The sequence below is a fragment of the Euleptes europaea genome, chromosome 2 (genome assembly GCF_029931775.1).
Source record: "Euleptes europaea isolate rEulEur1 chromosome 2, rEulEur1.hap1, whole genome shotgun sequence".
Lineage (NCBI taxonomy): Eukaryota > Metazoa > Chordata > Lepidosauria > Squamata > Sphaerodactylidae > Euleptes > Euleptes europaea.
The window spans coordinates 18,083,185-18,509,265 of NC_079313.1; the positions used below are offsets into that span (position 1 = coordinate 18,083,185).

The 426,081-nt window shown below is 45.5% G+C and overlaps 1 protein-coding gene and 1 non-coding gene across 8 annotated transcripts; one reads left to right on the forward strand and one right to left on the reverse strand.

Moving 5' to 3' along the window:
* Window positions 1–14,980: 14,980 nt before the first annotated feature.
* On the forward strand, window positions 14,981–270,157 carry PBX1 (PBX homeobox 1). 7 transcript variants are annotated; one of them, XM_056844312.1, is made up of 9 exons: window positions 14,981–15,174; window positions 18,501–18,574; window positions 223,178–223,428; window positions 232,294–232,484; window positions 233,817–233,952; window positions 246,692–246,851; window positions 257,764–257,876; window positions 259,110–259,199; window positions 269,828–270,157. In XM_056844312.1, the coding sequence occupies exons 1-9, from the start codon at window positions 14,981–14,983 to the stop codon at window positions 269,918–269,920; spliced, it is 1,302 nt and encodes a 433-aa protein (XP_056700290.1). In that variant the 3' UTR covers window positions 269,921–270,157. The 7 variants fall into 7 exon arrangements, with proteins under 7 accessions (XP_056700290.1, XP_056700292.1, XP_056700291.1 ...); XM_056844314.1 differs by having other exon boundaries at window positions 246,692–246,740; XM_056844313.1 differs by having other exon boundaries at window positions 223,178–223,422.
* Window positions 230,830–230,900, reverse strand: TRNAG-UCC (transfer RNA glycine (anticodon UCC)). The gene has a single exon. It is a non-coding gene; the product is annotated as a tRNA-Gly (tRNA).
* Window positions 270,158–426,081: the final 155,924 nt, after the last annotated feature.

The window sequence follows — 426,081 nt, forward strand, 5'->3', positions numbered from 1 at the left end:
TTCAGGTGGGCAGTGGGGCTCAGGATTTCCTGACCACAACCCAAGTTAGAGAGTCCACAGGTATCTAGGAACATACATGAAAGGGAGCACATGTGGTAACAAGAGAGAAAAACTGGTTTCCTGTGCTCCCCACCACCACCCCCAGGAAATTGAGAAGTCTATGCCCCTTACTGAAAACCTTGGTCAGTTTCATCCTCAATACACTGAATCAGCATGATACATTTTCAGGCCCGCAGGTCTGAAGCTCCCAGCCTAGGAACCTGAAATTGAACTGACCAAGGCTTTCTTCTCCATGGTTATGCTCAACTTCAGGAAACACAAAACCAAAGAAAAACGAGAGGAAAAATTCCTGGCTGTGTAGAGCTCATCCCTCATGGAGTGACAGCCTCTTTTATAAGCTGATTTTTCCCCCTTTGGGGGCAAAAAATGGTTTTGGAGGAGGGAACAGCCATGGTAAAGCACAGCAAGAATGTGCATGCCCAGAGTATTCCTGATCTGGACAGCTCATCTTAACTTCCCAATTAACAAATACTGGACAAGGTTGTAAGGGGCTTCTGTGGGTGCAAGGAACCATGTGGGGGTTTGTCTAAGATGTGTGCTCCATCCCAGGAGCTCTCTAGCCCCACACCCCTCCTCCTTCCTTCATGCCCCCTTCAGCCCTTGAGCAGGCAAGAGCCTTAACTAGTTGCCACCACTCTGGTCTGGGGTTCAAACCAGGGAGGGCTAGGGTTGCCAGGCCCCTCTTTGCCACCAGCGAGAGGTTTTTTGGGCGGAGCCTGAGGAGGGCGGGGTTTGGGGAGGGGAGGACTGCCAGGTACAAATGCGCAGAGGAAGTGTCCTCTAAGGTTGCCAACCTCCCGGTACTAGTTGGAGATCTCCTGCTATTACAACTGATCTCCACCCGAAAGAGATCAGTTCCCCTGGAGAAAATGGCCGCTTTGGCAATTGGACTCTATGGCATTGAAGTCCCTCCCCTCCCCAAACCCCATCCTCCTCAGGCTCCACCCCAAAAACCTCCCACCGGTGGCGAAGAGGGACCTGGCAACCCTACACAGGCATGGGTCTCTCTTCCACTCAGCTCCTGGCAGAAGAACTCCTTCCCTCTGCAGGGAGCCTTATATTATTTCTCTCAGGGTCCAGCCTAGGGTTGCCAGGTCCCTCTTCGCCACTGGCAGGAGGTTTTTGGGGCAGAGCCTGAAGAGGGCAGGGTTTGGGGAGGGGAGGAACTTCAATGCCATAGAGTCCAATTGCCAAAGGACCGTTTTCTCCAGGTGAACTGATCTCTATTGGCTGGAGAACAGTTGTAATAGCAGGAGATCTCCAGCTAGTACCTGGAGGTCGGCAATCCTAGTCCAGCCTCCTCCATGGTGATTGGCTTTCCCTTTCCCTCCAGTTTGACCCCAGTCTGATCACAAAGCTCGGAGAGTGCCTGGGAAATGTAGGCCTACAGAGAGAAATTCCAGTGAGGACAGGTGACTCAACTTTAGGCCTAGGATCATAACAAAGTCTCAGGAAGATAACTTTCATCTGTAAGTCACCTCACTGATTACTTAAAGAATAAGTAAAGAACGAGTAAAGTAAAGAATGAGCCCTGTTTTGCCGGGGAGAGTGGGACATAAAATAAATAAATAAATAAATAAATAAATAAATAAATAAAATATAGCCAATAGTGAATGGGGAGGGGAAGTGGAGACAACGGATGTGTGTGTGTGTGTCCCAGCTCAGGTCTCAGAACCTAAGCAGGGTTGGCTAGGGTTGCCAGCTCTGGGTTGGGAAATACCTGGAGATTTTGGGGGTGGAGTCTGAGGAGGGCTCGGTTTGGGAAGGGGAGGGACTTCAGTGGGGTATACTGCCACACAGTCAACCTTGCAAAGCAGCCATTTTTTCTCCAGGTGAACTGATCTCTGTCACCTGGAGATCTGGTGTAATCTCAGGAGATCTCCAGCCACCACCTGGAGGTTGTCAATGCTTGGGGACGGTGGGGGATGCTGTAAAGCGGCATAAGAACCTATAGGTGATATCAGCATTTGTTTTTGCACGTGTCAACTATTCGAACGCGTGTGAACTGTTTGGATAAAAACTGTCGAATATTCGTCTGTACTGATTTGCAATTTGCCGAGGGCTTGTGAACCGAACCTTCGGGTGATTGAACCCTCCTGTCCACCACAGCTGGCTTTGAGCAGCAGACAGACGTCCCCCGGTGCCAAAACGTTGAGCTCGTACAAACTACGCAAGAGGAACCAGATGAGAAAATGTGAAAAAAATTAACAATGGAAATGCCATCATTTTTACGTTATAGCACCCTGGGGAATGAAACGAGGGAGGAAATACTATATTATGTGGAGTAATGAATGTGGTGCAAAGAAGTATAATGACATCTTATAGTAAAATGCTTAAAGTGTTATAAACTAAGAATACACTCACATTACTTCACTTGTCCTGGGTCAAAATGACAGGTCAGGTCTTCTTGCGCAGCTGGGAATCCATCCCTGGAGTATTATTTTCCAGGAAAGCTGCCAACGTAGGTCCCCCCCCCCCCCACTGTAGGAATGTGCACTTTGGCTGAGCCAACTGTTGATGAAATGAATGGTGATCTTCACTGGATGTTATGTTTACTGCACAATATTTGCCATAGATTAGATTAAGGACAGTGGTGCATAAACGGACTGGCCCACCAGGCAGAAGAGTGGCACCCAACTGCCTCCAAGGCTTCAGATCTGGCCTTCTGTCTCCTGGAACAGGGTTGGGAAAAATATGTTGAGATGTTGATCGCAGGGAGTTCTCAGCATGGAAAAGGCCAGAGGGTTTGCCACGCAGAGAAGCCTCTTACACTTACGAGAGCACATAGCAAGCCCTTGCTTGCATTGTGTTGCCTGCGATGTGGGTACTGAGGAGGAGGTAAGCTCTGTATGTGTAGGCACTAGTCCCCTACACACATTACCTATGCATGTGCCGTCAGGTTGCAACTGACTTATGGCAATCCTAGCCGAGGGGCTTTCAAAGTAAGTGAGAAGCAGAGGTGGTTTGCCATTGCCTTCCTCTGCAGAGTCTTCCTTGGTGGTCCCTCATCCAAGTATGGACACTGCTTAACTTGTGAGATCTGATGAGATCTGGCTATAACATGCCTCCTCCCCTACACACATCAATGCACATAGTGGGGGAGTGAGCATGAATGTGCTGGCCCCATCCTGCATATGGTGGCTACGTACGTAGGAAATGTCCACAGTAGGCCCCTTCCCTGTGATCAAGATTGCTACTTATTTTGAATGTCCCTGATCATAGAAAGCTTCTTAGGTCCACAGGGCTCCATGCTCATGAGCTGGTGATCATCCATTGATCTCAACTGGTGCACTGTAAGGTATAGAAGGATAGTGTAGCTAGAATGGCTGTGAACAGGACGGAGGATTCACCCGTCACAGGCATTCCAGGCAGAGGGAAAGATGACTTGGGCAAGGGGGAGAGGAGGTAGCAACCCAGGGATGCCAGCTGGTTAAGCTCTGGGGAGCCATAAGCCCAAGCAGAATGTGCTAGGAGCTAGCACATCTGTAAGTGATGCAGGGATGGGCTTGCAGCACTAAGGGAGGCTGGACCACATCAAGGCACAGGCTGGGATAGGCCCGTAAACAGTGGGCAAGAAGCAGCTGAGAGTTGTTTAGTCTGTCTGGGATGGAGTGTAAATTCCAAGTTCAGTGGCCAGCCCTGGTCTGAGGCCAGAGGAGTCATCAAGGGGTTCGATTGCATTTTTTGCCCTGAGGTGTGTTGGAGCTGTACCAGGGCAGCAAGAGAACAAGGATGCTGACACCAGGGCCAGTGTGGTATAGTGGTTAGAAGAAAGGGCTGTGGGTCAGTGGTAGAACATCTGCTTGGTATGCAGGTTCAATCCCCAGTATCTCCAATTAAAGCATGTGGGAGGTAATGTGAAAGACTTGGACCTGAGAACTTGGAGAGCGGTTGCCAGTCTGAGTAGATAATACAGTACTGATCTTGATGGACCAGGGGTATGAGTTGGTAGAAGGCAGCTTCATGAGTTCATGAAGCTTGGCTGGAGAACTCTGGTAAAAGCCTTGGTCTAATGATCCATATACGCATCAAGAAAGGAGGTAGTAGAATCAAATTGAGTGGGTGAGTTCCAACTAGTCATGTCATTGAAATCCACAATTACTTGATTACCTGATTTCCGTCCTTTATGGCAGATTCTTGAAAACACCTCACCAGGAAAGACACTTCTCATGTAGAGCTGGAGCTCCTGGATCCTGGAGAAGCCTGGGGGGTGGATCTGACACCAATCCAGCTTGTGCTGGCACAGGCTGGATTTCCGTCAGATCTGCTTCTCCAGACCCCAGAGAACCCTGGGGGAGGATCTGACAGATCTGGGTTTTTTTTAAATATTATTTGTGTTCAAGTTTATCAAACCCAGAAATTTTAGAAAAATCCAGATTTTCCAGATTTTGTGAAAATTTCCAGGTTTGAAAATACCCCCCCCCCCAAAAAAAATTGGTGCACACCCCTACATGTAAATCATCTGTAACTTTCTAAGCTTAGGAGCCCACCTTGTATTTAACATCTGCTAGCCCTGACCTAGATGGCCCAGGCAAGCCTGATCTCGTCAGATCTCAGAAGTTAAGCCCTGGTTAGTGTTTGGATGGGAGACCACCAAGGAATGCCAGGGTTGTTGGGCAGAGGAAGGCAACGGAAAGTCATCTCTGTTAGTCTCTTGCCATGAAAACCCCCAAAGGGGTTGCCATTAAGTCGGCTGAGACTTGATGGCACTTTACACACACAGACACATAGAGGGAGAGATGGAGGAACTGAATTTTACCCTTTTCTTTTGAACCTCTTGCTCAATCTGGTGCTGTGCTGAGTGTACACTTGTGAGCATTTTTAAAAATAAATATTTCACACCTTTTGATACTGGTAGTGGTTTTCTGTACCACACAGACTTCCACTGTCTCAGACACACTATTGTAAAAGGAGCGCCAGGAGGAAGGGGAGCAGTGGTCAGTTGGCAAGTAGCTACCCTCCCAGCGGTGCACAGGGCAGCAAGCTGTCCCTGTGATAACCAGACACTGGATAGCAGGAGAAACAGAGGCAAGGCCTCAGAACTTGGAAGGGAAGCTGGGAGTCCTGCCCCTCCCAGGGGGCAATTCTTACAAAGGCCCGCCAATCCATTGCCCGGCTCAGAAGCGGGGTACAAATGCACATATGGCACATCGATGGGATCACATCACTTCCGGTTTACACCTGGAAGTGCTGCTTTGCAACAGGTCTTTTACCACTCAAACTCCCAGTTTGAGTGGTAAAAGGCCTGTTATGATGCGGCATTTCCAGCTGTAAATGCACCGCAAAGGGCATTTTACCACTCCGACATCCAGTTTGAATGGTAGAAGGCCTGTTGCGACGCGGCACTTCTGGGTGTAAACTGGAGGGAATGTGATCGTGTGGGCATGGCCACGCGCACGCGATCCCTGCCTCAGCTCCACCTTGAAAACCTCCCGCCAGAGGAGAGGGGGCACCTGGCAACCCTAATGGATACAGAGAGAGGAAAGCCCCTCCAGGTGTTGGGAAAACCTTGGACAGCATGGTGGAATAGGGAATGCCGGTCAGAGCAGGACTGTTCCGCCGTGGGCTATGTGATCAGATCATGCACCTAAGCAACCTTTTGTTTGGTAAGTAGGGGGTTAATTGTGCTTATGCTTTTTAGCGCACAATTGTGCTTATGCTTTTTAGCACACAATTTGCATGGGGGCTGGTTGCCATTTAGACCTAAAACCTTCTCTTATTCCTAGGTATGTTTGTTTGGGGGGGGGGGTTTGGCAGTGGATCTCTGCCATGGCTGGTGCTGTGAAGTGAGTACAGGGCAGGTTAAACTAATCCACAGTTCCCAGGGGGCATGACTGCAATGTGCACACACATGGCACAACCTGCCCAGATGTGGCAACCTTATGAGCTGGCAGCAAACTCATGGAAGCTGAAAGCTTACTGCAAAAGCTCATAAATATCGAGCCAATTTTCAGTCGGGCTGAGGGAACTATGCCCGCGGCTGTTTCAGACTACGCATTGAGAATTCCATGTTTCCCCTCAGATTCAGGGTCGTCTTTCTTTCACATGAGTACAGTATAGCCATGAAAGCATCACGGTAACCCACAAGATAAGCTCCGAGAGTTGTTACCTGGCCCAAAGGAGCTCAGAGAGAAATTGACCCAACCATGCACTGAAGAAGAAGAAGAGCTGGTTTTTATATGCCGACTTTCTCTACCACTTAAGGCAGAATCAAACTGGCTTACAATCACCTTCCCTTCCCCTCCCCTCCCCACAACAGACACCCTGTGAGGTAGGTGGGGCTGAGAGAGCTCTAAGAGAGCTGTGACTAGCCCAAGGTCACCCAGCTGGCTTCATGTGGAGTGGGGAATCAAACCGGGTTCTCCAGATCAGAGTCTACTGCTCCAAACCACCGCTCTTAACCACTACACCACACTTGCTCTCCAGCCAGCATCCTTCAAATGTCCTATTAAGTTCAGCTTGATCTTGTCTGAACTGAAGTTTAGTTTATTCATCTTCATCAATCCATTACTGGTCCTCAGGCACCTGTTCAGAAGAATGGCTGCTTCACTCAGGGATGATGATAAGAAGAAACAGAGTTCTGCATTCCAAACCTCCAGGAGGGCTCTCTTACTGGCTTCACATAGGTGCTAGATAGCACAGAAGCCGTGATGGAGTCCTAAAGTCCTCCACAGGGAAGTCTCATGGATAAGAATGTATCTGACTCCACTGGAGACCAAAGATATTATGGCCTCCAGCATACCCTTTTGGTAGCGCTTGCCCAAGAAATGCCTCGGAAGACAGGGGTGGTTTTTTTCTACGCACCCGGATCCCTCCCCTTAGACATCTTAGATGAGGTCCAGCTCTCTGGCCTCACCACTCCCTTTATCCTAGGGCAGAGGTCTGCAAACTGCGGCTCCCGAGCCGCATGCGGCTCTTTGGCCCGTTGAGTGCGGCTCTCCGAACTTGGTTCGGAGCCCCTGCTCTCGCGCCCGCTTGTGCCGGCAGCCGGCTGTGGAGCCAGCGTGCCTGAGAGAGAGAGAGCGCGAGAAAGCAGGCGAGCGGGCACGCTGTCTCTCCCCCCCCCCGCCGTGGAGAATGGCCGGGTCCCCCTTTCCCTTTCCCTCAATGGTTGGGAGGCTTTAGCTCCCCTCCCCTCTAGCCGCGCGATTGCTGGGCGGGCGGCTCGGCGGTTCCTGGCCCCCCACCTATCAGCTGTTGGGCGGGGCGGGCTTCCTTTGGTAGACCTGGCCTCCGGCTGAGTCCCATTGGGAGGCCATGTCTACCCACTGGCTTTCTTGGCGGTAGACCTGGACTCCGAGGAGGGGGAAAAGTCCCCCTTCAGAGGCCAGGACTACCTATTGGCTTCTATGGGCCTCCGGAGGCCAGGTCTACTGCCAAGAAAGCCAATGGGTAGACCTGGCCTCCCAATGGGACTCAGCCGGAGGCCAGGTCTACCAATAGGCTTTTATGGCGGTAGACCAGGCCTCCAGACGAGGACTCCGGACGGGGAGGGGGAAATGGCAGGGACTTACAATTTAATTTTTATCAATAAGTAAGATCACTATTAAGTATGATATCAAGTTTTATTCAGTGTACCTATAGTTTAATTAAGACTTAAAACTTTAATTAAAGTTTATTAAGTTAATCAACAGTGTACCCACCTATATAGTTTAAGAAATTTGGCTCTCAAAAGAAATCTCAATCGTTGTACTGTTGATATTTGGCTCTTTTGACTAATGAGTTTGCCGGCCCCTGTCCTAGGGAATGGGCCTATGGAGTGGCAGGCCCTGGCCCCAATGAGCTGCTGCATGCCTAGGATCTCACTTCCCCTGCTCTGCCCTACTGGGAAGCTTTATAAGGCTTCTCCTCTAGTCTCTGCTGGCCTAAAGAGGTCACTACTACCTGTTCCATGTCCACCCTTCCAAAGGGGCCTCCCTGGCTCCCACAACCAGTGAGGAACGGGCTACTGCTGTGGCGGGTTCCATTACTCCTCCTCCACCGCCGCCCTTGTTGCCTTGTTTCTCTGCTGCTGGCCCTCGGGGGTTGGCTGCTGGCTGGTCCCTGGCTTCCTTGCTGTTTTCTGTTGCCCCAGAAGGTCAGACCAGAACCAATGGGTTGAAGTAAAATCAGAAGATTTTTCGGCTAAACATTAAGGACTTTCTGACATCCAGAGAGGTTGCTCAGTGGAACAGGCTTCCTTGGGAGGTGGTGGGCTCTCCTTCTTTGGAGGTTTTCAAGCAGAGGCTAGATGGCCATCTGTCAGCAATGCTGATTCTGTGAACTTAGGTAGATCATAAGAGGGAGGGCAGGAAGGGTTGTGTCAGTGTTTGGTTCTTGTGACCCTCTCTCACATGCCCAGGGAAATGCTGATTGCCACTTTGGGGTCAGGAAGCAATTTTCCTCCAGGCCAGATTGGCCAGGGATTCTGGAGGATTTTTCTGGGCCATCTTCTGGGCATGTAGTCACTGGGGGCATGGGGGGGGGGGAGGAAGTTGGGAATTTCCTGCATTGTGCAGGGGGTTGGACTAGATGACCCTGGTGGTCCCTTCCAACTCTGTGATTCTGTGATTCCGGAGCAGGGAATTTGTGTGGAGTGGGCTTGCTGTGGCTTCCACTCTTCTGCGGCCTTCTCATCTGGCTACCTTTTCGTGGCTGCCTCAGTTGGCCCTTCCCAACTGGCCACTACCTCCCCCGGCTTGCCCAACATCTCCAGGCATTGCAGCGAGTCAGGAAGCTGCTCTTGCAGCATTGGGTTGGACTTCTTCGGTTACAAAAGCTAGAAAAACAAGAAGCAGACCACTGTAAAACAGGGGTCTCAAGGTCAGCAGGAAGCCCTGGAAGGATACTTTGGTCATTCAGGGAGCAATCCTAAACAGGTCTTCTTGAAAGGAATGTACAATGGGCCTTATTCCCAGGAAATAACATTAGGACTGAAACCACATTTACTTCATTTAATGCTATCCAAAGCTGTCAAGAGGTCTAAGGGGTTGTGGCTCAGTGGCAGAGCATTTGCTTTGCATGTAGGACCTAAAACCACATGGGCTGGGGGGTCCGCATTAAGGAAGGGAAGCTGAGGTGGATCAGACAAAACTGATTTAACCTAATTAAACAATACTCTATTATGGCTGCAGTTCTAAGGACACTTTCCTGGAAGGAACCCTTATTGGATAAAATGGGACTTAATTCTGAGCAGATCTGCTTAGGACCCTCTGTGTATTATACCCGCTTCGCTATTAGTCCTTATTTAATTATTATTCCCCACGGCTGCTCATCTATTAATAAAACACCTACTTTGTGTGTATGGGCGAAACCGCAGGAAGGTTTTTCCTTGGATTTGCCGCTCTCTAAATGCACATTTTCCCCATCTAAATTCTCAAAACTCTGCATGGGGGCTTGTTTTGGAGTTTTGAGAATTTGGCTGGGGGAAATGTGGATTTAGAGAGCGGCCAATCCAAGGCAAAACCTCCCCATGTGCTTTTCACCCTATTATGTGTGTGTGTGTGTGTGTGTGGTGCATTCAGTGCCCAGTCAATCTGTGGCACTTCATGAACAAACAAAAAAATACTGAAAAGCGTGCCCTCCTCCTCCTCGGCCATTTATGCATGGGAGATTTTGCCTTGGATTTGCCACTCTATAGGTGCACATTTTTCCTATCTGAATTCTCAAAACTCTACGGCCATTTTTGCATGGTCAATTTTGACGCTCGCTCAAAGCTCTTTTTAAAAATGCGACTTTAAAAATGCCTTTTCACGGTCCCAATGCAAAAGGATCCACTCCCCCCACTCGCCTGTTCCTTTGTTCCTGCTTGCATAGCCATTAGCGTATGCATAGCTAACGACCCTCTGTTGTTTTGCATTGTTCCTTGAGGGGGATTCTTTGCGGCAAACACCAAAGGTCAGGTTAAATGGGCTCTTTGGTAATGCGAAGCAGGTAAGCCCTGGCTTCGCAGTCACTTTTGGAATGATGGTTCAGCGTGCAAAATTCAAAAAAATCTGCAGGGCAATTCAGCCTGGAATACACTAATTACCATGCAAAGTAGGGTTGCCAATCTCCAGGTAGTTAAAGGGAAAAACAGCACCAGCTCCAATTAACAATAATCAAACTGAATTTTATAATGATTACTCAAAAATAATTCAGTATTGGTGTACTATTCTGTACATTTGTCAATGATATAATCAAAACAGTCACAACCAAGGTGTCACAGGTTACCCCACCCATGAAAAATAAAAGTATTGAAATGAAATAGAGTCCAAAATGTACAATTCGAGTTCAAATCAAAGTCCAATACTGAGTCCTCTTGAGAGAAAATGAACTGGTTCCGGGAAAATCCAGAAACAATCTGGTATGAAACTTGCAATAATAACAGTGTTCATCAAGGTCCAAAGTCCAACAAATCCAAGACAACACCTCAGGTGTTGGACCTTGATGAACACTGTTATTATTGCAAGTTTCATACCAGATTGTTTCTGGATCTTCCCGGAACCAGTTCATTTTCTCTCAAGAGGACTCAGTATTGGACTTTGATTTGAACTCGAATTGTACATTTTGGACTCTATTTCATTTCAATACTTTTATTTTTCATGGGTGGGGTAACCTGTGACACCTTGGTTGTGACTGTTTTGATTATATCATTGACAAATGTACAGAATAGTACACCAATACTGAATTATTTTTGAGTAATCATTATAAAATTCAGTTTGATTATTGTTAATTGGAGCTGGTGCTGTTTTTCCCTTTAACCAGTGTTTTCTCAGCACACGTTGTGATTTATTGAGATTTAACCTCCAGGTAGTAGCTGGAGACCTCCAGCAGATAGAGATGAGTTCTCCTGGCGAAAATGCCCACTTTGGCAATAGGACTCTATGGCATTGAAGTCCCTCCCCTGGCCAAACCCTGCCCTCCTCAGGCTCCGCCCCAAAAACCTCCCATCGTGGCGAAGAGGAACCTGGCAACCCTAATGCAAAGGCCACTTAAGCAAGGGAGGATTTGCCTTGGATTTGCCGCTCTCTAGATAAACATTTCCCCCATCTTAATTCGGGTGGGGAAAATGTGCATCTAGAGCAGTGGTTCCCAAAACTTTTTGGGCCACCACCACCTTGGTTCCACAAACTCAACCCCAGAGCCCCCTACCCTATTCAACAACACAGTTGAAGGGGTCCACCTCTAGTGCCCCCTGCTGCCCCCTTGCCTTTTTTGTGTGTGTGTTAAGTGCCATCAAGTCGCTTCCGACTCATGACGACCCTATGAATGAAAGTCCTCCAAAATGTCCTATCTTTGACAGCCCTGCTCAGATCCTGCAAATTGAAGGCCGTGGCTTCCTTTATTGAGTCAATCCATCTCTTGTTGGGTCTTCCTCTTTTCCTGCTGCCCTCAACTTTTCCTAGTTTTTAGTGCCCCCTAGGTAATCCCACTGCCCCGCAGGGGGTGGGACTGCCCACTCTGGGAAACCACTGATCTAGAGAGTGGCAAATCCAAAGCAAAGCCTCCCGTGCGGAAGTGGCCAAAAACGGCCTACATGGGGGCTTGTTTTCGAGCTTTAAGAATGTGGATGGGGGAAAGTGAGCATCCAGAGAGCAGCAAATCCAAGGCGAAACCTCCCGTGCAGAAGTGGCCAAAAACGGCCTACATGGGGGCTTATTTTCGAGCTTTAAGAACGTGGATGGGGAAAGTGCCCATCCAGAGAGTAGCAAATCCAAAGCAAAACCTCCCGTGCGCAAGTGCCCAAAAATGGCCTACATGGGGGCTTATTTTCAAGCTTTAAGAATGTGGATGGGGAAAGTGTGCATCCAGAGAGCAGCAAATCCAAAGCAAAACCTCCTGTGTGTAAGTGGCCAACAATGGTCTACATGGGGGCTTATTTTTGAGCTTTACGAACGTGGATGGGAATTGCTACCAGGATTGATAAAATTGCTACCTGGATTGATAAAGTTTACGAATACATAACAATGGCACAACTAACTGAAACATTACAAAAGGATACTCAAGAACGAAATAGAGACAAATGGAAATCCTTCTATGAATATATTAAAACCAAAAACAACAAATAAATCCCATGAGATACAGCAGACTTAAATAGGAGATCAAATTAATTCTGTTAGCAAGCTAATACAATACGATACTTCATAAAGGGGCAGTAATAATTATGTATTTTTTTCTTTTTCTCTTTTATCCCTTTCTTCCTTCTGTACCCTACTTATTATCGAAAACCAATAAAAAATATTTATATAAAAAAAAACAAGAACGTGGATGGGGAAAGTGCGCATCCAGAGAGCAGCAAATCCAAAGCAAAACCTCCCGTGCGCAAGTGCCCAAAAATGGCCTACATGGGGGCTTATTTTTGAGCTTTAAGAATGTGGATGGGAGAAAGCGCGCATCCAGAGAGCAGCAAATCCAAAGCAAAACCTCCTGTGTTTAAGTGGCCAACAATGGCCTACACGGGGGCTTATTTTCGAGCTTTACGAACGTGGATGGGGGAAAGCGCGCATCCAGAGAGCAGCAAATCCAAAGCAAAACCTCCTGTATGTAAGCGGCCAACAATGACCTACATGGGGGCTTATTTTTGAGCTTTAAGAACGTGGATGGGGAAAGTGCACATCCAGAGAGCAGCAAATCCAAGGCGAAACCTCCCGCACGTAAGTGGCCAATGATGGCCTACATGGGGGCTTATTTTCGAGCTTTACGAACATGGATGGGGGAAAGCGCGCATCCAGAGAGCAGCAAATCCAAAGCAAAACCTCCTGTGTGTAAGCGGCCAACAAAGGTCTACATGGGGGCTTATTTTCGAGCTTTAAGAACGTGGTTGGGGAAAGCGCGCATCCAGAGAGCAGCAAATCCAAAGCAAAACCTCCTGTATGTAAGCGGCCAACAATGACCTACATGGGGGCTTATTTTTGAGCTTTAAGAACGTGGATGGGGAAAGTGCACATCCAGAGAGCAGCAAATCCAAGGCGAAACCTCCCGCACGTAAGTGGCCAATGATGGCCTACATGGGGGCTTATTTTCGAGCTTTACGAACATGGATGGGGGAAAGTGCGCATCCAGAGAGCAGCAAATCCAAAGCAAAACCTCCTGTGTGTAAGCGGCCAACAATGGCCTACATGGGGGCTTATTTTCGAGCTTTATGAACGCGGATAGGGGAAAGTACACATCCAGAGAGCAGCAAATCCAAAGTAAAACCTCCCGTGTGCAAGTGGCCAACGACGGCCTACATGGCGGCTTATTTTTGAGCTTGAAGAACGTGGATGGGGAAAGTGTGCATCCAGAGAGCAGCAAATCCAAGGCGAAACCTCCCGTGTGTAAGTGGCCAATGATGGCCTACATGGGGACTTATTTTCGAACTTTACGAACGTGGATGGGGGAAAGCCCGCATCCAGAGAGCAGCAAATCCAAAGCAAAAACTCCCGTGCGCAAGTGGCCAATGATGGCCTACATGGGGGCTTATTTTCGAGCTTTACGAACGTGGATGGGGAAAGTGTGCATCCAGAGAGCAGCAAATCCAAGGCGAAACCTCCCGTGCGTAAGTGGCCAACAATGGCCTACATGGGGGCTTATTTTCGAGCGTTAAGAACGTGGATGGGGAAAGTGTGCATCCAGAGAGCAGCAAATCCAAGGCGAAACCTCCCGTGTGTAAGTCCCCAATGATGGCCTACATGGGGACTTATTTTCGAGCTTTACGAATGTGGATGGGGGAAAGTGCGCATCCAGAGAGCAGCAAATCCAAAGCAAAACCTCCTGTGTGTAAGCGGCCAACAATGGCCTACATGGGGGCTTATTTTCGAGCTTTACGAACGTGGATGGGGGAAAGTGCACATCCAGAGCAGCAAATCCAAAGTAAAACCTCCCGTGCGCAAGCGGCCAACGACGGCCTACATGGCGGCTTATTTTTGAGCTTGAAGAACGTGGATGGGGAAAGTGTGCATCCAGAGAGCAGCAAATCCAAGGTGGCCAATGATGGCCTACATGGGGACTTATATTCGAGCTTTACGAACGCGGCCGGGGGGAAAGCGCGCATCCAGAGAGCAGCAAACCCAAGGCGAAACCTCCTGTGTGTAAGCGGCCAACAATGGCCTACACGGGGGCTTATTTTCGAGCTTCACGAACGCGGCCGGGGGGGAAAGCGCGCCTCCCGAGAGCCGCCACTCCGAGGCCGAAACCTCCCGCGCGCAACCCCGCCGAAGGCTTGCACGGGTCAGAGCCCCCCGGTTCTTGCCGTGCGGCCGCGGCCTCGGCGTTTGCCTCCCCGCAGCTGCGGCCGGCATCCTCCGGGGCGGCCCGCGTCCCTCGGGCGTCAAGCGGGGAGGAAGAGTCGGATATCCTCGGAAGCGGGCTGGGTCGGAGAGGCGCTACTGTGTTGCCAAAAGTAGCCGAGGCAATGATGTGCCCCGCGCCGTCCTGGAAGCGGCGAGAGGATGTGCGTAAAGGGCCGTGCGTAAAGGGCCCGCGTTGGCCAAGCGGCCCAAAGACCCCGAGGGGAGGGCCGGCCTCTTTAAGGGCCGGAGCCCCCCCCCCCGCCGCCCACCTCTGAACCCGGAGAGTGACAGGCCGCCGGCGGCAGGGCGGGGCGCGGGCGGGGGCGGCGCGGGAGGCCGCCAATCCGGGCGGGGAGGCGCCCACCCCTCCCCTCCCCTCCCCTCCCCCTCGGCGCGGCTCCCCCCTCCCCTCCCCTCGCCGCCGCCCGGCTGCGCCTCCCCTCGCCCGTGCCAGTCGCGGGAGTCCGGCGCCGGAGCCTGCCACAAAAGCCGGAGTTGGCCGTCTGCGGCGCTGCTGCCGGGCGCGGAGCCCCTTCGCGGGAGGAGAGAGACCCTCCGGCCGGGGGAAAGTTGGCGGCGGGGCAGGGGGTCGGGCCGAGGGGCGCGCCGGGGCAGGGGCCGCCCAGGAGCCGCCCGGCCGGCGGCGAACAAAGCCCGTCGGCGCCCGCCCTGCCGCGCCGCCCGTGGCGATGGACGAGCAGCCCCGGCTGATGCACTCCCACGCCGGGGTGGGCATGGGCGGCCACCCCGGGCTGGCCCAGCACCTGCAGGACGGCGCCGGCGGCGGCGGCGAGGGCGAGGGGGGCCGCAAGCAGGACATCGGGGACATCCTGCAGCAGATCATGACCATCACCGACCAGAGCTTGGACGAGGCGCAGGCCAGGTGAGCCCGCCCGCCCTCCTCGGGGGGCTGGGGGGCGCAGGCGGGACGGGGCTCCCGAGAGGCGCCTGGGCGGCCGCTGCGGCTGGACCGGACGGACCTCGGTCTGACCCGGCAGGGCCTTCCTGGTGTTCGGGTGTCCTCCTCCGCCTTGGCACCAAGAGGAGGAGGGCGTCCCCATCATGTTGGTTGGGGTTGACTTCCCAGCCCTGCAAGATCCCGACCTGGAGCGGCCAGCCTTATTCCTGTAAGGGTGGGCTTTCAGAAAACGGCTTGGGAAGGAGCAGCTCCGCGGAAAAGGACATCCTCCCAAGATGCTTCTCCCCCCCACCTACCCACCTACCCACCCACCCCATGGGTAGAAGAAGAGCTGCCTTTGGAAGGAAGAGAAGCGGCCCACCGACTTGGGGAGGAAGGCTGCCGATGCTTGGCCAAGTTCGGAAGGGATGAAGTGGCCTGGCTCTTCCCTCTGGAGTGTTGCCTAGCCGGCCCGAGAGCTTGAAAGCCACACATGTGGGCCACTTGTGCACGGGAGGTTTTGCCTTGGGTTGCCGCTGTCTAGGTGCACGTTTCCCCCCCATCCAAATCCTCAAAACTAAAAAATAAGCCCCCCCCCTGCAGAGTTTTCAGAATTTGGAGGGGGGGCATGTGCGTCTAGAGAGTCGCAACTCCAAGGCAAAACTTACCATGCACAACCGGCCAGAGTTGCCCTGGCTTCTTATTTAACCAAAAAGGTCACCTCTTGCTATATTCCTTTAGGCGAGGTTTGGGGGAAGCTGGAAGTGTGTGCTGTCTCAAGGTTTCCTTTCTGCTCACCCGCAGATGCATCGGGGAGTCCTGGATCAAGGCACTGGTTGTGTGTCTGCTGTCGTCCCCAGAAAAAATTTCTAGAGGTTTTAAGCAAACTTTTCGGAAAATTAGACCGGTGGCTTCAGAGAAATCCGGCGGCAGGCACTGTGAAAGGGGCCTGATTTCTCTTTCGGAAAGAAGGGAGCCACGCGCATAGCAGCGAAGGGTTGTGTGTTTTGTTTTCCTTTCTCACAATTGTGTGCAATCCCTTTGATTTCAGTGGGCTTGGCCACGCTTCTCACTTGTTGGATTGTGGCCCCTGTGTGCACAAAAGGGTGCCACTGGCTCTCCCCTTGTGTTAGCCGTAGAGCTGTCTGTAATTGGAAACATGTGTCTCCTTCTATGCGCTTGTGCATAAAAAGGCACCAAACGCAGGGAGCTGGGGCGGCTTGTTTGCTAAAATAATGAGTTGAACAAATTAATTGTGCACAGAGACTAGTCGGGGCTGCCCGCTTGCCAAGTGAACCTTGCTAACTAAGGATCCAGCTGCTAAGTGTGGCTTAGTACATATCCACAGACTTCTTACAGAAGGCAGTGTTTGCATGTAGGAAGTAGCGTGGAAGCCCATCGCCTGCTCACGGGTTTCTACTTAACCTTAGCCATTATTTTTTGTGCTTGATTCTTTGGGCTAAAGTCACTGTTGCCACGCTGCATTTCAGTGAAAAAAGTAATCATATTTTTAAGGTATCGGTAGACATGTTTCAGAATGATTTGGTGTCGTTTGTGCATCTGTTCCTGGTTTTTTTTTTTTTTTTAATAATTTTCTTTAAAAGCCAGTAAATAGAACCAGATTGCTGTCACAGTACTCTGCGTAATACATAAACATCAGGATTGCAGGCTAAAAACGTGAAGTTCTAACTACTGAGGAGAAGAACGGGCAACGGAGAGAAATAATGATAATAAGGATAATGTTTCCATAATGTGTTTTTAGGATATATATTTTTTACTTGAAGCTTTGAACATTTTGCTTCGATGGGCACCTCTTCCAACAGCTAGAGCAGAGTTTTCGACTCCGTTTGTCTTCTGGCAGCTGTATATTGCCCTAACCAGCTTAGTGGTAGTTAAACTAACTTTGCCTCCTCGGCTGGGCTGAGAAATGCCAGGTTTGTAAAACGCTAGCAGCCATGAGGTAGAATTTCTGTGGGAAGATGTGGTTTAGCACAGCTGTAAGGGAGCCAAGTAGAGGACAGGGGCCATTTCTGAAAGTTTAATGCTTTATGTTTTGTATGGTTTAAAAAAAATGCAGTGATGGTAGTAGTTAAAAAGGGGAAAAAACCATAAGAATAGAGGAATGCTTAGTCAGTTACCGGCTTAATTTACAGCTGTAGCGGTAACATCTCAGCAAACCAGCCTCCAACAACTCTCAAATTCCCACACCGTTATAAGGGATTTGAGAGTTGTCGAAGGCCGTGATAGGGACGATAACAGATGCAGTCTTTCAAGTTTTACTCTTGTGTCTTTTTTGGTGCTTGGCCCAAGAGATATTTTGGAGCACGAATGTGGTTCTGGGGGTCATGGCGGCTGCCCAGCTGTGCAGCAAGCAGCCGATGTGGGCTTCCATTTAAGGACAGCAAAGTGGACTCTTCTTCAGCCGGCGAGAGTAGACCTCTCGCTCGTAAACAACAAATCTTCACAAGATGGCTAATTTGAAAAAAATAATAAAGAATGTTAGATTGTTTCTTTCCCGGAGTGGGCACCTGCTGTGACATGCAACCCATCAATCTATTAAGCAAGCGGTGATTCCTTCCCCCCACCCCTGTGCATTTATAAGAAAGCATGAAAAGATCCGTACAAAATCTAGTCTCTTCTATCGTAAAATAGCGAGGTAATTTTTTTCAGACTATGAATCCTGTTCTGGTTTCGTGTGCATTTAGAAACACACTCTGATTTTAATGCCTGCAAATAAACAAGCAGAATAACAACAGCATAAGACTGATTATTTCTTTCCCTCCCCCCCCCCCCGCCTTACACATGCGCTAGATCCTGGCTGCGCATCACTACATTTCTCACTCGAGGGACTGAAATTCCATACATGGAAGGGCTTTTCAAATGCTTCCAGTCCAGCGACTTCTGCATAGTGAAATACAACACTGGATGAATGAAAGGGAAAGGTGAGAGAGAGAGAGAGTGTTCCTGGCCTGGTTGAAGATGATGATCGTTAGACTTTTTTTGGGGGAATGACTTATATGTACCCCTAGTAATGACCCTGTTAACAGCTCGGCTAACAACCCTGGTTTGTGAACACCGCTGCAACCCCCTTGCCAGACTGTTCCCGTGCCGGTGGTGTTTGCGTTGACATATGTGGAACCAAACTGGCTATCGCTTTCCGCATAAAGTTGTAAACTGGTTCTTGCTTGTGCGTAATTAAGCGAAGACTTGAGTATTATTTTTCCTCTGCGTCCCGTTCCATCTGGTTACGTTCAAGTTCTCTTTGGGCTCCGGTGGCACCCTTGATTTTAATCCTCTTGGTTTCTTCGCAGGAAACACGCTTTAAACTGCCACAGAATGAAGCCAGCGCTTTTTAACGTCTTGTGTGAAATCAAAGAGAAAACAGGTAGGAAAGCGCGGTCGGTTTTTGAGTCCTCTTTGGCCTCACCTCATTTATGGTTCTCGAAGATCTTAAGGCTTTTCCGCTTTAACATTTAAAAGCGGTCATTGAGTTATATATAAGGCATTAAGTTTTCCTAAACGTATCAGGATCTGAACAGCATAATGAGGTTTTACTAGCGTGTGTTTGTGTGCTGTAGGGGGGTTTACAAAATGCACTGTATGCCTTATCACTGTTTTAAATATTAATTAAAAATACAGAAACAGGATACTTTAAAAAAACCCAACAAAAAGATTTTCTAAAGAAGGTATCTGCCAGAGGAAGCCATGGTTGGAACACTATTTTTATGTGAGAAATAATGTGAATCCTTAATTTGGCAGTCCCTGTGCCCAGGTAATGGTATGCAGACATCCAGTGATGTGTGTGTGCATAGGCCGAGAAGATCTGCCTGCTAAATCATTGGCCTATTTTAGGGTGCTGTCAAGGTGTGTGTATTTTGGTTCCGAAGGTGCTAATAACACACCGGACGCTAATTCTGAGTGTTCCTACTCTGCCGGCCTCCTGCCACGCACTAATACACTTATAAAATGTCTCAGGGGGGTGTTTAAATTTTAAAAGCAACAATTAAAAAATAGCTGTCATCAATCAAGGGTGATCTCAAACGGCAGATGCTCCGAGGAGAGGAGCTGGTGACATCCGCAACTTATTTCAATTTTTCAGTTGTTCTTTTTTTTGGGGGGGGGGGAAGAGAAAAAAACCTGGACTTAGCTCATGGGGAAAGGCCTTTTTGTTGTATCAGCTCATGGGGTGGCTCCTCAGTGGCATTGTGTTGTGTACTACCTGCCTTTTCCTTCCCTCCCTCCCTCCCTCCCTCCCTCCCTTTCTTTCCATCTCCTTTTTTTAAACCGAGGTCTGTAACAGTCTGTAATTCATATCTCAATCATATAAGCGAGGGGCATGACATGAATGGAAGTGTCAATAAATATGGTTGCAAAGTCTGATGGAAAAGTTATGAGAACAGGAGAGAGGCAGCTTTCGGGCGGAGTGGGGGGGGGGAGGAAAAAAAGGAAATCTGAATCGGTGTCACCGGGCCTTTTAAGAATTCCGGGTGAATATGCTTTCGTTGTGTGAACAGCTGAGTGAAATGAGATTATTTGATTACGGCGATCTATATGTGATGACTAAAGGAGGCCTTTGTTAAATTTTGTTTGTGCAGCTTGTAACGTAGACAAAGCACCTAGCTTTGGCATTCAAGCCTCCAAAGCCCTAAAGGCTCCAGAGCTTGAATGCTGACCTTCTTGAGAAACCATTCATATTGTGACTCCTATAATGTAAAGGGGTCTCTCTCTCTCTCTCTCCCCCCACCCAGCTTTTCTAGATTGTGATGCAGTACAGTTTGAATGTAGAAGGCTAGGAACGTCCGAATCTTTCCAAGCTTTATTTTCCTTGCTCTGTTGTTTACTGTACGCACAAACACACCATCTTCTTTTTCTTTTTAAAACAACAACCTTGCCTTTTGTGTTCAAACCGCCTTCCTCGTTTGATTTGTTAGGAGTTTTTGCCTCTCGCCCGGCAGGGCCTTTAATTTTCCTACCCTGATTTGAAAGCAAAGCACTGATGAAGTTGTAGATGAAGGCTGCCTTGGATTTGGTGACAAGGAAAACCTTTTCAGAGGCAGGGAGAAATCACTCCCATCCCATGCCTAACGTTTGGAGGGGCAGGTATTTGGAGTGAGGAAAATAAATCTTCAGTGAATTTCAGGTGTGGTGTCAGTGATAGGGCAGCAATGAGTCACTTGTCCAGCACCCAGACCATACTAGGAACCTCATACCTTGAAGGGATGCAGCTAGTTTGCATATTATTTGCATGATAATCTGCATACTGTCTGAATGTGTGAGAAACACCCACATGCTCCAGTCTGGTCAACGTGCATTTCTCTCTTGTGTTCTTATTTATGTTCTCTCCAATGGAGAAGGTTTGAATTGGTCCCTGTAAAATGATGAAGTGTGTGCGGTTTAACAATCATAAAATTTATAGCGAGCAACGAAGTGGATTCTTTAAAATCTCTCTCTGCTTGTTCGTTCCTGGTTATTTTTCACTTCTCCCCGTCACGTTTTCAAATGTTGTTTGTGCAACAGGAAACTTAGGGGGAGGGTGCAAAATAAATTGAAATTTTCAGGATTCTTATGATATTGGCTGTAAAGGAATCTCCTGGGATGGGAGGGGGAATCCATGTGAACTGTAGATTACCCGCTGCCCACTCATGTGCTACTCTGATGGCTAGGTGGGAGGGTCTGTGCAAAAAGAGACCCCCATGCTCCTGGATATGTTCTGAGTTTTTGACAGGTGATTTTTTTTTAAAGGGTTTACCCCCAGTATTTGTGTAGGCATGCAAACCTGCATGCACATTCCTGTTTCCAAAGAGTTCAGGAGGTGGGATTTATTCACTTCTTTTTAGCACAATGGGTATAACACAAGATGATAAATATTCCAAGCCTCTGCATTATTCTAACCGTGGAAGGAAAAAAGGGACAGAATATATTTTGCCCAATCATTCAATTAATACACACACAAACCTGCTTCTGGCTTCCAGTGAATGTAAAGGCATTGGCATGATTGACAAGGACTTGGACTTTCATACCTTTAAATGTTAATTTTATTTTATTAGCATTATTTAGTTAGATATTTTATTTTGTTTTGTTTAGGTTTCTTGTTGTTCTCCATTGATCTACAATCCCCACCCTTCTTCTCCTTGGTACATGTTTCATAATTTCTGGCTATAGGTTACCATATTCTTCTCCCCCCCCCTTTTCCTTTTTTTGTGCTTTCAATCTGAACTGTCAGATTAAACAGATGAATGAGATGGTCTTGTGGGGAGAAGGTCTGTAAATTCAAAAAGGAACATACAGTCCAACAGAGGAGAATATTATAATGGATTCTATCTTCTGACGAAGATTAAAAGTTGAAAGGGGGGGAATGGATGGATTGCCAGATCAAAATCCCACTCTGCTCAAATTCTCTGTGGTGTGTGGTTCTTGTGCGTGTGTGTTTTGTTCATCTCTTCACAACCCTGGCATCCCAGTGTTTGTAAATGGGCATTTGCTTTTCCATTGTTTGATTTAAGTGACTCCAGAGTCTGCTTGCAACATTGCGGCTAATATTTCACAGTGTTAACATTGCCGGAACAAACCCAAAATGTCTATAAAGTTGTGTGTGTGCATTGAGGGGAAGAGATCGTCTTTACTGGCCAAAGAGTTGCCCCTTGTCTCCTGACATTTCAATTTATTTTAAAGGATTTATGGATACTTTTTATGTAAGCTTGGGTTTGGGTATCCATTGATCTTTCTTTTATACCGACTGCTGTGCTTTGAGTGCTGTGGAAATCTGAACATGTTTATTATTTAGAAAACAATAAAAGGCGAGGTTTAATTTTGAGGGGGCTGAAGAAGTGCAAATGACACGTAATTTATTTTTGGGGGTGGGGAAGAAAAGAGGAATCAGACGGGGAGCTGACTTAGAGTGATTGATTAGCTATTTTATTGTTTGAATGACTAATAAAAATAAATGTGATTTCACAGTCGCTAGAATTTTTAACGGCAGTTGCTCTGGACAGCACGATAACGTTGGATGTTGGCGGTGCGAATGCAGCCTCAAACCAGAGTTAGACTGTTCTGAAGCCAAAAAAATAATAATAATTATATGAAGCTTGTAAAGAAACTAGAAGTCTTCCGAAGTCGCTTGTGGTCCAGGGTTGATTGTTTTTGTTGTTGTTATTGGGTATGGGAGGTTGTGAAAAAGACTCGTAAATACCTTTTGAAAAAGCTTACAGTAGCAGCAGGGCCAGTACTGGGGAAACTTTGGCCACCGAAAATACTACCCGCAGCAGAGACCGGGCCGACAAAATGTCGGTCTAATGTAGTTATGTCAGAGCCAGTGTGGTGTATGGTTAAGAGCGGCGGACTCTAATCTGGAGAACTGGGTTCGATTCTCCACTCCTCCACATAAAGCCTGCTGGATGACCTAGCCAGTCACTGTTCTCTGAGAACCCTCTCAGCACACGCGCAGGCAGGCAATGGCAAACCACCTCTGAACGTCTCTTGCCTCGAAAACCCTACGGGGTCGCCATAAGTCAGCTGTGAGGTGACAGCATGTGCACACGCACACAATGTGGCTGTGGGGACAATGTTAGAGATCTGGGGAAAAGAAAAAAATTCTCTTAGTGTATTTATTCAGAGCTGGCAACTGTTTATCTTACAACAGAACAAAGCTAAGTTGGTAAAAAGTATGCAATTAGGGCTTTCTGTCATGCGTATAAATAAGTATTTGTGGCCTGACTTGTCACCTATAAAGCTATGTATTTACTTTTTTCTTGATGTTGTGCCTGTATAAAGCATGTTACACTATTTTTCGGGGAGAAAAACAAAACAATCTCCCCCCCCCCCCATGATTTAGCGTTGCCTGCACACAAGGATTGTCGATGTTCTTCCTCTGTCCCCCCCTCCCAGTTTTTACAACCCTAGTTTGAATGGAATGGCAAACTGTGCTTTGCCAACAATGGAAGTAACTAATTGAATTGCCTATAAGGGGAGCAAAAACCAGGCAAATCCAAGGCCTCCTCTAGTAGGGCCAGTCCCCTGATCTTGATGCGGCATATGAACCCAGCCTGTGTTTATCATATGATTTCGGAGGAACGGTTATCGCATGCCTGGTCAGAATTCATAATAGGAAGAAGATGCAAAACAGAAAAGAGGTGCCCTAGGATGGCTAATGGGGGGGGGGGGATCTGGTGAGAATGCAGGCAAATATGGAATTTCTTGCTTGGGGTTGGGTCTCCATCTCCTCCTTTTCTGTAAGCCCTTCCTCTACTATTCAGGGTTTTTTTTTTATTGCTTTTGGAAAAGGAAGTACAAGTGATCCATTAAAAAAAATATCTAAAGCTTCCTCAAAGAGAAGAACCAAAACAAGTTGCCTTAATCAAAAGGCAATTTAAATGCTGTCCGTTAAAGCCCGGAGCTTTGCGTGCAGAGTTTCAGGAGCTGTGGCAATAATCCTGAGTTTTGAAATAGTGACTCTTTTTCGTCCCCATATCTATCCCTTTTTCTCACTTGACGCTGAAGGTTTTTTAAAAAATATATAAGGCCACTTATTTTTACCCTACTTTGACGATTTTAAAGTTATGAATTTCATGCCAGTTTTCTTTGTGAACCCTTCCTTTTTTCTTAAATTATCAAATTGTTTATTAGCAGCATTGATTGCTCTTTAATTGTTGAGGGGTAGTTTATTCTTGAGATCTTGGAATGTATTAATCATTCCTGGTTCCTCTGTTATCCACTGTGTTTTATGGGTTGGATCCAGCCAGTTTTCCTACTTAATCTCAACCAATTATCTTCCTTACTATAGCCTTCCTGTTCTACGTGGCGTCTGTACATGTAGATCCCATAATCCATAGTGTAGCCTTTTTTGGGTAGTCACAAGGGGTCCATCTCGATATCTGCAACAAAGTTAATCTAGATGTTTGGGAAAAGGAGACATTTTGATTTTTAAAAGTTCTGTCTATTTACTATTCTGTTATATTTAAAAACAGTTTTCTTTTTTGCACCCACTTCCTCATATAATAGCAGCCTTTATTTTTCTTTAAATATCTCATATTGGATTTCACTTCTTCTGCGGTTTAAAAAGATAACAATTACATTTGGGGTGAAATATATTTCACTACAGGCCTAAATTCTCCAGCCTCTGATTTAGCAATTTTTTTGAGCTTTCAGTGTGCTTTTATGTTCTGCTTAAAGTGATGTGACCTCTGAATCCACCTCAGGACGCTGTTAAAAAACCCAGAAGAAAGGCTATTATTTTTACTTGGGATGCAAAAATGTCTAGCATTGAAATTAGTTAATACAGAATCAAAGTGAATAAAGACCAGAGAGGATAAGTGTACTGGTCATAAGACAATGGGATTTATCTAGGCAGGTTTAAGTCAGCTGGAAATTCCAGTGCATTGCAAACTGGATATCTGCCTTGAAAATGCAAGGGACGACCTTAGAATTAGAGGCCGTGAGTGATAGTGGTACTTATAAGGCAAGGTTGTCAAACATACGGCCCATGGGCTGGATCTGGCCTCTTGAGAGCTTATCCGACCCACGAGCCAGCCGTTCCCCAATCCCGATCTGGGCCGACGAGACATGGCCCGGCACGACCAAGTGACATGTCCTATCCGGCCCTCGTAACAAATGACTCCGACACCCTTGCTATAGAGGAGCCAATCTGACATACGCCTAAAAGCGATCGGTGTGTATTCACTGGGTCAGGCCTTAAGGCAGGGGACCCCAACCTAGTTGAGCTCGCAGACACCTGGACGTTTGAGAGGACAGTGAGCACCATGACATAATGGCTGCCATAGAGGGAGCACTTCAGTTGCTCTGGGACACTGTAGGTCTACCACTTACATACGTCACTGCCCTGCTGCTGTGGATCAGCTTCCTAGAAAATATGAGGCAGGCTCTTCCCTTGGGGACCTTCTGGCAAGACAGAACTGTTTAAAAGAGCTTATGGGGTGGCTTGAATGGACTCTAGTTTAACTACCTGTTTTTAATTATTTGTTGTACTAATTTTTAGATTTTGTACTTAATGTTGTTGCTCGTCTTGGGTCCTGACTATCAGGAGAAAGGCAAGCAATATAAATATTCTAAATTTCAATTTATATTTGGAGGGTAGATCTTGGATTTTTTCCGATCCACCCCCTGTGCTTTGTTTTTTAAAGCTACACTTGAGTTAAATATTCAGGGCAAAACAGGAAGTTTCAGTTTTTAAAGAGGCCCAAGTCTTCTTTCAGGTAACAGTTAAATTAACCAAGCTTGCTATTATTGATTCAGTTAAAATAAATTGTGGTGGGTAGCTTCAGTTACCATTAGGTTTGTCAGTTCCAGTTTGAGAAATTCCTGGAGATTTGGGGGGTGGAGTCTGGGGAGGGGAGGGTTTGGGGAGGTACCTCAGTGGAGTATAATGCCATAGAGTCCACCTTTCTAAGCAGCCATTTCTCCAGGGGAATTGATCTTTGTCACCTGGAGAACAGGTGTGATCGCAGGAGACCACCTGGAGGTTGACTACCCTAATTATCATCTACTTAACTTTATGGGATCAGCAATTGTAGTTGAAGAGTCCAGTTGAAGTCAATACTTGTGGAGTCTGTCTTTATACAATATGTACAGTTATCTTAGCAAAGCTCAGGACTTCTCAGCCATTACAGGTGTTAACAAGCCTAGCATAATGGTCTCTGTATTTTTCTTGATCAGCTTTAAGCTTCATATAATTATATTTCATTTTATACTACCTGCATTTTGTGGCCCTTGCTGTTTGGGTTCTCCCCTCAACCCTCCTACATAATAGGTTTGCATATTAAGGGTCCAAGTATTGCCTCTTAAGTAGTGGGATCTAGTTCATAAAAGATTATAGTAGAATATATTTTTTGTTAGTCTTTTAAGTTGCTACAAGATGCCTTTTGTTGTCCCAGAGAGGGTTCTTCACCACCTTTCCATCCTTACATCTCTTTCGGCCCATCTTCAAGCGACCTGAAGAAGTGATTTGTGTGGTAGGAGTAAATCACAGAGAAAGGGAATGAATGATGTGTGAATGGTGACAGAGAAAAGGGTGGGAAAGGAGGGAACACCAGAGGGGTCACTCACTGGAAAAAGCAAACAACACCATAAAACATTTTGGGTCCCCACACGGCCCCACATTGTGGATCTCTCCCATAAAATTAGCTCTCAAAGGCAGAATAACGCAGCCCAATTTACATGTTGAGAGTGTGGCTTCAAAATATTCAACCGAGTAGCAAAGAGACTGTGAGATTCCTTCACGGGCAGTGCCATCCTAACTAGGATGGATTAGAAGGGATTAACTCTTGTTTAAGATGGCGCTGTGAGAGTGCGCCTTGCCACTCCTCCAGGTTCCTGTGACAGAGAGCATGCGGGGGGAACATATTGCATGGGTTGAATTGTGCCTTGTGTTTGCGGGAAGCGGTTGCCCCGTCGCTTCACCTTGGTTGGAATATGTTCAACCAGCATTCTGACGCACAACCCCTCTTCCCCAATTGGGTTGTTTCAGTCAGCCACAGTCAAGCAAGGTTCGACATGGGACTCCTCTCCTTGTGGATTGTGTTTAGGATAAGCAAGCTTCTCTGCTTTAATTGGAGCTGATATCTGGAGAAGGGTAGATCAGGAGAGGCTTCCTGCCTCTAGGGTACCGCAGTAAAGATACGGAAAGCACATCACGCACCGCTTCTTTATTCGGATGTGTTTTTGATGCTTGTGCCAATGATTCTGAACTGCCATTGAGAAGTCATTGGAGGGAGGACATAACACAATTAAAAGGGGGGGATCCAAGGGCTTTATCCAGTCCTGATGCTGAGTAAATTTGAAAGGAACAACAATGGCGGAGGAATTCTTACCTTGGCTAACCCTGTCTGCCTCCCACTCTCTCGTTTTTCAAAGGAATTGAAGCAATAAGATCCGACTTCTTGTCTAAACAGCAGACTACCTCGATGTGATAAGAGCCTTCCTTCTGAACAGTAGCCGTCTCTTTTTCTCATTTTCTTTTGTCTGAGGCCTCTGGAGCAGCTCTGGCTGGCTTAGTGCTTTACTTGGCATTGGGTCTAGGCTAACATAAAGTGGGGGAGGGTGGCACATGTGGCAAAAAAAGGGCAAGGGGTATCGGGTAGGTCCTGTGGGATTTTTCAGTTCCTGGTGGTGGTAACAGGGACTGGAGTTCTGGATGCTGAAGGGGAACTCAGCCCAGGGGTCCTTAAATTTTGACTTGCTCCCTAGCCAACTTTCTGTCTTGCCAGTTGCCACTGGCCGCTACTCCTCCCCCCGACTGAGTACCTTGTTTGTGCCAGGCACACAAGGAATCCCCATTTTTAGTAGAGGTAGAAGGACCTACTTCCTCTGCTTCTGCAATGCCCATGGGATCTCTGTCCTCCTGAGGTTCACGGAGAACTCATGAGAGGTGTCTGAGTTATTGGCATGGGGATTTGTGGAACCCTGTCAAGTTCTTGTAGGATCAGCCTGAGAGTGTAGGCTCTGTCACAACCCCATAAGCAGGTGCAGATTTTTCTGCAATCAAGAGGATTCTTTAGAAGGAGCCATGACTTTGACGTGACTCTTGTGTTTATCTGAAATATTTATATCCCACGCTTCCCATTAAGTTGATAACTTCCCAGGTGTGCTTTATAGACATGTTCCCTCAGTGGAGTGAGGCTGTACCATGGGAGAGAGATGCTTCTGATGTGGCTCAGCTCAGTTGGTGAAGAGAAGCGTCTGAATTTTCCATTTGCCATCTGTATTTGAAGAGAAGGGGTTCTGCTTCTCAGTGGTTCTCTGGGCACTATTAAGGGGTCAATTTATAACCCTGTGATGAACTAGCAAGATAGCTTTTTATTTCACGTTAATTTAAAACAGCATCCACTCCCTGGTTCGTTACAATCATTTATGCAGATTGGAATTGCTGTACTACCATGTGCACATAAGGGGAGAAGGCGGGGTGGAATCCATCCTTTTATAATTTCTAAAGCTCAGATCGTTAGTACAAGAAGGTGCCTCCATCATTGGTTGCCTTATTTACTTTTTCAGTCCACCCTATTTACTTTTTCAGTCCACCTAGCACTCAGGCAAAGTTACAGTTTAATAACAGCATACGTCTACATAAAAAATAAAATTTAAAAAAATATCAGGAGCCTTCAAAACTCAATCTTGTTCCTCGGGGGTCTTGTACGTCTATCCCTTTACACAACAACAAGAGCGTTCCCCCTCCCCGCTGACAAGTCTCAGCTGACGTATGGCATCCCGGTAGGATTTTCAAGGTAAGAGACGTTCAGAGGTGGTTTGTCGTTGCCTGCCTCCACGTCATAACCCTGGCAGTCCTTGGAGGACTCCCATCCAAATTTTACCCAGGGTCAGGGCTGAGAGTGTGTGACTGGCCCAAGGTCACCCACCAAGCTTCCATGGCGCAAGTGGGGATTCGAACTTGGTTTTCCCAGGTCCTAGTCCGACACCTTAACCACTACACCATGCTGGTCTCAAACAAAAGCCATGGGGTCTTTTTAAACTATCAATGCTGGCCCGGCACCCAGTTGGTATTCCCCGTCTTCCAGTATGAGACCTGTTGTATTGAATAGGTGCAGAGCTGGAAGGATGTATCAGAACTTCCTAGTGGATTGCACAGTTGGAACTGGAGGTGGGTTTGTTGGACATCCCTGATTCGAAGGGCATGGCAAAGATCATGAATCTTTCAACCATGGGTGTGGAAGTTATATAAGAGAGAGACAGACAGACGGACACCCCTCCCTGTATGGAGACATGCTCTGTGTATAACATTTCAGTGACAGAGATCATAGTTCTTGGTCTGGCAGGTTGCATGAGCGCAAAGCCCTATTTTGCATTAGGGTTGCATGTGTAGAGGAGACCGGGGGGGGGGGGTTGCTTAAGTCTTCAACCCCTGCCTGATTTTGCTGATTGAAACAAGGTGACTGCAGCTCTTACCTAACCTTCCTAGATCTATTTGACTCTGCCGCTTTTGCCTGATGATTTTACCTGTTTCTGCCTAGGTTCCAGCCTTTTTATTTTTACCAGCATGGGCATCCTCAGCTGGTTGTTTCCAGGACACAGAAATGGCTGAAGTCCATTAGGACAGGGCTGAGAGTGCCAACCCATTTTGAGCTATATTATTTTTTTTAAGCTGAATTTACAAATTAATAAATAATCAGCAAATCGGCTCCAAAGACACACAAATGCCTCCATTGTCTCCCTGCCTCCCTGGTTCCTAATTCCTTTTTTTCCCTCACCCATTACTGGCCTCACAACGGAAAGCTTTAATTTATTCAGCATACAATCTCTTTACTCCACTGCTTTCTGTAATTTATACCTCATACTGCCTGCTGTCTCGAATTATTTAACTCCGTAAGGCATTTAGTGAGAAGACTGAGTACGAAATCGCTATGCAGAGTAAGGCGTAGTTAGACAGTCTGCCTTTCACATTATTAACCGGATTTTAAAATATGGCCCTAATCACGTACTCCCAAAGGAACGGGCGACAAGAAGAATTGCACGTCAAGGCCGGTTCACAGTTATTTGCCTTTCCACGTGAACGGCCCGTCGTGTCCCCAGCCAAGCACGTGCAAGCAGTCTCATGGCGAATCGGAAGCGCAAAGCCGGTCGTACTCAGTGCTGGATGGATCGACCACTGTGACTGTAGCAGCCCTGAGAATGTGGGGTACGTTCATGGAAATTGCTGCAGGGCATGGGTGGGCCTCTTTCCGTCTCGGTTCCCCCATGTTGTCATGGGTGTGTCCATGCATGTGCCGCGTTGGGTTGTCCCTGCTCGCATTGATTGAAACCCCCTGCGAGTCCGGAATCCTTGACCCTGCTCGCCAGCAAATTATGCATCTACAGTCCACACAGAAGTGGCGTCATAAAGAAATGCAATTGACGGAAAAAAGGGGAACAAAGAAACTCAACTTACACTTATCTAATATAACAAACAGTAAATCTATTTTTATTATATATTGTGCACAATTGTATTTAAAAAACACAGGGTCTAAAATATAGTCTTCTTAAAAAGCACAAACATAGTTACAAATATTACCAACACGTAAAAGTTGAAGTTAGTACATAAAATGACCACTGAGGAAGGCCTGTAAAAGACCGAAATACGTCTGGTCGGATTTTGGTCATTTTATGTACTAACATCAACTGTAATGTGTTAGTATCATAAAGAAATGTCCTTTACTGAGAGGCAGGGTGGGGCGGCTGTCTTTAGGGGAGGATGGGCGGGGTTGGGGGCCATTAACAGCAGCAGGGCTAGAGGCAGGTGGCTCTCACCCATAGGGCATAATCTAGGGGGAAGTTCACCACAAGCCCAGATTGAATGAACAGGAGCTGCAAGAGAAGAAGTCAGTGCAGGGAGCTTTTGAGAATATCTAGAGCAGCTGTTCACAAAGTGGGCGGTTCCACCTCCTGGGGGGGCGGTGGGATTACCTAGGGGGCGGGGCGCTAGAGGTGGGCCCCTTCAACTCTGTTGTTCGCTAATTTACAGTAGATCAAGCTATGGCACCATGCTGGCAAATTTGGTGGAAACTATCCGAATTTTCCCCCAGACTTTGAAGAGCTGGTACGGCTGTATCAAGTTCATCAGTTTGTTGAATAAATTTCAACTAATAAGTTCTCATTTGATTTTGAATAGATGTGCAATTAATAGCTGCTGTTTTGAATTTTTTTTGTTATCTTCTTTAGTGCGTCATGCAAAACCCTTTTTTGAATAATTCTTTTTAGAGGATAGGGTAGGGGGCGCTGGGGTTGAGTTTGTGGAACCAAGGGGGCGGTGGCCCGAAAAGTTTGGGAACCACTGATCTAGAGTTTGGCACCCCAAAATATGTAGTGCATGGAATGAACGGAAACTTCAGCCAGTGCAACATGTGGCAGCCTGTTCTTATTGAGCTCTGCCTATTGGAATAGCATTTCACAGGCCCTGATATCTGTGCTGGCTGCTTATTTGTCGCCAAGTCTGTGTTTAGGTGCTGGTGTTTACCTTGAGAACTGTTTGTAACCTGGGGCTCATATATTTGAAGGACCGTTTCTCTTGACAGGAACCAGAGAGGCAATTACACTACTCACAGCAGGGCCCTCCTAGCAACCTCCCATTTCTCAAAAATATGCTCTGTTATGGTCCAGGCCTCATCTGTTGCTGCCCTGCTGTTATGGAACTGCCTCTTGGAGTGGGCGATGCAAGTACCTTTGGGCCTTTCAGCAAAAACCGTAGGACAGAATTATTTAAAAAGAGCACATGGGGTAGCTTGAATGTAACTGCTTTAATGATCAGTTGTCATTTCCTGTCTTATGTGTTCGTATTAATGTCGTAGATTATTATTTTTGTATTCATGTTGTTGCCCACCTTGACTGTGTTGGGTGAAAAGCAGGGTTATATAAAAATTCTGAATAAATAAAACCGTGCAGAACTGAGCACGAACTGCTGTTGGAGCTGGGGTGCAAAGTAAGGACCAAAGTAAGGGTGGGACACGCCTTGTGAAATTGTTGCCTGGTGAAAAGCATTTCTACCAGGTGCGTAGCCACCTCTGAATTAGCTTAACAAACTAAAATCCTTTTTGTTTAAGACACCGGAAGTGTGGGGTATGTGAGAGGTGCCATCTAGGCCTATATTGGTATGGAGAGAGGCGCTGTCGAAGATGCCATCTTCTTGCTTCTCATTCATATAGGAGGGTGGTGTGGGATCTAGCCCCGAAGTGGGTGTTTTGCAACTCTTAATTTTATTGTGCAACCTCTACCCTTTTCCTCCTCCTCTGGTGAGTTTCTGAGCAAATACACTTCTCCGGAGTCTCGCAAGGAAGATTAAGAGAGGTTGTGTCTGCCGACGCTTCTCTGCCCTCTCCTCCGCTTCCAAACTGCTGCTTGCTATTTGCCGAGCATTTGTCCTGAAGTTGTTCCATATTTCCCAAGGTGGCTGGAATTTGCTTTCTGCCGGTTAGGACCACAGTTTGACATTTGCACACCTGGGGTGCCTTAAGCTTCGCATACAGGGCCTCCCAGCACTCCCCCCACCTCCTTGGCCTGGGATAGTTCAGGTGGAGTTCTTTGTGGACGAGTAAAGGCGGGGCAAGCTGCAGAACCTTCTTCCTGGCCTACAAGCTGTTGAAGAAAGGGTGGAAGAGGTATCTGTCAGAGATGAACTGGGTAGACACAATATCCTGTCTATGGCCTTGGTAGTTGACCTCTCTAGGATCTTCTGTCTTAGATTCTGTTGGCTTCACCCTAACAGGAAGGAGAGAGGCTGTGACCCAGTGGTAGAACACCTTATTTATATGCAAGAAGGTCTTGGTTTCAGTCTCCAGCATCTCCAGTTGAAAGGAGTATGTGAAAGACTATTTTGTTTGAGACCCTGGAGAATTACTGCCAGTCAGAATAGCATGGATGTTGTCTGACCAGTGGTCTGGCTCTTGATATAGAGCAGCTTCATGTCAAGGAATGACAGGTAGAGTATCCCGTATCCGGACATCCCTTATCTAGACTGATCCGAAAACTGGACCTTTCGAGCCAGCATACAGACAGATCTGTGCTGCCTGCTTTCAATGTTTCCTCTCACTTAAAAAATAAAATACGGTGTACATTGCATCATAGGTGGAGACTGAAAGCCTGCCATCATTAGTTAGTTTGTTGTTGGTTGTTGCTCTTGTTTAACAGTTGATACAGGTATTCTGGTGAGATAGTGCACCTTTGCTTTCTGATGGTTCAATGTACACAAAATTATTAACAATATTGTTTCAAATTACATTCAGGCTGTGTGTATAAAGTGTATACAAAACATAAATGAATTTGGGTCCCATTCCCAAGATATCTCGTTATGTATATCCAAAAATTTCAAAATATTCCAGTATACAGAAAGATCCGAAATAGGGACCACTTCTGGTCCCAAGCAGTCTGGATAAGGGATACTCAACCTGTAATAGCATTGGGGGGGGGGGAATCAAAGGGAGTTACTGGCCACCAAGATTAGGTTAATTCATGCCATCGTATTCCCTATTACTATGTATGGGTGTGAAAGCTGGACAATGAAGAAAGCAGACAGGAAGAAAGTAGACTCCTTTGAAATGTGGTGTTGGAGGAGAGTGTTATGGATACCGTGGACTGCCAAAAAAACAAATCAGTGGGTTATAGATCAAATCAAGCCTGAACTGACCCTAGAAGCTATAATGACTAAACTGAGGCTATCGTATTTTGGTCGCATCATGAGAAGGCAAGAGTCACTAGAAAAGACAGTCATGCTGGGAAAAGTTGAGAGCAGCAGGAAAAGAGGAAGACCCAACAAGAAATGGATTGACCCCACGAAGGAAGCCACGGACCTCAGTTTGCAAGACCTGAGCAAGGCTGTCAAAGATAGGACATTTTGGAGGACATTGATTCATAGGGTTGCCATGAGTCGGAAGCTACTTGCCGGCACTTAACACACACACACAATCAAAGGGATTTCCTTTCTGTGAATGTTGTGTGTGGCTGCAGTTTTGATAGGAACATGTTTGCGGTTTTGGGGTGTTGTATTTGCTGGAGCTGTGCTGGACAACCACACAGAAGAAGTGCTTAGTGTTGTGGGGGCATAACTCCAGCCTAGTTTGCATCATTACTCAATGCACAGTGGCCATCGGGCAGGGGTCACTCTATTCTGATTCTAACCCATGTGCAGCCTCATTCTGAATGGATTGGCTATGGGTGCCTAACTGTAAACACATTATTCATCTTTGGACACCTGATAGCATTTTTCTTGTACCCAGTCACTGGGCCTTTAATTTTACTTATCTCTAATGCTTTCTTTCATGTGGCAGCCTCCAGTGCCTCTTTAAAGCTGACACACAGCCATGTGCTTGGAAAAAAAAGATCGGTTACCTTTATCCTGAAGGATCTGTGGAAAGTCAGCTGGGAAGACAAGCCAGGCCAGCAAGGGACCAGGGCAAGTTAACGCCCATCTGCCGAAGATATCACATGCACGGTAAAGCCACATACGCATGTGATCCCTGGAATCAACCTGGGGATGGGTTTCATTCCAAGAAGTACACATAAGCATGTTTTAAAATGTGCAATCGTGCGCTGTGTGCAAACTTTTTAAAAATGGAAAGAAAAAGATTAGCCAAGTGCAAACTAACATCGTACACATTCAGCGTATTTCTCTGTCAAGAATGCATCAGGGAGGGGGGGAAAAAACCCTAACAAAGCCAGGCAGCTTTTGAACCTGCCAAGACCCATTTGCAACTTTATATGTCTCTGATGGTAGCCAAAGGCATTGTTTTGCCTTCAGACGGAGGAAAGGGGGGGCTGTTTCCTGGCCGTGTTCTGCTTGAGGCTTTAGTACGGAGACCTGAGGTCTCCCCCTGTGGGGGTGGGGAATATTCTCCGACTCAGGGCTTGCCACGAAGGTAAATCTTAAGATGTAACGAGAACCGGGGCCTCCTCCGTGCTCAGATCGTATTTCAAATCTGAATTTGCAGCATTCACTGACGGCTTTTACATATTTCCAGCATCTGAGTCTCAGGTTACCTGTTGGAGCAGGGATATTCAGAGTTTCTGGCTCCGCATCTCCTTGGTGCAAAGGGGAGAATGGAGTGGCAGCGGGGTGGTGGGGGTGTCATCTGTGGAATGCAGTCGCCACCGCTGCCAACTCTCGGTGCAGCCCTTGAGCGCCTGTCATGTACTTAGCAAAAAAAGAAGAAAAAAAAACAGGGGGGGAGGAGAATGCCTGAATAGACAGACTTGTTGGTGTTGTGTGGGAGAGAGATGGTCCTTTGCCGTACCTTGAACCCAACGGAGGCAGGTTTGGCAGGAGGCTGGACCTTTAAGAATTAATACCCCTTTCCTTGCATCTCCCAGTTGAAAATTGTAGGGAAGGTGGGGGTGGGGGTTCCTCGGCTTGAGCTCCAGGAGAAGGGAGGGGGAGAATGAGGGGGAAGGCAAATGAGAACCATATAAAGACAAAGGGACTCTGGCTGTAAGAAGAAAGCAAAGCCTTTTTTTCCCTGGAAAGGAGAAGGGGGTGTTGGCGGTGGGGATCTGGTTAATGGCTTTAATTGGGTCCCTTCTCGCATTTCCTGCAGGTTTTTCTTCCTCGTGGTTTTCTGCTCTCTCACCTCTGTTCACCTTTGCATTCCTCAAAAAGCATCGGAAAACGAAAAACACCACGATTTCCCCAAACCTTGCTCGAAGATTCGGGTTACTGGCCTGTCCGGTCCATGATAATCTTATGGTCCCCCCTAATCTGTTTGTCTCCCCCCCTCCTTGCCACTGTCTCTTTGATTAAGGCCCTTTTTCCGGAGCTAAATTCAAGTCTAATAGCACCTTAGAGACCAACCAGATTTTTGGGGTATAAGGTTTGAAGAGTCAGAGCTCCTGAATCTAGCTCTCCAACTACAGACCAGCATAGCTATTCTCTGAAACTTTTTAAAAAATGTGTTAGCAGGAACGTTTCTACCTCCCTCGCCATCCTGTTTTGGGTCAAGTATGCAGAAGAAACGTTTGGACCGCCCTTTGGACCGCCACATTGTTCTCATGTCAAGAATCTGAATCCCTCTTCACGTGTTACAGTGAGTGCATGTGCATCCTGTCCGTACGGGCATAATCTGTTTGTAAGAAAGAGCTATCGTATTTTGGTCACATTATGAGAAGGCAAGAGTCACTAGAAAAGACAGTCATGCTAGGAAAAGTAGAGGGCAGCAGGAAAAGAGGAAGGCCCAACAAGAGATGGATGGACTCCATAAAGGAAGCCACAGCCCTCAATTTGCAAGACCTGAGCAAGGCTGTCAAAGATAGGACATTTTGGAGGACGTTGATTCATAGGGTCGCCATGAGTCGGAAGCGACTTGACGGCACTTAACACACACACACACACACACACACACACACACACACACACACGAAAGCCAATGTGTGTTCACTGTACAAATGAAGTGGGCAACCAGTTCCTGGCTATATCGGTGGTTTCGAACGCATGTTCAGCTGTACTTGGATTGAATGTAACATTGGAATTACTCAATGTGTGTATAAAGAAACTCGAGTGTACACTGTATATGGATTGTGTGTCTGTTCATTGTAACTTGTGAATAGGGCTTGACTAGAGGTGAAGAGACATAAAAGGTTGGCTCTCTTTTGAGATCAAGTTCTGTTGGTGCACCAGCTTGTGAGTTACACAGGACTGTTCTTATAGCAGCAAGTGGGGAAAAACACCTGTTGCTCACAAGCTCTGAGAATTATCTGTCCAAAGTGACATTTTCTGTGTACCCTTCTCTAAAAGAAAACCCCACTGAACTCTGTGAAGTTTGATTCCTAGTGAATAAGTACAGAGTCTGTGCATGTTTTCCTTCTGGGAATTTCTTGTTTTTGGTTGGAACTTTGAAATGGTGGCAGAGTTTTCTTCCGTCATTTCAGAATAGAGTTTGTTTCTGTTGAGTGACAAGCAGCACTTCTCACAAGGAACACGAGTCCCCTTGTCCACATAATAAGCGCTTAGAGGGATCCTGAGATGAGAGGCTCTAGCCTGCTACACCCTCTCCATTGGAAGACATTGTAAAAATTGGGCAGAATTGTCCATTTGTACTAAAATGTATGCTTTGGTTAGTTAAAACAATGCAGCTTGTTGTAATGATTTTAATGTGAATTGGAAAAGGAGGTTGAGCTTCAACATATATTTGTGTCAGGGGATGGCCTGTTTTATACAGCCGAAGAAACCAAGATGGAAGCAAGGGGAGGAGAAGGAAGCTGACCAGTGTTCAGTTAATGGAGTATTATTCTTCACATGATTCCTGCGCATTTCCTCAGTTTTGTGGATTAAACTAGATGAGATACTGTAGAGAGTTCTGTGTTTGGGGCGATTTCAAGAATTTTTTTCTTTGTAAACAGCCGTTGTGTGCTCCCCCCAATTGTGACAGAGATCACAATTACATACAACAGCCCCACTGAGACTCTGTTTCCCACTGGGGCAAAGATTAGGGTTGCCAACCTCCAGCTACTAGCTGGAGATCTCCTGCTATTGCAACTGATCTCCAGCCAATAGAGATCAGTTCCCCTGGAGAAAATGGCTGCTTTGGCCATTGGACTCTATGGCATTGAAGTCCCTCCCCTCCCCAAACCCCACCCTCCTCAGGCTCCACCCCAAAAACCTCCCGCCAGTGGGGAAGAGTGACCTGGGAACCCTAGCAAAGATACAAGCATTTTATGTACTATCTGTATCTTTTCCCATAATAAGGCAAATAGTAGTTCTGCCTGGTAACTTCTGGCCAGGAAAATAGGACAAGAGGAAGTATTAAACCCATCATATGTTCCTGATCTGAATTGGGGTCCTGTACTGTCGCTTTCTACAATACAAAACCAAAAAAGAAACATCTGGGAACGCTGAATGTGGAAATTCCAGCATAATTTGAAGCTGCTGGATGATGGATCCTCTTCGAGAGAGGAAAAGATGATGGGCAGCAGGTGTGTTCTCTGTCGCCTTTGTGGCTGTGAATTAAAGCCTTAGGCAGCCTGACTGTTGGGCCGTGTGTGTATGTGTGTTGCTTAGTGCGGTAGGGATTAGGAAGTTCCTTTGTGAGGCCACACTGGGCTGCCTGAAGGCAGCTCACTTCTCCCACTTTGAGAATGATGGTGTTGGTTTTTCACAGGGAGTGTGTATGGATAAATTCATAAAACTGCCTGTTATGTATGTTGGAATGCGAGTGACACTATCTGTATATATTGAATGACCATTTTATCACCGCCATAAAGCATGGAAGTTTAGCTGTGCAACGTGGCTTTGGAATCTTTGGCACACACATTGGCCTTTTATCCATGGGCGGTTTCCGCTGGATCTGCTGCTTTCTAACGGCACAGTATTTGCAGTTGAATTCTCAAAACAGTATGCATAGGGGCATTCCCCCCCCCCCCCAAAAAAAATCCCAGGAGTACCTTGTGATCAATTAACCAGTGGGGGAATGGTCACCAATGTCATCGTTATGCAGCTTGCTATACCTAAGAGATTATTACCTAGGGCAGGGGTGGGGAACCTTTTTTCTGCCAAGGGCCATTTGGATATTTATAACATCATCCGCAGGCCGCGCATTCTGGCCCTGCCCCCTTTAACCCCTCATTGTTGCCACTTCCGCCCCCAGCCCTCTTGTAGTACAGAGGAAATACGTTTCTCCACAGACGGGTGGGAAAGGGTTTCTTGGGCGGTCCTAACAACTCCATAGCTAACGACTCTTCTGCAAGGGGAGGAAAGGTTCATTTTCTCACCTGAACAAACTCACATCCGCCTTGAATAGAGGCTATTCCTGTTCGTGGGAGGGGGTGGATCGCCAGTCTTAGATCCTTCTGAGCTAGTGATCTGCCAGGACCCACAAAGGGCCAGACCAAATGACCGCGGGCCTTATATGGCCCCGGGGCCTGATGTTCCCCACCCCGACCTAGGTCAGCTCCACCAGATATGATACGAAGTACCTTTTTTCTCACATCTCTTCATTTGTTGTTTCCCAGTTTTTGACCGTTTATGTTTGGGATCCATGTCTGAAGCTAAGGTGAATGTGAAACGGGGATCCCGGTGTAATATTAGGAACCTGGTGTTTTCTCAGTCTGTCCTGTACGTTTTGTGTGAGATGTATGTGTAAAGGCCCTATGATTTTGTTTCCCATATTAACTCTGCCTGAGATGGTTTCTTGTTCTGAACTGAGCCATTCAGACCCCTGAGTTTTCAACAGAATATGCATGTTCTAAGGGAGGTATGGTCCCCTAACCGCTGAGTAGCCTAGCTTTCCTCTCCAAGACTATGTACAGGGAACAATGGTCATTCCCTCAACGATGGTCGAGGGAAAGTAGTTTCACCCAAAAAGTCAAGTGGTTGAATAATTTTTTTAAAAAAGCACTGGTAGTTCTATACTAGCACCCTTGTCTTCTCATAAATACCCCCCTGGGCTAGTTGATGGGGGAAGGAGAGAAATGGCCCATGATAAACTTCAGGAAAAAAACACAGATACATATCTAGGGAAGCGTACACCATCTTGCCTTCCCCGTGGCTCCCTTCTGCCCCCCCCTTCAAACTCCGCTGCGACTTTAAAAATAAAAGGAAATCTCGCTTGGGGTTTTTGCTAAATGCAAACCCTTCTGGCTGGCCCCTAGCTCTGCCGCTGATGGATTTGTTTGAGAAAGGAGCGGTGTTGGCATCCCCCTGTTCTGAATGTACCCCCTGGGAAGGAAGCTTGAATATCCCTCTGTCTTCTTGGAGCTCGGTGCTTCCAGAGCCTGTTGTTGTGTGGAGGGGAGATTCAGAAGGACCCCTCCTCTCCTGTGTGGAGTTTTAAAAAGTGGGGTTTTTTTGGGAAGAGCTGTGCCTGGAGTGTTTCACCCGTGCTCCTTCCTTCCCGACGGAGTTCATCGAAAGTTCGTATCCAGGCCTCTTTCTGACTTCTCACCCTTTGTCCTCTCCGTTCCCGGTTCAGAGAGGAATCCAACTCCGGCAGGGGTTGGCAAGCGGGGCACGATGGTGGAGGGAAAGTAGTTTGGTAGCAAAAAGAGAAGTGGCCGAATAAAAATTTTTTTAAAGCACGGATAGTTCTGCGCTAGCACCCTCCTTTTGAATGAGGAATATGGTTAACCGTAAGAGGGGCTGTGGCTTTTTACAATGATCCAGTGGAGGGGGTTGTTAAGATTGCTGAAGGAGTGCAAAGCCTGTTTAGGAACGGTAACTTATCCTGAAACGGTAGCTTATCCTGAAATAAACATTGTCCCTTGACTTGCTGGTATTTTAGGGTTGCCAGCTCCGGGTGAGGAAATACCTGGAGATTTTTGGGGCGGAGCCTGAGAAGGGCGGGGTTTGGGGAGGGGAGGGATTTCAATGCCATAGAGTCCAATTGCCAAAGCGGCCTCTGTGAACTGATCTCTGTCGGCTGGAGATCAGTTGTAATATTGGGAGATCTCCAGCTAGTACCTGGAGGTTGGCAACCCTAGGTATTTTATATAGCTGTTATGTGTGTTGTGTGTGTGTGTATACACACACACACACACACACACACACACACATGTTGTTCTTCATAAGTTAGATGTTTTCTTTCTTCAAGGTGGCATATGTGGACAACCCGCATTTCCTTCTCTCAGCAACCCAGTTATATTGACTTGCGCTCAAGGCTAGTGACCGGTGTTAGGATTTGAACTAGGGTCTCTGCACTACTAGTGCGCTCACAACTAAACCGTGTTGGTTTCCGTGTCCTCCTTGTTTAAATCGGCTTGAAAGCTGCAAAGAACTACTGCGAGGGGTGGGAAGAGCACTGGCTGAAGAAGATCTGGATTCTAGTTCCCACTGGACCATGACGCAAACTGAGTGACCTGCAACGAATCATTGTGGGTCAGCATAAACTCCCTCATGATGTCAGGATAAAATGGTGGTAGTGGGGCATCCCTGTGTGCCATCCTGAATTTTCTGGAGGAAGGCGGGGCTAATAGGTGATAGAATAATTCCAACTTTATACGTCGGCCAGCGTGGTGTAGTGGTTAAGAGTGGTGGCTTGGAGCGGTGGACTCTGATCTGGAGAACCAGGTTTGATTCCCCGTGGCGGAGGCTAATCTGGTGAACTGGATTTGTTTCTCCACATGAAGCCAGCTGGGTGACCTTGGGCTAGTCATAGCTCTCTCAGCCCCACCTACCTCACAGGGTGTCTGTTGTGGGGAGGGGAAGGGAAGGTAATTGTAAGCTAGTTTGAGTCTCCCTTAAGTGGTAGAGAAAGTCGGCATATAAAAACCAACTCTTCTACTTCTGAAGATGAACCATTTCTCAATATCTGTTAAAGTTTATATACTCAGGCTGTACAAAGCACTACACATACCAGTGGATGACAACTGGATTGCTTTCAGTCATGAATACAGTATAACTGCTCCATAATTTTCTGAAGGTTAGCGCGAGCTTGTTTTCATTGCCAGTTTATCAAAACAACTGCGTGAATTGTAAACTGGTAACATAAACAGGATCCAGTGCATCCCATTTCCCCTGTCCTCTTTCTCCTCTCCAGCGTGGTGCAGTGGTTAAGAGAGGTGGTTAGGAACAGTTAGGACTATAATCTGGAGAACCGGGTTTGATTCTCCACTCCGCCACATGAGCGGTGGATGCTAATCTGGTGAACCGGTTGGTTTCCCCACTCCTCCACATGAAGCCGGCTGGGTGACCTTGGGCTATTCACAGCTCTCTTAGAGCTCTCTCAGCCACACCTACCTCACAAGGTGTCTGTTGTGGGGAGGGGAAGGGAAGGTGATTGTAAGCCAGTTTGATTCTTTCTTAAGTGGTAGAGAAAGTCGGCATATAAAAACCAACTCTTCTCCTCCTTCTCTTCCTCCTTCTCCTCCGCTTCTTCCTCACTTGTTCCAGTGCTGTGATATGCTGTTTCATAGGGAGATTGTTTGGATGCACTAATATGAATTTGATTTACTTGTTTCTGGAGTGTGTTCATTTATATAGCCCTTGCTATCTCTGCCATTTTAAATGATCAACTTACAGTGCAGTCCTAAGGAGAGTTTAAGCCCATTCATTTCAATGGGCTTAGACTGGAGTAACTCTGCAGAAGACTGTACTGTAAGTAGAAAGCGTCTTGTTTTCAACCCATAAGTCTTCCTTGACCATTTTATTCTCCACAGATTTCCCTGCCCAGGTCACTGACATTTTCCAACACCAGATCCCACCCAGAGCACTGCCATTTTAAGATACAACATGCACTTCCTGCTGAATAACTAGGTGGCTTGGTACTTTGGTTCCAAACACTGCAGTTGTGGGGTGTAGAGAAGTCAGAATTCTGGGGAAACCAGGGTGTTCCAAGGTTGTACAAGCATATTAAATATGGACGTCACCCCTGTTCAGGCACCTTGGTAACCACAATTAACAGGAGCATCTGCACACAGTTGTGAGGCTCCCAGTGTGTGTGGACGTGACACATGAAAAGGGCTACAGTGCATAAGAAATGGAATAGTGAATTGGGGAGAGAGACACCTCCCCATTCCCCATCAACTTACAATGTGGCTTTGAGCAAATCCGAGACAAGTGGCATAGCATTGTCCTGCTACTTCCTTGCTCTGGTGTTAAGTCTGTACTTGGAGACGGTGGGTTGGGTTGTGTGGACGAGGTGGGCAAAGGCATGTTTTGAATTCCCTGTTCAGCCAAGTGATTTTTTTTTGGGGGGGGGGGAGTTCTATAAACTTCTATCACCCTTTTTCAAGAATAAAATGAGAAGATTGATGATTTTTCTTACAAGCCAGCATAAATTTGTCCAGATAGACAGTGTCTTTGTCAGGTTTTGGAGAGCTTCCAAGGGAAAGGAACTCAGAATGCCTCTTTCTGTGTCATAGCATGGATTCTGTGGTTAGAAGGACTTAGGTCAAGTAGCTGCTTTTGGGGATATATACCTCTGCCTACCCATTATCTCCTTAAACTGGATTTGATGGCATATTAACTTATTTATAAACCAGAATGGCCTTTTTTTTAATACACAGGCATACACAGAAATTTTGATATTGGTTGGGCTGGGCCTTCCAAAAAAACCAATTAAATAAAAGTCTCTTCCAATATTTTCTTCTGCCCACATGGCTAAATGTGATATGGTAGCTTCAAAAGCGCAGGAGAGAGAGCTAATTTAGGGCGGAGTCCTCTGTTCTTTAAAATGCCATGGTTGTCTCATCGCCAGCCCCGAACCTAACCTCTCTCTATTTTGGAAATAAGCATTATTCTAATGTAACCATTAACCCTTGTTGGTGAAAAAGCAGTGTTGGAAATAGACTCACTACAAGTAATTCAGGCTGATCTTGATAGTCTTCATGCATTCTGTCTTGACGGAGCACTTTCTATATTGGCGTGTCCTTTGCGGAATTATCTTGTGTTGTAGAGCAGGGTGTCAAACACAGCCCAGAGGCCGGATCCGGCATTTTGAGTGCTCTTATCCGGCCCGTGAGTCAGCCAAGGCAATCACACACACCCAGTCCTGATCTGGGCTGGCAAGTCCGCTGTGTGCTCGCCAGCCGGGGCAGCCACCCCGCCCCCCACTCTTGATCTGGGCTGGTGAGGCATGGCCCGGCCCGACCAGGCGACATTTATGTCATATCCGGCCCTTGTAACAAATGAGTTAGACACCCCTGTTGTAGAGAATTTCTGGGGCCTGTTTAGGGTAGATGGGGGGGGTTCATGGGGTGTGTTGGCACAGCCCCATTTCATTGTGCTTCATGAATTGAGGGTGTACTGATGATCCCTTTATAGACTTCCAGGGAATCCCTGGGTATCCTGGATCATCATTTGCAAACTAGTGATGATGCTAAAATGTGTAACAGTTTGGTTCACCGTTTACAAAATTGGCCAATTTTCAACGCTTGGCTGTAGCTGCCTTGAGAGTGCTGTGCTTGAAGCTAGGGTATAAATACTGTTAAAATAAATGTTATAAGTTGAGCACCATTTCTCCATTTCTTCTCGAGCAATTGGGTATCCAAAGCCAGTTGTAATTCCTGCATGGGTGTTCTCAAACGTTAATCCTTAACTCTCAATACGACTGTTGCTGAATGCCAGTGAGCAGATGACCCATCAAAACCATGTTTGTGTGGTGTGTACCTTCTCTAGTTAGCTCAGTTTTCTTTAATTTGTGTCATGTGGCTGTTATCCCACATGCAGATTTAAAACCCTGGTTCTGAATGTGTGTGTTTGGGGGGTGGGGGAGTTGAATTTCTGCCGTAACTGGTGCTGGTGGGTGCGTGCAGGGCCGGTGAAACTAAACTGCAGATCCTAACGGCAGTACAATAATGAAGAAGAGTCGGTTTTTATATGCCAACTTCTCTACCTTTTTTAAGGAGAATCAAACCGGTTTACAATCTCCTTGCCTTCCTCTCCCCACAACAGGCACCTTGTGAGGTAGGTGGGGGCTGAGAGAGTTCAGAGCGAACTGTGACTAGCCCAAGGTCACCCAGCTGGCTTCATGTGGAGGAGTGGGGAATCAAACCCAGTTTTCCAGATTGGTGTCTGCCGCTCTTAACCACTACACCCCGCTGGACCACCACCAGCTAGCCAAGCAAACCTGGCCATGCTTGCAGATAGGTTAGCCTTGGTATCGGATAGGAGGAGCTCTAAACGTCGCTTTCTTAAAGGTCTGGGGCAGTCCACTAATAATGGGATCAATGAGCCTGTACGAATGTGATCATAAAGATCACACTCAAATAGCACGTGTTCGGTGGGTTCAAGTGCATCCTGTTTACATATGCATTTACGTGCTTCTAATGGTTGTTTATTATATAACCTATCCAAAAACGTGGAACTGGTCAAAGACTTGGGAACTTCAACAGACTCATCTGGAGTGTTGACATACAGTATTTTTGTCTTGATCATTCCTTGTGTTTGCTTCAACTGCGATCTGTTTTTGTCCAGTCCAAGCTTTTGATTTTTGTGTGTGTGTATGTGGTGGCATTGCTCCCCATTGTACGTCTGTTTACCTCTATTTTCTTATTCTTGCACTGTAAGGCAAATTTCAGCCTGTTCTTATGCTGTTCCCATCTGCAGGCTCGTGCACGCACCCTTTTAATTCTGGCCATTTCTCAGGGTAGGGTTAATAGTTCAAACCCATCATTTTTCCTTGGCAGTTGAACTTGTATAAAAATGGCCTGCTGAGAGATTGTTCTGGTATCTGGGGCCCTTTGGGGGAATGGGAAAAAAGGGGTGGGGGTGGGAAGCTAAAACTTTTTAGGGACAGCTGGGAAAGGTTATAGTGCTGGAGGGTGGAGTAGGCTGAAATTTGTGGGCCAGTTTTCTCCTAGCCCGTAGCACTTGGCATTCCCAAATTCCACAATCAGGTTACCTTTGCAAGGGATTGGTCAGGATCCTTTTGAAAGGGCAGATGAAGGAGCCTTTGTGAAGCTGAAAAGGTGTTCTTCCCCCACACACAAAAAAGGTTTACTCCCCCCATCATACTTTTAGCGGTAGATGAATGAGAAGAGACTGTGAACTAAGTGGTGGAATACTTGTTATCGCTGGGGGGAAACCACAAGATTGAAATCATGGTGCTTGCGCTGTGGTTTGCATTCTGAGCCTTGAACATATTAGTATTAATGGGGGTGTTACAAGATCATTGATGGAGTGTGGACAGAATTCTGGGAAACTGCTCACTTGTGCCAGCCTTCCTAAACGTTTAAGTTGTTGTCAGGCTAATTGAAATGCTCTTTTGCAAGGAAGATTACAGATGGGTTGAACAAGGCGGAAGTACTGGCTTGGTTCACATCCAGTCCCAGACCACAGTTTGATGTGATGTAAATGAACTGTGATGGAATTTCTGAGGGACAACCTCAGCCAACAGCCCGACACTGATACGGCAACTTTTCCCGAGGGGAGAGAAAGGGAGGGGGAAAGTGAAACGCCAGGAACAGGCCAGTGAATGCTGGGAGGACACCAGCAGGGATTGAAGAAGCTGAAGGTGGAGTCTGGGATTCCACCTTCCTTCTCTTGTGCATGGTAAGCGATTTTCTGCTTTTGCAGCCAACAATTGTATGTTACTGTGTCAAAACTTGCCAAGTCTGATTTGTGCTTTCACTGAAAACCAGTATTGGGTAAGAAGCCATTTGGTTGTAACCCTGGCTTGTTGGGCAGATGTAACTAGGGTTGCCAGCTCCAGGTTGGGAATTACCTGGAGATTTTGGGGGTGGAATAGGGTTGCCAGGTTCCTCTTTGCCACCGGTGGGAGGTTTTGGGGGCGGAGCCTGAGGAGGGCGGGGTTTGGGGAGGGGAGGGACTTCAGTGCCATAGAATCCAATTGTCAAAGCGGCCATTTTCTCCAGGTGAACTGATCTCTGTTGGCTGGAAATCAGTTGTAATAGCACCTATATATGTTCTACATTTTATGTTTTTAAATTTATTTTAGAAAAGATTGCTCTTGGAAATATATGTTATGTGTAAATATTTTTTGAGTATCTTGATAGGAAACTAACATTTCTGATTTAAGTGAAGGTGGCTTAGACAAGGAGCACCTCTGCTTATATAGAGTGTGAGTCTTTGATCATTGTTGCTGGGAAAAACACTGCATGCAGAAACTCTCAGGGAGATTGTGTGGTGTGAATATGGGCTAAGTGTTCTGGTTGGATGGCGAGCCTGAAAACCAGAAACAAACCAGACACTGGCCTGGAGCTTGGTGGTGGGAAGGGGTCACAAGAGGAAATGGATTTGGAGCTAGTACATGTGGTGCTGGAGGCAAGCCAAGGTTTCCTGCCCAGCAAAGAACCCCAAGTGACTCCCATTTGTGTATTTGAATCCACTCTTTCAAAAACAAAAAAACAGTGAAGGTAATTCTAAAGAAGGGACTTCGCAGAGGTTTTTTTCTCCCCACACAGTAGTTTTGGATCCATAATCAGTTGCCACATCGATTCTGTCCTCCTCCCCGACAAGAGAATTTGCATCCTACGACCTGTAGACTTTACCTCTGCTCATTCTTTGCTCTCATTGGTGCTTTTTGCTGTCTTGTGATGAGTCACTTGAAGAGACAATCATGCTAGGAAAAGTTGAAGCCAGCAGGAAAAGAGGAAGACCCAACAAGAGATGGATTGACTCTATAAAGGAAGCCACGGCCCTCAGTTTGCAAGACTGATAGGACGTTTTGGAGGACATTGATTCATAGGGTCACCATGAGTCAGAAGCGACTTGACGACACTTCACACACACAAACACACACACACAAAACACTCCTACCTGGAAAGTATTTTGCCTGTGAATTAGACTTCTCCCCCTTTCCCACTGCGATCCCTTCTTCAGGCCCTACCATGCATGCTTTAATTTCCTCAGGGAGAAGAAAACTCTCTTTGGGTCTTTGGTAGGCTAGCCAACCGTCAGATGGGGCAGGGAGATCTCCTGGAGTTATAACTGGCCTCCATGCTACAGAGATCAGTTCCCTTGGAGTAAATGGGAGGTGGACTTTATGGCCTTATGCCCTGACGTGATCCCCACCCTTCCCAGGCCATATCCCCAAATCTCCAGGACTTTCCCAGCCCGGAGTTAGCAGCCCTGTCAAACGGGCTGAGGAGCTTGGCCCCTCTTCTCAACGCTCTTCCACCTTGTGGAGTGCTTTGTTAATTACTGTCTCTAGTCTTCTAATGATTATAAATTAGCGGATGAGTGTATAAAAAGTTAATGAAGTTATGTGTGTGTGTGGCCCCGTTCTGAGTTCCCCGGGTGGCGCGTACAGGTAGATAACTGGAAGGCAGGCAGCCTGGAGATCAGCCTCTCAGTGTCGAGGTTCTGGAAGTAACCCAAAGCCCAGCTTTGGGAGGGATTGGAGTAGAGTTGCCAACCTCCAGGTACTAGCTGGAGATCTCCTGCTGTTACAACTGATCTCCAGCCAACAAAAATCAGTTCACCTGGAGAAAATGGCCGCTTTGGCAATTGGACTCTGTGGCATTGAAGGTCCCTCCCCAAACCCCACCCTTCTCAGGCTCCGCCCCAAAAACCTCCCGCCAGGGGGCAACAAGGGACCTGGCAACCCTAGTTTGGAGGGAGCACATATGATGCTTACTTATGCTGTCAAAAGTCTGGCCCTGCGCCTCTTCCAGGCGAAGTTAAATGCTGGAATTAATAGATAATAATAAAATAAACAAAAGTAGCATTGTGCATGATGGTAAACAGCCACATACTTCGTTATAAGTATTCTAAATAACTGCTAGGGATTAATAGTTCAGTTTCTCCAGAGAAGGCATGCCAATTGCAAGATTCTCCCCTTCACCAGCTTGTTATTAACATTTTTTTTTCTCTCCCTGAAAATTTATCAGGTTTCAGTGCCTGGTTCCTTATCTGGTCCTGGTCCTCAAGAATAGCTTTATTTAGGGTTGCCAGCCTCCAGGTACCAGCTGGGAGATCACCTGCTATTACAATTGATCTCCAGCCGATAGAGATCAGTTCACCTGGAGAAAATTGTAGTTGGCAATTGGACTCTATGGCACTGAAGTCCTTCCCGTCCCCAAACCCCTCCCTCCTTAGGCTCTGCCCCACAAACCTCCCACCAATGGTGATGAGAGACCTGGCAACCCTAGCTTTATTCTAAGGACTTTTAAGTGTATTGTAGTAATAATCTGTAGGCCTTTCCTCTCCTTCAACAGCCTGACCCTTAGAATTAGGATTTCAGGGGGCCTTTTTAGACAGCTGCGAGAGGCTGGAGGTGGGATAATTACGTTCTGAAAACCAAAATTCTTGCATCTGCGGCAATCCTAATTTAGATCCAAGCCATAGATTTGGCACAGGGGAGTGTTGCTTGAGGGTTCACAGCTGAATTCATAGGGAAAAAAGTATTGGGAATTCAATTCCATAGCAGTCCAAACCTCCCATTTAACTTCCATTTCCTTGTATCCTGGGTGTGTATCCGGCGACACCCCCCTTCCCTCAATTCTTTGAAGAATGTAGCATGTAATTTCTACAACAAATCCAAATTCAGCTGGTTCTTTTGCACTGAGAGCCCCATGGCGCAGAGTGGTAAACTGCAGTACTGCAGTCAAAAGCTCTGCTCACAACCTGAGTTCGATCCCGATGGAAGTTGGTTTCGGGTAGCCGGCTCAAGGTCAACTTGGCCTTCCATCCTTCTGAGGTCGGTAAAATAAGTACCCAGCTTGCTTGGGTACTCTGGGTAGATGACTGGGGAAGGCAATGGCAAACCACCATGTAAACATAGTCTGCCTAGTAAACGTGATGTGACATCACTGTAGGGTTGCCACCTCCACGTTGGGAAATACCTGGAGATTTTGGGGGTGGAGCCTGAGGAGGGTGGGGTTTGGGTTATAATGCCAAAGAGTCCAATTGCCAAAGTGGCCAGTTTCTCCAGGTGAACTGATCTCTGTCGGCTGGAGATCAGTTGTAACCCCAGGAGATCTCCAGCCACCACCTGGAGACAGGCAACCCATGGGTCAGTAATGACCCGGTACTTACCTTTAAAAAAAAAAAAAAAGCAACCTTCTGCACTACATGTTTTTTATGCTAGTTTTATCTGGCTTTTAACCTTGAGTGTATTTGTTATATTATATATAAATATTAAAAATCTGGTTTACTTTCTTTTATTGCTAACGGGTTGGCATTATGCTCTATTGTTTTGGTTTTCTTCCTTTGGCCAAACTGGAAAGAACATTGAGGTTTTTTTTTTTAAAGGATTGTTGTTCTGTGTACTAGGTACCAGTAGATATTCTTGTAAACCTGATCTTGCACCCAGAGACAATTGTTCACATTCCATTCTTCCTTTCCTTTTTAATGTAGTCTGCCCACTAAAGGTGTTGAGCTGATCAGTGTGACTCAACATTGTTTTCAATATTTCTCCACACAAAGACATGCACATCTTCTTCCTCTCTTCAACCAGGAGGGGGTCATCTCCTAAAAGCACCCAATATTTAACAAACCTTCAGAGGGCTATCTCTGAAAAGTTAGAACCTGTTGGTGTGAGCACCTGAGGGGACTCCCCTTAAAGGGGACCATAATGATATCCTATGTCAGAAAAGAAAGAAATACAGGCAGAGAAGGAGTGAGAGTACAGAATGACAAAAAATAAAACAGATGATGACAAACCAGGTAGAATAGAATTACAACAGAAACAGGTAATTGTTCAGATTTCTACAATTGAACTGGTTGTGTTTTCTCTGTACTGCAGTACCCCACCCCCAATTTAGAAAACCCCATGATTTGAGATAAGCTTTGCATCCCTAAATGGGTTGCGCTAGCCTTCATCCATGCTGGATTTTTCTGGGCCCCTCGAAGTCACATACTCTCAGCCTAAACTACCTCACAGGGTTGTTGGGAGCATATAATGGAAGAGAGAAGAACAGTGTGGGCTTCTGTGGGTCCCCATTAGGGTGAAAGAGAGGGTATAAAGGAAGTAAATCCATCAGTCAATAAATGTTAACGACTGTACCTTAATGAAGAGTAGGCTGAGCCCTGGGAAAATGATGTTGATATGTTCCATCTGGGTCTGCATTCCGAACAGGATATTTCATAGCTGGATCAAAGTGGGAAATTCTAGACATGGGGGCAAGGAACTTAACTAAGAATTCTGAACTGGAGGAGCTGGGGTATTATCACGACCCGCCTTGTGTGTGCTGAGGGAGAGAGACTGCTTGTCAAAACACTGTACAAAGGATGGATTTGGAGGGGAAATCATGGTTAGGAAAAGCCTAGAACCAGAGCTAATTTTTAAGTTTCACTTCCGAGAAGGCTGAGATCTTAGATGGCTTAGGTGGTACAGTTCTTAAGTTCACAAATTCCTTTCACTTCCCAGAACTACTAATAGATGTTTCTATTCAGATTCTGCTGCCTAGCTATCAGGAAAGGTAGAGATTAAACAACCTCTCTTCCCCAGAGAAACTCAGAAGTATGGAGATTTCTTCTCAGATCTCTTTACCTGTTCTCACTATAGAACTACCCCACTCCATTAACAAAACCCTGTTTCTGGAATATCTCCTTCCCAGAGCCTATTCCCTTCCAGTGACCCGAGAAAGGGCCCTTTTCCTCCCAATCTCTGCCTGTCACTCCACAGGATTTGTTTTACACCAGTTTAAGCAAATCTAAACCCTCAGGTTCCCAGAGTCAAACACAGCTTCTGAACACTCAGGTTACAAAAACCCGAATACAATTCCTTTCTTCAAAACAGAGAGAATGAGTTTCTTACCTCCGCCCACTCCCTTACTCTGAGCTTCTCTCAAAGATGAACTCTTTGTTCATCACAGGTGTCTTGGTCAATTTACATGGGGCAAGCCTGCTCTAGTCTCATTCTTATTGCCCTGGGATGTTGTTGCATCCTGCATGTCATAGGCAAGGTTGGTGCCAAAGATGGACATGGCCACATAAAATCCCTATCAGTGAAAAGTACCAAAATTTGAATAATGATGTAAGAGTGTCATTTTGCCTCTGATATATCAGTGACTGCAATAGCATGACTGGAAAGACATGGCTGAGATTTTGGTTGGATTCTAGCTTCAGCCACCCCATTTTGCTTGGAATTCCCACTGCAATTTTCAGTTGGGTCTCCTGCAATTGAACTAGCTATGTTGCACATAGTTAAACAGCTGTTTTGCTTCTTCCCAGAGGTGGCTGCATTTGAACCCTATCTTAGGTAGTAACACGATTGAACAGATGGTTATTTTCTCTCTACCGTGTGGACAATAATAAAGAGTCCAGTCCCACAGTTACCAAGAAAATTCACAAAGTATTTTTTTTCTCCATTTCAGTAAATAAAATGCCAGAATTACAGGGAGTTTTTGTTTCTCCTAAAAGCACCCAATAGATGGAGACTATGGTAGATACTCTGTTTTTCATAGTGTGAGGGGTGCTCAAATGACTTATTGCTTGGGAAAACGCAAGTACGGGCTAAATGTGACATGAGCTGGGTTGTCCCAGATTCTTACACAGCAAGGGAAGCTATTTAAAAAGCCAGCATTAGGAAAGTGGAAACGGGCAGCTGAAACTCATCTGCCCATGCTTTTCTCCTCGATGCTCCCACACTTTTTAAATAGTCTCCATACAACAGGAGTTACTTCCAGGTCTGGACCCCCATTGGAAGTGAAACAGCTGAAAAAGGGAAAGGGTTCCTCTTCTCCCTGGACATCCTGTGCTTTAAATGTGTTTTCCTACCTCCACTTTGTAAGGTGTAGGTGGTTACCTGTATCTGACACAGCTCTAGTTTACTGCTCAGCCCAGGAGATGTTGATTTGCATGTGTCTCGGTTGGGCAGGGAAATGGCACTCTGACCCCATTACTTTCCCTTCCTTATAGGGGCCACTCCATTTTTTGGAAGGCAATAGGTAACCTTCTTAGAACGTGTTGCGTTGAAGTAGCAGGATCATGGCTCACTGACAAGAGCGTCTGGTCCACATGCAGAAGATCTCCAATATCTCCAGTTAAGAGGATATCATGTAATTGTTGTAGTGAAAGACTTCTGCTTGAGACTCAGGAGCACCAATGATGGTTAGAGTAGACAACTTTGATCTTGATAGACCAGGGTAAGATCTTGATAGACTCAACGTAAGGCAGTCTCATGTGTTCAGAGGATGTCTCTGGTTAGCCAGAAGTGGTGATGAGAAGAATAGTTTAGTTGGATCAGGCCTGCTTCACACTTACCTGCTACCATATGGGCAAGGCTTACTTGAAGATGCAATTCCACTCATTGTAATGGTCATTGTAATGGTCAGGGTGGCTCTCAGGTGATAAATGGTAGGGATGCTCAATCAGCTGCTGGTTCCACTCCTGTCATACTCGCAGGTGGTGATCATTAGAGAAGGAGAAGAAGAAGAGTTGGTTTTTATATTCCGACTTTCTCTACCACTTAAGGAAGAATCAGACCGGCTTACAATCTCCTTACCTTCCCCTCCCCACAACAGACAACTTGTGAGGTAGGTGTGGCGGAGAGAGTGTGACTAGGCCAAGGTCACCCAGCTGGCTTCATGTGGAGGAGTGGGGAAACCAATCTGGTTCACCAGATTAGCGTCCGCCGCTCATGTGGAGGAGTGGGGAATCAAACCCTGTTCTCCAGATAAGAGTCCACCGCTCAAACCACTGCTCTTAACCACTGCACCATGCTGGCTTGTCCATTCAGCTGCATGTGAACAGCTAGAAATATCTGGTTGTAGGGGAAGGAAAAAAAACCTTTGTGTGTGTGTTTATTTGCTGCATCACCCCCACTTATCTGCTGCCACCCTCATGTGACAGGCTGTATTCAATTTTTTTTAAAGCTTCTTATTTTGAAATGAGACTTACTACTTGATTGTCCTAAGGCATTGTTACTCCAGTGTCCATCAGTGGCTATTGAGTTGTCCGGATTTATATCTATTAGTGCAGGGTTTCTTAAACTTTTTCCACTCGTGACCCCTTTTCGCCTGAGAATTTTTTACGCGACCCCGGCTATATAGGTATATAAAACAGGTATACCAAATCAAACATTTACTGATAATAAATAATAAAGAAACCTTTTACTATTGCCAAATTTTTCTCAACCCCCACATTTAGTTATGGGGTCACGACCCACAGTTTAAGAAGCTTTGAATTAGTGCATACACATTTTTGATCGGCCTCATGGGGGTTGCCTCTCCCTACCCGCTTCAACATAAAACATGTTTTGGAACTTTTTCACAACTAAAAGTTGTGATTTGGGGCTTGTTTTTACTCACTATTCCTGGTATACATCACCCACATTGAAAACTAAGAGGAAAGGCAGCACATTGTCTTGGTTGTTAATAAATTCATGCAAGAGCATTCTCGTGGTGCCTTGTGGGGGTTGTAGTTATTTTCCTGGGGGCAAACCTACTTCTTCCCTGGGCAATCTCTTATATTGTGACAAAGGCACAAAGCTGCTTCGTAGGGTCGGTGAGTCAAACATTAAACATCACCATCAAGGGGGGTCTAAACAACAACATGGATTGGTGGGGGGGACCTGGTTCAGCTCGTGTGTAATTGAGGTGTTTGGTCAGGGTAAGTTTAGCCAACCAATGTTTTTGGCATCATTGAAGACTCATGTGACTGGGCTCACCAGGGCGGTAGCCATGCTGCAGTCAATTGGGCTTGTACTATGAAGAAATACTGGAGAACCAGGTTTGATTCCCCACTCCTCCACATCTGCGGAGGCTAATCTGGTGAACTGGATTTGTTTCCCCACTCTTCCACATGAAGCCAGCTAAGTGACCTTGGGCTAGTCACAGCTCTCTCAGAGCTCTTAGCCCCACCTACCTCACAGAGTGTCTGTTGTGGGGAGGGGAAGGGAATGTGATTGTCAGCCAGTTTGATTCTTCCTTAAGTGGTAGAGAAAGTCGGATTGTAAAAACCAACTCCTCCTCCTCCTTCTGCTGCTGCATTGGAGCAATTGAAAGGTGACTGAGGATGGAATGCTAAGCAGGCTTTCCTGGGAGTAACCCTTACTGAATAAAATGGGACTTACTTCAGAGTAGACCTGCTTAGATGGCTCTCATAGTCTTGAATAGAGTGTTTATGAACGTGGTTCTGACTTGAAGTGGTTCTGCAAATGTCTTTTTTTTGTAAGACTTTTAGAGAGCTGGTGGTTAAGAGGCTAGGGTATGAATCAGGAAATCTTTGATCTGAATATTGGCTCTAGCACAGGCTTTGCTTGGCAAACTACTCTCTCTTCCGTCTTTTCTTTCTGGGGTAATAAAGATAAAAGTGTCTGCGTGCGTAGGTAATCGTGCTTACCGACTTTACATGGTTGTTGTAAAGATCGCAAGGTATATGAAATGCTCCCAACGCTTGAAAGCACACACCATACAAGTGGTAAGTATTATTCTTATTCTTGTTTGACTGCTGTAGAACAAACAAAAAAGGAGAACCTGAAGGGTTAGAGGCAAGTCCCTACAATCCTCAATCTATCCATCGCCAAGTCATTACTCTGTGCCTAATTTTCTGTTAAGTGTAAGCATTCCAGGAATTTGTTTGGACTTATAAGGGGGTAGGAATGGAGGAGAAGGGGAGGCAGAGATGACTCCTCGAATATAAACCATCTGCTCTCCTGTTTCCAGAGCTGTATCGTCGGGGATGAAGGCACTGATCTAAACCAGACCTTGTTTCAGACAATAAAACCCGATTACATGTTAATGAGAATATACATTGCAGTGGAAAAGGTGTGAGGCTCTTTGGGTGTTCTAGCCACTTTCTTGTTGGCCAGGTGTGTCTCTAGAGATGATGCTTTGTCATTTCGAGGCTTTGGTTGTTGCTAGTGAATCTCATATATGGGAAAGTTGTTTGGATTTTTTAAAAACGTTTTTTCTTTCTAAAAGGACACCTTCAAAATTGACTACAGCTTCATGGCTTCCGGCAAGGTACCTCTTAGGGTTTTATAGGGGAAATCTTCCACTAAACCATGTTTTTGATATATTTGAAGACAGGGTGAGACCTTCTTGACTACCGGCATGAGCGCTGTTTTAAGAAGAAGAAAAAGAAGAGTTGGTTTTTATACCCTGCTTATCTCTACCTTTAAGGAGTCTCAAAGCGGCTTACAATCGCCTTACCTTCCTCTCCCCACAGCAGACGCCTTGTGAGGAAGGTGGGGCTGAGAGAGTTCAGAGGGAAATGTGACTAGCCTAAGGTCACCCAGCAGGCTTCATGTGGAGGAGTGGGGAGTTGAACACGGTTCACCAGATTAGAGTCCGCCGCTCATGTGGAGGAGTGGGGAATCAAACTTGGTTCTCCAGATTAGAGTTGGCCGCTCTTAACCACTACATCATGCTGGCTCTTAGTTTATCTCCCAGCATGTCTGGAATTCGAGCCCAGAATTGCAGAGGAAGAGAGTGTATCAGATGTAAAGGCATCTTTGTTAAAAAGTCATCTTTTTGGAGTCATGTGAACATCCATGAACAATCTAGGATTGAAGCTCAGTGTCTTCATTGCATGCAGCTTTAGGAAATTTTCCCTGAAGGTTCTGCCAGCAACAATAAGTTTCTAGTCGTCTCGTTATTACAGTGAAGCATCAGATTAATTGCTTGACATCATGCAGATTTACAAAATGATGGGGCTAGAAGGTCATGGTTTAGGTAAGCTGAATATTATTATTTGGCGCAGTGGGCTAATAGATTGAATAGAAAGTCATGTTTTTTTGATTCTCACACATTTATTAGGCGGGCTTTAGGAAAGCCTTTGCTTGTGTAGTTTCACTTTTACATAATCTTTTACAGTATGAGAACCAGTGTGGGGTAGTGGTTAAGAGCGGTGGACTCTAATCTGGAGAACCAGGCTAGTCACAGTTCTCTCTGAACTCTCTCAGTGCCACCTACCTCACAAGGTGTCTATTATGGGAAAAGGAAGGGAAGGAGATTGTAGGCCAGTTTGATTCTCCTTAAAAAGGTAGAGAAAGTCGGCATATAAAAACCAACTCTTCATCTGAAATATGAGGATAGTAATACTGGCTGTCAGCTTATAGTAATACTGGCCTACCTTACAAAGTTGTTGTAAAGATTAGTTTGGTGTAATGTATAAGCCCTTTGTACACTGTGAACATGGAAGGAAGGATTTTACTCAACAGGCGATTAAATTGTGGGATTTGCTTCCTGTGGACTTTATGATAACCACTAGCTTGAAAAGGAGTTTAGACAGGTTTGCTTAGGAGGAAAGGTCCATCAATAGCTCCTAGCCATGATGAGTAAAGGGATCCTCCACATTCAGAGACAGTAAACCTTTTTAATGCCAGTGTTAGGAGTCAGCGTCATGGCCTTTCTGCCCTGTTCCTTGGCTTTCCAGGACAACTGGTTGATTGCTCTGTGAAACAGGATACTGGACTAGATAATACCACTGGTCTGATCCAGCCAGAAACAGCTTACAGTACTAAGTAGCACGAAAGAGATTAGTTTGGATTTTGCAAGTGGCAGCCTTCATCTGGATAGAAAGTTACAGGTAAACACTTGCATGTTTCTCTTCTCCTCTCCTTTCCCATGGCAGCTTGAAATGCCCCTGAAATCCTGGTCTGGGGAGGGGGGGAAAGCTTTTTTCTCCCAGGAATAGGATTATGGGCAGTGATTTCAGACTGCCACAGGAAGGGGGAGGCAGCAAAATTGTACACAGGCAGAAATTGTTGCACCCGCAGAAATGTTAATGGGGACCCAAACCTTAGTATTGATCACGCTTTTTGCTTACTGATTCTTCTTCTGCCTCTATACTTTTCCATAGAACATACTTTGAACATGGCTGTGCCCTCTTTAGTAAATGTGAAGAACTTGCTTCTGCATGCCCTGTTTTCTGATAGCATTTGCCCTCTGAATGGCTGCTCCCCCCCCCCCCCCGCAACATTCTGGCCGCTTCTTTAATACACTTGCTTTCTGCTGCTAGTCTAAGCACAACCAGCTCAAAAAACTTTGCATGGTTTCTTCCGAACTCATTCCCCATGTCTCTCCTGATAGACAGAACTTTGTCATAGAGCCATCGCAGAAATTAATATGGCACAGTCTAGAATAAGAGGCTCTGAACTGTGTGCTCATGAACTATTGAGCAAGGGCAACCAAAGAGGTCCCCGGACTACAGTTTTTTGTTAGAAGGATCTGAATGCTACCACAGTTGCTTTAATCCTGTTTGAACACATGAAGCTGCCTTAGATCCTTGGCCTGTCGAGGTCAGTAGCATCTACCTTTAACAGGCGAGCAGCTCTCCAGGAGCTCAGGTGGAGGTCTTTTACATCCCTTGCTCCCTGATTGTTTGCTAACTGGAGGTGCTGTGGATTCAACATCTTGCATGCTCCACCATCGAGCTATTGCCCCTCTTCAGGTTGTGTGCTTGAGGCTTTGGCCAACTGATATGATACTTTTTTTGTGTGTGGCACGGTCCGCAGTTCAGTGGTAGGGTGCGTGTTTTGCATATAGGGACTCTCATTTTCAAGCCTGTCCATCTTGGCTTGGAAAAAAACTGGGAAAGTCCTCTTCCTGAATTGATGAAGAGCAGATGTCCGTTGAACTGCACAGCACTGAGCTAAATAGACCATTGATCTGACTCTGTCTAAAGGAATTTCCTATGCATGGCTGTCTCCTCTCCCCCCCACTTTTCTTGCCAGTATTATCCCTTAGCACAGGGGTGTTAAACACAATTGTTACGAGGGCCGGATATGACATAAATGTCACTTGGTCAGGCCAGATTGAGAGTGGGGTGGTGGTGGTGGTGGCTGGCTTGTGGGCAGGATCTCAAGGGGGTGGTTTTGGCCCCCGGGCCTTATGTTCGACACCCCTGCCTTAACAAGTAAGTCATGCACACTGATTAAAGATTTGCACTGTATATTCAACGTGGATTTGGAAGACTGGCATGGGAGTGCAGTTTCAGAATTATGACACGTGCTTATGATTGAGTGAGAAACTCTGCTTGCATGAGTAGGTTGCAGTCCCAATGGATTGGGCTGTAAGGGGTCAAATCAGCCTCCCACTTTGCTGTTTGAAATTCCACCCCAAAAGGGGCCTCAGATGACCACAGTAGGGTCATCTCTTTCTCGTGCATAGCCTGTAGGGTGGAAGAAGAAGCAGAAGAGTTGGTTTCTATATGCCGACTTTCTCCATCACTTAAGGACGAATCAAATCACTTAAGGAAGAATCAAACTAACAGCTGTGACTTGCCCAAGGTCACCCAGCTGGCTTCATGTGGAGGAGTGGGGAAACCAACCCGGTTCACCAGATTATCCTCCGCCACTCATGTGGGAGGAGTGGGGAATAAAACCCGCTTCTCCAGATCAGAGTCCGCCGCTCTTAACCACTACACTACGCTGGTTGGAGGACTCTTGAGTGCCAACCTAGGACTTGGCACATGCATACATTGATATGGTGCCAGCTGCTGGCTGGACTTTCTTTGGACAGGAGGGGGATGTGTTTGAATTAAAAATGGAACACACAGCGTTTGGTTCGGGAGCGGCAGCCTGCCTGTCGCCGCTCGGCTCCCGTTTTGTGCTTCTGTTCTTTCCCGAATCTTCTCGAGCAATAAATTTGGAACCCCTTCCTCCTCTTTCTTCTTGTCCTGCCACTGTTTTGCTGGTTTTGTGTGTGTTTATTTCGGAGCTGTCTCCCCCACCCCAAAAATCTCTTTCCATCCCCCCCCCCCCAATCTCCAGCCCATTTTAAAGCTCAAAAGTCCTTCTTGTTGTTTTTGGCCTTTCTGTGGCTTGTTGTCTATTGTTTGGGCTTCTCAGCAGCTGCTGCCTCAAATTCTTTCCCTCCCCCCCCCCTTCTCAACTTAGTTTGCCTCCGGGCCGAAGTGTGTATGAGAGAGACATGGGAGATCCACGATCAGGTCGCCTGACATTAAAGATAATCTTAAAAACAGCCACAGGGGCCCAGATTTGGATCGGAGCCTCGGCACTGATATTGGGGGTGGGGTTAGCCTTTCTCTTTTATTTCTCCTTTGAAATCGTCGTCTGGAGGGGGAAAGGTTCCCATCTGTACCTGTCTTCGCTGTCCGTTCCCCCCCACCCATTGTGACTAATAGCAATGCCGTGGGTTTTTCGGTCAAGAAACTGACATGGGTGTTCACCCTCCCCAGACACCAAAGCCCCAATCGACTGCAGTTGCGGAAGAGTCCTGTTTGGGAAATCCCCACGGGGACCCTGTGTATCTTGGCCTCAGTCCCCACAGATATGTTTCTTGGTACGTGTCATCTCGCTTTCACACATGTTGAATAATGCACTTTCGATCCACTTTCAATATGTTTATGGGAAGCTAGGGATAGACGCCTGAGCTGACGTTAGGGCGTTAATAAAAGTAAAGCAGATGGGTTACAATGTAAAAGCATTTAAAGCGAAAACAGCAGTGAAACCACAGGTTACCAAGGTTACCAAGAGATAACAGTTCTCACAGCATCAAAGCCATAACACGGAGACAGGATAAACAGAATTCGCAGCATAAGATCATAACCTTGACCAGCAGCCAGAACCTGGCCTTGACAGGAGGCCAGCCTCTGGTCTGCGAGTGCTGAATCTTAACTTCGAAAGGAACCCAGCCAAGGCCTGACACATGAAGCTGCCTTATACTGAATCAGACCCTTGGTCCATCCAGGTCAGTATTGTCTACTCAGACCGGCATCGGCTCTCCAGGGTCTCAGGCGGAGGTCTTTCACATCACCTACTTGCCTAGTCCCCTGGGGATTGACCCTGGGGCCTTCTGCATGCCGAGCAGATGCTCTACCACTGAGCTGTGGCCCCTTCCCACACATGAAGCTGCCTTATACTGAGTCAGACCCTTGGTCCATCCAAGTCAGTATTGTCTACTCAGACCGGCAGCGGCTATCCTGGATCTCAGGCAGATGTCTTTCACATCACCTACTTGCCTAGTCCCTTGAACTGGAGATGCCAGGGATTGAACCTGGAACCTTCTGCATGCCAAGCAGATGCTCTACCATTGAACCACAACCCCTCCCCTTTAATGGCCATTTGCAAGTGGATTTTCCTGTTCCACACAGTAAAATCCAACTGCAAAGTGCATTGAAAGTGCATTATTTGGCATTTGTGAAAGTGCCCCAAGAGTCAAAAGTGATGGGAGGGCAGACAGGTCAGATAATTTCATAGAATCATAGAATCATAGAGTTGGAAGGGACCACCAGGGAAATCAAGTCCAACCCCTGCACAATGCAGGAAATTCACAACTACCTCCCCCCTCCACATCCCTAGTGACCAGAAGATGGCCAAGATGCCCTCCCTCTCATCATCTGCCTAAGGTCACAGAATCAGCATTGCTTTTTAAGTTCCGTAATTTGTCTCAGTACATTAGGGTTATATCTGTTTGTTTGTTTACTCTGTAACCTTAATGAAGTCTTGAAGGGCAAGAAAGCTCCAGACTCGTGGAGACAAACAGAAATAATAGTGATTTTAAAACCACAGAAAGACCCCGAAGAGGTAGGATCATATAGACCTATAAGCCTTCTCAACCAAGACTATAAGATATTCGCAAAAATATTAGCAAATAGACTAAAGAGGGTTATCCCAAATATAATAAAAGAGGACCAGTATGGATTTGTAAAAGACAGGAATATAGCACACCCTATTAGAAATATAATTAACGTCCTGCAACATGACCAAAAAAAAAAATTGGGCCTCCTGAAACTGGATGTATTCAAAGCCTTTGACACTCTTTCCCAAGAATACCTGTGGCAGGTTATGCGCAAATACAGAATAGGAAGTAATTATTTAAATGCAATTCAGGAGATATACAAGGATGGAACAGCAGTGGTGAAGGTTAACAATGATCACTCGCAAGTTTTTCAGATTCAGAGAGGAGTTCGCCAAGGCTGTCCGCTCTTATTTATCACAGCGATAGAACAACTAGCAGAAAGGATAAGAAATAGCGCAAGGATAGAAGGCTATAAGATCAAGGAAGAAGAGATGAAAATTAATTTATTTGCTGATGACATTATGGTTATTATGACAAAACCTAAAGAAGGAATAAAAGAAATAAAGATTATATTAGAAGACTTTGAAAGGTGTTCAGGGTTAAGAGTCAATATGGCTAAATCAGAAATTATATATGTCAATGTGAACAGGGATGAAAAAAATAAAAAAAATAAAAAAATAAAATTACAAATATAGGATTGGGAACTAAAAAGTTTAAATACTTAGGTATAGTATTACAAAAGAATATTAATAGAATATCAGAGGTCAATTATAATAACATATGGAGAAAGATAGAGAAGGATATGAAAAGATGGAGAAATAAAACTTTAGGAATCTCCTCTAGAATCAGAAGTACTAAAATGTTCTGGGTGCCTAAGTTAACGTATTTATTTCAGATGATACCACTAGAAATTAGTACACAAAAAAAAAAGAACACTGGAATAGAATGATAAGAGGGTGGATATTCGATAGCAAAAAATGTAGAATTCAAAAAAGGTTGGTATATAGCCTTAGATCAGAATTGGGCTGGGGTGTCCCGGATTTGAATAGCTATTACGCCGCTTTTCAATTAAAGTCATTATTAGAGATAGGAGAACAAAGTGACCAGAAATGGGTTAGATTTGAAAATAAGATTAGCAGTGACATAGGAAGATTTGGCATTTTCTCAGCACTAGAGGTATGGAATAAATGGCAACCTTTATGGTTAGGAAGGACCTCAAGATGGGCACCGCTAGAGACTGTGCACACCGAAATGAGGGGATGTAAATGGTGGGAAACCCTAAGGTCAAAAGGATACTATAGACTGGGTGATATGTACAGACGAGGAACCCTAAAACCTCTACAGGAGATAGTAGAAGAGATAGGCAAGCAACATTGGTTAAAAACAACAGGCCTTTACAGAAGGGTTAAAATGATTAATGAAAAAGGGGAAATATGGTCAGAGGAACCAATGGAAGAAATATATAAAGTAATGCAAAAATCAAAACAAGGATTGGCAGGAAAAATCTACAGGAAAATGATATCAAATAAAGATAAGACAATATCATATTTACAAAAAACTTGGAGTAAGGAAGGTCAGATATCAGAAAACACAGCAGATAAAATTATGAAAGGATTAGAGGAAATTAAAGTGATTGAATTTAATGAATTGGAACACAAATTTTTCACAAAATGGTAAAAACACCAGCGCAATTAGCTAGTATGTTTCCAGGACTAAGCCCCATGTGCTGCACTGTAGACAATCTAAGGGATGGTTCTCCCACATGTGGTGGGAATGCCCAGAGGTTAGGGACATTTGGACAAAAATACTAAAAATTATAAGGAGAATATGTAAAGTATCCTTAACCGTAGATTTTAAGCTAATGTTAATGAGTACAACAGGGAACTTGGGGGTAAACAAGAGGGACCAGGCCACATTCAAGGCTATGTTATTAGCAAGCAAAGCAGTAATAGCTCTGGGTTGGAAGGATAAAAGTAAATGGACTATAGAAATCTGGCACAACTATCTGTTTGAATTTATACAGTCGGATATCGTTGAGATGATGCGTCAGAAGACTTCATGGGAAGATAAGAACAGGGAAATCATGAGTAGATGGAAGACCTATTTAGAGTGGATATCAATGGAAGGAAGAAAAGACATTCGGTGGAAGATTCAGACTTTGTGCCTGTGGCTGGGGTTAAGAGACTAAAAATTATAAGGAGAAGGAGTGGGGTTAGGGAGGGGGATGGGTGGGATGGAAGGGAATGAGAGAAGTACGTTATACAAACTATGTAGAAAAAGAAATATATATTTGAAACTTGTATAAAAAGAAATAATAAAAAAAAGAATCAGCATTGCTGACACATGACCATCTAACCTCTTAAAAACCTCTAGGGAAGGAGAGCTTACCACCTCTCGAGGAAGTCTGTTCCACTGAGGAACCGCTCTAAATGTTAGAAAATTCTTCCTAATGTCTAGACGGAAACTCTTCTGATTTAATTTCAACCCGTTGGTTCTGGTCCGACCTTCTGGGGCAACAGAAAACAACTCGGCACCCTCCTCTATATGACAGCCCTTCAAGTACTTGGACATGGTTATCATATCCCCTCTCAGTCTTCTCCTCTTCAGGCTAAACATACCCAGCTCCTTCAACCTTTCCTCATAGGACTTGGTCTCCAGACCCCTCACCATCTTTGTTGCCCTTCTCTGGACCCATTCCAGCTTGTCTGCATCTTTCTGAAATTGTGGTGCCCAAAACTGAAGACAGTACTCTAGTTGAGGTCTAACCAGAGCAGAGTAAAGCGATACCATCACTTCGCGTGATCTGGACACTAAACTTCTGTTGATGCAGCCCAAGACTGTATAATTTTGTATACAATAAACAGTGTGTAGCATCAAAATGAGTGGTTTTGGCATGGATCCAAGGAAGGCCTGGCCCTGGCTACAGACTAGGGACTCCTTTCCCCATCTTGACTGCTTTCTTTGACTTTGCCATTCTGTTCTCAGTGTTTTTGCATCTGCTGGAATTTTGTAGCTGAATGCTAGTACTTTTTTGGTTCCTTCTGTTTATTATAAATAGAGCACTCCAAATTTGGGAGGCGGGAGATTTATTTTAAGAAAGGAAGAGAGGAGAATGAGTTTGAAAACCCAACCCCTGGGGGGTCAGGCGGGGTGGATCCATAGTCCTTTAAAAAAAAAACTTTCAGTCTTATTTAACCCTCTCTCCCTCTCCCAAAAAACTCTCTTTTCCACCTCAGGCCATGAAGCCGTGGGCCCGCAACAATGTCCCCTTTCTTCTCTGCTGCTGGTGTTTTGATAGTTTTATGTTACATCCATCCACCCTCCATTGTGGATTGGAGCTGAGGAGGGGGGCATTTAGAGAACCTGACATGGGGGCGACATGATGTAATGTTTTTTTTTCTCCAGCAAAGGAACGAGGCAGTTTTTCACCCAAGGTCAGCAGAATTTATGTCTCGAGGCCCAGACTCCTCGCTGGCTGTGGGGAGGGGGAACGGGAGGAGCGTTTGGCATGGCGGGCACCTTGCCTGCCCCCCGGCCCGGCCGCTCCTCCACAAGTTGGAATCTCGGCGCAGAGGGGCCCAGCTCTGCTCCGCAGTTTGAACGAAAAAAGTATTACGTCTGCGGCATGCAATTGGAAGCCCAATTTATACCCTGTGTTTTGTTAATCAGCCGTCACATCTGTTTCCCATTGAAAGCCCATTTCGAGGGGAGGGGGCAGAGAGACTTTTTATAGTTTAATGATGTTGGAGGCAGTTCGCCGGGCCCTTGCTGATTGTCTGCTAATCCCCCCTCCCCTTCTTGCTGGTCCTTTGTGATTTTCATTTTAGCTTCCACTAAAAATAAACCCCTGGTATATTTTAGAGCCCCCCTGAAATGATCTGCATGGCTTCTCCTTGATTCTCTTTCTTGGAGCTCTCTAATATCCTGTGAAGTGTAAGTCTGTCCCTTCACTTTGCATCTTTTCTGAAGATTGCTTGCGTTGGTATTTGGTAAAGAAGGCATTTACAATAACTTGTAGGTTGTGGGATCTTTTTGTATGGCAGAGATGACTCTTGGGGTGGGGGAGTAAGATTGGGGATAGAAAGTCCCCCTGCTTGACCTCTGGTGTTGGCTTTTCAAGCCTCCCCAAACTAACGCTCATCACCTCTGTATTCAGAAACCTCTGAATACCAGTGCTAAGGAGGCAATATTGGGGAAAAGCCTTGGCCTCTATGCCTTGTTTTTGGCCCTCCAGAATAACTGGTTGGCCACTGAGTGAGACAGAATGCTGGACTAGACAAACCACTGGTCTGATGCAGCAGGGCTCTTCTTACGTTCTTACCTCTTTTCTTAAAATTAATCTGCATGGTTCGGGTTCCTCAGCTCGCAGGTATCTGGGACGAAGGCAGGCTTATGATAAATGTTACAAATATATAAGCAGAAATAACAACAAAGATGGCCTTTTGCTGATGTTGATAGAGTCATAGAATTGGGAAGGGGCACTTCAGGCCATCTAAGAGCATAAGAAAAGCCCTGCTGGATCAAACCAAGGCCCATCAAGTCCAGCAGTCTGTTCACACAGTGGCCAACCAGGTGCCTCTAGGAAGCCCACAAACAAGACGGCTGCAGCAGCACCATCCTGCCTGTGTTCCACAGCTCCTAATATATTAGGCATGCTCCTCTGGTCCTGGAGAGATCTAGTCCAATCTCTTGCTCAGTGTGGGAAATCCAAAGTGAGAACATTCCCTACAGTTGTCCAGCCTCTGCTTGAAAACCCCCAGCTGCTGCTGGTGGCCCTGTTTCACCAAAGTCTCCATTACCAAAGCTCATGTAAGTTCTCTGGACGTGAGGATGCATTTGTGTACCTGTGGGCTGTGTAATATGAGATACCCTTGTGGTTTTGATTCTGCCATTGCTGTGCCAAGACTGAAGAGTTGGTTCGACACCCTGTTCTCCGTTGTAGCTTTGGAGATGAAGCCAGGAGGAGGTTGGGGGGAGTACTTGTATTTTACACAAAACCTTTCTTTGCAGGTGCAATATTCTAATGTTACTGTCAGTGGAGGACTGTCCAGTGAGAAACTATAGGATTCCAATCAAGTCCCACTTGTGCCCCTCTGTCACTGGCATTGCCTGCTTTCAGCCCTACCCTAGCAGACATGTGCCAGTGTTGTGGATATGTTAACATAACCATAGTGTGCTGGGAGTGTGGATTCATATCACCAGGCTCTTACCAGTACAATGACAGTGTGGTGGTTAAGAGCACTGGACTCTAATCTGGAGAACCAGGTTTGATCTACCACAATAGCGGCGGACTGGTGAAGCGGGTTGGTTTCCCACTCCTAACATGAGGCCAGCTGGGTGACCTTGGGCCAGTCACAGTTCTCTCTGGACTCTTTCAGCCCCACCTGCCTTACAAGGTGTCTGTTGTGGGGCGAGGAAGGGAAGGAGACTGTAAGCTGGTTTGATTCTCCTTAAAAGGTAGAGAAGGCATATAAAAACCAACTTTTCTTCTTCTTACTCTCCTACCTTCTCAGTACAAGCATACCTTGGAGATATTGTGGGTTTGGTTCCAGACCATCAGTAAACCGAATATTGCAATAAAGTGCATCACACAAAATTCTTTGTTTCCCGGTGCACATAAAAGTTATGTTTACGCTATGCTGTAGTCTATTAAGTGTGCAATAGTACTATGCCTAAAAAATGTACCTTAATAATAATAATGAAAAAGTTCAAAATATTGCAAGAATCACCAACACAGAGACACAGAGACACGAACTGAGCACATGCTGCTGGAAAAATGGTGTCGATAGACCTGCTCAGAAACACAATATCTGCGAAGCGCAGTAAAGCAAAGTGCAGTTAAGCCAGGTGTGCCTGTGTTGGTATAGGTCAGGGGTCTGCAAACTGCGGCTCCCGAGCCACATGCGGCTCTTTGGCCCATTGAGTGTGGCTCTCCAAACTTGGTTCGGAGCCCCTGCTCTCGCGCCCGCTCGCGCCTGAGAGAGAGAGCGAGAGAGAGGCGAGTGGGCGCGCTGTCTCTCCCCCCCACACCGTGGAGAATGGACAGGTCCCCCTTTCCCTCAATGGTTGGGAGGCTAAAGCCTCCCCTCCCCTCTAGCCACGCGATTGCTGGGCGGCTCGGCGGTTCCTGCCCCCCCGCCCGCCTATCAGCTGTTGGGCGGGGCGGGCTTCCTTTGGTAGACCTGGCCTCCGGCTGAGTCCCATTGGGAGGCCATGTCTACCCACTGGCTTTCTTGGCGGTAGACCTGGACTCCGAGGAGGGGAAAAAGTCCCCCTTCAGAGGCCAGGTCTACCAATTGGCTTCTATGGGCCTCCGGAGGCCAGGTCTACTGCCAAGAAAGCCAATGGGTAGTCCTGGCCTCCCAATGGGACTCAGCCGGAGGCCAGGTCTACCAATAGGCTTTTATGGCGGTAGACCAGGCCTCCAGACGAGGACTCCAGACGGGGAGGGGGAAATGGCAGGGACTTACAATTTAATTTTCATCAATAAATAAGATCACTCTTAAGTATGATATCAAGTTTTATTCAGTGTACCTATAGTTTAATTAAGACTTAAAACTTTAATTAAAGTTTATTAAGTTAATAAACAGTGTACCTACCTATATAGTTTAAGTTTAAGAAATTTGGCTCTCAAAAGAAATCTCAATCGTTGTACTGTTGATATTTGGCTCTTTTGACTAATGAGTTTGCCGACCCCTGGTATAGGTTGCGATGATGCTGTTGAAGAAGGCTGTGGCTAATGAACGCCGTTAAAAATATCTCTTCCATCTATTGGTCAATAGTTTGCTTGGACTGGGGGACCGAGGAGGGCATGAACTCCCTAGTGGCCAGTGGGCTTGCCAAGTCTCTCTGGTTTGTACAGCGCATTGCTTCCTTTCCTGCCTTGACTGAGAGTGCATTGTGCGCATGTGTGTGTGGGAGCGCTCTCTGAAAGGTAATTTTATTTTACTCTCTTCAAACCTGTCAGCATTTCCTGTCATTAAGGATGCTGGCATCTTTGTTTCAAATGTTGAAGGGGAATAAAGTCGCCTGAAATCCCTAACTGCAAATCTTGCACAACCTTTCCACAAAGAAGAACACACTGTTGAGCAGCAACAAACGCAGGGAGTTCCAGGCAAGAGAAGAGCAGAGGTGGTTTGCCCTTGCCTTCCTCTGCATAGCAACCCCACTCTTCCTTGGGGGTCTCCCATCCAAGGCTGACCCTACTTAGCTCACAAGCCCTGACGAGCTTTCCATAGCCTTGTGTCCATTTAGCTTTTCCTGTATTCAAATGTTTTCCCCACCTCAGATTGTCTGTCTCTCAAGATAACTACTCAAGATAAGGATACTTTCACACATGCTGAATAATCCACTTTCAGTCCACTTTGACGATCGTTTGCAAGTGAATTTTGCCAGTTCACACAGTAAAATCCAGCTGCAAAATGCATTGGAAGTGGATTGAAAGTGCATGATTTGGCATGTGTGAAAGAAAGTGCCCTTATCTTGAGCAGTTTTGGAGTCTTGTTACAAGCTTTTCAACAGATACTGGAGGCCGGATCCACATGGATGCACACCTACGTACACTTTGCTGAACTAAAGGGAAGCTGATGAAGGGAATCTGTGGCACAGCTCGAACAGGCTTTCTGCAGGAACAATTATCGGCGGATCATGCTATAGAATTATAGGTGCAGTTGGTAAGATTCTTTTAGAGTAAATGGCCAGTGGGGAAGATAGAGATCTCCTGGTTCACATCTGTGTACCCCCCCCCTGGATCTTGGCCCCCCAAAACTCAGATTCTCCCTTCATCCCAAGGTTGATGGCTCCCTCTGGACTTCTTTTTTCTGGAATCCTTCTTTTTATCTCCCCCCCTCGTTTTTTTGTTTAGCTTCATTGCTTTTGATATCCTCAGCCTGCTATCAACGCCGCTCCCATAATGCCAGCCCCGTGCCTTTCATTATCACGTTAACAAACTTGAGTCGTGCCTAACGAGGACGCCTCATACGTTATGCTAATGATCAAGAGACATGTTAATGATATTTTAGAAGCCTAATTAGTGGAATATATAACTATATGCAATTTGGTAATGGACTGTGACAACAAGTTGTTAAGAGGGGGCTTGACAAATCCGGTTGGCTGTGGCCTCAGATAAACAGTCAGTGAGAATGGATGAGCAGGAACGTTGTAGGGGGGCGAGAGGGGGAGAGATGGGTTGTATGCGCATGCATTCATGTGCGTTGGGCACCTATGAATGCCCTTCGACCGAGCCAGTGGGTCCTTTTTTGGGTTCGATACCCAGATCCTGATGATACCATGGAGAACTGAGTCCCAACGATTTCCAGGGAAATTGCCATCCGAAACCGTTCCCTTACGATGTAACCTTGGTTTTTTTGTGCGCGTACGCACACACACTCTAGTAATTTTCAGCCTTTATCTGTCACGCTTATGAGCACCTACATAAAACTGAGTGTGTTTGTTTACAGCGCAGAGTCTGTTAATACCAGGCCTCCGGAGGATTTTGTTAGGCATGGCTCAAGTCTGCTTATGGAAAACAGAGAGGCTGGGTTTTGTACCCGGAGGCATGCATTCAATCCCCAGCAGAAGCACTGCTTCGCAGAGAGGAATTGGTCCAGTCGCTGATGGTCTTGGTTTCCCCATTTGTAAAAACGTACATTAGAACCTTCCTGTCTCGCAGGAATGTTGTGTGAATGACACAGAGAATCGTTGAAAGATACCATGACTGTTGGGTTGGAGAAGTTAATTAATACCCTAACTTTTGGCAACAAAAGGCAGCAAGTGGGGAACAATGTAAAAAACGACAACAACAACCCTGACTTGTGACGCATTCTTTGTGGATGTGTGTTGAATTCAGCTGTCCCCCAAATTGAGAAACCAGGTGATGTTTTATTAAGATAGCCTCCAGTGATTGAGATTGACAGATGTTGTTCAGTTGTAAACTATGACAAAGCATAGAAACAAGCCTTTTCAATTTGGCCTATAATAGGTGAAACATTGTATTTGTTCATCATTTAAATACTACGTTTGGGGGATTATCCAACTGGGAAAGTGTTCTACCTGTAGTCCTCTTGCTTTGTGAGGCGGCCATTTTGTCTGAATAGAATACTGCATTTACTGAAGTAAAAAAAATATGTACAGTGTACCCATTGAGACCAAATGACAACAGTGTATATTGGGAACATCCTGAGCAGCATGCATTCCCAGTACACCTGGGTGGAATACCGCTTGTGTAACATCTGAAAAAAGCTCACAACGTTGAGTAATGGTGTTTATATGAGAGTCGGCCATCAGATCTAATAACACAAGACTTTTGTGAGCAAATTCAGCCATTGAACTGCCAGCCATGAAGTGTACAGAAAGCCACTCCACTGGTGGACATGCATATATGAACCAGCCCTGACTTGGATGAAGAAGAAAAAGAGTTGGTTTTTATATGCCGACGTTACCACTTAAAGGAGAATCAAACCGGCTTACAATCACCTTCCCTTCCCTTCCCTTCCCCACAACAGACACCCTGTGAGGTAGGTGGGGCTGAGAGAGCTCTTAATAGAACTGTAACTTGCCCAAGGTCACCCCGCTGGCTTCGTGTGTAGGAGCGGGGAAACAACCAGTTCACCAGATTAGCCTCCACCACTCATGTGAAGGAGTGGGGAATCAAACCTAGTTCATCGGCATGGCTTCTGTGCAGTCCCGCATGGGTACTGTGCACGTGCAGGCCAACCGCAGAGAACTTCAGCTGGAAAGCTCTAGAACATTCGGTCCGCTCTTCCCCCTCCCCCGTCGGAAAGGTATGATGGCCCTTTTCAAAAAATGTTCTTCGTGCGGTTCAAGATGTCCCAACTAGATGAGCACGACGAATGTATTTACTGCCTGGGGGAGGGTCATATTACTGCGTCCTGCAGACATTGTAGTTCGCTCACCCACCGCTCCCGCCATGACAGGACCTTGAAGCTCAAGGCGCACCTATATGAGCAATCCCTTGCTCCAGTCCTCAAAATTTCTTCAAAGGAATCCTCATCATCTTCGTCCAAGAAGAAGAAGAAGGCGGACGCCGCTTCTACTTCCAAAGAGGCGGCATCTTCCTCTACCGCTATGGGAGCCTTCAATGGTTCTCCCCGTCAGCAGAAGGAACCGAGTCTCCAGCGTTGATCGCCGTCGAGGAAGGACTCGACGTCGAGCAGAAAGTCGGCGTCAAAGAAGGAGTCAGCGTCAGGTCACCCTTCTGAATCCAAGGAAGTCTCGGTACCGAGGAGCAGTTCCGTAAATAGAGAAGCAGGGACAAAGGAGAGATCGAGGTCACAAACATCTTTTTCACCACCGGCCTCTCTCAAGGGTAACCCTCTTCGATTCCCCTCATCTCGGCGTCGCGGCTCCAGTGAACGCCGCCCACACTCCACCAGGTCTGGTGAGTCACTTCTCCCTTCGCCAGCGTCTTCTCATGGACAGCGTAGTCGCGCACCGTCCCGGGGAAGGGAACCCAGAGAGCGGAGGTCATCTAACTCCCCTAAGCGTAGGAGGTCTCCTCGTGAGGAGCAGCCGTACCGCTCCCCTTCGGACCACTATGTGATTGTGATTCCCGATTTCCATTCGGACTCCGATTTGCGGTCCCGTCGTTCCACGGAATCCGAAATTGTTCCTGCTGCTGCTCTCCACCTCCCAGACAAAGGGATAGTCGATGCCGAGAATCACCTTGGCGCCGTGACTCACCAAGAGACACCGATCGACTCTGAGAACCCCCGTCACGGTGGAGCTCTGATCGGCACTGTTCTTCACACTCCCCGGATCAACGTCGAGAGGATCGGTACCATAAGGGGAATCCATCCGACTCACGTCGACATGCTTCGACACCGAGGGGGCGTTCCAGGTCGCCAAGAGAGCGGGGAACGAGAGCACCGACGCCGAAAGCCTCAACGTTGAGAGAGGCTGCCCGCGCATTGAGGCAGGTCTTTCGTTCCGACCCCTCGGACTTGGAAGAGGACTCTAGATTGTCCCACAAGAGTTCTGAGACTTCGTCCTGGCCCTCACCGGACGATGTTGTGGGCGACCCATTCCCTGTCTCTCCGTCAGAGGACATTAGGGGGTACAATGAGCAACTGGCCAGAATGGCCAAGGCCCTAGGTCTCAAGGTAGACCCTGCACAGTCTAGGGAAGTGGACCCAATAATGGACGTCCTCTACTTGCCAGAGGCTGAACCAGTTGCCATCCCAATGGTAAAGGGCATCAGAGGAGTTGCCCTCACTAACTGGGTTAAACCAGCCTCCTATTCCCTGATTCCCCGGAAAGTGGATAATTTGTATAAGGTTCAGGAGGGAGAATTCCCCTGCCTTTACCATCATCCTCTGGTAGCTGACACCCTCCCAGCCAGGGGCAAGGTGGGCTCCCACTCATCTCCCTCAGATAAGGAGGGCAGGAAATTGGACCTCTTAGGTCGCAGATTGTATTCTGCAGACTCCCTAGGTTTGCGGGTAGCTAATCATAGCGCCTTGATGGGACGCTATCAGATGTTACTCTGGGAGCATGTCACCGATTTATTCCCCGAAGTGAATGAGGAGAAGTTAAGAGTAGCTAAGGCCATGCAGTCGGAGGGGTTACAGACTGGGCTGTCATCAATTATATGCAGCCAGGCATGCTGCAGATGTTGCCGGTAAAACCATGGCGTCCAGTGTAGCATTAAGACGTTTCTCCTGGCTTTGCTCTTCTAATTTGCCACAGGAATCCAAGAACAGACTAGAGGACATGCCGTTCTTCCAATGAATACCTTCACAAATACAAGAAGGATCGAGCGGTTGCTAAGTCCTTAGGTATCACGGCACCTGGGTTGTCAGCCTCAACGTTTCGGGCTAAATACAAACCCAGGCAGAATCCTTCTTTCTATAATAGAGGATATCGCTTCACCCCTTACCAATATTCGGGGCAGACCCGTCAACCCTATCAGCCACCTGAGCGGTGCAGGTTTCCCTCGAAGAATAGGGGAAAGAGGGGGGACAGGTCTCCACAGGGCAGACAAAATCCCAAGAAGGGTTCACAATGACTAACCGCCCTGGTTTCTGCCTTGCCCACCTTGCGTTTCCTGGACCGGTTGTCCAGTTACTACTCAGAACGGGCTCTTATTTCTAAGGATCAGTGGGTGTTATCCATAATAAAGAATGGTTATTTTCTGGAATGGCTGGATTGTCCTCCTTCCTCACGTCCGCCCCACAGAGATGTTCAGGTTTCCCAGGTGTTGAGGGACGAGGTCTCAGAGCTGCTCCAGAAGGGAGTTATCAGTCGAGTCCCTACAGATCAAGCTGATTTGGGGTTCTACTCGCCCTATTTCCTGGTGGATAAGAAGGCCGGTGGCAAGAGACCTATTCTAAGCCTCAAGAAACTGAATAAATATATTCGTGTCAGATCCTTTCGGATCCTTTTGTTGGATATTTGCCGGGCTGCAACCTGGTCCAGTCCAGCTACCTTTGTTCGCCACTACTCCATGGATGTGGGTAACCGCTGCAACTCTGCAGTGGGGGTGGCGGTCTTGAACACAGTTCTGTAGGGAGAAATAAAGGAATGTTAGTTGCAACCTTACTCCCGCCTCCTGTGTTTCATTAGCGTGCTATTCTCCCATGTGGGACTGCACAGAAGCCACGCCGATGAAAAACAGTGTTGCTTACCTGTAACTGTTGTTCATCTCGTGGTCTTCTGTGCAGACACACATCCCTCCCTCCTTCCCCGCTGTTGGTCTCTCTCTCTTGTAGATCAATTCCGCAGTGGCGAAGTGGAGAACTGGAGGGACGGCCGCTCGCCCCTCCCCGTCACATGACCGCTTGGGCGGGAAGAGCCTCTGATGGGGGAGGGGGAAGAGCGGACCGAATGTTCTAGAGCTTTCCAGCTGAAGTTCTCCGCAGTTGGCCTGCACGTGCGCAGTACCCATGTGTGCCTGCACAGAAGACCACTAGATGAACAACAGTTACAGGTAAGCAACACTGTTTTTCTCCAGATCAGAGTCTACCGCTCCAAACCACCACTCTTAACCACTACACCATGCTGGATGAGGCCAGCTTGGGTTGCTTTGTCCTTAACCCCAAGGAGAAAATAATGCACAGTCTGTTGTAAAGCTGTGTTCCTCTCTACCTGGGATTTTCCTGAGCCTGTGGCCCAAGTACAGGCAGCAGGTTCAGGGAGACCCTGGGTGTAAATCAACCCAAATTACATGGTTTTAATATATTACTAACTCCCCAGGGAAGTGGAAGGAGGGATAAGGTTATGTGCCAGCCTGTGCCCTCTCTACCTCTTATACTGGGTATGGGAATGCTCCTTTGAACAGAGGCCAAAGTCTCAGCCTTTATGGCGTTGAGGGAGTTGGTTCCTCTCTGTTCTTGGCAGGCAACCTTGGGTCTAAGTGATCAAAAGCGTCGGCAAACTTTGGAGTGATTCCCTGTTCTCATTACAAATTTCTTAATAAGGGAATTAAATATCCCCCCCACACTCAGCTATTTCTCATTAACCCTTTTATGCCATTCTGAATAAGTTACTTGATCTAACAGCTTGGATATTGCATACCCCTGTGAAAAGTTGGGTTTACTTGGAGTCATCCCTCTGTCCCCAGGTTCTTTGGCTTTAGGGAATGTCTCTTGCTGCTGACATCTTTCTGGCGATGCATTATCGGATCAAGTGCATATTCCAGGGAAGTTCATCACAAAATGAAGAAGAGTTGGGTTTTATACCCCAATTTTCTCTACCGGTAGGCTTCTCAAAACAGCTTACAATCGCCTTCCCTTTTCCCTCCCCACAACAGACACCTTGTGAGGTAGGTGGGGCTGAGAGAGTTCAGAGAAAACTGTGACTAGCCCAAGGTCACCCAGCAGGCTTCATGTATCAAAGTGAGGAATCAAACCCGGTTCTCCAGGTTAGACTCCACTGCTCTTAACCAGTACACCACGCTGGCTCTACGCTATGTAAGCTTCCTCTGTTTTCAGTGCTATGGTTGTTATTTTTTTCCAGCTGCGTGCAAACTTTAAAAGCATGTTTTGGGGAACCATCACTTCTGTCTCTGTTTTTCCCCCTGCTGTTTTGTTTCAAGAAGAGTTTCTTCAGAGACCCGGGATATTCCCTCCCCCAACAGAGAGAGTCTTTATTTGTTCTCTGCCCTCTGACTTGAGGGCTCTGGAACTCTGAGCCATCTCATGCAAAGGAAAGAATGCATCTTCTCAGTTTGGATTGGTCTCGCCTAGCTGGTGGTAGCCAATAGGAGGTGCTGCAGAGTAGGTCTTCCCACCCTCCTCTATAGCTTTTCTCCACATCTGCTGTGTGATGCTGCAGAACCATTATTGTTGAATCAGGGCAGCTGTTTTTGGCATTCTTTGCTAACCTTACTTCGGGCAAAAACGCATGGTCGCTTTAGCCTCCTTTATTCCGTTTCAGCCAGGATTCAGCCAGGATCAAACGCACGTTCGGCGAAACGCATGCGTTCGATCCTGGCTGAATCCTGGCTGAAACAGGGAATAAAGGAGGCTAAAGCGACCATGTGTTTTCACCCCTCTTCTCCAGGTATAGTTAAATTGTGGAACTTCCTGCCCCTGGATGTTGTGATGGCTGCCAATTTGGAAGGCTTTAAGAGGGGAGTGGACGTGTTCATAGGGCTATCCTTGGCAACTAGACAAAGTGAATACTAGTCATGATGCATGCCTATTCTCTCCAGTCTCAGAAGAGCACGCCCATTATATTAGGTGCTGTGGAAGACAAGCAGGATGCTGCTGCAGTTGTCTTGTTTGTGGGCTTCCTAGGGGTTCCTGGTTGGCCACTGTGTGAACAGACTGCTGGACTTGATGGGCCCTGGTCTCATGCAGCATGGCTTTTCTTATGTTCTTATAGGTGGTTAATTCTTAGTACCCAAGAGAGATTTTGCATCTGTAGTTCCCTGTTGGTTTTTGTACATAAATTGAGCCAACAGCTTCCTCCTTTTTATGTAGCTGATGGCTTGCTTCGTTCCTCACTCCCCCGAACACCTTCTCATTGTTGGTCCCATTTTGCAGACCAGTGAACTGAAACACCTGAGGGGACATGGTGGGTTTATGGCTGAGGAAGACTTTTGGATGCCATTAAAAATAATGAAGCCATGATGGATAGGATGACGACACCGTGTGTGGAACTGGGTGGTTGCTCAGGTTATCAGCGAATGAAAAATGAATGCCATCGGTAGACGTGTGTTGTATTTAACCTTGGCAACTGTTGTTCTGTTCCTCCCTCACACCTGTCCTGTGATCGAAGGTGGCATTGTGGTCTTCTTTCTGTCATCTCATGAATTGACTGGTATGTCTGCCGGTGTTCAAAGATGGATTCTTTGCCTGCTTCTAAATACTTTGGGATGTTGGAGGATTTGTAAATTGCAAATGTGTTCTACACTGAATTTCACAGGGAAGCTTCCACCGTGGCATCTTCCTATCCACCCTTGAAATTGGACGTTACTATCCAGGATCTCACCCCTTTCTCTTTCAGACTCCTCCCACATCATGCCATAACATCACTCATGTACCCCAGGTGAACAAAATTTTGAAACTACCATATTTGACAGTAGAAAAGAGCAAGAGTCTAGTAGCACCTTAAAGACTAACATTTCTGACAGGGTATGAGCTTTCATGAGTCACAGCTCCCTTCTTCACATACAGCTAGAATGTGAGACCATCTATCCTTAGGTAGAGAAGAATGAATTCACTCACCCAATGGCAATAGCATATATATGTCAATACCAGGTAAATTACATTAGCAGGCGTGATTGGATCAGGTGTAATATGCAGAGGGGTAGTAGGCATGGAGAAATCAGCATTGGTAATGAGACAGGAATCCCAGGTCCCTATTCAATCCCGGATAATGGATTGCTTGAGCTTCCTTATTAGTTGTAATTCAGCAGTGACAGTGTCACAGTACAGCTTGGATCCCGTAGAGTATTTCCATGCATGGAACGATTTCATGATTTTCTCACCTCCCCTTTCTCATGGGAGCCATGTTTTGGGATGCAGGGGTGAGGAGTAAGAAAGTTTCATTCTGCAGGTAGAAATTAATGTTCCGCTAAACTGTTCTGTTGGATCTTGCTTGGCAAAAGATCAAGCTAAGGAACACTTTGGGATGTGGCCCTTTATGCTTTGATCCCTGTTCTCAAGGAACCCCAGAAGAACACCTGGAAATATCAGCCAGGTGTTTTGTTCTCATTTCGTGTACAGGTTGACTATCCCTTATCCAGACTGCTTGGGACCAGAAGTGGTCTGTATTTTGGATGAGAGCCAGCATGGTGTAGTGGTTAAGAGAGGTGGACTCTGATCTGGAGAACCGGGTTTGATTCCCCACTCCTCCACATGAGCGGCGGAGGCTAATCTGGATTTGTTTCCCCACTCCTACACACGAAGCCAGCTGGGTGACCTTGGGCTAGTCACAGTTCTCTTAGAGCTCTCTCAGCCCCACCTACTTCACAGGGTGTCTGTTGTGGGGTGAGGAAGGGAAGGAGACTGTAAGATTGTAAGTGATTCTCCCTTAAGTGGTAGAGAAAGTCGGCATATAAAAACCAACTCTTTTTCATCTTGGTGGTCTTTCCGTATTTTGGAAATTTTGCATATACATAATAAGATACCTTGGGGATGGGACCCATGTCTAAACATGAAATTCATTTATGTTCTATTTATATGTTATATATACTTTATACTCATAGCCTGAATGTAATTTTAAACAATATTTTAAATAATTTTGTGTACATGGACCATCAGTGGCACTGCTGAGGGCCTGTGAGTAATTCCTGCATGCCGGCTCAAAAGGTCCAGTTTTGGGATCAGTCTGGATATCGGATGTCCAGATAAGAGATACTCAACCTGTAGCTGCTTAAGATGTCCTGCAGCAGGCCCCAGGAGATTTGTGACCTACCTCAACATCTCCCCCACCCCCACCAAGCCCTGTTCTCATTGTTAAACAAGTACAGTAAAGCAGAAGAATCTTTACACCCTCCGATTTAGGCCACGGATCAAAGATCAAAGCAGAGCACAGTGACCATAAAAGTAACTGCTTTTTCAATTTTACAATGCTTTCAGTGGGAAAGAATCAAATAAATTTAATATTAATTAAACACTTAGCTTTTAACCTCCTCCTGCATCCACGTTTGGCTGCTTATTGGGGAAAAAAATTAATTGGGCATCTTAAATCTTGCGTTACTAAATGCTTTGACAGAGGTTTCAGAAGCACTTATAACTTAAAGCTAAAGGCAGGGGGACCATTTGTCCTTGCGCTCACTTAATTGAAGTCTGGGATTGAATGGGGAGGGGGAAGAAAAATGGGGGAAGTGCCGTTTTATGGTTGAGTTTCTTCAAAAAAGCATAACTTATAGCTCTAATATTATGGTTTCTTCTTTAATTCCCTCTCTGCAAGTGACACCTCCTAGAATGGAAACAATTGATCTTCTATTACACATGTCCCATTGATTCTGAGCTGCGCTGGAAGAAATGTTACCTGTAGCTTTACATGTAACATTGAACAACTGTTCTTCTCATATTCCTTTAACTCCAGAGCCTTTGTGGGATGTGGGCACAGAAATTCACTAGGCGTGAACCAACTCTGCATTATTTCATTTACAGTTATGATGTTGGCACTTTTCAATGATGAAAGAGACTTTACCATTCTTAATGTGAACTGTTGGGGTATTGATTTGAAAATGCGGCCATTTCTGGGTCAGGGGACCGCGGATCTATAGCAGCGAGCAGCATCAGTGCGCTGCCAATTCAAGGCAGGAAGCGAAGCGCAATTGAACATTGCGTAACCAAAAAGGCTGTGAATACGTTTGGAAAAGGAATGGTAAGATATTGCCGAACACAGGTGTAGGGTGAAACGCAACAGTCACAAGCTTGCCCAGTGAAGCAGAAGGCTGGGGAAATCTGCTGGATGGCCAGCTTTCATTTTTAGATCGTTAGCTGCACATAGGGCTGAAAATGCTTCCGAACATGTGAGGAGTTTCTGTCTCCCAAGGGAAATATGTAGAGTGCCTTATGCAGGAAATGTCCCATGGCTTGTCCTGGGACTGTCTGTGTATGAGGAGGAAGCAGGAGTCTTACCCCTGCCTACGGCAAGTTGGCAGGCTGCCACTTGGCTAAGGAAGGCTGGAGCTCTGGTTTAGTCTGGCTAGCTTGCCTGTATACCATACGTGTGCAGCTCCACAGATCTCCAAATGACATCACCCTGTGCATGCATTGGCACCTTTCCCAGGATATGCAAGGACCCTATAGATTCCATTTAAAGCCATGAAGTTATATTCATAGATTGTCGTGTCATCTGACCAAACGATCCTTGAGCATCACAAACTTAAGATGGAGGGGATGCTGGTTGGTAAGGCTCATGGTTAGTATTTGGATGGGAGACCACCAAGGAATTCCAGGGTTGCTATGCAGAGGCAGGCAATGACAAACCACCTCTGGATTCCTTGCTTTGAAAACCCTCTGGGGTTGCCATAAATCGGCACTTTACATACACACACAGGTAGATACGAGCATATAATAACCTCTTTAAAAGAACTTCATTGGCTGCCTGTTTTGCTGGTCCAATTCAGGTTGTAGGTGTTACATTGAAAAGCCTTCACGTATCCATAGGAGACCAACGTTACTGGTATGAACCCATAAGACTGTTCATGGTCAGCTTGGCTGTAGGCCTCTTCAGTCAAGGCCCCAGTCTTCCAATATGGTTTAACCGAGGAGCCGAAAAGGACACCCATATTGCTGGCTTTCCGGAGATCCTATAAGACATTATTGCTCTCTGTTGACTTGCGGGTTGAACTGCCAATGAATTTCTGTTGAATTTGTTGGGGTTCCAGTGGTGCGGCTTGTCTGTAACACATCATGAGAGTAAAATGGGATACCTCTTTGAGTTCCTTTAGAGCAGCGGTTCCCAAACTTTTTGAGTCATGAAGTACTTTTCAGGAGAGAAATTTATCACGGAGCACTAATTTTCACCTAGCACCTATATACTAAACTGAATGACAGTAGTATTTTTCTTTCCGATCTCTTCACAGAGCAGTAGGAGATGTTTAGCGGAGCGCCAAGTGTTCCGTGGAGCACAGTTTGGGGACCACTGCTTCAGAGGAACTGTGTGTGTGTGTGTAAAGTTATGTCAAGTCGCAGCCGACTTATGGAGACCCCTTTTGGGGTTTTCATGGCAAGAGACTAACAGGTGGTTTGCCAGTGCCTTCCTCTGCACAGCAACCCTGGACTTCCTTGGTGGTCTCCCATCCAAATACTAATACTAACTGGGGCTGACCCTGCTTAGCTTCTGAGAGATGAGATCAGGCTTGCCTAGGCCTGCAGGTTCAAAATCTGTTGACTTTGATGTAAACAAAAAAAGGAAGGTTGAAGGCTTAGTGGTCATGAAAAAAAACTAAATATAATATTTACAGTTTCTATACAGGTTTTCTATTTAAAGCTAACTCAAACGGTGTACAACAGGTACAATGATCATAATAACTCATGTTGCTCAAATAATAATAATAATCAGAAAAGGAACTTTCCTGTAATCTTACCATCTGAAGTTTGGGGCTACTAATACATTTGGCTATTTAATCAAACCTTATAATGTAACACAACTCTTTTAATAATGCATTACTAACTTTCACTGTAAACAAAATTACTGAGCCAATACAATGCCATTTATATAACATACATATTAATACATAATTAATAAATAATCTCTGAAACAGCCCAGGTTTTTTGGGAAGGAACCATGGAGGTGAAGCTGCAATTTGGCTCTGGGTATTCAGCCCTCAGGCATTGAACCTCTTACTGGCTGAATTCATTTTCATATTCGCTATGTATCCTTTCCTCCTTTTCCTTTTTTTGCACTTTCTTGTTAGTTTCTCTCTCTCTCTTTCTCCCCGCCTTCATATCAACAGCAGCAATTCAGAGCTCTAGGCCAGTGGTTCTCAACCTGGGGCCATGTGGCCCCCCGGGCCCCCCCAGGATATTCCAAGGGGGCCACAGGTAAAAATTGCTTAAATGGGGGGGGGCACGGCACGAGACTAGGGGGGCCACAGAGGGAAGTGAGAAGTGAAGAAAACAGAAACACATGAAAACCTAACACATGACTTTCTTCATTGCACTTCTATGCATCGTTTGCAGCTGTGGATTTTTGTATTGCTGTAATCTTGTGCAACAGTGGTAGAGGCTTTGTTCTCCCTTGTATGTGAACATTGTTGCTTATTAGCACGTTGCATTCCCTTTTTGTGGGGTATTTTTTGTAAATGTTAGTTTCCCAATAAGAACTGCATGTGTGCATTTTGTGTGGCGGTTTATGCTTCTTTGTCCCTTGGCTATTTACAAACAAAACATTCAAATAGCTACCTTTCCACCGTAGGACGGGGTGGTGGTGGGTGGGCACAGGAAGGAAACAAGGTCGGAAGGGAGCCACAATCGAAAAAAGGTTGAGAACCACTGAGCTAGGCAACAAATCTGAACGTGACTATAATATTTTGGGTTGCCTCCTCTGTCACTGGGAAATCGCCATTTGTAATAAATTGGGCCTTGGGAAAAAGTCTGCGGGGGGAACGTTGCATATATTCAAATAAAGTTTAAACTTACTGCTTTTGTAACCTAAGATGCATCATTTATAACTTGGGCTATGCAATTTTCCTGTTTAGCATATCTATGAAAATTAAAAATATAAGTGCCTTTGTCTCCTACAAATAAATGTGTGAGCATACCCAATACCAGCGAGAGGGAGAGAGAGCTGTAAACTGTTCCACTATGCTGCCTTAGCATATGCATCTTAGTTTTCCCCCCTCTGAGAATTGGAAAAACTAAGTAAAATAGAAAGCCCACATTTTTGTGATAAGATAAGAAGTGCTGAACTGACCGAAACTCGCATACAGTCATAATAGGGCTAGTGGCAGACTTTATTGAATAATTCAATGCTTTTAGTAGTAGAATGCATTATACACATAGTGTATTATGGCCAAATTAGTCACATTTTAACAAATACATGCTTTAAATATGTTGTGTATGTCTACAATACGCACAGGGATTTTCATTATCTAATGTGGTAGATTGTCTTCCATTAAAAAAACAAAAACCTTCATTCTGTGTAAAACCATGTCTTAAAACAACATTTCTTTCATTCAAAAAGAGATTTTTCATAGGACTTTCCCCCAGTGCCCTCACAAATTTTCGTCAGGAATGGTGAGAGAAGGAACACATCAGGGAGAAATAGGAATAGTCCCCCCCCCCCAAGTCTCCTTCTCCCCCTTCACAGGTCTAGGTGAAACTGACCTCTCCCATCAAAATAATAGAAGCACTGGTAAATAGCCATGTTCCCATCACCACTATCTCTCCTTTCCCATCATGGGCTTGCATTTATACCCCACGTACCACCTCAGATTTAGGCCATGCAACATCTCTTGAGAGGAGCATGTAGTTTAGGTACATGCCTCAGAGTATGGCTTGCAGCAGGTTGCTTTTCCTGATTGGGGAACGGTGTGCCCACCTTACAGATTTTTAGTCTTTACAAAACCCACACTGCGGGTCCATTAAGCTTAAGGAAGGACGCCCGACAAAGGAGATCAACCTACTCCCCACTGGGTGTGTAAATGCCTGTTAATGCCTCATCTCTTTGTTCTGGCACCTCCAAACTGATCTCCGTCCCCTGTGTTTTTTTCTCCAGCGCTTTTTAGTTTATAAGTCTTGAGCGGAAATACTCCCCCCCCCCTTCATTTTTCATGGCCTCCACGAGGGCTATTTTTGTATTGGAATTTAACTACCACTTTGGTCGAAGGGGAGGAGAGACAAGTGTCAGTCTCTCTTCCTGATAAGGTTGTCAGGAGGTTTGTGGGGGGCCAGAGCATCACAGGCACTGCTGCGCCACTTCCAGTGAAAACCCAGCAGCCAGAAAGGAGGGCTCTTCTGGGTTTTCCCTGAAAGTGGTACAATGGCACATGTTTTGTTACTGGATTTTTATTTTTCTCCCTCCGCTTCTTGGAGCAGCAGCGTGCAGCAGGAGCTGGGAGGCAGTGAATCCCTTCCCTTGATTTGTGTGTGCGTGTGTGTGTGTGGGGGGGGGGGGGCTGGCAGCCTTACTTCCTAACCCCCCAGAAGTCACTGGACGATGGCTTCTCCTCAAGATGGGTCTGTCCCCCAGCTTCACCCCTGTGCAAATGCGTCTGTACAAATTAATAACTGATTTACTGGGACGCAACCTGCTCACGGCCATGTCTTTTATTCAACATATTTTTAGGCGTACCTTTCCACGCACTTCAGGGTCCTCAAGCCAGTGGGGCAGCCAAAACATTAAAACATAGACACATTCACATACATAAATGGGAACACACACGAAGCTGCCTCATACTGAATCAGACCCTTGGTCCATCTAAGTCAGTATTGTCTACTCAGATCGGCAGCGGCTCTCCAGGGTGTCTCAGGCAGGGGTCTTTCACATCGCCTACTTGCCTAGTCCCCTTAACTGGAGATGCCGGGGATTGAACCTGGGACCTTCTGCAGGCCAAGCAGATGCTCTACCTCTAAGCCACTGCCCCTCCCTTGGGAAGGAAGGTGAATGAGGGAATGTCAGGCAAAACAGAAAGGTCTTCACCGACTGGTGGAAGACTGTGATAGAATGGGACAACCGAATCTCCCTTGGGAGAGAATTCTCTACTTTCGGTGCCATAACTATATATATATTCTATACTTTCGGAAGCATGTAGAATAGTGTTGCCAGGTCCCTCTTCGCCACCGGCGGGAGGTTTTTGGGGCAGAGCCTGAGGAGGGCGGGGTTTGGGGAGGGGAGGGACTTCAGTGCCATAGAGTCCAATTGCCAAAGCGGCCAGGTGAACTGATCTCTATTGGCTGGAGATCAGTTGTAACAGCCGGAGAGCTCCAGGTACTACCTGGAGGTTGGCAACCCTAATGTAGAAGGGGTTCCTATGCAGGGGCAAACCCCCTTGTTCCTGGCATTCGGGTTGATCTTCATGCACAGCGGTTAAAGAGATCCAGCGAAAGATTTTGGTTTATGCTTAAGTCGTTGTTCATGGTAAGTTTAAATGTTGATTGCATTTTTTTTAAAAAAAAACTTTGCAGCATTTTCGGTTAGCAGACGCCTCTCTTTGTGAGGCTAGGGGTGGGGATCCCATGGAACGTGAACTTTGCAAGAGGGTGGTTGAGAATCCTCCCCAAGTGGAATTGAAACAGCTTTTATCACGTAACTCCAAGCATTATTTTGAAACGACCCCCCTCGATTCCTTGTAGGCCTCCTCTTTTTACCCCAGCAGACAGGACTAAGAGCAACCGTAGAAACAATCTCCCCCCCTCCTCTCCCCATTCCTAGCATGCTTTCCTCTTTTACTGATCTGGGGGAGGGGGAGGGGGAAGAGGAACAACTGTATAAAAATGTTAATTTATTAATCATTGCCTATATAGCAGTTCATCTGAAATGCTGTTGCTATGCCAACACCCTGGGAGTTTATTTTCTTAATCCAAGTGAGGAGCTCCCGGTCTCTCGGTCCCCTGCTGTGTCATTTGAATATGGTTTGCTGCTGCTGCTGCTTCTGCCGCAGCCGTATCTGTTTTTAAAAGGAGTTGTGGGGGGGGGGGGGCAGAGAAAGAAATGGGGTGGGTGGGGAGAGAGAAAGGAGGCTAAACCACCAAAGCAGTCAAATGCAAAACAGTAAGAGGCCTTTCTCAGTACGACTTAGTAAAAATGACACAAATTAATATACTCTACTTAAACCAGACCAAGATTAATGGTTCTCTATCAGGGCTGCTTAGTCCAACTGTCACTCGCCAGGCACGCGTCCGACAAAATCAACACTAATCAACATTTATTCCTCTCTTGCCCTTGGGTCCGAGGAGCGAGAGCGGGCGGGAGCGTTTCTCCCGCTTGTCTCGCCACGCTTTTCACCCTCCATCCAGCTTTGCCATATATCACCCTTTTCTCGCAGTGCCTCTCCTTGTAGGGATCCACACACTCAGCTATCAGACGACATTAGAGCCATGATAGATTTTCTGTTTTAATTTACATCTATTATATTACAACATAACAGATCTTGATTCAGGGGAAGGCTAGTGTCTCCGATAGCCAGCCTCAACGGGGAGGATTTCTGCATTAACTTATTAGGACTGGTTAGGGATGTGTTTGCAAATAGACTCTCTCTCTCTCTCTCTCTCTCTCTCTCTCCCCCCCCCCCCCATATGGTTTGGTGCTTGTCATCTCGAGAGTGGTTTGGAGGGTATTCTGCTTTTCTTGACGAAGCTGCATGTTGCACTTAAAGGAGCAATGAGCAAAATGCAGGGCCTACTCAAGTCAAGCTCATTGTATAAGGTGGCAGGGAATTTATTGACGATTCCAAGGAGGGTCGCCCACTGATGCACCCCGAACAAAACAGAGCCGTTCAAGCAATCCTTTATTAAAAGCTCCGAGCTGAGAAGTTCACCTAGTCTAAGTCGCTTAAAGACAAGGAAGTTTTAACGAGCTCATTATGCATACAACTTTTATAGTTTTTAATGACATCAGAGCGTTACTGAGGAAGAACTGCAAAAGAGGAATTATCCCATCCAATTAGACATAAGCAAGTATTGACGCATTCATGCAGCTTAGAAATTGTATCTAGCTTCTTGTAGCTTCAGGGAGGGTAACTCAAAATTCTACTCCGTACCACCTTATCATCGCCCAAGGGCGGAGGCCTTGTTTTCTTTGACAATAGTCCTTTTGGAATAGCAAAGCCAGCATAAAAACTTCTCAGGGTACAAAGGCCCATTTTCAACCAGAGAAACCTAGCAGACAATAAAGATGGCTCCGCTCATGCCAAGTTAAAATTCACCCACAAAGGCCGTAGGCCGTTAGAATCTAAAACAGTATAGCAACAGGTTAAAATATACAAAACCAGGATCATTAAAAGAATACAAAAATTAAAAATTAAAGTACGCCCATTTGGCTCTATCCAGCTTTACCACCTTTCATGATTTGCTTCGCCCTGATTTTCTTGGCTGCCAGGCCATACGGTGCCATTCTTTAGGAAATATACGGGTCCTTATCTGGTAACAAATAGATTAATCTGTCAAATAGATTGATCTATCAACATCAGATGATAATTCTGATGCTGAAAGAATGTTTGCCAGGAACTTGTTCCAGGGCTCAGTGTATAAAGGACAGGCCAGGATATAATGGGGGAGATCTTCCACTGAACCACCACATAAACAAATGCGTTTATGTTGAGCCAGAGGTATTTAAAAAAAAAAAAAACTGCAAGGAGCTCCATGGACATAGTTTGGAAACTTAAAGGAGCAATGAGCAAAACACAGGACCTAGCTGATTAATAAAGGATACAAGGGGCCTTTACATTGGGCACTCCTGGTAAAATCTGCTACAGCTTTCCCTGGTTTCCCCTGCTTGGTTTTCTTTATTTATCCAGATGCGTGGTCCACCCAACGTGGTGGTAGAAAGTGCCGCCAAGTCGTAGCCAACTTACGCCCCCGCATAGGGTTTTCAGAGCAAGAGATGTTTAGCGGTGGTTTGCCATTGCCTGCTTCCATTTAGCAACCCTAGACTTCCCTGGTGGTCTCCCATCCAAGTATTATTCAGGTTTGACCCTGCTTATCTTCCGAGGTCTGATGAGATCAGGGAACCAATACACATGAACAGTTTTTTAAAAGAGGAGAGAATCCGTCCCCCAGTAGGACTCCTCATGGAGCTGGACTGGAAATGTTAAGGGATTGGCTCTTTGTGTGTGTGTGTGTGTGTATGTGTGTGTGTGTGTGAGGGAGAGGGTTAGTCTTCCTCCTCCACCTATTTTCATTCCCCCCCTCTACTCTAGACCATCTTCCTTCATTGCTTCCTGGCTGCGCCTGCGTATGGCTTGCTTTTTGCCAGATGCCCTAGCAAGACCAGTTCTTGACAGCCCTCGTAAAAAGGTGCCTGTAATTTGAATAGCTAAGAAGAGATGAGACTGTGCCACACGTACATTTCAGTGAGACCAATCAAATATTTGCTTTGGCAGTTCATAGCTGCTAGACGTTTGCCCCAAATTTTGTAAGGTTTTGTGCATCACAGAAGTTGTTCAACCTTTCGCCAGTAATTTAACAGCAAGCACTTGGTTGTTCCTACAAAGGTGCTGTAGAAATGTGGGCCCCCTCTTTTTACTTTCTTCTCCCATTGAAGGCTCTCTCTAGCAAATACATAAAGTAGACTTGAATCCAGACTAGACATTTTCACAGGTGTCTCACGACCTGAGTTCAATCCCGACGGAAGTCGGTTTCAGGTAGTCGGCTCAAGGTTGACTCAGCCTTCCATCCTTCCGAGGTCGGTAAAATGAGTACCCAGCTTGCTGGGGGTAAAGGGAAGATGACTGAGGAAGGCACTGGCAAACCACCCCGTAAACACAGTCTGCCTAGAAAATGTTGGGATGTGACGTCACCCCATGGGTCAAGAATGACCCAGTGCTTGCACAGGGGACCTTTACTTTTTAATGATTTCCACCCGTGGAGCATACATTTCCCGCCTCACATGGTATCCCAAAATGCCCCCCCCCCCATGTTGTTCCTGGGGGACTCACTCCCCCATAAAGATTTGGGGGGCATATCAGGCTGCCATGGGAAAGTGTTGGTGGGGAAATCATGCTTTGTGATCAGAAATTCCTATGCCTGTAGAAATGCCAGTCTGAATCCAATCCTAATTTTTCCTCTCTTTTTTTTGTTTTAGTTTTTTACACATATCATTTAAAGGGTGTGTTTTGTCCTTGTTGTATCACTGGAACTCATTGGCCATTTACGCACGGGAGGTTTAGCTTTGGATTTGCCGCTCTCTGGATGCGCATTTTTCCCATCCCAATTCTCAAAACTCTGCATGGGGGCTTATTGTTGAGTTCGGAGAATTTGGATGGGGAAAATCTAGAGGGGGCAAATCGAAGGCAAAACCTCCCATGCATAAATGGCCATTGTGTCTTGGTAAGAATGAAAGGTGGGTTTTGTGGGACACTGCAGAAGAGGGCCTTCGTGTGGACGTCTGGTGTAATATAAGAATATCAGTCCTGCTCTGTGGTTCCAATCCATTCCCTATCTGACAGCAAGGCCTTGCTAAAGACAGGACTGTTGTCTGTATGCTTTCTGTGTAGTTTTATTTTCATTTTATAAGCTGCCTTGCCAGAACTTGCTGATTTAGGTGTGCAGACCAAAAAAATGCTTGAATCCTACAGGATCATATCACAATTTATTTATTTCTTTAAAAGACACTTCCAGTAATGGGGAGCTGCTGTGTGTCGAGCATGTCTCTGGTAGCTGGCCTCATTAATTTTAATGATGGGAGAGATTCTTTTGATGGGGAGAGGGGGGATGGGAAACGCTGACATCGCTGCCCCTTGTATAGAGCGACCATATTTATGCCTTTGCTAGAGTGCATCCCAACGGGTGTGAGAGAGATGCTGATGAACATTGAAGCCTCTGTTAACTGATCTTGTAGAAAAAGAAGAATTGGGTTTTTATATGTCGACTTTCTCTACCACTTAAGGAAGAATCAAAGCGGCTTACAATCATCTTCCCTCCCTTTCCCCACTACAGACACCCTGTGAGGTAGGTGGGGGTGAGAGAGCTCTAAGAGAGCTGTGACTAGCCCAAGGTCACCCAGCTGGGCTACATGGGCGGGAGTGGGGAAACCAACCTGGTTCACCAGATTAGAGCCCGCCGCTCTGGTAGCTGGCCTCTACAACTACACCATGCTGGTTCTCTTGGTAATGAGAGGTAAGATTGGAGACTGTGGCTTGCAGCATGATCTCTTACCAGATCATGGGATCCTAGACTCTGGTAACCGGACCCAGCCTGCTCCTTGATATTTCGAGAACCCGTACTTAACAAATTTGCCACCACCCTCTAGCTGTCATGTTCATGCGAGAGTGATTTGAGTGGTACATTCCTGAGATAGAAGAGCTCTACGGTCTTTATCTCCTGCAGCATTTTCTATTAGCCCTTACTCTAGAACAGAGATGACCAGCTTCTGAAGACATGGGGGCTGTATATTCTTCTCTGGACAACGGTTTCAGGGCATGGGGAGGTCCTCTTTAGTTCACCATCTAAAACAGAGGCCCCCAATCTTGTGGAGCCGGTGCATTTTGGAGACTTTGAGAACGGAGTGGGCATCTCTCCCCCCACAAACACACAAACAAATGGTGGCCAGGGAGGGCAGTCACAAAATGGCTGCTGTGGGGTGCTGCAGCCGAACATGAAATGGTGGGTGATTGCAAGACAAGCATCCTCCTCCAATGGAGGCAGCTGTTGAATGGCTGCTGCCTGCAGACACAAAGGGGATGCCTTCTTACTTCTTCTGAAGTCTCTCTTACTCCAGTCAGGAGGAGGAAAGCCAGGACTGGCTTGGGGATAGCAGTGCTTTGTCCAAAAAGCTGATGGGCTTGTTGGCCGAAGACAGTTTTAAACCAACAGGTTAATCCTTGGGTGTCCCCTTGTTGGCCAAAGACAGTTTTAAACGAACAGGAACATCCTTGGGTGTCCCAGCCCACATGAACACATGAAGCTGCCTTATACTGAATCAGAACTTTGGTCCATATAAGTCAGTATTGTTTACTCAGACCCGCAGCGGCTCTCCAGGGTGTCTCAGGCAGAGGTCTTTCACATCACCTACTTGCCTAGTCCCTTTGACTGGAGATGCCAGGGATTGAGCCTGGGACCTTCTGCAAGCCAAGCAGATGCTCTGTCACTGAGCTACAGCCCTTCCCAGTAAGAACACCAAGTGGGAGAAGGTTAACATTTTATTATTCTGCTGATAACAGGCTCTGGTCCAAAAGCAGAAGCAGCTATTTTTAGTTCAGCACAAGATTGTATACTTGCATAGCTGTCAGTCATTGCATACATCATATTTTCCCCACCTTACACATACATTGCCCTGTTACACCCACAACATACCTTTTCACACATCGCATTTACAGAAAATGGCAGAGATTCTTTGGTTAGGGTGGACAATTTACTATGCTAATGAAGTAACGCCTCTACCCTTGGCCTTTGCTGAAGCAACTACCTCATCTACAAGCTAATGAAACCATCGGTGCTTAGAAAAAGGCATGGGGGAGACTACAGATACATTTCACTTTCTTATCTCTTGTCTTCTGCGGCCGCACCTGAAGTCCGTACATCTGAAGGTTCTTTCATCTACTGCAGAAAGTTTCCCTCATTAATTTCATTAACCCTTAGCTTAGGCCTACAGGCTTCAGGAAGCCCATAAGTGGTTCAGTGGTGTCCAGTGGCAAGATGTTGAGAATCACTGATCCAGAAGGAAGAACTTCACAGGGAACTTCACTTGTTCTTATTACTTGTCTACGTAACACTGAATGCAAAATCGAAACTGAACCTCCATCCAGATGAGACTATGAGTACATAACATGGTCAGTGAAGGATTGTGGCATCATTGTGTTCTAGGCTGGTTGTACTTGCCCCCCCCCAAAAAAGGTTTTCAACTAAGAGTGGTATTTGCTCATGTTTCTAGGTGGAGGTGCATGCTTTCGAGCCACATTATGTCTTTACTTCAGGAGCACCAGATAATAACCTTTGCTTGATCCGTGATAATTTGGCCATAGTTATCTAGGCTCTGGTTGCATCAGGGTTGGACTACTACAGTGCACTTTTTCATGAGGCTGCCCAGGAAGACTGTTTGGAAGCCGCTGTTCTGTCAATCAGAAGATTCCTGGGGCAGCTAACAAAGCTCACAGTTCAATATGATAAAATAAAAACAATGGTGCACTAACAAGGCTACCAAAATTTTTAAAAGCAGCACTGAAATAAAGCTGTAATCTTCAGTACAACAGCATCTGAAAAACAAGCAGCATATCATAAAATAGCTAAAGGAAATAAAGCAACAATGACCACAGTCAAACAGTAATAATTACAGATTATTGCAGAATTTATTTATTAAAAAATGCAGCAGATAGATTTGTGGTTGAGTTAAATTATAGAGATTATATTTACCAGTTGTAACTTCACCTGTTCCCTGTTTGCTTCTGGGCAAGCCCTAACCGACCTGAGACCAAGGTCTATAAAGCACCACCTACTCCCATAAATGAATAGGTTCTGGAGAGGCCCTGAATACCTCCACGTTTGGACTGGAGGTGGGTAGATTGGGGTTCTTCTGACACTGAACTGTTCTCTTGCAGATCAGTCAGACACATATCTTGCATAGATTTAGGCATCAAATAAAAGCTATTAGCTTTGCTTAGGCTTTCTCGTTGATGCACTGGTATGGTTTGTTCTGAGGTCTTCTACTCCCCCTGGTTTGTATATTCTGTGGGACTTCAGGCAATGATATACTTCAGGCCAAGGCTTCCCAGTCTTGGTAGGCCCATGAATTCTTCAGTAATTTTGAGAATGGGAAGTGGGTGTCAGCTCAAAATGGCTGCCGTGGAGCTGTGGGGCCAATCGCAGAATATTGAGAGGTTGCGAGCCAGACATCCTCTTATGATGGAGGTAGCTGTTCTGAATGGGTGCCCTTCAGATCCCAAAGGTAAATACTTCCTTGGTTTCTCTGAATAGGGTTGCCGACCTCCAGGTACTAGCTGGAGATCTCCTGCTATTACAACTGATTTCCAGCTGATAGAGATCAGTTCATCTGGAAAAATGGTCGCTTTGGCAATTGACTCTAGGCATTGAAGTCCCTCCCCTCCCCAAACCCCACCCTCCTCAGGCTCCACCCCCAAAAACCTCCTGCCAGTGGTGAAGAAGGAGTTGGAAACCTTTTGCTCCAGTGAGGTGCAAGAACATCGGGGCTGGCTCTCTGTTTTGGGGAAGAAACAGATGGGCACCAGGAAGCCCATCAGTAGACATTACACTGGTCATCACTGCTTGAAGCAACTGTTTCATTGTAGGGACACTGGGATTTTTAGTGATTTAAATGTATATATATCAGTCTTTTGTGCTAATGATAGTGTGTTCTAATGACATCATGAAAGCTGCCTTGAGAAAAGTTTGCAGCCTAAAAATATCATAATAGTAGTTACCCCCTACCTCTCCGATGTCCCATTTTTGTTTGACTCTGTCACTGCCAATCTTCTGAAAGTCAGAAGGGAAGCAACTTATAGATTGTCCAAAATTAAAAGAACAGCTGACCAAGCACGTTGCTTTGAGCAAGTGTTTTAATTGCGCATTCTGCAAGAGGAGAATGTTCATGCATATATGAAATATGCCCTTTAGGTGCATCTGGTCTAATGAAATAACCTTTTATTGCATATTGCACAGATGATATAAATGCACGCACACCACTGGAGGCAAAAGTAACGTGCACGCCTAGCAATTGTTTGCAGGTTCCCAGGAAAGAGAAGCCGTCCGCAGGCAGAATTGCACCCTGGGTTGCTCATCTTGCCCTTTCTCAGGACTCTGCCCATTGTTCCTCTCCAGTCATGCTACCCTGCAGGAGAGCGCCTCCCTGTTGTATGCAGGGCAGACATGTTGTCTGTCAGAAGCTGGGAGTGGGTAGGCTGGTAAATTTTCTCCCCTGCTGTGGCAGAATGGCATTGGCCGGCTTCAGTATCTGAAGGGATATTTTGCATTTGACTGAGCAGTTCCTACTCGGTGGCTGCCTAAGCGGCTAAGAAGATATATATGTTGGTTTCCCTCCTAGCTGTGGACCAAGTGACGCATTATGTGGGAGATCTACGATTGGATTATTGTGTATGAGTGTGTGTGTTGGCTTAAAAGCAGCTGCAGGAAGATGCCAGTTGATTCACAAGCGTTTAAACCTTTTCCCTTGTGCTGTTTTCATAATCTGTTGCCCCCCTTCCATCAGTTGCTTTTACTCCATAGGGGAATCAGGATCTCCAGTGTTTTGTGTAGTTGACCTGGGGACATCACCGCTTTTACCTCTAGCAAAAAGGGTGAATTTGTTTACCAGGCTGTCTTCAAACTGTTCGGTGGATATTATCACAGGGAGAAGGCTGGCAAACAGGTGGCTTTGTGCATTTGCGGTGGGAATGGACTGTGCACAGGGCTTATTGGTTAGGACTAGTGATGTCCCAAACCCAGCTCCCCCCTCACACTACAGGAGTTTTTTTAAATGTTCTTTTTTTTTAAAGATGAGCCTGCTGTAAAAATAAAAAAGGGCCAGCCCATCTGAGGATGGGGAGATGAGCAATATGGACTTGTGAATCTGCAATCAAGTTGTTGGCCTGTACATTTGTCAAATGCTCCGTGAGGATGAGAGGGGAGCCAAGCTCCTTCAACAGAAGTAAAAGCCACCATATTTCCTAGGGGTTGTGTGTATTTATTTATTTAAGCTTGTACCCCGCCCTCCCCATCAAAAGCTGGGGTCAGGGCAGCTCACACAATAATTAGAAGAATTAGTGATGGTCAGATGCCTTGGTTTGAATAGTGGCTGATGAGAACCTTTCTCATAAATCACTCCACATCAAGTATACCTTAAAGACAAATTAATTACTTTGAAAGTTTAGTGACACAACTTCAAATCATTTTCTCTCAAAACTCTATGGTTTGATTATTCATTTTGCATCTACTGAATCATGTAACTTTACTTGTACATATGATCAGTTGTTAGATTACAATGTGGCAGGAGATGTTTGGAAGTTTGCGCTGTCTTGAGGCTCATCATTTTCTTTTTTGTGAACGGCAAAAACTTCACAGTGTTGCCGGCCAAATGCTTGCAAGTAATTAATCGAATTCAGGCAAAATGTGTCAATGTATTATGAGTTTGTTGGTTTTATATATATTTTATACATATAATGTGTATATGTGCGTGTGTATATATGTGTATGTGTGTATATGTACATATATGTTTGTGCTTACCTTCTATTCTCTACAACCCAACAGCCCTATTTGTGGACTTCTATGTTCGGTGCACACAGCATATTGGTGCCAATGTGCATAGAATGGGAGGGGGGGTCACTGTCCTGGTCTCACCTCTTCCATTTGTTCAGTGTACATGGACTCAATGCTGTATAAGTTGTACCTGTGTACGTTCTGTCCCCATGATCAGGAGCATTTGTTCTTGATGGTTCTGATCCTGTTGCCTGTGCTGCTTAAATCTCCATTTTGCTAGCCTCGACTTCTTCCTTCCAGCCCTGTGACTAGCTGACCAACTCAATCTTGCAAGCTCGGCCTTGTGTTGTTTCTCTAATAATAGGATCTGAGCTAGTAGAAAACAAGAACGAGCAGCACGCCTAACTTGATTGGATCAAGGCCACCATGGCTACTCTGTGCGATGCATGATAAACCTGGAGAAATGACACCTAAACACAGTGAGAAGCTGACCTAATCGAGCACCGTAGGCTCTTCATTCAGAGATTATTCAGCGTATTTTTGGTTTAGCCTAGGTACTTCTATGCACAGTACTCTGTCTTCTACAGAAAAAGTAAATGTCTTAACACATTCCTTTCCAACCAAAGAATCCATGGTGACATCAGCCTTTTAACATGATGAAGAGCTAGATTCGAATCCAGAAGCACCTTAGATACCAACAAGATTTTTGAGATAGAAGCTTTGGAGAATCCAAGCTCCCTTCGTCAGATACCTTCTGCTACAGACCAATATGACTACCCTCTGAAACTAACATGATGTTTTCTCACCATAAATGACACCTTTGATGTGCATTCTCCCTTTCTGCTCCACACCTTCTTCCCATCTTTATTCTCACCTGGGAACGCATCTACCTATCTTCCCAACCAACTAGATTTCACTTGAAATTCCCGCCTCTCTCCAGTCCAGGAAAACCAAATGCCTTTCCTCCATTCTTCCCTGGCTCCATTGTCAAGAGCTGCCAATGCCACCCCAGCCAGATTCTGAGGCCATCCTTATACGTACCTTGGCTTCCAGCTCACTTGTTACACCCAGCCCTAGTCCACGTGCCTTCCTCCCTGGATCACTTTTTGGAATTATTACCTGAGCATCTGCTGAAATTCACTCTTTGATCCCAGCCTCCCCTCCTAGAACTTTGAATTTCCTGGTTTGTCCAGGTGCACCGTCCACCTGCCTAGACACTTGCTACCTCTGATGACTTCCCCGTGCAGAACAAAATAGGTAGTACAACCCTCAGCTCTCCCTGCTGCCTTCTTTCTGCCTCACTGCCTGTCCCTTGAAAGTGACACATTACATAACTGTATGTGTGGGGGTCGGAATATCTTGAATCTGCTCTGGGAATTTTGGTATTTATTGTGTGTTACATGTGTACTTGATATTCTGACTGCATAAATGCATTACTTCACTCCATGAAATATCTGCTATGTACCAGTCTCCATTTTCATTCCTCACCTCCCTTGGAGCATTGTCCCTTTGTTTTAAAGAAGAAGAAAAAGAAGAGTTGGTTTTTTATATGCTGACTTTCTCTACCACTTAAGGAAGGGTCAAACCAGACTACAAGCAACCTTCCCTTCTCCCCACAACAGACACCCTGTGAGGTAGGTGGGGCTGAGAGTGTGTGACTAGTCCATGGTCTCCCGGCTGGCTTCATGTGGAGAAGTGGGGAAACCGACCCAGTTCTCCAGATTAGCCTCCGCTGCTCATGTGGAGGAGTGGGGAATCACACCTGGTTCTCCAGATCATAGTCCACTGCTTCTAACCACCACACCATGCTGGCTGGCTGTGTCTTCTGTTCCTCAGTTGCTTTAGAAATTTGATTAACAAGTGGCAGAAGACAGGTTCCCCTCCTACGCTCACTTTCCCCAAAGTGAATCTGGACCAAAGTAAGAAGTGGGCCTCATTCACCTGGGTGTGCGTCTGGTGTGTAAATGTCTACTCAATCGCATATGGTAACACACTGGGATGGAGCCTACACACATATACAGGTTTTATATGCATATATGCTGGGCCAGTGTGCTTGCTTTTGATCCTCCTCCTACATGCATACCAGGGTGTCGTGTGTACAGGGCTCCTCTGCAGCTGCTTTGGGATACTGGGGGGGCTTTTGCAACATTGGCTTACAGCAGACGAGCCTCCGTTCAGGTGAACTTGGCCCTGTTTTCTTGGGCCAGCTGTACAGACAATTATTAGACCCAACTCCTTTACAGCTGAAGGCACGGAAGCCCAGCAGAAGCTTCCTGTACTTCATAAGTTTGCATATCCCCGCTGCTCAGATCAGTAAGAAAGCCCGACTCTGAAACCTTTCGAAGGGTCAAAAGGTCCGACACAAACTCTTGGGGTAAAGCGGCATCCCGGCTACGCAGTTCTTTCATTTGGCCAGAGATGGGCGTCGGCTGAATCTTTTCTTGATACCCCGATGTCCCAGTTTCACTGTGTATTCAAGTCCTGGCCCAATTCAATTCAGTTTCAATTTATTAATACAGTCAATCAGACCAGTAAAAATTACACAGCAGATAACATCATTTTAGCAGAGATTTACGAAGCTTCATAATGACAGCACAATATCTGGCGACCTTGTTTGTGACCTGAGGATTCTCACCGCTTAACAATTTCCTAACCCTATCCACTGAATCCCGGCCTGGATATTTTATCAACAATGGAGAGATCATTTCATCATGAACATTTTCATAAAGGGGACAGAATAGTAGAATGAGTTCCATAGTATCGACCTGCCCACTACCACGCAAACAAAGCCTTTGAGACATAGGGATTTTTTTTGGTAACGGCCCTCTAATAAAGCTGAGGGTAATGCTGAGCATCTGACAAGTGAGAATGCTCTCCTGTATCTGTTTGCTTCAAGGGAAAACAAGTATGTGGCTGGCGCCAACAGATATCTGGTTGTGGCTGGGGCGATCAAGTCCTGGCCCCAGTGTTGGTAGCTTTCAAATTCTGCAGTATTTGGACAAGAAGAGTTCTCTGGATCCCGTCCCTGACAACTTGGAAGGGAGACTTGGTGAGGATGTGAAGGGAAAGTTGTTGGCGAGGTTGACCCTAAAGGAGGGGAGATTAGGGGTAGGGGAACTAGTCCTTTTCTAGGGTTGCCAGGTCGCTGTTCACCACCAGCAGGAGGTTTTTGGGGCGGAGCCTGAGGAGGGCGGGGTTTGGGGAGGGGCTTCAGTGCCATAGAGTCCAATTGCCAAAGCGGCCGTTTTCTCCAGGGGAACTGATCACTGTCGGCTGGAGATCAGTTGTAATAGCTGGAGATCTCCAGCTAGTACCTGGAGGTTGGCAACCCTGTCTTTTTCAGATGTTTAGAAGCATCTCAAGCAAAGGGGGGGGGGTATCCTTCGCCGAATTTTCAAAGGCTGAGAGGAGACGCCGTGCAATTTTAAAACCGCACTGGAAGTTTCCTATCTGCAAGAGCATCTTGGCATCGAAACAAGTTGTCTCAGGAGGCTGTGAAACCTCCATCCTTGGAGGCTCTCCAGAGAGGCCCAGACGGCGTGAGGAAGGGGGAGGAGAAGGGAGTGGGGATAAACGGTTGGAGGCTGCGCCTCGCCTATGTTTTTGACAGCGCGGGTCCTAAAATTTGTGCTCTAAGTTCTTCTCTTCCAGTTGCATGCAGACGAAGGTGGTGGCACCCAGCAGTTTACCTGCAGTGAGGACGTGTTAAAGCAAAGCCAGGCTTTCTATGAGGCTTGAGGACTACGTCTATGAGAAAGTGTGTGTGTGTGGGGTGGGGGTGGAGTCTCTCAGCCCCACATCACAGAGTGTCTGTTGTGGGGAGGGGAAGGGAAGGTGTTTGCAAGCTGGATTGATTCTTCCTTAAGTGGTAGAGAAAGTCGGCATATAAAAAACCAACTCTGGGTGACCTTGGGCTCGTCACAGTCTCTCAGCCCCATATCACAGGGTGTCTGTTGTGGGGAGGGGAAGGGCAAGTGATTCTTCCTTAAATGGTAGAGAAAGTTGGCATGTAAAAACCAACTCTTCTTCTTCTTCTCCCTCCGGCTGACAGTTTTGAAACGTTGCGATTGGAAATAAAAATGGGGGAACGGACGCACATCAGGAAAAAAAGGATAAATCCAGCCACGGCCATTCCTTTTAAATGCTCTCGGCTCACAGTTGCTATGTTTGGGGGGAAAGTCTCTCTCCCTCTCCCTCCCTCCCTCCCCTCTCTTTTGACTTGGCTCCCCTCCCAGCTGAGGCCTGAATGACATCATAGGTAGCACATATCACAGCAGGATTCAATAAGCGACCTTCTCCCTGGGTCAATAGTTGCCAGGGTCACTTGGCTGCTAAGCTGCATATCAGTGATGTTTTCCCCTCCTGGTGTTAAAAAAAAGCAAAAGCAAAAGGAAGAGCCTGCAGGAGGGAGAAGGAAGAAGAGAGGGGCTTTTGTGCAACTGTTTTCAGTGCCGGGAACTCAAGCCAAGAAAATAGAAAGTGCCCTTGACCATACGCCAAATGTCTTTGCTTCGCTGTTAGTATGCACACATGGGATGGGTATCCCTTATCCAGAGATCCGGACTGATCCGAAAACTGGACCTTTTTCAGAGCCAGCATGGTGTATTCGTGGTTAAGAGCAGTGGTTTGGAACGGTGGACTCTGATCTGGAGAACCAGGTTTGATTCCCCACTCTTCCACATGGGCGGTGGACCCTAATCTGGTGAACCGGGTTGGTTTCCTCACTCCTCCACATGAAGCCATCTGGGTGACCTTGGACTAGTCACAGCTCTCTTACAGCTCTCTTAGCCCTATCCACCTCACAGGGCGTCTGTTGTGGGGAGGGGAAGGGAATATGATTGTGAGCCGGTTTGATTCTTCCTTAAGTGGTAGAGGAAGTTGGCATATAGAAAACCAACTCTTCTACTTTTGAGCTGGCATGTAGGCATTACTCACAGGCCTTCAGCAGTGCCGTTGATGGTCAATGTACACAAAATTATTAAAAAATATTGTTTAAAATTGCATTCAGAACATAAATAAAACATAAATGAATTTCGTGTTTAGACTTGGGTGCCATCCCCAAGATTATGTTTATGCAAAAATTCAAAAATATTCAAAAATACGGATAGTTCCGATATATGGACCACTTCTGGTCCCAAGCAGTCCAGATAAGGGATATTCAACCTGTACTTCTATTGCAGTTTGCTTGTTTTTTACACTGGCTCACAGTGTCAGATTGGGCTCGACCCAAACAAAGTTGTTAGTTAACCTGTATGTCCCTTTGTGTGTGTGTAAAGTGCCGTCAAGTCGCAGCCAACTTATGGTGACCCCCTTTGGGGTTTTCATGGCAAGAGACTAACAGAGGTGGTTTGCCAGTGCCTTCCTCTGCACAGCAACCCTGGTATTCCTTGATGGTCTCCCATCCAAATACTAACCAGTGCTGACCCTGCTTAGCTTCTGAGATCAGGCTAGCCTGGGCCATCCAGGTCAGGGCTATGTCCCTTTAGGGAGAGTTAATATTATGCATGAATCTGCGCCATTAATATTTTCATTCTTATTGTTGTGGCCAAGCTGTATTCTGACGACACAGAGTCTGGGCAAGAACAGGGTGTATTTTTATGCTTCTATGCTCCTTAGAGATACAAAATTTCTAGAAGTTCTGACATAAAACACATCACATATACGTTAGCATCTAATATAGTAGTACTTGACTAAAGTTAAAAGTAGTCCCCCGTGCAAGCACCGGGTCATTACTGACCCATGGGGTGACGTCACATCACAATGCTTACTAGGCAGGCTATGGGGTGGTTTGCCATTGCTTTCTCCAGTCGTCTACGCTTTACCCCCAGCAAGCTGGGTACTCATTTTACCGACCTCGGAAGGATGGAAGGCTGAGTCAACCTTGAGCCGGCTACCTGAAACCGACTTCCGTAGGGATCGAACTCAGGTCGTGAGCAGAGCTTTGACTGAAGTACTGCAGCTTACCACTCTGTGCCACGGGGCTCAAAGTACGTGGTATATTTATGAAATTTAAAATGGGTTAAATTTTCTGTAAATAAAATTGTGAGCATACCTAATACTAAAGAGATGGCTGCAAACTTCCGCGCTCCATGCTACCTTAACACAGTTATTTCTAAATGTTTGTATCCCACCTTTATTCCTAGGAGCCCAAGGCAGCTACAATACATTTCCATACATTTTTTTAATTAGCAAATTTGTGGGGCTCAAATTGGAGGTGGGCATATTAACTCTAACCCCCCAGCATTTTCTTAGTTTTTGCCACCTAAAAGGTAGGGGGGGGGAAATAAAAGTTGAGAGCCAAAAAAAACCAAATCGGTCAGATCTCTGGGGTCCAGAGAAGCCTGGGGTGGGGGGCAGATCTGATTGTAATCCAGCCCGCACCACGTCTCTGGACTCCAAGGAAGTGGCGCGTGCTAGACTTTTCTCCGCCCGCCTGCCGCCATAATAAGAAGCCTCCTCCCTTTCTCTCCACACTGGAGCCTTGTCATTCTGGCTGTAGGCAAGCGCGGGGGACTCTACTGTGCCCACCTGCAGCCAGAATAGGAAGCCAGATCTAAACCAATTCCACGCTGCCCGGATTCTCGGGAGCCCTGAGAATCTGAGTAGCGTGGAATTGATTCAGAGGCAGGTAAGTAAGGGAGGGGGGAGGGAGGGGGAAAATGGTGGCGGGCCAAAAGTGGCCCAAATAATGCCGAAAAAAATTCGGTATTATTCAGGACCGCTCATTTGGCTCTCTTTATTGCCACCCTTTCCCTTACTGGTTAAAAAAAAAAAAAAAACACCCCAAAAATATCGAAAAGGCATTTTTTGTTTTTTACTTTGGTAAATCTGATATGCACACCCCTAATGGTGGGGAAGGCAGTAATGATTAAAGCTTAACTTGCCACCCCAGATATGCTGGTTATCCTGTTGTGATTTTATTCTGTCAAAATAAAAAAAGGCAAGTATTATTTGGGGGGAATAGAATTGTAATAGGACTATCAGCATATCAGACTACAAAATTTTCTGTATTCTGTTTTCACATCCCTGACCCTGTGGCAAAAACATTCATGTGCTAAGGTACCGTAGGGCACAGCAGTTTGTAGCTTTGTCTCTTGTATTTGTTATAAACATACCCATCCACTCCGGTCGTCTTCAGAGTCCCTGCTTCGGGTGCCCTTGCCCTCTGAGGCTGGCTGGCTGGAAACCCAAGGAAAAGCCTTCTCGGTCATGATTTTGGTGTTTTGTGTATTTATATGTTTTTATTGAAATATTTTGTATGTACTTTATTTTAAATGTTCTCTAATGTTGAGACGTTTTGATGTTTGCTGCTTGCGGGACCCTGTTTGGGTGGCATAGAAATTTTTTACATAAATGAATTTGTTAGAAAACTAAGGTATTCATAGTTTTCATACATATATATATATATATACATATATGCCCAATACTACAATATTATATGCTAAGTCAAAAGTGATGAGTGTTTATGTTAAAGCGGTAAGATGAATGTAGGTTTAATTTAAAAAGTACGTATTGCATTGTATTTAAAAAATGTATCAACATTTCTGTTTAGCTTTTTTGGGGGGGAGGGGAAATGGAAACCCCCTCTATAAGACTGTGGTTTTATTTGCTGCTGCCAAATACTGTTTTATATTTTTCATGATGGACCTCTTCTGTTTTATTGGTCTGCTTTGGTATCAGCTGCCTTGTGTGGGAGTGAGTGGAGTACAATTTTTGTAAATAAATAGCAGCTTGGTAGGGTGGGTAGGTGAAATGAGTGGCGAGGGGGCAGCAGAGGGAATGGTGCATGAGAATGCTCCAATGCAGATATCCTGCCCTCCCCTGCAGCTGCCAGAGATCCTTTCATAAATCTTGCAAAGACACTGGCTGGCTGTAAGTACGTTGCGCACCTGAATGTGGCCTTTCAGTGAGAGCCTGTACACGTTCGACATATGCACGTTTGCACACTTGCTTTGTTGGGGCACAGATTCTCCATGCAAAAGGCCTCTTCATCCTCACTAGTGCTTTGTACATGTTCGACATATGCACGTTTTCACACTTGCTTTGTTGGGACACAGATTCTCTGTGCAAAAGGCCTCTCCTGCACACCTGTACACGTTTGACATATGCACGTTTGCACACTTGCTTTGTTGGGACACAGATTCTCCAAGCAAAAGGCCTCTCCATCATCACTAGTGCTTTGCAGCCTTAGAAGCTTGGCAGTTCTGCCTTGAGTTATCAGACAGGGCTAAAGAACATCGCCTCAGTTTCCCTGATGTAACGCTCTGTCCTCTCATGGTTGTTCACTGCTACTAGAATAGGTAGGTGAAACGCGTCTCTCCCTTCATTAGATGCGTTGCTGTAGTGTTGGTATTTTTAAATGTAACACTCAGAAAGATGACACTATCCTCCTTGAGATGTGCAGTTAAGACATGGGGGGGGGGATTCCCTCCCAGCATTTCAGTTCCAACCCCCTATGTGTTGAACGTACAGAGAATACTGCATGTGTGTACACACTCGCATGGAACATGCAGCGGTTGGGAAGTTGGCTCAGCCTGTGGGTGCTGCCTCCCGTTCTCCGCTTGGTGCAGCCACTGACCATCTGAAAATGGCTGTTGTTGTTGTTTGCAAAAAAGAACTCCTGTTCCCTCCCCCCCCCTCCACACATACATCCACTTAATGTTTCCCTGAAGGAGGGAGAATGGATCTGGTTCCCGCTGACATTTAAACTGATAAATGTAATTTGTATGGTAAAATGCTGCTAATTTAATTGCATTTCCTTTCCTTCATCTCCTCTTGCCCCCTCATCCCAGTTCCCTTCCCTCGTTCCCAAGGAAAAAAAGAGGGCCGCCGCGCCGGGGCCCTTTGCGAGGTGTCGCTTTGCATTGTGCCGAGTGGGAAAGGTCTCTACCTGACTTATTTTGTCCCCTTTGCTTCGGCTGTCACCGCTGACAGCCCTCATGTTTATTTCATCCCGCGCGGTGGCTGTCTCGTTTCCCTATCCTCCGATGTCATTAACGCGCCGAGAGTGGGGCCTGCAGTGCTGAGCCTAATGAAATCCACTGTGGCTGCTCCGCTCCCCACCTCGTTACCGAGGCTCAAGGTGTCAAATTAAACCCAGCCTGGGAGAGGAGCGAGGAAGTGCGGCCGGGTGGGCGGGCGGGCGGCAGCGGAGAGGGGAAGGAGCCCAGGCCCGGACACCGTGCGGAAGAGGGACGTGTCAGACGCCAAGAGCCGGTTTCCACCCCGCCTCGGCGTGCGGGCCTGTGGACCCTCGCCCACCGCCTCCACCGCCAGAGCCCTCGACTGATTTCCGCTCTCGCTTCCCCTTCTCCGACTCTTTCGTTTAACGCTTGTGCAGACGGAAGGGAAGGAGATGACGGAAAGGCAGAGCTTGCCTCTTTGCCGAACGCCTGTGCCGGCTGGCCCACGATGGGTATTTCACATGCATGTTTTGCGTGTGGTGTGGGGATCGGTGAAAACAGGGGGGGTCTTCAAGGCACGGGTCTAGGATCGTGTCCAGAAGAACGGGGCGGCAACCCGGAACCACAGAGGGAGAAGCGGCGCAGCCTGGCTGCGCGTTCTCCGATAGCATCACCCTCAGAAAGTAGGCCACAGAACACACAGTGTGACTTCCTGAGGTAATTTGGCTGACAAGCAGACAGGGACCAAGCCGGTGGCGCTCTTTGAATTAGGCCCGGAACAGTTTTGGAAATATTAGTTTAAATGCAATTTATTATTCGTTTGGAAGCTAAAATCAACAGGCGGCGTACAAAATGTATGAAAAAGAAAGGGGGCGCGAGGAGAGGGTGCCCACAAGCTTAAAAATTCTGAAAAGAGAAATGTAAAAGAAGAAGACAAAGCAATAAAGACAAATCAGAAGAGGAGGATTTGTCTCTCTACGGAGGCTGTGTTCTGTCACACGGCTTTCTTGATCCCCCTGACAGGATGGCAAACACTGAAATTTCGAAAGGAATTCAGGATCTGCAACTGCCTGTGACTTCTTGGAAAAGAAGAAAGTGGAAGACACATGTCACAGCTGTCTTGAGGGACGAGGCCCGAATTGGCACTGCCCCCTCAGACCTGCTGAAACACGGCTTTGCTCGGAATAGCGGCTTGATGTGGGAGTAAGGTAGGGGACAGGGTGCGGGCATGGCGGTTGTGCCTAATGAGCTATACCAGCCCCCCCCTGCAGTTTATACCTCTGCCACTAGGTGAGCGCTCATATTGTACTCTGAAACGCAGGCCATTTATGCTTGGTAATTAGCAGCGCGTTCCAGGCTGAAGTGCCCCCCATATTTTTTGGAGTGTCTCACGCTGAACCGTCATTCAGGAAGTGACTGCAAAGCTGGCGCATACCCGCTTCGCATTTCTTAAGAGCCCCTTTAAAGCGACCTTTTGGGTTTGCTCCGCCCCTGCCTCGAAAAATCCCCTCAAGGAAGCATGCATAATCACAGCCGCATGTTAATCATGCAAACGGCAATTGCTAATGGCTATGGAAACGAAGGAATGAAGGAGCAGGCGAGTGGGGTGTGTGTGGAATTTCTCCCTTTGCATGGGGACCGTGAATAGGCATTTTAATGGTCACATTTAAAAAAAGAGCTTTGAGCGAGCGTCAAAATTGACCCTGCATAAATGGCCTCAGTGTGCCAAGGACCACCTTTTTGTGTTCAGCCGTCTCTTTTATTTTTATTTTATATGTGGTGCTAACAATCAGACAGTCTCTGGTGCTGGATTAATGCCGGGGCTGAAGCTGATCAAGGAGCTTTCAAAAAGCCGAATCAACCTGGCCTATGAAATCTCAATCGCTGTCAGGTCTTCTCCAGCCAGGAGCAGGGCTGAGCATCGGACCTGTCTTTGCTCCAACCTATTCCTGATGGTGGATATATATTATATATAACCATATATATTATATATATGGTGGTTATATGGTGGTTATATATTATCAAGCTAGTTGAGTTTGAGAGAAGTACTGCCGTCAGGAGAAGTGGCAGGACCAGCACCAAGTGAAGAGCTTGAGTGATGGGGCATGCGCTTTTGTGGGTCGTGTGCCCCTCCCACTGGGAAAGGAGCCTTCTCTCCCCCCCCACCAACTTAAGGGTAGCCACTTCTCTTCCGCTCCCCGTCCTTGACCCTGTGGCTTCATAGCTATTGGCTGTCTGTCGGCAGAAGGCTTACCCCAGCAAAGAGAAGAAGCAGAGAACTGAGTAACACAAGTTGGCAGTCGATGTCAGTAAAATAGGTTTAGACTTTAAGAACAAATCTGACGTCTGTGGCAACAGTTTGTAACATCCATGACCTTGTTTGTAGAACTATATTAGCCACTTTAACTTGGAGTGTGGCTGTGTCATTACTATTTGCTATGATAAATACCACGCTGTTAACGCGTATGGTACTTCCGGGTGCAACAGCTGCAAAAGGTCTCTGCCCAGAGGAGCTTACAATCTAAAAAGGCGGGATGCCCCTTCTTAGTAATGACTTCTTAGTAATGAATTGAATTGTGTGTCTGTTGTACACAGCCAGCAACAGCTCTGCTCAAAGGTTTGTCTCCACCTTTGCCAGTATGTTTTGAGATTTGTCAGTGAGCCAGTTTTTGATCTTTGTGATTTAAAAAAAGTTAATTATATGTCAATTTCATATAATGTGGGCTGTAAATCAAAAATGTCAGGTTGAAAATTCCAAGTAAGTTATATCAACATGTTATCACCTGCCATTTTTTTGTTGCTAAAATTATAGATTTTATTTGACAAGACCTGTATTTTTTTTAAAACATTGTCTGCTATAAATTATATTTTTGGCTCCTACCTCTCTGTTGCTAACATCTTAATTTAACCATTCCTTTATATTTCTGACAGATCTCTTTTCGTCATTTACCTGACCTTTTGTTAAATGCTGCCACTCTGCTTGTCTTGCTTCAGTCACACAGAATTTTCTTGGGTTTCCCAAGATTTACATTTCAGAAGTTGAATCAGAGTTCTCCTCAACCGGGGTTTCTGGCTTATAAAGTGTGGTGTTCGTGGTGGTACTACGACAACTGCACTGGCTGCAGCTGGAGTACTGGATCAGGTTTAAGGTGCTGGTTTTGACCTTTAAAGCCGTAACACGGTCTGGGACCTTTGTACCTTCAGGACTGCCTGAAGGAAGGGGGGGGTCTACATTAATATATGGGGCTAAATTTTAAAGAAAAAAGGTCGTCTTATACACGGAAAAATACGGTACTTGCTAGTGATATCAGGGTCCTCCAGGACCTTAAAGAGTTCCACAGGGCATGCAAGACGGAACTGTTACACCAGCCCTGCAACTGAGGGCAGCCATAGGTTGTCATCTGTGCTGGCCTCCCTACCCTCCTCTCCCCACTTCTCATTCTTCTAAGTATGTGGGAGCACTGACTGCCTGGCTTGGCCTCACAGCGGTGATCGTGGTCGAACTGTTGCCATCTGATTATATTATCAGGGTTGCCAGGTCCCTCTTCACCACTGGCAGGAGGTTTTTTGGGTGGAGCCAGAAGAGGGTGGGGTTTGGGATGGGACTTCAATGCGATAGAGTCCAATTGCCAACGTGGCCATTTTCTCCAGGTGAACTGGTTTCTATTAGTCAAAAAGCTCATGAAAGCTCATACCCTACCAGAAAATATTTTTGTTAGTCTTTAAGGTGCTACTGGACTCTTGCCCTTTTTGACTACTGCAAACAGACTAACACGGCTACCCACTGTGGTTTCTATTAGTTGGAGATCAGTTGTAATAGCGGGAGATCTCCAGCTAGTACCTGGAGGTTGGCAACCCTATATATTAATCTGGTTTATTTTAATTAGTATGTATTATGGTTTTAATAGTTTTAAATATGGATGTACTATAGTTTTATTTTTATTGCTGTTATGCTTGCCGGGGATTGAGGGTGGGCTAGAAGTCTAAACAAACAAAGAATTAAATACATGTGCCAAACCGAACTGGGTGAGTCGAGATGGACGTGTGTCCCTGCTTTTCTTTTAAGGCTCCTCCTCTCTGCTCTCCTTAGCCGTTCGTGTTACAAAATGGGGTAGACAAAGGTGCTCCAAAAACGATCAGAGCTGTAGCAAATCTGCACATTTTCACCATCCAATGAATTTTCTTGTCTCAACTTTCAGTGAACATTTCCAAGGGTGAAGGCTTTGAATCCATGGCTTTAATCCAGCCAGTTTTTCTTCTTCCACAGTTTCCCCCAGTTCTGCTCCTTAATACAGTCCCTGTCACATGAAGCTGCCTTACACTGAATTAGACCCTTGGTCCATCCAAGTCAGTATTGTCTACTCAGACCGGCAGCAGCTCTCCAGGGTCTCCGGCAGGGGTCTTTCACATCACCTGCTTGCCTAGTCCCTTGAACTGGAGATGCCGGGGATTGAACCTGGGACCTTCTGCATGCCAAGCAGATACTCTACCACTGAGCCATAGTCCTTTTTGACTTCTCCAAATCATAACCCCGGAGTCCTTTTTTGACTCCTCCAAATCACAACCCTGGAGTCCTTTTTTACCCCTCCAAATCACAACCCCGGAGTCCTTTTTGTCCTACACAGCTTTGGTGCCTGCAGATCCTATTATTCCCAGCATAGTTTTTGTGGTGGTCGAAAGGAACCCCCCCTTCCTTCCTTTCTCACTAGCAAACAACAACAACAACAACAGTCATTGTTATTGTTATTATTGCTGGTTGAATCCAATCCCACATTTGGAATGTGAATTTTTCCTCTTGCAATTGGAAATTCAAATTTTCTAATCTTATTGGCAACTCTTGAAGGTTTTGGGTTTGGCTGGCTTCAACTCTGAAGTCTCGTAAATTTTGATAGACACAATGCCAATTTCTCGTACATGTTATCTATCAGATGCTCGCATGTTACCTTTCAAATGATGCGTACAGTTAAATATTAAATGCTGTTGTATGCCAACACTCTAATACTTACAAATTTGATAGACCAACAGTTTTCCAGCTGTCTTCCAGGTAAACCTGGCTTCTTTAGAAGTTGATCAGAGTGCTTCCATTGAGATCGATAATCATAGACCAGCTTTTCCAAAAGGTTTTGTATACAATGTGCAACCATAGGTGGATCTCAGGCATGTTCTTAGTTCACAATGGGGTGGCGTGAGGCCCAAAAGTGCTCCATGTGAACTGAGTTTACACCCTTTTGCAATACGCAGGGGGATTCTTGATAGATGCATTTACGTGGAGAGTGAGGTCTGGAAGGAGAAATTTTAAATCATGGAGTTGGAAAGTGCCATACAGGCCATCTAGTCCAACCCCCTGCTTAATACAGGATCAGCCTCCCTGACAAGTGTTTGTCCAGCCTCTGTTTAAAAAGTGCCAAAGAGGGGGAGCTCACCACCTCCCTAGGCAGCCGGTTCCACTACTGAACTACTGTTACTGTAAAAACAGTTTTCCTAATATCCAGCCAGTACCTTTCTTATAATTTAAACCCGTTATTTCGAGTCCTATCCTCTGCTGCCAGCAGAAACAGCTCCCTGCCCTCCTCTAAGTGACAACCTTTCAAATACTTAAAGAGAGCAATCATGTCCCCCCCTGAACCTCCTCTTCTCCAGACTAAACGTTCCCAAGTCCCTCAGCCCTTCCTTGTAGGGCTTGGTCTCCAGACCCCTGATCACTCGCATCGCTCTCCTCTGCAGCCGCTCCATTCTGACCACGTCCTTTTTGAAGTGAAGCCTCCAGAACGGCACACAGTACTCCAGGTGCAGCCTGACCAATGCAGTGTACAGTGGGACTATGACATATTGCGATTTGGGTATTTTGCCCCTACTGATACACCCCAAGACTGCATTAGCCTTTTTTGCCGCTGCATCACACTGGCTGCTCATGTTTAGCTTACAGTCCACCCGTACCCCTAGATCTTGTTCACACACAGGGTTATCCAGGCATGTAGCCCCCATCCAGTATGCACACTTCTCATTTTTGTTACCCAGATGTAGAACTCTGCACTTCTCCTTGTTGTGTTGGGGGGGGGGGAACCACTTTAAAAACTTCAAAAAACACTGTAATGTACCAATGCGTATCTGGTCTCAGTACTGTCAAATACATACCATTGTTCATGCTAAGTTTCCTTATTCTGAGTCAATCCATCAGTCTGTCAGGGTCAGTGTTGTGTGATTTGACTTCCGGCTACTCTCCAGTGTCTCAAGCTGAAGATGTGTGCATCACCTCCTACCTCATCCTGTTGATTGGCGATACGGAGGGTTGAACCTGAGACATTCAGCCTGGAAAGTAGATGCTCTGCTGCTGAGCTTCGGACCCCGCCCCTACATTAATTGTCAGATCCTCTAAATGACCAACTGTCCAATATCACTGGATATCAAGAAGGTCGGACCAGAACCAACGGGTTGAAATTACATCAAAAGAGTTTCCGTCTCGACATTAGGAAGAATTTTCTAACAGTTAGAGCAGTTCCTCAGTGGAACAGGCTTCCTCGGGTGGTGGTAAGTGCTCCTTCCCTGGAGGTTTTTAAGAAGAGGTTAGATGGCCATCTCTCAGCAATGCTGATACTGTGACCTGTGAGAGGGAGGGCATCTTGACCAACTTCTGGTCACTGGGTGTGTGGGTGTGGGGAGGTAGTTGTGAATTTACTGCATTGTGCAGGGGGTTGGACTAGATGACCCTGGTGGTCCCTTCCAACTCTATGATTCTATGATCAAACATATACCAGTTGAGAATACATTATCTGGACTGCTTGGGTCTAAAAGCGGTCCGTATTTTGGATCTTTCCGTATGTTGGAATATTTTGGAATTTTTCATATACATTGTGAGATATCTTGGGGATGGGACCCAAATTCATGTATGTTTTTTTTACACACTTAATACTCATAGCCTGAATGTAATTTTAAACAATATTTTAAATAATTTTTAAATTATTTACGCTGAACCATCAGAAAGCAAAGGTGTAACTATCTCACCAGAATACCTGTACCAGCTGTTAAACAAGAGCAACAACAAACTGTCAGGCCTTTGCCGTTAGCAGGAGTAAAGGCTCATGACATGAGCTAGGCCAGTTTCTGGCTACCCGTCAAGTCCTTGGTTCTCATGCCTGTGAACATCTGTGTACAGTTTCGCTCGTCCTGTTTTCCACAGCTGCGCTAATGTTTAGTCTTCCTTCCTGGGAATCGCTTATCTCGGGGTTGCTTAGCCATGTTTACCTTCACAGCCTGTAGTGCTTTTAAACATGTAACCTGCCTATGTTTGCCATTACCAGCCTCACCTGCCTGTAGGCAGTCAGTTCTTTAATCTGTCCTTTTGCTCCTAATAAAGTATTACGGTTTCAGATCTACCTGTCTGGATGAGTTTGCTTATGGGATGCTAGGGACAGACGCCTGATCCTGACACAAACAAACTAACAACGGCAGGCTTTCAGTCTCCACCTACGATGCAGTGTACACTCTATTTTATTTTATTTTAGGTGAGAGGAAACATCAAAAGCAGGCTGCACGGATCTGCCTGCATGCCAGCTCAAAGGGTCCGGTTTTCGGATCAGTCTGGATAGGGGATGTCCGGATAAGAGACACTCAACCTGCATATAAAATATTCAAAAAAGATTTGCATAATTAGAGGATATCGGGAGGGTATTTGGCATAATTTGCAAAGAAGGCGAAGGCTTTTTTTGGGAGGGGGGTTGAAACTACTTGTGGTTTTTCTAAAGACGCACATTTTCGTAATGTCGCAGAAGTCAGGCGTTGATATGGATCATGCGGTCTGGAAAAGGTCTCAAGGTCTAGCAAATTGCTTTCGAGCTGTTTCATTGTCATTAAGGGCTATCGTCTGTCAGTTTCCTTTATAATGCCGGAAAGTCATAAACCAAGGATAAGGAAAGGAATGTCTGTCAAAAAGCTGCTTCCGGCTGTAGACCCATTTCCTTCTTCCGGCACCTAGTCACCTTGGCTAGTTTTTTTTTGGGGGGGGGGCGAGGGGGAGAGCAAGAAATACTGACGTTACACCTGCATTCTCAGTTTTGTCCCCCCACCTTGTGGAATGGCCTGCCTGAGAAGGCCAGGAGGGGCCCCCACACTTCTCTTTCTGCAACCTGTGTAACACAGAATTGTTCAGGGGGACCTTTTGACAAAGAGAATAGGGCTGTAGTCAAACGGAATGTCTCAGGAAGGTGTTTTTATAAAGGGAACAGGACTGTAGTCTATGCCACTCTTTATGGGTATGCATTACCTGTTTGCTATACGTATTCTGCTGCTCGGGCAGTAGGGTTGCCAACCTCCAGGTTGTGGCTGGAGATCTCCTGCTATTACAACTGATCTCCAGGTGACAGAGATCAGTTCCCCTGGAGAAAATGGCCGCTTTGGCATCGAAGTCCCTCTATGGCATCGAAGTCCCTCCCCTCCCCAAACCCCGCCCTTCTCAGGCTCCACCTCAAAACCTCCCGCCGGTGACGAAGAGGGACCTGGCAACCCTATCGGGCAGCCCATTCCTGAGCCTCCCGGCAGCCAGGGACAGTGTAGGAGAGGCGCCTCTGTGGCGCCTCCAAAGTGGTTCCCCGGCCACCGGGAGGCTAAAAAAAACCTTTTAAAATATGTTAAGCGAGAAAATGGGGCTTTCCCCCCCATAGAAAGCAGTGAGACTGTGCCAGGAAAAACCCGGCCTGGAGGGGCTTTGGAAGCTAACTAACGTCCCGGAGAGAGTGGCGTGCAGCTGCGCGGTGCCCGGGTGCCAACGGAACTGCCCCCGCCACCAGTGTGGGTCTCTTATCACGGAATAAGAGGCATTTACGGTGGCGGAGGGGTCACGCCGCCTCCTGAGCCGAAATGGCCCTCCAGCTCAGGAATAGGCTCTTAGTTCACTGTGGTCTTCTTCTGTAATTCCATTCTTTGCATTGTTTGACATAATAATGCCTGATATTTTTTGAATTGGTTCTAATTTTTTGTAATCTTTTTCCTATTGCACCGTTTATTAGATATCTCATGCTATCTGCATTGTTTTATATCATGTCACCTGCCCTTGGGTCTCAGTGAGAAAAGTGGAGTGTAAATTAAGTAATTAAAGACACAGCAGAGGCCTCTCCTGGGGCACTGGGTTCAGGTCCAGTCACCGTTTTTGATGAAGAATTATGACCAGGACAGCAAGCTTGGATCTCTTAACCAGTGTCATTAATTAACTGGGAGCTGCTTTTACTTGTAGGTTATAATTTTTGTTCCCTAATTAAACAGGTAAGCAAAGTTATCCAACTGAGCCCTGTGGCACAGAGTGATAAGCTGCAGTACTTCAGTCCAAGCTCTGCTCACGACCTGTGTTCGATCCCAATGGAAGTTGGTTTCAGGTAGCCGTCTCAAAGTTGACTCAGCCTTCCATCCTTCCGAGGTCGGTAAAATGAGTACCCAGCTTGCTGAGGGTAAAGGGAAGATGACTGGGGAAGGCAATGGCAAACCACCCCATAAACACAGTCTGCCTAGGAAACATTGGGATGTGACATCACCCCATGGGTCAGTAATGACCGGTGCTAGCACAGGGGACCTTTACTTTTACCTTTTAAAAAGTTATTCAGTTTCAGATTGGCCAACACTTTGCATCAAATGTGACGTCCACAATTCCACAATTCGAAGAGAAAGAGATTGTTTCCTTCCTGTTTGTATCAAAAGTATCAGTTTGCCTCTCAGGGTATAGCTGCTGTGCCTTTTCCTTTAGCTGTAAGATCCACAGGCAACTGGAGCTGACGGAGTTCAAATAAAATCAGTGTCAATCCATCTTTGAGACCAGGATCACCCGCAACACCGATGGGCCTTTTACAGAATGGTTTCTTACAAGCCATTTTGACTCTGGCTTTTTGTTCACTGCTAATAGGAAATACTTCACATTTCCTAATTTATTGAAATGAAAAATTTGAAAGGTGGCTTTCCCTTCCAGTTTTAGCTGGTAGCTACATTACAGGTTAATCCTTCAGAGAGAGAGAGAAAGAAAGAGACTGTCTGCTTGCCCCGGGATCTTTACAAACTTTTATCTCCGCTGAGGTTTTGCAGTATGTATATTTAGGCTTAATCAAATTAATTTATCAGCTAATTTGTTAAAAGCCAGGCAGCTAATTGATTTTTTTTAAAAAACTTAATTGGCTTGGCAGTTGTGTTGGATAAAAAAAGTAGAAGATGATTTAGAATCAGCCAAAAAAAAAAAAAAACCTTGCTAGGGATTGTGACTGTGCTTCTTTTAGGGAATAGAAGACGGACGATGGCTGTTCTCAGATTATAAAAGGGTGTGAAATGGGAATGTCCACAGGGAAGGCATAGAAACAGTGGGATGGATCCAGCCAGATTTCCTGCTGTTTTTTTTTTTTTAAGTTGCTACACAAAGGCAGGCAATGGCAAACCACCTCTGAACATCCCTTGCCTTGAAAACCCTACGGGGTCACCATAAGTCCACTGTGACTTGACGGCAAAAAGAGAAGGAGGGGCGGTTCTTTCTTTCAGAACCAAAAGATAGGATGCAAGGGGGGGTCTATGTGCTCTGCATGTGCGAAAGCTATGTGGGACAGGGGTTGCAGTCAGGAGATGGATTGAACACACATGAAGCTGCCTTATACTGAATGAGATCCTTGGTCCATCAAAGTCAGCATTGTCTACTCAGACCGGCAGCGGCCCTCCAGGCTCTCAGGCAGAGGTCTTTTCACATCACCTACTTGCCTGGTCCCATTAACTGGAGATGCCGGGGGTTGAACCTGGGACCTTCTGCATGCCAAGCAGAGGCTCTGCCACTGAGCCACAGCCCTGATTGGGTGAAAGGTGGCTGGATCCAACCTGCTGTGCTTCTGTTGCACAGAAGCAGGATATCAAGCAGCGCTTCTTAACAAAATGGCAGAACAACTCATGCAGGGAAAATTCTGTCATTTTCCTCCATAGGGGTTCTAAGAAGAACTGGGCTGAGTATTGATCGTAGCCTGTTTGTAAGCCTGTTTTTTCAAGAGGGTTGTTTCAAGACCTCTATGACTCTCAAGGACTACAACATTTTGAATCCTCTTTGAGTTTCTACCAGGCCACTTGATGTTGATTTATACCTTTACTTTTTCTAACAGGTTTTACTTGAAATGTCAAAGGATGTTGAGTGTGTTTGGACATAGGAGCTCTAAGCTGGTTTTCTTCCCCAGCTTTGAAGCTTGATGGGTGACAATGAGGGAGTCAATGTTTCTTAGCCTCCGAAGTACTTAAAGGTAAAGGTAATCCCCCATGCAAGCACCAGGTCATTACTGACCCATGGGGTGACGTCACATCCTGACGTTTCCTAGGCAGACTATGTTTTACAGGGTGGTTTGCCATTGCCTTCCCCAGTCATCTACACTTTATCCCCAGCAAGCTGGGTACTCATTTTACCGACCTCGGAAGGATGGAAGGCTGAGTCAACCTTGATCTGGCTACCTGAACCCAACTTCTGTCGGGATTGAACTCAGGTCAGGAGCAGAGCTTGGACTGTGGTACTGCAGCTTACCACTCTGTGCCACGGGGCTCCAAAATACTTACTTATGTTATTTATAGTCCGCCTTTCTCACTAAGACTCAAGGTGGATTGCACAGTGTAAGTCAATGCAATCTACAGATTGGGACATCCAGTTAGCGGTGTAATAGGATTAGAATGATAGAAATCTGACACACATGAACACATGAAGCTGCCTTATACTCAATCAGACCCTTGGTCCATCAAGGTCAGACCGGCAGCGGCTCTCCAGGGTCTCAGACGGAGGTCTTTCACATCACCCACAGAAATCTGAAACAGAGCATATGTATTAACATGACATGTTAAAGGATGCATAAATTACACAGTAGGACAGTGGTTGCCGACCTTTTTTTCAGTTTCATACCCCTTGGCAGCATTTCCATAAATTGTATCCCTCATATTATCAAAATGTTTGTAATTAATATAGTTGCTGTTATTTCAAATGCCTTTTCCCATCATTATTCTTCCCCCCCCGCCCCCGCGTACCCCTAAATGTCTTGGTTCATACCCTGGGGCTACATGTACCCCAGGTTGGGAGCCACTGCAGTAGGATAATTCACACAGCCATAGGTAGTACATACCGCTCTTAACATTACAGCACACTGGCTCTCTCGGTGTAGTTACTGAGTATGAGATAGGCAGCTATATAGACGGGAAACATATATGCAAGTGGGAATTGGTACCATGAACACTACTCAAGGTACATATATAGAGGGGAGCTGGTCCATCCAGCTGTGAGTTGTTGCACCGAATCAGAATCAAAATCAGATAACCTTTTTTGGCATAATATTGATGGTCACAAGGTCAGAGATAACCAGGTAGTACATATCTAGATTAAAATTTAGTTTGAATCTTAACCTTAACAGCTTCTGCCAAAACCTCCGCCACCTTCACCGTAACATCGGTTGAAAATGTTGAAATTGTTGCACCGCACTCTGGTTATCGACCCTGAGATGTAACAGGGAAGGGTTATGCCAGAACTCTCCTCCAAATAGGGTCATGGGATGGTAGCTCCTGATTTTAAAAATGTATATTTGACTTGTTACCCGCCCTGAGCTTTGCTGTAGTGGGGGGCGGGCAGGATATAAAGAGCCAGCGCGGTGTGGCGGTTAAGAGCAATGGACTCTACTCTGGAGAACCGGGTTTGATTCTATGCTCCTCCACATGAGCGGCGGACTCTCATGTTGTGAACCGGGTTGGTTTTCCCACTACTACACATGAAGCCAGCTGGATGACCTTGGGCGAGTCACAGTTCTCTCTGAACTCTGTTAGCCTCACCTACCTCACAAGGTGTCTGTTGTGGGGAGAGGAAGGGAAGGAGATTGAAGCTGGTTTGATTCTCCTTAAAAGGTAGAGAAAGTCGGCATATAAAAACCAACTTTTCTTCTTCTAAATCTAAATCAAAATGAATAAATAAACGTGATCATGGGGAAAATCAGCAAAGCTGAGGTTGTAAAATCAAACCATTGTTTTGGTATATAATTTTTGGTGACATCTCTGAATGCAGGTTTCCAAATTTGGGTTTAATCGAACGTATCCAGATACCATGATCATCCTCTCCTGGACCACGCTCATTCCTGCCCGATTCTGCTCTTTGTGGAGGAGAGCCAGCGTGGCGTAGTGGTTAAGAGCGGTGGTTTGCAGCGGTGGAGTCTGATTGGGAGAACCGGGTTTGATTCTCCACCCCTCCACATGAGTGGTGGAGGCTCATCTGGTGAACCGGGTTGGTTTCCCCACTCCTCCACATGAAGCCAGCTGGATGACCTCTCTCTCACCCCCAACTACCTCACAGGGTGTCTGTTGTGGGGAGGGGAAGGGAAGGTGATTGTAAGCCGGTTTGAGTCTCCCTTAAGTGGTAGAGAAAGTCGGCATATAAAAACCAACTTTTCTTCTTCTAGGTCTAAATCAAAATGAATAAATAAACGTGATCTTGGGGAAAATCAGCAAAGCTGAGGTTGTAAAATCAAACCATTGTTTTGGTGTATAATTTTTGGTGACATCTCTGTATGTAGGTTTCCAAATTTGGGTTTACTCGACCGTATCTGGATACAACGGTCATCCTCGCAAAACCAACCAATCAACCAACCCCCTGATGCTTTTTACCTCCATGTTCAGAGGAGTCTTTGTTCTCACCCAGGTTTTGCTGTCTGCAAATTTCCTTTGTGTCCCTAGTAGGGGTTGTTTTTGCTGGGCTTTTCTTGAAGAGGGGGTGAGGAGGTGACGGCCGGCCTCGCGCTGTAGGTTATGCACAGCCTTGGGGCACCTGCCATTCTGTGGCTCCGCTGCCCTGTGACGAGTCCCTGTCCCTGTCCAGTGGCAGAAGGACACAGCTGTGAGGCTCAGTGTGAGATGCTTCCCTGTGCTTTTCCTGCAGCCTCCGTCTCTGGGCTGCCAGCGTGCGGATCTGTCAAAGTGCCCTCTGCAAGGAGAGGGAGGGGGGGCAAAGCAGGGGGGGCCTCACGCTGAAGGCCGAGGCAGAGCTGCCTTCCTGCGGCCTCCAGCTGTGTTGAGGGGCTTTGCTGTGGGCCTGGCAGTAAATAAACAAAAAGAGGGAAGAGAAGTAGCTGCGCAATCCCTCGGCACACTTTTCATCCTTTCTGAGAACCTGACATAAGAACATAAGAAAAAACCCTGCTGGATCAGACCAAGGCCCATCAGGTCTAGCAGTCTGTTCATGCAGTGGCCAACCAGGTGCCTCTAGGAAGCCCATAAACAAGACGACTGCAGCAGCATTATCCCGCCTGTGATCCACAGCACCTAATATAATAGGCATAAGAACATAAGGAAGGCCATGCTGGCTCAGACTGCTCACACAGTGACCAACCAGGGGCCTCCCTGTGGGACATAATAGTGGTTTCTGTGGTGAGCATCCTCTAAACAGGGAGTAAAGTTCTGTGAATCGTCCCTAGCAATATGCTGGCGCCTGGCAGCTAATTAATGCCTGGGGGCAGGAGTTGGGTGCTGCGGCTTCCTCTCTCGTTGTCCTTGCTGCCAAGTACATGTGCCGTCTCACCACTGAGCCTCAGTTTCTCAGCCGGTGCAATAGTGCAAGAGCAGCACTAGAGATGGAGAACCATTAGGTAAGAAAGGTCATATATGTATGGGAGTTTTACATGCTCGCTGGACCCACACTTTCCTGTTGGGAATCTATGTACCAGCAGTCTCCAAGCTCAAATCAAGCCCCGCCCCTTTAAATGCTGCTTTGTAATTGGCTTACTTGTAGTGCTTACTGTGAGAGGAACCCCCCCCCCAATTGCTGCATAAAAAAGCATTTTAAAACAACAACAAAAATGGAAGGGTGTGTGTGTGTGTGGGGGGGAGAAACCCAAGCCTTGGTTTTAAAAAGCTTTCCTTCTGCTCAGAAAGAGCTCCAAGGAAGCAGGAAGTATTTCAATCCCCACCTCTGGACATTCTGCTTTGTAATTGTCTGTGAGTGAAGCTAAGCTTGCGTGTCCCGCACTTTGCCTTCTGCATGGGGATTTCACCCGGGCTTTGCTCAGAGAAGATGGAAGAGTCGAGAAATGGGAAGACCCGGACATTGCGAGGGCTGGGCACGAGGTCATCTCTAATGGATGGAAAACTCATGCATAACTCCAAGGAACAACCGAGACAGACAATATAATTCAGTAAATACAGTTAAAATTCTAAAAACATCATTTAAACAAACCGAGTGAATAACAAATATCATGGATGGCATTGGTTCTTGTAGATGTGCTTTCTTGTTCTGAAGTGTTTCCAATCTCCAGGTCTGTTGAAATATTTCCTCCCCGTAGAGGCATTCAAAATATTGTCGAAGGCTTTCATTGGTTCTTGTGGGTTATCCGGGCTGTGTAGCGTGGTCTTGGTATTTTCTTTCCTGACGTCCAAACATTCAGTTTACCATGGAAAAGGAAATTGAGGGTAAACTCCCTTTCTTGATACCCTTATCATCCTTAAAACAAACTTTCAGTTAGGTCACAAGGTCTACCGGAAACCAACTCACACAGATCGCTACTTACACAAAAACACCCCCAACAGAAAAGAGAAATAATCAAAACATTAATGGACCTATTCTGGAAACAAAATCGGGTCATTCAGCTCCCTAAATTCTAGGGAAAAACTCGATTGGGAGAATTTCCCAAGTTGGATGGTGCCCAAAGCTCATCAATTCAGCTTCTATACCTTGGTCTGCTGATGAGCCAGGGCATCCAGGCAGCGCTCCTCCAGCGGGACTCGAGGCACGAATCTAAGCTTGGTGCTGGATATGCACAAAATTTACCCACCTGCCCACTTTTAAATGGGGCCATTGTGTGTTGTGTTGACACACTGGCATGGCATTGACTTCTCGATCCCTGGTTTGCTAACACTGCACAGCCAGGCAAGGCGACCTGGTTTTAAACAAGATGCATGGACTCCTGCCCAGGTACACTCTCTCTTGGCATCCTGTTTAAATAAGGCCCAAGACTGGGCAGAATTCAGAGTACTCAGGAGGTCTCTGGGGTGTTTACCTGTTGATAGCAATAAGCTAATTACCAGATTAATTGAATGATGAGGAACTCAGAAACCCCTATGGAAATCAGGGCTTCCCCCTTTACATTCTTTTAACCTCTTCACTGAATGTAGGTCAGGGTTGGAACTTTGAAATCTGTGCCAACAGCTTGAGAGTAAAGCCAAAATGGCTTGTTTAGGCTTATCGGTCTACCTGTGACCAAATGTGAACATAACATAAGAAAGGCCATGCTGGATCAGACCAAGGTCCAGCAATCTGTTCACACAGTGGCCAACCAGGTGCCTCTAGGAAGCCCACAAACAAGGCGACTGCAGCAGCATCCTGCCTGTGTTCCACAACACCTAATATAATAGGCATGCTCCTCTGATACTAGAGAGAATAGGTATTCATCATGACTAGTAGCCATGCATAGCCCTATCCTCCATGAACATGTCCATTCCCCTCTTCAAGTCTTCCAAGTTGGCAGCCATCACCACATCCTGGGGCAGGGAGTTCCACAATTTAACTATGCGTCGTGTAAAGAAATACTTCCTTTTATCTCTTTTGAATCTCTCACCCTCCAGCTTCAGCAGATGACCCCACGTTCTAGTATGATAAGAGAGGGAGAAAAGCTTCTCCCCGTCCGCTCTCTTCATACCGTGCATCATCATAATCCATCCCCTAGTCAGTAAAGTGCAGTCTTAAGCAGATAGATTTGGAAGGGTGTGGCTCTGTATGGTGTGGCATTGTAAGTCACATACTGTTGTGACTTACAATGTGGCTACCAGCCATATTGAGTACATAGAACCTCCATATTCAGAGGCACTCAAACTCTAAAACCCAGTGCGAGGAAACAACGATCAGGGGAAGGCCTCGGAAGGATGGATTGCTGAGTCAACTTTGGGCCGGCTACCTGAAACCGACTTCCATCGGGATGAAACGGAGCTAATTTTCTAGAAGATCGTCTTTGCCTCAGCAGTCTAGTTTGGAGTGCTTTTCTAATATAGTTTTGTGGATATCACTTTGGAACTTTATAATAGCTTTGGAATTTAATGGACTTGACATTACACTTACCTGCTGTACATAATCTCCTTGTGGGTTATTACCCTGGGTACTTACCTGGTATTGGTTGTCTTATTGTATATTTGTCAATTTCAGACTGTTAGATGCTTGCACGTTAATACATAACAGCTGGTATGGTCAGTTGACCATATTAATAAATTTGAATTTGACTGCAGTAGTGCAGCTTATCACTCTGCGCCACGGGTGATAATATAACCACCTCCCAAAAACAGGTTCTTTGCTGTGTTAAGCTCATTCCTGAAAAACATTTCAGGAAAGCACATGCCCAGATTGTTCCCGATAGGGACAGTTCACCTGCCTTTTCTGTTGCGAACACTGAGTAAGGGACAGTGCGAAATTCCTCGCATTTCTAAGCCGCTTGCTGGCACACACCTCTTTTTAGTGACTGAACACGGGGTGTGTGTTTGGCTGGAGCATGGTGCTAATGGCAGAGCCAGAAACGGGCTTTGCGTTGTGGCCTCTTGGGCTCCCCCTCCCACTCCGTGGTTTAGGGCCTCTCCCCCCCCCCCGCCCGTGGAAAGTGGCCGCGTGTAATTATGCAGAAAGCTCCACTGGAGCTATATCAATAAGACAGACGTCTGTTGTATCATTCTCTCTCAGTAAGGCATTTCTTCTCCCCAATTGCTCATATAGAATCATAGCCTAATAGCATCCCATTAACATAATTGCCAACACAACTAGTCTTCCGTGTCTCAGAGCCATTTACTTACTTTACGATTAAAAAAAAAACCCACCAAAATCGGCCCGAAAATCTCACTGAGAAGATGTACGGGGAAGGACGCCTTGTGTGCCTCCCCCCGCCCCCCGTCGTGGTGCTGTTCTGTTGTTTGAGAGCGGGGCGGTGGAGAATAACCCTGAGAGGGGGCTCAGCTGCAGGACGTGGGAAAGCGAAGCAGTCGGACCAGACTCCTGAGCAGACGTGTGCTAAGATCTAAACGGATTCTGCCAGGCGAAATGAAATTCCCATTATTTTTAATTAATCCTTAATTAAAATATATTACTCCGCAGATTCCGCAAATCTCTCTTAATATGCAAATGCAGCCCATTCAAGGATATTTACATATCATTAATTAAAACGGCACATTCTTTCAGTCTAACAAGCTGAGGGCCGTGGCTGCTGCCACGTTGGTGCACGGTGACTGGCCCTGACGAAGTCGGGACCTAGCGGCACAATGATGTTCGCAGTCAGCCGCTCAGCAAAAGGTTACAGCCGTGTCCTTCCATCTCTTGAACCCTGTTGTCGTCAAGAGGCTGTGCTCCACCTTTTATGCACTAGGGCGGCTAACTGTGCAGGAGTAACCATTTGGTGCAATACCGAGGGTCCAGCACCTCAAGCAATTCCTTGGGTGCAGTGTTGATTACCTGTGGCAGAATTGCTGTCCCCCTGTACACATTTAGAATCATAGAGTTGGAAGGGACCACCAGGGCCATCTAGTCCAACCCCCTGCACATTGCAGGAAATTCACAACTACCCCCTCCCCACACCCCCAGTGACTCATACTCCATGCTCAGAAGATGGCCAAGATGCCCTCCGTCTCATCATCTGCCTAAGGTCATAGAATCAACATTGCTGCCAGATGGCCATCTATCCTCTTCTTAGAAACCTCCAGGGAAGGAGAGCTTGCCACCTTCCGAGGAAGCAAGTTCCACTGAGGAACAGCTCTAACTGTTAGAAAATTCTTCCTAATGTCTAGGTGGAAACTCTTTTGATTTAATTTCAACCCGTTGGTTCTGGTCCGACCTTCTGGGGCACCAGAAAACAACTCAGCACCATCCTCTATATGACAGCCCTTCAAGTACTTGAAGATGGTTATCATATCACCTCTTGGTCTTCTCTTCAGGCTAAACATACCCAGCTCCTTCAACCTTTCCTCATGGGACTTGGTTTCCAGACCCCTGGAGTTTGTCTGTGATTTAGTCCGTCTGTCATTCCATAGGCACAATGTGCAGCCTCTTCTACCGAGCTATACAAGTCCTTTAGTAGTTACAGAGAAGTACGCTCAGCACCATTTAAAGTGAACTTACAAGTTATAGATCGAGTGTATATCTTTGATACTAAACTGTTCTTAATGGAGAAAAATGTGAACATGTAGAACAAAGGAACTGGTTTAGCTAGGGCAAGGCACTCGGTCATTTCTTGGGTCAGAATCTGCATAAGAATATGAGCCAGCCTGAACGGGACATGTCTCTGGAGGTTGTGTATACACCTATGTACCACATAGCCTCCTGAGGTCATATCAGCATAAGTGTGGCTGCAACTGGGTTTGGGAAGGAGGCGGATCTGAGGAAGAGAGACACAATTGGGCTCAGGTGAGGGACATCTACCAGATGTTCACCTTTTGCTTCCGAGAAAGGGCGGGGCTCATGATTCTGCCCCTGAGCCCTTCGTCCATGAAAACCTTGCTAAATTTTATGACCAGCAGATCTCAGCCACGTCACAAAGCTTTTGTACAGAGGGGAAACAGAGCAACTTGTGATCTGTGCTTCTGATATTGGCATTTTTGTGAACAAGCAAAGAGAGAGCTTGAACATCTCTGGGTTCTGTGCATGCTTGAAGTATGTGTAGGTGTCACTGGCAATATGTATATGTTCCCCCTTTGTGTGGTGCCTTATGTTGACGGTGGCTATTGTGAAACTTCCTACTCAGGGAGGGTTTACCTATCATCCTCCTTAATGGCTTTCAGCAAACAAAGCAGGGCAACTTTATTTCAGATACCTTTTACCTGAAGTTAATGGAAATTTTACCGTGGAGAACTCTTGGGTGTCATTCTGCCCTTGAGTGATGTGGTTTGTAAGGATTATATTGCGATGGAAGGCTGCTTCTGCATTTTATCGCTCTCTGTTGTTCAAGTGGCTTTTCGACTATAATAGAATAACAATTACATGCAGTGTATCATTTGACGAGCAGTATCTAGCGATATAGAGGCAACTCGGTTGTGGAATCCCACCTCCTGGGTCATGATAGTTGCTTGTTTGTTACTTTCTGGGAAGAGCTGCTCCTAGAGAGAGCCTGTTGCACCTCTTGCCTCTCTTTGCACTCGGGGAGAAGAGGGGTAGGACAGCAAAGTGAGGTTACACAGCAGTGAAGAGGATTCCTTCCCAGCACAGGTGGGCTGAGACTCTGGCTCCTCCTTTTTCAGTCACATGACTGAATAGCTCAATGAATCTTTACTGTTGCTTGGGAGTTAAAGATGGATTCCGCGGTCTTTTATGCATGGCTGTTTCTCTTGCAGTCACCCCTCCGACAGCTTCGGGTCTTTGGGTTGATTATGCATTCCATTTCCGACCGTCAGAGGTCACCTCTCTGTCTCCCTGCCTCTCCCCACATTTTGTCTGTGTTTTCAAATTCGAGATAAAACAGGTGTCTGAAAACGCAGGCAAAATGCGGGGAGAGGCAGCGGGAGAGCGAGGCGACCTCAGACGGTTGGAAATGGAATGCATAATCGTCCCAAAGACCTGAAGTCATTGGAGGGGTGACGGCGAGTGAAACAGCCGTGCATAAAAGACCTAGGTCTGGAGAGTTTTGAACACTTACTCTATGGGGTACACAGATTAGCAAACACATGCCTTACTCAGAGAAAGGCCTGGCTGTCTACATTAAATTACTGAATGGCATGAGAGTTCACACTTCTAGTGTTCTACAGCAGTCGATCCATTCTGGAAAAGCTTCTCTGTGGGTTACCTACCTGTTTCTTTCTGGGGCTTAAAAAAAGAAACCACTATGCCTAAAAAGTTTTCAGCAGAACGCATGAAGCTGTCTTATACTAAATCAAACCATTTGCCTATCAAGGTCAGTGTTGTCTACTCAGACTGGCAGCGGCTCTCTGAGTTCTTTGGCAGAGGTCTTCCATATCATCTCCCACCAGACATTTAACCAGAATCTGGAGATTGAACCTGGGACCTATGGCGTGCCAAGCAGATGCTCTGCCGCCTTCCCTCCCCTTCCCCACAAAAGACGGCCTGTAAGGTTTGTGGGGCCGAGAGAGCTCTAAGAAAGTTGTGACTAGCCCAAGATCACCCACCTGACTTCATGTGGAGGAGTGGAGAAACCTTCCTGGTTCACCAGACTAGAGCCCACTGCTCCAAACTACCGCTGTTAACCACTATACCACGCTGGCTCTCCTTTACTTCCAAAGTTGACCTGTCCTTCATCAGGGAGGGAGTTAGAGGTGCTGGAGCTGTAAACATGGATCTGCAAGTACCATCGTTTTTATTTTATTTTTTAACTTCCAAACAGCAGTTTTTTTAAAAAAAATCCAGCTGCTCGTGGTCTAGGCACTTTGAGCGCTTCACTCTGTATTATGGGGTGATCTTCGAAGCACAGCTGAATGAGCAAAGCAGAATCTCTGAATACAATTTGCTCAATGTGGAGGGGCAAAGGGGTTACTGGGGCAGAAGGTCAAAATGCCAAGGAAGGGTTTTTTAGGTTACCGGGGGTCAGGTTGTCAGGTCAGCAGTGAAGGAGGCATAGCTGAGATCCCGGCACCCTTCTTTCTGTAGGGCTTCCTTGCCAGGAAGCTGGCTAGCAGGAACATTTCTAATGCACACAGCAAAAGTGCCATTTGTGGGAAGTGTCCCCTAATAAATAACCTCCCAGTCTTCTCCCCTATCAGTTGGTGATATTCTGCATTTCTCTTCCCGGCTGCACCAGCCCAAGACATTTAATGATGTGGCACTCGTCAGGGGATGTGATGTCCATGCTAAGCATTCCCCGCTTTACAAAATGGGGAAGCAAAGAGGCAGGCGTTGCTTCAACCTCCCCTCCCCTTTTATTTAAAAAATGGCACATTTAACTACCTTTCTCTCACTACTGTTGTCCACTGCTATGTACACACACACACAGCCCATTCTCTCTTTCCTCCTCATCCAAATGCACCCATCGCTCCTTCTTGGCTGCTGGAGGATTTCATTAACTGAGCGAAGTAAAAAATAATCAATTTCAGATGTTCTTGGTGTTTGTGGTAATGGTCTCCCTAACCGTTCTGATTAGCTGTGTGAGATGGAATTTTTCTTTTCAACTACAGCGTGTTGACATTAAATATTAGGGAACTTCGAGGGGAGGGTGGATTGGGTGGAGGGGGAAAAAATCTTCGCATTCAGCCCTGTTGTCTTCCCTTCCCCCCTTTATGGTTTTTTTTTTCATTTTTCCTGCCCTGCCTCCCCCTCCCCATACACCTTCAGTGAGATTTTTGTGTTTATTAAGCTTTCTGTGTTGCTGAATGGTCGCTGGATTTGAAGGAGGTGCTGCACGTTTCCCAGAGGAGGCAATTCTGTAAATTTTGCCTAAGATAAATAGGGATCCTTCGTTGGCAAGTGGTGGGTTGGTATGAAAGAGAGAGAGAGAGAGAGAAAATCTGCCCTTCTAATCTGGGGTTGGCAAAATCTCCATTCTCATTTTCCCAATATCTGCCCGCACCCAACCTGGATTCTTTGCAGTTCTACAGAATGAATAAATTATACTCAACGGAGCCTCTGACGGATTTTCCATTATTAATTTTGTTATTTATTTTTAGACACTCCCCCCCTTTCTCTCATTCTCGCCCCTGTGCGACTAAATTTAGGTGTGAATGTGAGCAATAGCTCGCTGTCTAGATGTGTGTGCATGTCTAGAATAGAGGGGAGAAATGCTGTTTTGTACTTTTCGTTTTGATAAGCTGACATCTCCACTCCCCCCCCCCCCCAGCGCTGTGCGGGGATTTGATCTGAGCGATCCCTCGACCCCGTTGGCAGACATTAAACACCCGCCCAGACCCCTTACTCTGTCTCCATCTCTGAACCTTTCACTCTCCTTTAATGAGAATTTCTCCTAATTATTTCAGTGGCTGCAGCACAGGGACCGCAGTGTACTTAGATCTCGATTCTGGGGACGTGACTGTTATGCTGATCAAGGCGAGGGATCAATAATTTAGGCTCCAGCTTTAATGGCAGAGCAGAGAGCTTAAGTGTTTTCAGCCAGGCTCCCTTCTGGTGATTCTGGGGGTATTTAATGCCTTCCACTAGATTTTTGCCCAGTCCTGCTTCCACGGCCTTTCAAAATAGCCTTTTGCTTCAGCCATAAATGTGATATACACACAGATTTATATGTAGGTTTAATTTCCTCCCCTTTCTGTCAGCCATGGCACCTCCCGTTTTAAGGTTTTCCTTATACATGCTCTTTTCTTTTTTGCCCTTAAGACATGATCTGGTTATTTGCCAGGACACCCAGGTCCTTGCTTGATAGATTAAAGGCCGGCGCGTACATATATGTAAATGCCTCTCTCATTCCTCTGTATGATTACATTTCATGTAGGGTGTGACCTATAAAACAGGTGTTGTGTGTTGAGGAAACTCAGATTTGGCACTCAGGGTAAATCATGCAAATATGTATCGATTTGCTTTGCATAATTGTGTCTTGTTGTCAAGACTCAGGGTTTTTTTTAAAAAAAAAAGATTGCAGGAATTTTTTGTCTGTTTGCATGGCATGGGGGTGGGAGAAAGGGATGGGGTTTTGAAGCTAGAAGACCAACCGGTTGTGAGGGAAGGCCGTGACTGATGAGCAGACGCCCGCCCTCCCCATCTGATCTGTATGTAAGCTAGAGTAAATAAATGCACCCCTCCATGAACTTCCTCTTTATGTTCTGGGAACGTAATGTGGATTTGGGATTGGGTCCAGATCAACCCCTTAGCTTCAGGCCACCCCAACGATGTTGGAATGACATGAGACAGAGAGACCAGGGCCATCTAGTCAGGGGTGGCCTCCATACTCCTGCCCCATTGGCCTTAATCATATTGATATCAGAGGCAGCTCGTTTGTGACCTCAAGCATCTGTGTCTTAGAGAATCTCAGTCATTGGTGATATCTGCAACCTCTAGACCAGTGGTTCCCAACGTGGGGCACACGCCCCACAGGAGGGCAATTTGATTTTTAAGGGAGGCAATTCGAGAATGAGTTATTAACAGTGAATTTTTTGCATTTCTTACTGTTCTAGAGGCCTCATATACAGTATATAAATATATATTGTGACATACACCTTTTAAAAATTAAAATCAGAATGTACACGGCGGTCAGCTGGGGGCATCAGGATTTTAGAGAAGCTTAGGTGGGGCATGGCCAAAAAAAGGTTGGGAACCACTGCTCTAGACAGTTTGTGTGTTTCTATACGTAGGCAGACAAAAAAAGCTTTCAGAGGTCCATATACTTTGGCCAGCCTTGATTAGCCAAACAACATTTTGGGTTCACAAGAACCCTGCCTAGTGGGTTCTTGCTGCTGACATGATGTTGAGCTTCCAAAGTGTAATGGATCCAGCCCAAAGCTAGGGGGCCGGTAAGTCTGGAGCTCATTCATGTTACACTGTGCTTCTGATTTTCTTACAGTGCAATCCTAAGGAGAATTGCACCTTCTGTGATCTCCCTCCCCTTGAAAGGGTTGTCTTCCCTGCATCAGCAAATGTTGGTGGACTTTTGGGGCAGTGCCTGGAGAGGGTGCAGTTTTGGGGGATGAGACATTACTTTTGGGTGATACTCTAGGAAGATGTGATATCACTCCTGCATGGCGTTTTGGAGGATATTATGTCATTTCTTAGTGATGCTCCTATCTCTATGGCCCTTACCATGAAGATTAGGGAAATTCCTAGAGTGTCAGTATCAATGCCATCCCTCCCCCATTTTTTCTCCCGCTTCTCAAATTATTGAGGGTGGAAGACTGATGACAGAGGTGGAGGAGTGCCTACTCTCAGTGGAAAAATGGCACACTTCCCCCTTGGTACAGGACTTGAGCTTATGTTTGCCACAGGGAGATGGACACTTGCCAGGATGAGTGAATTTCTGCCTCTATGCAGCAGCCTTCATCTGTACTCATCCATCATACTCATCCATCACTCTTATACCTGCAGTGTGACAAAGGTCACTTCCACACTGGTGTTTTGGATCTGCTTGAGTATTAATGTGTGGGATATTTTTTCCAACTTCCACACAGCATTGTAGTGCATTCATACACCTTCTACTCCCCCTGCCCCGCTCTTTTTTGAGATCTTTCCTAAACCTGGTTTACTATAATGTTTTTGGACAGATTGCAGTCAAAGTGTAGTGGGCACTGTGTGGGCAGGAAGTGCAGCTCTTTCTTGGTCCTGCCCATTTTGGCACCCCTTTCCCCCATCCAGGCCCCCATGGCCACCACCCCACACCATCAGAGGGCTTTTCATTGTTTTTTCTCAATTGGTAACTGACGTGTCGTTGTAATGTGATAGTGATATGTCAATTACAAATTAAGAAAAGGGGAAAGGAGCTCTCAAGTGGTGTGGGTCAGTCATGGTTCGTTTTCAGGACTTTTGGTTGATGAGAAATTTCAAGGGAAATTTAGAGTGCTTGGGTGAAGAATCTGTGGAATACTAAAGGATTTTTTTAAAGATGAGTTTTTGTTAGGTTAGGCTAGCTGCTTTATAACTTCATGGACTGAAATGTGTGCTAGGTTCAGGCTCAAGTTTACTGCATTTGGCCAAAGGCCCTTACAAGAACTGATAAAAATCCATATAACAGTAATTTATAAAAGTTACATGTTGGTAACAGATTAAAACCCCACACTTACTATGAAATAAAATTAACCCTAATAATTAGGTCTCAAGCCCAAACTTTGAGCGGCTACCCAAATAATGTTAATAGTTATAATTGGTTAAATCCCACTTCCCGTCAGAAAATGAGTTTACTGGCCACCAAGATCAAGTTAATTCATGCCATCGTATTCCCTGTTATGTATGGGTGTGAAAGCTGGACATTGAAGAAAGCTGATAGGAAGAAAGTAGACTCCTTTGAAATGTGGTGTTGGAGGAGAGTGTTACGGATACTGCCAAAAAACAAACAAACCAGTGGGTTCTAGATCAAATCAAACCTGAACTGACCCTTGAAGCTAAAATGACTAAACTGAGGCTATCGTATTTTGGTCACATTATGAGAAGACAAGAGTCACTGGAAAAGATAATCATGCTAGGAAAAGTTAAGGGCAGCAGGAAAAGAGGAAGACCCAACAAGAGATGGATTGACTCAATAAAGGAAGACACAGCCCTCAGTTTGCAAGATCTGAGCAAGGCTGTCAAAGAGAGGATATTTTGGAGGACATTGATTCATAGGGTCACCATGAGTCGGAAGCAACTTGACGGCACTTAACACACACATTATTACTACATTATACCAGTCTGGCCCGGATTTTTGTTGCTGCCAAAGCAAAAAGGGCAATTTGATGAGAGACTACTGGCTCCGTATCTGCGAGGAGAAATAAGATCTTCTCCGTCACAGTACGTTGGACCAAATTGGGCAGAAAAGTGTGCTATAATTGTAGCACTCTTTTTTTTTTAAGGCTGCGTACAATTAGTGGTGTTTCTTGGGGCGTGAGGTCATCTTCAGTAGAACCTGCTGCCAAGCCCGTGTCTTGGTCTTGGTCCTGCAGAGGCACCTTGTTTTGCCTGCCTGTCTCTCCCTCCTAACCATTGGCATGGAAATATATGGGACCATGACTGTCCATGTCAATATTCTGATGAAATCAGAATACACCAAAAGGAAATGAAACACCTGGCACAGTTTGTCCTCCTCTGAACCTCTGTTCTCGACTCCATAGATGCCCATCTCAGCTGTTCGGCTTGAACATCAAACCCCCTCTTCCTAATTCTAGCAGGAGTGAAAGACAGCCCCCAGTTTCTTCTGGAGGCTTTGCAGGGCGAAGCCAGGAATGAGTGATCGGCCTCCCCAAAGTGTTTAAAGACCAGAATTGAAATTAATGTCCCCTCGTCGCTGGCTGGGCTGACACGATGTTACAGCAAACCGCCTTCCCAAAGTGGAATGAATGTTTGTTTATCCTCATGAAATATACATCAAAACACGCCGGTCGAGGGAAGCCTTTAATGAGTGGAAAGGGCCGAGCGGCACTTGGTCCAGGCTCGGGGGGTTGCTCCCCCATGGCTTCGTTTTCAGAACTTTATTTTTGCCCACTAACCTGTCCACAGCTGTGTCTCATGCACATTAATAGGACTTTAATGGAAATGCCAGTTGATCTGTCCAAAGATATTGATGAGCATTCCACAATCATATTAATCATCTCATTGCAGGGAGAAACGGAGGGGAGGGGCCTCTGGCTTTCTGTCATCTGCCACTCTGAGGCCTGTACTGCCAAGCAGAGCTGGCTGAATTGTTCAAAGGCCACGGGGGGGGGGGTAGGGGAGGAAGAGACACCTCTTCTTTAGGATGGGACCTGCAGAACGACCAGACCAGGAACATTCTGGGCTTCTGTTTAACATGAAAATCATTTTAAAGTCTTGCCAATAAATCCATTGCAGTTAATTATATCTAGGGGGCTAATGATTCCTCAACAATATTCTCCCATTGATTTTCATTCATGCCAGATCAAGGCCCCCGCTTTAATCTCTGCTGGGTGTGCTTAGCTCTCATGGCAATATGATTCTCTCTCGTTTTCTTTTCCTCTTTCTGGTGATACAGTTCCCCCCCGCTCCAAGTGCTGAATGTTTCTTGATAGGGAACAAGCTACATTTCTTTATGGCTTATGGCAAACTGCCTTGATTACTTCTACTGTTGTACCCATTATGTGAATTAAATATGTATTCAGTTGCACGCTGCTCGCGATGTTATTGCTGGGTGACATATGGTACCGACTCAATTAGAATGAAGCTAGCATTAGATAACCCTTCTGATTGCATGCCTCCCCGACCCGTTCTTTGGGCTGGCTGCTGCAGTGTCTGCTGATTTTGCAATAATGGGAGGCCACGGCAACTCTCGTCGCTGTCATCCTGGCCACAGTGGCATGGTGCCGTGGTCGGGATTGAGATACAGAGGGAACAGCTATTTGGGCAGTCTTCTTTCCTCGCTTACTACTCCATTCACAAATGATTCAGCTGCAAACTCAGGTTTTGCTGCCGAGTGTGCACTTGATAGGAATCGTAGATAGGAAGGATAGAATATCGTAAGCCAGGGTTCCCATGTCTTGTTCAGCCTGTGGATGCTTGGGGAATGTTGAGTATAGGGAGCGGGTGCTGCCATAAAATGGCTGCCATGGGATATTGGGGCCAGTCGCAGAATGTTGAAAGTCTGCCTGCAAGCCAGTCATCCTTCTATGACGGAGGTAGCTGTTTCTGATTGGGACCTCCTTGCAAATCCAAAAGTGGTGCCTCTTGGGCTTTGCAAACATACCTCCTTCTCTGGGGAGGTGGAGGAAAGCCAAGAGTAGCTATCTGGTTTGGAGAAGAAGAAGAAATGAGTGCTAGGAAATCCTTTGGGAATCGCTGCCTTAGCTGGACATCTAAAGGGTAAGATGTGGAGTATCTTTGAGGGCTGATTCTTTGGGGAGGGGCTGTGGCTCAGTGGTAGAGCATCTGCTTGGCATGCAGAAGGTCCCAGGTTCAATCCCTGGCATCTCCAGTTAAAGGTACTAGGTAAGTAGATGATGAGAAAGACCTCTACCTGTGACTCTGGAGAGCTGCTGACAGTATGAGTAGGCAAACCTGACTTTGATGGACCAAGGGTCTGATTCAGTATAAGGCAGCTTCATGTGATTCCTTTCTTTCCATCTCACTTTCGTAAAACAAATTATGGAATGAGTGACCATGCCCCCTTTTAAAGTTCATGAAAACACCCTTGTGTGCCTTTGCTACGTATATGACAATGGAAACCGAAAGCTGATCTTCTGATGGGTTGCAAAAATAAACGAGTCTGGTGGCACCTTAACGACTAACATAATCTTTAAGGTGCCATTAGATTCCTGCTTGTTTTTGCTGCAGCACAGCTTCCCCTGTGGAATTTCTAGAGGCTGGCAATATTCTTTGAACCCTTTTCAACTTCTGATTCACCCTTTCAGTGTGCAGAAAATCGGAGGCCAAAATAAACTTCAGGAGTAGTAGACCTTTTAAGACATGATACGGACCTTTGGTAACGCAAGGGGTTTCAAAATCTTGGCTTTAAGCAAAATGTTGTCATGGATCCCAGTGAAAGAGAAGCTGTGCAGTTGAGATGGAAGAGAGGAAATCATCCCGCGCAGCTCTTGGGTACCTCCATTGGAGCTGACTCAATCTTGGCCAAAGAGCCATAATTGCCCCCCCCCCGACTCTGCTTAAAGACTCCCCCTTTGATAACACTTTTATGAATAGTTGTTTCTAATAGTTTAGCCTCACAACCGTTTCAGTCCTTGCTGGGTGCTGGAGTCATCACCCCATATTGACTTCTGGCTGCTTTAGCCACAAATAAGGTAAATGGGGACATGCTGTCTTCATGCCTTTGCTTTGGCCTGAATGCATTTTGTGCACTTCCCCACAGTTGCAAGAAATGTGCTTTCTTTGGGAACGCTGAATTCCTCCCATGGCACTGTGAAAAAAAATGAAAGAAGAAGAGTCGGTTTTTATATGCTGTCTTTATCACTTAAGGAAGAATCAAACCAGCTTACAATCGCCTTCCCTTTCCCTCTCAGCAATAGACACCCTGTGAGGTAGGTGGGGCTGAGACAGCTGTGACTAGTCCAAGGTCACCCAGCAGGCTTCATGGGTAGGAATGGGGAAACCAACCCTGTTCACCAGATTAGAAGAAGAAAAGTTGGTTTTTATATGCCGACTTTCTCTACCACTTAAGGGAGACTCAAACTGGCTTACAATCACCTTCCCTCCCCCTCTCCACAACAGACACCCTGTGAGGTAGGTGGGGCTGAGAGAGAGTGACTAGCCCAAGGTCACCCAGCAGGCTTCATGGGTAGGAGTGGGGAAACCAACCCAGTTCACCAAATGAGCCTCCACCACTCATGTGGAGGGGTGGGGAATCAAACCCGGTTCTCCCGATCAGACTCCACCGCTCTTAACCACCACGCCATGCTGGCTCTCCTCCACAAAGAGCAGAATCAGGCAGAAATGAGCGTGGTCCAGGAGAGGCCGCCTTCCTTTACCTGCCATGCAAGCACTACCCATATTCCTTTGCCCCTGTTAAGTGGTTATGATCCTCCTCTTCTTCCCATGCATGCTCATTTTTCCTCTCAACTCTTCCTCCCCCCACCCCCCGGCCGCATTGTAAAATAAAATAAAAAAAGTATAAACCCCCAGCAGAAAGCAAGCTGTGAGGCTGTCGTCCGCTGCGTTGATGTTATTTATTTTCCTCAGTTGCTGCTCTGGAAGCCCAGAGTTGACAGAGCGGTTTTGTAGAATAGAAACATTATAGACTGTTACTGTCAGAGTGTTAAATGTGATGGATAGAGAAATAGAGGAGAGGGAGGGGACTTTATACTAGCCATGTCTGAGAGCCAGGGTGCTCATGGGAAAATAAACCATCCGCATATAAGAAATGAATGAGGTAATGTGGCGGGAGGTAATGGGCTCTTGCAACGCGCCAGAACAGAAATGCTTATTACAAGATGGACTTAACCCTTGCGGTGCTCCTCCATTCCCTGGGCACAGTTGAGGGGGATGGGAGGTTTGCGTGCATTTGTTGGATGGGTTTATTTTTTATTTTTACTGCTGTCAGTGGACGGTGCGTCACTGTGACAGGTGCAGTGTGTAAGGAGGACTTGTAAATTGCAGGCAGGCAGTGTGTATCGGTGCTTCCGGTGTACCCCTCGTCGAGGCGGTGCCGTTTTGTGGAGGCCGGGCCAATGAGTGGGGTGGTTTTGCCAGGGCTGGTCCCCATGTAAGGTTGCCAGGTGCCCAGTAGTAATGCAAACCCCCGGTAATCTGCCCCTCTGCCCACCGACCACCTGAGGGTCAGCAGGCAAACGTGCACGTGTGCGCGGGGGTGCTGTTCTCCTGCCCCAAAAGCTCCCGCTGGAGGAGAAGGGGGACCTGGCAGCCCTATCCCCATGGCCAGAACCAATATCAGCCATGCATTTGTACAGAATAAAGTAAAAGTGCTACCCAATTCCCCCTACCCAACCCCCCCCCCCCCCCGTGATCCCATTGTTTGGACTGAGAAACAGGTTTTGCTCCTTTTCAACTGGGCCTTAGGCTCGAGGTAAGCACGGTGCCCGCAAAGCCAAAGTAGTACCACACGGGGCTTTCGTGCGCACACAGTGCCTTGTTCAAATGGGTCTGCTTCCTGTGCAAAGCAGCTGTGTAGCGTGAAGGTTGGGCGTGCTGTGTAGCTGCTTTGCACAGGTGGCAGTCCAGTGTAAACAAGCCCACAGGCAAGTGCGGAGCCCCACAGGAAAAGGCTTCTGCTGTTGCCAGTGTTGTGTTTCGTCGGCCCTTCAAGTCGGCCCCCTATCTGTATGTAATTGGTCCATTCCTGGCTTCTGCTTATAGTAGCATGTGACCAGTTGTGGCATCCAGACTGGCATTGAACGCACATGAAGCTGCCTTATACTGGATCAGATCCTTGGTCCATCAAAGTCAGTATTGTCTACTCAGACTGGCAGCGGCTCTCCAGGGTCTCAGGTAGAGGCTTTTCAAATCACCTACTTGCCTAGTCCCTTTAACTGGAGATGCTGGGGATTGAACCTGGGACCTTCTGCATGCCAAGCAGGTGCTCTACCACTGAGCCACAGCCCCTCCCCTCTCCAAGCACTACATAGGCCCTGCTTGGGTGGTGTCTGTCACTTGCTCACTCACACAAGCTGCCCCTCTTGTGTCTTATCTAGACACAAGCAGATCTTTGCAGACATACAAGAGGGCTGCTGCAGCCCCTCCAAACAGAAAAGAAGCAGCAGCAGCAGCAGAAAGCCCAGCATGTCACTCGGACCATCCTCTCAGGCAAAGGTCTTTCACGTCACCTCCTTGCCTAGTCCCTTTAACTGGAGATGCCGGAGATTGAACTTGGGACCTTCTGCATGCCAAGCAGAGGCTCTACCACTGAGCCACGGCCCCTCCCAAAGCCTGCTCTTCCCTCAGTCTCACCCAATGGAAGGATTTAAAGCCACATAGTGGCTTTGATGTGTACAGGAAGAAACCTCTAAGGCAGGGGTCAGCAAACTGCTGCTCGAGAGCCACATGCGGCTCTTTGGCCCCTTGAGTGTGGCTCTCCAAACTTGGTTCGGAGCCCCTGCTCTCGCGCCCGCTTGTGCCGGCAGCCGGGCTGCGGAGCCGGCGCGCCTGAGAGCGAGAGCGAGAAAGAGCGAGAGAGCAGGCGAGCGGGTGCGCTCTCTCCCCCCCCCCCCGCTGTGGAGAATGGCCGGGTCCCCCTTTCCCTTGCCCTCAATGGTTGGGAGGCTAAAGCCTCCCCTCCCCTCTAGCCGCGCAATTGCTGGACGGGCGGCTGGGCGGTTCCTGGCCCGGGCCCGCCCACCTATCAGCTGTTTGGCGGGGCGGGCTTCCTTTGGCGGCGCATCCCCGGCAGCGGCGCTGGGCCGTGGCACCCCGTCTTCTGCTGTGCTGACTCCGTTCCCCCGTCGTCTTCTGGGCCTGCGGGTCCCTGTAAGCCGGGAAGAGGCACACTTTGGAGCCAGCGCAGGGGCTTGTCTGGTAAGTGGAGGGTGGTGGGAAAGCCCCGGGGCTTCACACAACTCGTGGTTAAATGGGGGGACTCCCTGCCCCAGGAGGTGGTGATGGCTGCCAACTTGGACGGCGTTAAGAGGGAGTGGACCTGTTCTTGGAGGAGAGGGCTATCCATGGCTACTAATCAAAATGGATACTAGTCATGATGCATGCCTATTCTCTCCAGGATCAGAGGAGCAGGCCTATTATATCAGGTGCTATGGAACACAGGCAGGACAATGATGCTGCACTGGTCTTGCTGGTGGGCTTCCTGGAGGCATCTGGTTGGCCACTGTGGGAACAGACTGCTGGACTTGAAGGGCCTTGGTCTGATCCAGCACGGCCTTTCTTATGTTCTCATGTGTTTACTGCGTCTGTGAATCTAGAAGTTTGCTCACATTGTTCACATTAAGTGTTTGTCAGTCATTGTCATGATTTAATTTTATGGATACCTTACTTACTTTTTTCCCTCCTCAGAGGCCATGTCTACCCACTGGCTTTCTTGGCGGTAGACCTGGACTCCGAGGAGGGGAAAAAAGTCCCCCTTCAGAGGCCAGGTCCACCAATTGGCTTCTATGGGCCTCCGGAGGCCAGGTCTACTGCCAAGAAAGCCAATGGGTAGACCTGGCCTCCCAATGGGACTCAGCCAGAGGCCAGGTCTACCAATAGGCTTTTATGGCGGTAGACCAGGCCTCCACACGAGGACTCCGGACGGGGAGGGGGAAATGGCAGGGACTTACAATTTAATTTTATCAATAAAAAAGATCATTATTAAGTATGATATCAAGTTTTATTCAGTGTACCTATAGTTTAATTAAGACTTAAAACTTTAATTAAAGTTTATTAAGTTAATAAACATGGTACCTACCTATATAGTTTAAGTTTAAGAAATTTGGCTCTCAAAAGAAATCTCAATCGTTGTACTGTTGATATTTGGCTCTTTTGACTAATGAGTTTGCCGACCCCTGCTCTAAGGTTGCCACATGGCCAATTAAAGTGGCATAAGGTACATGTTTTGTAAATTTTTAGTCTCTTGCACATTTACTTGTGTGTGTGTTGTCTGAGGAAGGACACCTCCATAATTGACCCCCCCCCCCAGTTTGAGCAAATTAGCTCTATTACACCAGTTGTATTGCTTAATGGTAGAAATAGCAGTTGTGTTTAAAGGTTCACAGCATGCATAGTCTCTGGCAGTTTTTAAATGTGCCCATTTGGACCTCCTCTTCAGGTCCACAGCTTTGCTATTCTAACAATCCAGTGGAAAAAGCTTCTGGACAAATGCCATGACAGGAATGCCCTTGAGAGCTCCACTGTTTTTCATTGAGGCTTGTTCGGGAGAACTGCCTGCTGGGCTGCGCTCTCCTTCTCTGAGGCTGCCTCTCTTCATTCCAAGGTCCATTTCATCTGGCCGCTTCCAAACTGTTTTCCCCCCATTCTTTTGTGCCCTGTTGTACCGTCACAGACACGCACCAAAGACTTCATTTGAGGAGTCTTTTTCTGTGTAGTCACGAAGACTTAAGAAAGTTGCCTCTCCTCCCACAGTGGCAAAAAAAATAAAATGGAGATTTCCAGGGGTATAATGGGTACTACACTCTGACCCGGATGGCCCAGGCTAGCCTAATCTTGTCAAATCCTGTAAGCTAAGCAGGGTCGGGCCTGTTGGTACACGGATGGGAGACCACCAAGGAAGTCCAGGGTTGTTGTGCAGAGGCGGGCAATGTCACTACCTCTGTATGTCTCTTGCCTTGAAAACACTCCCAGGTCACCATACGTCAGCTGTGACTTGACAGCACTTTCCACCACCAGTGGGTTATAACACACTGGAAACCAAGCATTGTGACTTACAACCAATGCAGTGCACTACTTTGCCTAATGTGAAAGGAAGTCCCTCTAATATTCAGCATACAGAAAAGGATGAGCATGTCCATTACATTAGATGCTTTGGAACCGAGGCAGGACAATGCTGCTGCAGTCGTCTTGTCTGTGGGCTTCCTAGAGGCACCTGGTTGGCCACTGTATGAACAGACTGCTGGACTTGATGGACCTTGGTCTGATCCAGCATGGCCTTTCTTGTATTCTTATGAGCTCCTGCCTCAGTTTTTACCTGTAAAATGAGAAAAGCAGTGACTGGTTGAGGAATGAAAACCGGAAGCCCTTTGTGAATTTAAAAATACTTCTTTGAGCTACAACATGCTGTGCTAGTAATGGTTAATCTGCCGTTTGGAGGTCAGTTCCTTATTCTCCCTGACCACTTATTGTTAGGTATTGTACCATTGTACTGTAGCAGTCACTTATGACTACCTTGGTTTGTCCAAAATTCAGCTGGAAAAGGTTCCTATAACATAATAGACCTCAGTGTGTATATGCAAACATAGACTCAAAAACCTGAGACTAAAGTTGAAGGTTAGTTAGAAGAAAAAGAAGAGTTGGTTGTTATATCCCACTTTCCTCTACCATTAAGGAGTTGCAAAGTGGCTTATAATCTCCTTCCCTTCCTCTCCCCACAACAGACACCTTGTGGGGTAGGTAGGGCTGAGAGAGTTCTGAGAGAACTGTGACTGGCCCAAGGTCACCCAGCAGGCTTTATGTGGAGGAGTGGGGAAACCAACCCAGTTCACTAGATTAGAGTCCGCTACTCATGAGGAGGAATGGGGGAACCAAACCTGATTCTCCAGATTAGAGTCCATCACTCTTAACCACTACACCATGCTAGCATATATAACAAGACTCTAAGACCATACCTTGGGGAAACAGCCCCTCCCGTAAGGGTCTTTATACTGCAAAGGGGAAGGAAGGTGACATGGTATAGCCCGATCTCATCAGATCTTGGAAGCTAAGAAGGTTCGGTACTTGGATGGGAGACCAACCAGGAAAGCTTTGGAAAGGAAAGCAATGGCAAACCATCTCTCCTTCTCACTTGCCTTGAAAACTCATTGCTGGGGTTGCCATAAGTTGGCTATGACTTGATGACACTTTGCAACGGAAAGTGCCGTCAGGTCACAGCTGACTTATGGCGACCCCATAGGGTTTTCAAGGCAAGAGTGGTTCAGAAGTGGCTTGCCATCGCCTGCCCCCGCATGGCACATAGTATGAAGAACCTATGCCATGCCTCCAGGAGCTCAGAGCCTGTTAAAGTTGGTTGTCTCCAGCTTTAAGTGGTCCTTTGGCATTTCACAGAATGCTTCTGTCTACTCATGAACACATGAACACATGAAGCTGCCTTATACTGAAGCAGACCCCTGGTCCATCAAAGTCAGTATTGTCTGCTCAGACTGGCAGCTGCTCTCCAGGGTCTCAGGCGGAGGTCTTTCACGTCACCTACTTGCCTAGTCCCTTTAACTGGAGATGGTGGGGATTGAACCTGGGACCTTCTGCATGCCAAGCAGAGGCTCTACTACTGAGCCACAGCCCCGCCCCAGAAGGTGGTTGCAATTCAGGAAGGCCTACTTCAAGGGTTGCGTTTTGCAACCCAAACAGATCTGTATGCCTTCTCCGCCACCCTGCTTGCCACCTTTAGAAACCCTCTTGCAAATCCCCTTTTATTAGTGTCTCCTGCCTCAAAAGCTCTCCGAATCACATTTGAATCAAGTGACGAGTAAACATGCTCGTTTATTAATTTTTTTTCTTCCCCAAGAAAAAGCAGCTCTGACTTAGCTTTATTTGGGAAAATGTGCAATTGAAGCTTGTCACAAGTAATTTATTCCTGCTAGCTGTAATCTGAAGGAATACAGACACGAGACCTGTAGGATGAAAAACACACACCCGCACACACAACACCAAGTATTCTAGCTTTCGCTGACAGTACAAAGGTGTCATATACAAGAAGGATTGACACAGACCAAGGGGTCTTGTGGGAAATATGATAATAACTATAAAGAAGACAGATTATTCCCCAGTTGCCAACATTCAAACCTTTTTACAGTCAGTTCAAACATATAAAACTTTATTGCTCTAGCAGAAAGGGGAACAATTTCCAGTTGCACAGCTTTCCCTGGGCTGGCTTTATACCGTCTGTGTTATTGCTCTATAGTGGCATTTTAAAGTTTATTGAACAAGACTTTTACAATTGAAGGAAGTATATAAAACTGTAAATTTATTAGATTTTTCAGGATAAGTGCCCTTTCTAGTTGTGCTCAAGAATTCGGAGCTACGAGAAACCACTAGTTACAAGACTTATTAATATTGAAGACTCGGAGAGCGCACATTTTATACCTTAACTGATCTCAAAAATAATATTATCACATTACTGAAAGTCAGAGCTGTCATGGCACAGAGGTGTAGGGGGATAGTGAGTTTATAAGCATGCCGGTGGGTTTCTGTGTGACGCTCTAGCTTGAGCTGAGAGCCAGTTAAGCCCGGCCAGGCTACAAACCTGTAGTCAGACCATGACTACTTGGACTGAGATTGGTTTTAGCCAATGGAATGAAATTTGGTATCTAATCCTAGCCCATCTGTGGACTGAGATGAAATGCCCCACAAGAATCTTTGAGGGCAACATTGTCATCCACAGCCCAGTTTTATCAAGGTGGTAAAATAGGCTTAAATCTAAGTATTTTACTTATATTGCGTTGTGGATTTTTGCAAGTAGGTCATACTTCAATACTACCCAACCAAAATTAAGTACTGTCAAGACCTATTCATTTCATTGCAAATGTTAAATTGTGTGTTTAGTACTATCCCACAGAAATCAATGTACTTGATTTAGATGGGCTCATATGTATACACTTTTGACTTGGTTCAGACATTATGTTAAAGCAGGATTCAATTAAACTATGGCTCATTAATCATCCAATTAGAACACCCCATGAATTATGGTCAATTAAGGCACCTCAGTCCAAGATCTGAAACCATGGTTTGAAGTTGGTTTATTAACCCATTATATTAGGTGCTGTGAAACACAGGCAGGATGCTGCTGCAGTTGTCTTGTTTATGGGCTTTCTAGAGGCACCTGTTTGGCCACTGTGTGAACAGACTGCTGGATTTGATGAGCCTTGGTCTGATCCAGCATGGCTTTTCTTAGGTTCTTTAACCGCAGGTAGTCTGAACTATGGTTTCATGTGATAGACAACTGTGGGCATCCTGGCTGGTCCCCAAGTATCTCCAGCTACAGTGATGGCTGGACAGTGTGGCTCAAAATCAGATCTTCTCACCCTTCGCCATCTCTCGCTAAGAGTCTTCCTGACCATACCTTGGCTTCTAGTCTGCCCAGCAGTTGGCTGAGTATTCACTCATAACTGGTTGTCAACAGCCTCTTTTCAAATCTACCCTTTTAGAGTTCCTGTAACACATGTGAACTCCTTCAGTAAGTGCTTAAGGGAAAAGAAGCAATGCCACTGAATCCTCAACTTGTTTAATTTCTTGTCCTTCAACAGTGAAGTTATTAGCACTCAATTTATACTTTTTCACAGAGACAGGGGTTTGGGAATTTGGGGTAAGTTGGACATCTCACACATTCCCACACTCAGGCCATTTATGCAGGGGCATTTAGTTCGCAGTCCCTGCTGGACTGCTCCAAGGCTTCTTTTGCATTATTCATGATTTTACCGACCTTCTGACGTGACTTCGCTCTGGCCTCGTTCTTCCCCCGCAGTTCTAGGATCCTGTTTAAGAACGAATTTAAATACTGCTTCAAGGCAAGAGGAACGCAAATCCCCCCCCCCATTTCCATTCATATCTCTTAACTTCGGGTTTCTCTCCCCACACCCATTTTGGCTTCTCCCTCCCACTTGTCTGTCCCTCCCATCCAACCCCTTCCCTCAAAGCAAAGCACAAAAGAGGGAGTTAAACCTTGATGAAGTGTGCAGGAAGACACCGAAGAGAGGCTGCAAAGGTTGGAAGGCAGCTCCCTACCGGGAGCTGTTGAAGAAAGGTGTGGAGGAATACCCAGCAAAAACACACGCAGCCCCTTTAAGAGCTGACCCGCCCCCTCCAAGTAAAGTGCAACAAGGCTGTGTTTTCACGGGGAGGGATTCAGAAGCTCCGTGATTCACTGGGGATGCCTAATTAATCACAAGGTACTTCTAGAATTTGGGGGGGGGGGAAGCTCTCATGCATATGATGATTGAGAATTTGGAGCAGAAAACTGCAACAAACCAAACACAAATTTCTCCTGCATAAATGACCTCAGTCTTAGGGCAGAATAGGGTTGGCTGTAGCAGGGTGATGCTCGGGAAGGGAGGGTTGACCGGACCAGTGAGTGTTTTGTGGCGGGGGGGGGGATTACTTAAATTATCAGTTGGGTGTTTGTTTTTTTGTGGTCTGAGAAAAGGATTAACATGAAAAGCCAGATATCTTATTTTAAGAGTGCCTGAGGAGGGGACACACAGACCTGTGGCAACTTGCTTTGTCAAGAGTGGCTGAAGATTCCCGAGGCAGCAAGCATTTGACTTTCTTCCCCTGATACAAGAAGAAAAGTTGTTTTTTACTCCGCTTTTCTCTACTTTAAAAAATCTCAAAGTGGCTTATCACCTTATCTTCCTCTCCCCACAACAGGCACCTTGTGCGGTAGGTGGGGCTGAGAGAACTGTGACTAGCCCAAGGTCACCCAGCAGGCTTCATGTGTAGGAGTGGGGAAACAAATCCGGTTCACCAGATTAGAGTTCAGCTCTCATGTGGAGGAGGAGTGGAGAATCAAACCCGGTTCTCCAGATTAGAGTCTTTCGCTCTTAACAACCACACCACGCTGGCTAGTGACACTGGCCAGTGGTTACCTCAATGGTAAGGGAGTTGGTGACATGGCAAGTGTTTACTCTGAGCTGGGTGCTGCAGTGTAGGCTATGATACTAGCTAGGTCTTTCCAGGGGAGATGGGGCCAAAGGCATGGAAACCAGGGCTGGATGATAATCTGTGAGGTGAATCCTGGTCTTCCTTGCTAACCACATTAAGCCATTGTTTTTATGTTATTTTTGAACTGAGCCATTGGGTATATATTTCCCCTATGCGTACTGATCAGAGTTACACTCATGGAAAACCCAATTGATTCCGACATACGGGACTTTATGACATAGTTAGCAGTTAGTTTGGCTGGTGAATCAGTCAAGGGTGCATCGCTGAATTGTGAGGGCCAAGTTGCTTCCTCTTTCCACAGGTTGGATCTGGAGGAGAAGGGAAGTGAGCCTGGCTTTGGCCGGGGAGGGTGGACTAGAAATATCATTCATTCAATCAATCAATCAATAAATGTGGGTCAAGCAAACTGAAGTTTTTGTCTTCCTGTGGGCACAGGTGAATAATGGGCCCAATGGGATCCAGTTGGCTACCACTGAGGAGATGTGCCCATATGTTCATTTTGTATATTTTAAATCTCCCAATGTATATTAAAGATAAAGGTAGTCCCCTGTGCAAGCACCGGGTCATTCCTGACCCATGGGGTGATGTCACATCCCGGTGTTTACTAGGCAGACTGTGTTTACGGGGTGGTTTGCCATTGCCTTCCCCAGTCGTCTACGCTTTACCCCTATGTATATTGGAACATATTAAATGTATTATAACTTGGTGTTTGACTTTTGTACAATGCCCATCACTTAAATGGAGCATTTTTAAAGGGAAGCTGCCATGTTTTATGTTTAAAGCCTTATCTTTCAGGCTTATATATTTTCTCATTAACACACTTGTGTGTGTATGTAAAGTGCTGTCAAGTCGCAGCTAACTCATCGCAACCCCTTATGGGGTTTTCAAGGCAAGAGACTAACAGAGGTGGTTTGCCAGTGCCTTCCTCTGCACAGCAACCCTGGTATTCCTTGGTGGTCTCCCATCCAAATACTAACCAGGGCTGACCCTGTTTAGCTTCCGAGATCTGATGAGATTGGGCTGCCTTCCCTCCCATTAACACACTTACTTGTATTCAAATAGACTTTTGCTTCCATGAAAAAACTTCCTAGGATTGAAATTTTAGAATAAATACATAAAAATTAATAGATAATGAATTTAGAAATAAATTTGGATTAAATATGACTGTATCATTCTAAGGATCCAGGGCCTCACTGAATTCCCTACTCTAGAGTAGGAATGTGAAGGACCAGAAAAAAAGTTTTAACTTTTTTTTTTTTTTTTAACTATTGATTTTTGCAGTGGAAACCTTTGGAAATTTTGAAGAGCGTGGAGAAAATCCGATGAAACATTTATTTTCTTTGAATTGCATGAAATGCTTTTACTAACTCGAGTATAGGATGAAAAATGTTATGTAAGACAATCTACAACATTAGATAATAGTAATTCCTATGTATAGTGAGGAATATCCAACATATTTTCAGGGATATGTTCATGGTTTGTTTAAATGCTACTAGTTTTGTCGTCAATTACTTTCCTTTAATGTGTATGGTAACACAGTATTAAAGAGCTCAATGTTTTTAGTGTTACAAAGTTTAACTTGATATCCCAATATGGTGCTAGTCCTTTTATGACTGTATAAGATGTTTTTTTTTTAAAAAAAGCATACTTTCTTTTGTTTACTACAAAATTTGTTTTCTAGTTTTATTTTTTCCTACCTCTCACATGGCCAGAATTAAGATATACGTGCTAAGGTAACATGGGGCCCAGCAGGTTGAAGCTCTCCTTTTCTTATTGGGTATGTTTACAGTTTTGCTTCTACGTGTTTATTTTTAAAAAATCTATAAATACGGCAGTTAGTGCAATTTTATATGTTGGCTTAGTTATACGTAATGAGTTTAATTGTAAAGCAGTCAAATAAGTCTAGGTTTGATAGGAAAGTACAGCATAAATTTCGGTTTCCCTCCAAATTATCATTTGCTGCAGGGGGGAAAGTCTCCCCCACATGCTTTCACAGTTCCCTGAAAGTTTACATCATTTTAAACATTTACCTGCAAATCGTCTTCAGTGTTAACATATATAATGGTAAAGATAGAATAAATAATTGCTTCCTAAACCTACACATACATTTGTGTAACAACTTTCTGGAAGTTAAGAGTCACAGTCCACCAGGTCGAGTAGCAGTCCTGCTACCGTTTGGTGTATTTGTTTATCCTCAGTGGGGTTTATGAAGCAGAACATCCTGAGGGGATTGTGCTTTGCTTCATTTCCCGTGTTCCAGACTCTGGTTTGCCCAAGGAAACTGCACAGCCTCAGCAGTGCCTAGATGACATCAATCCAGCAGTGGCTACCACTTTTTTACCTGTTTGCCATGGCAAGCACAGCCGACGTACACATTTTGTTTCAGGGGCAGGGGCTTGGCTTGCTGATGCGTCACAGGTACCTGTTGGACAGCACTCATTACATAACTGTGGGGCCTTTCCTCAGTTCTTCCCCTCCCACCTGAGGAGAATGACCACATGAACACATGGAGCTGCCTTATACTGAATCAGACCCTTGGTTCATCAAAGTCAGTATTGTCTACTCGAACTGGCAGCTGCTCTCCAGGGTCTCAGGTGAAGGCCTTTCCCATCACCTACTTGCCTGGTTCCTTTAACTGGAGGGGCCGGGGATTGAACCTGGGACCTTTTGTATGCCAAGCAGAGGCTCTACCACTAAACCACGGCCCCTCCCCAAAAATGAGGGTGAGGCATTTATTGTCCTTAAGTCTCTTATAGTGACTTAAGTCTCCTTTGTTGGCTCCAGTGTTAGTATAAAACCGGCCACACCGTCGAGCAACCCAACTGAAATAAAACACCCAGTTAAAACGGGTTCGGTTAACAATAAAAGGAATGTTTCTTCAGCCCCTGCACGACTGTCGTAGAATGAGATGGTCAAAGTCCCTTCCAGGCAATGAAATTTCCTCGCCGTTTGAGCCTGTGAAAAGAGAGTGGGGTTCCTTTTTTTCGCGAGGCTTTTGAACAGCACACAACAGCAGTTGAATGCGGGGAAGTCAATAAGGCCTGAATTTTTGATGAGACCTTGGTTATTCTGATCACAGCTCTGCTGGCGCTGAGATCAGAATACAGATTATGGAAAGAGAGCATCTGTGACTCAAAGCCTGTGCCTAAATCTTCCCAAGGTTCCCCCCCTCCTCTTCTTGTCATATGAATATTAGGGTTTTTTTTTTTAAAAAAATCTCATGCTCATCCTGCAGGGAGACGAGTCTCTAGACCTAAGTGCATCTGCAGGATCGGGGTGCATCTGGAGACAGAAGTGGTCAGACCGTTACTGCAGCAAATGGAGCTCCCAAAAAAATTATCTTCCTGTATTTTTAAATAGCAAAGCAAGGCAGTTCTGCTGGATGCAGGGAGTAAAAGCACAGGAAAGCCACCCAATCCCCAGTAAGCCCATGTGACAGCGTCGAGAGAGGGAAGGATTCTCTTTCTGAATTCATTTTAGGTCCCTTGAAGTGAAAACAGAGGAAAGGAAACCCTTGTGCGAGATGAATTAATGCCAAAGTGCTTGCCTCAGGAATGCAAATGCGGTTAAAGAATCTTTCAGCTAAGCCACCCCACTTGGGAAGAGGGGGGGGGGGAGACCTGACATAAAAGACACTGAGGGAATGCAAAATGAAGTCCTGGACCTCAATGAACTGTCCTTCATTATAAAGGAACTGGTTCTTCTGCAGAGATGGTCAACAGTCCAGAGTGGTGTGGAGAGGGAGGGAGAACTATAAGCCATCAGCAGTCTGGAAGGGAGACCCTGAGTCCTGGACTCTTGCTTATATGATCGCCAGTTTTGATATTCTGGGTTTAACTAGCAGTGCTAAAATCCCACCAGCCTGTCGTCTGTTTACCCAGGTAGACACATTGGTCCAAGGAAACAGCCATGCGGTATCTTTGATTGAGAGCCAGTGTAGTTAAAAGCGGCAGACATTAATCTGAAGAACCGGGGTTTGATTCCCCACTCCTCCACATGAAGCCTGCTGGGTGACCCTTGGGCCAGTCACAGTTCTGGTAGGACTCTCTCTGTCCATGCAAAAGCAGGCAATGACAAACCACCTCTTAATGTCTCTTGCCTTGAAAACCCTACAGGGTCACCATAAGTTAGCTGTGACTTGACAGCACTTTACACACACATACACACACATACACACACACACCTTTGGTGAGGCCTAACCAGCATAGTATCCAAGCTTTTGGATTTCTCTAAACCCTTCATCAGGTTTCTCTAAACCCTACATTTCTGGACCATCTTCTGGGCACTGGGTGTGTGGGGGTGAGGTAGCTGTGAGTTTCCTGCACTGTGCAGGTGGTTGGAATAGATGACCCTGGTGGTCCCTTCCAACTCTGTGATTCTATTCTATGATTCTATGATGGATATTAAAAAGCTGGGAGGGGGAAGAGAGAATGCTAAAACTTCATGTCTTTATGATGTCTAGTCTCTGCAGACTCGATTAGATTAGATGGTGCCAAGAGGAGGTGGGATCAAATCGAACCAAAGGCCTTCTGAGATTAAGAAGGAAACAAAATGGCAGCCTCCCCTTGAAAATATATAACAGCCAGGAGCTGATGTTGCTTTAGCACCCAAACGGAACACACGGGTCCCTTGAAAGGCTGAGAGGAGAGGGAAAACTTTGGTGGTCTCCATATTCACAATCTGGGTGGGCTTAACAAAAGCGGGAGCCCCAAAAGAGTGATGAGGGGTTCTAGCCTCTGTTTCATTGTTAGCATCATTGTCAACAAGAGCATCATGATAGAATTATACCCTTTTGCTGTTGCAAGTCATGAAAAATAAAATGGCTGGGACATAACAAAGTTTCTAGATGCATGTTGGCAAGGGGAAATGAGCAGATTGGGTTAGGGAGGATGAAATTTGGAGCTAAAAATAATAATAATGCCCTGCCAGGTGTTCCTACAACTATCAGGTACATGGAAATACATATAGCAGGTGCTTTGATGGTTGTTTTCAGTCCATCAACCTACCAGAGCATCTGTTTACATGTGTGTTTTTTTGCTCCAAGAGAAGGAGCAAGAGTGTGGAGTCACAACCTTGGACTTCTCTGGCGACACAAACGGCCTCTGGAACCATCTCTGAGTGTGTCTGAGTAAACCAAAGCAAAGAGCCAATCCTGGCTTTCCTCCCTTTAGCTGGAGAAGGACTTGCTTCAGAAATCTGAAAAACCATCACCTTTGTGCCTGTTTGGGAACATTTCCCTCCATTGTAGGTCACTGTTGTTTATTTGTTACGGCCAATGGCCAGCATAAAATTACAAAACAGTACAGGTATATATATATACACACCGATAACTGAAGTGATAGAAAGTTGAATAAAATATAATAAAATGGACAAGTTAAAATACATTTGTCAGCATATTAAAATACAAAAGAAAAAAGAGAAAAAATACATTATACCATGCTTCACCCATCACTCATCATCTGGTGCATCACAAAAAGTATAACCCTTTTTATTTTGAGAGTTCCTTTTAGTAATGGCTTTCCAACAAAATTTAGCTACATCGTAAGATATAGCGGGATTTTTATCTTCGAGCAGAAATTGAATGATTGAACTCTCATTGGTTATAGATTGATGTAAAAGGCCAAATTGTTGTAACCAGGGGTCGATTATAGTTCTTCTGAATTCCAGGTAAAATTCACAGTGTAATAAAATGTGTGCCAGGGATTCTTCCTCTCCCGCTGTACATAAACATTTTCTCAGCTCTCTAGCTTGATTTAAGGCTTCCCCTTCCCTCATCTGATACTGGGTGTTGGTCACCACTGGCAGGGATTCTTTGCCAGAGGAATATAGTATGTCTGTTTGCCTCCCCTTCCCATGTTAGAACAAAGGGCAAGTTTTCTAGCGGAATTTAATTGATTTTTTAAAAATACTACACTACACAGTCTTCTGAATGGCCTTTGTTTTTAAAAGCTCTGGTCCAAATACTCTTAAATTATGAAATGTTTCATCTGCTCTGAATTTAAAGGTAAGGTCCCCTGTGCAAGCACCGGGTCATTCCTGACCCATGGGGTGACGTCACATCCTGACGTTTCCTAGGTAGACATTGTTTACGGGGTGGTTTGCCAGTGCCTTCCCCAGTCGTCTTCCCTGACAAATTTAATGTTCTGTAAATAACTCTTAGTGGTGGATTCTGACCATACTCTGACAGATACGAGCCCCGCTGAGTAGAATGTCTCCCTCATGTGGTCCTCTCAGCTTGGTGCTGGACCGGTTCTGTGAAAGACGCCGTCGTCTCTAGAGAAACTTGTTTTCTAGAACGAGGACCAGAAATTCATAATGGACTCATTTAGGAAGGGGTTGCTCTGACACTTGCTCTGACAGTAATGAGTCTGTTCAGGCCTGAACTTTCCCTTTGACCCTGAAAAGTAAGGCCCCCACAGTTAGGGGCTACTTAAGGAGAATCTATAAAACGTGGTGGGCTAATCTTACTGCTGTCCTGGGTGAATGGCCAGGTAGGCATTATAAGTTCATATAGCTTATGTTGCAAATTCTGCTTTGTTAGGGTGCCAATCAAATACATACTGTTGCTGTGGTTGTTGTTTGTTGAAGGCACAGACCTCCTGCAGGAAGGTAGCCTATTCCCAAGCAATCAAAGCCCTGTGCAAGCCTCAGAAGTCAATGAGAGCTGCCAAAAGACCTTTCTTGAGGATTTTCCCTCATGGGGACTGAGCTGTCTCTTTCTCACTCTGCCTGCTGCCTTCAGTACTGATCCAGATCTGCTGCCTGTGGCAGCCATTTCAGCTTGGCTAGTGGTAGGGTTGCCTGAGAGATGCGGATGTGTCTGGAGGCGGGATGTTGGAGAGACTTGCTGGATTGATTTTTACTTCATTGATCACCTTGTTTGGGGCAGTGACATTTCCCGCTGAGCCCCATTTATAACCTGGCATCTATATCTGTGTCTGGTCTCACAGAATCCTTTTTGCTCACTTGGGGCCATTGGTTCTGTGGTGTTACAGCTTGTTCATGCCTGCTTTCTCCTGAGGGTCATCTGAATTCTTTAATTTAACAGTTGGTACGCATGATGAGCCCTGACCTGGATAGCCCCAGGGTAGCCTGATCTCATCTGATCTCAGAAGCGAAGCAGGGTCAACCTTGGTTAGTATTTGGATGGGAGACCACCAAGGAATACCAGGGTTGCTGTGCAGAGGAAGGCACTGGCAAACCACCTCTGTTAGTCTCTTACCTTCAAAACCCTACAGGGTTGCCATAAGTCAGCTGTGACTTGATGGCACACACACACCGGAAAAAAAAAAAGAGAGAGAAAATTGTGGCTTTGGAGGTCAGGGGAAATATGTCCGTCTAGACATTAGGAAGAACTTTCTAACAGTTAGAGCAGTTCCTCAGTGGAACAGACTTCCTCGGGGGCTGGTAAGCTTTCCTTCCCTGGAGGTTTTTAAGAAGAGGTTAGCTGGCCATTCAGCAGTGCTGAATCTATGACCTTAGGCAGATCATGAGAGGGAGGGCAACTTGGCCATCTTCTGGGCGTGGAGTAGGGGTCACTGGGTGTGTGTGTGGGAGGTACTTGTGAGTATCCTGCATTGTGCAGGGGGTTGGACTGGATGACCCTGGTGGTCCCTTCCAACTCTATGATTCTGTGACCTTCTGATTCATTAGAAATTTAGGGTTCGACAACCCATTTTCGGTCTGTGGCCTCCTAAAAGAGGCTAAGAGAGAGAGAGTTTGGGGAAGTTTGAATGTTTTGTGAGAATGTAAAAGATTTCTCTGTGCTGACAACTGGGTTAACTGGCAGTTTATGCTGAGAGACAGGTCCTTTGTTGTAGTCACAGTTGTACTAGTTGGAGCTTATGGTATGGTAACAACAAGCTATGGTTTGTCTTGACAGGAACAAGCCCGGGGGAAGTCTTGAGCTTGTGCACTCCCTCCCTTCTCCCATCACATTCACCTAAGACACTAAGCGTTTCAGTGCCAAAGCATACTCCCTCACTTTGTCTGAATATCTAACTGTGGTTTGTTCTCTGCTCATGAAACCAAGATTCGAAACTGTGTTTCTGGTTTAGGATCCTGGTTTAGCAGACCCATAGTTTGAGATGTGGCCTAAACAGTTTGCCCAGAACGCAGAAGAGTTCTGTTTCTTAGCCATGCCTGAAGGAAGAAGAAGAAGAGTTGGCTTTTCGATACCGGTTTTCTCAGCCTTTTTAAAAGGAGAATCAAACCGGTTTGTAATCTCCTTCTCTTCCTCTCCCCACAACAGACACCTTGTGAGGTAGGTGGGGCTGAGAGAGCTCTAAGAGAACTGTGACTAGCCCAAGGTCACCCAGCTGGCTTTATGTGTAGGAGTGGAGAAACCAACCCGGTTCACCAGATTAGAGTCTGCAGCTCATGTGGATGAGTGGGGAATCAAACCCCAGTTCTCCAGATTAGAATCCGCCGCTCTTAAGCACCACGTTGGCTCTTACAGCTATACCCCGTGAAGTCTTATGGTCTCATGGAAGTACAATCTGAACCATGGGAGGGATACTTTTTTGAAGCCAACACAAGTCACAGGGTACAGTTCTGAGAGCCAACGTGGCGTAGTGCTTTAGACGCTCTTAACAACTACACCACGCTGGCACTACACCACGCTGGAAGGAGGGAGAGATGGGAAGAAGGGGGAGAGCAGGAGCCTCAGGGTTCCTCAGGCCCTTTCCTATAATGACCAGCTACGATTTGCCGTCGTGTGTGAATCTTACAAATGTCTGCTTTTTAACGTCCAAAGGCAAAGAGCGGCACAGAGAAAGTGAGAGGTGAGGGAGAAGGGAGTGAGAAAGAGAGCGAGCGAGGGGGAGCAGCTGCCAATTGGGCAGTTGTGTCTGTTGTCTGTTGGCTGCTGCTACCCACTCGTTACAATTAAAATGAAGTGTCCGTCAGCGGCTATCTTCTCTGTGTGGCCCATATGTTTCTGAGCTGATACTGTCCGGATTATTCTGTTCGGGAAAACGATAACGGCTGTTTATAACCTTGGCAAAGACTGAGGCCTAATCAGGCTGGAGCACATTTTCACAGACTGCCTGATAACAGGCTGTTAGCAGCCTTATCACTCGGGAGAGATAGGCCAAAATAAGCAAGATCTGTGCGCTCAGGAGCCCAACCTCGCGGTGCGCGCTCTGGCCCCGGCCTTTTTCTTTCAAGATGCCTTTCCCCTGGCTGATTTGGGAGAGAATTGACGGCACACAGGGGAGGATTAATCAACAAAGGGGGGATGATGTATGTCTGGGTGTTTCATTCAGATGTAGCTTAAATGGAAAGAGAAAGCGAGAGAATGGCAGGACCAGAATCAAAGGGGAGAAACCCCAGGAGACTTCCTGGGCTGCTGCCTCTCTGGAGCTGGAGGCAAAGCTGTAATGTTCAATGGGAGGCTCTAGAAGGCTGGTCCATGCCCTTCTGGGCCTCACGGACTCGATCGGTGGTTTTCTCTTCTCAGTTTTGCTTCCCGTAAGCTGACAATAAATATCACACCGTTTCAAATTTTAAAGCAAACACCGAAAGCACCTTTGCACAAATCTGCAAAACATTCATGCTGCGTTCTACAAAATAGGTAGAATTATATTCAGTTTGCGTACTTAAATTCCACTTGCAGAATGTGTGTGTGGTGATGAAAACACCCCCCCCCCCCTGGACTTGAAGTTGTAACTGTGAGATTTCCTCCTGAATAGCTATAGGGCAACAACCTTTCTGTTGTTGTTGTTTTTCCCTCAAAAAGGTAAAGGTAAAGGTCCCCTGTGCAAGCATCGGGTCATTCTTGACCCATGGGGTGATGTCACATCCCGACGTTTGTTTCCAAGGCAGACTTTGTTTATGGGGTGGCTTTCCAGTGCCTTCCCCAGTCATCTTCCCTTTACCCCCAGCAAGCTGAGTACTCATTTTACCGACCTCAGAAAGATGGAAGGCTGAGTCAACCTGGAGCCGGCTACCTGAAACCAACTTCCGTTAGGATCGAACTCAGGTCGTGAGCAGAGCTTGGACTGCAGTACTGCAGCTTACCACTCTGTGCCACGGGGCTCTTCTTTCCTCTCTTAGGGAAGTCATAATGGAGGAGCTTGGGGTATAGGGGAAAGAAGGACCCTAACCAAGCGTGGTTCTTGGTGACCTCAAGATGATCAGTGCTGTTTTGAAACACGGGAGCCTTCACTATGTGCTGAAGCAGCCATTTTCTAATATGATGAAACCACTGGGTTCAAGAGCCAGAGAAGGTGCTCGTTCTTGCGTCACAAATATGGTTAGTTAGGAAAGTGGTGTCTATGTTGGCTGATAGGAAGAAAGTAGATTCCTTTGAAATGTGGTGTTGGAGGAGAGTGTTACAGATACCCTGGACCACCCCCAAAAAAGTGGATTATACATCAATTCAAGCCTGAACTGATCCTAGAAGCTAAAATGACTAAACTGAGGCGATCATACTTTGGTCACACGAGGAGACAAGAGTCATTGGAAAAGACATGCTAGGAAAAGTTGGAGGCAACAGGAAAAGAGGAAGACCCAACAGATGGATTGACTCAATAAAGGAAGCCACAGCCCTCAATTTGCAAGACCTGAGCAAAGTTGTCAAAGATAGGACGTTTTCGAGGACTTTGATTCAGAGGGTCGCCATGAGTCAGAAGAGACTTGATATCACTTAACACACACATGTTGGCTTCAAAGAAGTATCCCTCCCATGGTTCAGATTGTACTTCCTCGGGACCAAAAGACCCGAACATATACTCTGTGTAATTTCAGTTTGCTCACCAGCATTTCAGTTTGCTGGTCCAGCAAAAGCCTTTCTTGGAACCATTTTGTATTCTCTCTGATTTGGAATATAATGGATTCCATTTTGAGGGGAATATGCTATATTCTGTGTCCCTCCCCCTTTAGCATATGACTGGGGGGGGGGAGGGACTTGATAGGAAGCAGCAGGGGGTGCTAATGATGTTTCAGGATTCCTCGGGAAGCAGAGCAGACGCTGAAAACCTTTCTCTGGTGGTATTGCCACCATAGAACATAATGTACAACCTCGGCTGTTCACAGGTACACCTGCAGCTTCCTGGAACTATCAGCTCCTGTGAACAATGAAAGGGGAAAAAAAAACAGTGGGGAAATTGCTGCCTGGAAACCTGCAGCTGTGCCCATGGACCTCCCAGCTGCCCCGTTCCATTCAGTGGAGCGCATCATGCGGCGATCAGTGTATGGTCTTCCAGAAAGATTCCCTTTAGAAGCAGCTTGACTGGAACTTGAGCATGTTTGTGGATTTTGGCTGGATCCAGAGGAGAGTCCTAACAGTGTCGGCTAATCGACTGCTCAGGAGTAGAGCGGGCGACGCTCTTTAGCATGGCCGTCCGCTTGGTTTTCTTTCCTGTGCGGCCGCGAGAGGGCAGGTGCCAAGAGTGTTGTGCTTGGATTTGCACACTCGAATCCGTGGAAAAGGTCCAGATTTCCCTACGCGGGCCCTCCCTGTTCTGTCTCTGAGTAGCAGGCAGGTGTTCAAATAAATAATGCAGCTAAAAATACCTTCTGGCAGCAACGGGGAGTTCTTCTCAGCAGCACCGGAGTGGCAAGAATGCCTCATCCTGCTTCACGGGCAGGTGTGTGTGTGTGTGTGTGTGTGTGAGAGAGAGAGAGAGAGAGAGCAAGCATTAGAAAGGTAGAACAAACACACTCCAGGCGCAAGGCTGGCAGTGCCTCCTGGGCCTGTCTCTGAACAAGAAATCAGACCAGTGTTTATTCCAACCTCTCTAGCTTGAAAAAGAGCCATCACTTCTGCGTATGCTATTCACTTAGTCCTGCAGTTTGTATGGGTGTATTTAAAGCCAGTGATGTGTCTTTGCACTCTGTTCATCCACGGGTGCCAGGCGATACAGCCTAAAGTTGCCAACCTCCAGGTACTTGCTGGAGATCTCCTGCTATTACAACTCATCTCCAGCTGATAGAAATCAGTTCACCTGGAGAAAAAGGCTGCTTTGGCAATTGGACTCTATGGCATTGAACTGCCTCCCCTTCCCAAACCCCGCCTTCCTCAGGCTCCACCCCAAAAACCTCCTTCTGGTTGCAAAGAGGTACCTGGCAACCCTAATACAGCCTCCCTGTTTGCATCCAGCAGTCCTCAGGGTCTTACTCTCTACCTAGTACTGGTAATCTGACAAACAACTTGTGCTGTAAACATGCAAAAATGTATAGAAAACACAGCAACTGTGACCAAATGTATAACCAAAGTGACAATTAAAAATGCAAACATTGCCAAAGTGTGTATTTAACTAGAAAATAAGTTGCTTACAATATAATGATATACCTGGTTCATTATAATGAATCTTCACAAATATAACAACATCACACACAAAATATGTACATGAAATGGAGTCCAAAAGAAGAACATTGAAGCTGGTATTCTGATAATAATGACTCCAACCAAAAAATCTTGTATTGGTCTTGATGACTGATGAATATCTCAGAAGCCAAATGTCAAGGCAAATGCAGATAAATCCACATACCAATGTGAGCTGATAGAAATCTTGGATCAAAAGGAAACAAGCACATCAAGACCGACACAAGGTACTAGCTGGATATCTCCTGCTATTACAACTCATCTCCAGCCGATAGAGGTCAGTTCACCTGGAGAAAAAATTGTCGCTTTGGCAATTGGACTCTATGGCATTGAAGTCCCTCCCCTCCCCAAACCCCGTCTTCCTCAGGCTCCACCCCAAAAACCTGCTGGTTGTGAAGAGGGACCTGGCAATTCTTTCAAATCAAGCCCTGTTTGCATCCAGCAGTTCTCAGGTGCTTACGCGCCACCCTTGTGAATTTCCCTGATAGGAAGTTCTCTCGCGCAGGCCCTGTTGAAATGAACAGGATCTCCACTAATTCCAGTGAGACTGAACAGTGACCCTGTTTTGTTGGATGCCATTGTTTTCTCAGGAGGGAAGACAGCATAGTATAGCCCAGTGGTTCCCAAACTTTTTGGGCCACCGCCCCCTTGCTTCCACAAACTGAACCCCAGTGCCCCTTACCCTATCCTGTAAAAAGCATTATTCAAAATAGGGGTTTGCATGACGCACTAAAGAAGATAACAACAACAAAAATTCAGAAAAGTAGCAATTAATTGCACAGCCATTCAAAATCAAATTAAAACTTTTTAGTTGAAATTTATTCAACAAAACTGATGAACTTGATCCAGGGATACCAGCTCTTCAACGTATGGAAAAAAAATTAGGATAGTTTCCACCAAATTTGCCAGCTTGGTTCCATAGCTTGATCTTTTATAAATTAGTGAACAACACAGTTGAAGGGGCCCACCTCTAGCGCCCCCCTGCTGCATGTCAGGTCTTGCTTTCTAACAGGAGTAAAGGCTCTTGACCTGAGTTAGGCCAGCGCTTGGCTACATGTCAAGACTTTGGTTCTCATGCTTGTAAACTCTGTATATAGTATCCCCCATCCTGTTTTCCCCAGCTCTGCAGATGTGGGGCCGCTGTTTAGTCTTTCTCCCTGGGAACTGCTTATCTCAGAACTGCTTGCTCATGTTTATTTCCAAAGCCTGCATTGCTTTTAAAACACGTAACCTACCAACGATTCCTCATTACAAGCCTTACCTGTTTGTAGACAGTCAGTTCTTTTATCTGTCCTATTGCTCCTAATAAAGTATTACTGCTTCAGAGCTACCTGCCTGGATGAGTTTGCTTATGGGATGCTAGGGACAGACGCCTGAGCCTGACACTGCCCTCTTGCCTCTTAGTGCCCCCCTAAGTAATCCCACCACCCCCTGTGGGGTGGTACTGCCCACTTTGGGAACAACTGGTATAGCCTAATCTCATCAGATCTTCGAAGCTAGGCAGGGCCAGAACTTGGAAGGGAGACCACCACAGAAGACTCTGCAGAGGAAGGCAATGGCAAACCACCGCTGCTTCTCACTTGCCTTGAGTCAGCTGTGGTTGTTGGCACTTTACACACATACAGTCATGTTCTCTGCAGTTGAAGGACAGGAGGGGCTGTGGCTCAGTTTGTAAAGCATCTGCTTGGCATGCAGAAGGTCCCAGGTTCAATCCCTGGCATCTCCAGTTAAAGATACTAGGCAAGTAGGTGATGTGAAAGACCCCTGCCTGAGACCCTGGAGAGCAGCTGCAGGTCTGAGTAGACAATACTGACTTGGTTGGACCAAGGGTCTGATTCATTATAAGGCAGCTAATTGTGTTCATGTGACCACCGTAGATTGTAGACCTGCCGAGAACTTGATTCTTCCCCCCCTCGCCGCTTCTGCCCAGTGACTGGGGGAGTTGTGAACCCCATTTTTGGCTGCCTTTTAGAAATAGTTGTTATTGCAAAAACTTGGGTAGAATTTGTTAGCTGGCTAATTATTCTCTCACTTTGCATAATAAACTTACAGACTCTCAACCATCCCCAATTCCGCCCTCCCCTTTTTTTAAGGCTGCAGTATCTGCCCCCCTTCCGTTATATAGGGAAAAGATAATGTGCCATTGATGTTGGCTTATGAACTATAATATGGATGGGAATATCTGGGTAAGGCATTTTGAGAGAATGCATCAACCTGTGGTTCCCAAGGTGCAGAAAAGAGAAACCAAAATGATCAGGGGACTAGAGCAACTGCCTGATGAGGAGTGGTTAAAATGCTTAGGGCTATTTAGCTTGCTTGGGGAAAAGGCAGTTAAGGGGAGACATGATAGAGGTCTATAAAATTATGCATTGTATGAAGAGAGTAGACAGGGAGAAGCTTTTCTCCCTCTCTCATAATACTAGAACGCAGGGTCATCTGCCGAAGCTGGAGGGTGAGAGATTCAAAACAGATAAAAGGAAGTATTTCTTCACACAATGCATAATTAAATTGTGTAACTCTCTGCCCCAGAATGTGGTGATGGCTGCCAGCTTGGAGGGCTTTAAGAGGGGAGTGGACATTTTCATGAAGGAGAGGGCTATTCATGGCTACTAGTAAAAAAGGATACTAGTCATGATGCATACCTATTCTCTCCAGGATCAGAGGAACATGGCAGGACAATGCTGCTGCAGTCAGGACAATGCTGCTGCAGTCATCTTGTTTGGGGGCGTCCTAGAGGCACCTGGTTGGCCACTGTGTGAACAGACTGCTGGACTTGGTCTGATCCAATATGGCCTTTCTTATGTACTTCTGTGCAATCAACAGAGTTGTATTGGATTCATTTAGACAAAACGTTTCTAGTCCACATGCATGCTGGATTCATTTCAAAACGCGAAGACAAAAATAGTGCAGTGCAGTCAGTATACTGCCATTGGAAAGCCGCTAAGTTCATGAATGTAGCTGCAAAATATCTTAACGTGCAAGCATTGCTGGCTCCTTGGCTCAATGATGTCTTGTCTGGAGATGTGTTCTGAGATGAAGCATTCATAGATGTTTCCAGTTCCCTGCGCATGACTTATAACAATCCTTGTGGCCCACCGCCGGCCTCAGCAACCTGAGAGTAATGCGGGTGCTGCAAGCAGGGGGCAAACTGACGCTTTCCATTTCATCCAGCCAGGAGAACGAACGTCCCCAAGGTAGGCTTCTGCGGTCTCTCCATGACCTTTTCGTAAAGCATTATGATCAAATTGAACATTTCCAGTTGTACCATTAATGTGTTCCCTTTGGGGAAGCGCGTCCTGTTATTTATTATCATTACTGCTATTATTATTGCATATTTCTGAGACACCCTTTGAGCTGAATGCAAAGTGACCACTCCGAGATCCTGCTGCAGGGCGTCTCTTGGCAAAGGGAGCAGAGGCTGGATGCAGTTCAACTCTGTGTGAGTCACGCCGACCTCGCCTGGGCCTTGCTGAAGGGAGCTTCAGAGTTTACCTTTTCCCCCTCAGACTCTGCCTCTTGTCAAAGCTTCATAGGGTACCCCAACTCCCGCTTGATTGTATCCTGCTGCCTTTTGTTCCTTTCCCTCGTCGCTCCAGGTTTGTATCACTTTTGATCTTCCAGCAGTGGTAGTAAGTAAAGGCCAGGAGCCCCTGAAAAGGTGGGCTTCTGTCTGAGCTATACAACTGCTGACAGCAGGGCAGGTTCATATCTGGATGTGCCTCCATACAAAAGCATTACCTAGCTGGGCAGGAAAGAGGGTACAGCCTTGCCTTCTCGAGATGTTCATGCCGTTGTGATTTTACCATCCTGGTGCATGCCCTAGTAACGCAAAGGTTAGACTACTGCAATGCACTCTGCATGGGGTTGCCCTTGTAGAGTGGTCCTGAAACTCCAGTTGGTACAGAAAGCTGTGGGCAGAAAGTTGACTGGAGTGGATCTTAGGGACCCTGTCACTCCACTCTTGTTCCACTTGCACAACTCCCAGTTTGCTTCCAGGCTCACTTCAAGGTGCTGATAGTGACCTTTAAAGCTGGTATACAGCTTGGGACCAGCATTCCTTAAGAACTGACTAGTCCCATATGAACCTACCCACCACTCCAGTCATCTTCAGAAGCCCTACTTCCAATGTCCTCATCATCTGAGGCTCGATGGGGCCAGAAAAGGCCTTCTCGGTCATGTACTCTGGAACTCCCTCCCCAGGGAGCTTCATCTGTCTTCTTCTGTTGATGTCTTCCTCCAGCAGGCAAAGACTTTTTTTTTTTGGTTTGGCATTCCATCACTAACTTTTATTGGCCCTCCCCCCACCCCTCTCTCTCTGTGTTTGTGTGTGTTTATATGTTTTATTTAATTGCTTTAAATATTTTAATGTATATTTATTTGTATTTTGCGTTTTGATTGTTCGCTGCCTTATGGACACTAAGTTGAGTAGAAAGGCGGTATGCAAACATTTTTAAAGAAATAAAATGTCCCTGACATGTTCTTGTTCAATGAAGAGGGACTTTTGTCAGACACTAAGAAGAAGAAGAGTTGGTTTTTATACCCCGCTTTTCTCTACCACCATGCTGGCTCTCAATAGCACAAATAATCAAAAGTGTCTGTTTTCATCTGCAAGGGATATTTTTTGTATTGGTGAACATTCAGTTGGGGGCACACCCCCTCCACTCCTCTTGCTGACTGAAATAGTTTTTGCCTAGACAGGTTTAGTTCCATCGCCATAAATCCTGGTACTGAATAGAGACCTAGGAAAGAAGTGAGGAGGTCCATTGGCTGCCTCTGCTTCTTATTGGTTGGGGTGACCATCTGGACCTCGCAGATTGGCTGTTCTTCATTGGTTAGATCCATGATAGGAAAAGGGTTGCTGCTCCCAGTCTGCCAATCCAGTCTAAAAAGAAGGTTCAGAACTTCTTCTGGTGCATTCTTTTTTCCTACACAGAGATAAAGTGCATGGAGAAGATGTTGTCAGCACACTTAAAGATGTTTTGGAGAGAACGGAGACAGACGTTTGTGAGTTTCAATCGCCATTCCAATATGTGCATGTTAAAAGAGAGAAGACCTTTTGTCAGACGTCTAAGCAATGGCACACATACACACTCACATACAAAATCAAAAGTGCTTTGTCTGCTGTTTGGACAGGTCCTATCAGTAAATGAAGCAGATTAACATCGCAATCTTAAGGGGGGGGGGTAGTAGAGGCACAGCCAAAGACAGCGCATCTGGGCCACCTCTTAATCAGTTTGTTGCACAATTGCGAGCAAACCGATCGGGACAATCCCCAAGCCCCATGAAACTGTACAGAAACTGTACTATTTTTGCTGGCATAACTCAATGCCAGCAAAAGGGGGTGTTCCCGGGGCGAAAGGGCTTAGAGAGCTGACTAAAGTCAGCCCTGCCCCCGGGAATGCCCCTTTTGGTGCTGGTGCGGGCCCCAGCACTAGAAATACACTGTTGCTGAGGCTGCAGCGACGCCCATGTGCGGCACTGCCAAGCGGCTCCCCAGCGCCAGCGTAAGTGGCCCTGCGCTGGCGTAAACGCCCATTTAGCAGGTGTAAGTGGCACTTACTCCAGGGCTGGGGTCACACCACATCCAAACCCTTTCATATCTCTCCTTCAGGATTGCACTGTATGCCAGTGTTTTTTTTAAGGCTCTGGGAAAACTCTGTAGTCTTAGTATACACGAGGCACCGCCAGGATGGGAAGTGGCTGTTGCTCAGTGGTAGAGCCTCTGCTTGGCATGCAGACAGTCCCAGGTTCAATCCCCGGCGTCTCCTGTTAAAGGGACTAGGCAAGTAAGTGATGTGAAAGACCTCCGCCTGAGACTCTGGAGAGCCGCTACCAATCTGAGTAGACCATACTGACTTTGATGGACCAAGGGTCTGATTCAGTATAAGGCAGCTTCATGTGTTCATGTGATACAAAGAAGCCAGACACTACCCGAATTTTTCTGACCGTCTTGGGGCAACTCCCCAATTTAGCCTAACTTATATTCTCTGCAAGCACTCCTACTTTTGTGACTGGGCTGCTTGCCCCATAAACTTGCAGGGAGAGTATTTGAATCAGTCCTGGGAAATTGGTCCTCGATTTATTTGTTGTGCTAATATTGAAGGGGAAGGAATGTTGGGGGAGGGATGGGGGAAGCAACCTGTAGACGTCTCCGTCAGCCTCTGCTGGAGTGCCAGCCTTTTGTCTTATGAAGTGACTGTCCACTCAGATCTGCTCGGAGGCATTATCTCTGGAGTGTGCGTCTGCTTAAAAGCCCTTCTGGCACAGCTGACATTTTGCTCACAATGACTTGGAACGATGCATATTTATGAAGAGTAGGGCGGCTCGCTGGGGATTTGCTGGACTCGGACCTGTGACCTCCTGAGACACTGAGCCAGGGCCGGGGCTGGCTTATGGGTAGCCGCGGCTTCTCATTGAAGCGTTCCAGCCATTGTTATTTTGCTCCTGTCATCGAGGGGAGGGGGAAGCGGCCCGTTCCCAGGGCTTTCCAAGAAAGATGTCGTTGGTAACGGTTAATTCTGCAGCTGGTGTGGCCCTGTGTGCAGGATTAGCCATGCAATTAAGGTTCCCCCCTCCCAGCTTCCTCCAGCTTTAGGGGAGCAAAGTGACCCGCCCTCTTGGAGCCCCTTCTTCCTCTTCAGTCTTTGTTGCCACCATCTTTGGAGAGACCACGTTTGGCTGTTTCCCCTGTGATTCTGTGAGCCAAAAGAGACGACCTTTGGCTGCTTAGGAGCTCATTTGCCAATTGTGGGTGTGTTAAGTGCCATCAAGTCGCCTCCGACTCATGGCGACCGTATGAATCAATGACCTCCAAAACATCCTATCTTTAACAGCCTTGCTCAGATCTTGCAAATTGAGGCCTGTGGCTTCCTTTATAGAGTCAATCCATCTCTTGCTGGGTCTTCCTCTTTTCCTGCTGTCTTCAACTTTTCCTAGCATGATTGTCTTTACCAGTGACACATGCCTTCTCATAATGTGACCAAAGTACGACAGCCTTAGTCATTTTAGCTTTTAGGGTCAGTTCAGGCTTGATTTGATCTATAACCCACTGATTTTTTTTTTTTTTGGCAGTCCACAGAATCCATAACACTCTCCTTCAACACCACATTTCAAAGGAATCCACTTTCTTCCTATCAGCTTTCTTTATTGTCCAGCTTTCACACCAATACATAGTAATAGGGAATACTATGGCATGAGTTAACTTGATCTTGGTTGCCAGTGACACATCCTTACACTTCAGAATCTTTTCTAGCTCCTTCATGGCTGCCCTTCCCAGTCTCAATTTCCTTCTGATTTCTTGGCTTCAGTCTCCCTTTTGGTTGATGATGGAAGAAACGATGAAACATCATTTGCCAATTATCCATGGATATTTTTTGTTTAATTTATATCCCTCTTTTCTCCCCATAGCAGCTTATCACATGATTCTCTCTTCCTCCACCTTATCAACAACAACCCTGTTAAGTTAAGCTGTGGGAGTGTTGCAGGCCCAAGGTTACCCAGAGAACTTCCATGGCACATTGGGGATTCAAACCTGGTTCTCCCAGAACCTAATCTAACATGCTAGCCCCTATGCCACAGTGGCTGTCCAAAGAATGAGCAGGAGGGTTGCCTTCTAACTCAATCAAGTCAGGCCAAGGTGGTTGTGTCTTCTGTTTCTGAAGCCACAGAGAAAGCTTTGTGCATGGAACGGAAGGACTACCCTCCAAAATACTGGAGCCACCTTCAGGCGCCATGTGTACATTTCCCATAACCCAAGACTAGAACACATGTGCATGAAGCTACCTTATTCTGAGTCAGACCATCAGTCCGTCAAGGCCAGTATTGTCTGCTCTGTGGCTCAGCGGTAGAGCATCTGCTTGGCATGCAGAAGGTCCCAGGTTCAATCCCTGGCATTTCCAGTTAAAGGGACTAGACAAGTAGGTGATGTGAAAAACACACATGAACACATGAAGCTGCCTTATACTGGATCAGGCCCTCTGTCCATCAAAGTCTGTATTGTCTAAGACTAGCAGTGGCTCTCCAAGGTCTCAGGCAGAGGTCTTTCACATCACCTACCTGCCTAGTCCCTTTAACTGGAGATGCCGGGGATTGAACCTGGGACCTTCTGCATGCCAAGCAGATGCTGTACCACTGAGCCACAGAGCACACCTATACCTGAGACCCTGGAGAGCTGCTGCCGGTCTGAGTAGACAATACTGACTTAGATGGACCAAGGGTCTGATTCAGTGTAAGGCAGCTTCATGTGCCCATGTGACTGTCAGCAGCTCTTCAGGATCTCCGGTGGAGATTTTCTACTTACCTAACCCTTGCTGGCGATTGAACCTGGGACCTTTTGCATACCTTCCTTCCTTCAATTGTACAGCTTTATCAGCCATAGCCTTAATGTTTTTTTTTTTTTTACAAAAATCTCCTGTTCTCCTTCTAAGCCCACCCTAATTTAAAAAGTTTTTTTAATGTTATTTTTGCTGAATTACTACAAGAGACCAAGGACTTAGTGATGTTTGGATACTTATCCCACAGAAAACAGGAAAAAAATTATCATTGCTCATAAACAGGGCTATACATCTGTCTCTGTCTTCACTAAACAAAGGGCATTCAAGGACTAAGTGAGCCAAGGTACCTGTCTCTCCCCTGTTACAAAAACACCAACGTTCTGAGAAAGGGACTTCTGCAAATCAACCTTTTAATGTAGGCGATGATATGCTTTTGCATGGAGCCGTGGCCCTTAACAGAATGGCTTCTTGAAAAATTCATCTGGCGACCCAGTTTTGGCTGGATTTGAATGAATTCAGACAATATCTGAACATAAAGGAGGAAAAGGAAGTCCAGCTGACCAAGGTGAGTAAGAAATAACCTGACCGCTTGCCCCTCTTGGACAGCTGTGAAGAAACTAGCGTCTTCTTTCCTCTTTAGCTGGGAAGGAGATCCGTGGCTAAGTTAGTAACTATTGATGGTCTGCTTTCTGCAGTAATGCACTTTCAGTCACTCCTTCGATTCTTTCTTTGTTTCCTGGAAGCCTTCCCCCCCCTCCCCGTGCTGATTACCTTCCTTCTGTTTTGCTGACAATCCTAAAGCAACTATTACTCCATAACTACGGCATTCTAGTCAGACAGTTCCACATGGGTCGCTGGCTGCTGTTACCGCATATCTATACAGTTCCTCAGATGCCTTTTGATATACGTAATATAAATGACCACTAGACCATACGTGTTTCAGCCTCTTGGGCCTTCTTCAGTGGTCAAATTATATAAATCAAAAACCCTTAAGCTCCCTGAACGTTTCAGGTTGAGTTTCCCCCCTTTTTTTGTTGGTTGTTTATTTGCTTCTCATGCAGAAGGGTTCCAGGTTTGATCCCCAGTATCACCAGTTAAAAAGTATCAGGTAGAAGGTGAAACGAGGAAGGGCATTTGGAGCTGCAGCAGGAACGGTGATGTGTAGGGCTGTTGATTCGGTAAAAACCGAACCAAAAAATACTGAATAAATGCAAATTTCCCAAACTTGGGGGTTCTTGCAAGGAGAGTCCCTTCTAGCTATCCTGAAAATTTTGGACTTCTAGCTGCAAAAATGCCCCCCCCCCCCAAGAGCCGCAAAAAGCTGCAAAATGGGTTTAATGAGTTTAAATGGCCGAATTTTTCAGGTATCCTGAATTTAAAGCTGAAGTCCTACCTTTACCAGTGTAGGAAATTAGGCATACGGGTTTTCCCGGGTGGGGGGGAGGCCAATAAGCCCGAACTCGAATTTTCCCGATTTTTTTTCCCAACAGCCCTAGTGATGTGAGAAATTCTCACTGTGGGCAGAAACCTGTCTGCGGAGATGCTGTAATGGATCCAACAGTTTGGTTGCAGAAAACATGGGAGGGAGAAATTTGTCCATGTGAGACGAGGGACCAATTTCCAAACCATTGTTTAAACATTGGGCCTATTATGCCTAAATGGAGCTGATGAATTGAGAAAGGCAAGGACCTCGGGCTGTGTTTTTTTGCCTGCATGGAGTGGCTTTTTTATGCTTCCCAAGTATATAGATATTGTTCAGAATATTTTGCCTATGCAGTTTCCCCAGAGATATTTCTACAAAGCGAGTAAGCATGGCACATTCTGATAAAATATTTCCATATGTTTTCATGTAATCTGTGGGTTCTCGTTCCAGCAGCCGTCCTACGGTAGCAGCACCTTGTGTGCATTCGTCTCTTGGTTGCGGCATTGAGGTGGCAGGGAAGAATCTAGACAGACCAAAATGGCTTTCGCGCACATGCAAACTTTTTGCTCCAAGGTTCACTAGAGAGCTGTCCTCTGTCTCAGCCGTGCTTGCCTGTCAGAGGTTATATATCTCTGCTGTGCTCACGCTCATCCTCTGTAACCTACGGAATCTTCTGGCTGCTCGTTGAAGCCTTAATCCCTAATGCAGCGATCAATGAGTGCACGCCTTCCCCACTCGGATGTTCATTTTTTAATCCCCGCTGCCTCCCTCAATGTCATCTCGTTCCATTTTTCTTTTATAGAATTTCAGGTCTGCTGTACCTGCTGATTACTTCGCGGACATCTCCCTTAGTTAATTCCATCGATTTTCAAATCCCGCTAGGTTTGGGGGTCCTTAGATTTCTCAAAGCAGCTTAAATAGAATGTCTAAATTCCAATGTCCCCCCCTTCTATAAATTATATGTCCAGGGAATCTCTGGGAGCCAGCGAGACAGTCCATTAATGGCAAAGAGGGCTCGGTTTTGTGACCTTGCCAGGTGCAAGGCTGCGGTGTGGCTGGGGCAGGGTGGGTGAAGTGGAGAGAGCTTTTTCCTCCCAACCAGTATTGGTTAAGGTGTAGCAAAGATGTAAGAGGAGTCCTCTGTTCCTTCCCTCCATCCTTGTTAACTCCTTTATCATCTCCCCGGCCATTACTTCACTTTACCCACTCCACATTGTGTAGCCTACACTCATTAATCCTCATTTGACGTGAATTTTATCTGCATCTCTCCTGTACCATCTTCACAGGGTATAGCTCTGAGATACAGAATGGTGTAGTGGTTAAGAGCAGTGGATTCTAATCTGGAGAACCGGGTTTGATTCCCCACTCCTCCACATGAGCCACAGATAGGGTTGCCATCCTTCAGGTAGTAGCTGGAGATCTCCCGCTATTACAACTGATCTCCAGCCGATAGAGATCAGTTCACCTGGAGAAAATGGCCACATTGGCAATTGGACTGTATGGTATTGAAGTCCCTCTCTTCCCCAAACCTTGCCCTCCTCAGGCCACACCTGAAAAACCTCCCACCGATGGTAGAGAAAGTTGACATATAAAAATAAACTCCTCCTCCTTCTTCTCCTCCTCCCCCCCCCCAACCCATACAAGTGCCATAACTTTAGGAATGATTTTTCTAGGGGTTGGAGGGGGCTGGAGGAATATGGGGGGGGGGCTAAATCTCGTGCATGGATATCTAGAGCAACCAATCACCTACTGGAATGCTTCATCTGTTCGATTTGATGCCAGGGCAGTGGAAAAGTGCAAGGCCTCCCTTTCCAAACCAGGCAACCAACCATGCCTGGAGAAGGCCAAGGAGTCCGAAGTGGGCTAATCTCCGCCAAATGCCGTCTATTTACCAAGCTTGCCTGGCAAGGGACCCAGAGGCACAACTGGGGAGGAACTCTGTTGCTATGTGCAGTGAACTTAATTTTATTATTACTCTCCCCTATTTAATGTCTGTCTCCCAGGCAGCTGGTGATGTTTTAATGAAGCTGGGATTGTATAGTCTGTAGCCCTGGATAAATGCGAAGCTGCCGAGTCAGAATCAAATTAATAATTCATGAAATTAAAGTGTATAATTAATTCGAGCGGTGCAGATGAGGAGAGGGGTTTGAGCCTTCAGCCTGAAAAGAGCTTATGTTAGGTACTGAGAGAGGGGGATGTGAGGGTGCGTTTAATATCAGGTGCCGCGGCGGTGATTGCTGCGAGTTTAAGCTGCCATGTAAGCACTTACAGTCTCGTTCGCTGGTTCATCGGCTGTGCGTCTTCAGGCCTTGGAGGGTCTATGTTTATGAGGGATGCTTCTAGGCCGGAAACCCAAGCCAGCTGAACCTCCTTCCCAACACGACGTGGAAAAAAAGGTTTGACATAAATAATGCCTTTAAAAAGAAGAAAGAAAGGAGGAGTGAAACTAGGGGAAATGCTAAAAAAAAACCTTGAACAGAGGTAGATTGTTAATTTATCGAGATAATTTACATTGTTAATTTATAGAGATAACTGTTGGGATAAGGGTTGCCAGGTCCCTCTTCGCCACTGGTGGGAGGTTTTTGGGGTGGAGCGTGAGGAGGGAGGGGTTTGGGGAGGGGAGGGACTCCAATGCCATAGAGTCCAATTGCCAAAGCGGCCATTTTCTCCAGGTGAACTGATCTCTTTCGACTGCAGATCAGTTGTAATAGCGGGAGATCTCCAGCTAGTACCTGGAGGTTGGCAACCCTAGTTGGGATGCAACAATGGTATGCGTATGCCTTCTTGTAAAGACTTGGCCAGACACAGAAAGGTTACGGAAGATAAAGGCTATTGAGGTGATCAACCCAAGCCCTGCTGATTTTAGCGGGAAATTTACAGTGACTACATGAATATACATAGGACTGCCCTATACTGCGTCACACCATTGGTATACTGTACATCAGTACTGTCTACTCTGACTGGCAGCTAGGATTGCCAACCCCCAGGTGGTAACTGGAGATACCCCATTAAACAAGAAGAAGAAAAGTTGGGTTTTTATACCTCATTTTTCTATAACTTTATGGAGTCTCAAACTGGCTTACAAGCACCTTCCCTTCCCCTCCCCACAACAGACACCTTGTGAGGTAGGTGGGGCTGTGAGAGTTTGGAGAGAACTGTGACTAGCCCAGGATCATCCAGCAGGTTTCATGTGTAGGAGCCTAGCTAGTTACTTCCTTGGGGTGCGACTCCTGGTACCTCCCTTTTCAGAAAAGCGAGGTGAAAATTTTAAGTGCAACATTACATGCAACATGTAATTTTCCCTGCTGTCTTTTAGCAGCCTGGTTTCGTAGTTTCTTTAGATATCACAGATCCTCCCCCCCACCCCTGGCTTTCAGTCCAGTCATGGCATAAGAAAACTGTTATTTTAAAAAGGCAAACAGGTACTTCTCGAGGCTGTGCTCTATTATTAGACACATGCTTCATACCAGCCACAAAGGGGGGCACATGGAGTGAAATTAGGCCATGTGACTGTTAAAGAGATTCAGTCAGAAGAAGGCTAGCAATTGTTTAAGCCGCAAAGGTGTGTGCTGGCTTCTTTTTTTGCCAGTCCCAGTGATGACTTCTGCAACATTTTTGTCTAAAATGCATGGTCGCTGAACTTCCTTTATTCCCCGTTTCAGCCAGGATCAAAGTAACCCTGGCCGGGTGGGGACTGGACACATTACCTTGAATGAGCAGGGACAAAACTGTATGCGAATCCATCCACGAAAACAGAAAATGCAGGAGATGTAGAGTTCCTGTTTAATTTGCCATGCCCCACGCCCCCGGTGATTGGTCGTTTCAAATTGGCCAATGATGAGCCAGGAAGAATGGTTTGAATCGGGCCAGAAGAGGAATGGGAAAAGCCGGGTTCATTTTGCTCCGAAACAGAGCTGAGCCAACAAATCAATAAGGTAACGTCCGTTGGCAAAAAAAATTGATTGGCTGAAACAGGGAATAAAGGAGGCTACAGCGACCATGCGTTTTTGACCATTGTGTCCAGAGTTGGTGGTTACCTTGCTTTTGAGAAAGGCAGCTGCTGGGCTCTTCTTTGAACACCTCTAGATTATAGGGGTCAGTTGGAAATGGGGGTCAACAGCATCCTTTTCCTCAGTACTTTCAGCTGTATTCTATTACTGGTAATGCCCCATATTTTCAGATTTGGTGGAAATGGAAAAATAGAAAAAGAAGAAGAAGAACAGATTTATTTATTTATATATATTATTTCCACTTATTATCCTGCTCTCCCTGGCCAAAACCAAGCTCAGAGCGGCTTACACGAATATAGATATCCTATTAAATCAGCCCCGACATGTGTGGGGGGGCATTCCCGGGGAATTCCCAGGGGTGGAGCTGCCTTTAGGCAGCTTCCACAGCCCTTTTGCCCCAGGAACACCCCCTTGAGCGGCGGTGGGGCTGTGCCACCGTTTTTTGGTGGCACAGCCCCGTTGTCGGGAATGGGGAATTTCCCCCCTTTAAAAAATTTTAACTTTTTTTTAAGTCTCTTTTTCCCTCCACGGTGGCCAAGAAGCCTGGGAGGAGGCGGTGCGGGTGCACCTCTCCCGGCCGCCACGGAACTGTTCCCCCCTTCAGGAATGGGCTGCCCATTAATTTCAGCATTTTGTTCCCATTCCAGCTACCGTAACTTTCACCAAGGAAAAAAAATGTTTCAGGAACCTGAGTAAGATTTAAATGTTTTAATGCCTGACGTTTGACGCCTTGTGGGCCCTATCTGGGTCAAAAGGCAGCATATGAATATATATAAAGTGGCAGCGTTTCGTTTCCCTTGCTGTGGTTTTGTTGGAAAATTGCAGGAAAAGCTCTCTTTACTTTTTAATCCGTATTACAGTAACAAAATCCGAGTGATATCAAAAACCAATGTGCCATTTTTACCAATTAAAATTGGCCAATAAACTTAACAAGAGCTTCAATAGTTATACAGCTAAACAGTCTTTATCATAGTAGTTGCTACCTTTTTATCTGGCATACTAGCCACAAATAAAATTTATTTATTTATTTATAGTAGTTGCTGCCAGAAGATATTTTTAGCTGCCATTCAAAACACACCTTTCTGGAAGAGACTCCTGTTGAAATCCATTACCTTGTCTTGGATTGGGATGTGAACCTTGGAGCTTTAATGAAAATTTAACTTGTCCGTACCTTTGTATATGTCTTGAAGATGCTGGTCATAAACAATGAATTATGCAGAGTTTCCCTCTTGATTCACTCTAATAGCATGGCGTAGAGGTTAAAAGCAGTGGTTTGGAGTGGTGAACTCTAATCTGGAGAACCGGGTTTGATTCCCCACTCCTCCACATGAGCGGCGGATGCTAATCTGGTGAACCGGATTTGTTTCCCCACACCTACACATGAAGCCAGCAGGATGACCTTGGGCTAGTCACAGCTCTCTTAGAGCTCTCTCAGCCCACCTACCTCACAGGGTGTCTGTTGTGGGGAGGGGAAGGGAAGGTGATTGCAAGCTGGTTTGATTCTCCCTTAAGTGGTAGAGAAAGTCATCATATAAAAACCAGCTCCTCCTCCTCCTCCTCCTCCTCCTTCTTTTTATAATAATAATAATAAACCAAGAATTTCTGAGGTTTGCTGAGAGAGGAGAGGTGTTAGAGAATTTGTGAAGAAGGTTGTGCATCTTCCATATGCATTTTGGGAAGACCACCTTGATACACCTCAGAAAATTTCTGGGAAGCCAATATTCTCCTCAGCATTAAAAAAAATGAACAAAAATCAATCAATCAATCTTTATTTTACGGTCATTTGACCAAAAATAGAACACATCTATTAAATTTGTAATAAAACAGTATCAGTCAATCAAAAAGTCCACAAAATAAAATATATCAATAAAATCCCATATCTAAAAAGGTAAGCAAGCTAGCTTCTAAAACGTTTATCTATCAAATTGTAACTATTTGTACATTACATCCTTTCGGGCCTTATATGTAGCAGCACAAAATTTGGCCACACATCTCGAAGTTTGTGTGTTACTATCTTCCAGTATACAGATTTTCTTCCTGGATACAGATTTTATTAGGTAGCCCTGTATTATTTCTTAGAGTTTCTTGAATAGTCTTAGATCTTAACTCATGATGGAGAGGGCAGTATAAAAAGACGTGTTCACGGGTCTCAATTTCTTCACCATTGCACGGGCAGACTCTCTTGGAAAGAGGAATTTTTTTATATCTGCCTTCTAGGACGGCCGATGGCAAAGCTCCACAAAAATACTGTCATAACTGTTATGTGAAACCAGAAGTAGGATGACCGTATACATCGCAAGTAGCTGTTCAAACACCCTGTACCAACACGATAATCTCTGTCCACCCTGCTGACAGCTTCCCTTTTCTCAGTGTGTGACGTTTGTGGATCATTTTGCTGGGGGGGGGGGGGCGTGACAAATTATTGTTATTCTAGGGTGATTTTCTTTGCTCTTTAAAGGCCTGGGCAGGAGGTCTGTGGTACAGATGCATTTAAAAGGGTTACTAAGAAAAGAAAACACAAACATCATGCAAATGAGACCGCCGCAACAGGTAGACTTAATCAGAAGCTGTCAGATGAATTCAGCATCTCCACCGATTGTCGCCTGTGCTAGCCTCCCTTTCGGAAGCCCTCATCTGCTCCAGATGTGGTTTAATTTACTGCGACTTGGCTAATTACTGTAATTAAGGATTAATTACTGTTAATTACTTTCACATAAACTCAACGCCAGTCAAAGAGCGGAGCCTTATGAAGCCTGCCACACAAGCGAACACAAGTGCGCCAGGCTGGGTGGGCCTGGCAGGTCGCTCTTTATCCGCCTGGTCGGCTATGGCACTGCACCACCAGCCTGCCGTTACCTCGTTTTCATTTTTGCATCGGGCTAGGGGGAGCGTGAGTGCCTCGACTCTCCTACCTCACCATTTGAGCGCCGGATCCCCTACCACACCTGCTGACCTAAGCAACGCTGTGGCAGGAATGAACAGCCATGGCAGGGATCCAGAAGGCACACACAGTGGCAGGTTTTTAGAACCCTGTTCCCAATTTATGCTCCCCCTCCCCAGCTTTAGAATACAAATCGAAACACATATTGGCTGGGGGCTGCAGGGTCTTAACCACAGTGCCAGGGAAATGGGGGGGGGGGGGAAACACACGCATTTGAGCCTTGGGCTAGCAATAGTTACATAGCAACAGACTCAAGCTCACACCGTGGCTGAGTAACACAAAGCCATAGCAAAGTCTGAAGTAACAGGGAGTACTGTGGCACCTTAAAGGCTTACAAGACATTGTTCCAGCTTTAAAGGTAAAGGTGCAAGCACTGGGTCATTACCAGGTCATTAAAGGTAAAGGTCGTTACTTGGCAAGCACTGGGTCATTACTGACCCATGGGGTTGACATCAGCTTTGGTGGATTAGAATTGTAAGAAAGCCTGATGAACTCTCAGAAGCTTATACCCTGAAAATCACGTTGGACTCTAAGGTGCTACTGGACTGAGTTTTAGTAAAGTGCGGTACTCTAATGAACATATCTGTGTGATACACATATTCAAACACTTGCGTGACACGTTCACATATTACAGGTTGAGAATCCCTTATCCAGACTGCTTGGGACCAGAAGTGGTCCGTATTTCAGATCTTTCCATATTGTGGAATATTTTGGAATTTTTGTGTATACGTAATGAGATCTCTTGGGGATGGGATCCAAGTCTAAACACAAAATTCATTTATGTTTTATATATGATTTATACACATGGCCTGAATGTAATTTTAAACAATATTTTAAATAATTTTGTGCACATTGAACCATTAATGGCACTGCTGCGGCCTGTGAGTAGTGCCTGTATGTCGGCTCAAAGGATCCGGTTTTCGGATCAGTCCAGATATTGGATGTCCGGATAAGGGTTACTCAATCTGTACATTTTTAGGTGTATGTATGAGGGGTTTTTTATATGTGCAGCTAAAAACCTACTCTGAGAAGAGGTCCTTAAGCAAACGTTTTTTTCTTTTTTTGGCAGGAAGGCAGCCTGTAACACTTCTGAACCATTTATTGGGTTCTGGCCTTATTTATTTCTTCCCGGTCCTCTCTCTTGTTCCCACATTTCTTTTTCATTACCGTAGATATTTCCCCCCTTACAGTCTAAGCTTCATAGTGCAGTGATAGCGAACTGTGAACAGTGACACGGGTGCGGCTCCCGACAAATGTATTGTCTCCTTTCCAGATCGCTTTATTCACTACTTCAGCCCTACTGTTTTCCTCAAAGAAACTAAGGAGGGAAAATAAGGAGAGGGCACTAGTTGTGAGAAAAACCACGAAACAGATCTTCAGATTAATATCCCACCTCGCCATCGATGCTTCCAATACGGATGTTGCCAGGCGAGGGTGTCGCTAGGGAGCAAGCCTGAGCCTTTGTCAGGCCTGGACTTGTTTTCTCCTTCGCTCACCAAGCCCTTAATCCCTCACTTGGTGTTGATAGGAGTTCCAGTATTTTTTTTGCTAAATGCTCTTCAGTGCAGGAGGGGTTGGTCTTTGACTCGAACCAAGAATAATGTACCTCAGGGTAAAATGTGCGAGATACCACACAAATCCTTTCCTGTTACTTAGGGGCAATTGCCTCATCGGAACAGACTGGAGAGCATCTGTAATAAATATGTATGAGAGAGAACATAAGCCGCGCTGTGTGAACCGCCGCGATGATGTTGGAAGCTGGCTCGAAGAAGATCCGATTGTTTCTCTCCACGAGAGAGGGGGACGGGAGCGCAGGGTGGGCACATCCACCCGGTTCTTCTCTTTCTACCTCCTCCTGGAGTGATGGGGAAGGGGAGGAGGAGAGAGGGGGAAGATGACAGCCAAGCGAGCCCAGATGCCTTTTTAATAAGTGGAAAGGGAGAGGGAAGCATCTCTGTAGTTTCTGATGAGGCTTTTTTGCTCTGGCGACGGCTTTCTGTTCTGCTGACACAACAGTGCGCGAGGTAGCCTGTTGTCTAGGCAAGAACGCATCAGGACAGCGTCACTGCTTCGACAAACAGGGTTGGAGCCGTTTGTATAGGCGATGTTCTGCGTATAAAATGCATGAGGTGCGCGCGAAGTACACAAATTCTGCGCCTGTCGTGCCACTGCTTTCTGATGGATGAAGGAATATCTGAGGTAGAATATCTCTCCACCTTTTGATGGGGAAGAATGAGGGAGCGCAAAGAGGGGGGGGACAGAGAGAGGGAGAAGTGATTACATTAAGATTGTTCTACCAGGTCTCTGTTTTCTTTGCAAGTGTTCCTCAGCACTTGAAGATGAAACATATTCATTTAGCTTTCAGAATGAATGGCTTTAATAAGGGCGGCGAGCTGAGAGAAAGGGTGGGGGAGAAGAAGAAGAGAGATGCTGACGGCTTGGGAGACCCATCAAGTCTTCCCCTAAGGCCATTTCAGCAGTGACATGGACCACACAGCCATTAACACAGAGAGAGGAGAGCATGTTTGCGGCACTGCCTCCCCTATCCTTCAGCTGTGTTGGAGCTGGAAAGATGTGTATCAGCAGTAATGAGATTGTGCCCAGGGCCCCACGGTGGAAGCAAGAAGGCAATCGGAGATTACCTGATTGGTTGTGCGGGGAAGAATTCACTCTGGATATATATGTGTGCGTGTTTATGTGTGTGCACGCTATATCTATCAGAATTGAGGCGTCAGAATTGTTCAGGTATTTCCACAACAGACAGACAGCTGGCATTTGGTAGGCACATGATCCAAGACATCGTATCTGTTAGAAATGTTCGACCCATAAGAGAAGGTGGCGTTCTAGCACACCAACAGCCTGGGAGCAGTGGGAATGAAATCTAGGGCTGTAGGAGGTCCAACCAAACCTAGAGGTGGTGGGATCAAGGACAAATATTCAGCATCAGCCAGAAACATATCTGAAGATGGAAAAATCAGTATAGACAGAGTCTCAAGAGTTTTACAGGCGATTATCCAGGTGATAAATAAACAACTTAATCTATTTGACACTTATGTAGAAAATTTATAGTGATTTACAAAATGAACCCATGTTTAGGACATTTGATAGAGAGGATGATTTGTGACTTCAAAGGCATTTTTGGGTTTCAGTTTAAGGATTCTTTTCAAGAATTAACTATGTCAAGGTTCAGAGGATGAAATATGTTCAACTTTATTTCCCCCCCCCTTTTCCCTTCTTTTTCTTTTCTGTATCACTAAAATATAAAATAAATAATAAAAAAGAGTTTTACAGGAGAAAGTTCCAAAGTTCAACCCGCACTTAATTTCCCCCCATCTAAACGTGTAATAAGGGTGCAAACAACCCTGTCTTAGAGAGCTGCTCCCTCTCCGAGTAGACCATATTTATTTAGTTACTTTAGAATATGTTATAGCCCACCTTCTTTTAAACACAAGGAGCTTGAACCAGTCTTTACAAAAAAGGAAAACAAGAAAGAAATTATAACAGTCAAATATAATAACAAGCAACAAATTACAACCCCCCCACCACCAATTTGTACTATAACAGCGATACAATAAAAAAATAAAAAAATAAAACCATCAAAGCAGCATAATAAAAACAGTAGGTCTTGAAAGCCAAAGGCTTGAGAATAAACCAATCAAAAGGACTTCTGGAATTAAAAAGAACAGACTTTTACTAACTTTGGAAAGTTAAAATTGAGAGATTGGCAGTACGAACACTTGGGGGGCAGGGAATTTCATAAAATACCAAAAAATACCCTGCTTTCTGTGTCAGTCCTATGGCAGATAGACCGAGGCCCAACCCAGAATGAGGCATTTTTTAAATTGCTGAGCATCATTCGATTCATTTTCTGCTTTAGGGACTGTCTTGCTTCTTTCTTTGCATCCTTGTCTGGGAACTTGTAAGGCTATAGCGGCTCCTTTGCATTTCTCGTTTTATGGCATGTTCGTTTTATTGTTCTGTTTGTCATTGTTTCAGCCTGTTTTGAGCATTTATTTTTTGGAAGAAAAGAGGAAAGCGCATTCTAAGAGAGAGCAGGAGGTGTTGGTGGGTCAGTCCGTGATACTTGTTTCCTTCTCCAGTGCAATTGAGCCAGGTTCCCGTGTTCACAAAACACGTCTTAGGGCTGTTTAGCTTGGAAAGAAGGCGGTTAAGGGGAGACATGATAGAGGTCTATAAAATTATACATGGTATGGAGAGAGTGGACACGGAGAAGCTTTTCTCCCTCTCTCACAATACTAGAACTCGGGGTCATCTGCTGAAGCTGGAGGGTAAGAGATTCAAAACAGACAAAAGGAAGTATTTCTTCACACAACACATAGTTAAATTGTAGAACTCCCTGCCCCAGGATGTGGTGATGGCTGCCAGCTTGGAGGGCTTTAAGAGGGGAATAGACATGTTCATGAAGGAGAGGGGTATTCTTGGCTACTATAAAAATCGATACTAGTCATGATGCATGCCTATTATCTCCAAGATCAGATGAGCATGCCTATTATATTAGGTTCTGTGGAACACAGGCAGGATAATGCTGCCGCAATCATTTGTGGGCTTCCTAGAGGCACCTGGTTAGCCACTGTGTTAACAGGCTGCTGGACTTGATGGGCCTTGGTCTGATCCAGCACAACCTTTCTTATGTCCTTATGTCTTGTGCACATCTTGCTTGATTCAGTTTGTTGTGCTGCAATATTGGCCCAGTGGTGATCCCCTTCTTTCCAAATGAAAATTGAGGCCCCTTCCTGGACACAGTAGGCTGCCTCTCTCCCCCCCCCCCCCGCCCCGAGACACAGCAAGGGCCCTGGCATTCCCAGGCATCCGTCCCCCTCCCCCTCCTCTCGACTGCTTCATTACAATCTGCCTCCGAGCTCAATTTGGCCTGCTTAAGCCTCAAATCATTATAATTACCATTATTAGAACTAGCTGCAGGGGGACCATTGGAACACCAAATGCAGCGTGCGAGGGGTCCTTTCCAGCCGCCGTCGCAGGTTTCCAGCTCAAAGGACCATGAGAGATGAAGGAGCCACCAAAGCCGACTGATGCAGGGGCTGTCAGCTCGGCTCACCCCAACTGTCAGGCGGCGAATGCGGCAGGCTTCATTTTTTTAATTGACACCTTCCTCTTGTGCTCTGTGCTCACACACAGACACACACACGCACACTGCTCAGCCTTGTTTGCTCTCAGCCGCTTTCATCTCTTTGGTGGAAAAAAAATCCCTCCTCCGGTCCCTCAAATGAAGTAGTACTCCTGGGAGGAAAGGGAGAGCGGAAGCAAGTATTGGTGTCTTAGCAGAGCAGCCTGATGCAGGCATTGTTTTCTAGGAAATGCAACCGTCACAGCAAACTCAAGAGCCAAGCCGTAAGGGACCGAGCAAGATCCAAGAGTGGCACTCTCTCTTATCCATAAGGCCATGTTTATTGATTTGCCCAAGGGCTAGCTGCGGGGTAATGGTTAAGAAGTCAGACTATGATCCGGAAGGACCTGAGTTTGAATCTCCAGGCTGCTCTGAAAGCATGCTGGATGACGCCGGGTTAAGTACACATGCCAGGTTAAGTATACAGTCACGCTGTCTCTCTCAGCCTAACCCACTCCGTAAGGTGGTTGTGGAGATGAATGTGCTGTGCTCCTTGAAGGAAGGGTTGGGATAAAAATGGACAAGGTAGATAGGTAGTCCAGGAACTAATTTTCAGAGGCTGCCTAGGCACTGGCGAATGTGCGGAAACAATGAACCGTCCCTCTGAGCATGTGAAAAGTACACTTCTCACATCACATCGAGATGTGATGGCAATGTGTGTAATAGAATACATACGATACATTCTGAACTGTTGATTTGTGTGGAGGTGAGTGTGTGGGTTTGCATACAAAGGATTGTGAGGGGGCCTTTCCCACACTCACTTTCTCCTTGAAATTACCTCCCCCAATTGCTTTTCTTTTAGCTGGTTTACTTCCTAGCTGGGGAAGGAGGCTTTGGGAGAGACAAAAGAACTTGAGTGGGAGAAAAGTTCAGCGCCCTCATTCCCTTCTTGTAAAATAGGCTTTTTACCCATTCATTGGAAACTCAAGTCCTAAAACTAGGGTTTGGACCATAACACTTAGGCCATTAACACATGGCTAGGCTCTTATTTGTTTGTCCCTGCCTTGTCCCACGCTTTCTTATTCCGCATTCAAAAAATTGAACACATGGGGACATGAACAGGGACAAACAAATGGAAAAGGGTGCCTTCCAAGCCAGGAGAAGTTACTGCCCGGCCCCGGCACCTTCCTCCCCCGTGCCACTCTCTTTCCTCCTTTCACTCCCGCGCCCTCTTCCGCCTCCCCCCAGTACCAGGTGGGGGTTTAAGCACACTGTAACAAAGCCTGCAGCCCAGAGCCCCGCTGACAGAAGCGGAGTCAACCCAGGTGTGCAAATGTATCGGCATCTACCCGCGGCTACAACGAGACTAGACTTTAAAATTGGGTTAAAGCAGGACTTGAAAATCCTGCGGAAGTGCCGGAAGGAGGTGGGGTGATTCCGCGGGAGGGAGGGAAGCATGTGTGTTGCCTTCAATGATTCGCGACATTCATAGGACAATCACCAGACAATCACCAGGCCTTGCGTTAATGTCCCCTGTTTGACTCCCAGTAATCTCCAAGGTAATGTGTTTTTCAGATGAGGGAGAAGAGTGTTCATTCAAAACAAGCTGGAGTCCCGGCACCTCTCACTGAGGAAATGATATCTGATTTCTGTAGGCATTCTTTCTCTTCTGCATATGTGTTGGTTTAAAAACAAACCAACCAAAGTGGTGTGCTGTGAACACAGGGACATGAGCATTTCACATGTAGCACCACACACTTAACCTGCATTCAACCTCCAAAGTTAAATACAGTTGGTTGGCGCCTACGAACCATAAGTACAAGGTATGTGCCACCCCTTTATGGTGGAGGAAAGAAGTGGGGGTGGTTTCATTTGATGACCGCCCCCTCAGACCGAATGCCATGAGACAGTGGAACTCCCTTGACTTCCCAGTATTAGCATTCTGTGGGTCACAAGGGGTTGCTAGTGAACGGGTGGGGACAATCCGTGTCCGCGAACTCTTTCCAAAAGCGGTTCATGGGAACCACCCCCCCGCCTCTACATTTTATTGAATATACACAGTTGTTGATATGTTGGTCCTAGAGAGCAATAGATTCGAATCAGGCGAGGCAGGTTTATTAAACCACCTTTGGTTGTTCTAGAAGCGTGCGAGCTTCCAGATTTCACAGAATGCTCACCTGGGAGAATGGAAAGTTGGCTCACTCTCAGGTTTCTTCTATTTGTGTCATTAAAGCAACCTATGGCCCAAAAGGGGCAATGCATTTGAAAAATTCAATGAACTGCTGAACGTTTTGTGAATTATTTGAAAGTGTGTGTGTGTGTGTTGTCAAGTCACAGCTGACTTATGGCAACCCCGTAGGGTTTTCAAGGCAAGAGACATTCGGAGGAAGTTTGCCACTGCCTGCCTCCACGTCACGACCCTGGTAGTCCTTGGAGGTCACCCATCCAAATTCTAACCAGGGCTGACCCTACTTAGCTCCTGAGATCTGACAAGATCAGGCTAGCCTGTGGCTATCCGGGTCAAGGGATTTAAAACTACTAAAAAAAAGGTTAGAAATTTGCTTTTAAAAACAAAGCAAAAATAAAACACATCAAATACTGAGATTCTGAGTGGGATTTTATTCAGACTACCAGACGTCAATTAAAAGGTCTCATTCTGTAATTCCTAATCCAAACGACACTCATGTTGATTTCCAAACCTGCTGGTTTTGCCAGAGATACCAGAGTTCTTGATGGTTTGAGCCCCAGTCTCCGAAACTAGAAAATAAAGCAAAGGCATCCAAGCTAATAGATTTTAAGCAAGGCCAGCCCACATTGCAGCCTGCAAATCAAGGGTATTTTTAACCGCTGGATGGTGGCTTTTTAATTTCTGCAAAACAGGCAACGTATCGGGGACCTGCCTTTCAGTAAATAAGCATGTGTGGAATTTCTAGCTGTTCTGTCTGTTTTCTTTTTCACAGAGGCTGCGGCGGGTTACCTAGCAGGCCCTATCGCTTGGTTCTCTCGGCACAGCTTGGGGTAATGGCAATTACTCCGAGATTCAATGAATCCCCGCTATTCCCTAACCACTCAAACTGGTCTTTTGTTAGTGGTTATTGAGAGAATAGGCCCAGCCATTGACCTGCTCAATTTTGCCTCAAAAGAAAGGAGGTTTCTCCTTTTCCCCTCTGGTTGCCATAAGCAGATAAAGCAATTTGTTTCAATTGCTTCAGTTAAAAGTTTCAGTGAACATTTGTGGGGGGGGGGGAGGAATATTTTCTGTTCTCACCAAGCTCATTTCCAGTGTGCCTGGCCATAGGAAATGTGAGGTTTTTAGGGGGTTTTATAAAGACTTAGATTAGAAAGCGGGCAGAGAAAACTAGAATATGTGTGCCTCTTTCAGATGTACCCAAGAGCCAGAGGTTGCAACATTTTTATTTACTTAATTTCTGTCCCATTCCCACCCTGGGTCTGCGTGTTCTCACATGCGTGTTGCGTGTTTGCCTGCATGTAAAAGCATGTTTCCTCTTTGTGCCATCACCCCATGATATAAAAACGGAGTCTTTCAGTAACTGATGCCTTGGGGTATGCTGGTAAGGCTGCCTCTGAGCAAGTACAAAGGAAAGAGCTTCCAATTACCTTAGCTCCCCCCGTGGATGCATGTCCTTAGCGTGTGTGAGTGGTTTTAGCGTGTGGGTGAAATTTAAGACACAATCTGCCTTAAGCAGGAAAGAAGCTTTATTACTAAAGATAAAAAACTAGAGCACATACAAGGAAATAGCCATCATAATGGTGTAGTGGTTAGGAGCGGCGGACTCTAATCTGATGAACCGGGCTGGTTTCCCCACTCCTCCACATGAAGCCAGCTGTGTGACCTTGGGCTAGTCACAGTTCTCTCAGAACTCTCTCAGCTCCACCTACCTCACAAGGAGGGAAGGAGATTATAAGTCGATTTGATTCTCTGTTGTGGGGAGGGAAGGAGATTATAAGTCGATTTGATTCTCCTTAAAAGATAGAGAAAGTTGGCATATAAAAACCAACTCTTCTTTTTCTTCTTCTTCTAGTAAGAGAATACAGATCTAAGGAAATAAAAGAAAACAGATCTAATTGCATCAAACTAGTTACCTTCAGGAGGAGCAAACAAAGTTCCCAGTCATGGCATCTCGGCAAAGTGTTCAAACCCAGAACAAAGGAAAGGTTCACCTTTTAACCCTTCTGCCAGCTCAGGTGTAAACCTCCCTCCCCCAATCAAGAATCAGAACTTGTGCCCCACGTGGGCGCTACTCTGCTCTCTGCCAACGGGCCTCTTTGCACGTAGCTCTCTCCCTGATTGAATTTTATGACGCCCATCCATCAGATCACCTTGGCAGGTAGGCCAAATGGCCGTTTCCCCACTGACCCAAAGTTCCTGTTTTCCTCTGCCTCTCCCCCCATGGGAAAATAAACAGTTTGCCACGAGTTCAGGAACCCCCGCTTATAACAATTTCTCCCCCTCTTTCTCCCCAATGGGGACCCAGTGCGGCGTAAAACATTCTCTTTTGCTCCATTTTATCCTCATAACAACCCTGTGAGGCAGGCTAGGTGGCGTGTGCGTGACTGGCCCAAGGTCACCCAGCGCGATTCTGTGGCAGAGTGGGGATTCGAACCCGGGTCTCCCTGGTCCTAGTCTGACACTGTTACCATTACTCCACAACGAGTGGAACTGATTCATTTGGGGTCCTGTCACTGAGTTTCTGTCGTGCAGATTGCTCCTATCCTATTGCTCTGCTGATCTTATGGGCACAGAAGAATAGCACTCTTCGAACGGAACAAACATGCCATTTCTTGTGGGGGCCCAAGTCTGCTTATTGTTATCCTGTAACAACAAAGTCTCTTCATTCAAGACCGTCTTCACTGTACTGGAGCGAGCAAATCGGGCAAGATCAGGAGCGCTTGAGTTGTGTCTATGGGGTGGTGGTAGGGTTGCCAACCTCGAGGTGGTGGCTGGAGATCTCCTGCTATTACAACTGATCTCCATCCGATAGAGATCACCTGGAGAAAATTGGCTGCTCTAGCAATTGGACTGTATGGCACTGAAGTCCCTCTCCTCCCCAAACCTCACCCTCCTCGGGTTCCACCTCAAAAACCTCCCGCCAGTTGCAAAGAGGGACCTGGCAACTCTAGGTGGCGAACCTGCATGCCAATCTCTCCCATTTCTTCTCTCTTTTTGGTTACGGAACTGTTGATAGATAGCAGCAGACTGAGTCTCTGTTGAAGAAAGCATTACGCTGGAGGTAGGGTTGCCAGCTGTGGGTTGGGAAATACCTGGAGATTTCTGGGGTGGAGTCTGAGGAGGGCGGGGTTTGGAGAGAGGAGGGACTTCAATGGCCCAGAGTCCAATTACCAAAGTGGCCATTTTCTCCAGGGGAACTTATCTCTGTCGGCTGGAGATCAGTTGTAATAGCAGGAGACCTCCAGCCACCACCTGGAGGTTGGCAATCCTAGTTAGAGGTGACATGAACGTCCTCTTCATGGATGAAGCAACCATCGCATAATATTGTGGCCTTAATGTGCAAACTTTCCACATGGAATCTCTGTAGCCTTCCATGTTCCCGATGGAGATGGTACAGAACTCAACCTGCAGGTAGGGTTGCCAACCTCCAGGTACTAGCTGGAGATCTCCTGCTATTACAAGTGATTTCCAGCCGATAGAGATCAGTTCATCTGGAGAAAATGGCCTCTTTGGCAATTGAACTCTATGGCATTGGAGTCCCTCCCCTCCCCAAACCCCGCCCTCCTCAGGCTCCGCCCCAAAAACTATCCACCGGTGACAAAGAGGACCTGGCAGCCCTACCTGCAGGACATGGAGCCAGTGACTTGACCTGACTTTTCAGAGCAGGGGAATTATTTCCCCTCCTTCCGGCTAATGTTGCGGAGGATACTTAGGGTGCAACTCTCCACTTGCAGGTAGTTCAAGGCCAGAAAATGTGGGCAAGCCCTGAAGTTTCCTGTGGGCTTCTGCACTACATTTTCCAGGTGGCTGCTGTATTCATCCTTTGCTCTTCCCCGCCTCTTCAGAAGAGGGGAACAGAGCCTGCAAAAGACATTCTGATGCCTGAGGCAAAAATCTAAATGACCCCCTCTCTCACTAATTAATATGAGAAATAATCTCAGTGTTTGGGGATGTGCAAAGCCTTTTTTATTTCCTCACGCAGTTTTCTTTCTTGATGCCCCAGGGTATCGGATATCCATGGAAATTCCACCGAATGTCTCAGATATCCTTGCTTTTAAGACCTGTGGGTATGAATTATGTATGCACCAAATGCATGTGGATGGAGTCCATTGCTTTCAGTGAGATGCACATCAGGATATATCTCCCGGTTTTTAAACTCCTTGTTAGCTTAAATAAGTGCTGGTTTGTCCAGCTGCTTATCTACCTCCCACCCCCCACCCCACAATGGAAAGTATATCATATAGCATAAAGTAGAAAGTAGGCTTAGGATAATTGTCCAGATTGGCAGAAGTATATGTCAGAAATCCAGAATACCAGGTTTTAATGGCCTCCCTGTAACTGAACACATGAAGTTGCCTTATACTGAATCAGACCCTTGGTCCATCAAAGTCAGTATTGTCTACTCGGACTGGCAGTGGCTCTACAGGGTCTCAGGCAGAGGTCTTTCACATCACCTACTTGCCTAGTGCCTTTGAATGGAGATGCCAAGGATTGGACCTGGGACCTTCTGCATGCCAAGCAGAGCTCTACCGCTGAGCCACAGCCTACACTGCATGTGTGAAGAGCTTCAAAAGGTGGCAGCTGCGTCTTGTACCCAGGACTGTCTCCTCCTTGCTATCTAATTTGGTTCCTCTCCCCCACCCACCGCATTCCCAAGTCTTAAATTTGCATCCTGAAAATATTGGAAGGCGTGATGATAATTGTAGGGTTATTGTCCCAAGCGACTCCTCAGGGTGGTGGTGCTGGAGTGCCTTGTTCCTCCGATCAATATTCTAATAAAGGGGCTACCAACTTCCCAATTATGAAAGAGTTTACTGGTTGGGCTGTACCAGCTTGCTGACCAGTATATCTCCAACTTCCCCCATGGACGGCCTGCTAGGCTGGGGAGGTTCCAAATGGAATTGGGGAGGATTCTGTAGGCATGGACATTCAACGCAAGGCTTATTTATTTGTCAGCTGTTTTTCAACTAAAATTGCTCAGAGCTGCAAAAATGCAGAGATGCTGTGCACCGGCTCTTTTCTTGGGTTACGCAATTGAGTGTCTGGCATCTCAGGTACATCCAGGCAGGGAATCACTAAGGCTCTGAGGTTCCTTCTGATGGCATTCTTTCCTCAGCCATGTGAAATCTTGGATCCTTGTTAACAGATACTCAGTTGGTGGGGTTTGATGGATAGGAGGGAGATGCAAGGAAAGCAGCTTGGAGGAGCTAGTTTCCATGGGAAGCTGGAAGCCTTAGAAAAGAAAAGCAATGATTATCTCTGGATATGGATTTTTCCAATCTGGTGTGAGTGTGATCTGAATAATATGGAGCCAAATGTTCTCTAGGTTCAATTTTTGCTTTTTTTCTTCAAAAGTTTCTTTTCTTTTTCTTTTTTTGCAGCCAACTTATGGTGACCCTGTAGAGTTTTCAAGTCAGGGGATATTCAGAGGTGGTTTGCCATTGCCTGCCTGTGTGTAGAGCAACCTTGGACTTCTTTGGCTGTCTCCCATCCAAGTACTAACCAGGTTAAGAGTGGTGTAGTAGGGCTATTGATTCGGTTCAGCCCGAACCGAAAAACAGCCGAATTTCCCCTGATTCGGCAGTTTTTAGTTCGGGACGAACCGAACTCAAAAATGGCAGGAAACCGGGGGAGCCGAATTCAGCGAGTTCGGGAGTTCACGAATAAATCCGGCAAATTCGGGGCCGTCAGTAAGCAGCATTCTCCTCCCCCGGCCAATCGGTAGCCAAGCTGGGTCTTCTTCTGGCCAATCAGTCAGGATTGAGTACTGGAGGAATCAGCTGATGCGTGGCCGGGCCAGGGAGAGAGAGAGAGTGAGAGAAATCCTTGTGTGTGTGTGTGTGGGGGGGTGCTTGTGCACATTCACTCCTTTCCGTGGCTGCAGGGGGCGCATTTTGGGGGGTACAGACCCCAAACTTTCAGCGGAGCTTCAGACAAGCCTTCTTAAGAGACCCCCCCAAGTTTTGTAAACATTGGGTCAGGCCCCCCCGAGATATGGGCTTTCCCCTTTTCCCTATTGGAATGAATGGATCACCCGATCCTGTATGCATCTCCAGAGCAAAACGTCCCGTGCTTAAATGGAATCGTCTTGGATTACCCGGTCCTCCTCCCAGCCCCTCCTGATGGAACAGAAGACAGGCACAGTAAGACCCCTTTGGGGGCTTTAATCTATACTTTTTCTCCTGTGTGTGTGTGTGGGGGGGGAATCAGAGTCTGTGTGTGTGCGGGGAGGGAGCAGTTTCTGTGGGTGGGGGGGGGAAGCCAAAGGGGGCTTTCGCCCGTTCTGCCTGGGTGTGTGTGCCCCCTCGAGTCTCTCTCTCCCTGGTTTGAGGGGGGGCTTCAGTGTGTCCTCAGGTTTTCCCTCATTCATAAGATCGGTTAGGTCTATTTTGATGCTTGCTCAAAACTGGTTTTCAAATTGTGACTTAAAGAATGCATTTGCCTGGTCCCGAGTCCGATGCAAAAGGGGAAATTCCACCCCCTCCTGCTCCTTATGCATAGCTAGCTGCCTCTGTCCCTTTCCATGCTTTGCACGATTGGAAAGGTGTTGCTTTGCAGGGTTGTGTTGCTTTGCAGTTGTGTTGCTTTGCAAACTTCTCAGCTGTTTGTCGGGGCTGGGAGCTTTGTGCATGGGCGGCAAGCTCTGCTCAGAGATGCACATTAAGGGTGGGGGGACCCCTTTCGGGGCCCATATCTCAGCCCCCCCTGACCCAATCTTTACAAAACTTGGGGGTCTGGCAAGAAGGGTCCTTTGAAGCTCCGCTGAAAGTTTGGGACCTCTACCCCCAAAAATGCCCCCCCAGAGCCGCGGAAAGGCGCGGTTGTGCTTTTAATGGCTTTATTCGGCCGAATTTTTTTCCCGAACTTTGAATTCCCGCCGAATTACACAGACCCGAAGTGGGGGAGTTCGGACTTCGGCATATCCCGAATCTAAACAGGCTGAATTCAGCCGAATCTGAACTATACCGATTTTTTTTAATTCAACAGCCCTATGGTGTAGTGGTTAAGAGCGGTGGACTCTAATCTGGTGAACCGGGTTGGTTTCCCCACTCCTACATATGAAGCCTGCTGGGTGACCTTGGGCTAGTCACTGTTCTCTTTGAGCTCCTTCAGCCTCACCTACCTCACAAGATATCTGTTGTAGGGAGAGGAAGGGAAGGCAATTGTAAACTGGTTTGATTCTCCTTAAAAAGGTAGAGAAAATTGGCATATAAAAACCAACTCTTCTTCTAATGCAGCTACCACTATACGGTGCAAATCTACTGGCCTGTATCCTGTATCCTACCACTCTGTAATGGAACGTTTGGAGCCTATCTCCAACTTAAGCAGTTCTTTCTTTGATGGAAGAAGTCTTCCTGAGGCTGGAAGAAGTCTTCTTAGGCTGGAGGAACTACCACTCGCTATTTTGTACCATCGGAGTTTGAATCGATGATGGCTGGAAGATGTGGACACGCATTGTCCCGTCTGAATGTCTCTGGGGCAGCAACTTTTACACGAGCTATTCTTCTGGAACCAAGTGTAGTGGATCGTCTTTATTTCATGTGCCTTTCAGTGGGACTTGAGCAGAGGAATGTCCTGATTGAATGTCCTCAGGAGCGTTCTCTGCCAGGGTATCCCCCCCCCCCATGATTCCTTCAAACCTTGCGCTACCTTTTAATTCTGCATATATTTTGATTGGTTTCTATTGGGCTGCAAAAAAAAAGTGTGTGCAATAAACATGTTGAGCAGCACAGGGACTGCATGCTAATTTTACCCCCAAAAGTGTTTTCCATGCAGGGTTGCCAACTGCCAGGTGGTGGCTGGAGATCTCCCGCTATTTCAACTGATCTCCAGCCGATAGAGATCAGTTCCCCTGGGGGAAATGGCCGCTTTGGCAATTGGACTCTGTGGAACTGAAGTCCCTCCCCTCTCCAAACCCCGCCCTCCTCAGGCTACACTCCCAAAAATCTCCAGGCATTTCCCAACCCGGACCTGGCAACCCTATTTCCATGTAAGAATATTGTCACATTTAAAGCAGCTGAGCTGCTGTGGGTGGGGGATATGAAAGACATTTTGTTTTTGTTCATTTGTCAAAACCTCCTGTTACTCTCCAGGTTCTATCTTCTGTGTAGCAAAATCTGGAGCATGTGAACCTCTTTCCATGGCAATAGCAGGGAAATGTGGTGGAAGATTGAGGAGAGGCCTGATTATAGATGTAGCTCCCCTAATTAAAAATCTTTGGCTGTCTCTGCGGTATCAAAGGGAAGCGAGAAAAGTGCATATCTTGAATCTCGTAGGGCTTTACTCTGTGTTCCTTTCAGAATCCTCTGTGCCTGTATCTGCATTTGGTTCAGTGGATTCTCTAACTATCGTGTGCCTGCATGCATTTAAAGAGTGAATATTGTATAGCTGCTGTGTGTATATATTTGTATATATGTCACATGCATGAATATGATATTTAAACCACATTAGCAAATGGTAAAAAAAGGGAGGGGGTTCAGAAATACTGTATCATTTTATGATTATGTTACGGCTATTGTCAAAATAGCATGTTACATTGACAGATTCTTTGTCTTCCCCTTTGGAGCACACAAAGCGAAACTAGTTTCTTAGCAACTAAAATGTATCCTCAAACAAGGCCATTGAAGAACAACCTTTAAAAAAAAATAGCATCAACAGCATGAAAAGCAGCTTGTGGTAACCGGCCAACATATTCTTGTTGGAATGGATTGCTGGAGACTGACTGGTAGGCGTGTTAACCTCCTGGGCAAAAGATGATTTAACTCTTGGTAAGCTTTCGCCAGAGCTGTGCCTGCCTGGATCTTTCAGTCCCAAGCACATGGGTGTGTGATGGATTGTTTATTTAGATTAATAGTTTGCCGGAGGTTATTGCTGTTCCTGGTTTAGGGAGGACGTTTTCCTTTATTTATTTATTTAGTATGCCCTTTGTAGAATCATAGAGTTGGAAGGGATCACCAGGGTCATCTAGTCCAACCCCCTGCACAATGCAGGAAATTCACAACTACCTCCCTGCAACACCCCCAGTGACCCCCAACTCCATGCCCAGAAGATGGTCCAGATTAACTCCCTCTCATGATCTGCCTAAGGTTATAGAATCAGCATTGCTGACAGATGGCCATTTGGCCTCTGCTTAAAAACCTCCAGGGAAGGAGAGCTTACCACCTCCCGGGGAAGCCTGTTCCACTGAGGAACCACTCTAACTGTTAGAAAATTCAGTCACCCATAGCAGAGTGGGGGTTTGAACTTGGGTCTCTTGGATCCTAGTCCGACACCCTAGCCTCTACAGCAGGGGTGTCGAACCCTTGTTAAGAGGGCCAGATATGACATAAATGTCATTTGGTCGGGCCAGGCCATGCCTCGCCAGCCCAGATCGTGGGGGGCTGCCTGACTGGCTCGTGGGCCGGATAAGAGCTCTCAAGGGGCTGTATCTGGCCTTGGGCCTTATGTTTGACACCCCTGCTCTACAGCACCCAGACAGACATGGGATTTGGCCAGATCTTCCAGGTCCCAAGATGGCACTGATCAAACAGGAAATCACAATCTAGTGCGACTTTTAAGTGCCTGGAAAAGTGAAGTGATCACACCAAATACTTCAGGTTGAAGAGTAACCAGCTGTTTGTCAGCTGTGTGCACAAGGCAATTACTAATGCAAATTATTTTAACAGTATTTTAGAAGTAGCAGCCTTTCCCTTTTGCCTCGCTAAGAACCCCATGTAATTCTGAGAAGCCTGTCCATTCTTACACCAGCCTTGATGGTTCCAATAAAACATTTCATACTTCCTGTTCTTTGAGACAAGTGCTACAGCAGATGCCTATAAAACAAACTGTTCTCACTCCTTTAAACAATGAGCAGGTTTATGCCTTGATCCAAGACAGACTTAACCTACGGCAGTCAGTGGGCTTGTGTGTGTAACTGGTGTTGAGTTGGATGTTGGGGGGGAAAATAAATTGTGGCTTTTTTGTTCATGGATGTAAAAAGACTGTCTTCTTTACCATTCTTCTGGCCACAGTTTTCTCACAATGTCTTAAAGCTGGGGTCCTGGCTGTTGGTTTATGTCAGTACAGGACTAGATGGCTTGGTTTAATCACAAATCTTTGTGGGAACTTACAATGGTGGCTACCCTGATCTGGGTGGCCCAGGCTTACCCTATTTTGTCAGATCTCAGAAGCTAAGCAGGGTCGGCCCTATTTAGTTCTTGGATGGGAGACCACCAAAGAAGTCCAGAGTTGCTACAGAGGCAGGCCATGGCAAACCACCTCTGCTAGCTTCTTGCTTTAAAAACCTTGTTGTTGTTGTTGTTGTCAAGTCACAGCCGACTTATGGCTACCCATAGGGTTTTCAAGGCAGGAGATGTTCAGAGGTGGTTTGCCATTGCCTGCCTCTGCAAAGCAACCCTGGTATTCCTTGAACACATGAAGCTGCCTTATACTGAATCAGACCCTTGGTCCATCGAAGTCAGTATTGTCTGCTCAGGCCGGCAGCAGCTCTCCAGGGTCTCAGGAAGAGGTCTTTCACATCACCTACTCGCCTAGTCCCTTTAACTGGAGATGCTGGGAATTGAACCTGGAACCTTCTGCACTTTGCACGCCAAGCAGATGCTCTCCCACTGAGCCACAGCCCCTCCCATCCAAATACCAGGGCCAACCCTGCTTAGCTTCCAAGCTCTGATGAGATCAGGCTAGCCTGGAATATCCAGGTCAGGGCATGAAAACCCTATAGGGGTTGCTGTAATTCAGCTGCGACTTGATGGCACTTTCCCTCACCAAGCCAGTGGCTCCTTGGTGTATTCTAATTATCAAATACTAACCTAGTTTGGAGATTGTGGCCGTCTTCAATGCCCCTGTGCCTTTTTTAAAGTCCCAGTGTACAGAAAGGGAGCAGGTTAAAAAACAAACAAATGAAGGCAGCAAAAGAATCTCTTGGTACCTTAGATACACCTAACTATTTTATTTGTGGCATAAGCTTTTGTGAGCCGTAGCCCACTTTGTCAGATGCAGAGAGTGTTACTGGTATATAAATGGGTATATTTCTGCTAACGGAGGGTTAACGCTTCATGCTTCTGAGATCTCTGGCTTCCAAAGTTTATGCCACAATAAAATGAACAGCTTTGGGTTCTGTGAGACTGTGTGGCTTGGGTCCTATGGAGCGTGCCTGAAAGGATGATTAATATGACACGTTTCTTACCCATCTTCCCCATTCCTCCAGCAGTTCCTTCAGACCTCCAAAAGAGTGGTGCTAGACTAACCTCAAAAGAGTGGCACCAACATAGGCAAAAAGCTGCATGGTCCCAGGAGAAGGGAGTGGGGAATGCAGAGAGGAAAGAGAAGCGTGTAATATTGCTTTCTCCCTTGTGCAGTGGCGCTTCTGTAAGTACAGTAGCAGAACCAGCATGTGTCAAGAGGGTAGCTGCATTGGTCCGTAGTAGAATAGTTAGATTTGAGTCCAGTGGCGCCTTAGAGACCCAATGAGAGTTCCAGGATATAAACTTTTGAGAGTCAAAGCTCCCTGGACTTGAATCTTGACAGTACGGATGTGGTTCCACCTCCTCCGAGCATCTGTCCAGGCCCTGGAATTAGGCAACCTCCGGTATCAGCATTTGGGTGATTTCTGGGGACCGCTGCAGGAAGGTAGAGGGTGGGAAAGAACTGCCATCCTGCCAGCTTGGCGTAGTGGTTAAGAGCAGTAGTTCGGAGCGGTGGAGTCTGATCTGGAGAACCGGGTTTGATTCCCCACTCCTCCTCATGAGCAGCGGGCACTAATATGGTGAACTGGGTTTGTTTCTCCATTCCTCCACACGAGGCCAACTGGGTGACCTTGGGCTAGTCACATCTCTCTTAGAATTCTCTCAGCCTCACCTACCTCACAGGGTGTCTGTTGTGGGGAGGGGAAGGGAAGTTGATTGTAAGCCGGTTTGATTCTTCCTTAAGTGGCAAAGTCAGCATATAAAAACCAACTCTTTTTCTTCTTTACCTTTATGCACACATTCCATATTATCCACGTATTTGTACTGCTACCCCCACCCCACCCCACTGGAATCAGAGCAGGGAGAGACCTTCTCCCCACCACCATCCACAGCATATTATACTGGGGTGGAAAACGCCCAAGCACAGGCTAGTTTAAAAAAAAAACCATAAAGATGGTGTCAACTGGTCATCTTAACAATATGAGTTTCACCCTCGTGGGTGAAACATTAGAGCCAACTCTTTGAAAAAGCCTTGACGCAGTAAGGGTAGGAATCACATAAGCAGCAGCCTTGCTATTACAATGGATCTCCGGCAGATAGAGATCAGTTCCCCTGGAGAAAATGGCCACTTTGGCAATTGGACTCTCTAGCACTGAAGTCGTTCCCCTCCCCAAACGCCCGCCCGCCCTCCTCAGGCTCCACCCCAGAAACCTCCCACCGGTTGTGAAGAGGGACCTGGCAACCCTAGGTGCAGAAGGTAAAAAACCGATTAATGTTCGCGCAATACAGAAGCTGCTTGTGTGCTTCTGCACGTTTTGCATTGTGGCATAGGAGTGCTTTTGTGCATGTATGTGTGTAAGAGAGAGAGCGCGCGCCTGTGTGGATTCAGATGGCTCCCAGAAGGGATCTGGGAGGAGCTGCCGTGAAATTCCTTGGCAAAGGTTCCCCGTTCTCTTTGGAGCCCGCCTCCTTTGAAGCCGGGCCTGGATCTTGTGTCTGCGTCGACATTTCAGAACATGAAGAGGGAGCCGCAGCAGGAGCCAAGTATCTGCCAGGCGGTGTTGGGAGAACTTTTATCATTTCTGTCAGAGACATCACAACTCGCTTGTCTTACCATACATCTTCCTAAATGTGACAGAATATTCAGCTGTTATTAATTGAATACTCTGTAATTTAATGGCTTAACAGGAGAAAGAGTGACTGGTTTGTTTCCACACGTATTGCCGTTACAATGGTGTGTTGTGTGCCAGCGGAGGCTATTAGGAACCCGAGTAACTCAATTAGGGTTAGGGAGGGGAGGAAATGCACGTTCGAGGCCCCCCATCCTGTACTGGAAGGCCTTTCTGAGTGCAGGTGATTGTGTGGCTGTGGAAATCTTCCTACCCACACCAACTACTCAGAAGGGGAAAGAGTCTCATGTTTCAACCCATGTTTTAAGAAGAAAAGTTGGTTTTTATATGCCGACTTTCTCCACCACTTAAGGAAGACTCCACCACTTAAGGAAGACTCAAACCGGCTTACAATCACCTTCCCTTCCCCTTCCCACAACAAACACCCTGTGAGGTAGGTGGGGCTGAGAGAGCTCTAAGAGAGCTGTGACTAGCCCGTCACCCAGCTGGCTTCGTGTGTAGGAGAGCTGAAACAAATCCAGTTCACCAGATTAGCCTCCGCTGCTTATGTGGAAGAGTGGGGAATCAAACCCGGTTCTCCAGATCAGACTCCACCACTTCAAACCACCGCTCTTAACCACTACACCACGGTGGTTTTAAATGATACCATCAACTATTGGAGAGACGAGAAAAACAGTCATGAGAGTTCTGCCGTTTTCTATTTAGGCTGCAGAGTAACCTTAAAAGTAAAATGTTACTGGACCTTAAATATTCAGGACTGTTAAAAAAATCGGAGTCTCAAACCTTTGAGAAGTTATTTCAGGTAAGAAATGCCAGGGTTTTCCAGCCTAATGCCAACCCCTCCCTCCCCCCCCCAGCCCCTCACTTTCTTGGGTCATTTACAGGTCATTGTATTTGCTATGGAACGGGTTGTCCTGATGTGGATTGCCCAGACTAATCTGATCTCCTCAGATCTTGGAAGCTAAGCATGATTGGCCCTATTTAGCACTTGGATGGGAGACCACCAAGGAAATCCAGAGTTGCTATGGAGAGGCAGACAATGGCAAATCACCTCTGCTTGTGTCTTGTCTTGAAAACCCTATGGGATCGCCAAGTCAGCTGCGACTTGACAGCACTTTGCACCACCATGGAACTGGTTAAATTAGGGGTGTCAAGCACACGGCCCGTGGGCCGGATCTGGCCCCTTGAGAGCTCTCATCCGGCCCACGAGCCAGCTGTCACCACCACCCCCAGTCCTGATCTGGGCTGGCAAGCATGCTGTGAACTCACCAGCCGAGGCAGCCCCCCCCCAAAATCCAATCTGGGCTGGCGAGGCATGGCCCAGCCCAACCAAGTGACATTTATGTCATATCTGACCCTCATAACAAATAAGTTCAACTCCCTTGGGTTAAATCAACAGAACAGATCTCAAGAGCTGCAATCCAGCCCAAGCATTGTTATGGCAGGGTTGGATCTGGGATGGGAACAGAGCAGGCCTATGCTCATCCTCCAACAGTAGAATCTCTACAATAATGTTCCAGATGTCTGACAGCATTCAAGTGTATCAGTCTGTCCATTTCCTCCTATTGAACCCCTTCAGCAGTATGGAGGCTGTATTACCTGTGGGTTGCAAGGACAGGAGTTCAGGGAAGGGCCATAACTCGGTTCTAATGCACAAAGTTCAGTCCAGTCAGAGGTTTTCAAACAGGGCTGGGAAAGACCTGAGCCCTTGGGGAGGAACGACTTAACTTCGGTACAAAGGGGGAACAAGATGACAACTTTGCAGATGGAGCATTTGAATTGGAAGGGACCTTGGAGGTCATCTAGTGTTAACCTCATGCTCAGTGTAGGAATAGGCATAGAAGATCTCCTGTCTCTCTGCTGACCAGACCTGGACCTGCTTAGCTTCAGCAAGACGGCTGCATCATGTGTGGTTCCAACCGCAGACGTGCTGAAATAACAGGAATGTAGACAGGATACCGGGAAGAGAAGAACACTGAGAAGGATTAATCCCATCTCTACCTTCTAGGTCCCCCTTGCAAATACCTCTCAAGGCCCCCCTCCCCCAAATATGGCTTACTTCTGGTTTCTGAATGCGGCTATAGGAATAAAAGATTCAGATCTGCCTGAAGTAGGGTGGCTGGAGATCTCCTGCTATTACAACTGATCTCCAGCCGATAGAGAACAGTTCCCCTGGAGAAAATGGACGCTTTGGTAATTGGACTCTGTGGCATTGAAGTCCCTCCCCTCTTCAAAACCTGCCCTCCTCAGGCTTCGTCCCTAAATCTCCAGGTATTTCCCAACCCGGAGGTGGCAACCCTAGTCTGAAGGGACCTTTGCAAGAAATAACTGACTGATGGGAGAATGAGGAGAGGTCTTCTGCATAATACAGACACATATGTGTTTCCCTGACGCAAACTGGTCTGCCAGTTGTGAGATTATCTTTTGTTTCGGCTTGAAAGCATTAATTGGATTACTTTGTAGACTGATTAATTAATCGTGGATTATAGATGTGGATTTTAAATTGTAAGAATTTATCCCCCTGTAAACTGGATTCTGTAAGGATTGGCTTAAATGGCAACCTCTTGATTCTGAAGGTCCTGAAAGAGCAATAAGTATACCGTTTGTTTGTTTTGGGTGAATGTTATTGTCATCCAGAAGGAACTGTCATTCAGTATCCTCTAAATATTACCTTATTGGATATAGACAGTTATTTCAGTCCAGTTACCTAATAAACCACACAATATAATTAACTAGAAATCACTGAGTTAACCAAGACTCTGAGTTAACCAAGTTCTATGAATATGCCTCCTCAAAGTATCCTTTAAGTCAGTCTTTGGGTTCAAAATAAAAGGCTATGTGACAGCCCTTCTTCAGAACACAGATTTTTTTGGGGGGGAGGGGAATTACATATTTGAATGCCACCCCATGTCAGAAACTCCCTGCGTGCCAGGATGAAAGCTTCTAACCTAGATTTCTCCTTGATGATCTAGTTTTCTGTGGCACAGTTCCCTTCTAGATGAGCCAATTAAACAATATTTAACCCCCCCAAGGTACCGTAATAAGCTGCTAATGGTAGTCTACTATGAAGTCAACCAAGTTTCAGTCCCTGTATCCCATGTGTTGGAGAAACAAATGGAGCGAGGGGGAGGGATAGTATGACCCCCTTCCTTGCCATCTCCCTGCAGACACCTGCAGTATGAACCTTTTGGGGGACAGTCGATCTTACCAAGATCCACTTCGCATGGGGGGAAAGGTCGGGTAGACCATGCACACGGGGCCTCACAGAGATGGCTCCATTTGGCTAGTGGGTGGCGGGAACACCTGGAACTGTCTTACACAAAACCAGACTCTTGGTCCATCAAGGTCAGCATTATCTACTCTGACAGGCAGCTACTCTCTAAGGTTTCGCATGGAGGTCTTTCACATCATATACTACCTGACTTTTTTTTTTAAACAGCTGATGCCAAGGATTGAAAATGTACATTTAAAATGTAATTGTAGAGAATCATGGCATATGAGAGCAGCCTGAAATGGTGAGTTTTAAGTCCTCAGTTAAAACTCTCTTAAGCAAACCGCTCACATGGACACATGGACCTGCCTTATACTGCTCTACCACTGAGCCACGGCCCCTCTCCTTAGCCATGCTGATTTGCCTCTCTGCTGTGCCATTGCTGGGCTGGTTGCTGCTAAGTGTGTGAAGTACACAGTCGTAGCACTGGGGAAATGAAGCTGCCTCATACTGAGTCAGACCCTTGGTCCATCAAAGTCAGTATTGTCTACTCAGACCGGCAGTGGCTCTCCAGGGTCTCAGGCAGAGGTCTTTCACATCACCTACCTGCCTAGTCCCTTTAAGTGGGGATGCTGGGGATTGAACCTGGGACCTTCTACAAACTAAGCAGATGCTCTACAAACTGAGCCACAGCCCCTCCCAAGAGGAAAGGCACAAAGGAAAGAATAAATACATCCCCACCCAACATGCACAGCTTCTTTGGATTTAAAAAGAAGCCTAGGAGGTACTTTATTAGTTAACTTATTTGTACACTGCTTCATAACCCTAAAGTTTTCAATTTGGACAATGGTTGTTGTTGTTGTTGTTGTTTTTAAAGGGGAAAAAATCCTAATTGATAAATAAAGAAACAGTAAAACCGGAAGAACCGACATAAAAAAAAAATAAGGCAGGAGTCGTTCCAAATTTAAAAAACTCAATTTAGGAACAAATAAAACTCCAACGTGCAGCTTTCAAAACCAATTAAGAGAGCCATTAAAATGAGGAAGAGACCATCTCATAAATCAAACTATGTATCCCAGACACCATGAAGAATAGGAATGTTTTACCTGGCGCTTAGACATTATAAACAAGTTTATAGCAGTGGCAGCGGGAGGGGGGGGCTTTCCAGTGGTGTGCCACCACAGAGAAGGCGCTGTTCCTGGGGGCTACCCACTTTGCCCCAGTGAATGAGAGCACACTCAGCAGAGTCATATGGGGGATTTTTATACCGCTTAACATTTGATGTTGTGTAAGAGAACTTGGGTTATATAAAGTGCTATCAAGTCACAGCTGACTTATGGTGACCCCGTAGGAATTTCAGGGCAAGAGACATTCAGAGCTGGTTTGCCATTGCCTGCCTCTGCATAGTGATCCTGGAATTCCTCGGTGGCCTCGGTGGGCTGACCCTGCTTAGCTCCGAGATCTGATGAGATTGGGCTAGCCTGGGCCATCACCATTAAAGGCACATGTTTTAAATAAACACTTAAATAATGGGGCACGGGTGGTTGGTGTTTCATGTGTCTGGACAGAGCAGTAGTCTCCTTGGAATCATTCTACTCAGCAGCTCCTTATGGGAGCTGAACAATAAGGGAAGGAAAAAGAAGAAGAAGAGTTGGGTTTTATATGCCAACTTTGTCTACCATTTAAGGAAGAATCAAACTGGTTTACAGTCACCATCCCTTCCCCTCCCTACAACAGACACCCTGTGAGGTAGGTGGAGCTGAGAGAGCTCTAAGAGAACTGTGACTAGCCTGAGGTCATCCAGTTGGCTTCATGTGTAGGAGTGGGGAAACAAATCCAGTTTACCAGATAAGCCTCCGCTGCTCATGCGGAGGAGTGGGGAATCAAACCCGGTTCTCCAGATCAGAGTCCACAGCTCCAAACCACTGCTCTTAACCACTATACCATGCTGTATTCTCTTCCCATTCAGCTTTCATGGGCCCGGGATTATCTAGTGCCAGTAGCATGGGGGGAAATGCCGGTATCCGGCCCTTGTTTTGGGTACCTTGGGGTCTCCCCAAGCAAGAGTAGCAAGTCTTTATCTGCGGCTTTGCTGCTCTTCTCCCTTGCCATCCCCTCCCTTTCCCCTGCCTATTTTAAAATGGCCTTTATGCAAAAAGCATACATTTGCATAAATCTGTTTCATTTGCATCGGTAAAAAAGAATCCCGAGTTACACAGCCGAGGAGCATGAGCACACTGTAAAAGCCAGGCTGCTGCGTGTGACCCCTGCCAAAGCGGCAGCCAGCCACAGAATAAAGGCTTGCGGCGGGGGGGGACCACAGTCTTCGGTACGAATCGCTCTTTTTCCAGGATACTAGTTAGCCAGCCTAGTGCTTCTGTTGTGTTAGCGGCCCGGGGGGCAATCCACTCTTAGTTTCACCCATTTAAATTGAAGCCTGCAGCTTAAGCAGGGCCGGGTGAGAGCAGGGCCCGTTGCAAGCCGGGCGCTCTGTTTCCGCAGGAGTCGTCGTCCTCTCGGTTGCTTTTAAACAACCTCCCCCCCTTTGCGGCATTCCTTTAAACAACAGGCTTTGCTGTTCATTATTGCTTAAATATATCATTGCACTGTGTCAGGGCTCAGGGCTAATGAAACTCCCGTGCTGAGTGACTGCAACCCGACTTGGTGAAAAGTGACACTGCCGGCCGCAGGCGCTCCCCGAAGAGCCGGGTTTTTAGCTCTGCCGGATGCTGTGGATTGACCTGTACTCCACCGAATGGAGAGGAGAGCATTAGGGAGCATATGAAGTAAGGGTCATTGCCTAATGGTGCCTGCCAGAGACTGAGGGAAGGTGACTTCCCGGTTGCTCGTGGCTTGGAGCCACATTCTCCCTGGGTAACAGACACCATTTACACAGCTTCCCACAGCCAAGTAGCAGACAATGACTAATGAAAAGCAGGCATTGGAAGTACACTGGGCATGCAGCTGGTCTCTCCCTCTCTCTTTTTCTAAGAATATTCCCGTTCTATCACTAGCTGGTCCCATTTGTACATTCAAATTCCTTCAAAGAAGAAGAAAAGTTGGTTTTTATATGCCGCCTTTCTCTAACACTTAAGAAAGAACCAAAGCGGCTCACAATCACCTTCCCTTCCCCTCCCCACAGCAGACACCCTGTGAGGTAGATGAGGCTGAGAGAGTGTGACTAGCCCAAGGTCACCTAGCTGGCTTCATGTGCAGGAGTGGGGGAAACAAATCTAGTTCACCAGATTAGCCTCCACCACTCATGTGGAGGAGTGGGGAATCAAACCCGGTTCTCCATATCAGAGTCCACCGCTCCAAACCACTGCTTGGTTTAGACATAACACTCTTGCTCATCGAAGGCAGCATCCATACATTGTTGGACATTATGGTTGCCCAATAATTGCTAATAGTACAACAGTGGCACAAAATCTGTGAATGCAGCCCAACCCGTGGTGTGGAAAATCATGAACATGCCCCAGGCTGATACGTTCCCTTCACCCTCAGGCCTCCTCCTATGTGATTTCCTCACATCCAGCTGTGGCTTTCTTTGGAGGGCAAGTTCAAACCATAATTTGGACTTTATGGCGGAACCAGGAAGTCAGGGGTAGGGCAGATGGAAGAGTGGATGAGTCCTAGGCTCAGACCTGGTAGTCAAGCTGTGGTTTGGTTGTCATGTCTGAATTGGATCATTGGTAAGAAGAAGAAGAGTTGGTTTTTATATGCCGACTTTCTCTACCACTTAAAGCAGAATCAAACCGGCTTACAATCACCTTCCCTTCCTCTGCCATAACAGACACCCTGTGAGGTAGGTGGGGCTGAGAGAGCTCTATAAGAGCTGTGACTAGCCCAAGGTCACCCAGCTGGCTTCGTGTGTAGGTGTGGGGAAACCAACCTGGTTGACCAAATTAGCATCTGCCGCTCTTGTGGAGGAGTGGGGAATCGAACGCGGTTCTCCAGATCAGAGTCCACCGCTCCTAACCACCGCTCTACACCATGCTTTAAATACCACAGTTAGATGAGAACAGTGTCACCTCTGTGTACAAATTAGTGCATGGAAGTGTTTCTTCTTGGTTAAAACTTCTCCCAGGACTTGTTTATCCATTAAGAGGGCTAAGTGGAGCAATTCTTTTGTCTTGTAAACCAACCAGGATGCATTACAGAATTATATATCTGTGCGCTTTTTCCCTTGAAGTGCTTCTTTTTGTTCTGTTAATTCATGCAACAGAAAACCCAACTTTTTCTTTTTTCCTTCTCTGTGCAATCCTCACTTACAAGTCAGTTTTTTGTAACCCTGTCATTAAAATGCGAGGTAGCCTACAGTAATTTGAATATTTCATTCCGCCGGCTGCTAGCGCGCTCTGCTTTACAGATGGTGCTTGCTCCATCCTTCTGGACTGGGTTCAATTATAAATGAAAGTGGGGAGCTCAGATTTGTCTTTTTGTCTCTGCTTAGTTGGAATAACACAATAAAGCTTGATGGGTAGGAACTCCTCGCATCCCCTCCCCTCTTGCCAAGATCTTTCCCCACTTAACTCTCTCCTTGCCAGGGCAGAATCCGCTTCTCTGTGCAGTAAAAAATTTATCTGTCGATTTGCCCTCCAGATACTGAAAACAAATCCTTTGACACAGTGTGTCTTTTTCTTCCCTTTTTTGTTGAGTCTTTTTGCCCAACATAGATGATCTGAGGGGCAGGCAAGACCCAGGTCACATTCAGACACCATGACAAACAGAGATCTGTCTGTGATAGTCACAGACGTAGATGCTTGCTGTGCTCGACTGCTCCTCCCCTTTCCATCTTCCCCCTGGTATGCTGAGTACAGTTGAAAGCTCCCAGCTTTGGGAAGCCTTGAATCAAACTCATATTTGCTATGACACCCGAGTGCAGGTGCCGGGGCAAATTGGAGTTGGTTTCCTCCTCAGACACTGGGATTTTCCATCCTACTTCAAAGAACAGAGCAAAGGGGATGACTTGAGCATGACCACAACTTGTGTTTGTGGCCATTGCAAACAAACCTCCGTTGTTGTGGCACCTGAATGTGGCCATGTGCTTCCTTCCACTGATTACCTTGGGTCTCATTTATGAAGAAGGGATTTTCCCTTTTCCATCCCTTTTGCAGTCCATAATTTTGTACTGCCCTGGGTGGTGTAGTGGTTAGGAGCAGTGGACTTTGATCTGGAGAACCGGGTTTGATTCCCCACTTCTCCACATGAGTGACGGACTCTAATCTGGTGAACCAGGTTGGTTTCCCCGCTCCTACACGTGAAGCCTGCTGGGTGATCTTTGGCTAGTCACAGTTCTCTCTGAACTCTTTCAGCCCCACCTACCTCACAAATGTATCTGTTGTGGAGAGGGGAAGGGAAGATAATTGTAAGCCAGTTTGGGACTCCTTAGAGAAAATAGGGGTGTCAAAAACAATTCTTCTTTCTCTTCCTCTTCTTAATTCCTTAAATTAATTTTGGGTTTGGAGTGAGTGCTACTTGCTGCCCCTTTTGGTCACTCTAGTTCATTTTTTACCTTCTCCCTTGTTACTGATGTGCACATGTGCAGCACATTGAGGGTTGTGTTTTTTTTTTAGCATTGTATCATTCTCAGTATGGTTATATAACAGCATCCAGATACCTAGAGACAGCATGGTGTAATGGCTAAGAACAGCAGACTCTAATCTGGACAGCCAGGTCTGATTCCCCACTCCTCCACATGAAGCCTTCTGGGTGACCTTGGGTCAGTCACAGTTCTCTCTGAACTCTCTCAGCCCATGCAAAGGCAGGCAGTGGAAAAATTCCATCTGAACATCTCTTGACTTGAAAATCCTACAGGGTCGCCATAAGTCATCTGTGACTTGACGGCACTTTCTACCACCACATCCAGATACTTATTGTGCAGTGTTTCACTAGGGAGCCCATGTGCTTTGGAAGAACACCAGCCCCAAAGAATCTTCATACAACCATAGATACAGTCACATCCAATATTGCCTTTTTCATATTTTATCAGTTTATCACATTTTATCAGATGTCCATCCATAAAACATTGATCGAAAAAAATCTGAATGCAATCATACAATCCCATCAAATATTGCCTTTTTTTGCATTGTTTAATTAATGTATGTGTGCACCTCAGTAATGCAGGAGAGAAAGAAAGGCCTCAAAGTATTGAAAGTGTCAAGTGGGGCGGTAGCCCCTGCCGCTCGAGGGGGTCTCTGCCCTGGAGAACTTTGGGGCCGAGACAGTTTCCTCTGCCTCAGACCAGTCCGAGGGGGAGTCTGGGCTGGACTCTCCCTCGGACGTCGCCAGGTTGCCGCAGGACACACCTTGCAGGCAGGCCCTGTCTTCTGTCCTCCTCGGCTGCTTGACTTCTCTGGCCTTTTATATGCTCCAGGCCAGAGAAGCCCCTCCCAGACTCCTCCCTTGTCCCTCCCCCCAGGAGTCCATATAAGGGTGGCTGGAGGAAGCCTCCTCCCAGCCACGTGTAGGCGGGTGTGTAGCTCGGCTCTGCCCCATCCTGGCCTGCCCGCTCATCAGCTGTTGAGCGGGTCAGGGCGTTTCCGCCCACAGCAGTGTTGCTGTGGCTCGGGCAGGGCTCGCCGCCCCTGCTTCGGCCTCGGCGCCACACTCCCCTTGGTGCCCGTCGATTCCACCGGTCCCTGGGGAGAGAGAGGGACCTGTTGGGGCCAATCTTGGTGTTGCCCCGGCGAGAGGTGCAGGCAAAATAGCCCCTCGACCGGCGCCAGAGGTGAGTTTGGGCCCCGGGGAAAGGCCCAGGAGGCAAGGGCGGGAGTCCCTCCCAGGACAGAAAGGAACTGAAATGCATGGGTGGCTCTCTGGTAATCATGAACAGTACTATGGAGAATTCTCCATGCATGAGTTCCACTCCACAAGCAAGGGCATGCAATTTGGAAATCCCACATCTGGGGAAGAAATCCAGATGAGAAGAATGTTGGAAGCATCCCTATCATTCCCTAGACTGTCAAATATCTTTTCCCCTTCTTTTTGTTGTTCTGCGGCAGAATTGTGACTAAGCTATGACCTTGGGAGAGGTGTTTAATTACTTTGGCAGGGTAAACTCCTCCTTGGTTGTAGACATGCAAGAATGGTTGATCACGTGTTCTGCGGCAATAGTTCTCCATGAGGTTGATACTTATGCTCATTCTAACTACTGCTAACCCCGCCTCCTTAGCACAAGTAGAGATATCATAGAGTTGGAAGGGGCCATACAAGCCCTCTAGTCCAACCCCCTGCTTAATACAGGATCAGCCTAGAGCATCCCTGACAAGTGTTTGTCCCTGTGCATTGGACAGGGTTTAACACAGATGGGAATTTGAATTCATGTTGAAGTGTTCAACATGTTTGGGGTGGTTGAGGGTGGCCTCTAGCAGGTGACTGGATTCTGTCACTTTTAAGTAGGATTTGGATAAAATGACCTGCCTTTTTCTATTTTCTTTTTGGAGATCAGGAATTCTTTCTCAGTGGGGTTGGTTGTTCTGGAGCATTCACATAAACACATGAAGCTGCCTTATACTGAATCAGACCCTTGGTCTATCAAAGTCAGTATTATCTTCCCAGACCGACAGTGGCTCTCTAGGATCTCAGGCTTAGACCTTTCACATCATCTACTTGCCTAGTCCCATTAACTGGAGATGCCGGGGATTGAACCTGAGACCTTCTGCATTCCAAGCAGATGCTCTACCACTGAGCCACAGCTCCTCCTCCACTTGTTGTTTTTTAATGTATATTTTGGGGCAGATAGTTTGTTAGCACTTACATAGTTAAGGTTGATTATGTTACTTGCATATTCATCTCCAAGGATTCAAAGAGTTTTGTTGATGTTGTTGTTCTGTTGGGAAAGCTAACAAAGGAGTTTTGTTAGCATTACAGAACTACATTTCCCAGGGTTCTCGGTGGGAAGCAATGACATTAAATGTGTTTTCAATCCAGTTTAGGCTTATAGGGGCCATCGTTGTCCCAAACCACTCACAACCCATAGCTATTATCCTGAAGACAAGAAGTTGCCTCATACTGAATTAGATACCTGATCTATCAAGATCTTGATTGTCCACACTGACTGGCAGTAGTTGTCCAGGGTCTCAGGTCAAAGTCTTTTACATCAACTACTGCCTGATCCTTTTAACTGAAGATGTCCAGGGATTGAACATGGGATATTCTGCATGCAAAGCAGATGTTCTACCACTGAGTTACGGTTCTCTACCCTTTCTCTTGGCCATTCTCCTCTGTTTTGAATTGACAGTGTAGTCGGTGAGTTCAGTTGCCTACTATAATGAATTCTGTTACCTACTGATGAGTACTTGCTTTGAGCAAATAATTCTCACTCTAAGTTCTCCATCTGTAAAAAATAGGAATGATGATGGCTGGCCTTCCAGAGATTATATGAAAACAAGCAATTTTTAGAAGATGAAATATAAATCCAGACTACAACATGCAATAACTGTTTTCTCAGGAATTGTCAAGAGGGAACTGATGGTAAAGGGAACTGGAGCAGGTTAGCGGCTGAGGAGGAGATCACCTGGTTGCTGCCTCCCCCCTTGGAATGTTGCGTCGAACTCCATGGATAAAAGATAGTTATAAATGTAAACAATAAGTTCATATTACAATTTATTGTAGTTGTATTAACCAGCTTTTTCATTCAATCTCACCCAGTTCTTCTCCTTACTACAACCCCCATCCCACATGGCTTTTGTACATGCAGGTTACATGATCCTATGTATAGCCTTTTATGGTGGTTAAAGGGGAGCCCCCTCCTTCCTCCCCCCCCCCACTGGCAGAAAAATCTGGTTGGATCCAACTGTGTGTGTAGGTAGGTAGGTAGGTGGGGGGGGGAGAGAGAGAGAGAGAGAGAGATCAGAACGAGATTGAGATGGGGAAGGGCAGCCATGAAGGAGCTAGAAAAGATTCTGAAGTGTAAGGATGTGTCACTGGCAACCAAGATCAAGTTAATTCATGCCATGGTATTCCCTATTGCTATGTATGTGTGTGAAAGCTGGACAGTGAAGAAAGCTGATAGGAAGAAAGTAGACTCCTTTGAAATGTGGTGTTGGAGGAGAGTATTATGGATACCATGGACTGCCAAAAAAACAAATCAGTGGGTTATAGATCAAATCAAGCCTGAACTGACCCTAGAAGCTAAAATGACTACACTGAGGCTATTGTACTTTGGTCACATTATGAAAAGACAAGAGTCACTGGAAAAGACAACCATGCTAGGAAAAGTTGAGGGCAGCAGGAAAAGAGGAAGACCCAACAAGAGATGGATTGACTTTATAAAGAAAGACACAGCCCTCAATTTGCAAGACCTGAGCAAGGCTGTTAAAGATAGGATGTTTTGGAGGACATTGGTTCATAGGGTCGCCATGAGTCGGAAGCGACTTGATAGCACCTAACACAGGCAGGCAGACAGACAGACAGACAGACAGATACTTTACTATCATAATGCAGGTTGAGTATCCCTTATCCGGAATTCCAAAATCCGTAATGCTCCAAAAACTAAAACTTTTTGGAGTCCCTGGCCCCACCCCAACAAAGAGCTCTCCCAGGCCCAAGAAGGATGGTTAACCTCCACCAGCGCCCCGACACAGCCTGTCTGATGCAGCCCTGACACACCGCCCTGACACAGCCTGGCTTAGAGGCCCGCTGCGCCCCCAGGCCTGCTGCCAGCAGCCCCTTGGAATTCCAGGTTGCAGGAACAAGGCCCCGGGACCGAGACGGGGCCAGGAGCTCTCCCAACTGCCAGAGGAGATGGGACCTCAAATCAGAGGACCCCTACAGAGGCTGACGAGAACTCAGCTGGAGCAGGTGGGAGGAGAGAGACTGATGCTAGTAGTGGTAAAAGGGAGAACACAGGAACAGGTGCGGCTCTAAATGAAATACCGCGTATTCCAAAATCTGAACATATTCCAAAATCTTGGGCCCAGAAGCATTTCGGATAATGGATACTCAACCTGTAACGTGATACAAATTAAAACTGACAATTGCTGTTGGAGTTCTCAGTAATGTTCTTCTTCTCAAAAACTGTGGGAGGAACAGGCTTGTAAGGGGATATCATGGTCCTCAAAATACCACATTGTACACAAACCCAACTCGATATCGTACATCTCCTTCCATCCTTTTAGGAGTAAGCGTACTTCCACCCAGAGAAAGAATAAGGCTCTGGTGTACTTTTAATCTTCTTTTACTTTTACAAGGACCAGATGGTTTGCTGGGGATAATTTTGATCTGCTACACAGCAGGAGTTTTCAACTCCCTTTTTAGCTTCCTGCCTGCTGATGTTGTGGGCCTTGCTTAACATAAGGTTGTCATCATAAAAATAAGAGGTAAAGTATATCAGAACTGCCATCCAAGCTATGTCTTGTCACAAAGTCTGGCCAGCTCCAGATGCTGTGGGCTGTGTCTACACAGGCAGTTATCCTGAGTTAACAACTCTTCCTCGTTTCAAGTCTCACCCACTCTCTCTGTCTCTTTCCATTAAAAAAAAAAGAAAAACCCTCAGGATGTTAATCATCAGGGGATATGAGTTGAAAGAACATGAAGGAAAGAGCCCCAAATGATTAGCGGTCTCTTGACTTTTCTCTGTTTCATTTCCACAGTATTGCAGTCCAAAGCTCTGCTCACGACCTGAGTTCGATCCCGACGGAAGTCGGTTTCAGGTATCCGGCTCAAGGTTGACTCAGCCTTCCATCCTTCCGAGGTCGGTAAAATGAGTACCCAGCTTGCTGGTGGTAAAGGGAAGATGACTGGGGAAGGCACTGGCAAACCACCCCATAAACATAATCTGCCTAGTAAATGTCGGGATGTGACGTCACCCTATGGGTCAGTAATGACCCGGTGCTTTCACGGGGGACTACCTTTACTTTTTACCAATAACAGAATTCTTTGGTCAAGTATGGGGAGATGCGGACATCAGGGCATACTTGTGTTCTTGGCACCGTAAGCCTTCAGAGATGATTTGTTAGGCCAGGAATGTCTGTGTTCATATAAACCCACGTGTTCATATAAACCCACCACCCAGGTGGCGGTACACATAGGCAGCACAGTGTGACCTTCACATTCAGTGCATTCCGGGGCTATGGGTTGATGGCATGCATGTAGGCTGCGCATGTAGACTAGTAGTTGTGGTGTCACTGGTAAATGACAACCCCCCAACTGCCCAAGCCATTTTGTCCCCATTGAACATTTATATTTCATATTTGATAACCTTTACAGAGTCTTACTGTAGAGTCTCATTGTCTTATTTTAGCATAGCAGTTCAGGCATATTCGTGAAGTGATTTAAAAAGCTGGGCGACTTGCGCCTCACCTTTCGATCTGACGGGAGATGTAAAATTTCGGGAAATTTTGAAACCTTGGAAGAAAAGGAGGAAGTGTGGCCACTTTTATATGCTGGCTTTCCCAGTTGTCCGGAGGGCAGTGGCTTTCATGCCGAGCACATTGCATGGAGTGATGAGGGTTGACCTTTAAACAGGAGAGGTGGTTTGAGCAGGCCGGTTTTGTTTGTTCCTTCCTTCCTTCCTTCCTTCCTTCCTTCCTTCCTTCCTTCCTTCCTTCCTTCCTTCCTTCCTTCCTTCCTTCCTTCCTTCCTTCCTTCCTTCCTTCCTTCCTTCCTTCCTTCCTTTTTTTTAGAAAGCCTTGAGTGTGTTTTCTTCCTTTTGGATGTCATGGGTCAGCTTGTGGAGATAGGGCTGGGCCTGCTTCCTTTCTGAATAGGGTTGCCAGGTCCTTCTTTGCCACCAGTGGGAGGTTTTTGGGGCGGAGCCTGAGGAGGGCAGGGTTTGGGGAGGGACTTCACCGCCATAAAGTCCAATTGCCATAGTGCCCATTTTCTCCAGGGAAACTGATCTCTATCGGTTGTAATAGCAGATCTCCAGCCAGTACCTGGAGGTTGGAAACCCTATTTCTGAAGGTCCCAACTGTCATTAACAGATGCAGGTCCTTCAAAGCCCCACTTCTTTTCACCAGAGGGCAATTAATATGCATAGCATCAAACTATGGAATAAGAAGAATGTGGGGAAGGGAAGAAGAAGAAAAAGTGTTGGTTGTTATACCCCACGTTTCTCTGCCATAAGGAGTCTCAAAGCGGCTTACAATCACCTTCCCTTCCCCTCCCCACAACAGGCACCTTGGGAGGTAGGTGAAGCTGAGAGAGTTCCAAGCCTTCCAAGTTGGCAAGCCATCACCACATCCTGGGGCAGGGGCTTTCACAATTTAACTATGGTAAAGTTGGCATATAAAAACCAGCTCCTCCTCCTCCTCCTCCTTCTTCTCTCAAACTTTGGTCAAAGTATCAATAACAAATAATAAAGGGCTCTTGCAGCACAAATACACATCCTGGCCTATCACATTCTATTCGTAAATTTGATGTTCTGATTGTAGAGTTGGGCATGGATGTGTGCCGAAACACTCACAAACACCCCTTGTTTCAAGATATCCCTCTTGTTGAAAAAAAAACATCATGACTTTGGTTTTCTCCTGTTCCCACTTTCACCTCCTTGAGGTGCAGTTACACTCACAAGCATTTAATGCTTATTCAGGTGCGGTGAACCGAGCCGCAAAGTAACGGTTCAGCTAAAATACACTCTACAGTCAGACTCTGGTGCACCTGGGGGAGTGAGGGGGGGGGGAGAGTGATGGCTGCAAAGGAAACTACCAGGTCCTACACCGTTGGCTTTCCTTTTTCCCCCTTCTCCGCCAAGAATGTGTGTGCAGATCTTCAGAAGACAAGTGTAGGATGGAATGCAGCTTGGGGAAGTAAGAACATAAGAAAGGCCATGCTGGACCAGACCAAGGTCCATCAAGTCCAGCAGTCTGTTCACCCAGTGGCCAACCAGGTGTAGTATCTGTTCTTATCAGTTTAGCCTCTGGGAAGCCCACAAACAAGACGACTGCAGCAGCATTGTCCTACCTGTGTTCCAAAGCACCAAATATAACAGGCATGCTCATTTGATCCTGGAGAGAATAGGTATGCATCATTACTAGTAGCTGTTTTTACTAGTAGCCATGGATAGCACTCTCCTCCATGGGCAGGGCGTTCCACAATTTAACTGTGCATTGTGTGAAGAAATACTTCCTTTTATCTGTTTTGAATTTCTCACCCTCCAGCTTCAGCAGATGACCCCGTGTTCTAGTATTATGAGAGAGGGAGAAAAGCTTCTCCCTCTCCACTCTCTCCACACCATGCATAATTTTATAGACTACTATCATGTCTCCCATTAACTGCCTTCTTTCCAAGCTAAAGAGCCCTAAGCGTTTTAACCGCTCCTCATAGGGCAGTTGCTCTAGTCCCCTGATCATTTTGGTTGTTCTTTTCTGCACCTTCTCAAGCTCTGCAATATCCTTTTTTAGGTGCGGTGACCAGAACTCTACACAGTATCCCAAGCGTGGTCTCCCCATAGATTTGTACAAGGGCAGTATGATAGCGGCAGTTTTATTCTCCATTCTTCGTCTAATTGCGGCCAGCATGGAATTTGCCTTTTTCACAGCAGCCGCCCACTGGGTTGACATCTTACCATTGGTGACTCCCATAAGCCAACAGGCCCAGGGTGGGCTTGCACAGGGAGAATGCCCTCCATTGCGGTCACTCTGGCCTGCTAATCCTCTTCTGCTTAGGAAACAGGGGAACTGCTTCATTAGATAAACTGATTATCGCCTGGCGTTTGTGCTCCATGCCGAGCAAGAATTTTGTTTGCATTTGGAATTAGTCTGGTTGGATTCCACACTGCCTTGCCTTGAGTCAACCTGCCAAGAGGTCAGCTGTGTCAAAACAGCCCTAAGGCTTCCAGGCAGGATGTCTGGGGTCAGGTCATGGACACCTGAAGGAGCCCCTCAGCTGCAAGCATGTCTATGAAGGCCCTGGAAATATTTCTGCGAACTTCTCCAAGTGGGCAAAAATCAAACAAATAGGATCTTGGCGAGGGGGTTATCTCCCGGGTCCCAGGAGTTTGGCAGCTGGGTCAAAGATCAGTCACAATATTGTGCGGCAATCAAGTCTCTGAGGTTTCACTGCTCGTTTAATGGCACGGGGAGTTGAACGGGAGGTCTGTGTTGCCCAAGGGCCTATGGACCACCCCTTTTGTTTGTTTGCTTTTACCTGGTTTTCCAAAAATGCTGCGGAGGTGGACATCTTGAAGACTGAACGTGTTGAAATGAATTATGTGCTAACAAACTACCAGGTTGTATTCCCTCACCTGACCTCTTTAGGGGCAGCAACGACTTTCCTAGGCACAGCAATGTAGAGGACCTCTTAGGAAGAGAACCTGGAACAACTCCGTTTTGCAGGCCCTGCGGAATTGTTTAAGATCCCGCAGGGCCCGGGTCTCCCTTGAAAGGGAGTTCCACCAGGCCTAGGGTTGCCAGGTCCCCCCTCTCCTCCGGTTTGCACCCAGAAGTTCCACATCGCGAGGGGCCTTTTACCACTCAAACGCCCAGTTTGAGTGGTATAAGGCCCTTTGCGATGCATTTACACCCGGAAGTGCCGCATCACAAGGGGCCCCTCATGATGTGGCACTTCCGGGTGTAAACCGGAGGTGACATACCGCGATGTGCAGGCGCGTGCACGTTTGCCCGCCGACCCTCAAATGTTTGGTGGACAGCAAGGTGGATTGGCGGGGGTTTGCCCACCACCACCAGGCAATTGGCAACCCTAACCGGTCCCGGGCCAGGACTGAAAAGGCCCTAGCCCTGGTCGAGGATAGCCGGGACACTCTTTGAGCCAGGGACCACAAGGAGATTAGCATTTGCTGGTCGTACATGTCTCTGCCTTTTACTCTTAATGGAACTGCCCAGAGGCCTTGACAATGTTCTTCAACTGTATCCTACCCAGGGGCCTTTCTGATTGGCCATTTATGCCTGGGAGGTTTTGCCTTGGATTTGTTGCTTTCTAGATCCACATTTTCCCCATCTGAATTCTCAAAGCTCAAAAATAAGCGCCCATGCAAAATGTTGAGAATTCGGATTGGAAAAATGGGCATCTAGAGAGCGGCAAATCCAAGGCAAAACCTCCCAGGCATAAATGGCCAACAAGACATCCCCCTTTTTCACTCGGAAGGCCATTGCAGATGGCAGGCCGTGCCAGTGTAGTGGCGGTGGAAAGCGTCTCTTCCTCCTCAGGGGTGCCTGGGTTTTTCCAGCATGTTTTAAGCACAGCGGAGGCAGGAAAAAGCCCCTTTGAAAATCACAGACTAATCACTCCCATCTGTTGCCGTGCTGCTTCTTGGAGCAGCCTGCCAGGATTCTCGCCTCAGAAACTAAGTAGCACATTATTTTCTATAAGTTGCAATCGTTTACTTTTTTTAAAAAAAAAAAACCTCCTACCCGTTTAAATGCCCTCCTGGAAAAAAAGGGGGGAGATAAGACTGCTTAGCAGAGAACACCCCCCAGCATAAATTGCAACTGGAGTCCAGGTGTTGTGCTGTGCTGTATGCAAATCCGTTTTGTTTTAGGGAAGGGGACGGGTGGGTGGCAATGATACGAAGCTCCAGTCCAACATTTCGGTCTTGGCAAATAGTTCGAGGAGCTGGAAACCGGAAAGACTGCCAAGCGAGAGATCCCCATTTAGAGGTGTCAGTGAAATCTGCCACCCTGAATTGAAAAGTCAAAACGTGCACATTATGAAGAATGAGGAATTCTGCAAAGGCTACTTTATGGATCCCCACCCCCCACCCCCCGCTTTAGGATGTGGAGGACTCAACACCCTTGAGGCCAAAACTGGAATTCTGGAGATATTTGTGTCCAGGGACTGACATGTTCAGGTTCAAAAATCTATCTTTGGCCATTTATGTGTGTCTGTTTCCTTGCGGTCACCCCGCCGACTACTTTGAGGCTTTGATTTGATGATGCTTGAATTTTCCAACCGTCAGAGGTCGCCTCGCTCTCCCCCCCACCGTTTCCCCGCATTTTGCCCGCGTCTTCTGGATTCAGGTTTGGCTAGCATCCAGAAAATACGGGCAAAACACACAGGGAGAGCGAGGCAACCTCCGACGGTCAGAAAATGCAAGCAAAATCAAATCAAAGCCCCAAAGTAGTGAGCGGGGTGACCACGAGGAAACAGACACGCATAAATGGCCTTTGAGACTTCAAAACTTCTGTAATTTTTTGCCACAGGCATGAACACTGGAAACGAAATGAGCCTTTTCAGTTTGTGGGGGTGGGCAGAGGGATGCCTGCTGTAAAATATAATCTAGGTTACAGACTTCAAATGTTTTAATGGTCATTACCTTTCCTGAAGAAACCTTAGACACTTTAGCGCTGGGAGACAGAAATTGCATATCCTGTAGCAGTGGGTAGCCCTACTATGCAGACCAAAAAATCTACAAAAGCGCATGGCTAGGGTATACGTTCTAGCAAAAATGGGTAAGCCATTGAGCAAGTATCACCGTGCTAGAACGTACTCATGAGGCCCAGTAACAGCTGGTACCTGCAGACCTGGATCTGTGGGTAGGGTTGCCAGCCTCCAGGTGGTGGCTGGAGATCTCCTGCTATTACAACTGATCTCCAGGCGACCGAGATCAGTTCACCTGGAGAAACTGACTGCTTTGGCAATTGGACTCTATGGCATTGAAGTCCCTCCCCTCTCCAAACCCAGCCCCCAAAATCTCCAGGTATTTCCCAACCCGGAGCTAGCAACTCTATCTGTGGGCAGAATTGAAGCCTCTCTCACCAACATATAAGAGATAGAGGTCATAGCAAGACACAGTCCTAAAATAGGAGGGCCCCCAGAGACCCATGTTTTCAGATGAGGTACTTTAATAGCAAGGCTGGCACACTTGAGCTATAGAGATGTCCATTTTGTTTTTTCCCTTTCCAGTTATAATCCAGGAGTGGATTTGAGCGCTCTTTCCAAAAAGCAACTGGTGTGGATAACAAAAAGCTACCTAGAAACACTAGGCCCGATATCCCCTCATCCCCAAAGCACATTGTACTTTCTCCCCAGCCTCTTTTGGTTTGGAATCTGAGGAAATGGGCTTTAATCTCCAGCTAACCTGCTGCCCTGCTAGAATCGTTCGCCCGGGCTTTTTGGGAAGTCGGTCCTTGAAGCCCCTTGGCTGCGTCTCCTCCCCCACAAGCCTCGCTGAATCGGATGGAGGTTGTGCAGCAACATCGCCCGTCTGGGGACTTGAACCTCCATCTGCTTAAATATGGTCTGAGGCACGCAGGAAAGAAAAAGGGGTGTGTTAGGAAATTCTGGACCTGCACCCCGCCTAGGGAACGAAGCTTTCATGTTTTCATGACAGCAGGGAGGGGTCAGAAGGAGGTGTGGTTGCATATTTGCCGATGGGAACAAGGTGTGTGTCCCTTTTTATTATTATTATTATTATTATTATTATTATTATTATTATTATTATTATTATTATTATTACAGTTATTTGGGTTTTTTTTAAAGACCTGAGCTGGTCCTTTGTGAAGAAAGAGTACCCTCTAGTGGATGTCTCAGTGGCCAGCAGGGTTTTCAGAACCGGCAAGCAGAAGTGGATTCCTTTCTGCTTGATTCACTTCCTATCTTTTCCTCTCTTCTCTCCCCCCCCCAAAAAAGTTTGGTGATAAATGAAGAATCTGTAGGGTCACCTTGAGGCAAGAAGAGGCACGGCAAAATGTTTCGGCTCCCCTTGCAATGATGCCCAAATCGGGGGAAATGGTGACCTTATTTAAGAAAAAAAAAACACGTTTTTTAAATTACTGTTTGCGATCTTTATTCAGCCCTGACCTGGATAGCCCCAGGCTAGCCTGATCTGATCAGATCTCAGAAGCTAAGCAGGGTCAGCCCTGGTTAGAATTTGGATGGGTGACCTCCAAGGAATACCTGGGCCGTGACGCGGAGGCCGGCAATGGCAAACGACCTCAGAACATCGCTTGCCTTGAAAACCCTAAGGCAGGGGTGTCAGACATAAGGCCCGGGCCCGGATCCGGCCCCTAGAGAACTCTTATCCAACCCGCAAGCCAGCCGAGGCAGCCACCCCACCCCCCCACTCTCAATCTGGGCTGGCGAGGCATGGCCCGGCCAAGTGACATTGATGTCATATCCGACCCTCATTACAATTGAGTGTGATGCTCCTGCCCTAAGGGGTTGCCATAAGTTAGCTGTGACTTCACAGCATACACACAGAATCTTTATTCAACTTGCCAAAATGACTCTTTGAGATTTTGTAAACCAGAAGTATCATGATGAGGAACATGTAACATTGTTCTTTGCGCCATGATCTCTTCCTATGTGCTGCAAAGCACCAGGAGGGAGCAAATGTGAAGCGCATAGGGAGGTCTTGGTCAAGTGTTCGTCATTCACCCTAGCCTCTCAGGCCAGTTGTGATGGCAACATATAACTCCGAGTCCATCCTTGGAGGAAGGATGGAGTTGTCCCCTCCAGCCAAGAAGGCCGATTCGCTTGTGAACTCTCTTTTTGGCCACATTGCCGTAACAGCTTTGTGGACTGGTACATTGGCAGTGCGCTAAACCCAAGAACAGAAGGAGAATCCCTCTGAAATGAAGACATTTCTCTCACATTAGAAAACTGGTGATGGAAATAAAGGTCGGAAGGCAGGCAGGCAATGCTCCCATTAACTATATCAGCAGGCTTTCTGGGCCTGGATCCAATCCATTGGGCACGTGGGAGGGGGGTGACAGCTTTACTGGCACCCTTCACATGTTGTTACCACAAGACCATCATAGGCAGAGTTACCCCCTTCTAAGTCCAGCTTAGGTTGGCCCTGCCGGCGCATCAGATGGACTAACAAGCGCTTTCCAAACCACACTGTGGATTTGCCTACAAGGCTGCTCTGGATGTTTGCCAAATGCAGCCTGGTCCTGTGAACTCAGGGGTGAGTTCCTGTCATGCCTCTTCATACACTGGACCACAAGGAGAGTTACCTTCAGCAATCTCGCTGAACATCCAGATTGGCCCTTTGAGCATGTGTGAATGTCTATTGGCATAACCCAAGGGGACGACGACAGAGTTTTTAGTTTCGAACACAAATGTAAGTAAATTTGGCTAATGAAGCTATTCTGCACCCAGTAAAGTTCACCAGCTCAAGTATTTGGAATCAGAGGTATAAATTCACCAAGCATCGTCTCTCTTTTTTTGAATTTATACCCATTTCTTCTAGCTGCGACTCCGGCTCCATAAGCGAAACATCCTCCAAACTATCAGTTTACTAGCTTTGTGCTTTGCGAAATTGCCTCGTGTTTCCGCAAAATGTGTGTTATTATGCCCTACTATTATATATGTATAAAACTATATATTAACAAACTCAAGCTAGATTATCATAATGCTGTTCCGTCTGAATGCGTGCCTAATAGCATGGCATAATAGCACTTCCTTTATGTGAGAGTAAGATTCCTGTTATTTTTTCCCCCAACTGTCACTCCCGGCATGGCGTTCTGTTCCTCCCTGAAGTCCCGGCTGGAATTTCTGTTCCCCTGGAGGCTGAAAGCAATGTTGCCTCCTCTTTTTGTTGTTGTTGTTCTTTTGTTTTTGCAAACATTACCCATTTCACAGAGTGGGGGGAAGAGCTGGGCAACAGCGGCAGGTGTGGGCCCTGTCAGTATAGCGAGCAACCTGATCGTGTGCAATTGCGGGTTGCTTTAGAAAATAGATCATGGAGGGAAAGCGTTCACCTCTCCGGTGGCACGGCGAGGCTGAATATATTAAAAGACAGAGGCAGAAAAGCTTTTAAATGTTGTTTTTGTCTTCGATTTGCAAGAATGTCGACTTTGAATAATGAACACTTGGACATGCTGGCCTGTTCGTTTATTTCCACAACTAATTCTGTCTGACCAGTGAGGTTCCCTTTCAAACTGCAGTTCCTACGTTCCTATCCAGTGAATGCCCATAATCATGGCATAATAATGTAGGATACGCAAAATGCACCAATGCAGAGACCATCCATATGAGGCTTGCAAAGAGCTTTGGCCAGGTGCAAGAGATGTGTGTGTGAAGTGCTGTCAAGTCGCTTCCGACTCATGGTGACTCTGTGAATCAGTGTCCTCCAAAATGTCCTATCTTTGACAGCCTTGCTCAGGTCTTGCAAATTGAGGGCTGTGGCTTCCTTTATTGAGTCAATCCATCTCTTGTTGGGTCTTCCTCTTTTCCTGCTGCCCTCAACTTTTCCTAGCATGATTGTCTTTTCCAGTGACTCTTGCCTTCTCATAATGTGACCAAAATACGATAGCCTCAGTTTAGTCATTTTAGCTTCTAGGGTCAGTTCAGGCTTGATTTGATCTATAACCCACTGATTTGTGTTTTTGGCAGTCCAGGGTATTCGTAATACTCTCCTCCACCACCACATTTCAAAGGAGTCTACTTTCTTCCTGTCAGCTTTCTTCATTGTCCAGCTTTCACACCCATACATAGTAATAGGGAATATGATGGCATGAATAGCTGGCTGAAGGTAATTGCTGTGCTGTTGATTGCTGAGGGTGGGGCTGAGAGTATTTAAACAGGCTCTGCTTGCCAGAGGCTGGCCTGAGCAGCTGGGAGAGAGACAGAGGAGGAGCTTAGAGAAAGCTGTAGCTGGCTGAAGGTAATTGCTGTGCTGTGCTTTTGATTGCTGAGGGTGGGGCTGAGAGTATTTAAACAGGCTCTGCTTGCCAGAGGCGCGAGACTTTGGCGCGAGCCGAAGGGCGAGAGCACAAGGGCTCTTGCCCTGGGACTCTTAGCCTGGGGGTCTGGCCTGGGGGCTCTGTAATATTTTTTTTTATGTGCTGAGTGTTTTACTTCTTCAAAGAGGGAGCCTTAAAAGAAGGTTTGCTAGGGGAACTATCAGAGTAGCCTAGGAAAGAGACTTCAGAAATGGATCACAGCATTGTGGCTAGTGAGGGAGCCGAGGCAGTAACAAGCAAGGTCTGTGGCATGTTTGTCTTTTTACCTGAGGGTAACATTAATTACACTTGCAGCAAGTGTAAGTTGGTAGCCCTGCTGGAGGAGAAGATACAGGGTCTTGAGGCACGCTTGTCCACACTCCATTTTTTAAAGCAAGGTGAAGAGTTCATGGACAGAACTCATGAAGTTCTCTTTAGCGAGCAACAGGAGCAGGAGAGTAAGGAATCTGAACAAACAACACAGGAGGAGGATGCATGGAAGAATGTGGCCCACAGGAGTAGGAAAATCAGGACACAACCTGATCTTCTCTTGCTCAGCAATCGGTTCCAGGATCTCCCAATAGACACTGATTCTGGGCCACTGGAAAAAGGGCTATCCCCCCAAAGCATGAAAGAAATTCCTCAGGCTCCTGCGCATGAGAGGACTCGTTCTTCCACCCCACAATTTAGGAAGAGGCGTGTTCTCATAATTGGGGATTCCCTCCAGAGAGGGGTAGAGTCTAAAGTATGCTGACCTGACTTGTTGTCCCGAGAGGTCTGCTGTTTACCGGGTGCACGCATCCAGGATGTGACAGAAAGGGTAGGAAGACTCATCAAGCCCGCAGATTATTACCCTTTCTTACTTGTTCATGTGGGAAACAAGGGGGTCTGCTATCTTAGACTTGATTCTCACCAACAGGGAAGAACTGGTCGATGAGGTTAAAGTAGTAGGCATCCTGGGTAGTAGTGACCACGTACTCTTGGAATTTACAATCTTGGGGAGAGGAAAACCTGTACGTAGTCAGACATGTAGGTTGGGCTTCAAATGAGCAAATTTTAACAAACTTAAAATAATACTAGGTAGAATCCCATGGTCAGAAATACTTAAGGAGAAGGGAGTTCAAAAAGGGTGGGCATTTCTTAAAAATAAAATACTGAAGCGCAATCCCAAACCATTCCTATGAGAAGGAAAAATGGGAGGAGCCTAAAGAGGCCAGATCACGCGAAGTGATGGTATCACTTTACTCTGCTCTGGTTAGACCTGTCTTCAGTTTTGGGCACCACAATTTCATAAAGATGTAGACAAGCTGGAACGTGTCCAGAAAAGGGCAACAAAGATGGTGAGGAGTCTGGAGACCAAGTCCTATGAGGAAAGGTTGAAGGAGCTGGGTATGTTTAGCCTGAAGAGGAGAAGACTGAGAGGGGATATGATAACTATCTTCAAGTACTTGAAGGGCTGTCATATAGAGGAGGGTGCCGAGTTGTTTTCTGTTGGCCAAGAAGGTCGGACCAGAACCAACGGGTTGAAATTAAATCAAAAGAGTTTCCGTCTAGACATTAGGAAGAATTTTCTAACAGCGGTTCCTCGGTGGAACAGGCTTGCTCGGGAGGTGGTAAGCTCTCCTTCCCTGGAGGTTTTTAAGAAGAGGTTAGATGGCCATCTGTCAGCAATGCTGATTCTGTGACCTTAGGCAAATGATGAGAGGGAGGGCATCTTGGCCATCTTCTGGTCACTAGGGGTGTGGAGGGGGGAGGTAGTTGTGAATTTCCTTCATTGTGCAGGGGATTGGACTTGATGGCCCTGGTGGTCCCTTCCAACCCTATGATTCTATGATTCTATGAATTAACCTAATCTTGGTGCATTAATGTTATATATTTAGGAGATTAACAGTGCTGGCAATGGTTTCGTGGTTTTCAGGTGGTTTTTTAAAAGGGATTTGAACGAAGAAGGAGGCAAAGCAGTTGCATGTGAGATGCCACATCTTGCCCATTTAATTGCAAACATAGCCTGTGTAGACATTAGGCCAGGAATGCAGGTCATGATGTAGTGGTTAGAGTGTCAGACTAGCATCTGGGAGACCCAGGTTCAAATCCCCCGTTGCCATTCTCCCCCTTCCTCCCCCCTTACTTACCAGCCTCTGACTGAAGTCCACCTCGCCCGGCTTTTCCAGACTCCTGGAAAGCCAGGTGGGGTGAAATTCCATTAGATCCTTGCTGCCAGCCTTCTCAGGACTTCGGAGAAGGCCGGCAGCATGGATCTAAGAGAAATCTACGTTGCGCTGCTTCTCTGGACTCTGGAGAAGCAGGGCTGCATGGATTTGAAAGAAACCAGTTTTGGGGTTTGGGTATTTTTTGGGTTCAGGTTTATTAATCTGAATATTTTTTGAAAAATCTGAGTTTTCCAGATTTTTCCAAAATTTCTGGGTTTGCTAATCCCAAATTTGCGCACCCCTACTAGCCACTGTTTATGTACTGAGATCTCATAACCACTGATTTTCTCAAGTTGCTGCCCAATTTTTACCTTATCCCATGTGTAGGCTTTGCTTTGTTTGCAGCTAGTTTTAAAAGTGTTCTTTCTGTTCCTATCAAGTTCCTCATGCAATCACATAGTAAAGTATGGTATAAATGTCCAAGATTCAGTGTGAGTCAGACTCCTACATTATGGCAGCTCTGGTTAGTCATATCTCCTGGTATTTATTTCTTGGTTTTTGTGTGGGTAGCTGAGCTGATTTCTATTATGTACACGTCATAATTCTTATTCTTTCCTTTATTGCTATTACTGGTTATCATTTTAATTTCATATCACATTTACTGTATCACAGTTTTGACTTATTCGGGGCTTTTATAAGTGACATTTCAAACATATAGGGGGGAAAAAACCTCAAGTACTGGAAAGAATTTGTAGCCAGACCATTATCATTTTGAAGCAATTTAAGGTATTTAATCCTTTGAGTCTGGAATGCATCTTTTATTTAAATGTACTTTCTGTCAAAAGTAATTGAATAATTCAAACATTCACATGGGACTAGGGAAAACAGATCTTTGAAGTGATCTCTTGATTGTAGAAATGTGTCATGGAAATAAGTTAGACGATTGCTTAGTTTCTTTCTTTCTTTCTTTCTTTCTTTCTTTCTTTCTTTCTTTCTTTCTTTCTTTCTTTCTTTCTTTCTTTCTTTCTTTCTTTCTTTCTTTCTTTCTTTCTTTCTTTCTTTCTTTCTCTGCTTGTCCTTGGATGCATGCTTGATTCTTACAGTGTTGGCTTTGTACATAACTTTCACCCAGACTATGGCTTGTATGCAATGGTAATTTCCATGTATGGATCAGGTCCCTTTCTATCTCTGGCTGCAGCTCCAAAAGTCCTCTGAAATGCTACTGCTTCATGAAAAAGGACTGTCAAGAACAGTATAAGGGAGGAGATGGAGATCTGTAGTGGGAGGAGGGAATCAGTAAAAATTATCCCAGCCTTCTGTCCACAGAAATCCTTAAGTGATGTTTGGCTCTTGAGATCCTTGTGAGAGAAATGCTTCTGGTTCAATCTAAACAAGTTTCTTGGCCAACTACTGTTGCATGAACTGTTCTCTTCTTCCAGTCCTGCCATAGGTGTTGTCCAGGTTCAGGCAGGTAACTGAGGTGAGGGATAAAGAGCGTCGTCAAAACACAGTCTGGGGGTCAAAGCACAGGTATTCAGTAGTCCAAGTGTCAAAACAAATCGATCAAATCCGAAAGGCACGAGTCAAGTCACTGTCCCGGAGGTCAAACACACCAAGGTTCAGAATGAGGCAAGAAACCATGGCAGGCACACGAGGGTAGTGGATGAATTGCTTCCACGGTGGCTCCCCCATTCCTGGCTGCTTTAATCGGGAAAAGCCTGCTGAATCAATTATTGACAAGTGCAACTCAACAATGGCTGAGCAGCCTTTGTGTTTGTCAGCTCCGATCCAGTGGTGACTCGAGCTCCCAGGCAGAGATTGACCAGTGCTGAGCTATCACCCGCATGCTTTGGCACCGGTCCTGCGCTTCTCTCCAGGCCTGCCTTCTCTGGCATTCCAAGGGCTCCAGCAACCCCAGGGGTGAGCCTGGTGGCTGTGGGGCTTCTGGTTTAGGTCCTGGGCTGTGGGACTGAGAGCGTGGTGTGCTGGCCTTGGGCTGAGACTCTCCTTCTGCACTTGACAAAGTCTCCTTGTCCGGCGGGTCTTCCTGCAGCATCTGAGGGCTGGGGACCGGCTTCCTCCATCTTCACTGAAATCAGCATGAAATAAAGAGGACCACTGTACTTGTCTTTCACAGGAATAACTCATTAAAATGTTGCTGCCACAGGAGACATTCAGAAGGGGCAATGTGTGTCCACAACCTTCGGTAGGGACTCTGAGCCATCATCATTATTGATACATTGGTTCATACTCTGATGGTGCACAAACGTAAGACGTGTCCCAGCTTAGTCTGGAAGAAGTTCCTTCAGCCCAACTTAAGTGGCTTTTCTGTTGGTGGCAGAGCCAACTTAAGTTGGAAGGAGGCTCCTTAGACTGGACAAAGACATCACACTTTGCCCAGTGGAGTCGTAGGATACATACCTATGGTTGGTGGCAAAAGCAGAGTGATTAATTTCATAGGAAGGCATATACCCCAGGATAAGCTCTTGTAAACTAGAACCCTCTTTGTGTGATGTGCTATACCTTATCTTAAACATTCATGACCCTGTTGGTTGCATCCCTCTTCTAAATGCCACAATACTTTTTCTGCACAAAGATAGCCAAGAAAGAGCAGCGACATAATTTGGAATCAAATCAATTTACTGATTGTTCTCACCACAAACCATCTCAGGGTTGCAAAGCCCTTGGAGATCTAACTGAGCGGTACTATCCTTCATTGATAATTATTTTGAAAGTGAGATGCTTATTTTTTTTTAATTGCTGAGGCGCCTTCTCCACTGTAAGTGTAGTCTACGTGTGAACAGTCTTCTGTCTGATCTTATCATGAGAAGAACATGATGCCCTCAATAAATAAGTGTCCTCTTGAATTGGCCTCACGTCCACCTTTGCTGTCACAACCCTGTGCGGTTGACCTGCAAAAGCTACAAAAGCAACCAGAACTGGCAACAGCCTACAGGGCTAGGCCAGACACACACAGAGGGCACGACATTTTCCGTATTTACTGACTGATTTGAATATTCTGGCCGCATCTTAACTCTTGTTGTGCCAGCTGCAACTGATTTGGCTTCCCCCTGAATGGCGACTCCTGGCAGAATCTTACATTTTACCCATAGTTCGCCGGTATGTCATCGCGGCTTGCAAGCTGCAGTATATGAGGACAGGAGTTCCCTCTTCCATTCCTTTTTTAAAATTTATTTATTTTATAAATTGAGGGTACAGAAAAAAGAAAGGAGGGGAAGGGGGAAACCAAAATAGAACATATTGTCCTCCGGGCCTTAACAAAATCTGTATTAAGAAGAGAGAATAAAAATATTGTCAGAAATTCTATCCTTAATCTATAACCCTAGAACGTCTTAAAACTCTATCAAATATCTAAACATACCTACTCTTTATATTTCAATACGAATTCTCAGTGCGAGTGCTTTCTAATATTTTGAATTGTCTATATACTGTTTGAATAGTAATCATAGAAAGGCTGCCATTTCAACTCAAATTCATCTATTGGTTTCTGATTTACCAATTGCATTAATTTAGCCATCAGAGCAAAGTTTAAGAGTTCGCTGGTCCCCCTCTTCCATTCCTAATCTACATTAAAGAAGCAACATTTTATATTGCTCACTTTCCTGAATTGTACATGTTTGTTTGCTTGTTTCTTTAGATTTCTAGCCCTCCCTCAATCTCTGGCCAAAGCCGAGCTCAAAGCGGGTAACAACAAAACAATAATAATAGAACAATAAAACCATAATACATCTACATGAATTAATATATGAATTAATATATCTGGACGGCGCATTCAAAGTATAGTCACCGCCGAGAGACCCGGCAGAGCCGTCAGTGCCCCCATATAGTTAATAAAACAAAAAGGGTGTGTAGTCAGGGCTTTTTTTTGTGTGCATTGATATTCACCCGTACTGAGTGCCAGCATCTTGGGGGGGGGGGCTCTCCCATGTCCTGAGGGGGGAATTGGTGAAAATCAGTGCAATTTGGTGCGTGCATGTGTGTATATCGGCACCTCTTCTCTTTCTTTACCAAAAAAAAAAAAAAAGCACTGTGTGTAATTTACCCCCCCCCCGTCCTCCCCTGGCTCCAGGATTTTCGCAACCTGGATTTGGCAATCCTTCCCCCCCCCACCCCCCACCAGTGGCCAGGAGGGACCCGGCAACCCTAGTTGAACCCCTGAAGCAATCTTCCTGCAAAGATGCTGCTGCCTTCATCCACCACCCCACCCCCTTTTTTGTCCCTAGATAGGAATCCGAGATAGTATCCTGAGGGAGGGGGGAACTTGGCTCAAGACCCTCCAGTTGCCAACTTCTGTTGTGGGATCTTTCTACCTCAGGTAAAAAATAGGCTGACCATATTTCCTTGAGACAAAAACGGGACATTGGGATGGCAAAAACAGGACAGCGGTTATGTAATATAAATGTAAGCCGGTCGGAGCACTTTTTCTATGAGAGGTTGCCCAGCCATGCCTGCGTGCAGCATAAGAAATGTCAGAACTGAAGGAAACAAACGTTGGAAGTGTAATGAGATGCAAATTGGGACAAAATTGACATTTTAATTAAAAAGACGGGATAGTTGGGAAATATGATAAAAACGGGACTGTCCCATTCAAAACGGTCCGCATGGTCAGCCTAGTAAAAAAGGTAAAGGTCATTTCTGACCCATGGGATGACATCACATCCTGACGTTTCCTAGGCAGACTTTGTTTGCGGGGTGGTTTGCCAGTGCCTTCCCCAGTCATCTTCCCGTTACCCCCAACAAGCTGGGTACTCATTTTACCAACCTCGGAAGGATGGATGGGTGAGTCAACCGCAAGCCAGCTACCTGAAACCAACTTCCGTCGGGATCGAACTCAGGTCGGGAGCAGAGCTTGGACTGCAGTGCTGCAGCTTACCACTCTGCACCACGGGGCTCTTCCACCTCAGGTGGAACATGTGAATGATGCTATGTAGCCATTTAGGTATGTCTGTAAAGACCTGCATCTTCAGTCCAAGTGTAAAGTCTTCAGTGCTTAAGAAAAGCATCAAACGTTTTGTACTGAAGTACCACATAATAACCCTTTCCCTCGGTTACACTCCCTTTTCTCTTGCCCTATCTCCTCTGCGTGTGCGCGCGAATTTATCTGTTCATGTCATCCTCTGTTTCTGGCTACTTATTCTTCTGAGAAAATTCATCAGTACTGTTCTAAGCAAAAAAAAAATTCATTTAATTAAAGAAATTATTTTTTCATGACAAAAACATTTGAGGTATTGAAAGCTAGTTTAACCTCCATAGGCTCATGACTCCTTTTGGGGAGAAACATAAATATTTCTATCACATACATTTGTGTTTACTGATCCTCCACCCTTTTCTTGCTTAGGTTGTAAGAGTATTAATGCAGTAGGGCCCACAGCTGCGAGGAAAGGTGTTATATGGCTATTTTAATCAATATATGTAAAAAATAAATAATAGATTTCTGTAAGTTAATGCCATGGCTACTTATTGACAATTTTTTTAAATGATTTTTTTTAAAAAATATATATATTAACCATTGGGGCATATTTTTATTCACAGGACACGTTTGTGCAGTTCTTAATGAGGATTTAGGGTCAAAGCTAGGGTTGCCAAGTGCCCAGTGGTAGCGGGTAAAATCCCACAGATCCAGCAGGCACTGCATGCATGCGCGCGCACACATGCGCACGCATCACTTTCGGGTAAACTTGGAGGTGACATGGACGCTCTGGCAATCTCGGAGAAAATTCTATTGAAACCATAGAGTTTTGGCCAAGATTGCTAGAGCGTCCGCATCGCTTCGGGGTAAACCCCGAAGTGACGTAGGCGTGTCACGCGGGGTGCACACGCATGTTGCGCCAGTCGCGCGAATCACGCGCTGAAGCCATGGCCCAAGAAAGCTCTTGCCGGTGGAGCTACGGGGCCTGGCAAGCCTAGTCAGAGTGTCAGTCATTTATTTATTTATTTAGCCACTTATAACCCTTGGGTCAAGGGGGCTTGATTGCCTGTTGTTAAATAATCAAATCAAAATAAATTAATCAAATATTCCTGTTCAGAATTGCCAAATATTCCTTGAAGCCACTGTATATAGGTGGCCTTCTTCCCCTTTTTAAAAATGTCATTGCAAAATTCCTCTTCTTGGCCATTTGCATCTAACTGCCAGCATCTCCAAGGAGGAAAAACTGGCCTTCTTGTACACTTAGCACAACTCCCTAGAAAAACTGGCCTTTATCATTAATAGCTGTGGTTACTTCACTTTAACCAGCATGGTGTAGTGGTTAAGAGCGGTGGACTCTGATCTGGAGAACCGGGTTTGATTCCCCACTCCTCCACATGAGTGGCGGAGGCTAATCTGGTGAACTGGATTTGTTTCCCCCACTCCTGCACTAAACCAGCTGGGTGACCTTGGGCTAGTCACACTTTCTCAGCCCCACCTACTTCACAGGGTGTCTGTTGTGGGGAGGGAAAGGGAAGGTAATTGTAAGCTGGTTTGATTCTTCCTTAAGTGGTAGAGAAAGTCGGCATATCAAAACCAACTCTTATTACTATTATATTTTATTTTTGTACCTGAAGGCCAATCTTAGTGCTCCAGGTTAGGAGCCGGGGAGAACTGTTCACTGAATCATTTACAATTATAGAAAATGTACCAAATGTGGCTTCAAAATAACGATAATTCATTAGCTTTTTCAAATGTAAATTTCATTGTTTCACAGCCAACAGTTAACTGTGTTTTATTGGGTGGGGGGGTGGGAGGCTGCAATTAGCATAAGTAGCAAACCTGTTCATGAATTTTAATCTCTGTTTTAATCTTTCCATTTTACTCTTCTCTCTCACACATACAGTGTTGAGTATTCGAGGGGCTCAAGAGGAAGAACCAACAGACCCTCAGCTGATGCGCCTCGACAACATGCTATTAGCAGAAGGGGTAGCAGGACCTGAGAAAGGAGGGGGCTCAGCGGCCGCAGCGGCGGCGGCGGCAGCCTCTGGAGGTGCCGGCTCAGACAATTCCGTGGAGCATTCCGACTACAGAGCGAAACTTTCTCAGATTCGACAGATTTATCACACTGAGTTGGAGAAATACGAACAGGTACCAGTCTTGTGCGTGGTACTATGACCTCTAACATAGCAGAGGCCAAAAGAAAAACCTGGCATGGTCCCATGGACAAGGTGCTAGACCTGACTTCCACATTATTCATTGTGCCGTTGGGCTCAATTGGTAGGCGTTCGATAGAACTGAAAGCGGGAAAGAGTGAGATTTTTTCCTGCACTGTATACTTCAGGCTGCAATTTGTGTTTACAAGTTTCACAGCTTCCCAATGAAAAAAGTCTCCCTGCAAATAAAAAGAGTACATTGAAAGAAGGTTGAGTAGAACCACTACAACATGGTGTAGAGTTTAGGAGCGGTGGACTCTAATCTGGCAAACCAGGTTTGATTCTCCACTCCTCCAGATGAACAGCGGACTCTAATCTGGTGAACTGGGTTTGATTCCCCATTCCACCACATGAGCAGCGGACTCTAATCTAGTAAACCGGGTTGGTTTCCTCACTCCGACACATGAAGCCAGCTGGGTGACCTTGGGCTAGTCACAGTTCTCTTCCAACTCTCTCAGCCCCACCTATCTCACAAGGTGTCTGTTGTGGGGAGAGGAAGGGCAGGTGATTGTAAGTCGGTTTGATACTCCTTACAGTAGGGACAATCGGGTTATAAAACCCAGTTCTTCTTCTTCTTCTTCCTCTTCTTCCTCTTCTTCTTCTCTGGCATTCTAGTTTTGTATGGGCCGGTCCCAACAGATAACCAAGCTGCCCCACTTGATGCATAGGGCCTGATTTAAATGGGATTCTAGCAGGCAGGAGTAACTTACTGATTTGATCTTTAATGTGCCCAGTCTTTCATTTAAGCTGTGTTGCTATGCATGCTGGGCCACTGCGCTTGCAACATTAGCAAACCAATGCAACACCTATCCAGGCAATGGGATCTCTGGCATGCTAACGGTGCATGTGAAACAGCTGAGAGCCTGGGTTATATGAGGCACTGGGTGCATGAAAGATGCCATGACCCAATAGCACCTCATTTAAATCAGGCCTAACATATTCAGTTCCAACAAAAGCTTTACTGCTTCAGTTAAACTGGGCCTTAGGTGATCCTAGCCAAGATGTCAGCTGTCTGCTGTAAATTGAATGGTGGTATAGTCTTAAACTAAGTAGACCTGGGCCATGGTTGTTTCCTCACAGTCACCCCGTTGACTACTTCGGGGCTGTGCCTTTATTATGCATGTATTTTCCGACCGTCAGAGGTCGCCTCGCTCTCCCCAAGTGTTTCCGCACATTTTGTCCAGGTTTTCTGGATGCCGGAGAACACTAAGCCAGAAAACACGGGCAAAACGCATGGAAGCGCGAGGGGAGAGCGAGGCAACCTCTGACCGTCAGAAAATGCATGCATAATCAAGGCAAAGCCCTGAAGTAGTCAGCAAGGGTGACCACGAGGACACAGCCATGCATAAATTACCCAGGGTTTGCCTCCTTGTTCAACCCTGACACATCTTGTGTGGTCTTAGACCAGTAACTTTTTCTTATCCCACCTTATGGTATGAAGAGAATACTTTTACGAATGTCAAGAAAGGCCAAATGAAAATAAGAATATAATCATTCTTTAGCTCAGAGAGTTGTTTTGTGGATTAATTAGACGTAGAGTCATTTTGCAGGCAAGCTTTATTTCTAAATATTTTAAAATAGCTTCTCGTTGGTGCCAAAATAATGTGTGGGTCCGGTGTCTCCAAAATGAAACAGGAGTTGGTTGAGTTCTTTCTTAAAAACAGGAAAAAGGGGGGAAGTACCCAGCCTTAAAAAACCAACAGCTGGGTACCCAAGGTTGGGTGGAAAAGATTAAAAAAAAAATTAAGGTGCTATACAAGGATTAAAAACATTAAAAATGGAGGATAAATGTTTTAAAATTTACTTTTATAATTCAATCACCATGACTAAAGTGATCTCATGGAATGTAAATGGACTCAATGAAAAAGTCAAAGGAGAGAGGATTTTCAGACTTTTACAAAAACAAAAATATTCATTAATCTGTCTCCAAGAAACTCATATCTCCAGAAAAGACAGAAAATATCTGGAAAGGCAAATATTAGGACAAGTCTTCATTTCATCATCTAAAACAAAAACAAAAGGAGTAGCTTTGTATGCACAACCTAATTTGAATCCTGAACTTGTTTATAAGGATGAGGAAGGCAGAATAGTGATAATCAGAACAAAGATATTGGGACAAAAGACACTAGTAGTTGGGATCTATGCCCCAAATGAAGGAAAGGCTAAGTTTTATGAACAATTACATGACATCTTGCTTCACCTATGCTGAAGAACAGATCTTGGTGATGGGAGATTTTAATGGAGTTATTTTGCCGAATTTGGACAAGAAGACCAAAGCTAAAGATGATAAAGACGGATGCCTTCCAAAAACTTTTTTTTCACACGATGGAGGAATTTAAACTGCAGGACATTTGGAGAACAATGAACACAACAGCTAAAAAATACACCTTCTATTCAGCAAGACATGATTCTCACTCCAGAATAGACATGATTTGGGCAAGTAAATCAATCTTTACGCAACTACGTAAAGTACATATCGTACCAAGAACTTTTTCTGATCATAATCCAGTCTCATTTGAATGGAATAATAGACAAGCATTTAGATGGAGATTAAATGATAGAGATGAGAAAATACAGAAGGAATTATCTATTCTAATTAATGACTTTTTTGAAATCAACGTGAATGGAGAAACCACCTTAAATATAGTCTGGGATGCTTTTAAAGTGGTAATCAGAGGCTTTATGATACAAAATAATACGGCATGGAAAAAAAGCAGCTACAATTTACAAACAATATACTTTGGGAGTTACAAAATTTAGAACAGCAACTTATTTCGGAAACACAAGAGAACCAGAAAAATATTATACTATTGAAGATAAATGCCCTTAAACACCAGTTAAATCTGGTGGTTACAGAAGAAATGAACAGAAATTTGAAATTTGCAAAACAACGATATTTTGAACATGCGAATCGCCCAGGTAAATTTGTGGCTAGTCAACTAAGAGATTTCTTTCAGAAAAAAATCATAGCCAAAATACAATCTCCAAAAGGACCACTTTATACAACAAAAGATATACAACAGGAATTTGTATCCTACTATGCTAAGCTATATCATAAAGATGACATTTCAGATAAGAAGATGGAAAAGTTCTTGAACTCCATTAATATAAAAAAATTAACATCAGCCCAAAAAATGACTATTGATGCTCCAATTTCCTTGGAAGAACTAGAAGAAGTTCTACTCTGTTTTTCGGTCCAGATGGAATAACGGCTTTGTTTTATTGAACATTTAAATCAAATTTGTTGAATCCATTTTTAATTATTTGTAACACAATATTAGATACAGGGACATCACCTGAAACATGGTCACATGCTTTTATTTCTCTGATTCATAAGACTGGAAGAGACCCTGAAAAAGTAACCAATTATAGACCTATCTCATTATTGAATGTGGATTATAAAATATATGCCTCTGTTACAGACCTAATTCATGAAGACTAAGCTGGTTTTGTTCCGGGAAGGCAAATTAAGGATAACCTCAGAGTTCTTCTAGATGCAATGGAATATTATGAACATAACATTCAACATAAAGCAGCCTTTGTTTTCCTTGATGCTGAAAAAGCCTTTGATATGGTTTCTTGGGACTTCATAAAAAAGTCCTAGAAAAAATGAATTTTGGTGAAAGATTTCAGAGAGGCATAACAGCTATATATTTGAAACAACAAGCAAAAATATTGGTTAATGAACCAATGTCGGATAATTGTAATATACAAAAAGGAACACGACAAGGATGTCCACTTACCCCTTGCTTTTTATTTTGGTCCTAGAAACCTTGTGCTGTAAGATACGAGAATCAAAAGATATCCATGGTTTAAAAATAAATAAATTTGAATTCAAAATGAGAGCATTTGCAGAAGACATACTGCTAGTATTAGAAGATCCAAATTAATCTGCAAACAAACTAGTGGAAATATTGAATTCATATGGCTGTGTCTCAGGATTTAAAATCAACCAAGAAAAAACACGAATGATATTTAAAAACTTATCTGAAACAGAGCAGAAAGATTTTTTAACTATCACAGGATGGGAGAAAACAAATAAAGTTAAGTACTTAGGGATTTGGATCTCATCTAAGAATAAAGACTTGATTACCAACAATTACTCTAAACTTTGGGAAACAATCAAAAAAGATATGGCAACTTGGATGAATAAAAAACTTTCTTTTATGGGCCGTATCTCGACAATTCAAATGAATATATTACCGAGAATATTGTTTTTATTTCAAAATTTACCTATAATCTCCCAAGTAAAATATTTCAATGTTTGGAGGAAAGATTTACTGAACTTTATCTGGCAAGGGAAAAAACCAAGAATTGCTTATAAATATTTAGTGGACTCTAAGGATAGGGGCAGTTTTGTGCTCCCTAACTTCAGTTGTATGCTGAAGCGGCTGCTTTAGTATGGCTAAAAGATTGGATTGAATTGTCTAATACCCGACTACTTGACTTAGAGGGGTTCGATATTAGAAGTGGTTGGCATGGATATTTGTGGTATGATAAAATTAAGGTACATACAGCATTTCAACAACATAGGGTTAAATCCTCTTTATTTAAGATATGGCAAAAATACAAATATCTTTTAGAACCAAAGACACCAATGTGGATCTCATCGCAAGAAATGCTGACATTACGACCACTAAGACCAGCTCAGTTCATTACATATCAAGACCTTTTAAAATGGGATGGTAACAAATGCTCGTTGAAAGACTATGATGAAGTTAAGGATCTTTTGACTTGGTTTCAGTATCACCAGATCAATTCCGTTTTACACAAGATTTGAAAACAGGATTTTCTAAAACTAAATCAACTTTTCAAAAACTTTTATTGGATACAAATGATCACTTAATATCTAAGATGTATAAACTATTGCTAGAACTTTATTGTGAGCAAGAACGAATAAAACCTACAATGATCAACTGGGCACAGATGTTGGGTCACGACATATCATTGAACAGATGGGAAAGATTTTGGTCGCGAGATATGAAACATACTTTCTCAACTGTTAAGGGAAAATATCTATAAAATGATGTATAGGTGGTATTTAACACCTAAAAAGTTGGTAATGGCCTACAATTCTTTGTCCCCGAAATGCTGGAAATGCAACAATGAAATAGGCTCATTTCATCATATGTGGTGGACTTGTGATAAATTTTGGGACATGATTTATAATGAAATAAGGCTAATTATTCAGAACAATGTACCTAAAACACCTGAGATGATGTTACTTAGTATGATACCGGACTCTATTGTAACTCAGAGATCATTTTTTATATATGCCACCACTGCTGCAAGATTAGTATATGCAGCTAAATGGAAGTCACTGGATATTCCAGACAAAACAGACTGGATTCGGAAAATGTTAGAATTGGCGGAGATGGCATTGATAAATCAAAAAGATAATATACAATTTTTGGATGAATGGGAGGCATGGAGGGTTTACTGTGAAAATGAATTTCAAATGGGGAAACTTGAAGGATACTCTTTGATCTAATCCTTTTTTTCTTTATATTGTTATAAATAATGTTTTACACTTAAAAATTATACTTCATATATTAGGATTGATTTGTAATACTGAAATAATTATCAAATAATTTGAACTAGCATTTGTATATATTTTAATTGACTAAACAAGGAAATTATATTTAAAATTACAACATACTATTAGGATTAGAACTGTTATACAAAAGAGTGTATAAATTTATAACAAGATGGAGGGAGGTGAAGGGGAAGTTTTTATATTTTATTTTATCACATGTATGTATTTCTAACAATAACATTTTATTCCGTTCTTTTTTTCTGTAGACGACTTTTAGTAATTGTTGGAAGATTGTCTATCTGTTATGTATTATGAAAAATAATAAAAAAATTATTAAAAAAAACAAAAAACATTAAAAATGATAAAACATGGCACAATGGCATCTTATAAGGCTGATAGACCTATACCACATGCCAGGCGCATTTCGGCCAGTAGGCCTTCATCAGTGGTCAAAGTAAACCCTTATAATGCATACACAAGTATTTCCAAATATCTCAACATAGGCAAACAACCATATACCAGCCCAGGCTTGCGCATCTGGTGTGTGGTATAGGTCTATCAACCTTATAAGATGCCATTCTGCCATGTTTTATCATTTTTAATGTTTTTAATCGTTATATAAAGGTAAAGGTCCCCTGTGCAAGCACCGGGTCATTCCTGACCCATGGGGTGACGTCACATCCCGACGATTACTAGGCAGACTTTGTTTGCAGGGTGGTTTGCCAGTGCCTTCCCCAGTCATCTTCCCTTTACCCCCAGCAAGCTGGGTACTCATTTTACCGACCTCGGAAGGGATGGAAGGCTGAGTCATCCTTGAGCTGGCTACCTGAAACCAAATTCCGTCGGGATGAACTCAGGTCATGAGCAGAGCTTGGACTGCAATGCTGCAGTTTACCACTCTGTGCCACGGGGCCCTAATCCTTATATAGCACCTTAAAATAAAATATATTTATTTATTATTTTTCCACCCAACCTTGGGTACCCAGCTTTTGAGTTCTTTCTTACACAGCACTCTGTGTAGCATCCAGTTTGAATTTCACCTCTTAATGAAGGAGATAGAGAAAACAAGACTGATGAGCATTGATTAGCCTGTTGGTCCTGGACACGTCTTTCCTTGAGTGCCTCATTCAGCCAGAGGTTCTTGTTACCCTCAGACCACAGTTATAGCACTATTACTAAAATGTGTTTTATATGATGCAGTCACCTGGCTGTGGGGTGTTTAATTTGCCACAGTCTAAACAAGAACAGAACACAATTTTCCGTGTGTATGCTGAGCTCTCTCTCTTAATCTCAGAATCGTAAAAAAGCACGGGGAGATCAGAGACCAGTTGGGTTGGGTTGTGTAGCAAGTAGATCTCCCTACAGCATTTGTAGGGTTTGGGAAATAAGGAGGTCTCCTCTTCCCATTAGCTAGTTTCTTGCCTTTAGGCAATCAAATCGCCTGCCCTTTCAGCTCAGGACCCTGGCTGACCAAAAGACTGTGGAAAGTAGAGACATCTCTGTCATATTTGGCCCGTGTACAGTCAGCAAGAGCTGGGCCCTAGAAACTTGAACTTCTGGTAGTGTGATGTCTTCATCATCTTTAATCTCAGTTGTTGTTTGCTCAGCCTTTCATGATGGACGCCATTATGGCATTCTCCATCTCTGTGGCTATAATGATTATTACTGAGCATGCGTCTGAAGCTTCCATATCCCAGGTCAGACCCTTCATCTATCAAGGTCAGTATTCACTACTCTTACTAGCAGAGTCTCTCCAAGATCTTGGTCAGAGGTCTTTCACATCATCTGCTACCTGATACTTTTGCCTGGAGATGCCAGGGATTGAACCTGGGACCTTCTGCATGGAAAGCAGATGCTCTGCCACTGAGCCATGATCCTGCCCTATCATTATCCGATTCATATCCAGAGTTGCTGGAGGCAGTTACTTCATACTTGTAATCAGTTGTTCATCTTCATGGCTTCTGTGCATCCCCACATGGGACTGCGCACGTGCAGGCAGGCCACAGAGAAGAGATACGTAAGCTTCTAGAAGCATCGGCTCCATAGAGCGCTCCCCCTCTCCTCCGTCTGGCGCTGCGTTTTCCCGCCCAAACGGTTGCGTGACTGAGGGGGAGGAGGTGCTCTTCCCTCAGTTCTCTTTTTACCGCTGCGGAGAGAGGATGTGACATCTTTGACTCTGTCTCTCATCTTTTGACAGCTTTTCTGAGGAGAAAACGGAGGTGAAAAATAAGAAAGGGGCATTGTTTAAGAAGTGCCAGAAGTGCCGCCCTAAAATGGCCCAAAACGATGCCCATTCTGACTGCCTAATGTGTCTGAGCGAGGGGCATATTCTGTCTACTTGCCAGGCTTGTGCCATACTTATGCCAAAGGCCAGGCAGGAGAGAGCGGCCTATCTGACGGCTTCTTTATAGAATAATCCCTTAGGGTTCTGTAGGAGCTTGAAAAAAATGACTAAACGCCGTTTGTGATTTCTGACCCAGTTGCCTCAACTTCAAAGGCACCTTTGGTGGGATCTGAGACAAGAGCTTCTTCAGAACCGCCTGTAAGAAGGCCAAAGGGAAAACCTGAGGGGAAACTGCCTCAAACAGCTACGTGCAAAGTAGACGACATTGAGCCGGTTTGGCATTGATCGCTGTTGATCTTGTCTCGGCGCCGACAGCCACCACCGCCACACAGCGCAGTCTGCCATCAGCTCAACGTTGATACACACCTGAACAGCACGCAACTCCATCCCCATAGTGTCTCCATCAACCCTCACCTCATCAGAGAAGCCATTAGGTTTGCTCTAGTTTCTTTTCCAGCTCTGGTCACAGGAAAAGCAGTACAGACAGCAACAGACCACACGACTGCCAAATAAAGATGGAGGGAGAGGGTAGGGAGTCCAGCACAGATTACAACCTGTGGCCATCCTCGGTTGTAGGCCTGGTGGAATAGCTCCATCTTGCAGGCCCGGCGTAACTCCTGAAGGCCCTGATGTTACTAGGGAGGGAGTTCACCAGGTCTGGGCCAAGGTTGAAATGGCCCTGGCCCTTGTCGAGTACAGCCGCACACTCCTTGGGCCAGGGACCACAAGCAAGTTGGTGTTTGTCAAGCACAATGCTCTCTAGGGGGATGTTTGTGTGGACATCTTAAGATCACGGCATGGGAAATACTCTCCAGCAATAACAGAGTTTGTGGGTTTTGCATTGTATTGGCGCCAGCTTGTACACAGCATCCCATGACTCCTCTGGTCCTAAGGGTTCCTCCTTGCTTTTTCTCCTGTTGTCCCAGGCATGCAACGAGTTCACCACCCACGTAATGAATCTACTGCGGGAGCAAAGCCGGACCCGACCCATCTCGCCCAAGGAGATCGAGCGGATGGTCAGCATCATCCACCGCAAGTTCAGCTCCATCCAGATGCAGCTCAAACAGAGCACGTGTGAAGCAGTCATGATCCTGCGTTCCCGATTTCTCGATGCGCGGTGAGCTTTTACTTCCAACGTGTAAAAAATAGCACTTGATTTGGTTGCCTGAAGCAGGTAAGGAGAGTCACTTGCAGGTGACCAAGGAAGAACGTTTGTTGTACCTTGGGAAAGAGTTGTTTCTTTCTTTTCTCCTTTTAAGCAGTCTATCTGTCAACATGGTTGTATATTAGCAGGTGGGTCAAGAACAAACTTTGTGGCTGTAACTTTTGTTGAGTTAGCAATAAGGCTGCTGTACTTGTTTCTTTAAGAAAAAAGCAGGCATTGAACTATTCACGTTTTAAACCTGGAGTGAACTGTTGCTAAACCTTGACAGGGATGAAGATGGGTGAGCTAAAGGGTTGTTTTCTAGTACACGGGTAGCCCCTTTCTCGGGTTGCTACCTGTCTAGCATCAGGTAGCAAAGGCACCCAAAGCAAGGCCTCCAAAGATGACCAGAGAGAATGGGTAGGTTCATAGGCAGTTCTTAAGGTATGTTGGCCCCAAGCCTTATAAGGCTTAGCCTGGGAGCTGCATAGAAATGCAGAAAGAGAGAACACATGAACACATGAAGCTGCCTTATACTGAATCAGACCCTTGGTCCATCAAAGTCAGTACTGCGTACTCAGGCCAGCAGCAGCTCTCCAGGATCTCAGGCAGAGGTCTTTCACGTAACCTATTTGCCTTATCCCTTTAACTGGAGATGCTGGTGATTGGACCTGGGACCTTCTGCATGCCAAGTAGAGGCTCTACCACTTATGTTCTTATGTTCTTATGTTCTTAGCCACACCACCTCCCCTGCACACAAGATTAAGGGCTATGCCATGTATATTTTATTCATTCATTCATTCAATTTATACCCCACCCTCCCGAGCCAATGGGGAAACTGTCTCCTGACTTTTTTGTAATGAAAAGCAGCCTTTGGAGACTTCCATCAGGAATGGGAAAATGGCACTCGAGGAGGGGTGCTAAACCCCTCTCTTCTCTGGCTTCTTTCTACCCCACAAGCATGGGAAAGTCAATGTTGATCTGAAAAGATTCCGATGAGGAAAGGGTCAAGCATCTTTTCCTTCTTCCTTCATCCAATCAAATATATAGCCTCTTAAGGCTACTTTTCGTTTAAAATAAGCAACATTGGGAGAGAAAGTGACATGTGTCCACAAGTCATACATAGTTTGGCCTTTGGGAATCACTGGGGGGGGGGAGTGAGAAGTTTCTTGAGTGCAGTTCATTTGAATCCTGCGAGGCAACATGGGGAAGGGGAGCTGATATGCCTCTGGTAACTATGGGTGGCAATCCCTCTAAAATGATTGCTTCTGGATCATGGACGCCAACTGTCTTTCCTTTCTCCAGACGGAAGAGACGAAACTTCAACAAGCAAGCTACAGAAATCCTCAATGAGTATTTCTATTCCCACCTCAGCAACCCTTACCCCAGTGAGGAAGCCAAAGAGGAACTAGCCAAGAAATGTGGCATCACAGTCTCACAGGTAAGACCTACCACTCACTGTGATGTAGAGATCAAGCAGGTTTCTCTGTGCCTGGCCCTTTTTGCTAATGGTGGAGATCCGTTCTTGGGATCTGTGTTTATGGAGACAGAAGGAATCAGCAGAAGGCTGCAAAAGGTTGTTTGCATAGGAAAGGAGGATCAGAGTGGCTTGGAAATGGGCAAGGAGAAGACATAGGGGGAGGGCAGTATTGTGAGGGCAGGAGCAAGGAGTAATATAAAGAAAAATCAAGTTGTCTAGAGTATTTGGAAAGTTCATGGCTTTTACCAGGCCCTAGTGAATTGTTTAATAAACAAGAAAAGAGGGGGGAGCCCAACCTGAAAAACCAAGAGCTGGGTACCCAAGGTTGGGTGGAAAAAGATAAAATAATGTTATCTAGAAATATATTTATTTTGAGGCGCTTATATCAGGGTTAAAAACATTAAAAATGATAAAACAAGGTTTTGTCAGGTTGATACTAGCATGCACACTCTGTATGGGACACTAATAGAGCCCAGAATAGAACAACTTGTAGGTATCCCACCTAGTGGGCTTTCAGATTTGAAAATTGATATATAACCTACATACATACCTGGGCTTTTATAAATCTGTCTATATATTGTGATACATTTGAATTTTGAATGTTTGTGCATTATATGGGTTTTTATCTGACCACTGACGAAGGCCAGTTGGCCGAAACGCATATGGTATGTGGTTTAAGTTTATCGACCTATTAGTTGCTATTGAGCCTTGTTTTATCATTTTTAATGTTTTTTACTCTGATATAAGCGCCTTAAAGTAAACATATTTATAAATAACATTATTTTATCTTTCTCCACCCAGCCTTGGGTACCCAGTGACTAATTAATTGTTTTCCTTTGTATTTTGAGCAGTCAGGCAAGGGGTTAATTTCCATGCCGTGGAATTATATAATGACCCAAACAAGATCAGGGCAAACACTCCTTGCCTCAGGATCATGGTTTTCAAACTATATTCTGGGCAAGTCTTGGATTCCTGATTGGGAAACTCAGAGGTTTCCCCTGAAAGGCCTCTTTCCAGACACTCACAATCTTCCTCAGTAAAGCCCCAATGCAGTGAAGTCCAGTGTGCTTGGCCAGTGGTCTGTACGAATTGAGCATTTGTCCTGAAACATACCCCGAAATCTTTCATAAAGTACAGATTCTGTGGCAGATGCAAAGGGATTCCTTGGTAGATGATGACATGGAACATAGAAAGTTATTGATTATTCTGTGAAGACCATGTGGTAGTGAGACGGGGAATGCTCATCTCATTGAGATGGGGAATGCCCATCTCTTGAGCTATAAGAAAGCCATCATGGTGTAGTGGTTAAGAGCGGTGGTTTGGAGCGGTGGACTCTGATCTGGAGAACCGGGTTTGATTCCCCACTTCTCCACATGAGGGGTGGACACTAATCTGGTGAACTGGGTTGGTTTCCCCAGTCCTCCACATGAAGCCAGCCGGGTGACCTTGGGCTAGTCACAGCTCTCTAGAGCTTTCTCAGCCCCACCTACCTCACAGAATGTCTGTTGTGGGGAGGGAAAGGGAAGGTGATTGTAAGCCGGTTTGATTCTTCCTTAAGTGGTAAAGAAAGTCGGCATATAAAAACCACCTCTTCTCATTCTTGTTCTTGTTCTTCTTTTTCTTCTTCTTCTTCGTGAGGAGCAATCATTCTTATATTTACCACTGGATGTAACACCCACTTCCGTTATCAATCCATACCATTTTCTGTTTCTCCACATGATTTCCATATTCTTACAGTGGCAGGGGCAGAGTTGGGCTGGTTGGTTGGATGTCAAACTCTGACCAGCTGTTGGCTATTGATGTTAATTTTTAGTCAAAGTCCACTTATTCAGTCTACCATACTTGATTGCTCCTAGGAAAGGACCACAACTTTTCAGTGGGATTCATGCTGCTCCCAACCTGCCCAAACTCTCAGCCTCCTTGATAGCGACGTTGTTGAAACAGACCCATGCTCAGCAAATCTGCATCATAAACAACCTATATCGTCTTCTTTAGTAGAACATATATATCCCATTGAACAACGGGTGAAACAAAGACCACCAACCCAAATCCTACAGAAACTTGCCTGTTCCTGGTTCAGGTCTTCTAATGCCTCTTGAATGACCATTTTTGTAGACCACTTTCAAGGCTTTTGCTGTCCGCTTGATTGATCCTGTATAAGACCCAAGCAACACCTTCTCCGATGAAGAAGGAATAGTCTCAGAGCTGCTGCTCAGTATAATTTAGTTGGAGATTTCAGCCCGCATGGCTGTCCTCGAACCAGAGCTAGGGCTTTTTCGGCCCAGCCTGGTGGAACTCCTTTTCCAATGGGACCAGGGCCCTGCGGAACTTCAAAGCTTTCTCCAGGGCCTGTGAAACGGAGCTATTCCACCAGGCCTACAGCTGAGAACAGACTTTACCCATCATGGCTGGCCTCCCTATCACCCCCCTCATTCTATTCTTATTTTGCATTATTCTAAACTGAGGATGGGGGGCTGAAGAGGGTCAGTGCCTTTCGAGTGACTATGCTCTTAGAATTGACCCCTTCCTGAGAAGTGGTATGTTATCTTATTCAGGTAGTCACCTACTAAGCAGGACTCAACTACTTTACTCACTTAAAAAGTAAGTCTTTTTATTGATGTACTCCAATGTAATTGTGTATATATATGTGTATATGCAAGTATTACAAAGTCTTAATATTCAGTAACAATGTATACAGTAAAGCAAGCAAGTTCTACATACTATTCAGTTTTAAAATCCAACACTTAAAATATAACAGTTAAAGAAGTCTGATTTAGTTCAAAGTATCTAATTCACATTCTAGAATAATATATTTGTAAAGCCATACATACCAACACCATCTTCTGAGACCCTCTGAGAGAGGTCTGAAGTACTAGCCCTCTCCCTGCCTGTATTTATACTGTTTCAGTCACCTTCAAAGAGGTGACAATCGAGCAATTCTCATTTTTACTGCACATGCTCAGTGGCCTCCCATTGTACTACCAAATAAGGACTTCCTTTTCCACCAGGCTATTGAGCTAAACTTTAAACAATCATTTTTGAGTTTTGTTATCACTCTATATAATCAATTTTATCATCATTCTCATCTCCAGAAAAATACGTTGAGATTGAACCCATTCATTAATTTATAGCATCTTGTTTTCATGTTTAAATCACAAAATACAATTATTGTTTACATTACATCATTACATCATAGTCAGCATCATATACCCTTGGACTGGATAACATTTCTGCACTTAAAGTCATTGGAAAAGCGAGAATCAAGCACTCTATTCTGTAACTCAAAATTTATAGAAAGAGCTGCTAACCGTTTCTCGTTAGCCATTGAAAAGGCTGGGAAAGGTCATAGAAAAAGGCAAAATGCGTTGCTAATAAATTACTGAAACCTTTAATAGTGTAATAGAAGCAGAAGCCTCTGGCAAAGAATATCCAGGCTCTCCTTCCTTTTAAAAGGAAATTAAACCTCTGCTATATATTTTGTAGTTTATGTGTAATTGGGTTTTATATTGAATAATTCTGCATATGTACAACACTAATACCATGTTCATGTGCTCTAATATGTCAAAGCCTGTAACAGGGCGTTGACTATCCGTAGGCTTTGCAGTGGCCTATTCTACTACAAAATGAGTGCCATATCTGTTAACTTAGGAATTTTTTACGGAGGTTTTATGGGGCTGAAATTTACTGATATCGATATTTTATTGTTTTTATTGTAGCTTTGTACTTATGTAGAGTACCATGTGAGCCGCCCTGAGCCTGGGGAGTAAGGGCGGGATATAAAACGAAAAAATAAAAAAAATAAAAGTAATATACAATTTCTGACCTAGTAGCGTTTGGGCCATTTCTTCAGTTCATTTTTTATTCTGTTCTCATCTTTTGACATGGTGCCAATTCCTTCCGCTTTATGTCACCATAAGATCTGATAAATATGCTGTTTATTCTTGCACCGAATCACTGGTGGGACTGTTGAGCTACAGCAGATCTTAAGATCCACACTTGTTGTTTCCTACCCAGTAAATCTCTTTTGTGAGAATCGTCAACTAGACTTGTATCCACTTAAATAGCGACTTCATCTGTCTTAGTTAACAGTAGCTCCATCTGTCCTGCGTGGCTTGCTTTGCTTAAGAATAGGCCACACGGGACTGTCTAATTGCTTTAGTAAAGGAGAGAGCTATTCTGCTCCAGGAAGCTCTCCTGACCCCTTTGAAAGGAATGGGATTTTTGCAGAAGAATTTCCTAATGGGTTGTCCCCTCAAATGCATTGCATCAACCACACCTTGCCATCTGTTTAAAAAGGGACTGAAATTTACTTACATGCAAGTTGCTCTTGAAAAATGCGTATAGACCCAGCGGTCGTCAACCAGAGCCACTGAGCTGCAAGCCTGTGACCAGGAATCACACGGTCAGAGTCCTGTGATAACAAGGGGATCAGGCAAAGTTATGACCTCACTGGTGTCCAGGCCAGGTCCACGAGCAGCAGACCAAAAGAGCCGAGGACCGGAAACCCAAGGGGGTGTTGCCAGAGTGAGGCACAAGTCAGAGCCATGGAGAAATCCTCTCTTCCCCAAATGACCTAGTTAGGTGTCCTGCTGATCTTCTTAGATGTGTGCAAAGACAGGCATGAAGCATGATGGTCTGTGTAGATCTTTCCGAAAGGCAGTTCAGTTAGGCCTTATAACCCAACAGAATGGGCTCTGGAACCCCCTGAGTGTCCCGAACCATAGGATGAAGACTGATGGAATGAATTATTGCATCATATCCTGCCTCTGGCGTATATGTTACAACAGCTTCCTAGATAGGCCTTCACTCACCACCCTAATCTCAGACAATCCCGATTCTCCAGTTTCACAGTACAATCCCAAACAGATACACCCTTCTAAATCCATTGCAGTGAATGGGCTACGAAGGGCCTAATTCTGTTTAAGATTGCATTGTTAATATCTAGAGCGGAGAAGTAATACTTACGAGACTGTATCTCGTAATACTTACGAGACTGTTTTCTTCTCAACTTTGACATTAATAAGTGCCAACCTAGTAAAAACAATTGCAGTCAACATACAGTGAATTTTAGGCTATTGAAGAGAATCTTTCCCCACTGTAACAGGATATTTTACCATCTTATTTTAAACATTATCTTTACTAGGGATATGTATTCTAACATTAAGTAATGAAATTGGGGGGGATCACTATTATTGGTATTATACCAGTAACAATACTAATTGTTATATTAATAATCATTGGTAATTCCCAGAAATTTTTGGAAATGTCCCTTGTTCCAGTGCCTGCTGATTACTTTTCAGAGTTACAGGAAGGAAGAATTGTGGGAGGGAGAAAATGCATTAGCAGTCAATGTGAATGACAGGGGCATTTTCTAGTCATGTGAGTTAGCAGATCTTCCTGCCAAAGTGCATTTCCACTTATCTTCGCACCAGCTCATTGGCTTCAGGAAGGACTTACTGCTTTTAAAAAATTCATTATAAGCTAGCTGGCCAGGGCCATTTCCTTACCTGTGTGAGTAGATTTGTCTTATTGTCAAGTCTTCTATTACTTGATCGAGAGGAGCAAGTTTCTCTTGGATTATTTGGTGGAGAAACCCAAGGGGAAGTGAAAGGGAGATGGAAGGACAGGCGGACACTTTGCCCTCAGACTGTGATATTGTGCACACTAGTTGGGAGCAGGGCCCACTCATATCAGTGGGACCAGGGTCACTGAGAGGGGGAAATAGTGGGACACAATTCTCGGGGCCTTAAAGCCGAACGAGATGAGTAATTTGCTTTCATATGGAATCTCGGTTTGGTCTGAGTGGTGTGAGGGGAGTACAAAGGAAATCTTTATCTGGGGGCATGGTGGCAGTGGTGTGGGGGCTCCTTCTGAGTAAATTAAGTACCCGAAAGGTCAAGAAAAAAAATAAATAGACATCCAAGGCTAAAGGTTATACAATCTAAAGATTATGTCAGTACAAAATATGTATATATTTATTTCAGGATAAAATTCAATACCACAGATAACACATACAAGGCCCTGCAAAAAGCCTACCAAATTGACATACTCATATAACACAATCAGACATAAAATCACAGAAGTCAAAAAGGGCAAGAGTCCAGTAGCACCTTAAAGACTAACAAAAATATTTTCTGGTAGGGTATGAACTTTCGTGAGCCATAGCTCACTTCTTTAGATACTTCAGCTGTGGCTCACGAAAGCTCATACCCTACCAGAAAATATTTTTGTTAGTCTTTAAGGTGCTACTGGACTCTTGCCCTTTTTGACTACTGCAAACAGACTAACACGGCTACCCACTGTGAATAAAATCACAAAATTAGACTCTAACCATATGTGTTTTGGCCATACAGCCTTCTTCAGTGATCTAAGCAATCAACATTCCAGACTCAAAAATATACATAAATATATAAAAAAACATTTATGCCTATATGTGCATTGTTTTTGCAAGATAACAATTAAAATATAGAACTGCAAAACTTCTTCCTCTGTTTTAGGCTTCCATCCACAAGGGAAACTAATCCTCGTGTGTGTTACCCTCTTAAATGTGGGGATGTACTATTGCAGCCATAAAGACAATTATCAACATCACATAATCATGAAGTAGTCATACAGTCTGGAATAGTAACGAAGAAATAAGGTCTATGGTACATTTAACACTTTCTCTCCTTCTGAGAAAACATGCAAATGATCCAGCTGTTATTTCTTTGGATCAAGCTGAGTCGCTTTCTAAAAGCATGCCTACAAAGTTTTCCAAGCCAGTATTGCAACACTCTTGCCAACTTTTGCCTCACTGCAAAAACACACACACATACACAAAACACTCTCTGAAAATTGTTGGATATATTAGTATATGAATTGAAGAAAGAGGAACATGCACACACACAAATCCACTTTTGAAGAGAAGGCATTGACAGAGTTATGTGGTGGCTGGCTCCTGTAATAGGGTTGCCAGGTCCCCCTCTCTTCTGACGGGAGGTTTTTGGGGCAGAGATGAGGCAAAGATGGTGCACACAGCCGTGCCAACATGATCATGTCACTTCCGGTTTACACCCGGAAGCACCCCATCACAAGGGGCCTTTACCACTCAAACTCCCAGTTTGAGTGGTAAAAGGCCCCTTGCGATGCATTTACACCTGGAACTGCCGCATTGCAAGGGATCTTTTACCACTCAAACTGGGAGTTTGAGTGATAAACGGCCCCTTGTGATGCGGCGCTTCCAGGTGTAAACTGGAAGTGATGTGGTGCGGTGGGCAGGCGTGCGTGTTTGTGTTGCCCGCCGACCCTCAGCTGGTTGGCGGGTAGCCAGGTGGATTGGCAGGGGGTTTGCCCACCACCACCTGGCACTTGGCAACCCTACTGTAATCAAGCCAGTTGCTCAGGCAATGTTTGACCTGACTTGTGGTTGGTTTTAAGAGCACTTCTTCCACTGAAAGGGTGAGCCTTTCTGCACTGTGTTTGGGGGGAATAGCCTGGTCCCTGGACCTGCCTGTCAAACTCCCCACCCCACCCCCCTCAGCCAAGGTCTGTCCTGTTCCATTCTGAAGCCACCTGTTTTCAGTGTCATGGAAGGGAGGGAAGGGGTGAGGCCAGAATCCATGACTAAAGACAACAGTTGCAGCCCTGATCTTGCGACCCTTTTGTCCACTGCTCTCACGTCTTTGCAAAGCCACATACATAAGAACATAAGAAAGGCCCTGCTGGATCAGACCAAGGCCCATCAAGTCCAGCAGTCTGTTCACACAGTGGCCAACCAGGTGCCTCCAGGAAGCCCACAAGCAAGACGACTGCAGCAGCACCATCCTGCCTGTGTTCCACAGCACCTAATATAATGGGCAAGCTCCTCTGATACTGGAGAGAATAGGGATGCATCATGACTAGTAACCATTTTAACTTATAGCCCTGAATACCCCTTTCCTTCATGAACATGTCCACTCTACTCTTAAAGCCTTCAAAGTTGGCAGCCATCACCACACCCTGGGGCAGGGTGTTCCACAATTTAATTATGCGTTGTGTGAAGAAATACTTCCTTTTATAATCTGTTTTGAATCTCTCACCCTCCAGCTTCAGCAGATGACCCCACGTTCTAGTATTATGGGAGAGGGAGAAAAGCTTCTCCCTGTCCGCTCTCTCCAAACCATGCACAATTGTATAGACCTCTATCATGTCTCCCCTTAGCCGCCTTCTTTCCAAGCTAAACAGCCCGAAGATGTCTTAGCCGCTCCCCGTAGGCCCTGTGATGCTGTGTCCGCACCGTGTCCCAACCTGGTGCCCTCGCACAGCAATGCCGCAAAGAAAACCCCAGCAAAAGGGGCCTTTAGAAGATAAATAAGGAAAATAAGGAGTACGGCGAACATTGCTGGAAGTGCAGAGATTGAAGGGGACCTTCTTTCATACTTGGTGGTCCTGTAGGATTGTGAAGCAAGATTGGATTCAAGTTCATAAAGAAATGCAGACAATGTTATAAGCTAAGTTAGCTTTGGATCCTAAGTATCTGCTACTTGGGTTAACGCCAGCAGCAGTGGAAAAGGCGTCTGAGGAAATTTACAGATATGCGATCACAGCAGCCAGAGTGGTACTAGCTGCAAAATGGAAATCAGATGAAGGTCCCAATATAGAAGAATGGAAGAATAAATTGGCAGAATATGCTGTGATGGCGAAACTAACTAGTCTAGTAAATAAAAGACCCAGATAAGTTTTTTTTAAAAAAAATTGGAGGCTTTATTATGTTTACATGAGAACAGCATAAACTATGAGGCGTTTGATATGGATAATATTTAAAAATGTGTTATTAAAATGTATTTTTGTTTAAGCTTAACAGAAACATAGAAGTAAATAAATTGAGAACAAATACATTATACTCTAGAATGTTAGAGATTGAACTGGGACATAAGGTATATTCACACCCAGTAAATATATATATTTACTGAACAGTAGATATAAGATTTTTGATGCATTACCCCCTTTTTATGTTTACTCCTTTTATTCTTAAAAATAAAAACTTTTTTTAAAAGAAAGAAAATAAATGTATCATCTGAACCATGGATTTTCCATTTCCCCTGATTACATCCCTCTCATCAGATAGTTAATGAAGCTGCTGCTATCTTTTCTGCATTTCCCTGGCCAGGCAATGGGCCGTTTTCCTTTTAGCCAAACATTCTAGCCACAAGTCTTGTTTTACTGACCACATACACACTCAGCTAGCCAGCGCTTTAACAAAAAATAACAACGTCAATGTCAAAGCTTCATAACTTTATTAACCTACTTGGGATTTTCACCTACCCAGGTTAGGCCATAATTCCTGGAACACTTCTGAATTTATATGAGGGAAAAAAGATACGTAAAAAATACATTTTGCTGAGATGCATACTCACACACACAGACAGATTAACTCTGCAGCTTCATGCTCAAGGCAATGTGTCTAAACTTCTGAAACTCAGCTTTTTAAACATTCTTCCAATGAAACGTGGTCAAATTACACTGCTCCCTAGGCAGGCTCTCTGTGTCACATCTCAGAACAGTGTAACAAATTGTCCGGATTTTATGAGGAATAGACGTTTTCAGAAATTATGTGGATAGGTCATTTGTTGCCCTTGGAGCTTGACTTCTGGAACCCCTCCCATGGCTTCATGGTTTCCTTTTCAGACATGTTTCTCTGTGAGGAATGCCCACCCCGTAATTTGGGTATATTATATAAAGGCTGTTGTTCTGGTCACCTATTAAACAAGAAAGAGATAATTCTATCCTCACTCCATCTCGCAACATGTATGTTCTTCTTTGCTGCTGCTTTCTGCAATCAGAAAACGTGTGGCTTTCTTTAAGTATACAAAGGTGGAAACTGCCAAAACATGTTCCAGAGCTCTGACGTTATCCTGGAATTTTAGGGGGGTGGGATATCCTTTCCATATTTCCAATTTCAACCTCACCTTTCACTAACTTTTTATCCTCAGGTGGTGGTAGCCTTGGGCTCCCTAATTTCTTGACCTGAGTCTTCCCTGCATTTTTCCTGTCTGTATACTGGGGGTTGGTAACTGCCTCCATGTTTTCAGATTCACAAGTCCAACATACCACTTTTTGCTGAACCTAGCTATTGTTGTTCCATGCCGGGGGAGCCTACAAAATGCAAAATTAAAAACTAGGTATTGTTAGATTAGCATTAGAAGATGCCATTCTTATGCAAAATCAACATGAAAAATCCAAAGTTTCATGCACGAGTACATTGGATTTCAGAGAAGATGCCTGTGTATACACTTATCACATAAAAATAAAAGGATTTCCTTGCTGGGTCAGGCCAAGGTCCATCTGGATCAAGGGAGTGGCTGTGTCAAAGTCTCCAGTTAAAAGGATCTGATACAGGTGATGTGAACAACCTCTACTTGAGACCCTGGGGTGCTGCTGCCACTCTGAATACTGATGTTGATAAACCACGGTCTCACTCAATATGAGGCTCGCTTCATGCATTCAAATTGTTCATTAGATGGAAAAAGTGAATAGAAAGACAATTTTCTCTCCTCCCATAATAGGAGAACTCAGGGATACCCAATGAAGTAGTGGGCCTTTAGATTTAGAACTGACATGACATTAGATTTAAGACTGAGAGGTGATATGATAACCATCTTCAAGTACTTGAAGGGCTGTCATTTAGAGGATGGTGCTGAGTTGTTTTCAGTTGCCCCAGAAGGTCGGACCAGAACCAAAGAGTTGAAATTAAATCAAAAGAGTTTCCGTCTAAACATTTGGAAGAACTTTCTAACAGAGCGGTTCCTCAGTGGAACAGGCTTCCTCGGTAGGTGGTAAGCTCTCCTTCCCTGGAGGTTTTTAAGTAGAGGCTAGATGGCCATCTGTCAGCAATGCTGATTCTGTGACCTTAGGCAGATCATGAGAGGGAGGGCATCTTGGCCATCTTCTGGGCATGGAGTAGGGGTCATGGTGTGTGTGGTGGGGAGGTAGTTGTGACTTTCCTGTATTGTGCAGGGGGTTGGACTAGATGACCCTGGTGGTCCTTTCCAACCCTATGATTCTGTGACTCATCTGGTAATTAAATGGAATTTGCTTCTAATGGATGCAGTAATGGCCACCAGCATGGATGGCTTTAAGGGGGGGGGGGATTAGACAGATTCAATGGAAGAGGATAGGGCCAGCAGTGGCTAGCAGCTGTGTTTACTACATATTCAGAGACAGTAAGCCTCTGAATACCAGCGCTAGGAGGGCAACACCAAGGGAAGGCCTTGGCCTCTATGTTGTTTGTTGACTCTCCAGGGCAACTGGCTGGCCACTATGTGAAATGGGATGCTGGTCTAGATGGAGCACTGGTCTGATCAAGCAGGACTCCTCTAAGCTTTGAGTGTCCAGCAGTGGTCAGTCAAATGTCTCTGGCTGCTCAGAAGTGTGGCAATGGTGATCCTTTGCTCTTTGGCCCCAAGGTTAGGATTATTCAGAGGTTTACTGCCTCTCACCTGTCTGCACAGGGCTTAAACTAGTGGCCATCACCATGCCCTGTAGTAGTGAGTTCTGTAAATGCTGAGAAAATTATTTTCCGTCCTGACTCTAGCAGACAAAGGAAGTTCCCTCTCCCTGCTAGGGTTGCCAACTCTGGCTTGGGAAATTCCTGGAGATTTTGAGGGTGAGGGGGTTTGGGGAGGGGAGGAACATCAGTAGGGTGTAACACCATAGAGTCCACCCACCCAAGCAGCCATTTCTCCAGGGCAACTGATCTCTGTTGTCTGGAGACTAGTTTTAATTTAGGGAGATCCCATCGGGAGGTTGGCAATTCTACCTCCTGCCCTTGAAGATATTTGGACTCACACTATCTCTCAACACGAGATACTGTTTCAGTAATTAATCCTAAACAAATTTGCTATGAAGTCCGGTCTATCTTTTGTTGGTAACTATCTACAATATCAAGGCTTGCAAACATTGTATGGACTGTTGAGTTCTGATTATCCACAAATGGGTTTTTGCATTACGCCAACATTGCAAAACACCTATACATGTCCAAGTGATGCGTGGGAACACAAAGTTTAACAGCAGTTTTAATGCTGTAACATTTTTTGTTTGATTGTTTGTTTTCCTCTTTGCTTGTGGCACAGTAGATTAAAGGCTTGGTGGGGGGATACTTAATGGGAGAGCTGATGCCTTGGGGTGGAGATTGGACTTGATGGCTCTCTTGTCCCTTCCAGCCCTAGGATATCTGTGATTCAATATAACATATCAAGACAGTATCAGCTTCCATTCAAAAAGTAAGTCTCCAGCTCTCCTGAGCAGAAGAAAATGTTTGAAACACGATTTTAGAATATGGCGTAAAGCAGGGGTGTCAAACTCAATTCTTACGAGGGCCGGATATGACATAAATGTCACTTGGTCAGGCTGGGCCATGCTTCACCAGCCCAGATCGAGAGTGGGGCAGTGGCTGCCTCGGCTGGTTGTGGGCCAGATCCAGCCCTCGGGCCTTGACACCCCTAGCCTAAAGGCTCAAACCCTGGAAATATAAACTAGAATTCAGGTTACTATAATTTTAAATCTAGGCATAAAATCTGATATCTTTGGGGGGGATCTATTCTGATTTCAGGGGGCGGGGATAGGCTTTATTTCAAAGCATTTATTTCACTTGCATTTTTTCCCACTTCATTTTCCATCCTTGTTATTTTTTTCAGCGTCTTATTAACGACTTTTTTTATCTTTTCTCGTCGACTTGCTCTAGGTATCAAACTGGTTTGGAAATAAGCGAATCCGGTACAAGAAGAACATAGGTAAATTTCAAGAGGAAGCCAATATTTATGCTGCCAAAACAGCTGTCACTGCTACAAATGTGTCAGCTCATGGAAGTCAAGCTAACTCACCCTCAACTCCCAATTCAGCTGGTTAGTTTTTTTTTTCTTTTGGGTTGTTATTGTTCTCTTTTTTTTTCTCCCTTGGGGTTTTATTTTCATTTAGTATTAATGTGTTTATTTTTTAAAAAAAGATTGGTTCCCTCTGTTCACTTTGGGGGAAATGTATTCATTTAGGATATTTTGTTTCTGTCTTTTCTTTTTCTGTTTTCTAAAGGCAATGTGGTCTTGTTGTGTAATTAAATGTGTTGGGTTTTGGATTTTTTTTTTTGTTTGTTTGTTTCTTTCTTTTTTTTTGCATGGATAACATTTTACCCTAGTTGTTAATTCTGTCCGGAGAAAGGTTGTCCATGCATACTTTTGTATGTTTCACCAGGACAGAGGGTTTCTTTTTTATCTTTTGGGTGACCCAGATACATAGAATCCAGCATATAGAATGGGGCACAATTGACTGCAAAACTCACTTCATGTGATGTTGAATCAGTGGGAGATGTATGTGTGCATCTTCTCTTCAGTACGCTACATATGAGCACATTCTCTTACTGTAGAACTTCCCAGTGGATTGTGCTCGACGTCCACCCCCCCCCCCTCATCATTCTATTATTGGGTCTGTTTGGTGTGGACTGTATTCCTGGATTATTGCTTTCTTTCTCCATGATCAGTGTTTCCCTACAAGTAGGACCAGCTGTGTCTAATTTCTTTTTCTTTGGTGCCAGAGGGCAACAGAGATTCAAATGTGGTTTGTTCCTCTGCCTTATATCTGTGTGGGCCTATGGTGGTTCTCGTGTCTGCTTGCCGAGGTGCAAATTGGTTTTAATCCAACTCTGTGTTTTGCGTTTGCTGCATACAATACAATGAATTGTGTTTATGTCTAATTGTGGGCAATAAGATGGACTGTGACTTTTGGAAGAGACCACAAGGGCCATCCAGTCCAACCCCCTGCCATGCAGGATCCCACAATCAAAGCACTCCCGACAGATGGCCATCCAGCCTCTGCTTAAAGACCTCCAAAGACGGGGACTCCACCCCCCACCCCCCGCAAGGCAGCGCATTCCACCATCAAACTGCCCTCACCGTCAGAAAATTCTTCCTAATGTTTAGGTGGAATCGCTTTTCTCTTAGTTTAAATCCATTACTCCATGTCCTAGTCTCTGGAGCAACAGAGAACAAGCTAGTTCCCTCATTAACATGGCATCCCTTCAAATATTTAAACATGGCTATCATGTCACCCCTTAACCTTCTCTTCTCCAAACTAAACAAACGCAACTCCCTAAGTCTCTCCTCAGAGGGCATGGATTCCAGACCTTTGACCATTCTGGTCCTCTCCTCTGGACACGCTCCAACTTGTCAACATCCTTCTTAAATTGTGGAGCCCAAAACTGGACACAGTATTTCAAGTGAGGTCTGACCAATGCAGAATACAGTGGTAGTATTACTTCCCTTGATCTAGACACTATGCGATACTTTTGGTTTAAGAAAGGGGAAATGCCAAATGTGCTGGGTTGTGGGATTTGCTGTCTTCCTTCCAGGTTGCAAATCTTATTGGTTGAGCTGGATATGAGGCATGACTTTAAAACTGCCAGCAACCGCTTTCCAGGAAGGCTCAAAACTGGCATCATTTCACCTGCGTATTATTGGAAAACATGATAAGCCCCTGCTCGCAAATATATCCACTATTAATAAAGCACTGAAGTTCCAAGGTCTTCCTATTGGAAAGTTGATTGTGGAAGGGCCTGAAACACTCTGGCGGTTATTCTAGCCCACAAGTCATGACAGCTTGGCCGTGATGCCCACATAATAGAAAATGGTCCACTGAGCCTTCTCCTCAGGTTGTCATGGTGATGGTGGGAGGGCAGCTCTGAATTCACAGTGAAGTAGAGTGTTTCTCTTGTCACCATGAGGTGAATCCTCCCAATGGCCAGAATATTTAGACAGAGGGGACCCCCCCATTGGAATCCTTAGCCAGAAGAACCCCCACCCACCCATTAGGAATTTGCTGCTGTCCTCGGCTGAGGGGATAGAATTGGGAATCCCTGGAAACATCACTCCTCCTTCTGTGAGAGAGTCAGTTCCTCCCACCCTTGTCTTCTCTGCCTGATGCCTGTTTGGTAGTACGGTTGCCAGACTAGGGGAATGTTCCACAGGTGAGTCCTCCTGACCAAGAGAAGGAATCAGTGGGTTGCCGAGGTAGCTGGAGCTTATGAGGTTTTCAGGCCAAGTTGAAGGTATCTTCCATTTCTGGCAGTTGCCCCCAGCCTGCCATGTTGAGGCGGATGTGAGAAGTTACACATCAGTTCAGCAAGGTGGTTACGATACAAGGGAATTGACCCCTTTTTATTAGCTTTGCTCTCTGGCCTGTGAACAGCAAACTGGGGCAGGGGGAACCTGGGTTTGCCCTTATGTAATGGCAAGGAATCAAACTTTCACAAGACCTAAATTTTCACAAGACCACATTTCATGTGGGTTTCCTCATAGGATGTTCACAACAGTCTCCATTTAGTAGGAGAAACGGGGTCCTTTAGAGTGTTGGCTCGCTGGAAAAGATAAATAATCTTGGTTTGCTGACCTGAATAACCGAGGCTAGCCTGATCTCGTCAGATCTCAGAAGCTAAGCAGGGTCGACCCTGGCAAGTATTTGGATGGGAGACCTCCAAGGAATTCCAGGGTCGTGTCACGGAGGCAGGCAATGGCAAACCACCGCTGAACGTCTCTTGCCTTGAATTCCCCACCAGGGGTCACTATTAGTCAGATGTGACTTGACAGCAAAAAAAAACCCCACCAAACCTTCCGGGTAGCCCAGAATGGCTTTGAGTCTTAGGGCTGCATCATTTATAGCTATACATCTAAGGGTTTTTTCCCCATGAACCTCTAAAGGTTTAGGTAGTGAATGTGACAAACAGCTGCTTGCCATCTTGTATATAATGCATATTTCAGAGCCAATTTTGGTGCTGTGGTTAGAGTGACGGGGTAGGTCTGGATAGGATAAAAATGTGACACATAGTGTCATCAGAGAGCCGAAAAGTGGCTGCAGTACCCTGAGGATGAGTACCCTCAAAGCCAAATTGGGGGGGGGTTGCTGTGAGAGCTGTGTGAAACCGCCCTCTTATTTGTAAAAAGAAGGCAGTGGACATTTTAGGGAGAACAGGTATGTGCTAGACTCTAAGAAATGTAGTTGATGAGATTTGTTTTCTCTTAGCAAACCCAGTGAAAATGGCCATTTTCTCTGTAGGACAAAGCCCGTGTAACACCTTTTATTAAGACCAACTAAACTGACACATGACATTGCGCGAGCTTTCAGGTCCCCAAGGACTCTTCTTCAGGCTGGATGTTAATGAAATGCATGACATTCTGTCCGTGGGTCTAACTTCATAGCACTAGCCTTACAGTCCTTTACGTTGATGCCTCACTAACTCTCGGGTCTGAGGATGCTGGGAAACATTGAACCTGGCACTTAGGGAGTATGGTGGGCACCTTGCTCTTTACTCATGATGGAAGCTGCCACTAATTATCATGGACATTGTGTGACACCCTCAGCCTTGCTGTGAGTCATAGCAGTTAATTTTATGGGATGCACCCGTTAGCCTTCTAGCTGACAGCTCTTTCTGTGCCCCTCTGCTTTCCTGCCAGGTGGGGCTCATGTAAGTGAAAACCTCTTCATCGGTCTGTTGTCTTTTCCTCCTCTGTTGCTTTCCCTCTTATTCTGACTGCACATTTCTGGTTCTCCTTACCCACTTCCAAAAACCTCTTCCTTGTATCTGGTTCTGACACCATCTCAGATTCTCTCTCTCTCTCTCTCTCTCTTTCATTCTTTCTTTCTTTCTCCCTTCCTCCCTCCCCGCTGCTATGTATCTTTTCTGATCTTCTCCTTCTCCCCTGCAGTGTAAATCAATCATCCTTGGCAAACTGCTGCTTCTTCCTAATCCAGGTGCACTTAAGACAGTCTCTTCCTTACAGGCCTGAAAACAACTAAATTGTTAATTTCTTGGTAATTTAAGCGAGGGTTAGAATGAATTAGGTCTCTTTATTTAACTTGCTGCATACTTAACTGGATGGATATTAATGTCATTAAATAAGAATTCCCCCCTTACGCAAGACTTTAAAAATGTTCCCTTTTAGTATATACGAGATGATAATGTTGATAAAAAGAAGGCATTGACGATCTAATGAGGCTGTAAATGTATCCATTCTGTTAAAATAAAAGTCATCAAAATATTTCCCTTCTATTTAATCTACAGTCAAAAGCCAGGAAAAAATCCAGTAACGAACTGATTTGATAATCCTATAGTTAATATAATTCTGTTTAAAAAGAATTTATAGAATTTAGGGCCAGTACTTTCTTCTTTTACAGTTTCCTTGTGGAAATAATCTTTCTTTCAATATTTGTTCCTCTAATCCAAGCTGTGAAGAGGCCAGAGAAAAAGAAAACAAGAATTACCTTGCAGAATCAGACCTGTGGTCCACCCCATTCAAGCCAGGACCAGTATGGAGTCATTGCTAAAAATAAATCTGGAAGTCACATTCTCTGACTTGCAAACTTTGTGACCCCTTAATCTTAGATACACAAAGATGGGCTGTGTTGCTAGGTGGTGATGGGAAATGGACTCTGCACTTTGTCAGAATGTTTATTTACTTGTTTCATTCATGGTCCACCTTTCTAGTTTAAGATTTAAAACAGATTACAGAGTTATAAAAACAATACATTAAAGACCAGGATAATGCACACAATGGACAGTGCAATAAAATTGGATTATTATAGAACAATGAAATAAAGACATTTATAATATATCCTACATGTAGTGTAGTATAAAGGAAAAGCAAAGCAAAGTACCTAAAATTTTCATAGGGATGAAGATTAGAACCCTATTTCCTTTCTAGATAGTGCCCTTATTTCTTAATGTTCTTAATGACTTCATCATCATTTATTTATTACAGTCAAAGACCAGCTTACACAAAAAGAAATATCGTAAATAATTAAAAATGTCGAGTATTTGATAAAGTAAAATGAAAATTTAGTTACAACAACTCTTGGTAAAATGGTCTGTTTAACATAAAAGACATTATGACAGCTTCTTCTGCCTTATTACACATGCCACAGAATCTTGCAACCTGATAGGTAATATCTTTAATGACTTTTTTGTTGATACATCTACCTATATACTGCTCTGATTCCAAGAGAGGTATCGCCAAAGAGTTCACTGATCCTCTGCCTGTCATGAATAGCAGTCACGGATAGATCTGTCTTCTGCATGTTTGCCTAATGATTTTATGAAACCAGTCGCAGCAGAATAATTCAGGACCAATTCCAATATTACTTTTCCTTACGCGTAGCTCCAAATGGGAAACGCGGACAGTGATCAGACACAAAAGCCTGCCAGCCGCTTGGCTTGTATCCTACCATTCCAGCACAACAAAGTAGGGTAGCCAGCTCGGGGGGTTGGGAAATACCTGGAGATTTTTGGGGCAGAGCCTGAGGGTTTAGGGAGGAGAGGGACTTCAATGCCATAGAGCCCAATTGCCAAAGCGGCCATTTTCTCCAGGTGAACTGATCTCTGTCGGCTGGAGATCAGTTGTAATAGCGGAGATCTGCTAGTACCTGGAGTTTAGCAGCCCTACAACAAAGACACATAGTCTCTCTGGTGTACTAGAGAAGTTTCCACTCTCAGGCATCCTCAGTGAGCTGTTTTTTGTTATAACAACTGCAGAGTCTTGGAAGCTGTATAACACTGCAGAAGCACACCCAACTTCCCCCTTCTTCGCAACAGGGATGTCACAGGGGCAGGGCCTGGTGATGTAACTGTTTGGCCCACTAAGCACCATTCAAGATCCATTCATGGCCCACATAATGATTTGAGTTGTGTACCACTGGAATAAAGTTGTTTGTGAGAGCCAGAGTGGTGTAGTGGTTAAAAGCGGTGGTTTGGAGCAGTGGAGTCTGATCTGGAAAGACCAGCTGAGGCTAATCTGGTGAACTGGATTTGTGTCCCCACTCCTACACATGAAGCCTGCTGGGTGGCCTTGAGCTAGTCACACTCTCTCAGCCCCACCTACCTCACAGGGTGTCTGTTGTGGGGAGGGAAAGGGAAGGTGATTGTAAGCCGGTTTGATTCTTCCTGAAGTGGTAGAGAAAGTCGACATATAAAAACCAACTCTTCTTCATTTGCATCCTACCTCCCCTCACGTCTCAAGGCAGCTTACAAGTCACAATTAAAACATTAAAATTTAAAACCATCAAAATAAAACTCCTGATAACCCCCTTCCTTTAAAAATACCTGCTGTTTTATACCCCATATCTTCTCAGGAAGCCCATTCCTCAAAATGGGAGCTACAGTGGAGCAGGCTCTGGTTGGTGCCAGACAGGCTACCTTAAATGGAGGAACTGACAGTAGGTTGTAGCTTGAGACTAGTTGGCCCATGGGCACATATGGGAAAAGGTGGCCCTTTAGATATCTAGGTCCTAGTCCATAAAGGGCTTTAAAAGTTGTAACCAGCCCCTTGAATTGGACTTGGAAACAAATTAGCAGAGAGGGTAGCTGTTTCATAACGGGAGATCTACTCCCACCAGCTAGCCCCTGATCATAATTGTGCTGTTGCATTCTCAATCAGCTGCAATTTACGAATTGTCTTCAAGGGCATCCCACTATAGAGAGCATTACAGTATTCTCAAAGTCAGCTCAGCAAGGAGATAGAAAATAGCCACTCCAAAAAACTAAATTGCTCGAACTGTATCCCTAAAATTATGGAATAATATGACTTCATGGCACTTTACACTCACAGACCATCAGCTTTTGCAGGGGGCAACTCTTCGCATCGGAATAATGCAGGGACAGAATCGCTGGCAGAAATTATGGTGGATGCTGGAATGTATAGGAGAGCAGTACAGCAAAAAGGAAGAGGGTGTTCATGAAGTAGAAAGCCCACAAAGGGAGTACAAAACGGTTAAAGCTTTCACCAGATTTTGCGTAAAGTCAAATCCCAAGGTAAATTTGGAGGGTTCATACTTAAAGCATCTGAGAAACTTCAAGGGAAGGAAAATAAGTTTCAACAACAATAATATTTCTCCACGTGTTTATATATAGGGGTATCTGGGGCCAGTAGAAAACTTTGTTGCAAGTCTCCAAACCATCAAGGGACTTTTATTCTGGTTTTTTTACCTGGTAGTGGAGGAAATAAAGGGGTTTTCTGCCTTTTCTGTCTTGGGCCAGTCACACCCTCTCAGCCTCGACCCTGACAAGTGTTTGCATGAGAGACCTTCAAGGAATACCAGGGGCATGACATGGAAGCAGGCAATGGCAAACCACCTCTGAAAGTCCCTTGCCTTGAAAACTCTACGACAGAGTTGTCAAGCATAAGGCCTGAGGGCTGGATCTGGCCCCTTGAGATCTCTTATCCGGCCTATGAGCCACTCAAGACAGCCAGCCACCCCACACATCCTCAAACTGGGCTGGTGAGGTATGGCCGGGCCCGACTAAATGACATTTATGTCATATCCAGCCCTCGTAACAATTGAGTTCGACACCCTTTCTCTGCGAGGTCGCCATAAGTCAGCTGTCACTTGAAGGGCAAAAAAGGCAGATTAAAAAACGATATGCACAGTTTAAAAAATTCAGCCAGGTCTGCCAGAACAGTTTACACTCTACCAAATGCCCTCTCGAATGGAACCATCTTATCTGCCTTCCCTGAGGGTAGCGAGGAAGGTGCCTTCCACAACCACAGGCCATTCCAAAAGCCATTCTAAAGACCCACCATAGGAAAGGCCTATGACCTAACTGTTACCTAACTGTGAATCCTAGGAAAGGGTACCACCAGCACACAGAAGTATTGTTAATATTTTTGCAACACAAAGGTGCCTTGAACTGTGCTGGAGTTTGTGACTTTATGTTTGGTCTTACTCCTTCTTCCCCCACACTGTGCAATGGGGCTGTTTCTTGTATTCCCGTCCCTCCCCAAAAGTGTGCATTGATGCCAAAAATGCTGAAGCAGCACCACAGACGATGCAAAGGGCCGTCTCGGTAATTACTGCTCTGACATAAAATGCATCTGTACAATGCGCGTATCATTGGTATGCGCATATTTATCTTCACATCTATAGCAGCAATGCTGAGCTTCCACTCAGACATTTACATACGTTTTTAGAACACCCCGGTAGCAATCCACAGGGAAGTTTCTTGTGCATGCCATATAGAAATGAATAGGATCTGTTAATCTCCCATTCATCAGTTCTCAACAGGGGACTCTTCTGATCGGTTGTACCTGTTATCTCAGTTGCAATGTATATCTTGTAAATGGCATAGCTCACACCCTTAATAGTTTCCAAGATACTGGTGTAATAAAGAATGATGCGTCATGATTGCTAAATCAGTCTGGATAGTTAACTTTCACTGCAACATCTTTAAAGTGGGTGATCTGTCTTTTTGGAACCAGTGTGGTATTGTAGTAAATGTGTCAGATTAGGTTGGGGAGGCCAGGTTTTGAATCCACGGAGCTGATGGCTCAGTGGATCACCTGCTTTGCTTGCAGATTGTTTCAGGTTCAGTCCCCAGCATCTCCAGTTAAAAAACGATGAGAAGAAGAAGAGTTGGTTTTTATACCCTGCTTTTCTCTACTGAAAGGAGTCTCCAGCTTACAATCACCCTCCCTTCCCCTCCCCACAGCAACCTTGTGAGATAGATGAGGCTGAGAGTGGTTAGAGCATGGTGTAGTGGTTAGAGCATCAGACTAGGAGTCAGAAGACCCAAGTTTGAATATCGGCTGTGCCATGGAAGCTCGCTGGGTGACCTTGGGCCAGTCACACATTCTCCACCTACCCTACCCCACAGGGTTCTTGTGAGGATAAAATAGAGAAGGGGAAATGATGTAGGCCACTGTGAATCCCCATTGAGGAGAAAGGCATGGTTTAAATGAAGTAAAACAAATGCAGGGAGGCACGCAGAATTCCAGTGGCCTTCTCTTGGTGATATCGTTGGCTTGTTGCATGACCTTGGAAATCCAACTCATTTATTGAGGCCATCTGTTAAAGGGAGAAAACCATACTTCCTTCACTCAGAGGGCATTCTTGTGAGTCTTAAGTAATTAAGTAAATCTCAGGTGCTGAATAAGGCAAAGTATTGATGTAATCATGACATTGTTTATTTTGCATTCAAAAAATTGGTAAGTGTACACAGCACAGTATAGGAATGGGGGAAAGTGATCCACATGATTCCCAGTAGACTGTTTGGATTGTTCGTTGTAAAACTGTGATAATTTCTCCATCAACTGTGACCGTAGTGCATTTTGTTGTTGTCAAATTGATTCTTAGCAATTTATTCTAAGACCACTTAACAGTGCATTCCTAAGGAGAGTTACTCCAGTCTAAGCCCATTGAAACGAATGGGCTTAGACTGGAGTAACTCTCCTTAGGAATGCACTGTAAGTCAGCGGGAATCGTTCAGATAGCTACAGGAGACTTTGGGCAAAAAGCGCACGGTCGCTTTAGCCTCCTTTATTCCCTGTTTCAGCTAGGATTCAGCCAAACGTGTTCGATCCTGGCTGAATCCTGGCTGAAATAGGGAATAAAGGAGGCTAAAGTGACCACGCGTTTTCGCCTTTTGAAAAACCTTTCTGCCCCTGTAGATTATTGTACCTTCAGGAGGCCTGTAGTGAGGGGCAAGAAAGGTTGTGTGAGAATTGGTCAGGACAGATGTTTACAAAGAACCTCTCAGAACTTTGCTTCCTTACCACATGTGTTCATACTCTTCAAATAAGCCCCCCTACTTCGCTTTAGGAACAAAGGTTTGTTTGCAAAGTCAAAGTGCAACTGAAAATTCTCAATTACGAGCATCATTGGGAGGGGGGCAGTTAGAGCCACCATAGCTGCATATCTTCCAGGGGGACACAGTTTGATGTTACAAGTCTGCCGTGGAGCTGACCTGGGTCCCTGAAGTCTCTCCCTTCAAGCCTAACATCATGCTTGGAACTAAACCTTGCACGTTGAGCTTTCTCACACTTAACATGATGAATTGCACGAGAGTTGCAGAATAATCCCTTCCAATCTTATCTCATGCATTCCAGCCAGGTTGTTGGGTTTGTTTGTTTGTTTGTTTTCCCCTGTAGGATGAGGTATGCTCTGGGAGGGATGGTATGCAGGGGGGGGGGGAAGCTGGAAAAGGGCTTAGGTTTGGAATAACATTTTTCAGTCCCACGTGATGATTGTAATTAATTCCTGGCCTCGCTATGTACTTTCAGAGATAACCATTGATACCAAGATGCCATCGATCAGGTCAGGACAGCCCTAACATACTGTCCTGGTCTATTTTCTTCTCTGGCCAACAGATGACACATTGTGTGTGTATCTGGATGCCTGGGGCTGCCAGTCGCCATCATTTGTCACCATGCCACTTTTTGATACTCTGCCAGACTGGTTACGATGGATTCATTGTGGGGCTGTCATCTGTACCTCTCATGCATGGCACACACCACCGACTTCTTTTTATGTCATCAGTACTTAGAGGAGTCGTATATTCTAAGAAGGCTTCCTAAAATAATCTGCCTTCTAGACACTGCAGCTGAACAATGTCAAAGGTTGCAAAGGAATTCAAATACTCTCTACCGTGATAGAATTACCTTCTAACCCCAAAATAGAAAATATGGGCCCCGATGAATTGAGGAGGGTTCCTATATAATAGCACCACCTACCAGTGAGTTCTGAAAGGCTCCATTCTGCTGGAAGGACAAATTTTGCTTTTTAGAGATGTAATAGTTACAGCTGTTACAGTGCATCCTCTCTCTATTTGTTTTTTAGGTTTTTTTTTTTTTTGCTTGCTCTATCCTCCGTGCTACTAACCTGACTGTTCTTGTTTCCTGTCTGGGGTTTTTCTTTGCATGTCGTTCCTTCTTCTTGGCTGACCGGCGTGTGGTTTCAATCCCTCTTCCTCTCTATGATTCAGGTGCCTCACTCTTTCCTTTCCAGGTTCTTCCAGTTCTTTTAGCATGTCAAACTCTGGAGATTTGTTCATGAGCGTGCAGTCACTCAATGGGGAGTCTTACCAAGGGGCCCAGGTTGGAGCCAACGTGCAGTCACAGGTAGGGATCCACCGGATATGCTGCCCGTGAGTGCATCAGTGTTAGACCGAAGAGCCTTTGATGGTCCTATTGGCTTTCCCCATTCCTGTCCCAAGAGAGGAATTAAAACTTAGTATCCTACTTTTAATGTTAACAGCCAACCCCCCCAAAAAACCAAAATATTTCAATCAAAAAAAATTGTCCACACTTTGTGAATGCATTTGGCTCTGGCTTGATCAGTTACACTAGGAAGAATGGGGATTTTGAAGTTTGAATGGAAAGAATACCTACCATCCAAAGCTTGATTTGCTTAATGGGTATTCTGGAAGAAGGGACGAAGTATTTGTATGAAAGCTTATTTTTCAACTTCCGCGTCATCATCTTCTGCTGAAGTCTCATGAGACAGAGGTGCTGAACTACAGAAGTTCTCTCATCCTCCTTTGCCCCATTTCAAACCAGAACTATACAACCACCCTGTGCCAGAATCTAGCTTGGTAGGGAAGAGTGCGGGGAAATTATCTCAGTAGCATGAACTTGTTCTCCTCAATGAAAAGGGTTCAACTGCAGGTTCTGCTATTCTAGCCTCGTAGACTTCTTCTGGAGCCTTCCCCTATTTCTGCCTTCATTCCATTGGAAGTCTGAGCCATACTGACAACCATGCAAGCATTTCCATTTCTCAACAAAGTGTCCTGAAAGCCAAGCCAAGTTCCATTGGTATCTGAAGACAGAGAAGAGTTTGCACAAGATGTCAGGTAGCTTACAATGGTCAAGAAAGATGAGGGACCTTGAGACTCAGGGTGTCAGCACTCTCATATTCACCTGCCTTGTCAAGACTCTTCAGTTTCAGGTGGCATTGAGAAGCCTTGGGTTGAACCACTGATGAATGGAAATAGGGGTAACACACTAAAGTGTAGATTTCTTGTCCCCAAATAGAATTGCAAAACACAACCAAAATATCTCCAGTCAACTTACCTGCCCCTTCCCCTATGTATTTTTCTTCCAACCTTCCATTGCAATACTAAGAATCCAATGTGGAAAAGCTAATATCGGAGTTTGGGGTAGCGGGTAGGATAATGAAAGTGGGAAGAGGAAACTTTTCTCTCTTTTTGGGGGTCCTCTTACGGGTAAACATTAGGAGATCCTGACTGTGAGCATATTGTTAGACTTGAATGTGCAAAAACAAAGACAAGCCTTGCATTTTAATCTCTGTGTTTCTACTAATTCTCTCTTTGTTGTCATTTTTGGTCTGTTTAGGTGGATACCCTTCGCCATGTTATCAGCCAGACAGGAGGATACAGTGATGGGCTCGCAGCGAGTCAGATGTATAGTCCGCAGGGCATCAGTGTAAGAAAAATAGGCTTCCTTTTTTCCCCTTCTCTTTCTCTCTCTCCCCCGCCCCCCAATTATTTCAAAGCCATAGGGCTCAGAATGCCACTTAGTACGACTTGTCTTAGCTTTACGGTCACCTAGTTTATTGCTTCGGTATCGGTCACGCCAACGGCAGAGTTCTATCTGCAAAAGGAAAGGGGGGAAAAGTGGCGACTGGACAGGCCTTGTGCAGGCAGCTGGCGTCTAGGGCTGTCAGACCCGATCAGCATTCGCAAGGCACCTGCGGCCACTTGCGTTCTGCTGAGAGGAGCTGCTAAACAGGTGACACCTAGTGCAGGAGCAGTCGGGGATGTCACCGCAAGGACCCTTGATGGCTCCAACAGGAAGGCCAGTCTCTGGAGCTCCTATTGCCACTGTGTGTGCCAGCTAAAAACATTGTGGGCCCTGTCTCCCTCTCCAACCAGGGTCAGAAGCCCGACACAAGGTGGTGGTGGTGGTGATTGTTGTTGTTCTATCATTTATTGTTGTTGTTGTTTATCATTATTATCATCATTTATTATTATATAAACACAACAAAAGGGGGTGGGGTGGAGGGAGGGAGGGAACATCTTCTCCTTGTTCTAAGTTGCGCTGGCGGCTCCTGACTAGCATGAAAATTCGTAGCGACAAGCTGTGTCGTACAGAGCAAAATCGATCAGACAGACACAAGGAGAACCGAGTGTAGATTCGGGACAGCAATCCAACTTCATTTCTCAGATCAATCATCCGCCATCTCAGCAGCGGTGACAGCACGCTGGGACAAGAGGGCAGCCTGGAAAAGGAGGCTGCCACTCACAGTATCAGGGGCTTCTCTTGGCCTCTGTAGAGGTCAGAGGGAGACCCCTGCCAGTCAGGGGTCAACCTGAAAGCACAAAACCTTGGCTTGAATCCCCCGGCTTCCCTTGCGTACATAACTTGGGCATAAGGGGTGCCATTTGGGGCGAATGGAGGGTTTGTGCAGACATGAGAGGCTTCCCTCCCACCTACTCCAACGATAACCTTCAAGATGTTCATGGCCCACGTTGCTCACCAGAGTGCTGAGCAAAGCAAGACTTTTCTCAGTGGGGAATGCATGGCGCCAGGCATTCTCTGGGAGCTCGTGTCAATTTGAAACGAAAGTACCAAGGATGAGATGCGATGTGAAGGAAAGCATTAGAACTGCTGGCTAAGATCATGTCTCGCTCACTCACTTCCCTTTTTTGTTGCTGTTGTAATGCAAAAATTGTAGCCAGCGAAAGCGTAATGTTCAGATGACCCAGGCGAATTCCGAGCTTACACTTCAGTGGGTTGGCCAAGACTTGTTCATGTGAAAAGCTTGGGAATTTTGCGTTGACGGTGGGCCATGATGAGCAAGGCGGGTTGCTTAAGATCCATAGGGTGTGTTATGCAGACTGTGGTAGACTGCGTAAATGTCTGGCAATGACGACATCAACCATGAGGGTTGTTCACTTCTAAAGCAGGAGATGGCGAGGTCTCATTTCAACATGTGGTGGCACAGATTAGGGGAAAGAGCTGAACGCTTCTTACTTCCCTATGCTTTTTCATTTTGGGCCCTTTTCTCCCATCCCTGCTCTGATACAAGACGTGAGCTGGGCTGGATGAAGTGTTGGGTTAGGGAGGGTTCTCCTCCCTTCAACATGCTTCACTTGATTGAAAATTACACAAAACAGAGCTGATGCAGGCACATGGTACCTGAATAGCCAATATGGCTGCTCTCCACGGATGTAGGTTGAATGCATTGACAGAATGAATTGACAGTGCACCAGAAAGCTTTCTGCATCATTATGGCTCAAAAACAAAACCATGTGACATGGAGTTTCTTAGGCAGAGGATCCTGGTTTCCGCACCAGTGTCTTGGCTACCACCAGTGAGTAAAGGCTTTCTGATTAAGGGCAGGGTTTGGATACAAAATATGGGAACAAGCACCAAGGTGGAAATAATGGAGTAACATATGCACATACCTCTTTTGGTTTCCAGATTGAAGAAGAAGAGTTGGTTTTTATATGCCGATTTTCTCTACCACTTAAGGAAGAATCAAACCGGCTTACAGTCCCCTTCCCCTTCCCACAACAGACACCCTGTGAGGTAGGTGGGCTGAGAGAGTGTGACTAGCCCAAGGTCACCCAGCTGGTTTCGTGTGTAAGAGTGGGGAAACAAATCCAGTTCACCAGATCAGTGTCCACCACTCATATGGAGGAGTGGGGGATTAAATCCGTTTCTCCAGATCAGACTCCACCTCTCCAAACCACCGCTCTTAACCACTACATCATGCTGGCTCTCTTTGGGAAATCTATCCATCTCTGCCTCTTATGTTTAGATAAGTATCTAAACAAACAAAAAAAAAAAACTGGGGAAGGCAATACTAAAGCCAGCGTGGTGTAGTGGTTAAGAATGGTGGACTCTGATCTGGAGAACCGGGTTTGATTCCCCACTCCTCCACATGAGCGGCGGACGCTAATCTGGTGAACCAGGTTGTTTTCCCCACTCCGCCACATGAAGCCAGCTGGGTGACCTTGGGCTAGTCACAGCTCTCTTTGAGCTCTCTCAGCCCCACCTACCTCACAGGGTGTCTGTCGTGGGGAGGGGAAGGCAATTGTAAGCCAGTTTGATTCTTCCTTAAGTGGTAGAGAAAGTTGGCATATAAAAACCAACTCTCCTTCTTCTTCAGTGGGGCAATTGAGCACAGAGGGCTTAATCTCCAACCCCAGTACCATAGCGAAAATTCGGCAGTGGCTGTATTGGTACAACATCTCATAATACACATGGGTTCTTTTTTCTAAAACAAGAGGAAGCTTCATTATTTGAGGGTTTTCCATCACGAGAAGAGACTACTTGGGAAGCCCCAGTTGAATGAAAAAGAAGGGTGGGCAGGTCACAGAACTTGGCTGTGGGCCTTTGTTGTTGGTTTTCCGAGGGGACTTTGTCTGAATTCAGTACAGGCATCTGAGCTCCCACATTTAGCACCCAGTCCTGACGTCAGCAGGCAGAGACAGCGAAGCACACTGAAGTAAATGCAACTGAACATGTGCCGGCAATTATGTCTGATTATATAAACCCCTTGCGAAAACTGGGCTCGAAAAATGCCACGTGAAAGAGCCCTTCACTCCACATTAATCTCCGGTAGCCGAATTCATTTCCATTCCTGGCTCTTTAATACTGAGCAGTAAATGAATCGGAGGCTGATTGTGATAAGGGATGAGACTTTGGTACCCATTAACCCTTCCTTACCCCACCTGCCTCTCCTCCTTTCCCTCGGATGAAGCTCAGCTCCCTGCATCTGAATACATAGACACACATGTAAAAATAGTAGTATTCAGGGTTAAGCTGCAGCGCAAGAGGATTTGCTGCTAAAGGAAGAAGGCACAGACGGGAGAGATGCGCAGAAGCCAGAACAGATCCTGAATTTGCCACACTGCACACCAGGTGCAGAGCCGACGCCGGCTAATTAAGAAAAGGGAATCTGCAAAATGGGAATCGGCAGCAATATTGAGAAGGACACAATGTAATTGGCTTTTGCCTTCACACCATTATAGCCAGGTTATTCTGGAAGAGAGAAGGAGGGTCTGATTTGAAAAAGAATGGCTAGGAGAAAGGCAGGGGGGGGCATTAGGAAAGAGGGCAAGCTGTCCTTCACCCCACAAGAAACAATTAATTTAAACTGCAGCAAGGTGCCTTTAAATTAGAGGTCGGGAACCTCTTCCTAACACAGAGCAGAGTCAGCCATGGAACAAGTTTCTAAGAGCGATTTCCTTACAGGTTTTGCAAAGGAAGACCAGAAAAGACATGATAGATGATATACTCAGTGATCAATGACCTCCCCCCAGCCCCATATTTATTTTTATTTATTAATTTAATTTATACCCCACACCCTCTCCCCATAGGGCAGTTTACAACATTTAAAAATACAATAAATACAGATACAGGTAGGACAGTCCCAGACCATTTAGGGCTTCACATATTAAGACTATATAATGATCCTCAATAGATAATATAAATTACCAGTGGAGCTCTGCATTGACCATGCAATCCTGCCTGGGGTGGGGGGCGAATGCCCATAGGAGCTGGCATGTTTCCTACACTGGCATTTGTGCCGTGCAAACTGGCACAGACGCTGGATGACTTGCGCCGGCCCCGCTGGACTGTGGTGGCAGCACAGCGTTTCCCCAGTGTCTCTCCCCGCGCCAGCATCCTGGCAGGCATTCCCGGGGCGTTCCTGGGGGCAGAGGTCCCTTTCACCAGCTTACTAACCCCCTTTCACCCCAGGAATGCCCCTTCACCCCACAGTGTTGCCACACCAGCTTTTTCGCTGGCATAGCCTCGCTAAAGTGAATGGGGTTTGCAGTCCCAGCTCCTTTCTGAAGCATTTAGGGGATCAGTTCTCTTTGCTGGAAAAAAGTATCTAAACTTGTGGTTGGGGACATATTGCTGCTTTGAGACAGGAAGCGTTACATCTAACACAGTCTTAGACAGTTGTGAGTCCAAAACTGTATTTCATCTTACTTAAGACATTGCTGTGTTAACTTAAAGCTATGATGAGATTGATTTTTATAGATCTATGAGCATTCATTTAGCAGGTGGCTTCCTGCAGAAATTACTGTCCTTTTGATGTGTGTGGGATTTGTTATGCAGTGCTCCAGATGTTTGGATTTTTGCTGTTAAATAGACTTTATGTCTATTTAGACACTGTCTTTCAGTATTACTCCTCTGAAGATGCCTGCCACAGCTGCTGGCGAAACGTCAGGAAAGAAAATACCAAGACCACGGTTACACAGCCCGGATAACCTACAAGAACCAAAGACTTTATGTCTGTTTGTTATTTTCATTTCCTCTGGCCCCCTCCAAACCATTTAGTTGTTAGATTGAAGTCAGAGGAGTTCGCATTTGGGGGAAGTGCTTTAAGTTGTTCTGGGTCCTTTGTAGACCCCCTTGGGAAAGACCCCTGCCCAAATCTTAGAGAGCTGCTGGTGGTCAGAGTAGACCAGTGGTTCACAACAAGACACTTGCTGGTTTGTTCCCTGGTGATGACTTCCTTCTTTACCAAAGTATCAGGCCACTTCCTACATCTCATTAAACAGAAGGTGTTTCAGAAGAGCCCATTTTTGTGTTTGGAGAGAGCACCCTTTCAGAAACAGCTGCCTCCATCATAGGAGAATGCTTGGCTTGGGCCCTCTCAACATTTTGTGATTGGTCCCTAGCTAGGGTTTCCAGCTCTGGCTTGGGAAATACCTGGAGATTTTGGGGGGCGGAGCCTGAGGGGGGCAGGATTTGGGGAGGGGGGACTTAATGCCATACAGTCCAGTTGCCAAAGCAGCCATTTTCTCCAGGTGAACTGATCTCTGTCGGCTGGAGATCAGTGGTAATAGCAGGAGATCTCTAGCTGGTACCTGGAGATTGGCAACCCTATCCCTAGTCCATGTTGTGGCACTCACTACTTGTTTTTAAAAGTCCAAAAGTACAGGAATAGACAGTACTAGGCCATGTGGCTCCGTGGTCTGACTAAGTAAATGGCAGCTTTATTTTTATTTATTTTACATTTATATTCATTTGGGTGACAGACTCTTCCATTCTGCCTCTCTGTTTGTTTCCATAGCAAACCTTGTAAGAATTCCACCTTCCATCTCGGATGCTTCGGTTGCACCTTTGGCTTCAAAAAACTAATGCAGTTATAAAATCTGGTGTCTGCAACTTCACTTCCTTAAAGCTTCATCTTGTCTTTTGAGGACCTTGGCTTCCAGAACTCCTGGTTCTGAATGCATAGCCTCAGGGGTTTCAGAGTCAGCTCCAGGATCATCTGCCAACTAATACTCAAGATCTAATAAACCATTGCCCTGACCCGGATGGCCCAGGCTAACCTGATCTCATCAGATCTTGGAAGCTAAGCAGGGTCATAAGAACATTAAAAAAGTCACCCTGGATCAGCCAAGGCCCATCAAGTCCAGCAGTCTGTTCACACAGTGGCCACAACCACTTATGGATGGCCCAGGCTAGACCGATCTCATCAGATCTTGGAATCTAAGCAGGGGTGACCCTGGTTACTGCTTGGATAGAGACCACCAAGGAAATTCAGGGTTGCCATGCAGATGCAGGCAGTGGAAAACAACCTCTGTTCATCTCTTGCCTTGAACACCCTACAGGGTTGCCATACATTGGCTGTAACTTAATGGTACTTTCCATCACCAATACAACATCCTCAAGCCTCCAAATCTACTCAGACTTCCAATGTCCTTGGGATCCTTTCCTCTCAGAGGTCAGCCAAGGGTGATGGTTCTCACAGCCATCTCTCTTTCAGTGTTCTTCCTGGTGCTCTTTAACCCACTATCTATTTCACAATAACAGATAATCTTCCAAAAAAAAGAAGAAGAAAGAAACACAAGACAGCCCAAAGAAGCTTTGTCCATGACCTTTCCAGTCAGGACGCAAATGTTGAGTTTGTGACAGAGAAGAAGCCTCCTGACACAATCACTGATGAGAAGAGCCTGCTTTTCCCCATCTAGTTTGCCTCACTCAAGGATTGTATGGACTTTGAATCTCTTGTCAAGTTCATTTTTCAAGAGAACACTTTCCAGCTCTTATGACTAGTAGCAGCCTCTGGAATGAGTTTGCTCACCGGCATGTTCTCATTTCCACATGTGCTTCTATCACCCATCAGATCTGATCTCTGACCGCTGCACCCCTCAACCTTTAGTTACCAAAAAAGGCAGTATTGAATCCTACATCGCCAGGATTCGTCAGAGGAATTCTGCTCTGGCGTCTGTTTTTCACAATATGGACTTGAAGCAACGTGGTATCCTACTGCTTCTCTGTTTATTGAAGATAGACCTAATTTTAAGGATTCAGGAAGTTTTTTCTTCTCACAGTAAGGGAAGCTTCAAGGTGACATTCAGCCACTTGAAACCAGCATCTTCCCCGGGCCACTGAACTGTGGCTCAGTGGAAGAGTGGAAGAGCCTCTGCTTGGCATGAGAAGGTCCCAGGTTCAATCCCCAGCATCTCCACTTAATAGGAGCAGGCAGTAGGTGATGTGAAAGACCTGTGCTTGAAACCCTGCCAGTCTGAGTATTTCCTTTTATCAGTTTTGAATCTCTCACCCTCCAGCTTCAGCACCCTCCGCTTTCTAGTATTATGAGAGAGGGAGAAAAGCTTCTCCCTGTCCACTCTCTCCAAACCATGCATAATTTTACAGACCTCTGTCATGTCTCCCCTTAACTGCCTTCTTTCCAGGCTAAACAGCCCTAAGCATTTTAACCATTCCTCATAGGGCAGTTGCTCTAGTCCTCTGATCATTTAGTTGCTCTTTTCTGCACCTTCTCAAGCTCTGCAATATCCTTTTTTAGGTGGGGTGACCAGAACTGTGCACAGTATTCCAAGTGTGGTCTCACCATAGATTTGAATTTAGTAGACCAATGGCCTGATTCAATGTAAGGCAGCTTGATATAGGGTGACCATACTTGATCTCAACATAAATGGAGATTACCAAGCATGAAAAAAGTGGAGGCTTCCTAGATTCCCTAAGTATCTATGGAAGAAGAGGCAGAGAGTAAAGATGTCTATGTTGTATAAAAGATCCACTCATCCCCCTCCTCTTTCTCATTTAATTGGGTGCCTGCAATAAAGCCCCTTCTAAAAATAAGTTGAGTGCACAATAGAAGCTGTTCTGAAGAAACCCCTTCACTCCCTCCCCCCACCCCATTTACCCGCCCTCCCCATTTTCTGCTCCCTGTAATGCCCCTGCAAACACGAAATGTCATTTGAGTGCATTAAGCACCAAACTCTCCGGTGACATAGCAATTACAGTTCTGAAATAGATTTGGTGTGTCACGGAAGATAAGGGTTTTGAAAGTTTCTGTTGTGATTATAGCTTGTAAGTCCCACAAATAACAGGCTTCAAAATAAGAGGCTGCCAACAGGGCCATTGTGGCTTTCCCTCAGTGATGGCACGTAAATTGCTATTAATGTCCTGAGTGTACTTGAATATGCCAGTCTCCGGGCGGCGGAGTTGGCTCAGTGTCTCTCTTTACACGGCTTGTCATTGTTGGGACTGATAATCTGCGGTAATTGCCGCCTCTTGCAGTGGTCAGGAACGTGGAAGAGCAGGAGAGCTCGGAAGAGCATCTTCTGGAGGAGGCGGTAAAACGAGGAGCGTGTGCGAAGCAGTGTCTGTGTGCGCGGGGGGGGGGGCTCATGTCGCAGAGGTACCTTGCAAACAATATTGTCTGCTGCCCTGTCTGGGCTGTATGTATGGGCAGTGTAAAACATAGGCCATTTGTGCTTGGTAATTAGCAGCAGGTTCCATGCTGAAGTGCCCCACATTTTTTTTTGAGCTTTTCACGCTGAACCGTCATTTAGGAAGTGTCTGCGAAGCCGGCACATACCTGCTTCGCATTTCTTAAGAGTCCCTTTAACGCGACCTTTTGTATTTGCTCGGCCCCCGCACCGAAGCATTTACTGAAGGAACCATGAAAAAATCACAAACGCGGCTTAGCTATGCAAACGACCATTGCCAATGGCTATGCAAACAAAGGAGAGAAGGAGCAGGAGTGTGGGGTGGGAGTGGAATTTCTCCTTTTGCATCGGGACTGTGAATAGGCATTTTAAAGGTCGCATTTTTTAAAAAAGCTTTGAGCAAGCATCAAAATTGACCCTGCATAAATGGCCTTGCCCTGACCTGGATGGCCCAGGCTAGCCTGATCTCATCAGATCTCAGAAGCTAAGCAGGGTCAGCCCTGGTTAGTATTTGGATGGGAGACCACCAAGGAATACCAGGGTTGCTGTGCAGAGGAAGGCACTGGCAAACCACCTCTGTTAGTCTCTTGCCATGGAAACCCCAAAAAGTCTGCTGCGATTTGACGGCACTTTACACACACACACACACACAAATGGCCTTAGTGTGGGAATACTTGATCTCTGAGGAACTGTGTACGGAGGACATTTAGGACCAAAAAGTGTGTTCTGGTCTGGCTCTTGGAGCCGGGGAAGGAGGGCGTTTGCTCTTCCTTTCCTTGTGTTTCAAATCAGAAATGCTCCCCATTCTCCCCAATGCTGGGGGGGGGGGGGGAAAGACAGGCATGATACAGCATCTGTCTTCTTTTCCAACTGAGTTCATTTTTATAATACTGATGGACCTTTAACTTGTTTGCTTTCTGAAGCCATTATTTGATCCTGATATGTTACTTTAAGCCACAGTCACAGGGGATGATTCAAAGGCACATGATACAGCAACCATGCTGCCTCCTAAGGAGGTTTTGGCACTGCCGAAACCTCTACCCGGCGCAAAAAACAGGAGATACGCCAGCAAAAAGCTGGCGTATCTCAACAAAAAAAGGGGGCGTTCCAGAGCCGAATGGCTCAGGAGCCCAACTAACATCAGCCCTGCCCCCTGGCCGGTGCCGGAACACCCTGGGAACGCCTCCCGGGGCACTGGAACGCCTCCCGGCTCGCCGCCGCAGCCTGTGCCGGCAGCCAGAGGCCATGGGAGGTGGCGGCGGCTGGGCCCAGTACCAGCTGAGGCCTTTGTCGGCCTTCTAAGGACTTTGGTAAGTGCCGCCAGCGCATTTCAGGAATGCGCTGTTAGTTTCTTATCAAACCTGAATTACTTTTTACTGATTTAAGAACATAAAATACATATTTATAACTTGGCTAGCATATAACATTATACTATTTGGCATAGTTATGGAATTTAAAAGTATAAATGTCTTCATTTTCTGTAAGAAAATTGCAGGTACACCCTGTACTTGAGAAAGAGTTGCAAACTGCTGCACCCTATGCCACCATAGCACACTTATCTTTAATTTTTGCTATCTGAGAGGCAGAAAAAATAAAAGCTGGAGCTAAAAAATAAATTCTGTAGCAAACAAAAGAAAGTATATTTGGACAGAAACTATCTCACAGGGTCCCAATAGTTAGGACTACTAGCATGTTTGGATATTAAGCTACACTTTATAACCCTGAAAATGCTGGACTTTTTAATAGTGTGTTATCATAAAACAAATTATAGTGTAATTGTTTCCAAAATTATTTTCATTTAAACAAAATAAAATCATGAAAATGTATATGTCTATATGTACCATGAAGGTTGAGCAGGAAGAATGTTAAAAATGAATTAAAATAAATCAGTTTATTTTACAGTGTGCTTAAAATACAAATTAAAAACATTGGCCTTGAATTTAGCCTCTAGATTGAAACCACTGGACTATTGTTAGGCTCATGGATCTTGTTCCATGATTTCCATGCTCATACAGAAACATGTATGATAGTAAATTATATCTAATTAGGGTGGTTCATTCCCTCATGGTGTGTATGTATACATCAACTAGCAATTGTGAGGGCTGGCAGCGAGGTCATCTCTAATGGAGGGAAAACTCCAAGGTACAGCCGAGACAGATGGGGGGTGAACGTGAACCCATGCATAAATGACCTATGTTGTATTAAAATCAGCCTCCAAAGGTGCTCCTTCATTCCCACTTTTGAATGTGCCTCTAATTATAACTCTGCTAGCACAGGCATCACAAGCAAGTGGGTGAGGAAGAACCCCTGCTGGGAATCCTTTGGGGCTCAAGCCCCTCATTGTGAACGTGACTGACACATTTCTCTTTCGTTCCCCCCTAGGCTAATGGAGGTTGGCAAGATGCTACGACTCCTTCGTCAGTGACTTCCCCCACAGAAGGCCCTGGCAGCGTTCACTCTGATACCTCCAACTGATCTCCCAGCAAGGCAGCATTCCTTTCTTCCCCCCAATCCTGCAGCCAGGCAGAGGTTGGGGGCCGAGAGGGGAAGGGGTTTTCTCTCCTACTGTTGAAGCCATCGGGCTGGATCCAGAACCGGTTGGCGAACACAAGAGCCTCCTTCTCTCTGTTGGGATGCTTTTTTTTCAGCCAATCTGGACTCTTCTTTATACTCTCTTCCCTTTCTTTTCTGGGTAGAAGCCACCTTTCACCACCACCACCACCGAAACAAAACGAAACAAACTCTTCTCAAAAGTATTGGTTCATTTTCATAAATGTTGTGGGTTTTTTGCTTTCCTTTTTTTTTTTTTTTTTTTTTTTGAGGATCCCGTCTTTACGTCGCTTCCGTCTGCCGGGCACCTGCCTCCTTCAGTTTCTCTGGTGTTCTCACTACCTCTGTGCAAGAGCCGCCTAAGCCCTCCCCCTGACCAATTGGCACCACTCCTCCACCTCTTCCTCATAAGGACAAATCTCTGTTCCTCTGAAATCTCGAACTTTTCTAATTTGCCTCCAGGGTGTTCTCTGTTACAGGCTGGGTAAATGCAGTCCTGGTTCCACAAGGTGTGTCCACGATGTGCCCCGCCCCCTTTTCTCCTGTTGCCAAGAGGACCAGGAGAATACTAGCCGATCTGCTCCTTGCCATGCTTCTGTGCCTTGCGTCAAGCTCCCTGACCTGTCTTCTGCCGCTTCTCGCAGCTGCTGTTCCTCAGTTTCCCCCGTCTTCGTCTCCCCCCCCCCCCGCCCACCATTATCATAATTAGGCCTGTGAGTACATTTTGCACCAAGGAAGTGTGTATTTGGGGCTTAGAATAAAGTAATGCGAAAGCAGTGCATTTGGGTAGTATGCTTCCCGCGCATAATTTATTATCGTTCCGGTATTCACGTCTTTAAAAAGGTTTTGGGGAAATGCTTGGAATCATTTTGAATTTTTTTTTTTTTAGGTTGGATCAAAAAAGACAGGAAAACTGGTGAGATGGGGGGGTAAACTTTGCGAGGGGCCAAGGGATGGAGAGTGTGTGCAAGGCGCTGAGATGCCCACTGTGTCACAGTCAGATTTGCAAACCTCCTCTTGGCATCGCTGATGTGTTTCTAGGTGGTTGTGCCCAATCGTGAGAAACTTGGCATTTTTTCAAAATATGGAAGAGGAGATCTCAGGCTGCCATAATCTGGACAAGGCATGTAGTTCTGGTCTTGCACGGTGAATCTGCAGACAGAGCAAAATACAGCATCGATTACAGTTCCACCTACCAAGGTTTGTTGCCTTGGCAAGGAGGGAAAAACCAGAGTCCAGCTCCTAAAAACTGAAGGATGGCAAAGTAGGGCTGACTCACGCACGTTGCATTTTACCACATGGGTGCAACTAATAAGAGATTGGGCTCGTGTGGTTTCGCACATTGCTGACCAATTTCTGTGTGGATCCTCCCCTTTTAAAAACAATCTAATCATTTTCTTGATCCTGAAAAAGAAAATTGGAGTCTCGGCCCATCATTTTTGGGAAGAGGCGCGCTGGCAAGGTTTCTTCCAAACCCCCTCCCCCAGGTTTTAATGAGGAACAGATCTGGAGAATAGTTTTGGGCCATATAAACTCTTCAGATTTTTAGGAAATATTTTTTTTGACCATTGGAAATGAATATTAGAACACATTTTTGCACAGTGGATTAAATGATTACATATTCCAAGAGGCAGGCCACCTCCCACTATCGTAACACAAGATGAGGCGGCTGCCTCGGCCAGTGGATTTTGCACATTGTACTTGTACAAGACAAGTTTAAAGGTAAAGGTAGTCCCCTGTGCAAGCACCGGGTCATTCCTGACCCATGGGGTGATGTCACATCATGATGTTTACTAGGCAGACTATGTTTGCGGGGTAGTTTGCCATTGCCTTCTCCAGTCATCTACACTTTACCCCCAGCAAGCTGGGTACTCATTTTACCTACCTTGGAAGGATGGAAGGCTGAGTCGACCTCGAACTGGCTACCTGAAACCGACTTCCATTGCGATCGAACTCAGGTCGTGAGCAGAGCTTGGACTGCAGGACTGCAGCTTACCACTCTGCACCACTGGGCTCTTGCAAGGCAAGTTTACAGTGGATTTTTTTTTTACCTCAGGCTGACCAACAAGTAAAGGGGTGCCATTTAGATTTTCTACCTCCGCCACCCAAACATCTTAGGCCAGCCCTATCCATGCTGGTAAGGAGATTGTAAAACAAATGTGCCCAAGATGTTCTCGGTCACTTCTGGAGGGATGCAAACCAAGCCTAGTTATGGGCTATGTCACGGCCTTTTTATTTAAAGGTACACGTGGCTGCTCACAGAAGTAAGGGAATGCCCCGTCCAAGCTCCAAGAATCACCCTGAAGATCCATGTTCTCCTGAAAGACCATGGGGCCAGGTTGTGCCTTTGAAGGTTTCGCTGTGTGTGTAGTCAAGATCGTCCAATATTGATTTTTTGTCACTTAACTGTCTTTAGGCTCCATCTCATATTCTCATTCAGGGAAGTTTAAGAGGATTCCCCCCCCCCTTCAATGCAACATGTGAGGTGAGGGACTTCAAATGCATGTTAGTGATTATTATGAGTTCAGAACTTGAAGGTGGTCAGTCGCCTAGACAGATTGACACAGAGTATGGCCTAGAAGTGCAGCACCTTCTTTTAGAGAGTTCAACCCTCCTGTTTGGCTTCTTTACCTGTGGTGAACAGAATTGTGCCTCGGTTCCTAAGCCAAATTCGGTTCTTGCTAAGTGAGACACAGTTAGGGGAACTGTTCTGAAACATCCAGAGAGTCAGCATGGTGTAGGGGTTAAGAGCAGTGATTTGGAGCAGTGGACTCTAATCTGGAGAACCGGGGTTTGATTCCCCACTCCTCCAGATGATCTGCGGACACTAATCTGGTGAATGGGGTTGGTTTCCCCATGCCTACACACAAAGCCCTGTGGCGCAGAGTGGTAAGCTGCAGTACTGCAGTCCAAGCTCTGCTCACGACCTGAGTTTGATCCCGACAGAAGTTGGTTTCAGGTAGCCGGCTCAAGGTCAACTCAGCCTTCCATCCTTCCAAGGTTGGTAAAATGAGTACCCAGCTTGCTGGGGGTAAAGCAGGGGTGGGGAACCTTTTTTCTGCCAAGGGCCATTTGGATATTTATAACATCATTCACGGGCCATACAACTTAAAAATTAGCCTGCTATATTTGGTCAAACATTTAGCCAAGAGGCATGACTGGAGATGGCTCTGAGTGTCTGTCACGTAGTTTCTCCACGGCCTGGGTGGGAAAGGATTAACACAGTTTCTTGGGCGGTCCTAGCAGCTCCATAGGTAACGACTCTTCTGCAAGGGGGGGGAAAGGTTTCTTTTCTCAGCGAAACAAACTCACATCTGCCTTGAATAGAGGCTATTCCTGTCTGCAAGAGGGGGCAGATCACCAGTCTTAGATCCTTCTGAGCTAGAGGTCTCCCAGGACCCACGAAGGGCCAGACCAAATGATTCCACGGCCCTTAAACGGCCCCCGGGCCTGACGTTCCCCACCCCTGGGGTACAGGGAAGATGACTGGGGAAGGCACTGGCAAACCACCCCGTAAACAAAGTCTGCCTAGTAGACTTCGGGATGTGACATCACCCCATGGGTCAGTAATGACCCGGTGCTTGTACAGGGGACCTTTACCTTTTATTTACACCCGAAGCCAGCTGTGTGACTCTTAGAGCTCTCTCAGCCCCACCTACCTCACAGGGCGTCTGTTGTGGGGAGGGGAAGGGAAGGTGATTGTAAGCCGGTTTGATTCTTCCTTAAGTGGTAGAGAAAGTCGACATATAAAAACCAACTCTTCTACTTCTGCTCTCCATACACACCAACGCAGGGGGACAGAGAGGACTTGGATCAGTGCTTTGTAGTCATTAGGGATATGTGAAATAATTTTCACTACTGCTTTTGTGTCAGTATTTGGGCCCCTAATGTTTCATTATAATCATACGATGCTGCCTTTTATAGAACAGTTAGATTCGAATCCAGTAGCACCTTAGAGTCAAACGCTCTTTAGGGAGCTTTGACTCTCGAAAGCTCATACCTCAAAAATCTTGCTGCTCTCTAAGGCGCTACCAGACTTGAATCTAGCTATTCTACTGCAGACCAACATGGCAACCCACTGTAACTGCCTTCTATAGAGAAGTCCAATCTAATGGCCTTCTACTGTTCCAGACCTGAGAACTGAGCTACGAGCAGGTGACATGAAGTCATGTGAACACATGAAGCTGCCTTATACTGAGTCAGACCCTTGGTCCATCAAAGTCAGTATTGTCTATTCAGACTGGCAGCGGCTCTCCAGGGTCTCAGGTGGAGGTCTTTCACATCACCTACTTGCCTGGTTCCTTTAACTGGAGATTCCAGGGATTGAACTTGGGACCTTCTGCATGCCAAGCACCTGCTCTACCACTGAGCCACGGCCCGTCCTTAGCAAGAACTGCATTTGGCTTAGGAACTGAGGCACAATTCTGTTTGTCATAGGTGAATGTGACATCAGGGTTGCATGAGAGGAAGAGGGGAACCAGAGCTATGACCTCACAGGTGTCAAGATCAAAAGACCTAGGAACAAGAAAGAGAGGGAAGTTTACCATAGTGAGGAACGAGGCATGAATCTGAGCCATGGAGAAGTCCTCTTCACAATTGAGTGACCTCACTTGGCTGCACCTGCTGTACTTCTCAGCATCAGCATGTACGCAAAGAGACTCAGTGAGGCACAGTACCCTTACTATTTCCACAGCAGGTCTTCCCCAAAAAATGGCAGCTTATGGGGGTGAGTGGCCCCTCCACAACCCAGCCCATGTGTTGAAAACTACTGATCTAGCCCCTATCATCTGAGTTGCCTGGATGCATCTGTGCTAAAATTAAATGAGTCCAGAGTACTACAGTGTCTTCACAAGAGGTAGTTGATACCTCTAGGGATGTGTGAATGCCTGAGCTCACTCATTTAGTTTCTTAATGTAATTAAACATAATGAGAGCAATTGCTGAATTATTTGTGTGATCTTCTCTATCACACTCGCCATTGTATCCTAAACTGTAACGTATGAAAGAGAGGCACAATCCACTGGAAACATATCTTACTTGATCCCCATTTGCATGCGTGGTCACACAATATTGTTCATCAGGCTAACTTTATTTCAAGCAAGGATCTGCATCGGACTATGTCAGTTGCCTGGCAGCAGAGACCACATTGGTTTTTTTAAAAAAAGAAACAGACGGAACTGCATTTATCTGCCTGTAACAATATACCTTTCTCTTTCTGGTCTGTCCTGGTATGGTACTAACACTTTCATGGTACATACAGTGGGGAATGGTTCTTCTCATATCCAGATTTCCTATTTTTATGATAACAATGATGAATATTGATTATTTTTGATGACTTTATGAGTTGCCTTTTCTCATACCCTTTTTTTTCCTGCCCAGAAAAACCCGACTTCGATACCAAAAACGAAAAAAAAATTAAAAACCGCAGAAACGGAAAAAACATTAAAAAAATAATATAAAAATTCAATTCTTTCAGCTTTATTAACATTTTCCATTGTTTCTTGCAATTTGTGTCTTGTTCTTTGTAGTATTGATGATAACGAACATTTGATAATGAATGTTCTTGTATATTCAGATAAAGGGGGAAAAAACCAAAAAAGCAGTCTGAATTTAATAGTGTTTATAATAAAAAAAATTAAAAAGTTACCCTCATAGCACGCATCAAAGGATCAGGGCCGTAACTGGGGGGGGGGTTGAGGAGGGTAGCCGTCGCCCCGTGGCAAGCAGAGGGGGGTGGCAGAACTGCCTCTCCTACCCAGCCCACTCCTCCTGTAGGAGAGGCAGTTCTGCCGCCCTCTCTGCATGCTAGAGGGGCGGCGTCTACCCTCCTCACCCCCCCCCAGCTATGGCCCTGAAAGGATGGGCCACCCCCACCCTGTCCTTTCTGTGGCAAAAGGCGCTTCATACCTGTATAGTTTTTAACACCAAACTACCTACATTCAATCTTTTTTTGTTTCCACTTTTTTAAAAATTTTCATGCATTTGTGAATTAGTTCAAGAATGCTAGAAAAGTGTAGAGTTGTGCACACTCATTTCCTGTTACACAATGTTTTAAAAAAAGTGACAGTAATTCATTTTGTAAAACTTTTAAACAAATGGTTGGGATAGTGAGCATAATAGGGACACCTAATAATTTATGTTTACTAACTTTGAGAGCCAGAAATTATGTTTTTTTTTAAAAAAATGTTTTGCATTCTTTGAAGGGGGGCTTTTATTTTAGGGCCCAGTTTGCTGAGACGTTTGCCAACCCAGGCCTCGCTAAACTGAATGGGAGCTGCTCTGTTCGTTCACATGTGGCTTGACCAGCAGAAGTTCTTGGTGGATTGGGTACTTAATATATTTTTATTGTCCGACTACGGCCTTGAAAAAAAGTCCCTTCCCTGCCTTCCCACTCTCTCATCCTTTTCAGTATGTTCAAAGTGATGTGAAAAATGAAAAAGCAAAAAAAAAAATGTTGAAGGGTTTTTTTAAAAAAACAAATGTATTTACTTGGTTTGGTTGTTTGAAAATATATTTGATTCCCTCGTCAACAGACTACTTAAGCAGAGGGCTAAAAACCAGCATTACAAAGTGAACAAAGAATTTGAACCTGGGATCTTCAGTGAACTTCTAAAGCCTCGATTCTGGGGGTCATGTAGAATCATAGAATAGAATCATAGAGTTGGAAGGGACCACCAGGGTCATCAAGTCCAACCCGCTGCACAATGCAGGAAAGGAGAGGGGATTTAACCCTTCAAGGGCTGCTCAGTTTTGCTAATTGAAATAGGGCTCCACATGCTTTTTATGAGCATTTTAAAGTAGGAAAGATAGGTTTTTATAGGGCTTTTTTTTTTCTTTTTGAAAATGCAAACAGCAGCATGGGAAGCCCAGATTTGATTAGCGAAATTGAGTGGCAGCGATCAGGTTCAACCCTCACTCCCTTCCCTGCATGGGGAGACCATACTGAGGAATGCATATTTTTGGAGGGAGACGGCTTTCTTGCAGAAGCCAGTAAGGGTGGGCCAGTGTCTCAACCCCCTACCCTATAATGCAACCAGCTAGCAAGGTCTGTTAGCACAAATTGATACCACTCTTGTCAAGTTAACCAGGGGACAGTTTTTCAAGGCAAGTGATTAAGCAGAGGTGGTTTGTCCTTGCCTTCCTCTGCAGAGTCTTCCTTGGAGGTCTCCCTTCTAAGTACTGACCCTGCTTAGCTTCTGAGATCTGACGAGATTGGGCTATACCATGCTGCCTTCCCTCCCTGGAGTAGTGGGTTGGATGTTGGCACAGCAGCATCTGGGAGATGCCATGCGCAATCTCTGTTGCCACCGTCTTTCAGAGGGAACAGCAGCAGCAATGGAGATGCCTCCAGTTTGAATCCCCTCATTGCCTTGAAGCTAGGGTTGCCAACCTCCAGGTACTAGCTGGAGATCTCCTGCTATTACGACTGATCTCCAGCCGATAGAGATCTGTTCGCCTGGAGAAAATGGCCGCTTTGGCATTTGGACTCTATGGCATTGAAGTTCCCTCCACCAACCCCACCCTCCTCAAGCTCCGCCCCAAAACCCTCCTGCAAAGAGGGACCTGGCAACCCTACTTGAAACTCACTAGGTGCCCTTGTGGGACAGCCACCTTCTCTCAGCCGATCCTACTTCGTAGGGTCGTTGTGAAGATAAAATGGGGTTGGAAGGACCCAGGTATGCTGCTCTGAGCTTCTTGGAGGGTGGGCAGGATAAAAATGTACTAGGTAGATAATTGTCCCCAGTCCCCCCCGGCAATCAGATTTTTTTTCACTGAACTGGACAACTCTGGGCTGCTGTGTCCAAAGTTACCATTTTCACTCCAGAATACAGCAGGTCGAGTTGCTTTTGTATAGAAAACTGAAGCCTGAAGAGGACATCATAATCTCTGCTCTTCGAGAGGGCAGGGGGCGGGGAGAGGGCAAAACAGCTTGCAACTGCTTCCCTGCACTCCTGTCAAACGCCACTTTGCATTCTTGCCATTCTGAATCGCAGCAGAGCTGGGAAATAGCGCTTGTTCTTTTCCGTCCATCCCTGACAGCTTTAAACACTCCATAGATTCTGGCTCTTCCGCCAACCTGAGCACCCTCGGATTGCGGGATCCTGAGGCTCAGCAGAATTGAGCTCCCGCACCTATTGAACGCAAGGGCTCAGCATTGGGGATGTGTGTAATCGCAGAGATGAAAAATGTCGCTCTGCATACCTTCCTTAACACCTCTGAGTTACCTGAGCAGGGTGCTCCAGGCCAGCGGCTTCTGGAAAACTAGGAGATCCACTAGCTGCCCTTGAGCGTTTTAGTGTATTGCAAACTTGTTTTGCTTACCACCGTTGCCCACACGACTGTTTAGGAATCACTGATGAAGAAATGGATATTTGTGGGACATCCAGGATAGTTAGGGTTGCCAACCTCCAGGCACTAGCTGGGAGATTGCCTGCTATTACACTTGCTTTGGCAATTGGACTGAATGGCACTGAAGTCCTTTCCCTCGCTGATGTATGGTGAGAATAGGGTCACCAACCTCCAGGTGGTAGCTGGAGATCTGTTGTTGCAACTGATCTCCAGTTGACAGAGATCAGTTCGCCTGGAGAAAATGGCCGCTTTGGCAATAGGGCTCTATGGCATTGAAGTCCCTCCCCAAACCCTGCCCACCTCAGTCTCCGCCCCAAAAATCTCCCGCCGGTGGCAACCCTAACTGAGAACCAAACCTTTAACGCTGTGGTGTTGGCTGGGACTAGACCAGGAAGACACCCGCCCCCCAAGGACACCAAAGCAGCAGCTACAGCAGAGTGAAGAAATAACCGTTGCAAACAGGTATGAAAAATGGAAGCTGGCGTGTTTCAGGGATCTTCCCATTCCTCTTAAAAGTGTGTGTGGTTTTTTTTCCTTGAAAAGGTTTGCAATGGGGGGGGGGGGAAATTGGCACATCATTCTTAAATTTTAAAAGCTACAAGGCATTAGATCAGCACAAATCCCCCCATAGACTTCTAGCATATAATGAGGTTAACTTGGCAAGGCTGTCTATTCCACGCCATTAGGAAGTGGTTTTTGGCTTTGTAATTAAAAGCAAGCTTAGCTAGACCTGCAGGCGCGCTCTGCCTCATAGGGGCCAGGAGGCATGTTCTAACTAAATGGACAAAGCCACAGAGCAGAATAGTCCTAATGATGCTGGTTTGTGAAATTTGCACATCTGGGCTTACTTGTAGGGCAAAATGGATTCCTAAGGTAACCTAAAACTCACTTAGCTGTAAATGAAATGTTACCTTTAACCAGTCAGTACCTGAGGGGCCTCTTCAAATACTATGTATCAGGGAGAAATTACAATCTGGTACGAGTCTTGGCTGTACACCCCACATCACAAGGAGAAAGTCACATCCAATTTAGGCTTAAACCACACTTGATTAAATGCGGTCTCTCTCTAATTCCCTTATTCCTTCTGTGGTGTGCACATAGGGTCAGTGTGGTTGTACATTCAAATAACCAAACGACGAGCAGGATCGCACATTGTTTTCCTCTGTTACGGAGGAAAGGGGTGTATTTGAAGTGCCGGGATCCTTCTTTAAGAGAGGCATCTGTAAGGATTTGCAAAAGCAAGTTCACTTTGGGAAGGCAGTTTGAGGCACGTGCCGACGACTTCGGTATGTGGAACCATCCGGTTAAGTTTTCACATCACTCTTTGCATCAGCCCCTTCATTCCCCTGAAGCTTCTTAAAATATTATTACTGTTTTTATCAAAGGTGTATTACAACATGCATTTGTTCGTTCTTTTGCGAGCCCTTTTGTTTCTTGTAAAGACATCCCGCTTTGTTCTGCATTGCTTTGTCTGTCTTTCTTTTACTCCCAGTAGCTTCCCAATATAAATCCTAGGAAGGCTTCGCTCTGACTTACATTAAGCTTCTCTGCTCCTTTGAAGACAATGGCCTGTGTCTTTTTGATTCCCACTGAAACTTTTCTGTTCTATAATAATACTAACAAGATGTAGGTTTTACAGTCTCCTGATTTGTACTGGTAATGCATATTCCAAATAAATAGTTTCTTTTGTTGCAAAAAAAATATATGGCGCATCTCTTGTAATTTCTACCTCTCCCTCCAAAAATACAGTTTGGGAAAGGAGGGGGGGATCCATGTGCACTTCCATTCTTCCCAGGGCTGGATTCTCTGTTAGGTTATTTATGCTGTAGAAAATAAAGAAAAAGAGCCCCATGGCACAGAGTGGTAAACTGCAGTACTGCAGTCCAAGCTCTGCTCACGACCTGAGTTCGATCCCAACAGAAGTTGGTTTCAGGTAGCCGGCTCAAGGTTGACTCAGCCTTCCATCCTTCCGAGGTCGGTCAAATGAGTACCCAGCTTGCTGGGGGTAAAGGGAAGACGACTGGGGAAGGCACTGGCAAACCACCCCGTAAACAAAGTCTGCCTAGGAAACGTCGGGATGTGACGTCACCCCATGGGTCAGGAATGACCAAGTGCTTGCAAAGGGGATTTTTACCTTTACCTTTTTAGAAAATAAAGGCCCAGACTAAACTGGGGGACCGTTTTGAGGCAAATTGCTGGGAAGGAGCTGGCTGTTTCTAACCAGCAGTGGGTTGAAGGGTGGAGTCTCAGACTACCCCAGTCCCCTTTACTGAGCACTGTTGAGGGAGGAAGTAGCATCCTTATTGGTGGGAACTGGGTGGTGTGGACAGAGCTATCGGTGCGGCAGTGTCTACATGCACAGCAACTGAGTGGCTAGTAGAACCCAGTGCCAGCAAGTAATGTTATCTGCACCATATTCTACTAGCTGTTCAGCTATGCACATGCACAGTGCTGCAATTATGTCTCCAGCTGTTCCTTGCCATCACCCATTGCCTGCTGGTAAGGGTGACACCAGTGTGGTGTGGTAAAGAGCAGTGGACTCTGATCTGGAGAACCAGGTTTGATTCCTCGCTCCTCCACATGAGCGGCGGAGGCTAACCTGGTGAACTGGATTTGATTCCCCACTCCTACACACGAAGCCAGCTGGGTGACCTTGGGCTAGTCACAGCTCCGATAGAGCTCTCTCAGCCCCACCTACCTCACAGGGTGTTTGTTGTGGGGAGGAGAAGGGAAGGTGATTTGATTCTCCCTTGAGATGCTGTGACATCAGGGTTCAATCATATGAGGGACACACCAAAATAAAAGTAAATGTCATAGTTTATTGCCAAACAAACTCAGCATTCTCCTAAATTCCCTGAATGCTCGTCAGGTCCTACTGCCTACAGCTTCTCCCTCATAACCAGCAGGGACCCTCTTTAAACTTCCATCCTGTATGTTCCCGTAAGGATATGTCTCTAAATTACAAAAATCACTACAGATGCCACCTGGAAACTTTTTGTTTCTACCAATCAGGCCAACCACTTTTAAGACACACCCAAATGATTTGCATTCTACGATGGCAGCCCAAGAACCATTTAAAAAATGTACAATTTGATCATTAACCACAGCCATGATCTGTTAAAAACCTTCAGGAAGAAGAAGAAGAGTTGGGTTTTATATGCCGACTTTCCCACTTAAGGAAGACTCGAACCTGCTTACAATCACCTTCCCTTCCCCTCCCCACAACAGACGCCCTGTGAGGTAGGTGGTGCTGAGAGAGCTGTGTCTAGCCCAAGGTCACCCAGTTGGATTTGTGTGAAGGAGTGGGGAAGCAAATCCAGTTCACAAGGTTAGCCTCCGCCGCTCATGTGGAGGAGTGGGGGAATCAAACCCGGTTCTCCAGATCAGAGTCCATTGCTCCCAACCACTGCTCTTAACCACTACACCACGCTGGCTGAGAATGTGCAACTGGCCCACTGTCACCCAGTGAACTTCCGTGGCAGAGTGGGGATTCAAACCTGAGTCTCCCAGATCCTAGTCCGACACTCTAACCACTATGCCACGCTGGCTCTGTAGGGTTGGGTTTTCAATTTGTCCCCACTTCTTTGGCTGCCATTTGGCTCTCAAGAGGCATTTTCAGCTGATATTCTTGCCTGCCCTTCGAAGTAGTGTTCTCACTATCAACATTTCTCCCAATGAATTCTCCCTAGGCCCTTTCCCACATCCTTTATCTAATAAACACTCAGTTAACTCAGCCATAGGGATGATTGCTCCAATAAAGGGCCTTTCCTTTTTTTAAGTGGAGATGTGGAGAAACCAGGGATTGAACCTGGGACCTTGGGCATGCAAAGCAGAAGCTCTTCCACTGAGCCATAGCCCCTTTATAATTCCACATTGTATTTCCCTAGTTCCCAGGCTTAACTAGGAGAATTTTTACTTTCAAAAATCACTTGTGGCTTGCTGTAGCTTTCAGTTCAATTGCTAGGATTTACATGGCACTGACTTTCTTTTAATTTGGGTCCCCACCACCAACTAGTGTGTTACTAAGTGCTCATGTGGAGCATTTGATACATTTTTTAGCCATCAAGTCACAGCTGACTTATGGTGACCCTGTAGGGTTTTCAAGGCAAGAGATGTTTGGAGGTGGTGGTTTGCCATTGCCTTCTTCCACGTCACAACCCTGGTATTCCTTGGAGATCTCCAATCCAAATACTTGCCAAGAGCAGGGCTGAGAGTGTGCGACTGACCGAAAGTCCTCCAACAAGCTTTCATGGCGCGAGTGGGGATTGTCCAACACCTTAACCACTATACCACGCCGGCTCTCATTTCATACATAAGAGGACGGAAAGGTGCCTCTGAGCTAGAGGAACTGAATGATGGGACCAACTGTGCATGCGGGGTGCTTTGGACATAAGTCGGAAACTGAAAAATGAGGAGGGGCCATGTCTCAGGGGTAGAGCATCTGCTTGGCATGCAGAAGGTCCTAGGTTCAATCCCCGGCATCTCCAGTTAAGGGGACTAGGCAGGTAAGTGATGTGAAAGACCCCTGCCAGAGACCTTGGAGAGCCGCTGCCGGTCTGAGTAGACAATACTGACTTTGATGGACCAAGGGTCTGGTTTAGTATAAGGCAGCTTCATGTGTTCAACAACTGCTCATGCACCGATTCTCATTTAGTATTTCAAAAACATTCTTACAGTCAGCATGAAAATTCCATGAAAGAACAGCTTGCACCCACTGGCTTCTATAGCTGGCTTGGATTCTGGATCTTCAGAACCAAATGCTATTTGTAAGTCTGTTGCCTATCAGCTGCTCATGCCTAAGGATTCGCTTAAGGAGATACAATGCTGTAATGTTTGGAGTTTTAGAGAATGGAGGGGAAACAGAACCTCTGAGCCTAGGGTTGCCAACTGCCAGGTAGTAGCAGGATTTCTCCTGCAAATTCAACTGATCTCCAGCCGACAGAGATCAGATCACCTGGAGAAAAATGGCAGCTTTGGCAATTGAACTCTATGGCATTGAAGTCCCTCCTCAAACCCCACCCTCTTCAGGCTCCGCCCCAAAAATCTCTCACCTGTGGCGAAGAAGGACCTGGCAACCCTATCAGAGCCAGAATACCCTGATATTTGAAAACTAGCCTCACCACCATTTGTGAATGCTTTGAGTTCCTGGGCAGCGGTCTGCAGGTGCCAGAAGAATTAAGCCGTCTCCATGGGGTTCCCAGGTCCCTCTTTGCCTTCAGCAGGAGTTTTTTTTGGGGCGAAATGTTGAGATTATTTGCAAAAAGATCGTGATCTTGTGGATTATGGATAACAAACACACACAAAGACTCTAAAAACGTTGCTTTCTTTAACAAAACAAATGTTTACTATATTAAAGGGATATAAAATAACAACTTCTAACTTCAACTACAACTCGCTGTCTAATTCCCAACACGGAGCCTGAGGAGGGCGGAGTTTGGGAAGGAGAGGGACTTCAATGCCATAGAGTCCAGTTGCCAAAACGGCCATTTTTTCCAGGTGAACCGATCTCTATCGACTGGAGATCAGTTGTAATAGCAGGACATCTCCAGCTAGTACTGGAGGTTGGCCACCCTACATAATTAATAACTTTACAAATGAGCTGGGCATGGAGAGTGCCACGAGCTTTTGGTCTACCGGTTTCCCTTGCCGTTTATCATGTACGTTTTAAATTGTTAGCCTCCTTGGTGGCCCTTGTAATGGCAGAAAGGCGGGATGTAAATTTTGTGAATAAAATAATAAACAGTGAGCAGAAATGATGCACAGCAGGAAGGGAAGGGGCGCAACTTGAAAAACTAGTAGGAAATGGATGCGACCCATGTGAGCTGTGAATTTCAAGATGCACTAAGGACTGTCCAGACCACAACCTGGTAACTCTTGGTCAAAACACCTCAGAATATGTTGGGTTTTTTTAATGGAAAATGAACAAGTTACATTTCAAAAGAGAGGACAGTGGCTTCAGTCCAAATTCCTGTAACCCAGCTCTTTCTGGGGAATGTTATAGTTTCAGTATTCGCCACTTCCCCTCAAGTCTGAAAACCCCATACAGAACATAAATCTCACTATATTAATCTATTCTTGTAAGCTTTTACAACTATCCCACAGGGACAGCTGTGAGATGGTTTGTTTGTTTTTTCCTGACATTTTCTTGGCAAACACAGCTCATTCACTGAAGGCCAGAGCAGGTTACGAGTTCACCTATGTATTTAATTTATATATATATATATATATATATATATATATATATATATATATATATATTCTGCCTCTCAATAGAAAGTTTCTGACATAGATTCCACATGAAATCAACAGTTCAAAACCATTCAATAAATAATAAGTCATAAAAACAACCCCAAGCTTGAGTAAATAAAAATGTCTTAAACTGGTAACTGAAATGGCAAAGATGAAATACCTAGTGGGCAGGTATGTTGAAGGATTTCCACAGGAAAGGTGCCATCATGGAAAAGAGGCCTGTCTCTGATAAGCCACCCAGCTGACTTCTGAAGGTACGCTTTTCCAGAAAAGGGTCTCCAGAGAAGATCCCAGTTGTGGTGGAAAGCTCATATAGGATCAAATGGTCTTTTAAGTACCCTGGCCTACCCGGGGTGTCAAACATACAGCCCGGGGGCAGGATCTGGCCCCTTGAGAGCTCTTATCTGGCCCACGAGGCAGCTTAGGTAGCCACCAAGCCCACCCTCTGCTCCCGATCTGGGCTGTCGTGGCATGACCCAGCCCGACCAAGTGACATCATATCCAGCCCTCGTAACAAATTAATTCGACATCCCATAAACTGTTCATGGTGGTGTGTTGTTGTGCCTGTGTCCATTTTTTTTTGCCATTTTCATAAAGGGTGCCAACAGGAAATGGCTCCCATGAGGGACAACTGCAATATTTTTGTTTCTTGGAGAGAGGGGCGGTGTACAATTTAAATATATTTGGGGAAGAGTGGTTGCTGGATTTGTCCCTCACCTTCCCCAATACATATGTTTAAAGAAAGGTTAAACTTAAGGAAAACTTCAGGAGGAGAAAATGAACTATTTCAGACTTCGAAAGAACCCAGGGCAACTTCCGATTAGCATAAGTGCACGAGTTCAGTAATATTTATCTAATTGAAGTAAACTGTAGGCTTTTTTTGTCGTGTCTGTGAAGATACTCTGGATGTGGGCAAGTGCTAAGAGGCGAGATGAATTTCCTGAGCGGAGATTGTGAGACCGTAAGCCCTCCATTTTCCTTCTGCCGCTCCTTCCTCATTTCTTACACCCTTCTCAAATTTAATTTCACTTTTCCGAGTGCGGGTGTCTTGCTCTCCTTCCCTCTCCTTCCCGCTGGTGCTGTGAGCAAACCGAATGAAGCCAAGCTACAAGCATCTCCTCTGCATGGCTGGGTTTCTATGGGGCTAAATCAAGAACAGCACTTGCAAGGCGAATTGATTTAAAAAAGAGAGTTTCTCTTAACTTGAAATCCTCTACCACACAGAGCAATGCAACAAAGATTTATGTAACTATAGCGCATAGGTAGAACAGCAGCAAACAGAACAATGCAACGAAGATTTATATAACTATAATGCACAGGTAGATCAGCAAACAGAGCCTTGCAACACAATCTCCCTGAGTTCAAATAAATAGCAAGTCTTGTCGAAGGCTTTCACGGTCAGAGTTCATTGGTTCTTGTAGGTTATCCGGGCTGTGTGACCGTGGTCTTGGTATTTTCTTTCCTGACGTTTCGCCCGCAGCTGTGGCCGGCATCTTCAGAGGAGTAACACTGAAGACACTGTCCTTCAGTGTTACTCCTCCGAAGATGCCTGCCACAGCTGCGGGCGAAACGTCAGGAAAGAAAATACCAAGACCACGGTCACACAGCCCGGATAACCTACAAGAACCAAATAGCAAGTCGTTGCTTGCAAAAAATATTGTTGTGAGTCAAGACCAATTTCTCCACAGGTCCACCAAGGTGCTGGGTTCTTCCAGGGGGGACATGGGGGGCAGCCACCAGCAATGGCAAGACATTACTTCAGAGAAAACCTGGAAGCAATGTTACACCTCTCTAGGAATCGCCAGAAACTCTATGGTAAAACCATAGAATTTTCGGTGATTCCTAGAGAACTAGCATCAGGTTTCCTGCCAGAAATGATGCCACACCATCAGCCGAACAGTCACTTTTAATTTAATTTTTCTCCTGCTGCCTCTCAAAGTCAGCAGGGAGGGATTTAAATGTATCCATCTTTCCCAGGCTCACTATGGGCCAACATTTCCTAGAATCAGCAGGGGAAGAAGGTAGATGATTAAAATGGTGGGTAAACCGGCAGGTGACCCAGCAGCTGCCTGCAAACTGGCCTTGCTGCTGCAGAATTTCCAGAGGTATAGGCCATATCTCCAAGTTGTGACAGCCCTAAAGAAGTAGAAAGTATGAGGCCTCTAAGACATTTAAAAATTACTGTGTTGTTGTTAGGGTTGCCAGCCTCCAGGTAGTAGCTGGAGATCTCCTGCTATTACAACTGATCTACAGCTGATAAAGATCAGTTCACCTGGAGAAGATGGCTACTTTGGCAATTGGACTCTGTGGCATTGAAGTCCCTCCCCTTGCCAAACCCCATCCTCCTCAGGCTCCACCTGAAGTCCCTCCAAAGCAACCATTTTCTCCAGGTGCGCTGATCTCTGTCGCTTGGAGATCAGTTGTAATCCCAGGAGATCTCGAGCCACCACCTGGAGGTTGGCAACCCTATCCAGGCCCTGCCTGGAGGTTAGCAACCCTAATCTCTTGACCCTTTGGCGGGAGAGGTCTCCCATAGCCCCTTTTAGTAGTGGCCTTGTCTGGATGGTTGTGGAGGGTAGGAGGAAACCAAGAGCATATCCCTGCAAGGAAACCTGCAATTTTAATTTTCCCCCCAAGCAAAGGGAGTTTTGTGGGTCTCATGTTTCAGTGTTATCTTTACTTCCCAAAAGAGGAGACACATGTGGAGGAGGAGATTATTTCTTCTCCTCTTCAAGCCCTGCTGCTTTAAGAGTCCCTCGAGTTTTGTGGGCTGCCAAGAGAATATCCAACCCCACTGCCTAAAGCTTGAAATCGTATTACTTTAATGGTTACTTAAAATTGATTCTGTGCTTGTTAATATGAAATTTACTTTGCTATTTCCAAGGGAAGGCCAAGAGGCTTTGGGACTTTGGAAACTGTCAAAATGATCCTAGTTTGGTATTAAAGCTCCCTTTTGTTCTCTTTGTCTTATTAGGGCTCTGCAGGATCCCACCCTTCAAAAATCCATAGGGAGAGTTTGCCAGAGAAAGGTACCTTCTGTCCTCAAAACAGTAGCCACCCCAGTCAGTCCGAAATTCACAGCATGTTTCCTTGGACCTTAATGGTCCTCTGAGGGAAGACAGGGGAAAAAATATTGTTAATAATAATATACAAAAATACAGTGAGAGTAGGGTTGCCACCCTCCAGGTATTAGCTGGAGATCTCCTGCTATTACAAGTGATCTCCAGCCGACAGAGATCTGTTCACCTGTAGAAAATGGCTGCTTTGGCAATTGGACTCTATGGCACCAGTGGCAAAGAGGGACCTGGCAACCCTAACTGAGAGGCTGGGGGAAATCACTAGTGGAACTGAAATGGAGAGGGGGCATATGCATTTTCTAAATAAGTAAATTATACGTTTGAAATCAAAGTGTCAGGAGGGTAGCTATGTTGGTCTGCAGTCGAAGAGCTCGTTTCAAGTTCAAAATCTGAAAAAGGGAGATTTGACTCTCAAAAGCTATACCCCACAAAAGTCATTGAATTCAGTAGACTTAACAGGGTCGCTAACTACCTAGTTTTCTACTAGCATGACTGGATCCCCCTCCCCCAGTTTCCAGATAAGGGTGTTTTCATATCATGAATAGGTGAGAGACCAGTTTTTCACTATTTAGTGCCCTTTAAAGCAAAAGAATTTGCGGTGTTGAGCATTCAAAAACTTTGTCTTTATGCAGCTGATTTTTACTTTCATTTTCACTCAAGACTTTTCTGTGCCTCAAAAGCAGCTCCTCTAAACAATGCAGCAGTCTTTGGCTACCTTTCTGGTTCCCTTTCCTTACCGATATCTCTTTAGTGAGGCAGAGAACTGTGCACCTCAGATTAATTTTTAAAAATCTGTAGGCTATGTCACATGACCCTTTAGCTTTACACTTTGACCCCTCAAACTCTATCCTCAGACACATGGCCTCTTCCACTTGACCTTGGTGAAGAGTAATACTAAGATGATTAAGGGGTTGGAGAACCTTTCCTATGAGAAAAGGCTGAAGAGTTTGGGGCTTTTCAGTTTAGAAAAGAGAGTAGTAAGGGGGGGTTTACCCCACCCTTTTACATTTTTACCCCACCCTCCGCAGCCCGAAGGACAGGCTCAGAGTGGGTTACAAAACCCAGAATAATAAAATCAATATTTAAATACATTTAAAATAACCCAAATCTGATTCAATAAATAGTGGAGTAATACGCTAGAATCACAAAATGGTGCTAAAATCACTAAAAGTTGTCTGCAGCACAATAATTGGAACTGACCTCCCCACAGAATGGGGGAAAGGATTAGATAAACTAGTATTTATAGGAAGAAACTGTTGCTGGCCTCAACCATAAGCCAGGCGGAATAGATCTTATAGGCTCTGCAAAATTCTTGAAGGCTCCTCAGGGCCCTGATCTCACCTGGGAGGCTATTCCACCAGGCAGGAGCCGGGGCAGAAAAAGCCCTGGCACTGGTCAAGGCCAGCCAGACACTACTTGGGCTGGGGACCCACCAGTAAGTTGTTATTTTGCGAACATTAGATTCTCTGGGGAACATACTAGGAGAGGCGGTCGTGAAGATACAAAGGCCCCAGATATGATAGATGTTTATAAAATTATGCACTGGGTAGAGTGGGTGGACAGAGAGAACTTTTTCTGCCTCGCCCAAAATACTAGAGCTAAAGGGCATCCAATGAAGCTGATGGACAGTAGATTCAGGATGGACAAAAGGAAATACTTCTTTACACAGTGAGTGATTAAAATGTAGAGTACACCACCAGAGGATGTAGTGATGGCCACAGACATAGATAGCTTTAAAAGGAGATTAGACAGATTCATGGAGGGCAGGTCTATCAGTGGCTAGTCTAGCCATGGTGACTAAAAGGGACCTCCACGTTCAGAAGCAGTAACTCTCTGAATACCAGTGCCAAGAGGCAACATCAGGGGAAGGCCTTGGCCTCTATGAGAAGAAGAAGAAGAAGAGGAAGAGGAGGAGCAGGAGGAGTTGGTTTTTATATGCCGACTTTCTCTACCACTTAAGGGAGAATCAAACCGGCTTACAAACACCTTCCCTTCCCCTCCCCACAACAGACACCCTGTGAGGTGGGTGAGGCTGGGAGAGCTCTAATAGAGCTGTAACTTGCCCAGGGTCACCCAGCTGGCTTCGTGTGTAAGTAGGAGTGGGGAACCAACCCGTCTCACCAGATTAGAGTCTGCCGCTCATGTGGAGGAGTGGGGGATCAAACCCGGTTCTCCAGATCAGAGTCCACTGCTCCAAACCACCGCTCTTAACCACCACACCATGCTGGTTGGCCACTATGTGAGACAGGGTGCTGGGCAAGATGGACCACTGGTCTGATCCAGCAGGGCTCTTCTTATATTCCTATGTTCTCCTCCCCCCCCCCCCAGATATCTGGGGGGATATCTTCAAAGTGACTTACAGACCACATGGGGCTGTTGAGCAATCTTTCCCAATGGTACCTACTCTGGCTAGGAGTAGCTCTCTAGAGTCCTAAGCAGAACTCTCCTCTAATTGAAGAAAAAGGAGGAGGAGGAGGAGGAGGAGAGTTGGTTTTTATATGCCAACTTTCTCTACCACTTAAGGAAGAAGCAAACCAGCTTACAATCACCTTCCCTTTTTCTCCCCACAATAGACACCCTGTGAAGTAGGTGGGGATGAGGGAACTCTAAGAGAACTGTGACTAGCCCAAGGTCACCCAGCTGGCTTCATGTGAAGGAGTGGAGAAACCAACCCAGTTGACTATTAGCATCCACTACTCATGTGGAGGAGTGGGGAATCAAATCCGGTTCTCCAGATCAGAGTCCTCCACTCCAAACCACTGCTCTTAATCACTACACCATGCTGGCTTTCCTATAGCTCAAGAGATGGGCATTCCCCATCTCAATTAGATGAGCATTCCCCATCTCACGACCACATGGTCTTCACATGTGGTAGTGAGACGCCGCTCATGTGGAGGAGTGGGGAATCAAACCTGGTTCTCCGGGGTGAATGAAAGGACCGGACTGGGGCTTTCTGCATGCAAAGGATGTACTCTTCTGTTGACTCTAATGGGCCGTGGTCACAATGTCAAGGGACAAACACCAACATTTCACAGATGAAAATCAGGGCTCTCTTGTGTGCCCCTTTCCATGCCAAGGATCATCACCTGACCACTGCCCAGCACATACATATCTGAAGGATTACCAGCTGTAAATTAAGAACTTGCTGTAAGGATTTACTACTCTCATACATTTAATCCTTGCACTTGTTTAAAAGAGCTACCTTTTAAGGAGTACTTCTTCCTCTCCCATAACACCAGTTCTTGGGGGCATCCAATGAAGTCGATGGGTAATAGATTCATGGTAGACAAAAGGAAATGCTTCTTTACTTAATGAGTAACTAAGTTGTGGAATTCACTGCCAGCGGACATAGAGATGGCCACAAGCACTGATTACTTTAAAAGGAGGTTAGACAGATTCGTGGCTACTGGCCATGGTGGCTAAAGGGAACCTCCCTATTCAGAGGAGGAGGAGAAGAGTTGGGTTTTATATGTCGGCTTACTCTTCCGCTTAAGGAAAAATCAAATCAGCTTACAATCACCTTCCCTTCCCCACAACAGACACCCTGTGAGGTAGGTGGGGCTGAGAGTGTGTGACTAGCCCAAGGTCACCAAGCTGGCTTCAGTGTAGGAGTGGGGAAACAAATCCAGTTAACCAGATTAGCCTCCGCCTCTCAAGTGGAGGAGTGGGGAATCAAACCTCGTTCTCCAGATCAGACTCTACCACTCCAGTCCAAACCACCGCTCTTAACCACTACACCATGCTGGCTCCCAAAACAGTCAGCAAACCTCTGAATAACTGTGCTAGGAGGCATCAAGGGAAGGGTGTTTGTTGGCTCTCCAGAGTTACTGGTTGGCCATCTCAAGGCATTGTGCTCTCCACCAAGGCACAACAGACACAAGGTATGGTTGTCCACATGGAGGATTTTTGCCCCACAAGATTTTTTTTTTTTAAGAGCTTTCTGGGCCATGTTATTTGAGGCTGGTTGCTCTGAATTCTGTTTGTAATAAATTTAGTCTGCCAAAAGTAGAAGGCCTGAAGACCACAATTTTCATTCACACAGCTTTGAAGAGAAGAACTTCTCTCCATGGTGGCAGACAGAGAACTGAGGGAGGAGTGATCTGTCCCCTCCTTTTACGCTGGAAATGGCAGGAAAGCATCCTGGTTCTGTCTTCTACTGTATTTGCTACCCCTCCCAATTTAGTATAGTCTGCAAACTTAATAAGCATCCCCTTTATTCCTTCTACCACATCCACACATCACACAAGCCTGGGGCAGAAATCAATGGAAACAGCTGCATGGAAAAAGGTGGGGAAGGCTTATACACTGAGAGGGACAAGAAAGGAACAGAGACACCTGTGGCCCAAGTATAGGGTTGCCAGGTCCCTCTTCGCCACCAGCGAGAGGTTATTGGGGTGGAGCCTGAGGAGGGCGGGGTTTGGGGAGGGAAGGGACATAAATTCCATAGAGTCCAATTACCAAACTGGCCATTTTCTCCAGGTGAACTGATCTCTATCGGCTGAGGATCAGTTCTAATAGCAGGAGGTCTCCAGCTAGTACTTGGAGGCTGGCAACTCTACCCAAGTATAGGGTGTGGGATGTGGCTGAGGAGGATGAAATGATCTCAGTATATGGCCTGCAGTTTACTGTAGGCCTTTCTTTGCAGGAGGAAGTGACTTAGACCCATAAGGAAGCTCAGTTTGGGGTCTGCAGCCACCTTGTGCCCATGGCAGCAAACTAACAACGAAACCAATACTGGTGAGAGCTAGGGTTGCCAGCTCTGGGTTGGGAAACACCTGGAGGGACTTCAATGCCATAGAGTCCAATTGCCAAAGCAGCCATTTTCTCCAGGAGAACTGATCTCTGTCGCCTGGAGATCAGTTGTAATAGCAGGCACTTTCCAGTTGCCACCTGAAGGTTGGCAACCCTAGCGGTAAGAGAGATGCCAATTCAATGCTCAACTGCTCTTGCCGAATAGATAAACTGGCTTGCAGATCTGACAAACTTAAGAAGGGAGTCAGCGCCTCCCCGCCCCCCAAATCCCCAGCCTTCCGCAGCCAGGCTTTCACGTCTGCCTTCGACGGAGTCGGAGCGGCTGCTCGCAGCGCTCTTGGCATCCCCTGATGGATTCCTTGTCAATGATTATTCAATTTCCAGCTTGACCTTTCGATTCTAAATAGCACGGCAATATCAGTGTGGCCCAGCCTGCAGCTCTGCTGTGAAATTAACTGTATCAGCCGCTCACAGGAGACCGGTGAAATCCCGGCGGTGCCGGGGCTCAGCCTGCTTTTCTAAGCCGCCCCAGGAATTATCTCCTTCTCCGGCAGCCCTCCTAATGCTCGTCTAAATATCACTGCACTCCCAGCTGTTTAATTCTAATAAATACTCATCTATTCTCCAAACAGACAAATGTTAGGTCTCAGGTGGGGCTGGCGCTCATCGGCAGGCAGGAGGGGGAAGGAAAAAGGGGAAGAGCCAGCTGCTGGCAGCCAACGCTGGGTGCCCGTTCAAGGGAAGAGTGACTTTTCTGTGCGTGAGCCAGTAGGGGAGGAGGGAGCCAGAAAGAGGGGGAGATGACAAAAGGGATGTCTGACGACCTATTGGAGCTTTTGAGGTTTGGTATACTTGTCTATGCCGATTATCAGGGCACTTGGAATTCGGTTAATGCAGAATACTGCCTCCACTGCAAAATTCGGTTTGTAACACACACACGGTATGACCTGAATGCCTATGATTTCCCATTCACCAAACCCCTTTTCAGAAATGATGTCTGTGAGTACCGTAGGGTTGCCTGTCCCCCCCTCCTCCAGCGAGAGGCTTTTGGGGCAGAGGTGAGGCAAAGATTGCGCGCATGGCCGTCCCAATGGGATCGTGTCACTTCCAGTTTACAACCATGTGCGGATGACACTCAGCTCTCTCTTGCGCTTCCATCTGTAGAAACCCAGAACCCTGCTTGGACACAGTTATGAAGTGGCTGCAGGGCAATAAACTGAAGCTTAATCCTGGCAAGACAGAAGTGCTACTGGTGAGGAGAAGGTCTGACTCAGGATTTAAGGTGTCACCTGTTCTGGATAAGATTGTACTCCCCTCAAAGGAACAGGTCTATTGTCTGGGGGTCTGCTCTTGGACCCAGGCCTGCTACTGGATAAGCAGGTGGCAGCTGTGGTCAGGAGTGCCTTTTATGTAGGGTTGCCAACCTCCAGGCACTATATCAAAAAAACCGCACAAGGGCTCAATATTGCTATACAGTTTTAATAATCTTCTACTATACACTTAACCATACTAACTGATGACTATGTTCCTACTACTAAACTAAAACCTACAACTATCAGTAATTAGCACAAATCAAAACAAATAGTAAGGCACAATCCAAGTAGTAAGGCACAATCCAAATCCACCCAATGAGGATATTCAAGGTACATCCGTAGATGCCCTAGAGAAATTGCCGTGGTCACCCTTGTTGGTGTAATACTGGCAATCTCTAGGGCAACTACGGATGTACCTTGAATATCCTCATTGGGTGGATTTGGATTGTGCCTTACTACTTGTATTGTGCCTTACTATTTGCTTTGTTTTTTGCTAATTACTGATAGTTATAGGATTTAGTTTAGTAGTAGGAACATAGTTAGTCATAAGTTAGTATGGTTAAGTGTATAGTATAAGATTATTAAAATTGTATAGCAATACTGAGCCCTCGTGCTGTTTTTTTGATATAGTAATTTGCTGGGCAGCATAGGTTGTTGTATTTGATATCTAACCTCCAGGCACTAGCTGGAGTTCTCCTGCTCTTACAACTGATCTCCAGCCGATAGAGATCAGTTCCCCTGGAGAAAACGGCCGCTTTGGCAATTGGACTCTATGACATTGAAGTCCCTCCCCTCCCCAACCCCCGCCCTCCTCAGGCTCCACCCCTGAAATCTCCCGCCAATAGGGAAGAGGGACCTGACAACCCTGCTTTTACCAGCTTCGACTGGTTAGCCAGCTACGGCCTTTCCCGGGCAGAAAAGCTCTGGCCACTGTGGTACTTAGGGTTGCCAGATACCAGGTAATGGTGGGCAATTAAGGGGGCTGCCTGCCACCCCTCAGCTGGCCAGTGGGCATAAGCAGGCCTGCTTCAGGTATTCTTGCCTTCTGAGATTAGATGAGTAGCAACCCAGGAGAGGGCGTTCTCGGTCATGAAACCAAAACTCTCTCCCCAGGGAGACTTGTCTGTCCCCTTCCATCGCCATCTCCCACCGGTGGGTGAAGACTTTTTTGTTCCATTTGGCATTCCCTCAGCGATTCCTTTAAAAAAAAAACAATTTTATTATTTTCCATAATATCATATTCAAACATTTCAACAATTGATAAAAATCATCAATAAAGTGAAGAAAATATATATATATATAATATTGTTGAAAATATATTTTATCTTTAAATAAGAATTGAAACTTCCCCTTCACCCCCTCCATCTTTTTACAAATTTATGTACTCTTTTGTGTGAAAATGCTAATCCAATAATGTTTTGTATAATTAAATATAGTTTCTTGTTTACTATCAATTAAATTGTAATTAGGTACGATTTCAAAACATAGATTCCATTATTTCAGATTAACCAAGCTATAATAATTGTAACTATTCATTATTAGGCATTATTTATAATAGCAAAAAATTGATTAGATCAATGAATAACCTTTAAACATCCCCATTTGAAATTCATTTTCACAGTAAACCCTCCACGCCTCCCATTCACCCATAAATTGTACATTGTCTTTTTGGTTTATCAATGCAGTAAGTTTTGCCATTTCCATCAATTCTAACATCTTTTGTATCCAGTCTTTTTTGTCTGGAATTTCCGTTGTCTTCCATTTAGCTGCATATATTAATCTTGCAGCAGTGATGGCATAAATCAAAAATGTTCTTTGAGTTTAAATAGAATCTGGTATCATACTTAATAACATCATCTCAGGTGTTTTAGGTACATTGTTTTGTATAATCAACCTTATTTCATCATATATCAAGTCCCAGAAATTTTTCGCCTTTTCACAAGTCCAGCACATATGATGAAATGAACCTATTTCAGTATTACTTTTCCAACACTTCGGGGACATTGATTTGTAAGACATTGCCAGTTTTTTAAGTGTTAAATACCACCTATACATCATCTTGTAGATATTTTCTCTTAATGATTGAGAAAGTATGGGTTTCATATCTCGTGACCAGAGTCTTTCCCATTTATTTAACAGTATATCATGGCCCAACACCTGTGCCCAACTAATCATAGTGGGTTTTATTCTTTCCTGCTCGCAATAAAGTTCTAACAGTAACTTGTACATCTTGGATATTAAATGATCATTTGTATCCAATAAAAGTTTATGAAAGATTGATTTGTTTTTAGAAAATCTTGTTTTCAAGTCCTGAAGAAAGACAGAGTTTATCTGATGGTATTGAAACCTGGTCAAAAGGTCCTTAACTTCATCGTAGTCTTTTAGCGACCATTTATTTCCATCCCACTTTAGAAGATCTTGATATGTAATAAACTGAGCTGGCCTTAGTGGACGTAATGTTAATATTTCTTGCGACAAAACCCATAAAGGAGTCGTTGGTTCTAAAAGATGTTTGTATTTTTGCCATATTTTAAATAAAGAAGATTTAACCCTATGTTGTTGAAATGATGTATGTATCTTGATTTTGTCATACTACAAGTATCCATGCCAACCACTTCTATTATCAAAACCCTCTAAATCCAATAGACGTGTATTAGTCAATTTCATCCAGTCTTTTAGCCATACTAAAGCAGCCACTTCAGCATATAATTTAAAATTAGGGAGTGCAAAGCCACCCCCTATTTGCTTTTCTTGTTTTTTTCCTTGCCAGATGAAATTCAGTAAGTCTTTCCTCCAAATATTGAAGTACTTTACTTGGGAGATTATAGGTAGGTTTTGGAATAAAAATAATAATCTCGGTAATATATTCATTTGAGTTGTCGAAATACGACCCCCAAAAGAAAATCTTTTATTCATCCAGTTTGACATGTCTTTTTTAATTGTTTCCCAAAGTTTAAAATAATTATTGGTAATCAAGTCTTTATTCTTAGTAGACATCCAAATTCCCAAATATTTTACTTTATTTGCTTTCTCCCATCCTGTGGTAATTGTAAAATTTTGCTGCTCTGCTCCAGATAGATTTTTAAATATTGTTTGTGTTTTCTCTTGGTTGATTTTAAATCCTGAAACGTGGCCATATAAATTCAATATTTCCATTAGTTTGTTTGCAGATTGATTTGGGTCATCCAGAATTAACAGAAAATCATCCGCAAATTCTCTCATTTTAAATTCATGTTTATTTATCTTTAAGCCATGGATGTCTTCCAATTCTCTTATCTTACAACACAAGGTTTCCAAGACCAAAATAAAGAGTAAAGGTGAGAGCGGGCATCCTTGTCTTGTCCCTTTTTGTATTTTACAGTTATCCGACATTGATTCATTTACCAATATTTCAGCTTGTTGCTTCGTATATATAGCTGTTATGCCCCTTCGGAAACTTTCACCAAAGTTCATTTTCTCTAAGACTTTTTTCATGAAGTCCCAAGAAACCATATCAAAAGCTTTTTCAGCATCAAGGCAAACAAAAGCTGCTTTATGTTGAATATTATGTTCATAGTACTCCAATGCATCTAGTAAAACTCTAAGATTGTCCTTAATTTGTCTTCCAGGAACAAAACCCGCTTGGTCTTCATGAATTAAATCTTTAATTATTTTTTTAACTCTATTTGACAAAACAGAGGCGTAAATTTTATAATCCACATTCAATAATGAGATAGGTCTATAATTAGTTACTTTTTCCGCGTCTCGTCCAGTCTTGTGAATCAATGAAATGAAAGCATGTGATCACGTTTCAGGAGATATACCTGTATCCAATATTGTATTACAAACCCTTAAAAAAGGATTCAGCAAATTCGATTTAAATATTCGGTAAAACAGAGCTGTTATTCCATCTGGTCCAGGAGTTTTATCTATTTTTTGTTTGGTAATGGCTTCTTCTAATTCTTCTAAAGAAATTGGGGCATCAATAGTCTCTTGTTGGGCTGATGATAATTTTTTAAATATTTATAGAATGTAGAAATTTCTCCATCTTCTTGTCTGAGATATCATCTTTTTGGTATAAGCTAGTATAGTAAGCTACAAATTCTTTCTGTATGTCTGTTGTTGTGTAGACCGGTCCTTTTGTAGTTTGTATTTTGGCTATGATTCTTTTTTGAAAAGAGTCTCTTAGTTGACTAGCCAAAAATTTACCTGGACGATTTGCATGTTCAAAATATCTTTGTTTCACAAATTTCAAATTTTTATTCATCTCCTCTGTAACCACCAAGTTTAACTGATGTTTAAGGGGCATTTATCTTCCCTAAGATAGTGGTTTTCTGGCTCTCTTGAGATTCCGAAATTAGTTGCTATTCCAATTTTTGTAAATCCCAAAGTATATTGTTTGTCAACTGCAACTGTTTTTTTCCTCCACGCCGTATTTTTCTGTATCATAAAGCCTCTGATTACTGCTTTAAAGGCATCCCAAACTGTATTTAAGGTGATTTCTCCATATTTATTTCAAAAAATCCTTAATAAGAATAGATAGTTCAGTCTGTACTTTCTCGTCTCTCAAAAGTCTATCATTCAACCTCCATCCCAAGGCTTGCCTATTGTTCCATTCAAATGAAACTGGATTGTGATCAGAGAAAGTTCTTGGTACAGTTCTTGCGTAACTGTGTAAAGATTTATTTACTTGCCCAAATCATGTCCAATCTGGAGTGTGAGTCATGTCTTGCTGAGTAAAAGGTATATTCCTTAGCTGTTGTGTTCATTGTTCTCCAAATGTCTTGCAGTTCAAATTCCTCCATCATTTGAAAGAAAGTTTTTGGAAGGCATCCTTCTTTATCATCTTTAGCTTTAGTCTTCTTATCCAAGGCAGGAATGGTAACTCCTTAAAATCTCCCATCAACAGGATCTGTTCTTCAGCATATTGAAGCAGGATATCTTGCAGTTGTTTATAAAACTTAGCTTTTCTTTCATTTGGCACATAGATCCCAACTACCAATGTTTTTTGACCCAATATTTTTGTTCTGATTATCACTATTCTGCCTTCCTCATCTTTGTAAATGAGTTCAGGATTTAAATTAGGATGTGCGTATAAGACTACTCCTTTAGTTTTTGTTTTTGACGATGAGATGAACACTTGTCCTAACATTTTTCTTTCCAAATATTTTCTTTTTTTGAGATATGAGTTTCTTGTAAACAGATTAACAAATATTTTTGTTTTTGTAAAAGCTTAAAAATCCTTTCTCTTTTGACTTTTTCATTCAGTCCATTTACATTCCATGAAATTACTTTAGCCATGGTGATTGCATTATAAAAATAAACTTTAAGACGTTGATCCTCCAGCTGCTCCTTTCAAAGATAGGTCTTCTTCTTTTTGTTCTTGTTCCTGCTCTTCAGGGGTGAGGTCCACTAATTCTTTTTTATATCTTCTCAAGAATTTTCCAGCATCTGCCAGCGAAGTGATAGTGACTCTAACCTCTTTGTAAGTGAAGGCGAGTCCTTGTGGTAATATCCAGCGGTATTTTATTCCATTCTTCCTTAACATCATGGTGAAGTCCTTGTATATATTTCTCTTTGACATTAAATGTCAAGGAATGTCTTTAAGAATTATTAATAGAGTCCCTTCTACAGACATAGGTTTCTCATAGTGGAGTTGCATAATGGCATCCTTCATTCTAATGTCATAGAAGGAAATCATAATGTCTCTGGACTTCGATTTCTTTAATCTGGCCGGTAAAGGAATCCTATAGATCCTATTTATTGCATGGTCCAGTTCTTGCTCATCTATTTGTGTTATGTCAGCCAATGTTCTTATAATGGTCTCTCTAGTGTCACCAAGTTCTTCAGGCAGGTTCCGTAGACGAAGATCAGTTTCTCTCACTTTCAAATCCATCATAGCCAGCTGGTCTTTAACTGTGTCTTCTTGAGAATGTTATGCATCGAGTTGTCTGCCATAACTTTCCACCTTCTTCTTTACCTCCTTCTGTTCTTCAATCACCTTTTTGACTGATGAATCCATTGTCTTCATATCAGCTTTCATTGTTGTAACTTGAGTTTTCATATCTTTAATCTCTTCTGTTACTGTATCTAATTTTTGGTTAATAGATTGGGTAAAAGTGTTCAGCATAGTAGTCAATTGTTCCATTTGCTTTGATAGCTGATCTTGTTGCTTGGACATTTGGTCATATTGTTTTGCAAACACTTCATTTTGTTTGGCTAACATTTCTTGCATTTTCTTATCCATAGTAGCTTCTTGCGAGGGCTCTTTAAGTTTTGATAATGCTGGGGAAGCACTGTGTACAGATCCTGATCTTTGGCGGGATGCAGACATTTACACTGAAGAAAATATGCATAAACGACTTGGCAGGTTCCAAAAAGACTGATCTTGTAGTACGGGTAGGTTAATCCAGTCTATTTTACATATTCGCCAAAGTAAATTAGTATAAAAACGAGCTTTTTATTTTAAAAATACCACCGAGTGTTTAGGACTCTCAAGCTCGGCAATAAAGCAGGAAGCAGGAAATGCACCAGAAATTGCAAAGTCGCGGACCTTCCGTCATCTCCTCTCGATGGTCCAGGAATGTAGGAGTTATTTAGCAGCTGCACAAGGGAGACGCACTTCCGGTCCTACGATGTGCCTGTCTGCTCCGTTCTCGATGGTACTATTGCTTCGTGATTGGTTACCTTAAAGAGCAGCGAGTTATTTTTCCTGCTGCCTTCCGGTTCTCCCTCAGCGATTCCTAATCCCTGCCCAATGTTTTAATTAGGGCTGTGCGTATTGATAAACCCAAACTGAAAATAAATCTGAAAAATGCCTTTTCGGCTTCTTTCGGATTTAATTTACCCAAATTCCCCTGTATGATGGTCCTCGGGCCAAATTTTTAGCAGGAATATTATCTGTTATTATGGTATATTCAGATGAGGATAAAATAACATTTCTGCTGTCTGACATTGATGCTCATGTAACACATAGGGTTTCTTTGTTTGCCCTAGCAGCAAAGAAAATAAGATCTAAAGTTTCTGAAGGAGTTATTAATTAAGTTTAAAACAGTGAGTACATTCTTGTATCTGCTATAATATTTTACTCACTTATTTGTATTTATATTGCTGTATTACCATGTTTTAGCCAATTTTATGTATGTACATACTACTGTTTGTTGTATTACTGTGTTTTAGTTATTTGTGACAGCCAATGGCCATATACCAGTCATGTCCAAAGTCTGGCCCGCGGGCCAATTAATACGGCCCCACAGGTAATTTGGCAAAATCTGTGAGGGCCCGTCCCATAGGCCCTGCCTCTTGGCCTCACGGCCAGACCGGCTCTCGCCAGGCCCCTCTTGGCTCCACCCCCTCCCGAGCCTCCCATCCTGCCCTGCCGGGGCTCCCGAAGGCCTCCCCGGGCAGCCTCAGTGCCCCTCCCTCTCTCTCAGCTGAGCCGTGTCCTCCCCTCCCTGCCTCCCTCACCGGCATCTGCCTGCTGCTCCGGCTCAGCCCCACCCACTTCCCTCTCCGCCGGGCGAGGCTGGGGCTGAGCGGGTTGCCGCGGCTCCTGGCGGCAGCGCCTCCCGCACCCTGCCACCTCAAGATGGCATTGCGGTTGCGCCGGGCTCCGCCCTTCCCACCCGTGCCATTAGGTCTTCCCTGGCTGCACCGGCCCGCGGAACCAGTGTCTTCATCCTCCCGACCGGGGCCAGAGGGGACTCCTGCCCTGCTGGGGCTCCCAAAGGCCTCCCCGGGTGGCCTCAGTGCCCCTCCCTCTCTCTCAGCTGCACTCACATGATCCCTTCCCCTTCTGGCCAATTTCTAAAATGGCAACTGTAAATAAGAGAAGGAAAGTTGACAGTGAGGGCCGCCGCTTCCAGGACAGGTGGAAAGTTGAATATTTCTTCACTGAAATATGGAATCACTGTGTTTGTCTGATATGCCAAGAGACTGTGGCTGTTTATAAGGAATTTAATGTCAAGAGACACTACCAGTCGAGACATAGCACATACAACAAGCTAACAGGGCGCAACCACAGTGAAAAGTGTAAGCAACTTGAAGCTGTTTTAATGTCACAACAGTGATTTTTCACAAGAGCCCGTGAGTCAAATGAAAATGCCACAAGGGCGAGCTTTGAGGTGGCAATATTAATTGCTAAAAATTGCAAATCTTTTGCTGAGAGTCAATTTATCAAAGAATGCGTTATGAAAATGGTTGAGAATATCTGTCCCGAGAAGAAGCAAGAGTTTGCCAACATTTGCCTGGCTCGTAACACCGTAGCACGGAGAACTGAAGATATTTCATCAGATATTAAGAGACAGTTGACGTCCAAAAGAGTGGATTTTGACTTCTTTTCAATAGCCTGTGATGAAAGCACGGACCTATCTGACACAGCTTAGTTGCTGATTTTTATGAGAGGGGTGGACGATGAAATGAATGTGACTGAAGAGTTACTTGACCTCCAGAACCTTATGGACCAAACAAGAGGAAGTTCCGCCATAGATGACATGAAAATGCCTTGGAACAAAGTTTCTGGGATTATTACTGATGGGGCACCTGCCATGACTGGTGAATGAAGTGGATTATCAACCCTTATCTGTAACAAGGTGATCGAAGAAGGAGGCAAAGCTATTAAACTCCGTTGTATCATTCATCAACACGTTCTCTGTGCTAAACATCTCAAATACGATCATGTTATGAAACCGGTGCCAAAGACTATTAATTTTATTCGCTCTAAAGCCCTGTGCCACCGCCAGTTTAAACAGTTTCTACTGGACATCCAGGCTGAATACGAAGATGTTTTATATCACAACGATGTAAGATGGCTCAGTCGGGGTCTGCACTGCAGCGTTTCTACTCTCTCAGAAAGGAAATCGGAGAATTCTTGGAAACAAAGGGACAACTGATGCGAGAACTATCTGATCCTATTTGACTGGCTGTTTTGGGGTTTTAGTTGACATAACAAAGCATCTGAATGTACTGAACACAAGTCTTCAGGGGAAAGATGCAGCGGTGAACCAGCTTTATTCACACCTCAAACAAAGCTGCAACTTTTCCAAAGGCAATTGTCCAAACACAGCCCAATACCATACATTTTTCAGCGTTGCAGGAAATAATGAACAGTTTTCCACAGGACAATATCAGTGCGCAAACGAGCAGTTATGCAGCAGATATCACATCTCTGGCTGGGGAGTTTACACGATGCTTTCAGGATTTTGCTGCTATTGAAAAGGAGATCAGCCTTTTCTCCTCTCCATTCTCTGTTGACCCCAATGATGCTCCAGATCAGCTGCAGCTCGAGCTCATTGAGCTGGATTGTGACAGCGAGTTACGCAGTCGTCACCAACAGCTCTCTCTTGTGAACTTTTACCACCAACTGGATAAGAGCCGGTTTCAAGAGATTCGAACATTGGCTAAGAAAATGCTGAGCTTGTTTGGCTGAACATATTTGTGTGAGAAGACATTCTCTGCTATGAACTTTAACAAGAACAGCGTGAGGACAAGACTAAGTGACTCTCACCTACGTGACATTTTGCAAATCAAAACCACTGCCTTTGAACCAGACCTAGCCTATGTGCTGCAGTCCAGATCTCAGTTTCACCCTTCACATTAGTGCAGGCAAGTTTTTTTTTCCAATTGAGATGAATACATTGTAAAATCTCAGTTAATGTCAGTTGTTCTAAATCAGGTATAAATATATTTGGACACAACATGTATACCTGGTGTTATGTTCTTGTTCATATTTTTTGAACTTAAAAGTTGACAACCTTTATTACCAATAATATGTAATGTACTTTACAATGTTCCTGACATATATTTCAGCTTCCTGGATTTTTTTTTCATCTGGCCTTCAGATATGAAAGGCGGAGTGATTTAACACCTGTTTAGATTTGTCATCCATGTGACAAAATGAAAAGTATGCCGTTTGCAATAAACTATGCATAAAATAGTTAATTTGCATTTAATTTTAATGGTTCAAAGAATGTCAGGCAAAATGGTTGGCCCTCACGCATGATCACTTCATCAAATTTGGCTCTCTTTGAAAAAAGTTTGGACACCCCTGCCATATACAATAAATTTTCTTGGTCATGGTCTTGGAATATACCCGAATATTAAAACTGGGAATAAAGCTGAAGCCAGATAACCGATCGCTGAATCAGCCGAATAGGTATTTGGCTTTTTTTGGCTTCGGCTTTCCCCAGACTTTTTCCTATGGGGATTTTTGGGGTGAGCTCTGGGGAAGGCATTTTTTGAGGTAGAGTTCCCAAATTTTTAGGGTAGCTTTAAGGGACTCTCCTTGCATGAACCCTTAAGTTTGGTAAAGATGGAGTAAAGTTTACAATGCTTTTCTATGGAGGAGGGGGTCAACCCCTTTGGGACCCCATAAAATTGGACCCCCCAAACCCAATAGTCACAACACTTGGGGTTCATGGAAGGAGAGTCCCTTGAAGCTACCCTGAGAATTTGGGTACTCTACCTCCAAAAATGCCCCCAGAGGAGCTTTGAAAAAAATCCCCATAGACTGAAATGGCAACCCTAGAAATAAAGCCAAATACCCCTTTATCAGCATGGGTTTTCAGCTTTTCCCAGGTTTACCTGGAAAAAAAATTGGGCTTAATAAACCCGAACCTGGAATTTACAGATAATTTTTTTCTTGCACAACCTTAGTTTTAATTGTTGTTTTTATGTTTCTGTATGTACTTTACCTCTGGTTTTAATTGTTTTAATGGTGTGTTTTTGTTGATTTTAATGGTTTTTAAGCTGTGGTTTTATTATGCATGTTTTGATTAGTTAGCTGCCTTGGTGGCCCTTGTGAGGGCAGGAAGGCAGGATATACATTTTGTAAAATAGAAAAATAAAAAATGTGTATCGTGAGCGCACCACTCCCCATACATGCAGTTGCCACATTGTCTGAACAAGGGTACTATGTACATTTTACATGCAGGTACAACTTTGGTATACAGAAACCAAAACCGAGCTGTATGTGTATGCAGAATACATGCAGTGAAAGTAATATATTCATTGTTCACTACTTTATGATCCCCTTGACATGGTGGAAAACATAAGCAAAATACTCCTTACATCGACTTGACCGTTTAAAATTGCCCTCTGACTTCAATAAAGAAAAATTTTGTCCTGAATATATTTGTGTGTATATATGTATATGTGTATAAAACCAGGTTTCTAAACTTTCTGGCAGATCATTCAAATTTGTGTTTCTGTGTGTGTGTGTGTGTGTGTGTGTGTGTGTGTGTGTATAGTAAACCGGTTTGATTCTCTTTAAAAGGTAGAGAAAGTCAGCATATAAAAACCAACTCTTCTTCTTTGCATCCTAGAAGACTTGGTTAACAAAGCAGGTGTTCTCCACACCAACTTACTCTATTCAGAGGTTCCAGGAACCAATCAGTGACACAGCAGCAACTGGTTTGTACACATGGGGACAAACTGAAACCAGTACTTATTCAAGATGTATCGAGGAGGACTTTTCTGAGGCTGTGCCTTCTCCATATCACCCCTTCAATCTGCACTCATTAATTGGATACAGATGAACGTGATTATCAATTTTGCAACAGCTACTGGAACCAAATTGGATAAAACCGGCTGCTGTTTGGAGTATATAATTGAATAAACTCCGCCTGCATTTCTAAGATGAAGGAGAAAAAAGAAAGGAAACCCACTGGAGCTTGGAACATATATCCCTTTCTCCATTGTAGATATGAAATTCATTATTGTCATATTGTAATCTGGGTGTTCGAATAGGGTTGCCAACCTCCAGGTACTAGCTGGAGATCTCCCGCTATTACAACTGATCCCCAGCCGATAGAGAGCAGTTCACCTGGAGAAAATGGCTGCTTTGGCAATTTGACTCTATGGCACTGAAGTCCCTGTGAATGTATTAAATAATTACTGATAGATAGATAATTTATTTACGGCCCTTAGCCAGATAAAACAAGATAAAACAGAAAACATGGGCTAATAAATTCTTACAAACAAAGCATTACAGTCCGAGTCTTATAACACTTAAAAAGAAAATTACAGCTGGGACACATCTGTCAATTGCGCTAAGAGGCTGTTCTATGGCGTCGAATTTTCATTGCTGCCATGCAAAATTTCACAACCTGAAGAGTGAAGGATTATCCCCTTGTAGGAGCATCTCAATCCTTTCTCCTGCCCTGTCAGGTCCCATTCTTGATAAGAGGGGAAATAATTACTGTATAAATGAATTTACGTTACAGCATTAGGTGGTTTACCAGCTGCATGATGCACAATTTGTCTTTGAATGCATCCGGAGCAAAATAAGTTCACAATGAGCTGATGAAGCCACCGAAACGGGATACAACCGGTCTCATGTCCTCTGTCTGCATTTATTCTACCTTCAACTTGACTTTGGATCGTCATCTGGATCCTTTTTGCACCCGTAGGAGCTCTTCCTCTCGGTTTCAAGGTCACCATTTTCTGATTGAACCTGCAATAGGTTTTCCTCGGGTGCTAGAGACACAACTCACACACGAGGCGGCTGCCCATGGACTGAATTGCATTGGAATTAGAGTCTGTTCTTACCAGACCATTTCAGGCTGTATCAAGTCTTTTCTGTTTAGGAGTAATACTCTGGTTTTGGGTTTTGCTTCATGTTGTATTGTTGTTGATCATAAGTGTGGAATTATAAAAATGGGGCATGAATGTTAATGTCCATATAAAATTTGAAATACCACAAGAGTTGTAAGTTTATTCAAGTTTGAATTGTTATATTATTGTCGAGCCCACGTGCTGTTCATTATCTTCAGGTTTCCTATTATTCGGCACAGGTTGTTAATTGGATTGCTTAACCACCTGGAGGTTGGCAACCAAAATGCTGATTACAAACCAAAGAGGTGGAGCTGAAAAATGCTAAAATTACAAATATATAAATTTTAATAAGGTGCACATATAGATTAAAAACATAAAACTCCTAGTAAAGACAAAAACTAACACATTCAATACATACAAACATGTACAACTGCGATGTACAATCTTTCATTGACCAATATGAGATCCAAAAAGGACCAGACACATTTTGGCCTGGAAAGGCCTTCCTCAGTGGTCAGCATAAAATTATAACTTATCACACATCCTAATAATGCAATCATATCATAATGGGCAGTAAGAAATATCTAAAAGCCCTTCTAGTACAGTGAAGCTACCTGTAAATTTCTTTACTTCTTATATGTTAAAATCTGGCGTCACTGTCTCACCTTCTGTTGTATGCCGGGCTCTTAAGGATGTGGATACATCAAGCAGTGTATTAGGTCAAATAGACCCTAGGTTTGGGTCATAAGAGTCTTGGGCGTGATCTCAAAAGCTTTCCCAATTTTGCTGGGCTGCGCAAGCAGGCAGCCTTCTCCGCCTGTCACCCTGATGAGTGTCTCTGCTTTCATGCCGCGCACAGAGATTTCCTTCACGCATCGTGACCTTTCAAACCTGTTCCCTTTTAGAATTGCTGAGTAGCCATTTGCATCCCAAATGAGCGGCGTTCAGGTTGCGACATCCTCCTTTCCCTGTCCGTGGGCAAATTGCCGCCGAAGTTGTCAAAGAAGGGGATGCCGGATTGGGGGAATCCAGCTGGCCTGCTCCCTCTCTTGACACCCAGGCACGGCTAGCAATCAGGCCCCGTGAAAGCCGTGTCAGCAGGATCCTGCCTTTCAGAGCCAGGTATGTGTCAGGCTCACAATCCTGCCTAATGGGCCTGGTGTCATACTTGGACCTGGAGCTGATCCGTATCAAGGCAATGCAGCTGAAGTCCAATGAAGCGGCTTGTCTAGCAAGGGAACGATCTGACAGGACGTGCCTTCCGCTGTCTCGCGCAGCAGGCTGCCAAGACGTTGCCGGCTGCTGACAAGGTGGATGGGCGGGTGTTTGTGGGCGCCACTTGTCCTCGCCGGCGTGTTGGCGTTTACTTTGTGCGCTGCTCCACCTGTCTCTCTGGCTCAACACGATGCCAGACAAAGATCAAGTTGCAGCGGTTGACTTGAAGGAGGTGTACAGTACAATCCTAAACAGAGCTGCACCCTTCTAAGTACAGGGTAGGGCTGTAGTTCAGTGGCAGAAGTTCTGCTTTGCGTGCAGAAGGTCCCAGGTTCAATCCCCGGCATCTCCAGTTTAAAGGACCAGGTAGGTGATGTGAAAGACTTCTGCTTGACACCCTGGAGAGCTGCTGCCAGAATAGACAATACGGACTTCAATAAACCAACAGACTGGCTTGGTATAAGGCAGCTTCATGGTTGATGTCAACCCATTGTGCGGCTGCTGTGAAAAAGGCAAATTCCACACTGGCTTTAATTAGACAAGGAACAGAGAATAAACTTGCTGCTGTCATACTGCCCTTGTACAAATCTATGGTGAGACCGTAGCTGGAGATCTCCTGCTATTACAACTGAGCTCCAGCCGATAGAGATCAGTTCACCTGGAGAAAACGGCTGCTTTGGCAATTGGACTCTATGGCAATTGGACTCTATGGCATCCACAAACCCCGCCCTCCTCAGGCTCCGCCCCAAAACCTCCCACTGGTGGCGAAGAGGGACCTGACAACCCTACTGCTGAGGTCCCTCCGCTCCCTAAATTCCACCCTCCCCTGTCTCCACCCCCAAATCTCCTGGAATTTCCCAACCTGGAGTTGGCAGCCCTGTAAACTAGAAGTCAAAAGGTTCCTAGTTCAGTCATGAGCTCTCTGCATGGCCTAAAACAAGCCCAGCCCACCTAGTTGTAGTGTGAGATTAAACATAGTGGCCTACGTTATGCATTAGGAGGTTTAGTAGGGGTGCCAGCTCTGGGTTGGGAAATACCTGGAGTTTTTTTTTGGGGGGGGGGTAGCCTGAGGAGGGCAGGGTTTGGGAAGGAGAGAGACTTCAGTGGGGTATAATGCCATAGAGTCCACCTTCTAAAGCGGCCATTTTCTCCAGTGGAACTGATCTCTGTCACCTGGATATCAGTTGTGATAGTAGGAGATCTCCAGCCACCACCTGGAGGCTCAGGAAAAATGAAACCTGTGCTGATTTAGTATAGACTGGAGAAGGAGGCAGCATGAGGCTCAAAATAAGGAAACAAATAAGCCTAAGCTGGTATTAAAGAAATATAATCATTTCTTTCACCAAGCAAACCAAACACAAAACAAATTCAGAGAATGAAATGAAAGAAATGATTATATTTCTTTAATACCAGCTTAGGCTTATTTGTTTCCTTATTTTGAGCCTCGTGCTGCCTCCTTCTCCAGACCACCTGGAGGCTGGCAACCATAAGGCTTAGTGAAAAAATGTATTGGAAGTACTGTGAGCGTGCAAGGAAATGATGTATGAATGCCAAGTCTGCAGTCCTATCGTGCTTACTTGGGAGTAACTTTTCTAGGAACTCAGGTCTTTGCAGTATGTTATACAAGCACTCACACCATATGCCACATATTTACAGTGAGAAAGATGGTGAGAATTTGGGGACTGAATTTTTGCCTGCCTTTAGGACAAGCTCAAGCCAGGGGAGTCTTCCATGGGCTCCCAAATACCAAGTCTATCCTCTCTGCCCTGATGGCCATTTTTCTGAAAGTGCCAAATGCAAGCTAGGCAGCCACACATACTAAGAGACAAACTCACCGTGGCTTTCCCACAAATGTCATGCAAACCCATCATAGAAGAAGAAGAAGAAGAGCTGGTTTTTATATGCCAACTTTCTCTACCTTTTAAGGAGAATCAAACCAGTTTCCTTCTCTTCCTCTCCCCACAACAGACACCTTGGGAGATAGGTGGGGCTGAGAGAGTTCGGAGAGAACTGTGACTACCCCAAGGTTACCCAGGTGGCTTCATGTGTAGGATTGCCAGCTCCGAACTGGAAAATACCTGGAGATTTTGGTGGTGGAGTCTGAGGAGGGCGGGGTTTGGAGAGAGGAGGGACTTCAATTCCATAGATTCCAATTGCCAAAGTGGCCATTTTCTCCAGGGGAACTGATCTCTGTCACCTGGAGATCAGTTGTAATAGCGGGAGATCTCCAGCCACAGCCTGGAGGTTGGCAACCCTATTCACGTTTAGGAATGGGGAAACCAATCCGGTTCACCAGATTAGACTCCGCCGTTCATGTGGAGAAGTGGGCAATCAAACTCACTCCTCATCAGAGTCCACTGCTCCTAACCACTACACCACACTACTCTCTATCTTTGGTAGAGTTTAGGGTTGCCAACTTCCAGGTACTACCTGGAGATCTCCTGCTATTACAACTGATCTCCAACCGATAGAGATCATTTCACCTGGAGAAAATGTTTGCTTTGGCAATTGGACTCTATGGCATTGAAGTATCTCCCCTCTCCAAACCCTGCCCTCCTCAGTCTCCACCTCAAAAACCTGCCACTGGTGGCAAAGAAGGACTTGACAACCCTAGTAGGGTTGCCAACTTCAGGTTGGAAATTCCATAAGATTTGGAGGCGAAGCCTACAGAGGGCAGAATTTGGGGAGGGGAGGGAGCTCAGCAGGGATGCGATACCATAGAGTTCATTCTCTGAAGCTGCTGTTTCCTCCAGGAGAACTGATCCCTATAGTCTGGAGATCATTTGTGATTCTGGGAGAGCTTCAGGCCCCACCTGGAGGTTGGCAGATTGATGAGATCACCTGAACAGTGGCCACCCCCAACTATCATTAGATCATTAGATTTGTTTGGTTCTTGTGGGGAGGGGCCGTGGCTCAGTGGTAGAGGATCTGCTTGGCATGCAGATGGTCCTAGGTTTAATCCCCGGCATCTCCAGTTAAAGGGACTAGGCAGGTAGATGATGTGAAAGACCTTTGCCTGAGACCCTAGAGAGCTGCTGCCAGTCTGAGTAGACAATACTGACTTTGATTTACCAAGGGTCTGATTCAGTATAAGGCAGCTTAATGTGAATTGGCATTTTTAAATTTCCTGGCTAAGGAATATTCCCCAAATACTTCAAACATGCGTTGAAACTCTCAGAACAGAAATCCTGGGTGCTGTTTGCATTCTTTCCTCTCTTCAGAGGCCCTTTCCTCTGTCACTTGCAGCTCAGAGCAGCTCTGAACCCCATACTGCCAATTCTGGAGCAATTACATCATGCTCGTCCCTGTCCTGACACAACGGAAGCCAGCGACACCTTAAAATGAGCCGATGAAGCTGACAGCAGCGGAGGCCTTTGGCAGGGGAAGGCCACGGCAAGCGGATGGATATGACGAAACACTCAGTTCGGATAAGGGAAGCCCTTTTCTTCACAGATGGCCTGGGCATGAGACACCGTCCCTGTGTCAGGCTCATCTTTGCTGCCTCAAGAACGACTTGGATGTTACTTCAGCCCTGTCTCCTCCATACTTCTGTCTGCCATTTGTTTAAATCTATTCCCTGTTGTATTCTGTATGGAATGTGCAGTGGGGTTGCCAACCTCCAGGTGGTGGCTGGCGATCTCCCACGATCAACACTGATCTCTCAGTGACAGAGTTTACTGGGAGAAAGTGGCCACTTTGGAACTTGAGCTCTATGGCATTGTTAGTAGGGTTGCCAACCTCCAGGTACTAGCTGGAGATCTCCCGCTATTACAAAAGATCTAAAGCTGATAGAGATCAGTTCCCATGGAGAAAATGGCCACTTTGGCAATTGGACTCTATGGCATGGAAGTCCATCCCCTCTTAAACCCCGCCCTCCTCAGGCTCAGACCAAATGATTTCGCGGGCCTTAAACAACCCCCCGGGCCTGATGTTCCCCACCTAGGGTTGCCAGGTCCCTCTTCGCAACTGGCAGGAGATTTTGGGGGTGGAGCCTGAAGAGGGCGGGGTTTGGGGAGGGGCGGGACTTCAGTGCCATAGAGTTCAATTGCCAAAGCAGCCATTTTTCTCCAGGTGAACTGATCTCTATTGGCTGGAGATCATTTGAATTAGCAGGAAATCTCCTGCTACTACCTGGCAGTTGGGAACCCTATCCCCACCCCTGCCCTGCACACATCCGAAATGCACTTTATTTGTCATCAGCTCTTCCAGCATCCTGTCTGGTTTGGTCTTCGGGAAGAAATGAAAAGAAACAGAGAGTGCCCCAGGTCCCTGACATAAACATGGATGCACTGTGATCCCCCCCAAACCTCACGGCCTGAGTCTCTTAAACACAAGCTGAAGGGAAGGGGCACAGGGATCCTCCTTTGGTTACTAATAACCCAACTGCAAATAATGCAGTGGCTTGGAAGCATTAGAGTTATAGTTTGCTGTAAACCCTTGTCTGTTCCCTGGTGAGTTTAATATATTGCATGAAGTTTTACCCATAAAAGGCAATTGTTCCGTTTCCTCCAGTTCACCAGGAGTATATAACTTACAACCTCCATAAATGTGAGTGGGTCTCACGAGTGAATCCATCAGTCGTCGGAGTAATTCTGCTTTGTAGTAAAATATTTTATGCAGTCCTCTGCATGAGGCAGGATTTCCACCCCACCCCAAAGATGTTTTTCCATGTCGGAATTGGTGACCAAAATGGAACAAAAGAAGAGAATTTTCACCAATGTGTGAAAACATGTACACAACTCTCATTTTGCCCAGCAGTTTACACTATTTAAAACAGTGAGATTGTGGTAGGTAACGAATGGATCTCTCTCAAAGCCAGTGCTCCCCATTTTTAATGCTTCAGTCTCCACCCTGCCTCCCATACCACACCCACCAATCAACGTGCCAAAGAGACCACATCTAGATCTAGATCAGGTTAACAACTCCCAGAAGGGGTTTGGAGTTCTCCCGGAAGCACAACTGGTCTCCAAGCTACAGATATAGGGTTGCCAACCTCCAGGTACTTAGCAAACCTAGAAATAGCAGAGAGTTGAAGCAATAGTTTTCTTTGCAACAGTATTCTTATTCAATTTTAGGCATAAAATTATACAGTCATTGTATGCGCAGTAGTGTACAAAACACAATATTATAAAATATGCATTGTTCAGTCACATGCACTCATTGTTAAAGCAAAAGTCTTATGCGAATATATCGCCAACTTTCATCAAGGAGACGCTGAGTTGTAGTCTTATATGAGTCAAGTCCTTTGTGATGTGGATCACAGTTTTCTTTTGTTGCTGCTATTCAGAGGGTAGTAACTCATAAATCACACAAGTGGCAATGACAAAATATATTGTATAGTTTACAGGGTGCCGGATGTATCCCTGTTTCGACCACTAGGGGGTCTTCATCAGCTGCCACTGTATTAAAAAATTGCAATGCCATAAATTGATACGATATATAATTCTATAAGTTGGTCCTGATCCAACATTATAGCTTCTAAGGTCCACTATAGCATTATTTTTGCTTAGTATAAATTCTTAATACCAAATGGAAAGAGTTCCCAAGTTTTACAAGGCATAAATTATAATGTATATTTTAGTGCACAAATCAATTGTAATCTACTTACATTCGGACTGTATAGTAACATGCTCCTATGTTGAGTAGGGACAAGTGTCCTTCTATGCACCAGTAACTTGGTTGAATTAAGACAACACTGTTGACTGCATGCATCTGTTTGGGATGGAATCTTAAAGGTACAGTCAATTATTGTTCATGTTACATGTTACAGGTGGCTATGTAAATCTATTAAGGTATTTAATCCGTGTGGATATAAAGTTCCAAAGAGGTGTATATATTTTGTTTTGTGTTGTCTCAATAACAAGTTCTTGGGGTTTGGGGAGGGGAGGGACTTCAATGCCATAGAGTCCAATTGTCAAAGCGGCCATTTTCTCCTGGTGAACTATCTCCATCGGCTGGAGATCAGTTGTAATAGCAGGTCTCCAGCTAGTAGGAGGTTGGCAACTCTACCCCAGAGAAGGAAGATAAAGGGTAAATAGGTCCTGCACCAAACTGGTCATGTTTGGAGCCATACCCAAAACATGTCTGCTGTTCTTTGCACCATCTCAGGTTTCCTCTGGATCTTCCAGGATTTTGTTTTTGTAAATAGTTCCTAGTTAAGCAGAGAAATGGGGGATGTGTGTGTATGTGCTGTCTTTACAACACTAGAGATGGGGGGTGGGAGGCTCATCATTTAATTCTAGTTAAAGCATATAAAATTATTAGGTACTCTACAATAAATATTTTTTAAAAGACATTTTCTTGTCTGTAGGTTCACTCTAAAACTGATTGAACAATAGCAGTGGTAAAGGAGTGGGTGAGGAGGGAGGGTGAGTCAAATGGGAATGTATAATAATGGATTCTGAACCCTAAACAATAACAGCTTATGAATTTGTAGAAGGAAATGGAAAAGAAAAAGGGGAAAAATGAAAGAAAGCAAAGGGGGTAAATGTCAGAGGTCCATGTATGGGAAGAAACCAGTGCACAGCTGGGGAGAAAGAAAGACATAACCAAGCAGCAGCCAGAAAGCCTAGCTAAGACTTCCTGGGAAAGTGTCAGAAGGTACAGGGCTGCCTGTTTACCTGTGGTAGCAAATTGGGCAGCTAGAGGAGCCAGAGTAGTATGTATGTGTTAAGTGCTGTCAAGTCGCTTCCGATTTATGGCGACCCTTTGAATCAATGTCCTGCAAAACTGTCCTATCCTTAACAATCTTGCTCAGATCTTGCAAACTGAGGGCCATGGCTTCCTTTATAGAGTCAGCCCATCTCTTGTTGGGTTGCCCTCAACTTTTCCTAGCATGACTGTCTTCTCTAGTGACTCTTGTCTTCTCATAATGTGACCAGTGAGAATGGAGAGGAAGGGAATTAAAACCTACCTCTGACTTGTTGTTAGGATTGCCAGCTCTGAGTTGGGAAACACCTGGAGAGTTTGGGGGGGGGGGTGCCTGAAGAGGGTGGAGTTTGGGGAAGGGAGGGACTTCAGCGGGATATAATGCCATAGAGGCCACCTTCCAAAGCAGCCCTTTTCTCCAGGTGAACTGATCTCTATTGCTTGGAGATCAATTGTAATAGCGGGAGATCTCCAGCCACCACCTGAAGGAAGGCAGCCCTATTCATTGTAGGGAGCAGGTCAGAGAAGGAAGTTGGCTGGAGGCATCTCCCTGCGGTGGATGAAGGTGAAGAGTTCCCAGGGAAAGGGCTGGTGCAAGAGGGTTGATCAACTCTCAGTTGAAGGCACTCCAGTGTAGGATGCAGCAATGTCCAGTAACCCCAGTGCTGCAACTTGGAGCCAGGCATGGGGGTAGGAAGGAAGATCCTGCCCTTTTGTTCTGCACATTAAAACTTGTAGTTGAGTTTCCACCAGGAAGGGTAGTCTTCCAGTCATCCGGGCACTGTTGGGACCAGCAACATCAGCAGATGGGGCCCATGCTCTGCCACCATCTACCAGCCCACCAGAGGCCATCTTCTGTGGAAGTGGCCCGCACAGCCCTGGGAGAGATTTGTGCTTCCATAGCCACCATATTCTCAGGAAGGAAGTTAACACCCTTTGGATACTGATATAAGAAACTCTTATCTCAGGGAAACGTAGCTTGTCATAAATAAACCAAGTGAGTTAGTGTGGTGTAGTGGTTAAGAGTGGTGGTGAAGAGTGGTGGACTCTAATCTGGCGAACCGTGTTTAATTCCCCACTCCTCCACAGGAGTGGCGGACTCTAATCTGGTGAACCGGGCTGGTTTCCCTGCTCCTACACATGAAGCCAGCTGGGTGACCTTGGGCTAGTCACAGTTCACTCCAAACTCTCTCAGCCCCACCTTACCTCACATGGTGTCTGTTGTGGGGAGGGGAAGGGAAGGTGACTGTAAACTGGCTTATTCTTCCTTAAGTGGGAGAGAAAGTCAGCATATAAAAACCAACTCTTCTTCTTCTTCTTCTCTTGAGTTATCATTGGCCAGGTATCCATGATGATACATACTGGTGTGAATCTTATTTCTTTCGCATGGTCGTTTTAGCCTCCTTTATTCCCTGTTTCAGCCAGGATTCAGCCAGGATCGAACACATGTGTTTTTGCCGAACATGCATTCGATACTGGCTGAATGCTGGCTGAAACAGGGAATAAAGGAGGCTAAAGTGACCATGCGTTTTCCCCCTATGGCTGCATCCCCATGTCACTGAATTTTGCACTGTAGCCATCATTCAAAAACTGGATTGATTTGCCAACCTAGAAATTGTGAATTATTGCTATAGCGCAACAATAGCACAATATCCAATGATTTGTGGGTCCAGCCAGGGTCACAAAGGTTAATTTCTCTTGTACTTTTGTACTTGGAGGTAATGTGTAACATTTAACACATTTAAGACGGGATATTTTGTCTGTGGCTTAGTGTATTTTTGCATTTTTGCTGGGGGGAGAGACAGTGTTTTCTGTGTTGTCTGCACTGTGGAGCTGAACTTGAGTTGGCACCCTGGACATCTGCTGATTTCTACAAGCCTGAAAACAATTCTTCTGTATGGAGAAAGGACACCTCTGGCTTCTGCTTCCAGACCCCCAGAAAGACTCCTGGCTCGCCGTCCTTCTGGCTGCCTTGCTCTGCGAATCATCTAAGGCACCAAGTCCAGGATATATCTTTTCAGCGACCCTACCTTGAAGTGTGATCTATTGGGAGTACAGGCTGCCCCTTTTAATTATGGCTAATGAGAAAGAACTTTAATGGCTTTCTATGAAAATTGATGGGCCCTTCTGTGCATTTGCTGCCTCAGAGAGAACAAGACATCTTGTTAAAATAATAATCTGAATAATGAGGCAGCGGATTCTCAGGTCCCAGGTACGAGGTGGAGTAAAGGGAAAAAAGGGGGGAATGGGTTGCCCAGAGGAAGAGAATAAGGGGTGTTTTTTTTAAGGCTTGTGGGGAGGAGAAGCGTAAAGATTCTTGGCTATCTACCACCTGTTTTCTGTGCGCTGTACATCCCAAATTGGAATAATGCCAACCAAAAGATACATTTAAAAGAATAATGTAAAGATAGAGTCCATATAGGGTTGCCAGGTGCCTGGTGGTGACGGGTAAAATCCCGCCAATCCACCGGGCTGCCCACCAACCAGCTGAGGGCCAGCGAGCACAGCGTGCACACACGCGCAGAAGTGACGCGGACGCTCTGGCAACCTCAGCTAAACCTCTGGCAACCTCGGCCGAGATCGCTAGAGCGTCCATGTCGCTTCCAGATAAACCCGGAAGTGACGTAGGCGTGTTGCACAGGGTGTGTGCGCGTGCCATGCCAGGCGTGCACGCACCACACACATCTGCCACAGCCCCACAAAGCTCCCGCCGGTGGAGCTGTGGGTCCTGGCAAGCCTAATTCCATACCAAATTTGCAAGTATGGTTTTGAGAGGGGTGACCTGATCCGTCAGTGTTTGCCCCAGCTTCACATTTAGATACTTGACTAAACATCTTTTAAACCAGGGAGCAGTAAGCACTATATGTACGGTTGCCAACCTCCAGGTAGTAGCTGGAGATCTGCTATTACAACTGACCTCCATCCGATAGAGATCCGTTCCCCTGGAGAAAATGGCCGCTTTGGCAATTGGACTCTATGGCATTGGAGTCCCTCCCCTCCCCAAAGCCCGCCCTCCTCAAGCTCCACCCCAGAAACCTCCCGCCAGTGGCAACCCTAAGTATATGAGAAGCTGGTGAAGGAGCTGGCAGGAGTTGTACTCCACTCACTGTTTGAAATGTGGCTCCTTGCTTTGTTTTTAGCATTTAAAAGAAATGTACATTCATGTCTGTGCCTCTTCCCAGTTTGTCTGAGATCTCTAGTGGTGTTGCTTTATTGGCACCCAGCTGCCCTGACACATTTCAGCCTATTGGGAACATGAAGTCCGGGACACCAAGGCCTTCTATGCAGGAACGTTTCCTCGTGGTCATCCCCACTGACTGCTTTGGGGCTTCCTTTTGATTATGCATGCCTTTCCCACCCATCTGAGGTCGCCTTGCTCTCCCCGCATGTTTTGCCTGTGTTTTCCAGATGCTGTTTAAGCCAGAATCTGGAAAATGTGGGCAAAACACACAAGGAGAGCGATGGGCAGATAAGGAATGTATAATCGAAAGGAAGCCCTGAAGTGGTTGGCGGGGGTGACAGCGGGAAAACATCCCTTCATAAAAAGCCCGGTGGCATGTAAAATGAGGCTACATGCCGCCGGTTTTTGAACAAAAGTTCCAAAAGGTTCAAGCTTCAAGCTTCACAACGCGGGACAGCCGAAATGGAAAAAGCCTTGCGAAATAGGACTACCTTTTGGAAACCTATTTTTTGGCATCCGCAGAAGATTCTTTATACACATGGAGAACTTTTGAAATAGGAGAAACTCGAGCCCATCCGGCAATTTATACAGTTGAAGTGTAACTTGTTTTTGCCATGACTTGTATTGAATGAATATATTCAGCGAGTGCATTGGAGGAATGTTATTCAGATGTTGCATAACTGTTATGATCTGATAAAATGTTAAAGCAATATTGATTATGAGTCAGTATATGCCATAAGTGCTATCTTTTTCCATAACCAGTTTCTATTTGGCACTAGTCTTTATTTTGAGTTCTAACCTCCAGGTAGTAGCTGGAGATCTTCTGCTAGTACATGGAGACTGGCAACCCTAGTTCACTCTCTGGCATCTCTAGTTAAGGATCAGGTAGTAGTTGATGTGAAAGACCTCCCCATGAAGAGCTGTTGTCAGTCTGAATAGACAGTGCTGATTTTAATGGCCCAATGGACTGATTCAGTATAAGGCAACTTCATGTATTCATGTATGTATGTATTTGGGATGGGTAACTGAGAGCAAAAGCAGATCATTGGGAAATGGAGGACAAGCCCTTGTTATTGAGCCAAAGGCTTCTTTTATACACCAAGTGACTCATTAAGTTGAGCCACTCAGATTGGAACCACTGATGTAATCCCTGGGAGTACTGAAGTAAACCAGGACTTGGATTACCCAAATGAACGGTGAAAATCCAGGCTGGAACCAGGATTCTGATCAAGGCTTCTCGCAGAGCTTAACTTCCTCTGATCAGTTCCACTCCGACTGGTTTGATTTTTCAACTTGGATCTGGCAAACTTAACTTTTTCCTGTTAATGAACAATACTATCAGTCGGGGATCTCTTATTCCAAAAGCAGAGGATAAGCAAAGATTTTGCCTTTATATTTTCACTTGTAGTCTGGGCAGCACTTTAAAGTTTGTTGTAATGAAATTAATCTGAGTTACTAAAAGCAATAGATGTATGTAAATAATCTGCTATGTCTGATAGATCTTGGGGAACAATTATCTTCTTTTGTTCAATCATACTGCTTCCTTTGTCCAGCATTGCAGCTAGCACAAATCTTTAATTCTGAATTGAAAGAAGATTATTTCCATGCAAATGTCCTCTGTCCATGCGTGATGATAAAAGGAACGACTGGGAATAGGGCTGTTGAAAAAAAAAATTCAGTAAAATTCGGATTCAGCAAAATTCGGCCCGTTTTTATTTGGGAAATGCCACTTTGGGTCCGTGCAATTCGGCATGAAATCTGGAGTTCGGGGGAAAATTCGGCCGAATAAAGCCATTAAAAACACAATCGCGCCTTTCCGTGGCTCCGGGGGGGGGCATTTTGGGGGGTACAGGTCCGAAACTTTCAGCGTAGCTTGAAGGGACCCTTCATGCAAGAACAACCCAAGTTTTGTGAACAGGGGGTTTGGGACAGGGGGGCTGAGATATGGGCCCCGAAAGGGGTCCCCCCTCCTTAATGTGCATCTCTGACAATGGGGGTTTGCAATTAGCAGAGCTTGCCGCCCACTCCTGAAGCTCCCAGCCCCGACAAACAGCTGAGCTGGGGGGAGCAAGGGCGGGGCAGGTGCAAAGAAGTTTGCAAACCATGCAAAGCAACACGTTTGCAACCATGCAAACCATGCAAAGCAACAGGTTTGCAACCATGCAAAGCAACAGGTGATGCCTGGGAGTTTGCAAACCATGGAAAGGGACAGAGGCACGCTAAAGGAGTAGGAGGGGTGGAATTTTCCCTTTTGCATTGGACTCGGGACCAGGCAAATGCATTCTTTAAGTCACAATTTGAAAACCAGTTTTGAGCTAGCATCAAAATAGACCTAACCGATCTTATGAATGAGGGAAAACCTGAGGACACACAACTGAAGCCCCCCACTCAAACCAGGGAGAGAGAGACTCGAGGGGGCACACACACCCCAGGCAGAATGGATGAAAGCCCCCTTTGGCTTCCCCCCCACCCACAGAAACTGCTTCTTCCCCACACACACACAGACTCTGCTTTCCCCCCCCCACACACACACACACAGGAGAAAAATTATAGAGAAAAGCCCCAAAACGGGTCTTACTGTGGATGTCTTCTGTTCCATCTTCTTCGCACCTGCCCCGCCCTTGCTCCCCGCAGCTCAGCTGTTTGTTGGGGCTGGGAGCTATGGGCGTGGGTGGCAAGCTCTTCTTATTGCAAACCCCCATTGTCAGAGATGCACATTAAGGAGGGGGGACCCCTTTCGGGGCCCATATCTCAGCCCCGTCTGACCCAATCTTTACAAAACTTGAGGGTTCTTGCAAGAAGGGTCCTCTGAAGCTATGCTGAAAGTTTGGGGGCTCTACCCCCCAATATGCGCCCCCTGCAGCCATGGAATGGCTCGAATGTGCACACGCACCCCCCCAAGGGGGATCTCTCTCACACACAAACAGATACTCTCTCTTTCTCTCCCCGGGCCGCACAGCAGCTGGGCTCATGCACTCAATCGCGACTGATTGGCCAAAAGAAGATCCAGCTTGGCCACCGATTGGCCACGGGAGAATGCTGTTTACTAACTGACGGTTATGCTGCTGTGCCGAACCCTGAATTTGCCGCATTTATTCGCCCTACACCCCAAACTCGCTGAATTTGGCTCCCCGTTTTCCCGCCTTTTTTGAGTTCGGTTCCATCCGAACTAAAAACCGCCGAATCAGGGGAAATTCGGCAGTTTTTCAGTTCGGGACAAACCGAATCGACAGCCCTAACTGGGAATAACTGTGGGGATGCATTTGGTTCCTTCCAAATTGCTATAGGGATGAGTAGATTTGTCTCGTGGACCACCAGAAAGCATGAAAGCAAAGGGGGTTGGTTACTTACAAGGTGAACTTTTTAGCATCACTCCAACTTGAAAAGCAGAGTATGCAAAGTTTTAAGTTCATGCACCCTGCCGTTCAGCTCACATCCTGTTCACCGGTTGCAAATAGAGACCTGATTTTTGGCAATGTTTGGTAGTTCATCAGCCTGTTCTTGGGTGTTTGCCAGGTTGCTACACTGTATTCCTTCCTAACCTTGCAGTTCAGCACAATTAGCTTTTTGACTTAGTTCTATTGTCCCCCTATCCTGGCAGCAGTGCCAGGTTGGGGTGGTGGTGGTGGAGGAACTAGGATCCTGCTGGATCAGTGAAAAAGGTGGGCTATATATAAGTTAAATAAATGTGAATGAAAAGCTGTTGATTGCACTGTACTGTAATGTTTTGATGAGCGGAAAGTAAGCCACCAAAAAGACTCAAACTGCTCATGAGCAGCCAAATTGCCTGACCAAAAAAACTTGTTCCCGCCTCACAATCAGTGAGCAGGACATGAGCCGAACCAATGGGTGTTTGAGCATATCTGATGCTCAGATGTATGTAGTGTGAGATGGGAGAACAAATCTTGTCCGGCTGTTGTGAAGTGATCTGACGAGATCTGGACTCTCTCCAGCCCTCCTAGTGCTTGGCTAGGGCTGTTGAAAAAAAAATTCGGTATAGTTCAGATTCGGCTGGATTCGGCCCGTCTGGATTCGGGATATGCCGAAGTCCGAACTCCCCCACTTCGGGTCCGTGCAATTCAGCGCGAATTCAAAGTTTGGGGAAAAAATTCGGCCGAATAAAGCCATTAAAAACACAATCGTGCCTTTCTGCGGCTCCAGGGGGAGCATTTTTGGGGTAGAGGTCCCAAACTTTCAGTGGAGCTTCAAAGGACCCTTCTTGCAAGACCCCCCAAGTTTTGTAAAGATTGGGTCGGGGGGCTGAGATATGGGCCCCGAAAGGGGTCCCCCCACCCTTAATGTGCATCTCTGAGCAGAGCTTGCCGCCCACGCAAAAGGTCCCAGCCCCGACAAACAGCTGAGAGCAAGGGTGGGGCAGGTGATAAGAAGTTTGCAATGCAACAGAACTGCAAAGCAACACTGCAAAGCAACAGAACTGCAAAGCAACACCCACAACTGCAAAGCAACACCTTTGCAACCATGCAAAGCAACACCTGAAATCTGGGAGTTTGCAAACCATGGAAAGGGACAGAGGCAGCTAGCTATGCATAATGAGCAGCAGGGGGTGGAATTTCCCCTTTTGCATTGGACCCAGGACCAGGCAAATGCATTCTTTAAGTAACCATTTGAAAACCAGTTTTGAGCAAGCATCAAAATAGACCTAACCTATCTTATGAATGAGGGAAAACCTGAGGACACACAACTGAAGCCCCCCCTCAAACCAGGGAGAGAGAGACTCGAGGGGGCACACACACCCCAGGCAGAATGGGCGAAAGCCCCCTTTGGCTTCCCCCCCCACCCACAGAAACTGCTCCCTCCCCACACACACACAGACTCTGCTTCCCCCCCCCACACACACACACACAGGAGAAAAATTATAGATTAAAGCCCCCAAAGGGGTCTTACTGTGGCTGTCTTCTGTTCCATCAGGAGGGGCTGGGAGGAATGGGTAATCCAATATGATTCCATTTAAGCACGGAAGGTTTTGCCGCTCTGGAGATGCATACAGTATCGGGTGATCCATTCATCCCAATAGGGAAAAGGGGAAAGCCCATATCTCGGGCTCAGCACTCATGGGTAATAAGCAAAACTCAATAAGAATAATTCTTATATAAACACAATATATTCAAACAATGCTTAAAGGAGCCAAGTTCACTAAGCAAGGACAGTGCAATACAAAGATGCAATGTAAACATTACAATAAACAAGCGTAAAGACAGCTGACAGTCAACAATAGCTCAAAACAATGTTAAGGGACAGAGAATCTCACTCCAAAAACAAACGGCTTGTCTTGTCGCAGATAGCTTTGTTGCATCAGGCTTAGATGGTCAAAGGAAATGCCTTTCCAGATATTAACAGTACTTTCACCACCCAAAGGTGGCTTCTTCAGCCTGATCATAAATACGTCAAAAAGATCACCCACACAATTCTAATGATGTTCAAAAAGTGCTTTGGCAGCACGAAATGCGCTTCATCTTTCTCTTTTACACGCTCACCCCACATGGTCTCAACACAGAATTTGATTTATCTTTTTTTCTATGAAGGGTCCCTTTAAGATACTACTGACTTTCCACAGCTGTAACTATTTGAATGTGTCTCCCTCCCACATACTCACACTGAAAGACTCCATGAGAGAAGCAGCCCGTTTGGGGAGCATATGAATGATTCTTTGATTACACATTGAAGTTTAAAGCTTGTTTGGTAAGAATTATAATAATAATTTAACTTGATTGTCTAATCTACTGTATTTTCTATGCTTGTAGTCCACTGTGAGATAGATTGTATTTTATTTTTGATGTATTTATGCTCCTTTGGAGCATTGTTTGAATATATTGTATTTATATAAGAATTATTCTTATTGAGTTTTGCTTATTACCCATGAGTAATACCCATGAGTAGGCTACTGAGCCTACTACTGTTCCTTATTTCTAACCTCCAGGTTATAGCTGGAGATCTCCCGCTATTACAACTGATCTCCAGCTGATAGAGATCAGTTCCCCTGGAGAAAATGGCTGCTTTGGCAATTGGACTATGGCATTGAAGTCCCTCCCCTCCCCAAAACCTGCCCTCTTCAGGCCCAAAAGCCTCCTGCTGGTGGTGAAGAGGGACTTGGCAACCCTACCCGTAAGCCAACATGCCAGCCTGCCACAGGATCTCCAAATGTCAGTGCATTCTACCTTCAGCAGTTTAGCTCACCGCCTTATTCTAGCAATGTCCTCTCCTAAAAAAAATGTTTAAAATGTTTAAAAAAATCCATTCAAATCTATGGGCCTAAATGAGCTAGTAGCAAACAATCAGTATGGGTAGGTTTTGCTGAATGGAGATGAGAATGATGAACATTTCCCAGCCTCCAATAAGGCATGATTGGTGTAAGGACTGTAATGAATGAGTACAGGGTGCTCAATTAATAAAGGCCTTTGATGCTGCCGAAGGCCAATTAGCCAGTTAGTTTGCTGACTTGGCTAAATCAAACGATCCCTGCCTCCCCTTCTTTTCTAATTAAGCTTCAGCCTCTCACCTTGTTAATGAGCTTCCTGAGCATTTTCATGAAGGAAGAGAGAGAGAGAGAGAGAGAGAGAGAGAGAGAGAGAGAGAGAGAGAGAGAGAGAGAGAAGCTCTTATCCCCTTCACTGTTAATTTTTATTGTAAAAATATTTCACCTTTGGTTGTGGCAGAGAAACATCTGTTCATCCTCTGCGCTCATCAGGCCGATGTGATGTATTTTAGTAGTGGCTGCAATCCACTAGACACATTGCTTGCACCAGCCCCATTGAAAGGAACGGGAGTTAGTGCAGCAGATGTTCCTAAGGGATTGCGTCATGTGGGTCTTGTGGATCAGGAGATGAACAGCCATGTTTAGCAGAGCAGTACAGAGAGGTCCTGTTCAATATCAGACAGATGATAAATCTTGTGACCGGACAGCTTCATTGACAGGTCGCAATGACCACAACAGGAGTCCATAATTACAGTGCATATTTTATTCATACAAATGCCCAGTGCACCTCTTAGAACATAAGAAAAGCCACGCTGGATCAGACCAAGGCCTATCAAGTCCAGCAGGTAAGCCCACAAACAAGACGGCTGCAGCAGCATTGTCCTGCCTGTGCTACACAGCACCTAATATAATGGGCATGTTCCTCTGATCCTGGAGAGAAGAGGTATGCATCATGACTAGTATCCATTTTAACTAGTAGCTATGGATAGTTCTATCTTCCATGAATATGTCCACTCCACTCTTAAAGCCTTCCAAGTTGGCAGCCATCACCACATCCTAGGGCAGGGAATTCCACAATTTAACTATTCGTTCATGTCCACTCCCCTCTTAAATGGGAGCAGCCGCATCTGAGCACTAGTGTGCAGAGGAAATACAAGGCTTCTCACTTCTATCTGGAGTGAAGAAGAAAAGTTGGTTTTTATATGCCAACTTTCTCCACCACTTAAGGAAGAATCAAACCAGCTTACAATCACGTTCCCCTCCCCTCCCCTCCCCACAACAGATACCTGTGAGGTAGGTGGGGCTGAGAGGGTTGTGACTAGCTCAAGGTCATCCAACTAGCTACATGTGTAGGAGGGGGGAAATCAACCCAATTCAGCAGGTTAGAGTTCGCTGCTGCAAACCACCGCTCTTAACCACTACACCATGCTGGCTTATGTGCTCTTTTGCAAAGCAATTGCATTTATACACCACTTACATTATTGCCAGGGTGGCAGGATTTCCATGCATCCTGAACACTTCTTCGTAAAGCATTTCCTTGGCTAGCCAAGAGTGATTGTGATGGGATCTTGCCCCTGTGTGCTTAAGGGACTCTACAGAGGCACCAAGGCACAAACAATCACCCATCAACATGTGCAGCAAGAAGCTGTATGTTGAACTTTAAGGTATCCTCATAAACCTGTGGACCTGTTGACTATGAGGCACAGATAATCTAGGGACTAGCAGAGAAACCAAACAATGCCTTGTTGTTGTTTTTCCTGATGCCATTTGGTGACATCTGTTTTGAACCAGCTACCGATGACAAATTTCCGGGCACTTTGTTCTTTGGAGAGTGCAGACAGAACAGAAGGGTACGGTGGGCAAATCAGCTACTTGCCTCTGCATCTGCATCACAGAGGGGCTGTGTGTGGCTCAGTCGGTACCAGGCAACTCTTCATCTGTATAAAAGCACCATCCAGGGATGACCCAACAGTTTGTAGGGGTAGTAGTGCAAAGCCACCCCCTGTGAATTTCTTTGTGCCTCTCTCAGCACATCTGACAGGGAGATTTAGGATTTCTACGAAATACGATAGCCTTTTATTAGGGGGGGTGTCACTCGGGTGCAGAGGCATTTAGCTGATGCTAAAGAGCGGCAAGGAAGATCCAACCAAAGATCCTCACCGTCTCATCAACTGTCTTGCAAACGGGAGGGGGGAAAAAAGTTAATTGGATTCTTTTTGGCATATTAGTGTAGACAGGCTTATTAGAGGCATTTACAAGCTAATGATATGCATATACTTAGCTATCAAAGGCAAAGGCATTTAAATAAGTTGATTTACAGTTCAGCAGTTAACATGCCCTTAACCAGCACTTTCCCCGCTCACATTATACAAACTTAATTGGCTTTGAATTTTAACTTAAAAAAAAAAATCTTTGCATTTCACTGTTAGATGACATCTTGCCATTAATTTTGTCCTGCCCATCAACTCCAGGACCAGCCCAAGACGTTTTCATGTCCAATGTGGAAAATCAAAGTCCCTCCCCTCCCCCCAAGTAACTGACACTGGACAAAGTCTTTATTTTATTGGAACGAAGACGAATACATTGCAAAACCCAGCTTCCTCCCCACTCCCGTGCAACAGAAACAGCAAGTGGAAGCACTTATGGCATTTCCTATACATTGTTTTACATAATTCTTACAAATACAAATACTACTATTTGGAAGTCTGTTTATTTAAAAAGGTAAAGGTCCCCTGTGCAAGCACCGGGTCATTCCTGACCCATGGGGTGACATCCCGACGTTTCCTAGGCAGACTTTCCTAGGCAAACTTTGTTTACGGGGTGGTTTGCCAGTGCATTCCCCAGTCATCTTCCCTTTACCCCCAGCAAGCTGGGTACTCATTTGACCGACCTCGGAAGGATGGAAGGCTGAGTCAACCTTGAGCTGGCTACCTGAAACCAACTTCTGTTATGATCGAAGGCTGAGTCAACCTTGAGCCGGCTACCTGAAACCAACTTCCATTGGGATCGAACTCAGGTCGTGAGCAGAGCTTGAACTGCAGTACTGCAGCTTACCACTCTGCGCCACGGGGTTCCTCCATTTTTGCCCTTTGGGCCTGTCACATTCTCTCAGCTATTTAGACCCTGCTTTTCTCCCAAATGGAGACCCAAAGTAACTCCTAAGGAGGTTTCGGCCAGGCCAAAACCGCCACCTGGCGCCAAAAATCCGTGCAACCCTCATAGGGTTACATGGGAGATATGCCACCTAAAAGGTGGTGTATCTTGGCCAAAATAAAAGGGGGCGCTGTAACACCCTGGCAACGCCTCCCTGGATGCCATTACACCCCGGAAACACCTCCTTTGCCGGCATTCAGACACTGGCAGCAGGCTCCGGCAGCGTCCTGGCCCAGTGCTGCCGCAGCAGCGGCCAGAGACCAGTCCAGCCCAGATCCTAGTCACACTTTAACTGCTATGCTACATTGGCTTCCCTAGGTATGTATTGTTATCCCTATGTTATAGATCAAGGATTGAGGCTCAGAGTTTAGGGATTTCTTTAAGCAGACTTGAGATTTTATGGCAGAGACAAGATTTGAACTAGAGTCCTCCTAGTTAATAAAATAATCTTTTAGGTGAGGCTGAAGTTGGTTCTAGGGTTGCCAGGGTTCTCCCCTGCCCCCAGCCTCCAGCAGGGGATGGGGAGGAAGGTTGGCCAGATCCAGGCTGGGAAACTCCTGGGGATTTGGGGATGGAGCCCGGGAAGACAAGGACCTCAGTGGGCTACAATGCAATCGAGTCCACCCTCCAAAGCATCCATTTTCTCCAGGGGAACTGATCTCTGTAGTCTGGAGATGAGCTCTAATTTCGGGGAAACTCCAGGTCTCACCTGGAGGCTGGCATCCCTACCTGAGTCTGATGAAATATGGTGAAGAAAAACATGGTGTAGCGTGTATGTGCATGTGCTTCTCTGTGTTACTCTTAATGCTTTGATGTAGTGTTACTTCCTCCTGCTGTGTGTTGTCTGCCGCTTCCCAGCTTCCAGTGCTGTGTGTTAGTGTTAAGTGCTGTCAAGTCGCTTCCAATTCATGGCGACCCTATGAATCAATGTTCTCCAAAACGTCCTATCTTTGACAGCCTTGCTCAGATCTTGCAAATAGAGGGCCATGGCTGCCTTATAGAGTCGATCCATCTCTTGTTAGGTCTTCCTCTTTTCCTGCTGCCCTCAACTTTTCCTATCATGATTGTCTTCTCCAGTGACTCTTGTCTTCTCATAATGTGACCAAAATACGATCGCCTCAGTTTAGTCATTTTAGCTTCTCAGTTCAGGCTTGATTTGATCTATAACCTATTGATTTGTTTTTTTGGCGGTCCAGGGTATCCGTAACACTCTCCTCCAACACCACATTTCAAAGGAGTCTACTTTCTTCCTATCAGCTTTCTTCATTGTCCAGCTTTCATACCCATACATAGTAATAGGGAATATGCTGGCATGAATTAACTTGATCTTGGTGGCCAGTGACACATCCTTACACTTAAGAATCTCTTCTAGCTCTTTCCAGTGCTACAGCGCAGCAAAAACAGGACTTGCAGGAGATGAGCTGTAGTTCCGGGGGATCTCCAGGCCTCGCCTGGAGGCTGGCATCCTTACTTGTTTCCCAGTGTTCATCCTCTGGTTTTCTTATTCTTCTATTCAACCATGAGTATTGATGATATAAAAACAGCTATGCACCCCCCAATTAAGCATTGAACTGCTCCATAATATACACCCCCAAACTAGGGTTGCCAACCTCCAGGTGGTGGCTGGAGATCTCCCCATAGTACAACAGATCTCATGCCAACAGAGATCACTTACCCTGGAGGAAATGGCCGCTTAGGCCATTGGACTCTATGACATAGAAGTCCCTCCCTTCTCCAAACCCTTGCCCTCCTCAGGCTCTGCCCAAAAATCTCCAGGTAATTCCACACCCGATGCTGGCAACCATACCCCAGACTCTGGAGAGTATACCCTGGAAGCTGCCATACAAGGTGTGGTGTTTGCACAAAGTGCCGCAAAGCAGGCTGCCCCCAGGGCACCCATAGGCTTGCATTGGTAAGAACTGAAAAGTACAGAACGGGAGGCTGTTGCACCACAGAATAACCTTTGGACCACTCCGGATCAGGTATCTCCAGGCTCTTATCCACTAAGTTATGCTAGTAGAATACTGAAAGAAATGGTACCAAAGAAGAAGCCTATGGAAAGCTGCTCTTTGCATTTTCCAAAGTTCTAGTGCTTGACTTCGAGTCTTCTAGTGGTTAGAACATAAAGAAGCTGAAATCAAGAGAAATTCGAACCTTCAGACTATGTTGGCCTCAGCTAGGAACAAGGCCTCCCATGCTAAGTGCAAATTTTGCGGGGCAGGCCCTCCCTGGAGAGGTAGTCAGGGCCCAAGCCATCGAGGGCTTTATATACTACAGGTACGGTTGCAAACTTCCAGGTGGCACCTGGAGCTATTAGCTATCTCCAGCTATTACAACTGGTCTCCAGGCAATCAAGATCAGTTCCCCTGGGGGAAATGACTGCTTTGGAAGGTGGACTCTATGGCATTATACCCCACTGAGTTCCCTCCACTCCCCAGGTTCTACCCCCCAAAAACTCAGGTATCTCTCAATTGAGATATGGCAACCCTAACTACAGGCTAAAGCCAGCGACGCGTCTTGAATTTTCTTCCAGAAACATATTGCTAACCAATGTATTTGTTTCGGGATGGGTATGTAGACTGCAAGTGATGATGTTTCATGCCACTTGCAGCTTTCAAGCGGTCTTTCTAAGAAGGGTTGCTAGGGCCCTTTAGGGTTGAGAATCCCCCCACTCCCAGTTCTTGTTTCCCATATGATAATGGCATGATGTCATTTCTGGGAAAACCCAGAAGCGACATCAGTCCTCTCCAAGAATTGTCGGAGACTCTATGGTTCAACTACAACAGCCCTGTGAGATAAGTTAGGCTGACAGCATCTGACTGGCCCGATGTCACCCAGCAAGTTTCAAAGCAGAATGGGGATTCTAAGCTGGGTCTCCCAGATCCTAGCCCAACACTAATCACTACACCACAATGGCTCTTATATGTGTGACAATTATTAAACTCATGTTCAATCCTGTAACATTTTTTTTCTCAGACAGAAGAAGAAGAGCAGCTGGTTTTTATATGCTGACTTTCTCTACCACTTAAGGAAGAATCAAACGGGCTTACAATCACCTTCCCTTCCCCTCCCCACAACAGACACCCTGTGAGGTAGGCGTGGCTGAGAGAGTGTGACTTGCCCAAGGTCACCCAGCTGGCTTCATGTGTAGGCCTGCTCCTCTGATCCTGGAGAGAATAGGGATGCATCATGACTAGTATTCATTTTGACTAGTAGCTATGGATAGCCATGATTATGTCCACTCCACTCTTAATGCCTTCCACAATTTAACTATTCGTTCCCTGTCCACTCCCCTCTTAAATGGGAGCAGCCGCATCTGAGCATTAGTGTGCAGAGGGAATGCAAGGCTTCTCACTTCTACCTGGAGTGAAGAAGAAGAAGAGTTTATTTTTTATATGTTGACTTTCTCTCCCACTTAAGGAAGAATCAAACCAGCTTACAATCACCTTCTCATCCCCTCCCCACAACAGATACCCTGTGAGGTAGGTGGGGCTGAGAGAGCTCAAAGAGAGCTGTGACTAGCCCAAGGTCACCCAGCTGGCTTCATGTGTGGGAGTGGGGAAACCAACCCGGTTGACCAGATTAGCCTCTGCCGCTCATGTGGAGGAGTGGGGAATCAAACCTGGTTCGCCAGATCAGAGTCCGCCACTCATGTGGAGGAGTGAGGAATCAAACTCAGTTCACCAGATCAGAGTTCACCACTCCAAACCTCCTCTCTTAACCATGACAAGTAATCCAAATCTGCACCAGCAATTCAGTTCTCTAACTCGAAATGGTGCCTAGGGACTGCAACACTAATGAGGCCAGAGGATTATCTGGCCATACTGAGGATTATCTGGTTTTCTGACGTTTTTACCTACCCTTGACAGGAAATCATCAATGCGTATAGTAATTCAATATATTTTGTGCCCACCGAGAACCTAACCCTCACCGACTTTGTTTTCCTCCTCTCAGAAATGTAGAAGAATCTGTGAGGTACAAAAGAACAACTCATATGCACAGCAGATTTGAAATTTATTCTGGTTGAAGCCTTCGAAGGAGCAGGCCTAGAGAGGTTTGCCTCCGCGTCAAACCAGGTAGGTGCGCATCATTCTGAGTGTGGCCGTGAGGCCTATGGCCCCTGTTGCCTCCCGCCTCTGAAGGTCTGGAATCCCAGATCCTCTGAGGTTCGTGTTGTGTTGACTAAAGGTTAAACTCTAGTTATTCATAATAACAGAAACTGCCTTCCAGCCATCATCTTTTTTCCTTCCTGAGTGTGGCCGCAAGTTCTCCAATCTGGTGACAGATTTAGGAAAATGTCAAGGATGCCCTATCTTTGTGGGGAAATAAATGTGGTAGTGGAAGAGCCCTGAACTGGGTCACTGCTGATGCCTTGCACAAGGGGCTCGGGGGAAGGGGAATTAAAGGACACCACACCACACAATCACATCACTTCTGCTTTACACCCAGAAGCGCCGCATTGCAGCGGGCCATTTTACCACTCAAACCCTGGGTATGAGTGGTAAAACGGGCCTTCACTATGCAGCGCTTCTGGGTGTGACCTGATCAGGTCGGCACAGCCGTGCCTGCACCATCCTCCCGCCGGAGGAGAGGGGGGACCTGGCAACCCTAGGGAGGGCCCAGTTGTGGGATCCCAGTTATTCCAGCTGGACTGAATGCCTTGGAACGGGTGCATCAGTCTAAACATTACACACAAACACAAATCTTGGACGCTTGAAAGTTTTAAACATATATGCTAGGGGTAAAACAAACCGTTTCTAGTGAACGGTGTCAGCTGAAATGAAAACACCCACTTTCGCCTCCCTCCTTTACCCCAGAGGCTTTCTCAAGTGAGCAGAACTGCCGTTGGTTCCTGTTGCCAATTTCAAAGAGGGCGTCAGTGACACCATCCGTAATAGAACCGCTCATTTTCCTTTGTGCGGCACTTCTAGTCCTGTAATTAGGTGTTGCCTTTAGATGTAAGTGATTCACATTAAGGGCTCCGATGCTCATCTCAGATGGCAGAATGCACAAGCGCATTAGCAAACTATTATTCTGAGCTTGTTGGGTTGCCTTGGATATGCAGAAACCCACCCTTCCCTCCCTGTCCCTCATGATCTCTGAGGCAAAATCAGGCACTGTGTACCTGAAGCACGATTCATCCATGAAGGAGGGATAAGAAGTATTCAACGGGCGAAAATGCATGATCGCTTTAGCCTCCTTTATTCCCTGTTTCTGCCAGAATTCAGCCAGGATCGAACGCATGCGTTTTTGCCGAACGTGCATTCGATCCTGGCTGAATCCTGGCTGAAACAGGGAATAAAGGAAGCTAAAGCAACCATGTGTTTTTGCCCAACATCTCCAAGGATTAGGATTGCCAACTCCGAGGTACTAGCTGGAGATCGCCTGCTAATTCAACTGATCTCCAGTCAATACAGATCAGTTCCCCTGGAGAAAATGGCCGGTTTGGCAATTGGACTCTATGACATTGAAGACCCTCCCCTCTCCAAACCCCACCTTCCTCAGGCTCTGTCCCAAAAACCTCCTGCCTGTGACAAAGAGGGACCTGACAACCCTACCAAGGTCGAGAGGGCAACCCACACAACATGCTCAGTATGAAATGAAAGACAGCAGCTAGAAGAATTCAAGGTGCTAGAGACACTAAATACTAGGCTTACCAGATATTTAGTTGGATATCTGTGTGCGTGTTAAGTGCCGTCAAGTCGCTTCTGACTCATGACAACCCTATGAATCAGTGACCTCCAAAACTTCCTATCGTTAACAGCCTTGCTCAGGTCTTGTGAACTGAGGGCTGTGGCTTCCTTTAGAGTCAATCCATCTCATGTTGGATCTTCCTCTTTTCCTGCTGCCTTCAACTTTTCCTAGCATGACTTTCTTTTCTAGTGACTCTTGTCTTCTCATAACGTGACCAAAGTACAATAGCCTCAGTTTAGACATTTTAGCTTCTAGGGTCAGTTCATGCTTGATTTGATCTAGAGCCCACTTATTTGTCTTTTTGGCAGTCCGTGGTGTCCGTAACACTCTCCTCCAACACCATATTTCAAAGGAATCTACTTTCTTCCTATCAGCTTTCTTCACTGTCCAACTTTCACACCTATACATAGTAATAGGGAATAGGATGGCATGAATTGACTTGATCTTGGTGGCCAGTGACACATCCTTATGAAATGCCTGTAATATTGTATCAATACCCAATGACAATAAAACAGCAGGAGGTTGAAGATTCAAAGCAGTTTGTTTATTGGCCCAATACACAAACACCTGGTGAAAATTGCCCAAAGCGCTGGACAATTCACACATACATCAAAGGATTGCAAGCACGAATATAGTCTTTGGTAATGGGTGGTACAAAGACGTAATACATAACATAGAGACCCAAATATCCAATACTAGGGACCCCCGGATTAGCATACCCTATTAGAGAATCGGAGGCGTTGCATAGAAAGTGGTGATCTAATGCTCACTAATGAGCAAAGAAGACCCACCATTGTCAGGTGCTTCTTTGTTTGATCCTAAGTTACTGCCATCCTTATCTTGGACCTTGGTTTCTGCCAAGGCTAACTAAGGAGGTTCCTAGCTGGTCCTTTATCTCTGGAAAACCAGCTTATGAAAGCATACTAAGACCATCTATGGATTCTTTAATTAGCTTCTAACTGAGGAGCAAAACTGGTCCTCTTATACTTGAGGCATGTAACATACACAAGTGCTTGCTGTGACTATAGTAATGGATGCCAACTCTTATAGACTGAGAGTGGCAAGTTTATAAGTGCAGATATACTTTATTGAGTACAAAGAATATAATTCAAATCAAAGAATACATTTCCCATAGCATATAATGATTTCAGGAATTACACTTATACTTCAGAATCTTTTCTAGCTCCTTCATGTCTGCTCTTCCCAGTCTCAATATCCTTCTGTTTTCTTGGCTGCACTCCCTTTTGGTTGATGATGGAGCCAAGGAATAGAAAGTATTGAACAATTTCAATTTATATCCTGCTTACCTCACCAACAAAACCCCAAAGTGGTTTACAACAGTGTTCTCCCCTTCATTTTATCTCTACAATAACAGCCCTATAAGGAAGGTTAGCTTGAGAGGGGGGAGAGAATGCCTTGGATCCAGGCTGGACATTTCTGTAGATGGAAGGATTTCGACCCCCTGGAGTGCAAATTTTCCTACCTCCACCTCCCAGCAGCCTGAAATGCCCCCTGACATTGTCTTCCTTGGGGGGAATCCTATCTCTCTAGGAACTAGATTTCAGGGGGCATTTTGGGCTATTATGGGAGGGAAGGAGGAAGGCAGGTACATCATGCTTCATTGGCAAAAGTTTTAATTCCCCTGGAAATGTTACTCTGGATCCAACTCAATAACTGGCCCAGGGTCACTACATGAGCTTCCATGGCAGAGCAGGGATTTGAACCCAGGTCTCCTTGATCATTGTCTGAGATAAGAGCTACACCATGCTGCTTCTCCATTAGAAAAATTTGGTCATTGCCTATGCAACAGGGCTGCTGTTACACCAAATTTCAAATACCTTTATTGGCATAGTACAATTTGCAGTATATAAAAGGATAAAAGTTAAAGTAAAATAAAATTAATATAAATCATTCCTTAATATTGTGATTCTACTTTCGACTAGATTACCATTGGTTGACTACTATCGCCAGAAATTTTGCCACATTTTCGGTTATCTCAGGATCCTTATCAGCTAATAGTTTGTGAAGTATTTTTGCGTTATTTGAGGAGAAGCTCAAAACTATAGGTTTTTTGAGGTTTCCTCTTCGGGAAATAAAGATGGCAGTCCAAAAGAATATGAGACAGGGAGTCAGAACATCCTACGCCACATCTGCAGACTCTTTCAGTGTAGGGTGTTTTCAGGAATCTGCCACGCAGGATCGCCGAAGGCAATGTGTTAGTCCTAGCTTGCATAAAGACTTTCCTGAGTTTAGGATTGTCAAGATGGTCCAAGTAGTTTAAACAGAAATTAGGTGGAAGTCCAAAGTATTGAGGTGAGCAAATTGGCGGCGTTAAAGGAAATTTAATCTACCAAGAGACACCACCATCTTTGCTTGAAACAGCACATTCCTTAACTGTGAACCCTAGCATTTATCCATATGCATTTCCTCATCAGCGGTTTTTTCCATCATTGCTGCAATATACTGACTTCTCTGTTTTGCAGATGATAAAAGCTGCAAGACTAGCAGCCCATTCCTGAGCTGAGGAGTACAGGGATGGCGGGGAAGAGGCGCAGCGGCGCCTCTTCCTAAGCTGTTTCCCCGATGCCGTTTATTTAAAAAAAAAGCCGTTTCATGGCTTTATTTTGTTTAACTGGGGCTTTTCGCCCCATTGAAAACAGTGAGGCTGCGCCTGCAGGCGCAGCAACGCTGTTCCGGCCGCCTGCACAAGTGGCCAAAAGGGGATAGGGAGCCTCCTAACCGGCGGCTCCTCCTCCCGGCCCGCCCCCCGGGCCACCCCCCTGCGCCGGCGTGGCCTCTCTATGCTGTTGCTGGCGCCACGGAGAGGCTGTGCCGGCAGAGGGGGGAGGCGCAGTCCCACTGCAATTGGACTGGCCTCACCGCCGGCGTGAATGCATGTAATCATGTGATTACACGCATTTACGCCGGCAGCCAGGTCACACCACCTCCTATAGACTTTCGGCCTCATTCTTAGGAATGGGCTGTAGGCCACTCACAGAGAGGGTTGAGTCACGACATACTCAGGGACTCCCTCAGCCTGCCACAAAATGTGACTGTGTAAATTACCAAAAGGAAAAAAAAGAATTTGTAAAATGTCCTAATGAGGACTTTTTAAAATGCCCCTGAAGGGACAGAATTAGGGCTGTTGATTCGGTTCGGCCAGAACTGAAAAACAGCCGAATTTCCCCTGATTCGGTGGTTTTTAGTTCAGGACGAACTGAACTAAAAAATGGAGGGCAACCGGGGGAGCCGAATTCAGCGAGTTCGGGAGTTCATGAATAAATCCAGCCAATTCGGGGCGTCAGTAAGCAGCATAACCGTCAGTAAGCAGCATTCTCCTTCCCCGGCCAATCGGTGGCCAAGCTGGGTCTTCTTCTGGCCAATCAGTCAGGACTGAGTACTGGAGGAATCAGCTGATGTGCGGCCCGGCCAGGGAGAGAGAGAGAGAGGGAAATCCTCGTGTGTGTGTGTGCGTGTGTGGGGTGCTTGTGCACATTCACTCATTTCTGTGGCTGCAGGGGGCGTATTTTGGGGGGTACAGACCCCAAACTTTCAGCAGAGATTCAGACAAGCCTTCTTAAGAGACCACCCAAGTTTTGTAAACATTGGGTCAGGGGGTCCCGAGATATGGGCTCCCCCCTTTTTTCTTTCCATGGCTGCAGGGGGTGCATTTTTTGGGGTACAGAACCCAACCTTTCAGTGGAGCTTCAGATGAGCCTTCTTAAGATACCCCCCAAGTTTTGTAAACATTGGGTCAGGGGGTCTCGAGATATGGGCTCCACCCCTTTTCCTCCCCCCTTTTCCATTTACGTGGCTGCAGGGGGCGCTTTTTTGGGGATACAGCCCCCAAACTTTCAGCATAGCTTCAGACAATCCTTCTTAAGATACCACCCAAGTTTTGTAAAGATGGGTTCAGTGGGGGCAGAAATATTGGCTCCCCCCTTTTCTCTTTCCGTGGCTGCAGGGGGCGCATTTTTGGGGGTGCAGATCCCAAACTTTGAGTGGAGCTTCAGACAACCTTCTTAAGAGACCACCCAAGTTTTGTAAACATTGGGTCAGGGGGTCCCGAGATATGGGCTTTCCCCTTTCCCCTTTCCCCTATTGGGATGAATGGATCAGCTGATCCTGTGCATCTCCAGAGCAAAACGTCCCATGCCTAATTGGAATCATCTTGGATTACAAGTCCTCCCCAGCCCCTCCTGATGGAACAGAAGACAGCCACAGTAAGACCCCTTTGGAGGCTTTAATCTATAATTTTTCTCCTGTGTGTTTGTGTGTGGGGGGAACAGAGTCTGTGTGTGTGTGGGGAGGGAGCAATTTCTGTGGGTGGGGGGGAAGCCAAAGGGGGCTTTTGCCGGTTCTGCCTGGGGGTGTGTTCCCCCTCGAGTCTCTCTCTCCCTGGTTTGAGGGGGGGTTTCAGTTGTGTGTCTTCAGGTTTTCCCTCATTCATAAGAGCGGTTAGGTCTATTTGGATGCTTGCTCAAAACTGGTTTTCAAATGGTGACTTAAGGAATGCATTTGGAGTCCCATGCAAAAGGGGAAATTCTACCCCTCCGGCTCATTATGCATAGCTAGCTGCCTCTGTCCCTTTCCATGGTTTGCAAACTCCCAGGTGTCAGGTGTTGCTTTGCACAATTGCAAAGGTGTTGCTTACAAGGTTGTGTTGCTTTACAGTCGTGTTGCAATGCTTTGCAAACTTCTCAGCTGTTTGTCGGGGCTGGGAGCTTTGTGCGTGGGCGGCAAGCTCTGCTCAGACATGCACATTAAGGGTGGGGGGACCCCTTTCGGGGCCCATATCTCAGCGCCCCCCCGACCCAATCTTTACAAAACATGGGGGGTCTTTCAAGAAACGTCCTTTGAAGCTCCACTGAAAGTTTGGGACCTCTACCCCCAAAAATGCCCCCCGAGCCGCGGAAAGGCGCGGTTGTGTTTTTAATGGCTTTATTCGGCCGAATTTTTTCCCCGAACTTTGAATTCCCGCCGAATTGCACGGACCCGAAGTGGGGGAGTTCGGACTTCGGCATATCCCGAATCTAAACGGGCCAAATTCAGCTGAATCTGAATTATACCGAATTTTTTTTAATTCAACAGCCCTAGACAGAATGTTGAGAACAATTGAGGCTCAGACGAAAGTGGGGAGAAACATGAAACCATCTTGCTCGACTTCTTGGGAGCCTACAGAATCCAGGAGGGAGAGATTCCAGGGGCTAGAAAAGGATTTCAAAGTGTCCGTCCCCCTGCGATGACTCCCGGCGCCCCAGCTTCTTGTTGTATTATCTTGCCAATCCGACACAGTTCCCCTCCTGCCACGGGTGACGATGCTTCGGCTGCTACTGACTGGAGAAATGGATTGAAAAATCCAATACACGGATGAAGCAATCAATTAAATAAGACTGAGAGAACGATTAGAGATGAAATAGTTGAAGAAGAATATTGATACCATATGTGTAAAGTGTAATTTTTTATGGTTTGACGATAGAGTTGTTTTTTCTCTCTCTCTAGAATGTGGCATTTGTTGCTGAGTGCAGGGATGCTCTTGCGGAAGGAGATGCTGAAGATCTGCAGTGCCTGTAAAGAGGTATTTCACATCTTCCTTGTCTCCTCATGCTCCTCAATAAACTCCCTTTAGCTTGTGGCTTTCAATGAAGGAGGATTTTCTAAATAGTGTACAGATGCTTGTTTTTCAATACAGGTTTTCAAAAGGTGCAACTTGTGACCTGGAGTCCAGTGGCACCTGAAAGAAGAAGAAGAGTTGGCTTTTAGATGCCAACTTTATCTACCACTTAAGGAAGAGTCAAACTGGCTTACCATCACCTTCCCTTCCTCTCCCCACAACAGACACCCTGTGACGTAGGTGGGGCTGAGAGAGCTCTAACAGAGCTGTGACTAGCCCAAGGTCACCCAGATGACTTCATGTGTAGGAGTGGGGAAACCCGGTTGACCAGATTAGAATCCGCCACTCATGTGGAGGAGTGGGGAATCAAACCCAGTTCTCCAGGTTAGAGTCCACAGCTCCAAACCACCACTCTTAACCACAACACCATGCTGGTTAGACTAACAGAATATATTCTGGTTGGCTCACAAGAGGTTATTCTGGAATAAATCTTGAAAGTTTTACATCTTGTTAAGTCCACTGGACTTAGGTTTCCAACCTCCAGCTCTGGCCTGGGGATCTCCTGGAATTACAGCTGATCTCCAGTCTACAATGATCAGGTCCCCGTAGGGTTGCCAGGTCCCTCTTCACCATCGGCGGTCGATTTTGGGGGCGGAGCCTGAGGAGGGTGGGGTTTGGGGAGGGACTTCAATGCCATAGAGTCCAATGGCCAAAGCGGCCATTTTCTCCAGGTGAACTGATCTCTATCAGCTGGAGATCAGTTGTAATAGCAGGAGATCTTCTGCTGTTACCTGGAGGTTCAGTACAGGAGCAACAATGTATGCAAAAGTGAAAACAGTATTTATATATATCAATACACAATTTTGAAGTAAGTCTCCAGTTATGATGAATTCAGACAGATGAAGAGGAGTTGGCAACGGAGAGACGATCGTTTCGAGCTCCAAAGGAGACTCTTCCTCAGTCCTTCAAAGACCTATTCTATCTTGTCATATTTAAATATTCCCATATAGGGTAAAAATTCAAAATGTCGGATACATCTCCCATGTAGGGTAGACAAACACGCAGCTTCCCACTAGGGGTAAGATATGATGTGTGGCGGTCCTTCAAAATATTCATATGTGACTTTAAACCTTGACTTTGTCCATTTTTGCTAATTTTGTAACAATATCCTCCTTGTGTAGTCACTTTGTATGTGTATTGATATATATAAATACTGTTTTCACTTTTGCATGCATTGTTGCTCCTGTACTGAATTCCTTATCTCCATGATATTAGTACAGTGGTGCCTTCCCCCCCCATTACCTGGACGTTGGCAACCCTAGTTCCCTGGCTGCTTTGGAAGGTGTATTCTATGGCATTATACCCTGCTGAGGTCCCTCCCATTCCGAAACCCCACTCTCCAGCCCCACATCTCCAGGAATTCCCCGACCCTGAGTTGGCATCCCTAACTGGACTCCTCCTTCATTTTTCTGCTACAGACAAACACGGCTACCCACTGTCTGAGGGAATTACCTTCCGAGCTGGACAGCTTTCCTTTGTAATCCTGGATAAACAGGACTTCCTGTGGTGAGTCAGTAGTGAGAGAAAGTGACTCCGCGGGTGCTCGAGGGGGCTCCTGATTATGGCTTCATGTTTTTCCAGGGTGGTTTCTTAGCTCAGAAAACACGCCTGGGGCTAATGTCTGGGGAGACCAGGCTCAAATGATAGGCTAGACCTGGGGAGGGGCACAATGGCACAGCGCAGGGAGAAGACGACAAAAAAAATACCCCCTGCGTTGGGGGTGGGGGCGGCTATCCCAAGGGATACGGGTTTTCCAAGCCCCTGCCATCTCCTTTGTCAGGACAGGCTAAGGCCTAACCTCTGCATCTCACCACGGCTCCCTCGCCTGCTGTCAGCCTTTATCAGGATCTCCCCCGTTCATGTTCACGTTCGGTCATTATTTTTCTGGAGCAGGGATGAAAATGCAATGGATTTTTATGCGATTAGCTGCCGAGATAAACCTTAATTAGTTTTCAATTTCCATAAAGTACCCACTGACAAAAAGATTTGTGAAATCTGCTAGTGGCTGGCCGAGATCGTGCTGAAACTGGGGAAGGGGGAAAAGATGTGGAAAGGCAGAGAGAGAGAGGACTCTGTCACAAGGCAGGTTAAACCACATGTGAAGCAGGATTCCTTCCTGTGTGTGTGTGTTTTTTAAACAACGCAGGCTCTCAGAGAACTTCTTTCCCTTCTTGTCATTTTTCATCCTGGAAATTGCCCCTCCCCTCCTTTTCACCTCCTTTCTCATTCACAGTGGGAGGAGAATCTAGAGGAAATCTAGGTATCCTATTAGGTTTGCTAACTAGCCAGTTTTCTACTGGCATGATGTGTTCTTCCCCCTTCTAGCCAGTAAGCAGATGAGGATTTCCCCCATATAATGAAGTCAGTAAGAAAGAGGTCAGTTTTCTTAACTGTTTGGTGCCTTTTAAGGTACAGAAGTTTGCTGTGCTGCACCTTTAAGACCTTTGAAGCACTAGGATTGCAGCTAATTTTGCTTTCATTTTAAGCTGAGGCTTTCCTATGCCTCAAAAACAGCTTCTCTAAACTCTGCAGCTGACTTTTCTGCTTTCTTTTAGAGAGAGAGAGCTGTGCACCTTAAATCATTATTTTCTATTGGCCTGGGTCTCTTGTCCCCTTTGATGTACTCTTCATCTCCTCAGGTCTATTCCTGGCAACATGGGCTTTGCCCCTTGACCCCACAGTTCCCATTCCTGGGTGGGAGGGGTCTTGGCCTGGCTCCATGCTTGGCTGGGACCCATCCCTTGCTGGAATTGTGCTTTCCAGGGGCTGGCAACCCTAGGCACTATGTATTTGTGAGGGAGAAATAATCTGAGGTGAGGGGAAGAGGTGTTTGGGGATTTTAAAAAATTGCAAGGTAAGACTGAATAGTAGCCTCTCCCCACCCACTTATCCTGTTCTCACACAATTGTTGGTTAAAAAAAAAGAAAAGAATCTGCAGGGGGAAGACTCTCTAAACTGTGCCTAATGTCATTGGAGGCTGAGAGAGCAGAAGACCCCCCTATACAGCGAGCAGAGCCAGGTGTGTGAACTGCCAACTATCTCTCTTAGGTACCTTCCACACAGGCATGGGCTTTTGTGGTTTCCCTGGTGCTGGTGTGGCTACAGATAAAGTGCAGCAGCACCTGGGCTTCCACACGGCAGGTTTTCCCACAGTTCCCTGCCCCACACCTCCAGAAGTGGTCACCCACTTCCCCTGTGCCCCATGGGCCTTTTCAATTAAAAAAATCAGCTCTAGAATATTGCTATATTGATATACTGTTGTAACTATAAGTATAGCAAGTTATCTGAATCTCATTTTCTCTTTAAAGAAATGTCTCTAGCCCCTTCCCTTGTGATTGTTACATATGTTTTATACTGCGTGTTAGCTTTGAAAAACTTATGTATTGTAACCTTTGAATACTTCTTGTATTTCTTTGTATTATAATTGTCTTCTTATCAATGCCAGGCTGATGAAGCCACCTAGTGGTGAAAACATTAAAGGCAATCCGGAAAACGTTTCCTTCACATTTTCCTGGCTTTTCTGCTATAATTAAGAAGTATCTTCTGGTGAAGAAGACATGGTTTACCTTCAGCCCTCATCCAGGCTACTGGAAATTGTTTGGATTCAAGACCAAGTGCCACATAATAATTATGGACTTTTTATTTATAGCTATTTGTGTTTAGGTGTATGTATATGTATATATTTTCACTGGTTGTGATTTGGTTTCACTGATAATGTTTTTTGTTTAGACTAAGTACATATTCCTGAGACTATTTGCTGGTTCTTCTATTGTAACTGTAAGTATAGCAAGTATAGCAAGTATAGCAAGTTATCTGAATCTCGTTTTTGCTTTAAAGAAATGTCTCCAGCCCCTTCCCTTGTGGATATCCTTTTTTAAGTGCCGATTGTTTGAAAAGTAAAACGCCCCCGGTGGCAGGTGGAGGAAATGTCTTCTACAGGAACAGTCAGGAAAAATGGCTGCCATGCGTAAGGTTGCCAGCTCTGGGTTGGGAAATACCTGGAGATTTTGGGGGTGGAGCCTGAGGAGGGCGGGGTTTGGGGAAGGGAGAGACTTCAATGCCACAGAGTCCAATTGCCAAAGTGGCCATTTTCTCCAGGTGAACTGATTTTTATCGGCTGGAGATCAATTGTAATAGCATATCTCCAGCTAGTACCTGGAGGTTGGCAACCCTAGCCATGTGGGCTTAAAAATCCCACCCACACAGCAGCCATCCACGCTTTTTTTTTATCTCTCCCAAAACTTTGGAGCAAAGCAGGATTGAAAGAGACCAGAGAAAAGCCGTGCAAACTCTGGAGGTACACAAATGCACCATGATGCTTTTGGGGAAGCAGGGGAAAAACCCGGCTTCTCCAAGGCAATGAATTTATGGAAGTTAACCCATGCAAAAACAGACTTTGATGATCTCCAGGTAGCTTTGCAATTGCATTAATATCATCACCTTTTAATGACCAATATCTTTTGAATGCTGCATGACAGGTACAACATAACAGAGAGGTGAAGCTTTCCCCATTATTTCACTCCATGTTGGGGGAAAGATGCCCCTCCAGAATGTCAGCCTGCTGCCTTCTAAACTGAGTTTATAACAGGGGTGTCGAACGCAATTGTTATGAGGGCTGGATATGACATAAATATCATAACTATCCGAGCCATGCTTTGCCAGCCCAGATCGAGAGTGGGGTGCGTGTGGTTCTTTTGGCGGGCTCGTGGGCTGGATAAGAGCTCTCAAGGGAGCGGCCCACGGGCCTTATGTTTGACACCCTTGGTCTATAAAATATGTATCCTGTTTGTTAACCTGGAGCAAGTGCATCTCATTTTGCTCCTGTAGTGATTACATGCTTTGGTCTCCACTTTGCTTTATGTTTCATCCACAGGCCTATTATTACTCTAGATTTAATAACTTCCTTTTTTGGTCCACTTTCTTGTCATCATAACTCTGTGCTGAGAATGGTTGTCCCTTGCCCTCTTCCTGTGAATCTGAATCTGAATCTGTGAATCTACTGGGCATGATCAAGACTTCTCTTCCTAGTCTAGGATTTTTTAAAAACCCTAAAAAGAACACTTCAGGGCACTTGCAAATCTCCCTGTGCTAAAATTCATAGGAAATGTAAGGCCCCTCTCATGCCATGTAAGCAGTAAACATGTTTCACAGTCTCTCATATTGCATTTCCTTACTACTTAGCACCCAAAATAGATGTGACCAACATCATGGATCTCTGGCCACCTGTAAAAGGTAAATTGCATGGGCACAGACATGGTTTGGAAGGGAAGAGAGGAATTAACCACTGAAGACTCACATATGCTAATCTAAACAGGGATCCTGGCATAGCAGTGGTTGCAAGATCCCTCTTACCTTTGGCGGGAGTTTTTTTTTTCTTCTGGTGGGGCTGGGGGGAGTGATTCAATGGAAACCATAGAGTTTTCAGAGGTTATGGCTAGAGCGTCCCGTAAGATGCCAGAACTTCTGTGGATCACTCTCCCCTTTCTGCTTCTGCCTGCTAACCATCAGCTGGTCAGCAGGTAGCCCAGCTGACTGGCAGACAATTGCCCACCATAACCGGGCAGTTGGGAACCTATCCACATTTTAAATGGGGGGGAAATATGCCCTTTCCCCCCTTTCTAATGATATTAAAAGCATGGGAAGCCTAGTTTTGATTAGTGAAGCCAAACAAGGTGTGATGGGTTATATCCTTACTCCCCATCCAAATTGAAGGCAATTTAGCTTTAACTGTCTGATATCTCAGCCTAATGTGCATGTCTTTTAGTGGGTTTCTTAATTAGGGTTGCCAACCTCCAGGTACTAGCTGGAGATCTCCTGCTATTACAACTGATCTCCAGCCGATAGAGATCAGTTCACCTGGAGAAAATGGCTGCTTTGGCAATTGGACTATGGCATTGAAGTCCCTCCCCAAACTCCGCCGTTCTCAGGCTCCGCCCCAAAAACCTCTCACCGGTAGTGAAGAGGGACGTGGCAACCCTATTCTTAATGTTTAGTTGGCTAATACTCTGGTTTGGTATTTCAAACTGTACTAAATAACCAGTTCAAGATTCTGCAAAAGGGAGCAGTGAGGATATGCAGTTGTATTGGCACCCCTGCCCATGATCTCCACCATTTCCCAGAGCAGAACACAGCTGTGTACTTGTAGTACACAGGGTTCCCAACTGCCCGGTTATGGTGGGCAATTGTCTGCCAATCAGCTGGGCTACCTGCTGACCTGCTGTTGCCTGAACCCCCTCTCCTCTGCTGTTAGACATTGCTGAAGATGCTTTCTTCCTACGGTATATTGCATTAATTTACCCAGTAACAGCCTATCCTATCCTTCTGAAGCAGAGTGAGCTAGTAAACTAAGTGGTACAGCCCTTCTGTTCTTTAAATGTAAGATTATTTCCTATAAATCTTCATCCCATAGTTGATCTGGTTGTACTTACAACAGGAACAGCAATATATTCAGTTTGTTTGAGTTTGGGGAGGGGCTGTGGCTCAGTGGTAGAGCCTCTGCTTGGCATGCAGGAGGTCCCAGGTTCAGTCCTCGGCATCTCCAGTTAAAGGGACCAGGCAACTAGGTGATGTGAACGCTACCTGAGACCCTGAAGAGCCGCTGCTGGTCTGAGTAGATAGTACTGACTTTGATGGAGCAAGGGTCTGATTCAGTATAAGGCAGCTTCATGTGATTCCTTTCCTTCCATCTCACTTTTGTAAAACAAATTATGGAATGTGTTTATGTGTGCTTTTAATTGGACTGACTATTTTTGCTGTCAAGTCACAGCTGACTTATAGCAACCCTTGGTGGTGTTTTCAAGGCAAGAAACGTTTGGAGGTCGTTTGCCATTGCCTGCCTCTGTGTCCCAGCCCTGGTATTCCTTGGAGGTCTCCCATCCAAATAGTTGCCAGGGTCTACCCTGCTTAGCTTCTGAGATCTGATGAGATCAGGCTAGCCTGGCTATCCAGGTCAGAGCATTGGAGTGATTATGGGAGAGGGAATCTGAAAGTAAATGGATGCACATAAGTGTGCACATTATTGGGAAGGGGCTGTGGCTCAGTGGTAGAGCCTCTGCTGGGCATGCAGATGGTTCCAGGTTCAACCCCTGGCATCTCCAGTTAAAGGGACTAGGCGAGTAGGTGATGTGAAAGACCTCTCTGCTTGAGACCCTGGAGAGCTGCTGCCGGTCTGAGTCGACAATACTGACTTTGATGGACCAAGGGTCTGATTCAGTATAAGACAGCTCCATGTGTTCATTAATGCTTTTTTTTTTTAAGGCACTCCCCAGAATCTTCCTAAACAGAATAATATTTTACCAGGGACAAAAACCCAGAAATGTAGCCCCTGGTAAATAGGAACAACTGGAGCATATGCCCCCCACCTTATTTCATAAGGGGGGAGGATCAAAAAATGATCACCCAAGAAGGCAGGAGGCTGCTTTTTGAACAAAGCCACTCCGGGACCAGACAGACAACTCCCACTGCCTATATATGATAACAATTGCAAATGACATTTCATTAACAGCTTGAATAAAGCTGTTTCCCCTCTCTTCGGCAATGCCTGATAGCCACCCAACGTACAGCAGTTTTCCACTCAGAATCTCTCTTGAGAATAAAGAGGCTAAGGAAAGCTTGAGGGAAGGGAGTCTTGTTCAGGGTGTGGCATTGATGGAGAAAAGGGTACGGGATGCTGTGCTGCCTCATTCAATGGTCGTTTGGGAAGAAATAAAGACAGAATCTCTTACGTGACTAGGCGATCTCCCATCTAAGTAGTAACTAGGGCTGACCTAACCAAAGCGAAGGCACACACTGAGGAAGTATTCATCTACAGAACTAGGAAATAAATCTCAACTCTGTGCTAGCCTTCAAAACTCTCAAGTCTCCTCCTTGTTGCTTGATATTTCTGAAGGTCCCAATGTTCTGGGACACAATTTCAGGAATGAAAGTGAAAACAAATGTATCCTGAAGCAGTAGGGTTGCCAACCTTCAGGTAGTGGAGGAGAAAATAGACACCACTGTACTAGTATCAAAGGATAAGAAATTCAGTACAGGAGCGAAGAATACTTATAAGTGCAAACAAATATTTATATGCTACAGTGTCTAATATAATTACAAAGTGCTGGATATAGTTCAATTCCCACGAAGGGTAACATTCACAAAACTTGTGAATGTTACCCTTCGTGGGAACTGAACTATATCCAGCACTTTGTAATTTATTATCAAGATGTGCAATATAAGAGGAAAATGCTTGAAGGACTGATGAAGAATTCAAATTGTCAAGAATTTGAAACGGCCGTATCCTCCATGAAGTTAATCCTCCTGAATTAATATTTATTACCTCTACTTACCTGCTTACCTGCATGGAATGAATACAGAAGACTGTTGAGCATATCTTGAGAGAAACTGCATCTTTTATTGAACTTTTTCCATTCACCACCATCCTAGAGATGATTCTGTGTATGTGTGTTACAACTGTATGAATGGTTCTTTTTGTATATTTATGAAGTGCGTATTGTATTAGACACTGTAGCATATAAATATTTGTTTGCACTTATAAGTAACCTTCAGGTAGTAGCTGGAGATCTCCTGCTATTACAACTGATCTCCAGCCAATAGAGATCAGTTCACCTGGAGAAAATGGCCACTTTGGCAATTGGACTCTATGGCATTGAAGTCCCCTCCCCAAACCCGGCCCTCCATAGGCTCCTCCCGCCAGTGGTGAAGAGGGACCTGGCAACCCTACACTGTAGAAATTTCCAAAATTTTGATGGTAAAAAAACCATAGCACGGGTTCATACAATAAGATGTGGTCCTTTGGGTATGTGGGTCTCAACCTGTGAAGGGCTTTAAATACTTTAAATTGAGCCTGGAAACATATTGCCAGGCAATTACATTTCTCCAAGATAGGTATGCCCTGACCTGGATGGCCCAGGCTAGCCTGATCTCGTCAGATCTCAGAAGCTAAGCAGGGTCAGCCCTGGTTAGTATTTGGATGGGAGACCACCACGGAAGTCCAGGGCTGCTATACAGAGGAAGGCACTGGCAAACCACCTCCGTGAATCTTCTTGCCATGAAAACCCCAAAAGGGGTCGCCATGAGTCGGCTGCGACTTGATGGCACTTTACACACACACACAAGATAGGTATAGTTTGAGGGGAAAAAATCCACTGTATGCTCCACCAACGGTGACATTGTTACAATGGGGTTTGTTAGGAGAGCTTCTGAGGGGATTGTGCCTATTTTGATTTGGATTTTCCCTTTCTGGCTCCAAAGTCTAGGGCTGCCCCAGCCAGCAAATCCAAGAGCCAAAGACTCTCCCCTTTTCCGAGGTGAAGGGGAGCTGTCTGGCCTGACAGTCTTCATTATACATCTCCGCAGGAGAGAATAGGCTGAGAGAAAGAAACGTTAAACGGTTGTGAAAGAGCCACTGGAGCTGCGGCACCTCAGTGCTCACTTGGCTTTTCTGGGCTCCTTCTTTGTTGGCGCACCTGCAAAAGCCGGAGGAACGGACTGCAAACAAAATTAACCCTTTGGAGATGGGATGTCTTTTCCTCACAACAGCATTCTGTTTTCATGTTCACAGTATATTACGCGGATTACTAGGGTTGCCAACCTCCAGGTACTAGCTGTAGATCTCCCGCTATTACAAATTATCTCCAGCCGATATAGATCAGTTCCCTTGGTCACTTTGGCCATTGGACTCTATGGCATTGAAGCCTCTCCCCTCCCCAAACCCCGCTCTCCTCAGGCTCCACCCTATAACCTCTCGCCGGTGGCAAAGAGGGACCTGGCAACCCTACGGATTACTAGGGTTGCCAACTTCCAGGTAGTCTACATAAACCAAAGTGTGGCGCATGCGCGGTTTGCGCCTACAGTCTCCCAATCAAGGAAGTGAGTTCCACTGCTACTAAATTTAAGTTTAAATTAAAACACTTTACAAATTGTCTTTCACAAAATGTTGTGTACGCCATTTTGTGCCTGTGTTTTTTAATGTACATTGGCTCGACCACGAGACAACTTAAATTGCGGATCGGGGAACATAGGGCACGAATACGCGCCAAGGTATTGGACGCCCCTCTCACGAGTCATTACTTACAGAAATCACACACTGACAATGATTTACTTTTTTTTCGCATTATGGCAGTATAAACCTTGCTCTTATCATCGCCAAGACATTACTAAATTACTGCAGAGGCAAGAAATGAGATTCGTGCACTTCTTTAAAACCATGAATCCGACAGGTCTTAATAATGAATTTGACCTAGCATGTTTTCTTTAAGTTCTTTCAGCATCTTTTGCCCTCACAAACATCCTCAGCTGATAGAGATAGGTAGAATGAATTTAAACTATAGTAACCTTACAGTCTCTATCAGCCTGCAGAAATATTGGAGAACCTTGTGAGGTCCGTTGATCGTAGGCATGGTAAGCTTCCAATATGTATGTAATTGCTGTATCAATTTATGTATTATACAAAGCTAGAATATTTATGTTATTTTACAGAGGTTTGTATACCCATGAATGAATCTTTATATCATTGCAATACGCAAAAAAGACACAAGATCAACTGATGAAGCAAGCTTTATTGCGAAACAAACACCAATCTGGAGGTGCCGTTTTATTTTTTATTGGACATTGTTTTGTACTTTCAAGTGGACTGTGCAAGGAAACTTCTGCTTTGGAATCCTGATGAAGTAACCTGGGGATGTTTTCATGATAGAAATTGAAAGGAAGCCCATTACTTCCTCGTTATTATTTCTACTTGTATTTGTGAAATTGAACATTGTACTCATATTTTTGCATGTTTCCTTTATAGTACAGTTTAAACCATTGTTAGTAAAACAATTATATACTCGTGAGCCTGTGTGCTGCCATTGTTGTTTAAACTTCCAGGTAGTAGCAGGAAATCTCCTGCTATTACACCTAATCTCCAGCCGATAAAGATCAGTTCACCTGGAGAAAATGGCCACCTTTGGCAATTGGACTCTATGGCATTGAAGTCTCTCCTCTCCCCAAACCCCGTTCTCCTTAGGCTCCACCCTAAAAACCTCCTGCCGGTGGCAAAGAGGGACCTGGCAACCCTACGGATTACTAGGGTTGCCAACCTCCATGTAGTTACTGGAAAGTAGACCCCACTGTGCATGTATCACTGGGATTAGGAAATCAGCACAGAAGCAAATATTATAACAAGGTGCAAAAAGTGTAATGAAGAATGCTACACAAACATACAATGAACAATACAATCTACTACTAATGCTATACCTATACTAGCAGGGTAGTGTCCCAGAAGGGAACTCAGAGAGCTATAGGGCTGTCCAAAAAAAAACAAATTCGGTACAGTTCGGATTCGGCCGAATTTGACCCTTGTGGGTTCGGTACGTGCCGAAGTCCGAACTCCCCCGCTTCGGATCCCCGGTAATTCGGGGGGATCCGGAGTTCGGGGGAAAATTCAGCCCCAGCGCGCCTTCAGAGGGATTCCCTGAAGGCGCGCGGGGGCCCTTTAAACTGATCTGAGCCTCCCAGCTGGGAGGCACAGATGAGTTTAAAGGGCAGCCTGCCCCCCTTCAGCGGGCTCCGCTGGAGAGGCGCGGGCTGTCATTTAAACTCATCTGCGCCTCCCAGCTGGGAGGCTCAGATCAGTTTAAAGGGCAGCCCGCGCCTTTCAGCGGGCTCCCCTGAAGGGGGGCCGAATTTGCCGAATTTATTCGCGAACTCCCGAACTCGCTGAATTCGGCCCCCCCCGGTTGCCCGCCAGTTTTGAGTTCGGATCCGTCCGAACAGAAAATCACAGAATCAGGGGAAATTCGGTTGATTTTCAGTTCGGACCGAACCGAATTGACAGCCTTAGAGAGCTATCCTAATGTAGGAAGAGTTATCTTATGTGATGCTGGTGACTTGAAACCTGGAGACCAGAAGGAACTTTGGAATTTTGTATTGATCAGAAGTGGGACTGTTGAAGAATTCGAAACGGCCGTATCCCCTTCTGGATGATGTCTCATCTTTTGTGATACCTCTTGGAAGGATTGCTGTGAATGAAAATAAGAACAAAAAGTTGCATCAGCATTGGACATTCATACTTTACTTGTGTGGATATTATTAATTTTGTATCGTATTGGGTCACTATATAAGAACTCTTATTCTTGTAATATATTAGTTTAGGATAGGTATAGCATTAGTAGTAGATTGTGACAGTATTGTTCATTGTATGTTTGTGTAGCATTCTTCATTATGCTTTTTGCACCTTATTATAATATTCGCTTCTGTGCTGATTTCCTAACCTCCAGGTAGTAGGAGATCTCCTGCTATTACACCTAATCTCCAGCTGATAGAGATCAGCCTTTGGCAATTGGACTATGGCATTGCAGTCCCTCCCCTCCCCAAACCCCGCTCTCCTCAGGCTCCACCCTAAAAACCTCCTGCCGGTGGCAAAGAGGGACCTGGCAACCCTACGGATTATGGATGTACTGCAGACAGGAAATATTTGGGGATGAATGCACCTTTAGTGAAAGAGCCCTGAAGCCAGGAAAGCAACAGAATGCAGCCAGTGTATTTCAGCCAATTTGGTGCTAGAGTGTTGGATTTTAATCAAGGCAATTGGGGTTCATAGGGTTGCCAACCTCCAGGTGGTGGCTGGAGATCCCCCGCTATTAGAACTGATCTCCAGGCGATAGAAATCAGTTCCCTTGGAGAAAATGGCCACCTTGGCAATTGGACTCTAGGGCACTGAAGTCCCTCCCCTCACCAGACCTTGTCTTCCTTAGACTCCACCCCCAAAATCAACAGCTGATTTGTGTTAAGGAATTGAAGAGGGGCTGAGGAAGAATCGGAAACAGCTGTCTCCCCTTCTTTTCTTGACGTTTGGAACCTGCTTTTTCTCTTGTACCTGGCTGAAGGACATCTGAAAATTAGAAGATTTACTACTACATATACTCTAACTGACTTTTGTACTAATATTGGACTTTTATAACACATGCAAGCCCATTTGGGAATAGTTATCCTGTGTTATTTACTTGGTTATTTATAGCTATTAGGACTGATATATGGTTGCTCTGTCATTGGTCCTGTTTTTCATGTTATGTAGCTTGTATCATACTATATTTTGCACTTTGTGATATACTTTCGCTTTTCTGTTTGCTTCCTTACAACCTCCAGGTGGTGGCTGCAGATCTCCTGCTATTACAACTGATCTCCAGCCAACAGCGATCAGTTCACCTGGAGAAAATGGCTGCTTTTGCAATTGGACTCTATGGCATTGAAGTCCTTCCCCAAACCCCACCCTCCTTAGGCTCCGCCCCAAAAACCTCCCACTAGTGGCGAAGAGGGACCTGGCAACCCTACTCCCTTTTGGTAGAATGACCAAGAATGGTAGAATTAAGCCTGATGTGCTTAATAAGGAGACTTGCCAGGTGCCCTCTTATGGTGGGCGATCTCCTGGCAATTGTTCTTGAAGGGGGAAAAGGGGGAAAGGCCTGGCATACTTGTGGTGTCCCAGCACCACTTCCACTTTAAACCAGAAGAGACAAGGGACACTCTGGTGTGCAAGCCCAGAGGTTCGTGCACATTTTAACTGAACTGCACTTTGCCATCTGTATTAAGGATGTGCACTGCGAAATTTCCATTTCCATTTCAGGTTCGGGTTTCCAACAGGGAATGCTTTACACTATGCTGGGCTTTCGGGAGGGGGGAATCACTTTAACAATGATTTCCGAGCACCATTTTTAGGTTCAAGAAATTCAACACCTGAGAAGCATGTCCTCTTGAAAACCCCAAACCTGAAATTAAAAAGGAAATCCATGGCTCTTTAAATTTTAACATTGAAACGGGAAGGAAGGCATGACTTACTGGCTCTCCAGGGCCACATCACAGACAGTAGCCTTTCTTTCTGTGAGGGATAAGAGTCTGCCAAGGACCTGAAAGCTAGAAAATGTTTGCCAATCCACTGGGCCAGTGCATGGGATCCTGGTTGCAAAGAGCATAAGAACAGCCATGCTGGATCAGGCCAAGGCCCCTCAAGTCCAGCAGTCTGTTCACACAGTGGCCAACCAGGGCCTCTAGGAAGCCCACAAACAAAACAACTGCAGCAGCATTATCCTGCCTGTGTTCCACAGCACCTAATATAATAGGCACGCTCCTCTGATCCTGGAGAGAATAGGTATGCATCATGACCAGTATTCATTTTGACTACTAGCCATGGATAGCCCTCCCATCCATGAACATGTCCACTCCCCTTTTAAAGCCTTCCAAGTTGGCAGCCATCACCACATCCTGGGGCAGGGAGTTCCACAATTTAACTATGCGTGGTGTGAAGAAATACTTCCTTTTATCTGTTTTGAATCTCTCACCCTCCAGCTTCAGCAGATGACCCCGCATTCTAGTATTATGAGAGAAGGAGAAAAGCTTCTCCCTGTTTACTCTCTCCATACCATACATAATGTTATAGACCCCTTAACCGCCTTCTTTCCAAGCTAAACAGCCCTAAGTGTTTCAACCGCTCCCCATAGGACAGTTGCTCTAGTCCCCTGATTTTGGTTTCTCTTTTCTGCACCTTCTCAGGCTCTGCAATAGCCTTTTCTAGGTGTGGTGACCAGAACTGTACACAGTATTCCAAGTGTGGTTTCTCCATAGATTTGTAAAAGGGCAGTATGATAGCATCAGTTTTATTCTCTGTTCTTCGTCTAATTATGGCCGGCATGGAATTTGCCTTTTTCACAGCAGCCGCATACTGGATTGGCATCTTGGAAGGCGGGTGAGTGTTTTCAAAGTTTTGCAAAGGCTTATACAGCTGCAGTTTGTAGCCAGGAGCCCACTTGCTGGCCCAGTGGTCTACAGTCACTCTCCAGCTGTTGAGGCCCAGGTGGATCAGCAGCTGCAGTGTGTAGGTTTGCCCGGTCCCTCTTTGGCACTGGCAGGAGGTTTTTGGGGTGGAGTCTGAGGAGAGCGGGGTTTGGGGAGGGGAGAGACTTCAATGCCATAGAGTCCAATTGCCAAAGCGGCCATTTTCTCCAGGTGAACTGATCTCTATCGGCTGGAGATCAGTTGTAATAGCAGGAGATCTCCAGCTAGTATCTGGAGGTTGGCAACCCTAGGTGCAGTGCGGCCCCAGAGAATCATGCCTTCCTCCCCTTTTGTCTTAAAAAAATTAAAGGTCCATGGAGGGAGGGAAAAGACAAAACCTGAAAAGACTCCCGAAATTCTGGGAAATTACTTTTCGTTACTCTTGGAATTCCAGGCGTATTTGGTTCCATTTGGATACACCTGAGCCAAGCTGAAGGCACCTTTTTGATGTATTTTTGGCTCAATATTCCAATACACCAAGAATGTTCAGATGTATTCCCCTAATCTGAATGCAGCCGAGTTTATTTGATACTGCTTCTGCACAGTGGATTCTAGAGAAAGCTTATTTTGGCTTCCCTTGCGCCTTCTCTGTGCCAAAATCCTAACATTCGCTCATGCATGTCCTGGCAAATTCAGAGCCATTCAAATTGCTTTAAAGATAACTGAGGAGCATTAAAGTGAATTGAAGTGCACAAAGTGATTCTTTCATTAAGAATCCGTAGGCTGGCTATCCCTTAACTCCACAGTAAAATTTGCTGGGGTGATAGGTATTGTATTGTTAGCGGGAGCCCCCAAAATCACACAGTAACAGCACTTCCCTTGAGCAAGAGATAGGGTTGCCAACCTCCAGGTGGTAGCCGAACTGTAAGAACAAAACAGCACTAGCTGTTACAAAGATAACAGCATATAATCTATGATAAAACTGCGCTTGCAATACAAATTACAAGGTGCTATAAAAACACCTGTATAACAAGATCAACAAACCTACTCCCATCCAAGGCAAACTAAAAGACGAAGAAATACTAACAAGGCTTTACATATAAAGTCCATCCTCTCCCCAAACCCTGCCCTTCTCAGGCTCCACTCCCAAAATCTCCACCACCCAGCTGGCTTCATGTGGAAGAGTGGGGAATCAAACCCAGTTCACCAGATCAGAGTCCAGTGCTCCAAACCATCGCTCTTAACCACTACACCATGCTGGCTCCAGTATTTTTGGATCATGTAGCAGTGAGCCAATGGAGTATTACAAAGGTTATTATCTTTTGTTAATCTTTTCTTCAGTTCAAAGTATGTTTTTTAATCCCAATATGCCAAGAGGGCTGGGACAGACTGGGCTGAGGGCTGGGACTTTTCAGCCCTGAGCTGGATGGCCCAGCCTCACCTGATTTCATCTTGGAAGCTAAGTGTCAGGCCGTTGCCGTTTAAGCCTGATCCCTTGACATGACTCTGTCAGGCCTTTGCTGGTTCAGGCCTGGCTCTGGCTCCGTGTCAAAAGACCTTGATTCACATGCCTGTAAATACTGTGTACACTTCCCTCAGTCCGGCTTCCCGCAGCTGCCTAGTTGTTTGGTCTACGCTTCATGGGAACTCTTATCTCGGTTTTACCCCACTGTTTTACTCTTGTGACTAAAGTGCTTTTAAGCTTATGCTTTCCCTGTTGGGGTTAGTAGCAGCCTTCCTCTGTTTCTGTACAGTCAGTTCTTATATTTACCTTTTTGCTCCTAATAAAGTATACTGCTTCAGGAACACCTGCCTGAGTGGGTTTGCTTATGGCAGGGGTGGGGAACCTTTTTTCTGCCAAGGGCCATTTGGATATTTATAACATCATTCGGGGGCCATACAAAATTATCAACTTAAAAATTAGCCTGCTATATTTGGTCAAACATTTAGCCAAGAGGCAGGACCGGAGACGGCTCTGAGTGTCTGCCACATAGAGCAACTCGCTTTTGAGCTCTGCTGTCCCCAGCTGGGCCCAAGAGATTCAGGCAGGGCAGCATCCTTCTGAGCTAGAGACCTGCCAGGACCCACGAAGGGCCAAAACAAATGATTTCACGGGCCTTATATGGCCCCCGGGCCTGACGTTCCCCACCCTTGGCTTATGGGATGCTACAGGTAAACGCCTGATTCTGACATTAAGCAGGGTTGGCCTTAATTAGTATGTGGCCAGGAGACCACCAAAAAAGTCCAGGGTCGCTACACAGAGGCAGGCAATGGCATACCACCTCTGTTTGTCTCTTGCCTTGAAAACCCTACGGGCTGTCACTTGACAGCACTTGACATAGGCGTGAGACTTTTTCGCTCCCTTTGAAAAACATCCTCGTTTGGGGGACTTGAAAAGACAGGAGAGTGTTTATGGATTCAGAGAGGGAGCCATGGGGTGAGCCGGAAGCACTCTCCTAATTCTGAAATGGATATTCAGTGACATCATCCAGCAGGCAAAACTGTCCGTGTGGCATTTTGATGCCATCACTCCCAGCGCGCTCCTCAAATGGCTCAGTAGGAGGGCCACGAGATTCAGGAAGCCTTTGGTGATATCTTCACATCGCCAGATCTGATTGGCTGTGTGATGACATCACTAATCCTGGAGATGGGAAAAGTAAATAGATTTTTTAAAACAAATGCTCCTGCTGCTGAATACAGAGTTGCCAACCTCCAGGTACTAGCAGGAGATCTCCTGCTATTACAACTGATCTCCAGCTGATAGGGATCAGTTCACCTGGAGAAAATGGCCGCTTTGGCAACTGAACTCAATGGCATTGAAGTCTAGGGTTGCCAAGTTCCTCTTCACCACCTGTTTTTGGGGTGGAGCCTGAGGAGGACAGGGTTTGAGGAGGGGAGGGACTTCAATTCCATAGAGTAGGTTTGCCAGTCCCTGTAGCTCCACCAGCGGGAGCTTTGCGGGGCCGCGGCACGCGCACGCACCCCACACGACGCGCCTACGTCACTTCCGGGTTTATCCGGAAGCGCCGCAGACGCTCTAGCGATCTTGGTTTCCATAGAGTTTTAGCTGAGGTTGCCAGAGCGTCTGTGTCGCTTCCGGGTAAGCCTGGAAGTGACACGCATGCACGCACTGCCCCCCGTCCCTCAGCTGGTCGGCAAGCAGCCCGGTGGATTGGCGAGATTTTACCCGCCACCACCGGGCACTTGGCAACCCTACCACAGAGTCCAATTGCCAAAGCAACCATTTTCTCCTGGCAAACTGACCTCTATTGGCTGGAGATCAGTTGTAAGAGCAGGAGATCTCCAGCTAGTACCTGGAGGTTGGCAACCCTATGGAAGCCCCTCCCCTCTCCAAACCCCGCCCTCCTCAGGTTCCGCCTCAAAAGCCTCTTGCCAGTGGCAAAGAGGGACCTTGCAACCCTAGCTGAATAAGTGTGAGGAAAAACATTAAAGGAGGGATGACAAATTGGGGGTGGGGGGCAAATGGGGTTCTCCCAAAACCCTATGTTAATCCTGCAAATATTTTGGAGCAAACATTTGACATAGCCAGACCCTCACAAAATGCTCCCGTTCTTTGAGCGTTTGGCTTCTCCTCCGTAAAAGCTTGCATAGCAGCTGAGACGGCTCACGCCAGGCTGTTTGGTTTGTGCTGAGGCTATTTGTAGGGACAGGCAGAGAAAGGGGGGCCGGGGGGGGGTGGAAGAGGTTTGCATTTCCCGGCCTGCTGTCAGAGTGAACTTTCCCGTTCCCCTTAACGACTTTGATGCTATGAAGCTGGACATCCTCACGTCTGGGTGAATCATTTTCAGCGCTCTTCCATATTCATAATGGCCTAAATATAGTCGGCGAAATGGGACCGGCGGGCAGAATTCTCTGGATGGTCATAGCGGCTGACTTCTCCGCGGAGAGGAAATGGCACGGCTACCGCCCCCCCTTGCTTGCCATGGGGGGGGGGGGAGAAAGCCATACCCCCTCTCCTCCTGAAAAAGCATTAATCTCTGCCATAGCAGTCGTTAGGTTTTTTAGCCCTCTCTCCCGGTGGCCAAATTCAAATAACGTTCCATGCAAGCTGGGCATCCCCCCACCGACTTGTAGAGTTTTCCAGCTTAAGGTCCCTGGCAGCCTCTGTCAACCAGCCTCTCTCTCTCTCCAAATGCCCTTGTGGCTGCTTTCAGTTGCCAAAGCCCCGAAGTCATGTTTTTCATTAAATGAGAAGGTTAATGATTTCAATTATGTAAAGGGAAGCAACTAAATGATTATAAATAAATCCTTTCCCCCCCCTTAGCTCACAAAGGGTTGGGGGGAGATGGAGAAAGGAGGCGCGTGAAGAGAACTTCCTCGGCATTTCTGACATTGGGGATTGTTAGAAGGGAATCAAAATGGCGGCACAGCCTAAGGGCCGCTTTAGAGTTCACGGGCTGTGCCTGTTGTTCCAGAGATGGAAAGGGCATCCATGTGTCCCTTCCAGCGCATGCAGGAAAGTTTTGCCAATAAATATATTAAATGCATCATCTGCAAGAAAGATGCTCAGCCAGGGTATAGCTGGAGGGGCCTGTCGAGTTGGAGAAAATGTTTTGATATGTGGAAGGGGCTTAACGTCTCATTTGCAGCAGTGTTTCCCACTCAAACTCTGGCCAGCCACTGTGACCATACTGGCAGCAGCTGCCTCCTGCTACATTCCAGGACAAAGTCCAAGAGGCGTTTTCAAAGGACCCGTCAGCCTGTCATGCTGTCCCTCCCAGTTCTGATGTGGGGCTGGAGGAAGTGGCAAAAGGAAAAATTAAAGAAGACTAACAAGACTACAGGGGAGCCAGGTAGGGTTGCCAACCTCCAGGTGGCGAGAGAAGAGAAAAACAGACACCTCTGTATATATATCAACCGATGAGAAATTCAATACAGGAATAAAGCTGTAAACAATGCCAACTATATTATGGCTATATTTTTTACAGTATGTGGTAATATGCCCACCAACAACAAATACCATCAACAGACCTGTGTATTTTTATGCATATTTATATATCTCAACAAGTAAGTCAATCAAAAGCTTCCTTATCAGGTAAGTTATTAAAACAAAGTCCACTTGAAATTGTCCTGTAAGATGTGTTTTCTTTCTTTACAGCAGCAGAATACGTATTGAAGGAATTCAATACCTTACCACTCTTGGGGAAGCATACTGCACTTTGATTTTGAAAATGGTATTCATTTGAAACCAGATATCATGGATGGTGATGTATAACTGCGTGCACTGTATTTTTGAAGAACTGAGGAAGAATTGGGCTTCGTGCTCCGAAACGATGGTTTTCTCCTTCAATACGTATTCTGCTGCTGTAAAGAAAGAAAACACATCTTACAGGACAATTTCAAGTGGACTTTGTTTTAATAACTTACCTGATAAGGAAGCTTTTGATTGACTTACTTGTTGAGATATATAAATATGCATAAAAATACACAGGTCTGTTGATGGTATTTGTTGTTGGTGGGCATATTACCACATACTGTAAAAATATAGCCATAATAGAGTTGGCATTGTTTACAGCTGTATTCCTGTATTGAACCTCCAGGTGGTGGTTGGAGATCTGCTGTTACAACTGATCTCCAGGCAACGGAAATCAATTCCCCTGGAGAAAATGGCTGCTTTGGCAACTGGACTCTATGGGATTGAAGTCCCTCCCCTCTCCAAACCCTGCCCTCCTTTGGCTCCACCCCCAAAATTTCCAAGTATTTATCAACCCAGAGCTGGCAACCCTAGTGCCAAGAGTGGATGCTGTGGGAAATGTGTAGCAAAACATACAACTGGCCAGATTCCCCAAAGGCAAGGGGATCATGCCACTGGCATCATTGTGTAGAGAGGGGTAGGGTTGCCTAACCATGCCTGGCAACCAGCAGAAGGCTTGAGGGTGGGGACATGGGGGCACAAGCTGTCCTGTGTGCATCTACATCATTTCTGGGGGAGGAATGTAGGATAACTCTAGGAATTCCTGGAAATTCTAGAGTTTTACCATAGAAGAAGAAGAAGAGGAGGAGGAGGAGAAGAAGAAGAAGAAGAGTTGATTTTTATATGCCGACTTTCTCTGTCACTTAAGGGAGAATCAAACCGGATTACAATCACCTTCTCTTCCCCTCCCCACAACAGACACCCTGTGAGGTAGGTGAGGCTGAGAGAGAATGACTTGCCCAAGGTCACCCAGCTGGCTTCGTGTGGAGTGGGGAAACCAATCCAGTTCACCAGATTAGCCTCCGCCACTCATGTGGAGGAGTGGGGAATCAAACCCAGTTCTCCAGATCAGACTCCTCTACTCCAAACCACCATTCTTCACCACTACACCACACTGGCTCTCCAGCAGAGGGCTTGTCCATGGGGTTTCTGGTGACTCCTAGAGCTACTCTACATCACTTTCAGGTTTTCTCCAGAATGGACATCGTGGCACAGACAATGCCAGGAAAAAAAGAATTCTGCTGCTGCCTCTTGTAGCGGTGGTGGGCAAAGAGAGCTGCCGGCAGGTTAGGGTTACCAACCTCCAGGTTGCACCTGGAGATCTCCCACTGTTACAACTGATCTCCAGACAACCAAGATCAGTGTCCCTGGAGAAAATGGCTGCTTCTATGGCATTATACCCTGCTGCAGTCCCCCCCTCCCCAAACCTTCAGGTGACAGAGATCAGTTCCCCCGAAGAAAATGGCTGCTTTGGCAATTGGACAATGGCATTGAAGTCCCTGCCCTCTCCATACCCCACCCCCCTCAGACTCCACCCCCAAATCCTCCAGGTATTTCCCTAACCCAGAGCTGGCAACCCTGCAGCAGGAGGCCGCCCACCATATTGGGAGCTCTGGCAGCCCTAGAGAGGTGTACGTTTTAGACCTAGGAAGAGAGAGTATTGCATTTATTACTCATTGTATCCCCCTTTTTGTACAGTAATTGTTAAACAATGTTTTGCTCGGTTATACTCCTTTTCCTTGACTGAATTGACTGCAAATACAATGAAGATAATTTTTTTCTCCTTTTTTTCTAACATTGGCCTGTCTGCCCCCGCACAGTCTAATTTGTTGCAAAGTGAAGGTGGAGAGATACCTGCCTGAGTCTGAATTACTCTAAGAAATGAGATTCTGAAGGCTTCCCCTACATCCAGGTTAATTTAGAGTAGGTGGCCAAGAAAAGTCTGGGATTGTTAATTTGAAGGCAAATCTTTAGAGAGTCTAGAAAAGTAGACAGGCAGGCATGTCTCCAATTTTTTGTTTCGGTGGTGGCAACAGAGAAGAAATCTTATTTTTATTGGGGGGAGGGTTGGAATAAAGTGGGGAATGTGAACTCATCAAAGTCTGGTGGCTTGGGACCGAGGCCAGCTGATTAAATACCACATTGCTGAAGTAGACCAGGGTGCCTGTGGGGTTTCTTTTTGTACATGGGCCATTCCTGTACTTTTAAATTGTAACACAGAGAACAGCTGCAGCTCATACAACTTCGATGAATGGGTGCTCGCCCAGTCTACTTGTTTCTTGCTGAAGGTCCATGTGACCGATAAGTGCGCAAAGAGTTACCCCAGTCACAGAGGTATCCTGAATAGGTGGGTGGTATTGGTGCAGAGTGGTAAGCTGCAGTACTGCAGTCCAAGCTCTGCTCACGACCTGAGTTCGATCCCAACGGAAGTTGGTTTCAGGTAGCCGGCTCAAGGTTGACTCAGCCTTCCATCCTTTCGAGGTCGGTAAAATGAGTACCCAGCTTGCTGGGGGTAAAGGGAAGATGACTGGAGAAGGCACTGGCAAACCACCCCACAAACAAAGTCTGCCTAGTAAACATCGGGATGTGATGTCACCCCAGTGGCGGACCTACATTTTTGGGGCCCTGAAGCTTGAACTGTTATGGGGCCTCCTTCGCAACTAGCAACAATAGGACAACATCCAACAAGGCCCGGGCCCCAGCCTGATGGGATGTTCTTCCAAGTAACATCAGGGCCCTATGGGACCTTCAGAAGTTCTGCAGGGCCTGTAAAACAGAGCTTTTCCACCAGGCCTACAATTGAGGGCAACCACAGGTTGTCATCGTTACTGGCCTCCCTCTCCACTCCCTCGGGGCTTCTGATATGAGGATTTGGCTGCTTGGCTGGGCCTCCAATGGCCCTGTAGTTATCTTGTTAACTGTATTGAATGGTTTTATGAATTTTATTGATTCCTTACGAATTTTAGATATATATTATTTTATTGTGATTGTTGTTACCTGCTGTCAGGTAAGAGAGAGGAATGGGAATCTTCAGTAGCTCCCACCACTCTGGTGTGAGCCTAACACAAGAAGACCCAGGGCACCCTCCCTGCCTCTGGCTGCTTCTTCTCCCAACAAGGTGTACTTTCTAGGTGACTAAACGAGGTGTGAGGACCCAGGCAGAGTAACAAACAGTTTATTTAAAAGGTCTAATAATAATGATAACTCAAGCCACAATAGGACGACAAAACCAGTAAAGCCAGGCAATCAAACAAATAAAAACCCTAACACATCTATCTTTACTGTCCCTAGCCATCTCCTGGCAATAGGCCTCAGGCTAACTCACCCCTTCCTGGAGGAGGGATTCCTTTGTCTGCAGCAGCCTCTCCCCAGCCCTGGTGTTAAAATGTACAAACGAGACGAATGCAGCCTGAATTGAGAATTCAGATGTCTTTTTATGGTTCTGATTGGCTCTAGCCTAAGGGCTGAGCTATAGAACTGTTAAGACATGCACCAACAAAGGATTTGAGGATCCAGTTACCCAAATGTAGGCTATGAATAGATTCTGGTGAGCTCAGTGAGCCCTTACAGCTGGGGGTTCGAGCACTGCAAGCCCCCAAGAAAATTTTGAAATTTGACCAATTACAGGGACATTTTTAGGCCATGTGAAAAGAACATATTCTAAAGTCAACATTAAGTACTTCAACCCATTGGCTTATGATTCTATCACTAAAAAACTCCATCAATTTTGTAGAGAAATTCACTCATTAAAAAAAAAGTTGCTTTGGGGGCCCCTCCAGGATTAGGGGCCCTGAAGCTTAAGCTTCATTAGTTTCACAGTAGATCCGCCTCTGTGTCACCCCATGGGTCAGGAATGACCTGGTGCTTTGCACAGGGGACCTTTACCTTTATCTTTATTGGTGGGCAATTGGTGGCCAGGTGGGTGGTATGTGACCTAGCCGCTCCAGAATGGGGGCTGTGTGTACGTGCAGGCGTGTGCATGCGATGATGGCACTTCCGGCCTTCTGGAAGCGCCGCATCACCGCAGTTGTTTTAACACTCAAACACCCCTCAGATAAAGCATTCTATTCTACCTGACTGTGTAGGCCAAAATTAGTTACTATATCAGGAGGAAAAGTTGATTTATATGTATAGCTAAAGACACGTTTCCGTTCTGCCTAGTAAAAAGTGGGGTGTTCTGGTAGTTTTGGAGTCACCAATTAGTATTATTTTCATGCCAAATAACAATGATTGCAGATTACAGTAGCTTTTAGAAGAAGGAGAAGACGAGTTGTTTTTTATATGCTGATTTTCTCTACCTTTTTAAGCAGAATCAAACGGGCTTACAATCCCTTCCTCTCCCCACAACAGGCACCTTGAGAGGTAGGTGAGGCTGAGCGAGCTTGAAGAGAGCTGTGACTAGCCCAAGGTCACCCAGCTGGCTTCAAGTGGAGGAGTGGGGAAACAAATCCAGTTCACCAGATTAGAGTCCACCCCTCATGTGGAGGGGTGGGGAATCAAACCCGGTTCTCCACATTAGAGTCCACCGCTCTTAACCACTACACAACACTGGTTCTCTAGAAGAAGGGTCCTATGCAAATACATGAGGGATAGCCTTCTTGTGATTCACTTTTGGGCTGAGCTCATCTTTGTTATTGAAACTCTTAGGGGAATTGGTTTTTAAGAATGCCTTGGAAACCTTTAAGCATCAGAGGTGTCCCTTCCTTTGATGGCTGAATGGGCTCACAATTACCCTTCTCCATGTAACTGGTTCCCTGCACCTGAGGGAGAGAGTTCAGGACCGCACACTATAGTCTGCACCCAGAGATATTCCCTAGGGGCACAGAGGAAGTGTATATATGTAAACCTTGCTCACCATGGTTTGGAGGATTTGATTGGGCAGCATGGATTAATTTCAACCCCTGGCTGTTTCTGTAGAAGTAAGGAGCGTCTGCCAGAACCACTTCCTCCCCACTTTCCTCTTTCTTCAGTTTCCCATTATTCTACACCACATGATGACTCTGACTTTGGAGATAGGTGGGTCGATTGAGATAGGGTTGCCAACCTCCAGGTACTAGCGGGAGATCTCCTGTTATTACAACTGACCTCCAGCTGATAGAGATCAGTTCACCTGGAGAAAATGGCCGCTTTGGCAATTGGACTCTGTGGCATTGAAGTCCTTCCCCTCCCCAAACCCCGCCCTCCTCAAGCTCTGCCCCAAAAAACCTCCCACTGGTGGCGAAGAGGGACCTGGCAACCCTAGATTGAGAGCCAACTCTGGAGAGCCACTGCCAGTCAGAGCAGACAATACTGACCCTGATAGACCAATGGTCCGACTCAGTATGAGGCAGCTTCATGCGCTCAAGTGTGCGTTCATCGCAATACTTACTCTTGAATGTTGACACCCACTGAGAGAACTGCCGTTTACTTGTCCTATTTAGTTAGACCTGGAAGTCCTCTCTGTTTTCCTCAAGGAGCCTGTTTTGAAGAGATTACTGATGTCTGAATAGGACATTTTCAGCACAGGACTGAACATGGTTTGAGGCTTGTCAAAGATACGCTTCAGTTTCCAGGGTCTGACAAGATACAAACAAATGGGTTGGAAACCAGTTGTCTCAGACACCCTTGGCACACTCACAGATAAATACAGACCCTTTCACTGCCAGAATGCTATATTCCAGCCCATTTTTTATACATGTTCTTTCCATTGTTGGATTATTTGTTTGTTTGTTTATGGGATTTCCACCATGCTCTTCCATTTAAAAATGTCCTCAGGGCAACTTATAAAACAAAACCTATATAAACACTCTAAGAAACTGATAAACCACAATAGATATTAGGGAGAACACCCAAAATATCTGCTAGAGTAAGCTAGAGAATACTCTTCAGCATTTGTTTTTAAAGGCCAACAGAAAAACCCTTGAGAAGCAAGAATTGGTACTAAAAGTTGTTGATCGGGAGCACCAGAAGGTCCTGTCACACATAAAAACAGGCCGCAGATGCTGGAGTAGAACAAAGGATCTATGAAGCCTGGGTTGGGTTGCCAGCTCCAGGTTGGGAAATACCTGGAGATTTTGGGGGTGGAGCCTGAGGCAGGTGGGGTTTGGAGAAGGGAGGGACTTCAGTGCCATAGAGTCCAATTGTCAAAGTGGCCATTTTCTCCAGGGGAACTGATCCGGAGATCAGTTTTAATAGCAGATCTCCAGCCACCACTTGGAGGTTGGCAACCCTAAGCTTGGAGAAACCCCACAACAAAAAAGGCCTGAGAAAAATACAAAAGGTTTTACCTGGCACTATATCGTAAAAGATTAGGCACCAAGCAAACTAATGCAGGAAGTGCTTTCAATCACCCTGGGCACCACCACTAAAAACGCCCCACCTCCACTGTTTACTCCCCTCAGTTCTGAAAGTGGAGGTACGCATAACAGGAGCGGCATGAGAGATCTTTGCAGATGAGCAGATTAATGTGTGAGAGATCTTTACAGATGAGCAGATTCATGTGTGAGTGTTTGTGTAAAGCCCTGTCAAGTTGCAGCTGAGTCAGGGCGCCCAGCAAGGGGCTTTCAAGGCAAGTGAGAAGCAGAGCTGGTTTGCCATTGTCTTCCTCTGCAGAGTCTTAGTGGCCTCCCTTACAAGTACCGACCCTGCTTAGTTTCTGAGATCTGATGAGACTGGGCTACACCATGCCACCTAGGGTTGCCAACCTCCAGGTACTAGCTGGAGATATCCTGCTATTACAACTGATCTCCAGCCGATAGAGATCAGTTCACCTGGAGAAAATGGCTGTGTTGGCAATTGGCATCTATGGCATTGAAGTCCCTCCCCTCCCTAAACCCCACCCTCCTTAGGCTCCACCCCAAGAACCTCCCGCCGGTAGTGAAGAGGGACCTGGCAACCCTAATGCCGTCTTATCTCCTAAGCAGGTTCACATACTCTGGACTCAGGTGGTAAACAAGGCTTTTTATGTAATAATCAGTTTTGAATTGGACCCAGGAGAGAGTTGGCAGTCAATACTGACGCTTGAAATACGGTTCTATGTAAGTGGCCCAGTGGCGACCATGTAGCAGCATTGTACCATAATTAAAGCAACCAGAGGGTCTTCATAGTCAGCCCCATGTGGAACACATTGCAGTATCCCAACCTGGGAATGGAAGTTGGTTACTTGAGGCCTGATGGTACATTTTGAGGATGGGCTTCAAGTAGCAAGCCAACTGCACTTGGCCCAAGACACAACACACAATGCCATAGAATTCAATTGCCAAAGCGGCCATTTTTCTACAGGTGATCTGATCTCTATCGGCTGGAGAGCAGTTGAATTAGGGGACTAGAGCAACTGCCCTATGAGGAGCAGTTAAAATTGTTAAGCTTGGAAAGAAGGTGGCTGAGGGAAGACATGATAGAGGTCTATAAAATTATGCATGGTTTGGAGAGAGTAGACAAGGAGTTTTTCTCCCTCTCCCATAATACTAGAACGCGGGGTCATCTTCTGAAGCTGGAGGGTGAGAGATTCAAAACAGATAAAAGGAAGTATTTCTTCACCAACGCATAGTTAAATTGTGGAACTCCCTGCCCCAGGATGTGGTGATGGCTGCCAACTTGGAAGGCTTTAAGAGGGGAGTGGACATGTTCATGGAGGAAAGGGGTATTCATGGCTACTAGTAAAAATGAATACTGGTCATGATGCGTACCTATTCTCTCCAGGATCAGAGAAGCATGCCTATTATCTTGGGTGCTGTGGAACACAGGCAGGATGGTGCTGCTGCAGTCGTCTTGTTTGGGGGCTTCCTAGAGGCACCTGGTTGGCCACTGTGTGAGCAGACTGCTGGACTTGATGGGCCTTGGTCTCATCCAGCAGGACTTTTCTTATGTTCTTATGTAACACAACACAGAGAAGGCCTGTGCCTCCATCTATATGGAGGGGTCTCAATGTGCCCCAGAGCGCAATCTTGATTCTTCTGAGGGACTGCAGGTTATCCAGAAAGGACTGATGCTGCATTCCTTATTGCCAACCAAAAACCCATCAATATTTTCAGGAGTTATGTTCAATTTGTTGGCCTTGAGCACAATTTTTTCCCCTGCCATCAAGTCACATATGACTTATGGAGAACCCTGGTGGGCTTTTCAAGGCAAGAGATATTCAGAGGTGATTTGCCATCCCCTGGCTCCACCTTAAAAAGGTAAAGGTCCCCTGTGCAAGCACCAGGTCATTCCTGACCCCATGGGGTGATGTCACATCCCAACATTTACTAGGCAGACTATGTTTACGGGGTGGTTTGCCAGTGTGTTCCCCAGTCATCTTCCCCTTACCCCCAGCAAGCTGGGTACTCATTTTACCAACCTCGGAAGGATGGAAGGCTGAGTCAACCTTGAGCCGGCTGAAACCAACTTCCATCGGGATCAAACTCAGGTCGTGAGCAGAGCTTGGACTGCAGTACTGCAGCTTACCACTTTGTGCCACGGGGCTCCTGATTCCACCTTACAACCCTGGTATTACTTGGAGGTCTCCCATCGAAATACTTGCCAGAATTTACCCTGCTTAGCTTCTTTTTTTGTTTTCCAAATTAAAAACTTTATTGAAGGATTAAGGCAAATCCATTTCTAGTTAGCCAGAAAAGCTGGCTCAGATATTTTAAAAAATAATTTTTATCTACTACTTATCTACTACTTTCTTTGGCTATCTACTACTTTCTTTGATACCAACAATTTCTATGTAAGCAATACACAACATTTATAACATGAAACGTAACATTTTTGGGGTTTTGCCTACAAGAAAGTTGTATTAGGAAAGGTACTAAACAGAAGCTCATGAAATTCTTGGGGTCCTGTATGCTCTGCTTCTGATGAGATCAGGCTAGCTTGGACTATCCATGTCAGGGCTTGAACACAATACAAACATTCATAATGCTCCCGCCTCCCGGCGGGATCTCTACAGATAATCACAGACTTCTTGAGGTGAATTCCTGAGCAGCAACCTAACAACTCCCCAAAAGCATCCCTTTACAAAACAACAAGTATGTCACATGAAAACAGAGAACTCTCTATGGTATGCGTATCATTTAGACCAGGCATAAGTAGCATGACAGCGGCTTAAATTTTCTCATGAATTTTCTCACTTGGACTCACGTTTGCCCCCTGTCTGACTCAGTTGTTCCTTGGAGTTCTGCACGAATTTTCTGCCCATTAGGGATGACCTCGCTGCCAGCCTACACAAATCCCGGGATTTCCTGTTCCTCTGTTAACCTGATTCTTCCCTCTTCCCTGAGCTCACCCCGGGTGAAATCCCCATGCATAAGGCAAAGTGCGGGGCAAGCTTGGTTTCTCTCACAACCAATTACAAAGCAGCGTATAAAGAGGCAGGGATTCAAATGCTTCCTGCTTCCTGGGAGCTCTTTCTGAACAAAAGAAAGGCTTTTTAAAACCGAGGATTGCTCCTTTGATTGGTTTTTGGTCTTAAAATGTTTTTTTATGCGGCAATTGGGTTTTGGGGGGGTTTTCTCTCACAGTAAGCACTACAAGTAGGCCAATTACAAAGCAGCATTTAAAGGGGTGGGACGTGACTGGAGACTGCTGGTGCAGAGATTCCCAACAGGAAAGTGTGGGTCCCGCCAGCAACGAACCTCAGGTAAAACTCCCGTGCATAAATGAACAATGTTTACATTGTCTCATGAATATAACTCTCATCTCTTGCCCCTTACTGTTCTGCAAATGCTCTTTGCAGGTCATTGATCCTCCTCCATTTCTGCCAAATGCCTTCTTTGACTGTGAACGTTCCATACGGGAAAACAAACCCTTATGAGACTCTGCATATGTGAGGAACAGAGTAGCAGCAGATCTGATATAAACAAGGAGATTAGAGAAAACATTTGGGTCATTGACTTCCGGGTAAGGACCGTTGGCTATACAGTGCAACACTAAAATGTTGCTAGCCAGTGGAAAGGCTTACAACTTATGCCTTGGCACCATTTTTATTTTTGCAAGACACGTTGACTGTTTTTAGGAAGTGTGACCTTTGATAAGATGGTGGTATTTGTATATTGAGATATCTTTTTGTTATGGCTTTTCATTATGAAAGCGCCTAGTGTGTGCAAGCTGAAGAAATATCCAGATCGCTGTCTCCGACGTCCTGCATTGGTAGGGTTGCCAACTTCCAGGTAGGGCCTGGACAACTCCTGGAATTACAACTAATTTCCAGGCAACAGGGATCTGGTCCCCTGGAGAAAATGGCTGCTTTGGAGGATTGAGTCTATGGCATTATACCATGTTAAGGTCCCTCTCCTCCCCAAATCCAGTTTTCCCTTGGCTTCATCCCCAGATCTCCAGAAACTGCCCAACCCAGAGCTGGCAACCCTATGGGCTGCTCTGGCATGATCTATCAGCAGAAAACCCAGTCTGATTCTTATTCCTAAGGAACAGGCATACGAAGAGAAAGCATTAAGGTGTCGTTAATCTTTTTAATGGCCTGTTTTTAATATGGATAATTTATACTGTTGTTTTTACAGTTTTATGGTATTTCTTTTTTTACTTGTGAGCCACCTTGAGTAAGTATCTGGAGAAGGAGCATATCAGCCTCTGGAGTCACAAATTGTATAGCTTCCAGAGACTCAAGATACCCACTCTATGACAATACAAGCATCTTTCCTATTTTTAAAGAAATGGGAGATTCAAGAGCATGAAAGCCTTTATACATACATATAAATCTTGGGTGCATAAACCAAATCTCCACACTTAGGTTATAGGATACATACCAGTCATATGTATAAGATACACACAAGAACGTGCATTCAAGTGAAACAAGTAAACTAAACCACAGAAGAGATGACTGTAAATGAATTGGCACCTTTAAGAGAAGGTCAATCATTTAGACACCGCTGCTGGTTCAGATTTGGGGATGTAGAATTCCAGGGAATGTTAAAATCAAATGGTGTTTGGATGTAATTCTAGCCTCCTCTAGTGGCCAATGAGCAAAACTGACACTGTTATAATGTTTCTAAACCTTTAACAAGCAACGAGCATTCTGGATTTGGACATTTGTGTGTGTCTTTAAAGTGCTGTCAAATCACAGCCAACTTATAGCAATCCCTAGTGGGGTTTTTCAAGGTGGGTGATTAAGCAGAGGTGGTTTGCCATTGCCTTCCTCTGTAGAGTCTTCCTTGGAGGTCTTCCCTTCCAAGTACCGAGCCTGCTTAGCTTCCGAGATCTGACAAGATCCTGCCAAACCATGGTGCCTTCCCTCCCAGGACATTTATACCTTGTTATTTATACTTAAGACCCTCCTAAATGCCATTATGGAAGGGGCTTTATGGACATACTTTGGAAGATTATGGCACAGTAACAAGAAAAAAGAAGTTAAGTTCCATGCAGATGCTAAATGTACCATCCTGGCTGATAGGATGGACAAAAAACCCTTCTCTGAGAATACTTAGACTGGTATATGTGTTTATATTACATGCCACAGTCACTCCAAGAAGTTTTCAGGAATAGGAACCGGTTCCTATGCATTCTTATGGAGGAAGGGGGAGACCCAGACCCCATAACTTCGGACCGCCTCACCCAATCTTCACCAAACTTGGGAGTTCTTGCGAGGAGAGTCCCTTCATGCTCCCCTGAAAATTTGGGACCTCTACCAGCAAAAATCCCCCCCCCCCAGCCATGAAAAGCTGCAAAAAAGGTTTAATGCATTTAAATGGCCGAATTTTTCAGGAATCCTGAATTTAAAGCCGAATTCCCACCTTGACTAGTATAGGGGAATTTGGCATTTGGGTTTTCCCAGGGGTGGGGGGAGGACAATAAACCTGAACCTGAATTTTTTTTTCAACAGCTCTAGCTCAGAGGTTACTGAGAGCTTTCTTTCTCTGCCTACCAGAACTCGAAGGCAGAAGCAAAAAGAAAGATGACTCGACTCCTAGCAGAAGAGCTAGCTAGTTTTTTTAGATGTTACACTTGGTCTCCAAACTACAGAGATTGGTCCCCCACATCCGGGAGGAAATGTCAGCTCTGGAGGGTAGACTCCATGTCATTAATTCCATCTGAGGTCCCTCCCCCTAAACCTCCCTCTCCCCAGACTCATAAGAACATAAGAAAGGCCATGCTTGATCACACCAAGGTACATCAAGTCCAGCAGTCTGTTCACAAAGTGAAGAAGAAGAGTTGGTTTTTATATGTCGACTTTCTCTACCACTTTAGGAAAAAATCAAACCGCCTTCAATCACCTTACCTTCCTCTCCCCACAATAGACACCCTACAAGGTAGGTGGGACTGAGAGTGTGTGACTAGCCCAAGGTCTCCCAGCTGACCATGTATAGGAGTGGGGGCGGGATCCAGTTCACCAGATTAGCCTCCGCCGCTCATGTGGAGGAGTGGTGAATCAAACCCTGTTCTCCAGATCAGAGTCCACTACAGTGGCCAACCAGGTGCCTCTAGGATGCCCACAAACAAGACAACTGCAGCAGCATTATCCTGCCTGTGTTCTAAATCACCTAATATAACAAGCATGCTCCTCTGATCCTGGAGAGAATAGGTATACATCATGACCAGTATCCATTTTTAATAGTAGCCATGAATAGCCCTCTCCTCCACGTACGTGTCTACTCCCCTCTTAAAGCCTTCCAAGTGGGCAGATATCACCACATCCTGGGGCAGGGAGTTCCACAATTTAACAATTTAACTATGACTCCGCCCACAAATATCGAAGGATTTCCCAACCTAGAGTTGACAACCCTAGAAAGAGCCAAATGGGAGATGCAACCACAGAATGGAGATTTCTGTTGGCAACACGATAAAGGAGTGCTAAAGCCCTAGCTCTTTAGCAGGAGACACTCTTTAAGGCTAGGAGGTGGCAGCAACCAAGACAGAATGAAAATGGGGAGCAGAGAAGGAAATGGAGCTGGGCAGGATGGATATTCAGGAAGGCTGGGTAGCTTTTTCTCTTCCATGTGCACAGCAAAAGCGCTTGCAAGAGCTATTATGCTACACCCTGCAATGTTTCACAGATATCCTGGCTGTCCCAAGGTCACCCAGCAAGCTTCTTCTCTCCCCCAATTCCTTTACACTTATTAATCTCTCTTCCCCCACCCACTCCTTCTATACATCCATTGCTTTTTCTCTCTCTTTTAGTTTTCCTCCTCTCTTTTTGCTCCACCCCATCCCCATCCCCATTCCTGGATGTAGTGGTTGGAACATGGAATCACTTTTCACCTCTGAGGAATAGCACATTCTGGGTTGGTTCTGCCCTTTGAACTCCTTGGCTCCACCCCCTTGACCTCACCAATAGAGCTGCCACCATCCAAGTGGGACCTGGAGATCTCCTAGAATTACACCTGGTCTCCAGAATACAGAGATAATTTTTTCCTGGAGAAAATAGCTGCTTTGGAAAACAGGCTCTATGGCATTCTACCCTGCTGTGCTCCCACAGGCTCCACTCCCAAATCTTCAGGAATTTTCCAACCTGGAGTTGGCAGCCCTACTCAGCAGGAAGTCATATTTATCCCACCCTTTCTTCAAGGAGCTGAGGGCAATATATATTGTTTTCCCCTCCTTCTTTTTATCCTAATTGAAGCACTGCATGGTGGGTTAGCCCGGAGAGTGTGTCTGGCCCAAGGTCACCCAGTGAGCTTCACAGCTAAGGTTGCCAGCTCCGGGTTAGGAAATACCTGGAGATTTTGGGGGTGGAGCCTGAGGAGGGTGAGGTTTGGGGAGGGGAGGGACTTCAGTGGGGTATAATGCCATAGCGTCCACCTTCCAAAACGGCCATTTTCTACAGGGGAACTGATCTCTGTCATCTGGAGATCACTTGTAATACTGGGAGATCTCCAGCCTCCACCTGGAAGTTGGCAACCCTATACAGCTGAGCATAGCTTTGAACCTAGGCCTTCCCAGGCCTAACCCATTATGCTAACCATTTCACAAAACTGTATCTCAGTTTAGTCTCTTTCAGTTGTGATTTTATTCCCATGCATGTTTCTGTAGCCATCACCCTTTTGAGACATAGAAAAGGAAATCTTAACATCAGAGTAATTAATTTCAGGATTGAAGTAAGCTAAAGGATAGGATCTTTTCATATATTCTGTGTCACCAATCCCCCCCGCCTGCCCCCCACACATATAGGGAGATGTAGCCAGTCCTGGCTGTCTGATAAACATACCAGCACTTAACACATAAACACAGAATTGTTCCATTCCAGCTTCACATGATTAAGGCCAAACTTTGTGTGATGCAAGAGACTCATAATCAGTCTTCAATGCTTCTTTAGAAACTTAATGCAACCAAGGAGAGCTTTGAATTAGATCACAAGTTTATCAGAGGGAGGAGGTGCTTGATATAGCTACTTTAATTAAAAAAATCATTTCCATTACAAAGAATTTGGGCCTCAGGCATACACTACAAAATGGCTCTTAGGTGTCCTGAAGAGGAGGAGGAGGAGAAGAAGAAGAAGAGTTGGTTTTTATATGCTGACTTTCTCTACCTTTTAAGGAGAATCAAACTGGCTAACAATCTCCTTCCCTTCCTCTCCCCACTACAGACACCTTGTGAGGTAGGTGGGGCTGAGAGAGTGTGACTAGCCTAAGGTCCCGTCCCCCAGCTGGCTTCACGTGTAGGAGTGGGGAAACCAATCCAGTTCACCAGATTAGAGTCTGCCACTCATATGGAGGAGTGGGGAATCAAACCCAGTTCTCCAGATTAGAGTCCACTGCTCTTAACCACTACACCACACTGGCTCTCTAGCCCGAGTTCTTACACCCTAGTTTAGCCTTAGTATCAGCAGGATTTTGACATCTCCCATAATAATGAGAACTTCCTACAATTTCTTCACTTGAATCAATTAAAATTTGGAACACTTGTAACCACCCTTTTATAAAAATGCGACTGCTTCATTCATTCATTTCATTGGTCCATTAGTTAACTTGTTCAGCAGGAAACGTGTCACCCTCTTGCTTAATTAACAGCCCACGAGAACTAGAAGTTCTCCTAAAAGTTATCTCATCTGCTATCTGCCTTTTGCAGAGAAAGACCGTTTGGTCCTGATTGATGTACGATTTCATTCAGTCTAGCTGCCAATCAAATATATAAAACTGGTTGCTGAGTTCTGTCTCACTGACATCCTGTAATGTGAGGAAATAATGGAACCAAGGGTGGGGTTATGAGAAATGTTGGTTCTCTGTAGATGTGTCACAAAATTTGCAACAAGCATACTTTGCAGTTGATCATACTACTTTTGGAAGACATGATCGGAATGGATTGGACATTATGGCCACCAGGAAAAGTCCTGCGGGGGGTTGGGGTCAAGTCCTGGGAAGGTTGCCCTCCCTGCCAGACCATTTTTTCCCTCCCAATCCACCCCTGGCCATGATCATTCATGCATCAAGCCTTGAATATCTCATGTCACCTTCATCAGACTACCAGCTGCCAAACAGATTTGAGACTGTGCATTAGCTTTGGTAGAATTGTATTTACTTTTGCTGCTTTTTCATCTCTGTAGTCGGTGAAACCAGTTCTCCCCCAGGCTCATGGATGGTTGGGTAATGAAATGACAACAGGGGGAAGTGGGACCACAACGGCTGTACACAAATGTGCATGTGCAAAACAACACTGATAACATGGATGTAGAGGAACACCAAATGGTACAACTTTTTTTTAACATTCATAAACAAGAGATCGGTTTCTGGCTCTGTATTTAAACTATTTGCTGTGGAACAGTGCATAGTCGGGAGTCAGGACCACAATGTTCAAAGAGTAAATAGGACTTCCAATGAGTCAGCATGGTGTAGTGGTTAAGAGCGGTGGTTTGGAGTGGTGGACTCTGATCTGGAGAACCGGGTTTGATTCCCCTACTCCTCCACATGAGCTGTGGAGGCTAATATGGTGAACCGGGTTGGTTTCCCCACTCCTACACATGAAGCCAGCTGGGTGAACTTGGGCTAGTCACACTTTCTCAGCCCCACCTACCCCACAGGGTGTCTGTTGTGGGGAGGAAGGGAAGGTGATTGTAAGCTGGTTTGATTCTCCCTTAAGTGGTAGAGAAAGTTGGCATATAAAAACCAACCTTCTTCTATATGAGAATAGTCATGTGTGAAACGTCCATTTACACTGTACTGTCTGAAAATGTGGGAAGTAACTCACCAAACAGGCTCTACCTACTCATGAACAGCCAAACTGCTGGACAAAAACAAAATCAGCTCTTCTCAACACTGGTGAGCACAGTATGAGCCCAACCTGCAGGTGTCTGAGCATCCCTACTTCTACGTTGCACCCACTGAATTCTCTGGGACAGGGTATCCTCTTCAAGGGATCACTAGTGTACCAGCCCTTCTCTGCCCTGCAGCACATTGGCAAGAAGACTGCCTTTGTGTCAGTCTGTGCCAGCGCATCGATGGACTTCCGCTTTCGCATCACTATTACAACCAAGTTGGCACAAGCTTCGGAGGCCATTGACGACTGTGGTTTGAGTGGCAGCTGGGAGCAGCCAAGGATATGCAGCGATCAGTGTATGAAATTGTAGTGTATTTCCAGAGCCATTACTCTTTCCCCATTTACTGTTTTGCCATGTTGTCCAATTTTCTGTTTGTCTGCATACGAGACACCAGTGATCACTTTGTATCAGCCTCGTTAGGAGGCGCATCCAGGAAGCTTATGTTTAATGACTCTGCAGACGCTGGGTGGTGTGCCATAAAGGAAGAGACGGCTTGCGAAAGCTTTGACCATGATGAGTGGCGCACAGAAAGAGTGCCAGCAAATGTCACACTGCTTGCGGAGAGGAAAAGGGGACAGAGAAAGCTGAGTCGGCTTGCATAACTGCAAGGATCCAGAAGGACCCCCGACAAAGTGGTTGACCAACTTCTTTTATGCATGGATGTTTCACTCTCCATCACCCTTCCGACGACTTCGGGTCTTTGTTTGGGTTATGCATTTCCGACCGTCAAAGATCTCCTCCCTCTCCCCCTGCTTTCCCCCGTGTTTTGCCTGCATTTTCAATTTTGAGGTGGGTGGGTAATAATATGCAAAATCATGCAGAGCTCCCGCAGCAAAAATAAGATTTTGTTTGCCAGAAAAGGGGAGAGAAGATAGACCTTGCTTAAGGATCTTAAGAAACCAAACCCTCTGAAAGTAAGAACTAGATTTATTTATTCTTTATTTAGAAAATGAATGTGCCACCTCTCCAGAGACCTGCTCAGAGAAGCTCACAACTAAAACAATAAGCGAAACAAAACAAGTCATTAAAATCAAGCCAGAGCATAAAACAAACATTGAGCAACCTAAAACGGTATTCATATAGAAGTCCTCTGGCTGTGTGTGTTATGTCCTGTGAAGTCACCCCGACTTATGGTGACTCAGGAGAGTCAGCGTGGTCTAGTGGTTAAGAGCAGTGGACTCTAATCTGGAGAACCCGGTTTGATTCCCCACTCCCTCACATGAAGCCCACTGGGTGACCTTTGGATAGTCGCAGTTCTCTCAGAACTCTTTCAGCCCACACGGGGGCAGGCAATGGCCAACCTCCTCCCAACATCTCTTGCCTTGAAAACCCAATGGGTGACTTGACAGCACTTTCCTCCACCACATGAATTAATGACTTCCCAAGGTCACGAGCCCCGTGGCGCAGAGTGGTAAGCTGCAGTACTGCAGTCCAAGCTCTGCTCACGACCTGAGTTCGATCCCGATGGAAGTTGGGTTCAGGTAGTTGGCTCAAGGTTGACTCAGCCTTCCATCCTTCCGAGGTTGGTAAAATGAGTACCCAGCTTGCTGGAGGACTGGGGAAGGCACTGGCAAACCACCCCGTAAACAAAGTCTGCCTAGTAAACGTCGGGATATGATGTCACCCCATGGGTCAGGAATGACCCAGTGAGTGCACAGGGGACCTTTACCTTTACCTTAAGGTCATGACCCTTCCTTCTGATTTTTCCTTGCAATCTCCCTTTTTGGTTAATGATAGAACTAAGGAATAAAAACTCTTTAACCATTTCAATTTCTTTATTGTCAACGTTAAAGTTGAGTAATTCCCAAGTAGTCATGACTTCTGTCTTCTTGATGTTCAGCTGTAACCCTGCTTTGGCACTTTCTGCTTTAACCTTTGTCAGTAGTCATTTCAAGTCTTTAATATTTTCTGCAAGTAATGGAGTGTCATCTGCATATCTCAAATTGTTAATACCAACTTTCACTACACCTTCATCTAAACCTAATACAGCTTTCTATAAATGTTCTGCATATAGACTAAACAGATAGGAAGTCCTCTGACTAGATGCAGCTGAAAAGCCTGGGTAAAAAAATAAATGTTTTGTCCTGATGCCTAAAGGGTAAATATGGTAGGCATGAGGCAAGCCTCAAGTGGGGGAAGGCATTTCAAAGGTGAGGTGCCACCGCTAAAAAAGCTCTGACCCTGATCACCACCAGCCTCTTTTGAAGCATGGAGAGCAGGGCTTCATAGCAGAGCTTCAGATGAAGATTGTTAACTGGGCTCAAGAGTACAAAACCTCCAAGGGGTGGCTGGAGATCTCCTGCTATTCCAACTGATCTCCAGCCGATAGAGATCAGTTCCCCTGGAGAAAATGGCCGTTTTAGCAATTGGACTCTATGGCATTGAAGTCCCTCTCCAAATCCCGCCTTCCTCAGGCTCCGTCCCAAAAACCTCCAGGTATTTCCCAACCCGGAGCTGGCAACCCTAACCATAGGTCTGGCGGAACATCTCAGTCTTACAGGCCCTGTGGAACTGTATCTATCTCAGTGTCAGGTAGAAGCTTAGTGCTTTATCTTGACTCTTCATTTCACATCTCTGATCAATGTCAGTCTTCAATAAACCCCCCTTTCATACCAGGAATAGATACTAGGTTCTGGAGGTGCTGTGTCCGTCTTGGCCACAAGATGGAGACTTCCTCAATTGAACGAGGAAGGCTATGCTATGCTGGAAGACTGTGGGTCTATTGCTTGCAAAGAAGGTAATCGTGTTCCCAGGTAAGACATGTACACATAGCCATCGCTTCTGGCAATGCATTCTAGCGTCAACACATTTGACTGGAATTTCCCCTGATTCTTCTTTTTCTGAATGCAGTTTCTAGCTGCCTGTGAGATTCTTATCACCCCAAAAACTGATTGGAAAGTACATTTCCTAGGCATCCACAAACCTGGAAGACAAAGTTAGGGCAATCTACACATAATAAATTCCTAGGCAATTTTTGCATGGTCAATTTTGATGCTCGCTCAAAGCTCTTTTTTAAAATGCGACTTCAAAAATGCCTTTTCACAGTCCCCATGCAAAAGAAGTTCCACTCCCCCCACTCGCCTGCTCCTTTGTTCCTGTTTGTATAGCCATTAGCATATGCATAGCTAACGCACCTCTGTTGTTTTGCATTGTCCCTTGAGGGAGATTCTTCGAGGCAAACACCAAAGGTTGTGTTTAATGGGCTCTTTTGTAATGCGAAGCAAGTATGAGCCGGCTTCGCAGTCACTTCCGGAATGATGGTTCAGCATGCAAAATTCAAAAAAATATGCGGGGCACTTCAGCCTGGAATGCGCTGCTAATTACCATGTAAAAATGGCCCTTGTGTTTGCTTGTGGACAACAGGGGACTTTGTATCAGATGTCCAATGGGAGCTGTGTGCCTCCCGAGCACATTTAGGATTTTTTTTCTGCTTGTGGTCATGGTGCACAGGAACAAGCAGTTTCTGCCACCTCCACGCACTGTCTGTGCATCCACAAACCATCAAATGGAGCTGCCATTGCAAAACCTGGATATTTTACATGTAGGGTTGCCAACCTCCAGGGACTTAGTACAGGAGCGAAACACTACTTAAACAAAGTTACTTTATAAATAGCTACGTGCATATACATACAATATAAGACAATATATATAATAGGACCTACAAAAAGTCATTCATAAATATTCATATTTTCAATTGTCCCAAAACTGAGTACAAAAATTCTTCTTTTGCAGACAAATGTCATGTAGTACAATGGATGCCACTAGCATTGGAGGATACGGCCGTTTCAAATTCTTGGCTATTTAACAATCCTTCAGTCCTTCAGAAGGCATCTTGCATAAATTTCTACACATTTTTCATTTCCAAATTGTAGGTTACATTATATATCCCACCAAGGGTAAAATTCTGATGCCGGTCCCACGTAGGGTAAGCTTGATGAGTGGGGTGCTTCTTTTTGTCTAACCTGAGAGTTTCTCTCTGACTCTTTCTGACCCCACCAGTGAGGTGTAGTGGTTAAGAGTGGTGGTCTGGAGCGGTGGACTCTAATCTGAAGAACCAGGTTTGATTCCCCACTCCTACACATGAGCGGTGGAAGCTACTCTGGTGAACTGGATTGTTTTATCAGTGTGCATCAGTAATATGAAGGGGGAAAGCATACATATGACCTGAGGGAAATGAAAGTAACAGCCCACTGTGCATAGTTTGATACTGGAATTAATTTTAGAAATTATTCTGGATAAACTGGAATTAAAGAGGAATGAAATGCAGCGGGGGGCGCGCGACAGAATCACAAAAGAGGAACTATGCACTCATCTGTATACAAGAGTTATTTATTTATTTATTTATTTATCTATTTATTTCAGAGTTGGAAGGGACCACCAGGGTCAACTAGTCCAACCCACTCAACAAGAAGGTGTCCAATTGATACTTTAAAACTTCCAGTGATAAAGAATCCACCACTTCATGAGGGAGACTGCTCCAATATTGAACATACGTTGCCATCAGAAAGTTCTTCCTCAAATTTAGATTAAATTTCCTTTGCTGTACTTTATATCCATTAGTTCAAGTCCTGTCATCCAACATGCTTTGTGTTGTGGTCCAAGCCCCATTTACAGGAATCTGACAACAAAATCACTGATGTTCTCAAATTGGCTAACAGGAATGATGACCAATAGGCCATTTTTTTTATTACATCAGTCCTTGATCAAAAGGTAAGAGGGGCCTAGATAATGGCTTGCTGCTGTGATGGAGTTCGGCAGTGCATTGTGCTTCACTGGCCTGGTCTTTTGGACTGCATATGATGCCAAACCAATGTTAAGGACTATGCCGGTTCTCTGATTTCAGTTGGCCCTGTCTTGGAATCGCCTTAGTCCAGTGTGTGTGTTAAGTGCTGTCAAGTCGCTTCCGATTAACGGTGACCCTATGAATCACAGTCCTCCAAAATGTCCTATCTTTGACAGCCTTGCTCGGGTCCCGCAAATCGAGGGCTGTGGCTTCCTTTATAGAGTCAATCCATCTCTTGTTGGGTCTTCCTCTCTTCCTGCTGCCCTCAACTTTTCCTAGCATGACCGCCTTTCCAGTGACTCTGGTCTTCCCATACTGTGACCAAAATACAATAGCCTCAGTTTAGTCATTTTAGCTTCTAGGGTCAGTTCAGGCTCGATTTGATCTATAACCCACTGATTTGTTTTTTTGGCAGTCCACGGTATCTGTAACAGTACACTCTCCTCCAAAACCCCATTTCAAAGGAATCTTCTTTCTTCCTATCAGCTTTCTTCAATGTCCAGCTTTCACACCCATACATAGTAATAGGGAATACAATGGCATGAATTAACTTGATCTTGGTGGCCAGTGACCCATCCTTAGTCCAGGCAACAGTACAATTTCAGAGCCAGCCCTGTTTTCTGCCTCAGATATCCATACAAAGAGGAAAGTGTCCTGACTGACAAGGGGAAGCCAAGATGGAGGGACAATAATACCCCATGTTGAGGGAGAGAGACAAAAAGCAAGCCCGTATCTGCTTTCCAGTCCAAGTCTTTGAGTTGCCTTCTGCTCTCCTGCCTCGTGGTGCTTCTCACTTGAGGTGAGAGGTTGTCATGACTTTGTGGCTGAGGTGATTAATTAGAGGTATGGTGGAACTGGGGAACATGTGTTGGACTCCACATCTGCCCCATGACAGCAGGACTCGAGAAGTGAAGTGTCGTCCCTTCCCACTCTCCTCCTTTCTCGTCTAATCGGCTGTGACACTTGGACCAGCTGCTCAGAGAGGCAAGCAAATCCCCCCTCTCCAGAAATTGTTCCAAAGAGAGGGAAGACAAGGCCATGTTAAACAATGGACATCAGACGGCAGCGCCTGGAAGAGTCAAAGGAACATATTGGCACAGGCTTTGTTGAAAGGAGAAGGTGGATTCGAGACCGCAGACTCAAATTCTGGACACTTCCTTGCTAAGAATAAAAGAAATAAAGCCTAAAGTTTCAAACTTGTGTAAAATAATGCACATTGTAGTAATTCACTTGGGGATGCAGAATTTGTCATTTCCTGAGGCAGCATAGAAGCGACCTTGGGAACAGGTTTTGGAATTTATTACTCTTTTGCTGTCGGAGGTTGTGAATCCTTGTGCCTTGGTAATCAAGGTCACATAGATGATAGGAGCTTCATACTAAGATGGTGTAGACAGTGCAACTTAACTGGCTTCTGTCTAGTACAGTGCTTTATTTCCTTTGCTCTTCTCATGCAAAAGGAAGGGGAAAAACTTAAAACATTTAAACATATGACCAGGAACCCAGTACACAAAGATGCTTGAACATTTGCCAGTACGGCTAACGTCCTGTTGGCCAACTCTGAACAAAGAGCTTATTTTTCGATGAGCAGTTTGTTAATGAACCCTTTCCTTGGGTTTGCTTCTGCTATTCCTTCCTAACATTACAGATTAATGCAACTGGTGTTTTGTGCATGCTTGTTCTCACACAGATCAGCTGAATTTTATTTCCCTCTGTGGTGTAGTGGTTAAGAGCGGTGGTTTGAAGCGGTGGAGTTTGATCTGGAGAACCAGGTTTGATTCCCTACTCCACATGAGCAGCAGAGGCTAATCTGGTGGTTTCCCCGCTCCTACACGTGAAGCCAGCTGGGTGACCTTAGGCAAGTCACACTCTCTCAGCCCCACTCACCTCACGGTGTGTCTGTTATGGGGAGGGGAAGGGAAGGTGATTGTAAGCCGGTTTGAGCCTTTCTTAAGTGGTAGAGAAAGTCGGCATATAAAAACCAACTCTTCTTCTTCTTCTTCTTCTTTGCTGCTCTGCTTGGCAGGCAGTAGACAGAGAAATTATTCACAAAATATATTAATCAGTCAAAAATAAATGCTATTTAAAGGGAAAAAATTGTCTAAGTATTCCTTAGCAACATTAATGGCTGCTAATCTGTTTGTGTTGGCAGCATTTTTTACGCATGCATAGTTTTACAGAAAACGATGCAGACCTGATTGGAGAGCCAGTGTGGTGTGGTAGTTAGTGTCAGACTAGTATCTGGGAGACCCAGGTTCAAATCCTCACTTGTGCCATGGAAGCTTGCAGGATGACCTTGGGCCAGTTCAACACTCATCCTAACATACCTCACAGAGTTGTGAGGGTAAAACGAAGGAGAGGAGAATGGTCCAAGCCACTTTGGGGCCCCATTGGGGTGAAAGCAGGGTTGCCAACCTCCAGGTGGTGGCTGGAGATCTCCCGCTATTATAACTGATCTCTGGCCGACAGACAACAGTTCCCCTGGAGAAAATGGCTGTTTTGGCAATTGGACTCTATGGCATTGAAGTCCCTCCCCTCTCCAAACTCTTCCCTCCTCAGGCTCTGTCCCAAAAATTTCCTAGTATTTCCCAACCTACAGCTGGCAACCCTAGGAGAAAGGCAGGATATAAATAGAGTAAATAAAGTTTAACAGGCATTCAGTGCTGAATCAAAGACACCCAGTGAACAGCTTGTGTCTCAATGGTCAAAAACAGTATGGTTGACTAGAACACATTCACTATGAATGTCCTGAATGTTTCCTAGTTGAGAAGTAGAATCCAAGTTTATGCAGAGCCGGTGTGGTGTAGTCCTTAAAGTGTAGGACTAGGATAGGGTTGCCAGCTCTGAGTTGGGAAATACCTGGAGGTTTGGGGAGTGGAGCCTGAGGAGGGCAGGGTTTGGAGACTAGGAGCAGAGAGACTTGCCTTTAATGCTGCACTCAGCCATGAATAGGGTTGCCAACCTCCAGGTACTAGCTGGAGATCTCCTGCTATTACAACTGATCTCCAGCCGATAGAGATCAGTGCACCTGGAGAAAATGGCTGCTTTGGCAATTGGACTCTATGGCATTGAAGTCCCTCCCCTCCCCAAACCCCACCCTCCTCAGACTCTGCCCCCAAAATCTCCAGGTATTTCCCAACCCAGACCTGGCAACCCTAGCCATGAAGCTCACTGGGAGACCTCATGCTAGACACTTTGTCTCAGCCTAACCTACTTTGCAGGTCTATTGTGCAGATAAGTTATAAAGTTATAAAGAAACTGGGAAATTGCAGATTGCAGAGTCCATTATCACACAACACAACACAACACAACACAAGCCTTTATGGCATATAAAAGGCAGAACATACATTTGGGTAAAACTGAGTACAAATAAGTAAAATTGGATAAAACCAAATCAGCCATTAAGGAAAGCTACACCCCATTCACGGTACCAGATTGCTAGCTGTAAGACCTTGCCACTGATTCAATTATTTTTGGGTGGTCATAAGATAGGATGTCCTGATTTCACCAGAGAGCCATTCCCTGTTTACAAACAGTGGGTCAATGAATTGGGATCGGCTACAAGCATAAAAGCAACAATTGAAAAGGACACGCACAAGGGATTCAATTTCACCATTCCCACAGAAGCAAACTCTTTCTGCAAATGGGATTTTATTAACCACGCATTCCTGAGGTTTCCGGGCAAAACCTCTTAGGTGCATGACCTCGCCGCCAGCGTAAGTGCGTGTAATCACAGATTTACATGCACTTACGCTGGTGGCGAGGCCAGTCCCGCCGGCGGCCGAGAGCCGCAAGACAGCAGCTCGCCCCTCTGCTGGCGCAACCTCTCTGTGGTGCAGGCCATGGCATAGAGTGGCCATGCTGACACAGGGGGGCAGGCTGGGGGAGGAGCCGCCGGTTAGGTGGCTTCCTATCCCGGTTCGGCCCTCGCTGTTCCCTATGGGGCGAAAGGCCCCTGTTAAACAGAAAAAAGCCGCAAAACGGCTTTTTTTGTTTAACGGCGTATGCGAAACGGCTTAGGAGAAGGCGAAGCTGTGCCTCTTCCCCGCCGTCTCCTTACACCATCAGCTCAGGAATGGGCTGTAAATCTTCCATATAGCAAGGCAGAGGGTTGTGCATTTAGCCTGGCAAGCACATATGCTCTATGCTGTTGCAGTGCAGCTAGACACGTAAAGTATAGTGCAGAGTCCATTATCTACTTCACACATTCATTCTTTATTAAATGAATCTCCATCGTAAAAACTTGTAATTTGATCCTGGGTTTAACAGGAGGGTAGTGAAACAGGTTTACCCACTGACAAGGCAGGGACTCTGAATACCTGGGGAGGGGGGCTTTCCAGGAATGCAGACATTTTTTAAAAATGCAACCAGATGAGGACTGATCAAGCTCATTGCTCCCTAAAAAGCATAGACTGTTGACAGCAGTTGAGTGTCAGATTTCTAGAAAAAGAAAACATAAGGTAGAGGGGAAATAGAGCCAGTGTGGTGTAGTGATTAAGGGCGCTTTCACACATGCCGAATAATACACTTTCAATGCACTTTGCAGTTGGATTTTACTGCGGAAAGTGGCAAAATCCACTTGTAAAAGAGCATTAAAGTGCATAGAAAGTAGATTGGAAGTGCATTATTTTGCATGTGTGTAAGCACCCTAAGTAGGGTTGCCAGGTCCCCACTTACCTTAGGCGGGAGGTTCTGTTGGGCGGGACTGGATGGAGGGAATCCTGCGTGCTGTCAACTCCATTTCTGGTTTCCTAGCCTTGCTGTGCACGTGCTCAGAGCATGCGCACAGCAGGGCTGGGGAGGACCGCTGTAGCCTCCCTTTCCATGCTACAAGCCCAATCGGGCTTGCAGCATGGAACAGGAGGCTGGAGCCTTCGCGGGAGCACGCGGGGGATCATTCCCCCTTTCTGCTTCCTCCATCAGCTGGTCAGCGGTCAGCCCAGTTGATTGGTGGGCAATTGCCCGCCACAACTGGGCAGTTGGCAACACTAGCCCTAAGAGCAGCTGACTCTAATCTGGAGAACCTGGTTCGATTCCCCACTCCTCTACATGAAGTCAGCTGGGTGACCTTTGGCCAGTCTCTCAGAATTCTCTCAGCCCTCGCAGAGGCAGGCAATGGCAAACCACCTCTGAGCATCTCTTGCCTTGAAACCCCTACATGGTATTACAATAGATAGCCTTTGAGGTGTCACTTAACATCAGATCCAGAGGGGGTCTTACCACAGAGTTAGATAGATAGAGAAGACAGGGACAGAAGGGTCATCTGATAACTATCCCTCTCTCCCTTCCTGTGCTTTGATGTTGTAGACTGATATTCTCAGGGACTTTCGATTTCCTCCTTTCTTTAGTGCCAAGATATAAGGGCTGGTATAAAACACTATGTACTCATATGCACACACATAGAAGCTTTAGGGAAGTTGGTATCCAAAGGCCTTTGAGCCAATAAATCATACTCTGCCTGGTTCTGCCTCTCACCAGTAGAGAGAAAGCTGTCTTTGAATTACCTCTAACTTTAGAAATGTAGTTTCTATTTCCTAGCTCACTTCACTTCTTCTCCCCTTTGCCTTCTTTCAGACCAGAAGCTAGATGCCGTGTGCTCACGTGCACAGGCCTTCTCCCCCATAACAATGGAGGGAAGGCAGATACCTTTTTATATCTACAGAGCTAGAAAGTTAAATTAGCTTAGGGGGACTTGTTTGTCCTTTCCTATCAGTGATGTATTTCCACAATAAATGAGTTTTAGTTTGATTAGAACAAAAGCCTGAGTTTCTTTTGTTCCTGAGAGAACACACACGTGGATTCCTGTTAAAGGTGCAATTCCGCTGTGCATTAGCCTTGTGCACTCTGCTAATCAATAGGAATATCGGGACCAGATATTCCAACACAGGGGTCGCCATAAGTCAGCTGTGAATTGATGGGAAAATCTCTCTCTCTCTCTCTCTCTCTCTCTCTCACACACACAGACACACACACACACACACACACACACACACAGAAGTAGGGTTGCCGACCTCCAGGTACTGGAGCAAAAAAGGCACGTTTACTATAAAAGTCAAGCTGAGAGAAAGTATAGTAAGGGCTCTATAAATGACATACAAACTCTTATTCTATAAGCCAGTGAATTTAGTGACAAAAGTGAAAAAATTACATACAATCTAATAAAGGAAACTTATGAAAATAACTATGAGTACATGTGAGGCAATACAATACAATACAAAAATATATTTTTTTGGCTTATCTCATTCAATGACTTATTAGTCTCTTAGAATTTTGTACTGTTCATATGCTTATTGTTCCCTCAGGAACCGGGAGAAAGATGATGGACGATAGGTGGAGAGGAACGCCGTCCGGATGCTTTGCGTTTTCACTACCCCGTGGGCAGCTTCATCAGCTCTCCTTTCAATTGGAGTCAAAGCTCCTTCAATAAGTTACCATATTCATATAATCTCTCTGAGGTTAGAAGTTTCACGCGCCCACTGGGCTGCTCTGCTCTTAGCTGCTTAGATGCTGGAGATCTCCTGCTACTACAACTGATCTCCAGCCAATAGAGATCAGTTCACCTGGAGAAAATGGCCACTTTGGCAATTGGACTCTATGGCATTGAAGTCCCTTCCCTCCCCAAACCCCGCCTTCGTCAGGCTCTGCCCCAAAAACCTTCCACCGGTGGTGAAGAGGGACCTGGCAACTCTACACTAGGGCTGTCGATTCGGTTCCATCCAACAAGAAAAATACCCGAATTTTCCCCAATTCGGTGTTCTACTTCGGATGGAACCGAATTCAGAAAAAGGCGGGAAAACGACGAGCCGAATTTGGTGAGTTCGGGCGGACGCCAAATAAATTCGGCAAATTCAAGGGGCATAACCGTCATCTAGTCAGCAACTAGCAGCAGCATTCTCCCACGGGACACGGCCAATGGTGGCCAAGCTGGGCCTTCTCCTGGCCAATCAGAACAGGGATTCTCCCTTTTGAATTGGCCAGGAGAAGACTATTATTACCCACCGATGTGGGATGCCCTCCCGTCCCATCTCGAGTCTGGATTCTAATTCCTTCCATTTTGGGGGTGCTGCTCCTGACTCTGAGAGATCTCGATTTCTTCTTACTGGAATAGGACTGGATTGACTTCTCGTCCCTGCTCCTGCTAGAAGACATCCACACAGTTTGATTTTGGGTTTTTTCCTCTATACCTTTTCTACTGTGTGTGTGGGTGGGGGGGAAGCAGATTCTCTGTGGGGAGGAGCAGTTTCTGTGGGTGGGTGGAAGCCAAAGGGGGGCTTTTGACTGTTCTGCCAGGGGTTTGTGTTTGTGCCCGCTCACCTTTGCGGGAGTTTACGTTCTTCTGTTTTTTTTCTGCCCGTGGTCAGTGGCCACTGACCAGCCACCCTGGGCCTCACCTGGAGTTGAGTCAGTGCGGCGGTGTGCTCTTGTGAGTCTCTCCCTTCGCTCGGTGTTGGAGGAGAGTCTAACGGATAACGTGGTCTGCCCCCCCTCAAAAAAACCCACATCCGTGGGTAATAATCAAGGCTGAACCCAGCAGCTAAAATAAAAGACTAAGGCTAAGCCTAGGCTAGCGTGCCGGGAAACGAACCTCTCCATGCCTCAATTTCTGTGGCGGGGCAACCTTCCAGCTCCCAGTGTCTCTTGAATCTTTTGTAGTGGGCCAGCCTCTTCTCCCCGGGCCACAGCACATGCGACACTGAGTCCTGGAAGTCGTCCCACACCTCCCTGTATTTCCCGAGGCATTCCCCGGGGCTTCGCATAAAGTCCCACACCAAGAGGGTGTAGTACTCTGGCAGGAGTGTAGCGTGCAGGCAGGAACCAGGCCGGAGGCTTGGACTCTGGTTTCAACAACAGCAATGGGAGTGCTGTGCTGACCAGAGACTGACACAGGCTTTTCTCTTCCCGTGGACTGGGCTAGACTAAGATAATTAGCAAGTAAAGGAGTAGAGGCACTTACCAGCACAACCTCCTTGTTTATCAGATCAGCCATCAGCTTGCACGCCGGGGTGAACTGAGATAACTACAGTTGCTTGGCGCTCCTGTGTATTTCTCAGTCAGTGGCCTTCAACATGTGTTGAACCCACGAGAGCTCTGGCAAACTGCCTGGCCTTTTATTAGCCTATCAGTTTCAGCTTATTCCACTCTGTCCTGATTAGGCTTAATTGTCTCCTTTCTCTCTCTCAAGGCCCATCTGGCATTTTGCCTTCTTTCTCTTAATTGAAGCCGGGCCCTGATTCTCTGCTTCTCAGCCGGCTTGGGAGAACTTGCAGGCGAGGAGTCCTGCTGCCCTTGCTGCTGTTGCTTCTGCTGCTCTGTTTGCTGCCAGAAAGAGCAGCCCTTATCTCCTGTCATGGGTCCTGGTGGCTCTAATGCCTGCTCCTGCTGTTCCACTGTGGTCCTTAGAGGACCTCGCCCAGGTTCCCATTCCTCTTCCTCGGAGGAGGAGGACAGCTTGGGCTGGTCTACGACAGAGGGCCTTTGAGACTAGGTCAAAAAGATAGAAACTGAGCCCTTTGGTGTGGTCAGACACATGAAAGGAGACTCATTCCCTCTCCAAAACACTGAGGAGAAGGTCAACTTCTACCTCCAGCCAGGGACCAGTGGGACTGCAAGCTCTCCTGCACCTCTTCCCCGCCATTTTCCTGGAGTGAGCTGCGAGCGCGTGTAGGCGCACGTGGCCTCTTGGGAGCAGGAGAAGGGGACGGGAGCTCGGGGGCGGGGCCGCCAGAGCGGGGGTTCTCCTAATCAAGAGCACTTAATAAAATTTTGGCATTTTTATTGCATATGCAATGCATGGCTAGTGCGCCCCTCTGTTCTTTTCCATGGTCACTCGCGAATGTGGTTTTAAGGGCTGGGTGCGAAAGCAGATCAGCAACCTGAAGTTATCCACCCAAGTACACAGCTCTCCTACAAGCAGCTGCAGGAGGGGCTGATCACCCCCTCCCCTTCTCTCTTCTTGTGTGTGTGTTTCTATCTTTGACTTTACAAGGTGGGGTGACCTATTCGGCTTACCCAGGGGTAAAAAATTGAAAGCGGGATGTGAGAACATTAGTGGCGCTACGGTGCAGCCACTGAGAATGTGGATGCAGGGCAGCGCTGCCCGCCCAGAGAGAACCACCAATGAAAGTGGGTTTCAGAGGCTCCTCCGACACAGGATAAGAGAAGAGAGGCTGGGATGGTAAGACCTGCGGTTGGGTCCAATCAGTCGACCCTCTGACCAAATGTCTCTCTGGTTTTGGGTATGACATCCTGCTTTGGTTGAGAGTCTCTGCCCGAGGTACAAGGTCTCAGAATAGCCTGGCTTTTTGGAAAATGCCAGGGAGCTCCCGGACGACCTCCTTCCAAGATCAAGGGTGCCCCCTGCCCCCCCAAACAACTATAGCCTTGGAAAGTCAATTACCTGTCTGTCTCTGTAAAACTTTCGCCACCTCTTTAAGTGAAGCGCCGCGCTCTAACTCCTGTCAGAACGCTGGAAGTAGTCAGGTACCCAGCGTGCCTCAGTGTTTGAGAATTTACATGTGCCAAACCCTCTAGGGCAGGCCAAGCCGAATTTGCATCTTGCCGGCTCTGCTTCTAGCGAAAGCATGCCTAGTTGTGCAAATGTCTTTCTTGGTTTTCTTAGATCTATTCTTTCACTTTCAAAGTGGGGTTGCCCCATTCGACATTCCCCGGGAACAATTGGAGGTGGAAACTTGGGAAGGAGGTTTTTGCTGGTGCATTTAGAGAGCCCGCGTGAAAAACGTACCTGTCCGCTCAGCTTTGGCTGGGTCCTCAGGGGGGGGGGAACCCCACCCACTCCCAGTGCAGCATCATCCTTGAGAAGAAGGGAGGCCTATTTTGTCCAGGCTGCAGCGTGCGTCTGAGGAGGGAGTTGTAGAAAGAGTCACGCCTGTATTTTTTAAGACGCTCCTGCGGTGACCTCCTCCTGTGGCCGCGGGCTTCGATGGCCAGGCCAATCTCTTCAAACACCTGCAGGAGGAAATCACTGGGGAACCTCCTGAGCACCCCGAATGTCAGCCCGTGCCTCTCGAGGAAGAAGAGGAAGAGGTCCATCTCCTCCTTGGTCCACCTCCCTCTCCAGGCCATTTTCCCCGGCTGAGCCCTCCTAGATGCACGGGGCCTCGTGGGAGCAGGAGGGCAGGGCCGGGGCATTGGGTGTCGAGATCACGCGCAACTGTGTGTTTTTAATGGCGTTATTGCAATGGGCAAATCATGGGGGGACCCCTTCCGGGCCCAATAACTCGGGGGGCCCTGCCCCAGTAGTCACCAAACTTGGGGGTTCTTGCAAGAACGGTGCCCTCAAGGCACGCTGAAAGTCTGGGGCCTCTACCTCCAAAAATGCCCCCCTGCAGCTGCGGAAAGCTGCGAATGTGTTCTTAATCGCTTTATTCCAATGGGCAGATCGGGGGGAACCCCTTCCATGCCCTATAACTTCGGACCTCCTGCCCCAATCGTCACCAAACATGGGGGTTCTTGCAAGAAGGATCCCCTCAAGCCACACTGAAATTTTGGAACCTCCACCTCCAAAAATGCCCCTCCCCGGAGCAAGTGTGCGCTGGAGAGACGAGCTCTCCCGCCGTGTGAGGTAAGGGCAGGCCGAAAGGGGGAGCTCACCCGAGGAGGGGAGGCGGGGGGCCAAGCAGAAGTTCCTCTGCTGCTTGTCCCCCATCTCCACCACCCTGGGCCGCCCCCCCAGGCAACAACCTCAATGAGGCACCCTGGCCTGGCACGCAGAGCAGTTGGTCTTCCTCAAGATCAACTTGCCTCTGTTTGTCTTTCCAGACCTGCACTTTGAAGATACATGAGGTGAGCACATGCTTGTGCCTGCATCTCCTCAGGGCCTGTCTTGGGAGTTTGGGGTAAAGCCCCTTATACAAATTCAGCCGCCTCACAAAGAAGCGTCAGGTCACATCCCCAATTGATTTAGCCCTTTGGCACTGTCTCCCCTTACCAAACCCATAACGCCAAGTGGTGGGGGAAGAACCACCGAGTGGCTCACGTCGAGGTGACTTCCCAGCTCCGCCATCAATCACCCAGCCCCGTGAACTCATCATCATCATCATCACCATAGCCTAGTGCGCACACCAAATTTCACACTGATGCAGCCGCACCCCCACACCCCAGAAACCTGCAGATTGGCCAACAACATCATGCAGGTCATTAAGTGTGTTTAATGTGTTTAATGAAAACCGCTTTAACTATCCTCTTTGCAGGGGTGGGAGGTGGGAAATGGAATGGGAGACCCAGTGGTGATGAAAGGCAGCCGCAGAGTCTCATTGACCACCTGGTGGGCTGTGTGTGATGGTGTGCAACTCTGCAGAGAGCGGAGGATCTGGATGCGACCACCAAATTCCTCCCTCTCACTGTCTGAGGCCATGGGGGAAATGTGGGTTTGTGTGCCTTTCCGCCATGCATAGCTACTATTGGGCTTCTCTGTCTGTTTGTGGGGGGGGGCAGCTTCCTGCGAACCACTTTGCTTGCAGTGGGGGAGACCTTGTTGTGAGTGACTGAGTGGACTGATTCAGGAACTGTGGTGAACATTGCTTGGTTCCTTGCATTGAGGTTGCCCTCGTTGGTAATTCTTCTGCTTCTAGGTAGCTGCTTTTTTTGAGATGCTGTCTGTTGTTTAACTTTGTGTAAGGCAGGCTGCAGTAGTTGTGAGGGAGGGTTGGAAGGAAGTGGGTACATGAAAGTGGGATAGGAAACTTGAACTGTGGTGATGCTTGCTTCCTATTGAGGCCTGTGTGTGAGAGACGTCTATTAAATCATGGACAACAATGTAAACCTTTTCAGAACTTTTTCGGCAATGGAAACTGTTTTACAACCGTTACACAATATCATCTTTTTATGCACTGTTGAACAATATTAACTTTTTAAAAACGGTTTAACAAGACAGGCTATTATTAATACAAGCACAAGAACAATCAACTCCTCCCGCTGCTTTCTGGCTCTGTGGGGAGAAATAGAGAAAGTTGGGGTCAGATTAGTTGCAAGAAAACAAGATCTCCAGTTTTTTGAGTGTGTGCCTGGTACTTCTTTAGTGTGTGTCTGGGAAGTTCTGCATTACTGGAATTGTCCGCTGCACTCACCTTCACCGGGCCCCGCCACCACAGCTATCTGTGGCCCCGCAGCAGCTGCCTCTGGCCCCACAGCAGCAGCTGTCTGACTCCCCCCCGCTGCGTTCTTCATCTGTAGGCAGAAAAAGATTAAGATGGGCTCAGATTAGTTGCAAGAACAGAAGATCTCCAGCCGCCCCCTGGAGGTTGGGAAACACCCCCCAAATCTGGCTAATGACTCATTGCAACAGAGGCATAAAATATGAACAATCCCAATTTGGTGGAGTGTATGCCCCAGCCAAGTGAATGGGAAGGAGTGGCACAAGATCTGGCCATTTATGAATGGTGGAAGCTTTTGCATTGGATTTGCCACTGGATAGATGCACAGCATGTTCCACAGCTGAAGTCTCATACTCCAGGGGAAGGTGCCAGCCAGCCAGTGAAAACAAGAACAAAAAACACTAGCACAAGAGGGTTTTTTTTTCCTTTTCAAACAGCATATACAAAAAGGTTTCTCCTCTGTTTGGGTGAATCTTTGCTAATGTTATTTGGATGCCCTGTGCTCGTTTCCTTTTATCAATCCAGACATTTGGAAATGTGTGGAGGGGTGGTTCAAGCCACATGATAAACTTGCACTGGTCAGATAGTCTCCCCCTGTGTTAATTCAAGTTCCATACTGCAGTATTTGGTTTTCTTTTTCTTTCTTTCTTTCTTTCTTTCTTTCTTTCTTTCTTTCTTTCTTTCTTTCTTTCTTTCTTTCTTTCTTTCTTTCTTTCTTCTGAGAAAGAAAAATTGGAGGAATATTACAGAATGACTGGCAATTCCCATTTGCTTGGCCATATGGGAGCCCATGGGGATCTTATAGAGGTGCTGTTTGTGTGAGTTCCATCCAGTCCACCCATGGACAATGCATGGTTAAATTGCAGAACTCCCTGCCCCAGGATGTGGTGATGGCTGCCAACGTGGAAGGCTTTAGTAGGGGAGTAAACATGTTCATTGAGATAATTCACAGTGGGTAGCCGTGTTAGTCTGTTTGCGGTAGTCAAAAAGGGCAAGAGTCCAGTAGCACCTTAAAGACTAACAAAAATATTTTCTGGTAGGGTAGGAGCTTTCGTGAGCCACAGCTGAAGAAGTATCTGAAAAAGTGAGCTGTGGCTCACGAAAGATCATGTTCATTGAGGAGAGGGCTATCCATGGCTACTTGCATTGAGAGAGTGCGCGCAAACAATGTACCTGAACACTTGGGGGCCTCAGGGTAGTCTGGGTGGGGGCGCCCTGCCAGCTCCCAGTGCACCTTCATCATTTTGTAGAAGGCAGGCCTCCTTTGTCCGGGCTGCAGCGGGCATCCGAGGGAGACGAAGAAGGCGTCGCACACACGCCTGTACTTGTTGCGACACTCTTCCGTGGACCTCCTCCTGAAGCCACAGGCTTCGAGGGCCAGGGCAATCTCGCTGAAAGTACTGTGGAAAAGATCCCTGGGGAACTTCAGTACCCAAAATGAGAGCCCGCGCCCCTCGAGGAAGCCGAGGAGGAGGTTCATTCGTCCTTCTTCTCAAGGCCATTTTCCCCGAGTGAGCCCTCCTAGATGTGCGGGGGCTCGTGGGAGCAAGAGGGCGGGGCAAGGGCATGGGGTGTCGAAATAACGTGCGACTGTGTGTGTAAGTGGCTTTATTCCAATGGGCAGATTGGGGGGGGCTTCCAGGCCCCATAAGTCGGGGGGGCCCTGCCCCAATCGTCACCAAACTTGGGGGTTCTTGCAAGAAGGGTTCCCTCAAGCCACACTGAAATTTTGGGACCTCTACCTCCAAAAATGCCCCCCCAACCCACATGGCAACAATTTCAAAACAAGTGAGAAAGTGGAAAGTGTGCAGGGTTCCCCCCCCCCAATGTACATTTATTTATTTGTTTACATTATTTATAGACTGCTTTTTTCACTGGAGCACAAGGTGGATTACACAGAGTGAGACAATATGTGGGAAGTATCAGCACATTAGCAGTTCATGTACATATTCTGGAAACCATGGTTCAACTACATGATGGACACAAAAGCACTACTTTGTACTGGAAACCTACCAACCACCATACATGTCTGCATTCTAGCTACCACCCAGAGCATACCAAGCAATTAATGGTCTACATTACAGTTAAGAATTGCATTGCAACTACAGTTGTTCCAATTAGGGTTGCCAGCGGGAGGTTTTTGGGGCAGACCCTGAGGAGGGCGGACTTTGGGGAGGGACCTCAATGCCATAGAGTCCAATGGCCAAAGCGGCCATTGTCTCCAGGTAAACTGATCTCTGTCGGCTGGAGATCAGTTGTAATAGCAGGAGATCTCCAGCTAGTACTTGGAGGTTGGCAACCCTATCTCAAAGCCAAAAAGAGTTGGAAAGTTCCTTACTTTCTGGGATGGGTTTCTGTCACCCCCACTTCTACAAGCGGGAATGAAGAAGACTGAGCAAGCAGAGGCCGGTGCGGGCCGTCAAACAGCAGGGTAGTAATAACCTCATTATTAGCTCAGAGATGCCAAGGCTGCCGACGCAGCAGCCCTTCTGCTGACCACACTCTGCCGCTTGGCAGTTTGCAAAGTCTGTAATTGTAAGGAAGTTTTCCTGCTTCACACCTTGCATCTCATTAGCTCCCCACTGCTCTGCCACATGGGCAGATGAGAAGGAGGCTTTGCTGAGCCTCTGCCAATCTCGTCTCCACCCGTTTCACCGCCTCATAGAGAACAGAGTTTGGGTCGGAAAAACAAGCCAGCAAGCTTCAACGTCCCACATACCTGGTGTGTAAGCCATGTGAGCAACAGCTTGTGTGCCACTTCCGGTAAAAACAGGCATCGAGTCATGAAATGGTCCTGACTTGGTATCAACCTAGGGTTGCCAGCTCTGGTTGGGAAACACCTGGAGATTTTGGGGGTGGAGCCTCAGGAGGGTGTTTTTTGAGGAAGGGAAGGACTTCAATGGGGTATAATACTATAAAGTCCAACTTTGAAAATGGCCATTTTCTCCAGGTGAACTGATCTTTGTCACCTGGAGATCAGTTGTTATAGCGGGAGATCACCAGGTACCATCTGGAGGTTGGCAACCCTATAACAGCTTATGAGGTGGGTTGCACCTGTGGGTCATTGGTGGTCTAAAAATTGTGGTGAGCTAAGCAGCATGATGCTCAAATATTTCAACTTTTATCCCACCCTTTCTCAAAAGAGAGTCTGATTTGAGGCCAGAAGTTGCTTAAAGACCAACCATATCACCAGGGTATAAACTATTGAGAGTCAAAGCTCCCTTTGTCAGGTACAATCTGACAATACAATCTGATGGACGGAGCTTTAACTCTCAAAGGTTTATACCCTGGTGATATGGTTGGTCTTTAAGGTGCTACTGGACTGGAATCTTGCTCTTCTTTTGCAGACCAACATGGCTACCCACCTAGAAGAAGAAGAAGAGTTGGTTTCTATATGCCGACTTTCTCTACCACTTAAGGGAGACTCAAACTGGCTTACAACCACCTTCCCTTCCCCTCCCCACAACAGACACCCTGTGAGGTAGGTGGGGCTGAGAGAGCTCTAACAGAGCTGTAACTTGCCCAAGGTCACCCAGCTGGCTTCGAGTGTAGGAGTGGGGAAACGAATCCAGTTCACCCAGATCATCCTCCGCCGCTCATGTGGAGGAGTGGGGAATCAAACCCGGTTCTCCAGATCAGACTCCACTGCTCCACACCACCGCTCTTAACCACTACAGTTCCAGGTTGGGAAATACCTGGAGATTTTGGGGGTGGAGCCTTAGGAGGGCGGGGTTTGGAGAGGGGACTTCAATGCCACAGAGTCCAATTGCCAAAGTGGCCATTTTCTCCAGGTGAACTGATCTATGTCACCTGGAGATTAGTTGTGATAGCGGGAGGTCTGCAGCCACCACCTGGAGGTTGGCAACCCTAAAGCCACCGGAAACTTCCTCCATGGCTCTCAAATGATGAACATTTCAGATTATGAACATGGCATCAGTTAAATGAAATGGGTAGAATACCAAAAAGGCTTCATAATAATTGAAAACCCTATAAAGTTTGGTTGATAAAAAATGAGAGTCAGACAGAACAAATGAGATGTGTACTCTTGCACCATGGGCAATGCACTATCTATTGTACCATACTAACCCTCTTAAAAATTGTTGTTTGACTTCGGTCACAGAAGATGCCTATGTTATATTGCATTTGTGGTGGTGAAGCTAATATGCTGAACTGGTGTAATGGGATGGAATGTTCTTGAATGTTCGACGTGCTTGGAGAATAATGTTGATGGAAACCCTACAGTTCAGTCTCTGTGAAGGAAGAGGGGAAATTGTCAGTTTGGCTGGGCTGAAAAATTTACTTGGGCACTAAAGACAGGAATATTTTGTTGGTATTTTACTATGCCAATAAAGGTGTCTGAATCTGACAGGAATATCTTTGTGAAATACGCTGAAGACCTGACAAGGTCTTAGGAGGTAGGAAGACTAAGTAGGATAGATGAAAGAAGAGTCCAGAAGAGGCAATGGTGTGTACAAAATAAGAACCTGAAGGGAAAGTTATTAAGGAAGAGGGAGGTTTCAGAAAAGAGGCAAAGGAGAAAACGGAGGGAAGAAGAGTTTAATAAGAGAGGGAGCTCTGAAGAAGCCCCAGAGTGAATTATGTTGGGAGCAAGCTCTGTGCTATGGGACAGTAGCAGAAACTTGAATTCCACAAAGTTGGTTGTAAGATAGAGAACTAAAGGATGTGGGACGAAGTAGGAAGAAGGTTGAAGAGCAGGGCCCCGAGGAAACAAAAAGTAGTGGAGATACACCTCCACAAAAATTATCTTTCCCTTTTCCTCCAGAATAACTACTACCTCAAGAATCCATGGCCTCACTTGCTAATGTGGAGGTCCTACACTTTTTGTTCATGCTTATATGAAACCAGCTCATATCTGTGGAGAGGGAGCATATAAATTTGCTAAATACTTAAAGACAGGTAGATAATAAATATGATTATATAAAATTCAAGTCCAAATGGGAAAAACCAAGGCACCCTTCACTAATTATGCTAAGCTAGTAACACCTGTAATAGATAGGGAATCACAAGTTTTGTTATGATAGTCACAGTGATGGTCCAGGGAGGGATATAGTGTGAAACCTCTTAATGAATCTCAGTCCAGCTGTTTGACACTGGAGTCTGCCTTTAAAGCTACCTATCTGAAGAATCATGACTTTCAGGCCAGAAAGAGAGTATCTACAGTTGACTGAAATTTTCTCCCACTGGTTTATAATTATGGTTATTTTGAATGTCAGTTTTGTGTCCATTTCTTTTGCTTAGCAACTGACCAGCTGGTCCAATGGAGAAAGCCAAAGGACAGTGCTGACACATGATCATGTATATTGTATTGGAGGATGAGTAAGTCCATGGTGGTGGTGGTGGAGGAGGAGGAGGAGGAGGAGGAGAAGAGTTTATATGTCGACTTTCTCTACCACTTAAGGCAGAATCAAACCAGCTTACAATCACCTTCCTTTCCCCTCCCACAACAGATACCCTGTGAGATAGGTGGGGCTGAGAGAGCTCTTAATAGAACTGTGACTAGCCCAAGGTCACCCAGCTGGCTTCATGTGTAGGAGTGGGGAAACCAACCCAGTTCACCAGATTAGCATCTGCCACTCATGTGGTGGAGTGGGGAATCAAACCCAGTTCTCCAAATCAGAGTCCACTGCTCCAAACCACCGCTCTTAACCACTACTCCACGCTGGTATAGCTGATGGTCTTAGGCTCTGTAATAGCACTGCCTGAGTGGGACTACCACAGTGGAATCTGAAATCTTGGAAGGAAACTTTATCTGACATGACAGAGCTGCCCCCATCCAAATTTGAATGTTAAGTAATGCAGTGAAAGGAGAGGATTTAAATAGAGGAAATGCTTTATTTGCTTGCTAACCACCCTAAGAGACAGCACATCTCTGCAGGAAGAGATCCCAGTGACTCCAAAAACAGGTTTTTGATTAATAACTGCTAATTTAAAACACAACATGGTGCAAGCATCTTTGGGGCTTTCCCCTGCAATGTGCACTTTTGCACAGTTCATCTGACATGTTTTGGCAGCCTCTTTCATACTGCTTTATAGATCTATCTTAAACAACTCCATCCTTTTTTAAAAGCCTGCATGGTGTAGTGGTTAAGAGGGGTGGACACTAATCTGGAGAACTGGGTTGGTTTCCCCACTCGTTCACATGAAGCCCACTGGGTGACCTTGGGCTGGTCATAGTTCTCTCCGAACTCTCTCAGCCCCACCTACCTTACAAGGTGTCTGTTGTGGGGAAAGAAGAAGAGTTTTTTTTTAGATGCTGACTTTCTTAAGGGAGACTCTCTTAAGGGAGACTCAAACCGGCTTACAGTCACCTTCCTTTGCCCTCCCCACAACAGACACCCTGTGAGGTAGGTGGGACTGAGAGAGGTCACCCAGCTGGCTTCTTGTGGAGGAGTGGGGAATGAAACCCGGTTCTCCAGATCAGAGTTCTCCAGATCACAGTCCACTGCTCCAAACCACCGCTCTTAACCACTACACCACACTGGAAGGGAAGGCAATTGTAAGCCAGTTTGAGTCCTTAAAAAGGTATAGAAAATTGAGGTATAAAACCAAATTGAGGTATAAAACCCAATTCTTCTTCTTCTTCCTTTCTGAGCTTATTAATTGGTGGGTTTAAAATGCACAGGTTGCCTGATTCAGATGAGTGGCAGAGACGGTAAGAACCATGGTTTGCCTAAGGCCTTCTTGTGATCCCATGGCAGAGGCAAGATTTAGAGGAACCAAGTGGGTGACAGTGAAATCCTAAACAAGTTGTAACTTTTGAATGGCCAACTTCACAGAAGTGAAGATATGATTCAAGGACGGGAGTATTGGTTGAGGGCCAGAAGACAGTCATATGTATGAGAAACTTGTCATCGTTATTTTTAAATATACTTTGTTAAGATAAAAAGTAGTGAGAATGAACTAACATTTCTTATATATTCTAAGAAGTTATTTTAAGTAAAGATAACCTGGTATAGCGTTTGAAGTTGTAAGATAATGAGTTAACCAAGAATGTGTGCCCTTATCAAGTGGGACAGTTAGCTATTATTAGGAGATGATTCTACAATCCTATAAATATGGTAAGTTGTACTGATCAAGAACTTCTCAGACGGGGCTCCTTGCCTATGACTTACTTGCCTGTGACTTACTGCTTACTTTTGGGGCAAGAAACTCTTAGGGACTAATGTAATTTCTCTCCTTTAATTATCTATGAAACAATGATTGATGGTATAATGCTTTGTTGATTTAGTTTATATTACGAGCACAATATTTATGCTTTAATGAACAAGCTTAGAATCTAAGCAGAGACTCTCTAATACTATTTACTTGTATGCTATACCCAGAGCGAACCTATAGAATTACTGAGGCATACCTCTGGCTAGAAGTTAAATGATCTGGTACAGGAAATCTTACTAGATGCCTAGAGTTTCTTAAGTGCATTCCTATACCTGAATCACTAGGATTGCCAGCTCCGGGCTTGGAAATACCTGGAGATTTTTGGGGCAGAGCCAGAGGAGGGCAGGGTCTGGAGAGGGGAAGGTCTTCAATGCCATAGAGTCCAGTTGCCAAAGTAGCCATTTTCTCCTGGTGAACTGATAGGGTTGCCAACCTCCAGGTACTAGCTGAAGATCTCCTGCTATTGCAACTGGTCTCCAACAGATAGAGATCAGTTCACCTGGAGAAAATGACCACTTTGGCAATTGGACTCTATGGCATTGATGTCCCTTCCCTCCCCAAACCCTGCCCTTCCCAGGCTCCACCCCAAAAACCTCCCAGCAGTGTTGAAGAGGGACCTGGCAACCTTAACTCCAAGACAGGGATCCAGCATTGATCACTGGTCTGTCTGTCAGAGATCAAACATGCGTAAGGGAACACTTTCATGGAGCATTTCCTTGTTTACGTTGTAGAATGGTGTAGTGGTTAGGAGCGGTGGTTTGGAGCAGTGGACTCTGATCTGGAGAACACAGGTTTGATTCCCCACTCCTCTGCTTGAGCGGCGGAGGCTAATCTGGTGAACCTGGTTGTCTTCCCCACTCATTCACATGAAGCCAGCTGGGTGACCTTGGGCTAGTCACAGCTCTCTTAGAGTTCTCTCAGCCCCACCTACCTCACAGGGTGTCTGTTGTGGGGAGGGGGAGGGAAGGTGATTGTAAGCCGGTTTGATTCTTCCTTAAATGGGAGGGAAAGTCAGCATATAAAAACCAACTCTTCTTCTTCAACCTCCAATGAAGGAGAGGGCAAAAAACCCAGTTCCGTAGATGAGGGTGTAAGAGAGACCGAGCGACCTTTACTTTCACAATAAGTGGGAGTGTGTGTCTTTGTCTGTGACCAGGGATACTATTTTCTTGAAAGCAAAGGTTACAATAATACTAGCACATGCACCACATTTATAAGACGGCATGCATTAATGTTGCGGCAGAGGGCTTCGAGCACTCTATTGGATTTGAGTGCCTGTGAGTCTAGCGCTAGTAATTAAAAAATTTCAAGTCAGATGCTGTACAGATATTAGTTGTCACATTGCGTTAAAGGAATCCTCAGCTTATTCCCTAGAAAGAAACAGACTGCCTGCCGTCCTGTCATCTGTTCGTGTGCCTTGAATATACCCAGCCAGAATGTCTCATTGGCAGGTTCTACTGAACAGCAACCTCTTTGTTGGGGGGGGGGGGAATATTAACTTTTCATGGGTACGAAAGAGGAGATTTGTGGTGTCCTCTTGATTCTGGGGAATGCCAACTATTAGGCTTGGAAAGCCCAGCAAATATCCTGGGATGGTAGAAGGAAGGCACTGAAAACTGGATGGATAAGCAGGAAAGAAGTAAACTGGGGGGAGAAATACAAGCTGATGAGTTGGAAGTTCCACAAAACAATATTTCTGCAAAAGATGATGGATTCATAGGGCTGGAGAGTCTTCAGTTCAAGCTTTGCTTTCTTTGAAAACTCCCTATCCAGTCTACATAAGGGCTACCAACTTCTATAGTTCAGTGTGGGATAGTGGTTAAGAGCGGTGGACTCTAATCTGGAGAACTGGGTTTGAGTCCCCACTCCTCCATATGAGCGGTGGACGCTAATCTGGTGAACCAGGTTGGTTTCCCCACTCCTACTAAGGTTGCCAACCTCCAAGTAGAAGCAGGAGATCTCCTGCTATTACAACTGATGTCCAGCCAATAGAGATCAGTTCACCTGGAGAAAATGGCAACTTTAGCAGTTAAAACTCTATGGCATTGAAATCCCTCCCCAAACCCTGCACTCCTCAGCCTCTGTGGCGAAGAGGGACTTGGTGACCCTAACTCCTACACATGAAGCCAGCTGGGTGACCTTGGGCTAGTCACAGTTCTCTCTGAACTCTCTCAGCCTCACCTGCTTCACAAGGTGTCTGTTGTGGGGAAAGGAAGAGAAGGCAATTGTAAGCTGGTGTGAGTCTCCTTAAAAGCTAGAGAAAATCGGGTTATAAAAACCAACTCTTCTTCTTGGCTCGAACAGGATCTCACACTCTTTTGCATCTTAGTTCACTTTACCATTAGCTGCTGGAATGAGAGAGGAGTATTTACTTAATATCATAGTGGGCTGGTTCCAAAGTCCAGTTTTCGTTAAACAAAGGCACTTCTTCTAGCAGAACGGAACGTTTCTGCTTCCCTGGCTCCTGCTGCGGCCAACTGATCCCTGAACTGGTTCCTTGACCCACAAGAACAGCATTTTGAAGATATCAGTGGGCTGACATGGGAGGGAGAGGGGGTGTCAGAAAAGTTCTGTTTCACTGATGAAAATTATGTTGATAGAAACCGAGTTTTGGCTCCAGCCCAATATTTAAAATTTCACGCTAATACATCCCTATGGTCAGAGTAAAGTATATAAATGAATCCTTGTTTGTGCGTTTATTAAACACCTACATCTCTGAAATGCACACCCAGGAATATGTTTCCAACATTTCTCAAATTCTGGGGAACCATACCAAAGTCCCAGGAATGCTGGCAGTCTAAAGATCTCTGAATCATAGAAGCGTACATCATTGACACTTGAAATTTACTGGTGGCACTTTTCTCTGTGGACACAGAAGGAAAAAATTGATATAATGTTGATCAGTAGTGTTCCAGTTCCCTCTTCTCCACCGGCAGGAGGTTTGGGGGGCAGAGCCTGAGGAGGGTGGGGTTTGGGGAGGGAAGGGACTTCAGTGCCATAGCGTCCCATTGCCAAAGCAGCCATTTTTCCTGGTGAGCTGATCTCTATTGGCTGGAGATCAGTTGTAATAGCAGGAGATCTCCAGCTAGTACCAGGAAGCTGGCAACCTTATGGATCAGGGAAGGAAGGGCCCATTCTATTTCTATCCCAGCAATTTTGCACTTTGCTCAAAATTCAGTAAAACAAACAGTGAGTCAAAAGGAGCAAACATACACTAGTTTGGATCCTAAGCTTTGCTTACTTCTGGTTCTCCCCTTCATCTGTCATAGAGGTAATCCATTGCTTGGAGCTTTTTTGTGTGTTCAGTGTATTCAGTTTATTTGAGCTTACTGAAATATGTTGGTCTTGCATTAGCAGAAGGTCCTAGTGCTGGAGGAATGTGTTTGGCGGTGAAGGAGGACTGCCCCATCAGTGCAATGTAAGCGAAAGCCGGGGTGAGGATCCAAGCCACTGAATCCCAAGGAGAGGGTGCTGAGAAAATCTGAGGTCTTTTACGCATGGCTGTTTCACTCGCCTTCACCCCTGTGATGACATTGGGTCTTTGTATTGATTATGCATGCCATTTCTGACCATCAGAGGTTGCCTCGGTCTCCCCCTGTGGTTCCCTGTGTTTTCCCCATGTTTTGAGGGACCTGTTTCATCTCAAATTTGAAAACGCTTGCAACCCGAAGTTGTCGGCGGGATGACGGTGAGGGAAACAGCTATGCATAAAAGGCCTGATTATCCCTGCTACCTTTGCTACATACCTACACTAATTTAACTGGCATAGTTTCCTACAAATAGTCCTGGCCAGGAATAGACTTTTCAGTTTCAAAGAACTATAGTTGTGGGATTGTTTAGGGAAAGAGAATTTCTATTCAATCAAGTCCAGTTTTTCAGTGTGTAGATGTGCCCTCCTAGTTTCACTCCAGCATGGTGTAGTGGTTAAGAGCAGTGGTTTGGAGTGGTGGACTCTGATATGGAATTGGATTCCCCACTCCTCCATATGAGCAGCAGAGATTAATTTGGTGAACTGGATTTGTTTCCCCACATGAAGGACCACATGGAGGACCACATGAAGCCGGCTGGGTGACCTTGGGCTAGTCACAGCTGTCTCAGCCCCACCTACCTCACAGGGTGTCTGTTGTGGGAAGGTGATTGTTAGCTGGGTTCTCCCTTAAGTGGTAGAGAAAGTCAGCATATAAAAAAAACTCTTCTTCTTCCCTTCACAATTCCTTACAATCTGTAATGAGTTCTTGTTGGACTTTGATTTGTAGCTCCCTCTGGAATTGGAAGGTGGAAGGGGACCATGCAGATTAAGGCTACAGTAGAAGACTTGAAGGTCCTTGGTACTTGAGAAGTTCGGCCATTTATGCAGGGCTGTTTCCCTCACGGTCATCCTGCCGACTGCTTCAGGACTTCCTTTTGATTATGCATGCCTTTCCCGACCGTCAGAGGTCGCCTCACTCTCCCTGCATGTTTCGCCTGTGTTTTCCAGATGCTGTTTTCGCCAGAATCCAGAAAAGTGGGCAAAATGGGGATTTCCAAGTTTTCAGTTATTCTGATGATCATATAGCATCTCTATTAGACCAGCCCCAATTTTTTTAATCTCCAGTGCACCTTTAGAACGCAATACAAATCTATGGGAGACTTTTAGAAGATCTAATGAGAGAAAGGAAATTAGATACACATGCAGGAGCCTTTACATGCAGGTATCAGGTACAGCAATGGGCTGCAATTTTGCCCCTTAGCTAATTTCTTTATGGCGAGATTAGAAAATACATTTATTCTCCAGGAAGAAAATATATACTTCAAACATATTCTCCTATATAAAGATACCTTGATGATATTTTTATAAATTTGGCAAGGCAATTCAGAGACACTTTCCAGTTTTGCAGAATATATCAACACCATCCATAACACTATCAAATTTGAGATGACATTTAACAAAACCAAAATACATTTTTTACATTGAAGTAAAAAAGGTTGGAACCAGCATAATAAAAGATGTTTACAGAAAACCAACTGATGCAAACTCATACCTAGCCTGTGACAGCTTCCATCCATATCACCTAAAGAAAACCTACTATACTCTCAGCACCTCAGTTCTTGTAATTAGAAGAAACTGCAGCCAATACTCAGATTTCATTAGACAAGCCAACATTACTATCAGCCAATTTAGGGAGAGGGGTAACTCATCTAAAATCCTAAAACAAGCTTTTCACAAAGCATCACATACTCCCAGATCCTCCTTGCTAAAGCCCAAAGCCAAGAGTAATAATAATGATAGAATGGTCATCACTATGATCTATAACAGCATCTATAAAAAATTAAAGAGCATTATACAAAAACATTGGCATGTATTATCTAACATCCCTAGATGTAGCTCTCTTCCCCTCTTTTCATACAAAAGATCCAGAAACCTCCAGGACATTCTAGTGAGCAGCTCATTAAAAGAACAAACCACTAAGAAAAATACTATAGATGGGGGCTGCCACAAGGTAATTTCCCATGTGGACACTGTGCTGTATGCCCCCATTCTGTTAAAAGAAACACCTTTCACAATTCTAATGGAGACAGAACCTTTTACATCAAGGATTTTGTTAATTGTAATTCTAGTGGTATTATTATACAATGTTCTTGTAAACTTATGTATGTTGGCATGTCAACAAGACCAATCAAGATCCGCATATGTGAGCACAGGAGCTGCATCAGAACAAGGAAGTTGACAGCACCAATAGTGCAGCACTTTCTAACCTTCGCTCACACAGAAAAGGATCTCCGCTTCTGGATTGTTGAAAAAGTGCCAGCAACATCTCATCTTCAGCAGAGGCTGCTAAGGAAAAGAGAGACTTTCTGGATTTATACTTTGGGAACTTTAGCTCCAAAAGGCTTAAACATTGACTGGCTTTGTCTCTAAGGGACTTTTTCAAACTTTACAACATTGTGATCTACTTGAAAAATCCCTTGGCCTGAGTGCACAAGATCAGTTGTAACTATACTTCTCATAGAGACACAGGGTGATTGCATCACCCAAGTACAGATGTGCTGAGTCATAGAACTTGCTGTAACTAGACTTCTCATAGAGATACAGGGTGATTGCATCTCCCAATTACAGACACGCTGAGTCATAGAGCTTGCATCACCCTCTTAACACTATTTAGAGTGGAATAGGATCACCAGTTTGATACCTGCACACATAGTATATGAGAGCCATATACTAACCAGGTATGTGTTTATACATTGGTATATTTAATATTCATAGCAAAGTAATTATTCAAGTTAGATTAATAATGAACTGAGGATTCCAATCTGTATAATTATGTTTTACAGTATTACAACTAGAACCTATCTGACCAGATGTTTGAGTAATTGGGAATAGATTTTGTAAGTATTTTTCAAACATCTCTTTCAAGACTCATATAATGGGCTCTTAAATAGAAACTAACCCATTATTACTCTCTTTTCAGACAACTTATGCACATGCCTGGTTGGGTTGGAACTGTTTGCATATTTATTTATTAATTTATTTCTGTAAATGTGTGCAGGCTTAACAAGGGTTTTAATTAACCACTGATGAAAACCCTAAAGGCCGAAACGCGTTTGGTATGTGGTTACATTTATCAACCTCAGGAAATGCCATTGTGCTATTTTAATGCTTTTAAATAATTTTAACCTTTAGCGCTTCTAATAAATTATATGTTCAGTATTTATACACAGGTATATATATATTATTTCTTTCCACCCACCCTCGGGTACCCAGCTTCTGTTTTTAGGTTGGGTTTTATTCCCCTCTTCTTTCTTCTGCATTTATTTATAACCAATTTATGTTATTTTTGACTGATTTATTCCAACAGTTGGTTGAACCACCATCAAGAATATAAACTGATTACTGACAAACCCTCATTACTGAAAAGTCCTCAAGTACTGGTAAAATATGTATTGAGGTAAAGCTGTATTGCCTTAGAAAGACAACCACCATGATAAAAAAAAAAAAGTCCTCAAAGTCTTCAAACACTCAAACATTGTTTGAGGACTTGTTTGATCAGGAGGGTTTGTCAGTAATGAGTCTATATTCTCAATGGCGGTCGGAGCTCCTGTGATCTCCTCAGGCGAGCCATTTCACAAGGTCAGAGCTGCAACCCAAAAGGCCTGATCCCAAGCTGAACAATGAACGCTCCTAAAGTGTGACACAATTGACAGGAATTGCTAGGAAGAGGACAATTGGCAAATGGGGTATGTATGGAGAGACTGACCTTCAGAACTGTGCATGCCAGACGGTGTAGGGCTTTAAAGGGAAGGCAGAAACCTGGCACAGCACCGCTGAAGTGCAAGGGGTTGTTCCCAGCCTGAAAGGGTAGCTCAGCCCCACCAGAACACCCCGGGAATGCCTCCTGGGATGTCGGCATGAAGGCTTGCACTGACAAGACACCAGCAGGAGGCCAAGCCAGCGTCCAAGAGACGTGCTACCTGGGGGGGCTGGTGCAAGTGGCAAAAGCATCCATGCCCGTTAGCACAGTGCAAGTGGGACAGATGCCAGTGTTGGGGTCTGGGCACCGCCTAAGCCCATTCAGCCCCCAGGCTCAGGAATGCACTGTAACAGTTACATTACCCAGGGCCTTTGCAGAAATTCATTTCCAGGGGCCTGTATTTCCTCAGGGACTGCCCCTATTTTCTGCTACCTAAAGGTAAAGGTCCCCCTGTGCAAGCACCGGGTCATTCCGGACCCATGGGGTGACGTCACATCCCGACATTTTCTAGGCAGACTGTGTTTACGGGGTGGTTTGCCAGTGCCTTCCCCAGTCGTCTTCCCTTTACCCCCCGCAAGCTGGGCACTCATTTGACCGACCTCGGAAGGATGGAAGACTGAGTCGGCCTTGAGCCGGCTACCTGAAACCTACTTTCCGTCAGGATCAAACTCAGGTCATGAGCAGAGCTTGGACTGCAGTACTGCAGCTTACCACTCTGCGCCACGGGGCTCATTTTTCTGCTACCTACCTCCAGTTAATTTCAGCCCTCCTTTGACCATCTTGTCTAACCTTTGGGAAGATGTTTGTGAATGGTTTTTAAACTTCTTGATACAAGTTACTGGAAACTAAGTCTTGGCAGAGAGGTGCTTAGGCAGTAGCCCTTATTGCTGGGAGATAGGTATTATTACCACATAAGATCCCTATCATTATAACCTGTGAAATGTCATAGTGTGGATGACATTTTCTTCTCACAACAATGTTCTTGCACTGATCCTGTTAGGGTTGTCAGGCCTGCACCTGGTCTAGATGAAGATTAGGGCTTTGCATATTGGTTTTACTGAGCCGAAAATAAACCCAAAACAAGCCATTTAACTGAATTTTTTTTAAATCCAGGTTTTCTGGATTTTCCAAAAAATTCTGGGGTATGATAAACCCAAAGCTGAAAAATACCAAAAAATAAAATAAAAAAACCCTGCACAGCCCTAGTGTGGAGTTTTGGGGGGCAGGCCATGGGGAAGCAGAACATGAAGTTGACATGGTGACAGTGCAGCCCCAGAGACTGGGGTGATGTCTGAAGAGTTGCTCAATGCGGTGATGCCATGCCCCCCTTTTTCCTTCCCGCTACTCCACTGACAGTTGGGGGGGGGTAAGAGAAGTGTGTGCAGGAGGCTGCCCATCAGCAGACAATGTGTAAGCCTAGATCCTGGTCATTTCAATAAGGTGTGTGCGGGATAATTTTCTTGTAATATCTATATCTTTCTTGTAATATCTATATCTTTCTATCTGCATCATGTTTGTGTGTGTTGAGTGTTTAGATAGACACATAGGCACACATGCCTTTCTTCAGATGTTATGATCATGGGTACCAGGAGCCCAACAGCTTCATGTGACAGGAGTGTATGCTATTCCCACTGCTCCCAATACATGCAGTTGCCATGAACAGGGCAATGCACATATTTTGCATGTGTGAACCAGAACCCTGGAAAATGTAGTGGTCAGTTTGCACTTCCCGAAGCCGTGTGCAAAATACATGTGTTGCCCTATTCAGACAACATGGCACTCATGCATATCAAGAGCTTTGTGGATAACACAGGATCCCAAGATGCATCGCTGCTGGACTCCCAGTGCATGTGGATGACACATCTGAAAAAAAAAAAGCTACACACAAATGACAGAAATTGGCATGGATCTAGAGAAAATCCCTTGGACAAGGCCCGACTCTGTTTTGTGATCTTTGCAAGTCCCTATCGCAGTGCCTCCGATTCCCAAGTTATCTGCTTCTTCTGGTACGTGCCCAGTTTTTCCCCTCTCGTGTGCTACAGAAAAATGTGAAGCATGAATTGGCCTTAGCTGCCAGTGGGCAGGAGTCCGTAGCAAAGCGCTCCGACTATGTTTGGTATTCCCATCCCTGTGCCAAGGCAGGAGATTCACCTGTGTGGTGCAGACAGTGAAGAATTGTTCCAAGCAAAACACTGTGCAATCAAGTGAAGATAGCGGAGGCAATGGGGTCAGGCAGGCTGCCCAGGGTGTCTTTCATCTCCAACTTATATTGGTGGGTTGCACAGGGCGCGTTGGACGGCCCGAGGGGCAGCTGAAAGGCACCCTTGTTTCTGCTCTATCTCCCATCTCTCTAAGGTCACAGGTTTCATTCAGGTAGCTCACTTCAAAGGCTCTTTGGTGGGGCATGGCTTTTTTCTAAAGTTGGGGGATAATAGCGACACTTTTCAAAAGCATTTTGCTATGCAATAAAACCAAATATTTTTAAATGCGGTCGGGTGGGCTAGCCCAGCTTGAGCAAAGGAGCTTCACAAGAGTTGCCAAGAAAGAGATTTTGAATCAGGTTCACAAAGATATTGTGTAGTCGAGATCTTTACCAAAGGGCTCTGTTTACTTCTCTGGAGAATTTAAAGGGCAGTTCTGGGGGACACCACTTTCCTGTCTACTGAAGAAGAGTTGGTTTTTATACCTCACTTTTCTGTACCTTTAAGGAGTCTCAAAGTGGCTTACAATCACCTTCCCCTCCCTGCAACAGACTGGCTATGGTAGACCAAGGGTCTGAGTCAGTATAAGGCAGCTTCATGTGTTCATACGTGGGCACCCTGTAACGGAAAGCAGGGTAGAGTAAAAGTATATGATTCATATTTATTTATTTACTATAAATAGGCATATAGGACCAAGGTGGACACTAAAGCAGAGCGCTGCTGCACAAGGGTGAACCACACTTCCAGGGGACACTGGAATCCATCTTTGAGTCTGTGTAAAGCCTTGGAGTTGGCAGGCAGGGGTGGGTTACTTTGCATTTCTCCAGACCCAGGTGATAAAAGGTAGACCGACAATGGGAGTAAGCAAAGCCAATCTCACATACTAAATGAAGCACTCCTAGCTGCTCCTACTAAATGAAGACACCTGAATGATAAGGAGAACTTCTGATCCCATCAGTAATAAGGGCTATTCAGGAAAAGATCTGGCTAGCCCCTTGCATATCTGATGCCCCTCTAGCATCGCCAAACATTCAGGGGAGATTAAGCCAAGCATCTCCTGTCTGACTCACGCCCACCCAGAGAAACTTCTCAGACATCCCCTCACATCTCAATATCTATAACCAAGCAACCACCGGTCATTAATCAAGCTATCACAGGTATTCTGTTGTTTCCTGACATGACCTCATACCCAATCACATACTATTGTCCAGGCTACCGGATGAGCAATCAGGTTCTTTGTCCCTGGCAAAGCTTTTGATTGCCATATTGTCCCAGGGCTCGTTTAGGGGTGTAAGTATTAGCCCTCATGGCGTTCATAGTGCGTGTGTGTGTTGGATCCAACACTCATCCTGCTCACTCTCTTTCACTCCCAGAAATGCTAGTTCCACAGCTGCTTTCATTCTTCAAGATTGGTAATTATCACCGGAACCTTAACTCTAGAATCCCACACCTTCACCCTTTTACTTCTGAGCTCTTGTATGAATTGTGTGTGTGTGCTGTTTTGTGTGCTTGAAATCATTTTGTAATAAAGCTCCATTTCATTTGAAACAAAACTGTTTCTTTATTGGGATAGATCACGATGGGTAGCCATGTTAGTCTGTCTATAGCAGTAGAAAAGAGTTAGAGTCCAGTAGCACCTTAAGGACTAACAAAATTTCTGGCAAGGTATGAGCTTTCGTGAGCCACAGCTCACAATCTGAAGGAGTGAGCTGTGGCTCACGAAAGCTCGTACCCTGCCAGAAATCTTTATTGGGAGTTTTCCATAAGGGGTTATCCCTGTATACAAAGGCAGCAAAGATCCTTGTTACCCAGCCTCTCCATGCTAATTCCCCAAACTAAATTCAGGTAACACCTGGGGAGGGCAGGACTTACCCAAATGGGTTCTGTCAACACTATGACATCTTTTCTAGGTGTGTAAATGAAAGTAGCATCACTGTGTTGTGAGACACTCTAGGATTCACTCAAAACTTTATGGTAAAAATCATAGAGTTTTGGATGAATTGTAGAGCATCCTGTGATGCAGTCATATCACCTCTGGTTAAGCAGCCAGAAGAGACTTCACAACATTGACAGACACCATTTCACTCTCCCCGTTTTACTCCTACCAATCTACAAAGTAGCAGCAGGGGATCAGGGTGATTGGCAGGAGACTGTCTGCCAAGGCAGGCAATCTGGCCAGCCTATTCCTCTTCCATGGGACTGGCACACAGAGAAGTGCAGCACCATATGATCTTACACTATAGGCAAATACAATAACCATTAAATAATGAGGGCTTGGCTAATGCTTGATAACCAAATCCATCCTCTAGGGTCAGCAACGACTGTTGTTCAGCATTGTGCAAACCCAGGAGAATCCCCAGATTTGCAGAAATACCTTTCTTTCTTTCTTTCTTTCTTTCTTTCTTTCTTTCTTTCTTTCTTTCTTTCTTTCTTTCTTTCTTTCTTTCTTTCTTTCAGATATTTTATTAACATTTTCAGGGGGGAAAAACACACAAATTACATATACACACATTCACACAGTTTGTACTCCTTCAGGGAATCTGTCTCTTCATTTCAAATATCCTATACATTTTCCTTATAGTGTACGTTTTAAAAAAGAAATTCCTTTTTTATAATATAAAACAAAACAAACAAATAATACAAAACAGGAAAAAAACAAAAGAGTACATACAAAATATTTTAACTACATAGTATACTAAAAGATTACACAATTTAAAGTACCCTTAAAATCCACCACCCACCTAAAACAGTGACCCATCACCAGACTTCCAGAGAAGTGTCTTAACAGTTTATGAAGTTATTCATAACAGTAATATAAAAATATAAACATTTATCTCTATAACTAATTAACTAAAACAGTAAAATTCATTTTTGCCAGTTTGTCCCAATATGCGATGGCCTTCGCCCATGTTATTTTAAATTCTTCCGTATCTTTTCCATGTAGGAAATCTGTTAACTTGGCCATCCGCATATACATCCATAGTTTCTCTCTCCAGTCAATAATTGAAGGTTTATTTATTTGCTTCCAGGTTTTAGCTATTATGATTCTTGCTGCTGCAAAGCTATATTGGCATATGACTCTATCACATTTATCCATTTTACTTTGAGGAATCCCCAATAAACAAAAAGCCGGATCTTTTTTTACTTTAATATTAATCAAATTATTGGTTTCTTTCAGAACTTTTCTCCAAAAACTTTTAATTTTTTTACACAACCACCAGGCATGCATAAAGGTTCCCTTTTCAATTCCGCATTTCCAACATGGGTCCGATGCTCCATTTTTCATTTTGCTTATCATCACAGGAGTTATATACCATCTATAAAACATTTTATATAAATTCTCTCTAATTTCATTAGTAATTGTAAATCTATACTCTTTTTTCCAGAGATTTTCCCAAATTTCCAAATCAATATTATATCCTAGTTCCTGCATCCACTTTACCATCACTGGTTTAATTCTTTCTTGTTCCAAGTTTAATTCAATTAGAAATTTATATATTTTTCCTAGCAATCCTTTATTTCCCTTACTTAATATAATTTCTAATTTAGATTTATTTTTACTAAATCCCATCAACTTATCTTTATTAAATATATCTTTTAATTTATAATACATAAACCAATCTTTAATTTTAAGTTCTTCTCTACTCTTTAAAAACCATTTCCCTTCCTTACAATCTATAATTTCTCTACAAATATCCATATCCAAGTTTAATTGTATACCTCTCTTCATAGAAGCTTCTACTGGATTGACCCATCCTGGGGTTTTATTTTCCACAAACCTTTTATATTTTTTCCAGATTTGGAATAAACCAAATCTAATAATATGAGAATAAAATTCTCTATTCACTTTATCTTTTACATACCATAAATATGCATGCCATCCAAAACATAAATTAAATCCTTCGATTTCCAATAGTTTAGGATTCTTTAAAAAGATCCAATTTTTTAACCACACAAAACAAGATGCTTCATAATACATTCTTAAATCTGGTAACACCAACCCTCCAGTCTCTCTTAATTCAATTAAATTATTATATGCTATTCTATGTCTTTCTTTACCCCATAAAAAAATTAAAACATCTTTCTTCCAACTTTTAAATATTTGTACTCCTTGTAGAATTGGTAAGTTTTGAAACAAAAAAGCATCTTAGGTAGTACCATCATTTTAACCACTGAAATTCTACCCCATAATGATAAGGGTAATTTTTCCCAATATTTAAGATCTATGACAATTTGTTGCCATAACGTGCTATAGTTATTTTGAAACAAATTAAGATTATTTGAGGTTAAACATATACCCAAATATTTTATTTTGTGTTCAATATTAAAACCTGTCTTTTTGGATAATTCTTGCTGTTGTGGTAGAGTCATATTTTTAACCAATACTTTGGTTTTATTTTTGTTTATTTTAAAACCTGCGAGCTTTTCATAAACCTCCAGTTTTATTCCAGTTATCAATTTGACAAATAGGGTTAGTCAAAAAACAAACGAGATCATCTGCATAAGCTTTAATCTGGAAGTGATTTCTCCCAAATTGGAATCCAATTATATCATGAGTTTGTCTAATCTTTTTCAATAAAACTTTTAACACTAAGATAAATAACAAAGGTGAAATAGGGCAACCCTGTCTGGTGCCCTTTTGGATTTCAAAGTATGGTGATAATGTACCATTAATCAGCAAACTAGCTGATTGGTATGTATATATTTTTTTCAATAGATGTCTTAAAATTTGCTCCCAAGCCCATATACTCTAATATTTTCTTCATAAAATTCCAATTCAAATTATCAAAAGCTTTTTCTGCGTCTAAAAATATCATAGCTACAGGAGTTTTAACTATTTCTACCTATTCCAAAAGATCTATCACTGTTCTAACATTTTGGCTAATCAGTCTACCTGGTAAAAAACCAGATTGATCTTCATGTATAACCCGATTTAAAACCATTTTTAATCTAGATGCTAAGATAGCTACAAAAAGTTTATAACCATTATTCAGTAACGAGATAGGTCTATAATTCTTTACTTCTAACAGATCCGAGTTTGCTTTTGGTATTAATGCTATATTTGCCTTTTTTCAGGTTTGAGGATTGGCTCCATTCTGCAAGCAAGAATTCATTACTTTTAATAAATGTGGAGATAATTGTTCCTTAAATGTTTTATAATAATATGCTGTAAATCCATCCGCACCTGGAGATTTATTTAATTTACTTTTACCTATAACATCATTTAGTTCCTCCATAGTTATCATGGAGTCTAATCGCTCCCTATTTTCTTGTGATAATTTTTCCCAATCAAATTGTTTCAGATAGACATCTATTTCTTTCTCTGAAACTGGATTTTTCCTATATAAATTTGTATAATAACCTACAAAGGTTTCCATAATATTTTGTGTATCCATTATTAATTTGCCCTCTTTCTTAATTTTCAATATTGGTACTCTTTTTTCTTTATGTTTAAGCTGCCAAGCAAGCAGCTTACCTGGTTTATTAGCTGTCGCGGTCCATGTTGTTAAGGTAGTCCAGCTCCTAGAATTGACCCCTTCCTAAAAAGAGATCCGTATCTATTCAGCCCATTACCCACTAAGCAGGGATCAACACTTTCTATCTCTCGTGAGATAGACTTTCTATTGAATTGTTCCAGTAAAAATATGAAAAGATTATTTGAATAAAAATATTATTTATTTCACATAAAATATATGCATGTAAATAATTACAGAAATAAAAACTATATTAGTTAGTTTAACAGGAACAAATATATGCAAGCAATATTTAGCAATATCAACAATCTCTATGACTCTATATGAGAGTTTCCCAAGTATATATTTCATTCAGGAAATAATACAGTTTACAGAAATCTTGTAAAATAATGGTTAGTGCATTGAATAAGTATTCTACTTCAAATTATTTAAATATACTTTTACCCAGTTATGTCATTGCAGAGTTTCTGTAAGGATTCTATAAGTTCTTTTAGAATAGTTAGATTTCCTTCAGGTATTCTCTAAATATTATTCTGTTATTTCAATGCCTTTAGTATTTGAAAAGGTAGGAGAGATCTCTTTGGTTCCATAGTTTCATGTTAAAGCTGGTTCTATAGCTCTTAACATCAGTCTATTTGTGACTGAAGGCATGAAACCACAGAGACTCTATATGTTTGATGTTTCTGGGTCTGAAGCCCATGTTCAGATTAGAAAAAGCTATGTGAAAGCCATTTCTAAGCATGCATTTGATATAAGCATTGCTGTATAGCTAAGAACCACTTTGATGGTTTAACTATACTTTAATTAATCAGTATTTGCTGTTACTATGTGTAAAGCTTAACATTAGGTGTAGAGTATAAAACTCTATTCTACAGTCTCTCTGGCAGTGCCAATCTTTAGAGAGATACTGAGTATAGTTCAGTTTAAGAGCATAAGCTTCATGGATCTCCATCCATGTATTTCCAATTATATTGTATTCCAATTAGAGCAATTCTATGTGTAAGCCATTGTTGGCTGTAATGCATGTTCATGTATGCATGTGTATGTCAGACAGTTCTGTGTCAGACCTCAGTCTTAGAACTGACTGCAGAACATATTCAGTGCTCTCACCTTGTGTATAGAAACCCCTGAAATATGCTCTGGGCTTCTTACAGAAGCTGCAATTACATCTTGTCCATCAGATCTAGGAAGCCTGTATATAAGACAGATCTTATGAGAAGACATAAGTCTTGTTAGAACAAATGAGTTCTCAATGTCACCATATTCAAAGATGGTAAGATCCATACTCTCATAATCCTTAGAATATAAGAGTCTTCATCATCTTCAGAATGAAGCATTTGTACAGACAGTTTATTCCAGACAATCAGTCTTCAGAGAGACAGTGTGGCATAATATCTCTCTGTGAGAGTTCTCCAGAATCAAAAGACAAGCATAAATGTGTCCTTATCCACACAAGGATCAGTTTCCCTAATTCACGCAAGAATTAAGCTGCCAAGGGTTTTACATCTCTTGATCGATGGAGGAAGTCCATAGGTCAGCATGTTCAGACCATCAGGATCTTCTCTAACCTGTAGTGAGAGAAAGGTCTCTATTTATATCTTCCCAGTGTCCTTGGATGGGCAGTGTATGAGCTTGTCTATTTCCATCAGTCAGTCAACAGAAAATAGTTAGTCAAACCCATGCAATAATTACATCTGCTGCATTGGTTTTCTAACTGAGTGCTTCTACAGCAGTGACCTTTAGCTGGGACAATAGTATAGAGACTTTGGCAGGTTTTTGCTAACCTTGAACTGAATATTGTCACAGGTATTATAATATATTTTATTTCATAAGAACCTTGGATTGTTTCTACATTAACTGACTATAACAGTAGAATCTGGCTTGCTACTTCTAAATAGCAAGTAAGCCCTGAGCTTACATCTTTTCAATACATTTAATCCTTATGAAATCTAATGGAGACATGCTTTCCTAACATAATTCTGGTTAGATTGTCGCAGCCCACAACATAGCATGTTCAAAGAATCTCTGTCTGTTAAACATTTTTTTTTCATTGGTTCACGTAGGTTATCCGGGCTGTGTAACCGTGGTCTTGGTATTTTCTTTCCTGACGTTTCGCCAGCAGCTGTGGCCGGCATCTTCAGAGGAGTAACACTGAAGGACAGTGTTATCTAACAATCTTTTCTGTTTAACATATTCGAAATAGCATTCCCCCCTTCTTCTTTTTTTTAAGTCTTCAGTAGTCTTCTCTTTTATCAAACTGGTCAGTCTGGCCATCACTGCAAATTCTTCCATTTTTTGATGCCATTTTTCCAAGTCCAGGATATCATCATGTTTCCAGGATGCTGCCAGTACTAATCTGGCTGCCATTGTCAAATAGCCAAATAATTGTCCATGATTCCTATCCAGGTTATCAGGTTCAATTCCTAATAGCATAGTTTCTGGGTTCAGAGAGAATTTGATTCCTAAAACTTTCTGCATTTCTTGATGAATTTGTACCTAGAATTTCTTAACTTTTTTACATGTCCACCACAAATGAAAATATGTTCCATCTTTATCTTTACATTTCCAACACCGACTATCATAAGATTCATTCATTTTTTTGATGACCACTGGTGTGATATACCATCTGAAAAATAGTTTGTACCAATTTTCACGTAGATTATTGCTTGCCGTGAATTTAATTGACTTTATCCAAAGTCTCCCATTGCTGCAAAGTTATCTCCTTTTTAAAGTTTTCCATCCATTTTATCATGCATGTCTTTATTTGTTCTTGTTCTGTTTCAAATTTAAGTAAGAGTTTATAGATTTTTCCCAAAATATGATCCAAATCTGTACTAATTAAGTCTTCAAACTCAGTATTCTTTCTTATCTTGCCCTGTTGTAAGCAATCTTGTTGCATTTTCATAATCATTTGATTGTAGGTCAACCAACTAATGTTTCTACTCTCCTTAAACTCTTTCTGTGTTTTTATTTCGCCTTGCTCATTTAGCATATCTTGATATTTCACCATATCTACATTCTTCTTCTCTCCCTTGGTTAGATATGTATCTGTGGGAGACATTATCCATGGAGGTGCTGGATTTATTCTGTTTTTATTTCTAAGCCATGTCTTCATCAATCCGTCTTTGATAACATGTTTCTCTCTAAAGATTTCTGAGTTCTTAGCCTTCCATAAATAATAATGAAATCCCTTATTCCATGTGCCCTTTTTAATGTTTCAGATTTGTTTGATCTGGTTTCTTTATCCAATCCTCTATCCATGATAATCCTGCCACTAGGTGATAAAGCTTGATATTCGGTAAAGCAAGCCCACCTCTTTTCTTTTCATCTTGCATAATTCTAAAATTAATTCTTGGTTTCTTTCCCGCCCAAACAAATTTATTGATTTGTCTCTGCCACTCTTTTAACAACTTGTCCTCGATTTGTATTGGAAGCATTTGAAAAAGAAATATCAATCTTGGTAATAGGTTTATCTTTCTTTAAAACATTTTAAGAAATGAACTGCCCCCTCCACTTAATAACAACACCTTTCCATGTGAAGATGTTACAAAAATCAAATTGTCAGCATTCTAGGTTGCTATGGAAATCCAAAATGGTGCACGAAAATTTGCCGTAGCCAGGAGAAGATAGGAACCAGCAGGGAGGAAGTATCTATACATATATGAGGGGTACCTCTTGCAATTAGAACTAGCTTGTTCTTGGCTGCTTCAGAGACTAGGGCATGGAGTAATGGATTTAAACTAAGAGAAAAGTGATTTAAACTAAGAGAAAAGCGATTCCCCCTAAACATTAGGAAGAACTTTCTGATGGTAAGGGCTGTTCAACGGTGGAATGCGCTGCCTCGGAGGGTGGTGGAGTCCCCGTCTTTGGAGATCTTTAACCACTTCGGGGAACCAGTGAATTCACTTGATGATGTACTAGGCAGAAATTTATTTGGAAACATAAAGTTGAATGGATTTGGGGCTGAAGAAAAGTCTTTGAAACGTCCATTTCCCCATCTTCTCCCAGTAATTGAATTTCCGGGATTTGTTTGATTACGTACCATTCATTGGACAATCTTGAAATTTGTATTATTATCAAGAAATATACACCAAGAAGATTGCATTATTCTGTTGCACAGAGACTGCATCAAACATATGTTGTATATATTGCATATATTCTTGTTTATGTTTTCCACTTTTGTTTGTCTTTGATGTGTAAGCACATAATAAGAATTTTGCTACTTTTGTACACTTGTTCTCCAGTGCTGTTTTCCTAACCTAAACGGTATTAGCACGGAGGTGCCTCTCCTTTGGATTGTAACCTCCAGGTAGTAGCTGGAGATCTCCTGCTGTTACAACTGATCTCCAGCCGATAGAGATCAGTTCACCTGAGAAAATGGCCGCTTTAGCTATTGGATTCTATGGCATTGAAGTCCCTCCCCTCCCCAAACTCCGCCCTCCTCAGGCTCCACCCCAAAAACCTCCCGCCAGTGGCGAAGAGGGACCTGGCAACCCTAAGAATTCTGAATACACACATGATAGACACATGCCTTAGATTAATTTGCATTTGCAACCCTCCTTGCTGCAATATAATAGCTAACTTGTTTGCCCGCCTGTCATTCTTTTCTAGCAGGTGGAAGATAATTTGTGGGGAAACCTGCTCAGTGCACCTGTGTTCACTTGAGCACACTCAAGAATGTTCCACATTTTCCAATAGTAGAGCACCCGCCAGTGATGAAAGAGGGGGCCCTGACGGGGATATTGTTTTGTTATTCTCCTGTGTACTGACTTGAATTTTGCTAGCTGATTCCTGCAGACTAGGTCTCCATTGCTGAAAATGTCCTCTGATTTTCTATATAAGAACATTAGAACATAAGAAAGGCCCTGATGGATCAGACCAAGGCCCCATCAAGTCCAGCAGTCTGTTCACACAGTGGCCAACCAGGTGCCTCTAGGAAGCCCACCAGCAAGACGATTGCAGCAGCATTATCCTGCCTGTGCTCCACAGCACCTAAAACAATAGGCATGCTCCTAGTATCCATTTTTACTTGTAGCCATGAATAGCTCTATCCTCCATGAACATGTCCACTTCCCTCTTAAAGCCCTCCAAGTTGGCAGCCATCACCACATCCTGGGGCAGGGAGTTCTACACTTTATGCGTTGTGTGAAGAAATACTTCCTTTTTTCTGTTTTGAATCTCTCACCCTCCAGCTTCAGCAGATGACCCCACATTCTGGTATCGTGAGAGAGGGAGAAAAGCTTCTCCCTGTCCCCTCTCTCCATACCATGCATAATTTTATAGACCTCTATCATGTCTCCCCTTAACCACCTTCTTTCTAAGCTAAACCGCCCTAAGGGTTTTAACCGCTTTTCATAGGGCAGTTGCTCTAGCCTCCTGATCATTTTGGTTGCTCTTTTCTGCACCTTCTCAAGTGCTGCAATATCCTTTCCCATAAAAACACATAGCTTTTAATTGTGTGAATAAGAAAGCTGGTGTGGTGTGGTGGATAGTGTTGGGACCTGAAAGATCTGAGCTCAGATCCCCGTTCTGCTGTGAGGCTTTCTAGGTACTCTTGGACATTTTAAACAGCATCACTTTTCCCCTGCCTTTTTCCGTGACGTGTTCTTTTTCACCTTTTTAGAAATGTTTTGAGGTTTACGATATAGCTATAGTGCCAATCTCAGAATGTAAAAAAAAAAATGTGAAAAAGAACATGCTGCAGAAAAAGGCAGCGGGGGGGAGTGGTCCTTTTGGAAGTGCTCCAGACGTTTTAAACAGCACATTGCAGTGATTCACAAGCGCAAGGAAAAACTGAAAATTGGAGAAAGCAATTTTCCTAAAAAAAAACTGCTGGCTCTAAGATGTCAATGGGACACAAGCAGCTTTGTCTTCATGAAAGACACTACATGTTGTAGTGAAACATTTCTCCCTCTTACGCAGTCTTAGACCTTGGGGGTTTGACTATGAAACTGAGAAGCTGTAGATCCAGGACAGGCAAAGGACAAATGATGCATAGTGGTCTCCTCACACAGAGTACAGAGGCTATGTTACACCAGCCCTAAACAGCTAGAGCAGACTGTATGCTCAGACTTAAATACCTGTAATACAGGAGGGAAGAGAAACTCACCCTAGATCTCCCTGAGCTGGCAGAGGTGTCCCCAAGACTTCCTCCCCTGAGCTAACAGTCTTTACACAGTCCCTTGCCAAAATGTATTCTAAGAAACTTTTGGATGCTAGCCAAAACCAGCAATGAATTTTAAACAGTGGTTTGTATTTTGAAATGAGCAGTTTTGACAACCAGGGCTATACATCAAAAGAATTCCGGGGAACGTTTCCGGCTGCCAGATGGGAAGCCAGATTGAAGCCCAATATCCCTAATTCATAGTTTGCCCTAACCTTGAGTCTTGGTGTTGGGGAGAGAACCATCTCACTATAACCCTGCAACAAACACATTTTACAACGATAAAACTGTGAGATTTTTTTTTACCAAGGCCATCCAGTTATACCTATGTACATTGACTTTTGAGTAAGCAGTACAACCAAGGCATTACTGTTTTTCTGCCAGTGATGAGGGGAGATCTTAATCATATCTCATGCACTACCATTCATAATTCACTGTTTCCCTGGAGGAACAACAGGTATGGAGTTGACCTCAGGGTAATGGCCCAGAAACCAAGTGTAAGGAAGAAGAATAACAGAAGAGGAGGTCTTTGGTTAATTAGGGTCCCTCAAACAGGATATCATAGAATCATAGAGTTGGAAGGGACCACCAGAGTCATCTAGTCCAACCCCCTGCACAATGCAGGAAATTCACAACTACCTTCCCCCCCACACCCCCAGTGACCCCTAGAAGATGGCCAAGATGCCCTCCCTCTCATGAACTGCCTATGGTCATAGAATCAGCATTGCTGACAGATGGCCATCTAGCCTCTGCTTAAAAACCTCCAGGGAAGGAGAGTTTACCACCTCCCGAGGAAGCCTGTTCCACTGAGGAACCGCTCTAACTGTTAGAAAGTTCTTCCTAATGTCTAGACGGAAACTCTTTTGATTTTAACCCATTGGTTTTGGTCTGACCTTCTGGGGCAACAGAAAACAGCTCGGCACCATCCTCTATATGACAGTCCTTCAAGTACTTGACGGTGGTTATCATATCCCCTCTCAGTCTTCTCCTTTTCAGGCTAAACCTCTTCCCACAACAGACACATTGTGAGAAAGGTGAGGCTGAGAGAGTTCAAACAGGTCGCTCAGCTGGCTTCATGTGGAGGAGTGGGGAAACTGCTCGTAACCACTATACCAAAGCAACCTTTTTATGTGGCATAACAAAGCTCTGTTACTAACTCAGTATACAGCAAACGAGGAATACAATCTTATAGAAGAGGTCCAGCAGATCTCAGCAGATTTCTGATAAATTCTAAGCATTAGGGGGAGAGGAAACATGACAATCAAAATCAGTGGATGCTGATCGTGGTAAGATGTGCATTAACTGGGAAAGATGAGAAGGTGGGGACATTTGAGGCTGCAGAAGAAAATGGACCAGAATATATGACAAGATTGAAGAGGCCAAAGATAGCCAGCGTGGTATAGTGGTTAAGAATGGTGGTTTGGTGGTGGACTCTGATCTGGAGAACCGGGTTTGATTCCCTCCTCCACATGACTAGCAGACACTAATGTGGTGAACTGGATTTGTTTCCCCACTCCTACACTTAAAGCTACCTGGGCGACCTTGGGCTAGTCACAGCTCTTAGAGCTCTCTCAGCCCCACCTCCCTCACAGGGTGTCTGTTGTGGGGAGCGAAAGGGAGGGTGGTTGTAAGCCAGTTTGATTCTTCCTTAAGTGGTAGAGAAAGTCGGTATATAAAAACCAACCTTCTTCTAACACTTAAGTTTTTAGGAATCTGTTTTATCACATGTCATTCAACAATTCTCAAAAGGATGGTGTTCCCTATCTGAAGCTGGAAAGTGATCCAAATATAACCTTATCAGTTGCTAAAATCCTGTCTATCATATTTTAATCACCACTCAAATGTACTGTTATTTTTAAGGCTATTATTCTGAGAAATTAAAAAGAAAACACCAAAGTCAGTACTTCCCATAATGAATGGTGGCTTATATTTATTTAATTGTAAATAGAGTCATACTTTTTGACGATATGCAAATTTGTTTATGTCATTGATTAACTAACTAAATTAATAGTACAGATTAAGGCCCTAATAAATACTATTTTACTTAAAGAGGAAACATTCAGATGAAAGGTACACCATTCCAAAACTGGGAAGCAATGTTTTTTTGGACTGATTTAACTACATCTTAAAATGGATGTGACTTCACCCCATGGGTCAGTTATTACCTGGTGCTTGCACAGGGGACCTTTACCTTTACTTTTTAAAGTAATGTGAAAATCCTTAGGTTGCAGGTAACACCTTTTAAGCAAGGCTCCCAATCTGTTTTTGTTCTCCATTAAGTATTTCTTTTCAAAGGGCCGTAGCTCAGTGGTAGAGCATCTGTTTGGCATGCAGAAGGTCCCAGGTTCAATCCCTGGCATTTCCAGTAAAGGGACTAGACAAGTAGGTGATGTGAAAGACCCCTGCCTGAGACCCTGAAGATCCGCTGCCGGTCTGAGTAGAATACTGGCTGATGGACCAAGGGTGTGATTCAGTATAGGTGTTCATGTGTTCAAATCAGATCTGCCCAGAGAAGGAGAGGGCACCCATAAAGGAAATGAGCAAAGTTCCATGCTTGCTGCATCAAACTTTCTACAGACTGGACTTCCCAAGCCACCCAGAAAGGGATTCTCTGCCGTCAATTTGGCCCTGGAAGTGAAATGTCAGAGATTGGCCAAGGTGGTGAGGAAGCACCTTAAGGACAAGTGACGAAAGGAACGTCTACAATTTCAAGTCCATGGCTTGAACCGTTTTCTTTGCTCGCCCATGGCTTTGTTCTTGCCATCTTACACTCTGCCTCCACTGACCTTTTCCCAAGAAACAGGATCCTCGCAGGCAAACAATGCGCCTTCTGTCCTCAGGGTGATGTTATCGGAGCAAGCTCGGCCTGGTGCGCGCACTCAGGCAGCCGCTAATCTGGGGTGGTCGAGGCTGACAGAGTGAAACAGGAGCTCCTGCTCCCTGGTCTAAGGACACACTGGGCTTTGTGAGGCCTTTTGGGAGCCAAGCACACTTTGGTTTGTTAGCTGCTGGTATGTCAGTTTCCCAGCTCCCCTGACAGAGATGGAGAGCCATGCGCACCCAGGTGCAGAGCTTTAGTCCTTGCTCCTCGGCATAGTTTAATTCCTTGAAACATTTAATAGTGCCCATTGCCAGAATGAAGCTGTTTCCCATGTCTGCATCCACCACTGACAGGTAAGAGGGAGGGGGAGGGGCTGTGGCTCAGTGGTAGAGCATCTGCTTGGCATGCAGAAGGTCCCAGGTTCAATCCCCGGCATCTCCAGTTCAAGGGACTAGGCAGGTAGGTGATGTGAAAGACCTCTGCCTTAGGCCCTGGAGAGCCGCTGCCTGTCAGAGTAGACAATATTGACTTCGATGGACCAAGGGTCTGATTCAGTACAAGGCAGCTTCAAGATGAATATTCAGCTAGCTAGGGGGCATCTCCATTAGCCTTCGGTTTGATAGGACAACTGCCTTTTCTTTTCTTCCTGACAAATGCCTTCAGTCTATTAAACATTTATTCATTTACTTCATTTATACCCCACTTTTCTCCCCAAAAGGGACCCAAAGTGGCTTACAACATTCTCGATAGATAGATAGATAGATGATAGATGATTGATAGATAGATAGATGATAGATAGATGATAGATAGATAGATAGATGATTGATAGATGATAGATAGATAGATAGATAGATAGATAGATAGATAGATAGATAGATAGATAGATAGATAGATAGATAGATAGATAGATAGATAATTTATTTACGGCCCTTAGCCAGATAAAACAAGATAAAACAGGAAACATGGACTAATAAGTTCTTACAAACAAAGAATTAAAGTCTGAGTCTTATAAGACTTAGAAAGAAAATTACAACCAAGACACATCTGTCAATTGCGCTATGAGGCTGTTCTATGGTGTCGAATTTTCATTGGTTCCATGCAAAATTTTGCAACCTGAAGAGTGATTGAGGGATTATCCCCTTGTAGGAGCATCTAGATTAATTCATGCCATCGTATTCCCTATTACTATGTATGGGTGTGAAAGCTGGACAGTGAAGAAAGCTGATAGGAAGAAAATAGATTCCTTTGAAATGTGGTGTTGGAGGAAAGTGTTACGGATTCCGTGGACTGTCAAAAAAACAAATCAGTGGGTTCTAGATCAAATCAAGCCTGAACTGACCCTAGAAGCTAAAATGACTAAACTGAGGCTGTCATATTTTGGTCACGTCATGAGACGTCAAGAGTCACTGGAAAAGACAGTCATGCTAGGAAAAGTTGAGGGCAGCAGGAAAAGAGGAAGACCCAACAAGAGATGGATTGACTCAATAAAGAAAGCCATGGCCTTCAATTTGCAGGATCTGAGCAGGGCTGTCAAAGATAGGACATTTTGGAGGACTTTCATTCATAGGGTCACCATGAGTCGGAAGCGACTTGACGGCACTTAACACACACACACAGGAGCGTCTCAATCCTTTCTCCTACCCTGTCAGGTCCCATTCTCAATAAGAGGGGCTCAATAAACTTCGAACAGGGTAATGTATAAAAATTGCAGTTCAGGAGGGCATGCTCAATAATTTCTAAGTCCTCTGATTTGCAGGGGCAGAATCTTTCCTCCCAGGGTATCTTCTTAAATTTCCCCTCTAGCATAGCAGAAGGTAAGGCTGCACATCTGGCCCTTCTATAATTGTTTATCTCTAAATACTGGAGATAGGCTGCTGGTGCTAGGATGTAATTAGAATGGAGGGGTGCCATGAATAGAGGCGCCCTTGCTAAATCTGCTTCTCTCTCTATGTCTTAATCCTTTGGGATATAATTAACTTAGCTTGTTCCCACCCTAACTGAAGTAGTGCAGGGGGACCCTGTGAGGTAGATCACAATGGGTAGCCGTGTTAGTCGGTCAATAGCAGTAGAAAAGAGCAAGAGTCCAGTAGCACCAAAGAAGAAGAGGAAAAGGAAGAGGAAGAAGAAGAGGAGGAGGAGTTGGTTTTTATATGCCGACTTTCTCTACCACTTAAGGAAGAATCAAACCGGCTTACAATCACCTTCCCTTCCTCTCCCCAAACAGACACCCTGTGAGGTAGGTGGGGCTGAGAGAGTTCTAAGAACAGTGACTAGCCCAAGGTCATCCAGCTGGCTTCATGTGTAGGAGTGGGGAATCAAACCCGGTTCTCCAGATTAGAGTCTGCCGCTCATGTGGAGGAAGGGGGAATCAAACCCGGTTTGCCAGAGCTGAGTCCACCGCTCCAAACCACTACACCATGCTGGCTTAAAGACTAGCAAAATTTCTGGCAGGGTATGAACTTTCATGAGCCACAGCTTGCTTTCGTGAGCCACAGGTCACTTCTTCAGGAGATCTCTAGCCACCACCTGGAGGTTGGCATCCATAGCCATAGATTCCACCATCCAAAGCAGTGATTTTATCTAGGTGAACTGTTCTCTGTAGCCTGAAGATCAGTTGTAAATCTGGGAGTTGTAATACAGACCTCGATTTGTCAGTCATCTGATTCAGTTTAAGGCAGCTTCATGTCTACAATCCAAATATGATGTAAGATGCCCTGCACTTGTTCCCAGTTTCTCTGCACATTTTCTATTTGATGGAGCCATCTATTGTGCCATTTTTGCGGTCTCCCAGACTTCCTTTAAATCCCTCCATCCCCCATGGCTCAGGCATCAAAACAAACATTTGTTCGCTCCTCGTGTGTACTGGCCTGAGGTGTGTGGCTGTGGTAAGCCGGTGCTGTGGAAGGGAAAAGCCAAAGAAACAGATGCGAAACTGCAGGAGCAATTAATTAAGTGATAGCTCCATCTTCTTTAATAGGCCTGTTTGCATTTAAAAGCATTCTGGAACCAGCAATTATTACTTGATTGATGGTAATTTCTCATGTGGTGAAAGGATAGGATATGGTACCCTGAAGGATATGAGTTAAGAAAATGGTTATGAGCTTTGTCAGTTGTCAGTTAACGATTAGGCAAAACGGGATCTGAGTAGATTATTTGGATTTACTAGTTGCATTTACAGTAAACATTGTCATTTATCAAAGATGCCATTAAAAATTTTAATACAGAGTGTCAGGTGATATCAGCATACCATTAGGAAATTGCTTATGCCCTTCAAGAGGACAAGGGACACATAAGAACATAAGAAAGGCCATGCTGGATCAGACCAAGGTCCATCAAGTCCAGCAGTTTGTTCACACAGTGGCCAACCAGGTGCCTCTAGGAAGCCCACAAACAAGACAACTGCAGCAGCACCATCCTGCCTGTGTTCCACTGCACCTAAGGTAATAGGCATGCTCCTCTGATCCTGGAGAGAATAGGTATGTATCATGACTAGTATCCATTTTTACTAGTAGCCATGAATAGCCCTCTCCTCCATGAACATTTCCACTCCACTCCCTTCTTAAAGCCTTCCACGTTGGCAGCCATCACCACATCCTGGGGCAGGGAGTTCCACAATTTGACACAAAGATGGCTGTCTTGAGGAAGAGAATTTCCCACCAGATTGTGCCCATGGAATATTAAAGTTACTTTCAGCAGCCTGAATAGCCAAGTTTAGTGCAGGCTGAGGCTTGTCAGACCTTGGAAGCTAAGCAGGGTTCGTACTTAGATGAGAGATCACCCGGGAAGATGGGGTTACTATGTGGAGGAAGGCAAACTAACTCTGCTCATCTCATTCCTGGAACACCCTGCTGATAGGGTCGGTTGTGACTTGGCAGCATGTTCCTCCTCTTCTTCATCACAGTCTAGATTTAAAATCATTTACAATAATATGTAATTGAAAGAAGGCACT

Coding starts and splice junctions, on each gene's coding strand:
- PBX1 (XM_056844312.1), top strand. CDS start 14,981: ATGGACGAGCAGCCCCGGCTGATGCACTCCCACGCCGGGGTGGGCATG. Junction 223,429..232,293: donor AGAAATACGAACAGGTACCA/GTCTTGTGCGTG, acceptor CTGTTGTCCCAG/GCATGCAACGAGTTCACCAC. Junction 246,852..257,763: donor CTCAACTCCCAATTCAGCTG/GTTAGTTTTTTT, acceptor TTTCCTTTCCAG/GTTCTTCCAGTTCTTTTAGC.